Source organism: Felis catus, chromosome B4, assembly GCF_018350175.1.
Source record: "Felis catus isolate Fca126 chromosome B4, F.catus_Fca126_mat1.0, whole genome shotgun sequence".
Classification (NCBI taxonomy): Eukaryota; Metazoa; Chordata; class Mammalia; order Carnivora; family Felidae; genus Felis; species Felis catus.
The window spans coordinates 120,582,557-121,110,501 of record NC_058374.1 but is presented as its reverse complement, the minus strand read 5'-3'; the positions used below and the strand labels follow the sequence as shown (position 1 = coordinate 121,110,501).

The window sequence follows — 527,945 nt, the reverse complement described above, 5'->3', positions numbered from 1 at the left end:
GCACACAAGCTGGTGAAAGTAGAGCAAACCAGGTTAGGAGTACAATGTAAATGTCCTTTGTACTGTGCCATACTGAATTTCCCAAGAACCAAATCAGAAAACAATCAGAAGACTCAGTTCTGCGGCTTCAGCAATCATGTTGTACATTTATGCTTCTGCGTACAAACTAGTCTCACCAGAGAATAAAAGGCAATCCAATATAGTCACTGTTTTTGCAAGTGGTGTTTCCAAAGAGCCTGTATTGGAGCCATATGAGTGTTATTCCCTGCCCTTTAATTCACTTTATTGTCATTATGGAATTGTTCCACTATTGAGACTGGAAGGTAGATGATGCCCCAAAATCTGATTTAGATGTGATCATTACTCCTATTAATACTTAAGCTTGAACCTTCTCCTGAGAAGCTTTGCTTACAAATCCCTGGGCATTCCTAAATCTACCTCTAAATTCTGGGTCCTCAGGGGTAATTAGGAGAAAGCCACAAGTTGATCTTCACAAGACCCTTTTATGCTGTCCAGAGCACAATGGCACCAAAGCAGGTTTCCTCCAAATTCTGCTTCCCAGCCAATTAAGTAAAACAACACTGTATCGTTTCTCATTTCTCCCTTTCTGTGGACCAGCTCTTTATCATTGGAATAATCAAACTTGAAATTACAGGGAGAACTCATGTCTGCCTCCCCATTTGTTACAGCAACAAATCATATTTCTGTCCCATACATCTGTCCCCCTGTCCCAATTATGCCCCATCACTGATGTCTTTGTCCAGGTCTCATCCATCAAGCAAGGCCAGTGTGATACTCCCTCTGGTGCCCACTGGGGGCACTGTCTCCATCATGCCACTGTCTGCCTTGGCTTGCCAAGGCATGGGGACCCACAAAGACTCCACCCAGATTCCTCCCGATGGCCACCATGGCTCCCACCATCTTTCATGCTCCCTGCATTGAACCCTGAAGTCTCATTGTGATGCTCACAGCTATGCTACTAGAAGGAGGAAACGCCCTCCCCGAAGCATGGCCCAAAGTAGTGCTGACTTGTGTTCCAGACACTCACAGAGATGTGTGAGAACAGCTCTTGGGTTTTTAATTGTAGCTTTTCCTCTAGGGCTCTCTTGGGAGCACCTGGGAGGTGGACTGCATTGTACTGAAACCACTCCTGCCTCAGACCATTAGGACATTGTTCTTGGGCAGAATATGTGTGCTGGATCTCTGTCCTAAGTACCAACTCTTTCCCAGGAAGGTCTAATAGCCCCTCAAGCAAAGAGGTTCTGCCAGGCTCACCTGCCCTTTTCCTATGCAAGTAAATCCAAATAGCAGAAAGAGATTGCTCTTTAATCAGTACCCTTAGAACCAAGGTCTGATCAAATCATCTGCTTCTAACCCTGGGTTTACCATCACTCAACCCAAAAATATACAGGAAGTTGCCAGGAAACTGGATTGGTTGATTTCTGCAAAGCATGCCCTGCAGATTCTCCCCACATGAGGTAGATTGTTCAGGCATGAGAGGTCCCTGCAGCACCCTTGCTCCCTGCTCCAGACACAACACAGAATGGGCAGAAATACATGCTGTGGGACAGCTTGCCCCAGCCAGCAATTCTGTGTCACCTCCACTGGTCTCCCAGGCCTGAAGTAAGCAAGGATATCTGTTCTTTCCTGCCTGGGGTGACCCCTTCTTAGTGGTTGCTAAGGTGCTTTAGAGCAAGAGCCAAGAAAAAAAAATGCAGCAATTGTGAGGGTCTTTGCAATTCTGGAATCCCTGTGATATGCCTGAGTTGTGAAGGTGCTTCAGAAACTTCATGATTTCTTCTCTGAGAAATTTACTTTTCTGAAAGACTATTTGACACTGGTCCCTTTGACAGCAACAAATACAAGGATATTATGGGTTTTGACAGAGCAAACTTGTTTCTGGAAACCATTGCAGAAAGACAACAAATGAGACCAAAACAAATACAAATGGTAACCAAAGCAAACCAAAACACAACAAAAACAAAAACAAAAACAACCCCAAGGTTTCTCCCTGCCCCTCCCCTTTCGCACCCCCCCCCACCCCCAGCCTCAGGTTTAGCTTATCCTGGAAATGCCTGCTGCCAAAAATGTCAGTGCAATTAAGTTCTGCTTAGCCTCACCCATGGCTTCTCTCTCACCTGGAAAAATAATAACCTAACAAACGCTGGATACCCTCAAGACATATTCAATGCTCTGTTCATGTTGCTGCATTTATAGGACAAATGGAGAGAATATAACCAAGATGATGACAGTGAGCAATGAATACTACCTGACCAAGCACTGTTCTCAGCAAAGTCTGACTTAGTCTGCACAGAGTGAAAGAAAATTCAAGGGCACAGAGCAAATGACAGAAGCCTGACAGATACCCTAGACTTTTGTACATGTCTCTAGCATTCATCAGTTCCCTAATATAAGGCAGGCACTGTGTAGTACTTAGCTCTGTCCTTAATCTGCACAATGGGTACCCCTGAAGTGGGTATTAACATCCTTATGCATAGCCCAGGAACCGGGGCTCCTTGGTGATTTGATACGGCTTCCACAATCGCAAGAAAAGTATCCATGAGATTCTGACCAAGTCCTTAAATCATGAGTGCATTAGTCAAAACTCAGTTGCAAAAGACAGAACCCCAACTCAAACTAGCTTGGGGGTAAGGGGGGCAGGGAATAACTTTTAGATGATCTAACTAATTTCAGACACAGCTAGATCCATGATTTTAAAAAAATGTCACACAGACTAACTCCATCTCTCCATTGATCTGTTTATCCCAGCATCTTGCTACTGCTTCATATAGTGTGTGTGAATTTTATTATCTTCTTCTGTAGAATCTGCCCTTTAAGATCAGAAAGATGGCCACAAGTGGGTCCAGCCAGTGTTATAGTTTATTTCATGATCCCAGGGGAAGAAAGAGACTTTGTTTTCCAGAATCCATAATTTCTCAGGGAAGATACTAGTTCTGTTCAGGTCATGTCCCACCTATCCTCAAACCAGTCACCACAATAGGGAGGTTGAGACCCACAATTGACAGCTGACCAGGGCCACGCGGAGAGGGAAGTGGTGGCTCTTTGAAAGGAAGGTTGCTGGTCAAACAATTCAGGTATCCATCAGAAACAGAAGTGAAGAGAACTAGTTGGGACTTAATTTAGAAGCCATCCCCTATGAACTTGGGCCTGCCAATTTTCATGGTGTTAATTTCCTTTCATTTTACGTGCTCTCCATAATTGGTGATGTACTTATGAAAGTGGCAGGCAATGACAAACTTGGAAGCACCAATAAAGTCTGTGTGTGTTTAAAAATTAATGTAGAAGCCAATAATTAGTGGTTTTCTTTCTAGAACAAAAAGTTTGTTATTAAAATAGAGTTGCTGAAATCTTTTAAAAACTGTTTTTAAGAGAATGCAGCATCACCTTGCAGTGTTCTTGCCAAAAATATTTAACCCAAATTTAATCGTGAAAAAAAAATCAGACAAATGCACAAAAACTGGCTTGGACTCTCCAAAGATGTCAATTTCATAAAAGACTGGGGAAAAAAAAGGCTGAGGAACCATGCCAGATCAGACTTAGGAGACTCAAGAGTCATGACAACTAAATATAGAGTGTGATCTTTGATTAGATCCTGAATATATATATATATATATATATATATATATATATATATATATGGCATTACCAGGACAATTTAGGAAATTCAGTACTGAGATCTACCTATTAGATAATATTGTAACAACGTTACATTTTCTGAGTGTGACTGTTGTGTAGAAGAATGTCTTCGTTCTTAGGTGACAGTTTGCTAAAGTATTTAGGGATGAAAAGTCAGGATGATGAAACTAATTTTCAAATGGTTCAGGGGGAAAAATGTACCCATAGATATGAAGAGAGAGAGAAAAAAAATGTGCCAGTGAATCTAGGTGGAAGGTATATGGGTGTTCATTACATATTGTACTGTAATTTTTCTCCAGGTTTCAAATTTTTCCAAATAAAATATTGATGGGAAGGGGAAAAATTAAGGTAAAGTCTCATAATAATGTACTCCCCACCCATAATACAGAATGAGAAACAAAACAAAACAAAAACAAAAACAAAATCCTAAATCAAACAAATAAGGGGTCATTATTGCCAGATTAATTAAATGAGGCAAGTTTTAACAGAGCTGCAAGAGCCAAACCTGTTCTAGTCCAGGACGCTGTGCTTGGCGCCACCTGGCGGTAGTTGTCTGCTTCTGTTTATTTAAAAAAAAAAAAAAAAAAAAAAAAGAACGGTGGTACTCTGGGTCCTATCAGTATTGATTCCAAGAATCTCTAGGTAGTAGCCCTCATTTCCCTGACTCGATTTGGGAGTTTGGCCAGGAGTATTCTGGGAACAAGGATTGCAGGTTGAAGTGAAGATGATTTGGGTCTTCCTTTTCCTACTTCCCAAGCAGGATTGCAGGTTGAGGTGAAGATAATCTGGGTCTAGTCCACATGGGAGGTGCGGGCATTCAGAGGCTGCCTTCTGTGATAGTGGGCGTCAGGCTTAGCTGCTCTGTAACAAAGTCTCTCTAGATTCAGAAACCTAATGTTCATCAGTTCAATGGGGGAAGTATTTGGAAGAGTTTGATGCAGTGATTAGAAGTTTCCATTCTAGAACAAAAATTATCTTGTTAAAGTTGCTGGAGCCTTTTAAAAACTGTTTTTAAGGGAATTCAACAGAATGATGCAGTTCCAGGTGTTAATGACTATATTGTTTTAAAATATTTTTCATATCACCTGTGCATACGTGTATATTTGAATACCGACCTGTACACATACATATATGGGTATATATAGGAATACAAAAGAAATACACACACACACACACACACACACACACACACATATACCCAGAAGGTGTTCTAGCTTGTTTCCTGAATGGAAAATTAGTCATGTAGTAACATTTTTACATGCTGTATCCCTAAATACTTCATCCTCTTTTTTATGAGGGGGGATGGGCAGATGGAGAGAGAGAATCTCAAGCAGGCTCCATGCCCAGTGTTGGGTCCAACATGGGGCTCAATCCCACAACCATGAGATTATGACCTGAGCCAAAATCAAGAGCTGGATCCTTAACCAACTGGACTACCCAGGAGCCCCTCATCCTTTTTTAATGTTGTTAATCTAAATAGTGTATATGGTATAATTTATTTACTAGTTCTATTAGCTAATGATTTATATCTTGCCTATCTTTTTTAAAGATTTGATGTGGTTGATGATGCTGAGTCCCATATAAAACAGAACAATAACAAATTATAAGACTGAAAATCCATCAAAAAGAGGGACGAGCATGAACCAAGTTAAAGAGTCACAAGTTTCACTTTGGATTTCTTAGGCAACAAAGGAAACATGATGGGCTATTGCTTCTGGATCCTCACCAGGGTGTAGTCTGGCTAGAAGGATTCCCAGGTGAGCAGGACACACGGAGACAAAGAGTCACTCAGTGGGGAGCAGCTGGAGACATTGCAACAAGGAGAATGGCATCGTGAGGACATGGGTGAGAGATCACACTCTACAAGCCACAAGAGCATTCTGATCAGGATGACCATGCCAAGGACCCAAAGCAGAAACTGGAACACCAAGAAGACAAAAAGCGCATCCCTGTGTAACAGCTGTTGGGCACAGCTGGAATTTCAGGGGTGGCCAAGGGGCGAGAAGGAAAGCAGCATTTCTAGGACCAGGGATACGAAGGACATAGATATATCTCTTCACCCAAAAAGAATCCTATGTTCATCTTTCATATGAGGGGCACTGAGACACATGGTGACTCTGGATTTTGCAAATGACACAGAAATGTTCTCCTCACAAATGCTTCCCCTAATACTTGCCTACAAAAGATAGAACCCATGGTTTTAAAAAGGCAGGATGAGAGCTAAATGCATTTTGTGAAAATCAATAGCATTTCTACATACCACTGAGAAGCTATTAGGAAATATAATGAGAATGAAATCCTAGTTGCAGTAGCAAGAAAAAGATAAAGTACTTGAGAGTAATTTTTATGAGAAATGTGTATGACCTCTATAAAAAATTCCAAAATTTTGCTGAGAGTTGAAGTACCTGATTAATGGAAGGTATACCATATTGAAAAAGTAAATAGCATAAGATGTCAATTCATCACAAATTAATTCATAGATTAATGACATCCAAAAAAATCCAACAGGACTATTTTTATGGGGGAGGAGGAGAAATCTTTTAAAGTTTGTGTGAAGCAATAAACAAAGGTGGATATAAAATAATTTCAAAGAGCAGTAGTAATGTGGGTGGGGTAGACATAGGGTGGTGAAGAGTCCTACACAGAAGATTCTAAAGCAATATTTGAAATAGTGTAGTAATCTTTCAAGATCAGACAGATCACTGTACTAGAGCAAACTTAAAAGATGTAGATCCTGTTACATATAATAATTTAATATGTGATTTTTCACAAAGGCATCACCAAATAATATAGAAGAGAACAATAATTCAGTTAATAGCATTAAGATCCTTGTCAAAAATTGGCAGAAAAAATATTATTTAGATCTTTATCTCACACATACATCCCAATAAATTTCAAATGGATTCAGTCTTTATATACAAAACTCAGACCATTTTTTTCAAAGCAGAAGAAAATAAAATATTTATCAAACTTCGGCAGTCTAAACTTGCAAACTTGCAAAAGTGAGAAATTGCAAAAGTGAGAGATTTCACCTCACACAATTTAAAACTTCCTCACATAAAAATATTTGTCTTTTGAGCAAAAGACAAATAGACTGGAAAAACTGTATCTGCAATAAGCACAAAGGCAGGGGATACTAGGTTTTACTTTTATGAGTAAAATTTATGCAAATTAGCAAGAAGGCCACTAAGACTGCTAAGGGTAAAAATGAGGAGGGGACATTAATAGGAGAAACTGCTCAGCCTCAGTAGTAGTCAAAAAATGAGAATCCATCCATATCCAAAGCATAAGAAACTTTGTATTTTTAATTTATTAAGAGAGTAAAACTTAAAGAAAAAAAAAAGATTACTATCCAGAGTTGGGCAAGTGCTGTGAAAGGTTATGTTCTTATCCCTCTATAATAGTGCTAGAAAACAAGAAAACTTGTTTCAAAAGCATTTGTGATATTTATCAAGAAGTATAAAAACATTTTTTTAAACATTGACCAGTAATCCTAATAAAATTAAGGCATTTTTGACAAGTAAAAATATTTTTGATTAGTTATACTAAAGGATTCCTCATTGGTTTGCAGCCACTAGCACGTACTTATTTATAAGTTGATGTGAAACTTTTTAGACATCTAGGAAAAAAATTCCTGCCGCCACCACTTGTGTTCCCCACAGCAAGACATCTTTATTCTCCATATGAATGCATTCTCAGAAGTATTGTAAACCTGAACGGAAGTTAGAGTAACAAGTAAATCTCAGGGTGGCTTAGAGTTCTTTCTTCTAATGTGGCCAGTCTTCCATCTAGCAAATATCTATTGAGCCCAATCTGTATGCACACCACAGGAGGGCTACATAGATTAATATGACGCAGTTCCTGCCCCCAAGAAGTTTAGAGCCTAGTAGAAGAGTGTAGAAGTCATGTTTGGGAGCATCCAAGCAAAAATCCAAAGTAGAAACGAGGACATCACTATTAGAAGGTACCAAATGCTTTTTAACACATCTATTTTGAAATATCTACTGTATATGCTCAACATACCATATTTTCAAAGCAGGTTTCTATAAGGATATAGTGCTGGTCTCATATTACTACATTAGTAAATGAAAAAGCAAACAAAACAAAACAAAACAAAACACCTCAAGGGAAGTTCTTTGTAGTAAGCATCCTGAGGTGAATATCCTTCTCAGAGGCTCAGATGTAGTGAGCAAAAGATGAGCGATTGACCAAAAACTCTTGACAGTTCCAACAGAGAAGCAGGAGAGGTGGAAAGATCCAGAGTGATACCAAGCTCCTCCCTTCCTTCTGGGGTTTGCTATGTGGTGTCTATTCTGGCCTGAGCAGGAATACGCTTGGTGTTCTAACGTTTGAATCTATAAGAAACAAGGTCTGCAAATACACATTCATGGTCTCAACAGCCCTGGTCCAAAGCACAGAGTCTTCTTTCTCTTACCAATTCTTCTCCATTCCCAATTGAGAAGTTTGCTAAACTTCTTTCTTCAGTAAAGAACCACATTCTGCCTTTATCTGTATATTTGTGTACATTTATAGGTGTCCAGAGGTATCTAGTATATAGTAAGCACTAAACAACAACAACAACAACAACAACAACAACAAAAACAGTTGGGTAAGGTTAATTTGGGCAGGCTGCATGAAGGAAGCAAACCTTAAGATGATTTTTAAGTGAAGAAGTTCATGCACAAACTGGTTTTTCCCTAAAGCCTAATGCTTCACCTTAGTTTTCATTTCTGATGCTATTTCTTAGAACCACTGTATGTTGGTACATATTGATTTTATTTTTGCTCCTAGAGACTTAATGCAGTGAAGAGAGGTTAATTTGTTATCTGGTCCATTGATTTTTGTCCTAAGAGAATGGGTTTCATTTTCAGTATTTCCATCTATTAATTGCTACTCATATCATCAGTGGATTCTCCAAGCTGACTTCTGTTGACATCGAACGTATCTTCTGAGTCACACAATATTCCTGTGGTTATTGTAATGACTGGTCACAATTGTTTTATTCTAATTTCCAAACTCTTTAGAGTGTTGTAGATACGTAGGAGGTCCCCAATAAACAGTAACCCTATTCTTGCTCTGAGCAAATTGGGAAGTAAAACTATGAGCAAAGATAGAAACCAAAATATTGGTGTTATTCATAATAGAAACTCAACATGAGGGTAATGTTTATGGTATTAACTGAGGGGGCCTGAGGACTGAATTAGATCAATTCAAGCACCAAACTCCAGACAGAAATGAACCACAAAAAAACCCCTGCGCTCCCACCCACCCCCTTGCTACCCCACAGCTCCTGGAGTGGCAACGAACAGAACTTTGCTGCGGGAGGCAGGCTTCCTCCCAAAAGGAATGAGGGGAGAATTCTTCCTAAATTTAGCAATCAGGTAAGGTGCTACCTCCCCAGGGTAGAGTGGGGAAAGGGAGACAGGCCCGGTGTTAGAATGACTGAGCGCCTTTTATGGGAAAGAAACATCAGGAGATGAGGAGTCCCCGCTAATAAGACACATATTGAAAAGCAATAACAGGAAATGAAAATCAAGATATTTGGCACTAGTGCTGATTCTGTCTGTTTTCCATCCATGAGGACCTGAGCAAACAGCATCTCCCTGAGCCTCAGCGTTTTCACCTGAGAAATGGAGACGACATCTACCCTTCTCATCCCTCAAAGTTTTTACAAGATAGCATAATGTAATGCAGCATAAAAGACTTTTAGCAGGAGGGTATCATATCAGCAGAGAAAAACACAAACTTCCAACTGAAACTCATAGGATCAAGAGTTTGATCTCTTACTGGATGGCTTCTTTCGCTCAGCTTTTAAGCAGCATGGAACTATTTTTAGACTTGTTTCTTAAAATGCTCCCAAGTTCCTTCACCTTCCTCCTGTGCATTTCTCATTGTAACTCTAAGATGACAAGGGAGTCCCCAGGGACCTCCTGGACATTTCTGACTCAGGCCCCCCCACTTCTCTGCCTGCAGTGTGTTAGGCCTCTGCTTTCCCACAGGCAGGGCACAGGTGAAAAGTTCTGTGCTGGTTCCCTAATGAAGCAAATGACAAACTTCTCGGAAGCCTGTTATACCTGCTCCTTCACAATAGCTTGACTCTTCTTCATTGATGGGCTGGAAATCAGAGGCAAATCTGTTTCTCTGCCAGCATCGCTGGCTCCAGAAGTGGCAACAGCAACTTCTCAGATGCTAAAACAGAAAAATCTGGGCTTCATTGCTGGCTCCTCCAGCATCTTCCATTCCCCACATAAAAATAATAGTTATCATGTATTGATACTTTCTATGAATTAGGTGCTCTTTTTAATGTTTTATGTGTGTTGTCTCTTTTAATGTCCCATTTCTTTTTTTTTTAATTTTTTTTAACGTTTATTTATTTTTGAGACAGAGAGAGACAGAGCATGAACAGGGTAGGGGCAGAGAGAGAGGGAGACACAGATTCTGAAATGGGCTCCAGGCTCAGAGCTGTCAACACAGAGCCTGACGCAGGGCTCAAACTCACGGACCGTGAGATCATGACCTGAGCCTAAGTCGGACGCTTAACCGACTGAGCCACCCAGGCGCCCCTTAATGTCCCATTTCACAGGTGAGGAAGTTAAGACCCGGAGGGGTAAAATAACTTATGCCAGTCCCACAGCTGGTAAGTGGTCTTACTGGCATTTGAACTTCCACATTCTATCAATTTCCAAGTCCTGTATATGTGATCTGTTTTTCAGATCTGTTCCCATTACTTTCCTCCTACCATCTTTGCCAAGTCGAGGTCTTTGTCATCTCTCCTCCAGATTGTTGCAGCTTGTAACTGAAATGCCCTTCCCTCTCTCCTTGGCCCCTGCCTACCTCTTCAAATGTATCTCCCCTAGTGCTGCTCACTCCACAGCCTCCACTCATCCTGAGTGTTTTCAGTTCCCAAAATATAATTTGTCATCTCAAGTTTGCATGGCTTGCCACTTTTTCCAGTATTTCTACTCGGCAAACACCTGCTCGATCTTCAGGACCCAGTTCAGTGTCTTCTCTTCAAAGGCTTTCCAGCCATCCCAAGCATGGTTGACCAGTCCCTTCTTTATGTTTTATAAGCATTTGTGTATTTAAGTGTTTCTTTGCCTGTTTATCTTCCCAAATCAACATGATTTCCATGATGATAGTGTCAATTGATAGTAATACAGGAAGCTCCAGTTTATTAGATGCTTATGATGTAGCAGATACTCCCCTAGCACTTTATAATCTTCATCTCTACTCTTTACAACTGCCTCGCATAGCGTATACTATGATCCCCATTTGACAGATGCAAAACTAAGCCTTACTGGTCTTTATAGAACTACAATTAGTACATTTCTGGGCAGAGGCATTCAATAACTGTTGAATTCAAAATATAAGTTAATGACTTCATAATCCTCAATTATTTATCTCTGGAAAAATATTACACTTAAATATGCATAACCCCAACACAGACAGAACCTCAGGTTTATACAGAAATGTCCTATAGCTATAATCTGTGAATTTATTTTCATTGTGTTCTAATTAGTTCTATCTAAACATATTTCATATATTTTTCAGCTTTATCTTTTTTACAGTCTTTGATTTTTTTAATGTTTATTTATATTTGAGAGAGAGAAAGAGAGAGAGACAGTGTACGAGTGGGGGAGGGACAAAGAGAGCTGGAGACAGAATCGGAAGCAGGCTCCAGGCTCTGAGCTGGCAGCACAGAGCCCAACACGGGGCTTGAACTCACAAGCCAAGGGATCATGACCTGAGCTGAAGTCCAACGCTCAACTGACCTCAGTGGATGCTTAGCCACCCAGGCACTCCTGATTTTTAAAAAAAATCAAAGAAATTAGGAGCACCTGAGTGGCTCAGTCAGTTAAGCATCTGACTTTGGCTCAGGTCATGATCTCAGGTTCGTGAGTTCCAGCCTAGCATCAAACTCTCTGCTGTCAACACAGAGCCAGCAGCGGATCCTCTGTCTCCCGCTTTCTCTGACCCTCCCGCAGGCATACGTGCACGCGTGCGCCTGTGCACTTGCTCTCTCTCTCCTCTCAAAAATAAACATTAAAAAAACTTTTTGAAAATCAAAGAAATTGATTTCCAGTCACAGTAGTGAAGAGCACATGGAATCTTCCCTTTCCAGCCCAGATACATGAAAATGATAGCTTATATATTTTTACATTTAAACATAGAGTTACAATGAAAAATAAAGTCTCTATGGAACAAGAAAAGGGTCATCTATAGTGGGCAAGACCTGAGGCTACAAGCTTAGCAACTGTTTAGGTGATCCAAACCCATGAAATATAGCCAACAAACCAAACAAGTAAGAAAATGTATACTCAAAAACAAAACAAAAAAAAATAGAAATACAGCAATCCTCGAGGGACTTTTAATTATGTCTAAAATCTTGAAAGAGATAAAGGATGGGGGTTATAATCAAGAGCAAAGAATTATGAAAAACTACCAATAAAAAATTCTAAAAAATAAAAAAAGTAGTCATCGACATAAGAAAGTAAAACAGTTGACTGGATTTAGTTTAAAAAAATCAGTGATTAAAAATGAATACATCATCCAAAATGCAGCACAGAGAGATGAAGTGACAGAAAATGTAAAAGTGAAATAAAGAGGTCTGAAAGAGAAACTGTAAAACTTTGACATAAGTCTGCAGAATAAAAAGATATTTCAAAGGTATGTAAAAATGTGTATCATGGCATATCAAGTAGGACAACCCATAAAACATTTTTCCACTCTTAAATATCTTGTAAGAGCATAATTGCAGAATATCAAAAAAGAGAAAATTCTTAAAAGCCACTGGAGAAAAACTACAAAGAATGACAATCAGACCAATGCAAAATTTCTAATCAGCAGACATGTGCAAGAATAAATGCACCTATGTCTTGAAAGTGCCAAGAAAAACAGTACTGAATCCAGAATTCTATACCCAACTAAAACAACACTTAGCTTACTTGCATTTTGTATCATGGGAAAGCATTCTTTATTTTCAAAGGTAAGTGTAATGAAATTTTTTAAAAGAGAAATGAAATATTTTCAGGCAAAGACTGAACTAGTTTATTTTCCAAAGATCTTCCCTGACAAAATTACTAAAAACAAAAACAAAAACAAACAAACAAATAAAAACAGGAGAAAAATAAATCCACAAGGAAGATGAGGGATACAATTATTGACTATAAAATAGAAATAGTTATTGGCAGCAAAAATTAAAATAATAATTATCTTTTCTTATTTAGACACGAGATGAACCTAAACTTCTATATAATAACATGAAAAATAATGATGGGTGGGGCTAAGAGAGAAAATAAACATAGCAAATCCCTTGATTTCTTTGAGAGTTATATATTTGTATGTGCGTTCAAATGTTTAATGTAACCATTAAAAGAATGGAACCCAAATGTTCACAGACTGGTAGAAAGCAGAAGGGGGAAAGAGAACAGAAGACAGGAAAGGAGAAAAAAGAAATAGAAGAGAAAGTATGAAATAGAAACTCAGAGTAAAATAGCAGAGATAGTCCAAATACATCAGCAATCCACAATAAATGTAGCTGGATTAAATTCACATAATAAAGAAACTCCTAGATTGACTGGAACAAGCAAAATAAAATATTTGCGTATGACACATTTGAGTGAAATCTTTTCATTTCCTCTGAGCTGAGTGTGTTTGGTGTGTGTGTGTGTGTGTGCACGCACGCGTGTGCTGTGCACGTGTTCTGTGGGGGGGAGGGGGATGCTAATTCAGTCTATATTCCCTTTGTAAAAGATTTTGGTGGCACTTAAGTTTTGTGGGCCCAGTAGCACAATTTTAACTTTTGCGTATATTCTTTTACAAGGTGTAATTCAGTTAATTACACCTTTTCATTGAAAGTTCATCTGAAAAGTGCAGATTACTGAATGTGAAGCAGATCATAGTGAGTATTCAAAAAGGTATTATCTATGAGAATGATTAAGAGACACCTCCATGCATCAGCTAGTTTATTCACTGTATGAGAAATAGTTCAACATTACATGTTATTCTAAATACAGCCATTAAAATCCCAAAGAGGGAAAAAAATCACATATTACTGTTATTCATTGGATAATTTTAGCTAGAAGATCATTCTTTCCTGGAGCCTGTATAAATCAATTGTAACAAACTGCAATTATCACTCTTGCAACTGACTGCTTTGTGGCAGATTTAAATTCCATTTTGCAAGAGAGCCAAAAACTCTCCTTTGCCTCCTAAGCTCAAAAGCCAGAAAGCAGCTGAAAGATGGTCACTGCTTTGTTCTTGAATGGAGCTAATTACAGAGACGTCTGCAGCAAGATGGGCGCTCTGCAGTCAGTGTGTAAATAGGGACAATTAAAGCTCATTTCAAGCAGACATCGCTTCTAAAAAAAGAAACAGAATTTCAGATTTTAATTACTCTCATAGGAATTGTTACATTAAACAGAACCTGACCGTTTTTCTTCCTCACAATTTAGTTCAACTAACATGACAATTCTCTGTCATAAGAATGCTCTAATTTTAACATTTCTACAGATGGGTTGGTAAGAATGTGAAGTTTATTCCTCCCTCTTTTCCTCACTAGATTTATTTTAATCCTACATCACAGTCAGTTTAAAATAATTTGCATAGTATTGAAATATGTATTTTGTTCCTATACCATTTTAGAATCATTATTTTTTAATTTTTAAAATTCAGCTATTCAGGGGCACCTGGTTGGCTCAGTTAGTTAAGCATCTGACCCTTGCTTTTGACCCAGATCATGATCTTACAGTTCCTGGAATTGCTCCCTGCATCGGGCTCCCTACTGACAGCACAGAGCCTGCTCTCTCTCCTTTTCTCTCTGACCCCCCCCCCCCACCAAAATAAATAAATAAACTTAAAAAAATTCAGCTACTCTACCATTTATTAAATCCTATGTATATTTTCCAAGCATTGCACTCAAAGCTTTGGAAACATTTTCTGGTTTAATCCTCCTTTCTACCTTATGAGTGCTATTCTCATTTTATAGTTGAGGAATTGAGGTGTGGTTACTTGAACAAGGTCACGTAACTTGTAAGTGGTTGAGCTGTGATTTAAATCCAGCTTCCAGGGCCCTTTCCTGACAGCAGAATTTAGAAAGCAGTACCAGTGTCTGCCCCCAGGGAACATGGCTAGGGAGGCATGAGACAGTCCCAGGTAGTTTAGGAACCACCATAGAAATTTTGGTGTTGTGTACAGAGTGTGTGTGTGTGTTTGTGTGTGTGTGTGTGTGTGTGTCTATCTGTTTGCGTGTCTGTCCTTCTGGAGTATGCAAGGTTATGGGTCCAGGGCTGGAAGGGGGTGGAAGTGACAGATGAGGCAGCCTGTGCTCTTGGCAGTTCTTAGGTTATGGTTCCAAGACCTGTTAGGCTTATTGAGAGAGGACTGCTTTGAGATGCTCATTCTTTTTTCTCATTTACTTTTATTCTATGCCCGTGTTCTAAATATGACCTGGCAGTATTATCTCACTGATTTTGTCCTCTCTATTCTAAGAGTATTTGTTATTCACATTACACAGGTTAGTGATTTTTTTTTAGTGATCCATATATATTGTTTTAGACTCTTTTATTTTTTTTCCCAGAGTGACACAACTCTGCTCAGATGGAATCACCTGTCTTCCTTGAATGATTCATTTGGTGGAAACAACAAAACCATGTGCCAGAATCTTTTCTAACCCACAAAATCTCTCTATGAAAAGGTAAAATTTTATCATCTTAGTATTGTTCATTGAAAATGAATCAGTGTTTCTTTTTCCTTTTTTATAGCCAGATCCTGTTTAGTCATACCTCAAATTCTGTATAGCATATAGGTTTGAGATTTTAAAATAAAATGGGATATAAGGAGGGGTGGGCAGGTGCTAAAGAAAAAATAGAGGCAGGGGAGTTATATTTGCAATTTAATTGTCCCAGTCTCTCTCTGTCTCTATCTCTGTCTCTCTTTTTCTGGAAGGACAGTATTGCAGGTCAAGTTACCCAGGGAAATGCACTCTGAGGTGGAGATTTGCATGCATCATGCTTACTGGGGAGTACTTTCAGGTCAATACCTGTAAGGGAAGGGAAGGAAGCATGATTGGGCAGAAGTAGTAGCTGGGCTGTGATGATATCACAACTGACATCTCAGCTGATCCCACAGGGAGCTCTGGAGCTTGATGGCCCTTCAGAAAGGTCCCAAATCAGGGAAAGAAGGATGAGCCTCTACACCCATGTGTCAATCAGTCATCGACTGCAGGCTGTCCCCATAGATGAAGTGGGTCTATTCAAAGGAAGGCAATTAAGAATTGGTGAACTTCAAAACCCAACTAGGAGTAAGATGGTGAACCTGTCAGCACTCTAGGCAGCTGGAGGAGTGAGTGCCTCAGTCCCGAAACACAGGGGTGAATCTGGGTGGCACACCACAGCATCCACAATAGGAGATTTTTTGGTTTTCATAATTATGAAATACTTCAGATATACAAATAGAGAATAATATAATAAACACCCACAAATCCATAGGCCAGTTTAAAGAAATCGAACCTTACAAATTGAGCTGAATTATATCCAGTGTAACTTTACCCAATCCCATTTCCTCGCCTCCATCAAGAGGTAATCACCATTCTAAGCTTGACATTTCTCTTTTTCAAGTAAGTGACCAATTGTCTTGGTTTGCCTGGAACTGGGGGGCGGGGGGTTCCCAAAATATAAAGCTTTCAGTAATAAAACAGTGAAAGTTCCAGGCAAACCAGGACAGTGGGTCACCCTATCAGACTTTATGCTTTTTTACATATATATCAATTCACAAATAACATATTGCATTAGATTCCATGTTTAAAGTTGATGTAAATGAGATCATGCAACATTATCATTCTACAACTTGCTTTCTTAAAAGCGAGATGTAATATTTGTAAGATTGAGTCATGTGGATAATTAGAACTCAAGTTCATTCATTTTCACAGTTCCAGAAGATTTCACTGTTTGGATGCACCACCATTTATTTACTCATTCTGCTGTTGATAAGACATTTTGGTTGTTTCTAGCTGTTCATTTCAAACAATAATGCTGCAATTGGCATGCATTACTGTATGTATGTTCCATGCAGATATCTGAGAGTTTTTCTACGTACATGTAGAACTGCTAGAATGTCTTGCATACACATCCTCACCTTTACTAGATAACCAGAAAATTGCTCTCCGAAGTGATTGCACTGATCTTCCTCCCCACTACCATATTTGAGGGTGGCTGTTGCCACACATCTTCACTAAAGTTTGCTATTATCAGATTTTGAAAACGTTGAAATCTAAGGGATATAAAATTTTTATTTTCTTTTTAACAAAAAAATCTCGATTGCTCCCTACGTTTTTATGTATGTTAAAATGTAAGTATTCATCAGATTTTGATTCTCTAGGATAATGATTTCATTCTCAGTGTGAACTCCTTGAAGGTGTACTCCAGTTCTAATCATTTTTTGAATACCCCAAAACTATCACAATACTTGTCACATGGCAATCATTCGGTGCATGCTTGTTGACTTAACGAATGACCAAATTCACCAAGTGTTCTATTTCTTGATAATGTTATATTTCTTAAATATCTATAGGGAACCTAATAGTCATTAATTCAACAAACGTTTATCTACCAGTTTCCAACTATGGGAATATAGCAGTGAACAATAAAGGACAAAACTCCCCGTCCCTGTGAAACCCGTATTCTGGTGAGTGTTATGTATTTAACTCCAAGCTGTAGTAGATGAAGGAAGATCCAGCAGATCTGGTAGGCACAATGTGCTCAGAGTGCATGAAGGTGATGAAGCTTAAGCTAGCCTCAGAGGATGGTGCACTTAAGATAAATCAAGGGAAACTGCAAGGGCACTGAGGTGGAAGGGAGTGGGATTTTGTCTAATATGGAAAGAAGACTGGCAGGTGAGTGGAGGGATTCAAAGTTGGGACCCTAGAGTAGATCCAACAAAGGGCCATGGAAGGAAATTTTAAAATTCATATTTGAGGAGTAAAAAACTGACTCAAAGTTTTGGAACAAGGAAGCAACATGGCAAAAGATCTGTTCGAGGAAGATAGGTCTTGTTGTCGCCTGCAACAACAGAATATGTTTAGTGTGAAAAGTCTGGAGACTGAGGATTGAATGGGGTCTGCTACAAAAAGCCAGAAACCTGGGAGCCTTCTAGACTCTCCCTACCATCCTCCTCCCCCAAAACACACACACCTGTAATCCAGGGAGCAGCCAAGTTTCTTTAATCCTGTCTCTTTAGCAGCTTCTGGAGTCACAATGCTGGAGGATGGTTTCCCTGAAAGGCAAACCCAATCATGTCAATGCTCTGTTTCACATCCATCAACTGCCTCCATACACCTCACTATAAAATCCGGGCTCTAAAACATCGTCCACAAAGCCCAACATGACCTAGTTTTGTGCACCTGTTCCCATGCCCTCAGAGCTCTTGTGTTACAAACTCTTAATGATGATTCACATTTCCATAACACAGCATCCTGCCACTCCTTCTACTCAAAACATGTTTCTCCAAATATTTGGAAACTCTTGCTCTTCCTTTGAGTTCCAGCTACTGTATTAGTTACTTAGAGGAGCCTTCTCAGGACACTCATTCTCAATGAACACCTTCATACACTCATCACATTGTGTTTGCAGTTACAAATTTGTCTTCTTTGCTAAAGAGTGAAATTGTGACAGCACAATCTGTGCCAAAACATGGACACAGATTACTTTCATTATATGCAACCTCCATGAGGAGTCAACCCATATCTATTTTGTTCACCATTATCCAAAGATGAATACATATAGACAATTAATCACTTTGTTAAATTCATGGCAGATAGAAAGTACTTAATAAACATTGAATGAATGAGTTGTGTTATGTCATGGGAGGGGAGTTGGACTAAATGTTCCAAACACCTATGGACTCATACTTTTTTACTTACTGCCTGTTGATTAAACATTGTAAAGCTAAGGGCATCTGGGTGGCTCAGTCAGTTGAGCAACCGACTTCAGCTCAGGTCATGATCTCACAATTCGCGAGTTTAGGGCCCACATTGGGCTTGCTGCTGTCAGCACAGAACCCACTTTGGATCCTCTGTCCTCCTCTCTCTGCCCCTCCCCCACTTGCACTCTCTTTCTTTCAAAAAATAAACATTAAAAGAAGGAAAAAATTATAAAGCTAGCCATGTTTATAGGCTAGAAACCTAGTTTATACAATAGGATGTCCCTTCTGTGACATGTCTCATGTTGTATGACTCACAACCAGGCATTTATTTGGTGCATATGTGTTGTTGATGTTGGTGATGATAAACTTATCTTCAGTTTGTGCCTAAAGAAATGGAAGTGTCAAGGGACTTTTTAACGTTTTTATTTATTTTTGAGGCATAGAGAGACAGAGCATGAGCCGGGGAGGGGCAGAGAGAGGGAGACACAGAATCCAAAGCAGGTTCCAGGCTCTGAGCTGTCAGCACAGAGCCCAACACGGGGCTCAAACTCCCAGACTGTGAGATCATGACCTGAGCTGAAGTCGGTTGCTTAACTGACTGAGCCACCCAGGCGCCCCTGTAAAGAGGCTTAATAACTAACTCAATCTCATCCCAACAAAATGCAAAATCTCCCTCTTGCCTTTTTAGTCCGCATTTTTTTTATTCATAGTCCATCCATATCAGTAGCAAATAAGCTCAAGCCAGTTAACTTCAAATAAAGGCAGCCAGAGCCTATGACCATGAGATTTAAATCCACAAGTGAGTACAAAGTGTACCACCATGTTTATGTACTTTGTGGACACCACAGATCTCTTTTCAGACCAAACATCATTACATGGAGTGCGTTCCTACATCTTCAGAAATATTCGAATAGCCTAAAAAACGACTTTGGTTGGCTTCCTTGAAAACCCCAGCACAAGGCCCAGCTCATAGCAGATCCTCACTTGAATGAATGAATGAATGAATGAAGCAATGCTCATTCCTAATTCCTGTTATAAGTAACAAAGATGGCAGTCATACAAAATTAGGAAAAAAGCAACTCTACTGTATTTTTAATCTTTATTCTTGGGGATTGTTTCACTTTGTATCTTGATTTTGTTTGAAAAGAGTCCAAGCACGTCCTTCTTGTTTCTGACATTTTTATTGCTATAAAAAAATTACATTAACTCTTTCTTTTCCTTTAGTAACTTCCCTTTTTCTTCCCAAATGAAGGCCAAATTCTTGAGCCAGGTCTTAAGGATTTATAGTGGGGACCCTATTCTCCACCGCTCCTCTGAAAGCACCTTACATTGCAGCCCAAGAGAACTCTCTGCTATTTCCATACATGCTCCAGAATTTCCACCTGTGCCTTTGCTCACACAGATGCTCCAGCTGGAATGCCCCTTCATGCTGGCTGTGTCATAGGTAGCAGGATTCACAACTTCAGCTACAGTTCAAGACAGGCTCGTATGGCTTTGAGTTACTTGTGCTGATGGTCTGCCTGTGTGTTCTCAGACACACCCCTCCCTCTTCCCCTGCTCCCCTCTGATCCCTACAGGCTGTGTTTCCCAGACCCCAGGGTCAGCCAAAGGAAGGCACCAGTGGGCCACCAGAGGACAGGAAAAGGGAAAAGCTGGAGTGTTTCTTCTCTCTAGCTTCCTTGGGCAGCTTCTCCGGCAGTAGCTGCATTGCCTCCTTGGCTCCAGCTACTGCCAGACAGGCCTGCTGTGATTTTAGCTTCCTGGATGGAAAGAGAGGGAAGGAATCCCAAGGATCTCACTTGAGCCCTGCATTCAGCTGTGACTGAGCAGTAGGATGTACCCTCTGCAATTCTCATTTATGTGAGCCAATACATTCCCTTTTAACACTTAAGCCATTTTGGCTTGGGTTTTTCCACTGTAAGCAGCAAATAGTCTTTTTTAATTTAATCCCTCAAGTAAGAAGTAACTTCTCACTTATCAAGTACTTAAGAGGAAAAACTATTCTTAAATCACTGTGACACAGGATAGAAAATACTACTTGGTGTAGGAAAGACGTGGGAGTTCAGAAGAGGGAGAGCGACCTCCATCCTGACTGTGGAGGGTAGAGCCAAGGCATCAGGTTGAAATGGAAAGCCAAGGCAGGTTTTTTAAGAGTGGTATGTCATGATTTAAGCTGAGCTGTAGGCAGATTACTATTGGTGCAGTGTGGCCCTGCAGAGCCACTGCGCTGCACAACTCCAGTGGGTACCATTCTCCTAGAATGGGACGCGCTAGAGTTGTATCACATGTGGCCTTGAGCCACGGAGAGAAGCTGAAGGTATGGTCAAAGAGCTTCTGTCCTCCGTGAGAGAGGTGCCAGGAACTTGGGCAGCAGTAGAAGGCAGGGGATGGATTTAAGACACGTTCTAAAATAATTTGAAAATTTCGATGTGGGGAAAGGAAGGGGTATCAACAGAAATAGGGTAGCTGAGAGGAAGAGTAGATTTGGTAGAGATAGAAAGTTCCTTTTTAGACAAGAGATTTTTAAGGTTGTAATGGGAGGAGTCTGATGGCTGCTGACAATAGACCTGGGGCTCAGGGAAATAGGGTCAAGCATACAGATCTGGAAATCATTTGCATGGAGATGGTACTGGAAAGCACAGTTTGGAAGCAATTGCCAAGAGAGAAAGTATGTGTTAGAAGAGGGCCAAGGAATGTTTCTTAGGGACTGGCTACATGGAAAGAGCAGCAAAGGAGCATGAGTCAGAAAACTGGACTAGGGAGTGAGGGATCAGGGAATCATGAGAAAACTCAGAACTATGTCAGGAGGACCAAGGAGGAGTTTCAGAAAGGAGGGGCTGGCCATTCCCACACTCCCTCCGTAGTAATTGCTGAAGTTTTTGTCAAGATGAAGCTTCCAGCAGCCTGGGTCCCTGAGCAACCATGAGCAGCAGAGCTCCAGATGACCCAGATGGACATGTAGCATGAATGAGAAGTAACTTTTGTTGCTAAAAGCCAAGAAGAGTGTTTTTTTGTTTGTTTGTTTGTTTGTTTGTTTGTTTCTGCAGCAAAGCCCAGCCCATTCTGACCAAAACATGGTGGCCACTGGGGATGAGAGAATGGGGAGAAAAGCATAATCAGAGACCTTAGCATATTTGTAGGATTAGGAGAAAAACTGGTAAAAGAAACTGAAGATGTAAGAGAGGGTATAGTTGGATGGTCTTGGCTCTAGGGGAGGGTCAAGGGCTGTGTTACTTCTGTGCATACCAGCATACCACAGACCAGCCATGCTGGATATGTGGCCAACACACCAGGTCTTCCCAGGATGCCTATGGGTCCCTTGGAGCTATAGGCCAGCCAGGAAGATGCTGCAAAGGCCCTGAATGTGTCATTCTGTGATTCACAGCAATGCATTTTACAGAACAAGTTTCCTTTGTTGTCTGCTAGGGCAAGGCACTGAGATGTCCAATCACAGGAAGAATCTCCTCAAAACTGTGCTCCTTGAACATGACTGAAGTGGCTGGTGGGAGGCCAGCCTTCTCACGTGCAGCTACTTTGAGAGCTTGTCTCTGTTCTGTGGCACACTTAAGACTGAGGTGGAGCTTAGTGGAGGCAATAGGAAGGAATCAATTCCTAGTACCACAGAAAATACTCTACAGAGTAATAGAAACTTCCTTGTGTGAGAGATGTGTGTTTCTTGATTTTAAGTAATGGCTTACCCAGAAAAAGCTCAGGTTCCTTTCTGTTTCCAACCCTGTGTTTAGGACTTGACTCTTACTGCTCTATTATCTGAGTAACAGTTGACGGTAAATGTCCCTTGTTTTTGAGGCTCAGATACAAATACCAGTGCTCTGGGGCACCTGGGTGGCTCAGTCAAACATCTGACTTCGGGTCAGGTCATGATCTCACAGCTTGTGGGTTCGAGCCCCACGTTGGGCTCTGTGCTAACAGCTCGGAGCCTGGAGCCTGCTTCGGATTCTGTGTCTCCCTCTCTCTCTGTTCCTCCCCCACTTGCACTCTGTCTCTCTCTCTCTCTCTCTCTCTCTCTCTCTCTCTCTCTCTCAAAAATAAAGATTAAAAAAATACAAATACCAATTTTCCATTTTCTTTTATAGGCTCCTGATCTGAAGCAATATGAGAAGACAAGCTGTTCTTATCAAGGTATTTTATCCCATGGGTAAAATAAATCACAAGGAAAAAATTGAGCGGGCTATGGTCAGAAAGAACATCATATTTAAAAAAAAAAAAACATTTGAACAAAGATTGTCATCTCCTGGAGAGCAGTGAGTGGTCTTGTCACTGTGTCCCTAGCATACAGGTTAGTACCTGGCACAGAGTAGACACTCAGAAAAATTGTCTGCCAGAGGAGTAAATGAATGAACTGGTGTTTTACTGAATTGTGGTTGTATAGATTGCTTTAGAACCAATACGATTACAAGTAATACAAGGAATCTGCTGGGTTGGATCCAATGCATTTAGGACCCATTGAAGGGGCCATTGAACTGGGATAATTCATAGACCCAAGGGACACCCAGCTAACATTTTGACTTCACTCTGCTGCTCGGTGGTTGGCTTTAATTCTGCAGCTAATAGGCTCTACCAATAAACTCTCTGACCTGAGTTTTCTCATCTGTTCAATGTGAGAAGTGAATTAGTTCGCAGCAAGATCTTTATTAATCTATGTGACACTCTGGAGTATTCTCTCATATCCCTGAAAATACATATTTTTAAAGAAAAACCTAGATAGTAAGTTGGGAAGTCTCTAACACTTTTCTTCTGTGAAACTGCAGCTCTGTTATTAATGTAAGAAATCCATAACTTCAAGGCCTCTCTTACTACTGCCCTCTTCCCCTCTCCTCTCCACAAATAAGCAGGTCATGTCTGCAGACTTCTTCACACCCTACTCTGATGTATTCTCTGGAAAAAATCTACTTCACAGTAGGTAGGTCAACAACATTAAGCTAGAGGTTCCCTTACATATACTGATGCTTATTGCCTTCAGTTAAGGGGGATTTCCTTCCCTCCCTCTTTCCTTCCATAAACATTTAGGCATTAAATACAGGCACCGAATGCAGGAGATGCAACTATGAACAAGTGAGACATGGAGTTCTCATCCTAGGTTTGGTCAGGGATTTAGATAAATGGGAAATTCATGTTTGGTGCAATGTATTGACAGGAAAGATAGAAGCTGGGAAGAAAGTACACTGGAGGAATCCACCCCAGGCTTGAAGGGTCTGAGTTTCTGGGTGAGTGATGTTTACACTGTGACATGAAGGTTAACTGTGAGCCATGTGAAGGATGGGGGTGAGGGAAGGAATGGGTAGTCAAAAGAATAGTGGCTCCAATCTCCTGCTGAACTATCCTCTGGAGACACGGAACTATGCTCCCTTCTTAACTTGCCCTCTGAGCTTCTCTGATTTCAAAGGCTATAATTTTCAACAGTGTGGACTTTTTTTTTTTTTAACTTAGAAGGAGACCTGAGACTTCATGAACTTCAAAAATGTTCTTGCTCATGCTTGAGGCAAACGGAAACTACTGCAAATTGCTATTTAAGGGCACTTACCTTCCAAGGATGTGGAGAAATAGGAACACTCGTGCCCTGTTGGTGGGAATGCAAACTGGTGAAGCCACTGTGGAAAACAGTATGGAGGTTCCTCAAAAAGTTAAAAATAGAACTACCCTATGATCCAGTAATCACACTAGTGGGTATTTGCCCAAAGAATATGAAAGAAAACATGCATTCAAAGGGACACGAGCACTCCTATGTTTACTGCAGCATTATTTACAATATCCAAATTATGAAGTAGCCCAAGTGTCTATCGATAGATGAATGGATAAATAAGATGTGGTGTATATATACAATGGAGTATTGTCCAGCCATAAAAAAGAATGAAATCTTGCCATTTGCAGTGACATGGATGGACCTAGAGGGTATTATGCTAAGTGAAATAAGCCAGTCAGAGAAAGACAAATACCATATTATTTCCCTCATATGTGGAATTTAAGGAACAAGAGAAACAAGCAAAGGAGAAAGAGAGAGACAGACCAAGAAGCAGACTCTTAACTATGGAGAACGAACTGATGGTTACTAGAGGGGAGGTGAGTAGGGGGATGGGTGTAATATGTGAAGGGGATTAAGAGCACATTCATCATGCTGAACACTAAGTAATGTGTAGAATTAGTGAATCACTATATTGTACATTTGAAATGAAGATAAAATTGTATGTTAATTACACTGAAATAAAAATAAAAATAAATAAATAAGGCACTTGCCTTCATCTTACCTCAGTGCTTGGGATTAAAATTTAAAATGTCACATTCCACTCCTCTTTTCAATAAATACCACAGGTTGGCCTGTTCTTTCACAGCTATTTATTGCATTCCAGAGCACCCAGTACAGTGCAATGAATCACTGAAGAGATCTACATACACAACTTTGTATCACATTTTCAGGGCTGTGTAAGAGAGATCTATTTATTCCTTTTGGAAGAAGCATATGAACCCTGCTCATTCAGAGGACAATCACTTATTCTTAAATGTTGTTGGGTTTTCTTTTGTTTTCTTAATGAAGTTGCAAATGCCATCTACAATGTAGTATCTTCTACCAATATCTACTTGCATTGCACTGTCAGGAAACTGATTTTAATTGCTAATTTTAGTATTTTGTGCTAGATTTAACTTATTTTTCTTTTATTCATTCATTCAGCAACATTACAGAGCACCTCAACTTCATCACATTGTCCTACATCCAGTGCTTTGAACATAGTTAAGAACTTTATAAATATTAAACTAAAAACATACTAATCTTTAAACCTATTCAAGCTTAGAATACTTGAAGAGTAATTCAAAAAGCATTAAACCCAGACTTTTCTCAGAAGAAATAAAAAAGCAGGATGTGGATCTTTAAAAAGATGCCATTTAAGTCCTACTTTCTTTATCACATTAACATAAAGAACAAATCAAATTTGGGGAAAAGTGTAAATAGGCAAAAATAAATTTATCCTTCAAATAATATTCAGTTAATCAATCCTAGTAGGTATTTTTATATTTACTGTCAATTTTCTTGAGGCTTAGCATCCTCCACTACAAAAAGAGGATTCATTAATTAATTTATTAACAAATATGTACTGAATGCCTATTATATGCCAGGTGCTGGTTTAGGCTTTGGGAATATAGTGGTAAACAAAACGTGCAATTCCTGTGTTTATGGTGCTAATATTCTCATGCAGATAATAATACTCTCATAGGATTATTCAAAAGATTGGCTATTAATGTAATTAACTGTTTTGTGACTTGCAAAGTGCTTTGTAAATCCAAGACTCTTGAATGTGATAACTGCCTTATTCCTTCATTCTAGCTCCACAACTCAATAGGTGTTTGAGTGGATACAAGTGTAGCAACACTATCACATTTGACCACTAGAGGTCCTCCACAGACATATCCAACATTAATCCATTCTATTTATTATATTCACTCATTCCAGTATGATAATTTACCAAAAGTCATTTAAGAAAGTTAGTCATATTAAACAAAATTTATTATATGAAACACGAAGAGACTATCCACAAGAGGTTAATGATATTAACCCAGGTATCACACCGTGCAGTAAGAACTGTGCTGTCCCTGGCTGAATGCTGCAAATTAAGAAAAACTATATATTGTTTTATCACAGCAGTCTTGCAAAAAACAAGCCACTTCATCACCATATATACTTCTTCTAAGACAAAGCAATGTCAACCTCATTTTTAATGACTATATGGTATTCTATTTTATGGCTATACCAATATTAGCATGTGCTATAGTTAACCTTATTGCTAAATCCATGCATGTATTATTTCTTCAAGATCAAGTATTGTGTTTTTTTGCCAGAATAAAACAGTGTATTTATAGGAAAACAACTATAAAATATCAGTTTACAATCTCAGATTTACTGGTAATTGTTTTTTAATGTTTTCCTAATATTCCCCCAAATTTCATAATCTCATGACTTTAAAATTGTACACACAGGTTTTCCTTACAAATAGTTAGGGAGATATAAGAATTTTGCCTAAGTGGATTTTTTTTGTTTTCTTTTTAGGAACATCACAAGAAATACGTATTGAACACATATTGAACTACTTTTTATAATTGTTCTGATCATGAATATACAAAAACATGAGTATTTCAAGGCTATTCTCACTGTGTCTGAGTGTGTAATTAAAACAGAATTCCAGGAACTGGAAATTCCTCCTATCAGTAGCCTTCCATTAACACAATACTTGTGTAATCTACAGAACTGTGCTTTAATAAACAATAAATTATTTCTATTATCTCAGTTATCATTAAATATGAGTTTAGACTTTACTGAGTCAAACTTCTAGGAGATACAGCAACTTAGGGAACAAAAATACTGCTATTTAACAGCAGAATCTTATAATCTCATGGGAGTACTGAAATGAATTTCATATGTGTAAAAAAGACAGTTTAAGTAGCAATAAAATCAAAACTATTCTCAAATTATGAGTACTTAATATATGTGATTATGAGTGCTTAATATATGTGATTTCTCACATGAACCAAGTGATCAGAATGTATTCACAACACACAAAAAAGCAAATGGAGAACTCGTTTACGTTTAAATTTTAATACTTGAGAAAATATAAGTTAAAATCTGATACAAACACTGCTGCACAAGAAAATGTGCACAAATTTGGATTCAAATGGAGTCATATGTGAATCTGGTTGTACAAATGTATAATAACCACTTATCATTGAGGGCTTTAAGACTAATAGATTTTAAAATCAGGTAGAGATAAATAGATTACAGAAGGAAGAGCAATTTTTTCTCAAAAATTTCCCTTATCCATTAAGAATTGTAAACTCAATATGGAAAGGAAAGTTAGAGGTCACTTAATTTATCAAGGTATTTTGAAGACATAAATCTTAAACAACTGCTGTAAGCCCAAACAATCTAAAAATGATCAGCATTTCATTTTCCTCTGAAGATCAGTTTGATGTATCAGTCATGTTAACAAATTATAGCAAAGAAAAACAAAAACTCATTCCATCCTTTTTTGAAAACACATGCTATTTTTTCTGCCAGGTGCTTTAACAATTTAAGCTTAATACTCATTTTATTAAATATGAAATATGAAAAATCTTTTAAAACCTTGTATTATGAGTAAGAAGAAATGAAAACTTTCCACCTTCGGTATTGTATTTTAAAAACTGTGAAAATGATTAGAAACACCAGTTCTTTAAAAGCATTTCAAAATATATTTGAAGAAAGTATCTTTCAGCTGTTGCTTATTTTAAAAAATCTTTATGTTGGAAGGGTAAGCTATATATAAATAAAAATTCATTCAACATGAACATAACTGGAAAAATTCCCTACTGATGACGAACAGGGCCATTTATAAATTAACTTCCAATTTAACAACAACAACAAAATTCTTGGAATTTGTGCCAGATGCCTGTGGGATGCTTTTATTCCTGATTACTCTCAACACAAAAGTTACTGTTTACATACTGTAAAATTTACTTGGATTCATAGTGTGGTTGTAATATATTTTTTTTAAGTTCTAGAAGTTACTGATAGAGAAGAATTCTTTGATCTTATGAGGAAATAAACTCCTTCTTGAAGGTAAAATTCTTCCTTGTTGACAGATACATTAAATATTTCTGATCACTAAAAATGTAAAGCTTCCAGCACTTCTTGAACGTGATTTCACTTTCCAAAGACGTAAATATTCCCTCTCAAGGCCCAGAGCAACAGAACGAAACCAAATATTTGGTGACTGTCTCTTGTAAGAAGAGAAACATCAATTATTCCAAAAACGAGCCGGCATATATCTCTGATTGTAACTATATTCCTCAGACAAAAGGTCACTTCATTTTATACAAAGTTTTCTTGCTTTATAATCTGTAGAATGTTAGTAGTCAACTTAAGATGCTTATCTTATAATTGCACCTTTGTATAAACCATTATTTTTCTTTAGACAACACATTCTAGCTTAAAATAGGGAAATACAAACCACAATTTTGAAAACAATAACCTATGATAACTGATAACACTATAAAGTTCATAAGCACACCCCCCAAACTTCTGAAAGTACATTAATACTTTTTTAAATAGTCACAATCCCTTGAAAAATTATTTACATTTATCTTAGATCAACGGAACCTATGCGGTCATTACATGATGTGGATATGTTCCTTGGAGAATCTGCTTACAGAGCCCAAAATGCCGCATATGTACTGTCCACTTGCCATTGAAAAACTGAAAGCAGCATGACATTATTAAAAATAATAATAATAATGTAATTGAAAGGATCTACTTAAAATTGGCATTGTGCTATCTAAAGAAAAATAACAATCACATGAGAGAATTTTTATATAGCACCACCATAAGATTCTTTAATAACACCTTAATTTTAAGGCTGTTAAAACTTAATTCTGATGTTAAAACATGTTAAAGTAAAAATTCGTATCTGCACTCATAGGAAACTATAATAAAAATATTTTTAATATGCTAAAAGTTACTAAATCAGTTTCCCCTTTCACATTGCACAACACCCATCTAAAAGAGGTGTACATTTTATAATGTCTTGTGTTTTTTTTACCAAATTTCAGTTTATATTTCAATATTTTGTGTTTTTTTACCAAAAATATTACAATTTTTTTACCAAAAATATAATAAAATGTTACCAATATTAAAATAAGCCAGTCAAAAATCAGTTCCTTCTGATTTGGAAAGCTTGAAAAATTTTAAGTAATAGGATTCTACCAACCCTAGAGTAACGTCCAGCTAATCAACAGCAGCAGCCACTGGTACTTAGTATTGTTCAATCAGGCAATCCTGATCAAACAATTAAATTAGGTGCCTTTTGTAAGAAAAATGCCAAACCGTTGCTAATTTTAAGATGCAATAATTAATATTTAGAGCACCACTGTTGCCATTAGCCAGTATGTAACCTCCATATTTAATACACATTAAAAAATATAGCAACTATAATTATAACTCTAGTAGTGTTATTTAACTCTACATTTCCCTTAAAGGGCAGACATTAACAAAGATGCTATGAATTGAAAATCATATAAATGTCTATTATTAATAAGAACCTTATAGCAATTTTACAACTGTCCGCCTCAAAAGGGTATCTTCTGGTGAATTCAGAAATGTGAATTCTGATGCACCTTCCACCTCCATCCCCAACCTCCAACCCCCATCTTACTGTGCCTAATGTCTGAACCTATTTGGACAAACAGGAGAAATTTTTAAGATGTGATGCCAATACATTCACTCTTTGACTTTCCTGTTTTCTTAAAATGATACATTTGTGTTTACTTTCTAGGTTTCTTACTTCCAGTCATAACAAAATAATGGTCATCATCTTCCTTTTTCTTTGCAGTATGTTTTTTATCGCCGCCAACTGCTTCCTTGCCAGATGAGGGTGGTTTCCTGGTTGAGGCTGGGGCTTTGGCACTTTTTGGAAGCCCTTTAGCTAAATACTGGCTCTTAGTGGCAGTCTGTGCTGACTTTGGCACAGTCTGTGTCTTGACTGAGGACTGGGGAAGACTCACGATGGACAGCGGGGTACGGCCAGGGGACTTCGAGGAGCTGGGTCCTATCTTCTGGGATGTACTTTTATTTTGAGGCTGCTTTTTGGCAACTGAAACCATGTTCTTATCTTTCGATTCCTGTGCAGCTTTTGCAGGCACAACTGAGGATACCGAGAGTGGCTGCTTTAAATTCAAGGCTGACTTCAGTTTCTGTGTTGGCATTGCTCTTGCTTGTGGGGCTCCATCAGATGGCTGACACCCTGTTCCTAGACCTGCGGTGGTAGTTTTGGAACTAGATTTTGTAACTTTTGTAGGGGAATGGAATGAAGGGGAAGGTTTAGGCCTTACATGGATATTTGCTTTAGGGAGCTTTGGACCCTTTGATGATGAATCTGAGTGTGCAGCTGAGTGAGATACTGCATTATCCCTGGAAGATACGTGAGTGTGTTTCAAATGCTTTGGTTCAGTTTTTCCAGAAGATTTATTTGGCAAAAGTGCAGACTCAGGCACATCTCTGGGCTTCTGGGCCATAGCAAGCTTGACCTTAGGAGTACTGGGTGATGAGATGCATTTAGGTGCAGTTCTGGATAAAGCTGGCGAAGAAGTACTTTTACCTACTGGATTTAAAGAAGGAAGTGAAGACGATGCATTGTTTGAAGGAACTGGTGGTTTCTTTACTATGCCTTTTGAAGATTTGAGCTTAAGATGAGAAGACACTGCTGGAGTATTTGGCAATTTAGGACGGACTGACACGGAGCCCAGATTCCCTCCTTTTGGGGAAGATGCTGGCAGCAGCTCAGCCGGTGGACATGTCTGCTTTTCTTTGCTCCTTGGAATACCAACTGGTGTGCCAGGTTTTGATTTTTGTTTCTGAAACATGTTAACTGCTGACAAAGGATTCATTTCAGGAAGCTGAGGTGTTCTGGCAGATGAATCAGGTATACTTTCATTAGCAACTCCTTTTTGAAATGCTAGAATTTTTTGTTCTAGTGTAGCAAACTGCAATATGCGACAGGGATCATATTTAAGCAAAAATCCTTGAAGAGTATCCCAGCCTCCACCAACACGGACCATGACGTGTTTTCCATGAAGCATCTTTCCCCCAAAAGAAAGTAAAAAGTAAAGCTGTAAAACTGAAACGTTCAGTTACAATTCATTAGCAGTCACAATTTGTGACATCTGTGATCTATGAAATTCAGAGTACTTGCCAACAGCTTCACTATAAATTGACAGTCTATTCCTTACAATATTAAAATAATCAATTTAATTCATACTGAATCATGCAAAAATATATGTCTTCTAATTTGTAAGAAAAATATTTGCACATAACTTGCATCCAAAAATCCAAATTACAAATATACACAAGTGCAAGGGCAATATTATTCAATAAAGAATGAAATATTGAAGGAAGAAAAGAGAGAAGAAAGATGGAGGGATTGGAAGAGAAGTGAGGACTTACAGAAAGTAAGCATCATAAGAAAGAAAAAATAATTATGGGAGAAAGATAAAAATGACTAAAACTTGTACTTCAATTTTTTAATGTTTATTTATTTTTGAGAGAGAGAGAGAGAGAGAGAGAAGGGGAGAGGGGGAGGGAGAGGGGGAGGGAGAGAGAGGGAGAGGGAGAGGGAGAGGGAGAGAGGGAGAGAGGGAGAGAGGGAGAGAGGGAGAGAGGGAGAGAGAGAGAGAGAGAGAGAGAGAATGAGCAGGGGAGGGACAGAGAGAGGGAGACACAGAATCCAAAGCAGGCTCCAGGCTCTGAGCTGTCAGCACAGAGCCCAACACAGGGATCGAACTCACAAACCGTGAGATCATGACCTGAGCCAAAGTTGGATGCCTAACCAAATGAGCCACCCAGGTGCCCCATGTAGTTTACAATTTAAATAAATTACTTTCATGTACATTTTAGCAATTTAATATTTCAAAAACTTTGATATAATTTATCATTTATAAATATATTTATTTTGTATTATATTATATTACATAATATAATTATATATTATATAAGTTATAAATATATTTATCATTTCTTCTTTGTATACAAGAAAATTTTGGCTCTGAGAGATTGAGAAAATAGTCTCAAATCACACAGCCTGGCCTGGTCTCAAACATACCAGGCTGCCCAACCCAAATGGTGTTTTTGTGCGGACAAGATGCATCCTGGGTCTGCCAGCACAGCCCCAGCTGATTTTCAGGCCCCTATCCATTCAGCAGGCAAATATTCTCAATTATTTGAGATTGCCCTGCAAATTTTAACTTAAATACCATGCTCTGTGCACCATCACTGTATCAGACTGCCTTAAAAAAAATAAAGCTTATTAAAAAGTAGAAAATGCTTGGATGTGTTTCTATGTGAGTTAGGTGGGTTGTGGGTAATGATAACATATGAAATAACAGAAAATATGGATGGTGAAATTATCTCTTAAAAACTTTTATATTATACTCCTAAATTGGGAATAAAAGAGGTCTAGTATCAGAAGTAGACAGAATGCTCAACAGGTGAAACTTCTCTTTACCAATAAAGGGGATGGCCAATCACCTGTGGGTTGCAGATGGGGCGAAGGAAGGAATGAAGATGCATATCAGGATGGTGGTATATGCACTGATGCAGTGTCAATGCAAAAAGGTTTTACACTTAAGACTCAATCTATACAGTATTATAAGCTTCAGTGTTTCTACTTCCTTTTCTTATGACTGATATTGAAACTTACTAGATGTATTATTTTGCTTTTTTCTTCTCATGATGGAAAATTATGCCTTTTTAGAAAATATCAAAAATGGAATAAATTACCTAAAGTATACAAATATTTTCCCCCCAAAATTATATTCAATGTCTGAGTAGTCTTAGCTATCTTGTAGTTAGGAGTTTGTTGTGTTCAAGGTATCTACCCAAACTCATTATACGCTCATGAAAGCAAGGATTCCGTATTTTTCCTGTAGAGTAAAATTCTTCCATTAATAACACCCTCTATTCCAATTTTTTAAAAATTAAAAGAGAAGCAAAAGGAATTTGGCAAAGCAATAAATCCAATTTCAAAACAAGATCTGTATGTAAATAGAGTGTAAATGGTGGACTTACTCTTATAAAGAGTATCTTATCCCCAAGTCGGTACCGTCCTTCAGATAGGTACTCAATAGAAAATCGGTGGGAACAACTACAAGGAGGGTCTTCAGCAATATGTTTAACCTAAGATTAAAAATAAACAAAATTTAGTGCTTGTGACAAAAAATATTTTATTTAAGATTAAAATGCAAGGTTATTTGATAAGAAAATCAAACTCAAAGATAAGAATTTAAAGACAGTTGAGCCATTTATCTCTCCTTTACCTGTTGACATATATTGGGATATGTTTGTTTGTTTGTTTTTTTTTTAAGTAGCCTCTATACCCAACCTGAGGCTTGAACTCATGATACCAAGATCAAGAGTCACATGGTCTACCAACTGAGCCAGCCAGGCGCCCTGACAACTGTTGAGATTAGACATTAACTAATCTAATAAAAGCTGGCAGTGACAGTCTTTTTTTTTTTTAAAGTAGACTCCACACCCAACGTGGGGCTCGAACTTAGGACCCTGAAATCAAGAGTCACATATTCTACTGACTGAGCCACCCCCAGTTGCCCCAGTGATGAAGTCCTGAGTCTCTCTCTCTCCCCCTCCCACCCTACTTCTTTCCCTCCCCCTCACTCTCTCTCTGCCCAAGTGCAATCAGGATCCTAGTGCTTTCACTGACCACTGGAGAAGTTCTAAAAATGTGTACAACAGTGAAGTCAATTCAAAACACATTACAACACATTAGGAAATACATGAATTCATTTTTAAGCTTGAATTGTTTTATGCCCTTGATTAATATATCTTTGTCAAATCAAAGACAGGCCACTCAGATAAAGCTTGAGTAGGAATTCTCCCTTGTTCCTTAACACCATGCTAACAGTGGAGGGAAATATCTAGATTCTTCCAAAGTTACTGTTTGAAATAAGTAGAGGCATATTTATATCTATTCACCCAAACAGGGTGAAATTCTAAAGAATTCAATTCAAGAGGCATTTTTTCTAAAAGTGCTCACTTTGTTTCAATAGTCTGCTAAGGAGATGAGAGTTGGAAAGAAATCCCTACCTCTATCCCTCAAGGAGCTTACAGATTTTTACCTGCAGTAAACATCTAAAAAATTATAAAAACTGGAATATAAAAAGAAATTCAGGAATTTTATATTTAAAACGTGGACATTGTAATAAATTGATTAAAAATTAAAATATTTGTTAAGATATGTTTGATTGAAAAAAAGTTGCATATCAGCCACCATGGAAAATACTTTGTTTTCCTAAAATTACATTTTTGAAAAAGCAAGGCCATGAATATTTTTCTCAATTACTTGTCACACACAGCATACCTAAACAAACTCATTTAATTGAACTTAGGCATGACGTTAAACCAAAATCTCTTCAGATATGCCCAATTTAGCTGAGCACTAATAGAAATGTATGATTGTCTTCATTATCTACCCAACGTGAATAGCCACAGGTGGATTCACCAGGGCCTGATCAGAAGGGTCCAGAATTTATCTCCCTACATAATTCATTTAACAAAATAATATGATCATAAATAGAACTTATTTTCATAAGCCATTCAATTAAGTTTATCTTGTTCATAGCCTGGTATATGTGCACATGTGCACACACATAGTACATGCATAAGATGGCTAAAAATAAAGTAAGTATGGGTAAAGAATTTACCATTATTAGAACCTTTTACACATTAGTTAACCAAAGTAATCTAAAAGGAGGTATTTTTTTAGTCACTACTTTCTATCCATAAATGTTTCATAGGCATACAGAATTATAGTTGAATACAGCACTCTAAATAATGAATCAGATGATAATTGTTCCTTATTTTAAACCTGACCCCAAGATTTCTATAGACCCCATATGTATAGGTGGACACTGAATGTATTCACGTAGCACATATATATTTGGAGAAATGTGTTCCTTTTTAGTTTTCACAAGAATGTGAACATGAAAAGTCACTACTTTCTTGAAAATATCCAAATACCACTTACATTCAGCAGTAAAGATTAGCGTTGATCCGCAATCTAAATAAAGGGGTAAGCTTAAAAGAAATGAGCTATGGGTAAGAAGTGTTCTCTTCTGATTTCATCTATTGCATAATTAACATTAAAACGCTAAAGGACGGGGCACCTGGGTGGCTCCATCGGTTAATGTCCAACTTCGGCTCAGGTCATGCTCTCACGGTTTATGAGTTCGAGCCCCGCGTTGGGCTCTGTGCTAAGAGCTCAGAGCCTGGAGCCTGTTTCAGATTCTGTGTCTCCCCCTTCTCTGCCTCTCCCTCGCTCGTGCTCTGTCTCTGTCTCTCAATAATAAACAAACATTAAAAAAAATTTTTTTAAGTAAAATAAAAAAATAAACCACTAAAGGAAACAGCTAATGAAATTAAAATAATTTAAAAAGGTACTACTCTACTATTGATTATGTACTTTTCACAAATATTTTTCTTATTGCTATATAGTCTTCCAAAGGATCACATAAAATGATTATTCTGTTAAGATAATGATTCTAATTCACCTACCCATTGACCTATTTGAGAATATTTACATTGCTTCCAATTTCTCACCATTATAAATAAACACAATAAATACTTTCATGCATTCTACTTTTTTATTCCCCTTCAATTACAACAAAAAGGAAAGAGAAGCACTTTTGTGGTTCTTGATATCCATTTGTCAACTTGTTTTTCAAAAGTTTACATCATTTTCCATCATAAGTAGCAATCCCTAAGTATAGTTTTACCAGAATTTACCAGCACCAGATTTCATAATTTTAAAAAATTTTACTAATGAGGCAAATTGTGTGTCTTAATTCCTTGATTATCAGCAAGTTTCAACACTGTATTTTTCTCTTGTGTGAACAACAATCTTTGCCCATTTACCTTCTGGAAATGTTTTTCTTATCAAACTGTGCATGATCTTTATATAATAGGGAAATTAACACAATGTACTTCCTATTTAGTAAAAAAATATTTTGGGGCACCTGGGTGGCTCAGTTGGTTAAGCATCCAATTCTTGGTTTCGGCTCAGGTCATAATCTCACAATTTGTGAGATCAAGCCCTGCATTTGGCTCAGTGCTAACAGCACCAGAGCCTGCTTAGGATTCTGTCTGTCTGTCTCTCTTTCTCATTCTCTCTCTCAAAATAAATAAACATTTTTTAAAACTTTACCAATGTTTTCTTCTTTATCATTATTTTAAATTATATGAAATGGAAAATGTTTTACTTTTTACCTACTACATTATCACTGTGTAACATACTGACATTGGCAGTCATTAGATAAATCAATAATATCATGTAGGTAAATATATTTTGGCCTGGTAAAGAGTATTCAGGTTGACATTTTCTTAATCTGTCTTGCAAGGATATCCAAATGTCTTACTATAGACTTTTATTACATTAAACAAAACAATCAAAGCAACACTTTCTAAATGTTTATTAGTAATGACGTATTCATTATTTCTTTTTAAAAAAAATTTTTTAATGTTTATGTATTTTTGAGAGAGACAGAGTGTGAACGGGGGTGGGGCAGAGAGAGGCGGAGACACAGAATCCAGAGCAGGCTCCAGGCTCTGAGCTTGCCAGCACAGACCCAGATATGGGGCTCAAACTCACAAACTGTGAGATCATGACTTGAGCTGAAGTCAGATGCTTAACCGACTGAGCCACCCAGGCACCCCTTATTCGTTATTTCTTAAATAATTGTGTACATTAAGCACTTTCATAAATACTACAGTCTGAAAAAGACCATAATTCTAAGCAACAGTGGAAGCAGAAAGAAATGTTTGCTACTCAGTTCACCTCCATCATTTACTAGACTACAGTCATTGCAGAAGACCCAGCCTGAGCAACTGCAACTCTAACTTCTACATGATGACGAACAGGTCAAGTTAAAAGGCTTTCCAGTTGAGACCCCTTATCTAAAAGTCTGCATATATTCTGTCAGGGCAATGTTCACAAAAACCCCATCAATTTGCTCCCACAGCTTTTCCTCCTATATTCTTCAAGTATCAGTGTACCATTTACATAGAAACCTTGGAAATCACCCTAGATTTTCTCCCTCATCAGAATTAGGATTCCTTCAATTCTACCTCTAAATATGTCCTATAATTGTTCATTCTGCTTCACCTTCACTACTGCTGCTTGAGTTTAGGTTCTCATCATCTTACATCTGGATTATTACAATAAAACCAATATAATCTCTACATGACCATGAGAGTAATCCTCATAATTTGCAAACCATATTATAATAGTAACATGTTTTAAACAAGAATTAATACATTCTTTGGCCTACAGTACCCTTCATGGTGGATTCCAGCCTATTTGCCTCTCCACTTCTCAACTACACATCCATCCCTTATCTTAAACAAGAAACAACAAATTACCTTTAACAGATAGTGGAAATTAGTACTGGTGTATGTTCTGAATAAGAAACATTTTCTTTTAAATGGAACATCACCTGTGGCAAACTATGAGACTTTGACATATCATAGTTGAGAGAGAAAATAGAGTGATTACTTACAGCTTCATGCAGTTCTTCATGCTGACAGCATGATTTCGGAATGCTAATGGAATCTTCAGGCCCAGAAGTATTAAGTAAGGTCTCTTCCAGTTCAATTTCTTTCTCAAGTTTTACTAATACTGGCGGCTCAATCCCGTATCTGGAAACCAATTAGGAGATCTCATTATTCAAGAAAAGTCTGACCCAAACACTTCCCTGCATATCATGATAGGTTATGTTTTATTTTTAAAGTGAAGTCCTTATGATTCTCTTCTGCCAGTTGTTTCACTGGAACATCTGGAAATGCTTTTTAATGTCACATGGACTGCCAAAAATTTAAGATATAATCACATCATACTATATATTTGTACTACTGGATGCTCCCAAATTTCAACTGGGATCCCAAAAGTCAGTCACCTTTAAAGTCAGCTCGAGAGTTAGGGTGACTGGGTGGCTCAGTTGGTTAAAGTCAGCTTGAGAGTAAAGACGGGGCTGAGCCAGGTATGGAGGACACCAAGCCTCCACCTTCTTATCAGACCCTCTTTGTGTCCAGAGGATTTGCCTTGCCTTGAAGTGCTAAGAGTTTTACATGCTCTTACCCTATTCTTAGTCTAAAAACTTTAAGTAACTACTTTTACAGTTTAATATTAAATGAAGGTAAAGTATATGGGTGAGCAGATGTTGACACATGACACAGCTCACACAAATAGAACAAAGTTAATATTTAAAAAAAGGAAGAAGAAGAATAAATAAGAGATTAAGTTATTTCAATCAAAAATTCTTTTCTTTTAGGGATGCCTGGTGGTTCAGTCAGTTAAGCATCCAACTCTTGATTTGGGCTCGGGTCATGATCTCACAGCTCAGGAGTTCGAGCCCCACATTGGGCTATGTGCTGACAGCATGGAGCCTTCTTGGGATTCTCTCTTTCCTTCGCTCTCTGCTCTTTCCCCACTCTTTCTCTCCCTTTCAAGATAAATAAATAAACATTTTTTTAAGAAGTATTTTCTTTTATTTATAGAAAATAGTGTTCTATCTAAAATAAAGTAGTTTTTAAAAAGTTTGTAACATTGAAGTTCTGAAATAATGTGAATGCATACCTTGACACAATTCGACCAATTTCTAGAAGACAAAGATACACCTGTCTTGGGTCTTTGTGCAAAACTGTGAGAAAATAAGACCACATATTTTAAAGGGCAAAATTAAATAGGGAAATGTATTTCTGGCATGGAAGAAATAAAAGAAAAGAATAATGAAGACACTAGGTTTACTTGTATGGAGACTTAGAAAAGACATTTTTATTTTCTCTACATATTATCATCTTCCATAAATTTTTAAAAAACTGGCTAACAAGAAGAAGATGAAAACTTACCATGTACCCAAATTTGTAGCATTTTAGGTCTAAACACCTAAGATCTTAGTAACATTAAATTATTATATTTCAGATCTCTCAATAAGAGATATTAAGAGATATATCACTTCAATTTTATTCTAAACTCTCTTTAGCTTAGGACTATGTGTTAATGACCTTCTCAAACTTTTTCAAAAACAGAAAAGAAGGAGCACTTCCTAACTCATTCTATGAGGTCAATATTACCCTGATACCAAAGTCAAATATATCACAAGAAAACTAAAGACCAGTATCTTTTACGAATATAGATACAAAAATCTTCAATGCAATCCTGACAAACTAAATCCTGGAGCAAGTGGGATTTATCCCAAGAATGCAAAGTTGGTTGAACATATGAAAATCAACCAATATAATGCACCATATTAATAAAATAAAAGAAACACACAATTATCTCAGTAGTCACAGAAAAAGAATTTGACAAAACCCAATACCCTTTACTTGAGAAGAATTAGAAGAAGGAGGAGGAGGAGGAGAAGAAAAGACTCAACAAACTAGGAATAGAAGGAAACTTTATAAATCTGAAAATGTACATCTTTGAAAAATCCATAGTTAACATCATTCTTAATGGTAAAAGACTTAGAATCTTCCTCCTAAGAATAGGGAGAAGATGAGGATGTCCACACTCTCCTCTTCTATTTGGAATTGTACTGGAGGTTCTAGGCAGGGCATGTAGGCAAGAAAAACAAATAAAAGGCATCCATATGGGAAAGAAAGAAGAAAAACTATCTCTATTCACAGATGACATTGTCCTTTGCATCTAAAATCCCTAAGGAATTTATTAAAAAAAAAAAGGCCAACAAGCAGGTTCAGCAAAGTTGCAGGATACAAGATGAGTATACAAAAATCATTTCACTTTATATACTAGAAATAAACCATCTGAAAATGTAATTTAAAAATAATTCAGTTTGCAATGCTTCAAGAAGAATAAAGTACTTAGGAATAAACTTAATCAAAGAATTGTATGACTTGTTTACTGAAAAGTACAAAATATTGTTGAAAGAAGATACAAATAAATGGAAAGACATCCTGTGTTCATGGATTGGAAGACATAATACTGTTAAGATGACAATACTCTCCAAAACTGACCTACAGATTCAATGCAATCCCTATCAAAATTCCAATAGCCTTTTTTAAAGAAATGGATAAACTGATAAAATTCACATAGAATTGTAAGACAGAATAGCCAAAATAAAAACAAAGTTGGAAGACTCACATTTCCCAATTTCAAAACTTACTACAAAGCTACAGTTAAGCAAGACAATGTGTTACTGGCATAAGGATAGACATATAGACCAGTGGAATGGAACTGAGTGTCCAGAAATAAATCCAGACATTTATGCTCAATTGATTTTCAAAAACAGTGGCAAGACAACACAATAAGGAAAAGAACAGTTTTTTCAACAAATGGTGCTAGCACAACTGGATGTCTACATGCAAAAGAATGAATTTAGACCCTTACTTCACAACATATACAAAAGATAACTCAAAATGGATCAAAGACCTAAAGATAAAGGCTAAAACTATAAAACTCTTAGAAGGAATAAGAGGTGAAAATCTGTGTGGCCCTGGATTAGGCCATAGTATTTTAAATATGACACCAAAAGCACAAGTAATCAAAGAAAAGATAAACTGAACTTAATCAAAATAAAAACTTTCATGAATCAAGGGACACTATCAAGACAGTGAAAGGCAACCCAAAGACTGGGTGAAAATACTTGCAAATCATGTATTTGATAAGGGCCTATTATTCAGAATAAATAAAGAACTCTTACAAGGCAACCAAAAAAGATAAAAGACCCCCCCAAAAATGAGCAAAAGATTTGAATAAAGATTTCTCCAAAGAAGACAAATAAAAGGTCAATAAGCCATGAAAAGATGGCCAATATCATTGGTCATTAAGGAAATGCAAATCAGAACCATAATAAGCCGCCGCTTCACATCTCCACTAGGATAGTCATAAAAAACAAATAAATAACAAGATATGAAGGTGTGTTTCACCAGTGGGAATGTAAAATGGTGCAGTCACTGTGAAAAGTTTGGTAGTTCCTCAAAAAGATAAACATAGAATTACTACGTGATTCAACAATTCCACTTTTGGTATATCCCTGAGAGAATTAAAAACATACATTCACTCAAAAACTTGCATACAAATGTACATAGCAGCATTATTCATAATGACCAAAAAGAAAAAACAATCAAAATGTCTATCAGATGATAATGTATTTTAAACAATGCAGTATATCCACACATAGAATATCATTCAGCCACAAAAAGGAATGAAGTACTGTTGAATGCTACAACATAAATGAAACATGTTAAATAAAAAAAAGCCAGACACAAAAAGCCACATATGTATGGTTCTATTTATACAAAATGTCCACAATATGCAAATCGATAGAGAAAGAAAGTAGATTAGTGGCTGCCAGAAGATGAAGGTAGGCAGTAATTGGGACTACTTGTTAATAGCTATGAGTTTTCTTTTGTGAATGATGGAAATGTTCTGGAATTAATTAGTGGTGAGTGTTGCATCACACAGTGAATGTACTAAAAACCAGTTAAGTGTACATTTTGAAATGAAGAACTTTATGTTACATGAAGTACATATCAATTTTTTTAAATGCTATCAACAAAACCTATTATGCTTAAAATGGTTAAGATGCTAGGTTTTGTTCTGTATACTTTAGCACATTAGAAAATTTTGTTTGATTTTTTTTTAAAGTAACCCAAATGTTAACCTAACGGTTCAAAGATCCTTAATGAAAAACAAAGTCAGAGAAACAAAAACCCTGACCATTAGAACTCAGCTAAATGCACCAATACGGTAGTTGTGGATCATCTACCTTTCTTTTCTTGTCCTTAGAGTTAAAAACATTAGGAAACTTCTGAACCCTAACAGAATAATGGTATATGTGATGAATAATATGCATACTGACTTCCCCAATGGAAATGGCAATTGTTCTTGGATTTATGAATATTATCTATTATATAACCCAAGCACAAAGTATACTCTTCCAAAGCAATAGCAAGGCCTTATTTTAATTTAAAATTCATACCAAAAGGAATTTGTCCTGCAATTTTTATTAAACTTGTTTCTCTAAACACTTAAAAGTACCTTAAAATAGCATGTTTGCTTTTTTAATTGTTTTCCCTAGCAAAATGTAAAAAATTAAGAGTCTTATCTCTGAAACTTTTAGAAAGTAAAAATATTAGGTCATCAGTTCAATGCCTAGAAATGAATTAATGTTACTGGCAGTGCTTTATTTAGTCTTATACTGACCTTCAGGACAGTCAGAAGATGCCATCTACTTAGAATGAGAAACATACAATTTTATATCCTTTCAGAAACAAAAATTAGAAAGTAGAGACTTCAAAGCATGTCCTCTTCCCCTTGATCTCTACAAGCTGTGTAGGGCATTAAATCAACCTCATTGTCAATAACAATCAGCACACCTGGATTAAAGCAGGGTGAAAATGGGGGTAAAATAGTAACTCATTACATTTTTTTTTAATTGTACAGTGGATAGGAATATCCAGAGACATATCAAATGGGTAGCAGTGGGAGCAGCCTACCCTATGTGCAGGCAACAAGGGTGTGCACAGTGAGAGAATTTATTTTGTTCTTTTTTTAGTTTATTTTCTCAGTTTATGTTTGAGATGAAACTATGAACAGATGGTTACCTAATAGCCTGAGTCTTTGCTTAAGGTAGTGGAACTAGTTACTCCTTTTTTTTTAAGTTCAGAGAATTTTAAAACAATAATAAAACCGTCTAAAAATTGGTTTGTTTTTTATTATCACCATGAACCAGCAATTCTAAACAATGTCAGCGATAAAATACTTGTCTCTACCAGGGCACATTACTACTCCCATGACCCCCGCCAACCCGTGGTACACTACTGTTCCTATCAAAACATTATCAATTCTATATGTGTATGTATATACATATACAAATGCTTTGAGGAAATATATACATATAGTAATCTAAAACTTAGGTATCTAAGATACCTAACACTTTAGTCCACACAAATGCTTCTACTAACTTAAAGTACATGAGACAATATGTCAGTAATTCTTCAGTAGAACATGACTTTTTAAAATGAATTGTCAAAAATATGAATCCACTTAGATAATCAATTTGTCAGCTACTGTGTATAAGGTAAATCTAAATACCACCATGAGCATAAACTATTTGGCCTTCTGTTATTTCTATAATTATTCAGTTAAAAAGAAATTACTAATAATTTAGACTTTGTAGAATAATTCTGAATGAAAAGATTCATTAGTAAAGGATTAGTCCGAAACCTTCCCTTGACCAACTCATTTAGGAAGTAAAATATTTCTACAGCATTCTAAATATATGAGATCTTTAACTATAAATGAAAAGCCTAATATATATGGTTTAGAATCTGATTCTCCAATTGTTTTACATATATTTAAAGTATAAATTTTTCTAAGAAAACGAGATATGGAATTTGAGTCCTTATTTGGGGAAAAAAAAATTAGATGTGAGGCATATAAAATTACCCTAATAAACATTAAACACAATGATAACAACAACACTTACCTAAACCTTCAGATTCAAAGAGGTAAGTCTCATCAACCCCAATGTGCCTACACCAGTGAAGGAAGTTTGCAGTATTGTCTCTAGCAAAGAATGAACCTGAGACAGCATCTTTCTTACAGGGCACTTTTCTCATTGGAAAATTCTGGAAAAGGTGAAAGAATAATTTCAAAAATGCAGATCAAAAGTATTTTTATTAGATATCCATTATGATATTACTAAGTAAATGTTTGATGTATTGAATGTCACTTAAAAGTACACATCAGGAAGAAAAGATATTTTCAAAAATTATTTTATTTTACTTTAAATATATTTCAGAAGATGATTCCTAGAAAATCAATCTAGTCAAAACTAGCAGCAGGATTAAGCATCTCTAACCTCTTTCTTCTTAAAATGACACAACAGTCTTAATTAAAATAAAAAAATGACAGTCTAATAATTCCAAAGCACATCTAAATGTCTCTCCATATGCAGGTAAATACAAACACAAAATTATTGCTATGTTAAAGGTTAATGTTATGTTAACTCAGTTTTGCTCATTTCCTTATTTGCGGAGTCATAAATACGGTTCTGAGTTTCTTGGAGAAACTGTCAAATAAGGAAGTAGTAACCCATTCTTAATTCAAGTTCTTTGAAAACTGATGGTCTAAGTTTTATAGAAACCTAATTCTTTGACTATCTGGACCAAGAATAGTTAGATAATCTTGCTAAGGCAGAGTGGTTTTAGTTCTGTTTTAAATTTTTACTTGAAAAAGCAATTTATGCATAAGATTTTTTAAAATGCAATAGGCACAATAGGGTATAAGCCTTTCTCCCACTTCTATCACTCAGTTCCTCTCTTTATCTAGAGATAACCACTATTACCAGTTCCTTATATACCCTTCCTGTTGCTGTATTTTCCAGAATTAAAACAGTCTTGTGAGTTTTTGTAATTGTCAACTGAAATCTTCTCACTCACATGTTAACAAGCATCGCTACGCACAGAGTATACATATCTACACCGACAGAATGCTACATAAACATGCTAGGCTGCAATATGATTTGTGTATGTGCACATACACACTTAACAGTAGGCTGTAGGCATCTTTTGGGGTGAAAAATAACAGATTAAAATAGTCATTTCTAATGAATGGATAATACATTCCACTCTGTTTAGGTACCATAATTAATTTTTAACAATTTATTGATAAGCATTTAAGCTGCTCTTAACTTTTTTGCACACTCATTTGTGTGAATTTGTGGTTATTTTCCCAGAATAAATTCCTGGGAGAATTACGTTATGTATCAAAAGATGTGCTTTATTTTCAGTGTGCTGTCTATCACCCACTGTCTCCCATCAAGATGATACCAATTTATATTTCTGCCAACACTGTGTGAGGGTCCAGACCCCACATTTACAGACCTCAGATCTCATCAGTGACCAATGTCTGATGAAAAGAAGAAACCTCATCTACTTCAAATCATGAATTTAGAGTCAATGGAAGAAAAATGTCTAAAAAATTATTATTCATTCAACCAAATTATAGAATTTACCATCAAGACGATATATATGGAGAATATGATGATGATGATGATGATAATGATGATGATGGTAATAGTAATGGTAATAATAATAATAATAATAATAATAATAGCCCCAAACTGTGTGCCAGGGACCAACACAAGCTTTTTTCTCACTTAACTCTCACAAGTGAGAATATTGTTCTCAGGAACAGCTAACTAGTTACTGGATATTAACTTACACTAAATGCTAGTGTAATACTAGATATTACTGGATATTAACTTACACTAAATGCTAAGCTAAATACCATCCATACGTTACCTTATTTAATTTCACCAAACCTTCACAAATAAATCTAACAAGGTAAATGTCAATACCTCCATTTTGCAAGTGAGAATATTTTTTTCAGATGCTCAAAAAGATTAGGTAAATTATCTAACGTCTTGTAGATACTTGGGTGGAAGTTCACAACCTTTCAGACATGATAAGAAATGTACATAAACAAACTAATATGTACACAGGTATAAAGTCACTACTGTCAAACATGTTCTTACCCCAGGATCTTCAGAGTTGCATGTTTTCACCATGTTTTGAAGAACATCAATCAGTTGGCATAGTAGTACTCCATTATCAAGTTCTTCCAATAATCGTTCTGCCTTAACTTCAATACCTAAAAACATATTTTAAAGTTAAGATCTACTAGAAACAGTAAATTCAAACAATATGGTTAAAATTTAATTAAACGTAATTATATTATAGCTGAAACACAAAACAAATTTAGATCAGACCAAATATTCACTCTTAGAAATTACAGTTAAAATAGGTAATGCCAAACTACATGAAAGACAACTGAAACAAAAATATCTGTGATATAGAAGGAAAAATAAAATGACCATTTATTTCATTTTTTAAAAACTAGAGTGTTTTATTTTTCAATATTAATTGTTAATGTTAAGTTTTGATTCACTGCACGTTACTGCTTACACAAGAAAAATATTCTCTTTATATAAGATAGACATTGTTACGATTTTAAAATTATAGGTAATAACATAACAAACACCCAGGGAATACCATCTTTTCACCTCTCAAACCTTTCTTTAGAACCATTATTATTACATAATAAACTTTAAAAAAAATTACCAAATCATCAGGCTGATAAAAACTGTGCAGTTTTTTTTTAATTATCTTGAGAAGGCCGTAGATAAGCTTTATATATTCCTTTTCACAAAAACTTTGGAGTGCTACATGAAATTTTGCATTTAAAAAGAGAGCTTTTGGGGGCATGTGGGTGGCTCAGTCGGTTAAACATCAGACTCTTGATTTCAGCTCAGGTCATGATCTCATGGTTCATGGGATGGAGTCCTATGTCAGGCTCTAAGCTGACTACACAGAGCCTGCTTAGGATTCTCTTTCTCTGTTTCTCTCTCTCTGCCCCTCCCCACTCATGCTTGTTCTCTTTATCTCTCTCTCTCAAAACAAATAAACATTTAAAAAGAGAGAGAGAGAGCTTTTTTTCTGGAGAGAAAGTTCAGAGTACTCCTCAATTCTAATTGAGTAAAGAAATATGATGCCAGATATTCTCTAACCTGACACTTCCTCCTAGGGTTTACATGCCTCTACTCCTCAATGCCTCAGAAATAGCAATCATTTTAACTACAGTATATATTCTACACAGAATTTCATTCCTTATATAAGATTAAGGTGGGGGAGGTCAGTAATATAGACCCCAATATCAGACCTATATACTTTAAAAAAAGATTTTAACATTAACAACTGAAATGTTAATTATTCAAAGATCACTACTGACCCCTTCTGTTAAGCCTCAAACTTCCTTACTATCCAAGTCCTAAGGTTCAGGGTGAATTGGAATATTTCCCCAACTAGAATGTAAGCTTGTTGAGAACAAAAATATCATATATTTCCTTCACTAAATTATCCCCAGGCTCTGGAACAATCACTCCTCAACAAAGAGTAAGATTCTCAATAAATATTTACTAAATAAAAAATACAATTTTGAGTATCTTTTCAGACCTTACCTAACAAACCAGATAGCCATATTGACAGATCTTCTTGCATGGGCAACAGGGTGGCTTCATGCCTCACAGCTATCCACTCATCATACTGACAAACATCAGCCAAACCTGGCCCATGTCTGGGGGTCAGAGGACTACGCGGACTTAGAGGCAGGTCTTCTCCAAACCACACCTAGAGAAAAACACCAACCTTTTTAAAAGTCAGCATAACTCATATCTATATTTAAATGATGAATTATAGGCCATATATTATATACACATATACTAAACTGCAGCAATTCACAGAAATTTATAAACTAGAAGCAAACTATTAATCTAGACACTCGAGATATTTTCAGTATTCAATACTGTGGTAAATATAAGTAAATCCCTAATCAATGAATCGATATCAACCAACAGGATAAAGGCCAACAAATACTATTTTTCCTTCACCTGCTAGCTAAGTTTAATAAGTTACTTGATCAGGGGCATCTGGGTGGCTCAGTTAAGTGTCCGACTGGTTCAGGTCATGATCTCGCGGTGTTTCCTTCTCTTTCTGTTCCTCCCCTGCTCATGCTCTGTCTCTCTCAAAAATAAATAAACATTTAAAAAAATAATAAGTTACCTGATAAGACCTCAGCTTCTCAGCTCTAAAATGGGTTAAGATACATCTTTGTAGTGTCTAGCATTGGGCCTAGCAGTATTTGTTATACAATGGATAAATGAATGAATAAATGCATAAATGACATTTTATAAACTTCTGGTCATTATATAAGCATTATCTAAAAAAAAAATCTAAATAATCTGATTTTTGCATGGCCCACAATCTACTTTTTTTTTCTAAGTTTATTTTTGAGAGAGAAAGAGCAAGCTGGGGAAGGGCAAAGAGAGAGGGAGAGAAAGAGAATCCCAAGCAGGCTCCACACTTGAATTCCAAGTCAGCATAGAGTCCGATGCAGGGCTTGAACTCACGAACCATGAGATCATGACCTGAACTGAAATCAAGAGTTGGACGCTTAACTGACTGAGCCACCGAGGCACCCTGATTTTTACATTTTAAAATGGCTGTTATATAAGTACCTACATAATAGCCTCCATTTTGCCTATTGGCTCATAAAGCCAAAGATATTTACTAGCTGGCCAATTCCTGGTTAAGAATAAAAACTGACAGAAACATACTGTCAATCCGACACAAAAATTTGAAATACAATTAGATATACTTTAATATAATATTATTTAGAGAAAAGACTATCATCTCTCAACTCAGGAAGGGGTATTTGAGCCCAAGTGAAGTGATGAGGGGTTCTCACAGGAGGGAATCTTGAAATGGAGGATTAGGCCTTGAGTGAGATAAGAGAGTGTCCACACCTGGGAAAAGCCCTGTGCACGGTATCAGAACCTGAGTAGGATGAGGGTGTCCACAGGGGAAGATGAGGGAACAGCCCAGTGCAGGGTGTCAGATCCCAAGTGAGCTGAGAAAGCCATCAATACAGGGAGCAACAATGGGAGACTGGTTACATTCACAGGGATTTATCAAATGGGAGCCAGTTTTCTCACTGCCAAAGAAGAGAGGTACAACTCTTCTATAGAATGAGAGAAAACTAGAATGAATCCTATGATGACAGGAGTATCTTTTACCAGAAAGCAAAGAAAGGCTCAAAGAATGATCGGGACATACCAAAATGACATAGATGTTAGCGTAAAGGGACTTCTACTGGCTAAATCAAGAGCAATTTGAGCATCAAACAATGATATAAATGGATTATAACACATTGAGTAAAATAAAAAAACTATTCTTTCATATAGATAAAAATATATGAATAAACTTGGATTTTGATGAGGAATTAGATTTTTATATAGTTTCAAAGTACTTCCCCACAAAATGCTTATTACAAAGAGAAGAAAGAATAATTTTACAGTAGAGAAACCTGACAGATAGCAACTTAACCAAGTAACAAAGGTAAACACCATCAATAATGGGACAAATCAAAATCACATTCTACCTGAAAGGATGCAATGAGAAAACACAATATCCCCCTGTGATATTCCTGCCAAAGATGCATAACCTGAATCTAATCATGAGAACAGGCAAATCCAAACTGAGGGACATTCTACAAAATAATTGGTCTATAATATTCAAAAGTGTCAAGGTCATTAAAGAAAGCAAAGCGTGAGATACTGTTCTAGACTGAGACTAAGGGACATGGCAGCTAAATGTAGCTTGTGATTCTAAACTAGACATTATGGGGACTACTGGCAATACTTGAATATGGTCTGAATATTGATTGGATGGTAGTACTGTACCAATGTTAATATCCTGGCTCCAATTATTTTATTGCAGTTCTGATAGGAAGATGTCTTTATTTGTGAGAAATACACACTAAAGAATTCAGAGGTAGTGGGTCATTAGATTGGCAACTTATTCTCAAATGGTTCAGCAAACAAATACCTCTGTTCTACATTTAAAGCTACTTTTCAGGCTTGTGATTACTTTAAAATAAAGTGGTTTTTTTTATGTTTAAAAAAAGAGGTATGAGTATAGGTAATACCAAGTGAATCTAGTCCTTTCTTGATTTTTAAATGTAGATCATTTTCCTGCTAAAATATATTAAACTTATTGAGGTTTATTTAAGGCAAGTCTTACTACACCAAATCAAAATCCACACCACCATTGTTAATCCAGACAAACTTTGGAGGAAATAAAAGAAAGAAAGAAAGAGCTGCTTTCAATCTCCTATGATGAGAAACAAACACATTAAAAAAAAAACAAAAAAAAAAAACCCAAAGGCAAAGAAAGAAAATGAACACAAGAGGAAAACAGGAGTAGTGAAACTCAATTAAAATATCCAAAGACAAACAAACAAACAAACAAAAAACCCATAACTTATTTCAGGGCTGTTATTTCAGGAACTAAGGGTAGAGACTGGAGAATGAACTCCTAAATATATGAAGACCCTATAAAGTTTTAGGAAAAAGACAAGATGTCCTTTTTATTTGTTTCTCTGAATTCTCTTACAATTATTTCAAAGGGAGTATAGCAAAGATTTACTACCTAAATCTTCCTTTCATAAGCATGTCTTATTTCTGTTTATAATCCCAGAACTCAGTAGAAGACATAGCACATGGTACTAAGTCACATATTTGTTGACTAATTGAGGATATTAGCAAATGACTCTGTGTACCATCAAAATCAAGATGCATCTCACATTAGAGGGTATTTCATAGTCAACAGAATGTTATTTGTCTTTTAACCATTTGGCTGAGCTGGAAAAAAGGCACAGCATTTGCAAATGTTTGTCAAGGAAAGATGTGCATTAGTTAGAAAGGTGGTTTTGAAAAAAATCATCTGTGAAAATGGAGAAGTAAATATTAACAAAAGTCATTCTAATTTCTTGCCACATTAGAGAGAAGAATACTTGGATTCTCCTACTATTGCCATAGAAGATTCTATAATAACCTAGGCTGGTCAGTACCATATTAATGTTGTTAAAAGTTAGATGTAAATAGCAGAAACTGTCTGTGTAAAGGTTGTTCTCAAACATGCGAAAGCTGTCATATTGCAAAGATTCTTAATCCATAGGTAGTCTGTAGATGAACTTGAGTACATATATAAACAACTTACATTTAGGCAAAATTTTATGCCTACATATAAACGGGCCTTTTCTCAGTTCATAGCTTTTTGTCAAATTCTCAAAGGGGACTATGACATAAAAGAGATTAGGAACTATTGTTCATTTGTAGACTGTATGACTATTCACTAATCAGAATGAAGGATATAAATTAAAAAAGAGGGACAAGGAAGATCTTTTTTTTTTTAAGTTTATTTATTTATTTTGAAAGGGAGGGGGTGAAAAACATAGAGAAGGAGAGAGAGAGTCCCAAGCGGGCTCGACACTCAATCCCACAAACTGTGCGGTCATAACCTCAAGAGTTGAAATCAAGAGCTGGATGCTTAACTGACTGAGCTACCCAGGTGCCCCAAGGGAAGATCTTAATGTATTAAATTAATAAGAAATCAATTGACGGGTGCCTGTGTGGCTCAGTTGGTTAAGCGTCTGACTCCTGATTTGGGCTCAGGTCATGATCTCACATTTTGTGGGTTTGAGCCCCGCATGGGGTCTCCGTGCTGACAAATGTAGAGTCTGGTTGGGACTCTTTCCATCTCCCTCTCTCTCTGCCCCGCCCTCTCAAAAATAAATAAATTTTTAAAAAAATAAGAAATCAATTAATCAGCTATCTGATGGATGTCTCCTCTCTACAAGGCACTTATGAATATGCAACTGGCTTATATAATTAGCTGAGAAAGAGGTGAAAATCCTACAAAGTTCTCACATTCATCAGAGAGAGAATCAAAAAACATCCATGAGAGATGTCAAGGGTACTCTTATAAAGAATTAATAAAGATGAATCTGTAAAATCTGGATCAGAGATTTCATAGAACTTTAAAACAAAACTCTGAAGAAAATTACCAAGTTAAGAAAATATTAATGGCATTAGAATAGAATGAGAAAAACATGATCAATGTGGCAATGATATAAAGCACACCATAAGGAATCAAGAAAAAACTCATGACATTTCTGAGACTTGGGTAAAGAGGTGAAAAGAGGACAAATAGAAATAATCAGATTAAAAAATGGTATTAAAAATGGTTTTGAGTAATGAAGGAGTTTTGAGCATCCTCAGTGTGGGTTTGAGAGGACTCAGAGGGCAAGAACAAGACCTTTTGGAACACTGCCATGGACTTCCAAGTCCCAAAAGGAAAAAAGTATAATAGAACTCTTTATTAACAGAGTGGAGGATACAGCTGCATAGTACACACAGGAGGGAGTATAAGCAGGATCATGTTCAGAGTTGCTAACATTTGATAAATAAATCATCTTCTCTAGGCTTCACTCACTGCCATCTTTCTAAGAATGAAAGAAAGAAAGAAAGAGAGAGAGAGAGAGAGAGAGAGAGAGAGAGAGAAAAGAAAGAAAGAAAGAAAGAAAGAAAGAAAGAAAGAAAGAAAGAAAGAAAGAAAGAAAGAAGAGAGAAAGAGACAGAAAGAAAGAGAGAGAAAGAGAGGGAGAGAAAGAGAGGAAGGGAGAAAGAAAGAAAGAAAGAAAGAAAGAAAGAAAGAAAGAAAGAAAGAAAGAAAGAAAGAAAGAAAGAAGAAAAGAGAAAAGAAAAAAAATACTTTCAAGACACAAGTTTAATCTCCAGTTTTATATCTGGAGAATTTTGTTGTACCAATGATGCAACCAAATTTTGGAAGTGTCTACTATGCAACGTATATTCTGGTAGGAACTTTGCTCATGTTCTCTCATTGATTCCATTGATTTCCTCACAACGACCCTGAAACATAAGTGCTATTATCTTTATCTTGGAGGTAAGGAAGCAGAGACTCTTAGAGGCACAATAAGTTGCCAGAATCTCACAACCAAGAGTGGCAGACCCAGAATGAGAAATGATTGATTTTAAAGTTCTCACTCTGCAGGGCAAATTTTATTAATAGCTGCTTGCATCTTTATAGGTAGAATTTCAAAGTGATTTTTATCTTTACGATTCAAGCATGTTCTATTTATATCAAAAGAAAACATTTAAAAGAATATAGAAACAATATAGCAAATACCAACTCTGGACATCATTCAAATTTAAGATTATTCTGGTTTGTCTGTTTATCTTGCCTCCCCTGACCAAAAAGCAAACAAAAAAACACTAAATTTTAAGTTTTAATGCCTGGTCATTTACAGTCATAACAGGGCACAGAGACAACTGTATAAAATAAATAATTTATAACTGTTTTCATTGATAGCTCTTTTAATTACAAGCACATAATAAATTGTAAGGAGAGGGAAACTACAAAATATTCCAATTCTCTTCCCTCGGTAGTATAAGTAAGATGGACCCACAAATTCGAAGGAACTTTTGAGTCTTACAAATATTTAGTAAAAAAGTTAAAATTAAAATCTTTTCAGAACTAGAAAGTTAAAATATATTAATTCCTGTAACTAAAATTTGATACTTAAGAAACTAGTTCCTTAAACACATTTTGTGATAATTTTAATATTTTACTAATTCTCATAAATTTATTATAATCTCATAATTTAAATACATATTTTTCCAAGAAAAACACTTACTTGAATTGCAGGTTGCATGGCCATCTATGTTGAAATGAAAATGCTTTTCTGAAAATAGAACAAAACATTAATATGCAAATAGTGGTAGCTTTCCTACTCCCCCACCTCCAAATTACAAGGAATCTGCTTTAATCTTCCATTTGACTGAAAACCTAAAACTTTTTCTTCTATTTGAAATAGTTTGACTGTAGGAGAATTCAATTATCACCCCTAGCTTCTCACTTATGAAAGTATTCCTCATTTAAAAGAGGAAAACCTGAAACACATTTAATATGTAGTTTCTGGCATTGATATCAAAGTAATTCTTGAAGCATCTGGCGAGTAAAATAAAACTGACAATAAAACTTAGCACATATAAAAGTCTCCCAAAAATTTCCCCTGTAAACTTAATGTAAACTGTAATGCAAACATAAATATCACAACTGATACCGAAGTCAAGATAAAGAGATCGTATAAGTTGATCTGGACTTTGTATAAAGTCACAGTCTTAACCATTAGCTTCTTCTGCCAGACAACAAGGTAATAAAGAAAGACAGCAATTTTAACTATGAAACAATACTCAGGGACTTTCTATAATAATTCTTCATAAGCTATTTTACACATAAGGTGCTAAAGACAAAAAAAAAAAAAAAAAAAAAAAAAAAAAAAAACCAGAAACAAAAAACAGCAATTTTAACTCCAAAGTACTATTTTTGAAATGTATAAGAAAAAACTACAATTTAATTAATTAAGTTAGGTTAATAAAATTCTTTAATGTATTTTTAGAAAGGAAAAAAGGTGAAGAGTTTAAAAACACTCACAATAACATAGACAATAACATATAAAATTTAGGAATATTGATTGCTTATACGAGAATAATATACTAGTCTATTTTTTATTAAAAGTAAACCACCATTAAAACATTCTAATAAAAAACATAAAATGGTTTATAAAGCTATAATGCTATCAATTTCCAAGGAAAGTTATTTTCTCCTCTAAGTTATGCCAAACATACCACTTTTCTTTCAGGAGTATTTCTGCTGGTACCAAAGTTGAACTTGAGCTAAATCTAACAAAAGTCTAATATTACATCACGTTTTCTTTGCGGGAAGGCAAAGGACAGCAGAATGTCCTTTTTGATGTCATTTTTTCCTTCTCTCTACCATAGCAAAAGGCCAAAGTACAATTGAGCATTACTAATAAGCTTGTTATGCTTCCCACGAGCTAATTCAGTGGGGAATACATTTTCCTTTAGCATAAATAATCCTTTGTCCTCAACAAAGATCCACAGTAAGAAGCTTCCGAGACCATTTTTTAAAAATGCAGCAAAGAAGCTGCTCCCATTAAAATAAGGAGTCCCACATAATCAGACAAGAGCTTTAACAGTTGGAACTGCCAACCCAAAACAAAAGAAGGCCTAAATTATAAGGCGTGTGCAAATCAAGAACAGTGACACATTCACAAAGAAGCTATCACAAGAATGTTTAGTAGTTGCACTTTTTATGCAAAAATCCAACAGAATTCGTTTTATGAAAGAAATCAAGAATTTGTGAACAACCTTCAGTCACTTGAACTTTAGCAGAAGAGTCTTTTGTATATATATTTTCAAAACATTCTTCTTGTATAATGCAAAGAACTACTTTTAAGATGACAAAATATGACCATCTAAATTACCTTTAAAAAGAGATTCTTTACTAAAATCGTACTCAGATAAGCTATAATGTATCTTCACATAGGAAAAATTATCACATATGCAAATATATACTTTTATTGAGAAATTTTTATAAACTGAGATTGTATCAGTAAACCATCAGTTAATTAATGAGTAGTCACCATGTCCCAGGTACTAAGAGCCAGTTGTAGATATTTTCTAGTCACTTACTATTATCTTTCTAAACCATTTTTGTGTCTCAGGCTTTTAATCCCAAGAGTAGCATCTATTCTATAGTTGGCCCCGACCCCAGTCTGCATCATAATTATGATTCTTGCTTCTCACTCATTTGATTACCTATTCTCCTCTTTTCTTTCCCTAAAAGTCTCAGTCTCTATTTTTCTCATATAAACCAATTATGCTGAGTCAGCAGCATTTCTTTTTTTTTTTTTTTTTTTTTTTTTCTTTTTTTTTTTTTCTTTTTTTTGGGTGGGGAGCTGCATCTTAATTAGCAAATTATTGCCTTTGTTTTGCTTTGTTTTTGTCTTTCTTCCTTTTGGGGGGAGTCTATTTCTATTCTTTGCCAACTTGAGGAAGTCCATTCCCTTAGATTTGGGCAAAAAGACCTCTCATGTGACCAAGTCCAAACTATACTGTAACACTGCTGGGAATCATTCACAAGACCAGGAGCTTATCCAGAGATCATAAGGGAAGAGTACTATACTTAACCCTTAAAATCTGGGGAAAACAAAACACAGAAGGCACTCACCTACCTGAAACTTGAATAGGATTTGTACCTAACCCACTTACTCATCTTAGAAACAAGATCAGTCATGATGTCCTTAAGATCATTTATGGTAAGCCTCTTCATACCAATTTGGCTTCAGATCATGATTGGCAAAAATGCCAACCTGTTGAACTGATCCTTTGTCCCATAGCTGTAGGCTCTGAAACTGAGTACATTTTTATTCCTCACTCATGTTACAAGATATGGCGGGAGAGCATAAAGTGGCAAAACTCATTCCTGGTACAAATCAGGGGGCCAATTTAAAAAAGAATGGCAAAAAAGCAAAGAAATAAGGTAAGTTTTTTTCAGAAAAATAATGATATTAACTGCATCGTACCACATATCATACTCAGACACCAGATTATTGCCAAGATACATAAGCTGCACGGATATGATAAATTCCAAAGTTGGGATAGTGGGATAATGTTTACTGCTGAGGAGAGGGAGGAAGATGAGATTGAGGAGAAATGGCTTTCAACTGTACTGGTAAGATTTTATTTCAAGATAAGTGGTGAGAACACAGGTGTTATACTAGTCTGTACACCTTTCTGTATGTCAAAAACCATGTCATCATTTTTCAAGGCTTCATTTAGAAAAATAGTTGTAAAAGATATCCTCTCTGATTTGTTCAGGGGGAAAAAATTTCTTAGCTTTAAAATTTTGAGTTAAATATTTTCTAATTGCCTACTAGGGAAAATAGAAATGTTATAGTCATACAAAACATATTTCACTTTTTTAATGTGTTCTAAAACAAGTCACCATAGAGACACCAGCTATAGTAGTAAAAAATAGCAGACACATCTGGTTTGAATTCCAGGTCTAGCATATTAACTATATGACCTTGGGATTCTTAATTTCTCTGATTCTCAGTGTTCTCATCTGTAAAATGAGATACCACCACCTCCTTCATATGGTTATTATAAAGATTAAGTGAGATGATACATATAAAGGACCTGACAGATAACTAGCACTTAACAAATTAGTTGGTATAATTAATACTGTGATGAGACATAATTATAGTTTATTTAACATAACATCAAATTAAAAAGAGATAAGGCTAATAACACTCAGAAATCATTAAACATAATATGGATAACTTATTTTACTAACATAAATAAATATAGTTATAAGTGAAAGTAAAAGCTATAAAATGCCCATGTCATAATTGGGAGGATACTCACATATTAATTTATGACTCACAATTCTGTTGGCTAGAATAAAAGTCTTTAGGAATTTATCTAACATAGGCCCTTTGCTCCATTCAGCCTATCTCCTCATTGTTCTCCCTCAGTTTCGTTCGTTTCTGTGGCTATACTGAGGTTCAGGCTGTATGCTTTTCCATGTGGTGTATATTCATTCATTTATTCAACAAGCATTTACTCTTCCTCTGCAGTGAACTAGCACCATAGGCAAGAGACACAGTAATGAATGTAACAGACGTGTGACTGCCCTTACGGAATGAATACACCAGTGGGAAGGTTAAAAAAAAAAAAAAAAAGCAACCACACAAATGAATACACAGTGTTAAATCATGATAACTGCTTTGAAGAAAAGAACAGGGAAGGAAACAGCTACTTTAGACTTAGATTGAATGATTAGAAATGGTTTTGCTGGACGGAAAACATGAATTTGAAGAATGATAGGATTTAGCCAGAGAAAGAGAGGAAGAGTTCTAAGTATAGAGAATAATTTTTGTAAAGACTTTGAAGAGAGAATGTGGCACATACCTAGAACTGAAAGAAGCAGTTATGGCTGAAGCATGGAGAATGTGTGGCTTAGGATGGGGTTGAAACATTAAGCAGCAGCCCCATTACAAAGACCATGTTGAGGAAATTAGATTTCATTTTAGGAGCAGTGAGAAACCATGGAAGAGCTTTAACCAAGGGAGAGACGATCTAACTCATAGTTTCAAAAGAACTCTCTGAGGGGGAGAGAGGAGTATGGGAATGAAATAGTAATGGGTTTAAGAGAGAAACCCATTAATAGTAATGGGTTTAAGAGTAATGGGTTTAAGTGGGAAGGAAACTGAAAGGCGAATGGGTAGAGATGGGAAAAAGAACCAGGGGAATCAATGAAAGAAGGAGACAAAGACAGGGGTAGAAACAGTGAGACCATATAGGAAATGGGAGCATACAGGAAATGAGGTGGAGAGGTGCTTAGCAGAGGAAGGGTTAGGAATCTACTGCAGTACTGCAGTAGTTTGGTGACAAATGATGGTGACTGAACTAGAATGTGGATAGTGTCTCTACTCAAGAGAAGTGGATGGATTTGATATCCACTTCAGTTAGAACCAAGACTTGATAATGGTTAGAAATGGAGAGGTGGATAGGAGGGATGTTAAGGACAGAGTGAACTATTAAGAATGACTCCCAGGTTTCTGACTTAAGCAACTGAGCAAATAGTTAGTGGGAGATGAGGATAATGGGAGTCTGAATAGATCAAAGCAGGGAACAGAGTACTAACAGGTCAAAAGTGCTGTGCTTTGGTCATGTTTAATTTGAGAAGCCTTTAAAGACAGCCAAGTGGGCGTGTCGATCTAGCAGTTGGAAATACTATTCTAGAGCTAAGAAAAAAGTTCAAGGAGGTAGAAATTGTCAGCAAATACTTGGGAGGTAAAGCCACTGAAAAGAATGAGATCATCTAAGAAAGAAATGGAGAAAACAGTGATAAAGGCCTAAGAACAAGTCCTGACAAAATCCAACATTTAGACATGAGAGGAGTTAGCAAAGGACATAGAGAAAGAAGAGTTGAAAAGATCCCTCATCTAAGATCATCTCAGCTAACTGGGCTTATAATTTATTACCTCTTCCCAGTAGCCTTCCTGACTGGTCTGAATTACTTCTGATTTTATCTTTAACTCTTGAATTCACATAGCATTTCTCAATCACGTCCTTTACACTGCTTCATATCATTTTGTATTATTTCTGTACATTGCTTCACCAACTATAAGTTCCTGGACTGCTGTTGGAAACAGTATTGAAAAAAGTATTCAAGCCTAAAGTTTAGGAAACATTTTTGGTAGGAAAAATTTCAAAATCTCTGGGGAAAACTGGGTTGTCTCCCTTCTCCACACTGCTTTTGTTGTAGAACAAAATGTGACAGTAGGTTAGAAGCAGCTACATAGTAGACAAGTATCTACTGGGAGACCATTTTTGGTATTCTTTATTATTTTCATTTATTATGTAACCTAAATTGATAAATGATTTTGCCTTTCACCCAGCATGTCCAAAGTGAAATATGTACAGTGGTTACTGGTTAAGGTACCAGCAGGTCAAGTGAGAAGCCTTAGAATCACTAAGAAAAAGAAAACGACTAAAAATGGCATATAGGCAGAGTATCCAAGTGAAAAGGACAGAATAGCTGTGCCAAGAGGCAAGGATTCTGGAAGCAATGTGCTACTCAGGAATTTGTATGCCTCAGTGGACAGTACATTTTTATTACATCTTAAATAAACTCCACTTGTGGTAGACAGAATAATGACTCCCCAAAATGTCTACATCCTAATCCCCAGAATCTGTGTGTGAGCAAGATGTGCTTTACAGATTAAGTAAATTAAAGACTTTGGGATAACAGATGATCTTGGTGAGTTCAATGTAATCACAAGACTCTTTATAAGAAGGATGCAGAGGCCAAAATCACCGATAAACATAGATGCAAAAATCCTCAACAAAATATTAGCAAACTGAATTCAACAATACATTAAAAGGATCATACACCATGATCAAGTGGGATTTATTCAAGGAATGCAAGGATGGTTCAATATGCACAAATCAATCAACATGGTATATACCATGTTAACAAACTAAAAAATAAAAATCATATAATCATTCAATAGATATAGAAATAGCATTCTAACAAAACTCAACATCAATTTATAAGACAAACTCTCAACAGACTGGGTATAAAGGGAACACTACATATCAAAGGTCATATATATCAAGCCCATAGCCAACATCATATGGTCAAAAACTGAATGCCTTTCCTCTAAACGTTTTTTTTTTTTTCAACGTTTATTTATTTTTGGGACAGAGAGAGACAGAGCATGAATGGGGGAGGGGCAGAGAGAGAGGGAGACACAGAATCGGAAACAGGCTCCAGGCTCTGAGCCATCAGCCCAGAGCCCGACGCGGGGCTCGAACTCACGGACCGCGAGATCGTGACCTGGCTGAAGTCGGACGCTTAACCGACTGCGCCACCCAGGCGCCCCATGCCTTTCCTCTAAAATCAAAAACAAGACATGGATCCCTACTCTCTCTACTTTTATGCAACATAGTATTTGGCAGTCATAGCCAAACCAATTAGGCAAGAAAAAATAAAAATATCTAAACTAGAAAGAAATAAAACTGTCACTATTTGTACATTACATGATATTACATATAAAACACTGTAAAGATCACCAAAAAATTCTTAGAACTAATAAATGAATTCAACATTTAGACAAGAATCAATACATAAAAATCTGTTGTTTTGCTCCATGTCAGGCTCTGAATTGATGGCGCAGAGCCTGCCTGGGATTCTCTCTCTCCTTCTCTCTGTCCCTCCCCTGCTCATGTTCTCTCTCTCTCTCTCTCTCTCTCTCTCTCTCTCTCTCTCTCTCTCTCAAAACAAATAAACTTTTAAGAAAAATCTATTGTTTCTATACACTAATAATAAATTATCAGCAAGAGAAATTAAGTAAATAATCCCATTTACAGTGGCATCATAAAGAATAAAATACCTGGGAATAAATTTAACCAAGGAGGTAAAAGATGTGTACAAACTGAAAATTGTAAAACATTGATGAAAGAAATTAAAGACACGAATATATGAAAAGATATTTCATGCTCTTAAACTAGAAGAATTAATGTTTTTAAAAGGTCCATATTACCCAAAGCAATCTACAGATTCATTGCAATCCCTTCCAAGATTCGAATGGCATTTTTCACAGAAACAGAACAAACAATCCTAAAATTTGTATGTAACCACAAAAGGCTCCAAATAACTAAAGCAATCTTAAGAAAGAAAAACAAAGCTAGAGACATCACTCTCCCTGTTTTCAAAACTATATTACAAAGCTGCAATAATCAAAACAGTATGGGTAGCTACACTTGCGATAAGTACAGAATAATGGATAGATTTGTGGAATCACTATGTTGTACACTTGAAGCTAAAGTAACAATGTGTGTTACATTACACTTCAATAACAACAACAACAAAAACAGTATGGTACTGGCATGAAAACAGACATACAGATCGATAGAACAGATTAGAGAACCCAAAAATAAACCCATGTTTGTGGTCAATTTTTAACAAAGGAGCCTAAAATATGTTATAGGGAATGAACAGTCTCTTTAATAAATGATGTTGGGCAGGGGCACCTGCGTGGCTCAGTCAGTTAAGCATTCAACTTCGGCTCAGGTCTGATCTCATGGTTTGTGAGTTCAAGCCCAGTCAGGCTCTGTGCTGACAGCTTGGAGCCTGGAGCCTGGAGCCTGCTTCAGATTCTGTGTCTCCATCTCTCTCTGCCCCTCCCCCCACTCGCACTTTCTCTGTCTGTCCCTCAAAAATAAATAAACATTAAAAAAAATTTTTTTTAATGATGTTGGGAAAACTGGACAACCACATGCAAAAAAATGAAACTGGACCACTATCTTACACCATTCACAAAAATTAACTCAAATGGATTAAAGGCTTGAATTTGAATGTAAGACCTAAAACCATAAAACTCCTAGAAGAAAACATTGGCAGTAAGATCCTTGACATCAGTCTTGGAGATGATTTTTTGTATCTTACTCCCAAGGCAAAGGCAACAAAAGCAAAAATAAGCAAGTGGGACTACATCAAACTAAAAAGCTGACACACAACAAGAAAACCAACAACAAAATGAAAAGGCAACCTATGGAATGGGAGAAAGTATTTGCAAATCACATATCTGATAAGGGCTTAATATCCAATTCAACTCAATAGCAAAAAAAAAAAAAAAAAAAAAAAGGAAAAGAAAAAGAAAAAGAAAAATCTGATTAAATAATGGTCAGAGGACCTTACCTTTACAGACATTTTCCAAAGAAGACATACAGATGGGCAGGCAGCAAGACATCATGAAAAGACAACATCACTAATCATTAGGGAAATGCAAATCAAAACTACAATGAGATATCATCTCACACCTGTCAGAATGGCTATCATCAAAAAGATGAGAAATAACAAGTGTTGGTGAGAATGTGGAGAAAAGGAAAACTCATGCACTGTTGGTGGGAATGTAAATTGATATAGCCACTATGAAAAACAGTATGGAATTTCCTAAAAAAAAAAAAAAAAAAAAAAAAAAAATGAAAATGAAAATGAAACTACCACATGATCCAACAATTCCATTTCTGGGTATTTAATCAAAGAAAATGAAAGCAGTGATTCAAAAAAGATATATGCACCTCCATGTTCACTACAGCATTGTTTACAATAGCCAAGATACATAAACAATGTAAGTGTCAACTGATGGATGAATGGATAAAGATGTAGTACACAAATACAATGGAATATTATTCAGCCATAAAAAAAAGAATGAAATCTTGCCATTTGTGACAACATAAATGGACCTGAAGAGCATTATGCTAAGTGAAATAAGTCAGAGAAAAACAAATGCTGTATGATCTCATTTATAGGTGGAATCTAAACAAACAAACCAAGCTTACAGATAAAGAGAACAGATGGGTGATTGCCAGAGGGAGGAGTAGGGGGTGGGCAAAATGAGTAAAGGGGGTCAAAGGATACAACCTACAGTTATAAAATAAGTAAGTCATGGGGATATAATTATAGCATGGTGACTGACTATAGTTAATATTTTATTGCATATTTGGAAGCTGGTAAGAAAGTAAACTTAAAGGTCCTCATCACAAGAAAAACAATTATAACCATGTATGGGGATGGATGCTAGCTAGATTTACTGTGGTGACCATTTTACAAGATATACAGATATCAAATCACGTATACTGTACATCTGAAACTAATATAACATGATGTGTCAACTGTGCCTCAATAAAAAGAAATACATTTTATTTTTAAAAAGGATGCAGAAAAGTCAGAGAAGGCAAAGTGAGAAGCAGAGAGAAAAAAGGAGATATCATGATAGAAAAGAGGCAGAGAGGGAGACAGATTTGGGTTGTGCCGCTGAGGGCTGTGACGATGGAGGAAGGAGTCAGGGAATACAGGCATCCTCTCAAAGCTGGAAAAGGGAAAGAAATGGACTTTCCCCTGGAGCCTCCAGAAAGAAGGAAGCCCTGACAATATCTTTTTTTCTTTTTTTAGCTCATTTCTGATTTGTGACCTCTCAAATCATAAGATCATACATTTGTGTTGTTTTAAACCACTAAGTTTGTGGTAATGTGTTCTAGTAGTAATAGGAAAGTAATACACATCTTAAGTGGAGAATGGAAACTGCACCCAGAGGGTCAAGACATTTGGCCTGAAGAAAGTGATACACATCCAGAACATGCTTAGAAGATATAGCGAGCCCATCATGTTTGAAGCAATGAGGAAAATGGCACCAGTTGTAAATAGTATGCTAAAATATAAACAAAACCAACCAAACAAAAAAACATGCAAAATTTATAGGTGAAACCAACCCATTGTGCTATGCATTGTCTACCATCATCATCATCACCATCATCATCACCACCAAAGGGCCCTGCCTCTGTGTAACTGAGATCATTTATTCATTTACTCACTCATTTAAACATTTACAAAAGCTTCCTGTGTTTACTACAAGGAACAGCACCAACATTCGCCAAGTTAAACAGGTCATCCATGATTCCTTCCTCTCCCACGCCTCCACCGCCTCCTTGAATCCCTCAGTCAAAACAATCTGTGACCATATCTTATTGCTTGTACCTCTAAGTTTTCTCTTCAAGATCTATGGCCACCCCTCTAGTTCAAGCCACCATCACCTCTCTCTAGTTTTACTGAAACAGCTTCCAATCAGTCACCTTTTCTCCAGCCTTGCAAGTCTCCAACCTGCTCTTCACGTACTACAGCCAGACCGATCCTTCACAAACACTCATCTGAGGACATCTTACTACTCCCCTGCTTAAAACCCTTAATGACCCTCCAATGCCTTCAGGATAAAGCCCCAACTCCCCAACAAAGCTAACAAAGCTTTATAGGTTCCTGCTAGCCTCTTCTCTTGATCCTCACACTCCAGCTATACTGAACTTCTTTCAGGCCCTTTGAGCATGCTCTCTCATCTCTGGGACTTTGACATGATGATCTATCTACATGCAACAATCTTTCTCCTCCTTTCCTCAAGACTCCCTCCTACCAATTTTGAGATTCAATTCCTCTAAGAAAAAAGAAAAAAAAAACACAAAAAAAACCTCATGAACTCCCTCCCCACTTTAGGGTACACAGCAATCAATACATGCTTCTATTTTACTCTATACTTTATAAAATAAGAATCTTGGGGGGTGGGTGGGTAACATTCTCCATTTCTTCTACTACAATATAGAAATTAGTGCTAAAATTAGTACCAGACTTACTCCTAAATACAATAAATGTTGCATTTATCACTAAAGGGAACATGAAACAATAATGAAGTAAATCTGTGGTACGTGCATTTAAGGAAAAAGCAGCTCCCAAAACAGATGAAGACTCAAAAGAAAGAAATAAGATTCTTAGAGCTTCATAAAAAATCACGTTATTTGCAAAATTATAAAGACTGTTCATTTGTTGCAAAATTATAAAGACTGTTCAAGGTCTTTGCTTTTCTATTTGAAATTTTTCTCTTGCAATGTTTCATAGAGATTCCACCTGAATAACTTAATTTTATGTTTGATAGAACTATTCATTTATCATAAAAATTTTTAAACAACTTACAATCAGTTAGCCTTTATATATGATAAACTAAAAGACTCTATGGAAAACATACACATACACAAACACTAATATAAAGAAATGTAAAAACATCATAAAGCATCTATTAACAGGAAGGTGCTCGAATAAGTTGCAGTACATTATTCAGCCACTTGAAAAAGGAAGAGCTATATCTACTGCTATGAAAAGATGTCTATTATACATTATGTGACCAAAAGCAATCTGCAGAGCAGTATGTATGTTATTAGGATCACAATGTTTTCTAAATTGGGGGAGGGAAGGTGTGAAAAAGAAAAACTCCTGCACAAACAAGTTTTTCAACAGCCAATTTTATTTTTAGAATAAAAAATAGTAACAAGTCATCCATCAAGAAAAAATGTCATTATGTTTAAAACTCTATGTAAAAGGAGTTCTTCACCATAGCTAATATTATACTGTTACAGAAAAATATATGGCGTGTGATAGTAGGCAGAAGTCTCTATTAGTCAGCACTTCGGCAATATCTATCACATGACTGATGGTCTTTGTACTATAAATTCCTGAAAGCTTTCAACATCAAAGATGAAATTAACATTTAGTGCATTCGCTACATTTTATTACATTCTAGTTCTTTGGAAATTAGTGATTTATAAAATACGTGGTAACTCTGTTAAAACAAACTACTCTGTAGCAAAGTAATAGCATGAGAAAACTTTTTAGAATGAGAAACACTGAAGAAATACAATTGTAATTACTGCCTTATCTTGTAAGCATGGCTTCTGAGGCATTTCTCTGTGGCAGTTAAATTTCAATTAAAAATGGGGAAACTGGCAGTGGGACAAACTTACTGACAGACTCAAGCTTCCTACTCTCTCAAATTCCATGTATATCACATGGTTTATTAGGTATGTACAGGTGTATCTGATATCAAAGTACAGAAAGCAATAGGTAACAAGAAAGCAAAACACATGCACACAATCACGCAGACATACACAGACATGTTACTGTAAGAAAGTAAAATCTAACAATACATATTAACCTTAATCCCTTACTTTCCTCATCAACAGTAGGCTTGGAAATATTATTGAAATAACTGAACTTTCTTCTCTTATCTCCAAACTTGAGATTTACGGGGGGGGGGGGGGGGGGGGGGGGGAACAATAGAGGAGTGCTGCATAGTAAAAATATAGTGAATACACAAAAGCTAAATGGAAAAATACAAACTGGGAAACATTATTTCTAAATTGGCAAATTCTCCAAACACCACTGGACTCATTTAGTGTTTTAGTAATACCACATTTGTTACTGACTTTATTCTCTTATCACACACTTTGATCTACCATCACAAATTATTTCATTATTTTTTTTTAATTAAAGAAGTGTTCAAAATAAACCTATGCCCATGGCAGAAATGAACCTGGGCCACACAAACAACTCTGTGCAGAGAAGTTATATAGTGCTGGAATATAAATGAAGGGTGGTGTGACACAAAGAAAAGCGTGGACTGAATTCCAGGAGGACTTAGTAGGCTATTTGCTTTCTCTGAGCTTCAGTTTCCTCATCTATTACAGGGAGGATTACTTACAGGTTTAACAATAATGTAAGTTAAGCACCTAAAACACATACCTGCACATCCTAGGTAATAATGAGTCTGATAAATAGTAACAGTATTTAGTATGTGCCAGATACTATTTTTAATGCTTTACAGGCATTAAATTAATCAATGAATGAGAACTCATCGCTGCCTCTGGCACTGCTTTTACCTTCTGCTCTCTCAGCCCTTTGGGTGTAGCTTGAAACTTTCAATACAAATTAAACAGCACAGAAATAATAATAGCTGTGTGCCGGGCACTGTACTAAACCATGTACATGGATTATTTCATTTAATCCTCATAGCAACCTTTCCATCAATAAGGTAGGGAACTAATATTAACCTTCTTTCACAGATTAGGAAATTTATTTAGCCTTAGAAAGATTAAACAACTTGCCTAAGGTCACACACATGGTAAAACCTGATTTCGAGCCTGAATGTTTAGCAACTCTGCTATGCTGAAAAGAAATATTGCTTTTTTTTTAAATTTTTTTTTCAACGTTTATTTATTTTTGGGACAGAGAGAGACAGAGCATGAACGGGGGAGGGGCAGAGAGAGAGGGAGACACAGAATCGGAAACAGGCTCCAGGCTCTGAGCCATCAGCCCAGAGCCCGACGCGGGGCTCGAACTCACGGACCGCGAGATCTTGACCTGGCTGAACTCGGACGCTTAACCGACTGCGCCACCCAGGCGCCCCGAGAAATATTACTTTTAATTCAGTAATGTCAAAATAGCAGAGGCATCTACTATCCAAAGTCGGTTGGCTTTTAACGAGCTTTTGAAACAGATGAGTCAGACAACTTGTATCAGAATCTACGCGAGAAAATTCTCATCGGTTTCCACTTTTTCATTCAAATCCATTCCAATCTCCTCCCAAAGAAAATCTGAGGTGGTGAGAATTCCAATTCTTAACAATTTAAGCGCCAAGAGAGGTGATCAAACAGCAGTTCACTAACTGCTTATCTTCTGAGAAAGTAGTTGTTCGCGCGCTTCATCCGAGCAAAACAAAACCCAAAGCGTGACTTGGACTGGGCCTGCAAAAAAAAACACCCCCATCTCTTCACTTAAAGACTGGATCAGCAACTCCACCGTGCGTCCCGTAAAGCACTCTTAAATCCATAAAATTCAATCCCTGGGTTTGAAAAGATTACTTAGGAACCAGCAGTGACTCCATGAGGAAGCAAGCTTTCCAAGTTCTCCCTGGATTTCCAGAGCAATCTACAAGCCTTCCCTTTCTTCTGCAATCCTCCCGCAAGGCAGCCCTCCAAGCTGAGGGCTGCAGGTGGGAAAGCAGAGCCCTGCCCGGACCAGAGAGAACAAGCAGGGAAGAAGCTGTCAACTCTGCCAGCAGGCAAAAAGGAAGGTCTGTGTCATTCTCTCCCCAAGGTCAGTAACTTCATTCATTCTTCCAAAGGGTGGTGTTGAGGAATCAAGTGACCCTTATCTGTGCTACGCGCTTGGGGATAAGGGTGCCCCCGGAGACCCTCAACTAAACTGCAGGCTCTGATCCCTCTCTAGATTCCAAAGCAGAGCGGTAAAGGCGGATACCTCTTTCCCCACCTACTGTGTCTGCACCTGCCGTCCCCCCGCCCCTGCACACCTGTTGCCCCTCACGCCACACACAAGGGTGGGCAGGAGAGGGCAGGCAAAACTTCACCTTGACAGCCCCAAGGACCAATCAGACGACGCGAACTCTGCGGCGGGCCAATCGCAGAACTTCTTGGATCCCGCAGCCCCAAACAAACCACCGCTTGGACTCCGCTGAGCGCGAGAAGGGGGGTGGGGGTGGGGGTCCCCCGACCGGCACCTGAGGGGCAGCAGCCCCTAGAAGGCGAGGGAAGGCTCGCGAGTTAAAAAGAAGGCAAACGGGGAAGTACTCACTCGCCCTGGCGCGGGATGGTCACTTCTTCCTGCGGGGTGACATCTCAATTCAATCTGTGCGGAGCCGGCACGCCCCTGACCAACCGCCGCCGCCTCCGCCTAAGCCTCCGGGCTCGCAGCGGTTCGCCGCCTGTTTCGAAAGGACCAATCAGAAGGCGGAGGGAGGGCGTGGCTGGAGGCCCCGCCCCGACCGCCGGGAGCACGCGACCCGCGCGCGCGTCTCAGTCAGCCCCGGGTGCCCCGCCTTCCTCCTCTTGGCGTCTCCCAACTCTGGTGGCCAAACCCCGCTTTTCAACCGAAAGGCAAAGTGGCTCGGTCACGGAGCGAGTCCGCGCATCTGGCCCCTACGCGACCTCAGCAGCCCCGATATTTGTCCCGATAGGCATAAGAGGTGAGGCAGCATCGCCTCCAAACATCCTGAAGAGTTGCAAGGTAGAGTTCAAGGGCGTTGCCCGGAGTTTTATTCACATCTGTTGAAGAGCCCTTACCAACCCTAAGCCACTGGAGATCTGGCTGTACTGAGGGCGCCACGGTTTCCGGAGACAAACTGTCACCCAGCAGGAATGGGAGTCGCTTCCTGACAGAGGTCCCTCTTCCTGTGAGGGGTTGGTGGTGAAAGATGGAGAGGATCCTGTAACTCCCAGTCACAACTGGAAGCAAAAAGAGGATGTTGGCTCCTCAGGAAACATACCAGGCAACGGAGTAAAAAAAAAAAAAAAAAAAAAAAAAAAAATTTAACCTTATCACAATGAGGGACGCTTATTAGCTGCTGTGAGGGTTTAAATAAAGCAGAGACTGGAGTTCGATGTAGCAATAAATAGGTCTCTAACTGTAACTGGCTTGCTAATAGTGAAGAAGAAAAAAAAAATCAATGGCCAAAAGCCTGGAGGCCCAGATCCTTCCCCTCTTGTGGGATTTTGTCAGGTCACGGCACTTCCCCGGGCCTCAGTTTCCCATCTGTAACGTGAGGGCGTTCCCCTGGAGTGAGGTTCTCTCTCTAGCGTTTATGCCTCCATTCACTCATCAGGAACAATGAGGAGGTTCTGCTGCTGCTTTGCTGAGACTAAAATGAAGACAGTCCCCGCCTCCAAAGTGCTCAGCGGCCTGGTACAGGCTCAGTGAAGGTGTGCCAGAGAGGAAACCCCCAACAGTCACGGAGGGTGACCATCAGAGGTTCAAAAGGAGCTGAGTTTTGAAGGATGAATAGGAATCTGCCAAGAGCGAGGATAATTGCGAATAAGGAGTGCTCATCACGTTTCCAGAGATGTGAGAGCACCTGGAATGTTCTGGGAATTGTAGTTTTGAATGACTAAAGCTTGGGGACTGGGAGATGGGTCAAGCTGGAGGCGTAGGCACGATGAAAGGCCTGGTAGGTGCTCAGGAATTTAGAATTTTTCTTGCAAGCCGTTTGGGATTAGCTATTAAAGGGGTATGAGGTTTCAGAAAAAAACAAAAAACAGTTTCCAAGGATTTTTGAAGAATAGAATAAGACTGGCGACAATTCCCCCCCCCAAAAAAAAAGTTAGCCATCGCCTAAACTAATTCAAAAGTGATACAGCTGGAGAGGAAGAGGTCTCTGGAGATACCTAAGAGGCTGACTTATCTGGACTTGGTTACCATGTGACAGCAGTGCACATCTAAGGAATGTGGGGAAAGAAAACTGCATTTTGGTTTCAGTTTGAAGTGTGAGAGGAACATGCAGGGTGGTTAGGTCTGAAGTGGTTTAAACTGGCTGATGCAGGAGACACAGATTTGAGAAGTCAATTCGATAAATACTATCAACTACTTGCTCTGCACCAGACTCTCTCCTAGCACAAAGGGTCCTGTTCTCACAGAGCTTACGTTCTGGGGTGGGTGGGTCAGATGGCCATTCAAACCTTGACCGTCTAAGTGGTAATTGAACCTGATGCCCTGGAGTGGTTGCTCCTTTTTGACTAAAGTTAATCCCAGAACCCTTTGCTCCCCCTGACTGCAGCAGATCAATTTGCACAGGCCCTGCTGTTCAAATAAACACATGTTTTATAATGTTTCTGTTTAAAACTAAAGGACAGTTTGTCACGTGACATCATTTAGCCAAATTTTGAAGTGGAGTTGTAGCTTTAAGTTGGATTTGTTGGGGCCTAATATAAAAATCTGGCCACTTCTCTACAGAGTTGTTTGACAAGTCGTTCGTTTTTTTTTTCTTACACGCATACTATGTGCCTAAACATTTGAATACCACTTAATAAAAGTTGAAAGTATGTTGTACTCCTATATGTACTCTCTCTCCCTCATACACACACACACACACACACACACACACCACTTAGTATTTCTGAAGCACATACTGAAACTGGCAGCAGGATATTTCATGCTTGCTTTCTTTTTATTTTCATTATCTTTGTAGTTTGTCTTGGTAACTTCTGTGCCTTATAAAGATATAAGACAGTGTGGAAGAAAGTGACTCTGCAATCAAAAAGTCTATGCAAGGGCACCTGGGTGGCTCAGTCAGTTAAGTGTCCAACTGTCCAACTCTTGATTTCAGCTCAGGTCTTGATGTCACAGTTTGTGAGATTGGGCTCTGTGCTGACAGAGCAGAGCCTGCCTGGGCTTTTTCTCTCTCCCTGTCTCTCTGCCCCTCCCCTATGTGCTCTCTCTCTCAAAATAAATAAACATTTTTTTAAAAGTCCATTAAATCACTTCTCTTTAAGCCCATATCCTTCACTGAATAAATGTATAGATTGGGTGAGGAGTTCTCTTCTAAATTCTTTGATTCTTGGTGCTTTTCCCTTCTGTTCCCTTCCCTTCCTGTGCTTTTCCCTGCTTTTTACTTTCTGTACAAAAAGTAAGAAAGTTCTCCTGTTGCTTTCTAAACCTCACTTTTACATTAACTCCCAGTTAGTAACCCACACCCTAAGTTCACTCACCATCTTACCTATCTTGATTTTAACACTGCAATTACTAATTGAGGGTTCCACTTAATGAGGTACAATCTACTTTCATGTGTAGATTTTCTAATTAGTGGTTAGGTTAATAGCCATATTTTAGAGGTCCTTATTTTACTTGAAATTGCCATGGTTAGAACATGTACAGCAAGTCTCACCAGTCTGTGTCCATCAGATGACAAAGTCTATTATAAGTGATGACTTTGCCAGAATTATGAAGATGTACCTACTTTAAGAAAGTACCGTGCTTGGAAATCTAAGTTTTAAAAAAAGTTGTTACATTAGGAATAATCATTTATCTGACTAACCAAACATCTCTACAGAATACAGAAGAACCTTCAAAATCATATGCACCTTGGATGTTGAGATATGATTTGGCTTTTTCACAGCCCTGAAAGAATGCTCTAGTGCTTAAAATATACCATAGTTGCAAAAATAAGTTTAAAATGGATTAAGAACTTAGTGTGAGACCTGAAACCACAAGAGTCCTAGAAGAAAACACAGGCAGTAATTTTTCTGACATCAGCTATAGCAACACTTTTTTAGATATGTCTCCTGAGGCAAGGGAAATCACAAAATAAATTGGGACTACATCAGCACAGCAAAGGAAACAATAAAACTGAAAGGCAACCTATGAAATGGGAGAAGATATTTGCAAATGACATATCTGATAAAGGGTTAGTATCTAAAATGTATAAAGAACTCAGGCCGCCTGGTGGCTCAGTCAGTTAAGTGTCCTACTCTTGGTTTCAGCTCAGGTCATGATCCTAGAGTCGTGGAATTGAGCCCAGAGTTAGACTCTGCACTAAGCGTGGTGCCTGCTTAAGATTCTCTCTCTCTCTCTTTCTCTCTCTCTCTCCCTCTCCCCCACTTTCACGCTCTCTCTCTCTCTCTCTGAAATAAAATATATATATTCAAAGAACGTATACAACTCAACACCACAAAAACAAATAATCCAATTTATTTTTTTCAAATAATCCAATTTAAAAGATAGAAGACATGAACAGACATTTCTCCAAAGACGACATACAGATAGCCACAGACACATGAAAAGATGCTCAACATCACTAATCATCAGAGAAATTCAAAATCACGATGAGATATCACCTCACACCTGTCAGAATGGCTACAGTCAAAAATACAAAGAACAACAAGAAAATACAAGAAATACAAGAAACAAGAAGTGTTGGCAAGGATGTGGAAGAAAAGGAACTCATGCACCATTAGTGGTAATGCAAACTAGTGCAGCCACTGTGGAAAACATTATGGAGGTTCCTCAAAAAATTAAACATAGAACTACCATATGATCCAGTAATTCCACTACTGGGTATTTACTCAAAGAATACAAAAACACTAATTTGAGAAGATATACACACCCTTATGTTTCTTGCAACATTGTTTACAATAGCCAAATTATGGAAGCAGCCCAGGTGTCCACCGATAGACGAATGGATAAAGATGTGATACACACAGAAGCACACACATGCACACTTACATATGTATGTATATATATGTAAGTATATACAGTGGACCATTATTTATCCATAAAAAAGAATGAAATCTTGCCAGTTGCAACAACATGGGTGGATCTAGAGAGTATAATGTTAAGTGAAATAAGTCAGAGAAGAGACAAATACCATATGATTTCACTCATTTGTGGAATTTAAGAAAAAAATGAACAGAGAAAAATGGAGACAAACCAAAAAACAGACTCTTAACTACGGAGAACAAACTGGCAGTTACCACAGGGAGGTTGGTAGGGGAATGGGTGAAATAGGTGAAGGGGATTAAGTGTTCACTTATCTTGATGAGCCCTGAGTAATATATAGAATTGTTGAATTACTATATTGCATACCTGAAACTAATATAACACTGTATGTTAGGTATACTAGAATTTTTATTTATTTTTCATTTTTTTAATATTTATTTTTGAAGAGAGAGAGAGAGACCGAGCGTGAGTGGGGGAGGGGCAGAGAGGGAGACAGAATCTGAAGCAGGCTCCTGGCTCTGAGCTGTCAGCACAGAGCCCAACGTGGGGCTTGAACTCACAAACTGCGAGATCATGACCTGAGCCAAAGTCAGGTGCGTAACTGACTGAGCCACCCAGGAGCCCCTGGAATTTTTTAAAAATACCGTAGTTGTTGCTTTTTTTGTTTTGTTTTGTTTTGTTTAATTTTTTTTTCAACGTTTATTTATTTTTGGGACAGAGAGAGACAGAGCATGAACGGGGGAGGGGCAGAGAGAGAGGGAGACACAGAATCGGAAACAGGCTCTAGGCTCTGAGCCATCAGCCCAGAACCTGACGCGGGGCTCGAACTCACGGACCGCGAGATTGTGACCTGGCTGAAGTCGGACGCTTAACCGACTGTGCCACCCAGGCGCCCCTGTTTTGTTTTGTTTTGATTGATTAGTTGTTTTGTTCTGCATTTTGTGGCAGCTGCTGTTGCATTTAATGTCTTGATATTTTTGGGTGTCAATCTATGGATTTTGTCTCATGTGAAGTACTGGATAATATTTGGGGGCAATGGAAGTCTTGATTTATTCACAATCAATTAAACTACTCATTCAGCAGATAGTCTATTGAGAACCAACTACATTAAAAACAACATTTAGCTTATCTTAAAGAAATGTATAATAAATATATATAAGTAATTCAATGATATAAAATGTTACAATAACAACAGTTGTGATTAATACTAAAATGTTCTATCTATGTAGTGGGTGGAATAGTGTGCCCCCATGCCCAAATTCATGTCCATCTGGAACCTCAGAATGTGAACTTATTTGTAAATAAGATCTTTACTGGTGAACTCCCTCTTCAATTTTGAGAATTTGCTAGTATGGCTCACAGAACTCTGGAAACAGTTTATTTACTATTACTGGTTTCTTATAAAGGGTACAACTCAATAATAGCCAAATGGAAGAGGCACAGGGTTGGGTATGGGGGTGGGGGAGAGAACATGGTGTTTCCATGCTCTCTCCAGCACCCTGTACCCCAGCACCTTGATGTGTGCACCAACCCAAAAAACTCTCCAAACCCATCATTTAGGGATATTTATGGAACATCCATTACACAGGCATGACTGATTAAATCCCTGGCCACTGGTAATTGACTTCTCCCCACTTCAGAGTCTGGGGATGGGGTGGAAAGATCCAGCTCTCTAATCACAAGGTTGGTTCCTCTAGCAAACATCTCCCATTCTGAAGCATCTAGATTCTGCCCCCCCCCCCCATCACCTTATTAGCATAAACTCAGGTGTGGTTGAAAGGGGCTTGTTATGAATAACAAAAGATGCTCCTTTCACCCCTATTAGGAAATTTCAATGGTGTTAGAAGCTCTGTGTCAGGAACCAGGGACAAAGCACCAATATGTATTTCTTATTGTATCACAGTTTTCTACATGACAAGCATTATTATTTGCCATTACAAGGTCTTAACTACATGAATAAATCCACACTTACAGGCGAAACTCCTACCTCTCTCCCTTCCAGCTCATTTCTCACCACCTTCTGTACAGATGCCTTGTGATCTAGAAACACCAAACCATACTCCTTTCCTAAACTGGATCTCATCTTTCACGCATTCAGAAATTTACTTCTCTATCTTAAGTGTCCTTTCTTTACCAGCCCTCTTCCTTGGTGAGCCTGCAACTTCCCACTTGCTTTTCATTCAGGAACTAAATCCCTTGAGATGGTAGGGGCTGGTATCTTCATTTAACAATGGGGAAACCGAGGCTCAAGAAGGGTTGTGCACTCTAGATCTCTCCCCAGATTACTTGTGCTTTTTAACATCTGCACAACTCCCCACCCTTTGCTTTTGTTCCTGCCACCCCTTCCACTCTTAATCCTCCTCCCTCTCACCCTGATCCATGGAAGTCCTGGCTATCTTTCCAAGCCCAAGGGAAATCCCACCTCCATAAGACTTGCCCAGTGAGCCCATAAAACTTGCCTCTGCACTTCTTTATAAACCCCTCCTGGAAGTTACTTTGTCCCTGTAGGGATCTTTACTTAATGGGGATTCAAGTCTTGTTGCAGCAAGTGGAATCCAATTAGTACTAGCCCCAACTCATTCCTCTTTCCACTATGCTTAGGACTTCAGGGTTGCTCTAATATTTGAACACAAAAAACCTGTCGCATGCTAAGCAAAGCTTCATTTTGACTGACTTCAGGAGAAAGGGAGATATAAACCCATTATTTACAGAAGGTGTTTTATTGTGTTCACCAAAGGATAATGGGGAGAAGAATGCAACAGTATAACAATGAATGAAGGAAATGAAGGAATTCCTGCTTTGGGGGAAGCATACAACAGCTGTGCACCCAGCTGTAGGAGTGTTTTCCAAAAGCAAAACAAAACAAACCAAAAAAAAAAAAAAAAAAAAAAAGATTGATTATATGCACTGAAGCCAATAGTGAGTACTTTTAAGAGAGAAAAGGGAATATTCCAACACTGGAGTTATCTACATACTCTGGATTTGTAAATACTGCTTCAAGACCCTAATTGTGGAAAGGGTTTGCTTGAGGGAATACTTCACAGGAGAATCATTAACTTTTCTGTGTGCTATCTCTTTGAACTTCAAATGAAATAATCTGAGGGCTATTACAAATAAATGAATATTCACCAGAGCTTCTTCAGGGATTAGAAGAACACCATTTGTGCTGTGAGAGTTTATCCATCACCCCACCCCCGGGCCCAATATGATGTCATTGACCATTTAAAGAAATGAGTTTGTATATTTTTCAAATTTTGTTCTGGAAGAAAAGCCTGTTGCCATTATGCTGAGTTTATTGCCAAAATTGAACACAACTCTTTTATAAAATATATGCAACAAGGTAAGATAAAGAGCAAAATGAAATTTTCCCTATTTCAAAAGATAGAAGTGAAGAATGATCAGTTTGATTAGGCAAACAGGGCATGCCACTTAGAGTGAAAGAATCCCTGAAGCCATGTAAAATACAATGTAAAGAAAGTAATCCTATCTAGCTTCATATTTACAATGGTAGAAGTTACATAATTACTGCATAAATATTCATCAAAATTCTTGTGTGAAACCAGGTACAAATGAAATAAAAGAAAGTTATACATCAGATTTATATTATAAGGAAAATAAATCACTAGATGCTGTTGCTCCTGCAATGCTCATCACTGCACATCCCAGATTTCACAGAGAAGTGGGGTAAATTTGTGGTCATTTACTCTCCAAGACATCAGCATCTCGGCATGGTGATGATTGAATGTCCGCAACTCAGTCAGTCGACCCAGGAGACAGGCAAAGTGTTGAGGATTTTCAGGCTGATAAATCTTGCACAGCTTTTGTAGCACATCAAGCAGTGGTTCCTGAAGCTTCTCTACTGCCTCTCTGTCCTTTATGTATTGTCTGTCTGTTTTGAAGTTTAAAATAAGATGACAAAATAAAAAAGTAGAAAAGTATTCATTTGGCATAATAATAGCAATGGTAACTTTCTTGCAACGTAACTTACAAATGTGCACTTCTAAATGTACAAATAACGTGTTCAACTTGATGAATTTTCACACACACACATATATATTCATGTAATCACAACTAGATCAAGATATAGAACATCTACTGGCCCACCACAGAAGCCTCTCTAAATTCTCCTTTTAATCCATGCCCCCAAAGGTAACCCATATGGTAGACATAAGCATCATTTCTAGTGGGTGTATTCTAAGTAGCAGAATTGCTAGGTCATAGGGTGCGTGTGTGTGTGTGTGTGTGTGTGTGTGTGTGTGTGTAGCTTTAGGATATATGGTCAAGAAGTTTTTTTAATTATAAGTTTTATGGTAAAAAAATTAAGTAACAACTAGTTTCTGCCTCAATATTATATATAAAAATGGTTTAAGGCTAATATTGAAATATTGGAAACATCCTGAATATCCAAACATGGTAACAATTAAGCAAGTGATTGTACATTAATATGATAAATACGAGGGATACATATATTTCAACAAAGTTTGAAATATACTGCAAATATAATTTTTTAATGACATGGGAAACAAAACTTTAAAGAAAAGATAGTATGCTCTATATTATGTTAAAAAAGATGTAGGGGCACCTGAGTGGCTCAGTCAGCTAAGCGTCCAACTCTTGATCTTGGCTCAGGTCATGATCCCACAGTTCATGAGATTGAGCCCCATGTCATTCCATCTCCACTCTGATAGTGCAGAGCCTGCTTGGGATTTTTCTCTCTCCATCGCTCCCCTCCTTGTACTCTCTCTCTCTTTCTCTCAATAAATACATACATACATACCTACATACATACATAAACTTAAAAAAAAGTAAGTTTAAAAAGGATGTAATTTCCTTTACTTCCCTGTTCAAATTTCAATCCCTTAGAAAAGCCTTTCCTGCCCACCAATTATAACATTCTGCTGCCACTTTCCTTCCTTATAGCCTCATCTTTATAGTTGTTTTACCATTACCACCTCCTGAAAGTTATTTTTGTTTCTTCATTTATTGTCTTTCTCATCCTACTAGGATGCAAGCTCTATGTAGCTATATTTGGCCTGTTTCTTTACTGCTGTATCCTCCATTGTCTGGAACCATGTTTAGTACATAGTAGGTGTTCCAAACTCAATTATTCAATGAAAGACTTTAATGTTTACAGGAAAGGCTGGGAAGAACTACACTAAAATATTAACAATGATTCCATTTGAGTAGTGGAATTACAGGCCATTTTATTTTTTCTTTATGCTTCTGTGTCTTCTACACTTTTCTTTAAGAAACTTTATTGCTATTATACTGGAGAGGGAGGAGAATAAACAAATGGCATAAAGATAAAAACATAACAATAAAATTACCTGGAGAGAGGATAACAATTGCTGTAAGCAGAGCATACTCTTCTTGAGTCATTTTCAATTCTGCAACACTTTTATAAAAACTAAACATAGGTGTTATATACTCATCAGAGATACCTATGGGGGAAAGATGAAAAATTACAGAGGCATAGTTAAATTTTTGAATGACTAAAAAGTGAGAAACTACAGACATATATACATGCACATGTTAATATTTATGCACAAATAATGTCTATATTTTATTTGTCCAATCAAAGGCAGTTCACTGCAAAGAAGGTCATTTAACAAAATCCTCAATATATAACTTAATCAGCAATGCCTTTATTTTAGTCACTCCTGTCCAACAATAAATCATAATGTTCTTGAATTGCCCAAAGAATCTCCCAACTTCACCATTTTCTGGATGGGGTTTGGTTAATCTTTTTAATATTAATATCTATTGTGGGGAATAAGCTTAAGAATTCCCTGAGCTTGCACCAATGGGTTAACAAGGCTTAGAGCAGAAAGTGGCCACAGGGCAAAAGCGGCCCAGTGTAGAACAAAGAGCAGAGCAGAAATCTGCTTCCACAGGACTAAAGCTTCCTAGAATAGGTAAACAGGAAAAGAGGGCAAAAAAGACCTCCGCCACACCCACCCAACATGGCGGAGAAGTAGGGGGATCCATACCTCCCGCATCTCTCAAACAAAGAATTTCTGAAGCCAAAGGACTTTGAACCCCAACAGTCTGGGAGGAAAAGATACTGAATCTACCAGGAAGAAAATGGGACAACTTGAGACGATAGGTGGGTGATTGTGAATTGGGGAAGATAAAACAGGCTTCGTAGACATGGAGGGGAGGGATCCCCTTCTGCGGAGAGACAAAAGGCAGAGAAGGAGCGGCTGGGGAAGTGTAGGACTGTATGTGGACAAGAGAAAAACCTCCGACTGGGACTGAGAGGGATCCTATCTCTAACTGCAGGGTTTTCTTCAGACTGCGGCCGGGTCCCTGTTTGTGCACCTGGGGAAGAGGGGAGCCAGCCCTGGGTTTGGGGGTAGATCAGGGGAGCAGTCTGCACTAGGAGAAAGTGGCCCCCTCTCAGGAGCACTGTGGGAAAAGACAAAACCTGCCTGCACCCACCACCCCCAGGGCCCAGCGAGGTTGGCGGGGCAGTCGGCAGTAGGAGAAGGCAACCCTCCCTGAAGTGCTGCGGCACAGACAAAGCCAACTGAGACCACATATTGTGCCACACAGAGAGGCGCTTCCCCAGTGTCAGAGCGCATGGAGCGGGTCTTTGATTCCCAGCCAAGTCCAGGGTCAGGGGAGTTGGTGGAGCGAGAAGGACAGCCCCGTCTGGGCCCACGGCACAATGAGGATGACTCAAACGGAGTCCACCAGGTCCACGGAGAAGAGACTGGGGGATCGCCATCCCCCCTCCCTCCACCACCACCAAGGCAGGGCTTCATGGATCATCCGAGGGTCCCACAGTGAAGGCAGGACCAGCCTACACCAAACCATGCCCCTCCACACTGGGTAACTGTGTATCTACTGGAGCAAGACAGACCCTGTTTAACCAGATGGACAGCTCCTCTAGACCAGTGCTGCAGCATTGCCTGGATTAATTCCAGGTCAATTCTGGATATACAGATATATTCTCCCCACCATTTTTCCTCCTTATCTCTTCCCTCCTCTAGGCTGGTTACCCTGGTTATTGGTTTGTCTAAACAGACAAATGAAATCAAAGGCATCAAAATTGGCAAAGATGAAGTCAAACTTTCACTTTTCACAGACAACATGATACTCTACATGGAAAACCTGACAGACTCCACCAAAAGTCTGCTAGAACTGATACATGAATTCAGCAAAGTAGCAGGGTACAAAATTAATGTATAGAAATCGGTTGCATTTTTATACACCAATAATGAAGCAACAGAAAGAGAAATAAAGAAACTGATCCCATTCACAATTGCACCAAGAAGCATAAAATACCTAGGAATAAAACCTAACCAAACATGTAAAAGATCTGTATGCTGAAAACTATAGAAAGCTTATGAAGGAAATTGAAGAAGATACAAAGAAATGGAAAAACATTCCATGCTCATGGATTGGAAGAATAAATATTGTTAAAATGTCAATACTACCCAAAGCAATCTACACATTCAATGCAATCCCAATCAAAATTGCACCAGCATTCTTCTCGAGGCTAGAACAAGCAATCCTAAAATTTATATGGAACCACAAAAGACCTCCAAATAGCCAAAGTAATCTTGAAGAACAAAACCAAAATGGGAGGCATCACAATCCCAGACTTTAGCCTCTACTACAAAAGCTGTAATCATCAAGAGAGCATGGTATTGGCACAAAAACAGACACATAGACCAATGGAATAGAATAGAGACCCCAGAATTGGACTCACAAATGTATGGTCAACTAATCTTTGACAAAGCAGGAAAGAATATCCAATGGAAAAAAGACAGTCTCTTTAATAAATGGTGCTGGGAGAACTGGACAGCAACATGCAGAAGAATGAAACTAGACCACTTTCTTACGCCATTCACAAAAATAAACTCAAAATGGATGAAGGACCTGAGTGTGGAACAGGAAACCATCAAAACCCTAGAGGAAAAAGCAGGAAAAAACCTCTTTGACCTCAGTCGCAGCAATTTCTTACTCGACACATCTCCAAAGGCAAGGGAATTAAAAGCAAAAATGAACTATTGGGACCTCATGAAGATAAAAAGCTCTGCACTGCAGAGGAAACAATCAACAAAACTAAAAGGCAACTGACAGAATGGGAAAAGATATTTGCAAATGGCACATCAGATAAAGGGCTAGTATCCAAAATCTATAAAGAACTCACCAAACTCTACACCCGAAAAACAAATAATCCAGTGAAGAAATGGGCAGAAGACATGAATAGACACTTTTCTAAAGGAGACATCCAGATGGCCAACAGACACATGAAAAGATGCTCAACGTCACTCATCATCAGGGAAATACAAATCAAAACCACACTGAGACACCACCTCATGCCAGTCAGAGTGGCTAAAATGAACAAATCAGGAGACTATAGATGCTGGAGAGGATGTGGAGAAATGGGAACCCTCTTGCACTGTTGGTGGGAATGCAAACTGTTGCAGCCACTCTGGAAAATAGGGTGGAGGTTCCTCAAAAAATTAAAAATAGATCTACCCTATGACCCAGCAATAGCACTGCTAGGAATTTACCCAAGGGATACAGGAGTACTGATGCATAGGGGCACTTGTACCCCCAATGTCTATAGCAGCACTTTCAACAATAGCCAAATTATGGAAGGAGCCTAAATGTCCATCAACTGATGAATGGATAAAGAAGTTGTGGTTTATATATACAATGGAATACTACTTGGCAATGAGAAAGAATGAAATCTGGCCATTTGTAGCAACCTGGATGGAACTGGAGGGTATTAGGCTAAGTGAAATAAGTCATACAGAGAAAGACAGATACCATATGTTTTCACTCTTACGTGGATCCTGAGAAACTTAACAGAAGACCATGGGGGAGGGGAAGGGGAAAAAAAGTTACAGAGAGGGAGGGAGGCAAACCATAAGAGACTCTTAAATACTGAGACCAAACTGAGGGTTGATGGGGGGGGTGGGGGAGAAGGAAAGTGGATTATGGGCATTTAGGAGGGCACCTGTAGGGATGAGCACTGGGTGTTGTGTGGAAACCAATTTGACAATAAATTATATTTAATAATAAAACAAAAAGACCTCCACAGCAAGGCAAAATTACCTGGAGCTAATCAGTAAAAACAAAAATACATACATACATACATACATACATACATACATATATACATATATACATACATACACACACACACACACACACATACATAAATGCCTTGTTAACCCTGAGATAGCGTCCTCCATCTGTCTTATCCCCTAGACAAGTTAAGGTAAACAGACATGGCATCTGGCACCTGCAGTAAACAGCCATCTGCTCGGTGCTGCAATTTTGTTTTGTATTGACTGAAATCCATAATACCACATATCTTTGAAAACCCCTTTCTCTCACACACTTGAGTTAATGATCACTGTTTTATTATCTCTTTTTGCACATCCATCACGTTTGTAAGCCTTCTGATCCTAATAAATATGGAGCAAGGACCCTTACTCGGGGCTCTTGTCTCCTCCCGAACATTAGCCTCTCTTGTATTCAATTCTGTGTCTGCTGTCTTGCTGGACAAGAGAGAACTCCAGAGTCAAAGTCTGTGACAATCTGTAATTAAGGTATAGGTAGCATCTTAAATAATCAACAAAAAAAAATTTACTGTTCTTAAGCCCAGATGTATAAACATCTTGACTTAATACATTGGCTAGGATTCTTCTCAGTTCCAGTGCTTACTAGGGCATTGGTACTTGGCTGTTCTCTTCAAACTTACATGTCTAAAACCAAAGATACCATGTACAGAACTAAACTCCTCATCTTCCTCCAAATCCACCTCTTTCCTGATATTCCCATTCTCAGTGACATATCTTTACCCATACACTTTCCCCTGCCTGACAACTGAGATTTGGCCCTCTCTCTAACCCAGTTAGATGCCAAGTCCTATGATTCAGCATGATAACTCTCCCTAGGTGTTCTTTCTCCTCTCCACAACTCCTAGAATTGACTTAGTTTCAGTCCTTATTTCTTTTCATCTGGACTGCCTCCTCAGTCTTCAGTTTGGTCCCAGAATCACAAAATTCAAATCATACCCTGTCTCCTCAATTTTTACAAATCTTCAAAAACTCTCAGTGGCTTTTGGCATAAATGTTCTTCTTTTTTACATAGGAAGCTCCAAGACCTGTACCCACCCACTACTCACCTACCTGATAATAGTAGTAATAGTAGGATCCATATTTATTGAGTACTCATTATGTATTATACACTGTTCCAAGCACTTCTTATGCTATAATTCATTTAATCTTCCTAATACCTCATGAGGTAGGTGCTGTGAGGTTATCTCATTTGCCCAGAGAACCACAGCTCATGATTGGTGGAAATAATATTCAAACCATGGATAGCTAGCAGGCTCCAGAGTCCTGGCTTTTAGCTGTCACTAAGCTGTACAATCTTTCTATCACACAGCCTTTACTCCAGCCATATTTAGCCACTTGGATCTCCCTAAATAATTCATACTGCTCAGTTTTGTTTTTAAATTTTTTTAGTTCATCTATTTTGAGAGGAAGAAAGAGAGCACACATGAAGGGGAAGGGCAAAGAGAGAGGGAATGAGAGAATCCCAAGCAGATTCTGCACTGATAGTCCAACGCAGGGCTCACAAACTGTAAGACCTTGACTTGAGCCAAGATTGAGAGCCAGTTGCTTAACTGACTGAGCCCCCTAGGCACCCCCACACTGCTCAAGATATTCTACCTGGAATATCCCCCGTCTCCTTTATCTAGATGTAACTCTTCATAATTGAAGGCTCTTTTGTGTCACTTCCTCCACTCATTCAACAAGTATTAACTAGGTGCCTGTTCCTGTGCATGGCTCCATTCCAGAAAAGTTTTGACAGGGGAATTACAGAGACAGAAAAAAAGAAGGAGAAAAGAAGAGGAGGGTGGGAGGAGGAAAAGGAGGAAGAAGAGAAAGGGAAGGGAAGAAGGGGAAGGAGGAGAAGGAGGGAAGGATTGGGGGAAGAGGAGAAGAAGGAGAAGGAAGAGGAAGAAGAGGAAAAGGAGGAGGAAGAGGAAAAGGAGGAGGAAGAGGAAAAATAAAAAAGACCATGGGTGGGCAGGGGGTGGGGGAGACTGATACGACTTATGGATGAATTAAAATGAGGATGAGATTCCCTGAATTGTTCCACACTAAAATAGAATGCTGTATCCCATCCTGAAGCAGACCTAGAGACATACAGCTTTGGTAAAACCAAACTAGAATACATTTGGATTCCAGATGCTAAAGAACATAATTATCATCTAATATTCTGCTTCATAGAATCAGAAAGTCTAAATCCTTACCTTGAGAATAATTTAAAGAGTCTTCCCAAACTGAATCCCTGGTCTTCCTCTCTTTAGTCAAAATGCCACACTTTTCTCCCTCCTTGACTTTTGATTCTTTAATCTACCCAGTGGGCTCTCTTAACAACAGTGTCTTTGTTAAGCAATTTGGGTATTACATCATGTGGAAGATTCCAGCTTTTACAGATTGATCCAAATACCCATCACTGAATTAGATACAACTTAAAAATGTAGAAGGTGAAGTATGTGATCCTGGGAATACCAGTCCTGGTTTCCAACAAACATAGAGGTTAAGAGTTAGTGAGCCAGCTCTGAGTTTGAAATTTGACCTATGATTTGATCTTAGTCACAGAACTTAAACTCCATAAACCCCAATTTCTTCATTTGTGAAATGTGAATTATAACAATAGGAAGTTGTTATATTGTATGAGATAATATGCATGGAGTGCTTAGCATAATGCCTGGTTAATAATAAACCCTCAATAAATGTTAGAGCAAATACTAATAATAACTATTATTGTTATTCAGGAAATTGGATTAATTTTACTTCAGTAGTTCATTTTAATCTCAGTTCATCTTAATTTTAGTTAGATTAAGCTCATGTACTTTTGTGTTTACAAAGCTACATTTTTGTTTTGTTTTTATATTCTGCACTTTCCTAGAGATGAATCCAAATTGGCCGATCAGAGATTTGCTTCAGTATTTTTCTAGGTGTTAAAGCTTAACTACATCTACATTTTCTTGGCAAGGTTGTTCTATTTCACTTTAAAAAAGAAAAATGGCAGTCTTTAGGCTTTCTTCAGCATTCAGGGACTATGCCCATCATATCTGGCTACCCAAAATAGTAATTCATGATTCTGCTATTTTTAAAAATAGTTTACAAGGATATGGGGATAATATTAAAGGCAGCTGATTTGAAAATATTTGAATTTTAGAAATTATCTTTGACTACCTAATTTTCTATTTTGTCTTTCTTTTTTTAACTTTTTTAAATGTTTATTTATTTTTGAAAGACAGAGAGTAAGCAGGGGAGGGGCAGAGAGAGAGGGAGACACAGAATCTGAAGCAGGCTCCAGGCTCTGAGCAGTCAGCACAGAGCTCAACGCGAGGCTCAAACCCACGAACTGTGAGGTCATGATCTGAGCTGAAGTTGGATGCTTAACTGACTGAGCCACCCAGGTGCCCCATCTATTTTGTCTTTCTAAATCCCCATTTACCTACCAAAAATGCTACCTTCATTAGCGACCTCATTATTGTTAATAGTTTTCAGGAAAAAAAAAAGTAAGGATGTTGGTTATGATTGTTCATCTTGTACATGTTCTACAAGCCAACAGTGAATATACATTATAAAAGTAAGAAATAGAATTTTATAAAAATAAATTTCCTACAGGATAGATCAAATATAAATCTACTTTTGGAATTAGAGTTAATAATCAGAATTAACCACAGCACCATCAACAAAGGGGTATTTTAAGTGTTTACGAACCAGCAATTTCTAACCTAAGAAATGTAACACTAACATCATTCTGAAGGGGCAGTCTTTTCTTGATTTCCTGCCTCCTCCTCTCTGGAGACTTGCTTAAAGTTTGTTTCGTTTTTTGCTCTTTTGCCCAATTAGCTGATTTTTGGTCACAAGGGGGGGCTATTTTCTAACTTAAGGACAAAGACTACTGTGGAAAAGTGCAAAGTTGTAAAAAAAAAAAAAAAGTTTGCACTCCTGTTTCTTGTTTTGCCTTAAAAAAAAAAAAGACATATGTGATTTATAAATTATTTTAAAATCAGAAATATTCCTTGAGAGAAAAACTATTTGATAGAATTAACTCTGCTATTTTCAGTTATTTTGAATGTAAATGTCTTTCACTTCCTAATTATCTTCCAAGTTTTGACTGGGAAAAAAAATAAAGCAGAGGGGTGTGTATGTGTGATACAAGAATACGTATTATGTAAGAAAATTCCCACCCCTTCATTGAGGGAAAGAAGAGGAGAAGAGTGTGTGCTGACAAACAATTTCTGAGATTGATAGTTTGGACCTAACTTTAAATACCAATAAAATTATATTTGTCATGTCAAAGATCTATTTGAATGAAAACTCATAAACTAAAATCTGTTTTTTAATATTTATTAAGTTAAAAAAAAATAAAATTCCTGGTATTTTAAATACCTCTATCTGATATATTATAATTGGTTTGATCAAGATAGACCAAGAATCTTATTAAAAATGATACTATTTGCTCAAAACCATATAATTTGACATTTTTCTAGAAATGACGCCGCCCCATAGCATAGAAGTTAAGTCTCTGACATGGCACACAAAGCAATGTTTGCTTTCTGCTTTCCTTCCAAACTAAGCTCTCTCCATCTAACTACTCCGTCCAGTAGTTTCCCTATGAACTAATGACTTCCACTCTTGGTTCCTGAAGCTGATTCAGGTCATTGTCTACACAGCTTATCTACCTCCCCCTGACCCTAACCTTATGGCCATGTACTATGGCAAAGACAGATTGAAACTCCAGCCCAAGGTCCAGCCCCCGTTGGTCTCATTTCTCTTGTCAGAGGTTGGTTAGTCAGCGACAGTACAATTCTGACCAATGAGACAAAGGGGAGTCTACTCAGGAGCTCTCAAGAAAGATTTCTACACTCAGGAAGAGACCATTAAGTTTCTACATTGAGTTTCTTTTTCCTTTGGCCATTGTTGCACCACATGTGATGCCTGAAAATGCTCTGGCCAGGAAGAGAATCAGCCTGAGGGTAAAGCCAATACACCAAGAATAGCAGAGCAGAAAGATGAAAAAAAGACCTATGTTTCTGATAATGTGTTGATCCCTTTAATTAACCAATTTTGCTGTCACCCTTCCTCTGGGTTTTTCATTTGAGTTAATGTCCTTACTCTTTCAGGCCATATGGAATTGGATTTCCTGTGATTGTCAGCCAAGAGCATCCTAACAGATAGTTCCTCTAACACATAAGATACATTTTTAATGTTTTCATGCTTTTGGGTCTGAAGTATAAGGTAGGATCCCTGTGAGGCTAGGACACACCATTCATTTTTCAAGGCAACATTCAAATTTTGCTTCCTCTGTGGAGGTTTCCCTGTCACCGGGAAGCATAATTATTTTCTCCCTTATGTAGGTTCAATTCTATTGCATGTATCAGAATTCATATCTCTTTCCCATTAGAGTGTGAAATGCCATAAAAAATTTTTATGCGAACAGGAACTAATGCTGTATTCCCAGTGCCTGACACACTGCCTGACCACTAAATGGTGCTCCATAGATGTTTCTTATCCACCTCTGTATTCTCAGTAACTATCATCCTACTGGAGACATGGTTAAGAATAACAATTGTTTGTTAAATTGGGCAATATTATGTTTTGCTAGTTCTTTGCAATGAAGGTCACATAGTTCTGAGATGTAATGGTGGCAAGGGAGGCCATTAGACAATGGAAACATTTTCATGGTGTTAAGAGATTGGACCCTAACCTCTACTTCAACTGCTAAATTCTACCTAGTGAGTCATTTGTGCCATACTGTTGGCCTTAAGTAAAAAGCTGCCATCAGATTAGCAATTCAAAAAATAACTACTTTCAGTATAAAAGATTTAATTTGAAATACTTAATAAACACTTTCCATTAGCCCAAGTGGTTAAAAGTTATCTGGCTAAATTAGATCTTACTGGTACTTAGGAATTGCCAGTGTCTGGATTGTCAAGTTCCAGATTCATCTCAACAAAATTCACCAATTTTTGTATGACAAATGTGTGCCATGCACTATGATAACACTGGGAATAATCTTCTAGCAGTTAATGGATTAATGGAAGGGGCAGATACACAAATAAATACATAATGTCCAATACTGGACAAGTATAAAAGGCTTAGGGAATACAGCTGAGAGCCATTGAAAAGGCTGACTCTTGTATCAATTTAACACTTTCTCTTATTTTGAAAAAGATTTTTCCTACAGTTTGAATCCCAAATTTTTCCATGCCACAACTACCACATGACCACTGTGAAAAACAAAATGAGAGGTGTTGAGAACTCCAAATTTTGACTTACACATTTACCTTTTTTACAAATATTCTGCCATTTGTTCTTTACATTTCCAACCCTTTTTTCAAAGTCAGTATCTGAACTGATAATCAGCTTACATCTTCTTCTTTAGAAAATTTAGTTCTTCCAATTGTTTTCATTTGTTACCAAAGCTAAAGCAACGAAATCATGTGTATTTAAAGAGCAGAGACATAAGCACAGTATACTACATAGAGCACACCTTACTATGCTACTGTAAACTAGTTACAACTCTACCATGCTAATAAAGATGTCTCATTTCTCTAACCTCCTTGATCCTATTTATCATTTACTTAAAACCAATTTCAAATTTCTACTCATTGCTTATACTTTCTCTCTCAACCAAAGGGCAGGAATCTGTGTTTTACTAGGTCTTTGTATTCCCTACTAGCTGATAGTAGAGCAAATATTAGGCCATGGTGAGTGAAACATATAGAAAGAGTACTGAGCTTTGAGTTGAATCACCTGTGTTCATCTCTTGGCAATCTGCTGATTAGTTGTGTGTCTTTGGGCAGGTCAACCGGCCTCTCTAAGCCTGTTTCCTCATCTATAAAATAAAAGCAATAGCACCCACCTTCTGGGGCCACTGTGAATATAATAAGATGATGTGTATAAAAGGAAAGCATTGAAAAAATCACAAGAGATATTGTCATCCTGATAAATACAAATAAATTGAATATTTCATTTATGTCTGTTATGGGGATCAAAAAAGACCAAAATATACCATAAATTTCAGTGGTTATTTATATTTGAAGTTAATAGAACAAGTTACATTGGTCTGTGAAAAGTTATTGCTCATTCCCTTAATGTTAAAATAGAAAATCATTCAATGTTAGCAATTATAGTGTTGTCATATTTTATCACATGATTATTCCTATTTTTAATAAATATTTTAGCTTTAAAGCCTAGTTTGCATAATACTACATTAGGAATAATATAATTGAGGCACTAAAATTATATGGAAACAACCCAACCACAGGTTATGTCAGATATAATGTTCTGAGGCTTCAATTAACATATATAAACACTGTAACCCTCATTAATTAAATGTATCTCAGGAGACAGTATTTTTGTGTATGTAATTGAGAAAATAATAGCACACAAAAGAGTATGAATATGAAGAAAAAAAAGAATTTCACATTGTATTCTTTAAAGACTTCTGTAGGCATAAACAGGGCAACTTTGAGATGTTATGTTTCTCTAGAATTAAAGGTACAATAGAAAGAATATGTTATATTTGCACAAGAATAAAAAGTTATTCTGAAAGGTCATCTTGCAAGATCATGGTTCTATGTGGTGTGTGGAAGAGGCAATGTTCTGAAAATCCACTGGGAGAAGCAAATTCATAAATATTAATAAATGGAAGCATCATTACAGATAATAAAATATGAAGCAGCATGCAAGTTTGAATGGTTTTTATTGTTACAATATGTGGTTGATGTTTGGATAAAGTAATCTATTTGTGAACTGGAGGCATGCATATTTATTTATACAGTTCTTCTTATGGAAAACTTCATTCTTGAACTTTTCTGAAATTTGCAAAATCACAAGTTCTGAAACCTATGCTAATCAAGCAAGTTTTTTTCTTTTTTATTACCTATTTTTTAACCTGCAAGACCCTCACCATTTCTCACCTAGTTTTTGCACTGATTTCTTTATAGGGACCTGCTTCTTATCTCAATCCCTCCAAACTTTCCTTCATATTACTGCTCGAAAGATCTTTCTACAGTACTGGTATGGTCATGTCACACAGGCTCCGAACATTACAGAAGACTCCCCACTATATAAGAACTACATTAAACTACTTTTGTGGTGTTCAACATCCTTAAAAATCTAGCAGTTACTACATTTCACCTTCACAAATATTATTTTTAGCAATATCAAGGTATTTGTGAGTCCTCTACATGGATGATCTCACATACCTCCTCATCTTTGCACTTGCAATTTCTATATTATTATAATTTAATGGGTATATCTCTTGGAATGCCATTCTCAGGCTTTTGTGGCTTGACAAGTTCCTAACCATGATTCACTTGTCAACTTTGCAAGCCTTTTCTGACTCACCAAATAAGCTCACACAGAAAGGCAAGCACATCTTTATGCTTCTATTTCATTTTTCAATTTTATGCTTCTATTTCATATTTCAACATACATTCCTCATAGTCCTTATTACACTGCACCTTGATTTGGAATCCTTTGCTTATAGCTCTTTCCCACTAGTCAGTAAGCTCCCTGAGGACAAAGACATTTCCTCATCTCCATACCCTCAATAATCACACAGTGCTTGGCACAAAGTAAGTATTCAATGGATATTTGTTGATTGGAAAGATCTCCTTTAATGTGCCTATTGATCACTAACTTATTTTCCTATCCTAATCAATGGCCATAAAGTTTCAGTTAAGATAAATAAGTTCTAGAGATCTACTATACAACATTGTACCTATAGGCAACAATTCTGTGTTGTACACTTAAAATTTTGTTAAGAGGATAGATCTCATGCTAAGTGTTCTTACCACAATAAAAAAAAAAATCAAGATACTCAAGGAGCTGCCTGCCTGACTGGCTAAACCAGCAATCAGAAATATTGATTAGGGGGCGCCTGGGTGGCGCAGTCGGTTAAGCGTCCGACTTCAGCCAGGTCAAGATCTCGCGGTCCGTGAGTTCGAGCCCCACGTCGGGCTCTGGGCTGATGGCTCAGAGCCTGGAGCCTGTTTCCGATTCTGTGTCTCCCTCTCTCTCTGCCCCTCCCCCGTTCATGCTCTGTCTCTCTCTGTCCCAAAAATAAATAAACGTTGAAAAAAAAAATTAAAAAAAAAAAAAAAAGAAATATTGATTAGTTAAGAGAAGGCAACCAGTAAGACTTATACAACTATATGGTGCCTTGGAGGTTACCTGATTCAACTCTTCTCCCTTACTCCCAGCATCCTGGACAGATGGATGGAGGGATGGATACACACACACACACACACACACACACACACACACTGTACATTCCAGAACATGTAAAATAAAATCTGTCCAGGACAGGAATCTATATTTCTTTATAATACACTGTCTTTCAAAAGGTGAAAATCTCCAACAATCTATTTCTCAGATCCTTTCCCTTCTTTCCATTTCTTCCGGCAGCACATTCGTGAAACCTTTGCCTTCTGACTGGTGTCTCTGGAAGATTTGTAAAGCATGATGTTGATGTTTTTCCTCCCCTGCTCAAAAATCTTCAGTGTCTCCCTGTTTCTTTCTTTTTTTTTTTTAGTGTTTTATTTTTGAGAGAGAGAGAGAGAGAGAGAGAGAGAGAGAGAGAGAGAGAGAGAGAGAGAGAAAGTGAGCAGAGGAGGGGCAGAGAAAGAGGGAGACACAGAATCCGAAGCAGGTTCCAGGCTCTGAGCTGTCAGCACAGAGCCTGATGCGGGGCTCGAACCCATGAACCATAAGATCATGACCAGAGCCAAAGTCAGATGCTTAACTAACTTAGCCACCCAGGTGTCCCAGTGTCCCCTATTTCTTATAAAATAAAGAATAAAGCCTTTAGCCCAGCATTCAAGGCCCTCAACCATTTGATTCTTTTTAAGAATTCTATTTCCCTTTAATGTAACCCTTAATCTAAATAAACTCAACTATTCATTCTTCTTTGAATGCATAACCTGGGCTTTCTTGCCTCAATCCTTTGCTTGGGTTGGTCCTTCTTTCTTGTACCTCTATCCTGAATATCCACATCTAATATCATACAAGGCCCAGTTTGCCAGTGAAATCTTCCAGAGCCCTACCAACTAGGAGTCACCTTTCTCTCAGTTCTCTTCCACATTTTGTTATAACTATCTATGTAAAGTTCATGTCTTCCTACTAGACTGTAAGCTTCATAGGAGAAGGAACACATCTGATTCCTCTCTTTACTGCCTCCATAGTTGCTTGCCCTTAAGTACATGTTAAACTAGTAAATCAATGATATATACAAATAATGCATATTTTAAATGTATATTCTTTAAATCTATCAATAATGATAATTATACTTTCAGTGTTTAAAAAAACACAATGACTATGGGATGGCTGCTTTTAAAAAATAATTTCCAATTTTTCAATTATTTTTCTTATATAACAAATGCAGAACTTCCTAAAAACTTTCCTTCCAACCTCTGTTCTAAAACACTGATTTTATAAGTACCTAAACTTTGTTCTAGTCTTTCATAGAAGGATACTTTGGGAAGAAAGGATCTTGAGACATCATTTCTTCTCATTCATCTCTCCCCTCCCAACCCATATAGAAAGTATCTCAGGAAAACAAGCACTTATCCTATTTTAAGACTCTTCTAAGATAAACTGCACAGAATTCCAGGAAATTTATTGCAATGTCTCTTAACCCTTTCTGTCGCAGTATTCCTCCATAATAAGTTCAACTCATACTATTATTTCATTTTGTCTCTTGAGAGACATGTAGCATAGTGGCTTAGACACACAGCTTCTGAAGTCAGACTTCCTGTCTGTCTCTGGGAAAGTTATTAACCACTCTCTGTGTCAGTTTCCTTATCAATAAATTTTGAATAATAATGGTACTTATTTCATAAGACTTTGCAAGATTCTGATGAAATCATGTATGTAAATTATTTAGAACAGTGTCTAAACCTAATGATAATGATATATGATATATAAATTAAATGATATATAAATGTTGCTATTAATAATTCTTTTTATTTTGCTTTGAATAGAGATGGATAATAGTTTGAGCCACAGTCTTTCATACATGAAGATTTTGAACAAGTGAATCTTTTTTTCGACTGAATAATCCCAACTCCTTTAGGCTATGTTTTTCTATCTAATTTTCCAAACTTCTAAAAATTCCTCCTTTGGCCCTTAATCTTAGTATAGGGCAAAGAGTATTTTTAGTATTTTGCTACTACAAGGACATGTGAAGCAACCCTCTAAAAGCCTCATCTAAGGGTACCTGAGTGGCTCAATCGGTTAAGCGTAAGACTTGAGCTCAGACTTCATCTCAGGTCATGATCTCACTGTTCATGAGTGTGAGCCCCACATCAGGCTCTGTGCTGACAGCCCAGAGCCTGGAGCTTTCTTCAGATTCTGTGACTCCCTCTCTCTCCACCCTTGCCCCACTCACACTCTATCTTGTCTCTCTCTCAAAAATAAATATTTGGGGCGCCTGGGTGGCGCAGTCGGTTGAGCGTCCGACTTCAGCCAGGTCACGATCTCGCGGTCCGGGAGTTCGAGCCCCGCGTCAGTCTCTGGGCTGATGGCTCAGAGCCTGGAGCCTGTTTCCGATTCTGTGTCTCCCTCTCTCTCTACCCCTCCCCCGTTCATGCTCTGTCTCTCTCTGTCCCAAAAATAAATAAACGTTGAAAAAAAAAATTTTTTAAATAAATAAATATTTAAAAAATTAAAAACAAAAAGCCTCATCTATTTAACACATATCTTTTTAGAGTCATTCACCATACTAGTCACAATGCGAATGTAACTTTGCATAAGATAGGTAAGAAGCCTGCCTTCATGGAATGCTTACTTGCAGGAGCAAACTCTTTACCATTAACCAAATCACATACCACTCCTCCGAATTCTTTCTTCCAATAGGTCAGCATGTCCAGCTGGAAGCTTCTTATTGAAAATCTCAGCTGAACGGAGGAACATAGCTTCTACTGCAGACCCTTTCAGCAAAGCAATTTGATCTTCATGGTCCAAAGTCTGAAATCCTGGATGAAGATGATAATCAAATCAAGTATCAAGGAACTGTGAGTGCTATATAACAATATTTCATCATTACTATCATCCCCATTGATAAAACATTTCCATAAAGTTATTTTGTAATTGTTTTAAGATTGGGTAGTCAGGTTGAGTCACTAAAAATTGATTTTTCTGTCCCAAATAGAAGCTGACTTTTATCTTATTGAGTAGGATTTGTTGTACAAGTTGGGTAAAAAAGAATGTCCTATCCACCCCAAAAATACATATAATGGCAGTAAAGGCTGATTCAGATAAAGTAACTCAGAAGTTAGAAGCAAACAGATTCTCTTTTAGCCATTATATTAGTCACATCTGGTGATACAGGGTCAACTCTGAAGAATGGAAGCATCCACAGACCAGAAAAAAATCTTTACATGTATCCAGCCGTGGGAAGGAATTGACAACCTGAAGGAATATAACACCACTTGGAAAATCCAAAGTCCTTATCCAGGCTTGTATGCCACAGTCTCCAGCAGCCTCTCTGACATCATTTCCTCCTCTTCCTTTCTCTCACTCCCTGTGTTCCAGCCACACTGACTCATGGCCCTGCTGTGAACATACAAGTTTGCTTTGCCTCAGGAGTAAATGCCCTTCCCCAGCTATCCAAATGCTTTACTCCCCCCACTATATGCAGAGACCCTATATTCAAGGTGACCCTATTAAAATAATACTACTCCCCATAACTCACTAGCCCCTATCTGCTTTATTTTTTTACTGTTTATTTATTTATTTTTGATAGAAAGTGTGTGATCAGGGGAGGGGTAGAGAGGGAGACAGAGAATCTGAAGCAGAGTCCACACTGTTAGTACAGAGCCTGACGCAAGGTTCGAACTCATGGACACAAGCTGAAGTCAGACACTTAACCAACTGAGCCACCCATTAACCCCACTAGTTGCTTTATTTTTACTCATAGAATTTGCCACTACCTGACATAAATTTATCTGCATATTTGTTCATCGTTTGCCACCTCAAATAGAGTATAAACTTCATGAGGGCAGAGACTTTGCCTGTTTTGTTCACTTTTGTATCCCCAGTACCTGGCACATAATTGATATCCAAGACTTATTTGTTGAATAATTGGATAACTGAATAAATGGGAAACAAACATAAGCTCCTATGCACATGTATACATACACATAACACACTTATGAAGATAAACTAATACCATCAGGGTCCAGATGGCTTAGAAAAGTATTAAATAGAAATGGGAGAAGAATTAGAGAATTAGAAGAATTAGAGAAGAGAGTAATGTTAAGGTTTAAGAATCACTATCTTAGGGGTGCCTGGGTGGCCCAATCATTTTAGGCATCTCATTCTTGATTTTTGCCCAGGTCATTATCTCAGGGTTCATGAGATCGAGCCCCGCATCATTTGTTAGGCCCTACTGACAGCATGCAACCTGCTTGGGAAATTCTCCCCCTCCCTCCCTCTAACTAACTAACTAACTAACTAACTAACTAGATAAATAAATAAATAAATAAATAATTCAACTTAAAAAAAAAAAGAATCACTATCTCAGCTCCTTTGAAGGCAGAAGCCATTCCTGCAGGGTCTCCAGCACCCTGGACAGTGCCTGGCACAGGTCATGCACCATGAACTACAAAATGAAATGATTCATCTCTTTAACCCACACCATTTCATTATTGGTATTATATCACTATTACTGTTATTTTTATTAATGTTGTCATTTCCATAATTATTGTTAAAATATTAATTTTAACTATATTACTAGTACTGTTAAAATTTCTTTCTCAGGAGTTTTGGTCTTTTATTTCCTATTGTATTTTTTTTCCTTCTGTTTTCTCATTTTTAAAAGTTTATTTTTAAGTAATCACTACAGCCAACATGGGGCTTGAAACTCACAACCCCAAGATCGAGTCACATGTTCTCCCAACTGAGCCAGCCAGGTCCCCCTGCTTGACTCATTAAACACACATTAATTATACTCTTTCTTCCCCCTCAGGAACTAGTCTAAGCACTGGAAATAAAGAGATGTGTTAGATATTGCTGTTGCTTTCAGATAAGCTACCTTTTATGAACAAGATTTTTTTCTTCAATTATTTTGTGGTTCAAGACCAATAGACCATTTGAACTGAAAACCTCTCTTTTCACAAACAACCAAAAATATATTTCTCCCTTTCCCAATTCCTCCTCCCACACCTTTCACTCTTGTATAATCTTGTTTTTGATCAAGATTCCCCTCACCTTAATTAGCATATAACAAATTAAGTTCCTCTTTCATTGTAATAAAGAAATGAGAGAATATTAATGTTAAAATGAAAATGAGAACTTCCTCCTCACATTTTATGAGTTTATGTAGGCTTATGTCTATTCATGACACTTTAATAAAATAATAGCACGATGCTGGCCAAAGAAGACAAATTAACCTAATTAAAATCTTACATCAGAAGTTACCTTCTATAATTTAATATTACAGTGCTGTGCTGTTATACAAGGTATTTATTATACTCTTCCAGTGCCCGGCTAGCTCAGTCGCTAGAGCATGAGACTCTTATTATACTCTTCCAGATCATAGAATTCTATTGTACTAATATATTTTTAAAACACCGAAACAACTTAAATCTATTGGCTGAGATAGCATTGATAATGTAGCCAAAGGAATTGGGAAGCTGAGAGATACGAATCTTGAATTCCAGTTTCTGTACTGGCCCCATCCAAATGACTATAGATAAATTCCTCTCCCTTGTCCCACAATATATTGTTCAGTAAGCTCTACTGATTTTTGAATCTCTCTTCATTTTGTTTCCTCTTCCATCTCCCAGTGCTGTTGCTTTATTTCAAGCCTTCTGCCTTGACTGGTGCAGTAGCATCCTAAATGATCCTCCTGCCTCTGGTCCCTCCTCGTTCAAATTCATCTTATACAAAACGGAACAAGTCATATCTGTATTAGCATAAATCCCATCACTTCCCTCTCAATATAAACAACAACAAAAAACCACCAAAAACTCTTTACCATTCAGGGGATGAAAATTAAATTCCTTACTTAAGCCCTTGTTATCTGACACCAACTTAACCTTATGCCTAACCAAGGAGTCTACCACATTATGCTGTGGCCACATTGAATTTTTCCATCTCTAATAATCCTATTTTTGTCCATGCCTCATTATATTTTCACAAGTAGATCTCTCGACTTGGAAGGTTCCTTCTATTCCACACCACCAGGACAACTCCGTTTTCTTTTAGACCCAATTAAAATATGATTTTCTTTGAGGTCTCCCTGTCTTTCTCAGGTACAAATAGCAACAACTTCCTCTCTGTTCAAACAGCACATTGTATATAATATTTTTATTATAGCCTTTCTTAAATCACTTCCCTTAAAGACACTAGCTACATACTTAGTATAGAATACGTATCAACAAGTGCTTGTTAAATGAATAAATGCATGAATGACAACTTCACAAAGTCTCAATTTCTTAGTCTATCAATCTGGAAAAATTATTATAAGTGATTTGAAAGATCCTATCTGGCTCTAACCATTCATGTCTATAGTAGTTAGATATATTCATTTAAATCACATGTGAGACAATTTCTACTTTACGACCAACAGACCTGACTTTCTCAGTGTCACAAGAATATTGCACAGTATAGCATATACATGTAAAAAATACCTGGAAGTTTTTTTGTGAATTCTACGAGAATCTGTACATGACTGGTAGCCATTTCAGTTAAAATGAGAAAATTTTCTTCTGCACTGAATTCTTCTTTTAACTAAATTTTAAGAAGAAAAGCAAATGATTAATAAGTAGATAAAAGGATAAATCAAACACAAAATCATTAGACTAAAGAATAAGATTTGGATAATAAAATTTAAGATCAAGCTTATATTTTTCAGTTCCTTGAAGCAATTACTATTACCAAGATAGATATGAAATGTCTGTTCTTTGTCTAATGCTGCTAAAAGTTTAAATGCATAACTTAAATTCTCAGCTCTAATTATTTCAAAGTAACAAATTCATATATAATTTATATAGAAAATATTAACTTTCAACCTATGCATTTTTAGATATTTGTACGTACAATTTTATTTGTTATTTCCTGAGGCATCCTCTGTTTGCTATATGAATCCATAATATAATGAAGAAGATTCTGTTGATCTGGGGTGAGTTCAGTTTTCTCCTACACTGGCAAAAAAATAAAAGGTATTAGGGAGGGTGGTTGTAATGTACTTTTCCTATATGCACATTCATCTGGAGTAAACTAATCTCAGAAATTATTGATAAAAGCCCTAAATATGGCAGGAACTATGCACTCTGATACAGTGTGCACTGTAATGGCTTACTCTGGGTACTTGGTCAAGCATATCACAATTCACTAAATGGGTCCCAAATTGTTCATTTTTCTATCTGTAAAATAGGGATAACAAAATATTCATTTCATGTATATCTTGGGGATAAAGAATAGTCTAGATTTGAACCCTATCATCCCCATTCATAGAGAAGTTCAGTGAAAGTTCAAGGTTTAGTCACTAAGGAAATGTTCCCACATATAAAATAGAGAATCCAACTAAGAGCATTCATATAGGGCAGGAGTTGACAAACTATGGCCCATCTACCAAATCTACCTGACTCTACTGGAACACAACCACGTTCATTTGTTTATGTGTTATATACGCTACTTCTACACTAAAATAGCAGAGTTCAATAGTTGTCATGGAAACCTTGTAGCCAAAGCCTAAAATATCTGACCGTTTACAGAAAAAAAAAATGTTTACCTAGCTCTGAAATAGAAAGTCATCAATCTGGACAATTCAGACACCAACTATCACTTTCTCCTTTACTAGCACATTTTGAAGAGTGTGGATAATTGTGTCAGCTCTTTGCTTCCTTATACCAAAAAGTGTTATTGATGAAGTACTATGGCAAAATAACACTTTGATATACAATTATTTTTTTCTCAAATGAATGCAAAATACTATACTTGGAAAACTAAATGTGGATGAAGTTTTCCTTGTTAGTAGTACAATCAATATTAAGAAGAGTGACTTAAATAATCATGGATTTTTGTTTTCTCAACTAATGGCAAATTAAAGTTTCTCCATATACCCTGTGGATTATCACAATGTGTTTAGTTAATCATCCAAGATGCTGTTCCTCTATTTTGTCTCAAGTTGTTCAAAGAACTTCTTGCATAAGAAATTTGAGCATAAGAAAATTGTGAATTCATTGGGAAAGTCTTCTCTCTGTTGTTCCACAGATGTGTATCCACCCAATTTTACCCATTGATAGGGACTAATCAGCAAACCTCTACTGAGTACATCTCCTTCCCACTGTAGGCCTCCCTTCTCAATGACAGGAAAAAGAAAAAGGTCATCAAAACTCAACCTGAAAAATCCATTCTATACACTGAACTAATTCTACTGGCAACCTCTTGGTAGTAGGAGTGGAATGGAGCCAGAGAAATGGAGAGCTTTCACTTTTTTACCTGATTTACTATTATTTGAGTTTCTAGACCAAAGCAGGTATTACTTTCTTGATTAAAAAGAAAACTATTTAATACACAATTGAAATGAAATTCTGCTTGTGGCTGTGGGTCTAATTTTAAAGCCTCCCAACCAGATCACTGATGTGGATAACAAAGGCAAAAGAAAAAAAATTAAATTTCCTTTGCAGCCCATTGACAAGTACTTGGGACAGGCAAGGTGACCTTCCTCCAGGAACTCAACTGCCTCAATGTTAATACTTCACTAGAGGCAAAAGGCAACCTTTGCTTGACATTAGCCCAACCTCCAGGATCCTGTAAGTCTTCTTTAACATATAAAAATCCCTTTGGAAACTTCCTTTATCTCTACCCACCCCCAAAGATATATGTTAGCAATCAACCTCCAAGCATTTGCCCACTGATACACATCTGAAGGGTCTCCATGACAAGGGTTTACTAGACAATATAAATGACCCCTGGAGATCCTGGACACTTGCTTACAAATTCCTTAGAGACTAACCTTATCTCTAACCCTCTCCCAACTTGAAAGTGTATAATCAGTCATTTCTCATAATCCCAGTGCTGCTCTTTGTGCCCACAGGTCCTGTCCCCATGCTTTAATAAAACCACCTTTTTTTGCACCAAAGACGTCTCAAGAGTTATTTGACTGTTCACTCCCAAGCTGCAACATTTCACATTAATCACTACATGCCAGAAGCTCAGCTCCTTCTGGCTTTAGCCGACACCATTGCATGGTATTACCCTGCATGACTTAGTCGTCGAGGTCACTTGTCGCAAATCTCGACCTTCACTGTCTTCATTAATGGTCTGATCTGCATGCTGCTTCACATTTTTTCTTAGCCGTTTAGATTTACACTGAATTTCAGTTAACAAGCCTGACAAAATAAAAAACAGAGACTTCACCATGAAGTTCTAGTGGGTGCGTGGTCATGAGGCAGCTGATGTGTAGTCTGCTCACATCTGTGCAATTTGGCACAGAGCTAATTCTAGCCCTTTTGAATTTTAAGACTTGGACTTGAACAAGAAATTTATCCCTCTGTGAGTCTCACTTTCTTCACTTGTAAAACAGAAGTAATATCTACCTAAGAGTTTTGTGTAGATTAAGTATAATTGGGTCTTCTTTAAAAAAAAATGTACTTTATATAAAGAATTTGTAATACCAAAGCATTGTAGAAAGGCAAGATATTCAGTAAATAAAAAGGGAACGACACCCTCCCTATTCCTAGTCTAGTGGACCCTGAAAGCTAGTGTTTCACAACTAATACTATTCTCATCCATGTTTATATAACTGTACCATAAAAAGCATATTCAGTTTCACATTAAACACACATAAGTAAACACGTGCTGTGTAAAACAAATGTCAACATCCTTCAGAGAAAATTTTTAAATCTTGTTAATTTTCACAACTGTATAAATTATTGAGAACATAGAGATGAAAATAAGTCAAGGGGACTTTGAAATTTTCTTCTGAATAATTATGCAATATCATCATTAATTTACACTTAACAGAGCTATAAAAAATAATGCAAAACAATCTTCCATAGTCCCATTTAACCTCCATATTCTCCAATGTTAATGAGAAATTCCAGGAATTTCTTTGTCCAGGGCATTTATTTTACAAGATCAGATGAAAGCTCTGCATCTGTTACTGGACAAGTTTGTGTTCATAAATAATATGATAGACTTCTATAAGTGGAGTGTTGAAAAATGTCCTCAGTGCTTCCGTTGGAACAAGTTCATATTTAAGTGATGAGCAACATGAACCATCCAGTATCAAAGTAAGCGTTTCCATTGCAGGATTGGATTCCAGCAGTCATCCCTCTTGCAGTCTCTTGTTTCATATGCTAAGAGGAGATAGTGATCATCTACTATAAAACTTTCATCCACCAGAGCTGGATTATTTACACTGACCTATTTTTCCCCCTCATGCACACATTATTTCTCTGGGTCCATCCCAGTTGCTTGTACAGTTTGGGAACAATAGAATTGGAGTCACCTTCCAAAGGCTTTTATTCCATGTGGCATTCCCTCCCTGAATGTTATCATCCCCTTGGTGACATTTGTTTGTCATTTGTTTTTTGAGGAGGAATGGGCCATATCTCAAAATCTGAGTGGTCTGTAGAATTTGCAGAATGAAAAATTAATACATTATATACTAGCATGCATTCCAAATTGATGAAGATTATGGTTCCTCACAAAGCCAGCAGTTAATACAGTGTCTCTTTATCAGATCAAAGGGCCAAATTATATTAAAACTCACAGTAGTTAATTTCCTGTGTAAACCTATACAAATTGGTTCAAAGCTGCACTAAGAGAAGAAGGACTACTAATAAAATGACTTGGTTTAAAACTCTATTTAGACAATTCAGAGGCAGTTATACTTTATAAAGCATTCTTAATCTTTCCCACAACTGTGAATGCTTATGCTAATTAAACAATAAGAAAGATATTAAATCACATTTGGAGAAAACTTTTAGACTGCTATCATTCTTGGAAGCTACTGTAGATTAATGCCACCTCACTCCACATATGATTCCTTGCAACAATGAATAACAAAAAACTGTTTCTTTCAGGTGAACAAAATGCTCTTTAGCTGACACTTTGGACAATTTCACTGGTTCATTACCCTTTTCAAGAACTTTGATGGCTTAGTAAATCCCTTCTTTAATATGTGAAGTACCATTCTAATCATGTGAGTTACCTGCCATCTGCCTCCTTAGATTTTTAGTGGAATTTAATTGCTTGATGTGAATACCTGTATACATACATTCAGCCAACATTCCCATCTCTTTGCATTTCCTTAGGCGACACTCTTGGCACTTTCTTCGCATGTACATGTCCATCACACAGTTGCCCCCATTTTTACACTTGTACACGGCATTTTTGGTAATGCTTCTCCTGAAGAAACCTGTGAAAGAAACACAGAAAGGAATAAAAACTATCCTAACAACTTCCACTCAGAAAAACATATTAGGATTAAGGGATGCCAGAGCATTTTCTCAGGAACCCCCGGCAAACACCCAGGCAATCTTCAGGTGGACTGGTGACAGATAACTTCAACTGCACTGTGACTTCCAGAAGCCGGCTGTTTTCAATCTCTATCTCAAAGATAAAGACATGTTTGAACTGTAGCCTCTCTTAGAGAAAATCTTGCTTTTTTTTTTTAAGAATGGTTACTTTCATTACATCTTTACTGGAAGACCATTGTGTTCCAGTGAGCTCTAGATGCTGGTGACGCGAAGGTGAGTAAGTCATCCCTGCCCTCTTTGAGTTTACAGCCTAGTGGAGGGCAAAGCCATGCAAGCAATCAAACAAGTGAAATTAGGTGTTCCTGGTCTGTGCTGGGGCAGAAGAGGGAGGGAGAATGGTCCGTTCTGGGTGAAGAGATCAGATTTGGAAGCAAGTGTTGTGCTAATCCTTGCAAAACAAGTTGCTGTTTACCAGGCAGACTGGGAGAGGTCACATTCAAGGTTTCAGTTCAGTTCTTAACATGCCCAGCCTGGTGCAATAATACAAATGCCAACCTTGATTTAAAAGCAAACATCTCCCCTGAGACGGTGGAGCCACCATTGCCAGCCTGCAACAGTTAAGCTGCAGGTGGGGAGGGAACACAAACGCCTTTCTTTCAGTTTCTTTTTTCTCCCACTTTCTACTTTTACTCTTCATCCTCCGCCTGGCTAACCATAATTTCTGACACTTCCAGACTCAAGGTGGAGTGTGAATAAGGAGAGGATTTGGGGAGGCATGGGAAGAAGTGACAGGAAAGTGCTTACTTGGCTGGCTTGTGCCCCGCAAGTTTCTGAAATTGACTCCTTCTCTCTTGGAGTTGGGTTCTTTAGAGAATGCCCACCACTGGGATCCATTCCTTTGCAAGTCCTCAATGAGGACAAGTACATCTCTATTCTAGCCCGGGGCTTCTATCTCCTTCTTCCGCATGTAGGAATTTGGCAATTCACCATCATCCTCTGTACTCTGGGTCCCTCCATGTTGCCTTCTTGTCATGAGCTGATGATAATGACCCCATGCCAGCTTTTTTTGGTCCAGCAAACTGCTGGGAGGAGAAATCTCTCCCACTGACCCATAAAGCAGTCAGCCACCATACCTCCTGCCCTTTCAACTTCTCAGGTGAAAGTCAGATGCCAGTCTCCTGTGTCCCTCAGCCGTAAGGGATACATATCAATCTCCTCAAGGGATCCTGTTGAAGACCCTTTCATTGCGCCTGGGGCAGGAGGGCCTCCTTACTGTATAGATTACACCTGAGAAGGGTGGGACACGTTCTCCTAATTCTCACAAAAGTACCATACTTTCAGTGGTGGTCCCCAAGGCAGACATCTGTATCCCATCTGCCCACTCCTTTGCAATGGGGAATGGTATCTATAGCACACTAGTCACATGCTCCAAAATCTTTAAAGACTATAATCTAGAATTTCCAACTCCTGCACACTTCATACCTCAAACTAGGTGAGATTTTAACCATTTCTTGACTACTGACTGCAAGATGGGCTCACTTTGGATGTAGCAACTAGTGCCAAAACTGAGATAGCAAGAGTCTTTCCTATTTTAACAGCCTGTCAGAGTAATAGCTAACATTTATTAAGCACTCACTAGCTTTTGTTCTATTTCACCTGTATTTAGTTATTTAAACTCCATATCAATTTTATGATGAAGATAATATTATATGTCCCCATATTACAGAATGTGGGGAAAACGCACAGAGAAATTAAGCATTTTGGCCATGATCACATGGTTAATAAGTGGATTAGGAGGATTCAAACCCAGGCAGTCATGGACCAAAGGCCACACTCCCAACCACTATATCATAATTGTCTCTCTTAGGTTACAAGAGAATAGAATAACAATATTAAGTACCTACCACCTGAAAGCTACATTCTCTAACCTGGGAGACGTCCAGATAAATAAGACAACCCTTGTCCTCAGAGTTTCCAACTTAGAAGACAGAGAAGAAGTACATTTACAGCATAATATAAGATAGAATGATAGGATAGCTAATTAAGTAATAAATAATTGGAATGTAGATGAAAAAGTGATCATTTCAAGGCCACATTATATGCTTATGAACATACTGTCACATTCAGAGGAGGCAGCAATTCCATCACAGACATGGAGATTTGTACATTTGTTATGACAATTTTTTCTGCAGAAGGCAATAAAAATTTGTTCTAGTAAAATAAATATGACAATGTCTCAACACCTAGAAATCAAGTGTCTTGAGAGGAAAAGGCATTATAGGGTCTAGGAATGGCCCTGATTAATTCCAGGTAGGGGAAATCAGAGAATTCAGGAAGGAGTAGAATTTGAGCTGGATGTTGAAGAATAAGTAGAGTTTTGAAGCATGGACTGTGAGGGAGGAAGCACAGTCTGGGAAATGAGAAAAGGCAACAAGTTATGGAAATTCCAGGGAAGAGTGGATAGTCTATTTTGGTGGAAGGGTAGAATGTAGGGAGAATTAGTGAGAGGTGGGTGAGGGCATGTAGTGGGACAGAATATAAATGCCCTTCAATGCCACAATTGAGTCTTTACCGTGCAGAAAGAGAGAAACCATTAGAGGATTTTGGAAGAAGAGGGTGTGACCTAACCTCCATGTTGGGAAGAATCCTTGGTGCAAGGTGAAGAAAAGTGGACCAGCCCAGAGGTTATTAGTGCCTGAACTGGCTGGAGGGTGAGAAAAGAGAAGAGGAAAGGGAGGAACTCATGACTTGGTAACTAACTCAACATAAAAACAGAAGCAGAAGGAAAAGTTAGAGATAGCAAGGTTAAAAAAAGTCATAGACTTGCTTGTGAAATTGTCAGCTGGTGTAACTTTCAGGAGGAAAGATCTTACCATTTTCCTAAATGTCAAATCCAACCACACAAAGTCTAAAAAAAGATTTTGTGCTTCAGATCAACATTGATATTGGGAGTGCAAATACCAAAGCATGTATTTTAAAAGAGACTCTAGGCAAGGGAAGGAAGGAAGGAAGGAAGGAAGGAAGGAAGGAAGGAAGGAAGGAAGGAAGGAAGGAAGGAAGGAAGGAAGGAAAGAAGGAAAAATGTATTTCCTGGTACCAAATCATTGAGCTCAATGACCGTATTAGTCGACCTGAGTCAGTCTTCCACAAATATTCAGCCCTTCCCAGGAATGATTCAATTTAAAACCACCATAGATACTGATAGCTCAATAGTTAACAGAAATAAACCTCCTTATTCCAAGATGAATCAAAGGAACAGTGCTAGGACAATTCTTCAGGTTTTTTTTTAACTCTGGTATTAACTGAGAAAGAAATCATTATCATCTCAATAGCTGAATTAATTAGCTTTCACTCTTAGGTGGCAACACAATACTATCATTATATCACTTAAATATGGGTACATATACTGTATTTATACTTATGCAAATCATCCATACACATACCTCTGCCTCTATCTTGTGCATATTTAACAATGCCCAGAAAAGTCATTTGAAAATGAATGGAAAGGAAATTCACTGAGGAACAGAGGCTTCCTGGTAATGAAAGATGAGTAGACAGACCTGGCATTGTCATCTGAGGAATGTGTAGTGCTGGGGGATTCCTGGAGAATGTCTATAGGATAGTAAAATGGATCCCTCAAATATGCATAATATTGCGCATTCTGCTTCTCTGCTTCTTTATACAGATATAACTCACATACCATAGCCTATTCACAACTCCTATATACATATGTGTAAGTGTGCACACATATGTGCACACAGTGCACATGTACACATCAGACTCTAGTGACTGACAGTAACTACCCATTACTTTGAAATCAATAAAATATTGGATGTTTAAAACTTTGAGGGTTCCCACACTTTTTACACAGCAACAAATGCACAGAGCTGAATAACTAGTGATCTCTACATCCAATATGGCTTAAATAGAGTCAGGCTTTAGGTCTATCTCAGCACACTGTAGAATAACAAGGACTCCTCCACCCTCTTATATAGAACTTACTTTGTATCAGGCACTGTTCTAAACACTTTGCTTATGGTGATTCATTTACTATTCATAACAATCCTATGAAATAGATTCTATTATCTCTCTCTCATAACTAAGGAGACTGTGTTACAGAGAGATGAAGCACTTGCTCAAGGTTCTACAGATAATAAATGGTGGAACTTAGATCTGAACCCTGATAGGTTCAGTTCCAAACTCTGTGTTCTTAACCCCTCTACATTAGGCTGTCTTTCTAGTAAGGAGTTCATATTGCTAAAAATGGTCTTTAGACATTAATCTCCCCCAATCCCACACCAAGTGTTAAGTGCTCCATGGTTTCTTCTCTATATCCAAAACTGTTCAAAACACCCTATTCTCCCTCCTCCAACCCAGGTGTCTTTTCCACCACAGATTCATTATTAGGAAACTATGCAATGGCCACAAACTAGAGAGGAGGGAGCCGATATAAAAAGGTAAGCTTTGGTCTCCATCACACAATTTCTTAAAGATCTCAGCGCTTCTCCTTGAGCTGCTTGCTGAAATTTTTAGAACTTGATAATAGACTCCTGATCACCTAGTAGGAGCTGTTTCAGACTATTAATTTTGAAAAAGCAACCCTCACACTTCTGAAATGAAATTGATGAAAATTACTATTTTTTAAGCTTTCTTTTAATTCATTAGTTAACATACAGTGTTATATTAGTTTCAGGTGTATAATACAATGAGTCAACACTTCTATACATCACCCAGTGCTCAGCATGACAGGTGCACTCCTTAATCTCCATCACCTATTTCACCCATCCCCCACTCCCTCCCTTCTGATAACCTTCAGTTTGTTCTCAATAATTAAGAGTGTTTCTTGGTTTCTTTTTCCCTTTGATCATTTGTTTTTGTTTCTTAAATTCCACATATGAATGAAATCATATGGCATTTGTCTTTCTCTGACTGACTTATTTCACTTAGCATTATACTCTCTAGCTTCATCCACATTGTTGTAAATGACAAGGTTTCATTCTTTTTTATGGCCAAATAATATTCCATTATATATATATATATATATATATATATATATATACACACACACACACACACACACACACACACACACCACATCTTCTTTATCCATTCACCCATTGATGGACGATACATGGGCTGCTTCCCTATCTTGGCTTTTGTAAATAATGCTACTATAAACACAGGGGTGCATGTATCCCTTTGAATTAATGTTTTTTTTTTATTTTTTTTGAGTAAATACCTAGTAGTGTGATTACTGGAACATAGAGTAGTTCTATTTCTAACTTAAAAAAAATTTTTTTTAATGTTCACTTATTTTTGAGAGAGAGACAGAAAGTGAGCAGGGGAGGAGCAGAGAGAGAGGGAGACTCAGTATCCGAAGCAGGTTCCAGGCTCTGAGCTGTCAGTACAGAGCCTGACATGGGGCTTGAACCCACAAACTGTGAGATCATGACCTGAGCCAAAGACAGATGCTTAACTGAGCCACCCAGGTGCCCCTATTTTTAGCTTTCTGAGGAATCTCCACACTGTTTTCTATAGTGGCTTCACAAGGTTGCATTCCCACCAACAGTCCAAGAGGTTCCATTTTCTCCACATCCTTTCCAACACCAGTTGTTTCTTGTGATGAAAATTATTATTGACTAGTTAATGCTAATAGTAATTTTAAGTTTTTCCCCCTTTAATCTGTTGGGGAGCCACACACAGGCAAAAAAAATTCATCTGACTTTTCCAACACTTACTTTTACCAACTACAATCCCTACTGACTTTTTTTCTTAAATAAATTTTTTAAAGGACTGACTTTGAATTACTTGGGGAAGTTGCCTAACATCCTTTCAAAGTAGTCAAATCTACAAACAACTTAGTAGCCAAAGGACATGCGTCAAACGTCTATACTCCCTTCAGTCAAAAATACCACAAAGTAAGAAAAGTTGATGAAACAGCAGTCTCTAAGAGTTAGAGTACAACTCCCTCAGTGTATCAAAAATGTTGATGAATCTCTGAAAGCTAGGAAACAGAGTAAATTTATGAATAAACATTGCCCAAGACAGGTGAAGAATGTAGGATTAGGAGTAATGGAGGAAACTCCAAGTTCAGATACAAGATGCTCATGGCCTACAAGCATTCAGAAGGAGTCCTGTACTAAGCCAGGAGTTAGCTAACCACAACATGAAGGGAAAATTCCACCCCTTGCTTATTTCTGCATGTGCTGCAACCTAAGAATGGTTTTTACATGATTAGTGGTTGGAGAAAAGAAAAGTATTTTGTGGTATGTAAAATTTTTGACAAATGTTAGTGTTCATAAATAAAGTTTTATTGGAACACAGCCAAGCTCATTCATTTATATGCATGTCTGCTTTCACATTACAATGACAGTCAAATAATTGTGACAGAGACCTTAGTACCCATGAAGCCTAAAATATTGACTATCCGGCCCTTTACAAAAAGTTTGCCATCCATCTAAGCCATGGATGGTAGTAGTATTTGCATGCAGTCTCAAGCAATGATATAAATCAGAGTGGGAGGGCAATGGTCAGGAGGAATGGCCTAGAAGACAAGGACTGAAACATTCTATCCAACACACATCTTATCCTCCCTCCAGATTGCTAAAAGCAGGCTACACAAACACAAACAGCTTCCTCAGAGGGGTGAACAGGGAATCTCAGAGACTCCTTAATGACATGACTGTCCTTTCTAAAGTCATTTGAGAAGTGCCTTTGTGGGAGTTTGCCTGGGAGGCAACTCTTGAGTCTATTCCTCCTTTCACCTTAACCTATTAATAGAAGGTACAGGGTCAAAGTGTAAGACACTGCAAGGCAAGCTTCCACAAAGGCCCTTCTTAAATTATATATTTTAATGCTCTTGTATATCACAATTAGAAATGAAGACACTTAGATGCTTCATTCTTTATTTTTTAAAAGTGATATGACTAGTGATTGTCATTTCTATGTGTGCAAGAGGCTAACAACCCTACTTAGTTACTCAGAGGATGGTCTATTTTGGGGTGCCTGGGTGGCTCAGTCAGTTCGGCATCTGACTTCGGCTCAGGTCATGGATTTCACAGCTTGTGGGTTTGAGCCCACGTTGGGCTCTGTGCTGACAGCTCGGAGCCTGGAGCCTACTTTGGATTCTGTAGGATTCTGCTCCTCCCCCACTCACTCTCTGTCTCTCTCTCTCTCAAAAAGAAATAAACATTTTTCAAAAAGAGGGTGGTCTATTTTGTACACAAGTGAGTGTTGTTCAATGATTCATAGTTGTGAGTGCTTTGGGAAAGTATATTGGTGGAGAACACCAGGAGACCATTCTGTCAAATGACCAATGGGTTTAGATTCACCATCATCTAGATTTCATTTGGTTTTCTCTTTGTTGGTGTGTTTTTTCCTTAAACACAGAACCAACTTTTGAAACACTCATTTTCCTTGCATATGCTTTAGTGTTGAATGTCTTCAGAAAGTCACTGACAAAGGATACAAGGAAGGACAGCACAGAGGGCAAAGTATAGCTCAAGAGTCCTGGAGATTTGACTACCCATTCTACCCCAATCTTTTATAGCTGTGAGGCCTGGACAAGTCTCTGAGTGTTGGTATCTTTATTTGCAAAAAGGAAATGATAATACCATCTACTGGAGCCATTATAAAGATAAATGAAATAAACAGTCTATAACAGAATGCCATAACAGAAACAATGTCATTATATTCCCCAATTTGTTTGAGCCCATTAATGTATATTTTTTCAATAATTTTAGCAATGTTAATATGAAAGGATAATTTATTGAGTGATTCCCAAGTATGCTTTGTTCTTGCTCCTGTTGTTTTTTCGGGTCTGTTTTTTTGTTTTTTGGGTTTGTTTTCTGTTTTGTTTTTGCTGCTTTGATTCCTCCCTCTCTCTCTCTCCCTCTCTCTCTCTCTCTCTCTCTCTCTCTCTCTTTTTGCTTTTCTTTCCCATCCCAGGAGGAGAAAAGATAGGTAGCTATCTTTCTACATTTACTTAATAAAACAAAAGGTAAAGTCCCTCTCTAAAAAAAGAGATAACTGTCACATAGAGTTTTTTTCAACCCCTCATTGAAAGGGTTATACTTGATCATCTCAAAGATGATAGAGGTGAAGGTCAGTGCTTTTATTGGGAGAATGAAGGGAGGGGTAACAATGCTCTGCGTTAACTTGCTTTTACCGTCTTTAAGAGCCATATAGACTCCAAGGTAGGCAAACTCCAGGAGTTGAAGGCTTATGCCAACTAGAGGGTTTTTTTAGTCCTACTTTCATATTTACATATTGCTTATGTATTTAGTTTAAACATTTTTCCTTGTTTAAAATTTTTTTTTCAACGTTTTTTATTTATTTTTGGGACAGAGAGAGACAGAGCATGAACGGGGGAGGGGCAGAGAGAGAGAGGGAGACACAGAATCGGAAACAGGCTCCAGGCTCTGAGCCATCAGCCCAGAGCCTAAAGCGGGGCTCGAACTCACGGACCGCGAGATCGTGACCTGGCTGAAGTCGGACGCTTAACCGACTGCGCCACCCAGGCGCCCCCATTTTTCCTTGTTTAAATGTAATTTTTGTCTTAGGTTTGTCTTGCATCATTGCTATATATTTATTTGAAATTTCCACTTTTGCCCACTGGAAATCATCATATTACTATTTAAGGATGTTCTTTTTGATACTATTTTGTTGCTTTTATATTTTTTAATCTTTTTTTTTCTTTCTTACTGTTTTCTCTTTTTGTCTATTTTACATAAACTGTTTCCTTGCTTTGCTTTAAAATGGTGATGAAGAGGGGCGCCTGGGTGGCGCAGTCGGTTAAGAGTCTGACTTCAGCCAGGTCACGATCTCGCGGTCCGTGAGTTCGAGCCCCGCGTCGGGCTCTGGGCTGATGGCTCAGAGCCTGGAGCCTGTTTCTGATTCTGTGTCTCCCTCTCTCTCTGCCCCTCCCCCGTTCATGCTCTGTCTCTCTGTGTCCCAAAAATAAATAAACGTTGAAAAAAAAATTTTTTTTTTTAATTTTTTTAAATAAAAAATAAATAAAATAAAATGGTGACGAAGAGAACTGGAATTTTGTCTGTTTTGTTCACCATTGCATCTCCTATGTTTAGAATAGTGCCTGGCAGGGGCGCCTGGATGCTCAGTCAGTTAAGCGTCCGACTTCTGCTCAGATCATGATCTCACGGTTCGTGGATTCGAGCCCCACATCATGTTCTGTGTTGACACCTCAGAGCCTGGACCCTGCTTTGGGTTCTGTGTCTCCCTCTCTCTGCTCCTCCCCCACTCACTCTCTGTCTCTCTCTCTCTCTCTCCCAAAAATAAATAAACATTTAAAAAAATTAAAAAAGAATAGTGCCTGGCATATGGTTGCTGAATAAAGAATTGAATTAATGAATTCAAACTCTCAGGAGCTGGAGACTTAACTAATTAATTAATAGGAGGAGAGATAGTTTTGAAGATAGTGTATGATCAAAATTTGGGAGGCCAGATGAATAGAATAACAATAATAAAATAGTAGGAATTCACCAATAAAGCAGCAATAACTAAGGCTTACTGAGCACTCAAGTGTGCCAGGTACTGAGCTAGATATTTCAAAAAAAGTCTCATTTTTTTTTTCTTCACAACAACTCAATGATAATAGTAATAAGAGTTACAGAGGGTTCACCATAGGCAAGTACTATGTTAATTGCTTTACACACATTATCTTCTTCAATCTTCCCACCAGCCTCTAGGTGCCTACCTCAAAGGGATGTCCCAAAGATTAAATGAGTTAGTACATGCAAAGCCTCCAGATAAAGCCTGCACATAATAATCATTTAATATATCTTATCTATGAGCAGCATCACCATCATCCTCCTCTCAAGGTCTTCCTCCTCCTCCTCCTCTTTATTATTATCCTCATTTTATAAGTGAGAAGTCTGAAGCCCAGACATATTCAGTAACTTGGAACAGCTGGGAAGAGAATCAGCCATGGGGGAAGGGTCGGATGATATCCAGGTCATCTGCTGTCAGAATCCCACTCTTGTGATTTTTTAAAAAGTTTTATTTATTTATTTTGAGAGAGAGCGAGAGTGGGGGAGAGGCAGAGAGAGAATCCCAGGCAGGCTCCATGCTGTCAGCACAGAGCCTGACCCAGGACTCAAACTCATGAACCATGAGATCATGGCCTGAGCTGAAATCAAGAGTCAGATGCTTAACCGACTGAGCCGCCCAGGTGAGTTTTAGAACACTTATTACAAAAGGCTTCCAACGCAGTAAAATAGCATAAGCCCCACCCCCTTGCATCACATTCTAGTTTGACCTATAGAGTTCATTAGGGTTATTATCAGATCTCATAAAATCAGACCCCAAAGTCAAACAGGATTTCAGGAGGTTTGTGTGTGAATCAGGGCACCTCAGCCCTGACCCATAAACAAAGTGCCCACTGGAAACACTATGCATCTATTCTACATACCAGAATAGTTTCTGTAACTATCGAGTCTTTTCTACAACTTCAGAACTAAGTCAGAACGTGTTCGAAAGGACAACAGGGTACCCATTTACTCATAAAATGCCTTTTAAGAATTCTTTCAATCTCTCATTGATAGGTGCAAACTCCTGGCCTGGAGATGAATGTGACTGACAGTGACCTATTTAAAAATGCGGTCATTTGAAATTTCCAGTCAGATGCAGATCAGTTTTGTTAGTTGAGGCTTGAAGTTTGAATCAAAATTCATCCCCAGACATTAGCACATTTTCGTATGTTCCACTGATAACTGGGGGAAAAGAAAGCTCTTGATTTAATCTAGTGCTGAGCAAATGGCAGTCATTGTCAATGCATTATACTTGTGTTCTTGCAATTATACTTTTAAAAATGTATTGCGATGACTCTCATTGATGCCATAAATATCTACAATAAAACATACATTAAAATTAAAATATTTCTAACAGAAACAGATATAGAGACCAATGAAATCAGGATGTTAACCATGATCTTTGCTTTGTTTTTAAGTTTTTAAAAATTTTCTCGTGTGTGTGTGTGTGTGTGTGTGTGTGTGTGAGTATCACAAGTCTGACAGGTCTGCAGTGAAGTTTTAAAGGAAGAGAGCTCAGGGGCGCCTGGGTGGCGCAGTCGGTTAAGCGTCCGACTTCAGCCAGGTCACGATCTCGCGATCCGTGAGTTCGAGCCCCGCGTCAGGCTCTGGGCTGATGGCTCGGAGCCTGGAGCCTGTTTCCGATTCTGTGTGTCTCTCTCTCTCTGCCCCTCCCCTGTTCATGCTCTGTCTCTCTCTGTCCCCCAAAAAATAAATAAACGTTGAAAAAAAATTAAAAAAAAAAAAAAAAAAAAAAAGGAAGAGAGCTCCCAGGATCTTTAAAATATAAAAATCTGGGGTGTCTGGGTACCTCACTCGCTTAAATATCTGACTTTTGATTTCAGCTCAGGTCACGATCTCACAATTCCATGAGTTCGAGTACCACATCAGCCTCTGTGTGGGACTCGAGCACAGTGCCTGCTTGGGATTCTGTCCCCCTCTCTCTCTGTCCCTCCCCTGCTCTCCCTCTCTCTCTCTCAAAAATAAATAAACTTTAAAAATCTTATAAAATATAAAAATTTAACTGAATTCTACAAAGACCCTGTTAAATTGATATTATCATTCTTTGCAGATTGGAGGCTCAGAGAAGCAAAATAGTCCATAAACTAAGGATTGGCTAGCTGTATCCACTGTACCTACTTCTAATCTATCATACATTCTCTATGATAAAGGCAAGAAATTGGACACAATCTTTCCCAGACTCCCTTGCAGCTAACATTGTGCATATGATTTAAGCTCTTCCAGACAGATGCCCTTATAAGACTGTTGTTTCTGCTGGCAAGTAGAATTGTGGAATTGTGCAGCAATATTGGGTTCCAGCTGCTAGCTTAGAGGATGTTGAAAAGCAAGACACAGGGCCTTCATCATGCACATGTACAGATTTAGCTGGCACGCCATGTCTCTCAGAGCCAGTGATTATGGTGGAGGCAGCTTCCTGGTCCCAAGATGGCAGCTAAGGTGGTGTCTTTCTGGAACCAACAGTTCTGTGTTAGCTTCCTGTTTCCCCATCTTGTTGACTATAGCAATGGCCCGGGCAGGCCAGTTCTGCAGTGTGTGCACTAAGCATCCTCTTGGAGACTCAGCATAGAACCTGCTCCTCTGCCCTTCCAACTTCTTCTGCATTCATTCCTTACTGCTTGAAGTTTTGGTTTCTGTTTTATTTCACTGAACTCTGACCGATATATTAAGTAACTTGCATACTCAGCCAAGAATTACAGAGTCTAGATTCAATGCATGCCTGTGAACCCCCAAAGTTCACACACTCTCTTTGATGGAAAGTTAAAGAGTAAAATTCACTTTGTATCTTGTAAGCTCAGACATGCAAGGGGTGCCAGGTGAGGGGACTGGGTTGGCCAAGCTGTTAGGCCTTCCTGGCATAGGCTCCTGCTTCTTCCCCTTGTACTCTACCCTATGCTGTGAACCTCCTACCTATCCACTAAGCCAGGATCATTTTCATTTGTTTCCTCAGGAGAATATATACAGAGCACAAAGGAGCTCATTATTGGTTTTTAGTCACCACAATCTGAGCCTTCAGATCCCAGACACTAAATTTCCCCAAGTTGGGAAGGGTAAATAAAGAAAGAGGAAGTTAAAAAAAAAGAGTCAAGACATATATCAGATACGTGAAAAGCCCTAAGTTCTGTCCTTCCCCTCTTCACGCCCAGACTGCATCCTGGGATGCTTGTATTGAAAGATTATAGAAACTCCATGTCATTCAGGAGTTCTAGAACAGAAAAATTCTTGCACCCTTCCCAGGAGACAGCCCGGAGAGGCACTGGGTGTTGCCTGCAAGCAGGGTGGCAGGGGAGAAGATGAAATGGCTTCATGTTTTCTCTGAGCAGCCAGGTCTTCCAGCACGACACTGCAGGAGCATCGGGAACCCACCCCACCTGAGTTGCAGGACAGCAGGCAGGCCAGACAGGAAGGAGGAATGTACTCAAGACCCCGGGATGGAGCCTCAGAGACCTTTCCCACTGGTCACCGCAGACCAGCTAGAACAACACCCAGCAGATGCTGGACTGTGTTAACAACACTGGAGACCAGAGTCCCACCTGCAGTGCCCAATCCCTCCCTGACCCTGGATAATCACAGAATTTAGACAAAACCCCAGAGAAATGTGAGAGTTTTTTTGGTGGGGGTGAGGGTGAGCAGAATAATCCTAAATTAAATGAAATAAAGGCTCCACAAGGGCTTGAAACTGAATTCAACCCAGCTACACAAAATGAGTTTATGTTTCCTGTATACATGCCCTGACTCTTGTGCTCTCTCACTATATAGCTTCTAGTTAATAGGCTGATACTCACCCTCAAGAGTCATTGGTCCAGAACAAGGTCAGCAAACTACAGCTAGGCCTATGAGCCAAATTCGGCATGCTGCCTGTTTTTTTTTTTTTTTAATTTCCTTACCTATTTTTGTAAGTTAAATAAAGCCATGGCTATGCCCCTTCTTTATGTGGCCGTGTTTGCAGAGTTGAGTAATCGCAAGAGAGACTGCTAAAATATTTACTCTCTCTTTACAGAAAAAAAAAATTGCGTTCCCTAATGTAGCACACGGGCTCATCCTGGCCTCATCTCATCTCCTCCCTTGCACTCTGGTCCTTTTGCTCATACCACTGGGGCAAAGTCTCAAGTCAAAATCAATGAAAAAGCTCTGCTTTTTTTTTTTTTTTGCTCTTAAAAATTATATCTACATCCAGCTCCAGCTTTTCCTTCCTAAACTTGCCCAAGGACAAGTTCTCTTTTGACCACTTTTCTGTCCCCTTCTGTCCTATGACCCTGCACTTTCCTGGTAGCCCCCCCCCCCCATCTCTGGCTTTCTTCTATACCCTTTAGGGGATTCTCTTCCCCTGCCTGCTTTTAAAGTCGGTGTTTTCTAGGGTTGTCCTAGGCACACTGGTTTCACTCCAGTTACCCTGGATGCCCCAGATTCTTCTCAGGAGGACCAGGTTTCTCTAAGTGCTCATCTGCAAGGAGTTGAGCCAACCCAGGTTACTGTCTTCAGGAGTCTATTTCCTTGGCCTAGACAATACCAATACTTTGGCCACTGAATTAGTCAATACTAGCCTTGACCAAATAGCTCAAAGAGTAGAATGATCATTTAGTAGGCAAGGATTAAAAGACATGGTAGCCAAGTGGTTAATAGCAAATGCTCTGGAGTTAGATTCATAAGCTATACTTTTGAAGCTCCACCTCTAATTAGCTGTGAAGCCTTGAGTAAGTTGATTAACTTCTTGTGCTGCACTTTCTTCATCTATAAAATGGGAATGAGCATGAGAACTAATAAGTTTACTACTGAGGTATAACAAATACATTATATAATAAAGTATTATTCTCCTTGATCTTAATTTTAAGAAAAGGAAAAGAAAACAATCTAAGGCACCGGGTGGCTCAGTCAGTTAAGTGTCCAACTTCAGCTCAGGTCATGATCTCATGATTCGTGGGTTCGAGCCCCGCATGGGGCTCTGTGCTGACAGCTCAGAGACTGGAGCCTGCTTTGGATTCTGTGTCTCCCTCTCTCTCTGCCCCTCCCCCACTCACACTCTGTCTCTCTCTCTTTTTCTCTCAAAAATAAACATTAAAAAAATTAAAATAAAAAATAACAACCTCCCACCCCTATAAAACCCACAATCCATAAATTCTTTTTAACCATGTGTAAGGTTATAAATAGGAAATTGTTTGTATATAAGCTAAATGCTCTAAAAAGGCTTTTCCTAGAAATCTGTAACAGGTAGGAGCAGAGGAGGAGAAAATGGGAACTTATCTGGAAAAAGGGAAGAATCCAGTCTGAGATATCTCAACAACCAATACAGTAAAACTTGAACAAGGAGAAAATGACCAACCAAAGAAGCTTACCTTTGCACCCCTCACAGGTCAGCGCATTATAATGGTATCCAGATGCTCTGTCTCCACAAACAACACATAATTCATCCCCTTTTATTCTCCCCGTTGTTGTACCCATTCGAGCCTTTTTTGTTACAGGAATCTCTGCTACCTCAATCTCTCCCTGGTAAAGAGTCTCAGCTGGCATTCGCCTGAGTTCATATATTCCAGGAGAATACCACTCTTCAGGCTGCTGGGGGTAGAAACCCAGGTTGGAATAATAGGACGATGAGGAAATCTGTGGTTGAACTTGGGGAAATGGAACATTGTTGTATTGTGAGTATGGTTCCACTTCTAGATTCTGTCCCAAAGGACCTGCTGCTTGTTCTGTTAGTACACCTGAACAAGAGTAACAAAACTGGAATTAAGAAGAGACAAAAATTTAACTATATAAATATTAACAACTTTTTTTACAGCCCAAAAACACTGTAAAAAGGATTTAATGACAAATTACAAGCTCAGAACAATATCCACAACATAAAAGACAGACAGAAGACTCATATCATTAATATGTAAAGAGCACTTGAAACCAATAAGAAAAATTCAACAGCCTCATGGAAAGAAAGGATAGAGGATATGAATGGACTGCCTGTTTTTAGAAATACAAAGTGTTTTTATAAGCATACAAAAATGCATTCACCCTTACCAATAATTAAATTTAAATTTAAATTTAAATAATTCTCGGATAATTTCAGATGTGTGATGCTTTAAAGCATGATAGTAAATACTTTTCTCTTCCTCCCTTTGGACTTCCCTTGGTTAGTCCAATATACAAACTGCAATATAAAATATGATCATGTTCATCCTCAAATGAGTAAAGGTTAAAAATGCTCGACAGAACACACTCTTAGAAAAGCAAATATTCTTGGAGGGTAATTTTTTAATATCTTTCAGCATCTAAAACTCTAATACTCTTTTAACCCAGCAATTAGACTGCAAGGAATTTTTTATTTTATTATTTCATTTCATTCATTTCATTTCATTTCATTGAGGGAGACAGCATGCAAGTGAGGGAGAGGACCAGAGCGAGAGAGAGAATCTTAAGCAGGGGCTTAAGATGCGGGCCTTGATCCCACAACCCTGGGATTATGACCTAAGCTGAAATCAAGAGTCAGATGCTCAGCTGACTGAACCACCCAGGCACCCCAAGGAAATTTATTTTAGAGACAGGTTTGCATCTGTGTGAAATGTTTCTGTAAAGATGTCCATTTGCAGGAACATCTGTAAGAACTATAATCAGAAACAATTTAAATAGCCACCAATAGGAGTCTGGTTTAATGAATTACACGATATGATGCACTGAAATACTATGTAAATATGAAACAATGATTTAGATCTATATGTATTGATAAAGAAAGGTTTCTGTGATGTGCTACTATTTGAAAAAATTAAGCTACAGAATAATGCATAGATTTATGTGGGTATTGAAAAAATAATGTGTGTGGTGTATGTGTGTGTGTACAAGGCAGATTTCTGTATGATACAAAAGAAACTGGATGATGGGGACTGGAAAGTGAGATTGTTGACTTGTTCTTTGGGATAGGAGGTTGCATAGTATTTATACTGTTTGTACTTTTGCCAAGTATATTTGTATTTTAATCATTATTTTTTAAAAAAGGAGGGGCTTTAAAAAAAAAAGAAAACAAAACAAAACAATGCAGTGCCTGGAATTGAGTATGGTTCAAATACCAGTCCTGTTACTTATTTTCTGTGTGCATGTTGACAATTTATTTAATGTCTTTAAGGATCAAATTTCTCTTCATAAAATAGGGAATAATACCTATCTCATTAGTTTGATGTAAGAATTAAACAAGATAATGCAGGCCAAGCACTTTGCTAAATGTTGGGCACACAAGGAGTGCCTGATAAGTTATAGTTGCCATTAAATTATTATTAATAATAATCATTATTCCTACCACCATTATTACAAAATGAGACTTTTATCTATAAAACCTCTAGGTATTAGAAAACTATCAGGTTGTGAAAATGCTTCTATTTCCTAGAAGCATAAACTATGACTCTTTAGAAAATAAAAACATTTAAACTATACAAAGCACTAGAAAATTTAATAAACATAAATAAGATATGAGAGTGTACAAATGTGTCTGATTCTTCAAAGCATAGTCAGGCAATCCTAGACTGAAATTCCAACTCCATCTCCTATGAAGAGTGGGACTCTCAGGCACTGATGAACCCCAGTTTTGATAGCAGCAAGCCTGAGATGAAAATATCTATAGCAAGGGTTTTGCTGAGGAATGAATGACATAATACAGATTCACAGTTCTTCACCTGAAACTCTTGCTGTCATATGTGTTTTGGAATTCAGAATTGTTTGTGTTTTGGAACAGAATATAGTGCTATTTTTCCCAGCGTGGTCTGGGACAGAACTCAGAATTAAACACAACACTCTTTTCCACAGTGAAATGTACACATATTCATACTAAGGAATAAAAAAATGCCATAAATATCCTCACATCCGTTCAGGTCAGGTTTTGCCACCAAAGAAGTTTGTGTCAAACTTTGGATAAAACGTTTGGTTTTTAGAGCATTTGGAATTTAAAATTGTCGGTTAGGGACTGTGGATCTATGTATCTATACATGTGGAATATTTTGTGCGGTGCTCAAAAAATGGTTGTAGATGTGTTGTTATTACTGCTACAACCACTACTGTCAGAAAACTCTTAGAGCCTCCCTCCTAATGCCAGGCACTTGTATATTTTCATCTCTCTCTCACAAAAATCTTAGGAGGTGAGTAACATCATTATCCTTATTTACAAATGAGTAGCCTGGGGCACAAAGAAGTTAGGCAACTTTACTCCTACCTACCCGAATAGCTAAGATTTGAACTTTGGTAGTCTGACTTCAAAGCATCACTTGTCTCGGATAATTTCAGATGTGTGATGCTTTAAAGCATGATAGTAAACAGTTTTCTCTTCTTCCCTTTGGACTTCCCTTGGTTAGTCCCTTCAATGCCTCTGCTTGCAAGTAAGCTGCAACCAGGTGTGCAAGGCTCTGCATGATCCTACATTTTATTTTCCAGCCATTTCTCATGTTTTGACTTCTCTGTTCCTTGTATTGCTGCTTCCAGACTCAGGACCTCCCTTCTCCTCACCCCTACCCTTTCCCCCTGCCCCCCGCCCCCACACAACTCTTTCCTGAGCCTGGAAACTTCTGCAACACAGCCATCTGCTCACAGAGCTTCATCTCACTATTCTCCGCTTATCTCTAAATTTCTTTTTCAGTATAAGCTTCTCTTGGGAAGTCTTCCCTGACTTTCTGCTCCTGGGCATCCTGAATCTAGTTACATGGTACTTACCTATCCTCTCTGGGCGGCTTTGCTCATCTGTAAAGAAAAGACTTCATGTTGGATGACCTTATAGTTCTTTCTATCTAAAATCTCCATAAATATATGACTAATAGCCTATAGGCATAAGAATTCAGGGATCTTCTACAATGGCAGTGGGGAATATATGCATAACAAAAGTTTGTTAAAAAGAATGCTTTCTGCATTGACTCAGAAAAAGATTGCTGAAGCACAAAGTATACACTATCTGGGCAAAAATTAACTTCCTGTCTTTTATGCCTGACTTCTCCCTATAAAACTAGCATTGAATCAGTATATCTGACAGACAAAAAGTTTCGGCAGTGGTGCTTTGTCTTATTACCACAAAATGGAAGAATATGAAAATATGATATTATCACAGCAAAAAGAAAAGATAAAATATAAGCAAAATCCTGATCTATTTCATAACCAAATATGACTAAAATTTGTAGAATGAATAGGTTTGAAAAGAACAGAGAAGCATTAAAAGCATTAGTTTCACTTACACTTATTCCTAGATTTTGTCCTCCAACTGATCTTACCCCAAGTCAATTACCTGTCCCCAGCCCCAGCCCCTCTCTTTCTGTAGGTCCAGCAAGGTTGAGCAATTTGCCTGAGGTCAAATAACCAATTAATGATAGAATCTGGATTTTACAAAATCCAAGGAAATGTGTAGTTTTTTTTTCTCCTCAAGTGACAATTGCAAGATCTCTGAGCACTGTTTCAATAAAACTAATATTCTTGTAATCAATAGACACAATATACTCCCAAGTAAAGTCAGAACATGGAATCAGTGTCAAATGTCTTTGGAATCATTTCAAGTAAAATGGAAAGTTTTCACAAAGACATTGATAATATTACATGAAAACCATGAAATGTAAGAATATGAGAACAGCACATAATATTATTAAATAATGTTTCTATTCTCAAAGCACATCCACTTCTAGTATTTCAGTGTCCCCACCAAATCTTGACAGAGGAGAAACAATCAGTATGCAGGCAACTTATAATAAAAAACCCAGCGTGGTCAACATAACCCAAAATAGTGAGATTAGAACAGCTTCCATCATGAACTCACTGACAGGCTTCAAACAACTGCCTAACATTTTTCTTTTTCATTTTTTTCTGGGACTATTAACACCCAACCTTGCTATCTCATAGGTAAGCCTGAATATAAAATAAGGTAGTTGAGAAAATGTTTTGATATGTTGAATGCCATAAAAAGACATGTTTGCTTCTAAAAGAACCTAGCAAAATCCTGATTTTAATGATAGTTGACTGATAGTTAATTAGTAATTATTAACACTTAGTCTGTTTTAATAACATAAGTGATAGGATACTTCTTTCATTTATAAATATATACTGAACACTTGTTATTTGACAGGAACTGTGCTAGATCCTGAGGATACAACAGTGAACAAGATAGAGATAATACAGACACAAAAGGCCCATCCCTCCTCTGTGCATGTGTTTGTGTGTGGAGAGATGTCAAGGGACAAAAGCAAGTAAATGAATACCCGAACTTTGTGATAGGACTTTTCACATCAGATGTGGAAGGGGCAGAGAGGTAAGTCAACTTTAAAATATGCTTTCTAAAAAGGTGCATTTATTTCTACTTTAATACAATTTAAAGGGAATATATATGTATGTGTGTGTATTATACATAGATACATACATATATATGTATTTGTATGTACATATATATGCATATATATGTACATATATTCTAGTCTAGTCTAGTCTAATTTTTAATACTGGTTATAAGCCCCAAATAGACTTCATGATCCACTGGGGTCTAAGACATGCCATTTTTAAAACACTGCATTAAATAATGCACTTCAAAGTGTTTTTTCAAGTGTCTACAGGCATTATTGTTAGAACTGTCTAGTGTTTAACTTGAAAAAGTCTTGCTCATTTTACATAATATTCAATGAAGAATCTTAGGAAAAAATACTTAGATTTTATCTCAATGAGATATTCACCTGCCTCGAATCCTAAAAAATCACCCCACCCCAACTTCTCACCCCAGTCTTCTGGCTCTGACTGAGACATCTTTGACATAGATCTGTTGCTAAAATCTCAAACAAAAGCCCCCACACTTGCTCAGCCCAGTTGTGTAAATTTGACCAAGAGCAATTGTGAACAGTATCCTACCTTTATCAGGCTTCATGCTCATCATTTCCATGACAAATCCTGATGATGTGTGGCTATGGCGAGGACTACTTTGAATTGGATATTCTAACCCCTGAAACTGCATTACCATTCTTAGCTTATTCACAGCAACTGAAAATGAGACCAGGTAAGGAGTGACAGAGGCCAGAGGTTGTATGGTTTACTGATTAACTTCATTACAGAGCAGAATATTTGTAAATGTTTATGAGAAAAGTCCTCGATGCCAAGTTGCCTAGTAAACTGGAAACCAGTCTCTTAGCTTAATTTTGGGGAGTACTTTCCAGTTTCAGAACTTAATATGTAGAATAGATTTCTGGTCAGTGGCCCTAAAAGTGGATTTGGGATCAATTGCCATGCTCTAGGTCTTGACATTTGTTCCTATCAAAAGACTACAGAATAATTTAATTTTATGATGTCAGGAAACAATAAAGCATAATGCTTAACAGTATAAGGCCAATTGATCTGGGTTTATATCCAGTGTTATTGGTGGAATTGTGTCCCACCCCCACCCCCTACAAAATTGGTATGTTGAAGTCCTAAACTCATCATGTGACATTATTTGGAGAGAGGGTTTTTATAGAGGTAATCAAGTTAAAATGCAATCATGAAGGTGATCCCTTATCCCATATAACTGATGTCCTTATATAAATGGGAAATTTAGACACAGAGACAGTATGAAGAGACACAGGGATCTACAAGCCAAGGAGAGAAACCAGGAACACACCCTTCCCTCACAGCCTCCAGAAAGAATCAACCCTGCCAACACCTTGATTTTGGACTTTTAGCCTTAGGAATAGTGAAACAATCCATTTCTGTTGTTTAATCCACCCAGTTTGGGACTTCATTAAAGCATCCTTAGGAAACTAATATATCCAGACTCCCTTGGTACTCACTAGCTCCATGGACCATGAACCAATTCCTGAACCATTTTCTGCCTCCATTTCCTCATCTATAAAGTGGGACTTATAACCATAAAATCTCATAGAGTTAGTATGAGGATTAAAGAAGATAATATTGATGAAATGCTTAGCACAGTGGGTGGATACCCACCATCATTACATTGATGTTATGATTCTTCATCTTTGGACTCAGGTTGTAGGGTGGCTTGCTTACTGAGTAGAAATAGTTTCTACAGCACAACTGGTGGATATCAAGCTTGTGACTGTTGCTTATTTTTTGGAAGAGAGGGCTCTAGAATAGGAATTGGTAGGACTAGGGTTAAGCTCACATTTAATGCAATCAGACACCCTGTATAACCTTAGGCCAGTCTCTCAGCTTCTCTGGGCCTCATTTGTCTACATCAACAGATGGTAAAACATAGATAATAATTCCTGCCCTACTTCCCTCATAGACTTGTTGTGAAGATAAAAACGCAATAAATATGAAAGCTGTTTCAAAGGCAATAGTGATCTGTACAAATGCAGTAATCATTGCCAAGACATTTCAACAGCTTTCACGTGTTTACAAAGTGGTTCCACATGCATTACCTCATTTGATCCTTCTCACATCCTCTGAGGAAGGTATTACATCTGAGGCCCACTATCTTCTACCCTATTTTACAGACTCTACAAGGCAGTGACATTCAGTGATTTATCTAAAGTCATGCAGTTAGTGAGGGATGAAGTTAGGACTTTACCCCAGGTCTTCTGAGTCAAAACCCCGTGGTTGAAAAACTGAGGCACACTTGCCCTAGTTGCCAAGAAAGGGGAAAAGAGTGATAGTGCATGGGTATGTTTCAGTTCAGCTTGCCAAATCACTTACCATTTGCAAAGCTATTCTCACTCCTCAGTCTACTTCTGATTTCATTCTCCTCTCCTCACAACCCCAGAACTATCCTTGCCTTGAGAGGATCCTGGGTGGAAGAGCTACCCAAAGGATTTAACCAGGACAAATTATCTCTGAGTTTTCAATTTTAATAATTCTCTACTGACTTTTTAACTGCTCAAACAAATGGGCTTCTTGTCCTCAGAAACTGCTATACTAACAAGGAAATGAGTAGGACAGTTTAGCTGATCGGGGAAACAGCTGTTGCTGAGTGACATTCACACACGATATTCTCATAATAAGACTGGTTGGATCCCTTTGCTTCTTTCTCAGTGATGACCAACTGCCTCATGTTATTTTTTTTCTAAAAACACATTATCCCCCTGCTGTTCTGTGCACTGAAATAGTAGCCACTAGTCATATATGGCTACTTAAATTAAAATTAATTAAATTAAATTGGAATCAATTCCTCAGTTACGCTCGTCTTATCTTAAGTGTTAATATGTGGACAGTAGCAACCGCATTGGACAACGTAGATCTAGAATATTTCACCATCACAGAAAGTTCTATTGGTCCTATTGCATAAGATACTTGGGAACAATGTGAATGATATATCCTTCCTGGTAAGTCGGAGAATGAGCTATGAAGCCTTGAAATTAGGTAGTCCCAGGTTTTCTGAGAACTATCCTTTAGAGGAGACTTGACCAATAGACTCTGGGTGATGTAATCTCATTGGAAAGACCTCCCCTGAGAAGCCGAATGTGAGTGTTCTCTTAGCCTGGATCCTTAACCATCCAATTCTAATTCCTTGTCTTGATTATATTTTGGTTTCCACTTAACTACCTATGGAACTTTAAGCAGATTATTGAACTTTTTAAATCTCCACTTTCTCACCAGTAAAAGGGGAATAGTAATGGTATACACCTCATAGGAGTGTTGTAAGAATTAATATTAATGGTGGGGCACCTGGGTGGCTCAGTTGGATAAACATCCAACTTGGGCTCAGTTCATGATCTCATGGTTCATGGGTTGGAGCCCCACATCGGGCTCTGTGCTGACAGCTCAGAGCCTGGAGCCTGCTTCGGATTCTGTGTCTCCCTCTCTCTCTGCCTCTGCCATACTCGTGCTGTCTCTCTCTCTCTTTCTCTCAAAAATAAATAAAACATTTTTAAAATTTTTAATAAAAAAATAAAAGAATTAATACTAACGGCAAATAGTTATAGAGTACTTGTGATGTGCCAGGCATTCTTCTGAGAACTTGAGTAAATAAAGCAAGTCACTTGCATAAAGTTAAAGGACCACATACCAGTAAATGACAGAGATGGACTTGAATTCAGGAAGCTTGCTAACTAATATAGAATAAATATGATATCTGACATATAGAAAGCACTCAAGAAATAGTAGCTGTTACCATTAGCACAATTCTTTTTATCCCTGTAAGTGTATAAATTTTCAATCTGATTTTATATTCAACCTTTCTCAGCTTGGTTATTCTGAGTGCCCTTGAGATTTGTTTCTTAGCCTACAAGGTTGAGCGCAGGCCCTGGATGGCAATGGAGTCACCCACCAGTTAGCCACTTTGTAATTCTTCATCCCACTGCATGCCTTCTCCAAACTATTCAGCCCTATCAGAAGAAGCACTGTTTTGTCTACTCTATTTTGTAATAAGGAAAGTCCCTGTCAATACTTCTTTACCATCTTCCATTTCTAAACTCCACCAACAAGGGTTACCAGATCTGAGATTCCTGGGAGTGCAAAATCCAAAACCATAGTGAATTAATAAAAACTTAGATATTGCATAAATCTGCAGAAAAGATATGGGTAAGAAACAGTAGTGACACAATATTTACATTACACTAAACAAAGCTCCCGATTTGTCTGAGCCAATGGTATCTTTTCATCTTCTGGAAACTTTCAGCTTCAATTTACCCATCACATCAGAACTACATTCACTTTAGTTGAACTCAGTGAGATTAAAAAAAAAACCTGAAGTGAAATGTCAGAAATATTCCACAAAACTGCATCTTAAGACCTTTAATTGTATTTTAAAACATCTGACTGACTCTGTAACATCTGAAAGATTCTTTTAATTTAAGCAAAAGACATAAGCAAGAATAAGATTCTAAAATGAATATCTTTTAATAAAAATAGAACTACCCAGGGGCACCTGGGTGGCTCAGTCAGTTAAGCATCTGACTTCAGCTCAGGACATGATCTCTCAGTTCATGAGTTCAAGCCCTGTGTCTAGCTCTGTGCTGCCAGCTCAGAGCCTGGAGCCTGCTTTGGATTCTGTGCCTCCCTCTCTCTCTGTACCTCCCCTGCACACACTCTGTATCTCTCTTTCTCTCAAAAATAAGTCATCATTTAAAAAAAAATTTTTAATAAAAAAATAAAACTACCCAGAGAAAATGGACATAAACAGCTAAGGGAAGCACAAAGTAATGAAAAATAGCTAAAGGAAAGGAATTATTTGGGATATGCCTCCTGCCACTTGCTGATCCTCATTCAAAATAGGGCTTTGGAAAGACTATTAGATACAAATATAAAAATTAGTATAAAAACACAGATTCCATAGCTATTGTTAGCAAAGCCATAATACCAAGATGAGACAGAACAAGTGTTTCCTTCCTTAGGGCACTTGGAAATTTATTTCCATGCTGTTGGGTTTTGTTGGCTCCTTGAAGATTCTTTGCATTCAACAATGTTAAGATAAATAGCACTTCCTTCCCTTAATGAGTAGGGCTGTGTTTATCATTTCAACAATTTAAATAGTAACAACTACCTTGAAAACTCTGGATTAATTATGTTGTGTGATGCCTTCAGGTTTACAAAAACACTTTCAACGCAGCCATTCAATTTTCCCAACAAGCTGTAATGTGTCATTATTATCCCCATTTACAAGGGAGAAAACTAAACTTCAGAGTGTCTCAATTGCCTCTTAGACTTTATTTCTTTAAATTTCATTGCTTATTTCCACTCACAATCAGTGAACTTTTCCCAATATCACCGAGCCAAAAGAACCAGAATTCACTGCACTAAGAACATTGGATATTGAAGCATAAGACAGTACCTTCTCTTGCTTATGCTATCCTATTGTTACAATGCTTTTTTATTCATCTGAAATTTTGTGATTTTTTGAGTTCTTAAGGCACAGTTTGGTAAAAGAATACATAGGTTTTATTTAACATACCTATTCACCATGTCAAACTGTGGGAAGCTGTGGACTTTGTCATGATTACCTTTTATTGTGCACTAATTGCATAAAGATCCTGCCTTCTTCATTCATCAGAGAAGCCTTTCTCAACCCACTAAATTAATCTTTGACCAAGTTTCCTGGCTTGTAGGATGTCCCAAAGGAAAGGAGACTTATCTCTTTTGGGTCACCATGTCCTTCCATTCCGAGTCCTATATGTGGATTGAGTTACCAATGAGCTAGATTCCCATCTGGATTTGTCAGGGATGTGTGGTAGCAGAATAAATTAAACGACCTCAGAAAGTGATTCCAGTCTCATCTCTACAATTCCATTCTGTCCCAGCTTCTTTCCTTCTTTTCTGCAAGAACCAGTTTAAGAAAACAGAATCTATAGAGCAAATCTGCCCCATCCCCCCTCCAAATCTTAGCCTTCCTTTGAATATCTAAACTGATTTAGTGGAAAAATCACATTAATACTGTGTGGCAGACCCCTCTGGTGGCAGTGTCACATCCTGAAGCCCACCCCTCATTTCAGCTGTAGCCACAGCAAGTGATCACACATGAGCTCAGACTCACCTCATACTTAGTCTGTCATTTCAGGATCATGCTGCATATCTTTTTGCTTTCTGCTCAGAACTTCTCCAACACCATAGGAGGGAGACCACTTGGCCTGATTCCACTGGGTGTAATAAAGGCACAACCCACAAGTGCCAGGGAGTTCATGCCCCCAGGGGTGACCCTGTTAGTAACCGCCCCAGTCCCTGGTTCCTCAGAGGACAATCCTCTGTGCTACTCTCAGGGGAATCAAGATCCCCTTGTCCACAACAGGGACCCTCGTAACTCATCTCATGTTGGTTTTCCTCTGTCCCCGTTTCATGACTCCAGTCTTTGATTTCTACAACCCAGGATCACCACTCACATAAACTGCCTGTGTGCAAGTCCTTGCTTCAGGCTTCTCTCTTCAGGGTAACCATTTATACATGAGGAGATGCGCTCCCGTCACCTTACCCAAAGCCTTCAGAGAGTAAGGGGTCCATAGCCATCTCTAGAAGAGGCTGAAAGTTCTCACTGCAGAGGTAATTAGTGTCACCAGTGCCCATTAGTGAGTACTTATCAGTATTTTCTATATAATCTTACCAGCACCTTCCCACTGTCTTAACATTGGGATTTCATTATGGCCTTTATAGTAACCTGCAGGGAGGAGGACCATGCCCAAGGCCACCTTAGAAGTCACGTCATGTGCCAGATAAGTACCACTGAGTCCAGGTCACCGCTTTCTAGCACAACTAGAGCAATTTGTGGATTCAGATGTTAAAACTAGACAGTGGTTCTAGAATTCTCCATCTAATCATCTCCTTTTACTCATGTTGGTTAATGGGGATGCAGGGTCCAAAACCAGTTGTCTAGACTCTTTCAATGACCCTAAATAAAAATGAAAAGACAAGGCCTTATAGTCCATTGCAGACTTTGGGCTTTTGCATTTACTATTTCCTCTGCCTAAAATGTTCTCCTTGGCTTCTTGTCTTTCAGTCTCAGCTCAATTGTCAACTCCTCAGAGGCTTTCCTTGGCCACACCAGTTAGAGCAGTCCCATCCTTCCAGTTACTATGATATCACCCTGTTTTATTGTTTTCATAGCACTTACCACTACCTCATGTTATTTTGTTTATTTATTTATTTGTATGCTTATTGTGAGTCTACCCTCCACTAGGATCTTGCCTGTCTTTTTCCCTGCTTTATTCCAATGCCTGGTATATAGTTGGTACTCAATATTTGGGTGGAAGAAATGATAGCTATCCATATGCTATACAATTAGCCTCACCTTCCTTTGTTGTAACAACATGATAGTTGGTTTTCATTACACAGACCATTGGAAAAGAGTTTCACTCTCCAGCTAGTTGAGTCCATGGGTTAATACTTTCGAGTCTCTAGCATATCTCAAAATCCAGGAGTGGTGAGTTAGGCACTGTGGGTTACTCATCCATGGGCCATAGTCTTTTCCCTGGTGCTCTGAATCCTAAGCTCAGGATGGGAAGCCCAAAGAATCCATCAGGCTCATCAGGAGACAAAAGAAGATGGGAGGAGGAATAAGGAAATTAAAATGAAAGTCTCCATCCACCGCTTTGGTGTACCTTTAGCTCAGGTATGTTGTGTGGAGTGAGACTGAGCCCCCAGGAGGAAAGAGATGTGATAAAAATGCTTAGGGCCAGCTCTAGAACTTAATGGAGAAAAGGAAAGCATGTCCCAATGGCCACACTGGATATTAATTTACCAGGAGAGAAGACCAGATGAAGATTTGAGGAAACTGCTCCAGTCAGGAATAACAGCTGTGCTGGTGGCTCATGCATCTTATACTACGTATTCTCAGAAATCTTAAATGACTGTGTTAGGAAACAAATTAAGAATGTGGTCTAGCAAAGGAGAGCTGGAGGAAAAGCAACACTAAAAGCATGAGTTACAGTGCTTCCTCAAGCAATCATTTCCAGATGCTTCTAACGTGACAGCACCTTCACAAATTTTTCTCTATCTGCTCACATCTTTTTCACCTCATGGCTGATGAGGTGAGCCTTCAATCTAATAATGTGCTCTCTCAGAGATCCTACCATGCAATCATAAAATTTCAGTGAAGTGAAAAAATCATCTTAAGTAGAATTTTCCTTAGTCTATGATATACATGTACAGTTTTAACTATCCTGTGAGTTCTGATTAGTAGGACAAAAATTATAAAGATGTCTATGCAGGCTGTTTTCAGGACTCATATAAGGGTAGAACAGAAGTAAATGGTCATGTAAATGGACATGGAAGTAGGCACCGTTGTCTTTGAATGCATCCATAGGATGAAGAAACGCCAAATGGAAGAAATAAGATACAGCACTTATGTCCCAGAACTGGCATTTCATAAATAATTACTGCTGCCTTTGGTCTCTCTGAGAGTTACGGATAAATATCTCTTTTTCTCCCTGAACCTCTTTTCTCCTTCCCTTTTATTATTTATTAGTTGGTTCTTATTTATCAAGTGCATACTAGGATTAGTAAAATATGGTCACTGCCCTTAAATGTTCTTATACTGTATGGTACAGGTAGATATGTAAACAGGTAATACAAATAATGACCTCTCCTTGGAAATGACCTGCTAAACCATTACACACTAAGATGCTAATGGCTACTGGGTAATAGCATAAGCTATTAATTAATATTGTTCAAGGTTGTCTGCAACCAAATAGGCAAGGATGTCATGCCTCCAAATATTGCATTTTGTGGAATTATAAATGTTTGCATTTTCACTATCAGAGTCCATGGTCCATACTTTAATGTAGAGTAAAAAATTGGGAGCATCCAAGCCTCCCAGAAGGGCTATTATACAGAAGGGAATTATTTTAAGAGTGGCAGAAAGCTTCCCTGCCCCATCTAAAATATTGCTGCTGTTGAGTCTTTGCTGATGTTCTCAACTGAAACTATAATGAGAAGTTTTTTCATAAATGCATAAAGTGAAGCAATATATCATTTTATGGTATCATCTAGTTACAGATCTACTGAAAACAACTTAGTACAGATTGTCCTCAATCCAATTTAAATGACTAATCATGACACTGTGCCATATATCCCCCAGCATGGGAAGAAGAGTAGAAAGGAAACTTATTGCAGAACTATAACCTAAGCAACCCCAACCTTTTATAGGTATAATATTAAACCATAAGAGGCATGATTTCATACTCTAGTAGTGCTATAATAATATCAGAATTAGCCCGGAACAGGAATCTGTTTCTACTCCCAGCTCTGTTAATTATCTAGCCTCATGGCCTTGAACAAGTCACAAAGCTCTCTTGCCTTGCAGCCCTCGACTATAAAAAAGAAGACCATCAGGCTCAATAAATCCAAGGTGTGATCTGCCTCTAACATGGCACGGTATCTAATGTTTATTGAGTACTTAGATGGAACAAAAACTTTTCTGGGTTCTGTTGGATTCATCATCTAGGCTTTTTTCTCATGTATTTCCAAGTTGCACTTTATTTTCACTTATATTCAAATGAACTTGACAACTTACCAAATAAATTTTCAGAAAGAGAAAATTCATCCGTGACAGGTAAGTGGGAGTGTTCGATGAGATTCATTTTTGATCCCATCCAAAGTTCTATTTAAAATATCCCTTTGTTACAGTAGTCTTCAAAAGAAAACTCTGAAAGACAAATAAGTAGTAGAGTTTGAGGAAGGGTGGGGGCATAGATATTTAGTTAAAAGAGAGAGGGAGAAAGGGAGCAAGCTTATACACAAAATAGCAAATGGATCTGTTTGTAGACATTTTGCCAGAGCCTTTCTGTACATATCTGTTCTCAGTATTTATCATTTTTACCCCTCATTTGAACTTACAAATGCCCAGGATATGTGCTTTCAAAAGAGACACTCTGTAATGGATCTGGGAAAACACCATATGTTTTCATTTAAATTTCAGCACTTGAGAAATTTGTACAAGATTTGATGACATTTTGGTTGTGTCTTTATTTCTTTTACAAGTAGAAAAAAAAAACAGAAACAAATAGAAAGGCTTTGATTAAAAATGGGATAAATTGGGCGCCTGGGTGGCGCAGTCGGTTAAGCGTCCGACTTCAGCCAGGTCACGATCTCGCGGTCGGTGAGTTCGAGCCCCGCGTCAGGCTCTGGGCTGATGGCTCAGAGCCTGGAGCCTGTTTCCGATTCTGTGTCTCCCTCTCTCTCTGCCCCTCCCCTGTTCATGCTCTGTCTCTCTCTGTCCCAAAAATAAATAAACGTTGAAAAAAAAATTAAAAAAAAAATGGGATAAATTAATGACTTAATCTCTTAAACCTTATTCCTAAGTTGAACAGGTATTTCCAGACACAAAAGTGATTTAAGACCATTTCCTTCTGGAATTTTCCTTAGTAGGCACTATAGCAGCAAATCAAAAATTCACAAAATGTTCTCACAGGATCTTAATTTTTGCTTTTTAGAGAAAATTTCAGGGGCTTTCATTTTCACTCTCAGGGTCTATCATGGTCTTATATTTACATGGGATAGAAAAAAAGTTATGGTAAAAGGAAAAATAATGGTAAATCTCACCAAAGTGTCTGAAGTTTCGTACTGAGTAATGTCCAGAATGAATTCAAGAACCCAAGGGAAGCAATGTCCACTTTTAGTTATATCCTTAGGCCTTCCTTCCTTCCTACCTTCCTTCCTTCCTTCCTTCCTCCCTTCCACTATGTTTCCTACTTTCCTGAAGAGATAACTTGAAAGGTCAAGTAATGAAGTTATACAATCAGAATTTCTTTTCCTAGGCTGTTTTCTAAGGATGATTTTTTAGACCTTTTTATGATGTCTCTACTAAGAAATCATTTTGTTTACAAATAAATATTTACATTTGTTATTCAGGAAGAGCATATAGAGTTTCTGTTGGACAAATTTATTTCATTATAATGTCCCTACTATTTATGTCTCTATTTCTTTCTCTTTCACTCAGCAGAATGTTCCAGTTCAAGCAGAAGTGAGTTTCAGATACACTAGGCTTCTGTTAAGGTAGTCTACCAGACTATGCTGATGCATTCATTTATTTATTCATGCTTGCAAAAAACATTTATTGAGGATTTATTCTGCATTAAGCTCTGGGCTGGATCTTTGGCGCTAAAATGGTAAAAGGAAAAAAAAGTATCCACGATCTATGACATCAAGCTTAATAAAAAGATTAAAAATAATCACACATCGGGGCACCTACGTGGCTCAGTTGGTTAGGTATCCAACTTTGGCTCAGGTCATGATCTTACAGTTACTGAGTTTGGGCCCTGCATCTGGCTCTGCACTGACAATGCAAAGCCTGCTTGGTATTTTCTGTCTCTCTCTGTCTGCCTCTCCTCCACTCTCTCATATACGCTTGCTCTCTCTCTCTCAAGATAAATAAATAAACTTAAAAAAATCACACATATACACAGACAATTACAGATTGTCATGAAAGATGGTGATAAAGCCTAAGATCAGTATGCTCTAATAGAGAGGTTGGAGCATGAAAAGGTGGCAAGATAGGGAAGTAGCTGATGAAGAAGTGGTTTCAAGGGCAATTTTTATAGAGGGGGTGGCTGTAGAGGCAAGAAAGAGAGAGAACCTCCTGCTACAGGATACAAAGCCCATTGTGGGAATGCAGACAAATCTGGGTCCATCTGGGACCCAGGCATTGGTTCCCTAGGAACCAATGGCATGGCCCTACCAGAATCTACTCTCCAGAAAACTAAGGGACCTGTTGGGGGAAAAAACCCCATTCTAAAGTCAGAGGGAGCCAGGAACCTTCATCCTAAAGCAAACCTTAGTCATTTCAGAAATGTGTAATTCTCAATGTAGCACGGTTTGGCCAAACCATACTGGATTCAAAAGGCCTTCCTGCCACCCTAAGGTGAGAGGGAAGGCTATAAATAAAAATGAAATCTAGAAGCATTGAAGTATAAAGTAGAGGTAGATCCTTCCAACAGAATGCAACAAGTAGGAGAGACTACTCACCCTCACGCAACTCTGGCACATATCACAGTGGAACTTTGACCCCAAGAGGACCAGGGCCTTTCTGGGGCAATTGTGAAATAGCAGCAGCACCCTAGGTATCTCCATAACCCATGGAGAAGGAGAGGAACTGTGACTGCTGGTTGGGCACTACTCTTACTCATGGACACAAGAGGTAATGGCAGAGACAGCCAGAACAAACCTGATCATGAACAAACATGAGGAGACCCTAAGGCACTTCTGAAATACTTGGACTCTGATAGAAAGCTGAAGGTCCTGAGTAATAAACCAGTAAAAGATGAGTTGTCACTATTTATAAGACCTCATTCATACTAAGAAGCCAGTTGTGGACTAGGAAAATTCAACTTTTAATATGTGTGTATGAATTGTTTAGGTATATATTCACTGTGTATATATTAATATATAAATTATGTATGATCATTATGTATATGTGCCTGCATATTGTATAATAAATGGATTGAAAAGCCTCCCCAAAATTCAAGCAACTATTCTTCTAGATAGAGTTCCTCCTCTGGAATAGGAAATTCCACAGTTTCCTTCCCATAATAATAGTCTTCAGGAACCCACAATATAGAGTTAGGAATTTCTCCTAATTTCCAATCCAAATGTATACTCTGTAATAACATAAGACCCTTTTCCTCTGGTCTTTAAAAAAAAGGGGGGGAGATTTTAGTTCTTTGACTCTTCCCTTACATTTCCCTCTGTGCTATGTTTTTCTCATATTTGTCTTTTTCAGCCTTCAGTCATGTTCATCAAGCTCCCTCATACCACATGATAGCTCTGTAATATTTTCCAGGTATACTCATCTTTATTTTGGATTCTTGTATTTTCCTTCTTATATTTTACTCTGTATGTTCATACAAACTTGGTATCTTTAGTTCAAGTGCCTGGCACATAATAGGCCCTCAAGAAATGTTGGCTCAATTAAATGATCTGTATTAATTGCTTCTCCCGCTTCATTCCGCCAAATTCCCTGCCATTTGGCACGCTCTTCCTGGAGAAATTGTACAAGATAAGGAAGAGGTTCTCCTATTAGCACAAAGGACATAATTTGTCAATCTCTCACCCAAATGAAAGTCCAATTCCCCAAATTCTGTAGCACTTGAGTTATTACCCCTGGCTGGAGATCCACAATATGGGTGCCCCTGAGTAGCTAACAAGAGAGCCCTCTAGAATCTGGAAACAGTTGGCAGAGTCTGCTCAAACCAGATTTGTTGGGTTTATGATTCCTCAAGGGACTTAAAGAAAAGGACACTCTTTAATTTTTGAAATGGTAATGCAAGCATGTGGTAAGCAATTCAAACAGTACACTGAAAAATTAGTCTTCCTTCTAGCTCTGTTACCCATTTCCGTTACCAAAATTCAACTACAATGGCCAGTTTCTTGTGTATCCTTCCAATATTACACCCACTCTTAGCATAAAGGGCCCTTAAACAGTGCCTTAAATCAGGGTTTGGCAAACTATTGCTCACAAGCTAACACTGGTCTGCCATCTGTTTTTATACAGCCTGCCAGCTAACAATGGTACTATACTTTTGGATGGTTGAAAAAAATCAAAAGAAGGATATTTCATAAGACATAAAACTTATATGAAACTCAAACATAACTGTTCATAAAGTGTAAGTGGCACATAGTCACATCCATTTGTTTATGGAATATCTATGGCTTCTTTCCCCCAGAAAAGAAGTTGGGTAGTTGCAACAGATACTGTATGGCCCACAAAGCTAAAAACATGTATTACCTAGCCCTGTGCAGAAGTTTGTTAATCCCTGCCTTAAATAACAAAAGAAGAAATCTTTTTAATTAAGTAAATATAGGCAAACTATGAATAAACATAATGATTGCCTTGGGGGTATAAACTCACTTATATACATCTCATAATAGTACGGTCTTCTTAGCAGCTCCTTACTGGGATTGGCGACTTTAGCCTTACCTGGTTTGTCACGTAATGAGCATCTACCATGTCCCAAGCATTTGACAATTGTTTCCACATATATTATTTCTTTCATTAGGGTTACTTCTATGTCCTCCTTTCTGTAATATTTTCCACCCTCTTGTTAGGGGAAGAATTGCAATGGAAAGCCTAAGTCCCAGGAGACCCCACACCTTAGCTCTGCAGTCTTTTTTTCCCCTCAAATCCTCCCTTCCATATAAGGAGTCATATTTGTAGGTTGAGAATAAGCAATGAGTATTCTTTACACTAGTGGCCTCGGAATAGTTTTTGTTCATTTATCCCATATAAAATGGTTGAAAAACAATATACTCCATCAACACATTTTTTGGTTTATATCCATAGTTTTTCATTTAAAAGTTGCAAAAAAGTTAACTTCTGACATATTATAAAAATTGACATTTTATGTGTTATTACAGTATTCTCAACCCTATTCAATTACTCTTAAATCTACTCTTAAATACCACAGCAACTTAATATCCTCCCTTATCCTTCAAAGAAACACTCCCTTATCCTAAAAAGTGTTAACATCTGGAAAAAATTTTTTATCATTCCTGTTCCTCTCTGAGTTCACATTTCATTCCACTACACTGCAGAATCTTACTCTAGTGTAGCACATTTTAATGACTGGATGTCTATAATTGATTATCATATCATACTTTTCTGTAACTAAAACATGCACATAAATATGAATTTAAAAAGTCTAGTGTGGGGCGCCTGGGTGGCGCAGTCGGTTAAGCGTCCGACTTCGGCCAGGTCACGATCTCGCGGTCCGTGAGTTCGAGCCCCGCGTCAGGCTCTGGGCTGATGGCTCAGAGCCTGGAGCCTGTTTCCGATTCTGTGTCTTCCTCTCTCTCTGCCCCTCCCCCGTTCATGCTCTGTCTCTCTCTGTCCCAAAAATAAATAAACGTTGAAAAAAAAATAAAAAATAAATAAAAAGTCTAGTGAGCTTAAGATTTTTAATGTTTAAATAATAAATATTCTGGATTGAGTTTATTACTAATTATTATCAGTGTCCATTTCATCAAAACTATACCTTGCCCATTAGGCTTTCTCTACAAATAGCATGGATCTTTCTCCTTGGAGCCAAAGAGCACAGGTAGAGAAAGTCTGTTGTGGATGAATGAGCATGCAGATGAGAAAAGAAGTCACCACTGTCAGGCACCAGCCACACAGCCAGCAATGACTAAGCACATGCATTAAAAGAACACCTGCTTAGAAATACGGTTAAAGGTTCTGTTTAAATACTGAACTTTAAGAAACTATAGACAGAGAACCTAAAAATTCTCTGGAGTTAGTAATAAAAATTCAGATCACAGAAAGCCATTATTTCTATTCAGATAAATTCATGTGTGTGTTAATACACAAAGGACTGAACTTAGAATCAGAGCAAAGAAAGAAAGATGTCTGAATTTGCACACAGGCTTCCCTTTCTGTTTTCCTGAAAAGTTAACATTTATTTTTAAATGAAAGTATTTTTAAAATAAAAGAGCCATTGCAGAAAATTCAGACAATACAAAAAAGCATTTGAAAATGCCAAATTGCATTCTATAATCTTTTTTAATCTACACTCCCAGCAGCATTCAGTAAGAGTGCCTGCCTTTCTCAGCACACCTTCCTTCAACAATCTTCTCTAACCTGATAGGTGACAAATCCTATCTCACTGCACTAAATTGCATTTCTTTGATTATTAGTAAAGTTGAAAAAAAAAACTTTACATCTTTTTTTCTTTTTACTTCTTTGTTTTGAGAGAGAGAGAGAGAGAGAGAGAGAGAGAGAGAGAGAGAGAGAGAGCATGTGCCCATGAGCTTGGGAGAGGCAGAGAGAGAGGGAGACAGAATCCCAAGGAGTCTCCATGCTTTCAGTACAGAACCCAACACAGGACTTGATCCCACAAACTGTGAGATCATGACATGAGATGAAATCAAGAGTTGGATGCTTAACAGACTGAGCCACCCAGGCGCCCTTTTACATCTTTATTGTCTATATGTGATAGTTTCTTTCCATTTTCTGTTTATGTTCTTTGTCATTTTTCTATGGAAGTGTTCATCTTTTTTGTTGACTTATAAGAGTTCTTTGCATGTTGAATGTATTCCTATTCTGGAATATCTGGAATATTTACTACAAACATTTTTATTTGCTTTTAATTATCTTCACCTGAAAAGTTTTTCCATTGTATGTGGTTAAATATATCAGATTTTTTAAGCTTACTTTTATTGCTTTTTATTTTTAAGTTTATGGTACAAGGTGAGTTTTCTCAGAATTGTTTCTTAAATACTTTTTCCCACTGATCTATGCTCCTTTTATTGACTCTAAATTTAGTTTCCCATTGATCTCACAGTTCTATCTTGTACCAATATCATCCTTCCCTATTAAGGTTCATTCTTTTTCAGTATTTCCTAAGATACTCTCATCTTTTTATTCTCTGTAGTAATCATATCTTGTGTCACATTCTTTTTCTAAAAAGTTTCTTTAGGAGTTTGAGATGGTACCAAACCTATATATTTAGGTAGGAGGATTTACCTCTTTATAATATGCAATTTGCTTTTCATGGGCAAGCATGTCTCTATTTACTCAAATGTGCTCTTATAGCTCTCAGTTTTGTAGATTTTTTTTCCATGTATGCCCCAATTTCTCCATGGACACTCCTCTGTCATTTATCTTTCTCCTCCTCATGTGGTAATTAATGAGTTAGATACATCTGTCATCTTCCCCTTTGTAGCACAGGATTGTAAATTCGAAGAAGGCTGGAGTCACAACTTATATTTCTTTTGTGTCCTCCTATCACACCTGGTAGTGCTACACATACACAGAAGCAACAGCTGTGGTCTAACAGAGAATAGGGATGAGACATGAGATTAGGATGGAGAACTATGCTGACCTTCCCTAGCTTCATGTATGACCTGGGACTATACACTTAACACTCCCCTCCCCATACTACACTCTGAGCTTCAGGTGAATGGAAACTTAAAAGTCTAAATTATAGTGCTGCTGTAGAGACTAAAAGGTAACCCTTCATAAGTGTTTACATATATGTATAGGTGACATGTACACAAATGTTCACTGCATTGTTTCCAATAGTAAAAAACTGGAAACAGCATATATGTCCATCAACAAGACAATGGACAATAAATAGTACATGTATAATGCAGTAAGTATATTCCTAAATGCTATACAACACTTAAAGCGAATGAACTAGGACTATCCATATGTATTCATATGGATCAAACTTAAAACATCTTGAGCAAAAGAATCAGGTTACAGAAAAATACAGTTTGATAAATGCATGTAAGTTTAAAGATACGCAAACAATGCTCTATATTACCATTGATACTCTAATGCAGGGGTCAGTAAACTAGGATTCATGAGCCAAATGCAGCCTGCCAAAGATCAAATTTGCCCTTTTGTTTACATATGTCTGTGGCTGTCTTCATGCAACAATAGCAGAGTTAAGTAGTTTTGACACAGTCCATATGGTCTGCAAAGCCTAAAATATTCACTATCTGGCCTTTATAGAAAAGACTTGTGATCCCTGCTGTAACCTCTAGAGACACGTATGGAAGTGTTGAATCCACATTCAGAACAGTGGCACAGAAAGACTGGGTGGGTACATAAGGGAATTTCCACAGCATCTATAATACTCTCCTTAAGCTGGAGGGTAAATACAAGGAGGCTGATGATATTACTCAATTTTTTGCATATGGGAAATATTTCATAATGAAAAAAGACTGAATGAAACTATGTATGTGAAAAGCTTCCTCATCTATGAAGTTACACAAGTTCATACAGGATTCTATCATTCTTAAGGCTCTGAGGAGAAAGTATTCCTTTCTGTAAAATGTTTGGGGACTCTGTGTCAGTGTGGAGCTAGTGGAAATGCTGAGCAACACAATGAGATCTATGTTCAAGAGTACTCTAATGAGAAGGTGGCATGGGCAGGGTAAGCAGTAAAAGGAGGAAATTTGCTGCTGAAGTGAGATGACTTTATGCTTAGCACAGTGGTGGCTTGATGGATGGAAAGAAAGAGACTTGAATAGAGCAGATATAAAGGAGGGGCGAGGACAGAATGAAGCCTAATGATTCAAAGTTTAAGCCTTGAGTATTTGTGGGAGCAGGGATAAAATGTTTATTTTACTTTATGTTTATTTGTATGGTGTTGCAACCTAAGTCTCAACTTAAGGACCCAGGAATAGTTTCAGAAATGGTATGCACTGTTTGTTTTTAATGTGATAAGACACATAGTGACTGGTAACTTGGACTCCCACTTTCTAGTTATCAATTTTTCCTTGTTTAGATACTGCGTGTGACAGGAAGTTCATGGTATGTAGAGCTTTTCTGATGCAGCATAAACCATGTGCAAATAGAGATCTTGGAAAGACCCTGTTCCAATTAAATAGCTTTGACTGTGATTTAGAAGAATCTCAGTTTTCAGAAGATGAAGATAAAAACCATTTATATATGTTGGTTCCCTATGAATTCTACACACCCAAGGGGACAGTCCTTGGTGATATTTTTCTCAGATGAACCCAGTTGTTGATGACAAAGTATACCTTTTGTTAAAAATGTAAATCATTCTTAAATAGCAGGGAAAAAGTAAACTGTTTCTAGCTATCATTATTTCATGCCCAGGGGAAGCCCTGGATTTAGCCCAAAGTCTGGAAGAATGTTCTTAAGAGAAAGGAGCTCTAACGGAGCTCCTTAAAAAATAGAGAGAGATTTATCTTTCCAGGAACTTGGTTTTCCCAGAAGCACTCAAACTTAAGTCATTCTTTTCAGGGCAAAAATACAAATTTAATTTAAGGTAAATAGATCTTTCTCAAAGTCCACAGAGATTTATAGGACAATCTGTGGCCAGTACCAACCACAGGTCAGGCAGGATGACTGCAAGTCAGTACGGCCATTGTGACTACATTATTCTGAGAACGATGCCCTATAGGAACCAGACCATATTTATTACTATCAGAGTAACTAGTACATATTTGGGGAGATATGGATTAAAATAATATCTACCATACTATGAGTACTTAGTATGTGGTAGCATCATCCATGCTATGTTATCTCATTTAATCTATAATGAGCCAAACAAATATTAACATACACACTTTATAGATGAGAAAACTGAGGTTCAAAGAGATTAAGCAAACTTTTCAAGCTCACACTGCTAGTAAAAAGCAGAATGGGGACATAAACCCACATCTAACTCTAAATTCATGCTCTCTCGTGTACTCTCCCACCAAGACTGTCACTAACCACTTACCAGCCCCTAGTAAGGGTGAATTGGCAGTTCTGCAAGGTCACTTCTGCCTAAGGCAGTCAATGTGTTCATATGCACATATTAATGAAGTAAGCCTATACAGGCCTTGCCCATTATATGGTTTCTTCTTTTGTATTTCTAAAGTACCCACTTAAAGGTATATTTCCTTGAGGCATTGTGAAACAAAAGTACTTAAGCCAACCAGACCTCGACAGCCCTTTGAGTTTCTGTGCTCTGGAGGTTACACAATGGTGCCTACAGAGTGGCTGAGTTTGGGGCGCTCCCGGGTGGCTCAGTCATTTAAGGGTCTGACTTCAGATCAGGTCATGATCTCATGGTGTGTGGGTTCGATTCCCACTTTGGGTTCTGTGCTGAGAGCTCAGAGTCTGGAGCCTGCTTAGGAATCTGTCTCCCTCTCTCTCTTTGCCCCTCCCCCACTAGCGCTCAGTCTTTCAAAAAATGAAAAAATGTTTAAAGAAATAAACAAGTGGCTGAGCTTTATTTCCAGCTGACTATAAAAGTTGAGGCCCTGAGAGCCAGGAACTTGACAGTGAGTACTCCTTCCATTCTGTACCTGCTCCCTGCTGGTCTTGCTCAAGCTCCAGCCTGGCTTCTCAACTACCTTCGCTAGCACTAACCTTCAGGAGTCTTTGATACCACTCGGTACCTCTTCTTGTCACAGTTGTAACTCTGTCTTTGTGTCTGTGGTGAGTAGTTGTCTATCTCCCCCACTGGACCATCAGCTCCAGGAGAACTCACATTGGATCTCCAGTGCCTAGCAGACTGCCAGGTATGTATTAGATACAAAATAAATACTTACTGATTGAATGAATTAGAGGGTGGACAAATTAACTGCACACACATATGAAAAAATGAATAATACACCTTAGTAGATAACCACCATTAGAGTCCATCTTGTTTGGGCCACAGGACCATTAGTGAATAGAAATGTACAACAACAACACACATAGAAACTGAAGAAGGATTTTTTTTTTAATCACATACAAAACCTGACAACTAAGGCTGCTTTCTCCCAATGAAGCCCTCATTAGTGAACTGTATCCATTCTTGTTGGAAATCTCTGAACTATTTTAAATGTGAATTGACCATCCCATAAAATAGTTTTAATAATCCTCCCAAATCTCCTTTTGTTAATTTCTCTTCCCTCAGAATTATCAGAAATAGTTTTGTGTCTTCTTAATGTTTACTCTTCATAGTCAAGAAAGCTGTCTCTTTTCCTCCATAATCTTCTATAGTCAGAATGGTCAAGAAATTATTTATGCTTTCTCTATTACTGACCTATCATCTTTTTTCCCAAATAGTTCATTAGATCTCCTAAAATTTTATGTTTATTACTTATGTAAATTATTTGTTATTTGTGAAAGTAGACACTATACATTCTTCCATTCTACACTCCATTTTGCAATGCTAGTTTGCCACTACCCCTCAACAGATGAAGTCTATTCTCCAGCCCTCGAACATGAGCTGATCTGGTACCTTTCTTGACAAGTAGAATGGTGAACACAATGCTATGAGACATCTGAGTGAGACCTTAAGAGAACTTTGAGCTTCTTTTCCTCATCTAGGAATGTTGCCCTGAGAGTGGCACACTATGTATAGATGCCCTCACATACAAAACCTTTAGGACAGAGAAGTCCAGATATCCTAATTGTCCCAGCTGACAGCCACATCAAAACTATAGGCATATTTACAAGGCCGTCTTGGACCTTCCCTTCCAGTTGATCTTGTATCTGAATAAGCCACATGAGTAAGTCCCTGCAAAAATGGCAGAGAACCTACTCATAGAAATATGAGAATTAATGAATCATTATTCTTTTAAGTCAGTATGCTTTTGGGTAGCTGTTAACAAAGAAAAAAATAACAGATATAGAAGCAGTACCTGTAAGAGGGAGGATGTAAAAACAACAACACAAAAAGGGCTAAAACGTGTGGCCTTGGCTTTGGGATTAAGGGTTGGGCAGAGCCTAGAAGGGCAGTAAGGAGACTGCTTTGGAAATTTGAAGAACAGTGAGAAAATTACTATAAGAAACTGCAAAGGGGATGGATCACTTTTTATAGTCATGAAAAAATTGGCAACACTGTCACCTGTGGTAACTTGGGAGATGGAGAGTTTTCTAATAAACTTGTGGACCTGATTGAGGAGATTTCTAAGGAGTATAATGAATGTGTCAGTTGGTGTTTTTAGCTATGCATGATAAGGTCCATAAAGAAAGAGATGAATTAATGAAGGCACTGTTCATTTTCAAGTAGAATTTAAAGTAAAATGATGCGTTCAAGACATGCTAAGTTGAAAAGTAAGACTGTTTTGCATTTTTGGTCTCTCCATATGGCAGAAGATTCTCAAGTAATAAATAGACAAAGGGTAAATATCAAATCATGGGTGTGGCTGTAAGATCCTTGCTAAGAGTTCAAAAAATTTAAGGAGGTGCCTAATAGATATTCACATCTAGGTGAAAAGGCATTCTAGGTAAACGGGCATAATCCCGTTATCTCATAGCATTGTTCCACAATCGCTTGACATGTCCAAAGTAGAAAGAAGTCTGTCTCAAAAAATTATGGATGTAGGTTTTCAGGCACAGAGTGAGTCCTAAAAAGGCTCATAATAAATCCATAAAGTGTTATGCAAATTGCTCTAGTGAGACCAATGCTATCTTGAACCAAAAGCTGATTTTGCATTTTTTCCCATTATTGAATGAAGTCTATTCCATCAAGTCTATTTCATCACCCCTTTAATGAGCTGTTATTATTACAAATTTCTTTGACCAATAGAATTGTTTGACTTCTGAGGCTAAGCCTCAAGAGACCTGTGACTTCTGTTTTCACCCTCTTGGAATGATGGGCTGAGGCCACCATGCTATAAAGAGGCCAGGAATAAAATACTCCAGGAGAAAGAGACTTGGTCATTCCAAGCATCCCAATCAACAGCCAATATCAGAGACTTCAGTCATGGGAGTAAGACCTAGTTTATCTTCCAGTTGAAATCAGTTGCATGATTGAGCCCAGGAAAAACCAGCAGAAGAATCACCTATCCAACCCATAGAATTACAATAAATAATAAATCATTATCTTTTTCAGCCATTAAGTTTTGGGGCAGCTTGTTACACAGTATTAGATAACTGATTATAATCCCCCAAATGAACAATATGGCATGCTGGCTTTTGTCTCACTGGTATCTAAAGAAAGTGAGTATTTCCTTTAAAGTAATATATTTACTCTTGGGGCACCTGGGTGGCTCAGTCGGCTGAGTATCCAATTTTGGCTCAGGTCATGATCTCACAGCTCGTGGGTTTGAGCCCCACATCAGACTCAGTGCTGACAGCTCAGAGTCTGGAGCCTGTTTCGGATTCTGTGTCTTCCTCTCTCTCTGCCCCTCCCCTGCTTGTGCTCTCTTTCTGTCTCTCAAAACTAAATGTTAAAAAAATTTTTTAAATAAATAAAGTAATATATTTACTCTTTAAAAATGGTATCTCAATGTCAAGTTCCAATGTCAATGCCAAGTGAATTCATTTACTCACTTATTTATTCAGCCAATATACATTTATCAACCCTGTGTCAAGCATCAGATATAAAGACAAAAAAAAAAAGAAAGAAAGAAAGAAAAATCATGATCCTTCAGGAAGCTTAGTATAAACATCAGTCAAGGAAACCCAATTAAAATAGTGTGGGGGCTGCTATGACAGAGGTAAGCATAAGTCCCTTCAGGAACATAAACAAGGACATTCATTTATTCAACATTCATTAATTCTCCACTATGTATCAGACTTTGATTTAGATCTTGGAACTAGAGTGAAAGATGAGAAAGAAAAAAAAATCAGTACATTCTAGTGCAAGAGATGGATAGTTTGAAAATAAACAAAAAGTGAGATTTCTACTAATGATAATAAGAAAATAAAGGGGACAAGTGATAGCACAATGCCATCGGACCCTGTTTTGGACAGTGGGAACCAGGAAGAGCTCTCTGAAGAGTGGAAATTTAAGCTGAGAAGTGGAGGATAAGCAGCAAAGCTCCAAGGCAGAGTGGTCAGCAAGTTCTGAGAGCCAGGCTCAGGATACTGGAGGACAGCAAAAGCCCAATGAAATGAGTGAGCAAAGGGAGAGAACAGGAGGTGAGGTCTGAGAGAAGACAGCTTTCATACGGCCTTGTTGACTGTGGTAAGCAGTTTGGATTCATTCTAAATGGGAATCACTGGTGGGTGTGAAGCATGTGACTAGGAAATATTTCTGAGGGTGGAGGGCTGCCTCTTGAATTTAATCCTGAGTGGGCACTTGACTAGGAAGAAGGCATGCAGTGGGGATGGCTATAGGAAGGGAAATAGCATGCTGTGTGCAGCATTGCAACAATGCTAGTGGATTCAGCTGGCATCAGTGGGGGAAGAATGACCTACCTCTTCAAGACATAGTGTCCAGAAAATTGACAATTCCTTTGAGGGAAAAAAAATTAAAGCTTTGTACCTTGTATCATGCTTACAAATAAGCCTCGGGTGGATTAAAAACATTAAAATTATAAAATTATTGAGAGAAAATATAGGAAAACACATTCATGACCTTTATGAATGTAGGGATTAAGAAGAATCTATTAAATAATAAATAAGTAGGAAAAGAATAAATTTGACTATGTTAAAAGAAAAAAGAAAGAAATCAAGACACCATAAACAGAGTTAAATTTAGGAAACAAACTGGGAGAAAATGTTTACAGCATAAATAGCAGCCAAAAATTAGTCCAAACCATACATAAATAACTCCTATAAATAAAAACAGAAAGGATAAACAATCCAAGAAAGAAATTGGCAAAGGATATAAAGAGGAAAATTCACCAACAGGAAAACAAAAATCCAATAAACATATAAAACATCTGAAATTAATTAATTAGAAAAATGCAAATTAATGTAACTAGACAGTGTTTCCACCTATCAGATTATCAAAATATTTTGATAATATGTATTTTCACAGACTGCTAGTGAGGGCATAGGTTTTAGTCTTTTTGGAGGGCCCTTGAGCACTGCATATTAAAATAAAATGCAATTCTAATACTTAAATATGGCTCCTGGATAAACCTTTGCACACGTGCACAAGGATGTTCATTGCAACATTGATTCTGTTTAGAGTGGGAAGTAAAATCTCAAAGTTTATTAGAATTTTATCTTGAAAAATAAAAATTAATCAAAATCTATATTGCATTCATACATATTAATTTTTAGTCACCAGAACTCTGTTGTAATACTTGGACCTAACAAAGAAAAAATATGTTACTCTTTCTATGCATTATTTCACTTTGCAATCAAGTTGCATTATATTATTAGCACTGTATTGACACAAATTTACAAAAAGAGAGAGGATAAGAATAGAAGACACTCCTTTATTACAAAAATTGGAAAGGGGCAAAGTGAGGGAGAAACTAACTGCCTGTGGAGGGCACAGGGATTAGAGAATGATAGCGTAGGGAGAGAGAAGACAAAGATGGGTTGGTATTTTTATGTAGAGACAACGTTTGCCTTCCCATGCAACTAGGTAACTAAAAATACTCGTATAGTATGTGGCCACATCTCCACTGGCAGGAAATAACACCACAATAGGAAATAACTGGGAAAAAGAAAATTGGTCCTATTTCTTTTGGCCCCTTCATAATCTATGTTGCTAGGATGTAAGAGGAAAATGAGACTATTAGTGAAATGAAGGGGAAACTCTTCCTATCAAGAAAAGAACACATGCCTTCATGTTTTCCTTTATTCATTCACCTGAGGACAATGTGAGCCTTTTAAAATCTATCACATGGTGATGTGTATTCTCCAGGCTTTCATAACCTGCAGACTCTATGAACCAATAGCAGTGCTGAGCTCCTCTTGGACATCCCTAATCACAGCACCATGGTGGGTTCACGGAGTCTTTAATTAAGATACTCTTAACTGAAATCTCCAACCAGCATTCCCAGACTGACCTCTGGGTTAAAGCAAATAGTGCTGAAACTTTCCACTTCCCCTACTCATGGTGTGGTCACTAGAAAACACCCTACGAGGCTTTGGGAATCTTCACAATTGTGCTATGGCTAACGCATCACCTCTGTCAGCTGAATTGCTTTCAAGCAGATCCTCCTCCTCTCCCATAATTCCAGATTTCAAGTTTTCCCAGCCTCCAACAATGTCAGGGTGGCAAGGAAAGGACTTTGGAGTCAGAAAGACTCCATGTTCGGGACCTGCTACTTCCTAACCATGTCATCGTGGGTAAGTTATTTGTCTTCTTTCATGAGGCGCCTGGCTAGTTTCAGTTGGTAGAAACGTGATTCTTGAACTCAAGGTTGTGAGTTCTAGCCCCACACTGGGGGTAGAGTTTACTTTAAAAAAATGAGTTGTCCTCTTTGAGCCTCTGTTTGCTCATCTGAAAAATGAATATAAGACAAAATTCAAGTAGGCTTATTGTGAGATGGGAACAGGCAGTTTTAGTAAAGCCTGTGACCTGTTAGTAGACGCTCAAAGCCAGTTCCATTACAGACTCATGAACACACACACACGTTTCTTTTCCTTTCCTTACAAAGTACTCAGGGCCTCACAACTATAGGGTGTTCCGTTACAATCTGACCAGATTTGGGAGGTGTAGAGGTGTGGGAAGACCAGATTACATTACTTCACCTCTCCAACTATGGTGAGAGGGCAGAGGAGCCTAGAGAAAAACACTGCTCCAAATAGTGAGGAAGGGTCTCAGGACAAGAGTGTGTTGTCCCTGGCTGGTACTTATCAGCTACCTTCAAGTTGCGTCAGCCACATTGCAACATTCTCAGCAAAACAGAAAAGTCCACGGTGCAAATGGCATAGGTCCATAATTTGGAGTGGGGCAAGGGGAGCAGTGACTCAAAGATGAAAGTGTCTACCATTTCATAAAATCACAGTGATAGTTCCCTCAACATCTTTCTCTACTTCTCTTGTTAATACTGCCGAAGTCCTTCTGAGGCAGTGCCAGTGACACATCAAATTTCTTTAAAACTCAGGTGAGTTTCCCAGAGAAAGAATCCAAAGTGAGTCATGTGTATCCCCTCCCCCCTTCTAAATAAAAACTCAGTTGAAAGAAATGATCCAGGCTCACCTTTCAGTTGCTTAACTCACTGTGGCAGTAAGCAGACAAGGAGATGCCTTGTCTGTAGATTCAAACCTTGGACACTTTTAATATCGAAGCTCTTCCTAACATTTTCCATCTTTTTTTAGTATTTCCATCTGATATTAGTATGATAAATGGAAAGCAGGTTTACAACCGAAATCAAAAGAGAAAGCTTTTAAACCTACTCTTCTCCTAGGAAAAACTTTTATTTTAATTAAGAATGGCTTAAATATTGTCCTGTCCCTAGGTCCCAAGTCATTTGATATTAGCAATATTCCCAGACTCACAGCAAGATCTGATAAATCACCAAAATAGAGCAGAATATACAGGTCAAATTGTCTATGGAATCAGAACAGAAAACATTTCTGAAATTCACGGTCTCTGGTGATTCTCCTGGGTGACCACAATGTTTAAAAGATATCCCTAAATAATTTGTCAATAAGGTAAGCAACTGTTAGACCCAATAACTCCTTCTGCTTTTTGTTTGTTTTTAGTTTCTGTTTCTCTCCCTTCTTGTTTTCAGGATTTTACATCAAACTCTACTAACTTAGAATTCGTTCATCGACCACACTTCTTAACGTTAAAGAAAAATTTTAAATGATAACTTCCCCTCTGTTGCCTTGAGATAGACACCCCCTCCCAGAGGAATTAGGTACTCACTTGGATTGCCTCAGGTCAGAGATGAACTTTCAAGGCCCTGGGAGGATTCTGAGTCCAGTCTTCCTCCAAATCGCAGCAATTCTGCTACAAATGTTCAGAACCTGGGTTTGCATTGGGGTGAGTCCAGGAGACAGTGGGGTGAGGAGGAGGAGGAAGAGGGGAGAGTTCTAGCAAAAGCTGTAGATGATCACAGGCGGCCTTCCGGCTCAGCAGCAACATCTCTTCCTTGGCTCTGTGCCTCATGAACACAGATTAGTCATTAACAATCCTTTCCCTGATAAATGATATAAACATAGAAAGGAACCTTGGGAGAGCCTCGAGATTCCCAGGACAAACTCCCAGGGCCCCAGAGTAGGGAATGGGACCCAGTCAAGGAGCCCTGAAACTTGCCTTTTAAAACATTTCTCCTCAGACTGCCTGCAGGACTCTGAGAACCCAGGTTTCTGCACCAAGGCCTTAAACTGGAACTGTCCTCTCCCCTCCCCCCATCCCCAATTTCTTTTAATAGCTCCACCACCTCCCAGGGACTGAAGTTAGCAACTGAGCCTTCTTGACCCTTCCCTCTCCAGGGCCTCCTATATCAAGTAATAACAGATTCATGTGGATTCTATCTTTGGAATGTCTCTTATTTCCAGCCCACCATGTTCCTCTGCTAATTTGGGCCTACCACAGTCTCCTTCTTAAAGAATGGCACTGGCCTCATATCTCTTTTCCTCTTTTCTTTCTCTGCTTTCCAAGTTGCATAGCGGCATAAAGCGTGGGCTCTGGTCAGATGCCTACTTGTTTGTCACAGCCCTCGGCAAGACACACAGCCTCTCTGAGTCTTAGCTTCCTCATCTGGAAGATGGAAATGGAGTGTCTCATGGGCTGTGGTGAGAATTACTTGCATAGTTAAAAATGTGTAAAATGTTTGAAAAAAAGTGCCAGCAGGCGCACAATAAATTTTAGCCATTATTATTTCTTTGCTTTATCAATTGAACTAATATTGATTGGTTGTCTGCATACCCTGTACCCAGCAAGCACCCTGCTAGATGCTCTTCTAATCAAAAACCCCCAATGGGTTTCCATTGACTACAGAATAATTTTAAAATGCTATGGTTTGACATTTAGAACCCCTTCCACCTTCTGACAATCTAGCCCTAATCTATCTTTCTAGCATTTTCTCACATCCTGTCTCTCCATAGACCTTAACTTCTTGCCTACATATGCCAAGCTCTCAGACCTCCATGCCTTTGCACAAGTTCTTCCTTTTGCTTAAATCACCTTCCTTTCATATCTTCATGTCTGCCAGGCCCACCATAATTGCTGTGTTCTCCCTAAAGACAACCCCGTTCTTCATCTGTCTCTAGGCTGGCCACCAAACCCTCCTCACCCTTTATTTGTAGTTCCCTCAATGTCCCTTAATTCTTCCGACCTTGTCTATTAATGTTACCTACTTATCTCTTCTACAAGAACAAAATTTCTGAAGGACAAGGACAGTAGCCAACTTGTGTTTGTATCCATCTCTGGTCTTAGCATAGTATCTCTCATGGAAAAATGGTTGCATAACTATTTGTTAGCTAAATCAATGAGTGAGCTGAGAAAAGAACAATTTTCCAAAGTAGCATACCTGTGCACACACATGGGTGTGTGTGTGTGTGTGTGTGTGTGTGTGTGTGCAAGCACCAGTGTTCCCGGTAAAATTAGTGGAATGTCTACATTAAAATCTGTTAGGAATGGTAGATTTTACTCCTCTTGTTAAATAGCATGTGTTGGTCCTACAGGTTCACACTCCTTATGCCTGTGGACTCCCTGTATACTGAACCATGCCCCCAGACACACCCTTCATCACAAGGAAGAAGAGAAACTTAGCCCTATAAATTACCCCCTCCCATTTGGAGAGTCTGTGGTGACACTCACCCTGCTCTGCAGCTCTGGGCACCCCGAAGGACTCCTGCATGACTCCCAGACCAGTTCTTTGTGGATGGCAAGAGCCTATGCTATGATTTCATTCTCCCCAGTAGCAGTGGAAGGTGATGGTGGAGGACACACACTCTGGAACCTATCACTTGTGTCCAAATCTCAGCTCTGGCACGTATGAGCTGTGTGACCTTAGACCTTAGGATTTTATTTAACATCTCTAGATCTCCTCATCTGTAAAATGGACATATAATCACTACCCACTTCACAGGGGTTATTATAAAGATGAAATCAATTCATATGTGCTACATGCTAGTACATATAGAGAATCTGATACCTAGAAATGCTATCTAAGCATTAGCGATTATTGTTTTCCCTAGCATTTCATACTATCATATCTGCCCAGCTGGACTAGAACTGAAGGAGCTCAGGTGTCTTGAGAGTGAAAGGTATTGAGAAGAAAATTTCAGGCAAGGGTAAGGCAGCAGCAAAGCTCGGAGCCAGGAGGTAGCTTGGAGAATCCCATGAAGTAAAAGAAGGCCAGTGTTTTTCAACAGAGTATGGAGGATGCATGAAGAGATAGGGGTAGGGGCAGTAGTATGCCCGGGAATGTTTAACAGTCAGCTCTCAGGGAGGTGAGTACATATAAAGACACATCCTCATGTTTTGCCTTTTTAGATATAACAGATGTGTAACATGTTTCACAAATAATAATCAAACATAAAAGTTTTGTGTATTGTAAATTCCATGTAGCCAATTGACTCTCACAGAATGCTTTTAGTTAGCTTGCTGAATTCTCTTGTATTGGTAACTGGTTTCCAACCATGATTTAACAAATGGAACTGCATTCTAGTCCACTGATGCTTTCCCTAGTATATTTGCTGTCATGAAATCACGTGTGCAATGTACTGAACTGTTACCGTCACACAAATTATATTCATTAAACTGCACCCTCTTTCAGCTCCAACATATATGTTGCATCACTTAATCAGTGATGCAAGCAGCTTCTTTGATGAATCAAATAATAGTTTTCAGACATCAGAAGACATTTCTTCATTTTTGGGTGTGTGCTCCTCACAATGTAAAGCTACAAGCATGAGGTGCTTTTAAGTTTAATCTTTACTATTAACATTTTATACTCAGCAAACTTTTCTCTAAAGGGCCAAAAAGTAAATATTTTAGGTTTTGCAGCCACATATGATCTCTGTCAGATTTTTAAAAAATATGAAACTTCTTAGTTTGCAAGCTGTACAAAAATATCCGTGGGCCAAACAATCGACAAAGCAACAAATCAAGTCCTGATTTATAGATTTTGCTCATTTCTGTGGTGTAAATATTCTCATTGTAGCCACACTATCAACAAGATGTTACTCAACCCAAGGTTGGAAAGGAATGTACAGTGGCACATCATTATTTAGTATTTCCACATTACAGATACAACAGATGGAATTAACCACAAGGGCAGAGATAATTGTAAAATATAGTAAAATAACTAGCATGTGATGAGTTTTGAGTATTTATTACCTCTGTTTTTAAAATGTATTTAATTGTAAGTTTATTTAATTTTTAATAATGGCTATATTTAACAACCAACTCAGAAAGCTCCTGAAAATTTACCAGTTGTCTCTTATGAGCTGGGACAAGTCAACTCAGCACATCACTGGGGGCATCAGGGCTTCTTACATTCAGTCCTTATTAGTTAGAAGCTAGGAAGTATTACCTCCATTTTACAAATGAGGAAACCAAGGCTTAGAGATTCAGTGACTTGTCAAAAGCAGCAAAGGTGGGCTTTAAACATCTTTGTTTTCTTCAAAGCTGATCTAGTTTCTCCTATACTTTATTCTACTACTAAGCCAGGCAAAGTGAGATCAAAATATTTATGAAATGCTTATCAGAACTGGGATATTTTAATTAATTGCTGAATAGAATACAGATGAGGGAAGTCATTAACATATTGCTAGTGATCAATTCTGGTATAGTATTAGGTGTGCAGCAGAAAAACCATTCTGTCACAAAAAGATCTCTATTCATAGAAATTAATATTTTTTGATTAATGCTTTGGCTTCTTTATCTGCTAGAGGATTCCTCCTCTTTTTAATTGAAAATTCCCCCCATCTACCCTAATGAATAAGTTTCTCACAGATCAAGGATGATAAAAGATCCTGAAGCAAATGGGAAGCAGAACAGGTACACTGTGAATATTGTAGCAAGGGTGCAACCTAACCTAGGGACAGGAGGTGTGTGTGACCACCACAGTCAGAGAACAGAAACAGGGCACTTAGCTTCACAGGGCAGTGACCACAGTGGGGACACTGAAAAGCACAAAAGGAGAGAAGGAAAGAGAGCATGGATAGTCGAGTTGACCTCTTTCCCCACTGGCTCACTCCTGGATGTGAGTGTGAATCTCTGTCCCAACACTGACCTGGTCTTAGCAGAAGTGTGTGTGCAACAGTCCTTATACTACAGCCTTAAATAACTTCTTTTCTCTGGTTAGGCACCACAACCCTCAAGAAGCTATGCTCTCAAACCAGAGAAAATTTCTAAGACCTAGGACAACATGGTAGGGGCAGTGGCAAAAGCATGGGCTAATATAGGAGTCAGGGACATAGGTTTGAGTCCTGACTCTGGTTTTGTCATATGACCTTGTGCAAGTCAATCTCTCGATCTTAGTTTTCTCCCTCCAAAATAATATAATAATTGAAAACAATGTCCACAACATAGGATTATTGTGAAAATCAACATGAAATATCGTATGAAAATGTATGGTATAAAAACAGCAAAGGGAAGCAACTGCCAGGCACCATCAGATGTGAAATCTTCTAGAAACTGGAAACCATACAAGAGTCTGACCCATCTCTCTGCCATCACCTTTTTTAAGTGACTCCCTAAAGTCATGGGGTCTACATTGTGGAGATAGCCCTCCTATAGATGGTGAAGAACATAGCTGAACATTTATCTGAACCCAGACAACCAATCTTAATAATCAGAACCTTTTAAAAATAAAATATTCATAACCTGTTTTAAGATGTAATCCATGAGATAGAACATTACTATATTGTACTTAGGAAGTCTCAAGTTAGTTTCTCCATTCATCCTAGATCAAATGCACTTTGCTTTTTGTATCTTCCTTGCCCCCCCCTTTTTTGGAGGAGTCCTTTATTGCTGTTGTTATTGTTTTTAATTCATAAGTAGCAATGGTAATTGTAGAAAAATAGAAAATACATATAATCATAAAGAAGAAAATAAAATTCACTTATATTCTTACAACCTATAGAATCATAGAATATACTATCCATACTGATCTATTTCCTTCTTAACTTTTAATGCAAATAGATATATCACAACTTCTCATCTCATAAAATGATATCATATGGTATATACTGTTCTGAATCTGCTTTCCTCCTTTACTGTATCATAAATATTTTAATATCACTAAATCTTTTCTTTTACATATAACATAATTTAATGACAACATAATATTCAGTTCATATATATATATATATATATATATATATATATAGCCCTCAATTGACCAATTGCCTACTGTTGAAACTTTCACTTGTTTCCAATTTTCCTCCATTATAAATAATATTGCAATGATCACCCTTTGTACCTAAATCCTTAGATTCTAAATCCTTAAAATCCTTAAGATTCTACAGTAAACTTAGCAAACTGATTCCAGAAAGATTGGGCCAATTTATATTCTCCCAATAGGGTCTAAATGTGTCTATTTCTTGCCCTTTGCCAGCAAATGGGGGCCTTGTTGGTTCTTCTCCTATCCAGAGGAAATGTCCTATGTGATGCCTCCCATCCTCACTTACCCCTCCCAGTACAGAAGCAACATGGACATTGCAGCAGCGTCTTTTGAACTGTGTGACATGACCCATTAGTGGTTCATAAAATCAAGTTAATGGGTCATGACCAGCATTTATTTGTTTTCAATGAAATAGAGCATTTGTTTAAAATAGTATAGCAAATATCACCATTGCAAGTAGAAAAGTATGTACCAATTACTGGAGCTTTTGTTTCAGTTACACATGTACATGTTGATGAGGCCTAGATTTCAATATAAAACAGTTGTAAGATCACAGCGTAGATCTAACTAAGCACTGGTTAGTCAAAAGATCATAGAATCCAGGCTGATGGGGTATAGATTCAGGGCATAATTTGGTGGGGAAGGAAGCAAAGGGAATAGAGAAAGGACACACATTCCATTTATATTCCCTGGTAGGAAAGCTATCTTTCTTCAATGGGGAGAAAGCTACATTATTAATGGAAATGTGATAGAACTCTCAGAGGTACACAAAATTAGCTACTTAAAAAAGTGTAACATAAGTCATGGTTTTATAGTAGGTGAAATTATAAATTTCAGGGTGGGACAAGTAATCTCCACATATTTCTGTCACACACATTCTCTTCTCCACATATTTCTGTCACATTATGTCTATAGTTTTAGATCCAGGGGCGCCTGGGTGGCTCAGTTGGTTAAGCATCCAACTTTGGCTCAGGTCATGATCTCACAGCTCGTGAGTTGGAGCCCCACATCAGGCTCTGTGCTGACAGCTCAGTTTCAGATTCTGTGTCTCCACCTCTCTCTGCCCCTCCTTTGCTCATGATTTCTCTCTCTCTCTCTCTCTCTCTCTCTCTCTCTCTCAAACATGAATAAACATTAAAAAAAAATTATAGTTATAGATCTGCCTCTGCTTATCCCACCAGTGTTGGGGGGGCAACTCACCTTATCTCTCTAAGCCCCAGCTTTCTCACCTACAAAATGAGGATGTTCAACCAGATGACAGCCAAGGGCCCTTCCACATCTGTGGTCCCAGGGATCTGTGCTGTGCTGATCCATTGCAGCTTTCAGTGGCCCATTAACAGGAGCTGTTAATTGCATGGTTGTTCATGAGCATGCAATCTATGCAGTCATACAGGGTCCCTCACTTAGAAGGCCTTGTGCTTAGTTGAATGCTTTATTGTCGTTTTGAAAATTCTTAATAATTTTTTGACAAAGGGTCTCATATTTTCATTTTCCACAGAGCCCCACAGATTGCATAGCTGGTCCAGTCTATTAAGTCAGACAACATGAAGTCTTCCTGATAGGAACATGGAGTTCTTTCCTCTGGCACTGCTGGGAGCTGACGCAGTGGCTCTCAACCCCAGTAGATAAAGTACAAGCTGCTTAGAGGGTTTATGACTTGCAAAAGTCTGCGGTGCACTACAAACAACACATAAGGGATGCTGTTTAGAACTTTTGTTCTGCCCAAGGCTTGTGTTCAATTGTTCCAGCCCCAGCTGGAGTGGATTGTCCAAACCGCATTCAACTCTTATAAAAAATAGTCTTAAAATAGGATGACCCATTTAATGCCATGTGCCGCTCTATGGGTTAATTGGATGTGAAACATTCACAGCAGGTTCTCAATAAAAGATATAATAGAAAGATGAAGGTCAGTGTTGGGCCTGAGTACTATATTATGTCCAACCTGCATTTTACACCCAGAGGCTGCTAAAAAGATGATTAATAGGTAGAATAAAGAAAACATTTGAGGGCATGGTCCATTTTATATTTGAAAAGGCCCCCATCTGTTTGGAAAATTCAACTGATAGCTCAATGGTAAGCTATCTTTCTTCAATAGGGAGAAAGCTACTTATCATCAAGAAGGCATATTTTCAGACCTTTATAATGATGGTGACATTGTATTTACACTATTCATTTTGTTTTTCCAGGGACCAAATATAGACCATGACAATAGAGCAGCATCAGATATGGTGAAAATCATAATGCTGGTCTCCTTACAAAATCATGATACTGAAACAGAAGAGGCAAACAAGGTACTTAAAATGTCTGTCTTTACACATAGAACAATCATTTATTAAACATCTGGTTTAATAAAGACTTTGTTCAACCTTTGCAGAATTCCCTAATCAGCATGGTCCATGTGAAAATGTTATCTATTTTCTGTACCCTCAAAGCACTCCATGTTCACCCCCCCTCCATGCACTTTTTATTCATTATTGCAATTGTTTATTTCCTCATCTGTCTCCTTTACTAGTTTGTAAGCTCCTTGAAGGCAAGTCCTGTGGTGGTGTTTTTTTAGTTTTTCGATCTCTAGTCCTCACACAGCACCAAGCCTATTACAGGTGCTCATAAAATCTCTACAGTTAACTAAAAGAATGAGTGGCACATTATATATGAAGAGCTTTTACAAATCAATAAGAAAAAGATCAACAACACAAAAGAAAAATGGGTAAAGTACATGCAAAGATGATACATATAAGAGGTTGCACAAATGACTGTTAAACATATGAAAAGACTTTTTTTCTTCAAATTTTTAAAGTTCTAGTTAGTTAACCTATAGTGTAGTATTGGTTTCAGGAGTAGAATTGAATGATTCGTCACTTACGTATAACATCCAGTGCTCATCACAAGTCCCTCCTTAATCCCCATTGCCCATTTAGCTCATCCCCCCCACCCCCACCTCCCTCTAGCAACTCTCAGTTTGTTCTCTATCGTTAAGAGTCTCTCATGGTTTGCTTCCCTCTCTTTTTTTCCAACATATAAAAAAGACATTTAAACTCAATCATAAGAACCATAATAAAAGACAACAAAGGATATATAAATGGCTGATAACACATAAAAGACATTCATATTCAATCATAATAAGAGAAATTCAAGCTATACTGAGATATCATTTTTCACCCATCAGATGGGCAAAGATAAAAAAGAAGTTTGCTAACATATCGTGCCAGTGAGGATGAAGAAACAAGTACTTTTGGGGGCGCCTGGGTGGCGCAGTCGGTTAAGCGTCCGACTTCGGCCAGGTCACGATCTCGCGGTCCGTGAGTTCGAGCCCCGCGTCAGGCTCTGGGCTGATGGCTCAGAGCCTGGAGCCTGTTTCCGATTCTGTGTCTCCCTCTCTCTCTGCCCCTCCCCCGTTCATGCTCTGTCTCTCTCTGTCCCAAAAATAAATAAACGTTGAAAAAAAAAATTAAAAAAAAAAAAAGAAAGAAACAAGTACTTTCACATATTGCTGGTGGGGATGTATATTGGTACAATCTCCAAGGAGAACAAATTGCAAGTGTATACAACCTTTTACCCAGTAATTCCCCTTCCCGGAGTCTATCCTAAAAGATACTCACTTAGATGTGTGAAGTGATACTTGAACACAGTGCTAAATTCACCTAGTATGCTCTAGATGTACTGTACTGATGATTAAAATATTAAAATTCTTATTTGTTGAGAAACATAGCTGTCCTGAGCCCACCCAGCTGCCTACTCCTGCCCTGCCCATCCAGCCCCTTCCCCAAACCCCAGACCTTGCTGCAACCAGGCATTTCAAAAGAACAAACTGAGGGTGGATGGAGGAGGTGGGTACAGGATGGGCTAGATGGGTGATGGCTATTAAGGAGGGCACTTGGTGATGAGCCCTGGCTGTTGTATGTAAATGATGAATCACTGAATTGAATTCCACTCCTCAAATCAACATTGCACAGTATGTTGGCTAACTAAAATTTACATTAAAAAAAAAAGAAGAAGTAACACCTGATACTGCAGGGGCCTCCAGGACCATGCTTCAACACTGTGGCCAGCCTCATTCTGATTGATTGGTGCTTGTGCTGTAAGGGTTGTTATATATTTGGATAGCACTCCTATGTCCAAGGCTGTTCCCTGAAGGATAGGATGCAATAGCAAAATTTGGGAAACAACCTAATCAAAAGCTAACATTTATTGAGAGCTTACTATGTGCCACTCACTGTTCAAAGCACTTTACATTGATTCTCATATTTAGTCCTCACAACAGGCCTAGGAAGGAGGTACTGTTATAATTCCCATTTTATAGATGAGAAAAGGAGGCACAGAGAAGTTAAGTAAGTTAACATATAGCCAACATCATATACTAATCAGTGATGAACCAGAACTCTGTCAGGGTAGTCTGATTCCAAGGCCTATGCTCTTAAAACAAAATGTGTTTCAGTAGAGACTGGTGACATTAATTAGGGTATAACCATGGAATAGAAACTTATACAGCCACAGAGAAGATGGGGAAGCTCTTTTTTTTGTAATGTTTATTTACTTTTGAGAGAGAGAGTGTGTGAGCTGGGGAGGGGCAGAGAGAGAGAGGAGGACAGAGTTTCCCAAAAGGGCTCTGCACTAAAGGCAGAGACACTGATGCAGGGCTTGAACTCACAAACTGTGAGTTTATGATCCAAGCCGAAGTTGGTCATTTAACCAACTGAGCCACCCAGGTGCCCCAGGGAAGCGCTTTATGAACTCATAATTGATATAGCATTCAAGCTAAACTACTCATTGTAAAGAAAGTACAGAAAAATGTGTGTAGTACTTATCCAATTTGTGGATACACACATGTGTGTATATGTATTTAGATACATAGACATATATATGTATGTATACATATATGTGTGTATACACACACACACACACATATATACACACACACACACACACACACACACATATATGCACAAACATAAAATCACAAATTGGATACGTAGGATGTGTCTGAAATGATATATAAGAAACTGGTAACACTGGTTGCCTGCTTCTGGGGGACAAGGTATTAGGAAAATGTTTGCTGTGTGTACTTTTTGTACCTTTTGGATTGTATACTATATGCACATACTGCCTGTTTTAAAAATTAAACTGCAAATTAGTGTTTTAAATGAATGATATGTACACAAAGATTCTGAGTCAGAAAGTCAAAAGGGCTTAGAGAGAAATAGGAAGGGTGTCCAGGTGGTCAGAGGTGAGTGAGATTACACCCTTCTGGTCATCAGGCAGAGCTGAGCCTTTAAAGAAGGGAAAGTTGTGAGGATATTCGGGGAGTGGGGGAGGGCAGCCTGCTGTGGGGCAGGTAAGTGGCCTCTGATGAACTTTAGCACACAGTGAAGACTGTGTGTCCTCTCTGGATGTGAGTACATGCATAGAAAGCCAAGATCTGGGTGTGAAGGGTCTGGGAGGAGCCCCTGAGGTTGAATGCAGATTAGAAATCAGCCTTTTGTTGCCCATTCTAGGGAAGTTCAGGGGAACATAAACTAGAAGTGCCCAAACTTTGTCTTGTCTCACATCCAGGGCTGGTAAGGAGTTAAGCTGTGGAGCCATTCTCAAAGGACTGGACAAGAAACAAAGAAGTAATTGAAGGGTTGGTGGAAAATAGGGCTGAGGAAAAATGGTCCAAGGAGCTGATATTGTTGGTTCTGAAGGAGGACAATTACTGTCCCCTTCTTGACGACACATCATTGTCATTGGGAGGGTGACCAGCTGTTCTCTGTCACCACAAAGGAGACAAAGAGGAAAAGGGTTTCAACTGTAGCATGAGCAATCTAAATTAGATTCAGAGAAAATCTTTCATCAGAAAAAAATTAAGTTGTTAAACACTGAGGGAACAGACTCTGAGAGAAGATATGGTATCACTATCCCTCCCTCTAAATTAGACCTAATAGTGTAGAAGCCAAGCTGCACCTGACTCAGTCATCATTTGTGTATCCAGTGTCTTCATCTTAAGCTGTGGGCAGCAACACCAACCTCATAAAGTTGTTAAAAAGGTTAAAAGAGAGCCTGTGTGACCCTGAAGGACCCTGAAGGACAATAGCTGCTATCGTTCAGTGTCTACTAACCATGAAACTCTTCAGTGATTTAGATGGTCACTTGGGATGGTCCCTGGTGGTCTTTTGAATTCAAGCAAATATCCCAGTGCTTCAATGGTTTTATGTCCACAGCTTTATAAGGAAATTCTAACTTTTCTTGAATAAATAGTAGACCATTCATCTCATCTGCTTTGGTTGTAAAGAGTTCTGATGTCAACCATATTCCCAGAAGTCACATTTAAACAACCTCACTCTCTGGGGAAGTGCAGACCACAGTTGTTCAAATATTTTGAATTGGGACCCAAATAGTAAATAAATTTCATACCACAACGCAAACCACAAATACACACACACACACACACACACACACACACACACATTCATATATGTGTGACTGAAATAAAAGTTCATAAACAAAAATGCTTAGGCTTCTATGTGTCATCTATTCTGATATTTTCTATTTTATTTTATTCTAATTTTTAAAACACTGATCTTGACCCACTAGATTGATTTCATGACCTGCCAATGGATTGTGACCCATAGTTTGAAAAACTTGTGTCAAGTCTAAGAGCATTGGGCAGGTTTCTGAACTGTTCTGGGATCTACTAGAACAACTATAAAAAGAAGATTAAAGTATCTATATCTTGGTGTCTTATGAAGTTTAATTTAGAACATCAAATACACTGGACTTCACTTTTATTTAATAGACCCTCCTCAATTAAAGTTGATAATGTCATTAAAATGGCTGCCACGAAGGCTCTGCATCAAAGCCAGGCTTGGGTCCTGGCCCAGAGCCCATTTGCTGTTATTTGGTAGGTATCCTCCCAAGTCAAGGTGCTTGGTTTCCTCTCTGATAACAAATGCTCATCAGCAAACCAGAAAAGAATCTAGAACAAGGTGAGAGGTGGCCACAAGCAGGAGACCAAAGTTTTCCCCAAAATGTGAGAGGACTCTGTTTAATATGAAAACCCAGAAGAGAGTGAGTGTTGGGGAGCTGCAGAGAGAGGTGAATTGTGTCCTCTTCTTTCATGTAAAAGGCAGGGTAGAACAGAATGTATTTTAGAGGGCAAAAATCTGTTCCAAGAGGCAAAAATACAAAAAATAACTAAATATTTTGTTTCTTGAAGAATCCATGCTGGGGCACCTGGTGGCTCGGTCAGTTAAGTGTCTGACTCTTGATCTCAGCTCAGATAATGATCTCCCAGTTTATGGGTTCAAGCCCCATGTCGGGCTCTGTACTGACAGAGTAGATCCTGCTTGGGATTCTGTCTCTCCCTCTCTCTGCCTTCCCCCTCCCCAAAATAAATAAATAAACTTTAAAAAATCCATCTTGGGTGTTGAAAAAATTACTGGAAAGAGCTCTTCCTTCAACTACGACAAATGCAAGAACTATCAGTGCCATTTGAAATAAATTGTCAGAAAGAAAGAATGGGCATTTCACCCATAAACACAGTCCCCTTTTACCCGGTAGTTATGATTCCTTGCTGTGAACCCCAAAAAACTAAATACAAACAGTTTTCAAATTTTGTTTCTATCATGTTTATAACTTCTTATCATGAGCTGTGAAGCAGGATATTAATGGGATATATGTGTGTTGTCCCTCTATTCTCCAGTCCCTCCAGAAAAGCCACCACTCTACACAAGTAGATAGATCTTGTGCATTTCCTTTTCTTTGCCTACCCACCCCCATGGTCCCATATATCCAACTGGGGAAAAAGTAGAAAACCCCTGAAAGACCTCTTCAAAAATATTTTAATGGTAACCTGAGAGGAGAGAGAGAAGAGAAGTGACTTGTGGGCAAGATTTAGAATTTTAGAGATCCTGACTGAGAGGAATATGGTGCCAACATTACCATCCTCCAAACATAAATAAAAATAGAAAAAATATTAACCCATAACATCAGTGAAAAGAAATCCAATTAAGGGTGCCTGGGTGGCTCAGTCGGTAAAGCATATGACTTTGGCTCAGGTCATGATCTCACAGTTCGGGAGTTCAAGTCCTGTGCGGGGCTCTGTGCTGACAGCTCAGAGCCTGGAGCCCGGTTCAGATTCTGTGTCTCCCTCTCTCTGCCCCTCCCCAGCTCGTGCTCTGTCTCTCTCTGTCTCTCAAAAATAAATAAACATTAAAAAAAAGAAATCCAATTACATTTAGATTTCTTTTGATCAATAAAATGATTTTTTTGTAATATCAATTCTTCTAAAAGTGTGTGTGTGTGTGTGTGTGTGTGTGTGTGTGTGTGCACCCAAGCCCCTGCATTGCTAATACTCTAATTGACTATTCAACTCTTGGGTTTATTTAACACTTAGTGCTTTAGAGGAAAGATATTCTCAAGATTGGAAAGTAGAAGATTAGTAAGAACTCTCACTCTGCCATGTGTAGTGAGGGGACTTCCAAGAAATGACTCCAAGGGGTTTCTAGAAAGTCTGGGCTTGAGGCCCAGGGGTTCCAAGCCTTGCCAAAGATTCAGGCAACCTGCGTGTGGTGCAGAAACCAGTGAGCTTCAGAGAAGGCCCCTGCAGTCTGGGACAATGGGTAGCCCCGTGGTGAACACTGTGGATGGTGTCCCATAATTGATGAAGTTGTACTATGTGTAAGAGCTTGACACAACACTAGAGTAGAATCCCAATAATGACCAAGACTGATTATCGTGACAGCTTGGAAGAATGGAAAATAGGACTATTTTTCACACACTTGAGTTTCTCGCCAGCAATTTAAACTTGCTCACTGCTGGACCTGACATCTTAGTGATACCTCTGCAGATGTGGCTGAAATCTTTCTTCCTGGACCATGGAGCCTATGGCCTTTGAGAACACTTCTACCAATGTCAGGCAATTTTCTCCCCTGGTCCAGCTCAGCCAATTAGACTTTATACCCTGGGCATAAGTTGTCAGGTTGGTGTCTTACAAGCAAGACTTGAGCAATAGGCAAAAGATGAGCTGAATACCTATACCTATCTCTTGGGTTTTACATTTCAGAAACGAACTCATACTCCTACTACAATAATACATCATCATCTGTTGTATCGAAAGGATATAAGGCAAGGTGACACTTTAGGGAGACACATCTCACTAGAAAATGAAAAACTGTTTCAGACATAAGATGCTCTCAGCCCATCCCCCCCTTTGCTATTGGTAGGCAGAGAAAGGGAATGTGTCTGTATCAGATTTGGGGATCAGATATCACAGATGAGGTTGAAAAGAGTGAAAGCTTTGTTCTTTTAACAAAGCCCATTTTCAAAATATTGTCCCTCCCTGCTACTATACTTATCAAAGAGAATCAGATTGTCATCAGAATGAGGCCCAGTATCATTTTATAAAGAAAGTAGATCATTACTCACTGGATTTTAATTACTAGGTTTCATTTTGTCGATGCCACCTCCTTTCATTTTTTTTCTCCTAAAAGATCTCCTTGGAAGTTTCTTCCATCCTTTCTGATTTATGATTCCATATCTTATGAATATTAAATACTTGGTTTATTAACATTTTTTCTTAATTGATTTTTAAAATTCAGTGCTAAGCATAAGTCTCTATAAATCACTTTGGTAATATCTTCTCTGTGAATCTATAGCCAATGGTTAATACAACCAATCATGGGCTTTTTCATTAGTGGATAGTTTATTAAAGTGTTATTCTTATAGCGTAATATTAAAGCATCTATCCACAAACGTGGGCTTCCCTGGGCTCAATTGCTAAACGTACTATATTGAAAAAGCAAAGCTACTATCTACAAGATAAAATGAGCAGAATGTGTCTATAACAATCACATATGAAATCTAAAGTTATAATCAGAGCTGGAGTTCCTCTTCTCCCTCCGAAAAGGTAAAAGGAAATAAGATGGAGAAGGTAATTATGAAAATCAAATCAAACAGATCTTCAGCAATAGTAGCAAGGGGAACGTGTGAATTATCATTCAGACCAATGAGGGTATTGGAAGACTGGACCCCTCATCCTCAGGGGCAGTGTGATATTAGAAAGATTTCCAAATCAGAAAACTTGATGCCTGGTGTAATGAGGATGAGTACAGTTATGGGCACAAGCACTCCCCACTTCACCCTAATTCATTCATTCATTTATTCATTCAATCATTCATTCAATACATATTTATTGAGCCCTTGGTCTGAGCCAGTCATTGGGCATACAACAGAGCACAAAACTGATACATTTCCTATCTTAATGAAGCATATTATCTAGTAAACTCCAAATCTACTTTATATAAACAAACACCATGAAAAAAAATGTGTAAAAACAAAAGCAACTGAAACAAACTTAGACCTCCCTGGCTGCAAATAGGAATCAAAGAAAACTAGACAATCGTCATCATACTCATTATGTCCTGACCTGCCATTTTACATATAATTACCCTAGTACTTAAAAAACTTTTTAAAGTAGATCCTGTTACCTTCTTTACAGCTGAGGATGCTGAAGCAGGCTAAGGGACTTGCTTAAAGCCAAGGGCTAGAAGGTAGCCACAAGACCCACAACATTCTAGTGCCACACTCTTTCCCTGTACAGGGATGTCTTCTCTGGGCAGAGGGCTTTTCCTGCAACTGAAAAACCAGACTCATCATATTAGAATAACAGAAAGAAGCCTACCTAGAGCATATTAGCTTAATTTCATAGAAATGCTTCATAAGGATTTATCATCTCTTTTAGAGATGATATTAGATCATTAGAAAAATAACTGCTATATATAGATCACTTCTGTTTCTTCTAAAATACTGCAGTTGAAGATACCATCATTTACCTTACCTCTATTATTAAAGACCACACAATAACTTGTTTTGCCCAGCTTCCATGTTTTCTTACATTAGATATATAACTCATCATGGTTCCCTTTTTGCTCTAGCTTCTAGGAACTTCTAAGCTTAAAATGTCTGATTTTACTTTAATTCACTCATTTGTTCACTCAAGAAACATTTATGGAAAATGATTACTTTAGTGTGATTATCTTGTCCCTGCCTCAAAGGCTTTTGATTTCCTTTTTATCTTTATTGTAATTGCTTTTCTATTATATGTTTATTATAATGTATTTTATTACTTGTGTTTTTGGGAGTAGGAGAGAGCGTATAAAATGTAAATGACTGACAGCTAAAATGGTTTTACTGTAAAAATGATAGAATCTGGGATACACTGTAGTAGCTGTGACTGAGAGCACAAGGCTTAGGATCTTATAGCCTCCGGGTTCAAATCTTAGTTCTGCCCCACTCACAGTGTAAACTGAGACAAAATACATTTTCTGAGCCTCTGTTTCATAAAATGGGACTAAGCATTCCCACACAAGATGTTTCTAAAAACTAAATAGGATAATGTATATAAAGCATTTAGCACTGCATGGCACATAGTGTTTATTAGTCACTACTTGTGATTAAAGCACATAAATACACAACAAATAATTCTACCCATAAATACCCAGTCTCTGAGGTAGGTTGAGCTTGGTTTCCATGGAAAATAAGTGGACATTTTTAAAACCTCAAAATTTAAATTAATTTTAAACTGCTTCCCTTTGGTCCTCTCCAAGATTCTCGGCAATGTTCCATCACCCCTGGTTGTTGAGCCCTCTTGTCTAATTATAAACCAAATTCTGGCTTGTTAGCAGAAAAGATTTTCTCAGGCTCTGTTCTATAAACAATACCAGAAAAATCACAGATGCTTTGAAAACTGGGAGGGCCCTCCCAGTCTGAAGTTTTTGGGTTTTTTTTTATCTTAAAGATCCCACAAATGAGTCTGGCTTTAAATTTTGTGTATTTGCTATCAATAAGCACAGTACCTTATACTTTCCTCTTTGATAACATGAATCACACTTTCTTGTTTATGTCCATGTCTGCCTCACCCATAGGAAATGTCTTGAGGGTGGGCAGTATTTCCCATTCCCCATTCATCCCCAGTTCCCAGCCCAGTGGCAGGCATATAGTAGGTGCTCAATAAATATTTTCTGAATCAATGAATGACTTAACCAGTTAATAAAAAGCTACGTTAAGCCAAGGACCATATCTAATACATTGTGTTATCTTCCCATAGCACCTATCATTGTGAATGAATAAATGATCATTTAGCTGAGTCCACTTGAGATACAAAGAAATTTTTAAATAATAATCATATAAATATATATTTTTTAGCTTAAGCCACGAAATAATAACTTTTTAAAATCCCAGAATCAATTTTTGGAGAATTTTCGAAGCCATGACCAGCATTTAAGTTTGGATTTCTTTGTGACTATATTCATCAAAATTCTCAAACAAACCTTGTGAAGAAGCTCTCACAGTGTTCTGGTGTGGAGTCTTGGTGTTGTACTTTTTCTCTTAGTGATAGGGGAAGCTGGGACAGAGAGGGGTGAATGGACTCTCCCAAGATCAGACTGAGTTTAGTAAGGTCTGCAGCTGGAGCCTGGGTTGTGTTCTTCCTAGAACTCAGGTCTACTTTTCATATCTAGAAGATGTGAAAGAGGACTGTCAGGGGTTCATTCACTATGAACACCCAGGAAACTATAGAGAAATTACTCTCCAAAATTGAGTTCAAGGACACCAAGCCCATGGAGGGTGATTCTGAGTGCCTACATTCGTGAACTGTTTCACTGTTCTTTATCATGCACATTATTGACTTGCACATGAAACTTAACCCCTTCCTAGATTCTAACCCATACATAAAACCCAACCTCACAGAGGCTGTCTTTAAATGGCAGACCTGATAAAAATTTGGAGAGTCTAGATTCTTTGTCAAGTAACCTGGTACCCCTCCCTTTCTCCTCTTCCTGATACCTTCATTTACCCATGCAGAGAAATATCCAAACTCCTTTTATCCTACCTTCTCTTCCTAGACTTTGCTCTGATGCTTTTATTTTTATACCCAACTAACTCATAAATATATTTCCCTAAACAATACACTTCCCTTTATAAGAAGAATCTTGTACCAGCTGTTAAAGAATGATTTTCACCACTTGGGCAGAGATTCCTAATTATTTCCCAATATCCATTCTCCTTTCATAAGCTTAAAACTAGAACTCTTGAATTTTAACTGGGCACATGGACACCCAGAACAAAGACTTTCTCAGCCTCCCTATGTTCCAGGTATAATCATGGAACATAAGCAGAACTAACACGAGAAACTTACTAGTATTCCTTACAAGGAAGGAGCATGTCCTCCACTTTCTTTATATCTGTTTCCTATTGGATGAAATGTGGACATGATGGTGAATGCTGGAGCGGCCATCTTGGACCATATGAGGAGGTTCATCTTGGACCATATGAGGAGGTTGTATGTTGAGAATGACAAAGCAACAAGATCAAAGGAGTCTGGGTCCCTGCCAATGCAGAGCTGCTATTTTAGTCCTGAACTACTTAAACTCAGACTATTGTGTGAGGGACAAATAGATTTTTCCCTTGTTTAAGCTACTTTTATTTTGGTTCTTCATGGCAGCCATTAAAACTGTATCCCGCCTAATACACCTCTTTACACAGATATTGGCAAACATAAGCAACATCAGTAAATACTGTGACAGGCATTCTAATCAGATTATCCATTGGAGTAAGCCCTGCTCATTTCCTATTGCTTTTTTTTTTTTGTTTTCCTTTTTATGTAGACTCATTCTGCCAACTCTTATCAAGTTGACAGATCTCTATTGTTTTGGTTATAAGTAAAAAGCTTAGCATTTTATATGAAATGGAATTTTTTCAAACATTTCCACTTAACACTGCATGCTTCTGAATTTAGCATTAGTTTACATTTAACTTAAATTTAAATTTTCTATTTAAATTTTCTATTTAAATTTCAATAAGCTTAAAACTTTTCTTTCAGATTGTGTCCTTCTATAAATGTTTTAGAATGAAATCTTCAGCTATGCAGAGAAAATATTTTTTAAACTCCAAGAAATCACTAATCAATCATATTCAAGAAATTTTAAGGCTTTGTCGTACTTGTTTCATTTAAACTTTATGTATATTACTCTGTGACTTGCTTTTCCATTCAACAGCAGGCTCTATTTCATTCATTTACATTCTCTTTTATAATTATTCTGCAATGTAGCCATCCTCCCATTGATGAACATTAAGGTTGCTTTCAATTTTTCACTTCTGATCAATGCCAAAATGAACATTCTTACATTCTTACATCTCAATCCCGGGGTCACAGGTTCAGATGTTTTCTAAGATATGTCCCTGGAACTGAGATGGTAGCACTATAGTGTATGCACACTTTCAACATTAATAGACTTTACTGAATTGCTCTCCAAACTTGCTCTACCAATTATAATCTCATTTCTCTACATCTTCACTGACATATGATATTGTCAGCTGTTTTACTGCCAATATGATGAGTACCAAATGGTATCTCATTTTAATTTTCATTTCTTTGATTACTAGTTAAGCTTCTTTGACATTCAGTTTTGCTATTCTGTGACTTGCCTCTTAATATTCTTTGCCCATTTTATTATTGGGTTGTTTGGATTTTTCATTGATTTGTAGCTAAAACTTTACATATTTGGAATCTTCAATTTTTCTGGTTACATGCATTACAAATATGTTCTCCTTATGGGCTGTCTTTTAACTTTGATGCACAGAATTTGAACACTGTAATGTTGATTCTGTTTTGCTATGTATTGTGCTTTTGTCCTGATTAACCATACAAATATCCTTCAATATTTTATTCTAAAAATTTTTAAGTTATTTTTTTCAAATACAGGTCTTTAATCCATGGAGAAATAATATAAATTTGAATTAAAAATGTTTAATACTGGGAATACAAAATTATACCTTTTTTGACAATTTAAAAATTGGCAAAAGAAAAAAATTGTGAAAAAGTTGAAATGACACCCAAAGTATCCACAAAAAAGATCAGAAGTAGCTGAAAGAATTCTGTCATATGTATTGTTTCTTTTTATGTAATTTTAAAGTACTCCCTGGATCCTTTCATCCATTTCTCATGCAACATATAACCCTCAGCTTATGTATCGAGCTCATTTTATGCCCCACTCCAGATCTGCTCATCCTCACATATCCTGCAGCCTTGGCCACTTGCCCTTCTTCCCAGGCTGGAGCAATCCCAGAGATGGCTCACATCCCAGCTGCTGCCACCATCACCTCATATTAGGTTATGATCCCACATCTCCAATTTTCTCATCCTCCCTAGAGATGAAGGCTGGGCTTAAGCACAGATTCCTCTGCGCCAGCTGTAAGGGAACTGCAGCAGGTCCAGGGTGCAGCCCCAACCTGCTTTTCCCAGCAAGTGTTTGCCCAAAGTGAGAAACTCAGTGCCCTGTCGGGCAGGCTTTTCCCAAGGAGCAGAAGATGGAAATAGGTTTGCAGATAAATGCCATGCCCTTATTCTTCTTCCACAGTGGACTGTTCTAAGAAGCAATGAATCCATGTGACCACTCAGGAGATGTCCCACATTAGCTAGCAATGTTTTCTTGAGAAGGTGTGCCTAAGCTTGGCAACATACCAACTTGTATTGCTTTCCCTCGTTCTCTGCCTTATTCCCATTTTTCCCTCCCTCTTGCATTCTTAGGATTGCATCCTATTCTCCAATAAGCACTGGCATGAAAGTTTTGCTTCATACTTTCTTTTCCACACTAAGAGAGCTTGCCTAAAATTTTCAAACGTGTATTATCCATCAGTAACTAAAATTTATAATTTTTATTAAAACTAGTAAGCAGTTTTGGATTTGCATATATGACCCATTTCTAAGGCCAGGAAGTCTACTGGAGAACCTCTAGGAGAGATTTTTTTCCCTCAATAAAACAGAGAGCCACATAAGAATAAAGCTCTCATCTGCCTTCAAAACCCTCTTCCTTCCCACTTTAAATGTGTTATGTGGAAACCTGAGGTTTGGAGCTTTAGCGGCCATCTTGAAACTGTGAGACAGCCTTGGGAAGGGCAGAGCTGAAAGGTAGAAAGAGTATTGGTACCTGATAACATCTCTGAATCCCTGAACTAACCCTGGAACAGATTATCTTCCGACTTCTTGTTCTATAAAATGGTTCTATAAATATCATCACTCTTAAGCCATTATTGGGTATTGTGATGTTTGCAGCCAAAGTCTCCCTAAACAACGCAGATATCATCTGCACACAATAATTGGAGCAATAGGAGTGGATGAGACCAGCAGAGAAGGACTTGGGTAGGACTCCAAAAAATGCCAATGTTAAAAGGACAGACAAGAGAGAACAGAATCCACCAAGGAGTGTTAGAAGGACTAGCTCAGATGTTAATAATCCCAAATAACAAAGGCAAGAGTACTCATAATCTAGCAGCACCACAGGGAAGAAATGTAACTGAAAACTCACAATTTAGCTCTTTAATTGCAAATCTGTTTAAATATTTGGCCAAGATAAGGTGGAAAACAGGAACCACAGGTTTTTATCTAAATAAATGTTGTTGTTGTGTTGTTTTAATTATGGTAATTTTATCCTTTTTTTCCCCATCCCATTATCCCCACCAAGAATTAGAATGGAGTCATTCACTGGTAGATAAAGTGAATATCTTCAAATTCCTTGCTTAAGAGTTTCCTATGGGTTTGGGTCATGAAATTCACTCAGCCCTGGAGAAATAATTGCCTGTCAGCATGAAGCTAGGCTGATGAGTAATTCTGACAATATCACACACCAAATTAGTGAACTGGCCAACTTCAAATTTCTCAACTAGCTACTGTTTCTGCCAAGTTTTTAATTGTGAATGGACATGATAAGGTTATCCCTGTCCCTTCACTTAGAATAAATATTTGTAGACTCACTGACATTACCCTGCCCATATAATGCATTTATTCTGTTATTGTGTTAATGGTGGCTTAAGGATAAATACTCTGCTAGACCAAAGCATAAAAGATGAGATCGGGAAATACTTCGTGGGAGATAATAGTGTAATTTTAGAAATTTTTAAGGTAAACTAATTTAGCTCTAGGAAGAAGAAAGGGCCTGGGAAAGAACTCTGGAGTCAGAGCTGCTGTTGAATTTCAACCCTGTCACTTGGAAACTGTGAGAAATTAAGCAAGTTGCTTGGACTCTCTGAATCTCAGTTTTTGCTCTGCCAGATGGAGATAATATCAACTCCATAGGGTTGTTCTGAAGACTAAATCGTGTCTGAAAAGAGCTAGCACAGTGCCTGGCTTATAGTACATTTTAATGAATAACTAAAACTCCTAAATCAAAACATTTACAGATTGTTTTTAAGAGATTATTGAGGCTAAATATCTATTAACTACATTGCAAAAACATTCTCCCAAGCAGCCTTAAATTTCTTAACTTGTATATAGTGTTTTTCTTTGGGCAAAAAATTTCCACGTTTATGTCGTTGTGTCTGTCCACTTTTTTCTCTTTATGGCTTCTGTCTTTATGTCTTGCTTAGAAAACCATTATCATTCTCCAGATTTTAATATGTTGCCCCTTATTTTGTCCTAATACTTGAGTAGTTACATATTGCAATAATCAGAGATTTTGTGTTAGATTATGACATTTTTTTTTTCAAAATCAATATCCAGTAATCTCTCTCTTCTATTGAAATGACAACTTTACCATAGATTCAATTCTGTAAATGTATACCTCCGTTTCTAAACTTTGTCATCTGTTTCATTCATCAATTTATCTATTTCCACATAAGTACTACATTGTTTCCATTAATACTGCCTTATAGTATGCTCTAGTAGCTGGTAAGGCAAGATCCTCATTATTCTTTTTTCTCAAAATATTTTTTATTCTAGCACAATTTTTTTAATCAGATGAATTTAAGAATCAATTTATTAGTTTTCTTTCCCACCCAAAAAAAATCCAGCTGTAAACATTATTGGGATTGGATTGAATTGATATGTTTATGAAATTCAGTCTTCCCACCCAGATCTATTCAAAATGTCTTTTGTAGCCTTTAAAAGAGGTTCCTGCACATTTCTTGTTAGGTGTATTCATAGACATATTTTATAGTTTTTAAATTATAAGAACAATTCTTGTTAGGTTTTTGATCCCCATTTTATAGTTTTGTTGCTAAGATAACAGGAGGGTTTTGTTTTTTTTTTTTTTACACTTTCTAATTGGTCATCACTGCTATACATGGGAAAGCTATGGTTTCTAGCTTCTTGTGTGATCAGGTGTGTGCTCTTCTGAATCTTTATATTAGTCTTACTAGTTTTTCCACTGGTTTTCTTGAATCTTTAAAACAGAACATCAGATTTTTACAAACAGTGACAATTTTATCTCTTCCAATCAAATATTTATACTTTCTTCTTTTTCTCATTATATTGTATGTTTTAAGCTCTCCAGTATAATGTTGAATATAGTGGTGATAATTGGCCTCTTTGTCTTGTTTCTGACAGCAGTAGGAATTTTTCTGATGTTTCACCATTAGGCATAATTTTTTCAGATTCTACATTTGCTGAGAGATTTGATGAGGTAGAGGCACTGAGGGTCATCAAATACCAGTGTCTATCTACTTGGATCTGTTAGTAAATAGCTTTTCGAATGTTGAAGCATCCTTGTATTCCTGGGATAAACCCTACCTTTTTGTGAATTTTGTTTCTACATTGCTTGATTTACTATACTGATGTTTTGTTTTTTCCCATTCATGTGTCAGTGGGTGAACATAAATTTTCCTTTGTGTGTGTGCTCTCTGTGATAGTTGTTGAGTTACTGTCTCTCAGCTCCAAGCCCACCCTTCTATACTTTGATTTGTGAGGCTAGAACTCTGAAAACCATATTTCTGCTCTGTCAGCTGGCTTTTTATTAGGTTCCGACTAACAAAGGAGACTGCAGGGCTAGAAGAGGAAGAGGGGATTTACTCCTTCCTGACAGCTTGCTGTGATATTCCTGTTTGCTCCATTTCCTGTGTGTGGTTTCCTGGCAACCGCACCACTTCTTCACCCAGGCAGCAGCGGTGCCTTCCCATGGCAACAGCTGAATCCAGACTGTAGTTTTATTCAATACTTGCAGAACCAGCCTCAGCATGTTCCACACCCCTACTCCACCACATCCTAGACACCAGCACCAGTGGGACAGCAGCCTCTCTTGAGAGATCTGAGTTTCAGTTCAGGGGGACCTCTTCCAAACTTCTATATTTTAATAAATTTAAGTTATTCCCTTTATTTCTTCATGCCCTGGGGTGGAACCTGTTTTTTTCAGTTGCTACAATTCTGATACCTTAGAGTTCACTTTCTATTCTTTCAGTTACCTGGGTAACAATTTTACATCTAGTTATCAATTCTTTCCATTATTTTATCATTTTTTCAATAATTGGCAAGGTTTCAGTCTCCTGACTAGACCGTCACTCATCCGCTACCCTATCTGGCTTTTGGTAGGGTCTGCTAGCCTCTTTGAATGAGTTGGAAAGTTTTCCTTATTTTTTCATCTGTTCCATGAAGTCTAATGAAACTCTCCTATAGATACTTCTGGGCCTGGTGCCTTTTAAGAGCTATATATTGAAACTAATTTTTAATTTCTTCTATATAGTTCTATTCAATTTTTCTATTTCTTCTTGAGTCAATTTTGGGAATCTAGATTTTCCAAGAAAAGCTTCCATTTCAACTTAATTTTCAAATGTGTTCCTATTAAGGTATTCAGAGTATTTTCTTAAAATTCAGTTACCACTCATTTTAATTTGCCTGGTTATAGAATATTAGATTCAAAATCAAATTCTTTCAGGCTTTTGAACATTTGGTCCACTGTCTTTTAGCATTCTGCCAATGAGAAGTCTGTTACCACTTAGCTCTTCTCCCTTTTGTAGAGAAAGCTTCCCTTTTTCTTTCCTTCTTTCTCCCTCTATAAAAGTTTCCTAATTTTTTTCTTTATTCTTTCAGAGTGAAGAATTTTCACCAGATTGATTTTGTTGCAAAAAATTTTCTGCTTGTAATTCTCTGTAAAAATGTGTCTATTTCCATGTAACATGTCTATTCACTTCTAGAATTTTTTTCTGTTGTTTTGATATTTTTTGATTATTTGCCTTCTCTGGAAATCTTATCAGATGAATGTTGGACCAGCTTCCATTCCTGCCCATGATAGGGTAATAGGGATAGAATTTATGCTCTTGCTTTAAATGATTAGAAAACTGGACAAAATATATGAAACAATGGATGTTAGACATTGGATAATAGAATTTAGGACTATCATCTCTAAGAAAAGTGAAACAAATTAGGTGATTGTTATGATTGGCCCAGCTTACTTTGGGGAGGCAGTTTCTAGGCCATAATGCAGGGAGGATGCTGTGAAACAGAAATAACTTGGCAATCTTGTTAAGTTGGGTAGTTCAGGGGACTACCATTGCTTAGCTCTCAGATAGCCAAAAATTAAAAAGTATGATCTCACTTTCTGTTGGCAAGACTGTGGGAAAACAGGCACAGAGGCCCTCATACATGCTGGTGGGAATGTAAACCAGTTAAAACTCTTCAGGAAATATATCAGGCAATATATTACAAAAGTACATATGTACTTACCTTTTGAACCAGCAATCTCACTTCTAGAAATCTACCTTGAAGATACACCTTCAATTATATATATTCATCACATCATTGTTTACAACTGCAAAAATATTAAACGATCTAAATGCACATATATAGGGGACTAGTTAGTTAAACTATGATACATCCACATAAGAGAATATAATGCCACTATAGAAAAGAATGAGGAAGACTATGAGATAATAGAGAGTAATTTCCAGGATATTGCCAAATGAAAAAACGAAGTATGAAGGATGTAAATAGTATGCTCTCCTTCCTATAAGAAAGAAAAGTATATAAGAAAATATATTTCTGCTCATTTGATAAGAAGAATTAACCAGAAACTAATGCAATTGTCACCTGTGAGGCATGGGTGAGAGATGGAAAGAATAGGGGAAGAGGAAAGGGGTGATGGGGTGTGAAGGGTAATGACACTTCTCTGAATATACAATTTGAGTAGACTTGACTCTTAGAATCATGGTATGTTTCATATGCCAAAAGACAAACAATCCATCACCACCAACTAAGATGAGTGTATGCAGAGAGGAAGGGAAGGGGAGGACCCAAAATGGGATGCAAACAGTAACAAGTGAACCGAACCATCATACAAGTGAATAATAGAGTCACACTTGCTGCATCTCTGCAAAGTCAAATCAGAGTCCAAACCAGACAGCCAGGACGCACTGTACCAGCCTTAGACTGCCTCATAGTAGGCTCATACCTAATTTTGTTATGTTTTTCCAATGCCTGTACGTCTGGAGTCCTCCGACTGTTTTACTGATGTTCAGCTATTTGTCATCACCCTAAGTGATATCCTTAGTTAATGTCTGAAGGAAGCCATAGGCTTAGGAAAATGTTCATTAATGTTTAGATTTGGCTCTTTTTTTCCATTTTAGAAAATTTGGGGTAGGAGGATGTCAGGGGGAAGGGAGGAAGAGAGGGAGAGCGGGAGAGCAGGAGAGCGAGAGCGAGAGAGAGAATGAATCTTAACCAGGCTCCACACTCAGTGTGGAGCCAAACACAGGGCTCAATCCCATGACCCTGAAACCATGACCTGAGCTGAAATGAAGAGTCAGATGCTCAACTGACTGAACCACCCAGGTGCCCCTAGATTTGGCTCTTAGTTTTGGAAATATCTGCTATTGGGATCAAGACCATTCCCTGCCAAATAAGGGGTAGAGAAAGAAAGAGATTGGTTGGCATAGGGTTGGTGGAAAAGAAAATTCTTCTTTTGTGAAATAAAGAGCACTATGGTGGATGAAAAGATTTCATAATCATCAGTTTCTACATGATTTTAGAATGTTCTTCATGCTGATTAACAAAGATTAATTATAGTTAGCCTTTTCAGTTTAATCAAAATTGGAAGAGAAGCAGGCACAGGTTTTAAAAGCCTGGTGAGACATTGAATATGTGAGTGCTTAAATGATTCACTGCTGAGGACCTGAACTCTCAGCTTATCAAGATGTGTTAGGTATAATACTGAGAGATAATCAATAATCAAGAAGTCATTTTTTTACCTTTAAAAATATTGACCTGCTGATTTCATGCTCAACAATTTACCATGAGGAAATCATCAGAGACACATGCAAGTGTTTATGTACAAAGACTGCAGCATTATTTTTCATAGCACAATAATGGATGGTACCTAGATGTCCAACAGTAGAGTAGAGAAACAGCTAAGGGCATTATATTACAGCTATACTGTGTTATATTATGCATCTATTTAAAATGTTTTCCAAAAAATAATAAAAAAATGTTTTCCAAAAACATCTAATGAAATGGAAATTCTCAGAATATTAGAAAACAATGCTACAGGGAAGCTTGCCTTCATAATGCTGCCTGCAAACAAAAAAATTCTGGGTATCAATAGCTCAGAGGTATTTTCATTATGTTAAGTTTTTTTAAGTAAGATAAATATGTGTGTGTGTGTATACTGCTTTACATATGTATTTATATATTTTTATTTTATGCATACACACACAGAGAAAAAGAGCCTAGAACAATTAATAAGGAAGGGGAAAAAATAACTAGATGGAAACATCAAAATTTTAACAATGTTTATCTTTAAGTAATAGGAACTTTGGGTAACTATTGTTTTCTTCTATTTTAGATGCTTTCCAGATATCCTGCAGTAAACATGAGTTACTTTTGGTAACTGTTTTTCCTATTGCTCAAGCCAATAATCTTGGAGCTATCTCAATCCTTTTTCTCTAAGATCCCATATCGAATCCATCAGCAAACCTGTCAACTCTACCTTGAAAGCAATACTGAATCTGTTCACTCACTTATCATCTCCCCTTTTGATGGTCCAAATTACTCTCATCTGGCACCGGAATTTCTTCCACAGCCTTCTTTCTGGTGTTTTGATTCCACACTTACTCTCCACTCCTATCCTCCATCTTTAGAAGGGCTAGAAGAGGGGTTTTAAGAGAAAATTATGGGGAGTAAAACAGGGTCCCGTTTACAGAACAAGCCAAAGTCTAAAGAGGAGCATTTTTAATGGGGGAATTCCAGGAAAGCCTGATACATTTCAAGAAATACTGGAGTTTGACATTGCATATGAAGTTATGTTCCTGTTCTGTTCTTAAATTGCACACCCATCTCCCATTATCAACTCAAAACACACAATGAAAATCTCGTCTCCATATTGAGAAAGTAGGAAACAAGAAAGATGACAAATGAAGAGCAGGAAAGAACTGGAGAAAGAAGTGACTGGCAGGAATCTTCCAAAAGCACTAAAGAAGAGCATGGAATTTCCCACAGTAGGTGTGAGGAAGAATTGAGCCATTTAACTCCCACAAGAAGAGAAAAGGGACCTCAAAAGTCTGGAGAACTTAAGTACATCCACTCAGGCAATTATGTTACATTAACACAATATCAGGGAAACAATGGTTTGGACAGATGTCATTTCCACATTGCTTTCTTTTTTTTAAGTTTGTTTGTTTATTGAGAGAGAGAGAGCATGCAAGTGTATGAGAGGCAGAGAGGGGGAGAGAATCCCAGGCAGGCTCAGCACTGTCAGCACAGAGCCCAATGCAGGGCTCAATCTCACAAAATCATGAAATCTTGACCTGAGACAAAGTCAAACACTTACTGACTGAGCCACCCAGCCACCCCTCTGCATTGCTTTCTAATTGGCTTATGTGAATATCTCATGAGCAGAGGCAGTGCCTCATTAATCTTTATATGCCTGACACCTACCACAGGACCTGCCACAAAACTGGTGTCAGAAAGTCATAAAATTAGTGGATCAGCAAATTAGGAAGGAAGAAGGAAGGGAGGGAAGAAAGAGGGAAGGAAGTAAGGGAGAAAGGAACAAAATAAGGAAGAGAAGGAAGAAGGAAGAAAGGGAGGTAAGAAAGAGGGAAGGGAGGGACAGACGGAGGAAGGAAGAAGGAATGGATCAATTTACAGATAACAATAAAAACGACTAGTGCTTCTGGAGAATTTACTATATCAGGTGCTATTCTAAGTGCTTTCATGTACTAACTCATTGACTAAAAATTAGAATTCAGTTCCCCCTGGCTTTCTGTACCTTGTATATTTTCATTATTAGTGTCACCAATGATCAGATTCATGGTGCAAAGAAACTCTCTAATGAGACTGATTTTAAAAAGCAGATGTCCTTAATTAAAAAAGATGATGCTCATCAGAGCTGTTCTTATATAAGTTGTCCAGGTGCTGTTGGCTTATGAAAATGCGTACAAGCACCAGAGGTTAGAAATGCTGAGGGGATGTCCTCATTATTCCATTATATGAACAACTAGAATTGACAGGCTAAGTCAAAGCAAAGTAATTATGCTGTTAATTCAGGCCTCCCCAAAAGCTGCTGGTCTCGGCAGTTGTCTTAGTTCACTAATAACAAACCTAACAGATTTGTAAATTTTTCCCAAGGGTCTTCGAGTTAATTCTCTTTCGTTTAGTCATTCAGTAAGTATTTACTGGGCCTCTACCTTGCACAAGGCACCATTCTAAGTGCCGGAGTACAGAAGTAATGAGAACTCTGTCACTGCTCCGTGGAGTTCACATGACCTCACAACTGAGACAGCAGAGCAGTAATCCCCTCTTCACAGAAAAAGAAGTTATGGCTCAAAGAGTTTAAGAGACTCTGATTATGATCAGAGATAATGACGCTAGATTCTAATTCTTGCTACTTAGAATTTAAAACATGGGAGCTTATATCTCCTTATATAGAGATAAAATAGTTTACAGTATTTTTGTTTCTCCTCGGACTGAGGAATATTTTACCATGTGTCACACACATAGTGTGAAGGTAGAACCCTCTATTCCCTTGTGGCAGTGTTGCTTAGAGGATTCAATGGGGAGGTCCTTGGTGGGAAAGCTGTAGGCATCCTTGACTCCTTTCTTTCTCTCAAATCTCTCAAAAAATCTTATCCAGAACCCAGTCGCTTCCCTCTACCTCCATTGCTGCATTCTGGCCTAAGCCACCTTGATCTCTTGTCAAGGTGTCTACTGTCCTTGTTCCTCTTTACTTTCCTCACCACAATAGCCAGACGGATGCTTTTAACATGGAAGTTGGATCTTGTCACTTCTCTGACCAAAACCCTAAAAAGACTCCTCCATTTCACTGAGAATTAAAGTCAGCCAGCATCCTTACAGTGGCCCACAAGGCCCTACACAGTCTGGCCCCTATTTTCACCTGACCTCATCTCCTTCATTCTCCTCTTTGACTCTTGCTGTCTAGTCACACTGACTTTCCCACTGTTTCTCAAACCCACAGGGCCTGTTTCCACCTCAGGCCCTTTGCACTAGCTCTTCTCTCTGCCTCAGAGTTTCACCCCAGATATCTTCATCTTCAAATCTTTGCTCAAGTATTATCTTCTTAGGGATTGCCTGCCCTGGGCACTCTATTCGGACTTGTTACACTCTCAGATACTTCTGAAATCTCCCAAACTCCCTTATCTTGCTCTATTTATTTCCCTTGTCACATTTACCACCTTCCAAAAAACCATATGGATTGTTTCTATATTATGTTCATTGTCTTTCTGCTTCCACAACGTTGGGAATCTCTCTTCCTTTTATTTATTTATGTAATCCCAGAAACTAGATTAATGCCTCCATATTTACACACCAAGCATGCATAATCATTATTATTACTCTTATTTGTGAATGTCAAGGGGCAGGAATTAAGACACCAGACTTCAGGGAAGAAGATGAGAATTTTTCATAGTCAAAGATAATTAGATTTGAATCCTAGTTCTGCCATTTACTTGGGGCCTTGAGCCAGGTACTCAGTGTCTGTGACTTTCAAGTCTCTCAAATGCAAAAATAGGAAAACTATTACTTACCTCACAAAGTTGCAGGATTATGAAATGATGTAATATAGAGAAAGTATCTACATGGAGTCTGCTTGGGATTCTCCCTTTCTACCACTCTCTGCTCCTCCCCCAATCATGTTTTTCTCTCTCTCAAAATGAATAAATTAACTTAAAGAAAAAGTTTTTGGTGCAATCAGAACACAATTAATATTGGCCCTCCCACACTGCTACTCAAGTAGCAATTTTGTTTTACTTTGGCCAGATTCTTACTTAACAGCATGGCTTTGAACACAGTCCTTCCCCTTTCAGTCCATACAGCTATATAATGAAAGGGTTCGTTGAGATGTTCTCATAGCCCATGACCACTACCAGCTTGGAGACTTCCACGGGGACCAGTGGGAAACTTGGGCCTCACAAGACATTGCTTCACCTCTTCCAATGAGTTAGCTAATCTACCTCTGTTCATTACCCAGCCCTTTAAAAGTCAACAGATAATAACAAGAGATAAATAAAACCTTTGTCACTTACTGCTGCCTCAGTTCTATGCAAGTGAGATGCCAAAAGGAATTGCAACAGGAACCTTTGAACAGGAGACCAGTCAAATGGCACATGCTGATAAACTTGTTTAGAATGCAGTTTTCCACTGGAATTTCTCAGAATTAGCCAACTGCACTAACCAAGACCCTTCTAGACAGCTGTTTAGACTAGTTGTTCCCAGACTTCTCACCATTGGACATCCCCTGTTTTCCCACAACCTCCCCTATATAAGCCCAGGTCTCCAAAGTTCTTTCTACCAAATAAACTGATGTAGATGTATCAAGTGATAATTCCTGTATTTTTTCCATTAGTGAACTAATAGTATGGTCAAAGACTTATGTTCATGGGAACTTCCAATCAGCATGAGGTAGACGTATTTTCAAGCTGCATGGTTATCCTTCAAGCCACAAAGAAATGGTGATATTTTACACAGCCTGAGCAGCCTAATTTGAAGTCTATTCATCTGTTCAACATATATTTAATGAATACCTGTTATCTGCCAGACACTATTCTAGGTTCTGCAATAAATATAGCAGTGAACAAAATGCACAAAAATTCCTACCCCCATGGATTTTGTGTTCTAATGAAGATAGACAATAAGAAGAAAAATAAATAAAATCTACAGATAGCATAAATTCTAAGGGAAAGCAGGAAGGAAGGTGGGATGCTCAAAACATGATAGGGGTACAGGGTTTTTCTCTTTAATGGTGAGGTTGTTCTTTTTAATGGTGAGAAGGTGACATTTGAGCAAAGATCTGGAGGATGTGACAGAGTGATCCCTTGAGGCATCTGGGAGAAAAGGAACAGGCCTGAGGAGGAAGCATGCCCAGTGTCTTTGGGGAGTAACTGAAAGGACAGCTGAGAAGCAGGAGGCAGAGGAGAATAGATCTAAAGAAACTCAGAGTTTTTGCTCAGGATCAGTTTTTACTATTTGTGAGAAGGGAGCCATTTGGAGGGTTTTGAGAAAAGCAATGGCTTGGACTTCTATTTAATGACACCATTCTAACAGTTGTGTGAGGCAATGGGATGTTTCCAGTAGTACCCTTGAAATATTTAAAAGGGCTCCTAAGGGGCGCCTGACTGGCTCAGTAAGTGGAATGTGTGACTCTTGATCTTGGGATTGTGAGTTTGAGCCCCATGTTGAGAGTAGAGATTACTTAAAAACAATATCTTTTTCCAAAATTCCAAAATTGCTTTGTTAAAAAAAAATAAGTAGGGCACCTAGGTGGCTCAGTCAGTTAAGTGCCCGACTCTTGATTTGGGCTCATGATCTCACGGTTCGTGGGTTCGAGCCCCACATCAGACTCCACACTGATGGTGCAAAACCTGCTTGGGATTCTGTCCCCCTCTCTCTCTGCCCTGCCCCTGCTTGATTTCTATCTCTCTCTCTCTCAAAATAAATAAACATCTCCCTATCTCTCTCTCTCTCTGTCCCTCCCCCACTCACACTCTGTGTCTCTCTCTCAAAAATAAACATTAAAAAAACTTGTTTAATAAACATTAAATAAAAATTTTAATAAAAATAAAAATAAAAAGGGCTCATGAAAGTAGTAAATGCAGAGCTTAAGCATTAATAATAGCCAAAAAGTGGTAACAGCACAAATGTCCATCAATTGATGAACAGATAAACAAAATGTGGTATATTCATATAATGGGATATTATTTGGCCATAAAAAGGAATGAAGTGCTAACACATGCCACAACACGGATGAACCTTGAAAGCATTATGCTAAATGAAAGAAGCCAGTCACTTAAGGCTAATATACAATCCTATCTATACGAAATGTTCACAATGGGCAAATTCACAGAGACAGATAAAGTAGATTAGTGGTTGCCAAGAGATGAGGAAAGCTGGAGTGAGGAGTAACTGCTAATGGGCACTGGGTTCCTTGGGGGTGATAAAAACACTCTGGATTACATAGGGACATTGGTCGCACAACTTTGTTAATATGCTAAAAGCTCTAGCTTCACATTTTAAAGGAGGGAATTTTATGGTATGTAAATCAATCTCAATCTTTTCAAACAAAGGGTTTCGCTTTTTGGAAACCAGTGTCAAGAAAATGACTCTCTCTCTGCTCTCTGCCCCACTGTCCTCCCCTCAGGTAACACGCAGCACTAAGTGAAGTCAATTTTGTGAAAGCCGTGAATTGAAGTCACATGCGAGACCCCAGGAGCGACCAGCAGAAGAACCACCTGCCTGATCCCAACCCAAATTGCTGACCTGTAGAACTGTGGGCCATTTCATAGTTTTGTGTTTCAAAACCATAAAAAACCAAAAGTGATGGTTTTCTCTGCAGTGATAGATAAGTACTACAGAAATCTTTGGAGTTTCAAATAAGGTGTGAAATAAAATTTTTATCGTTTAAAGACCGGTTTAATCCCAAATATACTGATGAATCCATCCATAAAAACCATGGTCTTCAGGGGTGCCTGGGTGGCTCAGTCAGTTAAGCGTCTGACTTTGGCTTAGGTCATAGTCTCATGGTCCGTGGGTTCAAGCCCCATGTTGGGCTCTGTGCTGACAGCTCGAAGCTTGCAGCCTGCTTCAGATTCTGTCTCCCTCCCTCTCTCTGCCCCTCCCTAGCTCACACTCTCTCTCTCTCAAAATTATAAAAATTTTTTTAAAAACATGGTCTTCAAGCTTTCTAAAAAGGATAAAAATATTATAGCCTTCATTAGAGACAGTGCAGCTTACAAGTCTATGCTGGGTCACAGGGGTCTTAGTCCCTTCTCTTCAAAATGAAATCTTAGCCTCAAGCATATTAAAACCATGTGAAACCACAAACACTAGACAAAAAAAAGAGCCAAAAGTCATTTGACTCTTTACCCTATTTCAGCTAAGAATAGTATGAGAAAAATTCTGATGAAAACCAAGATAGCATTTTAGACCAGAATTCATTATGAAATGTGTTTCTAAAGAAGATTAAAAAGGAAATATCTGTGAGTCCTAAACTGTGGCGTTTAGATTCTGTGTTATGCTGAAATAATCAAGGAACCATTACATCATTCTTAAAAATGTGAAAGACTGAAAGATGATCTTTGAACATACAATCTTGGAAACAACTTGAAAACAACCAGCACTGTTAAAATATAAAAAGCTATTTTGTGAAAAAATTCTGTAATTAGTGAAAGCCAAGATGTTTGCTCTTGCTGTGCATAATTATTTGATCTGCAGAGAAATGAGATTCACTTTTGTTATATAAATAGCATTATTTTTTAAATGGTTCTTTAAGTGATAATATTTAACCAGGCTTTATGGCTATTTATTCATAGTACCTCATAGTACTTTCCATTAATTTCTCAAGGATGTTAACATTATCTTCCTGGGGTGTTCATCATCATGTTTGATCACATATTTTGGTCAGATGGTATATGGCTTGACAGAAAACTATGCATAATACTTTCAAAATGAGTTTATTTAATTCCAATATCTTATAATCATCTTATATTTCAATATCTTATAGCAAGGGTGGGAAAACATGGAAGAGAAATAATTTAGAGAAGTTCTTGCCCCACCATTCCAAGCCAAGTTTGCCCACTCAGTGTAGGACAGCAGAGAAAGAAAAGAAGGGTAGAAACAGACAAGAAAGGAGAAAGGAGAATCCAAGTGAAGTAAGGGGAAATATGATAAAAAATAAAGAAAGGAAATTAGATGAGGAAAAAAGGGGAGATGAGAAGGCCAGATCCTTGAGCAAGAGATTTAGGCTTTCACAAACAGCATGTCAAGCAGTGACTACCCAGCTGTTGTGTAGCTATTAGAGTTCCTTCAATTTCACACCTGTAGCTCATTCTGGCAAATCTTAGCCTCTTTTGGATCATGGACAACTTTGAGAATATGATGACAGCTATAAAATGTAGATAGAGCCTCTCTCCAGGCAGAAGTGAACATATACACTTATCTTTTACTTCACATTTTCTGGGGGGTGTTCTATAAAATTTGGTGTTCTATCCCTAATTGAAAAGTTTCCAAGTCTCATATCAAGGCACTTGGGTAACTAACCCCACACCAACATTACCTGCAACCGCAGTGGTTTTACCTGGCTTCAGGATCCAACCATAATTGCTCCTCTTTCCCTGTGATACTCTCTCCACATGAAATTTGTGGCAAGGTGAGCGCTTTGCTAGAAAAACTTGGTCTCCTCCCCCAGGAGTAAAGGAGGCTACTTCTACTCTGCCACAAGCCATGACTGAAAGGCGGTGCTATCCACCCTCATTTGAGAAATTTAAGGAAGAAAGGAAATAGATTCACCTGGCAACAACTGCTAAGCCAATCTGCAAATACTACAAATATGGCTGAAAGAGCTGAAAGTCTCTTAAGTTGGTGGTATGTCTTAATTATTTGACTGAATTCAAACTTTATTTCACAATCCAGACATTAGGAGTGGAGATGTGTATGTGGAGTGATAAAGTTAATTCATATATCAGGACTCACAGAATGAAGGCAGCCAGAGCGGCCCAACCCACACCCCAAATCTAAACCTAAGTCAGCCTAAACATAGAGAAAAAACACCTGTCAAGGAAACCTAAAATACACTAATCACAGTCCTGCACCTCAGCTTTAGCTAGCTTACCTTACCCTGGAAAGTACAACCTGCTCAACTTCTAGGAAAATCCCCGACCTCCTAGCCAATCATGCCTTGTTTCCGTATTGCCGCCTCTAATGCTCTATAAAACTCCCACTTGCCCCAAATCCTTTGGGAACAGTGTTCCACGGCTTGTGAGGCACTGTACTGCCTCCATGGGCTGTTTTCCCTGGGATAAAGGACATGAAACTCATTACTAAATTGTTTTAATTTTTAAAAAATTAAAAGTAAAAGTAAATTGTTTCATTTTGTCATTTGACAGGATAGAAAGACAAAAGGGGAAGGGAAGGGAGAGATGAAGAGAAAAATGCTATTACTTTGTGCTATTCCTGTTTGAAGTATTTTCAGGCCTTGGAATTTTAGTTAGCTATTCTCTTCAAGTGTAACTAATAAAGAAATGCATTTCAAAGCCACCTTGAAACTGTTTTTCAGGCAGCCACATTTTGCATCGTCTGTTCTGTTGTCACTGCTAATAAGTTTAACTGGTCACTTATTGAATGATAAATAATATAGAAATGGAAAGTCAGGTTAATTTTCCCTTGAAAATATCTCTCACAGGTGAGGTCAAGGGTTTATAATCAAGAACTATTATTTAAATAGTGGGAGTTTAGAAATTGCCTAAAACATCTAACAACTGGCCTAGGCACATAAGCTGAAATAATAATACCAATTGGCCACTTTAAAAATCATGGTTTCATCTGCAAGGATGTGGAGCAATGGGAACTCCTATTCATAAATAATGGGAAAGTAAACTGACATAACCAGTGTGGCAAAATGTTGAGCAGCTTCTTACAAGCTTACACACCTATGCTATGACCCAGCAGCCCCAGTTCTAGAGAAATAAAAACATGTCCACAAAAAGACAAGAATATTTATAGCAGCCTTATTCACAATCACCTCCTCCCCCACAACTGGAAACAATCCAAATGGTCTTCAATAGGAGAATGAATAAACAAATCTTGTTATATCCACAAAATACAGTATTATACACCTATAAAAAAAGGAACTGCTGATAAACACAGTAACATATATCAATTTTTAAAATAGTATACTAAGAGAAAAATGGTAGGATTTGGAAGAGTTGATTCCATCTGAAGCTCAAAAATAGGCAAATTTAGTCCACAATAATAGAAATCAGAGTAGTGATTACCAGTAGGGGTGGTATGCAGGTGTTATGTATGCATAAGTAAAAATCAGTTCATGTATAAACCTAAGATTTGTGCTTTTTACTCTATGTACATTATATCTGTAAATCATTTTAAAATCATGTTCTCAGGGCGCCTGGGTGGCTCAGTCGGTTGAGTATCCGACTTTGGCTCAGGTCATGATCTCGTAGTTCACAAGTTCGAGCCCCACATCGGGCTCTGTGCTGACAGCTCACATCCTGGGCCCTGCTTCGGATTCTGTGTCTCCTTCTCTCTCTGCCCCTCCCCCATTTGTGCTCTGTCTCTCTTTCTATCAAAAATAAATTTAAAAAATATTTAAATCATGTTCTCAAGGAATATTTAAAGACATGGGAATTTATTATACCAGGTTAAGTGTAAAGAGCAGGACATAAAACCATTTACTCTAGTATGATACCAAATTATTCAAAAATACATTATGTGTAGAGGAAAGACTGGAGGCATGTGTGCTAAATGGCGAGAATAATTAAATCTGCTATAATACTAGGGTAATTTTTATTCCCCTCAATACACTTTTCTATATTTTGAAATGTTTCTACAAGGAGCATATATTACATATTTTAGGGGAAAAAAAGGTTTTCTAAGCGTTCTGTAACTACCCTCTCCTCCCCATTTCCATTGCTCCGATCCTGGCTCTGCCCTCATTTCTAAATTATTATAACAGACTCCTAACTGATGTCCCAGACTCAAGAGTCTATCTAGCTCAATCTGCTTCTCTGGATATTTCTTCCTTTTTAAAAAATAGAATTCTATTTTTGTGCCATGCGTGCAATATTTTTTCTTCCCTTTTACATTAAGATTTATTCTAATGTCTACATAGAAAATAAAAAGCCCACCCTTTATTAAACCTATACATCTAAGATTCTGTCATTACCATGACATTGAAACTGCTCTAGTCAAGGTCACGAATGATCTTCATGTTGCTGAATTCAATCATCCATTTCAGTCCTCATCTTCCTTGATCTTCCTTTGACACAACTGATTACATCATAACCCTAAAACCATCTCTGAGCCATACTTTCTTCACTTAGCCACTAAGTTCCTCTGCCCACCCCCCAAAACCCTCCTATCCCCCATATACCCATCTCTCCTGCTGATTCCTTTTCATCTTCCTGATGGGTCTGTGTTGGAGCATCCCCAGGGCTCAGTCATGTTCAAATCTTGATTATCTCATCGGGGCTTGTGGCTTAAACTACTACTGTATGATGTGATGATGACTCACAAATATACAACCTCAGATCTGACCTCTGCCCTGAATTTCAGAATGTGTTTCCACTGCCCATCTGATATTGCCACATACATATCAATAGGTAAGTAAAATTCCAAAATCAAACATGTCCAGCTTCCTGATCCCTTCCTCACCAATCCTGATCCTTTTCAGTCTTCTCTCTCTCAGTAAATGTTCCATCTTCCTTCAAAATATCTCTAGAACCTGACTGCTTTAAGAACCTGGTGTTCTTTGAATATGCCAACCAAGTGTGTTCCCACGTGAGGGCTTTTGTACTTGCTTTTTCCTATTCCTGAAACTCTTCGCCCAAATATGCTTCTGACTTGTTCCCTCACTGCTTTCATTTCTCTGCTCAAAGTTCATTTTATCCCTGAACACTCAATATAACACAGCAACCCCTATACTCCCTATCTCATTTACCCTGTTTTATGTTTGTTCTTAGCATTTACCACCCTCTGCTATACTGGATTTCTCATAAACCTGCTTATTTTTTGTGTCTGGCCCCTAGAATATAAGCCCCATAAGAACAGAGACTTACTTTGTTAACTTGCTTTCTATTCCTAGTGCCTGGACCATTGTAGGTACTCAATAATTGACATGCTGATTATGAGTGCTAAATAATTGAAGGATAAATGAATGAATGAATGAATGATGCACTTTCTATTACCACATCAAGGCTTGGTGGGTGGCCTCCACAGAGAGTGAGTGAGTGGTTATTTTGATGGGGAAACAAACCCTAAATGCCAATGGCTATATGCCTTTCTCTTAGTGAATTCTCACTCCTCACCCCAAGATTCCTTCAATTTCCTGTATAGGGGATATAAACCTGACCACCAGTGTTTTGGAAACTCCACTCACAAATGCAGCTGAAAACTTTCAGTATTCAGTCTGAAAACTGTTAATTAATTTCTCTGTGTTTAGTAAGTTTCATTCATTCATTCATTGGACAAATATTTACCAAGTACTGTTCTATGTACTTGAGATATATTATCGGTGACCACAACAGACTAAAATCTCTACCTTTGGAGCTTATATTGAGCTACCATAGGTGTTCTCGAGTCCAGAGATTCTCTGTCCAGAAGATAGAACTACTACTGTTTTTCCACTAGGTACGGGGAGAAGCAGTTTCTTGGTTGAGCTGGTCAGAAACAGACTCTGGGGTTATAACTGCTCCTTATATACACTTCCAGCAGGGTTGCGAAATATGGCAACTCTCACTTTCAACCAATCCTTGTGTTTTCAACCCCCCTCCTCTGACCTCATTATACCCACTCTGTCTGTGCTCCAGAGGTACTCGGGGCTGGGGCCTTCAATTCTTCAGTTTCCATGGGTGCAGTAACTCAAAATAGCTTCCTTCTTATTTCACTCGGTTCTGCTGAGGTCAGTTAAGACTGACATATCCCCATTCAACTTTCTAAATGCAGTTTTCACCTCCTTTCTTTTGTGTTTGTGTTGCCATACTTGGGGTGCCTGGGAGAAATTCAGTCCTGTGAAACCTGTCTCCACCCTACTCCCCAAGACACACACCCAGTAAGCATTGGGTTCAGCCTTTCCATGTTACTGTTTGTGTACCTAGGGAAATAGGGAAAAGATAAGGACCTCTAGTTCTTAATCTCACTTCAGTCCAGCAGTTGGTGAGATGAGAGATCTCACCTGTTCATCTGCTGTTTCACCTGTCCCTGTGCTTGGGTCTAAACTGTCATAGCTCATTCCATCAGCTGGTTCATGTCTCGCCAAAATAAGTAGGACACTCTCCTGACTTTCAGAATCACCATTGTCTGGAATTACCACAGCCAGGAGAAGCAGTGGAGAACAGAATAAAAATTAAGAAGATTAAAATATGGCCATTAGAGCCTTGCTTTGAGGTTCTGCCCAGAAACACCATTTACTTCTTAATAAATGCTTGGGAATAGATAGTTGAACCTTCCTCATGGGGTTGCCACGAAAATTAAATGAGATCATGTATGGAAAGGCCTTAGCATAAGGTCTGGGGCATAGTAACACATGATATCTAAAGAAAAGTTCAGTTTCTCTGGTCCTTCAAATTGGTCCATATGGTTATTAACTCAAGTTTGAATCAGGCCAGAATCTATTCTACTCTAATGAATTGATATCTTTATGGGGTCTCCTGGAGGGGGCTCAAAACTCCCTCCCATTCAAGATTTCCTTCCTATAACCTAGTTAGGAACTTCCAGAATGCCACATAGCAGACTCATATCATTTATGGAACTTGGGGTTAGGAGACTAATTCAACATGCCAAGTAAGAGTTCAAAAGACCCTGAACCTGGGTCACCTGGGTGGCTCAGTTGGTTAAGTGACCAACTCTTGACTTATGCTCAAGTTATGATCTCATGGTTCATGAGTTCGAGCCCTGAGTTGGGCTCTGTGCTGACAGCATGGAGCCTGCTTGGGATACTTTCTCTCCCTCTCTCTGCCCCTCCCTCTCTCTCTGCCTCTCCCCAGCTTGTGCCTGTGCATGTGCGCTCTCTCTCTCTCTCTCTCTCTCTCTCTCTCAAAAGAAATAAACATTAAAAAAAAGATGGGGCACCTAGGTGGCTCAGTCGGTTGAGCGTCCGACTTCAGCTCAGGTCATGATCTCACAGTTAGTGAGTTTAAGCCCCACATTGGGCTCTGCTGACAGCCTGTCAGCACACAGCCTGCTTCATATTTTCTGTCCCTCTCTCTCTGCCCTGTCCCCGGCTTGTACTCTCTCAAAAATAAATAAACATTTTATAAAAAAAAAAAAAGAAAGAAAGAAAAAAGACCCTGAACCTAGGCTAGAACTAAGTGGCAGATGTAATTAGTGTTCACTCAGTAATCCACATGCTCCCCTTCATTCCACAGCCACCTCTGAAGTTAGGTTGGGACTATATGGCTAGTGTAGGTCAATGGACTAGAAGCAGAGATGACAGTGTCATTTCCAAGTGGGGCCCCTTTTGCATGGTGATATCAGAGGTTATATGTTCCAAATGGTGAACTACAAGATGGTGAGTGGAGAAAAAATAAATCCTAGACACCTGAGTGACTGTCTGAAACAAGTTTCCAGTCTAGTCAATCAGTATACATAAGAGAGAAACAACATTTGCTGTTAAGCCACTGAGATTTGAGACTTATTACCACACTATCCCTAGGGAAATAAATCAGTTCAAGAGAACTTGTGAAGATAAAATTAAAAGAGACTTCAGCGTCCATTAATGGTAGGCTATGTAATTCAGATGAAACACTAGAAAAGCTGAATAAAATTTATTTTTTAAAATATCTGCTCAACAGCATTGGAGACTCATCATAGAAGTGAAAAATTACCCGGTTACCATCTGGCCATCTGGACAAAGATAAAAATCCAGAGAAATAATCCTGACATTTGAGGCCGCTTTTCTCCTGGGAGCATTTGTTAATTATAACAAAGCCAATGTTTGATAGCTGAGCAGTTTGATGGCTGGGTATAGAAACAAAAGTTGGATGCTAGTAGAGCACGGTAGTATGGGTTGGGACCACGAAGTTTTGTACTCTAGGAGTAAAGTTGAATTGAAACTACTGAGCATTCATGCTGCCTGTAGCCCAGCTTCAAATCATCTGGGTGGCCCAGAAGATCTCAGACTTTGCAACTGGAAAGTCTTTGGGCTCTTGGAAGAAGCAAACAAAAATCCTTTCTGGAGAGGGAGAGAGAAAACCAAAAGGCATTATTTTAAACCTAAAATCATTTCTACAAACAACTTTTCAAATACAATTTTGGATACAGACCGACATAAGATAATGTGAACAAGAATTAGCAAAACCAACAGAAAATGGAATCACATGGTCTCCAGATATTGGCACTAATCAGACTTTAAAATAATTATCTTACTGCTTTCTAGAAAATAAAATACAAGATTGAAAATTTCAGCAGAGAACTGGGAATATTTTTTAAAAGACAGCAGAATTTTAAAAGAATCATTAGAAGTTCTAAAAGTAAGAATACAATAACTAAAATTAACAACACAATGGATTGGGTTTTTTTTACCAGATTAGACCTTGCTGAAGAGAGAAATAAAGAACTTAAAAATAAATCAGAAGAAGATATCCATGATGACACAGAAAAAGGAAAAAGCCTGGAAAATATAGAAAATGTAGAAGAGATTTAGAAGAGACTGTCCCATACACCGTCCAGCATCTATTTAACTGGACTCTTAGAAATTGCACAGAGATGAAGCAAAAGCAATACCGGAAGAGAAAGCAGCTAAAATCCTCCCATAATGGATGTAAAACATTGAGCCACAGACTGAAAGCAAAATTAAGTGGATTTGGCAGGGAAGAGAGAGAGAGATTTACTTTTTTAAAAGTCCAAGGTGACTCCAAGATTTCTAGCTCCAGCAAAAGCTTGATGTGATGAGCTAAGAAACACAGAAGGAACAAGTTTGTTGGGGTCAGCAGGAGGCAGTGTGAAAGAGAAACGGTAGGTTCCAATTTTCATCTGCTGAATTTAGCATCTATACAGGGATAGGAAATGTGTCATAATTTCTTGAATAATTTTTTTTTGGGGGGGGGTCATATTTAGGAGTCTCCAAGGCTTGCATTCTCTAAAAAGGGCCAGTCAAACCTTTCTTGTGTCAACAATCTGACACTCTCAGGTTTTCCCTTTCCTTCTGCTAGAAGCTATGGTTTGCTTTCAAGGGCTGATCTACAGATGGATATTGCAGCAAATTGTACAATGACTTGAGAACTGTATCTGCCTGGTGTTCAAGTGTAATTACCTGTACAATGCAACCCTTGGAAAACCCATCACAACAAAATAATGTGTTTTCATTTTTAACACCATGATCCGGGGCGCCTGGGTGGCGCAGTCGGTTAAGCGTCGGACTTCGGCCAGGTCACGATCTCGTGGTCCGTGAGTTCGAGCCCTGCGTCAGGCTCTGGGCTGATGGCTCAGAGCCTGGAGCCTGTTTCCGATTCTGTGTCTCCCTCTCTCTCTGCCCCACCCCCGTTCATGCTCTGTCTCTCTCTGTCCCCCAAAAAATAAATAAACGTTGAAAAAAAAAATTTAACACCATGATCCAGAGCTTCATAGGGTTTTTTCTGAATATTAGAAGAGCAAGTTACAGGAACCCTACATGCTTTGACTTATCAAAATGTGGACTTTCTGCATATGACATTGACTTTAAATGATGGAGCAAACACAACTTTGTATTGCAATCTGTAATACTACCTTAGGGATTGTCATGAGTTTTTTAAATAGTTGTTTGACTTTATTAACAGAAGAAAAAATAAAACACTGGCTACCATAAATTTCTCATTTTTTTTTTTACTTAGAAAACAGCACGAGTTTCACAATAAATTCTGGCTTATGGGTGAAAATTATATAGCATGCTTTTTCTTCAACAGAAGAGTCCCAAAAAAGGTTGCAAGATGATAGCTAATGTTTATTGAGCACTTTCTACATGCCAGGAACTGTTCTATGGGACTTACATGCATTCACCCATGAAATACATTTAAAAGTATATTATAACATAAATTATATACAATGATATATTGGATATTATTTACTAGAGAGTCAGGCAATTCCTTTTTACTCTCAAAATTATTCTTTTTTAAAAATACACTACAACTCTGCTGGTACAATAAGGGACCAGAAATGTATATAGAAGAAATTACAAAAAACACTTTATAATAATAAGCTACAAGTAAAGCTAATTTTTTCTTTAATATTATATTTTTCTTCCAAAAGTAGAAATGAAAATTTCAAACCAATAAACAGGAAAATAATTTTATTTTCAAACAATCCTTTATGCGCCAATTTAAATTTTTTTTAATGTCATTAAATTTTAAGATTTATCCAGAGAGTATCCACGCTATTGCCTTATGTGATCAAAGATGAATTTTTCAGCACTGTTGGTCTAGTTGTCACAGGTGTTTTCTATCATGCTCTCATTTCATTTCCCTATATAATTACTGCCATATTATTATGGTTTTCCTCAGTAACATTCCAAATACACTCATTAGGAATACTTCAATCATAGTTGTGCGTAGTTTCATCAAACTTCCAAATATGACCAGCAGAAATGTCTAAAGACATACATTTTTTAAAACAGAAGACTCTTTCAAGAGAATTTTACCTAATAAAACATGTGAACCAATTTCTTAAATTACTAAATGTCTTAAAGATGTATAAGTAATTTGAGACATTATTTACTTAACTAAATTCTTGATATTTTGAAGGGTTGAAATTCAGCCAAACCCTTCTTTACTTCTTCTCAGCCATTCTGGACACCAGATTCTTAGAAATTTAGCCATCTTATTCAGCTTTTTCCCTTTTCATTGTTCCTTTTCTTTCTTTCCTTTTTATTTTCTTTTTGTGTTCTTTTCTTTTCTTTTTTATGTTCTAACCTCTCTCTGAACCCAGGATCTTTGAATCCAGCCCCTGCTACAATGACAATGCTTTCTGCCATATCAAACCAGATGTTGATATGGCAGATGTTTCCCATTCTCCATGCCTGCCAAAATAGGGAATTATCCACAAGACCACCCTCTCCATTTTCAGTTTTCAATATTAAAAAAATGTGCCTTCTCTATACTGAGGTGAAAACTTCTTCCCCAAGACTGCCACCTATTTTGGACCCTGTGAATCTCAGCCCTGGCCTTCGGACAAATCAATATTGTGTTGCTTTAGCTTCCTTAGTTGTAAAATGAAGATAATAAATGTATGTCATAGAGGTGTGGAAATGAAATGAGAATGTTTATAAAGCTCCTGGCACGATGCAGGGTCCCCATGAGCAGTAGCCTTTATTAGGAATAGGAAACCCTCTTCTGCGTGGCTGCCCTCAGAAATGTGATGACAGCTCTTGTTTTCTCTGCTCCAGGCCAAATATGCTCAATTCCTTCCATTTTTCTTTGCATCGCATGGTATTGTCTCCCTTATTCTTCTAGTCATTCCTTTCTGAATAAGTTCAGAGCTTTGAGAACTGAACTTTGAGAACTCTTCTTTGAGAAGAGTCTACTGACAATCCAAAAATATTATATTTTTATACCCATTTTGTCAACTGAGAGCAAGCTCCATACCCATAAGTGTCATTGCAAGATATTTTTCTTTTCTCTTCTCTATTGCTGGTCAGGTTTCCTTTCCTCCCCCTCCTACCTCCAGTGTCCCCATATTGACTCTCCGGCAAGCCAGGCTATGGGGAAGGTAATAGGTATGGATACTTTCTGGTTCTAAGGTGAGGAGAAGATGGAAGTGCCCTTCAGACACTAGGCTGTGTCTGAGAAGTTTCCCTCTTCATTCTGGTAGGACGTCAGCTCTTCCTCATCGAGGGTCACTCCTCTCTGTCCTCTCCATTTCTCCTTCTGGACTTCACAATTCTGGGTGGTGGCACCATAAGACATCTTCTTTTTGGGACTTGCAAAACTCTCATGGTTGAGTTCTGTCTCCTCAGCTAACTCATCTTGGTCAATGATTCCACACTTCTCCTCAGAGAGATTCTCAGGGTCAGCCCATTCCTGTTTCTCCCCAGAAGCAAAGACCCCATAGAAGATCACGCCACTGTAGTGCACCAGGGCAGCTATGAGGAACACATTCTGCCATTCCTCACGAGTCTAAACAAGGAAACACAGTACCAATTAATGTGTTTTAACCAAAAATAGAATTGTTTTTAAATTTAGTTTGAGAGAGAATGATATCAGGGGAGGGGCAGAGACAGAGGGAGAGAGAATCCCAAGCAGGCTGGTGCACTGTCAACACACTACCCAATGTGGGACTTGATCTCACAAACTACAAGATCATGACCTGAGCCGAAATCAAGAGTCAGGCACTTAACCAACTGAGACACCTAGGCACCCCTTAACCAAAAATAGAGATTAACAGTAGGTTCTAGAGGCTTTCACTGGGACAAAAACTCCTGCCCACCCCAAAGGCAATACTGTGCATCTAGGAAAGACGTAAGTCAGAAGCATGCCCAGGAGTCAAACAGAATTTGAGTGTTTAGAAAATGAATGTTAAGGGAACGTCTGGCTGGCTCAGTTGGCCAAGCAAGTGACTTTTGATCTTGGGGCCATGAATTTGAGCCCCATGTGTGGTGTAGAGTTTACTTAAAAAAATTTTTTTTAATGAGAGTTAACACTACAATGAATATAAAAATTACAGACTACAGTACATGTGCTTTTTTTAATTTATAAAAATACTTTTTAATATAAACAATATGTAAAAATCCATGCAGCGCCATTTCACAGGTCTTTTAAATATACAATGTGGTTTCCCTTCACATGGTAGTTTAAATTAAGCTTGCTTTAGAAACCACCATTTTAAATATCAGACATCTCCTTCTTGCTTGCTGTTGGATACATAACAATATTTGAACCATGAAAATGCTGACTCTTAGCTGTCAATAACTTACTTATAATCATATTTTCTGTGTAAATACAGTAAATCAAAAAATAATGGGAATTTGTGTGTAAAGTTAGAAGAAGTTGGGGCACCTCTGTGGCTCAGTCTGTTAAGCATCTGACTCTTGCTTTTGGCTCAGGTCATGATCTCACAGTTTGTGAGTTCAAGCCCCACAATAGGCTTTGCACTAGGCAGTGTAGAACCTGCCTAGGAATCTCCTTCTTTCCCCCTCTCTCTGCCCCTCCCCCGTGCTCCCTCGCCTGCACGTGCTCTCTCTCTCTCTCTCTCTCTCTCTCTCTCTCTCTCTAAAAATAAGCAAAATAAACTTTAAAAAATACATAAAGTTCGGTGAAGTTAATATCTGAGATTTATTAGTCATGTTACCCATCCCATGATCTCATGAACAATGAGGAAGAACCTAGATCTTCTGCCTCTAAAATCCCCAATCCACCTTCATTTTCTATCAAAAAAATAAGAAAAGTTAACCTACACTTTCTCCTCCAAGAAGCTGGAAGATTTTCTGAAATCATATTAGTAATAGAAAATCCAACTAAGAAAATAGTTGAGTAAAAACTCCATAGAATCAAAACATTCTTATTTGTGGAAGGCAGCATCTTAAAACCTTTTCAACGACAGAGTTTAAGAAACCATGTGGCCTGTGATTGAACTCTGGATAGATCTGGGTTCCTCCTCTATACCCACCCTCGTCTGAACACACAAAGGCTCAGTAATGACTGAGTGCCACACCCTTGTAGTTCTTACGTATGGCCATTAATGTATTGTTCATTTTCTTCATAATAAGGAAGTCTAACAGCACTAATATCTTTATGCTGGAACATGCTAAGTAATAGATGGAAACAGGCTATAAAGTTTAATTGCTTAGAATTATAAAGCAATCTTGGGTAAATTATTTATCCTGAGTTATTGCCTCAGTTTCTTCTTTGTGTCTCTAAATAGTCATTATGATGATCGCTTCCCTCACCCACACCCCCCAACACATGCCCCTTTTACTTCTCTGTTGAGAAAATGTGGAAACAAACATCAATCAGCCCTATTGCCATCAATAAATAATAATTTTTTAAAAAAATAAGAAGGAAGAAAAAAAGAACTTCAAATGACTCAGCCAAGGTCAAGGACATACACATTTACAGTCTGGGGCAGGGCCTTGAGATCTCAAATCTGTATAGTACTTCAGTCCTCTGATACTGCAACCCACAGCCCCAAAAGAGAACATTACCTTGTGCTTGGTCATTGCACCGACAATGAGGGGACAGACCATTCCAGAGAGAGTTCCCACTCCATTTGAGATCCCCATGAGAATGCTGGCATAGCGCGGGGCAATGTCCAGGTGGTTGACGTTAAAACCTACAGTGAAGCCAAAACCTCAAAATCAGAGTCAAGAACATTTTGGGAACTACACAGCTTTTCCCAACTCTCATCAATCTATTTGGTTTCCTCTGTGATATGACCAATGGATACCTCTACCGAGAGGGCTGGGTTGAGGATTGTCAGGCTGTGTCTGCACAGCGCAGAAAGATGTGCTGTGACTGATTAGCAATGGCTCCCATGGGTTCTCCGTGGGGAGAATTAGGACACCTGTGCTTGTAAGTTTGGAACTCCAAAGTAACCGTGTTTGGGGCAATACTGAAAAATTGAACAGATCACTTACTCAGAGGAAACAATCACACTGTTTACAGTTTGATTAGAACCAGACGGGACCTCATAATACCCTCCTTCCCAGTCCTCAACTCACTCCCAAAAGGCCACCCAAGGTAAGCCTGTCTTATATGCTGCATGGCACAGTGGAAAAGGTACTTTTTTGATAAACATTTGCACAAACATTGGCGGAATCCTCTGTAACTTACAAGAGACTTTCACATAATACTTGACCTGGAGTCTGTAAATCTGGATCCGAGTATTACTTCTACCACTTAAGTAATTTTTAGGCCTTTGTTTTCTCCTCTCTAATATGGGGATAAAATGACTAATGCATAAAGATGCAATGAGATGAGCCTCAGGAAATGTGTATGCAAAAGCCCTTGGCAAGCAGCTAAGCTCTGCTAACCAGTGACCACTACACCTGGGACTCCACCCACTGCTGCCACTGGGCTAAGTGTCTCCCTCTTTTGAGGTCTTCTATCAAAAGATAATGCTGCTAGGAGGGGTAAAATAATAAGTTTCCAACACCTCACTATTTACCTGTTTATCAATAGAGAAGAATGAGTGGAATGAAGGGGGAGGAGTGAAGACAGGGGAAGGGGCTCGGTTCTGAGGAGGCCACCAGCCCTGGGAACCAACTCTATCAGTAGTGCCCAGGCATGCATTCTAGAGTTGAGCAGACCTGCCTCCGGCAGCTCAACTGAGATGCAAACCTGGACAAAGGATTTAAACTTTCTGAACCTCTGCTTCTTCATCGATAAGCAGGAATAATCATTCTTATAAAATTGTTGTAAGAATTCAGTTAAATAACATATGTTAAATACATGGTACATACAGGTAAAAACCAACATGTATGTTCCTTATGGGTGGTTACCCATCTGTATCATTTACCACCATCTTCCCTGAACTGGAAAAGTGCTTGGTACATAGTACACACTTGATAAATAATTATTTAATTACCCATTTGAGCCATTGAAATTACAGCAGGGGATTGTAGGTTTTGTTTATTCATGTTTTTGTTTTCCTTTGCCTTGCTTTTTAATTCTCTATTCTGTGCAAAGAACCTGAAAATAGGATTTAAAAAAAAATTTTTTTTTTTTCCTGATCTGGCACATTAGTTGTTTTTCCCTACCTCCATTCAGGGAGAATTTTGAGAAAAACTTTTTTGCAATAAATATACCTTCCTTTCAGATCCAAGTGGCAGACCATCAGAATATAAAACAGCTGCAAGATTAATTAATCTTACTGTTGATTTGCAAGCGATAAACACTTTATTAGAAAAGAACCCAGAGATAAGAAGCAATTAATATGATCGTTGAGTATTATATTCTGATACAAAGCCTAGGCATCTGTGCTCAGCTAAAGATAATGTGAGAAAAGCCACTTAGATTTCTAGTTGCACAATCCTGGTGTTTAGAAGAAAAAATTCATTGAGAAACTGAGCTATTGATAGATTATTTTGTAGTGGATTAAAAAAAATACACACAAGCTGAGAGAGTCTGTCTTCTCTACATAGGACATTTTTTAAAGTAAGTATCACCCTTCCTAATCTCACCTGTCTCAGCTCTCTTGTTGATAATCAATTCCCTAATGGTACCTCTCTTCCCGGCATCCCAAACCCCTTATAAAGTTGGCAGATAGTAGGTCCTGAGGAATCATCATCCACCCAGGGCCATAGTCCTTCCCACAGTGTCACTGTTGGGTCAGATAAAACTTCCCCCCACCCCACCCCCATCCTAGCTACTCAATTTATGTGGGCAAGTTAAGTCACCTTTCTAAGTCCCAGTGTCTTCGCTCTGGTAAAATGGATATAGCAATATCCTTCTCATAGGCTTGTCAGGAGGATTAAAGGAGATATGTCAAAAAGTTGCTAGCATTGAGTAAGCGCTAAAAAAAATGGCAGAACTGTTTTTTAGTATTTGGGGTTTCTCTCCTTCTGATCATGGCATAATTGGCAATCCAGGAACAATGTGAAATATTTCATTACTGCTGAGGACAGGATATGAATCCCTTTCGCATCACAGAGCTATCAGGGGAAGTTGTTCCTCAACATCTACTGGAAATAAGTCATGATTGCCCTATCTTTGCTGCTCAGAGGATAGACCAAAGATCAGCAGCAGCAGCATCCCTGAGGAGCTTGTTAGCAATGCCAAATCTCAGGCCCCAACCTGGACCTGCTGAATCAGAATCTGCATTCGTAAGATGCTAGGGTGATTTGCGTGGGCATGAAAGTTTGAGGAGCCCTTGGCTAAAGTGTATGATAACTGAACAACACGATTCACAATACTGAATACTTACTAATTTTGTTGTGCATCTGGCACTGCTAGGGGTTTCAAATGCTTTATTTCCACTAGAATGTAAACTTTATGAGGACACCATCTGATTTTTTTCCGCGGCAATATCCCTTGTGCCGAAAACAGCACCTGGCTCATAGGAAGTATGAGCAAATGCATGAATTATCTGAAGTTCATTGCAATCTCCCAACAACCCTGTGAGGTTGTCATTATACCTCTCCAATTTCTGAGTGAGGAAACCAGGGCTTGAGAATTTAAATGAATTAGCCAACTTTTCCTTTTATAAGTAGCAAGTAGTAAAGAGAAACCTCAAAATCAGATCTATGCAAGGGCACCTGGGTGGCTCAGTCAGTTAAGTGTCTGACTTCTGCTCAGGTCATGATCCTGTGGTTGTAGGTTTGAGCCGCACATTGGGATCTGTGCTGACAGCTCAGAGCCTGGAGCCTGCTTCAGATTCTGTGTTTCTCCTTCTTTCTACCCCTCCCCCACTCACAGTCTGCCTCTCTGTCTCAAAAATAAATAAACGTTAAAAAAAATTTTTTTTTAAATCAGGTCTATGTACCACCAAACCCAAGCTCTTGGTTGCAAGCTACTTTTAAAATAGAGGGTTTTTTGGGGCGCCTGGGTGGCGCAGTCGGTTAAGCGTCCGACTTCAGCCAGGTCATGATCTCGCGGTCCGTGAGTTCGAGCCCTGCGTCAGGCTCTGGGCTGATGGCTCAGAGCCTGGAGCCTGTTTCCGATTCTGTGTCTCCCTCTCTCTCTGCCCCTCCCCTGTTCATGCTCTGTCTCTCTCTGTCCCAAAAATAAATAAACGTTGAAAAAAAAAATTTAAAATAGAGGGTTTTCACCCCTAATTTCACTGTTTAACAGCTCTATTAATTTGAAAAGATCACATCTTTATTTTAGGGTAGTTTAGAAAACTACCAGAGGTTCCATATTTCCCTGTCTTGGGACATTCGTCCTCTGATCTTTCAGGCAGCCTGGAATGGTAAAAAGATCACGAACATGGAGACAGCCAGAAATGCACCTTACTTGTTCCTTTGCCACCAATTGTATGCCAGTAGAAAAATACTTTTTCTGAGTTTTAGGTACCTCATCAGTAAAATAGTGGTATTATCCACTTCCTTCACAGTGCTGTGAGATACACATGATATTTGTAAACTGTCCTGTAAGTGATCACTGTCAGTGTTACAGTATGTTTTAAGGGTAAAAAAGCAACTAAATTTTACTTTTTCACCCAGTTTTGCATAGGGAGCTTCTGAAGCCCGTAAGACAGGATATGATAGCACCCTGGCCTGTCACACAGTTGGTCTCTGCTCCTGTAAAACAAAGAGACTGATGCCACCTAGGGTAGTGTGAGAATCACACAGAGGGCTTTGAACAGTCCCAGGCACAGAGTTGTGCTTGGTCAAAGTTAGCCCTTACTGTCGTCATTATTATTCTTACTATGTACTCTCGCCTATTGGGAAAGTCACTTCCCCTCTGCATTTCTTTCTTTAGAAAATGAAAGCCATGGAGAAGACAAAAGCTTCTAAAGACGCTTCCCACTCTAAAAAAACTTCTGACTTTATGGGACTATGTCAAGTGACTACATCATGTGACTTTTGAGCTAATATTAGCCATCTCTAGTTAGAGGGAGGATAGAAAATCAAGAGCCTCTGTGAGGAAGAGTGACCTGGTCCTGAAGTATCAAGTGGCACTTAACCCAGGACACATGCTTGTGCCTCTGCCCACAGCTCAGGGGCGTTGCCTGCACTTTGTGTCTTCTTCAAAGCAGGGAGGTAGGGACAATTCCAGCTTGCCTAGGCTCCTAAGCCTAGTCCTCAATGATCTTACAAAGTCATTCCCACATGATGAAATTCTCCAGCCAGTAGCCTGCTCCTTGGGAATGGCCTGGCTACTAAAGGAAAGTAATACAATATTTTTTTCCTTCCTTCCTCCCAAGACTTGCTGAATCTGTAGAAAAGATTTGGAAAACCAAAGGACACCTCACCTGAAATAGCAAAGCCACTAAATCCTACAGCAAGCACCAGAAAGGAGATGGCCACCCCTTTGGTATGGGAAAAGCCAACCACCAGGAGTAAGGTTGCCTCCATGCCAAAACCTGCAAATGCAAACAGCAGGAAAAAAAAATATCGTTTTCATGTCAGTCAGCTCAGTTTACAAATTTATCAAATAAGAATCTATTCATATTTCCATGGGCCTAATTTTTTAGTATGTACATTCTGGCACATTGCTTACAATATTACCTGCGTGCTTCATCACTACATGACTATGCTAACATTACCCCAGTGTTCCGTGAGCCTTCCAACATGTGTCCTGGTGCACGTTGAATACTGAGAAGTTCCAGCACATTCCAATGATGCCCCTGGGGTGGGGGATGTTTACTATCAGTTGCTTCATGGGTAGTTGCCCCTGCCATTTCTAAATACTAAAACTCTCTTATATACTGTCAGTGATCCCCTCTTTGGTTATGTAAGTTATGGCCTCTCACAGAAAAATACAATGACAACACTCGAATATATATCACCAGAAATGACCAGAACGCTGTAGAGAATATCAGAAACAAAAAGCATATCTTCATCTCTTGTAAAGCATAAGGCAAAATTTTTCCCTTTCAGAAGTTCACCAAGCTCTCAAGCCTCTTTATAAAAGCCATGAGACATTTGCACAGAAATAAAGCAGAACAAAAGTACTTTCTGTTCCTTTCATTCTAAATAACTGAATCCAGTACAATAAAAAAGGATGAAGTTATGAAGATGTTCCTTCTCACAAAACACACACCACACACATACTCACACACACATGTACACACACTCGAGTTCAGCCAACAGCAGACAGAAAGAAGATGTAAGTGCCATTTCCAGGTATATGAAGTGCCCTGGGGTATATGAAGACAATGATGCTTCATTCTGGAGACTGTCTGCTGATTCCAGACATCTCCACCTGACTGTCCTGTAGTCACCTCAAAGACCATAACAGATAGAATTAATCTATCAACCTATGTTTATAACCCAGACTTTAGATTCAGACAAGCCTGGGTTCCGGTTCTACCACAAAACCACTAATTATGTGACCCTGGACAAGTCCCTTCACCCCTTAGATGCCTCATCCTCAAAAATGGGGCTAATGATACAACCTTGTAGGATGCTGGAAGAGTAAATAAAATAGGTATATAAGGCATCAAGTGCAGTCCCTGTCACATGAGCACAGCTCAAGTCAACCAAAAGTGGGATGCCTGGCTGGCTTAGTCAGTGGAGCATGTGACTCTTGATCTTGGGTTTTGAGTCATACCCCACATTGGGTGTAGAGATTACTTTAAAAAAAAAAAGTCAACCAAAAGTCAAATGTTCAAATCACAGAATCATCTTGGACACTTCTCACTCTTCCTCAGCTTTCACATACAAATCTGTAGGTGTCGAATATGACCTCTTTTTATCCTCCTCCACTGTCTCGGTCCTGGGTCCCACTACTTCTCACCGGGACAAATTCAATAGCTCCTTTATTGGTCTCCCCACCTCTTCCTCTGACCCGTTCTCCACATCACTAGCTCTCTAAACTACACATTGACTCCATTGCCCTTTTGCTTAAAACTTTTGTCAAGGGTCACACGTTATCAGTATAGCACTTATAATAAACCCTCCTGCTGGTCCAGGTTCATCTGCCAGCCCTCACCACCTTGCCCCTGCCCCATATAAAGCCCTCTGTTGTAGTCGCATAAATCTATGAGCATTTCCTACTCACAACACTGTTTCATCCCCCTGACGTATTTTTATAGGCTCTTCTTTTGCCTGCGATACTCTCCTCCAGCCACTCATTTCTCTTTTTCTGGAGCAACCTTACTATCCTTTAAAGGCCGTTTCAAATATTACTTCTAGGAAGCGTCTCTGACAACACTGCCCTTCCCCACACTGGTGAAGCTGACATCTCCTTTTTATTCCTCATATTACAGAACCTTTCAACATTGCTTTGTAATTTTTCGTTTATGTTTCTGCCTCTGCCACAAGCTGTGACGTTATCCAGAAAGATACCAAGTATATAGCACAGAGCCTGGCTAGCATGTAGCGGGCACTCAATAAATAATGGTTAATGACTTAATGTAAAGGGAAGAAAATGAGACCCGGAATCAAGACAGTTAGATTGAAATACAAGCTAAAATACCTTTTGTAGAACTTGGTGAATTGCTTACCTTCTGAGTTCGTTTTCTCAAAACTAGTATAGAAATAGAGCAAGCATCAGTAATTGTTTTAGATGGCCATTCAAAGAGAATCAGATGAAATGGGGAACAGTGGTGCTTTTCAACTGGGGGCTTTATACCACTACTACTTGTTAATTTTGTTTCAAGATTTTAAATTATACATAGGGAAAAATTGCTAGTATTTTATATACTAACTAAAAGTGCTTTTGAAGTGGCCCATTTTAAATAGCAAGGCATCTTGCTGAAACTTTTTTTTAAATTTTATTTATCTGTTTTGAGAGAGAGAGAGAGGAAGAGAGAGAATGTGCATAAGCCCACAGGGGAGGGGAAGAGAGAGAGGGGGAGAGAGAGAATTCCAAGCAGGCTCCACGCTGGCAGCGCTGAGCCTGACACAGGGTTCGAGCTCACAAACCATGAGATCATGACCTGAGCAGAAATCAAGAGTCTGACGCATAACCGACTGAGCCACCCAGGTGCCTTTGGCTGAAACTTCTTTTATCTTAGTACTCTAGACAAAGGTTGTAAGGAAAAATTAATTCCCCCAAAGAATTAGAATGGAGACATTTTGTGAAAAATAAAACTTACAAATGACACACTGGTTCATCTATAAGGGGGAAAAAATGATCTTTGCCAAATAGTAGATTTCCAAAGGACAGGGTGGGGGGCAGGGTGGGAAAACATTTAAGAGCTTAAATAGTTTCTGTCTATAGTGAAAAATGCTAGAGATAGGACGACTATGTTCCAGGAGCTTAAGGATAAAATTTGAACGTCAGAGGTGATCAAAAGACCTTGAAAGTGAACCTATTCAGAGCTGACCAGAAAAATAGAACTAGGATTTAAAGGTCTGAGAAAAATGTTCACTTCATATTAAAACAATCTAAAGTTCACACAGGCAACTGATGGAGCCAGACTAGAATTTTTTACCTCAGTCACACTTAACAAGTACCATAGAGGGAAGTACAAGGATTTGACATCTGTTTTCGAGGATCTTGGAAATGTGCCCTGACTGAGAATGAACTAGAACAGACCTTCATGTCTTAGGTGATCTGTTTGTTTTAAATGATTCTAGCAGCAAACATCCCTTGCCTATGGAAAGAAAAGAAAGTGACAGACTCTAGCAAATGTGCGATCCTTCTCAGATGAGAAATGTCCTCTATATTTCTTCTTAGAGAATATGAAACCAACTAAAATTACCTATAAGATCATGCAAGTGCTTCATTATGTCCAAATCAATCTGGCTTGTTCAATGATGGCACAAAACTCTCTCTTCATGTATTTATTTCTAGTCTAGCATCTTTGTATATAAGCAAAATAAGACAACTATTTTTTAAAACATTCTGTGTAGAACTCACTGGTCCTGCTATTTCAAAAGATAAAATGACATGACAAGATATGCAAAGAGGTTTCGGGGGTTTTGTTTTGTTCTTTAAGATGGGAGAGAGGCTAGGAAGGTTCTATGTTTGTGTTCTAGTTTTGGTGGGGTGGGGGGAAGAGATCTGCTTTCAACAGTCACTTTGTTAACACTTTAAAATCTTTGAGAATTCTCACCACCCCTCCTCCCAATGCCAACACTATCGATTGTGGAGGATCAATGGGTGAAGTGATTGGGGCAAAATTAAACACAAACAAGACATTCCTATAAAGTATGTTCAGAGTCTCCAAGACATCTGGCTTTAGAAAAGTTTGTACAAGTGGAATTGAAATAGAGAATTTTCTTTCAAATTCCAGGTTAAGAGGTTGCATATTTTTGGCCGTGGGAAATAGACTTGAATAGCAAATACTTATAGAATGCCTCCTTAGAAAAACTTCTATTTTGTTAGTGTCTTAAACACAGGAGAGGAAAAATGCATTATCTACCAAAAACCTTCTATAGGTTGGACCCATGATAGGTGTATTTTTACATTGTCTCATTTAACATTTGTAATAATCATTGAAAGAAAATATGATTATTCAGATTTTAAAGAAGAAAGTTGGGCTCAGAGAATTTAAAAATCCACCCAATTTTCTCCACCTCCATTGACACCGCTTTAGTTCAAGTTACCATCTTCTCTTGAAAGAGTAACCAAAATAGCCTCCTAACTGCTCTCCCTTCTTTTACTCTTGTGTTCTACATTCTATTCAGATTTGAAAATATAAGTCAAATCATGTCACTTTCCCTGTTTTAAACCCTCTACTTGCTTCCCAGGGCATTTCAAATAAAACGCAAGCTCTGCACGTGTCTACAAAGCCTCCCAAGATCTGGCCCTCATCAAGCATTCTGGTCCCATCTCCTGTCACTCTCCACCTCACTCCTTAGGCTCCAGCCATTTTGAATTTCCCTCTGCTCTCTAACATGCCACATTAATGCCTGCCTCAGGGCCATTGCACATGCTATTACTGCTGCCTAAAATGCTTTCTTGCAAGAGGTATAATAAGGTACCAATCAAGTGCATGCATGGGCAGGAGCAGTCACTGGAGGCTGATGTAGACTTCACAAGAAGGAGGATGAACTCATGTGGAAAGATGTGTGGATAGGACTAGGGTGAGAAGTGAAGGTGAGCATAACTCACAGTCAAGAGCAAGGGAGTAGGCAAAGTCAGGGGTGGAAAGGGATATCCAGGGCCTACTGTGGAGGGCTATTCAGCTGGAGCACAATGTGGTAATCAGAGGAGTGGCTCCTGTATGAGTTTCTGATTGCTGCTGTAACAAATCATCACAAATTTACTGGCTTAAAACCATACAAACTTATTACTGTATAGTGCTGGAGGTCAGAAGACTGAAATGGGTCCTGGAGACCTAAAATTAGGATGTTTACAGAACTGTGTTCCTTCTGGAGGCTTTAAGGGAAACTCCATTCTTGCTTTTCCCAGCCTCTCGAGCCCACCTGCACTCCTTGGCTTGTGGCTGCATCACTCTGATATTTGCCTCTACCATCATATCTCCTTCTCTGACTGTCCCTCCTGCCTCCTCTTATAAGGAACTCTGTGATTGCACTGGGTCCACCCGGATAATCCAAGATCATCTCCCCATCTCAAGGTCCTTAACTTGATCATATCTGCAAAGTTCATTTTATTATATAGGGAAACATAAGCACAAATTTTGGGAATTAGAACATGGACATCTTTGGGGGACCATTATACTGTTTACCTCAGCTACCTTGAATGCAGTGCCTCAGAGCTTCACCTCTCACCTTCCAGAGAGCAGATCCACACCTGCCAACCTTCAGTCTCCTATAGAGAAGTTCACATCAATGGCAGGGCCAAACATCTCTGCCTGGGACCAGCAGCCAAACTGCTGGGAGAACTGATGCCAATAGGCTATTCCCAAGCTCCCTGGTCAGACTTTATACCTGAAATGCTGTTGGATCAGATTATGTCTGCTCTTGTGTAGCCTTCATATAATCTTCACTTTTAAGTGGTCCTGGCCCATCTAATCTAGAGTGACCGTCCACCCCTTCCCTCCTTTCCAACTTAATATTGCAGCTCTGACCTTTCACCCATAGATGGCACTGTTCTCCACCTCCTGCTTGCCCATCCTGACCCCAATGCCCTGGAGGAGTAGCTTCAGTGACCGGGACAATGAGCTCAGACAGAGATCTTGCACAGGATCTGCCATGTGAGCAAGTCACTTTATTTTACCCCAGTTTCTTCACTGTAAACCACAGTGAGGACATAGCTTAGTGTCTGACACAGAAAGCATCCAATAAATGCTAATTTAAACACAAAAACAAAAAAAAAAGATTTAAAAAAAAGTGGAAGGTTTAAAAAAGGTGAGCAGTCATAAACATTGTAGGGGTTCATGATTACCTTTACCTCCCTCTTTAGGAAAATCACCCAGCTTCTAATTTGTCTTTGCAAAATCAAAACATAAAGCAGAAACTAAATAAAACAGAAAAGAGTCTGTATGTGTGTGTGTGTGTGTGTGCGCACGCGCGTGCACATGCATATGTTAAGAAAGAAGACTATTCAGAGGAAATATTTTTCTTGTATTTCTTACCAAAACCTGTATATACAGAAAGGGATAAGGGAATAAACTACAAAAGCAAAGGATTATGTGTATGGAGAATATATGGGAAGGATAAACAATAAAGATATGTCACAGGAAATCAGTTTGCTTTGGCTTAAGAGTAAATGAAAGAAGCATTTCTGCAGTTGGAGGTGAGTACTGATCTATCAACTAAGTTGTCCTATTTCAGGCTGCACAAGCTGGATGACCAGTTAGCAGGGGTATGATGGACACTCAAGTATCTGCTGGGGGATGGATTCAGGGGCCTTTAAGATCCTTTCTAATGCTTATACAGAACCCCCAAAATATGCTCTGCAGTTCATCTCATTCTGTAAAGGCTGCTTAAGCCACCTATGAAATCCACAGTACCTCCACAGTTCATGATTTTTCTGACAGCAGTTGTGGTCAAAATTTTTCTGCTTCTTAAATAATCAGCCAATTGTCCTCCAATCGGCACAATGATGGTCATAACCATGTGTGGGACTGCTGACAAGAGACCCACCTGGAGAGAAATAAAAAACAATGAGCTATTTTTAGCTGCTTCAGACAGATGCACTTCCCCAATTCCTTGCCCACTCCCCACCAAGTTTAATCATCTAATTATATAAGACCCAGATAGGCCTGAATTTTATAATAAATAATGAATGAGTGAATGATTTTAAGTATAGACCTGTCTCTCCCACCAGACTGGAAGCTCCTTGAGGACAGACCTGACGTGTATTCATCACAGAGGCCCCAGCACCTGCCAAAGGGCCCAGCATATAGGAAACACTTGGCACAAAGTGAGCATTCATGGATGCCTTCATGGATATATATATATATATATATATATATATATATATATATATAGCTCCTCCATGGTCACCCCGGACAGTACCTGGGGCTATGAAAACATCTACCTCTACTAGGCCGCTGTTCTTTTCCTGTAGGAAGGTGGTTAATTCTTTCATGATGATGGCTATATTTCACCATCTACACCTTTCCTCCCTGAAACGCAGACAATCTAATCACAGTGGCTGGAGACATTGAAGGAGGTTTTTTCTAAACCATACAAGCCAATGGTTGTTATTACTATAACTACCATTATGGAGAGTAGGGTGGTCTGCAAAACAAGCTTTAAGTCTCTTACTGCTACTCACCAAGTACATTATAAGGGGAAAAAAAACCTTCTTGCCTTCAAATCTTTTTATTCTTACCTAATATGCAGTTCATGAGTTTAGCTTCAAAAAAACCTTTGAGATAGAATACAACATAAATCTTTAAAAGCAGCTTAGGGGCGCCTGGGTGGCGCAGTCGGTTGAGCGTCCGACTTCAGCCAGGTCACGATCTCGCGGTCCGTGAGTTCGAGCCCCGCGTCGGGCTCTGGGCTGATGGCTCAGAGCCTGGAGCCTGTTTCCGATTCTGTGTCTCCCTCTCTCTCTGCCCCTCCCCCGTTCATGCTCTGTCTCTCTCTGTCCCAAAAATAAATAAACGTTGAAAAAAAAATTTTTTTTTTTAAAAATTAAAAGCAGCTTAAAACAGCTTTGATACTTACAAAGAAGAAATTAAATAGCTATGTATACTGTGCCCAGAATGTACAACTTGTCTGACCTCTAGGGTATTAGGTGTCACAGAACTGTTATGAATTTTGATCAGCAATTTAATTATTTTATCATGCAAAGATTTTCTCAGTAGAAGCAAGAAATTTAAGGTTAAAGAACATTAGAAGCATCTATGTGTTTACCTTACTTATTGCAAATCCAAAGACCTCTTCAAAATAAGCAGGCTGACTTATTAACAGCAAATAAAAGGTCCAGCTTCTGCAAAAATTTGCCACAATGATTGCATAAACTGGCAACGATGTGAAAAATTTTTTCCATGGTGTGTTAAATTTCTAGAGAGTAAAAATACCAGGAGATTTTTAGTGACTATATTGACATATTTTTTTTTTCTTGAGAGAACAACACAATCACTAAGAGAAGTAGAAAAGAGGCAAGTCTTCATCTGTCCATCTCTACTTACACTGAGACTAACCACGTTGGCTCCTTCTCCTATACTTGTCTCTATGTAGGTCCTCTCCTCACTGGATATTGTTGGGTGAGCAGCGGGACATTCATAGGCCTGCAGCAGCCAAAATGTGTACCAAATAATCCCAAACATACCTGCAGTAAAAAACAAAAGGCTTAATGATATGGTTTCCTGGTCTTTTGTCTCTAAATTTCCCAAATCTCAAAATATTGCCATATAGCATGAAGTTCATCTAGAAAGAAGTATTTCTTTGCTTTTCCTGTTGTTGTTGTTGTTGTTGTTAGCTTGTATTTAAAGAAAGGTAATATTGTTCCCATTAAGAAAGTAACTTTAATACATGCATTAAATGAATCATAAACAGACAAGTATTCCACTTACATGATAAACTTATTTTAATAATCTCTATTTTCATATAGTAAATTCTTTTTTTAATGTTTATTTATTTTGAGAGAGAGACAGACAGACAGAGCAAGCATGGGAGAGGCAGAGAGAGAGAAAGAGATTGCCAGGTAGGCTCCATGCTGTCAGCACAGAGCCTGACTCAGGGCTCAGTCTCACTAATGGAAAGATCATGCATGACCTGAGCTGAGATCAAAAGTCAGGCACTTAACCAACTGAGCTACACAGACACTCCATTCATACAGTAAATTCTTAGCCAATCCCAATATACAATAAAATTCCATCTCTGTGAGTCAACCATGGGAACTCATAAAGTCAAATTACTCACCATAAATATAAAAGACAGAGGCCCATCCAATGTACTGTACCAACACCCCAGCCAGAGGCATGGCAATCACTGCCCCTGCATAGGAACCTAGGACAAGGAAACATGGATGGAAACTTAGCAACAGTCACTCATGCCACCTCAGGTCATCTCAAGTTCCTGCTGAGATGATGAATCGAACGGAGCGAGAGTCACAATGCACCTGTGCAGAAGGACAAACTCCCAGGGTGCCTTACCATAGGGCTTCCAGCAGAGAAAGGTCACCAGGTGCCCTTTAACTACATCCAGGTACCATGGAGGAATGAGACAAAGATTGCTTGGGCACAGCAATTTGGAATTACATGAAAAAATAGAACAAAGTGGTGAGAAAACTCTCAGAGAAATTTGAAAAATTCAACCAGGTACAACATTTTTTTTTAATGTTTATTTTATTTTTGAGAGAGAGAAAGAGAGTGTGACCAGGGGAGGGGCAGAGAGAGAGGGGGGGACAGAGGATCCGAAGCCAGCTCCACACTGACAGCTGGGAGCCCAAGTCCGATGTGGGGCTCGAACCCATGAATCATTAGATAATGACCTGAGCCTGAAGTCAGACCCTCAACCAACAGAGCCACCCAGGCCCCTGGGAGAGCCACCCAGCCACCCAGCCACCCAGCCACCGGGTACAATATTATGTACTGAAGACAGCAAGCAAAGGCACAAATAGATCTTCCTTTCAGAGTTCACAGTTCAGAAGAATTATCACCTAGGTCTTTAAATGAAGGACTTCAAACTATTAAGAAATCAGGGTTTTTAGAGTTTTGATTTTTTTTTTTTTAATCAGGAAACAGTTCTGCTCCAGGATGGCAGTAGAAACAGGATGGCTGCTCTCTCCACCTACCTCCAGAATGGGCATATGTTTAAGTTTATTTCTTTGTAAATACTTAACCTTGTAAATACCTATATGTGGATGTTTATCTTGTCTAGACAAGATAACGAAGGCTAGAGGTCTGGTGTCCACTATGCCCTACAGCTCCATGATATCTGCTGTAGAAACATGAGCCCTGAAAACTCCTAACCAATATTAACTGAATCAAAAAAACAAAAAAATTACTACCTGAAATTCCCTCTGGGCTGTGAATGAAAAAAATCTTGCTCTGAAAAAGTGAGTAGCAACAAGATATTCTATATCTCAGACTTCAGTGCTAAGGAAGACCTTCAGGAAATGGGAGTTTGGGGATCCTCCCAGAGAAAGAGATTAAATTCCATCTTTCCAAGCTGGGACTGACTGGCCAGGAAAGGCCCAACCTGGAATCTCAAATCTGAGCATCATGACACCTGAAGGAATCTCTCAATCTGTGCGAATCATTTTCCTCAGATAGAAGATGGGAATGAAATCTCCATCTCACATAGTCATTTTGAGAATCAAATAAACTATGTCTGTGAAGATGTTTTGTAAGCTGTAATTAGAGCTGCACAAACGCCAACTATTATGCTACTGTAATGTACAGAATGACAATGCATTTTTTTTCAACCTCAGACTTCCTCAAACCAGGAAGACAAGCATTCCAAGGCAATTGTTTAGAAAGAGCTGCAGGCCTAACTCTGCTGTGGGTGTGGAGAAGGTGGTCTTTCCTGGGCCAAATTTCCTGGAAGTGAGGGGTAGGGAAATGCTAGGGATAGGGAAGGTCAGCGAATGACCACCACCAGCTAAGATGCATTGGATGCTTTGTGTGTGCCCTCTACTAGGTTGAAGATTCTAGACCCAAGATTGTATTTAACCCTTTTTTCAACCTGTTGGCATTGGTACCAATATCATCTCCATTTATGGGAGAAACCAAGGCTGGGTGAGGGGAGGTAAATTGTCTGAGGTCACACAGGTGTGAGTGATAGGAATCTAGAGACTTTATCCTTAACTATTTAATAATTCAGTCCTGCCTCCTCCACTTAAATATGCCCATTATTTCCTCATACTAGGAAGCATTCTTTCATGGAGGACATTTTACACTTGAAATTGTCCTTCCCTGTCTAGTAGACAAACTCTCCCTCATCCTTCTGGACATGGCTGAGTGTCATCTCCTGTCACGTCCACAGCCTCTGAGCATACCCCCACGGGGTGCACCACCCAAACTGCCCTAGGGGAGCTGACTGTACCTTGATCCCTCTGTGGGCTGGCAGTGGAGGACAGAGGAGCCCTCCAATGCTTGTGGAATGGTGGGAGAAGGTGTAATAGCCATTAGGGGTAGGAGAGTCCCCAGTTCTGTCCTCACTAGCTGGGAGAACTTACTTGACTCGATATTTCCTAAAGTCCCTGTCAACTCCAATATTTTTTGTGTAAGAACCAATTAACCCCAAATCTGGGTTTTCTTCTAATGACATTTCTCTTTGGCTGTTCTTTCAAACCAAGGCTACACCTTAGCCAGGAAAAGCAATAAAGCCTATAACTTTGATCAGGTAACTTTCCTTGAGAGTCAAACCATTTCTCAAATCAGCCCTTTGAGGGTTATAAAGACACTAAGAATGGAGAGTGGCAGCTAGTCATTCTTGCTTTGCAGGCAAATCAAAATGAAAAGCCTTATAAATAAGCCATCCAAAGAAAATAAAGTCAAGGATCTGACAGTTCACAAGGTCAAAATCTTATATTCTTCTAGAGCTGGCACAAGGTCAGTAGTGGAAGGAGAGATGATCCTGAACTACAAGTGAGAGGAGAAAAATGGTTTCTAAGGACAAGAGAGGCTAAAAATACAAAGACATCTCAACTTTGCATGTAGTTCCAAACTAGGCATAAAATAGGTACACTGGTGAATATTCACACCAAAGTCCCAAAGATTCTATATTATTATTGTTATTATTATTATTATTATTTAAGGAGGTAAAGAGAAACAGCAAGGGAGAAATAAATTAAAAGATTCACAGAAATTAAGAGGAAACTTTATTTCTCCCTTTAGCTAAGGAATACAAGTTAGTTTCTTAGGAAAGGCACACTAGCTTGAAAAACTAGACAGAACTAAATTCTGATCCTAATTTTGTCAAGTCCCCATTGTAACTTTCATGGCCTAAAGCACTTTTGTCTTCCTGGGCCTCTTCCCACATAAAATATATATATATGAAAATATATATTTTACAACTGTGTTGATGGTGTCAGCATGCACTGTCCTTGTTCAATTATTGAAGGTAGACCCTTCAAACACCGATTATTTCAGAAATTCATAAAGGGCCAGTCCCCAAAACATGACCTGGAGTGAGACAACCTTAGCAAGGTGAAGTTTGGTGACCCAGGAATTAAAGTCACATCACTACTTAAGGACCACTAACATACTTTCAGGTAAGATGGATGGCCTCCATTTTCTTCTGTAATGTAATGGCAAAAATTAATTAAAAGACCTCTGTGACAATGTGTACATAGTAATGCAGTGAGGAATGTTCTGAATTAAGAACCAGGTGGTACAGGGGTGCCTGGGTAGCTCAGTCAGTTAACCGTCCAACTCCTGATTTCAGCTCCAGTCCCACATTGGGCTCTCTGCTGTCAGTGCAGAGTCTGTTTCAGAGCCTCTGCCTCAATCTCTCTCTGACCCTCCTCCCATCAAAACTAAATAAATAAACGTTAAAAAAAAAAAAAAAAGAAGAAGAAGAATCAGGTAGTCTAGCTCCCCTTCCATACCCCGTGTAAACTTGGATCTTAATTTCTGTTCAATGAAACTAAACTATAAACTTTCATTTCAGTTTCTCCATCTGTAAAAAGAAGAGGAGCAAAAGGTTTGATGATTCTCTCTCTTCTGCTTTTGATCTTGGCAAATATCATTTGTTGGCTAATTCAACAACCACATCCTTCTTTTTTACCTTTCTCTACTAAAGGTGCTGGAAAAGCTAGCTTTTCCTAGCTGCCTCTGTAGATGATAAAGCATTTGATGCAATTAGGGCCAATTGCGTCACTCTGGGGCTTCTATTATGTGAAAAAAATAGACTGTACCTAGTAGGATCTTTACTTGAAGCCAAAGCATTCCTAAGTAAAACTTGCTATTCTAATACACTTACCACAAAAAGAGGTTGTGGCCAGTCGGCTTCTCTCCAAAGGTGGTGCCCACTTACTCCACATCCCATGGCAGGCTGGGTAAGTCACACCCTGGCAAAACAGTTGAAAACAGACTATTTTATTTGACTCCAGTTTCTGTTTGTTTAAAATATAGATCCTGCTTCTTTAAGACAGGCTACAACGTAAAAGCCCAATTCATAAATACCAAGTAGCCTGTGTCAGCTATTTTAACTCACAGCACAGATGCTGAAATTTGAATATCAGTTCAAATGTAAGAATGGTGGGGAATGGGGAAGAGGTCTTTATATTTCATATTATTATAGAATATCAGTATAGAAAGGGACTTCTGCAATCAGTTGATCCATCCCCTTATTTCAAGATACAGAACCTGAGGTTAAGAAGCATTCAGTGACTACACTCTAGTCTTCATGGCTGTTAATAGCATATTCTTTCCACCCATCACTATTTTCTAAAATGCAGTATATGTCCCTCTAGTGGGACTAGAGTTATATTTGAATTACTACAACAACCTACATTTTTTTTAAGTTTATTTATTTTGAGAGAGAGAGAGAGAGAGAGAGAGAGAGAGCACAAGCAAGGGAAGGGCAGAGAGAGAGGGTGAGAGAATCCCAATCCACATTGTCAGTGCGGAGCCCCAATGCAGGGCTCAAACCCACTAACTGTGGGATCATGACCTGAGCTGAAATCAAGAGCCAGATGCTTAACCAATGGAGCCACCCAGACGCCCCACGACCTACGTTTTTTATCATAATTGGTGCATGTATATTCTAACAGGTTTTAGAAAAAAATGTAACTGGCACATCAAATCCATGATTTCAAAGATATTGTTGCTTATGATGAGGTTCTTTTGGGGTGTGGGTTTTTTTTTAATGAATTGATCTAGGGAAACACTGTAGGTAAATAATAGTACAAATTGTATATGGATATGACAAAAGTGACAAAGGCTAGAGGTGAATGACTGAGCTTGGGAAACACTGCTCTACATCAGGGCTTGAGAAACTATGACCTGATTTAGCACACCATCCGTTTTTGTACTATTCATGAGGAAGGACTGGTTTTCACATTTTTTTTCTCAACTCACATTTTTATTTTCTTATTTTTTATTTTTTCATTAATTTTTTTTAGAGGTGCCTGGGTGGCTCACTTGATTAAGCATCTGACTCATGACTTCAGCTCAGGTGATGATCTCATAGTTCATGGGTTTGAGCCTCCCCCCCCCCCCCCACCCTCCGTTGGGCTCTGCGCTGAGAGTGCACAGCCTGCTTGGGATTCTCTCCCTCCCTCTCTCTCTGCCCCTCGCCCCCCACGCTCTCTCTCTTCCTCTCTCTTACAAATAAATAAACATTTAAAAATTTTCTTTTAAAAACTTTCTTTTTATTTCCAGGATCGGTAACACACAGTATTATGTTAGTTTCAGTTGTGCAATATAGTGATTCAACAGTTCTATTCATTACTCAGCATTCATGGTTTTCAAGCGAGTAAAAACAAATTGAAAGGAGAATAATATTTCATGGCATGTAAAAATCATATGAAATTCATTTTTTTTTCAACATTTATTTATTTTTTTGGGAGAGAGAGAGACAGAGCATGAACGGGGGAGGGGCAGAGAGAGAGGGAGACACAGAATCGGAAACAGGCTCCAGGCTCCGAGCCATCAGCCCAGAGCCTGACGCGGGGCTCGAACTCACGGACCGCGAGATCGTGGCCTGGCTGAAGTCCGACGCTTAACCGACTGCGCCACCCAGGCGCCCCTAAAATCATATGAAATTCAAATTTCAGTGTCCAGAAAGTTTTATTAAAGCTTGGCCATGCCCAGGGGCGCCTGGGTGGCGCAGTCGGTTGAGCATCCGACTTCAGCCAGGTCACGATCTCGCGGTCCGTGAGTTCGAGCCCCGCGTCAGGCTCTGGGCTGATGGCTCAGAGCCTGGAGCCTGTTTCTGATTCTGTGTCTCCCTCTCTCTCTGCCCCTCCCCCGTTCATGCTCTGTCTCTCTCTGTCCCAAAAATAAATAAACGTTGAAAAAAAAAAATTTTTTTTTAAATTAAAAAAAAAAAAAAAAAAAAAAAGCTTGGCCATGCCCATTTGCTTACATATTGTCTCTGGCTGCTTTTGTTCTACAATGGCAGAGTTGAGTAGTTGCCCCACGGAACATATGGCAAAGTCCAAAATATTTACCTTCTGGCTCTCTACCATGCTACCTCTTTCTCTGAGTTAAATCTCTGTGTAACACTACACCCTGGAAATTTACATATTTACATATTTACCAATTTACATATTTATTAATAAATCCATTTAAATTGCTTTAGGGGAAAGGGACCCTGCGATGTGAACTAAAGGATTTGGGCTGCGGTCCTATCATTTATTAAAGGAAAGAGATTGGATTAGATTATCTCTAAGATCATTCCTGGCTCATCTGAAATTCTGCACTCTATGAAATGGTTCTTTATTGTGTACAAATTTGTAATCACGCAAGGCATTTTCATTAAAGTACTCATAACTGTAGTCAAAACCAGAGAGTGAAAATAGCAGGACAATGTGGAAGATTGGAAAATTAAGCAAAGCAGGTTTTCTTCAGAAGCTGAATTTGCTAAAGGACCATACTTTATCTAGCAATATCAAAAACCATTAAGGAAAGAAACTCCTACCTCCACTAGACCTTGCAAAATTCTGACACCCATGACACAGCCGTAATGCACTCTGGCTGCAGAAGGGATGAACATGTTCAAGGTTGATGTTAAGAAGATGGCAGCTCCAAAGACCCTGAGGGACCAAAACACTGTATTAGTGGGCAGGCCCACTCATCGATGTGGTACTTTAGTCAGACATCAGGAATGAACCTCACCATTCATGGAAAATCACCATGGAAATTAATAGAAACAGAAATAGATGTTATGTTAGGATCTGGTATATCCCAAGCTGTACTGTTAGGCTGCTTTCCTTTCCTTTCCTTTCTTTACTTTGATACCTGAGCTCATCCCTGGACCAATTACAGACAGGTTTTTGGCAGTATAGGGATGCCCTTCTTGAATGAGGTCCTGAAGCTGGAGACTGACCAACAGGAGGTGAGCTTGCTGGAGATGCACCATTCTACTTGGTTCTACCCAACTGACTCACTCTATTACCACATGACATCTGCACATTTGGATTGTGTCTCCTGCTTCGCAATTCTGCTCTGACTTTACTACAAGGCCACCCTACCTAAAAGCATGCTGTGTCATAAGATTAGCCAAGCACAAAAGAGGCTGTGTAACTCCCTCTTAGCCCCCAACTTGCTGCCCAGTGTCATTTGCCTTCTTTGCCCTGCCTGGACCAGACTGTTCTGGGAAAAGAAAGCAGGCAGCATTTTCTTCCTTTCTCACACATTAATGATGCCTCAGCACTTTTAACATGCTGGGAAATATTATGTGTGATTTCTTTTTATGGCAGAAGTGTAAGCAGTAAACTTGAGGACTGTATGAGCCAATATTCTATCACTTTTTGAAAAGAATACAATAGATAAGTGACAATGAATGAGAGACACAAATTGACAAGAACATAGGTAAATACAGTCATGCTTGTACATATTTAGATCTTATGGTAGTGACTTTCAAACTTTTTTGACCTTGACCTATAAAATAAAATATATTTTATATTGCAACCCAATACATAATCATATACACAAATGTAACTAAAACAAGTTTCTCAACCACTACTTTGTGTGCAATGAACTAAGATATTTTCTATTCTGTTTTATTTTATTTGATTACCTTCTCTTCTATTTTTCTCTCTTTTCTTAGAAAATGCTCATTGGTGAATCACTATATTGCTTTCATTATCATCTAATGAGTTGTGTTTTAGAGTTTGAGAAACACAACTTTAGAAAATGTACAATTCATGAATTCCATATATGTACAAATCACACAGGACATACAATTGGAAAGAAGCTGGAAATATTTAGTACACTCCTTTTCTGCTACATATACACCCTACGTCTCCTCCAAGTGGCCATCTTCTTCTGCTTGAATACCTCTACTGACAGAGGACTCAACTGCTCCTTGAGGCAGCTCATTACATCTTGGACACATTTAATTGCTCAAACAGCTATCACAGAATCTCAAGGGCACTGAAGACATCTTGCAATCTAGAGGCAAGCCCCTACTACCCACATGACAAAACCTTTATGGTACAGGACTATATTAACATAGTATATAGGATCACAGAATGTCACTTGTCAGAGAGAACTCAAACACAATCTAAACCATGCTTTATATCACAGATGAGGAAACAAAGACCCAGAGAAGGAAGAAAAGTGACTCAGTAGAGGTTACCAAGTGAGTTATTTAGGGCCCAGGAACTAAATAACTGAGTCTCCTGACTCAGATTCAATTGCTAATTTTACTACATAATCACTAAAGGAATTGAAAGATAAATTAAAATTAGACAAGAAAGTAAATAAAAGGAGACTCTTAAGAACAGAATCATATGGGATCAGTATCTGTGAACCACATCTATTGGAATGCCTCCTGTCTCTCATTCTGCAACTCTAAATTGAGAGCCAACTGTGCAGATTTTGTAAAAACACAAAATCATGTTATGATCTGTACTGCATTCATGTTATGTCAGTTTGTCTTACCTGTTAGCAGCAAACTTATTTGAAATGAAACCACCTGGAATTTGTGTCACAATATAACCCCAGAAAAAAGATCCATGGATAAGGCCCACTGTCTCTGGATCCCAATTGAACTGTGCTGTCTGAAATGAGAAATCAGATATAGTTATGTTTGGGAAAAAACATTTGGCCATCATTTTTCAATGATGATCTTACATAGTAACCCCACAAGGCCCTTCTTTCCTTCCCTTATCCAACAAATATTTCTGGAGGGCTTCTTAGATGCTTGGGATATAGCAATGGATGCAAAAAATTCCCTGTTCTCAATGAGCTTCCCTTTTAGTGAGGGCAAGGAAAGATTATGTACAAACTTAAATACACCCATATGTATTTAGTAATGATACAACTTTTAGGCCAATGAAAATGTGAGTCTCCAGGGCTGGACTCCCTTTCCTTACTTTCTTCCCAAAGTAACTCATTCTTTTCAGACTCCTTGAAAATGTCCCTTCCTCTGAAAAACTCCCCAACTCCCTTTTGAAGTGGTCACTTTTTCCTGCACTTGTTCCACAGACCTCTGTTCTTACAGACATGGCCACTGCAACATGCTGTTCTCAAACTAGCCATTCACACATACATTTCCCACACTGGTGGCAAGCAACTCTAAGGTGGCAGCCATGTCCTTTTGACTTTATAGCCTTAGCACCTAAAATAAATTCCTGAAAGGTACAAGTAAATATTTGCCAAATGAGTGAATACATGAATGGTTTCATAAAGCATTGGGACACCTGACTGAGTCTGTACAGCATGCAACTCTTGATCTTCGGGTTATAAGTTCAAGCTCCAGCCTGGGTGCAGAGATTACTTAAAAATAAACTCTTAAAAAAAAAGCATTGATATCAAAATGTAAGGTGTTCCTATTATGGAGGAAGGGTTCTTAATTATCAAGATAGTATGCCTTGTAAATTTTCATCGGTTTATTTTCCTGTCACAAGTTGTTATGTATTTATTTGCTCCTTTATTCAACATTCACCTAGTGCCTCCTGTGTGCCAGGTCAGGTGCTAGATAGTGTAAATACTAACTCAAACAAGAATTGCCTTCGTGTCGTAGGAGATCACAGTCCATGTAACACTGGCCTGTCCTCTATGCTGTATTTCCCATTTTGCCAATTCAGAAGTTGAAGTTTAAGAGCAAAATGAAACTGGGGTGTCTGGCTGACTCATTTGGCGGAGCATGCAACTTGGGGTCATAAGTTCAAGCCCACTTTAGGTATAGATTACTTTTAAAAAAGAATAAAAAAGGGGTGCCTGGGTGGCTCAGTCGGTTAAGCATCCAACTTCAGCTCAGGTCATGATCTCACGGCCTGTAAGTTCGAGCCCCACGTCGGGCTCTGTGCTGACAGCTCAGAGCCTGGAACCTGCTTCAGATTCTGTGTCTCCCTCTCTCTCTGCCCCTCCCTTTCTCATGTTCTGTCTCTCTGTCTCAAAAAAAAAAATTAAAGAAAATAAAAAAAGAATAAAATGAAAGTAACAATCATTAATTCAAATTAGCTCAGTAAATTTTTATTTTATGCTACTATGTGCCACACATTGTTCTAGGCACTGGAGAAGACAGTGATTGCTGTTCACAAAGATGCCAGTGAGGACAGAAGATAGTAAACAAGTACAGACTGTGTTAGATGGTGATCAGGGATGAGGAGAAAAATAAAGCAGGGAAGGGAACAGGGAGGGCTGGATAGGAGTGCAGTAGAGTGCAATTTTAGACAGAGGAGCCAGGGAACGCTTCTTTTGAGTAAAGCCATAAAAGAAAGAAGGGAGCAAATCATGCTCTTCATTATCTGAGAGAACTTTCTAGGCAGAGAAATAGCAAGTGTAAAGGCCCTAAGGTCAGAGGAATAGCAGGATGTCAGGATAACTGGAAGGTAATGAATGAAGGATAGGAGAGTAGAAGTTAAAGTAAGAGAGGTTCAAATGATGAAAGGCCCTTTAAATCACCATAAGGACCTTGGTTTTTATGCAAAAGGAATGGAAACCATTGGAAGCTAGGAGCAGAAGAGGGACATGATTTCGTTAAGGCACTGTCTATATATTTCCTCCCTTCATTCTTACACCTGGAGGTAATTATTGGCTCTTCTTTTGTAGATGAGGAAATTGAGGCTTAGAGAGATTAAGCTACTTGCCCAAGGTCATACAACTAGTTATAAGGAGAGTCAAGATCAGGACCTCTTATCTTCTTGACCCAAAAAACAATGTGTCTTTGCACTACTTGTAGAGACTTGACTTTCTTACTAAGAAGTAGAGATTAGACTTCTTTGCCATTCATTCATGGAATAACCCAAGGAACCAAGGATCTAAGACAGAGGGATCTGCTTCATCCAGAAGCTAATTATCACTCACAGTGACATCTGCTCATACTTTTTTCTGAGGGAATGGTGCTTAGGTCCACTCTCCAAAGGAGATGATACATGACAAAGAGCATTTAGGCTTGCTGAGAACTGATTTTCATCATCTCTTGAACCCCATTAGAATCATAATGGCCCCATGTATGCACCGTTACTATAAGCCAACCACCTTGTCAGGTACTGTGTTAGGTGAAGAATGGCCCCCAGATTTACACACAAAATCTCTGGAACCTATGAATGCTGCCTTATTTGGGAAAGGGTTTTGTGGATGTGATAAAATCAAAGATCTTGAGATGAGTTATCCTGGATTATCCAGCTGGGCCCTAAATCCAATGACAAATGTTCTTATAAGAGAAAGGCAGAGAGAGATTTGAGACAGAAGAGAAGACACACAGCAAGAAGCTCACATGAAAACAGAGGTAGGATTAGAGTTATGTGTATGTATGTTAAATACGTAACAACTTGTGACAGGAAACCAAGGAAGCCAAGGAACACTTGGAGCCCCCAAAGATGGCAGAAGCAAGGAAGGATTCTTCTGCAGAGCCTTCAGAATGAGTGTGACCCTGCTGACACCTTCATTTTTTTTTTTTTTGAGAGCGAGAGATGGCACGCGTGAGAAGGGGGAGGACAGAGGGAGAGAGAGACTGAATCTCAAGCAGGCTCCATGCTGTCAGCACAGAGCCCGACACAGGGCTCCATCCCACAACCCTGGGATCATGACCTGAGCTGAATTCAAGAGTCACTAGGCCAAAGGAGCCACCCAGGTAACCCGACACCTTCATTTCAAATTTCTGGTCTCCACAACTGTGAGAGAATAAATTTCAGTTGTTTTAAGCCACCATGTCTGAGGTAATTTGTTACAGCAGCCTTAAGAAACTAATATAGGCACTTGATATATCAGCACCAAAGTAACTCATTTGATCTGCAAAGTAGGCCTTTTATTCCCATTTTACAATGAGGGTCAGCAAAGAGTTGCTAGAAATGCCAGGTTCCTGCCTCCTTGCTCACATTTCCTTCAGACAACATTCCCCACCCCTGCCCCCCATCTCGGCACCCTGGGCCTCCCCACTCCTGAGTGGCCAATCAGGCTCTCTCTGTCTGTCTCTCTCTGTCTCTCTGCATCTCTCTCCAATCTGAACCCAGAAATTGTACTTAGAAAACATTGAACACTTGAACTGAAAACAAGTCTCATTGGAGTCAAGGCCAACCAAGTACATCAGGTCCCAGGCAAGGCACTTCAGCTATGGAGTGCAGTGAGAAGCCATGGAAAAGGAGAGAAGACAGTCCATGGAGAGGCCTGGGACAGTAGAGCATACTCAGAGAGAAGCAGATTAGGAACCATGTGGAACAAGGAAGCTGGAGACCTGAGCTAAGGATTTCCTAGTTCCCAGTAGGGTCAGCTCCACTCTGTCTTCCTGGCAGGGCCTCTATTTATGCCTTGGAAAGAATTAGGTAAAGACTCCTTTTCTGCCCCTCAGGAGGACAGACTAGATTTCAGTCCCACTGCAGGGCACAGACCCCTCTGTCCAGGACACAGACCCCAGTGTCCAGGGCACAGACTGCACAAATATATACATCAGACCTGCTTTCTGCTCTGCACTTTCATGAGATCCTACAGCCCTACCATAATTCCCTTTTTAACCTGACCTGGTTTCACTGCATTTCTACTCCTTGTAACCAGCAATTCCTGACCAGGACATAAGGGCAATTTATTCAAGGTCCCAGAAGTCAAGTTTGAAACAAGGTCTGGCCAATTCCAAAGCCTATCCTAACTCTTCAGGACTCATGTTTCATGGGAAGGAGTTTGGACTTATCCTGAGGGTAAAAAGAGATGATTGCAAAGTTTCTCAAACATCAGTCATTTATTGCTTGCCATATGCCAGACGCTATTTTAAGTGATTTGCATGTTTTAAAATTCATAATTATTAAACTAAAAATGAATATTCACACATCAGCTAAAACTACGCTGTGTACCTTTGGTAGAATATACGACACTTATTTGCGAGCCCTACATATCTATACTGCTTACTTCTCTCTCTCTTTTGAAGATGAGTATTTAAAAATATTTTAGTAAAAAATATCTAGTTTTATCCCCCCATAAAATGAAAAACCAAATAAACAAAAATGCCAGCCATTTAGAGCCTTTCTTAAAACAGTGAAATCTTTGTCATCAGGTTGAACATGTTCACCTGATATGTAAGCTTTGTTCTGTTTGAGTGAAAGGGAAACAGCCTGCTATAAATTGGATTTGCCATAGAGTTTCCAAAATGCTACAAACTCCTGTTTTTGAGACCAGAAAAAAATGATGCAAAGCATATTTTAGATCTCAGTCAGTTTCTCTAAGACTCCAAAGGGAAAACCACAGACACAAGAGAGCACACACTAGCATTGTTCCTTAGATTTATCAAAATGTCTTTTCCATATGCCTCAAAGCAGATTCTGTTGACCTAGGCCTATCTTTCCAGGCAACAAACAAATGCAAACCAGCATCTCATTTGATCTGGGCCTCGGCAGACAAGTTTTAATTAGCTGGCCTTGCTCACAAAAGGCTGGGAGAATGCGTGTGATACACATCTGAAACTTCACTAATATACGTCATCCTTTATTTTAAAAAATGCATGGCTTGCCCCATCACACTTCTACTGCACTCCCTCCCCACCAAAAAATAAACAACTAGCATATCCTTTTAGAACAAATTCAGCCGTGGTATCAAAAAGAGGCTAGAAGACTCTCCATTGTCCTCTTTTCATCTGGCAGAATAATCTCTTAGCTAAAAACAAAACAAAACGAAACCAAAAAAACACACAAACTTGCAGAGCCATCTAAAGACTTCTTTTTAATGGATCAAAATCAAATTTTCCCAAATCAGTGCTTGGCAGGAACTGTTCCAGGTAATGCTAATAGATGTGGAATGAAAGAAAGGGCTCTACAGTAAAGTCTGGGTAATAATGCATACCATGCACACACATGCCACACACACACACACACACACACACACACACACACACCCCACAATTGGAGTTCTCACAGGACACAGCACAGTAAAGGCCCCCATTTCATATAACACCTTCTTCACAGCAGAGCCAGCAGAACAGTGATTTGCCAAACACAAGTTTGGGAAACTCTGATCTAAACGTTTCTCCACATATGGGCAAGGACCAGACAACTATTAATGCCTCTCTACAATCTGTATGTTTTTCCACATGAGTTATTCCAGTGTGTGTGTTCAATACAATGAAGTATGTGTTTATTGGGTATCTACTGCACATACATTTTCCTTTCTTTCCCCATAGACTCCATACTTCTCTAGGCCTACTACTTAAGCAAGCCAGATTGTATCTTTCCAGTGATTCATAAAAACAATGCTTTTAAGTCACATCAGAGTATGCTTGCTTATGACTACAACAGCTTTGGTTTGAACTGTGCCTCCTACTTCCGCTCACTTCTATCCCAGTCCACTGGGAGATCACTGGCTGGACAGCAATTATTCCAGAGTGGATTTGATCATACCACCTTTCTGCCTAAAGCCCACCTACGACTCCCTACATGGTTTTACAGGCTTTACCTGGCCTAACCCTTATTTACCCGGGTGTCTCCCTGTCTTGATGTTCACTCTAATGCTCTACTATATTAACAGAAGTCCTCAGCCTGGAGTCCAAGGATGGAATCCTGTTGATCTGTGAACTTGGATGGGAAAAATCATCATTTTTATTTTGACTAGCTGCTAGCTGAAATTTAACATTTTCTGTGATCATGAATGTAGGTAACAAACCACAGTAGTTATCACTACCTGTGACTCTATCACTAGTGGAAATTATAAATCCGTTTGCATCACAACTGTCACCACTATCTTAAACTATGGTTTATACTTCAAACTTCAAATCTACAGCAATCGTTAGACCCATTACTAGATTTTATCATCTGATGTGTTCATAAAGAAGTCCATATGTCTCTATATTATGAATTTTATTTTTAAACACTTTGAGGGGTGCCTGGGTGGCTCAGTCGATTAAACATCCAACTTTGGCTCAGGCCATGATCTCATAGTCCATGAGTTTAAGCCCCACGTCAGGCTCTGTGCTGACAGCTCAGAGCCTGGAGCCTGCTTCAGATTCTGTGTCTCCCTCTCTCTCTGCCCCTCCCCTGCTCATGCTCTGTCTCTCTCTCTGTCTCAAAAATAAATTAAAAAAAACATTAAAAAAAATTTTTTAATACTTTGACATGTGTCCTATTATAACTGGTTTCCTTTATAATCACGTGCATTTTATTGCAAGAATTTAAGACATTGTTTTGACAAAGTGTTTAAAAATCTTCCACAGGTTGCCAAAGGGGCCCTGGCTTTGCACAGAAAAGATGAAGATGAAGATTCCTATCTCAGTTCCCAAACACCATCCCCTCTCTCTGTTTCTTTCCTTCTCTCTCCCTCCCTCCCTCTTCTCTCAGACAGTCTTTAACACATGATGTTCCTTTTTCTTCACTCTTCTTCCCACCCCACCAAACACTCTTTGTCAATTCCTCCTTATCTTTCGAAGCCAGCCATCACTTCCTCTGGGAATTCTTTCAAAATATCAAAGTCTGGTGTAGAGTTCTCCTATATGACACCCAGCATTCTGAACACCTTTAGCTTAGCACCAACAGCTATGAATTTTTTTTTGAGAGAGAGACAGAGACAGTGCCCAGATGGTAGGGGCAGAGAGAGGGTGAGAGAAAGAATCCCAAGCAGGCTCCACACTGTCAGCACAGAGCCTGATGCAGGGATCAAGCTCATGAACTGTGAGATCAAGACCTGAGCAGAAACCAAGAGCTGGAAGCTTAATCAACTGAGCCACCCTGGCGTCCCAGACTATGAATTATAATTACTTACTTGTACATCTCTATGAGGGCAAGGGCCCATTCTGTGATGTTCACCATTCTATTCCCCTCACCTTACACAGTGACTGGCAGGTGGTAGCCATTCTAGCCATTCTACATTTTTGTCACATCAATGGAAGAGGTGCATGCTTTCTTTCCTATAACAAATCATTTGCACAGCTATGGCCAAAAGAGCCCCCACCACATTCTGACCTGAATTTCTGGTTTTCCATCAACATATACAGTGCTGTTGTTGACCATTTCCACAATGGCAACTCCAAGATTGCAGCGAATCCCAAAGGAAATGCAGAATCCCAGCCCACTCATAATGGCAATGATGTAACGCTTGGGGATGCCACAGCAGTGGCAGTTGCAGAGTGGGGGCCTCTGCCTGGAAGTCTGCACTGGCCTTCCTTCTTCATTCAGCTCAGTGTTATCTTCTTCATCATTGGTCCCATCGATTTTTCTACAGTGGAAGAAAAATGGTCAGAGAAGAAAGGCCAGGATTAGAGAAAAAAGTAAGTGTACTAGTCACAAAGAGTATACCAAAGAAGAAAAAGGGAAACCCAAAGTAGGATGTGGCCTGAATTTCTAAAAGTTTTTATTGTCATTAAAATAAATGATAATGGCTAAAATTACTGATATTCTGGATATTGTATTGCACTTTTATGGGCAGTAAATCATTTAAATCTCATAACAACTCCATGATGTAGATAGTGTTATCTTGCCATTATACAGATCAGGAAACTAAGTCATACTAGGTGGGATACAAGTCAAGTCCAAGTCTGTGTCCTCAACAATATGCTTTACTGAATTTCTTGCTGGAAGAGTATTGACAGACTTCAACTATATTGAGTGACCCAGCTAACTATCACACTTGACTTTCAATTTAGTGTCACCTAAAGTTTGCTTAAAAGATACACAGTGGAAAATCAACCCATCTGCAGATTCTTTTCTTAGCTAGAGGTAGGGAGGTACATTTTCTCTCACAACATGTACCCAGTTGGTTGTATATCCTTTCTTCCTAGGTGGTTCTTCTAAGGAGGTGATCCTTTGGCACCTTTTAACCAGATGGTAGGATTTTTCATTGACTTCTATAGGTTCAGATTATGGTATGTCAGTTATAGTGAATTTACCCTTTTCTCGAAAAAAAATAAAAAGTAATTTGGCAAACTGAACACTATGTCAATTATAAAAGGAGCTATTTGTATCTTCTTATATATTGTAACCCTTTTGAGGATGTTGCCAGGCCTAATTAATGTTCAAGTTTTTGTAAAAATGAGCAAACCTTGTAAGTTTCCATGAATATGAAATTCAGTAATAAGTAGCTAATACAATGATTAACAGAATAGATTGAAACACGGAATAATTTTCCCACCAATCCGTAGAGAATATGATCTTGGAAGCTTCTTAATTCTCAAGCAAAATCAGGTCTAAAGTATATGTATAGAGAAACAAGTAAGCTAGATTCAATTCAATTCATCAAGTATTTATTCAGTGAGTACTGTGTGTCAGGCACTGTGCCAACTGTTAGGGAACAATGAAGAATGTGACATGTTCTCTGCCCTCCTTCATCTCTTAAGCTGATGAGGAAGAAATACACATATACAGGGAGCTATAATTACTGGAAGATGCAGGTTTTATTGAAATCAAAGTGAAGAACAATGATAAAACAAGGGAAGGAACTTTCAATTTTAACTGAGCTCAGAGTGGTAGCTTAATAAATGTGTGCACACTGAAGAAACCAGAAGAGAACTTCAACAACCTCTCAGTGTACCTATCTACCTAACTGCACTTATACTGATGTATTCTACCTTTTCTTCAGTAATTATCCATGCTTCTACCCAAGGCCAACCAGATCTCACACCCTCTCATCTACTCAAGGATATTGTTCCAGAAATTCCCGCTCCAATATCTCATCAATTATTTTCTCCTCTCTACTAGATCATTCTTATTGTCTACAAACATGCTCTTATTTTTCCCGCCTTAAAATTTAAAATAAAAACACTTTCTCCTCCAGCTACCTCTCCCTCCCATTTTTCATCTTCCTTTTTTAGAAAAATTGGAATTTACTGTCCTCAATTCCTCTCCTCCCATTCTGTCTTGGACACACTCCAACCAGGTATCCCCCAACCTGTCCAAGAAAATTGCTCTTCTTAAGGTCATCAGCTCATTCCAATGGTCCCCAATCTTTGGTCATCATGTAGCCAGCCTATCAGCAGCACTTAATACAACTGATTACTCTCTCTTATTTATTTTCTCTCAGGAAACCACACTCATGTGCTCTTCTTCTTAATGCTCTGACTACTCCCTCTGTTTTGTCCCCTTAGACTGATTCCCTACTTCCTTGACCTATAAGCACTGGGATGCCCAGGACTCAGCCCACAGATCTCTTTTGTTTTCTATTGATACTCTATAGATGACCTTATTCCATCTGTGGGCTTTAGATACAATGCATATGTTGACAGATCCCAATTTTCATATAGAGACTTAATTGACATCTCCTTGGACACATAATCAACATCTCAAACCTAACATACCCAAACTGAGTTTCTCCCAAAAATATTAATTCCTAAGATCTTTCCCATCCCAAGAAATGATAATTTTGTTCCACTGGTTGCTCAGGCAAAAATCTTGAAGCCATCCTGCATGCTTCATTTCTTCTCCCCATATCCAATCCAGGAGCCAGTGTGACTTAGCTTGAATATTTACACTTCCACTTACTTAACTGTGTGACTTTGGCCTAGTTAACATGTCTGGGCTTCAGTTTCTTCATCTGTAACCTAGGAATTATAAAAATAGTTTCTTCTTTGTGGGGTTCTGCTCAGGATTGTCATAAGTGGATTATTATATTTAGATCATGTAGAACAGAACTTAACACATGTAAAAACTCAATATATACCAGCTACTTTTATTATATTAATCCTCACAAACATTTAATAGTCCATTCTGCTAGACTGAGCATTGATGCCATGTATTGCCATTTACACTGATGTCTAAGAGTCCTAGGACTCTGCATAATGTGCAGCCCCAGTGTTCTCCATGAATTTCTGGCATCAGAACATATATAATTTGAATAGCATGGAAAACTAATGCTCTAATGTTGACAGAGCATTACTATAGTACTCTTAGTATTTGCTAAAACAGGGATAATATACAACCACACTAATATTTGTATAAAGCAAATTCAGTTCTCTCTCCCCACACTTTCATATCATGATTTCATTATGGTTAAAACAGTTCAGTGAGACATAGGAAGGCTAATACTTCCATTTGGCACAAATGTAACTCTAGTCCAGAAAGCAGGAGTGGATTGGCCAAGACCACACAGCCAGAAGAGGGTAGAGGCAAGGTGGAAAGGTTTTCTCCTGACTATCAGGTCTCCTGGTTCCCTCTCATGGGTGTTCCCAGCTTGCCAGGCTATGTTCTGCCTCAGTGATCTTCCTGAGTCACCTTGCCATCTACATTCCATGACTTTGTGGCCCTTGCCCAAGCCACCCTGAACAACCCAAGTAGAGGAAAGTAAGAGAATGGACTCTGGAATGAGAGCAACTGAGTGCTATTTCTCCCATGTGCTAGCCTGTGACTTTGGCCAAGCCACTTGAGCATTCTTTTTTTTTTTTAATTTTTTTTTTCAACGTTTATTTATTTTTGGGACAGAGAGAGACAGAGCATGAACGGGGGAGGGACAGAGAGAGGGAGACACAGAATCGGAAATAGGCTCCAGGCTCTGAGCCATCAGCCCAGAGCCCGACGCGGGGCTCGAACTCACGGACCGCGAGATCGTGACCTGGCTGAAGTCGGACGCTTAACCGACTGCGCCACCCAGGCGCCCCAAGCCACTTGAGCATTCTAAGCCACAATATGCTGGTATTAGTTTGCCGGAGCTGCCATAACAAAGTACCACACACTGAGTGGCTCAAACAACAAAACTTTATTTTTTCACAGTTCTGGAGGCCAGAAGTCCAAGGTCAAGGTGTCAGCAGGATTCGTTTTTCCTAAGGCCTCTCTCCTTGGCCTGCAGATGGCTGTCTCCACATTACCTTCCCTCTGCATATCTCTGTGCCCAAATGTCCTTTTCATATAACACCAGTCATTTGGATTAGGACCCACCCTAAAGACTACATTTTAACTTAATTACCTATTTTGTTTGTTTGTTTGTTTAATCTTTGTATTCTTTTGTTTGTTTTATCTCTGCATTCTTTTATTTATTCTTTTGCTAAGCTTTTCATTTTGACTCCAGTATAGTTAACATACAGTGTCATATTACTTTCAGGTGTACAATATAGTGATTCAACAATTCTATATATTACTCAGGGCTCATCAAGATAAGTGTATGCTTAATCCCTTTTACCTATTTCAACCATTCCCCCTCCCGCTCTCCCCTCTGGTAACCATCAGTTTGTTCTCTATAGTTAAGAGTCTCCCTCTCACACTCTCTCTTTTTAATTACCTTTTTTTATTTACTTTTTAATTTACATCCAAGTTAGTTACCATATAGTGAAATAATGATTTTTTAATTACCTTTTTAAAGAGCTTATCTCCAAAAACAGTCATATTCTGAGGCACTGGGGGTTAGGACTTCAACATATGAATTTGGGGGGAACACAATTCAGTCCATAACAACACCCATTTCTAAAATGGGCTAATGATCATAGCTATCTCATAGGGTTGTTTTAGTGATTAAATGACAACAATATGCACGTAAATTATTTAGTGCAGTGCCTGGTACATAAAAGAGCTTTTTGTAAATGGTAAGTACTACTATTACTGCTAGTAATAAAATTGTTACAAGCTATAAGCTTAGCATTTCTCTATAATCAGTCACGTGCTTTGGATGAAGAGTAACACAGACTAACATTTTCAGGCACCATGGAGTCTTGAGGAGCTTAATTAAAGACAATCCCAGCTGATATGCTCTGAATGCACCAGGATTTTGGCTGGAGTACTACCTTCCCACAGGCTGCTTCCCACCAAACACTGAACACAGCAGGGATAGAAGGCAGGCCCTTTCCTGCAAGAGGTGGTGGGATGCCTCTGATGGGCAACTGGCTCCAGGACTCCCCATTGTTCTTGCAAAATTTTCTAGTACTGGGGTGTAGTCTGAGACTCTTTCTACAAAATCTCCCCACCCTTTCCCCTACACAGATAGCATTGCAGTCCAAATGCTCTCCCAGCCCCCCTCAGCTCTTTCCCTATTTTCCCTTAGAGAATCTGTTCCTGTCCTAGCATCTCCTTCTTGGAGGACCTGAACCAACACAAGCACTTTCTGTGTGCATGATGCCATCTTGGGTGTCCTGAGAGTTTACAGAGAGAGGACACAACAGTATGGGGGACAGAGAGAAAGGAAAGAGGAGTGTGGTAAACAGGAAGATATACCACAAGGAAAGAAGTGTGGGCTCCCCAAGTAGCAGGACCTATAGCTGCCTCACCTCAATTGAACCACCTCTTACAGCACTCCCCTGAGTTGGAGATAGGATACAGGGAGCTGTGGAGAAGAGGCCTGGGCCCTGGGTCCCAGTTTCCCTTGCTTAAAGTACTAGCAGAGTCACCAGACTTCAAGCCACCATGGAACCAGACCCAAACATGGATCACCCCCACTAGAGGGACCTCCTGAGTTGTATGTGGGTCCTTTGCACAATCTGTTTGTAGCAGGAGGGGCCCACCCATATCAACTGAAAGTTCATTTACACCAGGCTAGGGCCTCAGAGTCAGGTTTGAGTTGTTTTAAAAACAGTTAAATAGTGGAACAAAGATCTATTCACCCTTGCCCAGAAACGAGTTTGTTTGTTTTTCTAAAGAGGAGTGGGGTCATAAGAGTAAGAAAAAGGGACTCCTTTCTTCGGAAGTGGAGAGCTTTAATTATCCTAAAGAGCTCTTTATCATATTAGGTTTTTAGGTGTTTGTCTGCGCTTGGTCTATAAGATCAAAGAATCTTCATTCTTGCCAGGGCAACGTCTGTCTTGTTGTCTCTCCAAATACAGAGAGCTGCTATCTGTGGGCTGCTGGCTCCTTACACACTAGAGAAGTACAAGCTCACTGTTCACAAACAGTTGTCCAGTAAACAGCTCAGCCCCAGGAGTCTAACTGCTTACTTAAGAATTCAAATGTATCCAGTAATTATGGAGCAGGTTTGGTTTGATTTGGTCTGGTAGGCAGTAAGGTCAACATTTGGAGCACAAAGCAAACAGACTTACAGATCATTTTATGACTTTTAAAATCCATTCACTTGTGGGGCGCCTGGGTCGCCCAATTGGTTAAGTGTCCGACTTTAGCTCAGTCATGATCTCACAGTTTGTGAGTTTGAGCCCTGCGTTGGGCTCTGTGCTGACAGTTCAGAGCCTGGAGCCTACTTCGGATTCTGTCTCTCTCTCGCTCTCGCTCTCGCTCTCGCTCTCGCTCTTGCTCTCGCTCTCGCTATCTCTCTCTCTCTCTCAGATTCTCTCTCTCTCTCTCTGTTCCTCCCCCACTTGCTCTCTGTCTCTCTCTGTCTTTCTCTCTCTCTCAAAAATAAACAAACATTAAAATAAAATAAAATCCATTCACTTGCTCACTTATGGTAAGTGTTTATTTTTTTTAATGTTTATTTTTTGAGAGAGAGAGAGAGAGAGAGAGAGACACACACACACACACACACACACACAGAGCATAAGCGGGGGAGGGGCAGAGAGAGAGACGGAGACACAGAATCTGAAGCAGGCTCCAGGCTCTGAGTTGTCAGCACAGACCCCAATGTAACTCAAGAACCACGAGATCATGACCTGAGCCAGTCAGACCCTTAGCCGAATGACCCACCCAGGTGCCCCTGGTAAGTATGTATTATGGGCTGAACTGTGTCCCCACGGTTCCCACCTTCAATTCTTATGTTGAAGCCTTAACCGTCAGGACCTCAGAATGTATTTGGACAAAGGGCCCTAAAGAGGTAATATGTTGGACTTGGAGCCTCCAAAACTGTGAGAAAATAAATTTCTGCTAAGTTAGTTACCCAGTCTCTGGTACTTTGTGTCAGCAGCCCAAGCAGACTAATGTGGTACTCTAATTTACCTTCCAGAAGGGTCACATTTACTTCAGACTGGTTTTTACACAATCATTAAGTTGCTATTCTACTGGAAAAAGCAAGGGAATTGAAAAATATCAACTACATCCTACACTAGTACAGGGTGAGGTATTATATATATGTGTATATATAATATCTCCCTTAATCCTCAGAACAATCTTGAGAAGTAGAATTTATTCCTCTCTTACAGCTTGGGAGACTGAGACTCAGAACATTTCAGAAACTTGCCCAAGGGGTGCCTGAGTAGCTCAGTTGATTGAGCGTCTGACTCTTGATATCGGCTTAGGTCATGATTTTGCAGTCGTAGGATTGAGCCCACCTCAAGCTCCAAGCTGACAGTGTGGAGTCTGCTTGGGATTCTCTCACCCTCTCTCTCTCTCTCTCTCTCTCTCTCTCTGCCCCTCCCCCACTTGAGTTCACTCTCTCTCAAAATAAATAAATATTTTAAAAAAAAACTTTTAAAACATTTAAAACACTTAAAAAAGGAAAAGAGACTTGCCCAAGAGTCACCCAGCTGCACTGGGTGAAGTGAAAACACAACCCAGATTTGATATCAGGCCTACTTCTAGAATGCTGCAGGACCTAACCAGAAAGCACCTTACAAATATCAAGTGCTTCACCTAAGTAAACATTTTTAAAGGTTCTGAGAAGCAATACTGAAGAGGGATTGAAGTAACATGCTCTAGAGTCAGACAGTCCTGTGTCAAATGCTGAGTTTGGTATTTATTAGCTGTCTGAAATTGAGCAAGTTACTTAGACCTCTCTGAACAAAACTATTGTGAGCACTAAATGAGATAAAACTTATGAAGCACTCAGTATCATTCCTAGCACTTGATAAATAATCATGAAATGATAACTTCTTTTTTAATGCCTTATTTATTTTTGAGAGAGAGAGAGAGAGAGACAGAGTATGAGCAGGGGAGGGGCAGAGAGAGAGGGAGACACAGAATCTGAAGCAGGCTCCAGGCTCTGAGCTGTCAGCACAGAGCCCGATGCAGGGCTCGAACTCATGAACCATGAGATTGTGACCTGAGCCAAAGTCAGATGCTTAACCAACTGAGCCACCCAGGCACCCCATGAAATGATAAGTTTTAAAAAAGGGGGGAGGGATTTAAAATCTGACTCCCAGAGCTAGTTTGGGATTTGAAATAGGATCTCATGAGTGTGGCTCTCAGGACATCAGATTCAAAAAGATCTCAAAATAATGCACCTGGTCAACTCCTACCCAATCAATAATGTCATAGTACCTGTATTTTTGTAATTTTTCAAATTAATATCTCCCTCTTCCAGTAGACTATAAGCTCAAAGTCAGGAGCCAAGTATCCCTAGCACCTAGCACATTTCCACAAATTTTGAAGTGTTAACTTGTTTTTATTTTTCTCCAGGTAATTTCAACCTTTCCTGTACCCTCATTCAAGGAAAGAATCAGTTCTTATTACCTAATCAGGACATGATAAGATAGATCATAAGGAAAAAAAAAAAAAAAAGACTTGGTCTCTATGGCTTTTTTATTCCAAAAGCCTAAGCTACAGGTGACTAACTGACAGCTCAAAGGACAGTCTGGCCCACAGATAGGTTTCGGTTTATGCTTTGGTGTGTGTATGGTTTTTTAGAATTTGGATTAATTTCCAGAGTTTAACGTTTATTTTTATTTTTGAGACAGAGGGAGACAGAGCATGAACAGGGGAGGGTCAGAGAGAGGAAGACACAGAATCTGAAACAGGCTCCAGGCTGAGCTGTCAGCACAGAGCCCAACGCGAGACTCGAGCTCACAGACCACGAGATCGTGACCTGAGCCGAAGTCGGCCGTCCAACCGACTGAGCCACCCAGGCTCCCCTAATTTCCAGAGTTTAAAAATCAGGACAGTGCTTCCAAATAAAAACAAAAATATATGTTCAAATCTTAACCTTCCAGTGCCTGTGAATATGACTTTATTTAGAAATAGGGTCTTTGCAGATGTAGTCAAGTTAAGACAAGGTCATACTGGATCAGAGTGGGCCCTTAGCCAACAACTGGTGTCCCTATAAAAATAGGGGAATTAGCAGATAGACACGGAAACTCTGGGAAGAAAGCCATGTGACAACAGACGCAGAGACTGGAGTGATGTGTGTCTACAAGCCAAGGAATGCCAAGGACTACCAGCAGCCTCCAGAAGCGAGGAAGAGGCAGAGATAAATTCTCCTCAGAGTCTTCAGAGAGAGTGTGGTCCTGCTGACACCTTGCTTTTGGACTTCTGGCCTCCAGAATGGTAAGAGAATAAATAAATGTAAGCCATTCAGTTTGTGGTGCTTTGTTATAGCAGCCTTAGGAAAAATTAATGCAAGGGGTATTCTCCCTTGAGACAGGATTTAACATCCTAGCAAAGGCCAGAAGAAATAGTTCTAATGAGCTACTAGTATGGCTCTCAGAGGTTTAGACAAAGTAGAGATGCCAAGAAGAGCCTGACAATTTCTCTCTCGTTTAAAAAGAATATCATTATTGCACTGTGGGCAGAGATTGGCCACTCTCACGTTTAAAAAAAAAATGACTCAAGAGTTTCTTGTGGGTCAATAATTGAGCAGAGCAGATTGTTGAAGTGGATTTGACTATCAGTGACTTCTGACCATGAATGACTTCACCCTTTGAATAAGAACATAAAGATAGGGACCAGGAGAAGTCAGGTCATGGTTTAATAAGCATGTCCAACATCATTCCTCTTGCCGTTCAGATTCATTTCAAAGAGAGAATAATCAAGGCCAGAGGAATATTCTTCTTTGGGTTCAGGGGCCTACTTTCTCTCCTTTCCTTCTTTGTCTGATAAACCTAAATTATAGGCCTATTTCATTTTTTAATGCCTATTACAGTGACTACTAAATTTGAGTGGCCCATATAGATGAATTAGTGAGGATTAAATTAGCTAAAATTTTGAGGTCTGTTATTTAGAATAAAAATTCATGACATATTTTCAATGTCAATCAGAATCGTCAATAAATAGGTGTCCCTTTAACCGTTTTTGTTTTTTATTTTTTCAAAAAATTTTTTTGATGTTTATTTATTTTTGACAGAGAGACAGAGCACAAGCAGGGTAGGGACAGAGAAAGAGGCAGACAGAATCCGAAGCAGGCTTCAGGCTCTGAGCTGTCAGCACAAAGCCCAAGGTAGGGCACGAACCCACAAGCTGCGAGACCATGACCTGAGCCAAAGTCGGACACTCAACCGACTGAGCCACCCAGGAACCCCAACTGTTTTTGTTTTTTAGGAGAAATGCCAGAACTATTATGGCAGGTTGTAGAGAAAGGGACTGAAAGTCTCAAAAAAGGAGATATGCTATATGTATTTACTAGATAAGGCAGAAAACCCACAAACTAACTATATTCCTTAGGAAGCCAGAGGAACCACATTCCATTTACCAAGGCAATAAGGAATGCAGGGTCATGGGGCCATCAGCACCAGTGAGCCTCTCTGCAGTGGCTGTCCTAGGCAGATCCCGTCTGACAGCAGGGGATACTGTTCCAGAACTGGGCTCCCCAGGGCAATCAGAACACTAGAATCTGGCAGTAGCAGAGGCCAATGGCAGCACTTCAAGATCAGAGAGAAGGATAGCAAGGTCAGAATGGCATTTGAGGGGTCTGACTCACAGCAACTGACAGACAAGAGGATGAACACAGAGTACGGACAGAGTGTGAGATGTTTGGGCTGCTCATGAACACACATCACAGACCTTCTCTTTGGAAAGGGAACTGAACGGTCAATGGACGGCTGGCTTGGCTGGTGGATATTAGCCAGCTTCTGCTCTCAGCCGCCCAGTTCTAGAGCAGTGGCACGTGGAGTGGCCATGGTAGCAGAGCTGGAGACTGTGCTTGGGATCCCACTCACCAAGACTGACGTGGCTACCACTGCTGTCAGCACCAAAACCAGTGCTGAGTCCCTGCTATGGCACGATCCCTCAGGAGAAACCAGCTTCTTGGTGGCAAACTATTTATATCTGACTCCTTCCATCTTGGAAAGAGTAGCAATTCATCTTGAGTGGGTGGGGCTGACATATATTCCATATATGAGCCTGCAAATCTTGGCCAGTATCACTATCTGAGGATTCACAGAATCCTGATCAGCCAACATGAAATCCCACAAAACATCACCTAAGACCAAGACACCCAATTTATGGCAAAGGAAATATAGCAGGGGGCGCATAACAATGGCATCCACTGGACCTACCACAGGCTTCAGTGTGCAGTGTGCAGGCTTCAGCCTGCCAGAGCTGAGGAAGCCTCTTAAAGATGCCACTGAGGCATCAGTTCAGAGAGGAATGCCCGCTAGGATAGAGCACCATCCTTCAGGATGCAGTATGTTCCATAAACCGATAGTTATTGTAATAGTGCTATGTCCCCAACAGGTGGAATACACTGGTCTGAGAAAGAAGGGATAAAAGTAGTAGTCCATTTATCATCATTCCCAGTAACCCACTTCTGGAATATCTCACCTCTTCAATTTTAGACCCACTGGGTTTAGGAGTTCTGATGCCCAAGGAAGAATTCTTCCACTTGGGAATGCAATGAAAATTCCATTACATATAGTTATAACTGCTGCCCAGTCATGTTGGTGTCCTCAGGCCAAGACCAAAAAGCAACGCCAAAGGTCACCATAGTGGCATGGCTGACTGGTCCTGAACTGGTCCTAATCCTCAGCAGGGACAGCCCACAGTCAATGACTGGCTGATGCAGAGACATAAAAGGCTGGCTCTTTTGCTTAAAGGGACAACTCAGTGCCAGTTATGCCCCAGATCCTCCCGCTCCGACCCCTGTGCATTACCTAAGATCACATCTTTGCTTGGTGTTCTCCTTTACTATCCTGATTTACTCCCTCCCAACTTCACCCCCAATAAATCATATCCTAGACTGTCCAAATCCCTGTTTCAGGCTCTGCTTTTAGAGGTAGAAATGGAGCAAAATAAAGCAGGGAAGAGAAACAGGGAATGGGGGAGGGGGGCTTTATCTTTAAATAGGATGGTCAGGAAAGTCTTCCCTGGGAAGGTAACCTTTGATGAGAGACGTGAACATGGGAGAACAAACCATCAGCCTATTAGAGAGAAAAGCTTTCAGGGTGAAAAAGATAGGGTGCATCATCTGGCACAAGAGTAGGTCTGGGAAGACAGTGGGTCTGGGGAGTTCCAATAAAAGTGCAGAGTATGGCTGGAGCAGAATGAGGCAGGGAAAGAAGGCCAGAAATGCCAGACTTCTCAAGTTCCCACAGCCCATGTAGGGCCTTGAAGGCCATTGAAAAGATGCTTGCTTTAACTCTGAGAGAGGTGGGGAACCATGGGGAGGTTTTGAGCAGAGGAGAGATGTGATCTGACTTTGTTTTTCTAGAATTACCCTGGCTGCAAAAGTGGAAGCCAAGCTGCCTGAGGTTGTACAGGCAGAAAGTAAATGATGTCACAGCAATTAGAACTGCGGGCCGGGCCCACCTGACCTCAGAGCCTGCTCTCACGCACTTGTGTTTATCAATGGAGCACACGGGGCATGTCTGGTGCATATGTTGAAATCACAGGCACTGAATGCTGAGGATGGACACAACACCCAGGAATTGGTCCATCTCTTTAAAGGGAAGATAAAAATATTTATAAGGAGAGTAGGCACCCCTTCAGTTTCCCTTGGGGGAAGTCTTCAATACTACATACTACAACTGATTAGGAGAAAAGCCCATACTTGCCATAAGATACAGAGGTTGCTGGCTACGTTGCGGCCCAAGTGACTCCCTAAGCCTACATGAGTCATTAAGTCTCAAGTCAGTAAGTGGGAAGAGCAAAGACACTTAGAGAGGTCACATAGTGTAATGAGTAAGAATAGTGGTCATAGAAGGTCTGGTCGGAAACCCAGCTCTGCCACTTATAGTCTGTGTGACCTTGGACAACTTACTTAACCTCGCTGTGCCTCGGCTTTCTCATCTGTAAAATGGTAACTGTAATAGCCCCCACCCCATAGGGTTTAATACAAGTAAATGAGTTTACAGTGCCTGGAATATATAATGTTTGCCATTATCATTTTATTACACATAGACAATTAGAGGACACTCATATTGTCATGTAAGTTGAACAAATCTACATGTCAATTTCTAGATGTTAACTTCCAAATTTAATGCCTTCTATGTCATCTGTTCTAATACTGGACTATAAATAAATGTATTCTTTCTTCCTACGCTTCTGAAATATTATTGTACTTTTAGCTGATTAAATTGTCCAGCTCCTTTTTATCAATAACTCTTCCAGGAGTAACAGGAAGGCTAATAATGCCTGACTGTAATCAGCCCCAGGTGCAAACTTCAAATGCTTCCCTATGCATTTGCCACTCCCCTGACTGTGCAGAATGCTCAGTAATTAAAAAGCACCCCAAGAATTCCATTTAGATGATGATTTCAGTATCAAATATTACAAGACAGTGAGTTATATACTGCTTGGTAAGTTAGGAAGTCAGAGTTTCTAACTTCCAAATGTTCTTGTTCCTTACAAAACAGAAAACAGTTTCTTCTGATTTTTTTTCCCCATTGGATTCTGCCAACTGGTTTTAGGTGAAAAATTAGCAAGTGGAGGGAATGGTCATTATATACCAGACCCTGGGCAAGGCCCTTTATATATAAATACCTCTAAGACAAGGTCAACATCAAGTGTGTGGCAGAGTTGGTCTCGCTGGAGGAGCCCTAATTCTGGAGCTTTGTTCAACGACTGCTAGAGCTTAGGGTGAACTTGGCTTGCTGGTCAATTAATGCCTGTTTTTTTTTTTAACCATCCTCTGTCAATAACTTCTTTCTAGAATCACTGAAAGAAGGGGTTCTAGTTTGGCTCTATTTTTTCTCAAGTCATTCTCCAATTAAGACAACAGTGGTAACATCTAGCATGCATTTTAGTGCATTCTGCATCTCTAGCCCTGTGTTAGCCATTTTTCTATTGTGTCATGATTCAGTTCCAAGGAAACCATTCAGAGTCCTAAACACATAGCTTTGTTTAGGGCTGAGGTCGCACAACTGGGAAATTATGAATTTTGTTCTATTCCTAAGCAAACCAATCTGGCAAACAAAAAGATCTTCAAGAGGATCATCCAATCAAACATAGCAAACCCAGTTCTTACAATAATCTCTTACCAAAGAAAGTGATTAAATTTCAAAAAAGCAATTCAACTTAACGTTGGAAAGAAAATTCCTAAGTACTTCTTTGTCAAATATTTTATAAACTAAGGTACAGAGTCTGGTGATTATAATGGTGATTGTAGTCAACTCTGTTTCTTATGCCTGACTTTGTCAGATTCCTTTGTCATTATACTTGAATATGCCAATCAAGACACTGTACCTTCTTTTTCCATTTTTAATCAAATGAACACCACCACAGTAAGATGGACATTACCCGGGGAGTGTGCAGCACAAGGATAAAACATTCTTCAAAGAAAAGGTCATTACAATCATTTGCTATGTCTGGTTGGTTTATCCTGCTGTCAGCTAGGTTTTTACCTATACACGATAATTCAGTGTAGGTCTAATCGAAACCTCTTCGTTTTTAACTTTTAAATTAATGAGGGGCTGACCCCAGCTCTCTTACTAGGAAAGCTCATCAAGAGTGATATAGTGGAAAATTTCACACTGACAGGAGCCCCTGTGTTATAAAATCCAAGGAATGGAATGCATCTCTGTGTGACTAGAAATAGTCCTTTGAATACTAAATTTTTTTTTTCATTGAAGAGATAACATATACAAGTTAAAAGCAGATGCCAGATGGCATTTCACTCATTAGGGTTAGAAATAATCATTCAAACATATAAAAATCTTATCAGGAGTATTTTTCACATTTATTTATATCAGAGGGATTAAAGAAGTTGTCTTACCTTGTACATAAGGACTGCTTATTAATTCATCTATAAAACCTAGAAAGGCATTTACTATGTCTATAAAAAAATCACAAATTAAAATGTCACATCAATTCATTCATTTGTGGCACACTCTTCTTCTAATAATAATATATTTAACTTTAAAAAAGATTTATCTTTTTGGTTTGGACAAAAACATTCACTTTAATGATAGTACATAATATTTTCCCATTGTAACCATGTAAGGCTTTTTGTCTTAAATACTAATTTTTAAAGATACTTTCTTTAAACTACTGTGTAACTATTCTTTTCTTTCAAAACCACACAATCAGCAACCCCTCTAGTTTATATAACAATCTAAACACATACTTAATTTTGATTTATAGGGAAAAATTCCTAAAAATTATTTCAACCAAAAGTATACAATATAAAGTGGTTCCTGATTTTGTCATTATTATTGAGTTAACATGAAATATTATCTCCCTATACCTCTTCCAACTGAATGCCAAACACACAATATGCAATATCACCATCTCTGGTAAGTACCAATACTACCATATAAGCAGAACGCCTATCTCGGTATTTTCTGAATTCAACCCTATACTTTTGATGCATCTTTTTTTTTTTTCCCCTCCAGACGTAGCGTGTTGGAGCTGGAAGGGGATCCAGAAGCCATCTAATCTGACCTACCCACTCCTCTTTAGAAATGTGGCTTTTAAAACATGAAGCAAAGCCTCTCAAACATTGGCAATGTGAAACTACTCAGAAATAAACCTAAAGTTTGCATTCAAACTTTACCTTTGTAAAATCCCCAACGAATCTCCCACGGCGTTCTTCACTCCTTCCTTTCCAGGTTTCAAAATTTTTTCTTTGAAGGTATCAAATGCTTTAAAAGGCATTTTGAATGGGTATGGGGGACCTCCGAGCACTAAGAGTCAAGTCTCAGAAACTGTCATGCTTTCTCATTTCCAGCATGGGGACCACTCTGCTTCCCTCGATGAACACCCTGAAGTCAGTTCTCATGGAGGTAACTACTTAAAATCAAAAAGGAGATGAAACCCAGCCCAGATCTTTCAAGAGGAGACAAACCGCTCCCCCTCCCCGCAAAAAGAGGCCAAGTAGTGTCTGGCTGGGAATTCAGTCCCTTGAAAGCTACAAGCTCAGCAGCAGCCTGTGGCGCTGTCTCTGGCAGCCACTCTCAGGCTGAGCGCAGCCTCACTCCCTCCCTGGGGCTGCAGCTGGAGAAGCTGAAGTGGGCTCCAGCCCACAAGGTGTCCTGAGACCAGCGACAGCAACTGCAGCCTTTCTCCAGCCCCTCCTGCTGCTTCTGACCACATCCCCCTCCTGCCTCACTCAGCCCGTGGCTCTCACGGAGTGATCCTTTCCAAGGTGATGCTATAGTAACCGGCACAATACCTGCCCCTCAGCCGCTGGGGCTTATTAATGGGCTCTCAGCCAGAGCAGACACCCAGGGTGGAGTGTATGAAGCATTTACAAGTCCTCTGCTTCTCTGAGGTCTGGCCTTACAGACAGGCTCTCCGCCACCACATGATGCCTTTTATGCCCCTCGTGGGAAACATGAAACAGTTTTTCTGCCAGACACTAGTAGGGATGTGGTCCTTGGAGGGGCGCCTGCGCTCAAGCAGGCTAAAGGCAAACATCTAGGAAGGCATTTATTTTCTCCTAATCAACAGAGCAGGATCCCTCAAGGTGTGGTGTGGGGGTGCCATTGGGACCACCTCACTGAAGGTATCTGAGCTGGTCCTAGCACCTGCTTAGGCTTCTTCACTGATCCTCACTGTCCTCAGGAGAAATCCACATTCTTTATTCTCTATCATGGCTCACAAGGCCCTCCATGGGACCCCAGCCTTATTTCTTATTACTCTGCTCTTCATATCAGCCCTTTACTGAATTCATCAAGCTCCATGTCGCCTCTGAGTTTTGCTCAAGCTATATCCTCTGCCTGGGTAACTCTCCTCACCCTTTATCTGGGAAATGTCAGGGGATTCTTAAGTCTCACTGAGATGTCTCTTCCTCTAGAAACCCTCCTAGGCAAGGCGTCCCTCCTCCATGCCTCCAGATCACCTGTCCTCTGCCCCAGGAGGACCTGCTCCATTGTGGGATATAACCTTAAAAAGTTGTTGGACTGGGGTTAAAATATCACGTTGCTCCCATGTTTATGGGCAGCAGCTAATGCCTCTATATACGACGCTGTCATGAAGAAGCAGCTTTCGTCTGCAAGGTTCCAGTGCTCCAATCCCCCAGCCTGCATATGCCTGACAAATCCTGTGTTTTAGCCTTTCAGATACCCCAAAAGTCATGTCCACAGGACTAGTAATTGCCAACCGCAAACTGCATTCCAATCCTTCTCCAAGGTTTGAATTAAGTTATCTAAATCAGAGCTGGATCCTTGGTAGGTTAACTACTACTATCAATAATAACTATTATTATTATTATTATGGCTAATATTTTATTGAGTCCTCTCTATGGTCCAAATTCTGTTTAGTATTCTTCATGTACTATCACAATCTTTCCAACACTGTTTTGTGATTAGTAACTTATTTTTCCCAATTTTACTAACAGGAAGCTGAGGCAAAGAGGTTAGACTTGCCAGGTTTCAGATCCAAACAGCCTGGCTCCAGCCATTCTCATCTGTCTCTCTGTGTGTCTCTCTCTCTTCCTCCATCACACCCTTCACATTGCCTCCTCTGACTTTATGAGGTATGTTTTGTATATCTGATAGTTAATCCATTTCAAGTGGACAGTGATGTTTAGCAAATTTACCAAGTTGTGCAACCATCACACTAAAGCACAAAGCAGATAGAACATGTCTATCACCCCAAAAAGATCCTTTATACCCACTGTTAATCCCCATCTTCCACCCCCACCCCCTGTCCCAAGGCAACCAGTAATCTACTTTCTTTCTCTATAGATTTGTCTTTTTTGGACACTTCATATAAATGGAATCATATAATATACGGTCTCCTGTTCCTGGCTTCTTTCACTTAGTATAATAATTTTGAGGTTTGTCCAAGTCACAGCTCATATCAGTAGTTTGTCCCTTCTTTTTTCCTTTTCTGTGGAATATTTCAATATGTGGACTTACCACATGATGTCTATCCATTGACCTGTTGATGAACATTTAGGTTGTTTCCATTTTCTGAGTACTATGCAGAAAACTGTCAAGAATATACCCATGCAGATCTTTGCGTGGACATCTTTTCCTTTCTCTTGGGCAAATACCTAGGAGTGAAATTGTTGGGTCATATGGTAAGTATATGTCGAACTTTTTAAGAAACTGCCAAATTATTTTCCAAAGTGGCTGCATTATTTTATATTCCCACAGTATGTATGAGGACTCCCATTTCTGCACAACCTCACCAATATTTGCTGTCTTTTTTAGTATAACCATTCTAGTGGGTATGAAATGGTATCTAATTGTGGTTTTAATTTGCATTTCCCTGATGACTAATGATATTGACCACCTTTTCATGTGGATATTGCCCACTTGTATATCTTCTTTGGTGAAATTTCTATTCACATATTTTAACCATTTTTTAAATGAGATTTTTGTCTTATTACTGAGGTGCATATATTTTCAATCCTTTTTAAGATCGTTTTACAAATATTTTCTCTCAGTCTGCCATTTGTCTTTTCATTTTCTTAATGCTGTATTTTGAAGTGTAAAAATGTTTAATTTTGATGAGGTCCAATTTATCTATTTTTTCTTTTATAGACTGTGCTTTTGTTCATATATCTAAGTAATCTTTGACTAACCTGAGGTCTTGAAGATTTTCTCCCGTTTTTTCCTTTACAAGTTTTACTGTTTCAGCTCTTACATTTAAGTCTATGATCCATTTTGAGTTCATTTATATATAATGGTGTGAGGCGAACATCTAAGTTCAACATTTTCCATGTGAATATCCAGTTGTCCCAAAACCATTTGTTAGAAAGGCTATCCTGGATTAATTGCTATCCTTGGCACCTTTGCAAAAAAAATCAGGTGAACATAAAGATTTATTTCTAGACTGTCAATTCTTTTCTATTGACCTTCATGTCTACCTTTGTGCCAGTATCACACTGTCCTAACTATAGCTTAATAGAGAGTATAACAAAAATTCCCATCAGCCCCATGCTTTTAAAAGGCATAGTTTCTGGCCACCAATCTTGCCACCTATAAACCCTCAAGGCTGAGAATCCTAAGACCCCAGCACATCACACATCTAATCAATCCACCACCAAGTCTTTACCCATTTCCAAAAAAGCTCACTTATTCATCAAAAGCAAATACAATCAAAATATGACAAACATACCTTCTTGCTATGGAAAGCATCCACTGGTAGAGCTTCTAACCTTCTTCAGTCCCCAGATACTCTTAGGTACTTATCTCTTAGAGCACACATTGGAAGCACTACTAGGCAAAGACCACATGACTCTTCTTTCTTAAGGGTCAAGTATTTATCTAAATTCAAGTCACTTAACATATAGTATTGGTTCCAGGAGTACAATTTAATGATTCATCACTGCTGTATAACACCCAGTGACATATAAAACCCAGTGACGTAAAACACCACATATAATATCACAGCAAATGCCCTGCTTAATGCCCATCACCCATTTAGCCCATCCCCCCACCCACCTCCCCTCCAGCAACCCTCAGTTTGTTCTCTACAGTTAGGAGTTTCTTATGGTTTGCCTCCCTCTCTGTTTTTATCTTTTTTATTTTTCCTTCCCTTCCACTATGTTCACTTATGTGTGTGTGTGTGTGTGTGGGTGTGTGTGTATAATCTTCTTTACCCATTCATCAGTTGATGGACATTGGTTTTTTTCCATAATTTGGCTATTGTTGATAGTGCTGCTATATAAACATTGGGGTACATGTGCCCCTTCAAATCTGTATTTTTGTATCCTTTGGATAAATACGTAGTAGTACAATTGCTGGCTTGTCAGGTAGGTCTACTTTTAACTTTTTGAGGAACCCCCATACTGTTTTCCAGAGTGGCTGCCCCAGTTTGCATTCCCACCAACGGTGCGAGAGTGTTCCCTTTGCTCATGAAACATACTTAAATCTACAAAAGTTTCTTAGTGGTGATTGAGATAGTTGATAAAGGTGATAACATTTGTGAAGTAGTTTCTAGGTATCAGACTTTAAACACTCAACTCATTTAACCACCACAATGACACTCCAAGGTAGGCACCATCATTATATCATCTACAGATGAGGAAACTGAAGCACAGAGAGGTTAGGTAAACTTGCTTAAGTGCACACAGCTAAGAAACTAAACAGAATGGAATATGGACCCAGGAAGCCTGGCATTAGAGCCTGTACTCTTAAACTCCACACTAGAACTGTTGATAAGACAAGAAAATAAAAAGCCAGACTTTAAAGAATTGAGGCTCATTTTATTTATTCATTTGTTATTATTCTTGAAGGCCTCCTATGTGGCAGCCCCTTTGAGGCACTGTGATAGGCTGAGATGTGATATTCCTCTTGAGGAAACAAAGAAATCAGAAAAATGAATGAGTCCTTTCAGTGTAGTGAGCCCCATGTATGGAGTTATGGGAGCACCAGCAAGGGCTCCTCCTGTGCCTTGCTGATGGGGAATAGAGAGGGCTTCCTAGATGAGGGGATGACAGTGTAAGCGTTCAGGAATGAGCAAGAGTGAGGCAAACAAGAGGAAAAAAATGTAGGAGCAAAGACTTACATGAGAGAGCATGACATCTGAGGGAACCGCGTATACTTTCAGAGATGGGTGAGTGTGCCATGTGGTACAAAACAGGGCCAGAGTGAAGGTCTTGAGCTTTATAGACTTTAGTTATTAAACATGTGATCCCCATCTCAAAACATCAAATGGTGCAAAGATATAGGAGATTGTGTGCAGAGCAGAACTTCCGGAGGGCCATGAAACTAAAACTTTGGTCCATTTTGGGATATGTAGACTGAACGTTTACTAGAAAAAAATCTAGCCATTGACATATAGTAGATGACTTCCTGTCATCCTATACCAAAAAAAAGCCTCTTCCATTAGAGAAAATATGAACTACAACATCTTTAGAAATAATAGCCCAGTAACCCCAATTCCTCATTCTCAGGGACGAGCACAAAAATTTCTATTTTATCCAGCACTTACTTCTCTCAATCTTTAAACATTTTAAATTATATTGTTGATAATTATCATTTGTACTTATAAAATGATTTTTTCATTGCATTTCCATATTTAACATTCATTCTTCTATTAGTCAAATTTGTATACAAAGCAGTTTCAAGTATTTAATCTGATTCTCACAACGACCCTGTGGAACACATAAGCAGATATCAAGACTCAATTTTGCCCAAGGTAACCTGGCTATTAGAATGTGGAGACCTGGGGGTAGGTCCTTACACCCATTTCCTGAGCTTGCAATACCACAGTACACAGTACATTGTGATCTTATAATCCCATGGGTACTAAAGAATGCCTTTAACATAACTCAGGAAAGATGTACTCTGAATCCTTATGCCTTCAAAAATGTCACTGAGGGGTGCCCGAGTGGCTCAGTCGGTTAAGCATCCGACTTCGGCTCAGGTCATGATCTCCCAGTTTGGGAGTTTGAGCCCCGTGTCAGGCTCTGTGCTGACAGCTCAGAGCCTGGAGCCTGCTTTAGATTCTGTGTCTCCCTCTCTCTCTGCCCCTCCCCCGCTTGTGCTCTGTCTCTCTCTGTCTCTCAATAATAAATAAACGTTAAGAAAAAAAAAATTTTTTTTTAATGTCATTGAGCACCTAACTATAGGTAAGCTTGTGGAGCTATTGTGGAAATTGTAGAAATAAATAAGACTGGGTGCTGGTTTTTAAGATTACAAACTAAGCTGTTGGCTTTCACTAAAAAGTTCCACTAAAAAGAAGGGCCAACCAATAATAAAATCAAGAGAAACTGACATAAAATACTGATGTAGTAGCCCCTGGATTTTTTTTTTTTTCCCCTGGATTAAGATTGCCACTATCCACCCAAGCCTGACAAGATATCCTTTTTAAGGCTAACAGGGAACTTTTAGCCCATTCTGTAGTAATTGCTTCCTTATTTGTCTTTTCTGACTTGAGTTTCCTGATATCATTTCATTCTTACAAAGTAGAATGACCAAACAGATATTATCTCTCCATCTTAAAAATCAGCAAACAGGCTGAAACTCAAGAACTTGTTCAAAGTTACATAGTTTGTGGTGGAGCCAGGATTTAAACCTCACTACAAATGTTCATTATACCATGCTGCTTCCAGAACACCAATAAAGCATTATTACTCCTATTATATTTCAGCTCACTGTGAGTTGGGTACTAGAATTCAAATAATTTAGCTCTATGTTCCTAAATAATAGGAATATAATTTTATACCATTATTAAATAAAATACATCTCCATATACTTTGCAAACATAAGGTGGCATGTATAGACACCCTGGAAACATAACAAGTTCTATTTTTGGTTCATCATCGTAACTGCCTAAATATTAGGTGTCATTAACTTTTTTCCCAGTTAATGAAAATGTAAAAGAAAGTCCAATAATCAAAATATAGAATTATAGGATGTCCACATAGCATAGAATAATTTTTTTCTTTCTTTCTTTCTTTCTTTTTTTTTTTTTTTTTTTTTTTTTTTTTTTTTGGTAGGCTTCATGCCCATTGCAGGGCCCAACAGGGAGCTTGAACTCACAACTATGAGATCAAGACCTGGGCTGAGATCAAGAGTCAGATGCTTAACCGAGTGAGCCACCAGGTACCCCTGCATAAATTCTAAGTGTTTCACATTTTTCATAGAAGAATTCATTCATAACATGAACTCCTTATTTTTATGAAGCACTTTTCATTCTTAACTGCTGTTTTGAGCCTTATAACTACCTAGAGGACCAAATAGCAGACTACCCCCACTTTACCGTTGAAGCCAACGGCATGGAGAAAGCCAATGAAGCACTTAATTCTTTTGAGGTACTGGGCAGAATTTCACTAGAAATCATACCCATATAGTCATCTGATGGCTGTCACTAGATGCCTTTAACAAATTATTTATCATTTCATCTTGGAGAAATCCATTCCCCACAGCACCCAGCATAAGACACTTAATTATCAACTCTCAAGTCTATTTTCTGGCTGTAAAGACCAGAGAATTTATTTCTCTTTAATATGTGTTATTGCCTGGACACTCGAGTATATATTGGTTCAGACTTAGTCTGGTGTCCCTATTTGTAAGTAATTGGGAAAATACTGGTTCATTTCACCCATGGAAAACACTTTCCAGTTCTGCTTTATACACCATGAATGGTAGCTTGAAAAAAAGATTCAGTGCTATCTTAGGTCATGTCCAAGGCCAAAATATCCTAGGAAATCTGATAATTTAGTAAGTACAGTTGCATCACAATGCAACCTAAAGATGTGAGAGAAAGTAAAATCAGGGAGGATATTTTGAAGAATTTTTCTCCACCTTCACCTTCAAGTGCAGATGGAACCAAGTGTCCAGATAATTTCAGTATATGGAGCAGCTAACAGGGTTCATACTTAGGGCATAAAGAATCAAAACGGAACAAACCTACACACATTGGAGACATATTTCTTGTGAGGTCCTATCCTTCTCATAAATTAAATACAAAAAGCCAAATTTTCTTATCAGTCTATCACAGCCTGCTGGTGTTCAAAAAACGTACCTGCAAAAGTGCCAGTGTCATGGACCATTAATTGGGAGACAGTGACATCTTCTGGTAGTTTATAGACTAAATACATTTATGCCAGACAACTTTTTCCCTGGAAGCCAGCCACTGTTTTAAAGGAATAGATTTACTTATCTTTTGGTATACCTTTATTGTACCCATAAGTGTGAATCATTAAATTTCTGAAATGAATGAAACATAAATTAGCTAAAAATGACATTATATAGCTCACCTGCTCCTTGCCTTGTCATCCCTAGGTTCATCTAATATGGAAGGTTTTAAGCAGCCAATGTTAATTCCACTTTTCCTGGTAATCAAAAGTCATTTAACCAGACTTTCCTTAATTCAAGCATCTTTCATATAATCTTAAATTTTAAAAACCAGTGCTCTATTCCCCTTCCCAGTGTAACCAGCTTAATTTGGGGAAATACAATCCCTAAATAATCATGTGATAGCATCCAAAACAATTTTAAAAAGGCACTATGCAAGGCTGACCTCATGTCCCATCTCTGGGAAGCCTTCCCCACTCCTAGTCTAGGTTGTGCTTGCCTCCTGCGTATATCTGCCACATTACTATCCTATAATTGCTTACTCCGCTACCTTTATAACTATAGTGCAAATCCCTTGAAGGCAAGGCCTATTATCTCATAACTATTTGTGTCCCAAGAATCTCACTTTGCCAAACCTATAACCTATTTTTTGAAGAATGAATTCAAACCACGCTAGGTGATGTGTCTGTTCTTCACACAGACACTATTTTAGAGGCCTATGTCCATCATAAGGAAGATGAGGATATCTATTGAGCAGCTACCATGTACCTGGAGCCCTGCCAGATATTTCACACACTTTATTTCATTTAATCCTAATAAGCCTGCAAAACATGATCCTCAATTTATGGCTGGGAAAACATATTACAGTCAGCTATCGAAAGAGACAAGATTTAAACCCATTCATTCTGTGTGTTTATTTATACACTATTCCAAAATGAGAATTTCTAAAGAAATGATATAAAACTTTGAAGGGAAAAAAAAGGAAACCAGAACAAAGGAGAAATAAGAATTTAAAAAATCAGATAAAGCCAGAAGGTAAACACTGAACAGTGCATACTATCAATATCCTATACATTTGCTACAAGTGGACTGCAATATCCTATACATTTGCTACAATATCCTATACATCAATATCCTATACATTTGCTATCAATATCCTATACATTTGCTATCAATATCCTATCAATATGCTATACATTTGCTACAAGTGGACTGCAAATTTGGCTGAACTTCCAAGCTGTTAATATGTGATTTTTTACATTATTCAGAGACATTATCTTTTAAAGGTTAGGGCAAACCAGTTGCTTAGAAGCACATTTACTCCTGAACTGAAACCTGAAATTTCTCCTATGGGTTCTCAAAGAAACTGTTGTATATTAGAGTGAACCAGCGTCATCCCTGGCATGGATGTTCAGTTTCCCTATACAGTCCAAAACTAAGTGTGGTAAAGGAACTTGATGTGTAACCAAAGGTACCCCAGACACAAAGGCCTCCATTTAGAGGCCTTAGTTTCTAGAGAATTGGATTGATTACTCAATATATGCTTCTTCCATAAACATTTCTTAAAAGTGAGATTTTAAATGCTGGACAATAGACTTAAAGGCTTTCTCTGACAGGTACCTGGGGCATGAATATTATTGCTGATCAAGGGCAGGTGCATAGAATCACTGGTGCTGGGGAGAGAAAGAACATCCCTTCTGAAAGTGGACCAGTCTAATGAGGATATTGTTTCAGGGAGAGGCCTTTCCATCACTTCACAAGAGTGATCTTAAGAGTACCTACTGTTAGAGACAAGATTTTCTTAAAAACAAGTTTGGATCTGTTTCAACACATGAACAAACATATAAATCATGCCACCTCCTTACAGCATGAATGCTAGAATTTTAGCTTGAAAAATTCTAAAAACATAACAAAAAAGCCTGCCAACTTTATCTGGCTCCAAAGTCCTATGCACTCTGTATGCTTCTAGTGTGTGCCCATGCAAATGCCCCATATCAGACTTTCGTTTAATCACTGCATTTAGAAAAACTGGCAATCTTAAGGACAGAGACTTGGAAGAGACCTGAATGAATGTTGATTACTATATTCAGACTCCAGACATTAAAGTCTCAGTTTCATTTACTTATTTATATGAAAGTCAAACACTGGCTTTCCTAACAACCTAGGCCAACAAAGGAACATATGCAAAAAGTAGAAGGAAAAAAAAAAGATTATAATTGGAACTGCATCAACTAGGTATAATTAAAGTAGCTAAACCGTATTTCCCCCACAAGCACATTTAAAAAGAACTTTTAGAAGGTTTTAATATAGGCTAGGTATATAAAAATCAACCCCATTAACACTTTTGCTAGCAGCAAATATGTATCATATGGCCCCATTTTTAAACGGCTTAGTAACATATAGTTGTCAGATCACTACCTTGTACACCTGAAACTAATGTAACATTGTGTCAACTTTATACTTCAATACAAAGATTTTAATAATATTTTTAAATGTTTAAATAAAATGGCATAGTACTTTCAGGATCTATCAGTGAGTGAGGTCAGTAGGCAGAACCCACACCAGGTATTTGAATGAGGAAATTTTAATAAAATAATTGTTAACTAGTAGAAGGTGGTTAATTAATTAAAGGCACAAAAGAGGCCTGAGTACAGAAGTAGCAGTTGCAGGAAAAAAAGGAGCTACTACCTCTAGGCTGAGAGGAAGTGAAAAAAATTAAAGACCAAGAGAGGCTCTCTTCCCCACCCCGACCCCCACCCCCCAAGCTGAGCGCCAAGCTTCTCTGGAGTGGGTGTGGTTTCCACAGGAACTTTCAGACTGCCAGTATTGTAGAAATTTGTCAGAGTTCATGGACCACAGAGTGGGAGACAGCTGCTGAGTTGTCCCGGAAGTAGATCCCTGGGGCTGTTCCAAAGGGACAGCAAGGTTGGGAGAGTCTAACCCCGCGCACAGCTGGAACTCTCCTGCTGGGATCCTGAGCTCCAACAGTAAATTAAAACAGAGAACCAGGACCCAGAAGTGAAGTGTCTTCTTGATGCTTTTGCTTTTTTGCAGGGCCACTTCAGGGCCCTCTATCAATGAAGACTAACATTCTGCTAAGCTCACGGAAGAGAGAAATTTATAAGGTCCAGGCTCCAGCATCACAAAGTAGGACAGAAAAGGTTGGATTTGGAGCTGGGAGATGGTTAAGCTAACTGCCATTGTTCACCCCTATGGCTGCTTAGCTTCCATATACACCTACACTATGTAATACAGTAGCTACTAGCAACATGGGGCTACTGAGTATCTGAAACGTGAGTAGCCTGAATTGAGGTGTGCTAAGTGTAAAATATATACTGGAGCTCAAAGACTAGGTATAAAATGTAAAATATCTCATTAAATTTTATATAAATTCTATGTTGAAATACTTTGGCTCTGAATTATTTATTCAGTTAAACGTTAATTTCACCAATTTTTACTTTTTAATGAAGTTACTAGAAAATTTTAAATTACTTATGTGGCTTACATCTTGGAGATAATCCTCCCTTGAGTGGCAGGAGAAACTTGGCTGCTTTGGAAAGAAAAAGTTTTTAATATCCAACAAGCTCCATTTTGGTGAAATGGTTTTTCCCACTGCACCCCCTCCTCCTCAGGGTTACATACTTTAATTCTGCTTCATGTCTGGATACCACAAGCACTGCTAACCCGGCTCCCCAGCCCTCCTCACCCACAATTCAGAGAAGCAGCCCAGAGGCTGATTTTAACTATAAACATTTGTTTCGTCACCTCCCTCTCCTTCAACATCAATTTTTCCAACATAAATAACTTACCGGTATCAAATGAGTACTGAACACATATTGCTACATAGAACATTCTCAACAAAAGCAACTGCAGAAGAATTCATACAATAAAGGATGCAACATGGTAGAGCATCAGACTGCAGATTAGGGGGAAAAAAATCTAGCTTCTATTCCGGGCTCTGACCTCCTTGGGTTAGGCCATGTAAGTATCTGGCCCGCTATTTCTATAACTTGGAGAAAGGGCTGAAGTATTCCAGTTTTATCCACACTACACCATGAAATTGTTTTGAGACTGCAAAGGTGTTGTTTTTTTTTAATGAATAGGGTAGAATAAAAAAATCAGAATATTTCACATGTATTAAAGACATTTTCTAAAACATTTGTTTCAGGTATATATTTCATATGCTGGTTTCCAGTGTAACATGTATTTCTGAGTGTCATAGTTACAGTTTGAAAGCCACCAATGTAGATTATCTCTTAAAATCCTATATAGCTTAAATTCTTAGATTCATTTTGCTCAAAAATTATTTCAAGACCAGTAAATCACAAAGCATAAAATCACAACTTAATATAGAGATTTTTATCAAAGCTAAAATTTATTTGGTGCATACTCTGTGCTTGCTATCAGGTACTGTCACATATACGTTTTCTTTTAGTCTTGTAAAAGCAACCATGTGAGGTATTTTACAGGTTAAAAATAACAAAAACCTACTTCCTGAACTTCTTCAGGTGAAAAGAGGGTTATAAGCATTCAAAAACAAAAACAAAAACAAACAAAAACCAGCCAAGTACACAGTCTATTTCCATTTCCTTTTATACATCCTCTCTCTATATATATCACACATTTTAGCATTAGGAGAATAAGGAACCAACTCAAATAAAGGGAATCTTTCTTGTAATTTTTGTCTATAGGTACTTTTTAACCCATCAACTTTCTACTCTAAGCACAAGGACTTAAATGTTGTCAATATCTGAAATAATTTTAAGATGATCTAGTATTATGAAAATTTTGTTCACACAGAAATACAAGCCTAAAAATGGCACTATATTTCAGATGTAATTTCTTTCTTTCTTTCTTTCTTTCTTTCTTTCTTTCTTTCTTTCTTTCTTTCTTTCTTTCTTTCTTTCTTTCTTTCTTTCAAGTAAGCTGTATGCCCAGTGGGGCTTGAGCTCACAACCCTGAGATCAAGAGTTGCGTGCCCTACCGACTGAGCCAGCCAGGCACCCATCAGATGCAATTTCTCAATAGAAAAAGGGAATGGTAACAGTTCAATTGATGGACATGATTTAGGTAAAATATTTCTTCAAGAAAACAGAAAAACTATACGAAAAGATTTCTAAAACTGTAGCACCATTACCTCAATGAATGAGCACATTTCAAGATGTAAAAATTACCTAAGAATTATATATTATATTCTTTCAAATAATCTATTTTTATATTTAGAAGTTCAAATTATATGTTGTTATATTCAACTTTCCTTCTAATTAGGAGTTCAACACTGACATCAAGTTATTTTACAAAATAAAAAGCAATTTCCTAATAAACAGTTACTACAAAATTGTTACTAACGAAAATTCTTCAACATTAATTTTATTCCATATGTAAACTTTTCTCAAGAGAAATATTAATATTGTGTTACAAATAAGACCAGTAATCTGGTCAGAGTTTGAACGTATTTGACAAAAACATTTGATCTTCCTAGTGCCTTTCATTTCTTGGATAAATTTCTTCAACATTCCTATGAATCTTTTTTATAAAACCATGCAGTAACAAAGTACACCTCATACAGAAACCAGATGTAAAGCTGACCTTTTATTTTTTAAAGTACCCCCTTACTGAATACTGCCAGCACTATTATCAACAAATAACATTTTATAATCAAGAACTGTACATTCAATGTATATATTGTGTGTGTGTGTGTGTGTGTGTGTGTGTGTGTGTGTGTGTATTTCAATGAATAAGCTTGGTATCAGCACACTAAACTTCATGTGATTTATTTTAAATGATTGCTGGTTTCAGAGAATTAAAAACCACAAACCCTATGGCAGCAACTATAATGCATATATAGTTCTCTGAAAGATCATTTTGAAGTTATCACATAATGGTGGAATATAATTTAAACAAAATACAAATAACATTTACAGCATAAGGCTCTGTGGTTGAATAATCAGCACATCAAAGAAAAATATCAGAGAAAGACTTTAAAAATAAAGCAGATTTCCTATTAGAAGAATTTTTTTTTGTTTGCTAACAATAGCTAATTGTGGACATAAAAATGTTCAAACAAAAGTTTCCTACAATTTCTAGAACACAATTAAACTTTAGTTGCAGTAATTGATGAGGTCAGACTTTATCATGGTAAACTGAAAGTTAATCTGTTGGTAGCGAGAAGATACAACCGCTCATTTTTAGAGAAGTAAAGTTTATTACATTTGAAACGATACAGCAGAAATCTCAAAAGTTTACTCATTAAATATAGTTTCTTACAAATATCCTTTTGAAAATGCAATTCATATGTGCTACAACCTCAGAAGTTTGAATTCAAAATGAAATATGAAGGCAAGAGTCAGGGAAATCACATCAGAGGGCTTTGTCAAATATCTGTACAAATCAGTACATATTCTTCTATCTGTCAGACAGCAGGAAAGAAAGTGATTCTAAATATATCCAAGTAAATGCAGAAAAATACATTAGTATTTGAGGCAGACCATGCTAAAATATAATTTACAATGATTAGTTTGCATTTAAGATGGTTAATAATGCCTTTAGTTTGAACCAATGAAATCAACATTAAGTTAAATTTTGTACTATTTGTTCAGTCTTTTGTATTGAACATTAGTTCATCTGTGAAGTAAATAAGATTGGAAAAAGCAAGTGACCTGATCCTTTTCATTATGTTTATCATTATCTCCTTCAGTCATACTAAATGCAAACAAATCAATAGAGCATCAGGATTTTTCACACATTAAAATAAAGACTAATGACTTGTGAAGGCAGACTGTGTACCATGTAGTATTTAACATATGAAACTTGCATTAAGCATCAACTCAAAATTTCTTAAATAAACCAAGATTTACAAGCTAAAATAAACAAACATTTGATTAAAAAATTCTGCTATTCAAGATACTCAGGTGTCTTTTTTCTCTTAGAGATTGGTAAGGGTTGGGTCTTTTAAAAACTTGGAAGAGGAGGTGGTAAGAGGAAAAAATTCCTCAATGCTTTAAAAAACTCAACTGTTACAAGTCCATACAATTACTATGCTGGCATGGAAACAAGGTGTTTTCTGTCATGGAACCATTCACTTTCCCATAGAAGTAGTTCCTCCAAGCCAACTATACAAAGATGTAAATTCGCTTACCCATGATTAAAATTGAAGTAATCCTTCAAAAACAGAGCAAGACACCTCACCCAAAAAGATCTTTTAAATCATTGCTAGCTGAACTGCTATTGGTCATTGTAGTTGGTGGCTGTGCAAAGTTCTGCGGGCTAAAGAAAGGATTAGCCTGCATACCAAAGGCAGACTGTCCCATCATGTTCATTGGTGTTCCCATTACTGAACTGCCCATACCTGGAGACCCTTGCGGAGGTACAAATTGATTAAGCCACTGATTTGGTTTCTGTTGTGATAACTGGTTCATGCTAACTTTGGGTTTCTGAGGGCCAAAGAGATTATTAAGAGCAGACATATCTGTGGGTCTTTGTTGAGTCTGCTTCGCACCAGCAGGAGGAACACTCACAGCACTGAAGTTTGGCAAAGTGGAAGGTGTTCCCAGTGTCATCTTGGTCACTCCGGGTGTGCTTGGACTACTGAATAAGTTCTGGTTTGTATTAACCGGCATGTTGAATCCTGAAGTCTGAAAGCCCATGTTAGCATTTAGGCCGTTGGTCAAATTTCTCTTGGTGTTATCAATTGGTGTAGAAAACATCATGCCAACGCCCATAGAAGGAACAGAAGTGAAGGTACTTGAAGCAGAAATTTTAGGGGTACTAACAGAAAGGCTGGTCAAAGATGACATGTTATCCATCAATGTGTCTGTCAAGTCCTTAGTCTGAAAAATATGAGGGAATTACTTTACCTCCAAGAAGGCCAAATTCTTTACAATCAGTAACATTTGACAGGTTGTACTATAAATGACAACTCCAAATTAAGCTCAACAGTCTATACCAAGTTGGCAAACCACAGCTCATAGGCGAAATCCAGCCTGCCACATACTTTTACAGATAAACATTTGCAATCAATTTGATGACAGGGAACACTAACTTTGAATTCCAATTAAATAAAATGCTGGCTCCACCCACCACTCCCCAAAATAGAAATTCCTTCTTCTCATTAGATCTGCATTGCAAAAATGATACTCTATTTAATTTTTATATTTTGAATTGCATCACAATTTTGTAGAAATTTGTTTTCTCTCTTACGTAAATACCTACAAAATATTTTTGATTTTGCCTCTTGGCCCATAAAGATTTTTCTCTGAAGAAGAATTTTAGTGATTAGGAGGTAACAAAAAAGGGGTGCCTGGGTGGCTCAGTCAGCTGGGCGTCCAACTTTGGCTCTGGTCATGATCCCACCATTCATGAGTTCAAGCCCCACATGAGGCTCTGTGCTGACAGGTCAGGGCCTGGAGCCTGCTTCGAATTCTCTATCTCCCTCTCTCTGTGCCCCTCCCTCATTCGTACTCTGTCTCTCTCAAAAGTAAACATAAATTTTTTTTTTTTCACAAAAAAAGAGATAACAAAAAATAATTTAAAGAAAGCTTTTAAGATAAAGTTATTTCTGCAGTCTGTATGAGTTTGAACTCTCTACCAGCAAGACCCTTAAGCCCTGCCATAGCACTACCACCTAGGACGGTGTCTGGTACATAATAAGAAATAAATACTGGTCAGGACATATTGGTAAGTATTCCTAAATCAAATTACAGGCCTGGCTATAACTGAAACACCAAAAATTAAAAATTACTTTTTGGTCAAAAATATATAAATGCCTGAACATAATATTACTGATCATTTCAAGGTGAACAGAGTTAATCAGTACTATGAAACCTAATATTTTTTAAGAATATTATTGCCTTCTCTTTATTGGTATTTATCTAGCTTTCTGTTTGTTTGGTAACAAACACTATCTCAAAATATTATACATTAGGGCAGGCTATTGAGGAGTGGCCGGAAAATCCTTTATGCCCATAGTTCTTAGAAACTGCATTATTGAAATTTCTTAGAAATATATTTTTAGACAAACACTAATAGGTAGACTAAGTTATATACTCCTTAAGTATCGTGTGCTTGAAATTATACACAAGTATAACCTGAAAGTAAGTATGCTTGAAATTCTGCAAGAGAAATCAATTCTGACCTGTTTGACTGGAGCAACAGGTGTGTGTACTTGGGGTTTAAGAGGCTGCTGGCTTTTCAACTTCTGTGCTTGCTCCTGTTCTTTTGCTAATTTTTGTTTTTCTTCAAGTGTAAGTGATGCCTCAGGAAAAAAAAAAAAGTGTATATATATATATATATATATCAATGAGCAATTTCATAATTCCACTTATAAAACAGAAGACTTCTTTTTTTGTAAGGTATGTCTTAGTATGTTTGACGATAGCAAATAATTTGCAAATTACTCCTGTAGTGATTGCCACAGGTACATTATATTTTGAATTATTATAAGCTTTTACTTTAAGTAGAAACTCACAAAATCTCTGCTAAAATAGTTCCAGTATGAAAACAGTTATTGTTTTAAAACCATTCATCAAAATGACTTTTTTCCAGACAAGGAGAATATGACTTGATGACTTCATTTTATAAAATTGGGAGATTCCTGTTCAACCCTATCTCACTCCAAAAATATTTTAGGAACTCACCAAAAAGCTAAGGAAAACATAAACAGTGTCTTTCACTGCTAAAGGTCTGCATCAAATTTGACATTTGTCTTTTTCCTTTATCAACTCTGCTAAACTATAAACTCACAGTATGTTCTCTTAAAGTTTTGTAAACCATGCCTGGTAGCTCCTTGGCTTTACACATATAGGTACTCGTTTTTGTCAAATGAATAGAAGAAAAGTTGCCCCCAGGAGAAATTCAAAATTAACATATTATATTGAATATTAACAAATATTTCAATTGGAAAGTATCATTTTATAATTTATTATTCAAAATCAGAAGCAGAGTCAAGACACAGTGACATTTATCAAGAGGTATGACTGGCAAAGTCCAGCAGAAAGGACAAAGGAGGCAGGCAATCTAGAAGTTACCATGTGGGAGGCTGAGTAATAAAAGAAGTTAAAATTCTCAAGTCTGTATATTCTCAATGTGAATCAGGTCATGTTCCCATGATAATTTTTAAATTTCATAAAAATATTAAAAAATGTTTCTTGTTAAGATGCTGAACAGTATTTCCCAACAAAATCTATAATTTATAGGAAGTCCTATAATATAAATAAGTACACTACAGGAGTAAGTGAAGAAACTTACTCTTTTATGTTTATTCTGTAACCCATCCTCTTTATTTTCTGATTCACCACCAGTAAGAAAGTCTGCTCCAATGTTGTTAAAGACTTTGTCAATATGCTGAAAAGAAAAATGTCAAACCACGTGAATGACATCAAAAAATTGTGATTTTACTGCTTAAAGGGCAAAAGCCTCTCAAATGAAGCACACTGTCAAACTCTTTTTACAAAAATTAAAATAATCTAAATGTCTTACCTGAGATCCAACATTTGTAACTTTCGTCTCCTCAGAAGCATTCATTTGATTTCCTATATCCAAAGATCTGCAGGAAAATTGAATTATGACAAACCAGTGAAAAGAAATGCTTATTTTTAAAATACTCATACAAAAAATGGTTCTTCCACATGGGGATTATTGTAACCTAAACAAACTTCTTTCAGGACAGTCATAATCTTTTTCATTATTTGCTACAATTAACGTCTGCTTGCTCAAAAACAGTAACATTTGCATAACAAGTCTTTTTTTTTTAATTCAATATTCAAAATTTACTGGAGAGTTTACTCAGTCTCATAAAATCAGGCAAGCATGATTCTTACTGTCAGAGAACTTATAGATCACTGAGAAACAAGGTATGATATGTAGGACTTGATGTGATTAAATTCAGAACCTGATTCTAATAATAAACACTACAATCACTGTGATGGGCCAGATCCATGCCTTGAAAACCAGGCAAGATTTAGATAAGAAAAAGAAAAAAGAAGAGTTCGTTTACACCTCAAGTACAAATACTAGATATTAAAATTTTCTCTTATAAATTTTTAAAAATTATTTTTCAGTGTTCCTGTGTTAATACAGTCAACCCACGAAATGACATAAATATCTACGTCACTGAATATTTAGAGAATAGAATATTTAGAGCGTACCAAGGGCTATTTCAAGTCATCCTACACCTGGTGTATTTGCTTCCATAAGCCTTCATCTCACTCTGGGGCAGAACCTAAAAAATTTTATACGTGGGGACCTTGCTCATAATTGGTATAAATTTTAGTGAGTATCTGATGTCTTTTGGCTCAGGATTTAACAGCCATCTTAAAATCACGTGTTTTTTTCTGGGAAACAAATATAGTGATTTTATTTTAATAAACCGGCATTCTCCAGTAAGTAATTTTATCTTTCCCTTCTTTCTTTGAAAACTAGTATTTTGCAAATAATTTGGAAAATCCTCCCTTAAAGAAACGGAAGTGAATGTTGTGGTATTAAATATGAAATGAATGCTCTATAAATGTTTCTGGAATCAGAGAAAAGAAAAAGGGTGAGATCAAAATACTAGGGTTTCATAGATTTGAAAAATATTTGTAAGCGGTGCTCTTCGTCATTAGCACTCTGAATTTACAACACTAGTAGCTAATGCTGACAAGAGACTTTCTCAGCAATAGAATTTTCTTTACATATAGAAAATCTTACGATTATCATATTACACTTTTGCACTCAGAAATGACACTGGATTTTCCACAATATTCTATTTTAACTCAGTTCAACTTAACATGTTGGAAAATTTTTAAATGTTTTACATGTGATCAAATTGAAATCCATCAATTTTTTACTATGCAGAACAAACTGATGATTACCTGAGGGGAGATGAATGGGGGGATATGTAGAATAGGTGAAGGGGATTAATAATGAGCACTGAGTAATAATGTATAGAATTTTTGAATGACAATACTGTACACCTGAAACTAATATAACACTGTATGTTAACTATACTGGAATCAAAATAATAAACTTCATTTAAAAAAACAGGAATCCATCAATTTTTTGGGTCCTTATTCCAGAAAATCAATCATGAGGTCACTTTAGTGTCACTGTTGGGCCATGTACAATTCATATGCAACCTACTTACTTCTGCTGTTCTTGCATTATTTGAAGTTGTTCCAGTTTAGTCTTATGTTCAGACTCCAATCTGTTAAGCATCTCTTTTATGACGGAAATGAAAGAATTGAACTGGTGTAATAAGAAAGTGATACAGTTACAATGTTTCAAGTTAGCAGCAAATGTAATGTAATAAGAGAATTTAACAAGTTAATCATAATACTCTCATTTTTACCAGTATACGACCCACTCAGAGTACGGATGTCACAAAAATAGTATATTTAAACTCAGCAATCACAGCAAGCTTTTACAATATCTCTGTATGATGGTGGTAAGGTTGAGGAGGCTTTCTAACTTCCAGAAAACATATCTCAATGGGTTTTCTAGCCTGAGTTGTCTAACAGCTATTATTCAAGGGTCTTATAAATTTACCCCCACCAGTTATTACATATTGACTTTCCTAGAATAATCCAAAAGTGACCATCTGAATTTGTGCATATCTGGAAACAACCCACTTAATAGTGCATTAAAAAATTAGTTTATTAGAGGATCCTGAGAAGATGGCGGCATAGGAGGATGCTGGGCTCACCACGCGTCCTGCTGATCACTTATTCCACCTACACCTGCCTAAATAACCCAGAAAACCGCCAGAAGACTAGCAGAAAGGAGTCTCCAAAGCCAAGCGCAGATGAGAGGCCCATGGAAGAGGGTAGGAAGGGTGGCGCGACGGTGCGCCCTACACGGACTGGCGGGAGGGAGCCAGGACGGAGGGGCGGCCCGCCAGCCAAGAGAGCCCCAAGTCTGGCTTGCAAAAGCGGAGGGGCCGGACAGAGTGTGTTCCGACAGCAAGCGGGACTTGACATCTGGAAGGTTATAAGCTAACAGCTCTGCTCAGAGAATGGGAGGGCTGGAGGACAACGAGCGGGAGAATTGTTGAGCCCCGGAAGACAGAGCTCAGCTTGGCGGGGAACAAAGGCGCTCGCCAGCACCATCTCCCTCACCCATCCCCCAGCCAAAATCCCAAAGGGAACCAGTTGCTGCCAGGGAACTTGCTGGCACCGTGCAAACACCCAAAGATGTGCTTCTGAGGATCCATCCCTCCGGCGGGTCTGACTCCCTCCCGGTGCCGCAGGGCCCCTCCCGAAGTGGATCTCCGAAGGAAAAGCGAGCTGAGCCTGCCCCTGCCCCTTGCACCTTGCTGATCCACCCCAGCTAAAACGCCAGATCCCCAGCACCACAAGCCTGGCAGTGTGCAAGTAGCCCAGACAGGCCACACCACCCCACAGTGAATCCCGCCCCTAGGAGAGGGGAAGAGAAGGCACACACCAGTCTGACTGTGGCCCCAGAGGTGGGCTGGGGGCAGACATCAGGTCTGACTGCGGCCCCGCCCACCAACGCAAGTTATTCAAGACAGCACAAGGGAAGTGCCCCGCAGTCCCACACCACTCCAGGGACTATCCAAAATGACGAAATGGAAGAATTCCCCTCAGAAAAACGCCCAGGAAATAACAACAGCTAATGAACTGATCAAAAATGATTTAAACAATACAACAGAAAGTGAATTTAGAATAATAGTCATAAAATTAATCGCTGGGCTTGAAAACAGTATAAAGGACAGCAGAGAATCTCTTCCTACAGAGATGAAGGGACTAAGGAACAGCCAGGAGGAGCTAAAAAATGCTGCAATGAACTGCATAATAAAATGGAGACAACTACGGCTCGGATTGAAGAGGCAGAGGAGAGAATAGGTGAACTAGAAGATAAAATTATGGAAAAAGAGGAAGCTGAGAAAAAGAGAGGTAAAAAAATGCAGGAGTATGAGGGGAAAATTAGAGAACTAAGTGATGCACTAAAGAGAAATAATATATGCATAATTGGTATTCCAGAGGAGGAAGAGAGAGGGAAAGGTGCTGAAGGGGTACTTGAAGAAATAATAGCTGAGAACTTCCCGGATCTGGGGAAGGAAAAAGGCATTGAAATCCAAGAGGCACAGAGAACTCCCTTCAGACATAACTTGAATCGATCTTCTGCACGACATATCACAGTGAAACTGGCAAAATACAAGGATAAAGAGAAAATTCTGAAAACAGCTAGAGATACACATGCTCTAACATATAAAGGGAGACCTATAAGACTCGTGATGGACCTCTCTACTGAAACTTGGCAGGCCAGAAAGGAATGGCAGGAGATCTTCAATGTGATGAACAGAAAAAATATGCAGCCGAGAATCCTTTCTCCAGCAAGTCTGTCATTTAGAATAGAAGGAGAGATAAAGGTCTTCCCAAACAAACAAACACTGAAGGAATTCGTCACCACTAAACCAGCCCTACAAGAGACCCTAAGGGGGACCCTGTGAGACAAAGAACCAGAGACATCGCTACAAGCATGAAATCTACGGACATCACAATGACTCTAAACCCATATCTTTCTACAATAACACTGAATGTAAATGGACTAAATGCGCTAACCAAAAGACACAGGGTATCAGAATGGATAAGAAAACAAGACCCATCTATTTGCTGTCTTCAAGAGACTCATTTTAGACCTGAGGACACCTTCAGATTGAGAGTGAGGGGATGGAGAACTATTTATCATGCCACTTAAGTCAAAAGAGAGCTGGAATAGCCATACTTATATCAGACAAACTAGACTTTAAATTAAAGGCTGTAACAAGAGATGAAGAAGGGCATTCTATAATAATCACAGGGTCTATCCATCAGGAAGAGCTAACAATTATAAATGTCTATGTGCCGAATACAGGAGCCCCCAAATATATAAAACAATTACTCACAAACATAAGCAACCTTATTGATAAGAATGTGGTAACTGCAGGGGACTTTAACACTCCACTTACAGAAATGGATAGATCATCTAGACACACGGTCAATAAAGAAACAAGGGCCCTGAATGCTACATTGGATCAGATGGACTTGACAGATATATTTAGAACTCTGCATCCCAAAGCAATAGAATATACTTTCTTCTTGAGTGCACATGGAACATTCTCCAAGATAGATCACATACTGGGTCACAAAACAGCCCTTCATAAGTATACAAGAATTGAAATCATACCATGCATACTTTCAGACCACAATGCTATGAAGCTTGAAATCAACCACAGGAAAAAGTCTGGAAAACCTCCAAAAGCATGGAGGTTAAAGAACACCCTACTAAAGAATGAATGGGTCAACCAGGCAATTAGAGAAGAAATTTAAAAATGTATGGAAACAAACGAAAATGAAAATACAACAATCCAAATGCTTTGGGATGCAGTGAAGGCAGTCCTGAGAGGAAAATACATTGCAATCCAGGCCTATCTCAAGAAACAAGAAAAATCCCACATACAAAATCTAACATTACACCTAAAGGAAATGAAGCAGAACAGCAAAGACAGCCTAAACCCAGCAGAAGAAGAGAAATAATAAAGATCAGAGCAGAAATAAACAATATAGAATCTAAAAAAACTGTAGAGCAGATCAACGAAAACAAGAGTTGGTTTTTTGAAAAAATAAACAAAATTGATAAACCTCTAGCCAGGCTTCTCAAAAAGAAAAGGGAAATGACCCAAATAGATAAAAACATGAATGAAAATGGAATTATTACAACCACCAATCCCTCAGAGATACAAGCAATCATCAGGGAATACTATGAAAAATTATATGCCAACAAATTAGACAACCTGGAAGAAATGGACAAATTCCTAAACACCCACACACTTCTAAAACGTGGAAGGAGGAAATAGAAAGCTTGAACAGACCCATAACCAGCAAAGAAATTGAATCAGTCATCAAAAATCTCCCAACAAATAAGAGTCCAGGACCAGATGGCTTCCCAGGGGAGTTCTACCAGATGTTTAAAGCAGAGATAATACCTATCCTTCTCAAGCTATTCCAAGAAATAGAAAGGGAAGGAAAACTTCCAGACTCATTCTATGAAGCCAGTATTACTTTGATTCCTAAACCAGACAGAGACCCAGTAAAAAAAGAGAACTACAGGCCAATATCCCTGATGAATATTGATGCAAAAATTCTCAATAAGATACTAGCAAATCGAATTCAACAGCATATAAAGAATTATTCACCATGATCAAGTGGGATTCATTCCTGGGATGCAGGGCTGGTTCAACATTCGCAACGTGATACCTCACGTTAATAAAAGAAAAGATAAGAACCATATGATCCTGTCAATCGATGCAGAAAAGGCCTTTGACAAAATCCAGCACCCTTTCTTAATAAAAACCCTCGAGAAAGTCGGGACAGAAGGAACATACTTAAAGATCATAAAAGCCATTTATGAAAAGCCCACAGCTAACATCATCCTCAACAGGGAAAAACTGAGAGCTTTTTCCCTGAGACCAGGAACACAACAGGGATGCCCACTCTCACCGCTGTTGTTTAACATAGTGTTGGAAGTTCTAGCATCAGCAATCAAACAACAAAAGGAAATCAAAGGCATCAACATTGGCAAAGATGAAGTCAAGCTTTCACTTTTTGCAGATGACATGATATTATGCATGGAAAATCCGACAGACTCCACCAGAAATCTGCTAGAACCGATACATGAATTTAGCAAAGTTGCAGGATACAAAATCAATGTACAGAAATCAATTGCATTCTTATACACTAATAATGAAGCAACAGAAAGACAAATAAAGAAACTGATCCCATTCACAATTGCACCAAGAAGCATAAAATACCTAGGAATAAATCTAACCAAAGATGTACAAGATCTGTATGCTGAAAACTACAGAAAGCTTATGAAGGAAATTGAAGAAGATACAAAGAAATGGAAAAACATTCCATGCTCATGGATTGGAAGAATAAATATTGTCAAAATGTCAATACTACCCAAAGCTATCTACACATTCAATGCAAACCCAATCAAAATTGCACCAGCATTCTCGAAACTAGAACAAGCAATCCTAAAATTCATATGGAACCACAAAAGGCCCCAAATAGGCAAAGTAATTCTGAAGAAGACCAAAAGTAGGAGGCATCACAATCCCAGACTTTAGCCTCTACTACAAAGCTGTAATCATCAAGACAGCATGGTATTGGCACAAAAACAGACACATAGACCAATGGAATAGAATAGAAACCCCAGAACTAGACCCACAAACGTATGGCCAACTCATCTTTGACAAAGCAGGAAAGAACATCCAATGGAAAAAAGTCTCTTTAACAAATGGTGCTGGGAGAACTGGACAGCAACATGCAGATTTGAAACTAGACCACTTTCTCACACCATTCACAAAAATAAACTCAAAATGGATAAAGGACCTGAATGTGAGACAGGAAACCATCAAAACCCTAGAGGAGAAAGCAGGAAAAGACCTCTCTGACCTCAGCCGTAGCAATCTCTTACTTGACACATCCCCAAAGGCAAGGGAATTAAAAGCAAAAATGAACTACTGGGACCTTATGAAGATAAAAAGCTTCTGCACAACAAAGGAAACAACCAACAAAACTAAAAGGCAACCAACAGAATGGGAAAAGATATTTGCAATGACATATCGGACAAAGAACTGGTATCCAAAATCTATAAAGAACTCACCAAACTCCACACCCGAAAAACAAATAATCCAGTGAAGAAATGGGCAGAAAACATGAATAGACACTTCTCTAAAGAAGACATCCGGATGGCCAACAGGCACATGAAAAGATGCTTAACGTCGCCCCTCATCAGGGAAATACAAATCAAAACCACATCAGACATCACCTCACGCCAGTCAGAGTGGCCAAAATGAACAAATCAGGAGACTATAGATGCTGGAGAGGATGTGGAGAAACGGGAACCCTCTTGCACTGTTGGTGGGAATGCAAATTGGTGCAGCCACTCTGGAAAACAGTGTGGAGGTTCCTCAAAAAATTAAAAATAGACCTACCCTATGACCCAGCAATAGCACTGCTAGGAATTTACCCAAGGGATACAGGAGTGCTGATGCATAGGGGCACTTGTACCCCAATGTCTATAGCAGCACTCTCAACAATAGCCAAATTATGGAAAGAGCCTAAATGTCCATCAACTGATGAATGGATAAAGAAATTGTGGTTTATATACACAATGGAGTACTATGTGGCAATGAGAAAAAATGAAATATGGCCTTTTGTAGCAACGTGGATGGAACTGGAGAGTGTGATGCTAAGTGAAATAAGCCATACAGAGAAAGACAGATACCATATGGTTTCACTCTTATGTGGATCCTGAGAAACTTAACAGAAACCCATGGGGGAGGGGAAGGAAAAAAAAAAAAAGAGGTTAGAGTGGAAGAGAGCCAAAGCATAAGAGACTCTTAAAAACTGAGAACAAACTGAGGGTTGATGGGGGTTGGGAGGGAGGAGAGAGTGGGTGATGGGTATTGAGGAGGGCACCTTTTGGGATGAGCACTGGGTGTTGTATGGAAACCAATTTGACAATAAACTTCATATACTGAAAAAAAAATACATAATAAAAAAATTAGTTTATTCAGATTGTTACAAAAATGACATGTTTGGCTAAAATAAATCTGCTTTCTACAAAGAAATATTAAATGTATTTAGTTTAACTTTCAAATAATTAAAGTTCCTAAAGTATATCTAATACCATGCCATAATGTGGTTCAGGCTTTGCTTAAATGATGATTCTTAGAGTGCCTCCAATCATCATGAACAATTTATTTGAATAATACCATACATTACAGGAAGAATCCAGAAACTGTGTTCTTCCCCTCCCAAATCTTCTATTTTTGTGCTGGGTGCTCCTCAAAATAGGTTTATTAATATCTCTATCTTATAAATGAGGAACTTCTGGCTTAGTGAGAGACAAAGCAACTTAGTATGAGATACTAAATAACATATGGCAGGATTGGAATTCATAAAAGTCTGTCTCCAGAGCTTGTACTAGTTTCTACATGACCCTGCTTCTCACCATGCTCAACCATCTGTTCATCCTTTGTCTTACCAAAGAGAGTTAACAAAAGGCATTATTTTCTTGGCGGTTTACTTTGACTGACTCTCTGCTGATTAGTTTTCTTTTTACTTTGCAATGAAGTAAAACATAGTAGCAGAAAAGTATACATATAGGTGCTCATATCAAAAAATTCACAAACTGAATGCAGAAAAAGAACATTAGCAGCACCCCACAGGCTTCCTTGTGCCCCCTTCTCGGTACTTCCCACCACCTTACCCTCTGAGTAAACACTAGTCTGACCTCTGGCAGTGTAGTTTTGACTGTTTTTTGTACTCTATATAGAATCATTAGGTAGATCTTCTTCTGTGTCTGGCTTCACTGGCTCAACATATGTTTGTAGATTCATCCATATTGTTGTATGTAGTTGGTGCAGAAGAATTAACATAGTAGGCCTGAACTTCCATCTTTGAAAAGGCCTGCTTGCAAGGTTGGCCACTGGCCAGTGTCCAGAAACTCAGATTTTACAAGGGTTCCCACCATTAATTGATGACAGTGGCTCACTAAACTAAACAAAGACTATGTTTTATGCTAAGCATCTGCTTTTCTTCAGGGAATCTGGAATTTGAGTACATGACAGGCAGATGGAGCTACAACACTTCACATGTACTGTCACAACTCATTACCAGGGAAAATAAGTACATTGAGGAGATGACTCTGGAAGCTTGAATCTCGTTTCCTCCAGACATTGCCCTATAAGCCTTCTCCCTTTGCTGATTTTGCTTTATACCCTTTTGCCATAAAAACCATAGCCACGAGTACAACTATATGCTGAGGCCTGTGAGGACTCCTAGTGAATCAATGAATCCGAAGGTGGTCTTTGGAACCCCCACTCAACATAAGTTGTGATGTGTTTTGACTGTTGCTTGGTATTTGCTATTTTACAATCAAATGCAAAAAATGTACTTTCCTAAATCACATTATCTTTCTCACATAATGCAAAATACACTTAGATTATTTTAAGTCAGAATTTACAGAAGAGGGCACTCTTTCTTTTTTTTTCTTTTTTCTTTTTTTTCTTTTTTATGTTTTTATTTTTGATACAGAGAGAAAGCACAAGCTGGGGAGGGACAGAAAGAGAGGAAGACAGGAACCAAAGCAGGCACTGCACTGATAGCAGATATCTTGATGTGGAGCTTGAACTCAAGAGCTGTGAGATCATGACCTGAGCAGAAGTTGGATGCTTAGCTGACTGAGCCACCCAGGTGCCCTGAGGGCACTCTTAAATCAGGAACCCTGTCCATGAAATGAATAGGAAAGCAGACCACACCCATGTTAACTATCTCGAAATACCAGAAGATATGAATCAAAGTATTCTGTTGATGAAAATAGGTCCCTAAAAATATCAACCATAAAGCTGAAGAAAATAAACACCACATTTCATATGAAATTATATATCCTGATATAAGCATTTGGGAATATTTAAAAACATGCTAGATCATATATATGAGAACTAAGAACAGAAATGACCAAAAGCTGGATTATCTTAGGCATTATCATCATCCTATTTTTCCTCAATATTATTCATTGTTTCCCTTTTTGCCAGTTGTAACCTCAACCCTGCCACCCAAGATATGAAGAAACTATCAAGCCAAAAATTGAAATTTAGGGACACAAACTTTCAGAGGCTTACCCAACCACTTCATAGGGAATTTTAGATCTGATTAATTTTATAAATTTCTCTAACTCCAAAACTCCTTTCCCTAGGCACTCTCCCCTATAAGCCAAAAGCTTTCCTGCTTAACTCCAGCTTCTGTTTCCTTCATTGCTCTAATTCACTTTCAGTACTTAATTCTCAATCTTGCCTGCCTATCCATTTCTGACACTCCCTATTAAACAGTAACCAACTAATCCCAGTATTTTTCCATCATACTCCATTAAACACCAGTTCTATGGTAAACAAAATGACTTGTCATTACTCGGTAACTCAAATTTTCTCTCAATTTAATAAATATTTTTGTTTCTGGCACTGCATTAAGTGCTGGGGCTATAATAAAGAATAAGATATAATAACCAGCCTTCTGGGAAAGGCAGACAATACCTATGACAACTACAGTGATAGAGGTATACAGAGAGATAATTGCATAATAATGTTTGAACACATTACCTTTTTGCTCAAATGTTTACCACATCTTGGAAGTTCAAATACCTAAGTACACCTGAAACTAATATATCACACTGTATGTTAACTATACTAGAATTAAAATAAAAAACAAACACAACAACAAAAAGCAAACACCTAAATCAGACAGCCATTTAAAGTCTACCTGTTCTAGTCTCAATTTATCTCTCTTCCATTACTGCCCTACTGATTTACAGGTATCTCTCAGTCAAACTGGATTATTCATTCTCTGTGGCTGATAGACTCTAAATCGGTTCCCAATTATCTCCTCATTCTGCTGCTCAGGCCTTTGTGTAATTCCCTATCTTTGAGTGTGGGCAGGACCTTGCTGGTCCTGACTTGCAAAGGTAATAGGACGTCATTTTCTTGATTACAATATAAGATGCTGTAACTTCCATCTTTCTAGCAGACTCTCTCTCCCACTTTGATGAAACAAGTTGCCATGTTGGAAGACCCATGAAGCAAGGAGAGCTGACACAGCTAGAAACTGAGGCCCCTGGTCAAACAACCTAAAAGGAACTGAATCCTGACAACCATGTAAGTAAGCTTAGAAGCAGATCTGTCCTTCCCCCATTTGAGCCTTCAGATGAGGCCCCAGCCTTTGACTGCAGCACCGTGAGAAACTCTGAACAGAGAATCCATGCCCTGGCTTGGCTGACCCACAGAAACTATGAAAACCATCTAGTTTGTGGTGATTTGTTATGTAGCAATAAATAAAAAATACACACCCCAGACACATCACATTCATTTTTAATTTGTTCATGTCAACTTTCCAGCCCCAAATTTGAATTAGCCCAAAATCCTACATATCTTTCAATGTTCTAGTCATTTACTATCTCCCAATGAGGCCTTCAATAATCCATCCTTCCAACTCACATACTCCTTACTTTGAACCCACAATTTTCTTTATTGAACTCTGTGACATATTTTTCCTTGTTTTAGCAACATTTAAATGTAATATATTTCTTTATTTAATTCCAAGAAAACAATAAACTGGACAAATTGAATAAAACACAAAATACTCCTACCTGATTGAGATTAAGATTGTTTTCAATACTCAGGGGAATCAAATGAGGCAATACTTTTCCAGCAAGCTGTTCTTTGGTGATTCCCAACTTCTTATGTGTAAAGGTACATTTATAAATACCTGATAGAAAACAATGAGACAAATTTTATAATCCAATACCACAAATTCATAGATACTAGGAAAATATTGTATCTATATGAAATCTCTTGATAATCAGTTTAATTACAAATTTTTTCTTATCAGTGCCTAGAATGAGGATGCTCTTAAATATGGATAAGAATGATTTCAGCTTTATCATCAGTTTAAACCATGACATATTTAACCTGTACTTGCTTGGCTTAAGAGCACATTTAATATTAGTATAATATTAAAAGCCTTACTACAGTGCAACAGTAAGGTTACAGAATGATCCTCTCTCCTGAAAACACCTAAATATGTATTTGAGACTTCTCACCCAAACTCGAGACATCTATTTCACAAGTATGTGAGTATAGGTTATACCTTTATTCACTTCTTTAACCAGATTTAACATGTTTAAAACTTTAATAATTTAATTCAACTCCACACAATCCTTTCCTAGTTGTCTCACCTATTTACTCAAACTTCCAGAGCCTGCGTATTACAACTATTCCACAAAGCCTTCAGTTGGTAAACTGAGCACATTTGTTTCTCATTCTCTGAATGCTTGTGTTATAAATGTTTTGTATATAATCCATAGCTTTAGAACACACCATATGTTATTATTTTCATGTTAATGTAAATTTCACTTATATAGTCAAAGAGTAACTTTACTGAGCACCTATTAAATGCTTATTTGCTGGGTACTATGCTCATTACTTCTCCCTGCCCATTTTCTCACTGAATTCTCATAAAACTCCTACAATGATGTATTTTTACCCTCATCTGACAGATGAAATTTTTCTAAGTCATTCCAGGAACTGACACAGCCAGGACAGAAGCTAGGGCTCTTTCCACTATGATAAACTCTTTTTCAGGAAGACTAATTTATTTGAGCTCAAAGTCTCATACCATATACCATGTCTACAAAGGTCTACAATAAATTACTTGCTGACCATTCCTACAAATATTTACTGAGGGCTTTCTATAGACCAGGCACCTTAGTACTTTAGTAAGTGTTAAAAATACACGGCTGAGTAATTTCATTTTTCTTTAAAATTAATAAACTTTAACTTCAGTAAAAACTAAACTTGCTAATGTTTTTGTGATACTAAAAGTATGTCTGTTTCCATTAGTATAGCAGACCCCAGCATTTCCAGATTGGACTATCAAAACTGTAACTATTTACAAACAATTTCAGTTTCTTGACAGAGTAATTTGTAATTATGCTAATAGAACAGAATGTGCTGTAAAGCTAATATGCTTCATCAACACATCACTTAGCAGTGAAACATACTGGTTAAGATTTAAACATATATAAATTAAAAACCAGCTCTACCACTTTTCAGTTGTGTTATCTTGAATAACTTACTTCAACCCTGAGCCTCAATTTCCGTACTGTAAAACAGAAATAACAGTAGCTATCTCATTGGAATTTGGAGAGGACAAGAGATAACACAAAGAAAATACTCAACACAGTGCCTCTTACAAATTGGGTACCAAATAACTATCAAATTTTACTATTAAGACTGGTATCAGCATGTCATGTAGCTTTGTTTGCCTCTCCTATTTGGCATCATTTTATAGGGAAAACTACATGCTATCATGGTATTTGTGAAGCTAGGATTCCCAAATGTCTAATTTGCTAAAATTAACACAAAGAAAAGTTATATCATGGTATTTATCCCATCATTCTTCAATTACTGAATGCTATATACTTGAAAAAAGGATACAAAGGTTTTATAATTTGGAAAATTCATTTGCGTGACTATAAAACAATAAAGTAGCATCAAATAACATTAAATTTTCAGCTACCTAAAATTCCCATGAGGACTGCGGGTTCCTTGGATGGAATCTGTTGTAAGAAGGGCAGGATATCATCAAGAACAAACCACTTATCCAAGTATTCCAAAATCTTTCCTAAGCACACTAATGAATTTACACGAACCTATTAAGAGAGGTAAATTGCATTAGTCACTTAAAGTCTTGCAATCTAGAACAAAATGTTTAAGTATAAATTTAATCTTCATGTAGATATGTTAAAATCTCAAGAATAAAAGTAGGATGAAGTTTAAAAGCTCTCATCCTTTATTAACATAGGAAATCCATGTATTTACTAACTCCCCTAGACTTGTTTCAGGAAGAATTTATGATTGCTTTACCAGGACACTAGTTAGCTAAAGGTAAGGAATGACTTCAATTTTGTATCCTTTTAAATGAAGTGATTAGGATTTGAGAAGCTTTACTATATATGCGTTTATTAACAATATTTTGGGGGGGACATCTGAATTATAAAAAGGACTACATTCTCCTACCAAGTGATCAAGTTTACTAGGCTTCCAGTACTTTTCTCTAACTCAGGTTTAATTCATTCTTAAATATTTCAACAACATGTGAAAATTATCTGTACTTTACCCTACCTGAAGTTTTCTATTTCTAAATATATCTTTAATACCGACATTAAAACCTAATACTTAGGAACTCTTTCACCAAAATTCTATCTATATTTGCTTGACTATTTTGATAAATATTTCACACCCTATTTTTTTGGCTTGAATTTATTAAGATAATTACTTCAAGGAGAAAAAAAGAGACAAACCAAAAAAAAAAACAAAAACAAAAACAAAAACTGGTGGTTGCCAGAAGAGAGATGGGTAGGGAATTGAGTGAAATAAAGGGGATTAAGAATATACTTATTTGATGTAACGTACAGAATTGTTGAATCATTATATTGTACACCTGAAACTAATATAACACTGGATATTAATTACATTTCAATTTTTTAAAAAAGAATAAAATCAATAAAATTCCAGTTAAAAAAACTAAGAAAAACAAAATAATTTAGTTGGTTAAAAAAACACCATATTTCTACAAGAAAGATAGAAAAAAATCTGAAAAATAACATACAATTGTTTTCTGAAATTCAAAAATAAGGAGTATTACAAATTCAAAAAAAGATAGCTAAAGTCTTAATTTGCTCTTAGAATCAGTATTTTTTTTTTAATTTTTTTTTCAACGTTTATTTATTTTTGGGACAGAGAGAGACAGAGCATGAACGGGGGAGGGGCAGAGAGAAGGGGAGACACAGAATCGGAAACAGGCTCCAGGCTCTGAGCCATCAGCCCAGAGCCTGACGCGGGGCTCGAACTCACGGACCGCGAGATCGTGACCTGGCTGAAGTCGGACGCTTAACCGACTGCGCCACCCAGGCGCCCCTAGAATCAGTATTTTAAAAGGAATTGCCGTGTGTATGTGTGTGTGTGTGTGTGTGTGTGTGTGTGTGTGTGTGTGTGTGTGTATGAAGAGAACCTAGAAGTCCTAGTTTACTTTTATTTTTATTTTTAATATAAACTATTAGTCATGTAAGTCATGAAGAAATAGAGCTCTTATTTTACCTACCTCTGTGTCGAATTTATTTTTTCTTTATTTAAACAGTATTAAACCACAATTCTAACTCATGACTCACATTTTAGGAACTTCCCAGTTAGAATCTTTTAACCTTATGTCCATGAATGCAATTCAGGAATTCACATTTGCCCCTCTGAAGGCAGGAGCATCATACATGGTATATAAAATGCAAATCCATTCCAGAGTTACTGCTCTAAATGCATTCATTATAATTCTTTGTAAACATGCCTTTGAGGGCTCAGTTGCCATCTTAAAATGAGATATAAACATCCCCAGGCATTAATACAGATCATTTAAGTACCTATGCTTCCCACCTCATACATACTTGGAACTGAACTAGACATGCACTTTGACAAAATGTATGCTAAAATAAATGTATGCTACCATAAAATAAAAGTGTGACTTAAATGATTTTTCTTTTTCCTTTTTTAAGCTTTTTTTACTTTACTTTAATCTGTATACTCAATATGGGGCTCGAATTTACAACTCCAAGATCAAGAGTCCCATCCATACTCTACCAACTGAGCCAGCGAGGTACTCCCAGATTTTTAAAAGGCATTTTGAAAATGAAATTTTAGGGGCACCTGGGTGGCTCAGTCGGTTAAGTGTCCGACTTCGGCTCAGGTCATGATCTAGCAGTCAATGAGTTCGGGTCCTGCATTGGGCTCTGTGCTGACAGCTCAGAGCCTGGAGCCTGCTTCAGATTCTGTGTCTCCTTCTCTCTGCTCCTCTCCTACTCATGCTCTGTCTCTATCTCTCAAAGATGAATAAATGTTAAAATAAATAAATAAATAAATCAAAAGGAAGAAAGATAAAAAAAGAAAATGGAATTTTAAGCTGTATATTACTTCATCTATTTTGAAAATTCAATCAAAAAAATTAGAAAATTTCAGAGAAAAGAACTGGATTTCAAGTCTTTTTAATACTGATGAAGAAAAACACTCAGGGGGGTATAGTAACTTGCCCAGTGGCACAGGAAGGTTAGTAGCAGAGTCAGACTAAGAAAGAACTCAGGTTTCTTGACCTCATTTCATACTTGTTCATTTTGGTAAACAATGATACTTTTTCCTATTTTTGTATTGTTTTCTATCTCAGAGCCGTTAGAACCAAAAAAACATAAACTAAAATGCATTAGGTAAATCATGTCATTTTAATAAGGTAAAATCATGTCATTTAAATTGCTTTTGCCTATCATTCCATTAAGCTACAAATGCTTATATTTATTTAAATTCACATTTCACCTAATAAAGATGAATGAGATCTCCAAAGAACTATATTTAAAAAATGCAAATTTAATGACCATTATCAAACAACAATATAAAGAACGGATCAGATGAATGAAGAACATTTCTCCCTCTTTTCTAAAGCTGCCATTTGAAGAGAATATTCAATGTTACTTCTTAAAAATTATTTCTGGGATAAATTCTTATGATCTACTGTTAGAGAAAAGGTTGAGAATACATATGCCTCTCAATATGAGATAATGAGAACTGTTATTTATTCTACTTCCTTGACCAACAACTATAAGTGTTAAAAATTCTGTATTCAAAGGAATCAACTGCCTTTGGCATAGATTTTTGAGTACAACTATTTCCCGCCACTTGTATTCTTGTTAATGTATTGTTTTATTGTACCCTTATTTTTTTTTAAAGTAGGTAAGTGGTGGATATAAAAATATAGAAATAGATTACTAAAAATAAAGGCAGTTTACAAAAGGAAGCTATTCAGAATGATTATAGGCTTATACACCCAATTAAACTCTCATGATTATTTCAAAACTACCAACAAAATAAATTGTGAATTAAAGCAGAAAAGTATTAAGAAAGAAAAATTACTCAGATTTTCTAGTGAAGCACTCAAAGTTAGGGGACAGGAGCAAGGTCAGGGGTGTAATAATGCAAAATTATGTATCAGGGAAAACTAAAGCTATTGCTCACTTTTTTTTTTATTGCTCACTTCTATAGTACTATATTATATAGGTTACCTATAGCCAAGATGAAATATATGAACAAATTACAAAAGGGTTATTTAGGGGCACCTGGGTGGCTCAGGCAGTTGAGCATCCGACTCTTGGTTTCAGCTCCGGTCATGATCTCATGGTTCTTGAGTTTGAGCCCCACATCAGGCTTCATGCTGACGGTGCAGAGCCTGCTTGAAATTCTTCTTCTCTCCCTCTCTCTCTGCCCTTACCCCCATGCGAATGTGCATGCTCTCTCTCTCAAAATAAATAAGATAAACTTAAAAAAAGATAAATGAAGTTTGTTGAAGTTAATACACTGACAGCGTGGAGGCTGCTTGGGATTCTCCCTCTCTTTGCCCCTCCCCTGCTCACTATATCTCCCTTTCTCAAAATAAATAAATAAACATTTTTTTAAAGGGTTATTTAATAATAAGAAAATGATTTAAAACAATGAGAAGTGAAAGAAAAGCAAAAATTAATATGCAATTACTTACAGCAAGGGAAGATGTCTGTAGACATGCATTTTTAATTCTTGGTATCAAAGCATTTTTCATGGATGGGTAGTCTATAAGATTTGCAAAGGTTGGAATGATGTTTAAACAGAGTTCCTATTAAGAAAATACACTGATTCAATCTTAGAGAAAGACTTTCTTCATCCTTTCTCCCACATATTAAAAACATTTTGCATTTACATAGCTAATTTGTCACATAGTTTGAAATAAACTTTTATTTATGTTTTATCATTTGCTCCTTTCAACAACTAGTTGAAAGAAGAGTTGTCACTAATTTTCAATTTTACAGATGAGAAAACAGACTCAAAAGATCTTATTCAAGGGGCGCGTGGGTGGTTCAGTCGGTTCAGAGTCCAACTCTTGGTTTCAGCTCAGGTCATGATCTCATGGTTTGTGAGTTTGAGCCCTGCATCGGGCTCTGCTGCTGACAGTGCAGAGCCTGCTTTGGATTCTCTCTCTCCCTCTGTCTGCCCCTCCCCTGCTTATGCTCTCTCTCTCCCTCTCTCAAAATAAATAGAACTTTTTTAAAAAATTTAAAAAGGACCTTACTCAAAATCATGCAAAGTCATATAACTAGCTTATGGTAACAACAGTCCTTGGTCTTCATTCCTAATTTCTTTCCATGATAACACAATTCATCAATTCATCATTTATTATTTAAAAATGGGAACACCTAAGTTTTGCTATCTTTCACAATAAGGATTAAATACAAAGTAACATAGAACTATTCCTCTTAAATAAGGGATTTCTTAGCTTATCATAAAATAGAATACAAACATTTTCTTTAACATATTTTAAAAGATTGTTTTATAATATTGGGGAGAAATACAATAAGACACTATTATGTAACCCCAGTTTTTAAAACATGTATGCATATGTGTCTGTCTACAGGCTTAGGGAAAAAGACTCAAGAATAGATACGGAAATGTTAACTATGGGCATCTCTGAGAGAGGATTTTAATTTTCTTTATATGTTTAAGCACTTCCAAATTCTAAAACTTAAGCAAGTATAACTCATAGAAACAGGAAAAAGTTATTTAAAACACTGTTAACTAATATTGGCCACAATGTAAATGACTATAACTGGGAACTCTGAATGGGGCTAACAGAGGAAAAGGGGGACTAAATGAGATAAGGAAAAGAACAAGAAATGGCTTGAGAACTAACTGGCTCAAGAACATATATCTCAGATACCTTATAAGAGCAGAATGTTCCTTGTAGCAAAGCAAAGAAAAAGGGATTACTAAAGAAAATGGAGGCATAATTGTGTATCAGGGAAGGAGTTAGACAATATTCGGTATACTTAAAGACATTCATTTGTAGTTAGCAGACAGAAATAAATTAACTACTAACAATCTGTTATCAAAATAATGGCCAAGTATTTTATTTGCTTTACTCCCAATTTCCAAAAAGCAGCTATTAAGAGTTGCATGTTTATATCCACTCAGAACTGTAATTAATAAGTGTGACATAACTTGAGGATAAGAAGTACAAGCTACGTTCAAGGATGCCCATTTTCCAAAGATGGGCAAGAATAGGCAAGAGTGAGCAGTTTATGAGATACTGTACTCCTGTTACCAGAGGGGACCTCTGTAGGGAAGGTCAGCCTTTAATTCATGAGAGCAAGCCTTTAATTCATGAGAGCAAGCATACATGTGCTGTATAACCTAGCAATAGGTTATAAAGAGGCAAATCTTAAATTATGTCTAAATCATTTAGCTAAAAGTGGGGAAGAAGAGCTCTTTTCCAAGAAGGAAATACGATGAAGAACCTAGAAACAGGAGACTGAAACAAACCAAAACTCAAGGAAGTCATTAGCTCATTCTCAGGAATTTCTGCCTCTTAGTTTATACTTTATAACTGGTGGTGGGGAGAGGAGAAAAAGCATACCTTCTAAGTTTAATTTTAAAGGTAAAAATTTATTTGGTTCACATATACATTTCTATTCAAGCCTCTAAGCACCCTAATTTTTGTACATCATTTTCTACTTTCCTAAATGTATTTCTGAACCCCCTTTAGCCTCCTAAATATTTCTAATCAAACTTCACTTTAAAAATATCACTCCAGAGGCACCTGGGAGGCTCAGTTGGTTGAGCATCTGACTCTTGATCTCAGCTCAGGTCATGGTCCCACGGTTGTGGAATGGAACCCCAAGTCGGGCTCCACACTGAGTCGAGATTCTCTCCCTGTGTTTATGATTCTCTCTCTCTCTCTCTCTCCCTCTGCCCTTCTCCCCACTTTGTGCTCTCTCTAAAAAAAAAAAAAAAAAAAAAAAAAAAAAAATTAAAATTAAATAAAAAATATCACTCCAAAAATGAATTTCCAAAGTTACTTTCCAGCCTTCTACTTGCTTGAAACTTGAAGACTTTTGTTTCTTGGGGTGCCTGGATGGCTCAGACAGTTAAGTGTCCAATTCTTTCTTGGTCTCGGCTCAGGTCATGATCTCATGGTTTGAGAGTTTGAGCCCCACACTGGACTCTGCTGATAGTGTGGAGGCTTCTTGGGATCCTTTCTCCCTCGCTTTCTGCCCCTCCCCCATTCGTTTTCTATCTCTCTCTCAAAATAAATAAACATTTAAATAAAGACTTTTGTTTCTTGCTCTTATTCTAGTATTCTCCCAAAGATCAGATAGTCTTTTAACTTTAACACTCTTACCAAGCAATGATGATACTAATTAATTGGACTGGTGACTAAAGACATACTGAATGATACAAGAAATGTGGGTTTCTAAAATTCAGCAAAGCTACACAGGTCAATCTGATTTAAATATTAACTATTTCAATAAATACTTATTGGCTGATGTGTATTGGCCAAATGAACCCCCTTATGAAGAAAAATTAGCTTTCACATCACTCAACATTTCTCTCCTTTCTAATCTCAGTGAACATAAAACCAGGTTGGCTACACAGGGCCTGTGGGAATGTTTTAAGAAGCTATAATTCATAACTCCTTTGGAAAGGCCTAAAAAGTAAAAGTAAGTACTTCTTTGTCCCATGTCATTTGGACAAAACCAGCATATCCTCACCTTTAAGAAGGCATGACGTTATATGGAAAAAATGTAACATGAACCTCACAACTTTGAATAAGCAAAAACCTAGACAAAGACTAAGATGAGTCAAAAAAGTGACCTTATACACGTAGTATTAGGTTCACATTATTTTTAAGTAATCTCCATACCCAACATGGAGTTTGAACTCACACCCCAAAATCAAGAGTCGCATTCGCTACTGACTGAGCCAGCCAGGTGTCCCTGGTATTAGGTTCACATTAGAAAAAAAAGGCTTTGGTCAATAACCTTTAAAAATTAAAATTCTGTTTTTCTTTACTAGAATTTCTATACTGGCAAAGAAACTTTAAATATAAAACCATTTATGCAATGAGATGTTCTTAACATAGGTACTTATTTTCCAAAGTAAAAAAAAAAAGGAAAAAATTATACTTTTAACAGCAATCCAAAATTTTTTTGCCAGACAGCCCTATAGAACCAAAATTTTAATAGCAAAGCTAAAGAACTAAGTTTGGCAAAGTACATGATGTTTTAACATAACCTCTATGACACACAGAAATAGCTATATGCATTAGGAATGGTCACACTAAATTACTGTCTGGTTTGCTATCTACTTGCTACACAAATTAACTTCAGTATAGAAGGAACACTTAGAAAAGTAAGTTATCAAGCATGAAAAAAAATTAGGAATATGGGAATACCTACTTAATGTTTTCATTAAAAAAGTCACATGTATCTTTGACATTTCATTCCTATGTTAGTTATTCATTTAGGAAGAAGATATACAATGATTCAACTATAAGAAATCAAATCTTTCAGAATAGAACATTTTTGATAGATAAAAGCAATGAATCTTTTACTTTGTTAATACAGATATTTGTCAATACATTCTTTAAATTAATTGGGAGCAGATACATTTTAGTAACAGTATATAATGCAATTCAATGGATTAATAATATAGATCACTATTGAGCTTTATATAAAAGATTTTATAATTCAAACCCAAAATGTACTTCTTTCTTTTTTTTTTTTTTAAATCAAAATCATTATTTAAAAAAATCAAATATTATACCTGGATCTGAATGGAAGGAGCCTCTAGTGCTCTATAAACCATTGGTAAGACACTGTTCTTTATCTCATCAGGAGGAGTTTTGGTTAGTAGCAAATCCATTTTTTGTAGGAAAATTAACAAAATCTGTGTAGAAAAAAGGAACAATGTATTAAAGCCTAGAATCTTTATAAGATTTCACATATGACAAAATTTAAAGTCTCTTCAAAAAAGTAAGTTCTGTATTTTGACACTCACCATGTTGCTAGCCTGAGGGCATGGAAGACAAAAACATACAAATCAAGTTTCTTAGATTTCTGGAAGCACAATATTTAACATTTGCTCTCAGTTTAAACATTTAAGTGAAGACTAATTTCCTAACTCTCACATATCTTCGGCAATACATTACTCACCTGTAAGTACCACTATCTGGGTATCCAATGGGTTTAAAAAAAAAAAAAAAAAAAAAAAAAGCCTGAGAACAGCAAAGTCAGATATCCCAAAGAAGTAGTTTACTTGGCTTCTAAGTTTAAGAACAGAAGAAAAGGTACAGAAATGAAAAGGTCTGTCAGGAAAAATTCTAAAAAGAGACATTTTCAGTAGTCTCCAATCATGTTTTCTCACCTAGTTGCCACACATACCTAGATTATAAGGAAAAAATGGCCCCTTCTATTCATGCAGACTACATGAGTGTTTCATGAGTGAACATGTGGCTCCGCCACTTTCACTCCTAACATCTTGACCATATTTGGGGAACTCTGCTTCAAAACCTACAGTTCCCTCATCTGCCCTTTCTTAGCCATAGGAACTCTTGCTTTACCACCACAGACTTCCTTCTGTTCCCCTCCTTTTAAAGGAAGGACCGCAAATAGCCTCTTATAAAACCATTAAATCACACAGCTGATGGTTTATTAATATGCTACTGCCATGGAATGGCAGAAATATGTAGTAATATTTACTATGTGTCTAGAAATTTCATTTAATCTCAACAACCCCTTTTGTTTCAGAAATGAGCAAAACTAAGGTTTTAAGAGTCTAATGACTTGCCCATGTCATCCTTCTAATAAGGATGAAGAAGACCAGATTCAAACCCAGGTGTGTGACCCTACTGCTCTTAAATCCAAGACTACCTTGGGGCGCCTGGGTGACTCAGTTGATGAAGCATCTGACTTCGGCTCAGGTCATGATTTCACAGTTCGTGAGTTCGAGCCCTGCATCGGGATCTGTGCTGACAGCTCAGAGCCTAGAGCTGCTTCGGATTCTGTGTCTCCCTCACTCTCTGCCCCTCCCCAGCTCATGATGTCTCTCTCTCACAAACAATTTTTAATTTTTTTTAACATCTATTCATTTTTGAGAGACAAAGAGAGACATAGCATGAGTGGGGGAGGGGTAGAGAGAGAGGGAGATGCAGAATCTGAAACAGGCTCCAAGCTCTGAACTGTCAGTACAAAGCCCAACACGGGGCTTGAACTCACAGACTGTGAGATCATGACCTGAGCTGAAGTTGGACGCTTACCCACTGAGCCACCCAGGCGCCCCTAAAAAAATTTTTTTAAAAACCCAAGACTACCTTGAATCTGACAAATATTATAATAGAGTCTAACATCAGAAATTAATTACATTTTAACTTATAATACACACACATACATTATTTCCATGGTGCTGTAAGCATTTTCCTCCTCCTGGTAAAACTATTTATCAGCAATAAAATAAAGAGAAACAACTGGCATAAACTATCTACAAGCTAAAGACCCTAAATAACAAAAAGAAAAACAAAAACAAATATTTAAAAGTACAGAAGAAAAAGAACTACTTCTTTTCACAAACCAATAACTTTCAATAAGTCCAATAAGAACAGTATGCCAGATCTCAATATAATTTATTTTCTGAGGTGGTAACTTACGGAGAGCTATCAACATTTACTTTCAAAGTTTAATTATAATTTTAGGAATGGTTCACTTCAAACATATGCAAAATAGGTTCTAATGGAAAAAAAAGTCTCTTATACTTACCTCAATTTTTAAAAAGTCACACATCCATTTCTTTTGTTTTCAGTGATAGTCATCATTGACTAATATCATTAAGTAACAGAAAACAAATAGGAAAGAGTATTTACATACATACCTGGATTGGCTCCTGCTGTTTAAAAACAGGGCCAAGTTCAGGTAGAATTAATTTGACATATTCTTCTTTGGTGCATTCTTCAGCAATCAGTAGAACATTGGGCAAAACAAAAGGTACCATATCAGGGTTTACAAATTCTGAAGTCAAACAAGGCAAAATTCTCTGCACAATGACACGCTGAAAGGCAAAAATGTTTTCATAAAACTAAATTTGACTTCGGGTCTTTAGTGTTAATATTGAAGTTACAGTCTAAAATGCCAATCCCTTTGGGGAAGATGACCATGTAATTTCCCTCAGGAAACCTTCCTTCATTAAGTCTTTACTAATTTGTTTCTCCTCTTCATTACTTACGATTCATACCACACAATTTAAAAACTGTCCTGTATTATTAATTGTTGTTTCATGCATATTGACTCTATCTACACTTACTGAAAGAGCCTTGAGAGCAAGAACAATATTTATGTTTCCTCTTTATTCTCCATAGCATCTAAGTAAAGGGCTAACTAAACAAACAGTGAATAATCAAAGAGTATCGGCAGATTAAACACTGGAGATATTTTTGCAGGAATCACCAGTTTTCCAACCATTGACTTCTATGGCATTCACCAACATATTTTAGACTATATTACACTCATGACTTAATAAGCCAGAGAAGGAGAGTTACAGGAACTGGAGAGGCTAGTATCAATACAGAAGTATCGCTTAATTGCTAGTGAAGCAAAAATCTCCACAATGACAGCTTATGGACCTGTCTTCTGACATTTAATGTGCAAGCACTACCTTTGCATAGGTAGTATTCTTCTAATTTTTTTACCTAATTTTTTAGATGATTTTTGGACCCCACGAAAAAGGTCCACTAAACTTTTAGCTTCAGTCTGCAGCCTTCTATAGTCATTTATGTACCTAAGGCAAAAGTTCTATTTATTTCTCTGGAAGAGTTATTATAGTAAATGAAAATCCTGTCTATAAGAAAAAACTGATCAACAACAAACCTTGGGCAGTTTTGGTAGAACTTTTGGCAGTCCTTTGAAAAACTGTGATTTCTGAAGATTATCTCTTTGGAATAAGGTATCAAAATACTGCAGTGTTACTGCACCAACATCATCAAAGAAGGGAATCTAAAAATAGGGAAATAAAATTATTTTGGTAAATATTAAAGTACTTCTCATACCTGAAACTGCCATAATATAGTAAAAAAAATTTAGAAACATTTAGCAAAATACTAAAAAGCACTTAATAGTTCTAATTATAAAAATCAAAATAAGGAATAACCAAATTTCTTTTCAGGTTCAAATTTTTCAGTCGGTACCTGTGAGTTCCCTAGGCAGTAACATTTTCTTTACCTAACTAATAAATGCTGAAAGATTTAATATCTTGAAGGCATAAAGAGCACTATTAAAATCCATGCTTACATGAGTAAATTAGAAGGCCGTGAATTCTCGGGGTGTCCAGAATTTCTACACCTGTATAACTATTAGGATTCTAATTATCTGAAATCTTATTTTACATCACAGCAATTATACACATAAATTATTTAACTGTTTAAAGATTAAAAGAAGTTGCATATTTAACACATTTGAGAATACAGATGTTATCTGGGGCCTCTGGCTAAATCTTGCTTTAGAAGCACTTAATCTACTTTTAACTCCTTGTCTCTCTTCCACCTAAGGCAGGAATTCATGTGTACTCACCTTGGTCATTTGATCTGCATCTGGTCTTACAGTCGGAGTTACATTTAACAGTAGTTTTACATGTTCACGGACTTCCTCGGGTATATTTGAAAGTGAACTAGATCCTAAACGACTCAACTATTCAAAAAAGTAATACTATTAAATATGAACATAAAATATTCAAAAAGATAATGCATTTACAGTCAACAGTCTATTTAAAAAAACTTTTTTTCCTCAAAAAAACTACAAACAGAACTACCCTACAATCCAGCAATTGCACTACTAGGCATTTATCCAAGGGATACAGGGGTGTTGTTTCAAAGGGACACATGCACCCCCATGTTTATAGCAGCACTATCAACAATAGCCAAGGTATGGAAAGAGCCCAAATGTCCATCAATGGATGAATGGATAAAGAAGATGTGGTACATATATATAATGGAGTATTACTCGGCAATCAAAAAGAATGAAATCTTGCCATTTGCAACTACGTGGATGGAACTGGAGGGTATTATGCTAAGTGAAATTAGTCAGAGAAAGACAAAAATCATATGACTTCACTCGTATGAGGACTTTAAGAAACAAAACAGATGAACATAAGGGGAGGGAAACAAAAAGAATATAAAAACAGGGAGGGGGACAAAACAGAAGAGACTCATAAACTGAGGGTTTATAGAGGGGTTGTGGGAGGGGGGATGGGCTAAATGGGTAAGGGGCACTAAGGAATCCACTCCTGAAATCATTTTTGCACTATATGCTAACTAATTTGGATATAAGTTTTTAAAAAAAAATTAAAATTAAAGCAAAAACAAAAAACAAAAAAAACCTTTTTTAAGTTTATTCAAAAATATATTTTACACTGAACAAACTGCTAATTCTACTGTGGCAAGATAATTAAAACACTTATCTTCAATACCTGAAATTGTTTCTATGACAAAAACAAAATGCCCATCATTTTAGATCATATTTCAGTATTCACTCTAGTAAATAAATGCCACAATTAAAGTTGTGGTAACAAACTTTGACCCTCATTATTTATAGAATTACTTTTGTTAAGTTGATTTTATGCAAACTTAAAATATGAGACACTCGTCTCACTTTACAGAATTTTCTGGGGACATTTTATTTATTTATTTATTTATTTATTTATTTATTTATTTATTTATTAACGTTTATTTATTTTTGAGACAGAGAGAGACAGAGCATGAACAGGGGAGGGTCAGAGAGAGGGAGACACAGAATCTGAATCAGGCTCCAGGCTCTGAGCTGTCAGCACAGAGCCCGACGTGGGGCTCGAACCCACGAACCATGAGATCATGACCCGAGCCGAAGTCGGACGCTTAACCAACTGAGCCACCCAGGCGCCCCTTTCTGGGGACATTTAAAAAAAAAATCAAAGAAAAATTTAATACATTTTTAATGCAAGCAAATATTTATATATAAGGCAAATTACCTGATCCAACTGCCTACTAAAACTCTTGTAAATATCTTGCTTGTTAACTTCAAATATGGGTTTCCCTTTGTTAAATACAGCATACATGACAGTTCCTAGAGAGTACATATCACTGGCTGTTTCACAGCTCACAGAAAGTATGTATTCAGGAGCCAAATATTCAGGATTTGGAAGACACAATGATGGTAGATTTGGGTCCCATTCTTTACAAGGAAACTTAGGCTATAAGAACACAGAAAAGGGATTACAAAGATTAAATATTTCAAATTAAGGCAAACCACTATCAAACAGTAGCAACCTAATTTTAAATTCATATTCAGTCATGCAAGTAAAAACACTACCACCTTCAATCCTAAAATTCCCAAATTCTCAAATCTGGAAAGGACACTAGACAAACTGAGAGATATGAATAAGAACTCTTGCAACTTTCAGATGATTGGACCTCTCTTCCAGAAGACAAATTATCACTATAAGATGCAATATGAATATGAAAAGGTAGAACCTATGTTCTATGATACATAAGCTTCAAGTTTTCTGGACTCAGATTATCATTTGAAGCCTTGTTCTTTCACTAACTAGCTGCATGATTTAGTTAACAAGTTCAAAAGGTTGTTGTAAGATTAAACAAATGCATGGGAAAAAATGAACCTAACAAAGTGTCTGACCCGAAGTGTATATTCAACCAATACTAATTCTTTCTGCTTCCTTTAAAAGAGTTTATTTCAATTACAAATCTATCTTAGGTCAAATCAGGATCCCTTTAACAACTACATATATTAAAAACTTGAAATATTACAGTATTTCCTAAGTATAAATAGGCAGATACGATAATCACTACTTTGGAACCAGAGAGACTGGGTTCAAATCCTAGCTCTACCACTTACCCACCTGCCTAAACTTAGGCAGATTATTTTATTCTATGAGCCTAACTTAGTCATCTATATTATTCCTGTATTTCACCGACTGTGGTTAAGAAAATACATAAAAAGTGTTTAGTAAAGTGCTTCAATAAACGTTAGCTATTATTATCACTGCTACTGTTGTTATCATGCTCCCTGTAGAAGATTCTGTAGTCCAATAAATTAGGAAAACACTACTAGAGATTCACAATGTTTGTTAGTGTATTTGACATGCTAAGGAAAAAAAAGCCTACTTAACCCAACAGTTCTGAGATTTGTTTAACTCTAGCATCCTTTACTCAAGTAACATTACTATGGAATTACCAAGCTGAAGAATACTCTTAGGTAAAATGAACACTAGAAATTTCTATAAAGTTAAACATTTAAACATACATTGTACCACATAGCCTATTTCTACACATTTATCAGGCATGCAAATTCTCTAGTCCATTCCAGATGCATCACAAATTTCCATAGCTTTAAAAAAAATTAGAAGACTGGGGCACCTGGCTGGCTCAGTCTGTGGAGCACGTGACTCGTGATCTCAGGGTTGTGAGTTCGAGCCCCATGTTGGGTGTAGAGGTTGCTTACAATAAAATCTTTTTTAAAAATTAGAAGATTTAAAACCTTCATTACCTCTTGTTCAGAAGGATTGGATGATGATACACAAAAATCAAACCCCATTATTTTCCAGGCTCCACTTTTATTCAAAATTATATTTTCAGGTGTGATATTTCCATGAACCATTTTCACACTGCTGTGCAAAAATGACAATCCTTCAGAAACCTGTAAACAGGGGGAAAAAGACTTTTACATTAAATAAAATTCCTTTCAAGTACAATAATAAAATGTCTCTTAAAAATCATAATTGCTGCTTCTCCCAATAGAAGATTTTTTTTACATGCAGGTAACCATTAATTTAATCATAAATGCAAAAGAGAAGATATTCTCAGTTGCCACAACGATCAAAGCATTAGTGGGAAAACCCATTTATAAAACCAGAATACACTCTTCATTAAAGTTCCTTTCTATATCCATATAAGCAAAAGAAAAGAATTTAAAAGCACTTTGCTATCCAAATTTATCAAGTTCCTATGTTTGAAAAATGAAGGAATCTTTGGTTCCCAAGATACAGATAGTAAGTATCAAGGGACACCTTTGTCAATTTTATTCTAATTCTTAGTATTTTTACATACTCACACTTCATATTGAAGTTCGGTTTTTCTGAAAAGTATTGTGCTTAGTTTTCAAATATTAATTGATGCTCACTCATTCTCAGGCTGGATTAGTATCAGGCAGTTTTTATATCTGTACCTGAGACTACTATGGACTCTGTTAACCAAAACTGAAGACTGGATTTCTGTTTCCAGGAGTAGATTTTGGCAAACTAAGGCTCCCTGACTTCCAAGACACCATTCCCCCAGGTTTTTCCCCAACTCCACTGACACTGCTTTTCAGTCTGTTTACACTGCTGGTTCCTCCTCACTACCCCAACCTCCTGGACTCAATGTTTGGACATCTGAAGTTTCCATGTACTCTTTCTCAGTTTTCTCATACCTTTCAATACCATCTATATGTTGACTGTTCCCAAATTCTCTCCAGCCTGGTCCTCTTTTCTAAAGTCCAGACTTGATTATCTGACTGCCTTCTCGATTTCTTTCCCTGGAATGTTTTACAAGCATTTCAATCTTAGAAGAATCTGAAACTGAGCTTCCCCTACAATTCGGTTCTCTCCTCTTGTAGTCTTTTCCCTGTATCAGTTAATGGCCACTTCATTTTTCCATTTTCAAAACTTTTGAGTTATCCTGCACTACTCTATTTTTCTTATACAATAAAGCCATCTGCAAAGCCCAATACCTTTACTACTAAAATACATTTAGAATCTGATCCTGTCTTACCACCTTCCCTACTCTAGACCATCATCATCTCTGGCCTGTATTACTATAACAGTCACCTACTTCACCTCTTTGTTTTTGTTCTTACTCTTCTACATAGTTTAATTCTCAATAAGTAGCTACCATGCCAAGTCACTTTCCTACTCAAAGACTTCCAAAGACCTTTCCTTTCTCTCAGAGTAAAATTCAAAGTATTTCTCTGGCTCTCAGGGATAACAGGACTTAACCGCTCATTAACTCCATGACCTTGTCTCCTACTACTCATCTTCTTATTTACTCCTCTCCACCACTCCAGGTATTTTGCTACCTCTTGAACATGTCATGCATGATTCTGTCTCAGGGACTTTGCACTTGCTGTTCTTTCTGCCCAGACCATTCTTTCCCTACATATCTATATGGTTCGCTTCTTTGCTTTTTTCAGGTCTTTACTCAAATGTCACCTTTTCAGTTATAGATTTCCTGACTACCTCCATCCAAAAGTGCAACCTTTCCCTCCACATCCAAACCATCCTCTTCACTCTTCACCTTTTTTCTCCATGTGCACTTATCATAATCTAATATATTTACTTATTTTATTGTCTCTCTTCCCCATGAGAATGTAAGTTCTGAAAAGCAAGAATTTGTGTCTGTTTTTTTCACTGCCATACTTTCAGCATCCAGAACTGTGCCACACATACAGCTATCCAATAAATATTGCTTAATGATTTAATACAAAAACAAATTCTCTAAAAAAAATCCCTTACAGTTTCAACATGAAGACAAGTCAACAGTAAAGAATGGAAAGAGTACTATTTTAGAAGATATCTGAATTCCTGTCTCCACTTCATTACTTACTAGTCTTGCAACTTTGAGCAAGTCACTGAACCTACGTAGGTCCCAGATGGTAAATTACTTCAAATAATGGCATATTAACCTCTTAATAAGTGTGGGAAATCATAAGATTCCATACCATTCTCAATTCCCATCCCCGTAGTCAGTCAACTGGGCCTATTCTAATTCTGCATAACATCACTCTATACCTCTAGTACTTCCTATGATTTTTGACCAAGACTTTTTAACTATCATTAACTATTTTTACCGGCAAGCACTATGCTAAGTACTTACAAATTTACACATTTGACTCTGAAAATAACCCCATAGGGTAAGAATTATTTTCCATACATTTTCCCTACCCCCCAAGTTCTACTCTTCTAGCATGATAGTTCTAAAATGCTTATCAGACCAGGTCATTTACTCTGCTTAAAATCCTTCAGTGTTCCCCATCATCAAAAAGGTCTTTTTCTATCTTTTCAGTTTCATTTTTCATCACTCCCTGAGACGTGATGTGCTACCTCTAACTGCCTGATATTTACCCTGAGTAACTAGTATAATAAGCAATTAGGGGCTTAATATTTCTCAGATGAATGTTCTCTAGTTCTAACACATTCGAACCCACGAAACTCATATAAGATTTGCATTTTTAAAAATGCTTATTCCTCAAATTTAATTTATAAAATATACAAAGTTTATCAGTCTAGAAAAGTTTTCCTAACTTTACAAGGAAAAAGAAACCCCTATGCATGCTTATTGTATATTTCAGGCATTAATTTGATAGATACTTTTATATAATTATCTCAGTTAATCTTTGGAACCATTTTATGGTTGGGGAAAAAAAGTTCAGATGCTTAGTACAAAGCTACAGTAATCAAAACAGTGTGCATTGGCGTAAAGACAGAAATATAGACCAATGGAACAGAATGGCATATATAGTCAAATGATTTTTGAGAAAGGTACAAAGACAATTCAATGAGGAAAGGATGGAAGTTTCAACAAAGGGTGCTGGGAAAATTGGATATCCATAGTCAAAACAATGAGGTTGCACCCTTACCTTAAACCATATGTAAACATCAACTCAAAATAAATCAAAGGCCTAAACATAAGACTAAAACTATAAAACTCTTAGAAAAAAACAGGGGAAAAGCTTCATGACACTGGATTTGGCAATGACTTCTTAAATATGACACCAAATGCAACAAAAGAAAAAATAAATTGGATATATCAAAATAAAAAACTTCTGTGCATCAAAGGACAAAATCAAAAGAGTGAAAAGGCAATCCACAGAATGGGAGAAAATATTTGCAAATCATATATCTGATAAGAGGTTAATATCTGGAATATACAATGAACACCTACAACTCAACAACAAAACAAACAACCTAATTCAAAAATGGGCAAGAGACTTGGATAGACATTTCTCCAAAGACAATATGCAAATGGATAATAAGCACATGAAAAGATGCTTAAATTCACTAACCACTAAGAAAATACAAATCAAAACCACAACAATCTACCATCTCATTACTATGAGGATGGCCACTATCAAAAACTAGAAAACAAATGTTAGTGAGGACATGGAGAAATTAGAACCCTGTGCACTACTGGTAGAAATATAAAATGGTATAGCTATGGAAAACACTATGGAAAACATTATGCCAGTTCCTCAAAAAATTAAAATAGAATTACCATATGATCCAGCAATTCCACTTCTGGGTATATCCCCAAAAGAACTTTGAAAGCAAGATCTTTTTTTTTTTTTTTTTTTTTAATTTTTTTTTTTTCAACTTTTATTTATTTTTGGGACAGAGAGAGACAGAGCATGAACAGGGGAGGGGCAGAGAGAGAGGGAGACACAGAGTCGGAAACAGGCTCCAGGCTCTGAGCCATCAGCCCAGAGCCTGACGCGGGGCTCGAACCCACGGACCGCGAGATCGTGACCTGGCTGAGGTCGGACGCTTAACCGATTGCGCCACCCAGGCGCCCCTGAAAGCAAGATCTTGAAGAGAAACTTCTACACCCATGTTCACAGCAGTATTACTCACAATAGCCAAGATATGGAAGCAACCCAAGTGTCCACAGACAAACGAATGAATAAATATAATTCCGTAAATATATACAATGGATTATTTAACCTAACAAAGGAAGGAAATTCTGATACACACTATGACACAGATAAACCTTGAGAACATTATAGTAAGAGAAATAAACCGGTCAAAAAAGAAATAATAATGCATGATTCCACTTATATGAGGCACCTAAAGTAGTCAAATTCATAGAAAATGAAAGTAGACTGGTTGCCAGGGGCTGAGGAGTGGTGGGGTTGGGGGATGGGGAGTTACAGTTGCATGGATCCAGTTTCAGTTTTCCAAGGTGAAAGGGTTCTGGGGATGGATGATGGTATGTTTGCACAACAATGTGAATGTACTAAATCCAACTGAACTATACACTCGAAAATGGTAGGACAGTAAATTTTACATTATGTGTATTTTATCACAATTAAAAAATATATACTGTTAAGCAAACAAGATAAGCCAGACACTAGATACTAGAAGAAAATATATGTAACTCATGTATCTGACAAAAGACTTGTGTCCACAATATATAAAGAAACCTCAAAACTCAATAATAAAAACCCATTCAAAAAATGGGCAAAAGAGCTGAATAGACATTTCACCAAAAAATATTCAGAGGGCAAAGTATATGAAAAGGTGTTCAACATCATTATTCATCAGGGAAATGCAAATTAAAGCCCCAACAAAATACCACTGCATACTGATTAGAATGGCTAAAATTATAAAGACAAACCATACTTCTGGCAAATATGTGGTAAAAATGGAACTCTCATACACTGCAATAGGAATGTAAAATTAAAAGAAATTTAAAAAATTAAAAAAGGAATGTAAAATGGTATTACCACTTTAGAAGAGTTTGAAGTTTCCAAAGAACCAAAATGTATACATACCATTTGACCTAGCCATCCCATTTCTAGGTACTTAACAAAGAGAAATTAAAGCATAAGTACAAAAACTTGTATATATTAAAGCACATATACAAAAACTTGTATATGAGTATTCACAGCAGCTATATTTGTAATAACCAAAACCAGAAACAAACCAAATGACCATCAACTGATGAATGGATAAACAAACTATGGTATATCCATACAATGGACTACCACTCAGCAATAAAAAATTATTGATATGCACAACTATATGGATGAATCTCAAAAGAATTAAGTGAAAGAAGCCAGGCAGAAAAAAAAAGAGTAAATGATTCCAGTTAGAAAATTGTAGAAAATACAAACCAATTCATAGTGACAGAAAGCAGGTCAGCGGTTTCCTGGGACAAGAGATAGAAAGATAGCAAGAAGTAGGAGGGAAGGATTACAGTGGGTATAAGAATACTTTGGGGGGTCATGAATATGTGCATTATTTTTATTGCAGCGATGGTTTCACAGGTATATATGTCAAATTTATAAAACCATATAGTATTTTAATATGTAAAGTTTATTGTATACCAATTAATAACTTAATAAATCTGTTAAAAAATCATAAAATGATCTCTGTCCCCAAGGAACTAAAATTCTACTGCACAAATTTACTCTATAGAGTTGAAGATATTTCATTTTGGTAAACAGGGAAAGGAAAATTAGAAAAAGTGGACATATAAGAAAAGGCTAACAATATCTCTTGATGCCTATTAAATAATTTCCTTAAAGATGTAATTTTTAATTTTTATTAAATACTTAAGTACTTCAACTTAATAGTTTGTTTATGAAATGCATTAACGAGGTTTAGAACTCAAAACAATAAAAATGGAACCACCCCAACCACCAGTCAGTAAGTGCCCTTCTACAAAGGTTACCAATGTTATGTTTCATAAATTTAAAATATAATTTGGGACACCTGGGTGGCTCAGTCAGTTAAGCATTTGACTTCAGCTCAGGTCAAGATCTCATGGGTGTGTGAGTTCAAGCCCCGCATCAGGCTCTGTGCTAATACCTCAGAGTCTGGAGCCTGCTTCGGATTCTGTGCCTCCCTCTCTCTCTGCCCTCCCCCTACTCTCTCTCTCTCTCTCTCTCTCAAAAATAAATAAAAATTTTTAAAAAAATAAAGTAAAAAAATAAAATATAATTTAAACCTAACAACAAACTGTAGAAAAACTACAAAATACAGAAATAGTTTTAAATTACTGAAAGGATCCAAAGGTTTACCTGAAGCAGTTTATATTGCTAATAAGTTTGAAACAGCCAAAAAACAATTTTGAAAGAAAAAACTCTTTTCACATGATGAACAAAAATACATACCTGGAGCAAACCATATTTGGTTTCTACATCATAAAGGTTATAATCCTTAATGTCTGGAGATACAGGGGAAGGTAGATTTTCCCAGTTACCTAAAACATTGGCTAAACTGGCAAAAACTGGTTCTGTACAAAATGCCAAGCAATCCCTGTTTTAAAAAAGAAAAAGATTTATTTATCACCATTTTTTCCCACATTATCAAAATCAAATGTACATAAAATATTAGTGGTCAACAAGAAAGTAGACTTAGATTTATTTTCAACATTAATATAATACACAATTTTCAGAATATGCTCAAAGGAACCTGCAAGTTTCCCACAGACCGCCCTGGAGCAAGAGGAGTCAGAAAAGGGCACAGAGAACAGCTCCAGGGGCCTCTATAACTACTTCAATCAGAGCAGCTTTGCTTTTACCTACTTTATATATAATTTTAAAAGGTGTCACAATTTTTAAAATTTTAAATTACTGCTCCTTGATATATAAGAATATTTAGAAATTCAGAAAACATTAGATATTAACATTCAATAGGCTTTATGGAGTAATTATAAAGAACTCAGGCTTTGAAGATGGACAAATACCCAACTTCAAGTCCTAGCATCCCTATCCCCTGACTACGTGACTTGGACACCTCAGCTCTGAGACTCACTTTGCCCATTCGTAAAATGCTGATAAAAAACCACCTTGAAGGGTTACGCGAAGATCAAAGGAGATATTGAATGTAAAGCACACAGCACAGTGACTAGCATGTAAACTCAGTAAGTCTTTACTACTGCTATTATCGTTACCAAGTGTTTGAGACTCAAGTGCTAACATTTTATGACTTGGGCTTAGGCTCTGGCAATGGAGAACTACAAGGTAGTGTGGTAACAAAGCTAAACCAAACTTCTGCACCTGGATTGTAAATGCTTAATGGCAAGTATGCCCTTTGCTGTTTCACCTTCCTCCTATTCCTGTGTACCTTTTCTTTCACGTTAAACTCATTTTTCAAGTAAAAGCGAATGCAGAAGCTCAATATACGTGAGAGATTAACACAAAGCTCCTTAGGGTGAGGGAGAGAGTTACACCTGCTCACTCATCAACAAAGGTGCTACCTTGTTCTTTACTCCCTCATCAAGCTCATTAACACAGTGGACACCAGGCTTTCATCTGCTGAACTGTACTGGAGGAAAACTGATCAAATACGCTAAAGTCTTTCCTACAGTTTTCTGTAATTCCCAGGATTCATGTATTTGAGTTACTCTTATTTTTTTTTCCTCTCTGTCTTGACCCCAACATCATCCTTGGTCACATCAACACCCATATGATTATTCCTCCAGCTGAAGCCCCCTTATTTTTTTCAAGCATATTCACTTCCATCATCATTTTTACAGTTACATGTGAGAAGGGCTATATCCTCTTCTCAAGAACCACCTCCCAGCCACAGCTACTTACTAGACATTATTTCCTACCCCTTTACTACTTCCACCAAATCTAGCTCACTGGCATCTTTATTCACCAAATTCAAAGTATTGAGTCCTGACCATACATGATTGATTCCTTTCTTTCTCCCAACTATCTCAACAATAAACCATCACCCTTTATTACCCTTTACTGAAAAAACCCTTATGAATCCTTTAATAATCATTACAAGTTTCTTCTACTCTCTTCCTTATGTCATAGGCAGAGGAAAGAAATAGAAAACCCCAGTCTTTTTAAATTCAGTACTAAGTCACATAATGTACTTCAACCTTGCTCTTTTTATTTTTCAGCATTCAAGGACATTCCTTTATAGTTCTCTCATTTAGCTCCTTATTCCATGGCCCCCTTTCCCCATTACTCACCTATTATCCACGTTCTACTTTAAAAAGCATAAAGTTCATCTAACATGAATGACCTCACTTCCCTAAACTTTACCTCAGTATATTAGTGATTAAACCATCATTCTAAAATTTCCTTTGAATTCCTCTTATGGGACTTTATTCACATGATGTCTTGTCTACTGGGCTCCTTTGTACCTATTTTCTAGCTTCCAAACTGCTTTCCTGCTACTGAAATTACTGATTATCAATAATAACCTCTCACTAGTCAAATGTAATGAATTTTTCTCAGTCCTTATTTTCTCTTTACTCAGTGGTCCTCAGTGACTAGGTCCCCTCTCCCTCCCTCAGCTCCCATGATGTGCTGTTTTTCTCCTGCTATGTAACAATGATGGCTCATTTCTTTCCCTCACTCTTTTTTTCTCCTCTACATTTTAAGTTCTGTCCTCCGTATTCTGCTCTTTCTACTCATGCTCTTGAAAAATTCTTTTATTCATAGTTTTAATTACTGCCTCTGTTACCCTTAATATACATCACCAACTCTGGGCTTTCACCTGGATTACTTTACTATATAGCACATTTCTTTTGGATAACTCCAGTGTTATTTCTACATTAATTCATTAAAAACTGGAAGTTATTTTTTTCCTACCCTAAAGTTGTCCTCTTTCTATCAATTTTACAGTTTTACAACCTAACAATGAAGATGCCTTAAAGTAACCTTTGAATTGTCTCTCTTAATGACTGCCCATAAATCCCTTCTGTAATATTTAAGTCACTACAAAAGAAGCTACAGAGAGAGCTTCTCCCCTCAAGAGACTTAAAATGTAACGATGAACTATAAGACACATTGATACAAGTTAAAATAACAAATATGGGCAGGATTCTAATAGGTGACATGGTAGAGGCTGATAGAATACACTCTAGAGGAAAACACACAGTTAGGAAAGCTTAGGACAAGCGTGGCAAACAAAACTTAGTCCACTTTGGGATACAGAGTTCACAATAGTAAATGTTACATAAAAGTCAACAACTACACTTTTCTTCTGGGTTTATTCATGAAAAGAAGAGCAATGAAAATATTATCGTGATAAGAGAAATATGGACATATATCTGGATAGGTACACCATGGTACAGTGGGGAAAAAATATGGGCTCAAGAATCAAGGTGTCATAAGTATGTGGCTTAAGTAATGTCTCTGATCCTCAGTTCTTCCACATAATTTTGAGAGTCGGATAAGTTAAACAAATGTAAAGTATCTAGTACAGTTTCCACAGTAAATATTAGGTTTTTTTCTTTTGGGTTGAAAGAAAGTATCTTCTGCTCTTGAGGGAGAGGGATCAGTGACAGTGGATTACTGAAGATTCCAAAGTAAGAATTACACAGAAATCCAATATATATGAAGAGATAAAAGCAAAAGTGTCCTGGCTGAAGGTGGACTGGAAGCCTGGAACTCTGCCAGCTCTGTTCCTCTACCTGCCTGTTCTTCCCCATCCTTAAAATTCCAGGGTCCACAGAACACAACTGGCAAACCATTTGGTTAAGATCTTCTGAATTTAGAGAGAGGAATACAGTCTGCTAGGTAGGAAGGAAGGAAGAAAGAAATTAGGGGTTATGACTAATGTGGAAAAAGTTTATATAGCTAGGGTATCATTAAAAGCACCATAAGCTTGGGGCGCCTGGGTGGCGCAGTCGGTTAAGCGTCCGACTTCAGCCAGGTCACGATCTCGCGGTCCGGGAGTTCAAGCCCCGCGTCAGGCTCTGGGCTGATGGCTCAGAGCCTGGAGCCTGTTTCCGATTCTGTGTCTCCCTCTCTCTCTGCCCCTTCCCCGTTCATGCTCTGTCTCTCTCTGTCCCAAAAATAGATAAAAACGTTGAAAAAAAAATTAAAAAAAAAAAAAGCACCATAAGCTTGAAGATCCAGTTAAGACTACACAACATTAATTTCATATTCTTGTCATTCTCAGCAACAATTCCCAAGATATCCTTGAAAAAAATAAATGGTAGAGTACCTGAGGGCTACGGACTGATATGCTGAGCATATCAGAAAGTTAAATGTCTAGAAGAGTACCTGAAACATACACAAAAATAGCCTGCAAATATGGAATAAATGCAAAGAATACAAAAAATTCTAGCAAATTAGCAAGGAGAGCTACTTTCAGGCAGGGACTGCATGCTATCCTTCTGCATCTTCCACTTTGACTACTGCAGTGCTGAGCACAAAGTAAGCAAATGCAGATTGATGGCAAATGTGAAGAAAATTCCAAAGAGGTAAATACACATAATATACAAGTAAATTTTAGGGAAATAGTAAATCCATAAGAGCTCAACACTCAGTTTATAAGAATTTGTCACTGATAGCATGCCATACAGACAGAATTTAAATATAAAATTATTTTTAAGTGTTTGTTCAAAACAAGTCTTTTATGGAAGTTTTTATAAAAATTTACCTGGACTCTTCTAAAGGATGCTGGACAGTAAGAAGTCGAGGGTGTCGTAATCGAGTTAACTGTTGGACTCCTCGTTTTAGAGAATCGATGATTTGATCCTTTTCAAATTTTTGATATTTGTCAATCAGCTTTTTATCAAAGACAAAAACAGCCACTTCCTAATAAAAGAATAGTGTATCTAATTTTAATCAAGAGTATATAGAAGTAATAAAACTTTACCCGAGTGTCACAATAGTCTACAAATGGAAATAACTAAAATCTAATGTCATAGAAATTATAGCACCACTGTAATACTTTCCTGATATCAAAAAGTTGGTTTCTTCATGATTAGTAAATCTAAATGTTTGTAAAAGTATTAGACCCAGAACCCTCATCTAAGGAGAACATAGGAAAATCTCCATCTTTGAACTCTGGTACACAAAAGGTGCATGTAATGGGTTATATCCCATGTAGTAATTTCTTATTTAACGAGAATTCAAATAAAAGCTAAAATGTTTAAAAATTCAAAATGCTATTCATAATGATAACCCTGGAGTATACTATAAAATCTTGAATCACTTTTTGAAAGAAAGCTTATATATGTCAGGAAATGCTTGTTTACACAAAAACCCATTTTGTAAGCACCTTTTACATATGAATAACCTATATTCACTCTCTCCTTCCACCCTATCCCCATCTTATGGGTAGTAACTGGGAATGAATGGGACGAGTACAGGAAGCTGCTAACCCACTGTGACTCTTTGAGATCATTTATAGCTTATTATCTACAATATTAAAAGCACATATTGTACTTAACTATCTTCTTCCTTTCATTTTCTCTCTTATCCAAGGAAAAATAGTTCCCATCCAGTTACCCAGTCTTAACAAATCACTCAAAAAATAGCTGTACTAATAGTTGATATATTACCATTGTGTAATGCATCAGTGATGCTACATCTCCATCCTAAATGGAAAGAAAAATGATAAAGCTGGAAGCAAAATTAGCAAAGAATCAATGCTAGCTTTCCAAAATTCTTTGCAAGATTTTGAATGACTTTCAGAATGTCTATAGAAATCTCTTTCAAAAACCTCTAATTAAACCTACTACTGCTCAACTACCAATATCTAAGACAGTATCTTTCCATTTTATTGTTCTCTCCTCATTATTTCTGCTACATTAGGATTACTGTTTTTCACAAGTTAGCCTGGCAACCTAATTACCTAACAGAGATTCACTGGAGAATCCCAAACCAATCAATTTCTCAAACACAACTTGTTTTAGGTCGGAGGCTCCTTAAATGTATACAAATAAGTTAAAGGTTTTAGAGGATTAAGTCTCTGAAAAGTGATAACATAAAGGGACTATTTAGTAACTCAACTTGAACATCCCATTCCCAAAGCATTTATGTACTTTTAAGGAATTGTTTCATTCTTCACAATAATCCTACAAGTTATTAGGATTCACAGATGAGGACACTGTGGAGAAGATAAATGTACTATCTAAAGATCTCACAATTGGTTAACATCAAGATTTGAATCCAGTCATTTTAACTCTAAGGGCCACATTCTGTCTCCCCAGAAATAATAGAGCCAATAAACACAGAGTACCCCAGTAAAACATAACACATGCCTTCAGGAAAACAATCATTTAAGAGGTTTAAATAGCACTCATATATAAATACATAATCTTAGCGCTTTTGATCATTGTAAGACACAGAACTATCAAGAAAGAGCTAAGAGCATTATGTAATATTAATTTGAACTAAAAACAAATGACCTAGAAGTTCAAGTTCCTATCTCACTATTCATGAGCACAATCTTATTTTAGTAAGTATTCTGCTATAACACATTTTATAAATGCATCTAATTTAATGCGTTTATTTTTTCAAGATGTTTTGAGTCCTTAAAAAAAAGATCACATGAAATGGCTCTTTGAGCACTTGCAATTTCACCGCTCTTAAGGAAAAACACTACAGTTCAAGAGAAAAAGACACATCACAAAATTCTCTCCCTCAGACATTCATTTATTATTTTAGGTCACAGATAAAAGATTTCTACATAGATCAGAATAGATTATCAACTATATTAAAACGATTTTCTCTTTGTTCCAATCAATTGAAATTAACCAGTTTCAACAAAGTTGTGACTAACACTTAGACCTCATACTGATCTCCTAAAACTCTTAGCCTGCACATCAAAAGTTTTCTTCAGGACAGACAATCACCTAACTTCTATGTTCTCCTTCTGCTACTTCACTACCCACCCTGTTAAGACATCATTTGTGTTAAAGTCCTCTCACCTTAGAAGTATTACAAGCTTCTCAAAGAAGCTTATTACAGAAACCATGCCAACAAAAAAAAAAAAAGAAAAGAAAAAGAAAAAGAAAGAAAAAAAGAAAGAAACCATGCTTTAAGCATCTCTGTATCCACCACAGGATTTACACCTAGAAGACACTCAGATGTTTATTACCCCGTGGCGGTCAATAAAGATAAGCAGTTACTGGAAGCTTTCCATTATTGTCCTAAATTAAAACCTTTTTGACTCTTCATTATGAAAAGTTTCAAATATATAGAAAAGCTGAGAAAAGATGAAGGTATCTTAAGTGGATATTTTCCACTTAAGAGTCAACTATTAACTCTAATTAAATTTTGAGGCTCTTTTTTATACAAAAATTACTAAAACAAAATGTAAGACAATTTTTTGCACTCTATTGTTTACTTATTCACTCCATATTCTTTAAAATAGATTGGCAAAGAAAGTTACCTACTCAAAAGTATTTTTTCTCAACAACCTATCCTTAAGCAAAAAATGGCTGTAAAATAACCTACTCTAAAAACTACTGGTCAAAATGTAGACTACATATTGATACAAACCTAATTTATAATTTTTTAAAGCTATTTTGCTAACTACAAAGTTGAACTCTTGCTGAAAACCAGACAGCAAAATCTAAGTAGATATACACCAATGTGTCTAGGATTTCCTAATAGTAATCATGACCTCCAGTAACCTATCCCTCAAAGCCACCAGGGATGGTTTCTGAGACATAGATATTCCCTGTGAATCTCTATTTTACAGATCTTTTGTGACTGGTCAGTGGTGACAACCATCATGCACTGTATTTTTCATATGATTTGGGGACAATGTTCCTTTCTCAGAATGATAAAACAAAACCTAAATTTTTATTTAGATTAAATTAAAAACAACTTGTTATTTAAGAAGACTCAGAGATAACAAGATATACACCTTAAAATTATTAAAGATAGTCTATGGTCATTATTGACCTAAGCAACTTGACTAACACTTTCAGCTTTCTACAATCATTTCTTTTATTTAAAACTTTTATTTATTATCATTTAACTTTTTATAATAATTTAATTATGCCTTTGCCTACACAATATCAGCAAGCCTCACCCATGAATACTGGCATTTGTATAACATAATGTAGATTTTGCAGTAAGGAAGGGACTATGTCCAAGCCTACATTTGGTAGAGTGGCTAGAATAATGAATATCAGTTAAATATTTATTACATATTTTTAAAATCAGTCTATCTTCATTATCTTCATAGGAAGAGTCATTTAACTGAGGGTGTTTTAAAGCTTACACAGCTGTCAAAGCAAAAGAAACAGGGCAGCAAATGTAACTTTTAAGACAAAAATAAGATTAAAGCTGACTTATTTAAAAAAAAAAAGTCTATTCTAAAACTGGATAAAAAATAATCATAAATATGAGACTAGAAGACTATTAATAAATGTTGTTAAATTCATTTTAAGAGTAGTCTCCTGGCAAGAGAATCTTGTGTCAAAATAAACAGAAATACCTAATAGTAATAAATGAATGTTTAAACAGTAAACACACCCACATATACACTCTTTTTTAAAAACATCTTCCCCCAGGGGTACCTGGGTGGCTCACTTGGTTCAGCATCCAACATCGGCTTAGGCCATGATCTGATGGTTCGTGAGTTCAAGTGCCACATCAGGATCTGCCCTGAGCATGGAGTCTGCTTGGGATTCTCTTTCTCTCCCTCTTTGCCTATCCCCAGCTTGTGCTTTCTCTCTCTCTCGAAATAAATAAATAAACTTAAAAAATACTTTTAAAATATTTCTTTTAAAAAAAAAAAATCTTCCCCCAAAATAAATGCCCGAAGTTGATACAGTAGAATTGAAAGATTTTTCAAAATGTAGAGTTATTTTTCTACTCAAAGGAAGTAAAAGGTATACTGGTGAGACAGAAACTATATTTATATAGTGCTTTTATTATAAATTAAATATAATAGCAGCCTTGATAGTTATAATATTCTTACCTAACAGAGATGGTGATGATACTTCAATTTTTAAGGGATAGGTATGTATGTATATGTGTGTGTGTGTGTGTGTGTGTGTGTGTGTGTGTGTGTGTATACACACACACACACACACACACACAAAGCAACCATTTCTCACTTATGATTGATACATATAATTTGGCCAAAGATTTCCCTTTAATGGCTTGTGTAATAAAGTAGAATTTAAAAACTAGAAAAGTTAACGAAATCCAATTAAAGGCATTTATCTCAGAAATCTCTCTAAAATAAATATTTTTATAAAGGAAATAAGAATATGTTTGAAAAGAACGCCTATATTTAGATACCATTTTAATCCTAAACATGCTACTCTGCAGAACTACAAAGTCAGTTATAAAGTTATAACAGAAACACAGCAGAACAAACTCAATGCCCAGTAATTAACTACCTATCAGACATCATAAAAGTTTCAGAAGTAGAGGAGTAAGGAATATTTCACTGAATTTTCAAAAATTAAATGACCCTGAGATCTTGCCATTTGCGACAACATGGATGGACCTAGAGGGTATTATGCGGAGTGAAATAAGTCAGACCAGAAAATCATACCATATGATTTCACTTATATGTGGAATCTAAAAAACAAAACAAATGAATAAACAAACAAAAAGCAGAAACAGACCCATAAATACAGAGAACAAACTAATGGTTGCCAGATGAGAAGATGGGCAAAATGAGTGAAGAGTGGGAGGTACAGGCTTCCAGTTATGGAATAAATAAATCACGGGGATAAAAGGTACAGCATAGGGAATATAGTCAATGGTAAATAGCATTGTGCGGTGACAAATGGTAGCAACACTTATGGTGAGCACATCAAAACGTATAGATTTGTCGAACCACTAAGTAGTACACCTGAAAATAATCTAACATTGTGTATCAACTATACTTCGCTAAAAAATAAATTAAATAAATAAGATAAAAGTAGATCCTCTGCTCAGAATGCCTAAAATAAAAAAGACTACAAAAAAGTTTGGCAGGAATGTGAAGAAACTATAAATGCTGATGGATACAACCGCTCTGGAAAAACTGACGCTGAACAAACACGAACACTATTACCCAGCAATTCCATGTCTAGATAATGTGTCATATATACCAATGGCACATTAAGAATGTTCATAGCAGTTCCCCATATATTAATGAAAAACTGCTATGTTCAGCAACATAGATATATCCCATGAACATACATTTAAGGAATGGAAGCCAAACTACAGGAGCACATATACCATGATTCCATTTAAATAAAGTTCAAAAACAGGAAAAGTTACTCTCAAGTGTCAAAGGACCATATAGCAGTTACCCCTAGAGAGAAGGTGGGGAGAGGTAATGACTACGAGAAGATATGAATATTAGCAATGTTTCCTTGATCTGGATACTGGTTATACAGGTGTGCTCACTATGAACATTCATCAAGCTATACGCTCATGATTTGTACACTGTTCTGCATAAGTTCTTAAAAATGCATTTATATTTAAAACTCTAAATAGGCACAATTTTCATTCCATAAATGTCACCCTGAAATGTCTTACGTCTCTATTGAGATTCTAGAAAGAGTAAGGGTTAGGAACTAAATAGTATTTAGTCTAAATACTAGTAAATTTAGTATTTAGTATTTACTAGTATTTTACTAGTATTTAGTATTTACTAGTATTTAGTATTACTAGTATTTAGCCTAAATACTAGTAAAAAATAAATAGTATTTAAGTCTAAATAGTAGCTTCAAATGCTAAGAAGCTATAACTAATTATCCATTTTAACATGTTTACAAGTTGTGTTTGGTTAAGCTTACCCAAATAATAGCTTTTAAAAATCTTAATTTTGCATACAAAATTATTTTGTATACAAACCTAGCCTAAATACCTTATTTAGTTGCAAAAAAAAAAAAATCAACTTTACACTTTTCTTGAAACTCTTAGGAATTGTTCATTGCACTTCATGAATTACTCACTATGAGATGTTTCTTCAATGAATGTCTTTGAAAAACAATAAAAACTAGCAAAAACTGGTTTTGGAAGCATAAAGCCAGAATAATAATAATAACAGACATCCAATCAGGTACAATGACGTTACCATGCACACAAGTAAATTTTTATTTACCAATTCTTTTTATCTTGCTACATTCCAGGTTTCATAAATATGTACTTTTTTTCATCTGTTCTGTAGGTGCTTTTATTACTACTCCACTCCTCTCAGAAACCTTCATTTAGGTTAAAAAGTCAAAAGTTGTACATGATCTGAAATTATAATTCATCGTGTACTGTTGTGAACTTCAAATAACTTTGGCAAAAAGTACACAAAGAGAATCTCCTAGCCCTAGTACCTAACCTGATGTTTACTTCAAAGTCAAATTTAAGATCGTATAATCTGCTATAAAACACAAATTCAATCAAGTACACTGTATGCTAGATCAAGAAAGACTGCGAGAGTTTAAAAAAAAAAAAAAAAAAAAAGCTCTCAGTCTCAGTGTCCCTTTATGTGGGGGGAAAAAGACCAAGAAGAATATCCTTTTCATTATTTTTCTCCTGGCTTCTCTAAGATCAACACTGTCATACATAATTTTCTGTGATGATAGAAAGTTCTATGCCTGCGATGTCTAATATGGTAGTACTAGCCATATATTGCTAAGGAACATTCCAAATGTGACTACTGCAACCAAATTTAATTTTTACGAACTGTAATAGGCATATGTAGCTTGTGGTTACCATACTGGATAGCACAGCTCCAGATTATCTATCTTCTATGATTCCCTTTTAATAAAAAATGAGATAACTAAAAAAGAATTAAAACTTCGAGTAAGGGAAAAATTAAAATGAGGCTTCAACTCCAAGGTGGTTACAGATGTAGCTATTCCTTAAGGAACTAGCCAGTAGTCCAGATAGGATACTCAGTTTAAAACACCGTAGGTTTGAAAGAGGCAAAGAAAGAAGATTCAAAACTACATCCGAGAATATAGATCCATCCACAAAACCACGAATACATTCCAAAACTATCTTCTTCCACAAAGCAATAAATTTGGGTGTGGGGCATGGGGGATATAGTGGTTTCCTAAGAAAACCCAATTCTGGCAGTGAGCAGTGAGAATGGCTGTATTATTGTGCAATATCTAATTAATTACCTATTATTTGTGCCTGGTTTTCATGTTCTATGAACAACAACAGAAGCTTCAACATTATCAGAGAATTTCAGCATATGAACTGCTGATATAAACACAAACACCTAGAAATTCTTTCGGTTAAGCACAAAGACACTATTAGGTTACATCCTTAATAAATAATGCAAAATTTAGTACATTTGGTGTTCTTTGATTTGCCAATAATATAACTGATTATAAAAGCTAGTGTTGGAGGTTGATCATTTACATAACTTCGTGGCCTCATTAATAGCTTAAGCATTCAATACTCCAGAAACCACTTATTTTTTAGTGAGCTTGGTGAACTGAGAAAACAATGTTGAAAAATGACAAATCAATCAGCATTTAAGATAAGATCAGCTCTGAACTTAAAGACTTCCAACCAAATGGCAATAAAAACAAGATTTACAGTCAGATACATACCACATACCAGCAATCTATCACAAGACCAAGGTTCCTACTTCATAAAAGGATAACCAAAGCCAATTGAGTCTTTAATATACTTGTTTGGCAAATAAGCTGATTTTGGAAAAGTCACAAATAATGTATATCCACAACTGTATGACTGTGACAGTTACTGGAAAATATGTGTAATAAATCCCAAACGCCTTACAATCCATATGTTTCACTTGTAGAGAAATAAAAGTACTTTTAGAAACAGTAATTTTTATTTTTAAAGAATATATTTCTACAGAGGTTTTAAACCTGGAGGTTTTTCAATCCTTTAAAAACTCCAACAGAAAACTGTTAGTAAAATTTAACACTAACAATCCTCCACATTTCTGAGAACCATCTGTTGCTCTCTTAAGTCAAATTAAAAAATAAAAAATAAAAATACAACTCATTCAAATGACTCTGCTAAAAGAACAGTTACTTTTAAAATAACTTTGAAATCAGTATGTCTCAAAACACATTTACCGACTATTTCACAAATGTACCCCCTTCTGATAATAAAATCAAGTTAAACACAAAAGAATGTTACAGAAGTCTATTTTCCAGAAAATAGACTTTTATTTTATATAAAATAAAAGGGGAATAAGAATGCACTAAATAAGAATGCATTTAATGTTGGAAATTTAACTGAGTATTTTGCCAATAGCTTACTGACAAATTTGAAAAGGAACACAATTTTTATTCCAAAACAAATACTTTGCTAAAAATCTAATATGCTCCTTTACTCAACAGAAACATTTATTTTATTAAGTAATCAAAATTAAATTACAAGATGGGGTGATATATCAAACAATATATTTGTAACCAGGAGATTCAGGGCATGTTTAAAAGCGTTTATTTTTGTATGACTTGATTAGATGGAAATGAGAAGTAAAGAACCCATTACTTTTGGCATTTCTTAACATAAAAACATATATGCACATTATACTACTTATTAACATGTGCATTTTTTGCCAATGGACTCTGAATTAAAACTTACCTGTTTTGTGGACTTTTTTGTGCCATTGAAAATCTTCCAAGCTAGCCCATTGCCACCACTAGCAATGTGTCGACCAACATCAAATTCTCTAGTGACAGGATTTCCCATTACAGCACTAGTGACATCAGCTGTTACTTTCGTAACAGTACTCTTTAACTTATTAAGCATGGACTCCATGGCTGCAATATTGAGTAGTTACCTAGAAACACAGGGGAATGGGGGAACATTGATCATTTGTTTTTACTTGTTTCAGCACTTAACATTCATTATTTAGTCTGAAAATTTAATATACCCCAAAAAGGGAATGAAACAATTCTAGAGTATAAAAGCTACATGTTGGTTTTGTCTTCAAAGAACCCAATACATTCTAATGCAATTTAAATCTAGGAACCAAACTGTTCCTTTCAACCTCAATTATTACAGACCAGGAAGAGAAAAGACACTTGACGCTGACATGAATGTTGTTCAACTATATAACATGAACCCTCAATACTTTAAGGGTATTAGAGGGCCCAAATCTTTCTTCAGACTAAAAACAGCCATATAAAACCTGAAAGGAGCTAATGCTATCTATACTAAACAAGAAGTTTGTATTTGATACAAGTTTCATTCACTAATAAAATAATCATTGAGGGGCACCTGGCAGCCTCAGTCACAAGAACTTGTGATTCTTGATCTTGGGGTTGTAAGTTTGAGCCCCAAGTTGGGTATAAGATTACAAAAATAAATAAATAAACTTCAGAAAAATAAAAAATAATAATGATATAAGGCGCCTTGGTGGCTTGGTTGGTTATGCATCCAACTGTTGGTTTCAGCTCAGGTGAGGATCTCATGGTTCATAGGATCAAGCCCCACATTGGGCTCTGTGCTGGGCATGGAGCCTGCTTGGGATTCTCTCTCTCCCTCTCTCTGCCCCTCTCCCCAGCTTATGCCTGCGTGCACTTGCTCTCTCTCAAAATAAATAAATAAGCATTAAAAAAAAAGAGAGACAAAGAGAAGTATTTGGAGAAATTTTAAAAATAATAAGTAAAATAACTACTGTTGACCTATGAAATCACTCAAGAATATCTTCTAAAAGAAAAGCATTGATGGCAAAAGGACAGTAAAACATGCACAAGCAGTACGTCATAAAATATTTTTTCTTTTAATATTTATTTATTTTTGAAAGAGAGAGGTTAGGAGGGGCAGAGAGAGAATCCCAAGCAGGCTCTACCCTGTTAGTGCGGAGCCCAATGCAGGGCTCCAACTCATAAACTGTGAGATCATGACCCGAGTCAAAATCAAGAGTCAGATGCTTAACGGACTGAGTCACCCAGGCACCCCTCATAAAATATTTTTAAAATTTTACACACTTCTGGCCATGATGTAGGAACAAAGACTGAATTTATCCCCTTACCTTAAACAGCTAGAAGCTGGACAAAATGTATGAAATAAATGTTTTCAGGCAGCACAGGTAAGTAATCCCAATGAGAAAGCAAACTAACACGGTGAACCCCAGGATTGCTCCAGCTTTCTGCCTAGAGGTACACTGCAAACCACAGAGTAGAGAGCAGAATTCCAAGCAGCGGTCTAGCTGAGTTAAAGAGTTGAGGAGAGGGGCTCCTTGGCGGCTCAGTTGGTTAAGCGTCCGACTGCGGCTCAGGTCATGATCTCACAGCTCGTGAGTTGAAGCCCCGCGTCAGGCTCTGTGCTGACAGCTCAGAGCCTGGACCCTGCTAAGGATTCTGTATCTTCCTCTCTCTCTGACCCTCCCCCGTTCATGCTCTCTCTCTGTCTCAAAAATAAATAAATGTTAAAAAAAAAATTTTTTTTTTTTTTTAAAAGAGTTGAGACAAATTGGAGTTCAAGGATGCAGAAGTGCCTAGGAGTTCTGGGATACAATTTCAAAGAGAAAGGGGAAAATTAGGGAACAAGAGAGAAAGAAAGAGAAAGAGAGAAGGAAACTATGCTAAGAAAGAGCTCAGAAATTTTCAGAGAAATCTGATGCACTGTTGAACACTAAGATGCCCACACATGGTATGAAACTCCACCAGGTCAGGCAAGGACCAACTGGAGAGCTGTAAGCTGAATAGTTCCAGAGTCCACACAGGGCTGCAATTTATTTAATTTCTCACCAGCTAGAGTAGAGTACTCAATGCTCAACCAAAAGCATTCAGTAGAAACCCCAAAAGAACCATGCCTTAGTAGTGAGAAAAACTGTTCTCAGAGTAAAATCTACTCTAAACCTGCCCTAAAAAACTAAAAGTAAGCCTCAAATAATCAAACTAATCATGAATTACTTAACTGACCAGAATGAAACCCAATACTCATGAAAGAAAGACAAAAAAAAATTTCAGAAACCTAACAATGTAACATTCACAATGTTCACCATGCAATCAATAAATAAGAAGCAAGAAAATGTGCTCATAATCAAGAACAAATCAGTCAATAAATCCTCCAAAATGATAGGTTATAGACATTAAAAACATTAAAAAGCTATCATAAAGGAACCTGGGTGGCTCAGTTGGTTAAGTATCCAACTCCTGGTTTAGGCTCAGGTCATGATCTCACAGTTCGTGAGTTTGAGCCCCCTATTGGGCTCTGTGTTGGCAGCACAGAATCGGCTTGGGATCTTCTCTCTCCTTCTCTATCTGCCCCTCCCCTGTTCACTCACTCTCTCTCAAAATAAATAAACTTAAAAAAAAAAAATCTATCACATATCTAAGTATTTCAAGGAAAACACGAACATAATGAAGAAAATAGAGTCTTTTTTTAAAAACCCAAATGAAAATTCTAGAGATAAAAAGTAAAATATTTCAAATAAAAAATTTAGAGGATATAATTAACAAATTAGAGAAAGTAGGAAAAAAATTAGTAAAACCTGAAGGTAGAGTAAAAGCCTAGGGAAAAAAAAAATGAACAAAGTCTCGATGACCTGTGAGACAGTATCACAGTAATAACATATATAACTGAATCCCAAAAGTAAGAAGGAAAAGGGAAAAATAATATTGGAAAGCATAATGGCCAAAATGTTTCTGAATTTGATGAAAACTATACAAGGTGCCAAGAAATTCAATAAACCACAAGCAGGATAAACAGAAAACCATGTTTGGACATGTCATATTAAATAGCTAAAAGTCAGTAAGAGAAAAATCTTAAAAGCAGCCAGAGGGAACAGGAAAATTACATAGAAAGGAAAAAAGATAAGAATTTTCCCCAGACTTCTAATCAGAAAATATACAAGCCAGGGAACAACTGAATGGAGGTCTGTAAACTGCTAAAAAAAAACAAACAAAAAAACAAAAACACCTGTCAACCTAGAATTCTATAAGGCAGGGGAAAAAAAAAACTTTCAAAAATAAATGTGAAATATTTCTTCAGGAAAACAAAATCTGAGAGAATTTGTTGCCAACAAATATTCACTAGAAGAGATATTAAAAGAAGTCCTTCAAACAGAAGGAAAAAGATACCAGATGGAAATGTGAATCCATAAAAAGAATGGAGGACACTAGAAATAAAAATTACGTGGGTTTATAAAAAAAACTTCTCAAGTTATTTTTAAAAGATAACTGATCATTTAAAGCAAAAAAACAAAATACATATACCTATATATATATATATATATATATATATATATATATATATAGGTATATGTAGAAGTAAAAAATATGACAAAAAAAGCACAGGAGAGGAGAAATGGAAGTATATATTTGAGAGATTCTTCTATGATATTTCAGGTAATATAACATCACTTGAAAATAGATTATAGCAAATTAAAAACACATTAAATCCTAGACTAATAAGTAAAATAATAGATACAGCTAAAAAGTCAATAATGGAAATAAAATGGAATCCTAAAGTAAGATGAATACAAAAAGATGTAGGAAAAGACGAAGAAAGGAACAAAGAACAACTGTAACAAGTAGAAAACAAATAGCAAGAGAGTAGATTTAAATCTGACCCTATAAATAATTACATTAAGTGTAAATGATTTAAAATTCCAATTAAAAGATGAGACTGTCAAACTAGATTAAAAAGCAAGACCCAACTATGTACTGCTAACAACAAATCCACTCCAGGGGTGTCGAGGTGGCTCAGTCGGGTAAGTGTCTGACTCTTGATTTCAGCTCAGGTCATAATCTCATGGTCGTGGGATCAAGTCCCACACTGGAGCCTGCTTGGGATTCTCTCTCTCTCCCTCTCTCTCTGCCCCTCCCCAGCTCATGCACGTTCTTGCTGTCTCTCTTAAAATAAATAATAAACATTAAAAAAAAAAAAAAGTCCACATTACAGGATGACTTAAAACTGAAAAAATGTTAAAATATACCAAGCAAGAGTGGCTATATTAATTACAAACAGAATAGGCAACATTTCATAATAACAAAGATGTCAATTCATCAAGAAAACATAAAATCTTAAATGTGTACATACTGAATAAGAGCTTTAAAATAAAGACAGCAAAAAATGACTGAAAGAAACAGACAAATCCATAATTATACTTAGAGACTTCAAGGATCCTCTTTCAGAAATAAATGGACATAGACTGAGCAGACAAAAAGAAAAATCAGTAAGGATATATAAGACATAAACAACACTATCAAACAACATGACCGACTCATAATATCCTACTTGACAAGAGCAGAATGCATTTTGTTTTCATGTGTACATGGAACATTAATTAAGACTAACTATACTCTTGGGGCTCCTGGGTGGCTTTGTCAGTTGGGCGGCCAACTACAGCTCAGGTCACGATCTCGCGGTCTGTGAATTCGAGCCCCGCGTCGAGCTCTGTGCTGAGCACTCAGTCTGGAGCCTGCTTCCGATTCTGTGTCTCCCTCTCTCTGCCCCTTTCCTGCTTGCTCTCTCTCTCTCTCTCTCTCTCTCTCTCTCTCTCTCTCAAAAATAATTTAAAAATTTTTAAAAAATAAAAAAAGACTAACTATATTCTTGGCCATAAAACAAATCTCAACATATGTAAAACTACTGAAATATAAAATACATTATTTGACCACAATGAAATTAAACTAGAAATCAGTAGTAGGTAAATTTCTTTTAAAAAAAAAATGCAAAACATATTTGAACTTCTCAAATATGTATTAAATACTTCTCAATAACCCAAGGGCTAAAATAAATAAGTCACAGAAATTTTTAAATACTTTCAGGTGACTGAAAAGTAAAAATCTGTGGGATGTAGGCAAGCTGGTGACTAGTGGAAAATACACAACTTTAAATGTTTATATGAGGGGGGGAAAAACACCAAAATTAGTGCTGTCACCTTCCATCTTAGAAAGCTAGGGGAAAAAATAAAAAAAAAACGACTAAACTCAAATTAAGTATGAAAAAGAAAATAATGAGTAGAAATCAATGAAACACATTGAATTTAATGTAACACTCTATTTTACAGAAACAAAAAAAAAAATCAATGAAGCCAAAAACTATGGCTTTAAAAAGCCACTAGCTACATTAAGAAAATGTTTAAAGACACAAATGACCAATATCAGAAATAGAGGAAATCCTACAGATTCTAATCCTATATAAATCCCAGATTTTAAACAATAAGGTATTATAGGTGACTTTATGCCAATTAATTCAACAACTTGGATGAAATGGAAAAAATCCTTGAAAGCCAAAACAATTGACTTAAGAAGGAACAGGAACTCAGAATAGTCCTACATAAAAGAAATCCAATTCATAACTACAACCTTTACCACAAAATATACTCCAGGCTCAAATGGCTTCCCTGTTGAATTCTATCAAATATTTAAGGAAAAAATAAAAACCAGATCTTACAAGCTCTTCTAAAACATAGAACAATTTTCATGTCATGTTATATAGTCAGTATTGTCCTGATACCAACAACTAATGACCCAAGAAAACTGCATACCAATATTTCTCATCAACATGCAAAAATCCTTAACAAAATATTAGCACATCAAATCCAATAAACCCAACCCTATAACCAAGTGAGATTTATCTAAGGAATGCAAGGTTGATTTAACACTCAAAACAAATTCACGTAGGGGCGCCTGGGTGGCTCAGTAGGCTGAGTGTCCGGCTTCAGTTCAGGTCATAATCTCGCAGTTTGTGAGAGCCCCTATCGGGCTCTGTGCTGATAGCTCAGAGCCTAGAGCCTGTTTCAGATTCTGTGTCTCCCTCTCTCTCTCTGCTCCTCCCCGGCTCATGCTCTGTCTCTCTCTCTCTCTCTCAAAAAATAAAAATAAAGATTAAAAAAAAATTTTTTTTTAAACAAATTCATGTAATTCACCATACTAACTACATAATGGGGGAGGGGCGTATGATCATCTCAATAAAGGCAAAAAAGATTTTTAACAAAATTCAATACATATTCACAATAAAAATTCTCAGCTTAGAACAGGAAAACAAAAAACAAAAAAAAAACTTCCTCAGGGCTCCTGGCTGACTCAGTTGATAGAGCATGATGCTCCTAATCTCAGGGTTGTGAGTTCAAGCCCCACATTGGGCATGGAACCTACTTTAAAAAAGGAAGGTAGTGGGGCGCCTGGGTGGTGAAGTCGGTTAAGCGTCCGACTTCAGCCAGGTCACGATCTCGCGGTCTGTGGGTTCGAGCCCCGCATCAGGCTCTTGGCTGATGGCTCAGAGCCTGGAGCCTGTTTCTGATTCTGTGTCTCCCTCTCTTTCTGCCCCTTGCCTGTTCATGCTCTGTCTCTCTCTGTCCCAAAAATAAATAAACGTTGAAAAAAAAATTTTTTTTTTAAATAAAAAATAAAAAAAAAAGGAAGGAAGTAAAGAAGGAAAGAAAGGAACTTCATCAATCTGATAAATAGAATCTTTGAATACCTACAGCTACTATTATATTTAAAAATAAAAGATTGATTGCTTTCTTCCTAAAGTAAAAATATTTACTTTTGCCACTTCAGTTCAAAATTCTAATGGAGGTCTTAGCCAAAGCAATTAAGAGAACAAAATAAAAAGGTATTCGGATCATGTACAATGAAAGTCAGAAGGAAAATACAAAAATGCTACTAGAATATGAGTTTAGCATTACAGTAGAATGTAAGAATGGAATATTTTTTTTAAAAAGACTATTTCTGGGGCACCTGGGTGGCTTGGTTCATTAAACTCCCACTTCGGCTCAGGTCATGATCTCATGGTTCACGGGTTCAAGCCCTGAGTCAAGCTCTGTGCTGACAGCTCAGAGCCTGAAGTCTGCTTCAGATTCTGTGTCTCCCTCTTTCTCTGCCCCTCCCCCACTCACACTCTGTCTCTCTCAAAAATAATCATTAAAAACAATTTTTTTAAAGACTATTTATACTAGAAACAAACACTGAAATTTCAAAAATACCATCTCAAGAACATGAAACACCTATCTAAATTTAAAAGATATATAAATATCTTTATATATGAAATATAACAAAAACTGCTGAGAAAAACTGAAGAAGACTTAAAGTAAAGATTGTGGGGGCACCTGGGTGCCTCAGTTGGTTAAGCGACCAACTACTGATTTCGGCTCAGGTCATGATTTCATGATCCTGAGATTGAGCCCCATGTCAGCTCCTCACTCGGTGTGGAGCCTGCTTAAGATTCTGTCTTTCCCTCTGTCCCTCCTCCATGCATATGCATGTACATGTTCTCTAAATAAATAAATAAATAAATAAATAAATAAATAAATAAATATAAAAAACTTAAAAAAAAAAAAAAGGAAAGATTGTGTTTATGAATTGAAAAACTCAATAATGTTAAAATACCAATTTTCCCTACTGATCTATATACTCAATGTAATCCCAGTGGAATCCCTGAGGCTTTTGTAGAAATTGATGAGCTGAACCAAAAATAATACTCTTGAGTAGGGGTAAAGCTCAGTGGTAGAGCATTTGACTGCAAAAATAATACTCTTGAGGATACAGGCTTCACTAAATTGTCAAAGAGTCCATGGCACAAAAAGAGGTCTAAACCCTGTAACTTTCTTCAACTTCTGTGTTTACTCCTTCCTAAAACTGATTTGCCTGACAAAGTCTGTGTCCTACAAATCTTCCTTAACCCACACTTTCCTTACAATTTTCTCCCACTTGACCAAAGAAAAGTATTTTCTCAGCTATCCCAGTCTTATTATAGGGCATTTCCCTGGATATAAAAAACTTTGAAGAGTAGGGTAAGTGCAATTCAAGAATGCATTAATACTGAAAGTCCCTTAAGAATAAAGCAAAAAATATCGGGGCGCCTGGGTGGCTCGGTCAGTTAAGCATCTGACTTCAGCTCAGATCATGATCTCACAGTTCGTGAGGTAGAGCCCGGCATCGGGCTCTGTGCTAACAGCTCAGAGTCTGGAGCCTGCTTCAGATTCTGTTCTCCCTCTCTCTCTGCCCCACCCCTGCTTCTTGCACTCTCTCTCTCTGTCTCTCAAAAATAAATAAACATTAAAAAAAAAAGTTTTTTTAATAAATAAAAAAATAAAGCAAAAATAAGTTCGGGAAAAAATACTAAAGAGGATGTATGTGCTTTATTCCTTCCAGACCAGATATTAACAGCAAGACCCCATGCCTTATCTATCACAGATTTACAATTAAGAAATAAGATGGCTGTCATAGGGATATATAAGAACAAGTTAATTTCAATCAACAGGCAAAAACTCCAAGGTTTTGATAAAAGTAAAACATAATCACAATATGCAAGTCTAGAAATTAGATCCTTTTTAACAACTGAAACTCTTTTTTTTATGTTTATTTGAGAGAGCACATGAGAGGGGGAGAGGAGCAGAGAGGGAGAGGGATAGAATCCAAAGCAAGTTCCGTGTGGACAGCACAGAGCCTGATGCAGGGCTCAATCCCATAAACCATGAGATCACGACCTGAGCTGAAATCAGAGTCCAACACCCAACCAACTGAGCCATCCAGGTGCCCTGTAACTATCTAAACTCTTGACAAAAATTTCAGATACCATCAACTTAAAAACATGCAAAGGAGTATATTGCTTTTCAAAATTATTTAGAGAACACACAAGCAAAAATATTTGGAAGGCCACTGGACTAAGGCAGCACTAGTTTATATCTAATTTTCTCTGTTAATTTAAATTGTGTTGATGTAAATATGACCTACTTTCTTCCATGACAGATTTGAAGTATCTATAAACAGAAATAGAGACTCACTTTCCCTTTTTAATTTAATGCATTTCTATAAGCAGTTAGAAAATGTTGCTGTTGGCATTATGAAAATATTTATTGCATGCCAAGTTGTTCTCTATGAACATCTGCTGCTGATTTTGATGGAGGAGGTGAAGGGACATAAAAACCCTATTTAAAACCTACATACCCATTCCTCTAACTCTGCCTAAGTCGCTACGTATTATATGCCATGTGCTGGTTATACACTGGAAATGCAGATGTAAATAGAAATACTTCTCTCTTTAGGGACTCAGTCCTGTAGCTAACTCAAACCTGCAAAGGTTTACAGCAATTAACAAGACATACGTGCCATGCTCCAGGAGAGGAGCAAGACCATGATGTGATTTGAGAACTACAAATAGCTCAGTATGAAAACAAAGGATATTTTCAGAGGTAATATTCAAACTTGAGATGCCCATCCATCATCCAAACAGAGCCAACACTAGTGTGTGTGCACATGATGAGAACAGACATGGAAATTCACCTGCTAAATTATTTAATATTTATTGAGTACCCACTGTGTACGTGATACCATATAAGAAAGTGGGGGAGAAAGAAGGAAAAATAAGCCATGAAAGATCTTACCATCAAAGGGCCAAGAGACAGAGAAGTAAACCATCCATAGCATTAGGCTACAGTGATAAAATGCTACAGAATACACATACAAAGTCTTACATAGCAAAAAAAAAAAAAAAAAAAAAAAAAAAAAAAAAAAAAATCAAAAAAACAAAACAAAACACAAACAGGAACAGAGGGAAGGAAGTTTTCCCAAAACAGTAAAGCAAAGCTAGAGATGTCTCTAACGGTGAATAGGAATGAACTAGGTAGAGAATGGGAGAAGTGTAGGAGTAAAGACAAAGAGTAAAAACAAAGCAGTTCAGATAAAGCTGGAGGAAACAGGAAGTATGGCAGAAGAGAGTTATAAAAGCCAGTTCACCAAGAGCAATTAGTAGTAAGCAATCAAGCTATAAGCCACAGAAGGGTTTCAAGCATGAGAAAGATCAATCACTCTATCAAGCAAAGTGAAAGATATACTAGGAGTGGAAGGAGGGAATATGGCAAGACTAAAGGGAACATCAGTGTGATGAACTACATACATAGTGAGGGATGATATAATTTACAATGTATACAAAGCAAGAAAACAAAGAAAAGGACAAGGACACTTGGAAATAAGGACAAGGAAGATAGGGAAGAGATGGCAGGAAGAGGGGATGTTTCAAAGGTGTTAGTTATATGGATGCTTATTTTATAACTACATATTAAATTTTGCTATGCACTTTTACATACATCAAATTTTAAACAAATTTTAAAAGAGGGAGAGGTTGGGGTGCTGGGTGGCTCAGCTGGTTGAGCGTCCAACTTTTGATTTCAGCTCAGGTCATGATCCCAGGGTCGTGGGATCAAGCCCCATATCGCTCTGCACTGAACATGGAGCCTGCTTGGGATTCTCTCTCCCTCTGCCCCTCTCCCCTACTTGCTCTCTCTCTCTCTCTCTCTCTCTCTCTCTCTCTCTCTCTCTCAAAAAAAAAAAAAAAAACAGAGGGAGAGGTTGCTGAAGTAAGATAATAGCAGTAAGGAAGGAAAAGAAAGGAAAAAAAAAAAAAAACAAGTGCGAGTTAGAACTAAGCGAACTTTGTGACCAATTAGATAATGGAAAGGGACAAAACTAGGAATCCCAATCAGGTCTCCCATTTCAGAGTCTAGGTGGAGAGTGAAGCCATTCACCAAGGCTTATAAGACTTATAAGAGATAACTCTGTTTTTGAGAGGAAGAATTCAATTTTTGACATTTTGAAGTTGAGTTGCCTGAATGACATTCACATGGAGATAGATCTAGTAGGTTTTTAGATATATAGGCCAAAACTTAGAAAAAAAGTCTTGACTGAAGACTAAACTTTGGGCACCATGAGCTTATAAAGCAGTACAGTAGTTAAGGCTGTGAGCTTGAAAAAGGTTGCCAAGGAGAGCTTTTAAAAGAAACCTTGGGAATGCAAGCTTGGTGCAGCCACTCTGGAAAACAGTATGGAGGTTCCTCAAAAAACTAAAAATAGAACTACCCTACAATCCAGCAATTGTACTACTAGGCATTTATCCAAGGGAATCAGGGGTACTGTTTCAAAGGGACACATGCACCCTCATGTTTATGGCAGCACTGTCAACAATAGCCAAAGTATGGAAAGAGCCCAAATGTCCATCGATGGATGAATGGATAAAAAAGATGTGGTATATATATATACAATGGAGTATTACTTGGCAATCAAAAAGAATGAAATCTTGCCATTTGCAACTATGTGGATGGAACTGGAGGGTATTATGCTAAGTGAAATTAGTCAGTCAGAGAAAGACAAAAATCTTATGACTTCACTCATATGAGGACTTGAAGAGACAAAACAGATGAACATAAGGGGAGGGAAACAAAAAGAATATAAAAACAGGGAGGGGGACAAAACAGAAGAGACTCATAAACTGAGGGTTTATGGAGGGGTTGTGGGAGGGGGGATGGGCTAAATGGGTAAGGGGCAGTAAGGAATCTACTCCTGAAATCATTGTTGCACTCACTATATGCTAACTAATTTGGATGTAAATTTTTAAAAAAAGAAAGAAACCTGAACCCGGGGCAGCTGGGTAGCTCAGTAGGTTAAGCGTCCAACTTTTGATTTCGGTCAGGTCATAATCTCATGGTCCATGGGTTCAAGCCCCACATCTGGTTCTGCACTGACAGTGTGGAGTCTGCTTAGGATTCTCTCTCTGCCCCACCCCTGTTCACACACTCTTTCTTTCTCTCAAAATAAATAAATAAACTTTAAAAGAAGACCTGAACTTAAATGAGATTTTGAATTATTAGCAATATTCCTCTGACATATAAGTAACCTAGAGTCCAAATATCCTTTTTCTTAAAATGTTAGCTTTTCAAATTTTCACTTGATTGTTGAATAAAGAAAAATAGCCAGTATTTTTTTCAAAAGATAACTACAAATGATAGAAATATCCATTCATATAAGCCATTTCCCCTTGTATACCATTTAGTAGAATACATGTGAAATTCACTCATCTTTCCCTCCTGAATCCAGGCAAAATAAGATTTGGGACAACTTAATTATGATTCCAAGATTATATCTCTCTGTATCTGGCTCAGTCATCACTTGGTTTTTGGTAGAACCAGAAGGTAAATCTGCTGTAATACCAGATTTTACAAGCAGCTGGCAGAAAGTGGGTTGACTGTTACAGCACCTGATGGCAGGTAGCTGAAAGGAATTGGCAATTCTTTCAGTTCTGCCTACTTACAAACTCTAGATACAGCAGGAATAGAGTAGGTAAAATTAGATTTAAACTTAAAAAAATTCCTACATTTTCAAGTAACACAACTGCCAAGAATCCCTTACTTCCCCAAGAATAAAATATCAAAAAGTAGAATTAGCTCACACTTATGTTGTAAATACTGTAATGCAAATTTAAAAGTTACTATAATTACATCTGATAATGAAATAAAGTTTAGTACTTGTTAGTCTCACGGCACCTAGCAGAAACGAGACTTTCAATAAGCACAAAATAATACACACTGACCACTAGTGAACAGTACAAATAAATACCAATGAACTCAAAATAGTTTGCTTTATTCGTTAAAGAAGCACAAGGGTCTGAGATTTCTCTCCATATAAATGCCTGAATATAAAAGAATACCACTTATACAGTGATTTATACAGTTAGGTATTCGTAAAATGAAATTTTGTAATTCAAAATAAGAATTACATTAACATGACACAAATGCTTTTGGTAAAATGATTCATAAAATTTGAGAAAAAATGTCGTACCTACACTCCCATATGCAATGTGTATCTGTTTACATCTAAAGTAAGATGGTTCTGAGATATATTCTTGAAATACATTTTTTTCTTGTGAGAACACTCAGAGATCACTACAAGCTTTAAAAAGATATAGTTTTCAAAAAAAATGATTGACACTATTCTTTAGCCTTTCCATCATGGTTAATCCTACTCAGAAAACAAAGATTACACAAGCAGAGTACAATCATTCTCTTTACAACTACAGAAAGTATCTAATTATTATCAGTTGAGCTAGAACAGAGACAAGCTGATTTAGGAAAAACATAAAACACTAAAGAGACTTAGGAATGAACAATGATGCACACATCTGTTCAACAAATTAGTGGTTACCTACCAGGTAGAAAGCACCATACTAGGTACAGTAAGAGAAACAAGAAGTAAAACATTCCATCACTATTTACAAACTTAAGACCACTGTACAATAAGCCTTTGAAAACAACATAAGAAATTACAAGGCAATATATGTTTAAACACCAAATCAGCAATTTAAACAGTAAGATCTGAGGAGAGATTGCATCCAATTCTTGTGAAGGCACTTCAACCCCATGTACTTAGTGTAGTTTTTACTACAGGAAGTCAAGCAGATTCTTGAAATTACCATAATTTCAAAAAAGTAGCAGCACTGGGGTGGCAGCATCTCACTATTCAGCCCCTTCAGCTAGAGAACGGGGAAAAGGAATAATCAGGTAGGAAATTAGACTAAATGACCACTAAGGTCACTTTCTTACGTCTACAGTTCTTTCCTGATTTAAGAATATACAAAATCTGAAATACAATGGAGTAAAATGTGTGAAAACTGAAACTCATAAAGCACTGAACTGTTGTCTAAGGCAACAGTTTTCAAACTCTGATGAACATCTAAATTCATCTAGTAACATCCAAAGGACTGAATAATTTGTTAATTACATAGATGCCTATCTACCGTCTCAAACCTTTGGAATCAGAACCTATAAATGTGCAGTCAGGGCAGCATTTGTATTTTGAGCAGCTCCTCAGGTGTTCTGATGCACAGTGTGAGAATTAAATGTGATATGACTAAGTACACAATCTTCAGTGGCAAGGAAACCTGGGTTCAAATGCCTGTTCTAATACTTACTAGCACTGTAACCACCAACTACCTCCCTAACACTATTTCTAATCCATAAAAAGGGGGAAATGCCACCCACATATCATGCGGTTGTTCAGAGGATTAAAGATGATGACACATAAAATGTTTAACACAATTCCTGGCACATTTAGTAAGCACTGAATTCATTCATTCATTCATTCATTCATTCACTCATTCAACAAACATTTATTAAACACTTACACAGTATCAGGTGAGAAACATCTCATTAATTTATTAAGTATTAATAAATATGGCAACTCTGCAATGGGGTCATGTGAACATATAATTATGAGACTCTACCTTAACCAGGAAAGTCTTCCCTGAACTGGATGAAAAGGAAAAGAAGCGCACTTCCAAGCAGAGGAAGCATCATAACCAAAAGCCATGTACCTGAAGCAGAACAGAAAGAACAAGGTGACTAGGGGAGAAAGGAATGCCAGAAAGCACTGTGGAGATGAGGTTCAAAAGGCAACTGGGAGGCCAAACAGGTTGTTAAGGATGTTAGTTTCTCTTAAAAAACAATGGAAACCACTGAAGGGTTTTAAACATGAAGACAATGTGATTAGATCTGCATTCTGAAACAGTCACTCAGTCTGGTGTGGAAAACTACAGAGCAGGCCACAGAAAATACAAGTAGACCATAATGAGGAAGCTGGTTATACCTCAGATGAGAGATGATGATGGCTGGAATGAGAGTACTAGTAGTGACGATGAAGAGTGGACATATTCAAGAAGCCAAACTAACAGGACATCAAGAGAGAGTGATATGAGTCATGAGAGACAGGAAGATGTCATACTCTACTCCTACAAAAAAGGGATGGATGATGAACGCAGTCACTGAATTAAACACAGTAAGAGGACCTATTTTGGGGGGGCGGGGGGTAAATAATGAATTTCAAACATGTGAGTTGGGTAGGTATTCCTAATGATAATTGATTTGTTCAGAAGTATTCTATGATACATGTCTGTTTCTGTTGCATGTTTACGGATCTTAGAAGACTAGGTTTCAGCATGTGTGTAAAGTGGATCTGAAAAGAATGAAGGTCCTTACCTTCCATTAGGTTCCTTTCCTTGACAACAATCCTCCAAAAGTTTCTTTTACGACTAGTTTAAAAATGACAAACCATATTTAAACTTTAAAATTAATATTTTTATATTAAAGAATAAGACAAATGCCAAACCAAAAAAAAAAAAAAAAAAGCCTGTAAAGAAGGAAGCTTCAAGTACCTGACTTTCAAGCCATTACCAGAATACAACTGGCTTTTAAAGTGACAGGCAGGTCTGGAGCATTTTCGTTAGACTATGTTAATTTTCCGGAATGGAGAGGGATGCAAACGCTACTTTAAAAAATTGCTATTCGCAGAATCCAAATTGTAAAAAAAAAAAAAAAAAAAAAAAAGTCATCATACAAATAATTCCTGAATTTGATCTACAAAAAACTAGTTTGCACTTACAATTTTAAGTCACTATTGACACGGCACTTTTAAGTGGCTCGAGTGCAGTGTCTCATGAAGACTGTCATAAGGGCTGACCTGACAGTACTGGTATGTATTCAGTCGGATCCCAAGAAGTTTTTGAAAGCTTTACGGATCTAAACCTTCCTCCACCCTTTCTCTCCCGCTTAGAAAAAGAAGAGTGAGGGAGCCACCGAGGGGAGTGTTAGTCTTCGCAAAACACCTGCCCCACCCACCTCACCCACAATAACCTTCCGTTCCAGAACTAGAGCTACTGTCTGAAAAGGACGCCGGGCCGTAGGGCGCTGTTTGGTAACCCAGGTAATGAGGTGCAGACCTCAGAACTGACTGGAGCGGTCTCACCCAGTCGCGGAGTAGTATCCAATTTCCCAAAAGGGAACCAAGATATCCACCACGGAAACCCGAGCTCCAAGGCCTGAAAGAGGGTTCTCCCTCCCACAGATGGCTCCGGCCCCGGTCTCCCGTCGCCTCAAGGCCTCTTCGGGGAACTCGGGCCTCTCGGATCCCCTCCCCGGAGCTCGTCAGTCCCCCAGCTCGGCTACACACGGGCGTCCACCGTCCCGGCCCGCAGCCGTCAGGCCCGTCACCACGCAACAGTCACCAGCTCCAAGGGCCTTGGGAGGCCTACGCCGGGTGCGGGTCCTTCCCCGTTCCCTCCTTGCTGGCCTAGAGAGCCCAGATGGGAGTGTGGCAGGTGAAGGAGATCGCCTTGTGCCCGTGGGCGGTCACTCACCTCTTCCCTCTTTCCCGGGAGGGGCGGTGCTGGGGCTCGTTTCCCCCGCCCCCCCAAACGCTTCCTGGCTGCCCCTGCTCAGCCTCAGAGCCTTGCCGCGGCCGCCGGCTTACTCCATAGCCTTCTCCACCCGCGCGGCCTCAAAGGCTGGAGCCGGAGGAGGGAAGGGGGAGGGGAGGGGAGGGACTGGGGAGGAAGAGTACGGGAGGGGGAAGAAGACCGAAAGACCGGCCGGCCAGGGCATGACGTCACTTCCGTCAGGCTTGGAGGGGCGGGGCCTACGCTCCCTGGGCCCCGCCCACCGAGTGCCAGGTGGGGGCGGTGTTACGAGCTAGGGTAGGAACCCGAGCGCTAGCTGACCGCGGTCCTTTTGACTCCGCGATTCCGTAGCCTTGGCAGCCGGAGTAGGCTTCCGAGGCCAGGACCGAGCGAGCAGAGTTTCGTTAGCCCTAAAGGTGGCTTCTGCCGGAAAAGGAGGACAGGTAGCCCTATAGATCCTAACCAAATATGTTCTGAAGGGAACGGCAGCTGAGAGGAGCGGGTGGTTTGTACTTGCCTCCTGAGGGCCAGCCCTTTCCTGACCCCGCCCCTTTCTCAGCCCACCTGCTGTCTGGTCCGCGGTAAAGAATCGCTCGCTATTCGGCTTTTTCCGGAGCTACTCTGCCCAAGGTGTCCACGAAAGCAGTGCTTCACAAACATGAATACGCACACGAATCATCTGGGGACTTTGTTAAAATGTAGTTTGATTCAGGGATTGGGTCTGATACTCCGCATATCTAGTAAGTTCCCAGATGACGCCAATGCTGCTGCTGGTCAGCAGGCTGCACTCAGAACAACAAAGGATTAAAGTACGAGGTGGCATCAGGAGAATTATTTTCTTAACCTAGACTACTTATTTAATGAAAGTTAGAGAAGCAGATGGCCACACCCTTGTCTGCACCGATCATAGACTCCTAGCCTTTTCCGCCCCACTCCACCCTACCCCCGTCCCTACTCGCCCATCACTCCCTGGTCCCCTCTTCCTCTAATTCCTCCCTTTCCACTATTCACCCTCTATCCCCTACTCCTGTCTCCGCATTGTCCACAGGGTCTTGGGCTAATATTTCAAGGATAGACAGCTTCTGTTACTAAAGGCATTTGAAGGTGATGGACTTTTATTTCTGTCATTTTGTCATAAACATCACACTATTATGCAAAATTGGGCATCCTGTTTCCAAAGGAGGAGAGAGCTTAAATTCTTGGATTCTAACAACAAAAGACCTAGAAACAACAATCTAGATGTTTCAACTTATTCCATTATCATTCTTAAAATTGTTTAATTAAAAATTTACTGGAGTAGGGGCGCTGGGGTGGCTCAGTCGGTTAAGCGTCTGACTTCTGCTCAGGTCATGATCTGGTGGTTCAAGCCCTGCTTCCGGTTTTGTGCTGACAGCTCAGAGCGGAGCCTTCTTCCATTTCTGTGTCTCCCACTCTCTCTGCCCCTCCCCCGCTCGTACTCTGTCTCTCTCAAAAATAAATAAAACATTAAAAATTTTAAAACAAAAGAAAGTTATTTTAAAAATTTTACTGGGGTAGAGAGGAATGAGGAGTGACTACTAAGGTCTGAGGGTTTTTTCTGAAGTGATGAAATGATCTGGATTTAGATAATAGTGATGTTGCACAACTGTGTGAGTGTACTGAAAAACCATTGAATTGTGCATTTTAAAAGGGTGGATTTTGGGGTGCCTGGCTGGCTCAGTTGGTAAAGTTCATGACTCTTGATCAGGGGGTCGTGAGTACACACCGATGTTGGGCATTAGCGCCTACTAAAAGATAATAATAATTTAAAAATAAAAGAAATAAAGGTGAATTTTGCGGTATGTGAGTTTATCTCAATGAAAAATTTTACTGTCTCCAATTAATTGAAAAAAGTATGTATATTATTTAAAAGCCCACAAATAAATAGAATAAAAAGTGAACATCCTTTTTCATTATAAACCTACTTCCCAAAGGTTAATAGTTTGAAGGTTAGCCTTCTATACCTTTCCATTTATTTACATATACTTGTATGTAATTCAAGAATTCATTTATATATAACTAAGATGGTGGTATACACATTCTCCAAAAAAAATAGCAAGTTTTTTTGGTTTTGTTTTGTTTTTTCTATTTAATGAAATCCTTCCATACTATAAATCTCATTCTTCCAAACTGGCTGTTAAATATTCCACAGTGAGGCTATGACATAATTTATTTAAATGTTCCCCAAGTGATGGACATTTTTATTGTTTTCAGGTTTCCGGTATTTCTCACAAACTTTTTTCTTACAGATCAACTGGCAGATAAATCAATTAGTTTTATTCAGCTGCTTGCCCTAGATCTCTTTCATGAAGGGCTTGCCATTGGTCAAAAAAGGCAAAAAGAAAAAGAAAAGAGCCTCATGAAGCCACAGGTCTGTCATAATTAAGACTCCAATGTGTGTGTGCATTCCTTTTAAATATTTTCTTAAAAAAGTATTATTCAGGGGCGCCTGGGTGGCTCAGTCAGTTAGGCGTCTGTCTTCGGCTCGGGTCATGATCTCACAGCTCATGAGTTGGAGCCCCGCATCAGGCTCTGTGCTGACAGCTCAGAGCCTGGATCCTGCTTTGGATTCTGTGTCTCCCTCTCTTTCTGCCCCTCCCCCACTTGTGCTCTGTTTCTCTCTGTCTCTCAAAAATGAATAAATGTAAAATAAATTTAAAAAGTATTCTTCAAGACTAAGTATAGCTAGTCATCATGTAATATTAAGGCTATATAAATTCACATAATAATGCATTTGATATCAGTAAATCAAGTTCCTAGATTTACTCTGTTTTTATTGGCAGACAAACATGGTGCAGGGTTAGTAAATAAATTATGGTTTACATAGGATGGGAGGAGAAGAAACAAGAGAGACACTGGCAACAGATATGCCACACAAAAGCATAAGGTTGTCAAAACTGGGAAACTTACATATTTTTGTGTAATCTAAATTGTAAGAAACCTGTTTATTCATTTTTTTCTTTTCTTTTCAGGATGCTCTAGTCCTTTCAAGCTACTCAGCTATGGGATGATATTATTCACTCCCTTCAGACTCAGGTGGAAATAAAAAAAGAAGCATCATTGACGAACATACAAGAACTGTTTTACTGGCTCTGATGCTGTTGATGTAGCATCAAGTCATCTTATGCAAAACATGTGCTTAAGTAGTAATGACACCTCTCCTCTTAAAGGAGTTTGTCTTTGCCAAGTTCTAACGAATCATCAAGTACTTGAACCAGTAGGAATGAAGCTACTGAAAAATGAAAAGGAACTCTAATTTGAAGATTAAAACAGTAGTCCCAACAAGTTTCTAGGCAATAAATCATCATATATATATATATATATATATATATATATATATATATATATATTGCAAAAGAAAAAAGCATGCTGGGAATGGGTTAACTGATGAAATAAGAGCAAAGAAATATTTAAGGTTAGTGTTAACCAAAATACTATAATATATTGTATTTAGACTCTGACAGAACAGTCTTCATTGAGTTAAACTTAAATGTTATACTTTCCATTTTATTCAGAAGCCAGTAAAAGAAAAGCTGTGTAGAAATTAATCTATGTCCGTGTCTGCTCTAAAACTGCTGTGGAGGGGTGCCTGGGTGGCGCAGTCGGTTAAGCGTCCGACTTCAGCCAGGTCACGATCTCGCGGTCCTGGAGTTCGAGCCCCGCGTCGGGCTCTGGGCTGATGGCTCAGAGCCTGGAGCCTGTTTCCGATTCTGTGTCTCCCTCTCTCTTTGCCCCTCCCCCGTTCATGCTCTGTCTCTCTCTGTCCCAAAAATAAATAAACGTTGAAAAAAAAAAATTTTTTTAATAAAATAAAATAAATAAAATAAAATAAAACTGCTGTGGAAGACATTACCACATAATTTTTTTCAGAATTTATAGAAGGAAAAACTTTAACCTTCTTTGATGAATTGTATGCTTTATAATTTTGAAACATGACTTAGCCAAAGTAAAAAGAGCCAACAGTATGTGGGAACTCAGAACAAAAGTTTTCTATTCAATCATTGCAAAAATGTTAACTTTACATTTAGCATATATTCTTTCTCTTTATTTACAACCCTACTTGGTCCTCTTTTGGTGATATCCTATTATCTAATAAATGTATTACTTGTGTTTTTTATTTTTATCCCCATGAAATCCTTTGTGAAAATAGGGAATGTCTAAATAAGTTTCAAAAAGTTAAAACATATATTTGAAATTTTGATCCCTTATACAATATAATAGAAAAGTCCACATATTATTTCTTAACAGAACAGGAGATGAAATGATTTGGAATCCTATAGCACAAGAATTGAGGAACTTGGGGCATCTGGGTGGCTCCATTAGTTGAGCATCCAACTCTTGATTTTGGTTCAGGTCATGATCCCAGGGTTGTGGGATTGAGCCCAGCACCAGGCTCTGAGCTAAGTGTGGAGCCTGCTTATGATTCTCTCACTCTCTCTCTCTCTCTTTTTCTCTGCACCACCTCCATCCTCTCTCAAATTAAAAAAAAATAAAAATAAATAATTGAGAAATTATCCATACAGTAAGTGGAAATGTGGTTATACCTCCAAATATCACAAACCTGTGACAAACCTGTTCTCTCACTTTCAAAAGAAGGTAATTTCATTTTTCATAATTTTTTTTCAGGAAGAACTGATATTTTAATTATTTTTTTAAGAACAGTTTCAGGGGCACCTGGGTGGCTCAGTCGGTTGGGCATCCGACTTCGGCTCAGGTCATGATCTCACGGTTCATGGGTTCGAGCCCCGCATCGGGCTCTGTGCTGACAGCTCAGAGCCTGGAGCCTGCTTCAGATTCTGTGTCTCCCTCTCTCTCTGACCCTCCCCCATTCATGCTCTGTCTCTCTCTGTCTCAAAAATAAATAAACATTAAAAAAAATTTTTTTTAAAAGAACAGTTTTAGGTTCACAGAAAAAGTGCACAGAAATTGCACAGAAAGTAGAGTCCCCATATATCCTCTGCCCCCTTAAGTATATTTTCCCCACTATCAATGTCCTGTACCAAAGCGATACATTTGTTACAATCTGTGAACATACATTGATACATCATTATCAAGTTTACATTAGTCCATAGTTTACATTAGTACTCACTCTTTGTGTTTTATATTATGTGGGTTTTGACAAATGTATGACATGTATCTACCATCAGAGAATCATACAGAAATAGTTTCACTGACCTAAAAGTCTATGCTTCACCTATTCATCCTTCCCTTCCCCCCAATCCCTGGTAACCACTGATCTCCAAGAATTGACTTTTCAGATATGATAAAAGTACTGTGTTTGGTGTATTGATTTTCTGCTCTTCTGTAAGAGTTTCCTTCTACATAGCGATTATATCAGACAAGACAGGTGAGGCAACATAGATCCAATAACATTTATTTTTTACAATGACCATGAGCAGATTAACTGGAGGTGCTACAGTCTATACTACCAGAAAAAAAAGACATATAGACCCTTACTATTTATAATCCTAGACCATCTTCTTGTGAGCATTTATTTTTTCCATTCCATCCTCCCTCCCAAACATCTCCCTAACCTTCACCTTTCAGGAAAAAAATAGGCAACCTGTTACTCTACTCCTCTTCTCTATTTACTTCACCTACTTGTGGTTTTTTTTTCTCCTTCTGATGACACAAAAGGTGCAAAGAAGAGCCCCATCCCCAGGACCGTCAGAAGGGATACATACCCAATTCATTAATGGTTACATCTTTTACTGCATTTAGTCAAACCAGGACAGAAGCAAGACAAGCCTAATTTGCACCTTGGAGGTGCAGAAGATATCAACAGCAGTTAGGAAAAGTGTGATAAGGGAAAGACAAGGGGCCCAAAGGAAAGGTAATAAGAAGAGAAAAGGGACTAGAAGATAACTCTGAGGAAGACCAGTGGACAGGCAGAAGAAGAGCCAAACAAAAGTGATTTTTATCTACTACAAATGAAAAACCCAACTGTCCTATTACTTTCCCCTGAGGATATAGGGTACCTCTAGAAATTCCCAACTACAGATGGATGTAATTTATCAGTAAATATGCTAATAAAATAATTTCCAGTCATTGGCCCTTTCCCTTTCTTTTGTTAATGTTTATTTATTTCTGAGACAGAGAGAGACAGAGCATGAGTGGGGGAGAGACACAGAATCAGAAGCAGCCTCCAGGCTCTGACGTGGGGCTCAAACTCAAACCATGAGATCATGACCTGAGCCAACCGACTGAGCTACCCAGGCGTCCCTGCCCTTTCCCTTTCTTAAGCAGTTTGTTAAACATTTTATATGTATTGTTTATAATCTAACAATAGGCCTGTAAAGTAAGAGGTAAAACTCCCATTTTATAGTAGGGGAAACTGAGACTTAGAAGGATGGATAAATAAATAAATAGATAGATAGATAGATAGATAGATAGATAGATAGATAGATAAGACACAGTAGGGAAGGAAAGCTGTTATTTTGATATTCTTATAGGGATTGCATTGAATGTGTAGATTGCTTTGGGTAGTGTAGACATTTTAACAATATTTGTTCTTCCAATCCATGAGCATGGGATGTTTTTCCATTTCTTTGTGTCTTCAATATCTTTCATAAGCTTTCTAAGGTTTTCAGCATACAGATCTTTTATCTCTTTGGTTAGGTTTATTCCCACGTATTTTCTGGGGTTTGGTGCAATTGTAAATGGGATCATTTCCTTGATTTCTCTTTCTGCTACTTCATTATTGGTGTATAGAAATGCAACCAATTTCTGTACATTGATTTTATATCCCGTGACTTTGCTAAATTCATATATCACTTCTAGCAGTTTTTTTTTGGTGGAGTCTTTAGGTTTTTCTACATAGAATATCATGTCATCTGGGAAGAGTGAAAGTTGGACTTCTTCCTTGCCAGTTTGGGTGACTTTTATTTCTTTTGTTGTCTGATTGCTGAAACTAATAAGATTCCCAGTACTATGTTCAATAGCAATGTTGAGAATGGATATCCCTATCCTGTTGGTGACTTTAGAGGAAAAGCTCTCAGTTTTTCCCCATTGAGGATGGTGATCACTGTGGGTCTTTTATATGTGGCCTGTATGATGGCAAGGTATGTTTCTTCTATCCCTACTTTCTTGATAAAAAATCAAGAAGGGATGCTATAAAGGGGCGCCCGGGTGGATCAGTTGGTTAAGCATCCAACTCTTGGTTTCGGTTCAGGTCATGATCTCACAGTTTATGAGTTAGAGCTCAGCATCGGGTTCCACACTGACATCGTGGAGACTGCTTGGAATTCTCTGCCCCTCCCTTGCTCTTTCTCCCAATACACACACACACACACACACACACACACACACACACACACACACACACACACATATATATACATAATATATACATACATACATACATACATACTGTAGGGGCTCCTGGTGGCTCAGTTGGTTAAGCATCAGACTCAGGTTATGATCTCACTGCTCATGAGTTTGAGCCCCACGTGGTCTCTGTGCTGACAGCTCAGAGCCTGGAGCCTGCTTTGAATTCTGTGTCTCCCTCTCTCTCTGCCCCTCCCCCCGCTCATGCTCTGTCTCTCTGTGTCTCTCAAAAATAAATAAACATTAAAAAAAAAGGATGCTGTATTTTGTCATGTTTTTTCTACATCTATTGAGAGGATCATATGGTTCTTACTCTTTCTTTTATTAATGTGGTATATCATGTTGTTTGATTTGCATATATTGAAGCACCCCTGTAGCCAAGGAATAAATCCCATTTGATCGTGGTGAATGATTCTTTTAATGTACTGTTGGATTCGATTTGTTAATATATTGTTGAGAATTTTTGCATCCATGTTCATCAGAGATAATGGTTTGCAATTCTCCTTTTAAAGGGGGTCTTTGGTTTTGGAATCAAGGTAACGCTATCTCACTGAATGAGTTTGGAACTTTTCCTTCCTATTTTTATTTTTTAGAAAAGCTTCAAAACAACAGGTATTAGCTATTCTTTAAATGTTTAGTATAATTCCCCTGGGAAGCCGTCCAGTTCTGAACTCTTGTTTGTTGGGAGATTTTTTTATTACTGATTCAATTTCTTTACTAGTTATGGGTCCATTCAAATTTTCTATTTCTGTTTCAGTTTTGGTAGTTTTTATGTTTCTAGGAATGTATTCATTTCTTCCAGATGGCCCAATTTGTTGGTATATAATTGCTCATAATATTCTCTCATAATTGTTTGCATTTCTGCATTGTTTATTGTGATCTCTCCTCTTTCATTCATTTTATTTATTTGGGTCCTTTCTCTTTTCTTTTTGATACGTCTGGCTAAGGGTTTATCTATTTTTTTAATTCTTTCATAGAACCAGCTCCTAGTTTCGTTGATCTGTTCTACTGTTTTTTTTTTCAATAACATTTATTTCAGCTCTAATCTTTATTATTTCCCTTCTTCTGCTGGCTTTATGCTTTATTTGCTGTTCTTTTTCCAGCTCCTTTAGGTGTAAGTTTAGGTTGTGTATTTGAGACTTTTCTTGCTTCTTGAGTAAGGCCTATATTATTATATACTTCCCATAACTGCCTGTGCTGCATCCCAAAGGTTTTGCACTATCATGTTCTCATTTTTATTTGTGTCCATGTATTTTTTATTTCTTCTTTAATTTCCTGGTTAACCCATTCATTCTTTAATAGGATGCTTTTTAAACTCCATGTATCTGTGGTCTTTCCAAATTTTTTCTTGTGGTTGACTTCAAGTTTCATAGTGTTGTGGTCTGAAAATATGCATAATATGATCTCAATCCTTTTGTACTGGTTGAGGCCTGATTTGTGACCCAGTATGTTATCTATCCTGGAGAATGTTCCATGTGCACTCAAAAAGAATATGTATTCTTCTCCTTAACGATGAAATGCTCTGAATATATCGGTTAAGTCCATCTGGTCCAGTATGTCATTCAAAGCCATTGTTTCCTTGTTGATCTTCTGCTTTGATGATATATCTATTGCCATAAGTGGGGTGTTAAAGTCCCCACTATTGTTGTTTTTTTTTTAATTTTTTTTAACGTTTATTTTTTGAGACAGAGAGAGACAGAGCATGAATTGGGGGGAGGGTCAGAGAGAGAGGGAGACACAGAATCAGAAGCAGGCTCCAGGCTCTGAGCTGTCAGCACAGAACCGGATGCAGGGCTCGAACTCATGAACCACGAGATCATGACCTGAGCCGAAGTCGGACACTTAACTGACTGAGCCACCCAGGCGCCCCAAAGTCCCCACTATTGTATTATTACACTATTATCAATGAGTTTCTTTATGTTTGCTATTAATTGATTTATATTTTTGGGTGTTCACGTTGGGGGCATAAATATTTATAATTGTTAGATCTTGTTGGATAGACCCCCCTTTATTATTATATAGTGCCCTTCTTCATCTCTTGTTACAATCTTTGGTTTAAAATATAGGTTTTCTGATTCAAGTATGGGTATTCCAGCTTTCTTTTGATGTCCATTAGCATGATAAATGCTTTGCCATTCCATTTCAATCTAGAGGTGCCTTGTATGCATCATATTGATGGGTCTTCTTTTTTTAATCCATTCTGATACTGTATGTCTTTTGATTGGAGCATTTGGCCCATTTACATTCAGAGTAATCACTGATAAATATGAATTTAGTGCCACTGTATTACCTGTAAAGTCACTATTCCTGTAGATTGTCTCTGTACCTTTCTAGTCTTATTTGCTTTGGTCTCTTTCCAGCCCAAAGGTTCCCCTTTAATATTTCTCACAGAGCTTGTTTAGTGTTCATGAACTCCTTCAGTTTTTACTTGTCTTAGAAACTCTTTATGTCTCTTATTCTAATGGTAGCCTCGTTGGATAAGTATTCTTGGCTGTATATTTTTCCCATTTAGCATGTTGAATATATCATGCCACTCCCTCTGGCCTACCAAGTTTCTGTGGACAAGTCTGCTACTAACCTCATGTGTCTACCCTTGTAGGTTAAGGACCTTTTGTCCCTGGCTGCTTTCAGAATTCTCTCTTTAACTTTATATTTTGCAAGGTTCACTATGATATGTCTTGATGTTGACCTGTTTTTGTTTATTTTGAAGGGAGTTCTGTGTGCCTCTTGGATTGAATGCCTGTTTCCATCCCCAGATCAGGGAAGTTCTCTGCTATAATTTGTTCGAATAAACCTTCTGTCCCTTTTCCCCACTCTTCTTCTTCCAGAACTCCTATGATATGGATAATATTGTGCTTTCTGGAATTGCTGAGTTCCCTAAGTGTGTATTTGTGATCTAATAGTTTTCTTTCCCTCTTCTTTTCAGCTTTATTATTTTCCATAATTTTATCTTCTCTATCACATAGTCATTCCTCTGATTCTTCCTTCCTAGTTGTGATTACATTCAGTCTGTTTTGTATGTCAGTTACAGCATTTTTTATTTCGGCCTGACTAGTTTTTAGGTCTTTTATCTTTGCAGCAAGGGTTTCTCTGGTGTCTTCTATGCTTCTTTCAAGCCCAGTTAGTATTCTTATGATTACTGTTCTAAGTTCTTGTTCCGATATATTACATATATATATGTTTTGAGTAAATCCCTGGTTGTGATTTCTTCTTGATCTTTCTTTTGGGGAGAATTCCTCCATCTTGTCATTTCGTCTAGGTTTCTGTCTTTTGTGTGCTTTGAAAGCTTGTTATGTTTCCTGCTCCTGAGAGTAATGCTATATTAAGAAGGGGCATACACTGTCCATGGCCTGTTGCTTCAGGAAGTGTTACTGGTATATGCTGTGTGCATTTTGCTGTTGTGTTTTGGTTGCTCTTTCCCACAGGTCGGTCCTCTGCAGAGTTCCTCTTTGCTTGCAATGGGGACTGTTTAGACCTTTAACTAGGTGTGTTTTGATTTTTCCTTAAAATAAGCCTGATTTTTGCAATCCCTATCAAAATAACACCAGCATTCTTCACAGAGCTAGAACAAACAATCCTAAAATTTGTATGGAACCAGAAAAGACCCCAAATAGCCGAAGCAATCTTGAAAAAGAAAACCAAAGCAGGAGGCATCACAATCCCAGACTTCAAGCTGTATTACAAAGCTGTAATCATCAAGATAGTATGGTACTGGCATAAAAACAGACACTCAGATTAATGGAACAGAATGGAGAACCCAGAAATGGATCCACAAGCATATGGCCAACTAATCTCTGACAAAGCAGGAAAGAATATCCAATGGAATAAAGACAGTCTCTTCAGCAAATGGTGCCGGGAAAACTGGACAGCAGCATGCAGAAAAATGAACCTGGATCACTTTCTTACACCATACACAAAATAAGCTCAAAATGAATGAAAGACCTAAATGTAAGACAGGAAGCCATCAAAATCCTTGAGGAGAGGGGCGCCTGGGTGGCTCAGTCGGTTGAGCATCTGACTTCAGCTCAGGTCATGATCAGGTCCGTGAGTTCGAGCCCCGTGTTGGGCTCTGTGCTGACAGCTCAGAGCCTGGAGCCTGCTTCAGATTCTGTGTCTCCCTCTCTCTCTGCCCCTCCCCTGCTCATGCTCTGTCTCTCTCTCTCTCAAAAATAAATAAAAACATTAAAAAATAAATTTAAAAAATCCTTGAGGAGAAAGCAGGCAAAAACCTCTTTGATCTTGGCCACAGCAACTTCTTACTCAATACATCTCCAGGGGCAAGGAAACAAAAGCAAAAATGAACTATTGCGACTTCTGCACAGTGAAGGAAACAATCAGCAAAACTAAAAGGCAACCAATGGAATGGGAGAAGATATTTGCAAACGACATATCAGATAAAGGGTTAGTACTCAAAACCTATAAAGAACTTACCAAACTCAACACCCAAAAAAACAAATAATCCAGTGAAGAAATGGGCAAAAGACATGAATAGACACTTCTCCAAGGAAGACACCCAGATGGCCAACCAACACATGAAAAATTGCTCAACATCACTCATCATCAGGGAAATACAAATCAAAACCACAATGAGATACCACCTCACACCTGTCAGAATGACTAACAATAACAACTCAGGCAATGACAGATGTTGGCGAGGATGCAGAGAAAGAGGATTTTTTGCACTGCCGGTGGGAATGCAAACAGATGCAGCCACTCTAGAAAACAGTATGGAGGTTCCTCAAAAAACTAAAAATAGAACTACTCTACGACTCAGCAATTGCACTACTAGGCATTTATCCAAGAGATACAGGGGTGCTGTTTCAAAAGGATACATGCACCCCCATGTTTATAGCAGCACTATCAACAATAGCCAAAGTGTGGAAAGAGCCCAAATGTCCATTGATGGATGAATGGATAAAGAAGATGTGGCATACACACACACACACACACACACACACACACACACACACACAATGGAGTATTAACTTGGCAATCAAAAAGAATGAAATCTTGCCATTTGCAACTATGCGGATGGAACTGGAGGGTATTATGCTAAGTGAAATTAGTCGGTCAGAGAAAGACAAAAATCATATGACTTCACTCATATGAGGACTTTAAAGACAAAACAGATGAACATAAGGGAAGGGAAACAAAAATAATATAAAAACAGGGAGGGGGACAAAACAGAAGAGACTCATAAATATGGAGAACAAACTGAGGGTTACTGGAGGGATTATGGAAGGGGGGATTGGCTAAATGGGTAAGGGGAACTAAGGAATCTACTCCTGAAATTGTTGCACTATATGCTAACTAATTTGGATGTAAATTTAAAAAAATAAAATTAAAAAAATAAAAATAAATGACTATGATAAAGCAAGGAAATAAAAGAGTTACTATGAATAAGGGTACTAAAATAGACCTACTTCTTTGAGTCCTCAAATTGTTGTTTAATTTATAAACATTAACTGATGCCCTAAAAAAAAAAATAAAATAAAATAATTTTATGCCACTGGAAGATGCAACTACCCTAATCTGTGTATGATTCTTTTTGAGTTGAGGAGGAAATTAATATACTTCTGGTAGAAGCCCTGGGAGGGTGGTTATAGAGAGATCAGAAAACCCTGGAAACATGCAGCCACATGCTCTTTATTGGAGGGGATGCAGGGCAGAGTCTCCTTATTAGTAAAGTCTCCATTTTAATATTCTATGTGAACATTGCTTACCATTACTATGAAAGGCTGGGACTTTGAGAAATGCATTAAGAATATTACCATGTCCTTCAATCTGCTGCTCAGAAGATTGTATATAATTTTAAAGAAACGTCTTCCCTCTGAGCCTATTTTATTTTGTTTTAAATTTTTAGAATAAAAATATACATGTTTAGATTTGTATTTCTAAGATTGGACCAGAAATATCAAAGATACAAAGGTATGCATGTGGTATGGTAGGTAACATGAGGATACGGGCTCTGGTGTCAGAGACCTTGATTTACTACTTCACCTATTTGAGTTCAGGAGGGAAAATGTTAGCAAGTGAGCACCCTGGATTTAGGCAAAATCCAAATTAGAATTAGTAGAATTACTAAGAACTGTTCAGCAATGCTTAAAATGTTTTACTATTGTATGAAGTGAAGGACAATTTCTTATAACATTCCCTAATAAAGCTTATTTTGATCAACACATATACATACCATTATTCAACTGAACTTGTTTACAAATTGACTTCTACTGAATGGTTTTTGAAAGTTCCCAGGCATGAATTCCTAACCCAACAGTGCCACTCCACCTAGTGACAGTTCCACAAATTACAGTTATTCCACTTAAAAAGAATTCCCAAGGGTATTATCATTCGATTTTAGGTTAGACCTTTTAGAGGGAGGACTTACAAGCAAAATCTTTTTTTCTCTGCGTAAATAAAGTCCAACTCCAATCATTGAGAAGATTACCTACTATTGGAACATTCAGTAAATTTCTGTGAGAATTAACAGTCTGATTCATAATGCTTAAGACTCTGTTTAACTTCTTATGCACATTCTCAGATACTACCCAGGTAAATAAAAGATTTTCTAACTCAGAGAAATAAATGTTGAGATGAAACTTTTCTCCTCTTATAATTTATATAGAGAATGTTTAAGACTGAAAGGCCTTCTTGAGACCTTTTTTTCTAGAAATTTTTCTTCCCTTTACTCTGTACAAGTGGATTTGGAAGTGCCTTTATAATGCAATTGCTAATGTGCTAGAAAGCTTTTTGACCATAAAAACCAACAAGTTAGCATTGCAGCCCCAGCTCTTGTTACTTAACTCTGTGGCCAGTGATACTATTGGGTAACCCTTGTTGTCTGATTCATACATAAGTATAATAATTCAACAACTGATCTGTGCCAGCACTGTGTTTCTGGCTGGTACTACCCATATCACGTAGAACCACCTGTAAATCAGGTTTGAATTTTTTCTCTGGTATTAGGTAACCTCCATAAGGTCACAGATACGGGCCAGGTGAAATGTAAACAGTGCAGTAAGAGTAGGTGCTCTAAGTGTGAGCTCATGGAATTTACTTGTCCAGCCTGAGTCCAATCTTGCAGATACCACCGTCCACTTGACATTGACATGCTGCTCTGTGCATGCCTAATCTGCAGTGGGGAAGAGAAATGATCCCAGAGGGCAGAACCAAGAGCAGCATCTCTTGTCCAATGTGCATGAACATATTGGATGGGGATAATGGCTAATGGTTTGACCAGAGGATGAGAGACTTGAAAACTACAAGAAACCTGGGAACTAGAAGCTTTAGGAAAGAAGTATGTGGATGAACGGTCCCCAAGTGTGAGATTATTTTTGTGTGCAAGCTCATCAAAAGGCCTCTTGATAGGAGAGGATCATAGTATCAGGGGGACAACATAGCCTATATTGTCAATGTTGGCTAGCTTCTTTCCCCAGCCATCCTAGAGCTTGCTCACTTGTGCTACACTCTGGGAAAATTCCCTCAGCTTCTTTTTTTTTAATTTTAAGTAGTGTCCATTTTGCTATTCAACCCATCAATTAAGCATAAGTAATCCTATTTTTAATTTCTATGATCTTTATTATAGTAACCTGCTGTGATAGATACAATTGCCTCATTAGTCTCTCAGAGAATAGTATAAAGTTTACTTTATTCCCTTAGGGGTTCATTCTTTTTTTTGGATTTGGTGTACCTCTTGTGGTGTTTAAGTATCATTCAAATGTTTAATGCTTGGTTGTCTTTCTTTTTTTTTTTTTTAATGAATTCCTGTTTACCTGTTGATGAATCTAAGTTCTAACTGTGGTGCCTTTCCTCAGCAAGAGAGAGGTGTGCTAAGTGCCCGAGGGCCCTGCCCTGTCAGACTTCTTTCTAATGAGGTCTGAGCTCCTATCTTAAAATTTTTTTTTTAACGTTTATTTATTTTTGAGACAGAGAGAGACAGAGCATGAACGGGGGAGGGTCAGAGAGGGGGAGACACAGAATCTGAAACAGGCTCCAGGCTCTGAGCTGTCAGCACAGAGCCCGACGCAGGGCTTGAACTCACGGACCGTGAGATCATGACCTGAGCCGAAGTCGGCCGCTTAACCAACTGAGCCACCCAGGCGCCCCTGAGCTCCTATCTTTAGCCAGAGATGAGTGCCACAATCCACCACTCCCTTTAATATTTTTTTCCTTTTACTCTGATGACTTTAGTGAATATAAAACTATTTTAGATTGTTTCCCTGTCCAACCATTACACTTTCTCTTTTTGCTGAGCCTCCATTCCAAGAAAGTGAGTAGGGCTCAGTTGTTTCCAGTTCATTCTTTTAATGGCTCACCCATTATCTCCTATTCTCCTGACATTTGTCCTGACATTAAAGTATCTCTGGAATTATTTTATCTTTGGTAGTTTTCTCCTGCCCTGATTTGGGGCATGAATATTCTTCTTGATTCGCTAACAATCTAACGCCATTGTTTTCCATCTTTTAGGAATTCTTCCACTTTGTTCATCAATAACACCCTTTGTGTTTCCTAGAGTCACTTACAGATTTACTCTTCTATCAAAATACAGTGTGAACTATTTCACATACACACTGTAGATTCTAATACAATGAGCACCCGTGTGCTCACCATCCAGCTTGAGAAATAATATATCACAAATAGCACTGAAGTGTTCCCTGTGTATTCCTCCCTGATCTCATTTACTTCCCTCCCTTCTCCGCCTGAAATGTTTAAAGGGATTTGGGACATGAAGGAGGTGAACAGTATCAGTTTGCTGTGCAAAGACAAACACCACCAAATTAAAAATTTCAAAACCAAGATAAAAAACTGTTTGAGAGGACTGTTCTATCTTACTCATTGATATAAATCCTAATTCTCTATTGTCTTAAGGGGAGTATAATGCATGGCCAACGCTGGAACATGTTATTTCCATGCATGCAGTTTGCATTAAAAAAATAATAAACTCTAGAGGTGCCTGGGTGGCTCAGTGGGTTAAAGCATATGACTTCAGCTCAGGTCATGATCTCACAGTTTGTGGGATCAAGCCCCATCAGGCTCTATGCTGACAGCAGGGAGCCTGCTTGGGGTTCTCTCACCTTTGCTCTCTCTCTGCCCCTCTCCCCTCTTGAGTTCTCTCTCTCAAAATAAATAAATAAACTTGAAAAAAAATCATAAACTCTAATGTGGCTAAGTTCTCATTCTACTTTTTATGAATTGTAAATTAGGATTTTATGACTATCTTTCCAAAATAATAGATATCTTTAATGCATCACCTCAATGTTATTATTTATAAATAATGTTAAAGGTTCTCTTTGAACTCAACTTATTGTATAATATTAAAACAAAATCTCTAGCAATAAGCTTTCTAAATTAGATAGGTATTGAAATGGAAGGGAGTTTCAATGCTCTAGAAATAGAGGAGTAAGGACTATGTTCATTAATTTCAGAAACGAATGTTTAGTGTCTCAAAGATGACCACTATGATACCTACACTGCCTACAGAAATTTTACTGTAGTAAGCATATGCACACACACACACACACACACACACACACACACACACACACACAATCATTCTCAGCAGAACATAACAGAAGACTTCAAGGCCAGGGCATGTTTTGGCAATGCAGCTTTGAGGAATGTTTGTTCCTCACAGGAAAAACACCTGGTCAATGATGATAAGTATTCTGCCTGTCCAACATGAAGTCCTGACAAGTCAAGGAAAGCCCTATAAATGGGGATTTGCCTTTTTTTTTTTTTTTTTTTTTTTTTTTACCTCCAACCACATCATCTTGAAATTCTAACAGTTACACTGTATGGCTGCAAAAATTTATTTTGTGCTATCAGTATCTTCTTGCTACACTATTCAGATTATATGCTCATAACTGGGTATCACACAAACACTCTACTTGCAACTCTGTAATGATAACCAGCCTAAGTCTAGGAAGGACTGACCAGGCCCTAACCCAACATGACCCAAATAAAATTGTAATTAACAGCTCTTTCACTCTGATCAGCATCTGTCTCTTCATCTTAATTTTCCTTTGGGAAACTACCTTCTTTTACTCTATGCTATCTTAGTAGTACTGTCAAAGTCCCTGAAGCCATGGGATAGGTGCATGATACTAACTAGGATAAAGAAACTGGTAGGAATTTGATTCATGAGCATAACTATATAAGATAGAAAATAGAGAAGCTGAGATATTTTGATGGCAGGGCTCTAAAAGGATTGTCTCTCACTCAGTTTCTGTAACCTACATTCCTAAGGTTATCCTGGTTTTCATCCTTCCTAAGGCTGCTGGTCATTTTTCTTTAGATTTGATAAGCTCTCCTTTGTCCCACTGATAAATTTTGTTTTGCTTAGGATAGCCCAAATGAGTTTCTCCTGTTTGCAAGCAAAGCCTACCTGACCCATTCATTAATGTCATTGCCACCTCTTTCCTTAAATTGGAAATCTGTAGCTTTTAACACCTTAATATGCTTACTGTGGATTATACAAGAGGTTTTTTGTGTGTAAGTGTGCCTCTATATAAAGTTTTTAAAACAAAACACTCACTAACATTTGTCTCAAGAGTTTTTGACCAACCCTAAGTTAACTTCAAATGTCTTTTCATCCTAAAAATGATACAGTATTTTTGTGAGTGAAATAATACATTTCTGCCAACATAATACTGATCAAAAAACACTTTAATACATTGGCTTTAGTTTCCACCCTTTCCAATTTATTCTAAATAAAAACCAAATGTTAAACACAAATAAGATTAGTCTTCCCAACTTTAGTATGTATGAATGAAAATGGCAATTTTTATATAAACTACTTAGTTCTAAAAGAGAAATTATATCAGCCAGAAAACATTTTAGCCAATCCCTCCCTATTCATAGTAACACAAAACAGCTTTCCAAGGAAAACTGACCAGTGAGACAGTTATGTTTGCGCTCTCAGCTATAAAGAATTAAATTCAAAATGCATTTACTCTTCTAATGAAAGATAACCTAGTCTCAGGAATAGTGTAAGCACTGTTATGGTAGTCTAACTCTTAAGTGAAAATATGAGCTGAGATACAGTTTACTGTAATAACTTAGCTAAGCAACCTTTGAAAATTAGCTGAGAATCAAAGTATTCACATAAGTTTAAGATCTAATCTTAGGATGAAAGGTAACACAGATCTTTAACCTACTTTAAAAAGAACACTGAAATTAAACCTTTCGATCACAGCCATTCAAAACTTTAATTCAGAATGTTTCTTAAATATCAAATTTCTCTTCACAGACGCTATGTCCATTTTCTTCATAATCTTCTCTTGTTACTACCATATCTTCAAAATCATCATTCTCTGATATCAATTTTCCACCTTCCCAGGCATAAGTAATAGGGCTAAAAATAAAGTTAAAATAAATGAACCCAGATGATTTTACAGAACTGAAATGCAGAAAACATTCATTAGTAGCTAAAACGTGGCAATCTCTACCCAACCTGATTTAACAGAAAACAAAGTGTAAAAATAAAGCATACGCTTCATAGGAATAAGGCAAACTATTAAAGAAAAGAACCTTGGTCACTAGTACAACTAAGTGGTTTCTTTCTTTTTTTTTTTTTAACTTGTACCCTGAATTTATGGACCCTCTCTACTTCTAAAAAAACAAGATTATAAGCAAAAGATCAAAAATGCATAAAAGTTTGAAAAACACTGTCATAACTGAATCTAAATTCTGTATGTGGCAAAGATATGTCACCTCACTAATTTGCACAGCAACCCATGAAACAACATATTATAACATTTTACAGATTTGGAAAATGAGGCTCAGAGAGGTTTTCAGTGCTTTCAGTGCTTTTGCTGCTATGCTTTCTTCTAATAAATGAAACATTTAGGAAACACAGCACATGATACACAGTTACATGGTAGGACAAAGACATTAAGTAAAATTGGGACATATAAAACATCCAGTTTGGTTTGTGAGCTCAAGCCCAGTGTCAGGCTCTGTGCTGACAGCTCAGAGCCTAGAGCCTGCTTCAGATTCTGTGTCTCCCTCTCTCTGCCCAATCTCCTCCACCCCCCCCCCACTTGTTCTCTCTCTCTGTCTGTCAAAAATGAATAAACATTTAAAAAAATTTAAATAAATAAATAAATAAATCATCCAGTTTGGTTTTATTTCTAACCAAGGTTATATACCTTATGTTATGACTCAATTCTGTTTCTAATGTTCCTCTCCCCCAATTCAGTTTAAAATCTGAAAAATGGTGAAAAGCTAATAAATGTTTTCCTTATTGTATTCCATACATGTAACATTTATATATGTATATGTAAAACAGATATGCAATAAAGACTTGATGAATAAAAGAATGAAAACTCTTTCTGTGGATCCCTTGGCATGTAATGTGTGATGACTTCCATTTAAAATGCAGGATAAAAAACGTGTGGGGCAAACAAAACAAAACAAAATAAAAGTGTGGGAAATAAAGAGACATGGTGGAAAAAATAATAATAAAATAAATAAACAGGATGAAAATCCAGTATGCAAAGTATATGGACATTATGCTGATAATCATTACAATATCCAGCAATTGTTTACTCTTTAATCTGATAGCGATAAATTAAGTGAGCAGACAAGGGCCTTCTAGTAACTGCTATTGATTTAGAAAAATTCTATTTTCCTTTAAAACAAGACTCTAAAATTAAGCCTGGGTGGCTCAGTTGGCTAAGTATCCAACTTCGGCTCAGGTCATGATCTCACAGTTCATGAGTTTGAGCCCTGTGTCAGGCTCTGTGCTGACAGCTTAGAGCCTGGAGCCCGCTTCTGATTCTGTGTCTCCCTCTCTCTCTGCCCCTCCCCTGCTCACACTCTGTCTCTATCTGTCTCTCAAAAAATAAACATTAAAAAAAAATTTTTTTTAATTAAGAGTCAGGTATATGGGGTCTTATTTCTAACTCTGCCACTTAAGACTGGGACAGTGGGGATGGGGCGTTATTTAGACATATATTTGGTAAGAGACATGTATTTGCTCCTGACTCAAGATAAAGAGAACTAGGTTTTAGCCTGGCCACTGCTATTAACTTCCTGTAAAGCCTCTGCCAAATCACGAGCCCTTATTTCTTTATTTACAAAGTAAAAACATTGAACAGGAGGACTTATAAGCCTTTTTTTAAATGTTTTTTATCTTTGAGATAAAGAGATGGAGTGGGGAAAGGGCAGAGAAAAAGGGGGACAGAGGATCCAAAGTGGCCTCTGCAGAGAGCCACAGCAGAGAGCCTGATGTGGGGCTCAAACTCACGAGCCACAATATCATGAACTGAGCTGAAGTCGGATGCTCAACTGGTGCCACCCAGGCACCCCTATATAAGCTTTCTTAAGGTTCTAAAAGTATACCTTATTTTTTTCCTCCACAAAAGTGTAATGATACCTGCTTTTCTCATAAAACGGGATAGTGGGTAGATATAAAAGATTTCTGAATCAAAAAAAAAAAAAAAAAAAATGACCACTGTGGCATGTCGGTGACTCCAGTCGGTTAAGTCTCCAACTTCTGATTTCAGCTCAGGTCATGACTTCCCAGTATGTGAGTTCCAACCCTTCATTGGGCTCCACACTGACCATGTGCTGACAGTACAGAGCCTTCCTGGGGTTCTTTCTCTCTTCCTCTCTCTCTGCCCCTCCTGCATGCTCTATCTCAAAATAAACTTAAAAAAAAAAAAAGGCTACTTAAACATAAAAGTTTACTAAAATACAGGTATTCCATTTTTCAAAAGTTTGCATTACGCCACTTCACTTTTACAAGAGACTACATTAGTACCTCTTTTTGCTAACTGAAAAGGATTTTTGCTTTTCCAAATAAAGGCAAAAAGCCAAACAGCATTCAGCATTCATTTTGCAGCGAGCCATTACAGAGGCGGCACACACCTAAGCAGGGAGAGTGGCACCGCTAAGCTTCTCCCCAGGAGCTACACGCGGCATCTCAGCATTGAGCTGCCATGGCTGTGAACTGCGTCCGTGAGCATCTATGTGTTACCTCCATTTATTTTGCATATCCGTTAGCAAGATGTGTCCCAAGGTATCAGAAAAGCCTAAGAGAAATTATTCTTTGGGTCTGCAAATGCTCAAAATTTTTCTATATAAGTTAATAGTAATTGCTTCTTCATTTTAGGCCATTTGACTTAGAAAAGGTTTCAAAGGAATGTTCTACTTTTGGATAGCAGGGGAAACCATTTTTAACAATGGTTTCCAAAACAACTTACAAATTGACATAATTTATCTTCATGGTTAGTTCTTACATTTCTATTATTCTTGATAGAAACTGTCAAGAAATGACACATCTTAGATAAAAAAAAATCAGATTATAACCTGATTGCTTTGCTGGTAAAAATCTCTTAGGAATGAGGATTGATTTACTATGTGGATACTATCTTATATTAATTGAGCACCCATTATGTACCAACCATTATGGCTGGCACTTTACATACTTCATCCCATTTAGTCCACTGAAATGTCAGGTTTATTAATTCAATTTTTGAGAAAGGGAAAATGAGGATTCCAAAAGTGAAATAAACCTGCCAGAACCAGGCTTAAACTCAAGTCTGCCTATTGACCATTTTACCTACAAAATGACTTCCATGTTTTATCTATCAGCCAACACTTACTTTTCAGGCAGCACAACTGAAACATCATAATCTGTTGGAGTGAGACATCGAACTTCTGAGTAAACCCGATCTCTAAATCCCGGGAAAAGGGAATTTCCTCCTGTCAAAACAATGTTCTTAAAAAAATGCGGCTGCATTTCTTTAAGGGGGGGGGGGGGGAAGAAGAAGAAAAAAAGGCATCAGAAAATCTGTTTACTTATCTTTCTGGAAAGACGAATATAAGGGTTTAAGTAAAAGCCATCAGTTATAGTAACTGGTTTGGAAACTATATACTTTTTTAATAACCATAAGAATTATTTATAATATTTCATAATGAGGTTAAAATTTACAGAAATTGACACATCAAACAGAATGAAATATGACCTCACAGATCTTTAAAAGAAAGGCTCAGGTGAAGGAGTTGAATTACTAACTACTTGTTACATACACATATAAGCTACACATAAATGGGTAACATTCTAGAAGCAGACAGTTGATAATTATACTTCTTCCCTAAAATGGAGGAGGTCTTTCCGTAAGTTGAGATTGTAAGCTAGTGTAAGGCTAACATGGAGGGCCTTCAAGACATTTTAACTTGGAAGCCCAAATTTCCATGTTATCTCATTGAGACAGACATAATTATTTACATTTGATAGTGAAAAATACCCATAATCCATAATAATAAAGCATCTTTTGTTCTACACTCATTAAAGTTACATACTGGCAAACATTAAGTGCCACATTGTTAGCTGGTATTAAAAGTCTACTAAGCATCATGGGGAAATCTATGAGGAGTCAATTAATAAATACCAGCCACCATACCCAAAGCTTGTGTTCACAAAACAGGGGCAGAGTTCCCTTATATTGACACTGAGCCTCATGACATTAAAGCAGTATGGTATAAACTGCTGTATACCAATAACTGCAACCTTGTATAAAATGTGAAATTAATGAGACAACACAGAAACAGTTGTGAAATAATTATACTAAGGTGATAGCATTATGTGATTTTCTTCTCTCTCTCTCTCTCTCTTTTTTTTTAAATGGGAGGAAAGGACATTGCAAGTGCTAGATTTGTTCCAATCTAGGAAGACACTTGGAAGATATAAAAGTACTCTCCAAAACTCTAGAAAATTATGTAGGTGAAGCTTGCTTCAGGAGAACTCACACATCACTGAAAAGCACCATACTTCAGCTTCATTAAAGTTAACTTCCTGTAGGGATGCCTGGGTGGCTCAGTAGGTTAAGCATCTGACTCTTGATTTCAGCTCAGGTTATTATCTCACAGCTCGTGAGTTCGAGTCCCATGTTGTGCTCTGCACTGACAGCGTGGAGCTTTCTTGGGATTCTCTCACTACCTCTCTCTCTGCCTCTGCCCCCGCTCTCTCTCTAATAAATATATAAACACTAAAAAAAGTTAACTTCCTATATATTATTCCAAAAAAAACTAGAAGAATCCAATCCCATCAATAGCTAGAAACTATAGCTTTGTTAAATTATAAATTTTGATTCTCTGTAAATAAATATGAGTTAAATTAAAACTTTTCTAAAATGGACATGGCAACTTAATAGTCATGGAAAGATTAATTTCTTCAAGGTTTTTTTTTTTAATGTTTATTTACTTTTGAGAGAGAGAGACAGAGTGCAAGTGGGGGAGGGACAGAGAGCAAAGGAGATGCAGAATCTAAAGCAGGCTCTAGGCTCTGAGCTGTCAGCATGGAACCTGATGCAGGGCTCAGACCCATGGACCGGACCGTGAGATCATGACCTGAGCCAAAGTCGGTCGCTTAACCAACTGAGCCACTGAGGCACCCCTAATTTCTTCAAGTTTAAATAGACCATAATAACATTCCCTGTATCAAATTTCTAATCTAGGACCAATAAAGTAAGAATTATTCAAGTGCACTATGGAATTTGTAAATCTATGCAAATAAAAGACTTTGCATTTGCCCAAAATTACTTAGAAAGTTCAGATGATTTCTCTATGGCTCACAGAGCTTACAATTTTTTTAGAAATATCATTACGTCTCAATACTTTAATTATTCATGTACCTTCAGGTAAGTTCTGAATTGAATAGACAATAGCTTCTGGAATACCCATTTCTTGAATGCCTATATCAGAAGGATTAAAGAGTATTTCTGGAACAGCAAATCTCTCATTGGCCAGACGAAGAATTTGTTCCCCAGATTTATATTTTCCACTTAACACCATCTCTTCCCTTGGCTTAAAGAAAAATAAGATAAAAAAGTTTAAGCTACATTTTCTAGTTCATATGACTAATAACATTTAGTAACATGCTATTTTAACATATTAATCATATTCTGGGAAGTTTCAGGATTCTCAAAAGTTAGAAAAATGTGGCCTTCTCTGTTGCCTAATCTACACAAAGAAATAATTGCTGACTCTACTGTAGCTGTTCCCCAAAAGACGATCTGGCTAAATTATTCCACACATTTTAAAACAGAAAGAAAGAAAAGGAGAAAAGAGGAGAGGGGACCTTATATCCTACCTATAATAATAGACCAATTTCAGTTTCTAGAGAACAAAGAAGATACTCTAAAAAACATTTACTAAGTCTAGAGGTGCCTGGGTGGCTCAGTCAGTTGAGTGTTGGACTCTTGATTTTGGCTCAGGTCATGATCTCACAGTTCATGAGTTTGAGCCCTGTTGACAGCTCGGAGCCCGGAGCCTGCTTCAGATTCTGTGTCTCCTCTCTCTCTGCCCCTCTCCTTCTCTTTCTCTCCCTCTCTCTCAAAAAATAAACATTAAAAAAAAATTTTTTTTTTTAGTATCGTCAGTTCTTCTAGATTCAGTTATAGACATTCATTTGCAATTATAGATGCAATTTTCCTCCTGGAACAGAGTATAACCCAATCCTTTATATAAGTATAAAATACCTCGAATATATAAAAATAGTAATAATTACTAAAGACTAGGGGACCTGGGTGGCTCAGCTGGTTAAGCATCTGACTTTGGCTCGGGTCATGACCTCCTGGTTCATGAATTTGAGCCCCGCAACAGGTGCTGTGCTGACAGCTCAGAGCCTGGAGCCTGCTTCGGATTCTGTATCTCCCTCACTCTCTGTCCTTCCCCTACTCGTGCTCTGTCTCTTTCTTTCTCAAAACTAAATAAACATTAAAAAAATTACTAAAGACTAATGTATTTAAAGAACATTATACATCCTTTAATATAATCAGTACATACAATATATTCCTTCCACTACATTGCCTCTCTTAACCTGGATATAATTCTAAATTCTATCATTGGAAATTCCAAGCTCAAAACATTATTCTTAAATAAGAATATCCAAAATTATGTAATTTTCATAATACTCTAGGTAGAACAAGGAAAACTGCAAACCACTTTTAACCCAATAAACTACTATTACAGTAGCAAAAGAAAAAAGTGTTATTCCTTCATAGTATTCTTCCTTCTCAGGCAGAAATAAAAAATATTTCCTATAAATTTATTAACTTATAAATTCACTTAAAAGTGATACTGGCTTGGGTTTAAAGGATATAACTCATTTTTTCAACACTCAAAATAATCTGGAACGGATGTAAACTTGGGAGAAATTCAAGTGACAAAACATTAGAGATTATGTAGTCCATTACCAAGATTTTACAAAAGAGGATCATGTGACTATCCTCGGATCAAATATCTAAACTAGGGGAAAGAGCAAGAACTAGATAGCCTTGTTGACTGTTGGCTCTAAAGCCATTAATCATTAATACGTAATCTGGAACTACAAGTAGTTTCTGTTTTAAGAGTACAACTCCAAAAAGATTTTTTAGGACATAGACAAATGAAGGAATTTAGAAGAGTTGCTATTTTAGGGGCGCCTGGGTGGCGCAGTCGGTTAAGCGTCCGACTTCAGCCAGGTCACGATCTCGCGGTCCGTGAGTTCGAGCCCCGCGTCGGGCTCTGGGCTGATGGCTCGGAGCCTGGAGCCTGTTTCCGATTCTGTGTCTCCCTCTCTCTCTGACCCTCCCCCGTTCATGCTCTGTTTCTCTCTGTCCCAAAAATAAAATAAACGTTGAAAAAAAAGTTTTTTTTTTTAAAAAAAGAAGAGTTGCTATTTTAGTCAATGTAGGCCATGATTACCACACAGTCTCATAAATTTTGTTCCGATATTGTAAAAGAAATGATCAGTTTAAATTACAATGGCTCTGCACAAGGTGTTACCATAATCATTATGAACCTGATTTTCTCAACTTAAGTCCATTTTACTTTATTAGGCATCCTCTTTCTGATAAGAAAATTGTAATTTGTATCAGTTGTAATCAGTAAAAATATCACAGAGCCCATTACTGTTATTGTTACTATCATTAAGTACTAGAAAATGGAGGTTGTACCTTTTTCCAAGCACTCAAAAATACTTTTTCTTTATTTTTTCTTTATTTTATTTTTTATTTAAAAAAATTTTTTTTATGTTGATTCATTTTTGAAAGACAGAGACACAGCACAAACAGGGGTGGGGCAGAGAGAGAGGGGGACACAAAATCTGAAACAGGCTCCAGGCTCTGAGCTGTCAGCACAGAGCCGGACGCAGGGCTCAAACTCACAAACTGTGAGATCATGACCTGGGCCGAAGTCAGATGCTCAACCGACTGAGCCACCCAGCACCCCTCTTTTTTTTTTTTTCTTGTAGAGAGAGAAAGCATGAGAGCACGAGCAGGCAGAGGGGCAGAGAAACAGGGAATCCCAAGCAGGCTCAATGCCCAGTGTGGAGCCAGGTGTGGGGCTCGATCACACAACGCTGGGATCATGACCTGAGCCTAAGTCAGGAGTCAGACATTAAACAGACTGAGCCACCCCAGCACCCCTAAATATATTCTTGAATAGTTTTAACAATATTCTGAGTATAAGAGCTCTCAAATAATTATAATTTTTTCATTTCATGTAGTTATTATTTTTCTAATTTCATAAACATATATAAAAGCAAATAAATAAAAAATTAAAAAATATAAACATATATCAGCTCTCATCAAAGTTGTTACATATCAGGCAACAATGAAGTTAACCAAGTACTAAACTCAATACACTTTAGAATTAATTCTAACACATACGAAATAAAACTGTTTCTAAATCTTAAAATTATTGGAGTGCCTAGTGGTTAAATAAAAAAAATAAAAAATAAATCTTAAAATTATTAAGAGATACATATACATAATTTTTTTGTTTGTATTTTGTTATTTTTAGGTCTTTTTTTCCAAATATGCACATGATTTAACACGTACAGGTTGCCTCTGAACATCAGTTTGAACTGCATGGGTTCACTTATATGCAGATTTTTTTTTTACAGTACATTACTGTAAATGTATTTTCTCTTCTTTATGATTTTCTTAATAACTTTTTCTTTTTTCTAGCTTACTTTATTATAAGAATGTAGTATATAATGCATACAGCATACAAAATATGTGGTAATCAACTTTATGTTATCAGTAAGGCTTCTAGTCATCAGTAGGCAAGTAGTAGTTAAGTTTTTGGGGGGAAAGGGGACGGGTCAAGGTATATGCAGATTTCAACTGCATGGGGGCAGGGGGGTGTCAGCTGTTCAAGGGTCAACTATATTGTGAATAAATTACAAATTTTAACATTGACAAAGTAAAGATTAAACCATTATTTTTGAAGTAAAAATTCAATGTAACATTCTATCATCTAGCAAAAGTTGAGGCCAACTGACTCTGTCTACTCAATTGATATTAAAGTCCACAAGTTAAAAAGGAGTCTATAGCCTATGACCAGATATTGTTCACAAAACCAAAGGCCAATAAAAGAGCTGCAGGGATGCCTGGGTGCCTCAGTCAGTTAAGCATCTGACTCTTGATTTTCACTCAGGTCATGATCTCATGGTTCCTGAGTTTGAGCCCCACATCGGACTCCTTGCTGACAGTGCAGAGCCTGCTTGGGATTCTCTCTCTCTCTCTCTCTCTCTCTCTCTCTCTCTCTCTCTCTCTCTCTCCTTCTCCCTCTGCCCCTCCCCTGTGCTCACTCTCTCTCTCTCAAAATAAATAAACTTAAAAAAAAAAAGAGCTGCAAACAATATTATGTACCTTCTGCCTTTTTTCTCCAAAGACAATGAGTAAAACAATGGTCAATTCAAGGAATAACATCTCTATTGGCTAACTATATAAGATGCAGGTTTGAGTAAACAGGGCTTAAAATCTGGCAAGGAGAAAATCGGTGGCATTTAGCAGATAATGTCTAGTAAACTGATAGGGTGTCATTTGCAGGGCAGGAGAGAATACATTTAAAAAAAGAAAAAAATTTATAGACTTAGTTGATGGTACAATTATCTGGAAGAGATTTTTGTAAGATTAAGTTATCAAACTTAAGCACTAAGCATTTCCAGGGACAGGAACTAAGAACATGGATATAGATTATTTTTCAAGTGCCCTGGGTGATTCCAACAATCAGTCAGGTTTGGAGAAATTGGGAATCACTGAGTCTTTACTCAGGGTCCATCCCTGCAGAAATATAGATGACTTTACTACCATTAACTCTACAAAGTGCTTTAAATTATCCGTAAGGTGCTTTATATAACTGGAGTATTTTAATGAGTAATAATATATGAAGATGGTATTGTCTATATATTTGCAGTTTTCATTGTCTCGTAAATAAAGTACAACTTGGGCTTCCAGTTCACGAACAAGCAACTTGATCTCATAATTTGTTCCAACACCCACTTCTAAAAGCCAACCTACAACCTTCCACAAGGATCTGTTTCTAAGAACATTACAGGATGACTTCAATTTTATGAGGCTTTGGGTAGCCTTCTCAGAATTCTGACTTGTATTTCACTTCAATAGTATGGTAAAAAAAAAAAAAAAAAATATATATATATATATATATATATGTATATATATATATTTAATTTTAGGCATATAAAAAAGTATAAATAATTTAAAGAAGTGTAAAACCCATGTATTCATGAATTAGTTTGATACTTTATACATTATCACTCCCCCTTTTTTTTAATTTTTTTTTAAGTTTATTTATTTATAGAGAGACAGAACGAGCAGGGGAGGGGAAGAGAGGAGACCCTAAGCAGGTTATGCACTGTCAGCGCAGAGCCCAATGTGGGGCTCAAACTCACGAACTGCAGGTCATGACCTGAGCCAAAACCAAAAGTCAGAGGCTTAACAGACTGAGCCACCCAGAAGCCGCCCTCCCCACCCCCTGTCTTTTAAATTTTTTTTTTATCACACCCCTTTTTAATTTGGTGTTATCATTCCAGTTTTATACTTTTAATTCACACTTATGTATTCTTTTTTTTTTTAATGTTTATTCATTTTTGAGAGAGACAGAAAGACAGAGCATGAGTAGGGGAGGGGCAGAGAGAGAGGGAGACACAGAATCCAAAGCAAACTCCAGGCTCTGAGTTGTCAGCACAGAGCCAGATGCGGGGCTAGAAACCCACCAGTTGTGAGATCATGACCTGAGCCAAAGTTGAACACTCAACTGACTGAACCATCCAGGCACCCCAATACTTACATATTCTTAAACAACATAAATTATTATTCCACACAGCCTGAAACTATATATATCCTCCTAAAACTTGCTTAAAGACATCATGTTTTAGACAGAAACATGTTTGTGAGATTTATCCATGATTATCATGTAGCGCTATTTCATTTTCACTATTGCTTATTTTATGAACATGTCAAAATTTATTCTCCTCCATTAGCGGATATTTGGGCTTTTTCCTATCTTTCACTCTTTTAAAGTATACTGCAGTGAATGATACCATAAATGTTTCCTTGTAGAAATATGCTTACATTTCTGACCAAAGATTTTTAACTTCCCAACAGTCCTCCATCAAGCCAGCTAAAAGGGCAAACTTCACATTTACCCAAACATAGAACTGATAGTTTACCTGAACAGATCAAAGATAAGGAGAAATTATTTTGACATCCAAGATAAACTGCTGCTCAACATGTTGAAAGTGCACTGGATTTTGCCCTTTTCCACTACAATCTGATCATATCAGACCAAACAAGTAAAATTCAGTCATGTCTGCTATGTCAATAATTTTCACAACTGGAAAACAACCAAGCTCTAACTGGATTTAAACTAATTCTTAAGAAAATAGAAAAGGGTTAACCATAATATAGGTAATGATCCTATCTATCTCCAGATTTGTCCCTTGTGCTATCATTCAGCTGATAGTCCTTTTTCTAAATAACTTTAACGAGATATTTATTAATCACTTATACACTTGTGCCTGGAGAACAGGCCACCAGGAAAGCAGTTATCAACAACTCTGTAAGACTCTACCAAATCCAACTAGATTTTTTCAAATCTGCCTGAGGTGGTCACTTCAAGAAATGTCATTGAGGATTTTTTAAATTACCTTACAAAAGCCCTTTTTAATTGTACTGAAGTCAGGCAAAACATAGTCTATCATTACTGTATTTTCTTCTCCTTTCAACCTGGAAAACGAAATAGAGATACGTGAAATAATTAACTATGTATAAAATTACCCAAGAACCAACTTTCTGATTCTTAGATTACTATTATACATACTTTGCAATATCCATATCTCTATAAAAATCCTGAGACACATAGCATACATCTTCTTTCACTTGATTAATCACATGTGTTTCATCCATAACATGTAGCTGCCTAAGTGGAAATAAAAACAGTAAAATTTGAAATGGAAAAATGTAAGTCTAATTTATAATTACCACTTAAAATATTTTTTCTGGGACGCCTGGGTGGCTCAGTTGGTTAAGCGTCCAACTTCAGCTCAGGTCTCAAACTCTCGGTTTGTGACTTTGAGCCATGCATCAGACTTTGTGCAACAGCTTGGAGCCTGGAGACGGTTTTGGATTCTGTGTCTCCCTCTCTCTCTGAGCCTCCCCTGCTTATGCTCTGTCTCTCTCTCTCAAAAATAAAGATTAAAAAAAATTTTTTTAATAAAAAAAATAAAATATTTTTTCTGGAATTAAATCTTTGGGTAATTGATTTTTTTAATATTAAATTTCTGAATGTGTAAGATATTTTCAACTTTATGGAATAATTATACTTCAATTGTATATAATCTCCACATTACCCCTCTGAGGGCACATATCATTTCAGTTTGCACAAAGAAGTTGAAAATGAAGGCTTTAAGTATGGTAAGGCTTATCCAATTAGAGAGCAAACCTTTTCCTCTAATCATTCTGAATAGAATCTTGCTAAAATGACTTAATTCTTTACACTTTCTTTTCTGATTATAGCAGTATTGTGGGTTAGCACACAGTACCTGGCACATAGTAGATGCCTAATAAATATCTGATGAGTGAATCCAAGAAAACACAGGCTTAATGAAGAAAACAAAGATGCTTTAAAACCAAAACTGAAGACAACACAAACAAATGGAAAGATATTCCATGCTCATGGCTTAGAACAATAAATGTTATTAAAATGCCCACACTACCCAAAGCAATCTACAAATTCAATGTAATCTCTATCAAAATACCAAAGTATCTTTCAGAGAACTAGGACAAATAATCCTAAAATTTGCATGGAACAACAAAAGACACCAAAAAGCCAAAGCAATCTTGAAAAAGAACAAAGCTGGGGCGGTATCATAATCCCAGACTTCAAGATATGCAACAAGATAAACTACAAAGTTATAGTAATAAGAACAGCATGGTACTGGCAGAAAAACAGCCACATAGATCAATGGAAGAACATCGAGCCCAGAAATATACCCATGTTTATATGGTCAATTAATCTACAACAAAGGAAGCAAGGATATATAATGGGGAAAAGATAGTCTCTTCATTGTGTTGGGAACACTGGAGAGATACATGCAAAAGAATGAACCTGGGCGACTTTCTTACTCTATACACAAAAACAAACTCAAAATAGATTATTAAAGACCTAAATGTGAGATCTGAAACCATAAAACTCCTTAAAGAAAACAAGCAGTAATATTTTGGACACTGGCTTCAGCAACATTTTCCTAGATATGTCTCCTCAGGCCAAGGAAACAAGCAAAACAAAAACTATTGGGAGTATACCAATATAAAAATCTTTCACACAGTGAAAGGAACCATTAACAAAATGAAAAGACAACCTACTGAATGGGAGAAGATATTTATAAATGATATATCTGAAATGATATATCTGATAAGGGGTTAATATCCAAAATATATAAAGATATTTTATAACTCAACACCAAAACAAACAAAGAAAAAAACAAACAAATAATCTGATTAAAAATGGGAAGAGGACCTGGATAGACATTTTACCAAAGACAACATGCAGAGGCCAAGAGACACATGAAGACACTCAACATCACTCTCATCAGGGAGATGCAAATCAAAACCACAATGAGATATCACCTCACACCTGTCAAAATGGCTAGTATCAAAAAGACAAAAAATAACAGGTGTTGGCAACAATATAGAAAAAGGAAAACTCTCAAGCGCTATTGGTGGGAATGGATTTGTACAGCCACTGTGGAAAATAGCACGGAGTCCTCAAAAAATTAAGAATTGAGGGGTACCTGGCTGGCTCAGTTGGTTAAGCGTCTGGCTTGGGTTCAGGTCATGATCTCAGTTTGTGAGTTCGAGCCCCACATCAGGCTCTCTGCTGTCAGCCCAGAGCCCACTTTGGATCCTCTGTCTCCCTCTCTCTCTGTCCCTCCCTCACTCTCTCTCGCTCTCAAAAATAAACCTTTTTGGGGCGCCTGGGTGGCGCAGTCGGACTTCAGCCAGGTCACGATCTCGCGGTCCGTGAGTTCGAGGCCCGCGTCGGGCTCTGGGCTGATGGCTCGGAGCCTGGAGCCTGTTTCCGATTCTGTGTCTCCCTCTCTCTCTGCCCCTCCCCCGTTCATGCTCTGTCTCTCTCTGTCCCAAAAATAAATAAACGTTGAAAAAAAAAATTTTTTTTTTAAAATAAACCTTTTTTTTTTACAGTTAAAAACAGAAATATCATATGGTCCACTAATTTACCCAAAGAAAACAAAAAGCCTAATTTGAAAAAATATATGTACCCCTTTTTTTGAAGCATTATTTACAATAGACAAAATATGGTAGCAACTTTATTGCCAATTGATAAATGGATAAAGAAAATGTGATGTACACCCACACCCACACCCACACACTGAAATACTAAGCTGTCATAAAAAAGAATGAGATCTTGCCATTTGTGACAACATGGATAAACTTAGATGATTTTATGCTAAATGAAATAAGTCAGATAAAGACAAATCATACATGATTTCACTTCTTTGTGGAATCTAAAGAACAAAACAAAGCAAAAACTGACCTGTTAATACAGAGAACTGGTAGTTGCCAAAGGGGAGAAGGTGGGGGGATGGGCAAAATAGGTGAAGAGGTGTAGGAGGTACAGGCTTCCAGTTATGGAATAAGTCACGGACATGAAAGGTACAGCATAGAGAATATAGTCAACAGTAGTGGTGACAGATGGTAGTTACACTTATAGTAAGACAACATAGAGTTGTCAAATTACTATGTTGTACACCTGAAATCAATGTAACGTGTGAACTATGCTTCAATTAAAAAAATGCAAAAGAAAGAACAAAAATGTGAAGTCATTTCCTTTGAATATTTTTCTCTACACATATATACTACATTTACTTTTTTAGACTAAACATCATCTCACATTTTCTTATGCTATCATTCTTTAAAAATATGGTTATTTATGGTCCCATGATATTTATTAGAGCGATATATGAATATGTACTTATTAGCATTCCTAGTGTTGGAAGTTTAGGTCAGAGAAGAAAGATACTTGTGTGTGTATAAACATGGACTTTGGTTTTGTTGTTGTTTTTTTTAAATAGGCTCTATGGCCAACTTGGGGCTTGAACTCATGACCCCAAGATCAAAAGTTGCATGCTCTACTGACTGAGCCAGCCAGGCACCCCAGACACTTTGGCTGAATCACAACTTAGCAACCAAGCTACTTGACCTATCTGGGACTCAATCTCTTCAACTCTAAAGGGGTCATGATAATAAGATCACCGACAACACATCTGTGAGAAGTAAATGATTCTAATTATACATAAGTATTTAGCATAATCCTTATACTTAATAAGTAAAAAACATTATTATTGCTTCCTTTTGCTTTTTGTTACCTTCATATACGTCATGTTTTACCTTAAGACTCACTATTGCACCAATGAAAAGAAAAGATGGTAATTAAACTATGACAATTCTAAGGTATCAACAGCTGGAAGATCTGTCCCAACTAGAGATGTGGAAAAAGTTACCTCAAAATCGAAGCACTACAGGTATTTTTATCTATATCTTGGATTATCTCATTATTTATTCACACTCTAGAACACAGAATTTGAAATACTGTTAGTATCTTGGTATATTGCCAAACTGTTTACCAGAAAAGATATTTCAATTTATGCTCTGATCAGCAGCTCTACTAGGAAGTACCATGAAAAAGAGGAACACTAGGGGTGCCTGGGTGGCTCAGTCGGTTAAGCATCTGACTTCAGCTCAGGTTGTGATCTTACAGTTCACGAGTTCGAGCCCTGCATTGGGCTTGTACTGACAGCTCAGAGCCTGGAGTCTGCTTCAGATTCTGTGTCTCACTCTCTCTCTGACTCTCCCCTGCTCGCACTCTGTCCCTCTCTCTAAAAAATAAACATTAAAAATTTTTTTTTCGAAAAGAAACAGAGGAACTCTTATTGTTAACCCATATATTGTTAACCCATATATTGTTAACCCTCCTAAATAAATGCTCAATAAATATTTTAACTGAATCTGTAGTTACTACAGATGTTTAACATTTTTTTATGTCTGAGAATTATCTATTTATATATTGTGACTGTATGTAACTCTAATGATTAACTGTGCTACTGAACATTTGTTTTCTGAGAATCATCTAGTAACCATTTCATACCAAGGTAATGCTTTTTTTATGGATCATTAAGAGCCTTAATATATTAAAGATAACAATTTGGTGTCACATTTATTCCAAATTTCTCAGGTTTATGTTTGTATTTGTTTTCTTTACAAATGCTTGAAATTAGTGGTTTTCCAGACTAGAAGGGGACAAAGAGGGATGAGAATGCTGGTAATATTCTCCTTGAACTGTGTTCTGGTTACCTGGGTATATTGTTTTTAAAAATTCATTGGATTATACATTCCAGGCTTTTAAATTTTACTCTTTTAATTAAATATTTTCTTATTGTGGTTTTATTTTTATATTTAAGTCTTGAATCCATTTGAACTTTAGAATACGACGCAAAGGAAAATTTTTCTACAAACAGCCAACTTTCCCTGTATCTTTTCTTAATCAATCTCCTCTTCAATGGTTTCTGATGCTTTCTTTTTTTTTCTTTCTTTTTTTTTTTTTAATTTTTTTTTTAACGTTTGTTTATTTCTGAGACAGTGAGAGACAGAGCATGAACAGGGGAGGGTCAGAGAGAGGGAGACACAGAATCTGAAACAGGTTCCAGGCTCTGAGCTGTCAGCACAGAGCCCGACGCGGGGCTCGAACTCACAGACCGTGAGATCACGACCTGAGCCGAAGTCGGCCGCTCAACCGACTGAGCCACCCAGGCGCCCCCCTGATGCTTTCTTTAGTATACCTTACTTTTTTTTTTTTTTAACACGTTTGGTTCAGAATTAACTGTTTGGTCTCACTGGTCTATCATTTAATTCTCATTCAAGTATCACTTTAATTATTACAATTTTAAAATGCTTTATCATCTACTAGAGAAAGTCTCCTTTAACCATTATTGTTTCTCATAACTGTCTATTTTTTACTTTTTTTTTACATGTATTTATTTTTGAGAGACAGAGTGCAAGCAGGGAAGGGGCAGAGAGAAGGAGACACAGAATCCGAAGCAGGCTTCAGGCTCTGAGCTGTCAGCACAGAGCCCTACGTGGGGCTTGAACCCACAAACCGTGAGATCATGACCTGAGCTGAAGTCCGATGCTCAACCAACTGAGCCACTGAGGCTCATAACTGTTTCTAAGTATTTTTGCCACCTTGTTCTTTTCAAGCTGAACTTCAACAGCCTTCCTTTTTAAAATATATTAATTTTTCCACTCAGCATGGAGAAATGATTGAGTGCACAGGCTCTGGACTCAGACTGTCTGGGTTTTGATTAACATCTTCATCTGCCTGAACTTTCTCTGCCTTTCCAATTTGCTGCTTCTAATCTGATGGGGATAGAGGAACTAAATATCCAAACCTTTTGAAACTGAGCCCAATTCTGTTTGGTTCTACAGTGAATAATATTCACATAATCTTAACACTGTAAATGCTACTTATGAGCCTTCCACTTTTAGAATTAATATATAAGCAAGGCAAGAAGAGTTAACTATAGTAAAAAGTAACATGTAAATGTTATCTCAATAGTTAAGAAGAAGTGGTATAGTATTATGTTTAACGAAAAAGTGACTCTATGAAGGTTACATACTATAGGATTCTGTTTCTTGAAACAACAAAACCACAGAAGTGGAAAACAAATTAGAGATTGCTAGGGGAGAGGGACACGGTGGGAAAGCAAATATAAAGGATTAGCAGCACAAAGGAGTTCCTTCGGAGCGATGGAACAGTTCTGTATCTTGACTGTGGTGGTGTTTACATGAATCTATACATGGGATAAAGTTGCATGGAAATACACACACATGAATGCATGTAAAAAATGTTGAACACCTAACATTACCTGTAGTCTGGGTAACAATATTATACCAGTGTCAATGTCATCATTTTTATATTGTAATAGTTATATAAGATGTTACTAAGGGTACACAGAGCTCAATGTACTATTCTACAACTTCCTGGGTCTGTAATTATTTAAAAATAAAAAATTTTTTACAAATGTACTAGAGGGGCGCCTGGGTGGCTCAGTCGGTTGAGCCTCCAACTTCAGCTCAGGTCATGGTCTCGCAGGTTGAGTGGGTTTGGGCCACGCGATGGGCTCTGTGCTGGCAGCTTGGAGACTGGAGCCTGCTTCAGATTCTGTGTCTCCCTCTCTCTCTGCCCCTCCCTGCTTGTGCTCTGTCTCTCAAAGATAGATAAACATTTTAAAAATTTTAAAAAACAAAAACAAATGTACTAGAGCCATGAGGGATGGCTAAGGGGAGTGGGTTTCTTTTGTGGGTAATGAAAACATTCTGAAAATGTTCTAATACACTACAACCCATTGAAAATGTACCCTTTAAATGGGTGAACTGTATGGGATGTGAATTATCTCTCAATAAAATTGTTTAAAAAACTGGGGCACCTGGGTGGCTCAGTCGGTTAAGCATCTGACTTTGGCCCAAGTCATGATCTCACAGTTCATGTGTGAGTTCGAGCCCCACGTCAGGCTCTGTGCTGACAGCTTGGAGCCTGGAGCCTGCTTCGGATTCTGTATCTCCCTCTCTCTCTCTCTCTCTGCTCCTCCCCAGCTAATGCTCGCACTCTGTCTCTGTCAAAAATAAATAAACTTAAAAAAAATTTTTTTTAAATAAAAAAAATTGTTTAAAAAACTAATGGTACATCTGACAGAATAAAGAAGGAAAATGTGGGAGGAAAGGTAGAAGGAAATGCAGATTAACTTATTTTCTCATATGACATAGAGGGGGACTGAAAGAAAATGACAGTGTCATACAAGCCAAAGTTAATGTAGCAAGAAATTAAGATTTAAGAATCCTACTTACAAAACAAAACAAAAAAATCCCACTTACATTTTTAAACAAAATAAAATTTAAAATAATAGCATAAATAAAATTTAGGAGCAGGAGAAGAGTTGGATGTGGCTAAGTACACTAATTCCTCATCTTTTAGCGATGGGCAGTCAACTAATACTGGTTAATCCACAAACAGAAATATCAATATATTATTAAGGCTCATAGAGACTAAAAATATAAACAATACAGTTTAAAGATGATACTTTGTGTGGAATGGAACGGACATGAGAACAGGGGAGGTAGAGATTTATTTCCCTTTGAAACTCTTATTCCCTTAAATGCATTTTTAATTTGTTTTATAATGTATAACATTTGTAGTTTTTATAACATTTATAATTTTATAATATTATAAACATACTAAACTCCCTAGAGTTTGGGGATACCCAAACTTTGGTGGACATTAGCATTTTATATGCTAGAAAGCTTTTCTTTTCTTTTCTTTTCTTTTCTTTTCTTTTTTCTTTTCTTTCTTTCTTTCTTTCTTTCTTTCTTTCTTTCTCTCTCTCTCTCTCTCTCTCTCTCTCTCTCTCTCTCTCTCTCTTTCTTTCTTTCTTTCTTTCTTTTTAGTGAGCTCTACATCCAATGTGGAGCTTGAACTCCCAACCTAGAGATCAAGAGTTGTATGCTTCATTGACTGAGCCAGGCAGGCACCCTACTAGAAAACTTTTCAAGTTGAACATCATTTGTATTTATATTATATGATACAGTTTTTAAAGCAATAGTATACAACTGTTACCTGAAGTTACAACTAATGGTTAAAGAATTACTTTATTATGTTTTTAAAAATAATTTTAAATTACTTTAAAAAGTTCATCACCAGCAGCCAACCCACCCAAGGACTCAAGCTAAGTATTACCTGTAAGATATAATCTCCTTTAGATGATTGGTTAGGAGTTTTCCTCCCACATTTATCCTAAAAAGGGAGAATGCAAATTTGGTTCAGTTTATCACACCTTTCATTCAGTTTTATCCTATGAAACACATGAAAATTAAGTACAACTCACCGAATAATTGCTTCTTTTTTCTTTTTACTTCTACAGTAAGGAACTATATGTGTAAAGGAATATCCACTATCTACAATGATACAGCATAATTCGGAAGGATTATCTCGAAAATACCTATGTGCACTGAGAGCACCAGCTATTAAAAAAAGATAAAAAAAAAACTGCATTAAATAAAAGTATAATTAATTTAAAGCAATAAAGAAAGGTAACAAATTAAGGCAAGCACAAAAACAAAAAACTTTCTTTTATTTCTATATGCTAGTTTAAAACAATATCCACATGGGGCACCTGGGTGGCTCAGTCGGTTAAGCATCTGCCTTCGGCTCAGGTCATGATATCACGGTTCATAAGCTCAAGCCCTGCATCAGGCACTGTGATGCCAGCTCAGAGCCTGCAGTCTGCTTTGGATTCTGTGTCTCCATCTCTCTCTGCCCCCCCCCTTGTGTGTGTGTGTGTGTGTGTGTGTGTGTGTGTGCGCTCTCTCTCTCAAAAGTAAATAAACATTAAAAAAAAATTTTAAAGATTGTGCTCTTAACCATTGTAGTATAGTATCGCTCATATAGACTCAAAACCTGCAAGTTAAATATTTCAATACTTTCATTGTGTAGTCCTGTAATGTAATTCTAGCTTTTAACAAACTTACTTCTAGATGGTATTTTCAGATTGCTTTTCCTCATATTGTCAGGCTAAGTAAGCTATTAACATTATTTCAGTGAATGATAATAATAACAAACACATCAGTGACAGAAAAGATAACTACCACAGAAACAATAATCTTTTAGAAATTAAAAATATGTGGCTAGTGGAATCCCTAGCTGGCTTACTCAGTAGAGCATGGAACGCCTAACCTAGGGGTTGTGAGTCTGAACCCCACATTGGGCATAGAGATTACTTAAAAAATATATACATGTTGGGGAACCTGCCTGGCTCAGTCAGTTAAGCCTCTGACTCTTGATTTTGGCTCAGGTCATAATCTCAAGGTTTGTGGGATCGAGCCCCACATCGGGGCTGTCAGCGCTGAGCCTGTTTGGGATTCTCTCTCCCTCTCTCTCTGCCCCTCCCCTGCTCACATGCGTGACACTCTTTCTCTCTCAAAATAAATAAATAAACTTAAAAAAAAAATGTTGCGGGGCTCCTGGGTGGCTCAGTCGGGTGAGCATCCAACTTCGGCTCAGGTCATGATCTCACAGTCTGTGAGTTCAAGCCCCATGTTGGGTTCTGTGCTGACAGCTCAGAACCTGGAGCCTGCTTCGAATTCTGTCTCCCTCTCTCTCTGCCCCTCCCCCGCTCATGCTCTGTCTCTCTCTCTCTGTCAAAAATAAATAAACATTAAAAAAAATTTTTTTAGGGGCGCCTGGGTGGCGCAGTCGGTTAAGCGTCCGACTTCAGCCAGGTCACGATCTCGCGGTCCGTGAGTTTGAGCCCCGCGTCAGACTCTGAGCTGATGGCTCAGAGCCTGGAGCCTGTTTCTGATTCTGTGTCTCCCTCTCTCTCTGCCCCTCCCCCATTCATGCTCTGTGTCTCTCTGTCCCAAAAATAAATAAACGTTAAAAAAAAAAAAAAATTTAAAAAAAAAAATTTTTTTAAATATGTTGCTAGTAACTTCACTGGGGAGAAAATATTGTACTAGTAAAAAGATGAAGTAAAATAAGTCTGACTAGATAATCTCTAAGAGTCCATCTAATTTTTAAATCCCATATTTTATTTCCTCCAAATCTAAAAGAATGTCACCCAGTATTCTTGGATTTTGAATGTTCCTCTTTATTCATTCCATATTTCTGTAACTTAATTGCAATCAAAATTTTAACTCACCATTTACTCTTAAGACTGCTTGGAACTGATATTCTTCAAATAGGATTTCATTCATTGATTCTTGAATTGATGTGAAGTTAAAATATGGTTCTGTGATAATAATATTGGTATCTAAAAAATCAACCTATGAGAGAAAAAAAATCCCAGAAGTTTTATAACTTTGTAGTTATAAATACTTGTTTTACATATATAAACAAATGTATTAAATCCTCAAAATAATCCTAGAAAACAAGTCTTATTACTATCTCCATTTAATCAGAGGGCAATCTGAGGTACAGAAGAGTTGAATAAGTTACCAAGCTTCATGGAACTCGTTAGGGACATAGCTAGGGTTTGAACCCAGAAAATTTGGTCACAAAATTCATGCACTTTATTATTTAATTTTAACTCTCTTAATGGTAGCATTAATAAAATGGAACTGTCAAATTGCTTGAAGATCATTATGTAAAAGTAATGAACAGTATAATTAAAAGCATTAGGGATGTTATTTTGTTTTCAAAGTTAAAAGACCAGAAGCTTTAGGATATTTAATGTTTAGATAATTCTCTACCACACTCTTCAGAAGCATTAAAAACTGAATATTCACTCACTATTCCTAAAGTTACACTATAGATATTAAAAGCACAAAATTCTCACATAATATTCACAATTCAGATATGTGGACAAAAATATTTTACTGTGAAAACAAAAATGAGATAGTGAATTGATCTAATAGTAGACATGTGAAGTGAAATTTTAATCTTGAGTTTCACAGACCATCTCTTAACCTCCAATTCCACTTCAAAATGGAAATTCTATTCACTTGCACTTATTTTATTTTTAAAAAATCAAAGCTAATAACAGTATATGAAGTGACTTAAATATATACTAGAAATATGTTTAAAAGTTAAAGCTAGGCACCTCAATTCTCTTCAACTCCAATCCTTGACTTACTGTCTAGAATTAGTCCTTGACCTTTCCTCTCTATTCATACTGCCTTATCTTTCACCTGAAATCATGCCACTGCCTTCCCAATGCCCTTTCTGCCTCCATTCTTTTCTCCTTCTGATCTGTCTTCCGTACTGCTAGCATAATTATCACCAGATATTTTCCTAATTCAGAAATCTGATCATCCTCCCCAAATGTATTACTCACCACAGAAGTCTTCTCTTCCATGGCTTGACAATGCGTATGAAATAATGTCCATATATTTGCAATCTTACCCCCTTCACCCCATCTTACAGTGTGTGCTGGTAAATGTTCAATAACCAGATTTCCGGAAAAAAAGAAAGTGCCCTGATTTGTAGAGCTTACCACAGTTATAAATATGGCCACAAAGACCGATTTCAAGCTATCCTGAAGTCACCAAACACTGAACACAGTTAGGAAGAGATGCACATAATCGGTTCTCATGAGCCAGTATGAGGAACTTCAGCACAGGACTATTCAGTAAAAACTCTGACTCTATTCACCTTCATACCATGCACTCTCCCCCTGTAGATTTTAGCATAAATAATCTTAAGCATGTATTACTTTTCAGATACATGTATATTGTCACAGTATGCATAATCTTAAAAGTTAAAAATATGATTGTTATATACAATGAACATGTACAATAAGATTTATTTATGTCATATTAATGAGTGAACTAGCTTCATATCCTATCTTATTGGTTCTTTTATTAACATTAGTTAATACATCTTTGATGCTGTAACTTTTCATTTGAATAAGACATGGAAATAGAAATTTGAATACATACTCCAATTTGTTACCTGATACATTTCTTTTCCAAAAAGGTAATCCCAAACTTGTCTTTGAACATCCCAATTCACCAAGTAGCCCTAAAAAAATTCTTGTATAAATTATCACAAATATTTGAACATTTAAAAGTGACATTAATATATTATAAACCATTAATTTCTCTTTATGGTTACCTCCAAACCAATTATAATGGCATGTTTTTCTCCTTTTAAATATTCTAAAATTTACAAATTGACAATAAGCAAACATCAAAGATTCAAAAGACATATTAGTATATGGAGATGCCACTCCATTCTTACTTTCATTTTAATGTGTTCATCTCATTTAACTTTAACATAAACAAGTAAAATTCAGTACCCACAATCAGCAACTAAGCCATGGTCATTTATTGCTAACAAGACAAGTTAATTTCAATTTTGGGATAATAAGAACTTACATAAATTTTGAATAACTTTTCTCTGAGATCTAAAAATATTTCCGTACATACTAAATCTTAATTATACATTTAAAAATTGTTTTTAAATTTAGGTTTAGATTACTAGAAATGACATATAATTGAATTACCTTCTGAAAAGGAAGAATATAAAAGAGTCCAGAAGGGTCCTTTATTTCATCTATCTGGTTGGCGGTAAAAGTTTTAAGACGTGCCGTTTTTGACCTGAACTGACAGTTAGGAATTACCCTATTAACAAAGAAACAAATAATATAATTATTCCCTAAATACTTCCTAAAAATGCAATTACTTAACCACCCCACTGCAGGCAAAAAATATCCACAGTGTTTCTCATTCTGTCTTCAAATAATTAAAAAAAAATTTTTTTTTAAGTTCTAATACATACCACATTCTACACTGGACCCTTTATCTTTCTTGAGTACTCTTTAAGAAACTCTTCTAGAAAGAAAAGAAAAAGAAAAGAAAAGAAAAGAAAAGAAAAGAGAAAAAAATTCTTCTAAGTGGGTGCTGATCCTGCCACCACATAGATGACAGTCAGGGCTCAAGTAAAGTCATTCTGGCTTTAATGTGGAAATCTTAATACCACTCTGGTAAAAGATTTACAGGTTCAAATTTCTAGCTATTAAAATTAAGTCACTAAGAAGTCAAAGATTTTCAATTAGCAAGATGTTATAAGGTACAGAAGTAGGAAGTAGTTTTAAATATGGTTGCTGCCCACCATAAGCTTACAATCTTGTTAGGAAGACAAACTAGAGTCCTATCAACCATACACAGGTGTACACATGTATGTGTGTGTGGAGAAAGAGGGGAACAGAGAGAGAGAGAGTGAATTGGGACAATTCTATGTCCCAATAGTATTGGGACAATACTATGCTGTCACTTTTCTATATGTTTAAATATTCTTTGAGGACATGATTTTTTAAAACTGCATTGTAGTCAATCTTATGGTTGTATTATAATTGTAGTCAATTTTCTATTCTTAGTTATTTAGCTTGCTTTCTTTTTTTTAACTACATACACAATGTCTAAAATATAGAGCATGCTGTATTTACTCTTATCAAACGCTTCCTATTTATTCCTTAGGTAACTGATAACAGAATTGCTGTGTCAAAGGATAAAAACAATCATACACATTGCAAAACATTTTCCAGACGACTGTTATCAATTTAACATTCCTATGCGGTCTGATTGTCCTCTTTAAAAAAGAAAGGAAAGGAGAAAGAGGGGGAAATCCTCTGTAAACATGATATATTCTACATATATAACATAAATATTTTGATTGCCATTGTAGTAATTCTGTTAAATCGACTCTATCAATCAGGTCAGCCATTGAGCACTACGAAGGACTTAGGCACAAAGCCTTCAATGTTTCCAATTATTAAGGCCATTGTTTTTAAACTTTTTGGGGCTCACAGAACCCATCGAGAATCCGATAAAAGCCATAATTGCGACCTCAAGAATATGCATACACACAAATGTCCACGATTCTTGAGGGTTCATGAATTTTCTGTATGCACCCCTCCTTTAGGAACCGCTTCTCTAGAAGCCTGTTTTCCTGAGCTATTTCCTGTTATGAAAGGAAACACATGTCCCACTTCCGGGGCCGCGTAGCCTAAATTAACGCCAAAATCCCAGTTCAAAGCATCCCAGTCTCCCAACTCCAAACAGAGCATCCCTCTGGCTCAGGTTAGGGCCACGTAGGGGCATTTGCAATTTACTGTGATCCCAAAATGAAGCGTAGCATGTGAAACAATTAAGGGCCTGTCTTGTCCTAAGGAGCGAGAGAACACTTACGACACATTTTCATGGCTGTAACCGATTTTGGCATTATAGGCTCCGTTATCCAGCACTAAGGTTGTCATCTTAACGTGAACCAAACTGCACTCGCTTTCCTCTTCTGACACTTCCGTTCACTCTTTTTTCCGGTACTCTATGGTTTGCATGAGCAGAGCGTAAACGCGCTTCCGGTCTCCCTTAGCAACTGAGGACGCCGGAAGTCAGAGGCTGCACAGTCTCTCGGCGGGTCCTTGAGTCCTGCAGGGCTTCTAAGACTAGCCCTTTTACGTCGGGAGAGATCCAACAAGAATGGAAACGGCTAAGTGCTTTTTCGCCCATTGCATGTTTGTCCTCTACTTCGCAGATTGACTCGTCCCTACAAGTTTCTTCTAATCCCTGTAGCAAACCTGTAGCTTTGTGCCTCTCTCTCTCCCTGTGTGTGTGTTAACAATAGTATTGTTCAGTGACCTTTCCTAAAGTGCAAAACCATAAGCAATATTGAATTGGATATGAAGTCTCTTCAGCTTCATTTCCCGCCACTGCCTATTCGACTGTGGGGTCCAACCACCCTTAAATTACAAATATTTGTTCCCTCGACCGTCTTGCTTTTCTATTCAATCAGACTCTTTCCCTGCGTACCTGTTCTTCATAACACTACTCTCATTCTTATCTAAAAAGGTTTCTTAACATCTAACAACTACTCCGTTCTCCGTCTTAAAATTGGGTGCTCCTCCTCTGTGTTCCCCTAATGCCTGGGGCTAACTCCTACGTATAATAATGGTTAAGAGGATGAAATTTTAATCCGGATTCCACCACAAAATGTGTAACCTTGGGCAATGAAGATGATAATGGTTAACACTTACAAAAAGCTTAATATCTGTGGGTAAACTTTCTTAGAGGTTTATAGACATGTATATACATATACATGTGTGTGTTATGTATATATATACTAACTTAATTTTTAAATTTATGAAGTATTACTGAAATCAAAGAGATAGTGATTAATAGTGCAATCTCTGCATTCAAACTCCTGGGCCAAATCCTGGCTCTTAGTAGATACTGTGGACAGGCTAGTTACTCTATGCCTTAGTTTCCTCATCTATAAAATAGAGTAAGCTAAATAACACTCCCTTGAAGAATTGTTTTATGAATAGTAAAAGATAAAATTCAAGTACCTGGTAGTAGTAATGCTCATCATCATTTCATCATATAATCGTCTTTTTTTCTTAAGATTTTATTTTTAAGTAATCTTTACACCTAACCTGAGGCTCGAACTCACAATCCTGACATCAAGAGTCACATGTTCCATAACTGAGCCAGCCACTCACCCCGTATAATCATTCTCATAACATGCGTAGATGGAAAACTTCTTGAGGTCAGGCACTTTATTCCATTGGTGTCTATATCCTTTGTATCAAAGTCATTGAATGCCCAAATTTAATTATGTCCAATTTTAGTCATTCTATTTGCTCTATTTTATTATTAAATTGATAAAATCCCTTACTATAAACATGTAAACAATATTTTATAAATCTTACATCATAGAGCTGCCCATCATTTCTTTTTTTTTTTAATTTTTAAAAAATTGTTTCAGGAGTAGAATTTAGTGATTCATCACGTATATATAACACCCAGTGTTCATCCCAACAAGTGCCCTCCTTAGTACCCATAACTCATTTAGCAACCCCCCCCCCATCTCCACCTCCTCTCCAGCAACTCTTAGTTTGTTCTCTGTGGTTAAGAGTCTATTTCTTGGTTTGCATCTCTCCCCCAGACGTGTTGTGTTCATTTGTTCTGTTTCTTAAATTCCACATATGAGTGAAATCATATGGTATTCGTCTTTCTCTGACTTATTTTGCTTAGCATAACACATTCTAGTTCCATCCACGTTGTTGCAAATGGCAAGATTTAATTCTTTTTAATTGCAGAGTAATATTCCACTGTATATATGCATCACATCTTCTTTATCCATTCATCAGTCAATGGAAATTTGGGCTCTTTCCATAATTTGGCTATTGATAATGCTGCTATAAACATTGGGATGCATGTGCCCCTTTGAGTCAGCATTTTTGTATCCCTTGGATAAATACCTAGTAGTGCAATTTCTGGATTGTAGGGTAGTTCTACTTTTAATTTTTTGAGGACCCTCCATATTGTTCTCTAGAGCGGTTGCACCAGTTTGCATTTCCACCAACAGTGCTAAAGTGTCCCCTTTCTCCCCATCCTCGCCAACATCTGTTGTTTCCTGAGTTGTTAATTCAGCCATTCTGACAGATGTGAGGTGGTATCTCATTGTGGTTTTGATTTGTATTTCTTTGATTATGAGTGATGTTGAGCATCTTTTCATGTGTCTGTTAGCCTTCTGGATGTCTTCCTTGGAAAAGTGTCTCTTCATGTGTTTTGCCCATTTCTTCCCCGGATTATTTGGGGTTTTTTGGGTGTTGAATTTGATAAGTTATTTATAAATTTTGGATACTAACCCTTTATCAGATATGTCATTTGCAAATATCTTCTCCCATTCCATTGGCTGCCTTTTAGTTTTGTTGGTTGTTTATGAGCTGCCATCATTTATATTCATCTCTCATCTTTTAAAATATGCCCTTTCCTTCTGAAAAAAATAAAATAAAATATGCTCTTTCCTTCTGGTTATCAGACCTTTCTCATTTAAGGTTCTCTTTTTGCTTTCCTCAACATTTACATACTCCTTGATCAAGATCATTTTTGTTCTTGGTTTCAGATATCATTAAATACTGATAAATCCTAAAGCAAAATTTCCACCTCCAACTGTAACCTGAATGTTTCTACCCAGATATCCTAAAATAACTTCAAAGGCAACAAATCCAAAACTTAATCTTATCTCCAAAACTGTTTGTTCCACCTAAATACTTACCTATCTATATTAGTGGTGTGTCCCAAGACCCACTTGATGCCCCAAGTTAGATACCTCAATTACCTTCAACTCTAACTTTTGACCTACTCTCTGCAATCTGACCTTGACCTTTCCTCTCTATTGATACTGCCTTATCTTTCAACTGAAATAATGCCACTGCCTTCCCAATGCCCTTTCTGCCTCCATTTTCTTTTCCTTCTGATCTGTCTTCTGTACTGCTGTCATAATTTTCACCAAATATTTTTCTAAATCAGAAATCTGACCATTCTCCTCAAATGTATTACTCACCACAGAAGTCTTCTCTTCCATGGCTTGACATTGTCTATGAAATAATGTCCATACATTTGCAATCTCATTCCCTTCACCCCATCTTACAGTGTGTGCTGGTAAATGTTTAACAACCAGATCTCCAGTAAAAAAAAAAGTTCTGATTTGTAGTGCTTACCACAGTTATAAATATAGTCACAAAGGGCAATTTCAAGCTATCCTGAAGTCACCAAACACTGAACACAGAGTTGGGAAGAAATGCATGCATTTGGTTCTCATGAACTAGTAGGAGCCAACTTCAGAATAAAACTGTTCAGTAAAAACTCTGATTCTATTTATCTTCACCCCATGCACCCTCCCCTACAAGATTTTAGCACGAATAATCTCAAGCATGTACTACTTCTGTTAAATATAATGTAACTGAGAAAATTTGAAGTAACTGGCTTTACTGAAGAAACAATAATTGGCTTTACTGAAAGATTCATGAACTAGGCAGTATCCAATCTAGCAACTAGAGGGGAACTCCAAGGAGAGGTGTTGTACAAAATGGAAGGTTTTTATAGGAAGGAGGGTGGGGCTGGGAATGCAAGCTGGTCCAGCCACTCTGGAAAACAGTATGGAGGTTCCTCAAGAAGCTAAAAATAGAACTACCCTATAGGACCCAACAATTGCACTACTAGGCATTTATCCACAGGATACAGCGGTGCTGTTTCGAAGGGACACATGCACCCCCATGTTTATAGCAGCACTATCAACAATAGTCAAAGTATGGAAAGAGCCTAAATATGTCCATCAATGGATGAATGGATAAAGAAGATGTGATATATATATATATATATATGTATATATATATACACACACACACACACACACACACACACACACGCACAATGGAGTATTACCCGGCAGTCAAAAAGAACGAAATCTTGCCATTTGCAACTACGTGGATGGAACTGGAGGGTATTATGCTAAGTGAAATTAGTCAGAGAAAGACAAAAATCATGACTTCACTCATGAGGACTTTAAGAGACAAAACAGATGAACATAAAGGAAGGCAAATAAAAATAATATAAAAACAGGGAAGGGGACAAAACAGAAGAGACTCATAAATATGGAGAACAAACTGAGGGTTACTGGAGGGTTTGTTGGAGGGGGGATGGGCTAAATGGGTAAGGGGCACTAAGGAGTCTACTCCTGAAATCATTGTTGCACTGTATGCTAACTAATTTGGATGTAAATTTAAAAAAAATAAAAAATAAAACAAGTTAATAAAAAAAAAAAAAGGAAGGAGGGTGGGGCAAGAAGATATTGTCAAAGGACAAGAAAGGATTGTTTCAGGCAAGGTCATGTTCCCTGAAGGTGAAGGGCATGGGGTCTTATTAAGTGGATTACGTCATCTTCCTTTGTGGGGGGTGGGGGATGGAGGGTCCATGTGACAGATTACCTCTTTGGTGCTAATCAGAAAATTCCTGACTGATCAGTTAAGACTATATTTCCCGAGGGAGTTTTAAACTTTAATTAGGTTAGTTATTAAGCATTGGTTTTATGACATGGCCTAGCACAAATGATTTCATTTTGGGCATATGTCTTTTTTCTTTTCTTTTTTTAAATGTTTATTTGTTTATTTTGAGAGAGAGAGAGAGAGAAGACATGCAGGGGAGGGGCAGAGAGAGAGAGAGAGAGAGAGAGAGAGAGAGAATCCCAAGTAGGCTCCATCACAGAGCCCAAAGTGGAGCTCAGTCTCACGATGGTGAGATCGTGACTGAGCTGAAATCAAAAGCCAGATGGATGCTCAACCAACTGAGCCACCCAGGTGCCCCTCTATGGTTTCCTTTTTAACACTTTTCATGTACATGTATATTTTGGCAATGTATAATTGTTACCTGAAACTGTGTCCACCTCTTGGTGGGCAGTGAGCCAAAAGACACAACCAATACAAAAAATAAGAAAAGGAAAGGTTTTACTTGCAAGAAGTGAAGGAGACCACCAAGGATCTTTCCCAAAGCAGTGTCTCCTGAACAACAAAACTGGGGGAGTTATAACTTAAGAGTGCATAGGTATTCATGAAGGGGCTTGTGCAATGGGGAATACAGCATAGAACTGGAGCAAAAGTTATTTTAAGGTGACCAGGTCAAAGTTGGAAAGGCAGCAAGGGTTAGCATCATCAATTCTCTGGCTCTAGTTGGCTTGGTATCTGGGTGCTCAAAGGAGCTTAGATCTTGTAGATAACTCAAGTGTGTGAGTCAGGTCAGGCTTCACTTGTGAATATGATTAGGCTATCTCCTGGCTTTATGGTGTCTGTTATATTCTTTCAGAAGATGGCTGGGAGGCTAAAATGACTTATGTGAAGGAAGTTATGTCTGTCTTTTTCGAGACGCTCCTAACTCTTTCTGCTTACATAATCTTAAAAGACTTAAGGGGCATCTGGGTGGCTCAGTCAGTTAAGCGTCCGACTTTGGCTCAGGTCATGATCTCACGGTTCATGATTTTGAGTCCCGTATGGGGCTCTGTGCTGACAGCTCTTAGCCTGGAGTTTGCTTCGGATTCTGTGTCTCCCTCTCTCTCTGCCCCTCCCCGGCTCGTGCTCTGTCTCTCTCTTTCTCAAAAATAAATAAACATTAAAAAAATAAAATGAAATAAATAAAAGAGTTAAAAATATGACTTTGCTATAAGTACATAATAAACAGGTGCAGCAGATTTATTTAAGTCATGTTAGTGAGTGAACTAGCTCTATATCCTATTTTGTTGGCTTTTGAGTTAATATGAGTTAATAAATCTTTGGTGCACCTTGATTATATAGTTGTCTGACGGTCATGTTTTTAACTTTCTAGAAATTATACTTTAATAATTAAAAAGCAATTAAGAGAAATGTAAACTAATATAAAACACTGAATTTGTAGTGGTTTTGTGACATTATATGTTCTCTCAATCCAGGGAGAGAAAAATTGAAGATGCAGTTTCTCAGTAAAAAGATATTATTGAAAAGAAAACCACAGGCTCAAGGTAGAGTCAGTTGCCCACAGCAAACCAAGACCTAATTGCAGTTTCAACCTCTCTAGGTGTGGAATTTTAAGCCAATTAGCCTGGAATTTTCTGGTCTGCACCAATGAGGTAATCTGTTACTCAGGAGGTCCTTCCACCTGCCACTCCCCTCCCCCAAGATAAAGTAATCCACCTAATAGGACTCTCTGCCTTCCCCTCTAAGGAAAGGTGACCTTGACTGAAACAATCTTTTATTTCTCCCTTTTTTTCTCTCTTTTCTTGCTAATAGCTTTCTGACTCACCTTCCTTCCTATAAATACTTCCCATTTTGTATAACTCCTCTCCTGGGATCTTCCTTCTACTTGCTATGTGGGATGATCCTCCATTCATGAATTGCTTAATAAAGCCAATTAAATTCTCAGATTTGCTCAGTTGAACTTCTTAAAAAATACTATAACTACAGTTATTAAGCTGTGAGATTCTTTGACACTTATTACTTTCAGGTTTTTTGTTTATTTATTTACTTATTTATAAGTAGGATTCATACCCAGTGCAGAGACCATCATGGGGCCTGAACTCATGACCCTGAGATCAAGAACTGAGCTGAGATCAAAAGTTGGACACTTAGCCAACTGAGCCACCCAGGTGCCCCTCGTATTACTTTGAAAAGGAATCCAGGTTTTGTTCTAGCCACAACAGTAAGCCACTTGCCATTTGTAAGCCATGAATTTTGACACTCCCACCTGCTTGAAACATCCTCTTCTAGGTAGTGAATTAACAATAATAGCTTCCATTCTATTGTGTCGGGCACTCATCTTAAGTACTCAACCTTCATTAGCTTGGTTTAATCTTCACAGCAACTATCATGGGGCCTGAGAGTTTCCATACTTCTACAATCACATAGCTAAAAATCTGCAAGGCTAGGTTTTATATATAAATCTTGGACTTCAAGGTCTGTTCTGGTAACACATTGGGCTGATTTAGTCTCATTTTTGAAATAACATCTCCACTGTAAATCCGTCAATGACTCAAGGTTGAAGGAATCATTTCTTCCTTTGTGTTCTCACACACTTTGCTTCTGTTTTCAACAACGCTAATGATAACAATGACATTATTAAGAGCTTGTCATGTGCGGAGCACTTTGCTGAAAACTTTATATGCATAATCTCATTTAGACCTCATAAAGTTCTGAGTTAGAAAGTTTTAATATTATTTCCAATAGATGAGATAACTGAGGCTGACACATTAAATGATTTCCACAAGTTTACATAGCTACAAAACGGCTGAGATACCACTTGGCCCATAGACTAATGACATAGCTCAAGGTCTTAGCACTAAGACCTTGCTAGGCTGTTAACTCTTTCATGACAGAACAGGTTTTTTTGTGTCCCCCCCCAATAGTTTTTTTGGGGGGGGTTGTTTAGGTAATCCTAGATACTTGAATAGTGCTTAGGTTATAGCGCATGATAGTCAACCCACTATCTCCTTTCCTCTTTAAAAAAGGCCAGGTTGTTAGACTAGGTGAGAACTGTCCCCACTCCTCCATACATAACCACATTCTTCCTGATACATTCCTGAGAGGTAGTCTAATTTCTTTCCCTCCTTTAGACATCACTGGGTGATCATTTCCACCTCAGAAAATGTTGGTTTAAGGCTGAGGGGGAGGAAGGATGGAGTTCAGAGCTGTAATAGTTCTCCCTATTTCAGGAATTTCCTTTCTTTTTATAGAAATTTTCAAGTGAAATTTTACATTCTGATTTCCTTAGGTACAACAACCTAAAGAGATGAGTAAGGAATACATTATTAACCTATTTTATAGATGATTAAACCAAAGCGAAAAGTAAGGAAATTATTTTCTCCACCCTAATGCGGCTAGAATAAAATATAGCTAGGACTTGAATTTAGGACTTCTAATTCCGAGGTCCTGGAATCTTTTAAGATAAGTTGTCAACTTTTACTTCCCTTAGGATTGGAATCACCAGAGGAAACATTAAATTATAGCATTGAGGGGTGGGGGGAAGGAGGGAGCAGTATATCTTAGCAAAGGGGAAGAAACTGAGGCAAGAATATGAAGAAAGCTGAGTAGAGCAGGTAGAGAGCAATGCATGCAGGGCAGTTTGTGGAGTAAATTATGAAAAATGAAAGACGAGTAGGATGTGGAAGGAACACTTGGTGATGGAGACCGGAACAGGACCAGAGAGTGGAGAGGGAGGGCTGTAAAGCGCAAGAAGGTTCCGGGACTGGGAGTCGAAACACCCAGTGGCGTCAAGGGAGCGGAGGACGCACGCCCAGCCCCGGGCAAGGGTGGCGGGGCAGCACCCCTCCTGCGCCTGCCAGAGCCCGCCTAGCTCCGCCCCGCGCGGAGTCCGCGCCGCCCCGCCCTCCCCCAGGTCGCTTAGGTGATGCTGCAGCCAAGATGGCGCCGGCGGCAGCCACGGAGGCTTGAGCGCGATGCTCCCGGTCTTCCGCAGCAGCGGCGGCGGCTGTGGCCTCGGCCGGGGCGTCCGGTCTCTCCCGGGCGTGAGCGCTCAGGCGACTCTCCTCCGGCCGGGTTAGCCCGGGTAACGAAGAGGCAGCCACGAAGAGAGGAGGCAGTGAGAACCGCAGAAAGAGAGCGGCGCCTCCTGCCCCGGCACCATGGCTGGGCTCATCAAGAAACAGATCCTGAAGCACCTCTCCAGGTCAGCAAGAGCTTCGGGTGTCGGGTGGGAGCCAGTCCGCCTCCGCCCTAGCCGGCACCGGAGGTTGCTTGCAGCCTCGGGGGCGGCGGGGACTGGCAGCCGTGTGGGAGGCGACTCTTGAGCTCCCGGATCCAGCCGAGGCTGGGTTCGCCGCCCCGATCTCCCGTCGCCTGCGGCGTCCGCGCCGGCCTCACGAGTCGGCCCCTTGGACGGCTTCTCCCCCACCCCGCTCGCAGAGGAGCGTGGAGGGCGGCCGAGGGAGGCATCGGGCTGAGATCGCTCCCCCACGCGGCGTCTGGGGGCGTCCCGGGGACCCCGCTTGGGTGGTCCTGTGCGGAGGCTGGGGTTGATTTTTTGTGGCAGCGAGAACCCGAGCTCGGTGCTCGGCTCCCTTCGGGGCAGAGCGGTTCCGTTAACCGAGGGCGTCTGGAGCAGTGTGGACTCTTTGGGCTGAGGCTTGTCTTATCCGTGAAATGTTAACCTTGTTATTTTCTGAATTCACCCCCACCTCGCCGGCCCGCTCTGATGCATTAGAGGGTGTGCCTGTTTGCACAGTTAGGATTTGTTTTAGGTAAATAGCCAGAGTTTTCAGCTTTGGCAAGTTCTTTCCGGAATCGTTTTAGCTCCACATCATTCTTGCAAAAACAGTTTTTTGCTTTTTAAAATTTGAGGTCTGTGAATTCAGGGATTCAACATCTGCGGTGATAAACACAATACTTGTCATTCTTTCCATTTCATAACGCGGTTTTAGTCAGAAACATGACTCAGTAAAGCTGGCAGTTTGTTACTTCTGGCTTCTCCATATTTGTCTCAAGACACAGGCTAAATGTGGGATCTTGTTTCCAACTTGTTAACAGCGAATTCAGAGCACTTGGTTATGGCCCTTTTCTCTGTTATTAGTAAGTTAATGACATTAGGAGAGAACTTGGGTATACTGGTATGTTTATATGGTAAAGACAATTCTTGATTCTCCAGATCATTGAGTACCACAGGTTGTATTTTGGGGAATAAAATCAATATTTCTGTGAATCAGCAAATGTTTCCTTTACTTAAAACATTGAATAGAATGTAACATCGTTTTTTAAAATATAGCAAATTATAGCAGCATTTATGAATATACATTTCTGAATATTAGCATTAATTGGAAAGTTTTTATATTGTACCTTATGGTCCAGTACTGAATTACCTTGTTTTGGAAAAGTTTTATCTTTACCTTTTAATTATTATTTAGGTAACGTCTGACTTATCAGATGTCCTTCAGCCTTTGTCATACTCTGTTTCACGAGAAAATTCAGAACTACAGAAAATGATTTGACTGTCCTCTTCCTCTTCCAAGGATGATGGTACAGAGCTAGTTTCATTCCAGGTGCATGGGAGAAAAGTTAATTCAGTCAGTGAGTGGCTTAGGGCGTTAGTTTAATTCTCTTGTAGAGCTCTAGTTGAGAAAGACTCTTAAAAATTAATAGCAACGGTGATGGCTTACTTCACAAAAGAGACCACGAATACACATTCAGGATTAGGTTCTTAGTCCTTTTTAATCTGTATGATTTCTAATAGCTGTGCGGTAAATAGTAATGATATTTTCAGAGTTGAGGGTTTTTGTTTTTGCACCTTTGGCTTTTCCTTCTTTTTTCTTTCTTTCTCTTTCGACTTCGAGTTGACACACAATGTGAAAATTAGTTTCAGGTGTATAGCATAGTAATTTGACAACTCTATCGGTTATGCTATGCTTACCACAAGCGTAGCCACCATCTGTCACCATCCAGAGTTATCACAGTACCATTGACCGAATTCCCTATGTTGTGCCTTTCATCTCTGTGATTTATTCATTACATGCTGGAAGCTTGTACCTCCCACTTCCCTTCACCTATTTTGCCCATCCCCCAGCCTTTACTTTGGCAACCATCAGTTTGTTCTTTGTATTTATGGATCTGGTTCTGCTTTTTGTTTGTTTTCTTCTTTAGATTACACATATAAGTGAAATCATATGTTACTTGTTTTTCTCTGGGTGACTTATTCCACTTAGCATAAAACCTTCTAGGTCCATGTTGTTGCAAATGGCAGGATCTCATTCTTTTTTATGGCTGAGTACAGAGATGAGTTTTTGAAACACTTGATTTTTTAGTTATTTCATATTTCAAAACTTAACTGAGATAAATGAAGAGTGTCAAATTCATATTCTTGGTTAATGTATTAATCTTACTGCTATTAATGTTAACTCTTAAGAAAAATAAAGTTTCTTATGAATTTAAAGGACAATAGGTGAAACGAGATGGATATTATAATAAATTACAGTTATTCAAGTAGTGATGAACTTTTGAAATTACCTGGGTCAAGCTTAATTTTGCAACTTATTCAGTAATAAAGATGTCTCTATATTGATATAATCATCGGTGGACAGTTTAATAATGTTTAACAGGAAATAGAACAACACATTACCTTCCAATAATAGACATTGCTTATGGCCAGTGGATGCCCCTCATGACATCTTCTCAAAGGAGGCCTTATGTGACCACCCTTCCCATTCTTCTCTGCCCGTATATATGCTTGGTCTTTGTCTTCTCCACTTGAATGTGAAACTACATGGTGGCAGGGAGTTTAAGTCTAGCATAACATAGGCACTCAACAACTTTTTTTTTTTTAATTTTTTTTTCAACGTTTATTTATTTTTGGGACAGAGAGAGACAGAGCATGAATGAGGGAGGGGCAGAGAGAGAGGGAGACACAGAATCGGAAACAGGCTCCAGGCTCTGAGCCATCAGCCCAGAGCCTGACGCGGGGCTCGAACTCCCGGACCGCGAGATCGTGACCTGGCTGAAGTCGGACGCTTAACCGACTGCGCCACCCAGGCGCCCCAACAACTTTTTTTTTTTAAATAAATGGCACCAAAGCATTGACTTCCCTCACATTTTCTTAACTAAGACTATATGCCACCAATATTATCACAGGTATTGAGTATGACCACTTTCCTTGTGGTTTGAGGACGCATTGGGTAATTGAATCATTGAATAAATATGCCTTTGTTGTCCTGGAAAGGAAGGACTAGGAAAATGACCCTTTCTATATGGGGTCTTCTAATAAGGAAAAAGACTATATAGAAACCAACAGGAAAAAGAGAATACTTACTCTGAGCCTTGAGATTGAAGTATGGTGAAATTTTAACAGTAAAACCAGTGTTGGTGTGCTCAGGTCATGATCTCACAGTTTGTGAGTTCAAGCCCTGCATTGGGCTCTCTGGTGTCATCTGGGAGCCTGCTCTGGATCCTCTGTCTTCCTCTCTCTCTGCCCCTCCCCCACTTGTGCACACAGGTTCTCTCTCTCAAAAAATAAACTTAAAAAGTAAAATAATGTTTAAAAAAAAAAGTGTTACCCAGATATAGGAACTTGAGACTCTGGTATATGAGAAAAGTATAGAAGAGAAATTACTAAAAAAAAAATTTTTTTTAACATTTATTTATTTTTGAGAGAGAGACACGAAGCGTGAGTGGGTGAGGGGCCAAGAGAGAGGGAGACACAGAATCTGGAAGCAGGTTCCAGGCTCTGAGCTGTCAGCACAGAGCCCATTGTGGGGCTCGAACTCACTGCCAGATCATGACCTGAGCCGAAGTTGGATGCTCAACTGACTGAGCCACCCAGGCGCCCCTAGAGGAGAAATTCTTAAGAGATTAATAAGTGCTTTAAGAAAATGCTAAACTATTTGAGAAGTGTAAGTCTGTATACTTGTCCCTGCCTAATTGTTTAGTTTGTAAACCAACCATGTGTTGCATTGTTAATGAAATTGGTTATGTACTTGGAACTGATCTGAAACTGAACAGAGAGAGAAAGAGAGAGAGAGCTCGCACAAGGGCAAGGCTGAGAGGGCAAGGAGTATGTGGGGAGGGGGGGGTTGAACTAGTTACATTTTAAGAGAAGTGAAACAGGAAAAGTCTTTGAAGAGAAATTACAGTGATCTTTCATACTATAACAAGCACAGAATATATTTTGGAGTCTTTTCCAGGAGAGAATTTTTCCCCCAAGGGAACGGAGAGTTCTAAAGAAAAGTTATAACAAATATAAGAAAGGAAATAAGAACAAAAGCTACCTTTCAAGGCCTCATTATCTGTTAATGTGGCATTTGTACTTGTATGCTAGAGCAAAGGAGAAGAGGAGGAACATAGAAGCTGGAAGATGGAGAATAGTATATTTAAGCCAGGACCTGAAAAGGAGTAGGGAAGATTCAGATACAAATGCTCCTTCTCCTGGGGTGCCTGGGTGGCTCAGTCAGTTAAGCTTCTTTTTTTTAAAAAGAAAAATTTTTTTTCATTACTTATTTTTGAGAGAGAGAGAGAGAGAGAGAGAGCATGAGTAGGGCAGGGGCAGAGAGACGAAGACACAGAATATGAAATAGTCTCCAGGCTCTGAGCTACCAGCACAGAACCTGATGTGGGGCTTGAACTCACGAACCTAGATCATGACCTGAGCTGAAGTCAGATACTCAACCGACTGAGCCACCCAGGCGCCCCCCCCCCCCCCCCACCTTTTTCTTGGTTTAGACTCAGGTCATGATCTTGGAATTTGTGGGTTTGAGCCCTGGCTGGGCTCTGCACTGAGAGAGCTTGGGATTCTCTCCCTCTCTCTGCCCCTCCCCTGCTTGAGCTCTCTTTTTCTCTCAAAATAAACAAACTTAAAATGCTCCCTTTTCCCTTCTCCCCCCCCCCCCCCCCCCCATGCTTTCCCTTTGGCTTATACCAACTTGTGCTGGACACAAGGTTTACCGGACGTGAGAGCTCGGAAGACGGACTTTGACCACACATGGGTGGAGTCTTTGTATAAAGTTTAAAGCTGTGGTTTTCAATTAGAGGTGATTTTGCCCCTTAAGGGACATTTGGCAATGTCTGGAGACATTTCCTATTGTCACAACTTTTTTTGGGGGGGTGTAGAGGCCAGGGATGCTGTTAAACATCCTGTAGTGCATAGCACAGTCCCCACAACAAATAACTATTTGGCCCAAATGTCAATAGTTTTGAGGTTGAGAAACTGGTTTGAAGTATACAAATGTGTCAGATGATTGAACTGAGGTACTGTGCTGCTTAAGGTTATTTTGTCTGCAAACAGCAAAAACCTCCAACTTAGGTAATAAGGGAAATGTAACAGAAAGCTTCTGGCATGGGTCACAAAGGCAGGACCTTAACCAGCTCCTAAAACCTCATTGGACAAGATAATTCTTTGTTGTGAATTGCTGCCCTATTTTTGTAGGATGTTTAACAGCATCTCTGGTCTCTACCAGATGCCAGTAGCACTCACAGCCTTGACAATGAAAAATTCTCCAGGCATTGCCAATTGTCTCCTGAGAGTAAAATCTCTCTCAGTTGAAAACTACTGCTTCCACCTCTCACAGCTCCTAATCTGTGATCTTTCGTGTCAAGTTTTAGATTCTTGGGGGAGAGAATTTGTTTGGCCCACTTCTACTTGCCCGTGGATCAGTAACAAAGATAAAGGGTCATAAAGCAAAGATACAGTCATAGGGAGACCTATTTTGAGTCAGGTTTGCAGTTCCATTTGGTGTCTTTAATAGGCACTGAACTAAATTAGATTTCAGAGGGTCTTATTTGCTATATAAAAGAAATTGAACTTCATCCCAGGAGGTGACTGCTAATAAAGAATTCCGGACAAAAGAGGGACATGATCATTAAAAATGCTTGGTTATCAGTTTGGTTTTTGCAATCCAGGGTTCAGGAGCAGTCAACTGGGGTGGAAATATAGAGTCTGTAGAGGGTCTCTGTTTAAGTGGAAAAGTAATGTATTAGAAGGATATCAGTACCCGCAGAATTTATGGGCCATACTTGGAAAGGGATTAGATCCAGGCCAGTTCCAAGGATCTAGGTAGGAGAACCCACTGGATAGTCTCAACAAGATATGTTCCCTAAACTAAGGGGAAGGAGCAAATAGAGTGGTTTGAGAAGATTGTTGAATATTTGGAATATTTGTTAGGGAGATTAGGAATAGTCGAACACTTGCCAGATCTTGTGACTGAATGGCAAGGTGATAGAGAGTTTAGGGTGCCTCACAGTGTATTCGTGGACTAGCTTAAACTATGTGGGGGAGAAAAGGGGGAAGCAGTAGCTGATAGTCTGGAAAGAACCATCAAAGGATTGGAAATTTTATCTGGTGGGAGGGCAGTTGAGGAAAACAAATGTGAGAACTGGAAGGATTGGGGATTTTGTCTGAAAGTGTCATATTAAAGTTCAAAATTTTAGAGGAGGATTAGACCTAGTTTAGGGCAAGGTATTCATTAAGGCCATGGAACTGAATTGCTGAAGAGAAGTTAAGGTGCATATAACTGGAGATGATTACTGCTAGGTCTGGAATCATTCCTGAATTAAACATTCTTAAGAGGAAACACAACATTATTTAGACTATCATATTATTTTTCGAATGATAATTTTGTATACTTATTGATGGGGTAATTACATCGTTCACTTTTATGGCAAAACTCAATAAATAATTTTGAGAGTTTATGTTTATCAGATCCTTGAATGCTAGGCATTGGAGATACAAAGATGCGTATGACACGGTCTCACCTCTTAGGAATCTTCAGCAATTCCTATCTGGGTATAGGATCACTAAATATAGCTGATTTCTAGAATTTTACTGCCATATGAAATTTGCGAGGTTTGATTTACTTGGATTGGTCAACTGAGAAAAAAACAGAGTTAATTATTACCTTTTAGGATTAGAAATAAATTTACTTTGTAAGTTTGGTGATTTTTTTTTTTATTTCTGATTTAAAAAAAATTTTTTTAATCTTTATTTATTTTTGGAGAGAGACAGAGACAGAGTGTGAGTGGGGGGAGGAACAGAGGGAGGGAGACACAGAATCTGAAGCAGGCTCTAGGCTCTGAGCTGTCAGCACAGAGCCCAATGCGGGGCTCAAACTCACAAACTGTGAGATCATGACCTGAGCTGAAGTCAGACGCTTGACCGACTGAGCCACCCAGGCGCCCCAGTTTGGTGACTTTTTTAAAAGTAATTTTTAGTTACTTAAGTTGACAGTATTTAAAAAAAAAAATAACCTCCAATACTGTTGATTTTGACAATAGATATGTAACAGTTGTTTATTTAACAAATATTTACTAAGTGCTACTTTGTACCAGGTACTAGTCCATACTGCTGTGGCAAGAATCCCTGCCCTCAGTAGAGTTTACATTTTAATCAGAGGAGGCTGATAATAAAAAAGTGAAGGACATTGTATCAGTTTGTGGCAAGTGCTATTTCAAAAAATAACACAGTGGGGGGTGGGGGGGGTGCCTGGGTGGTTCAGTCTAAAAAAAAAAATAACAGAGGGTGCCTTAGGTGGTTTAGTCAGTTAAGCTTCCAACGTCAGATCAGGTCATAATCTCACAGTTCCATGTGTTCGAGTGCTGCATCAGCTGCTCTGCTGTCAGTGTGGAGCCCACTTCAGATCCTCTGTGCCCCCTCTTTCTGTCCCTCCCCCACTCATATTCTGTCTCTTTGTCAAAATAAATAAATAAATAACTTAAATTTTTTTTTTTAGATAACACAGGGAAAGTGGATAGGAAGTGCGGGGAGGTAGGGATGGAGTTTGCAATTTTATTTATTTTTAATATTTATTTTTGAGAGAGAGTGTGTGTGCACGTGAGAGGGGAAGAGAGAGAGAGAGTCAGACACAGAATCTGAAGCAGGCTGCTGCCAACACAGAGCCCGATGCAGGGCTCGAACTCACGAACCGTGTGTGAGATCATGACCTGAGCCAAAGTCGGACGCTTACCGACTGAGCCACCTAGGTGCCTGGAGTTTGCAGTTTTAAATCTGGTGATCAAGAAGTCCTAGTTGAGAAGGTGGTATTTGAGAAAAGATATGAAAGAGGTGGTGGAAGCAACTGCAAAGATCCAAATGTGGAAGCTTGCGTGTCACTTTTGAAATATAGGCCACCAACATGAGTGAAGTAGAGTGAGGAGCGAAGGAAGATGAGGTCAAAGAGGAAATAGGGCCAGACCTTGTGGGGCCTTGTAATGACTTTGGCTTTTACCCTGAGTGAGGTTGGAAGCCGCTGGAAGGCTTTGAGCCAAGGATCACTCTGCAGCTATGTGGGAAATAAATAATAGGAGGACAAGGGCAGAAGCAGGAGTCCAATTAATAGTGTTAACAAGGGGTGCCTGGGTGGCTCAGTCGGTTAAGTATCCGACTTCAGCTCAGGTCATAATCTCAAGGTTCGTGGGTTTGAGCCCCTCATCGGGCTCTGTGCTTACAGCTCAAAGCCTGGAACCTGCCTCAGATTCTGTTTCCCTCTCTCTCTGACCCTGCCCCACTCTTGCTTTGTCTCTCTTTCTCAAAAATAAACATTAAAAATAAGTAAATGTGTTAACTATCCAGGTGAGAAAGGGTTTGACTTGGACCCAGGTCAATGCAGTAGACTTATTGAGATATAGTAAGGTTCTAGATGTATTTCAAAGGTAGAGCCACAGGATTTTCTTTCTTTTTTTTTTTTAATTTTTTTTTTCAACGTTTATTTATTTTTGGGACAGAGAGAGACAGAGCATGAACGGGGGAGGGGCAGAGAGAGAGGGAGACACAGAATTGGAAACAGGCTCCAGGCTCTGAGCCATCAGCCCAGAGCCTGACGCGGGGCTTGAACTCACGGACCGTGAGATCGTGACCTGGCTGAAGTCGGACACTTAACCGACTGCGCCACCCAGGCGCCCCAGCCACAGGATTTTCTGACAGATAAGATGTGGCTTGAGAGAGAAAGAGCAGTCATGACATAAACAACTGACAAGATGGAGTTGCTGTTAACTAAGTAGAAGACTGCAGGAGGGGCAGACTTATGGTAGAGGGCTGAAGAGTTTGGTTTTGGATGTATCAATTTGAATGCCTGTTAGATAACTGAATGGAGATCCCTTTTATTTGTGAACTGATTTAAGCCTACACATTTTATTTTAGTCTGCTCTTCTGTAAAATGGAAGTTTATGCAGAATGACCTTCAAAGACCCAAGGAGCCATAAGACCAAGAAAAACACCGCAAGTTCAGCTTGATGGGAAATAGTTTTATTAAGGGGACTTATGGACAGAAGCATGTCTTGGGTGGCTGCAAGGCGGGTAGATCTCCACCCCCCACTTCCTGTAAAACCTGCTTTTATAGCTCTAGAGGCTGGGGAGTACATACTAGGAGACCACCAGGGAGGAAACTGTTTGAGAGAATGGGTATGTGATATAGTCAAACTTCCAGAGCAGATAAAAAAAATGTTGTGTATCTGAAGGATGTACTTAAGAGTGCTGTCAAACAAAAGGAAAGAATGAGGGTGGGGCCTATTATCAAGAAGGCTTCAGATCACAGAGCAGTCATCATGGTATCAGTATGGTTTACATGGCTAGCGGCACCAATGCCAAGTGTTTTGTGTGTGGTTGTGCTTTGATTCATACCGTGCATAATTACAGCGAAGTGAATTGTGAAATGAATTTTAAGGGGTAGACTTTATTATGTTGTATTTTTTGTTGTTAAGCACACTATGTAGAGGTACTGAGCAGGTGCCCATTTCTTTCACACTAAAACCAGATATTCTTCGAAAGTTAGTTTCAGGAGATTGATTTGCAAACATTAGTTGAAAGGGGACGTGGATGCCTGGTCCATTGGATGTTGTAATATTACCATTCTAGAATCAGAATGGATTTGTTCCATTCCCTGAGACAAATTATTAAAATGCTGAGATTTGTGATTTGCCCAAGGTTTGACAGGGTAGTGTTGACTGGTTAAGTCACTGATCCAGTAGCCTTTGAATTTGATTGTTCTATGCTGCCTGCTCAGGCTGATGTTCCTACCTAACAGTTTGCTTTTCTTTTACTCAATTTTCAGCATTTATTTATTTACTTATTTTTAAATAAATAATTTTTTTAATGTTTATTCCTTTTTGAGAGAGAGACAGACAAAGCTTGAGCGGGGGAGGGGGACACAGAGAGGGAGACACAGAATTTGAAGCAGGCTCCAGGCTCAGAGCTATCGGCTCAGAGCTATCAGCGCAGAGCCCAAAGCAGGGCTCAAACTCATGAACCGTGAGATCATGACCTGAGCTGAAGTCACCCAGGCGCCTCTCAGCATTTATTTATTGTAAAATTTCAATCTTAGTATTTTGTGGTGTTTCACCATCCTGTTGCAGTATCCTTTAGGAGATTCTTTTATTATTTGGGAATTTTTTGACTCTGTAGTCCTTTGAAGCTTGGGAAACATAGTCTTTTGACTTGGCAATTCTGTGACATTGGGAAAGCACAATTTCTCCATTTCTTTATACTTGCATAATTTTTTTGCAATATTTCTTTTTGCAATATTACACTTTGCCTTAATACTGCAGTTTCCAATCTAAACATTTCCTTAGTAAGTTGATCTCTTATGAGTTCTATATGTACTATAGTCTGCATATTATATTGCATATATTAGGATGAATAATTTGATATTTCTGTTAAATATTGGTATTTAAACAGTTGGTATTAGTGACTGAGCTCAGATGAACGTAAGTAACAGGTGGAAGACTTCATGAGTATTTCCATGAGTGAAATATGAGCAGTTATCACATCAAGACCAAGTTATTAAAACAAAATTGAGAGCTGCAGCAAATATGATTCAGGATATAATAATTATTGTTTATTTTTTCCAGACATTAGATTTACTGTTAGTCTGTCTGTTGATTTATTTTGAGATTTCTCCAAGCCAAAATGAATGTTATATATAAATTTTGAATCTCTAGATTAGTCTATTCTTTAAGACTTAATTTTAGCTATATGTTTATGTACTCTTTTCTACCCAAAAATACCATTAAGAGAGAGCTCTCTGGCTTCTTTTTGCCACTGCTAGCATAGCATCAAGTGTTGTTTTCCTCTACTGTCATGTCTTTGTAAACCTTTTGTTTTTGTAATTTTATTGTTAGGAATTAATATTTAGAGAAATACCAGAAAATTACCAGAAAATTCAGAAATACCAGAAAAATTCAGTCATTTTTAAATTTGGTAAAACTGTACTGTTAGATGTTAAATTCAGTTTCTGTTCCTAAGTTTTCTTCTGCTATGATGCAACTTCATATATAAGCTACATTATAAAAAAGGGGCATCATAAAATATGATTTATATTATTTTTAAGATTATAGGTATAATTATTCCCACTGATAAGTCATTTATTTATTCTTTCTACCAATACTTAAAGAGGATCTATTAGATATATAATTAAAATTAAGAATCTAGATTATTCTTTCTACCAATACTTAAAGAGGATCTATTAGATATATAATTAAAATTAAGAATCTAGATTATTCTTTCTACCAATACTTAAAGAGGATCTATTAGATATATAATTAAAATTAAGAATCTAGAAATGCCTTCTGAAAACAGTATGGTAGATGAGCAAATAGAAATCAAGGTAAAAAGTGAGTCTTAAGAGAGAGGCACAAAGTACTATATGCAACTTTAACAGAAATATAGACATACAGACAGACAGGGGTGGTCTAAGTCCAGAGAAACTTATAAAGAAATAAAGAAATAAAAGCACACAAACAACAGCATATCTGATATAAAATGGATAGTTATTAAATCTGTTTGCTTGGACAGTGGCATGTATACCAAGGGAATATTTAAAGCAATCATTTAGAGAAGTTAAGGATACTTTAGACCTTAGAAACTTGACTGCATTTTTTTCCCACTATTTTTCAATACTATACTTTTTCTCCCTTTTTTGTTTGACACCCATCTTTTGTTGTCTTATTTACTGCAGCCAGATTGTCTACATTCCTTCCTGACAGGTCACCCCTTGTGCTTCATTTTACATGTACATCTTACACAGGCAGCTTTAACTAGGCTAGTCTTCCCTCGTCTTTTTCATTTTTTAACTCCTTTAGGTCTTAAAATATATTGTTTTATTACAATAAAAGTTTTATGCCTTTAGTTCTACAGATTGTCATCTCTGTTTATTTTTAATTAATTATTATTACTTTTTTCAAAGTAGACTCCATGCCTAACAAAGGGCTGACCTCAGGAGTAGCATGCAGGTGCCCCCTAGATTGTCCTCTCTTTAAGCGCAGAATCACCCTGATAGACTGAATTCTGAAGGCAGTGATTATACTTCTCTTATTCGCTGTTGTACCTTTAGCATCTGCCACAGTACTGTTGTATGTAGTAGTTGTTCAGAAACATTTTCAGCTGACTGGAGAAGAGATTTATATTACTTTGGCCTTCATAGAATACACAGGATACATAGGTTGCCCCAAATACACTTTTGGCAGATGACTCACACCCCAAAAATTTAAAGTAAAAACTTTTTTTCTGATAAATATGGTAGTTTTCTGATTTGCTTTTTAGTATATATAGATATAATTTATTGCCAGATATCTCTTTGGTTTGTGGGTTACTTTTCATAGCTAACTTTACTCTTTGGTATTCTCCATTAAATGGATTGAGGATTACAATTTTAAGTGGGTTTTTTGGCAGTTAAACTAATTTGGATAAATTTGTAAATCGCTTGTCTTTTAGAGTGCTTGTCCTAATTGGTTTCATTTGATGTTTAATTATACAGTTCAGTCTTGTATAACTTTTGTACAATAGAGCTATCTCATTTTTGTTAATATTTTTAATATAAAAAAATTTAAAAATATTTATTAGAATAGTAGTAATACCCGTGGTAGAGAGAATGAAGGAAATCATAAATGGTTAATTTATCTTAGAATTTAAGCAGTAGCATTATTCCAGTGTGAAATACAACTGTATTTTCTAAAAGTGCATCACAGCTAAATATTTTTATCATATCATTCCTTTCCTCTTCCTTCCCTTAAACTTGCTCCCTCCTATGTCCCCTGTGTACCCATTCCCTACAGCGATCCCTGCTGGCTGTGGTGGAGATTGGTGTGCTGTGAATTTCCTAATCAAGGAATCTAAGAAACCCTGGCAACTGACTACTTGCTTTCACCAGGAATAGGGACCTTTTGTCTGAATTTCCTGCCCTCAGGTAATACCTCTATTCCCCATCATTTTGGGTTTCTTTTTCTTTTTATAAATGCAAGCGCTTATTATGCCCCACATAAAGATACTTTGAGAGTATTTTCTAATTCTTACTGTATTAGTCATACTGATTCCCCCCCCCCCCCCCGTGTAGCTGCAGGCTCATGCAATTCCTCTCTTAGAATGTCTTTTCTAATACATGAGGTTTAGCAATGCACTTAGAGTTATAACCAAATCTTTCTGTTGTTAAAAGAAAGTTTTATAACTTATAGTTAGCTATTTGGAAATAGTGATTAGCATTTGATGTAGTCTTTCATGGGTGAGATTTCATAGTCTAATGTAATTAATGAGGTATGAAGGCTCTTTTGATAAAGAGAATGTTTTCATCACTTTTCTTATTGAAGAACTTAAGAGTTTATTTTGTGTACTTAATGTTAATTGTAATCTTTATCAAACAGGTTTAAGTAAGTCTCAGGAATAGCAGTGAAAATAGAATTCATTTCTGAGGAATGTAAGGGCTTGTCACCCCATTTATTCCTTCCCTTCTTACCTACCCATTTTAAAAATTTATTATCAGGGGAAGTATGTTGTAAAACCAGATACATGGAAATGGCACTGAATTTCTTTCAAGTTGGACTCAATGAAAAACCTAGAAACATATCATTGAACACTTTTAGTGCCTGGGAAATTTATCCACAGAAATAATTTGAACCTATTCTAAAAGTCTAGTAAGAAATTAGTAATTAGAGATTAACCATGATTGAGGCTCCTGGCTGGCTCAGTCAGTGGAACACGTGATTCTTGATCTCAGGGTTGTGAGTTTGAGCCCCATGGTAGGTGTAGAGATTACTTAAAAATAAACAAAAAATCCTTGGGGCTCCTGGGTGGCTCAGTCGGTTGTGTCCAACTTCGGCTCAAGCCATGATCTCCTGGTCGCAAGTTTGAGCCCTACATCAGGCTTTGTACTGACAGCTCAGAGCCTGGAGCCTACTTCAGATTCTGTGTCTCTCTCTCTGCTCCTCCCCCACTCGTTCTCTCTTCTCTCTCTCTTAAAAGTAAATAAACATTAAAAAAATCCTTAAAAAAAAGATTAACCATAAGCAGAATTACCTAGTTACCTAGGAGTAATGTGACATTTGATAAATTTACTGGCCATATGTTGGCAGTTGTATGGATATGATCAATTAAATATTGTTTTCTAATATTCTTGTTTACCTTGATTCTATGCTATCATATAGGTATCTGGATCTAAACCAAAATTGCCAAGGGAAAGATGTCAAGCTTTAACCTTAGATAGACTGTTATGGAAACCTTTGTGATTATCTCTAGGATATTGATAGTTAAGGATATTGTTTATAAAGGCATTCAAAGATGGTTCTGATTTTGTATATAGTTCTAGTAAATCCCCTAGGACCTTTGTTACTGAAGTATAGTCATAGCTGTAGTCCTTTGCTTTTTTTGATAATGATTTTTTTTAAGTTTATTTATTTTGAGAGAGAGAGCCTGCGAGAGCAGAGGAAGGGCAGAGGTAGAGAGAGAATCCCAAGAAGGCTCTATGCTGTCAGTGCAGAGATTTTTTTTTAATGTTTATTTATTTTTGAGAGAGAGAGCACAAGCCAGGGAGGGGCAGAGAAAGAGGGAGACACAGAATCTGAAGCAGTCTCCAGGCTCTGAGCTGTCAGCATAGAGCCCAATGCAGGGCTTAAGCTCACAAACCGTGAGATGATAACCAGAGCCAAAGTCGGATGCTTAACTGACTGAGCGACTCAGGCGTCCTCCAACTCATAAATCTTGAGATCGTGACTTGAGCTGAAGTCAAGAGTCAGACGCTTAACTAACTGAGCCACTCACACACCCCCTTTGCTTTTCTTAGATTACACTTTAACATACCTTTTTTGGCCTGATTTGTGCTTAGTTTATTGAAGATGAGGTGTTATGATTTACACCACATTGTTTATTCAAGTCACCTACCAAACTTAATTCCTTTTTTCTCTTTATATTCTTATTTTAATCATTTATGATACCTTTTTATTTAAATAACTTATAGATTTATCTTCCTTATCCTGAATCTAGTACATAGTAGACTAATTGGCACAAAGTAGATACCAGTAAGACTCGAATGTCTCTTTTGTTATGACCCAGATTTAACTCAGCATTTCTTGCATTACTCTTGTAAATAAGAGTAATACTTCTGGTCTAATACTTCTTTATTCCATACTTGGCAATGTTACTAGACATACCTTTCCAAAACACTAATTTTATTATTTAATTTCTTGTTAAATTTTTAAAAAATATTTATTTGCATTCTAGTTGGTTAATATATAGTGCAATATTGGTTTCAGGAGTCGAATTCACTGATTCATCACTTATATATAACACCCAGTGCTCATCACAACATGTGCCCTCCTTAATACCCATCACCCATCTAGCCCATCCCCCCCTGCTTGTCTCCATCAACCCTCAGTTTATTCTCAATTCTTAAGAGTCTCTTATGGTTTGTTACCCTCTCTTTTTTTCTTTTATTCCCCCTTCCCATATGTTCATCTGCTTTGTTTCTTAAATTCCACATATGAGTGAAATCGTATGGTATTTGTCTTTCTCTGATTGACTTATTTTGCTTTGCATAGTAGTACACTCTAGCTCCATTCCTATCCTTGGAAATGGCAAGATTTCATTTTTTTTTTTTTTTAAATTTTTTTTTTCAACGTTTTTATTTATTTTTGGGACAGAGAGAGACAGAGCATGAACTGGGGAGGGGCAGAGAGAGAGGGAGACACAGAATCGGAAACAGGCTCCAGGCTCTGAGCCATCAGCCCAGAGCCTGATGCGGGACTGGAACTCACAGACCACGAGATCGTGACCTGGCTGAAGTCGGACGCTTGACCGACTGCGCCACCCAGGCGCCCCTCTTTTTTTTTTTTTTTTAATGTTTATTTATTTATTTGAAGGGGGGGAGGGGCAGAGAGATGGCTGGAAGAGAGACAATCCCAAGCAATCTCTGTATTATCAGTGCAGAGCCTGACTTGGATCATGATCGTACAAACTGGGAGGTCATGACCTGAGCCAAAATCAAGAGTCAGACCCTCCACCGACTGAACCACCAATGTGCCCCAAGATTTCATTCTTTTTGATGACTAATGTTCTATTATACACACGCACACACACACACCATGTCTTCTTTATCCATTCAGCAGTTGATGGACATTTGGGCTCTTGCCATTATCTGGCTGTTGTTATTAATGCTGCTGTAAACATTAAAAGGCACGTACCCCTTCAAATCTGTATTTTTGTACCTTTTTGGTAAATACCTAGTAGTGTAATTGCTGTGTCATAGTGTAGTTCTATTTTAGCTTTTTGAGGAATGTTCATACTGTTTTCCAGAGTGGCTACACCAGTTTGCATTCCTACCAACAGTGCAAGAGGGTTCCCCTTTTTCCACATCCTTACCAATATCTGTTGTTTCTTGTACTGTGAATGTTAACAATTCTGGCAGGTGTGAGGTGGTATCTCATTGTGATTTTGATTTGTATTTCCCTGATAATGAGTGATGTTGAGCATCTTTCCAATGTTTTCTTTAGAAAGTGTCTATTCATGTCTTCTGCCCATTTGTCCCTGGATTATTTGGGTTTTTTTGGGTTTTGAGTTTGAAGTTTTTATAGATTTTGGATACTAACCTTTATCAGCTATGTCATTTGCAAATATGTTCTTCCATTCTGCAGGCTGCCTTTTAGTTTTGTTGATTGTTTCCTTCACTGTGCAGAAACTTTTTATCTTGATGAAGTCCCAATAGTTTATTTTTGCTTTTGTTTCCTTTGCCTCTGGCCACTTGTCTAGTAAGAAGTTTCTGTGGCCAATGTCAAAGAGGTTGCTGCCTGTGTTCTATAGGATTTATTGGTTTCCTGGCTCACATTTAGGTCTTCAATCCATTTTGAATTTATTTTATTTTATTAAAAAAATTTTTTTAATGTTTATTTTCGAGAGAGAGAGAGAACATGAGTGGGGAGGGGCAGAGAGAGAGGGAGACACAGAATCTGAATCAGGCTCCAGGCTCTGAGCTGTCTGCACAGAGCCTGACATGGGATTCGAACTCAGGAACTGTGAGATCATGACCTGAGCGGAAGTTGGATGCTTAACTGACTGAGCCACCCAGGTGCCCCTTGAATTTATTTTTGTGTATGGTGTAAGAAAGTGGTCCAGTTTCATTTGTCTGCGTGTCACTGTCCAGTTTTCCCAACAATATTTGTTGAAGAGACTGTCTGTTTTTCATTGGATATTCTTTCCTGCTTTGTTGAAGAATAGTTGACCATATAGTTAATCGTGGGTCCATTTCTGGGTTTTCTGTTCTGTTCCATAGATCTGTGTGTCTGTTTCTGTGGCAGTACCATACTGTCTTGATTGCTACAGCTTTGTAATATAGCTTGAAATCTGGAATCATGAAGCCTCCAGTTTTGTTTTTCTTTTTCAGGATCATTTTGGCTATTCAGGGTCTTTTTTGGTTCTACACAAATTTTAGGATTGTTTGTTCTGGCTCTGTGAAAACTGCTGGTGGTATTTTGATAAGGACTGTATTAAATGTGTAGATTGTTTGGGGTAGTATAGACATTTTAATAATGTTTGTTCTTCCAATTCATAAGCATGGAATGTTTTTCCATTTCTTAGTGTCCTCTTTAATTTCTTTCCTGAGTGTTCTGTAGTTTTTAGGTAACAGGTCTTTCACCTTTTTGGTTAGGTTTATTGCAGGGTATCTTATTGTTTTTGGTGCATTTGCAAATGTGATCAATTCCTTGATTTCTTTTCCTGCTGCTTTGTTATTGGTGTATAGAAATGTAACTGATTTCTGTACATTGATTTTATATACTGTGACTTTGCTGAATTCATGTATTCTAGCAATTTTTTTGAGTTTTCCATATAGAGTATCATTTCATCTGCAAATGGTGAAAGTTTGACTTCTTCCTTGCCATTGTGGATGCCTTTTATTTCTTTTAGTTGTCTGATTGCTGAGGCTAAGACTTCCAGTACTATAATAAATAGTAATGGTGAGAGTGGACATCTTCGTCTTGTTTTTGACCATAGAGGAAAGGCTCTCAGTTTTTCCCCATTGAGGATATTAGCTGTGGCTCTTTCATATGTGGCCTTTATGATGTTGAGGTATGTTCCATCTATCCCTACTTTGTTGATGGTTTTTGTCAAGAATGGATGCTGTATTTTGTCAGAATCTTTTTATCCATCTATTGACAGGATCAATGGTTCTTATCCTTTCTTTTATTAATGTGGTGTATCCGTTGATTGATTTGCAGATATTGAACCAGCTCTGCAGCCCAGGAATAAATTCCACTTGATTTTGGTGAATACTTTTAATGTACTTTTGAATTTGATTTGCTAGTATCTTGTTGAGAATTTTTGCATCCATGTTCATCAGGGATATTGGCCTGTAATTCTCTGTTTTAGTTGGTTCTTTGTCTGATTTTGGAATCAAGGTAATGCTGATCTCGTAGAATGAGTTTGGACGTTTTCCTTCCATTTCTATTTTTTGAGACAGTTTGAGAAGAATAGGTATTAACTCTTCTTTAAATGTCTGGCACAATTCCCCTGGGAAGCCATCGGTCCCAGGGTTTTTGTTTGTTGGGAGATTTTTGAATATTGACTCAGTTTCTTTGCTGGTTATCTGTTCAAAGTTTTTATTTCTTTCTGTTTCAGTTTGGTAGTGTTTAAGTGTCTAGGAATTTGTCCATTTCTTCCAGATTGTCCAGTTTGTTGGCATATAACTTTTCATAGTGTTCTCTTATAATAACTATATTTCTGTGGTGTTGGTTGTTATCTCCCCTTTCATTCATGGTTTTAATTATTTGGGTCCTTTCTCTTTTTTGATAAGTCTGGCTAGGGGTTTACCAATTTTATTAACTCTTTTGAAGAACCAGCTCTTAGTTTTGTTGATCTCTTATACTGTTTTTGTTTGTTTGTTTTTATATCATTTATTTCTGCTCTAATCTTTATTATTCCCCTTCTTCTGCTAGCTTTATGCTTTATTTGCTTTCCTTTTCTAGCTCCTTTAGGTGTAAGGTCAGTTTGTGTATTTGAGACTTTTCTTGCCTATATTGCAATATACTTTCCCCTTAGGGGGAAGCAGCCTTTGCTGCATCCCAAAGGTTTTGGACCATCTTGTTTTCATTTTCATATGCTTCCATCTATTTTATATTTCTTTTTTAATTTCCTGGTTAATCCGCTCATTCTTTAGTAGTATGTTCTTTAATCTCCATGTATTTATGGTCTTTCCAAATTTTTTCTTGTGCTTGAGTTCAAGTTTCATAGTGTTGTGGTCTGAAAATATGCACGGTATGAGCTCAATCTTTTTGTACGTGTTGAGACCTGATTTGTGACACAGTATGTGATATATTCTGGATAATGGTCCATGTGCATTTGAGAAGAATGTATATTCTGCTTTAGGATGAAATGCTCTGAATATATCTGTTAAGTCCATCTAGTCCAATGTGTCATTCAGAGCCATTGCTTCCTTGTTGATTTTCTGCTTAGATGATCTATAAGTGGGGTATTAAAGTCCCTTACTATTATTGTATTATTAACAATGAGTTAGTTTATGTTTGTTATTAATTGATTTATATATTTGGGTACTTCCAAGTTGGGGGCATAAATATTTACAATCATTAGATCTTCTTGATGGATAGACCCCTTATTTATGATGTAATGCCCTTCTTCATCTCTTGTTATAATCATTGGTTTAAAATCTCATTTTTCTGACATAAGATGGCTATTCCAGATTTCTTTTGATGTCCATTATCATGATAGATGGTTCTTCATCCCTCACTTTCCATCTGCAGGTGTCTTTGGATCCAAAATGAGTTTTGTAGGGGCACCTGGGTGGCTCAGTCAGTTAAGCATCTGACTTCACCTCAGGCCATGATCTCTCAGTCCATGAGTTTGAGCCCCGCGTTGGGCTCTATGCTGACAGCTCGGAGCCTGGAGCCTGCTTCAGATTCTGTCTCCTTCTCTCTTTGCCCCTCCCCCACTTGCACTCTGTCTTTCTCTCTCTCAAAAATAAATAAACGTTAAAAAAATAAATGAGTTTTGTAGGCAGTGTATAGATGGATCTTGGTTTTTTTTGTTTTTGTTTTTTATTTTTTTTTCAACGTTTATTTATTTTTGGGACAGAGAGAGACAGAGCATGAACGGGGGAGGGGCAGAGAGAGAGGGAGACACAGAATTGGAAACAGGCTCCAGGCTCTGAGCCATCAGCCCAGAGCCTGACGCGGGGCTCGAACTCCCGGACCGCGAGATCGTGACCTGGCTGAAGTCGGACGCTTAACCGACTGCACCACCCAGGCGCCCCTGTTTTTTTTGTTTTTTAATCCATTCTGACACCCTGTGTTTTTTGATTGGAGCATTTAGCCCATTTACATTCAGAGTGATAATTTAAAGATATGAATTTAGTGCTATTGTGCTACCTGTAAAGTTGGTTCTGGTGATGTTCTCTGTTCCTTTCTAATCTTTGTTCCTTTTGGTCTTTTTCCCCCCCCAACTCAAAGTGTCCCCCTTAAAGTCTCCTTTAATATTTCTTGCAGGGCTGGTTTAGTGGTCATGAACTCTTTTAGGTTTTTTTTTGTTGTTTGTCTGGTAAACTCTTTATCTCTCTTTCTATTCTGATTTCTATGCCTTGTTGGATAAGGTATTCTTGGCTGCATATTATTCCCATTCAGCAGTTGAATATATCCTGCCTTTCTCTTCTGGCCTGCCGAGTTTCTGTGGACAGATCTGCTGACCTGATCTGTCTTCGTTTGTAGGTGAAGGACTTATTTTTCCCTTGCTGCTGTCAGGGTTTCTTCCTTCTCTGTATTTTATGAATTTGACTATGATATGCCTTGGCCTTGGCTGGCTTTTATTGAATTTAATGGTAGTTCTCTGTGCTTCTTGGATTTTGATGTCTTTGTCTTTCTCCAGATTATGGATGTTTTCAGCTATAATTTGTTCAAATAAACCTTCTGCCCCTTTTTCTCTCTCTCTCTCTTCATTTTCTGGGACTCTTATGATGCAAATATTAATTATGTTTTACAAGTTGCTGAGTTCTCTAAATTCACCTTTGTAATCTATTACCTTTGTTTCTCTCATATTTCCAGATTCATTATTTTCCATAGTTTTATCTTTATCACTGATTTATTCCTCTGCTTCATCCGTCTTTGTTCTTGTGGCATCTATTCGAGTTTGCATCTCAGTTATAACATTTTTAATTGACTAGATTTTAGTTTTTTTATGTTTGCAGTAAGGGATTCTCTAGTGTCTCCTATGCTTTTTTCCAAGCCCAGCTAGAATCCTTATAATTGTTGTTTTATTCTAGTTCAGACATCTTACTTACATTTCTACTGATTAAATCTCTGGCTGCCATTTCTTCCTGTTCTTTCTTTTGTGGTGAATTCCTCCATCTTGTTATTTTGGAGGTCAAAAAAATAAAATAAAAAATAAAATAAATTTAAAAATTAAAAAAGAATAAAGGAAGTAGATCCTGGATGTGTTTTGGTCTTCTTGTTAAGAGAAGCTTGATAGGAAAAAAAAAACCCAAAAAGGATAATAAAATTTAAAGTAATTAAAATTAAAATTACTCTTTCTGTATACAAAACAAAAAACAAAAATAAAACAAACTCAAAGGAAGTTAGATCCAGTTTCCCCAAGAGCTGACAATTTGCAGCACTCTATGATCAGTAGGCTTGGTGCCTCTGAGAGGCTTGTGCTGGTCATTTGAGGGAAGGGGCCTGCTGCTCTGATTCTCTGGTGCACTTGCCCAAGTGGAGATGGTGTCTGCAGGGTGCAGGTGGGCAGAGCTTGGTGTAAGTGGTTCTGGTCTTCATTCGGTGGTGCTGTTTTTGTCTCACTGAGGCCCCCCACTGCTGGTTGACGAAGGGTAAATATTGCTTCGCCCCACTCTACCATCTTTAGATACGGAAGCCCATGCCTGGCACTCCCTAGGAAGCCTTCACAGATGAACAAATTATTGCCCCCCTGTGTCCCCGGCTTCCATCAGATTTCTGCCCTCACCTTTTGTTTGAGCTGTCCACCTGTCAGCACTCCTGTATTTTATCTCCTGCGAGGCTGGGTTTCAAAACTACACTTCATTGAATCCAGTGGAACAGACCCACGCTGATCCTTTGGGGGAGGGTTTGCGGCCATGTATCCTGTGCTGGCTATCCCAGAAAACAGTTGTGCCACAGCACAGTGTTTGGATTTTATGGTAACTTGTAAAACACAGCCAGTGCCAGGGTTTGCTGCTCTCAACCTGTGTCTTTGTTCTCATGCCAGTAAATGGGGTAGCTTGATGGTGCCAGCAGGGTCCTTTGAGTGCGGAGAGGCTGTATCACCTCTACCAAATGCACTCTAAGCAGGGGAACCGCTGCTTCTCCTGCCCTCAGGAGATCCTGAGACTGCCTAGCCGGCTTCTAGGGCTCCACCCTCTTTCCCCTAAGCAGTGTTAGGCGTGACCCTGGCAACAGCACTAACTTCTCAAACTTCATACTCTGCGCTCGACTGTTTATAAAAATTGGTAGTATTTTAACCCTCCCCTTTTTCCCAGTCAATGGTTTTGGGGAACAGTTTTCGTGTGCAGGTCCCTGTGCATGTTTTCACTTTTTTATTTTTATTTTTTTTGCTTTTTCTCTCTTATTCTCTCTCACTCCTCTCTCTGCGATCTGGGCTGTCTCCTCTGCTGTGGCTGTGGCACTTTTCTCCCCCAAATCAACTCTCTGCAACGCCTACCTTCCATGGGTCATTTTTTCTGCTTGTAGACTTGCAACTTTGTTCTCTAAGACCTCTGATTGATTTCTTGGGTATTCAGAATGATTTGATATTTATCTAGCTGTGTTCAAGGTAGGAGGCAAGCTTAGGGTCACCCTACTCCTCCACAATCTTAACTTTCTCCTCAAAGTCTTTCATTTTTTTAATTGAAATATAATTGATACACAATATTCCATTAATTTTAGGTGTACATCATAGTGAAATTTTATACGGTTCATTTTAAAACGATCCCACAATAAGTCATCATCTGTCACCATACAAAATTGTTACAATATTGTTGGCTATAGTACTTATGGTGTGCGTTACATCCCCATGGCTTACTTATGTTGTAACTGGAAATATGTACCTCTTAAAATCCTTCACCTATTTTGCCCAGCCCCCAACCCCTCTCCAGTCTGGTAGCTTGCTTCCTACATCTGTGAGTCTCTTTCTTTTTTGTTTGTTCATTTGCTTTGCTTTTTAGATTCTACATATAAGTCAAGTCCTATGGTATTTGTCTTTGACTTCTTGTAACATAAAACCCTCTAGGTGTATCCATGTTTTAAATGGCAAGATTTCATTCTTTTTTATGGCTGAGTAATATTCCATTGTGTATATATACACCACATCTTGTTTATCCATTCATCTATTGATGGACAGTTAGATTGCTTCCTTCCCTTGGCTAATGCTACAGTGAACATAGATGTGCATATATCTCTTTGAATTGGTGGTTGTTGGTTTTCTTGGATAAATACCTAGAAATTTAATTGATGGATTGTGTGGTAGCTCTAATTTTAATTTTTTGAGGTGCCTCCATATTGTTTTACATAGTGGCTGCACCACTTTACATTCCTACCAACAGTGTATGAAGGTTCCCTTTTCTTCACATCCTTGCCAACACCTGTTATTTTTTGTCCTTTTGATACCAGCCATTCTGACTGGTATGAAGTGATATCTCCTTGTGCTTTTGCTCTGTATTTCCCTGATGATTAGTGATGTTGAGCATCTTTTCATGTGTCTGTTGGCCATTTGTGTGTCTTCCTTAGGAGAATATTCAGATCCTTTCCTCATTTTTAAGTAGGTTTTTTTTTTTTTTAATATATGTATTAAGTTGTGTAAGTTCATTGTATATTTTGGATATTAATCCCTTATCAGATGTATAATTTGTAAATGTCTTCTTCCATTCAGTTAGGTTGTTTTTGATTTTGTTTAGGGTTTCTTCTGCTGTGCAAAAGCTGGTAGCTTGATATGATGCCGTATATTCATTTTACCTTTTGTTGCCCTTGCCTGAGAAGACTGGTTCAAAAAAATATGAGTAAGACCAATGTTAAAAGGCTTATCATCTGTTTTCTTCCCCCCCCCCCCCCCCCCCCCCGGGATTTCATGGTTTCTGGCCTCACATTCAAATCCTTAATTCATTTTGAGTTTGTTTTTGTGGTCCAGTTTAATTTCTTTGCACATGGCTGTCCAATTTTCCCAATACCATTCATTGAAGAGACTATTTTTCCCCATGGTATATTCTTGCTTTCTTTGTTATAGATAGATTGAACATGTATGTGTGGGTTTATTTCTGAGCTCTCTTTTCTGTTTCACTGATATATGTGTCTGCGTTTTTATGCCAGTACCATACTGTTTTGATTACTGGAGCTTTGTAGTATTTGAAATCAGGAAGTGTGATAATCTCCAGCTTTGTTTTTTCTCAAGATTGTTTTGGCTGTTCAGGGTCTTTTCGTGGATCCATACAAGTTTTGGGATTCTTTGTTTTAGTTCTATGAAAAATTCCATTGGTGTTTTGATGGGGATTGTGTTGAATCTATAGATTGCTTTGGGTAATATGGACATTTAAACACTATTAATTCTTCCATTCCATGAGCACAGAATATCTTTCCATTTATTTTTGCTGTCTTCAATTTCTTTCATCAATGTTTTACAGAATGTAGGTCTTTCATTCCCTAATAAAATTTATTCCTAGATATTTTATTCTTTTTGGTGCAGTTGTAAATGGGATTGTTTTCTTAATTTCTTTCTGATAGTTCATTATTAGTGCAACCTATTTCTGTATGTTAATTTTCATTTATTAGTTTGTATTAGTAGGTTTTTTTTTGTGTGGAATCTGTAGGGTTTTCTATATATTGTATTATGTCGTCTACAAATTGACAATTTTATTTCTTCCTTTCCAATTCTTCTTGACTAACTACTATGGCTAGGACTTTGAATACTATGTTGAATAAAAGTGGTGAGAGTGGGCATCATTGTCTTAGAGGAAATTCCTTCAGCTTTTCACTTTTAAGTATGATGTTAGCTGTGGATTTGTCATAGGGCCTGTATTATGTTGAGGGGTAGATTTCTTCTATAACCACTTTGTTGAGGGTTTTTATCATAAATAGATGTTGAATTTTGTCAAATGCTTTTTCTGCATCTATTTAGATGATCATATGATTTTTATCCTTTGTTTTGTTAATGTAGTGTATGGGTAAAGATTGGTAAAATATTTTTAATGGCTCATGTTCAAGCTTTTTAAAAAATAAATTTGTTTATAACAGAATTTTTTTGTTCAAAGAAATTTTAAAATAGAACAACTACATAAGGCAGGCAAAGTAGGGCTCCACTTGTTCTGTTAACAGAACAAGGATCAGGCTAAGCTCATAAATTATCTTTTAGTAATTTAGTTGAATCAGTAACTAGGGCAATTAGCTATTATACCTTTTCCCTTTTTATTTGTTTTCACAGCTATGTTGAATCATGAGTAATCTCCTTAGCACTGTGAGAACAATACTGATGTATAGGATGAAACTCACATTCCTCAGCATCGGATACAAGAGTCCTTCTTGATCTGGCCTTCAGTCCATCTTTCAAAGGCATACTATTTCTTCACAAACTGCATGATGCCTTGTATTTCAACCATGCCTACTTATGTGATCCTATAACCATGAACATGGCAGTTGGCTGTTCCTAAAATGTCCTGTTCTCTCCTGTTCACCTGGAAGAAACATTACTCTTAAAAAACACAGCTCAAGTTCTTCTCCATGAAGCCTTCCCAAAACAGTATTTTTAACAAATGATTATCACTTCTTTGGTACCTCCATCTTATTCTATTTTCATTTTTTTAAACAATTTTTTTTAACATGTATTTATTTTTTGAGAGACAGAGACAGAGCATGAGCAGGGGAGGGGCAGAGAGAGAGAGAGGGAGTCACAAAATCCAAAGCAGGCTCCAGGCTCTGGGCTGTCAGCACAGAGCCCGACGCGGGGCTTGAACTCACCAGCCGTGAGATCATGACCTGAGCTGAAGTCGGACGCTTAACTGACTGAGCCACCCAGGTGCCCCTATTTTCATTTTTAGTGTAATATCTGTCACACAGTGTTTGGCACATAGTAAAACTGTAACGGACTGCCATGACTTGCTTATGTGCTTGTCTCTAATAACTGTGAGGTTTTTGAAAGTTGTAATTATGTCTTATTTGTCTAAGGTATCCAAGAGTCTAATCATTGCTCAGTTTTTGCCATGAAGGATGCATGTCTCGTTGTGTCAGATCTTCCAGTGTTTCAACAAAATTAGGAAACCCAGATTTTAATACAAGGTGTGCTAATTGTAAATGTTAGCCACACATTTAGGTTTTTTAAAACACTATGCAGACAGAATGTACTTGTGGGTAAAACATAGCTCACAGGCTGCCAACTTTGCAACCTTTCCATTCTTTAAAAGTGTTCAATTCTTTAAATGTGAAAAAATTGGCTGGACAAGATTGGTTGATTTCCTTTATATGTGTATTATAAAAATAACCAAGCCAAACAAACTCTGTAAATTGAGAATACTTAAAAAAAGAGAGAGAGAATTTATTATGAGCATAACTTGATCCTTCTATTAACGCCAGAGGTTTCTTTAAAGAAAATAGCACTTATGACTGAAATATTTAATAGGCCTCAAATTGACATTGAAAACTTGAAGGTAAGAATTGCCATATACTCCTACAATGCCTAGGAAATGTTCATTAAATATTGTTGAATTGAAAATTGATCAGTATGATAATGAAATGATGATTGATCTTGAAATACCTTTTAAATTAAAATTATACAAATTTGATTATAGTCTTGGCTCTGCCTTGATGTGACCTTAGCAGTTGATTTAAACCCTTCTGGGCTTCACATTTTATACTGTAAAATGAAGATGTTGGATTAGAGGAACTTTTCAGGTGCTAAAATTCTAAAATTATTTGATATTCTTTGATAGTATGAAGGCTGCTTATGGATCTACTTAGTTTTGTCTTTTTTTAACTTGGCTTAAAACTGCCCATATCTTCAGATGATGAGTAGTATGCTTTTCAAAAAGCTGCGACTCAAATATCTTAAAAATTCTTTTTTTTTTAATTTTTATTTTTTTAACGTTTATTTATTATTGAGAGAGAGAGAGAGCATGAGCATGGGAGGGGCAGAGAGGGAGACAGAATCTGAAGCAGGCTCCAGGCTTCCGAGCTGTCAGCACAGAGCCTCCCAAACCATGAGATCATAACCTGAGCTGAAGTCAGACGCTTAACCGACTGAGCCACCCAGGAGCCCCTTAAAAATTCTTTAAAAAAAAAAAATGTTTATTTTGAGAGAGAGCATGCACATGTATAAGCCAGGAAGGGACAGAGAGAGAATCCCAAGCAGGCTCCGCGATTAGTGTAGAACCTGCCATGGGGCTCAGTCTTACCACTGTGAGGTCATGACCTAAGTTGAAACCAAGAGTTGGATGCTTAACCAACTGAGCCAACCAGGTGCCCCTTAAAAATTCTTATTTCCTTGTATTTCATTAAGTTAACTAGTCCATTTTCTTTTTTATTAGGAAGTATGTATACACCTGTACACATAGGTGTGTGTGTGTGTGTGTGTGTGTGTGTGTGTGTGTGTATGTGTGTGTGTCAAGGTGTGTTCATTGTAAATTACCTTCATTTTTGAGCATTCTCAATTTATAGTTTATCTTGATTATTTTTGTAATATGCAATAAAGGGGACCCTGTCTCCCTGCTTCTACCCCACTTGCACACACGAACACTCCCTACCGCCCCCGAATAAATAAACATTTAAAAAAAAAAGCTTGGGAAGCTTGGTGGCTCAGTTGGTTGAGCATCCAACTTGGTTTCAGCTCAGGTCATGATCTCACAGTTCATGGGTTTGAGCCCTGTGTTGGGCTCTGCTTGCAGTGTGGATCCTACTTGGGAATCTTTGTCTTCCTCTTTGCCCCTCCCCTGCCACTGATTGTGTACATGCATGCAATCTCTGTCTCTCTCAAAAATAAACAAACATTTAAAAAAGTATATATGACTTAAACAGATTTATTGAAATATAATTGATTTACATGCAATTAAACTGCACGTATTTAAGGTATACAGCTTGATAAATTTTGACATATGCCCTTAAGTTTCCTCATGCCCCTTGGTAATTTTCTCCTTCCTCTTCTCCTGCCTCGTCTTTTATTATTGTATAATCTATTTCATGTAGATTAATTTGCATTTTCTAGAATTTTGTATAAGTGAATCAATTAGTATACCTTTTTTTGACCTCTTGCCCTCGGCATAATTATTTTACAATTAATCTGTTTTATGCATTCTCTCTTACTGCTGAATATATTCCATTTTGAATGTGTCACAAGGTGTTTATCTATTTACCTACTGATGATCATTTGGTTTGTTTCCAGTTTTCTACTATTACAAATGAAGCTACTGTAAACATTCATGTAGAAGTCTTTGTGAGGGTACATGCTTTTTATTTCCCTTGGGTAAATGCCTAGGAGTAGAATGGTTGGGTTATAGATAGGTATATACATAAATTTTTAAGGAACTGGTAAACAGCTTTCCAAAGTGTACATGTTATGTTCTCACCAGCAAATATGTAAGATTAGAGTTCCAGTTGCTCCGCATCTTCAACAATACTCATTATTGTCAGTCTTTTTAATTTTCTCATTTTAGTGGTAAGTAATGGTGTGTTACTGTGGTTTTTAATTTGCAATTCCCAATTGACTGGCTATATTGTACATCTTTTCATCTGCTTATCTGCCATCTGTATGTCTTCTTTGGTTTGCGGGTCTGTTTAAATCTTTTGTCTACTTAATTAATGAGTTGTCTTACTTTTGAATTGCAAGAGTTCTTTATGTACTGTAGACACAAGTCCTTTTTCAAACACGTTTCATAAATACTTTCTCTCCCTCTGTGGTTTCTCCTTTAGTAACAGTGTTTTTGATAGGCGGGTTTTTAATTTTGATAAAACTTAAAGTATTGGTTTTCGCCTTTATGATTTGTGCATGTTTTTGTTATGTTAAAGAAATCTTTGCCAGGCCCAGTATCACCAAGATTTTCTACTTTATTTTCTTACAGCAATTTTATAGATTCAGTTTTTGGATTTTGGTCTGTGATCTAGTTATATTTAAATGTTTGTTTATGATGTGAGGTAAGTATCAAGGTTTTTGTTTTTTTTCTTTTTCTTTTGGCAGTGGCTATACAGTTGTTCCCACAGTTTATTAAAAATGCTTTTTCTTATTGATCTGCTTTTGCACGTTTGTTGAAAATCCCCTTACTATAAATTTGGTTCTATTTCAGGACGCTCTATTTTGCTCTGTTGTTCATTTGTCTATCTTTACACCAGTCTCAGACTATTTTGAATGCTGTAGCGTTTTGTTTTGTTTTGTTGTGGGTTTTTTTTGTTTGTTTAATAAGTAAGCTCTTTGCCCAATGTAGGACTTGAACTCATGACCCCTGAGAGTTGCATGCTGTACTGACTGAGCCAGTGATGTGCCCCAGTGTAGCTTTTTAAGAAGTCTTGAAATTGGTAGTACAAGGCCTCCAACTCTGTTCATCTTTTTTAAAGTTAGACATTCTACATCTTATATATTTACATAAATTTCAGAATCAGCCTGTTTCTACCAAAAAGTCTGCTGGGCATTTGCTTAGGGTCTATAATTCTATTTGAAGAAACTTGACATCTTTAAAATACTGAGTCCTCTGATCTACCTATGTGTTATTTCTCCCTTTATTTATGTCTTTTAAAATTACAATATATAGGTCTTATATACCTTTATCAGATTTATCCCTAAAAATTTCATGCTTGTCATATTAATGTAAGTGGTTCTTAAAAATTTTCAGTTTCCAATTGCTGCTAGCACATGGAAATGATGTATGTTTTTTTTTTTTAGTGGAATTTACATACAACAAAATAGATAAACCTTCTATATGCAACTTAAATGACCTTTTAAAATAAGGTTTTTATTTTGGAATACTTTCAGGTTTATAGGAAAGTGGTAAAGATAATACAAAGAGTTTTCATATACCTCACATCCCATCTCCCCAATTGTTTATGTGTGTGATTTCCTCTATGGTAGTTATTATTTATTCTTGAGAGAGAGAAAGAAAGAGACAGAGCATGAGCAGGGGAGGGGCAGAGTGAGAGGGAGACACAGAATCCGAAGCAGGCTCCAGGCTCTGAGCTGTTAGCACGGAGCTCGAAGCGGAGCTTGAAGCCACGTACTGTGAGATCATGACCTGAGCTGAAGTCAGAAGCTTAACTGACTGAGCCACCCAGACTCCCTTCTGTTGCAGTTATTTTTATTTTTGTGGAGGGATTACCATATAGTGCAGTGAAACACTGTGCATTTATCTCATTTTACTAGGATATATTGGTCAACTTCTCTGCTGAAAGTCTGTATTAAAAATATTTTTCTGTGAAAAAAAAATAAGCTTTGGATTTCTTGCTTGCATTCATTCTATAAAAAATCAGTGCCAGGTTGGCAGGTTTGTAAATATTGATTCTGAGTAGCAGTTCTGAGGCAGCCATTTATTCCCCTGCACAATGTTCTCTGCTAAGTTACTAATAACAAAAATCTGCATATAAGAATTGCTGGAAAATTTTATTATTTGAGTAATATCGGTTGAGAGACCTATAGCAAAGATTTTTATTAGGCTTCTCATAGTTTTAATAAGAATTTTTCTGTGTTATGCTTTGGGTTTATGCTCTCAAACAATTTTCGTGAGTCATTAGAACTTTTCATTTACCCCTTTGATATAAGGTATGTATACATGACAGATTTTTCTATGGTTGAGAAAAACAAGATTTTAAGAATTAGCTATTCATGGCCTATTTAAAAAAATGAAAAGGACAGGATTCAATAGCATTGGAGTCCATCTCTTTTATTATTAATATTTTATATTAGTATGGTACATTTGTCTCAATTAATGAGCCAATATTTATAAATTATTATTTTTATTAAAAATTTTTTTTGACATTTATTTATTTTTGAGAGACAGAGAGACACAGAGTATGAGCAGGGTCGGGGCAGAGAGAGAGGGAGACATAGAATTCAAAGCAGGCTGCAGGCCCCGAGCCGTCAGCACAGAGCCCGATGCGGGGCCGAACTCACAAACTGCAAGATCATGACCTGAGCCGAAGTCGGACGCTTAACCGACTGAGCCACCCAGGCGCCCCTATAAATTCTTATTAAGTATAGCCTATACTTCATTTGAATTTCCTTAAGTTTTACCTAACGTCCTTTTTTTGTTCCTTTTTTACCTAACGTCTCATTGTGAATATCACATTATATTTAGTGATCATGTTTTTTAGACTCCTCCTGGGTGTTTCTCACACTTTCCTTCATTTTGATGGTCATGAGAGTTTTCAGTAAGATTGGTTAGATATTTTGTTGAGTGTCTCTCAATCAATTATTGTGTAATGTTTTTTCTCATGATTAGAATGGGTTATGAGGTTTTGGCAAAAGATTACAGAGGAAAAATGCCATTTTTATTATGTCATATCAAAAGTACCTACTATCAACAATGTCATATTGTCCATGTTGGCCTTTGTCAGATTCTCCACCATAAAGTTACTCTTTTGCTCACTTCCATACTGTATACTTTGGAAAGAAAAGCAGCCATACACAAAAGGAGTGAAGGGTTATGTTCCACTTCCCTGAGATTGAAATAGAGAAAACATAAGTTATTTGGAAATTTTCTGTATGGGAGATTTACTCTTATCTCCCAGTTATTTACTCAATCATGTATTTATATCTATGTGGACTCTATATTTATTTTATATTTTGAGTTATAATCTAATAATTTATTGACCAAATTGTTCCAGCTTTAGCCATTGGGAGTTCTTTCACTTGTTTCCTGTGTCCCTTCAATTAATTTTATTTTTTTCTACTGCTCTTATATCCTGTAACCTTGCTCAACTCATTTATTAGTTTTTGTAGCCTTTTAAAAAGATTCTGTATGGTTTTCTATGCAGATGATCATGTCGTCTGAAGAAAAAATGCAGTTTTATTTTTCAAACAGAATGTCTTTTATTTTTTTCTTGCCTCATTTTGTTGGCTAGAACCTGAATAGAAGTGGTAGGAGCAAATATCTTTGCCTTGTCTGTGTTTTAGGGACAAAACATTTTAATCTTTCATCTTTAAGTATGATTTTGGCTGTAGGATTTTCATAGATGTCCTCTGTAGTTTGGAGGAAGTTCTCTTCTGTTCCTAGTTTGTTGAGAGTTATTTTTCCATGCATGCTATTGACTTTCGTCCAGTGCTTTTTTATGTCTCATTGAGATCATCATGTGATTTTACTTTTTAATATGGTAAATTATGCTGGTTGATTTTTGAGTGTTAAACCCATCTTCATACTTAGTCATGATGTACTTCTTATATTACTTCTGTTAAACTGTGAGTTATACTTGCCTTGTGAAATCTCTGTGGCAGGTTGTAATGACTTTTGAAAGAATGAAATAGAATAGAAAATATCAGACTGTATTAAACTATTGCTCTGTGAAATTTTCATTTTAATTGTGTGGGTGTTTCTGTAAGTACTAAAGGAAATAAAGTGTATTCCTTGCCCTACCTTATATCAACATTTTTGAAAATAACTAGTTCACTTTTTGAGCCTGAAGATAATAAGGCATAGAGTAGGGCAAGAAAGCAAGTAACTCTAAGAGGAGAGTGCCAGATTAAAAGGTGTAACTGGGGTGAAAAAATGGGGTTAGATAATGGAGAAAATGAGGAAATACGGGTTTCCTTAGAAAAGCTTCATCTGTTTTTCTTAGTTTTGAGTAGTTATCTTTATGTCTACATGATGAAGTCCATGGACTATGGAAGGATGTAATTAGTTGCAGATTAATAACTTACTGTTCCTAGCCAAAGGACTTGATAGTCTATCAGATTTTGGGAAGTCTCTCCAGGAATATCTTCTCTTGTATGATCTTAACATGTAGTCTTAAGGTACTTTGTTCTCTTCTAGAAATACTGTTTTGAATAAAATCAAGCAAAAGCTACTAAATTTGCTTAAACATAGATACTGGTTTTTATAATAGATCTTCATATACAATGAAAATTTAATCCTTGTAGGGAAGCACAGTTTTGAGATACCAGCTAGTGATTTCACTTACTAGTTTATTTCATAGGTCTGATTTGGGCCCCATGTAGGAGAATGGAACAATGATGGGAGAAGAATCTTTAATGGTACCTTTACGTACTTTTTTTTGAATATATTTTTTTAACTATTTATTTTTGAGAGAGAGTGTGTGCACGAGAGTGGGGGGTGGGATGGGGTGGGCAGAGTGAGAGGGAGACATGATCCAAAGTGGGCTGTGTGCTGACAGCAGAGAGCCTGATGCGAGTTCAGACTCACAAACCATGACATCATGACCAGAGCCAAAGCTGGATGCTTTACCAACTGAGCCACCCAGGCGCCCTTATGGTGCCTTTACGTTCTAAAATATTGGATCTATGTTTTCTGTCAGTCATACTCCTTTGTTATTTATCACCTTGATCCTAAAATAGTATTTTAGTTTCAAATTTCTGAAGGAAAGAATCTGATTAAACAGCCTAGATGCCTTTTCAACTTCTAGATCAATTAGCTGTACCCAGGGTATGTTAAAATGTCTTAGGTATGCGCCTTTCTCCTGTATTTATAGCCTTTCTCTGGGAAGATAGAATCACTGGTAGCTGGACAGCCATCCTAAGCAGTGTTTGTTTATTAATAACAAGTTAATTATATTAAATAACAGTATTGAAAATCAAATTATAATATTGAAGTTTATTTTCTGGATGGTTACAATTAATCCTTTTTCTTTAAGGCAGTGGTTTTGATTATCTTTTCTTTGGCCCTAAAAGTCTCCTTTGAAAATATGATAAAATATCTTGGACCCCTTGAAGTTCTCCCAAGAACTTCAGATTACAAGTTTCATAATCAAACAATTTAACATGCATTGTTAAATTCCTTGTAAAATCTAGTTGTTCATGCTATAACATGAAATATCACAGAATGGAAATGATTATTTCTGCTCTCTTTGCCACATCTACTGCGAGAATGAAGACCATTCTAGCAATCAGACCGCAGACATTCCAGAAAATGTCAACATCACTCTGAAGGGATGCAGTGTTATTGTAAAGGGCTCCAGAGGAACCCTGTGAAGGGACTTTTCAGTCACATCAATGTAGAACTCAGTCCTGGAAAGTAAAAGAAGAGTCTCTGAGTTGACAAATGGTGGGGAAATAGAGAAGAACTGGCTATTGTTTGCACCATCTATAGTCATGTATAGAACATGATCAAGGGGGTTACACTGGGCTTCCATTACAAGATGTCTGTGTTCACTTCCCCATTAGTGTTGTTATTCAGGAGAATGGTTCTCTTGTCGAAATCCAAAATTTCTTGGGTGAAAAAGACTTCTACAGGTGAGGCCAGGTGTTGCTTGTGCTGTATCACAAGCCCAGAACAATGAGTTAATTCTTGAAGGAAATGACATTGACTTGTATCAAACTCAGCTGCTCTGATTCAGCAAGCGATGGTTACACAATAAGGATATCAGAAAATTTTTGGATAGTATCTATGTTTCTGAAAAAGGGACAGTTCAGCAGCCTGATGAATAAGGTTGAAGTTGTCCAGCTACAGAAACAGCAAGATTCTGGATGATTTTTCAGACTTTTTTGTGATATTTTAAATTTTTTTTAGCGTTTATTCACTTTTGAGAGACAGAGAGTGAGTGGGGGAGGGGCAGTGAGAGAGGGAGACACAGAATCCAAAGCAGACTCCAGGCTCTGAGCTATCAGTGCAAAGCCCAATGCAGGGCTCAAACTCACGGACCATGAGATCATGACCTAAGCTGAAGTCGGATGCTTAACTGACTGAGCCACCCAGGTGCTCCTTATTTGTGATATTTTAAAGATGTAATAAATGTTGTTTTGATTTGGCTCACTGAGCAATGGCCGAATGAGTGATGGCCGAATGTTGGCTGCACGCAGGAATGCCCGCTGGGCCCTGCTGCTGCCGGTGCCCCGACTGCGGCCAGGTGCCAGCCCGCCCCAGAAAAAGTTCACGAGACAGTGTAGCACAGTGTTTCAGGGATTATGAAAAATCACAACACACATCTGGCATCAGGCTTCACCCTTAACGACCTTGCCACAGCACCAGCGAATGTGGCCGCCTTCTGGGGTCTGCTGGGACTGGGTGGCTTCAACAGTCTCTGCCAGGTGTCCTTCCAGTAATGGAACCGCTTTTCCCCATGTGGCCCGAGAACCTCCCGGACCCCACTCTGTTCCTGGGGCTTCACCCTTCCCACGAGAGCACCGCCAGGTGGAACCGCTGGCAAGATGCAGATTTCCATGAAAACTTTTATGGGGAAGATTATCACTCTCGAGATTGAACCCTTGGATATAATAGAAAATGTAAAGGCCAAGATCCAAGATAAGGAAGGAATTCCTCTTGATCATCAGAGACTGATCTTGGCTGGCAAGCAACTGGAAGATGGATGTACTTTGACTACAACATCCAAAAGTAGTCCATTCTTCATCTTGTGTTGAGACTTGGTGTTGCTGAGAAAAGGAAGAGAAGTCTTTCACCACTCCCAAGAAGAAAAAACATAAACAAAGTTAAGCTGGTTGTCCTGAAGTACTATAAGGTGGATGAAAATGGCAAAATCAGTAGCCTTCATCAGGAGTGCCCTTCAGATGAATGCACTGGAATTCTTAATATCAGACACTTTGACAGACATTATTGTGGCAAATGTTGTCTGACCTATTGCTTTAACAAACCAGAAGACAAGTAATTGTATGTGGATTAATTAAAGATATGAACTAAAAAATAAAAAGCTGTATTGATTTGGACCTTTCCTTAACCAATAATCATTTCCAACTATTTGGCAATTAAACCATTCAGAAGTTAAGGAAGGAAGGAAGGAAGGAAGGAAGGAAGGAAGGAAGGAAGGAAGGAAGGAAGGAAGAAAGAAAGAAAGAAAAGGAAAGAAAAGGGGGGGAAGCACCTACGGGGCTCATTTAGTTAAGCATCTGACTTCGGCTCAGGTCAATGATCTCATGGCTCGTGGGTGTGTGACCCACCTTGGGCTCTGTGCTGACAGCTCGGAGCCTAGAGCTTGCTTTAGATTCTGTGTCTCCCTCTTTCTCTGCTCTTCCTGCTTGTGCCGTCTCTTTCTCCCTCCCTCCCTCCCTCCCTCCCTCCCTCCCTCCCTCTCTCTCTCTCTCCCTCCCTCCCTCCCTCCCTCTCCCTCCCTCCCTCCCTCCCTCCCTTTCTCTCTCTCTGTCTCAAAAATAAACATTAAAAAAATTTTTTAAATGATTATTTCTAGTTAAAACTGTAATTTGAGAAAATAATTGTCAAGTAGCACAGCCAATTACTAAGTCTAGAAGAATGGTAGAAATTGATGTGAATCTTTAATAACATGTACAATAACAGGAACCATAAACAATTTCAGGACAAAGTAAATAACTCAAGAAATGCAGATTTACTGATGAGGTTTGAAAAGAATGTCCCAGGGTTTTATTACATGATTGCAAAGAGGTAGGTGTAGAAGAAGGTAGGTAAGTGGGTCAGAAAAGAGTTTATAAACTATGATGAGATTCTTGTGAGCTGTAAGTGTTTGATTCTACCCCCCAAGTACTGTATTTAACTTGGAGATGGTACATTTCAGAAATCTGTTTCAGGTTGCTTTAGCTAATAAAACTTTATGATCTTTGTTTTTATGATGCAGCTGTAGAATGGATCTGATGAAAGTTCAAATAAATCACAACTAAAATTTATAGTAACATTTATGCTTTTTTATAGTAAATTTATGCTTTTTGATTTATGATCTGTTGCATACCTCATGTTTTATCAAGCCAAAAAAAGTTTTTTGAAAAATTTTCACTACTCGTTATATAAGGTTTCTGTGTTCATAATTTTATTTAACCTGTGTCTTTGTATTAATAATAACTAACACTCCCTGAGTTTTCCTATGTATTAGGGACATTTCCTAGCATTTTACATGTTCTAACTCAGTTAATCCTCAGAACAGCCCCATGAAAGCGGGTATTATTATTATTATCTCCATTCTACAGATAGGGAAACTAAAACAGAGAGAGGTTGTGCAGTAAATGGCATTTTTATTACAAAGTTGGAAATCTTGACTTTTTGGGCGTTTATCGTCTGTTACCTTAAGCAAATTATAAATCTTTGATTATGGACTTAACTTTGTTTTGCCATAAATGTCTATTTAGCACATGCTTTGCATGTAATAAATGTATAATCTAAGTCAAACACATTCTTTCCATTTGGAAATTTTATTTTTCTAGTTAGCTATTTTTGTTGTTACTACTGAAAAAACTAGTAAATGTATTTTCATGTGTTATGTGTAATTAAAGAAAATTTTGGATGAAGTAGAAGCCTGTTTTCATCTTTTAAGTATGTTTTAAAATTGTTACATTGTTAAAAATAAACCATAAAATTAACCAATAAAATATATACATTCATATTAAAATTTATTTCATGGTAGGGTTGAGGGTCCAACTCTTGATTTTGGCTCACATCATGGTCTCACAGTTTGTGGGATCGAGCCTGGCATCAGGCTCTTCACTGACTGCGTGGAGCCTGTTTGGAATTCTCTTTCTCTGCCTGTGCTCCACTCACACACACACTCTGTCTCTCAAAATAAATAAACACTTATTTATTTTGACAATTTATTTCATAGGATACTGATGTAAGAGTTGAGGACACATGTTTATTTTAAAATAAACCACTTTGCCTGGCATAATAGTGTAGATAGTAATGAAGCTGTGTTTCTGAATTTTGAAAATAAAAAAATCAGTAAGAATTGTGCCCTAAAATTTTTATGACTTTGTTCTGTGCTGTTATACGGCTTTGATATATTCAGGTCAATCAGCTTTCTCCTTTATCCTTGTTTTGAGTCTTTGTTAACATCTATGTTGGTTTTATATATATGTTATGTTTCATTTCTCCTACCCCTCCATTTTCGTCAATAAATAATTATTCAGAAGTTTAATTCATTGACTTAAATTTCTACCATATTTTTAAAGTTCAGTTTTAAAATGTTTATATAACTGTTTAGAGCTTTAAATTGTTCTTTAGTGAGCAGTAGTGGTTTATTTCATATAACAGATTATTCTCTTTAGGATCAGGCCCTTCTCAATTATACTATTCAGTAGAGTAATACAATTATCTGGGGATCTCAGATGGCAATTTAGTTCAAAGAGCTGTAGCAACACTTGGAAAAAGCATAGGTAGAAAAATACCTCTTCCACGCCTTAATACTCTTTTGTGAGTTTTCATCCCTTTGTTTGCCTAGTATATACATGTAATGAAGGTTTTCTTTTCCTTTGTCAATTAAATTCTGACAAATGTTGCTGAAGAATCATTCTCCTGTTTCTGTTTTTGGAAGAAACGTATTAATAAATGATTGAGAAACAGTTGTACAACTGAAATATATGTAAATTAATGCCTAATATGAATAATTGAAGATAAATAATTTGATATATACACACTGCTTACCTAGTATAGGGAATCAGCTTTTTAATAGCTGTGAATGTAAGTTACCAATATGTCTTCTGATTTCTATTTAAAACAGTTTAATAGATGAGCAATATTAATATGTTTTCAAGATTAACTCTATACCTTGGCTATTTTGAAGTATTATTTGGATAAACATGAACTTTTGATATTGGTTCAGTTAAAACTATAATTAATGTGTTCATGATTTAATCTAAATAGAAAGAGGGAAGGAAAAAGAGAACTGTTATTTGGATATCTGTTTTGTACCTGATGCTTTCCATATTATCTTTAGTCCTCACTAAAATTGTGTGAGGTCGTGTTATTTTCCCCATTTTATAGATGAGCAAACTGAGGCAGAGAGGTATCACAGTAAGTAGCTAAACAAGAATTCAGACTTACTTGTCTGACTTTAAGGCTCATGCTCTTTGCAGATGTTGTCCTTTTAGTACGTACTAAATTGAAGGTATAATTTCTTGTTAATGACATGTATTTTAATCTTTTCATCTTTCACTTTTACTCTTGTCAGGACTATCTTTTGGGTTTCTGATGAACTTTTGTTTTTATAAAAATGGCATATACTTATTAGAACATTTAAACATATGGAAAAGTATAAAGATGAAGAAATCTAAAATCTTACCAACCAAAGGTACTCTTGATATTTGACATTTTCTAATGCATTTTTTACATAATTGAAATCATATTGTAATTTTGAACCTTGAATTTTCACCATAATAATATAGGCATTTTCTTTATATGGTTGGCAACACATATTACCTGATACGTATGTAGCATGATATCATAAGTCAAGGGATTATTTCCCCTTGGGCATTTAAGTGCTTTCACTTTTTTCCTTTTGCAAATACCATTGAGATCAAGAACGTTCTTGTACATAACCAGTCAGGATGTTCCTTGATTTCTCCACTAACCCTTCCCACATGCACACACACACCCACGCATCCCATCCTGCCCACCATTAAGGACATAGAGTCAAATTTGTGTTCATGAGTTACTCAGATAGTCTTTGTCTGTCCCTTTGTCCTTCTTTTCTTCCTATCTTCCACTTGAATATGCTTACAGTATTTTTAAAGTACAATTAGTTTCATTTGTTTAAGTTTCCTTTCAATTTTAGATGCTTCCCCTTTTCTCATTCTTTCTCATTTTGTTTTTTATGTATGTAGAGTATTAACATGCTTTCCAAAGTCAAAACTATTCAAAGCCAACCCCTCCTCTTGTGTACCACATCTGCTTTCATCTACTCAGGATTCTGCTCTAGCAATTGTCTGTCCTTACTGCACCATCAGTAGTTTTCTTTTTTTCTGCGTTATTGTCACCAGTGTATAAGCTTGCTGAATTTTCTCTTACCTTAATAAAAAAACAAAACCTGGTTACAACCTGGTTTCTTTCCTACCTCACTGGTTCTTCTTTTTTAATCTCCTTTATTGGTTTCTTTTACATTTCCTTGTCTTCTTAGTGGTCTCTGACCATAGTCTTTGAGCCATTTGATTTTCTGTCTTCATCTTGCAACCACAAATATCTATAACTTTGGTGATTACCAAATTTGTATCTGCAGCTATAGAATGAGATTTCAATATCTGACTACCTAATTGGCATCTCTTCTTGGATTATCTAATAGTTGTCTCTTAATTAAACTATTCAAAGCCTAAATTCTGATCCTTAATCTCAAACTTATTTTTCCCTCTTTTTCTTTACCCTGAAAAATGGCAACTCTATCCTTCCATTTACTCAGAGTAAAAACCTTGGAGTCATCCTTGACTTCATTCTGTTTAATCAGCTCCTGTTGGCTTTACCTTTAGGATATATCTAGATTGTTCCCTTTCTGCCACTTCCTACTTTTCCTTCTTGATTCAAGACACATATTCTTGAAGAAGGCAACATCTTCTCTTACCTGGAGTATCGCAATAACCTCCTGTCTGGGCTGCCTGCTTCTGTCCATGTCCACCCTTTCATATATTCTCAGTGGAGTGACCCTTAAAAGTTGAAGTTTCCTATTCTAGTTAAAACCATCTCCAATCACCAATCACTTTCATTTTTACTCATAGTAAAAACCAGAGTCCTTAGAGTGGCTTTAAAGGTCCCACATGATTTGTCCCCTCTTATTTCTCTAACTTACTCCATCTGCTTTTAGTCTTGCCTTTTTGTTCATTTCCTGTAGCCACATTAACCTTCTTGCTATTTCTCAGACATGCCAAGCATGTTCCCACCTCAACTTTTTTACCTTTGCTTCTCCTTGGCCTAGAGCTTTCTTTTCATTAGATATTTATATAGCTACCTCCTTCACTTCCTTCAGATCTTTTTGCCCACATGTCATCTTTTCACTGAGGATTTTCCTGTCCATCCCTTTAAAAATTAAAAGGTCCTCTGCTTGCACCTGCTATCATTACTATATTGCTTTGTTTTTTTTCCTCCGTAGTCAGAATCTGATTTACTATATATTTAACTTATTTTTTTCATTCTTTTCAGAACCCAGCCCCCTTAAGTTCCATGAAGGCAGAGATTTTTATCTGTTTTGTTCATTGTCATATATCCATTGTCTGTTAATTTATAGGTATCAATTAGAATTTATTGAATGAATGAATGAATGAATGTAATGGTTAAGGCCTTGTAGAATCAAGTCCCTTCATTGTCCTTTCAGATTTATCTTCTACTCTTCTGGCCCTCTTGTTACATTGTAGATGCTGATCTTTTTTCCGTTCTATTTTATACCATGCTCCCTCCTTCCTGAGAACCTTCCTTTGTATGTTTTATTCCCACTACTTGGAACACTCTTTCTTCCCTGACTCCCTTCTTTTCCTTGCCCAGTTAATTTCTACTCATTCTTAGATATCAGCTCAAAAGTCCCTGTTTTCAGAGAAGCTCTAGATTAAAGCCCTGTACTGTATTCTCTCTTAATCATGCTTTTTGGTGTTCTGTTTACCAGCTGAATTGAGAACTGCACAAAGGCAAGGACTTCTTGAGTGTACTGCTTGTCAGTATATGTGTATGAATAGTGAATTCTCAGTAAGTAGGCATTGAATGCTCCCTTCTAGCTCTAATAGTGTGCCTTGAGGTAGTGGCAGGCCATTCCTATATGATTAGGGGTGGGAACCTATCAGGAAACATCATAGTATTAAACCAAACATGATTGGTGGTAAGTATAATATAACCTAGCATCACTGGTCAAATATGGGTTAAATATGAATTCTGCATTTCTCAGTTGACCTTCTGTGAAAAAATATGAATCCAGATAAAATATGGCTCAAAAAATTCTGGTTTAGAGTCAATGGGAAGCATGTGTATATTGATAGGTATTCTTGTTGATGTATAGGGCATAACCTGTATATCTTATTCCTTTAATATTTAGTTTCAAAAAATGGTAGAAGACTGGCTGATAACTCTTGTTACCTGGTAGTTAATTTTGTCAGTAGTTTTATTTTTGAAAAAAGCACTTCCTGGGCAGTTAGCAGTTTTTCATTTTTTAGGGCTGTTTGATTTATTTACTTTTTCATTTGAACAGTTTTTATTTAAAGTTGAATATAAGATTACTTTATTCCTTCATCTTCTCAATTGTTTATTCCTTATATTTGCCCTTTTCCTACTTGGCGAGATTTGGCTTTATGTTCAAGGATCCTTTTGTGGTGTTTTTCTAGTTTTAGTCTAGTGATGGCCATCTTGCCAGGATGAATGCCCACATGGACAATTGTGCCATTTGCCTTCCGTCACAGTACTTGTTCAGTGTAGATGACCTGGAGTACTTTGCCAATTTGCTGACATTTGTAGTGTCTGTGCACAACCTGTAGTTCATCATCCTTTCAGATGGGCGTGAATTGAACATTGTACTTCCATCTCAGCTCTTTTATTATTACTCTTATCATTATAATTAGTCGAGATATTGGGCAAATGTGTTAGTTTCTCATTATGTTTACTCATCTAAATAGTGGAAATAAAAATAGTATTGACCCTAATGGGTTATCGTGGGAATTAGATGAAGTAATAATGCTTGCAAACAAAGAACTGGTACGCAGTAAACCCTTGGAAAATGTCCAGTATTATTTAAAATTTTATTGTTACTTGCAATCTTTTTTCTTAGGTTTAAGAACTGTGTTCTTTAATTAGAATTTAGGGTCCACTCTCCCATGTGACTTTTGGCACTTTCATTAAGCACTCTATACTTCATTTAGTTGAACTACAGAAAGGGTAAATGGTATTTGCACAGCCAATTTAGGATTATAAATAATTGGTATCTTTAAATGTCACATAGGAAACACTGAAATGGCTGCCAAGTAGAGTTGCATGATCCTCTTTGTCAGAGACCTTTTAGAGAAAGATTTATGTACTCGATATATTCCTGAATGATCTGGGTTAGTTTTTAAAGCTGGGAATCTCTAGATGATTCTAAAAGGAGTACTGACTACTTTTGATATTGTTCTTGAAATGATAAATGGTGGCAACACTGATGCTGCTTCTAAAGGGTCCCCTTAACCTTCTTTGTAGGTTGGTTCATAGAAGAGGAATATCTCTTTCTGCCAAGTGGTCTGTAGCAAAGTGAATATAATGTGATGTGGGATGGCTTTGAGCTATCCCCACTGCCTCACAGAGTACCTGGAAATAGTAGACACTACTTAAATATTCATAAGTTTGAAAGGCAGTAAGAACCAGAGTTTGATTGTATATGGGAATATGATATTCAAATGTATGCTGAAAACACTGCAGGCTTTATGTAAGAGAGCTATGGATAAGTGATCAAAACAATAATAACAAAAATGCATCAAAAAACATGGATTAAAGTAGAGCTTGTCACTGCAGTTTTGTGTTTCTTTGTGCTGCTATTACATTTTTAATGCTATGTATATTTGCAAGAATGACTGTGGTACAATAACTGACACTAAAATAAATGCAATATATATTCTCTTTCAGATTTACTAAAAATTTATCTCCTGACAAGATAAATCTGAGTACCCTCAAAGGAGAAGGTGAATTGAAGAATTTGGAGCTGGATGAAGAGGTGCTCCAGAATATGTTGGATTTGCCAACATGGCTTGCTATCAACAAAGTTTTTTGTAATAAAGCATCTATTAGGGTGAGATTTTGATATCTGTGGAAAGCATTTTCTATTTTCAGTTTTTATTTCATTCCTATTTCTTATTTTGTTATAGATCTATAAAAAGGCATTTTTATTAATATAATTTAAAAAGACAAATAACTGTTTAAATAATTGCATGAATGTGTGTCTGGTGAACTTAATGAAGTCATATGCTAATATAATAGTAATTTATAGTTTAGTTTTAAAGTTTAATCCTAACATTTAAATAACATTACTGATAGTTTTTTTTTAATTTATTTTTTAATATTTTTTTATTTTTGAGAGAGAGACAGAGAGTGAGTGGGTAGGGGTAGAGAGAGAGGGAGACACAGAATCCGAAGCAGGCTCCAGGCTCTGAGCTGTCAGCACAGGGCCGGACATGAGGCTCGAACCCACAAACCGTGAGATCATGACCTGAGCCAAAGTTGGACGCTTAGCCAACTGAGCCACCCAGGTGCCCCCATTACTGGTAGTTTATTAATAAAATAATTGACTAAATTTGGCACATATTCAAAGATATTTTTTCATAATATTTGTTAATTGGGAAATATTTAAATTTGTGGTAAGTAAACACAATTTCAAATAAAGACGTGAAGACACACATCTTATTCTGTACATTATACTTTTATTTGAAAATTTCTTTTCCTCATTTGTTTCTTCCTTGAGGATTTTTAAGTTTATTTTTAAGTTTATTATTATTTTAAGTTTATTTTTAAGTTTATTATTTCTCCTCATTATTATTGTTATTTTTCCTTATTAAAATTTATTCCTACTTACCTCTGAATTTAATCGTATGTCATATCACTTCTTGCTCTTAAAGACCAGGTGTTTTGAGAGTCTACTCAGTAGAAATAGTGCATGAGTAATCTGTTTCATAAAACTAAAATTAGACTCAAAAGAGTGTGGAAAGGTTCCTATATCCTTTGATGGTCACCTTTAATTTTTGTTATATCCTCCATAAACCCAAATATCTATAAAGATGCGATTTTTCAGTGTAAGGCATGCTTGGACATTAGTTATTTGATATTACCTACATTTTACATAAATAGCCTCGTTTGTGTATTTTTCTTGAATATCTACAAAAATATTGGTCAGAATTTTATTTTCTTTTATTTTTAATTTTTAAAAAAGATTTTATTTTTAAGTAATCTCCACACACAACATGGAGCTTGAACTCATGACTCTGAGATCAAAAGTCACATGCTCTTCTGACTGAGCCAGCCAGGTGCCCCATGGTCAGAATTTTAGAATTGAAAAAACTGTTAAGTGAACAGTTAAATGAACAAAACACCCATCATGCTTTGCTGGGAAATCTTAAATTATGACGTTAAGGGGTGCCTGGCTGGCTCAGTCTGTAGAGCATGTGATTTTTTAATCTCAGGGTCATGACTGCAAGTCCCACGTTGGGTATGGAGCCTGAAAGAAAGAAGAAAAAAAAAGAAAGAAAGAGAGACAGAAAGAAAGGAAGGAAGGATGGAGGGAGGGAGGGAGGAAGGAAGGAAGGAAGGAAGGAAGGAAGGAAGGAAGGAAGGAAGGAAGAAAGAAAGAAGGGAGGGAGGGAGGAAGGAAGAAAGGGAGGGAGGGAGGAAGGGAAAGGAAGGAAGGAAGGAAGGAAGGAAGGAAGGAAGGAAGGAAGGAAGGAAGGAAGGAAGGAAAAGAAAGAAAAGACGGAGGGAGGGAGGAAGGAAGGAAGAAAGTTAACATATTTTTAAGGTCTGGAAAAAAAGAAACTTAAGAGGACCTGAAATTCTTATTTTAAAAGATAACCAAGAAAATAATGATTAGTAGTCTTTTCGTATACAAAACAGGTACATCTGATTTTAAGAGTCTGAATGAATTGCTCAGTTTATTATTTTGCAATTTGAGAAAAAAGTCATCTGATAAAATTTGGTATATCTATCACTAAATTAAGAGAGCATCTTGGGAGCCTGCGTGGCATAGTCAGTTAAGTGTCTGATTCTTGATTTTGGCTCAGGTCATGATCTCACGGTCCTGATATTGAGCCCCACGTTCAGCTCTGTGCTGACAGGACAGAGCCTGCTTCTCTCTGCCCCACCCCGCTCACGCGTCGGCGCGTGGGCGTGCTCTCTAAGTAAATAAACTTTTTTTTTTTTAAAGAGAGAACATCTGTGTTGATTGCTATTTTTTAATGATTGATTTTAAAGAAAACAATTTTTGTTTTTTTAATTTTTCTTTGGTAGATCCCATGGACAAAATTGAAAACACATCCCATCTGTTTGGTGAGTTCTGACTTACCTCAGAAATAAACATTTATATATGATATGATTTAAGTACTTTGCTAATATTAATGCTTTATTTCATAGATATATGATCTTCTGGCTTTTCCACTAATTAGCTTTCATTTTATTTGAATAGTACTTAGTTTTCTCAGCCCTTAAATGAGAAGTTTTAACTTAAAACGGGAGGGTCTTTAAATTTTCACATGTGTTATATTGTAAGTTGGTATATTTTTATTGTATCATTTAGCTCTTTATTGATATACTATGGCAGTATATATGGCAGTAAATAACATTCAATTCATGCTTTCTGTGTTTCTGATTTTAATCATCTAGCAAATTAAATAATATGCACATTAATATACTTTTCTTTTTTAAAGAAAATTTAAGAAAGATTGGTCATTTGGTTACTTATTGATTCATTTATTCCACAAATATTTATTGAGCACCTTCCCCATTTCCTGAGGGAGCTTAATATTTTTATAGAGTAGACTGACAATGAATAAGTAAACAAATAAGATAATTTCAGATAATAAATGCTGTATTAAAATAGAGAATGAAGAATGACTAAGTTTTGCTAGTGATGACTACCAAAGACATTTGATCTTCAACAAAAACTGTTATCTTGAAAGAAATTTTTTCATTATGGGAATGTCTTTCCACATTTCTTTCATATTTCATATTTTTAATTGTTATATGTCTTAAATCTCAAGTCTTAGATTGGTAAGTCCCATTCATTAATACATAATCTCATTTAGAAATTAATAATGTTATACATTCTGGGACTAGAGATTGCACTCCTGTAAAATCTATTGATTTCACCAGCATATGGCTACTTGTAGTTTTTTTCTTTCATAATCGTATATGCCCACAGCTTTTTTTTTTTTTTTTTTTAAATCAGATAATAAGTTCCTTGAGAAACGACTGAGCACATTGTTTTCTGTTTTGGTATTTGTTTGAAAGACATTTAAAGTGACTCTGCTTACTTACTGTTTACTTTGTTCCTAAAGAAATGAAAGAGAAAATAGCATTACATAATATTTCAAAACATACATAAAATAAAATACTGTATCTAATTTTTTACATTTTTGATGTTATTTTTATTAGTCCCTGGATAAAGTAATAATGGAAATGAGTACATGTGAAGAACCACGAAATCCTAATGGCCCATCACCAATTGCAACTGCTTCAGGACAAAGGTAAGCTATTTCCATTAATCTGCATGACTGGCAAAGGGAGTCCTTTTCTTTGGTCAGCTCTGTTATCTGTAGTGATGGGACATAAAATTTCCTAATGTCAGACAATCTCTATTTCAGTCACCTTTCCCATCAAACAATTTGCAGTTTTGGTATTGTGCTGCCAAAATAGTAGAATTTATTTTTAGCCTCTTTTGTTTATTTTGCTTTCCTTGATATTAAATAGTAATGATCAACCAAAAGCTTCTATAAATCAGATAGTCTCTTAGTCTCTAAGTAGTTTTTTTGCCTATCATTTATTTATTCTGTGCATCAGTGGAACTTTTATGACTCTTAAGAGTTAAGTTGGTGCCTTAAAAAAATTATAGGCCATTTGGGTTATTCTAAAACTCATTAAATATAGAATGTTCATACTTTATACAAATTGGATTTTGATAAATAAAAATCAGATGCTAATAAAGTAGAAGCATGAGAGCCATTTCACAAAGTTTTGCTGAAAAGTTAGATCTTAATAGATCTTTAAAAAATTTCCTTTTTATTGTATTCATTAAATTTGGATCTCATACTGTATTTCATTTCTTTAAGGCAGGATGTCTCCACTAATTTTGGGATTGTGCACCTATTCATATAAAATGTTCACATAGATTTTAATTTGATTAGTGCCTCTTCAAGTTATACAACATGGCAGCTTTAAACATTTTATAGTGTTCCAGGTTCTGTGTAAAACCAGTGTTAAACTCTTCTTTGGAATGGATGCATACGGGGTACCTGGCTGGCTCAGTTAGTAGAAGATCCGACTCTTGATCTCAGGGTTATAAGTTTGAGCCCTACATTGGGTGTAGAGATTAATTAAAAATAAAATCTTAAAAAAATAAAATAAAAAATAGAATGAACGTACACATCAGATACACAGACACACATGCATACACATTTCCACCTTCCTCTTTCAGCATGTTTTTATAATACTTTATAATTTTGGCTTATGGTTAATCTACTTCGACATTTTCCAGACTTGCCTGATGGTAGCAATCACTTTGGGTGCTTATTAATCTATAGTCTCTTAGGGTCCTTTTTTTTTGTGTGTGTGTGAAATTATGATTCTTGAGGTCTTAGAATGGTTATCAAGACTGTGATTATATATTTTCAACAATTCTTTATACTTATACAATTTGGGGAAACACTGATTTATTTGATTTTGTCTCTAAGAGATTAAAATACAGGGAAATTAATATTTAACAGGAGGGCCTTCTGTGTAGGACCAGTGAGTTGATAATAGTCCTATAGATTTAAAAAAAATTTTTTTTTAATGTTTTTATTTATTTTTATTTTTGAAAGAGAGAGAGAGAGAGAGACAGAGCATGAGTAGGGGAGGAACAGAGAGAGAGGGAGACACAGAATTCAAAGCAGGCTCCAGGCTCTAAGCTGTCAGCACAGAGCCCGATGCGCGGGGCTCAAACCCATGAATTGTGGGATCATGACCTGAGCCGAAGTTGGATGCCCAACAGACTGAGCCACCCAGGTGCCCTGATAATAGTCCTATAGATTAATGATCTAGCAAATTTGTAAGTTCAGAAATTTGATTTTACTGTGTCATATAGAGGAGATGTACTTCTATATGAAGATAAATCAAACTTAGAAGAGACTTACTTGAAAACTGGAGTTTCACCTTTTAAATTTACAATGGATGACATAACCAGAAACTTGTCTACCTTAGTCATAGATTCAGGCTTCACGCCTCTGATGGTAAATCCTCCAGTAAAGTCGTAACACTTTTTATTTTATTTATTTATTTTTTAATTTTATTTTTAAAATTTGTATCCATATTAGCATATAGTGCAACAATGATTTCAGGAGTAGATTCCTTAGTGCCCCTTACCCATTTAGCCCATCCCCCCCTCCCACAACCCCTCCAGTAAACCCTCAGTTTGTTCTCCATATTTATGAGTCTCTTATGCTTTGTCCCCTCCCTGTTTTTATATTATTTTTCTTTCCCTTCCCTTATGTTCTCTGTTTTGTCTCTTAAAGTCCTCATATGAGTGAAGTCATATGATTTTTGTCTTTCTCTAATTTCACTTAGCATAATACCCTCCAGTTCCATCCATGTGATTGCAAATGGCAAGATTTCATTCTTTTTGATTTCGAGTAATTCTCCACTGTATGTATATGTGTGTGTGTGTGTGTATATATATATATGTACATATGTACATATATATATGTGTGTGTGTGTGTATATATATATATATATATATATATATATATATATATATATACACACACACCACATCATTTTTATCCATTCATCCATCGATGGACATTTGGGCTCTTTCCATACTTTGGCTATTGTTGATAATGCTGCTGTGGACATTGGGGTGCATGTGTCCCTTCAAAACAGCACACCTGTATCCCTTGGATAAATGCCTAGTAGTGCATTTGCTGGGTTGTAGGGTAGTTCTATTTTTAGTTTTTTGAGGAACCTCCATACGGTTTTCCAGAGTGGCTGCACCAGCTTGCCAAACAACTTTGGCCTCCCAAAGTTGTAACACTTTTTAATGTGCATAGGTTAGAACAGATGACATTGGATATTCCAGAGGGTGTTCCCAAATAATTATTATAGATATATTCATTCCAACTCCAGGAATATTTCTGTCTGACCAATATTTGTCCATGGGATTAAAGCAACTTCTCCCTAGGATGCTGATGAGTTCTTCCTCTTTAGTTCTCAATTTTCTAAGCCCAAGGTAAACAACCAAAATTACCTAAGGCAAGCTAAGGACTATATAAACTATTGTACAAACACCATTTTACTTAAGGACCACAGCAACCTTTTGAAAATGTGTATAATAATAATTATTTTTAATGTTTATTTATTTATATTTGAGAGAAAAAGAGAGCACAAGCAGGGGAGGGGCAGAGAGACGGAGACAGAATCTGAAGCAGGCTCCAGGCTTTGAGTTGTGAGCTGTCAACACAGAGCCCCACGCGGGGCTCAAACTCAACTAGCAGTGAGATCATGACCTGAGGCGAAGTTGGACGCTTAACCAACTGAGCCACCTGGTGCCCCAAAATATGTATTATTTTTATTTTACAAATGAAGATACTGAGGCTGAGTTTTTCATATGTTTTTTCACCCAGACTTTTCATAGTATTAATAAGAATATAATACTATTAGTACTATAAATAATAGTTGTGTTTCATAAAGTATCATGAATCAAGACATGGGCTCTTTGGTTCATATGCATTATTTCATGCAGCCCACATGTAACCTCAAAGTATTACCTGATTTAAAAGATAAGTCATTGGAGGATTAGGAAGTTTAGTTACTTACTCAATGAGATAGAAAATAAGGAAGCCTAGCAGCAGGTAGAGGGCAGGGAAGTGCACGATCAACAAAGATGATAGGTTCACTTTCACGCATGTTGGCTTTAAAATGTGTGAGAGGCATCCAGATGGAAATATTTGGTGGACATCTGAATTTTTCTGAAGTTCATTTTTTTCTTTTTTCTTTTTTTCAATTTTCTTTTTTCTTTTTTAAAATTTACATCCAAATTAGTTAGCATATAGTGAAACAACGATTTCAGGAGTAGATTCCTTAATGCCCCTTACCCATTTAGCCCACCCCCCCGCCACAACCCCTCTAGTAACCCTCAATTTGTTCTCCATATTTATGAGTCTCTTATGCTTTGTCCCCCTCCCTGTTTTTATATTATTTTTGTTTCCCTTCCCTTATGTTCATCTGTTTTGTCTCTTAAAGTCCTCATGTGAGTGAAGTCATATGATTTTTGTCTTTCTCTGACTAATTTCACTTAGCATAATACCCTCCAGTTCCATCCACATAGTTGCAAATGGCAAGATTTCATTCTTTTTGATTGCCGAGTAATACTCCAGTGTGTGTGTGTGTGTGTGTGTGTGTGTGTGTGTGTGTGTGTGTACGTATATGTGTACATTTATACACCACATCTTCTTCATCCATCAATGGACATTTGGGCTCTTTCCATACTTTGGCTATTGTTGATAGTGCTGCTATAAACATGCATGTGTCCCTTCAAAACAGCATCCCTGTATCCCATGGATAAATGCCTAGTAGTGCAATTGCTGGGTCGTAGGGTAGTTCTATTTTTAGTTTTTTGAGAAACCTCCATACTGTTTTCCAGAGTGGCTACACCAGCTTGCATTCCCATAACAGTCTGAAGTTCTAGTGAGAGATCTGGATAGAGATGGATTTAGGAATAATGGTCATAGTGATGATAATTGAAGTAATGTGCCATTTGGGCAAATTTTCACCACCCCTCCTGCCAAAATATATGGATAATCTACATTCCAAGCATACTGTCCTACTCATTATTCCCTTTTTCTTTTCTTTTTTTTTTTTAATGTTTATTTATTTTGAGAGAGAGCGTGAGCAGGGGAGGGGCAGAGAGAGAGGGAGAGAGAATTCCAAGCAGGCCCTGCATTGTCAGCACGGAGCTGGACATGGAGCTTGATCCCATGAACTGTGAGATCACTACCTGAGCTGAGATCAAGCATTAGATACTTAACCCGGGCACCCCATCTACTCATTATTCTCATTGTGACCTCTACTTTCCTACTTTTTTGCACTCGCTCATTCTTTTCCCTAATGTAAGATTTCCCTTTCTCCCATCTCTCCCTGAGGGAAATACATTTTTCTTTCCTGGATAGATTTCTCCCTAGTTATGAGCAATTTCTTCTACCAAGTGTAGTGATGATTCTATTTTTAAAGCACTTAATTATAGACTACCTTAATGTTTCAGTTCTTAGGGTATATGTGTTTTTCGTCTCCAAGGAACTTGCAAGCCCTAGAATACCACAACTATATTTTGGTTTCCTTATTTCCCAGCATAGTGCACATGGTAGATGTTCAACAAATATTTGCTGAATTAAATTAGAAAATGTGAACTTTTTCTGACTTTATTCCTGAATTATGAGATTATATTGTAGTTATAGTCTGTAACCTTCTTTGTGTCAAGAATTTAGCTCTCTTATTTATAGATTCCCAGTTGTCTGGATATCTGGCAACTTGAGAATAAGCAGCTTTGGATAATAATTACAATAACCTCATTTAAAGAGTAACCTTTACTCACACTTGTCAAAATGGCTAAAATCAGAAGCACAAGAAACAGGTATTTGTGAGGATGTGGAGAAAAAGGAACACTCATGCAGTGTTGGTGGGAATGCAAACTGGTGCAGCCACTCAGGAAAATAGCATGAAGGTTCCTCAAAAAATTAGAACTAGAACTACCAGATGATCCAGTAATTCTATTGGGTATTTACCCAAAGAATAAAAAAACACTAATTTGAAAAGATAAATGCACCCCTATCTTATTGTCATATTATTTACAATAGCCAAGATACCGGAGCAGCCCAAATGTCCATCAATTGATGAATAAAGAAAAAGTGATATATGTATATGTACATTGGAATATTATTCAGCCATAAAAAAGAATGAAATCTTGCCATTTGCAACAGCATGGATGGATCTGGAGAGTATAATACTAAGCAAGATAAGTCAGAGAAAGATAAATACCACATGCGGTATTTAAGAGACCGCATATGTCGTATTCACTCATATGTGAAATTTAAGAAAGAAAACAAATGAGCAAAGGCTAAAAAAGACAAACCAAGAAACACTTTTTTAATACTTTCTTTTAAGGTTTGTTTTGAGAGAGAGGGGGGGAGAGAGAAAATCCTAAGAAGGCTCCACAGCGTCAGTGTGGAGCCTGATGTGGGGCTCAAACCCATGCACCATGAGCTCATGACCTGAGCCAAAACCAAGAGTCGGACACTTAACCAAATGAGCCATGCAGGTGCTCCCAGACTCTTAAGTATAGAGAACAAACTGATGGCTACCAGAGGGGTGGGGAGGAGGATGAGTAAAATAGGTGATGGAGATTAAAGAGTACATTTATCATGAGTACTGAGTAGTGTATAGAATTGTTGAGTCACTCTATTGTACACCTGAAACGAATATATTACTGTGTATTAACTATAATGGAATTAAAATAAAAAATTTGTATAGAGTAACGTGAAATCTTAAAGATTTTTATCATTTTGACAACATTTTTATAATTTACATGCAATCAGGTGTGGGAAACCCTAGGTCCACGGCCCTTTGAGATTGACAATCAGGCTAGATTATTGCTTTTACTGAAAATTTTTAAAAATAAAAATGAATAATATTATGGTCCTTTTATACACTTGTGTGAAAATATTAACAGATAACTTATCAATGATTTATATGGGCTTTAGTGCATTATATTTTCCTTTATTTTTCCAGTGAATATGGCTTTGCTGAAAAAGTCGTTGAGGGAATTACTGTTTCTGTAAACTCCATTGTTATCCGCATTGGAGCAAAAGCTTTCAATGCATCCTTTGAACTTTCCCAGCTACGAATCTATAGTGTAAATGCAAACTGGGAACATGGAGATTTAAGATTTACTCGCATTCAAGATCCACAGAGAGGAGAGGTAAGCATTTTTTTTTTCATTCTTTGTTTAAAAAATCTTTTAGTCACTGATAAATAAAAGAGGGCATTTTAAAATAATGACTTCTTATAGTTACCCTAGATTCACATACTGCATTTACTCTTGCCTTTTAACTCTACTTTTCTATGTATTTCTCTTAGTTATTTAATTTAAAATGTGCATATTTTAGTGTTTTTATGTAATAAATCTTTCAGCTTATGGAGTTAATGAACCTCATTTTAACTTCTCAGCTACTCAGAATTGAATTTTAAATATACAAAACTAAAATCCTATTTAAGTTTTTCTTGGTCACATGATTCACATGTTTTTTGTGCTTTATATCAAATTCAGAGTAAAATATTAACAGCTTTATGAATAATGAATATAATTAGGAAGATATGTTACTGAATTTGTTGCAGCTATACAATTTTTAAAAATAAAAGCATAGTGAATATATCTAGAGTGTCATAAGAATATTAGTAAAGATAAATTTTATCTAGCTTTTTTGTTTTTACAGATCTACACGTTTCTCATTCTGTTTTGCCTAAGTGAAGCTAATCTCTGTTCTCCTTAGGTTCTGACGTTTAAAGAAATAAATTGGCAGATGATTCGAATAGAGGCAGATGCTACTCAAAGTTCACATCTTGAAATTATGTGTGCTCCTGTTCGATTAATAACCAACCAATCAAAAATCAGAGTCACACTTAAAAGAAGAGTAAGTCAATAGGGTTACCTTTTTGGTTCATGTGATAACTAGTGGAATTGAGAGGAAATTTTAAATAAGTTTTTAAGTGAAATATAGGAATACTTAAAAGCAAAATAAAAGGAAATATAGTGCCTCAAGCAGTATTTGAAAAAATCTAGTGTAATAACATTTTTAGTCATCTACGTTTGATACTTAGATTTTTACTTTAAAAAAAATTTTTTTTTAACGTTTATTTTTGAGACAGAGAGAGACAGAGCATGAACGGTGGAGGATCAGAGAGAGAGGGAGACACAGAATCTGAAACAGGCTCCAGGCTCTGAGCTGTCAGCACAGAGCCCGATGCAAGGCTCCAACTCACGGACCGAGAGATCATGACCGGAGCCGAAGTCGGACGCTTAACCGACTAAGCCACCCAGGAGCCCCTAGATTTTTACTTTTGATAAATTGAATAGATTCTCCGTTGCCAAATATTGTTGAACATTAACTGTCTTGTATTTTCATTTCTTCTGTTGAATCTTGCTGTGGGTAAACTGCAAAGCCTCCAAAGTCACCAAAACTACTAGCCTTAGAAGGTTATTAACATATGAATGGTAATTTAGGTAAGTAGGGAAGATAGTGACTTCAAGATATCAGAAGTTGAGAGTTCTCTATACATTGTGATGAAATTTAATGAAGGAGTCACGACTTTTTAAAACATGGCTCAGTTAAATTCTCAACAAAATGTTTTGTATCATTAGACACAAATAAATACACTAAATTAAGTTCAAAAAAAATTTCAGAGTACAGTGCTTACTACAGTATTCTGAAATGTGAAATGTGAAATGTGGGGGCACCTGGGTGGCTCAGTTGGTTGAGCGTCCAACTTCAGCTTGGATCATGATCTCACGGCTCGTGAGTTCGAGCCCCACATCGGACTCTGTGCTGACAGCTCAGAGCCTGGAGTCTGCTTCAGATTCTGTGTCTCCCTCTCTCACTGTGCCCCTCCCTCATTCATGCTCTGTCTCTCTTTCTCTCAAGAATAAATAAAACATTAAAAAAAAAAATTGAAATGTGTAATGTGGTTAACATAGCATTTCATGTTTAATTTTAATCCTTTCTGTACTAGAATTAGCACAATTATTGGAGGTAATTATATGACATTAGCTATAAATGAAAAATTATATAAGTACTTGTACTTGCATAATATGCACCTGTTAAGGTATAGGAATTTGTCAGTCTTTTTTACCACTGTATCTCCAATACAAGGAGATATTTTTTCTATAGTACAGGAACCCAGTAAATATTTGGTCAATGAAGGAAGGATCCATATTTAACTTCATTCAAACATTTTAAGCATTTTTTAAAACATTGTGCATTTGTAAGTTTTATGTCTTGGCTTAATTTTATGAATCATTTTTTTCTTACAGTTAAAGGACTGCAATGTTATTGCAACAAAGTTAGTTCTAATATTGGATGACTTATTATGGGTTTTAACTGATTCCCAGTTGAAGGCTATGGTACAATATGCAAAATCTCTTAGTGAAGCAATAGAAAAATCAACCGAACAAAGGAAGAGTATGGCTCCTGAACCTACACAGGTAAGCTCTTAAGAGGAAAAACACTTGACCTGTAAATGGTTTAAAAATCAAAATGGTTAGTTGTTTATATGAAGTAGATTGTAAGACTTTGAGTCTGAGAATTTTTTTTTTAAGTTTATTTATTTATTTTGAAAGAGAGAGGGAGGGAGGAGGAAGGGAGGGACGGTGAGAGAGGGAGAGAGAGAATTTCAAGCAGGCTCTGTGCTGTCAGTGCAGAACCTGACAGGGGGCTTGAACTCATGAACCTTGAGATCACATCCTCAGCTGACATCAAGAGTCAGATGCATAACTGACTGAACCACCCATGTGCCCCATAGTCCAAGAATCTTTCATCTAGATATCTTATTGGGGCGCCTGGATGGCTCAGTCGGTTGAGCGTCCAACTTCAGCTCAGGTCATGATCTCATGGTCCGTGAGTTCGACCCCCGCGTCGGGCTCTGTGCTGATGGCTCAGAGCCTGGAGCCTGCCTCGGATTCTGTGTCTCCCTCTCTCTCTGCCCCTCCCCTGCTCATGCTCTGTCTCTCTGTCAAAAATAAATAAACATTTAAAAAAAAAATAAAGGGCAGACAGGAAAAACCTGGGTATAGTCAAGGGAGAAATGTGAGAACAGGGCAGGAAGTGTAAAACCCTGTGGAAATGCTGAAATTGAACACAAAACTGTAGTGTTGTATCTATTCTTAACAAAAACAAGGGATATTGTGAAACTCTATTTCTTTGAAGCTATTTCTAAAGAAATAGCTTGTTGGTGATCTCACTTGGTACATGGAAATGGCATACACCTATGACTATCAAATTGGCATTATTTACTGTCTACCTGCTATGTCATAAGGAACAGGGCTAGACACTGTGAATGCAAAAATGAATATTCTCTGACCCTGTCCTCAAGGAACTCAGGATATAAGGTATAACAGGAAATCAAGTATAAAATAAGTCATTGCAGTGCAGCTTAAATGCTGGAGTGGAGGAACCATAGAGGCATAGAGAAGTTTTAGTCAACTGTTTGCATAGTTTGGAAAGGCTTCACAAAGAGGATAACAATGAAATTAAGTCTTAAAAATTAGAAGTTCACAGGTGAGGGAAAGGATCTTTCAGATGAAGGAATAGAATCTGCCAAAGTGTCTTGAATGGTGTTTCCTGATAAAAATAAGGAGTTTGGTGTTACTAGAGCAGAGTTTTTGAGAGTTATGTACACATGCCTCTCTGATACACACCTGTCCAGGTTTTGAGGAAATTGGCTTCTACATATTCCACTTTGATGTATTGTGTTCTCTCTTAAACTTTATCTGCTGGAGAAACTTAACTGCTTTCTTAAACTTTATCTGCTGCTTATGTTAAAACGTTGGATTCCTTCTCCCTTTCCCAAACTACTCTTACCTTGTTTGACAAATGAAAGGCCACCTTCTTACTTCTTATTCATTCTTACTATGATGCATTTGTCCAGTTTAAGGAAAAACTTAAAAAGTTTGGGGTGACAGGACAGAGGTAATTTGAATTATTGTTACTCATGTTGGAAGCGAATGACTAATGAATAACAAAGTAACAAGTCAGGTGATTTCCACTCCCACTTCTTTGCTTTCAACACATTTGAAGTAGGATCTGTAAATGTTAGCTATTAGATTATTAAAAATAATTTTTTAAAGATCATTTCATGAATCCTGGCATGTAACTTGAAGGAGTTCAAAGAATCATGCCATATTGCTAAAGTAAAACTCATTTTCATTGCAATCTACCTATTTATATGAATAGTTTTCTTAGTCATAAAAAGAAATAAATAAAGAATTGATGGTGACCCTTTTATCATTCTACCAATAAGTAATATTTATCCAGTGAGATATCTTCATTTCTCTGGGAGAACCTAATTTTAAGTTTAGTGAACAGAACACTGAACTGTAACACAGAGTAATTTTTTGGGCAGGTAGCCTGAGTTCAGGCAGAAGTATGTGGTGACTAGATGTAAAGGGCATTCATTATATGTTGAAGAATTTGGACTTTTTCCTGTAGGCATATGGAAGTCACTGGAAGTTTTTAAGTACAAAAGGACAATCAAATAATGCTTGGTGGTATTACATTGGATAGACTGAAGAAGAGAAAGATTACCAGTCTAAAGAAGGGGTGAACTTGAACCTCTGGTAATGGTTTGAAAGAAGAAATCTACAAACCAAGTTGGGGAGAGATATCTAAGTGTTTCATCAGTTGAGGATGAAGAGCAAAATTGAGGATTTTCAAATGATAATTTGTAGTTCCATTAGCCAGTGAAGGGAATGCAGAAGAAGGAAGCGGGTTTGATTAAGGGAGATAAGGCTAAAAAAAGGTAATAATGAGTTCCATTTTGAAATTGAAAGAACATAAAGAAGTACAGGAAGTAATAGTTTAAGTGTTACCATCATGAACACTAGTCTATCAAAGTTTGCAATGAAGATTTATGTAGTTTAGGGTGTCAATAACAGATGGTAATTGAAATTAAAGACTAATAGACAAAGTTTTGATGTTACTGTGGGTCTTACTTATACAACATGTGGATATATTTGTATAGATTATCACAGATTAGGAAACTAGAAAAAGGACGAAGTTCTGTAATCCAATCACCATAATAAAACCAGTGTTAGCATTTTGAAGTATTTCCTTAAAGGTTTTTTTTGCCTCAGCACCTGCATTTTTCTTAGTTTTAGCAAGTGTGTAGTAAGTGGATATATACAATTTTCTTCCATGTTGTTAGTCTTTAATTTTTATTTTTGGTTGCTCCTTAATATTTCATGGTAAAGTTACTTAACCATTCTCATTACCTTCAAGTTTCTTTCTTGGGTGGTCATTGTCACATTAACTACTTTAGGTATCATACAGAATGCCCTGATTATTTGAGGACTAAGAGAGTGGATTAGAGAGTAAAGTAGTTGACAGTGTTTCTTTGCTCAGCCTGACAACTTGACAGGCATCTTCTATCATAAATACTTGATTAGCTTCATCCTTTTCTTCCCTAAAAGGGAAGAATGCAGGAAATGTTAAGATTATTCATTAGGCAAAAGAGTTTATAATGCCCACTCACCCCCCGACCCCAAACAGCATGTAAAAACTGAATCTGCCACAACATTAAGAGAAAGGTTTCTATGGAGATTAATGTTTATGTTTTGTGTATATCAGTATTTATGTTGATGAAGAACATAAAAAAACCATGGCTAAATACAGGGTAATGTTTTCCTTCAAAATAGTACAATTGTAGACCTAAATAGTAGTCTGTTAAGGCTGTGAAAGTAGAACATAAGTGATTTTTCTTATGGAAATTAGTTTGACAGTTAATTAGTGAAAGAATTTTTCTTGAGCCCCCTAGAATTTAAGGCTTCACAATTATATTTCATCTTTCCTTGTCTTTAATTACTGTGGGTCCCAATCATTTTCTTTGAGAGATTCTCATTTAACTGAGTATACTTTGAAATTCATTTACAGGTAGTTCTTAATAGATAATGTATAAATATGTATACATACAAAATGTACTTTAATTTTTCATACATAACTAACTACACTTTTATTAGTGAATTGTTCTTAATTAGAAACTTTTTAATATTTCTTGATGAAAAATTTGGTCTTCATTTTGTTATTACCAAATTTTCATGTACAGTTTTGTAGCTTATAGATAAGATGATCTTACAGTATACTTATATAGAATCATTTTAGGCTATTAGGTTCACATAAGTCTTTACACTTCAGCATTATTCTATACTTTTTCACTTTGGGGAGAAAAGAACTTGAACTCACAGTCTCTTATAAATCTTTTCCACTTTCTGGCTTCTTCCAAGTTCAAAGGACATGCCATATCACTTTGGAGAGGTATCAGGGCACTTACAGTACTACACGATATCACAAGCACTTTTGCAAAGAAGTGATTTATTTCTACAGGATATATAATAGTGTATACAACTGATATATACAATGCTCACGTTTGTTTCTTTTTTAATATGTGGAGCTAATACTATTTGAATAAGCTGGCTTTAATATTTAATAAATATATTTTCTAAAATAAGGGTTATAAATATATAGATATAATTATTCAAGTATTTTAAACATTGGTTTCATATTCAAATGTGTATAGTTTTCCAATTTTTAGATATAATTTTATTCCCATATAATTCAGAAAATATTTGGGGGGGAATTGAGTCATTGATAGAATAGAGATATATTAGCTTATTTTTCATGACTTTACTACTAAAGATATTTATTTAAGTTTTCTTGTTTGTGGAAATTCAAATATTTAACTTGTAGTGATAAGGCAGTTTTGAATCTTTTAGAGCTCGGCAGTAGCCCCATCTACCCAACAAGTGAAGACACCACAGACTTCAAATGCTCCTGATCTAAACGATGCAATTGTGAAACTATTCAATGACTTTGATGTTAAAGAAACGTCTCATCATTTAGTGATTTCTCATCTAGATCTACACATATGTGATGACATTCATGCTAAAGAAAAAGGTAATAAAAGCTGCTTATTTCAAACTACTTTGATTTTTTTTAGGATTTCCTACAAAACTGGATTGTTTATCATTTGTAATATATAATATGTCTTGTACAATGACTGGTCATAATTTTATCATTCATATGAGATGCATAGATGAAAGTTGTACTTTTAAGCAATATATATTGGTATGAAATTTTTTGGCTTCAGTAGTTAGTATTTCAGCACAATTAATTATTAGCTACAGATGCTAACAGTAAAATTAAGTTTAAAAAAATCAAGGACTGAATAGATGACATCCTTAGAGGATGATGAAATCTTAGACTTGCCTTTGAATTAACTTTTTAATAATTTTGAAATTATGTATACATTAAATTTTAGTCCATACTCAATTCATAATTATTTGCACATATGTTTCCACATGGTGGTCTATCTGCATTTTTCTGACCCCATTTGCATGTAAACACAACTATGTGGCTGTTTAACATTTCTTGCGTCTCTTCTCCAGTATTGCTCCCAAAATTTGGTTAGGAAGCCAAATTCCAGTTAGTTAAGTTTGTTTTCTTTACTTTTCGCTTTTGTTTCTCTTACTTTTCTTAATTTAGTAGACACAGGTAATGGAGAAATAGGAAGCTCTTCTTGGTCACTTTGAAAATCTGTGGTTCTGTAATCTAGGTACTTGCATTTCTTTCTCTCTATTGGAGAGTGTCTCCGGCCCATTAAGTATTGGAAGGGTTTAGCGAGTGGTCCTACTTCTAGGACAGTGGTTCTCAAACTTTGGTGAGCTTGAGGATCTCTTTAAAACAGAGATATCTATATCTGACCTCTGTACCTCAGACCTGAATCACAGTCTACATCTGTGAAAATTGTTACTCTGTATTTTTAAAGCTGAGACTGACCTTGGATATTTAGCAGAAGTTACTCTGCCTTCATCAGATAAGGCAGCCAAGTACCAGTGACCAGATAAAAGGGTGGAATGGAAAAGATGAGGAAGATTTGGAGTTTAGAAAGGGATTTGTTGTCTTTTCTTTTGTCTACCTTTGTGTCATTTGTCTTAAAGTTGGTATCTTCTTTACTGATTTGACAGGAAAATGAAAAAGTTAAAATAAACCAACATAACAAAATGAGGGGGTCAAGGTAAAGTTATCAGCAAAAGAATAGAGACAAGTGTCTTCCAAGTTTTTTGTTTTCTGTTTTTTTTTTTGTTTTTTTGTTGTGTGTGGTTTTGTTTTGTTTTTTACATTTCTCACTCTTTATACTCCCTCATAGAATAAGCTGAATTATGTTTTTTAAGGGGAAAACTCCACCAAAGTATTTCCTTCATGGTACAGATTTGTTCTAAAATCCAGAAAGGTCTGAAATGAATCATATTCATTCATACCTGGTTGTATCTTAATTTGTATTTTCTGTACATGTAGTTGATTTATCCATGCTGTGTTAAAATTTTTATGTTGGAGTTACACTGAGTTGTGATCTGCTTCTAGTCTTAATATAGCTATGTGACTTTGAACAACTACCTAATCTAGTAGACTCAAGTTCTTCTTCAATAAAAGACAAGATGATATAGTATAGTGGTTAACATTTCTTGGGTTCAAAATAAGCTCTGTGTTTATTGCCTGGTAAGACCTTGGTCTATTTAATTAACCTGTTTGTGTCTCAATTTACTTGTCTAGAAAATAATAATAATAGTATTTATCTCTATTGTTGTTGTGAGGAAGAGCAAATCAATAAGTATAACTAAAGTATTTAAAACAAAACAATATTTGGCATATGGTTAGAGCTATAAATATAAAAGTTCTACTCTTTTTGTACCCTCATCTTCTAGCTTTGTACAATGCAAATGATAGGGGCTCAGTAATACTAATTAGATTGCATTGCATTTCCTGAATTCCTTAATGTATATTGTTCATGACAATAGAGAGACAATCATTGCTTCGACTGCAAGTACAATACATGAAGTGTTTCTGATATTTGCTAATGTTTCTTTCTCTTTCTCTCAATGCCAAATTTTTAATTTTCCCAGAGTCAAACAGACGTATTACTGGAGGGGCTATGCAACTGTCTTTTACACAGCTAACTATAGATTATTATCCTTATCACAAAGCAGGTATGTATAACAATTTCTTTAACAGACATAAATCTTGCCTTAAAGTTATATAGTCAATTTATCTCATTTCTTTTTGTATTTATTATTTTTTAATTCATTTTATTTTATATTTATTTTAATTTACGTTTATTTTTTATTATTTTAATAGGTAACATACAGTGTCATATTAGTTTCAGGTGTGCAATATAGTGATTTAACAGCTGCATATATTACTAGGTACTTAGGACAGGTACACTCCTTAATCCCCATCACTTATTTCATGCAACCACCATCCACCCCCTCTCTCATCAGTTTGTTCTCTATAATTAAGAGTCTGTTTCTTAATTTAGCTCTTTTTCCCCCCTTTGCTCCTTTGTTTCCTTTCTTAAATTTCACATGAGTGAAACCATATGGTATTTATCTTTCTCTGACTTATTTTGCTTAGCATTATACTTTCTAGCTCCATCCATATCCTTGCAAATGACAATATTTCTTTCTCTTTTATGACTGATAATATTCCATTATAGATTGATACTACATGTTCCTTTATTTATTCATCAATCGATGGATACTTGGGCTGCTACCGTATCTTGGCTTTATCCTTGTATTTTGCAAATTTCATTGTGGTATGTCATGGTGTTGACCTGTTTTTGTTGATTTTGAAGGGACTTCTGTATACCTCTTGGACTTGGATACCTTTCTTTCCCCAGATTAGGGAAGTTCTCAGCTATAATTTGTTCATATAAAGCTTCTGTCCCTTTCTCTCACTCTTCTTCTGGCACTCATATGGTATAGATTTTGTTTTGCTTCGTGGAAACACTTAGTTTTCTAAGTCTCCCCTTGTGTCTAGTAATTTCCCTCTTTTTTTCAGCTTCATTGTTTTCCTAATTTTATCTTCTACTTTGCCTATTCTCTCCTTTGCTTCTTCAGTCCTTGCTGTCACTGTCTAGATTATTTTGCATCTCAGTTACAGTATTTCTTTTTTTTTTTATATGAAATTTATTGACAAATTGGTTTCCATACAACACCCAGTGCTCATCCCAAAAGGTGCCCTCCTCAATACCCATCACCCACCCTCTCCTCCCTCCCACCCCCCATCAACCCTCAGTTTGTTCTCAGTTTTTAACAGTCTCTTATGCTTTGGCTCTCTCCCACTCTAACCTCTTTTTTTTTTTTTTTTTCCTTCCCCCCCCCCCCCCCCCCCCCCATGGGTTCCTGTTAAGTTTCTCAGGATCCACATAAGAGTGAGACCATATGGTATCTGTCTTTCTCTGTATGGCTTATTTCACTTAGCATCACACTCTCCAGTTCCATCCACGTTGCTACAAAAGGCCATATTTCATTTTTTCTCATTGCCACGTAGTATTCCATTGTGTATATAAACCACAATTTCTTTATCCATTCATCAGTTGATGGACATTTAGGCTCTTTCCATAATTTGGCTATTGTTGAGAGTGCTGCTGTGAACATTGGGGTACAAGTGGCCCTATGCATCAGTACTCCTGTATCCCTTGGATAAATTCCTAGCAGTGCTATTGCTGGGTCATAGGGTAGGTCTATTTTTAATTTTCTGAGGAACCTCCACACTGCTTTCCAGAGCGGCTGCACCAATTTGCATTCCCACCAACAGTGCAAGAGGGTTCCCGTTTCTCCACATCCTCTCCAGCATCTATAGTCTCCTGATTTGTTCATTTTGGCCACTCTGACTGGCGTGAGGTGATGTCTAATGTGGTTTTGATTTGTATTTCCCTGATGAGGGGCGACGTTAAGCATCTTTTCATGTGCCTGTTGGCCATCCAGATGTCTTCTTTAGAGAAGTGTCTATTCATGTTTTCTGCCCATTTCTTCACTGGGTTATTTGTTTTTTGGGTGTGGAGTTTGGTGAGCTCTTTCTAGATTTTGGATACTAGCCCTTTGTCCGATATGTCATTTGCGAATATCTTTTCCCATTCCGTTGGTTGCCTTTTAGTTTTGTTGGTTGTTTCCTTTGCTGTGCAGAAGCTTTTTATCTTCATAAGGTCCCAGTAGTTCATTTTTGCTTTTAATTCCCTTGCCTTTGGGGATGTGTCGAGTAAGAGATTGCTATGGCTGAGGTCAGAGAGGTCTTTTCCTGCTTTCTCCTCTAAGGTTTTGATGGTTTCCTGTCTCACATTTAGGTCCTTTATCCATTTTGAGTTTATTTTTGTGAATGGTGTGAGAAAGTGGTCTAGTTTCAACCTTCTGCATGTTGCTGTCCAGTTCTCTCAGCACCATTTGTTAAAGAGGCTGTCTTTTTTCCATTGGATGTTCTTTCCTGCTTTGTCAAAGATGAGTTGGCCATACGTTTGTGGGTTTAGTTCTGGGGTTTCTATTCTATTCCATTGGTCTATGTGTCTGTTTTTGTGCCAATACCATGCTGTCTTGATGATGACAGCTTTGTAGTAGAGGCTAAAGTCTGGGATTGTGATGCCTCCTGCTTTGGTCTTCTTCTTCAAAATTCCTTTGGCTATTCGGGGCCTTTTGTGGTTCCATATGAATTTTAGGATTGCTTGTTCTAGCTTCGAGAAGAATGCTGGTACAATTTTGATTGGGATTGCATTGAATGTGTAGATAGCTTTGGGTAGTATTGACATTTTGACAATATTTATTTTTCCAATCCATGAGCAGGGAATGTCTTTCCATTTCTTTAAATCTTCTTCAATTTCCTTCATAAGCTTTCTGTAGTTTTCAGCATACAGATCCTTTACATCTTTGGTTAGATTTATTCCTAGGTATTTTATGCTTCTTGGTGCAATTGTGAATGGGATCAGTTTCTTTATTTGTCTTTCTGTTGCTTCATTGTTAGTGTATGAGAATGCAACTGATTTCTGTACATTGATTTTGTATCCTGAAACTTTGCTGAATTCCTGTATCAGTTCTAGCAGACTTTTGGTGGAGTCTATCAGATTTTCCATGTATAATATCATGTCATCTGCAAAAAGCGAAAGCTTGACTTCATCTTTGCCAATTTTGGTGCCTTTGATTTCCTTTTGTTGTCTGATTGCTGATGCTAGAACTTCCAGCACTATGTTAAACAGCAGCGGTGAGAGTGGGCATCCTTGTCGTATTCCTGATCTCAGGGAAAAAGCTCTCAGTTTTTCCCCATTGAGGATGGTGTTAGCTGTGGGCTTTTCATAAATGGCTTTTATGATCTTTAAGTATGTTCCTTCTATCCCAAGTTTCTCAAGGGTTTTTATTAAGAAAGGGTGCTGGATTTTGTCAAAGGCCTTTTCTGCATCGATTGACAGGATCATATGGTTCTTCTCTTTTTTTTGTTAACGTGATGTATCACGTTGATTGATTTGCGAATGTTGAACCAGCCCTGCATCCCAGGAATGAATCCCACTTCATCATGGTGAATAATTCTTTTTATATGCCGTTGAATTCGATTTGCTAGTATCTTATTGAGAATTTTTGCATCCATATTCATCAGGGATATTGGCTTGTAGTTCTCTTTTTTTACTGGGTCTCTGTCTGGTTTAGGAATCAAATACTGGCTTCATAGAATGAGTCTGGAAGTTTTCCTTCCCTTTCTATTTCTTGGAATAGCTTGAGAAGGATAGGTATTATCTCTGCTTTAAACGTCTGGTAGAACTCCCCTGGGAAGCCATCTGGTCCTGGACTCTTATTTGTTGGGAGATTTTTGATAACCGATTCAATTTCTTCGCTGGTTATGGGTCTGTTCAAGCTTTCTATTTCCTCCTGATTGAGTTTTGGAAGAGTGTGGGTGTTCAGGAATTTGTCCATTTCTTCCAGGTTGTCCAATTTGTTGGCATATAATTTTTCATAGTATTCCCTGATAATTGTTTGTATCTCTGAGGGATTGGTTGTAATAATTCCATTTTCATTCATGATTTTATCTATTTGGGTCATCTCCCTTTTCTTTTTGAGAAGCCTGGCTAGAGGTGTGTCAATTTTGTTTATTTTTTCAAAAAACCAACTCTTGGTTTCGTTGATCTGCTCTACAGTTTTTTTAGATTCTATATTGTTTATTTCTGCTCTGATCTTTATTATTTCTCTTCTTCTGCTGGGTTTAGGCTGCCTTTGCTGTTCTGCTTCTAGTTCCTTTAGGTGTGCTGTTAGATTTTGTATTTGGGATTTTTCTTGTTTCCTGAGATAGGCCTGGATTGCAATGTATTTTCCTCTCAGGACTGCCTTCGCTGCGTCCCAAAGCGTTTGGATTGTTGTATTTTCATTTTCGTTTGTTTCCATATATTTTTTAATTTCTTCTCTAATTGCCTGGTTGACCCACTCATTCGTTAGTAGGGTGTTCTTTAACCTCCATGCTTTTGGAGGTTTTCCAGACTTTTTCCTGTGGTTGATTTCAAGCTTCATAGCATTGTGGTCTGAAAGTAAGCATGGTATAATTTCTATTCTTGTAAACTTATGAAGGGCTGTTTTGTGACCCAGTATATGATCTATCTTGGAGAATGTTCCATGTGCACTCGAGAAGAAAGTATATTCTGTTGCTTTGGGATGCAGCGTTCTAAATATATCTGTCAAGTCCATCTGATCCAATGTCTCATTCAGGGCCCTTGTTTCTATATTGACCATGTGTCTAGATGATCTATCCATTTCTGTAAGTGGGGTGTTAAAGTCCCCTGCAATTACCACATTCTTATCAATAAGGTTGCTTATGTTTAAGAGTAATTGTTTTATATATTTGGGGGCTCCGGTATTCAGCGCATAGACATTTATAATTGTTAGCTCTTCCTGATGGATAGACCCTGTAACTATTATATAATGTCCTTCTTCATCTCTTGTTACAGCCTTTAATTTAAAGTCTAGTTTGTCTGATATAAGTATGGCTACTCCAGCTTTCCTTTGGCTTCCAGTCGCATGATAAATAGTTCTCCATCCCCTCGCTGTCAATATGAAGGTGTCCTCAGGTCTAAAATGAGTCTCTTGTAGACAGCAAATAGATGGGTCTTGTTTTTTTATCCATTCTGATACCCTATGTCTTTTTGTTGGTGCATTTAGTCCATTTACATTCAGTGTTATTATAGAAAGATACGGGTTTAGAGTCATTGTGATGTCTGTATGTTTTATGCTTGTAGTGATGTCTCTGGGACTTTGTCTCACAGGGTCCCCCTTAGGATCTCTTGTAGGGCTGGTTTAGTGGTGACAAATTCCTTCAGTTTTTGTTTGTTTGGGAAGACCTTTATCTCTCCTTCTATTCTAAATGACAGACTTGCTGGATAAAGGATTCTCGGCTGCATATTTTTTCTGTCTAGCACCCTGAAAATCTCGTGCCAATTCTTTCTGGCCTGCCAAGTTTCGAAAGAGAAATCAGTCACGAGTCTTATAGGTCTCCCTTTATATGTGAGGGCACGTTTACCCCTTGCTGCTTTCAGAATTTTCTCTTTATCCTTGTATTTTGCCAGTTTCACTATGATATGTCGTGCAGAAGATCGATTCAAGTTACGTCTGAAGGGAGTTCTCTGTGCCTCTTGGATTTCAATGCCTTTTTCCTTCCCCAGTTCAGGGAAGTTCTCAGCTATTATTTCTTCAAGTACCCTTTCAGCACCTTTCCCTCTCTCTTCCTCCTCTGGGATACCAATTATGCGTAGATTATTTCTCTTTAGTGCATCACTTAGTTCTCTAATTTTCCCCTCATACTCCTGGATTTTTTTATCTCTCTTTTTCTCAGCTTCCTCTTTTTCCATAATTTTATCTTCTAGTTCGCCTATTCTCTCCTCTGCCTCTTCAATTTGAGCCGTGGTCGTTTCCATTTTATTTTGCAGCTCGTTTATAGAATTTTTTAGCTCCTCCTGACTATTCCTTAGTCCCTTGATCTCTGTAGCAAGAGATTCTCTGCTGTCCTCTATACTGTTTTCAAGGCCAGCGATTAATTTTATGACTATTATTCTAAATTCACTTTCTGTTATATTATTTAAATCCTTTTTGATCAGCTCATTAGCTGTTGTTATTTCCTGGAGATTCTTCTGAGGGGAATTCTTCCGCTTGGTCATTTTGGATAGTCCCTGGCGTGGTGAGGACCTGCAGGGCACTTCCCCTGTGCTGTGGTGTATAACTGGAGTTGGTGGGCGGGGCTGCAGTCAGACGTGATGTCTGCCCCCAGCCCACCACTGGGGCCACAGTCAGACTGGTGTGTGCCTTCTCTTCCCCTCTCCTAGTGGCGGGATTCACTGTGGAGTGGTGTGGCCCGTCTGGGTTACTTGCACACTGCCAGGCTTGTGATGCTGGGGATCTGGCATATTAGCTGGGGTGGGTAGGCAAGGTGCACAGGGGCAGGAGGGGCAGGCTTAGATCGCTTCTCTTTAGGTGATCCACTTCAGGAGGGGCCCTGTGGCAGCGGGAGGGAGTCAGATCTGCTGCCGGAGTTTGGCTCCGCAGAAGCACAGAGTTGGGTGTTTGCGCGGAGGGAGCAAGTTCCCTGGCAGGAACTGGTTCTCTTTGGGATTTTGGCTGGGGGATGGGCGGGGGAGATGGCGCTGGCGAGCGCCTTTGTTCCCCACCAAACAGAGCTCTGTAGTCAGGGGGCTCAGCAGCTCTCCCTCCCTTTGTCCTCCAGCCTTCCCGCTTTCCGAGCAGAGCTGCTAACTTATGTCTTCCCAGACGCTAAGTCGCGCTTGCTGTCGGAACACAGTCCGCCGGGCCCCTCCGCTTTTGCAAGCCAGACTCGGGGGCTCTGCTTGGCCGGCGAGCCGCCCCTCCGCCCCGGCTGCCTCCCTCCAGTCCATGGAGCGCGCACCGCCTCGCCGCCCTTCCTACCCTCTTCCATGGGCCTCTCGTCTGCGTTTGGCTCCGGCGACTCCGTTCTGCTAATCCTCTGGCGGTTTTCTGGGTTATTTAGGCAGGTGTAGGTGGAATCTAAGTGATCAGCAGGACGTGCGGTGAGCCCAGCGTCCTCCTAAGCTGCCATCTTGCAAAACCTCCAGTTCATCATGACTAGTTCTTAGGTCTTTGATCTCTGCAGCAGGGGTTTCTCTGGTGTCTTCTATGCTTTTTTAAAGCCCAGCTAGTTGTCTTATGACTTGTTCTAAATTCTTGTTCACGTATGTTGTTTATATCTGTTTTAGGCAAATCCCCGGGCTGTGATTTCTTCTTGACCTTTCTTTTGGGGAGAACTCCTCCATTGTGTCATTTGGGCTAAGTTTCTGTCTTTGCATGTTGTAAAAGCTTGTTATGATTCCTGCAGCTGAGCACTACTATATTAAAAAGGGGTCATACACTGTCCAGGGCCTGGTACTCCAGATTGTGTTTCAGGTATATGCTGTGTACTTTGCTGTTGTGTTTTGGCAGCTCTTTCCCACTGGTCATTTCTTTGGAGAGCTCTTTGCTTGCAGTGTTGGAGCGTTTAGACCTTTAACTAGGTGTGCTTTGATTTGTTTGTTGAAGTAACCTGAGAAAAAAGAGGTTGGGCGAAGCCTGATTCCATAAAAAGAGAAAAGGAAAGGTAACAAACCCCACAAACAATAAAAAAACTATAAAGCTGATTCCCACAAAAAAGAAAGAAGAAAGTAGAAGCGAAAAGAAAGAAAAGAATAAAAAAGCCTAATTAAAAAAAACATAAAAGGAAATGACAAAAAAAAAAAAAAAAGAAATCAGAAACTATGATCCTGATTCCAAAAGAAAAAAAAAGAGTTGTCTGTTGGTGCCTGGAGATGGTGGCTGTGATGGTCTGGAGGAGAGGCCAGCTGTGGCTGCCTTGGCTCAGAGTCAGTCCTGCCCCAGAAGATAAGCAGTTGCCGGGCACAGGGTGGGAGGGTGTTCGTGTAGGTGGGTCCCTGCCTCCCCCGGGGACTGCTGTGTTGCTCTCTGAATTCCCACCGTGTTGGTGTTTTGGGGGAAAATGAAGCCAACCAATCTCTCATTCCCGGACTGGGGATCTCAACCCCTGCTATTTAGCCAGCCCTCACAAAGTAGAGAGGGAAGTCACTTAGCCCTGTGTCAAAACTCTCTTGTGTTTTTCCTTTGGTGTGCAGCTGGGATTCAAAACTGACGGTTTTCTATTCTGTTGCATATATCTGTGCATCCATTTGTGCTGGTATCATTCTGTTTTGATTACCACAGCTTTGTAATATAACTTGGAAGTCCAGAGTTGTGATCTCTCCAGCTTTGCTTTGCTTTTTCAAGATTGCTTTGGCTATTCGAGGTCTCTTGTATTCCCCTACAAATTTTATGATTGTTCTAGTTCTGGGAAAAATACTGTTGGTATTTTTGATAGGGACTGTATTAAATGTGTAGATTGCTTTGGGTAGTATAGACATTTTAACAGTATTTGTTCTTCTAATCCACGAACATGAAATGTATTTCCATTTCTTTGTGTCATCTTCCATTTCATTCATCATTGTTTTATAGTTTTCAGAGTATAGGTCCTTCACCTCTTTGGTTAAGTTTATTCCTAGGGATCTTACAGTTTTTAGTGCAGTTGTAAATGGGATTGATTCTTTGACTTTTTTTTCTGCTATTCATTATTGGTGTATAGATATACAAGAAATTTCTGTACATTGATTTTTTTTATCCTGAAACTTTATTGAATTCGTTTATCAGTTACAGCAGATTTTGCTGGAGTCTTTTGGGTTTTCTGTATATATTATCATGTCCTCTGCAAATAATGGAAGTTTTACATCTTCCTTACATATTTGGATGCTCTTTATTTCTTTTTGTTGTCTGATGCATGGCTAATACTTCCAGTACTATATTGAATAAACATGGTAAGAGTTGACATCCTTGTTTTGTTCCTGACCTTTCCCCATTAAAAATGTTTGCTGTGGGTGTTTCATATATGTTCATTATGTTGAGGTATGTTCCCTCCAAACCTACTTTGATGAGGGCTTTTTTATAATGAATGGATGTTGTACTGTGTCTAATGCTTTTTCTGCATCTATTGAAATGATCATATAGTTTTTATCCTTTTTCTTATTGATGTGCAAATATTGAACCACCCTTGCAATCCAGGAATAAGTCCCTACTTTATTGTGCTGAATGGTTTTTCTAATGTATTGTTGAATTCAGTTTGCTAGTATATGGTTGAAGATTTTTACATCTGTGTTCATCAGGGATATTGGTTTGTAGTTCTCTTTTTCACTGGTATCTTTATCTGGTTTTGTTATCAAGGTAATGCTGGCCTTGTAGAATGAATTTGGAACTTTCCTTCCTTTTCTATTTTTGGGAATAGTTTGGGAAGAATAGGTATTAACTCTTCTTTAATGTTGGTTAGAATTCACCTGTGAAGCCATCTTGTCGTGGACTTTTGTTTGTTGGGAGTTTTTTGATTACTGATTCAATTTCTTTGCTGCTTCCAAATTTTCTATTTCTTCCTACTTGAGTTTTATTAGTTTATGTGTTTCTAGGAATTTATCCATTTCTTTTAGGTTGTCCACAGTTTGTTGGCATGTAGTGTTTCATAATATTCTCTTATATTTGTATTTCTGTGGTCTTGGTTATTTCTACTCTTTCATTTGTGATTTTATTTATTTGAGTCTTGTTTGTTTTTTTCTTGATAAGTCTGGCTAGAAATTTGTCAATTCTATTGATTTTTTTCTAAAGAAGTAACTCCTGGTTTTATTGATCTGTTCTTTTGTGGTTTTGTTGTTTGTTCATTCCTTTGTTTTTCTGTATCACTTATTTCTGCTCTAATCTTTATTATGTCCTTCCTTCTACTGGTTGGGGTTTTGTTTTTTCTTCTTTTTCCTAGCTCCTTTAGGTGTAAGGTTAGGTTGCCTATTTGAGATTTTTGTTGCTTCTTGAGAATGATCTATTTGGCAATAAACTTCCCTTTTTAGAACTGCTTTTGCTGCATCCCAAAGGTTTTGGGCTGTTGTATTTTCATTTTCATTTGCTTCCATGTACTTTTTAATTTCTTCTTTTATTTTCTGGTTGACCCATTCATTGTTCAGTAGCATGTTATTTAAGCTCCATATTTTTATGCTCTTTCCAGATTTTTTCTTGTGGTTGACGTCTAGTTTCATAACCTTGTGGTCAGAAAAGATTCATGGTATGACTTCAGTCTTCTTGAATTCATTGAGATCTATTTTGGACAGTATTTCATGTGTACTTGAAAAGAATGTGTATTCTGCTGTTTTAGGATGGAATTTTCTGAATATATCTATTAAATCCATCTGTTCCAGTTTGTCATTCAAAGCCATTATTTCTCATTGATTTTCTGTTTACTTGATCTGTCCATGATGTGTAAGTGGGGTGTTAAAGTCCCCTAGTATTATTGTATTACTATCAATTAGTTCCTTTATTTTTGTAATTAACTGTTTTATGTATTTGGGTGCTACTGTGTTGGCAGCATAAATATTTATAATTGTTATATCTTCTTGTTGGATCGTCCCCTTTTTGACTGTATAGTGTCCTTCTTTGTCTCTTGTTAAACTCTGATTTGTGTCATATAAGTATTGCTCCTCTGGCTTTTTTTGACATCCATTTGCATGATAGGTGTTTTTCCATCTCTTCACTTTGAATCTGCTGGTGTCCTTACGTGTAAGATGAGTCTCTTGATGGCAGCATATAGATGTATCTTGTTCTTTTTTGTGCATTCTGTCACCCTGTGGCTTTTGATGGAAGTGTTTAGTGCATTTACATTCAAAGTAATTATTTACAGATGTGTATTCATTGTCATTTTATTTTTTTGTGGTCATTTGTGATGATTTTCTCCTATCTTTTTTTTGTTTCTCTTTCATGGTTTCCTGATTTTCTTTAGTGATATGTTTGCATTTCTTTATTTTTTCTTTGCGTATTTATTATTGGTTTATGATATGGTTACCATTAGCTTTGTATATAACCTCTTTTGCAGATAGCAATCTATATTAATTTGGTCATTTAGATTTGATCCCATTCTTACTCCTCTCCTCCCCATGCTTTACATATATGTTTTTATATTTTACAGTCTTTTATTTTGTGAGTTCCTTGACTAATTTTTTAGAAAAACATTCATTTTTGCTTTTTTTGTGTTTTCTACCTTCAGACTGTCACTTTTGGTTTTTCCTCTCCATTCAGTGTGTCTCCTTTAATATTTCTTGCCGGGCTGGTTTAGTGGTCATGAGCTCCTTTAGTTAAGAGTATTCTCAGCAGATTTTTTCCAATTCAGCACTTTGAATGTATCATACCACTGACATCTTGCTTGGAAAGCCTCTGCTGAAAAATCTCCTGGTAGCCTTCTGGTGTTCCCTTGTAAGTTACTGTTTCCTTGTGTCTTGCTGCTTTAAAATTTTTTTCTTTATCACTATATTTTGTCAGTTTAATTAAAATATGTCTTGATGTGGATCTCTTTTGTTGATTTGGAGAGTTCTCTTTGCCTGCTGGATCTGGATATCTGTTTCCTTTCCTAGATTAGAGAAATTTTTAGCTTTTATTTCTTCAAATAAATTTTCTGCTCCATTCTTTCTCTCTTCTATAATATTATGTTTGATTGAGTCACTGAGTTTCCTAAGTCTGTTCTCATTTTGCATAATTCTTTTTTCTCTCTTTTGTTATGCTTGATTACTTTCCATTAATCTGTCTTCTAGGTCACTAATTATTTTCCCCTGCTTCTTCCATCCTGCTGCTTATTCCATCAAGTGTATTTCTCATTTTGTTTATTGAGCCCTTCATCTCTGCTATGTCATTCCATATCTCTTTGTTAAGGGTCTCACGAATGTCCTCTTTTCTCAAGTCCAGTGAATATCCTTGTAATCATTACTTTAAATTCTCAATCTGGCTTGTTACTTGTATCTGTTTCTCTTAGATCTCTGGTCGTGTCCCGTCCTGTTCTCTCATTTTGTCTAAGTCTCTGTGCCTGTTTCTCTGTGTTAGAAAAGTCAGCTACATCTCCTGTTATTGAGGGTAATGGCCTTATGAAGCAGAGGTCATGGAGTGCCCTGTTTTGTCGTGTCCCCTGTTCCCCAGGTTCTGGTGCTTCTGGGAGTGTCTCCAATATGTGCTGCATGTGCTTTGCTGTTGTTTCCTAGCCACTTTACCCATCAGGCCAGTTGTATGCAGGGGCTCTGTTTGCCTCTCACTGGCGGTGTTTGGTCCCTGGCCTGAATATGGCACATTTTAACTAAGTGTGTTCTGGTCTGCTTGTGAAATGAAGCCTGTCACCATTGCAGCTGGCACTGAGGCTCTGCAAAACTCCCACGTAGGGAGACACAGTGTGAGCAGGGGTTTGGGTTGGTCTTTTGGGGGAGGGGCTCTGCTGTGCTGGGGCTGAGGCAAATTCCACTGGAGTGCATGGAGTGTGGCTTGGTGTAAGTGAGTTAGGTAGCGAATGTCTGCACTAAACTAATTCCCACCAGTTACCCCGTGCTTATTCTGAGGGATGGGGAAGGGAAATGGTGCTGGCTTATTCCTTTCTTCCCAGAGGGGTTTCTCTGTGAACGCTATCTCTCTGGTACACAATACAAGATGAGCAAATACCTTCCCCGGCGTGTGCTCCAGGTGCTCTTCAGATTACTGTTTCCATGCTATATGTTTGCGGGTTGTTTGCCCGACTTCTTCACAAGAGGTGCTCCAGTACCTTCTGAGCTCTCCAAGAGCTAAGCACGCTGACCTTTAAAATTCCAGGCTTTAAGCCCTGCTGGTTGGCAAAAGCCATGAAATTGGGTCCCTTTTGCTTTCCAAGTCAACTACTGTGGGGATTCATTTTCCCCATGCACTCCTCTGTGTGTGAGTTTGTCTCTAGCCCTTCTTAGCAACTGTGGCTCCCTCCCCAACATAGCAGCCACCATCCAATCCATTTCTCTCCCAAACCCTGTCACTGCACTTCGTAGCTTTCTTGTTGTGGCCTCTTCTCTACCTTTAGTTGTGGCATTTGTTCTGCCAGTCTTCAGGTCAATTTCTGGGATATTTAGGATGATTTGATGGTAATCTAGTTATATTCATGGGATGAGGTGAGCATAGTTGTACTCCACTGGCATTTTTCTTTTCTCTTTAACTTTTTAAGGAAAAAAAGAGACCAAAATATTTGTTATTTTTCCCCAGTAGTATTTCACCAAGAAGATATAATTGCCATAGAAAATATTTATGCATTTTTACATAGAGTTTTATGTAGATTATTAGGAAGTACAATTGTTAGCATTTGGCAGTACTCTATTGATTTAAATGTTAAAATCAGAATTTGGAGGACATATTTTATGCTATTTTATTTTGTTAATTGTGACAAAAGTTAGTAATATGTTTTGAATTTTAAAAATCAGTATATTATTAGTGTATTTTAATATTAAAAACTCAAGAAAGGAAATAAAGTAAAAGGATAACAATGATTTCAGCCATGTTGTAGGATTCCAGGAACTTTTTAAAAAACTTTTCTGTGTTTTCTAATAGACTTTTTACATGTGATCTTAGCCAAAAGGCAGAGCAGTGATACATTAATAGACTTTTTAATAATTAAATATTGATAGGTTTTTTCCTCCCAAATAATAAAAAACAATATATAAGTTTATGGCCAAATTAAGTAATTTGACCTTATACCCATCTCTGCATTTTGGTGATGTATGGATTTTTTTTTTTTTAATTAACAAAAATAAGAAAAACAAGTTTAAGGAATTTTCCAGGACTTTAAGGAAGTGATAAAATTTTTCTGTTCACAAATTTACCCTTCTTCTATTTGTTATTTCTGTATGTGTGCTTGACGAATTTAAAGGTTATACTATTTGATTTTTGTTTGAAGTCTTTGTTGTATATTCTATATTCCTGATTTAAGTTACTTACACATATGTAAAGTTTTTTTAACTACAGAAATAATTCATATTTTGGAAGGTGAAACTTAGTCATAGATTTTATTTTATTTTTTTATTTATTTTGAGAGAGTGTGTGTGCACATGAGCAGGGGAGAAGCAGAGAGAGGGGCAGAGAGAGAGGGATGAGTGGAGAGAGAGAATCTCAAGATGCAGATCATGACCTGAGCCGAAATCAAGAATCAGACCCTTAATTGACTGAGCTACCCAGGTGCCACCCAAAGATAGCATTTCTGGGTGGGTACAATATTTTCTGAACCCTTTTATGTACATACTACTTTTCTCAGTTTTTGTTACAGAGAAACCTAATAATCCTAATTTTTTATTTTCCTTCCAAAAATTTTTATATAGGTATAGATATATCTATATCTTTATGACTTGATGTCCATCTTGAGAATTTCATTGGTTTCTTAAGTGTTTTAATAATCCTCATCACTTTAAGGATAGGTTTTATTTGTCACTTTACAACAAATCTTTGATGAAAGGACTTTTTTCTGGTAGTATTTTCTGTAGTATTTTCTTTCTAATGGAGGTATGTTTGATTCTTGAGCATTCAGTGAAGGTTGACCAGCAGTACTGTTTGTAATTGAAATTTTAAGTCATGTTCTACCAATGGTTGATTTCTGATAGAAACCTCTAGATAACTTCCTTTTGACACTCTTTGCGTGTATTCTAAATGTTTTGCTCAAATTTTCTAGGAAGATTAAAATCTCTTGTAGGTGAAGACTGCTCCCTTGAGAAAAAACCCCTTGGGAAATAAATAAATCTCATTAGAAGCATTGCTACAATAAAATAAATGAAAATTGTGCATTTTTCAGTGAAATACCTGTCATTCATTTTACAGGAGATAGTTGTAATCATTGGATGTATTTTAGTGATGCAACCAAAACAAAAAATGGATGGGCCAACGAATTGTTACATGAATTTGAGTGCAACGTTGAAATGCTTAAGCAGGCTGTAAAGGATCATAATGTAGGTTCACCTCCTAAATCCCCAACACATGCCTCTCCCCAGCACACACAAACAGGTATTTTACCTATAACAACATTATGGCATTCCCCTGATTGTGTGTGTGTGTGTGTGTGTGTGTGTGTGTGTGTGTGAGAGAGAGATCATGATAGGATATTTTCTGTAAATTTTCTGTAAAATTTAATTAATGTCTAAAAATTCTGCACCTTCTTCAGACCATAGGCTTATGGACCAAAAGCACTTTTTAAATTGACATGACCAATAAGAGTAATACCCCGTTAGAATGTTTGAGATTGTTAAATGGCTGATAGGTCTCTCTTTTTAACAAGAATTTCTGGTAAAAGTTATTGTATAAGAATATCTTAAATGTGGTGTATGACTCATGTTTAAAGAATAATCACACAAAAGAATAATCATTATAATAACAAATTCCTGCATCAGTTTATATATAAAGTATTTTTACATATATTATTTTGTTTGACAAATTAGAGTTCATGTGTATTTCTAGTAGCTGTCTTAACAAAAAAGTGATTGTTAAAAATCATTTGCCATAAATTGAAAGTTTTTTTCTTATTTCCCACAGAGAAAGACTCGGCTCTGAAAGGGACTTCCAGATCACCTTCAGTATTATCTCAGCAGTCCAAAGCTAAGTTAATGTCTAGTTCTGTTGTGGTTAGACTTGCAGATTTCAATATATACCAGGTATGATTCATTTTTAATTAAATCTTATGATAAAACATCTTCTGCAAGCAACTCATATTTTGTTTTAAATGTTTATTTATTTTGAGAGAGAGTGGGGCAGGGGCAGAGAGAGAGGTAGAGAGAGAATCCCATGTAGGCTCCGTGCTGTCAGCACAGAGACTGAGGTGAGGCTTAATCCCACAACTGTGAGATCATGACCTGAGCCAAACTCTTAAATGACTAAGCCACCCAGATGCCCCTGCAAGCAACTCTTATAAACTACTGCCACTCTTTTATTTAAAAACATCTTGGCCAGTTTTGTGAAATGGCTAAATTAGACAGGATAGAAGATATCCATTCATTAATTTTTGTTTATATGGTTATACAGAATTAACCAAACTGTGAGGTCAAGAGCATAGTCCTCCAGTCTGCCAAATCTGCACAAGACTTCTCACAGCAACTGTTGGGGAGTCTCCCCTAAGCCACCTTCAGATTCAAGAATTCATTGGAATAAATAATAGAATTCACTGAAATAAGTTATGCTAAGCAGCACATTTATACTAAGAATTACATATATTACAGGGAAGGATATAAATTGGATTCAGCCATAGGAAGAGAAGCTGGATTGGGCTAAGAGGGTTCCAAATGTGGAACTTCCTTGTCCTCAGGGCACAAGGAACAATATACATGAAGTATACATAACAATATACATGAAGTATTACCCTCATAGGTGAACTCAGTTGTTGTTAGATACCAGGTGACCCAAAGCCTCCAGTCTCTGAAGACTACTAAGACTGTCAAGTATGGCCAACCTCACTCTTAGTCATCACTGTAAGCATAAACTGTCAGTTGTCCCAGGGATCTACCATGAATAGGGAATTCTAAGAATTTAGAATTACTTCTCAGAAGCAGGAACAAAGGCCAGACCTCTCTTAGGAGATCAAATTCCTTATTACACAATGCTCTTAGTGGAAGAAACTAAAATATTTTTTTGCCTTATTGAACTGAGTATTGGCTATCTTGTGAACATGATTTCATGGCTAAGATTTCTGTCCATTTATATTGTTCAGGCTGTAATCATACAATATGGTATAATATTACAGTCCTTGAGACCAACATAATAGACTATAACATTCTTTAAAAATAAACAATTTCAGATAACATGTTAACATTTATGAATTGTTCTGGTTTATTTTGATGAGTCTATGGCTTTGAGACTTAGTTTTATCGAAAATTTTTTATTTTACTCAGTGGTTTTCAACTGGGGTTGATTTTATACCCTAGGGGACATTTGGCAATGTCTGATGACATCTTTGGTTGTCACAACTGGAGGAGGTTGTTGCTGACAAGTAGTGGGTAGAGACCAGTGATGCTGCTAAACATTGTGACAATGCACTGCACATTGTTAGCAGTGCCAAAACCAAGAATCATCTGGCCCCAAATGTCATTAATGCCAATTTTGAGAAACCTTGATTACGCATTATTTTCTTATTGTACAATGGCTTCTTGTTTTACATTCCATATATAATGCATCTTATTTGAAGCTAGAAGATGTAAATAAATTCATATAGAAATAGCAGAGGTGAATCACCCATAATCCCAAGTAGTTGAGGGTGAAATAAAGTAAAGAAATCCCACATACACAGGGCACCTTGGTGGCTCAGTCGGTTGAGTGTCCGACTTCAGCTCAGGTCATGATCTCACAGTTTGTGAGTTCGAGCCCTGTGTTGGGCTCTGTGCTGTCTGTTCAGATCCTGGAGCCTGCTTCAGATTTTGTGTCTGCCCGCCCTCCCTCCCCCCGCCCACTCACATTCTGTCTCTTTTCTCTCTCAAAAGTAAATAAATATTAAAAAAAAAAAAAAAAAAAAAAGAAATCCCACATATACAAATACACCAGAACAAAACAAATAAAAATAACTGAAAGAAAATAGTATGTTTATATCAATTTGAATAAGCTTTTAACTATTGAAGGAAAAAGGAAGTAAGCTATTGTCTATTAAAATAAGTTGATACTTTGAGGTGAAAAGGATTTGTTTCCATATATGCAAAGAAAAACTTCTTAATTAGATAATGCAAGGAACTAACTTAAATTTATAAAGTCTATACAAGGTTTCAAAGGTTTTATTAGCAATTTATACAAGAGAAATATTCTGCTTCATATGAGAAATATACATGTTTGTTGAATGAATGAAAAAAGTTAACCTTGAGATACATACCTGAATATGTACTAAACAAGTACAAATAAATGAAATTGATAAAACTATTGGTTGAACTTTGGGGGAAATTAGTATATACATTTTTTATGTAAATTCACCATTTTCAGGGGAGAGTGAAAAAGTGTAACAAGAACCTTAAAACTCGTAGTCTTTTTAGAAGACAGTAAGTGAGGGGTGCCTGGGTGGCTCAGTTGTTTGGGTGTCTGACTTCAGGTCAGGTTATGATCTTCCATCCATGAGTTTGAGCCCCGCATCAGGCTCTGTGCTGACAGCTCAGAACCTGAAGTCCCCTTTCTCTCTACCTCTCCCCCACTCACGCTCTGTCTCTCTCATAAATAAACAAACAAACATTAAAAAAAAAAACAAGTGATCAAACTATTTGACAGAAGAATTTGTAGTTATTTTTAGGTTAATCTTTAATGTAAAATATGCATAACATGAAATTTACCATTTCAGCCATTTTTTAAAATTGAGGTATAATTTACATGTAACATTATTAGTTTCAAGCATACAATGTAATGACTTGATAACATTTTAGCTATTTTTAATTTTTTTTTTCAACGTTTATTTATTTTTGGGACAGAGAGAGACAGAGCTTGAATGGGGGAGGGTCAGAGAGAGAGGGAGACACAGAATCGGAAACAGGCTCCAGGCTCTGAGCCATCAGCCAAGAGCCCGACACGGGGCTCGAACTCCCGGACCGCGAGATCGTGACCTGGCTGAAGTCGGACGCCTAACTGACTGCGCCACCTAGGCGCCCCATTTTAGCTATTTTTAATTGTGCATTCATTCTCATTGTTTATTCACATAGTTGTACAACCATCACTGTTATCTATTTCTGTAATTTTTTTATTATCCCAGACTAAAACTCTGTATATAGCTAACTTTTTCATGATAATAAATTATGGTAACAAATTACTGTAAAATACCTACCAGGGAAGCAGTCTATTCTTGAGGACTTGGATCTGTGTCCTGACTCTCCCATTTACTTACTTCTATAATAGAAATACTCTGATATTTTAAGGCTTACAATAATAAGTTTGCAAGGACCTTACTAAAGAGTTGATTTTGTAACTGATAATACTTCAAAGGGGCTATAGGTTTTCTGAATAGTTGATTTGTGTTATTAAAAATAATTTAATTTGAAGTTAAATATATAATAAAGTTTGCATTGGAAATTAACCATTAATTAATTATTTGAAGTACTTTTAGGAGTTTGAAGTGATGCCCATGTGGCATAAATTGTTTGGAAAGAGCTTTATTCAGTGTTACTTCAATATACTTAATTATTTTTTCAGGTCTCTACAGCAGAACAGTGTCGTTCTTCCCCCAAAAGTATGATTTCTTGCAATAAGAAATCCCTGTATCTTCCACAAGAAATGTCAGCTGTTTATATAGAATTCACAGAATATTACTATCCAGACGGAAAGGATTTTCCAAGTAAGAGAGTTTCCTGTTTTGTTATTATTTGTCCATTACTTGGGAAGTTGTTTTTTGCTTTTTGTTTTTTTTGTTTTTTTTTGCTAAGTTTTCAACTTTTATAAATGTGAAAAAAAGAAACAAAAGCCCATTGTTCTTTACATTTGTTCTCATTGTTTTTAGTATATAACTCTATATAGCATTTCTTACATGTTCTTACTGTTTGTTCATATTTTTTTTTCTCTCACTAGCTTGTAGCATCCTTCATGTTGGGAATCATGTACTAGTCATGCTTCATCTTATCCCTGAGGCTTGACTCATTTCTTTACTAGTAGCTGTTTGTTAAATGAAAGAAATTGTGAAAGTTAGTTTATTTGTAGAATAAGGTCATTTTTTTCCATTAGTCATAACCTACTTATATTTCAGCTATGTAAAACTCTATATTTCTTTGAAAAATTAATAATGCATTTATTCTTTTAGCTATAGAGAATTTTTTTGGCTGTTTTATGCACAAATGTATATTTTGGACAACTTTTGGCACTTGTCTTTACTTTGAACATTGAATTACATGAATTTTGATTTGTAAGCTATTTTGGGGTCCTAAAGTGAAAATGATTATGCATTTGTGTTCTTTGAATGCTAAATTTCTATGCGATTATCTGAGTTCATCTCATAGTTTTTCAAAATAAAATTGGCCTTTGTTTATATGGTATCTTTTCTTTAACTGTTTAATTATTTAATCCTTGTTTGTGCCAAAGTTTTGGGATCTAATTCTCACCATCTTCATGCTTTTCAGCAGTCTTTTGTGTATTTCTTGTTTATCCTTTCTACCTTCCTGACCAAAACAGTGAGAAAATTAAAAAAGGTTAAGACATTTGCTTAGCACCTTAGTAAAATGGCACAGCTGAGATGTGGGTCTTCTAAATCAGAATTCATGTGTCTTCCCCCCAGGCTGCAGCTATATTACACTGCCTTCCCATAATATTCACAACCATTTGTCTGTAACTGGAGAATCCCATTGTTTCCAGTCCTCCTTGCTCCTTACAAATAAGTGTTTTCCTTAAGTAATGCATCACTGAGTTAGTAATTCGTCAGAGCGAAGACTAGTTTCCAAGATTTCTGATTTCTAATCTAGGTTTATTTATTTCTATCATTTTTATTAACATGTGCCATAGGAATTGTAATCTTATTCTATAATATATATTTTTTCTGATAAAAACATTAAATTCCTTACAGCAATTTAAAGCCTAGCCCCCTAGATACTTAGGAATGGAATTGCTAGGTTATGTTTAACTGTGTTTAATTTAACTTTTCACTATGAAAATTTTCAAACATATACAAAGGTACAGGGATCCATTTTTAGTCCTTATATTTCATCTCTTTGTTAAGCAACCCAACTTTATGAAAATATAACTTTTAAAATAATTGTAAATGTAATATATGTTATGTTATTTTAAAAAAGAATATACCAAAAATAAAAAACTGGCCACGAGTCTACAGTTTAGAGACAACTTCTGCTAAAACGTAAATGTATGAATTTGTTAGGGCTGCCATAACAAAGCACCACCGACTGGGTGATTTAAACAAAAGACATTCATTTCTTCATAATTTTGGAGGTTGGAAGTTCTAGATCAAGTATCAGCAGGGTTGTTTCTTCAGAGAATTCTTTTTTTTGTTTTTACTTATTTTTGAGACAGAGTGAGACAGAGCATGAGCAGGGGAGGGGCAGAGAGAGAGGGAGACACAGAATCTGAAGCGGGCTCCAGGCTCTGAGCCGTCAGCACAGAGCCCGACGTGGGGCTCAAACTCACGGAGTGTGAGATCATGACCTGAGCTGAAGTCGGACGCTCAACCGACTGAGCCACCCAGGCGCCCCTCTTCAGAGAATTCTTATTGGCTTGTGGATGGCTGTCTGTTCACATGGTCTTTGCTCTGTGTGTGTTTCCTAATGATGCTGATCGTACTATATATACTAGGGCCCATCCATATGAACTCATTTTTACTATAATTGCCTCTTTAAAAGCTCTGTCTTGAAATACAGTCATATTCTGAGGTACCCTGGGTTAGCATACCAGTTTTGAGGGGACAGTTGAGACCATACAGTAAGTATAGTATTGCTCGTCCTGTTTTTAATGTATGTGTTTCTTTTGCATATTTGATTTACATCCTGTACCCTTCTTTTAAGTTCTTTTTTTTTTTTTTTTTTAAAGTTTGAGAGAGAGCAAGTGTGAGTGAGAGAGAGTAAGTGGGGGAGGGGCAGAGAGAGAGGCAGAGAATCTAAAGCAGCCTCTGTGCGGTCAGCGGGAGCTGACACAGAGCTCTGTCCCATAAATCAGTAGATTATGACCTGAGCCAAGATCAAGAGTTTGGACACTTAACCAACTGAGCCACCTACACGCCCCTACATCCTTTCCCTTTGATGATATGAGCATATTCCAGGTTTCTACAGGTTTATTTAAGTATCTTTAATAACCATATAATAATCTATTTCATAAGTAGACCCCTGTTGGAAACTACTTGTAGTACTTGTACTACTATGTGTAGATTTTTCTACCGCTTAGTGTACCAGTTTCTTCCTCTGTCCCAGATCTCCACAGCCCGGATTCTTCTTTCCTTCTGTGTTATAGCTTTGGGGACTACATTTGCTCTCTAGTCCTCTCTATAGCTGTCATCATCACTCATTTTATACTTGAGAGGCCTTCTTTTTCCTGCCTTCCAGAGTATGATGTGATCTCTTCAACACCCCACTTCCTTTCAATTTCCAAATATAAGCACTGCCACATCCCAAGTGGATGTCTCTGTTAGACTTGAATTACATTTTTCTACCTTTGTGTCTGTGTTGAGTAAAAACCTACAGACATTTTATTATTTTTGTGCTTAACACCATACACAAAATATTGTTGGCATTCAGTCAATCTTTCCTGGAAGAAAATGAATGAATGAGTGCAAAAAAAATCCTATATAGTTATAATGCTGTCTTTTTAGTGATATCCTATACCTTGGATTTATTTTCCTTAAATTATTATTGTCTAAAAAATCTAGATATACATGCTATTTGCTTTACTAGAAGTGAGTAGGTTTGAATGTTTGGGATACAAGATTTTTTATCAAGATGCTCTGAAAATAATAATGGCTTTTATAGTATAAGCAAAAGGATTTAAGAAAGAGGTGTATACTCTAATTGTGAGTATTAGTTTAATATAAATTAGCACTAAAACACTTATCCAACCCCCAGGCATTCTAATATTTGAGGAGAGCTATGAAAAAGGAGTATATTCCTTTTATTATCTAGTAGATACTTGAATTTTTACTTTGCACCAAGCGCTATTCTAGGGTTAGGATTAAGTGGAGAATAAAACTGCATGGCCCCTCCTCCCAAAGGAGACCTGCCTGTTCACCACTTTCATAAGAAATTAGTCATTAGACTCACTTCTCTTATTTTTTTTTTCAACGTTTTTTATTTATTTTTGGGACAGAGCGAGACAGAGCATGAACGGGGGAGGGGCAGAGAGAGAGGGAGACACAGAATCGGAAACAGGCTCCAGGCTCCGAGCCATCAGCCCAGAGCCTGACGTGGGGCTTGAACTCACGGACCGCAAGATCGTGACCTGGCTGAAGTCGGACGCTTAACCGACTGCGCCACCCAGGCGCCCCTCAGTTCTCTTATTTTAGAGGATTCAGATTATCATTCAGGTAGGAAAAGTCCTTACAGATAGTAGGAAGAGAGATCTAAACGTTTCCTATTTATAGATAGTTTTAGAAAAAACAATATATTTTTCAGTTAGTGAAGCATAGAAAAATGTTTTTTGTCTGTCTAAATGTATTCATTATCATCCACATGTGTCATTTTAATTTTGTAAATAAAATTTCAAAACTTATTATCTTAATTTAAAAAGAATAAAAGTTAAAAATGTTTTTTCTCAGGGAAGATTTAGACTATCTGTTCATTAAAAATCTTTAAAATTTTTTTTCTCCACAGTTCCATCTCCCAACCTTTATAGCCAACTGAATGCACTACAGTTTACCGTGGATGAAAGAAGTATTCTATGGTTAAATCAATTTCTCTTGGATTTAAAACAGAGTCTTAATCAATTTATGGCTGTATACAAGTTGAATGACAATTCAAAATCTGATGAGCATGTTGATATTCGAATTGATGGCTTAATGCTAAAGGTACCATATACACAAGTGACTGTGATAACAAAACCATTTTTAGAGAAGTTAACATCGTAATTTCCAGGATTTAAGATGGGTGTTCAAATATAAATCAGCTTTATTGTAATCTTAATTTTGATTTTGAAATTTTAATTTTAATTTTGATTTTCAGTTTAAAAAGCCTTAAGAAACTGTTTTTCCCCCTTCTTTCTCTATCTTCCATTTAACCTGTTTCATTTTGTCACTGTTCATCCATTTGGAGGTAAGCAGAAATAACATTTAAATCAGTATTTTTTCCCCTACTTCCTACCGGAGCTGATAAAATTTTTCTTTTAAAGTGGAAATTAATACAGTGAAACTTATAAATTAGATCTGGGTTTTATTTGTTCACAGTTATTCTGTTATTGATATCCAAAGATAATAGAAATTTGCTTTGTATTACAACCAAGTAGTTGATAATCTGTATCCCAGGGATATTTAAACTTTAAAGGAGCGAGGTTTTTTGTTTTGTTTTTTATGCACACTTTATCTATCTATCTATCTATCTATCTATCTATCTATTTATTTATTTTTATGAAATTTATTGTCAAATTGGTTTCCATACAACACCCAGTGCTCATCCCAAAAAATGCCCTCTTCAATACCCGTCACCCACGCTACCCTCCCTCCCACTCCCCATCAACCCTCAGTTTGTTCTCAGTTTTTAAGAGTCTCTTATGCTTTGGCTCTCTCCCACTCTAACCTCTCGTTTTGTTTTTTTAAAAAAACAACAGCTACTATAGTGTAGTAAATAGAGTAAGACTTGGATGAAAAATTTCAGTTTCTGGATCTGTTGGTGATACTCTAAATTTCTATACCTTTAATTTCTTCTCTGTAAAATGGGGCTATTCATAAATGTTAAAATTTCATTGCAGAAATGTTTTAAAGATTTTCTTAAAAATCTTACTATGTTCAATTATAAAAGGATGAATTTTATAAAAATCACAATTATACTTTAAGACAGTTGTGTAATCTCTGTATTTTCTCAATATGCACAGTTTTTTAAAACCAGTATTTTAAGGACTAAAAAAACCATATTTTAAGGACTGAGAGTAACTATTTCTGAAAAATTAGTAAATAGTTTGACCTGTATGCTTATTTTCTTAATAGTTTTATCTGAGAAAAGTGATTCTAATGGCATCTATCCAGTCATTCCATCCAGTCATCCCCCACATCTCTTGGATTTAAAATATCTTTGTTTCAGATTCTGTGTCTCCCTCTCTCTGACCCTCCCCCATTCATGCTCTGTCTCTCTCTGTCTCAAAAATAAATAAACGTTAAAAAAAAATTTTTAAATATCTTAACAAAAAGTTCTTTTTTCCAAACTTAACACTTAATTCTCAAGGCATAGTAAGCTTTTAGTAATATTGATTTAGTTTTAATTTTGTTTAAAGTTGTTCTTTTCTTAGTGGTTAGTTAAGTCCTTTTTACTTGGTTTAATAAAAAGATTTGTGGGGAGAGAGTTCGTATATTATGTTTGGATAAGAAAGTAGTGTTTTGGTGGGATATACCAAAAAGAATTCCTGAGCTAAGTTATATTCTTGATTATTTTATTTTCAAGATGTATGGATTTGTAAGTTAGACTAGATTAATGTTTTTTCTCTTATAGTTTGTCATTCCTTCTGAAACGAAATCTGAATGTCATCAAGATCAACCACGTGCAGTTTCTATTCAGAGTTCTGAAATGATTGCCACAAATACAAGGCACTGTCCAAACTGTCGACATTCTGATCTAGAAGCTTTGTTTCAAGACTTTAAAGATTGTGATTTTTTCAGTAAAGCATATACCAGCTTTCCCAAATCTGGTGACAATTTTAATCTGTTGCATCCAATCTTCCAGAGACATGCTCATGAACAAGATACTAAAATGCATGAAGTTTATAAAGGAAATATTATTCCCAAGTTGAATAAACACACTCTCAAAACTTCTGCTGCCACAGATGTTTGGGCTGTGTACTTTTCTCAATTTTGGATAGATTATGAAGGGATGAAAAGTGGAAAAGGGCGGCCAATAAATTTTATAGACTCTTTCCCTCTTTCCATCTGGATTTGCCAACCAACAAGGTATGCCCAGTCACAAAAAGAGCTGCAGACTTGTAATCAGGTATCTCTAAATACATCACAAAGTGAATCTAGTGATCTGACTGGACGATTGAAGCGGAAGAAGCTCTTGAAAGAGTATTATAGTACAGAATCTGAGCCCTTAACAAATGGTAGTCCAAAATCTTCAGATACATTTTTAAGATTTTCCTCTTCATCATCAGATGCAGATGTTCATGTCCTGGTTCACATTCATAAACATGTCAGTATGCAGATCAATCACTACCAGTATCTGCTCTTGCTTTTCCTCCACGAGTCACTCATTTTGCTTTTGGAGAACTTAAGAAAAGATGTAGAAGCTGTGACTGGCGCTCCTCCTAGTCAGACATCCATTTGCATTGGAATTTTACTTAAAAGTGCAGAAGTGGCTCTTTTGCTACATCCAGTGGATCAAGGAAATACTCTTAAGTCTCCTGTCACTGAAAGTGTGAGCCCAATGGTTCCTGATTATTTGCCTACAGAAAATGGAGAATGTTTGTCTTCAAAAAGGAGGCAAGTTAGTAGTGGTATAAATCAAATCAGAAGTGTAACTGTTAATCACATGTCAGACAACAGATCTATGAGTGTTGACCTTAGCCATGTCCCTTCGAAGGATCCTTTGCTTTTTAAATCAGCTAGTGATACAAATCTGCAAAAAGGTATTTCTTTTCTTGATTATTTATCAGATAAAAATTTAGGGAAAATAAGTGAAGATGAAAGTAGTGGAATTGTGTGCAAAAGTGGATCAGGAGAAATTGGATCAGAAACAAGTGACAAAAAGGATTCTTTGTATACAGATTCAAATAGTGTCTTAAACTACAGAGAAGATTCAAGTTTGCTGTCCTTGGATAATGATGGTAATCAAAACATACTTTCAAATAATTTAACTACTAGAGGACATGAAACCATAGAGTCAGTCTTTAAAGCTGAAGATTTGCTTCCAGAAACAGTTTCACTCTCTGAGAACCTAGAAATCAATCAAGAAGAAGCACCCACGGTTAGAACACTTAAATCACAGTCATCTTTCAGGTAACAACATACTATTGGAATTTGGGGGGTTTTGGTTTTCTGGGCGTATGTATGTATGTGGTGGGGGGCATATTTTGTTTTTGGACAGAAAAACCTCCTGACAAAATATGACATTAGAGTTAACACATAGAAGAATAGGTTTTATGTGATGTTTTTCTAATAATTTTGTCAACAGTGGAAAGCCTAAGGAACGGATTCCACCCAACCTGGCTCCACTCTGTGTTTCTTATAAGAACATGAAAAGAAGCCCCTCACAGACCTCATTGGACACCATTTCACTTGACAGTATGATATTGGAAGAACAGTTGTTAGAAAGTGATGGAAGTGATACTCATATATTTTTGGAAAAAGGTAAAGCAATACAAGTTTAATAATTCATAGTAAATAATCAAATCTTAGAAGCGTTCAAGGGTTAACTGTATAATAACTTAAAACAAACTGTGTTTTGTATGACTTGGGCTTTTCTAATCCTCTGTTTCTAATAATTCACTTTTATGGTATTTTTAAAAGATACTGATCTATGATGGGCACAAAATTTTTTTAAGATTGTCTTTTTCCACAGAGTTTGAGAAATAATGAAATACAGCACACTGAAAAATTAAGGCAGGTAGGTAAGAACAGAGGGTGATCACATTGATTGTAGTGACATTAACTTCAGGTAGGAGATAATTAGAAGTGGTACTGAAAGGGGAAATGAAGTGGTTGGACTGGGGTTATTCAAAGTAGGACGGCAGAGAGGGAGGCATAGCTGGCTGACCAGGAACCCGCTACGCCAGCACCACACCAGCAATGTGAAGGCTGTGCTCAGTGTTTTTGAGTTCTTTTCATACTACATTTAGGGCTTTAGTATCTCTAACATTTTATTGTGGACGTTATTTCTTATTATTTGCTAAACTAACTACAATTTAATTTTTCTTTGCTTATTGTCTTTTAAACAAGACTTTGCTTGAGAAAGATTTGAAGGATAGCCCTTTTTGGTTAGATAAATTTAACATTGTCGGATCGTTTGTATAAGACTGATTTTAATTTGTTAGTTGACTTTTTTATTATTTCAGGTATTAAAAAGAACTCAACTACGAATTACCAGAGCCTAACGGAGAGTGCAAATGCCAGTGCAAATCTACAGAATTTTGGTGAAACCTCTCCAGATGCCATCAGTACAAATTCAGAGGGTGCTCAAGAAAATCAAGACCTGGTAATCATTTCACAGAGATTCTATGAAGAGAAATGCCACCACTTTTATTTCAGATAAATATGTACAGATTTTATGACATAATTATGTAAAGTGAATTGCCATAGTAGTGAGTGACTCACTTTGCTCTTTCTACTCTTGACACTTCTCCCTTCCCTCTTACTGAATTGTTTTTCTCTGAATTTCATTTTTCTAAATCTGTTTTTTTTCGTACTGTGGAGGGGAGGTTTTACCTTTTGACCTTTATGTAGTTGCATTTAAATACACTTTGAAAACAAGTTTGATGGTTGATGGTAGTCAGTCCTTCTGAGGAACTTTCTACAAAAGAAATATGTTACTGGTTTGTTATAAGTCCTTTCCACCCAGTGAAATATTCTTACAGATGACTTAGAAAATATGTTCAGCTTTCAGTGAAACTAATTTCACACAGAAATGTTATCTATGTGACCTAAAAAAATTCATCTCTTGACCGAATAGGAAGAAAGGAAGCTGAAGTTTGTCACTGTAATGTAATAACTAGGTTTTGTTGATCACAAGTATATTATTGGTTTTATTAGGTCACTATTGTATTTTTAGAGATTTTAGTAGTTTCCTGTGTCATTTCTTAAATTTTGTTTTGAATTACTTGGTATGCTAATATTATTTATGCAATCATTATTAGATGTCAGTTGTGGTGTTTAAAATTACTGGTGTTAATGGGGAAATTGACATCCGAGGGGAAGATATGGAAATCTGTCTGCAAGTGGACCAAGTTACACCAGATCAGTTAGGCAATATCAGTCTTCGACATTACCTCTGTAATCGTCCAATAGGTAAGACTTTAATATGATTTAAATTTGTTGTGTTTTTTACATATAACTCCTCAGCAGTTCTGTCTTTGGTATAAATGAATTCAAGGAAAATTACATTTATTTATAATAATGTGAGAGATTTGTTTTCTTAGCTTACCTTATTTTCATAAAGTATTTTGATTGTTATTAGAGATGTAATGTGTTGAGGATGTATTCTCTAATTTCTTTTTGTTTCTTTTGTTAAGTGCCATCGTTTTTAGTCTTCTCATTCTTTGAGATAATAGGTTTAAGAAAACAGAGGTCTTTTCTGTATGAAAAGAATAATAAAGTAATCCTAGAATGTCAAACTTAGCTCTATGCTAGAATAAATGTCAATTTTTACATTCCATTATCTTGTAAGCAAACATTTCCTGAGTCTGACATGATACCTGGTGTTTGGCAAAATTGTATGTCATGTTCTTACGGTCCTTCATTCTAACATCAACACATTCATCTGAACGTAGGGGGATAGGAACAACAAAACATGCAGTGTATAAAGAGGAAACCACATAAAACTATCCCTTTTTCAAAGTTTATATGGAGTTACCACTCATGGTTTTCAGTCATTTGAAGAAATTAACTTATTAGAATAGTTCTATTAAGCATTTAAAATGACATTGCTCAGGGGCGTCTGGGTGGCTCAGTCTGTTAAGCGTCCAACTTCGGCTCAGGTCATGATCTCGTGGTCCGTGAGTTCGAGCCCCGCGTCGGGCTCTGTGCTGACAGCTCAGAGCCTGGAGCCTGTTTCAGATTCTGTGTCTCCCTCTCTCTCTGGCCCTCTCCCCATGCTCTGTCTCTCTCTGTCTCAAAAATAAATAAAAAAAAAGTTAAAAAATTTTAAATAAAATAAAATGGCATTGTTCAAATTTTTAATTCTTTTAAAAAGCCACTGAGCTGTAAATATTTTTCTTTGCTATATATATATAGAATGCTGTATCTGATACATAACATGTTGAAATACCTAGTCCTGCATGGTATCAAATAAGTATACTATCACCTCACATCCTGGGAATTGCAGGTAAATGTGCCATTTGTCTTTAAATTAGCATCATAGAAAAAAATTGTCTCCATGCGTTTTTCTATGTATAGGCCTTGCAGTTTACAATGTATCTGTTAAGAAATTTCAAGAATTTCCTGTTGGCAAGTATCAATCCCCAAAGCATGCAAAATAGTGGAAGCTAAATATACAATTGGAAAGGTTTCATAGTGGGCAAAAAACCAAAATTTCAAAACTTAGACCCTGTTCTATTCCCAAATCAAAAACAGTTTTCAAATTGTACACTCTTAAAATTATTTCCAGTTGCTCAATTGTTTTTACTTATTTTTATGGGTCAGTTAGTACCATGTCCTATTAATTTGTTTCATGTTGTTCCTTACTGAAATCATTTTGAAATGTCCTATATGTATGGATCATATAGTCAGTGCTAATACCTTATTTTTCTCAACTGCCTCAGTTGTTTAAAGATAAAAAACAAGAAGGAAGCAGGGCGCCTGGGTGGCTTAGTTGGTTGAGCTTCCGACTTCAGCTCAGGTCATGATCTCACGGTTTGTGAGTTCTAGCCCCATGTCGGGCTCTGTGCTGACAGCTTGGAGCCTGCAGCCTGCTTTGGATTCTGTGTCTCCCTCTCTCTCTGACCCTCCCCTGTTCATGCTCTGTCTCTCTCTGTCTCAAAAATATATAAACATTAAAAAAATTTTTTTTCTAAAAAACAAGAAGGAAGAAAGGAAAAGAAAGGAGCAAGGGGAAATGAAATAAAAGGAAAAGGAGAAAAAACTATTTTAGCTTGAACATTTAAAACATTAATAAACCATGCGAATAAAGATTGACCTACAGTTTGTATCTGCTGTCACTCTGACATGACCAGTTAAAATTGCAAAGTTGTTTTTGATTTTGTTTTTGTTTTTCTATAACGTGTGGATTTTGGAGTCCTTTAGTAGGAAGACCTTAATATAATAATTTCATGGCATAAGAGGTAGAAGAGAGGAGTGAGTTTTGACTAGTGAAGATTTTGTTTTGTTTTATCTCTGCTCCAAATAAATATTCTTTTTGTTTGAAATTATTTCTGGCTCTCAGCTCCTTAGACTGAGTAGGTAATCTCTCTCACATTCTGTGTGTGTGTGTGTGTGTGTGTGTGTGTGTGTGTGTGTAGATACGTGGATAAACAGATGAAAGGCAAAACAAAGTCACATTTACAAAGTTGTTTCTAATTGTCCTTATTATTAAATAGACGTTAATAAACTCTTATTTTTCTTGATATAGGAAAGAACACTAACCATTATCAATTTGTGGCTTTTGCCTTTTATTTAAAAAGAAAATCTTCTTAATTATTTAAAGAATGCTTTAGAATTTTATTTGAACTCTTCCTGTATATTATTTATTTATTTTGATTGTTGATTTGTAGTACTAACATTGATTAAACGTTATCCTGTACCTGAAATAAAGTTACACAAACAACTCTCCACTTTGAATTGTGTATGGAGATCTATCCTTGATGTATAAATATGGGTATGTTTATTTTCTTACATCCCCTCCCTCTCACAAATATGTAGAAATTTGTCCTTTATAAGACTAAAGGATTCACATCCATGCTGAGGGAAAATAAACACTCCCATCATGAATTTAATTAGTAGGTCTTCCTACAAGGACCCATGAGACTGGTGACTTTGATATTTCAATAGTCTGACTTTTCCAGAACAGTTAGTTGTTGTTTTTTTTTTTTTAATTCATCGGTTCTGTAAATTGTGAAACTGATCACATTTTTCTCTTTGCTGCTAGGAAGTTCATTTTTGGTTCACCTGTGGCACAGAAAAAGTAAATAATGTGTTTGGAGTCATTAATCTTACTGCCCATCCTTACCTTTTTCCTTCTGTCTTTTTCCATTGCTTACTTATTTTTCATATGATTATACCATGAACGTTTTGCCTCTTACTCTTTTTGGAGCTAGGTAATGTAATATAAACAAAATAGTTGCTGTGAGGGTAGGTTCACTTAAGTGGTCATACTGAAAACTTTTGTTTTTTAAAATCAGATTTTCTGTGAGTCTTTATTGAAATGATAAAATTTGTTTTTGAATTTAGTATTTATCTCAGCCAACTCAAAGTCTTTTTTGGAACAAGGCCAAGGCATAAATACATGTATAGTATATTTATATATATGTATAAATCAGTATAAACATAAATGTAATATATATCTCCCTTGCTTTAATTTCAGTTTTAAAATTGTTTTCTAATAGAGACATTTTATTGAGGTCTTGTCTACTTACTTTTCTAATTATATAAGGACCCAATTTTAATGAGGAAGGTACAGAACTTCACATTTTTGTTACTTCTTAAGAAATGGCTTAAGTGTTGCTTTAAGTGTCATGACTGTTTATCACATTTGTCTGTTACATTATAAATGAATAGATAGGTACACACTCAGACATTCTAAGTGTCTTAGGTGTGCATCATATCAGATTTATATCATGGTATATGTTTTCTTGGCACCAAAACATTAGAAAATATAGATAGGTCAACAGAAGTGCCATGGAAGGTCTATAAAAATTGAAGGGCTGTGTATGGTATATTTTATATGTACTGTAAATATCATGTAAATGAAAGATAAATATTAAAACTTTAAGATATTATTGCTTTAACATTATACAAAGTGACAATAATGTCTGATGACAAATAATTGAGAGTTTTTGAATAGTGCTACAAGTTATGATTTTTATGTGTTCTTTTTCCATAGGTTCGGATCATAAATCTGTAATTCATTCCAAATCCTCTCCTGAGATTACTCTGAGATTTGAGAGTGGGCCTGGTGCTGTAATACACTCTTTGCTTGCAGAAAAAAATGGATTTTTGCAATGCCATATAGAAAACTTTAGCACAGAGTTTTTTACATCTTCGCTTACTAATATTCAACATTTTTTGGAAGATGAAACTGTTGCAACCGTGATGCCAATGAAGATACAAGTTTCTAACACAAAAATAAATTTAAAAGTATGTTAATAAGTATTTATATATTTTCGTGTTGTGAATGTTCACTTTGCCGACTGGGACTTTAATTCATGCTTAAGAATGTGTCTTCTCTATAATATGTGCTTATTAGCATTTATTGATACGAGTTTTTGGTCTTTGTGGGGGAATAATGAAAAGAATCATAGAAATTAGAAATCATTTACTTTAATAACAACATGCTGATACCGCTTCTCTTTTTTACAGGACGACAGTCCTCGTAGTAGTACCATATCCCTTGAGCCAGCTCCTGTAACTGTTCATATTGACCATCTTGTGGTAGAGAGAAATGATGATGGTTCTTTTCATATCAGAGGTATATATGAAAAACATTGTTACTGAGCACCTACTGAGATTTAAAGTTATTGATATGCTGATTTGTTTACTTGTACTTCCTGTTTATAGATATGTAATATGTGGTAGTAGATGATTGGGGGACAATTTCACTACCTTAGAATAGAATATCATCTATGTATGGACCTTTTACCTCAAAAATAACTCATCTACAGTGGCTTTAATACCTGTTCTACAAGTGTATTTTGAATGAAAGTGACACAGGCTTTTATGGTCTTACATGGCTCTTAAGCTTACTTGGGCTTCTTGATCTCTTTCTTAGCTTTATCTCCCACTATTCTTTTATATATAACTCAACCAACTTGGTGTACTTCCTATAACAGAATTTTTTGTGCACTTTTCCATCTCCATGTTCTTATTTACCTTCTTATTAATCATTAGAATTGTATGTTTCCTTTCAAGTTTGTCTCAAGCTCCTCCTTTTCAATCAACTGTTCTTTATAACCTGGTGTAACTTCTTATAATTCTTGGGTACTTACTTATTCTCTATACATTAATTACTTATAATATATTGCTATGTATTTAGTTTTACTTTTATCTCAATGTAAGAATTAGTGTCTCCATTGTAACAAGATTGTTAAGGTCTGTAGTGTAAGGGCTATATCTTACAAGGTGATGTAGAGTAGAGGAAAGAGCTTGGCTTGGTTGACTTAGGTATTCCGGTCTCACTTTATTAGTAGTTTCTTGAGAGTGAAATATGAGGAGCTGTTATATGCATCTATTTCATCTATCAGACCTCATGAAATGACATATGTTAAAAGAAGAATAAAGTCATACAGTAAGAAAAGTAAGTGCCGTCAGAGGATCAGAAATCCTTGGGACACGTGGGTGGCTCAGTTGGGTAAGCATCTGACTTTGGCTCAGGTCATGATCTTATGGTTCGTGAGTTCAAGCCCCATGTCAGGTTCTGTGCTGACAGCTCAGGGCCTGGAACCTGCTTTAGATTCTGTTTCTCCCTCTCTATCTGCTCCTCCCTCACTCACACTCTGTCTCTGTCTCTCAAAAATAAATAACTGTTAAAAATTTAAAAAAAAATCCTTGTAAGTGCGCAAAATCAGAGTACTTTGCCAAAGAGGCAAAACCAGAAAAATCTGGAGCCATAATCCCATCTAAAAGAGGACTGTTGCTGAGGTAGGATCAGTTCATGGGCAACTCTTAACTAACAAGTCTACCCTTCTGGAATTTGGGAACCAGAGCAAAGACATCAGGTCAATAGAGAAAAAAAAGTCGGTTTCTTTTCTGAAATAGCTCACATGGAGCAAATAGCTTAGGTGTAAGGAGATAAGTTTGCTTTATGTCTCTTTCCCCCCAAATACTTTAGATTCCAAAACAGGCAGGTCTGTCTTGTAGATAAAGCAGAATAGAATGCATCCTTTTTGTGGGCAATGCTTAGACCAAAGAAAGGAGAGACTGAATCTCACACAGAGTTCCTTTTTCTAAACTCATCACTCAAATGGTGCCAAGAGAGTATAGGAGACTTTTCTCCTCAAAAAGCATCCCAACAGAATGCTGAAATTAGAATAGATCCCTGAGGCACTAGGTGAACAATGTAGACACTTCTTTTTGAGACCATTTCCTGCGCTTCTACCAAATAGCACACTTCAGTGGGGTTTGCATATAGACTAAAACATGGAGGGTAAATTCTACAGCTGCCAGGCCCCAGGAAGGGAATGATTTTATACCCAGTTGATGAACTTGGTATCTCTCCCTTCCCTCCACCCCATCACTGGATGTCAGCTATGGCACATAGAAACAACATCCATAGTCAAGAAAATGGGATAAGCAAACACCCAAGAATTCTCAAACATTTGATTGATTGTAAATAGGCAGTAGTCATGATTGTAAGCAAGAAATATTCTCTAGCTAATTGAGTAGAGAAGGAGTTTAACAAAGATTATTGGAATGGAATAGAATTAAGGGACCAGAAATAAACTCTTATATTTATGATGAACTAAGTTTTGACAATGGTGCCAAGACCATTCAATGTGGGAAAGACTAGCCTTTTCTACAAATTGTGCTGAAACATACCACAAGAAGGAGCCTAGACCTCTTCCCTGTATCATCCACAAAAATGTACTCTTCATGGGTCAGAGTTTAAAGTAAGAGGTAAAACTATGTTAAAACTCTTTAAAAGAAAATATAGGAATGAATCTTAATGACCCTGGGTTAAGAAGCCTTGTCAGATACCACACCAAAAGTGTAAATGACAAAAGAAAAATGTAGATGAATTGGCCTTCATGAAAATTTAAAACTTTTATGCCTCAAATGATACTGTCAGCAAAGTAAAAAGACAGCCCCACAGGATGGAAGAAATATTCATAAGTCATTTATTTGGTAAGGGGCTGGTATCCAGGCTATATAAAGAACTCAAAACTAAACAAGATACATAACCCAATTTAAAAATAGGCAAAGATTTGAACAGATACTTCTCTGATGAAGATATAAAAATGGCCAATGAGCACATGAAAATATGCTTGACGTCATTAGCCATTATGGAAATGTAAATCAAAACCACAATGAGATAACACTTCAGACTTACTAAGGTGACTAATCAAAAAGACAGATGATAACAAGTGGTGGGAGGATGTGCAGAAATTGGAACCTTCCTACATAGCTGGGCTTGTAAAATGGTGTGGGTGCTTGAGAAACAATTTGGCAGTAACTCTGAAAGTTAAACAGAATTACTTATGACCCAGAAGTTCCACTCAAGAGAAGTAAAAATAGAGGTCCACTCAAAAACTTCTACACAAATGTTGATGTTGACAAGAACAATATTCATAATAGCCCAGAAGTGGAAACAACCCAAATGTCATCATGGTATGAGTGGACAAGGAAACTGTGATATATTCATACAATGGATTATTATTCAGCAATAAAAAGAATGAAGCACTAATACATGTTACAGCAGGGAAGCTTTGAAAACGTTATGCTAAATGAAAGAGGCCAGTTATGAAAGACCACATACTGTATGATTTCATTTACATGAAATTTCCAGGAAAGGCAGATCTGTAAAGACGAAGTAAATTAGTGGGTACCTAGGGCTGGAGGCAGGATTGGAAGGAAATGGGGAAAGACTGCTAATAGGTACAGTGGAATTTCAGGGTGATGAAAATGTTCTAAAAGTGATTGTGGTGATGGTTGTACCATTGGAGAGCATACTAAAAACCTATGGACCACGCACTTTATTAATTTTTTTTTTTAATTTTGTAATGTTTACCTCTGAGAGAGAGAGAGAGAGAGAGAGAGAGAGAGAGAGCAAGAGGGGAGGGGCAGAGAGAGAGGGAGACACAGAATCCAAAGCAGGCTCCAGGCTCTGAGCTATCAGCACAGAGCCCAACATGGGGCTCGAACCCATGAACCACGAGATCATGACCTGAGCTGAAGTCAGATGCTTAACCAACTCAGCCACCCAGGCTCCCCTGGACCACACACTTTAAATGGGTAAATGGGACATGTGAATCATTTAACAAAGCTCTTAAATATATATGTTTTAGAATCATGGGAGATCTGGGGAACCAGGCTCAAGATTTACCTGTCAGATCCATACCCCCAAACCACACTACATTGTAATCTAGTGTGATGGGACACACTGCTGCCTGACATTGGACACTTGATTTTTCATTTTGCACTACTGTCATTATTGGTCTGTGTATTCAGCCTTATGGCAACTGCTGCAGTCAGCCCTGTTTGAACTTTTATTCTTAGGTACTTGACCTTGCCCCTACTGTCACCGCTGTTGCCCCCAGAAAGAGAAAGTTCTCTCCCTTCCCTTCTTTAGTATCTGAGGGAAATCTAAGGTGAGTACAATTTGAGGCAACATCTGTGTCACACTCATGGAAAGGAATCAGGAAGTTTCAGTAGTCTTTTCCAACATTTATTGAAGGAAGCAAATTTTACTCCCCCAATGAAATTCTTCACATTAAGAAAGGAATTCTGATGTTGGATGGGTGAAATAAATGACAAAATGCCTATTTCAAAAACCAATTAAGAGGCAAGAAATAAATGAATAATACAGTTAATGCCAAAGAAAAGTAGAGACTTTTATAAACACGTGATAGTATTTTGAACTCTTAGAATAAGAACAAGCTCTTATGGAAAATAATCGGTTAAAAATCTTTGAAAATTAAAAGTCTTATCTTTGAAATAAAAACAATAGCCTCCCTAAAACCACCAGCTTTAAGAGACAACCAGAATTGGACCTTTTCCTACCATCTATAACACTAGCACTTCCAAATCTGCTTGAATTATTCTGGTTAATTCCTAAGTTGTATTTCTTCTTCTGCCTTTGTTTGCCTGAACTATTACCAACCCACCAACCAGAGTACCATTGTTAAAATTTAATTTGTATCAAATAACTTCTCAACTAAAGACCCTCCACTGGCTTCCTTTTGCAATCCAATTGAAATTACTGAGGTCCTTCCAGTGGCTTTCGAAATCCAACATGATCTTGTTCTTTGCTTTTCTCCATTGTTATCCCCTGCTGTTCTCCCCCTCTGCACCATTCATTCCTGTTAGTCTGACTCCTGTCTCAGGGCGTTTGTACTTGGCAGTACTTTTGCCTGGAATTCTCTTACCTCAGATATCCCCATGCCTCAGTTCATTACTTTTTGCAGGTCTCTGGTCAGATCCCCCCTGTTAGAGATTTCTGTCCATCCATCCTTCTCCCATTCCTGTCACTCCTTTTCTCCCTAGCCCTACTTACTGGTCTCAGTGAACATTTAGAACCTTTTGATATACTATATTCTTTCTTATTTGTTGAGTAGCATGTAAGTTACATGAGTGCAGGAATTCATTTGATACATTGCTATCCCTATCTCCTAAAATACTGTCTTGCCTAGTAGATATTCAAAAAACATACTTTTGTGATGTCTGGGTGAATAAAGACAGCTTAAAAACACTGGACACAGCTAAAGTTGAACATGTCTATGACAACAATGTGCAGTATAACTTCCTGCTTATGGAAATGTTCTATAATCTATAATGAACTGGCTATTGAGCACTTGAAATGTGGCTAGTGCAATTAAGGAAGTGAATTTTAATTTTATTTAATACTTAATCAATTTAAATTTGAATAGCCATGTGTTGCTAAATGGCTGCTATTTTGTATAGCACAGATAGCAAAGACTGAACAAAGGGTATTCTAAAAAGGAGAGGGGAGGAAAAACAGGTTTAAAAAGTATGGTAAAATCGCTGAGATAACTATTAAGAAAGACACACAATAGGGGAAGAGTGAAAGAAAAATAGAGCGGCAAAGGAGCTGCAAGGAGCTGTAGCTCTAGCAAAGCACAGTTCATTGTGCAGGGGGTATCTGGGCCATGGGAATAGGGAAAGAAGTCTAGGGGAAAGAAATATTTAAAGATGTTGAGGTATATTCGTAGGGTGGGAGGGCATCGGGTAGGAGAAACACATTTCTTTTGACCTGTGGTGTTCAGGTGGCCACACATACATGAAGGAGAGCATGTATCTAAAGAGAGTTCCAGAAAGACAGAACAGGAAAAAAGGAATTAGGAAACATAATTTAAAAAATAATGAAATGTCTCAAATTTGAAGAAAGAAACAAGCCTTCAAGTTGATAGAGCCAACTAAATGCCGAGCAAAGTGAGTGAAAGACAAATCTTACCTAGACATATTGGTGACATTTCGTAATACGGAAGACAAAGAGAAGAGTCTTAAACTCTTTTAGAGAGAAAAGCAAAAGGATGAAAATCAGGTTTATTTGCATCATACTCTCCATTGGCAACATTGGATGCTAAAAGATAGTTAAGTAATATCTTCAAAATTCTGTGGGACAATAATTTGAACCTTAACTTTTATTTTAATTTTTTTTTACTGTTTATTTTTGAGAGTGGAGGGAGGGAGGGAGGGAGGGAGAGAGAGAGAGAGAGAGAGAGAGAGAGAGAGAGAGAGAATGAGAATGGGCAGGCGAGGGGCAGAAAGAGAGGGAGACACAGAATTGGAAGCAGGCTCTAGGCCCTGACCTGTCAGGACAGCCCAGCGCGGGGCTTGAACTCACGAATTGCGAAATCATGACCTGAGCCGAGGTCAGACACTCAACCTACTGAGCCACGTAGGTGCCCCAAACCTTAACTTTTATTTTAAAGGCAAAAATAAGGGGGTGCCTGGCTGACTCAGTTGGAGGAGCATGTAACCCTCGATCTCGGGTTGTAAGTTCAAACCCCATGTTGGATGTAGAGATTACTTAAATAAATATTTAAATATAAAAATTTTAAAAAGTAAAGGCAAAAATAAGAACAGTTTTTTTTAATAGAAAGAATTAATTAAAATGAAAAATTAGTAAGGAACAGTAATAAGAAACTAGTAAAACTTGGTGTTAAACCTAAATTTTCATTTCTATAAGGAAAATTGTTTTTAATGTGTAACTAAAATTCTATATGACGTTTGTATGAGAGGTTGCACTGGGGGGAAAAGGAAGGGAAATAGGTTAATAAAATTGTGCTCAAGTTTTTGTCTTGTTTTTGTTTTTTTTTTGTCCTTTTAAGAGGGCAGTTACACTAGACTTTGATGGAACAATGTGTGTTTAAATAATATGTGCTAATATTGTATATATAACCTTAGATTACTAAAGATAATAATCTTTAAACCATTAGGACTGAGGAGAAACTTGGATGACAATATCCAATTAATCTAACAAAAGGTAAAAAATTAAAAATGGAATAAAAAGGAAGCATAATAAATAGAAAACGTTAAATTAGAATATAACAGTTAAGTCATTGTGGTAAATATGAATGGTTTAAATTCCCTTGTTAAAAGGCACAGGCACTAAGATAGTGTTAGGGGAAAAATCAAGGTATGTGCGGCAGGACATATTCCTTCAAATTTCAAAAATATTCCTTCAAAATAAAATGACACAGAGACACTGAAAATATGTGATGGAACAAAAATATATACCAGACAAAAGCTAACAAAAAGGAAATGAGAGATAACATTAAATTTAAAACTAACAGTGGGAAATGGGACAGTTTTTTAAAAGAGTTTTAGAGCATTTTTAGGTTTACAGCAAAATTGAGCAGAGGCACAGAAATTTCCCATATACCCACTGCTACCACAGGTGCATAACCTCATAGCCTCTCCTGTCATAAACATCTTCCACCTGAGTGATACTTTTGTTACAGTTGATGAACCTACACTGACACATCATTATCACTCAAAGCCCATAGTTTACATTAGAATTATTCTTGGTGTCATACATTCTGTAAGTTTGGGCAAACATAAAATGACATATATCCATCAGTTTAGTAATAACTTACAGAGCAGTCTTGCTGCCCTAAAAATCCTCTGTACTCTGTTTATCCTCCCTCCCCACTGCAGCCCCAATCTTATTACTGTCTCCATGGTTTTACCTTTTCCAGAATGTCATGTAGTTGGAATCATATAGTATGTAGTCTTACTAGATTGGTGTTTTTCATTTAGTAATATACATTAAAGATTCCTCTCTGTTTGCCCCCCCCCCAAGGTTTAATAGCTGATTTCTTTTTAGAGCTGAATAATATTACATTGTATGTACCACAGTTTATTTATCCATTCACCTACTGAGGGACATTGTGGTTTCTTCCACTTTTTGGTAGTTATAAATAAAAAACTATCACAAAACATCCATGTGCAGGCTTTTGTGTGGACATAATTTTTCAGCTCCTTTGAGTAAATACCAAGGAACATGATTGCTGGGTCTTACGGTAAATATATGGTTTATTTTGTAAGAAAGTGGTTGTACCATTTCTCACCAGCAGTGAATGAGAGTTCCTGCTGCTCCACATCCTTCCTTGCATTTATTGTCTGTTCTGGATTTTGACCATTCTAAATCACTGTTTAGTCATAAGTTGTTTTAATTTGCATTTCCCTGATGACATATGATGCAGAGTATGTTTTCATATGCCATTTGCCATCTGTTTATCTTCTTTGGTGAAGTGCCTGTTAAATTTTTTGACCCCAAAGAAAGATTTCATTGATAAAAGACCTCCCAAAACACAAGTCAGTCATAAACTTTTATCTATCTAACAACATATATATCCATATGTATATATATGGATTCAAAAAACAGGAATATTTAAATACCCATGAAACTTCTATTTATTGAATCTCAAAGAAATAGCACCTGATTCCAAACCTTACAGTTCATGCAGACTGTTTCTCTCATTTCAGTGAAATAAGGTTTGTCATTAACACAAAAGTATAGCAGAAAATAAAATATTTATGCTTGATAAATTTTAAAACATCCTTAAAGTAATTCTTAGGGAATTATTGGCAATGAAGTGAGATTAGATTATTTTTAATGCTTCCCCACTCTAAAATGCTATCATTCAAGATTGATTCCTGGCATTTCTCACATTCCCTAAATGCAGAACCTAACTTACCAAATAAGTACTCTTTGCTAAAGAAGACAAAAGCAATATTGTTTTTAAATGAGAGGTTTGTAATATCTGAAAAAATTCACTTGCATACACATATTAGAGAAATAGAATTAAACATTAAAATGAGTAAAAAACTAATTTAAAAATCCAGGGGCTTTATGGCTCCTGATCTCAGGGTTGTGAGTTCAAGCACCATGTTGGGTGTAGAGTTGGCTTAAAAAAATAAAAAAATTTAAACATTAAAAAAAAAACCAAGGTGCTTGGAAATTTCTCCTCCTTGAGTGTTCTCCCCAACATTTCTTATCTGTATTTTACAGTTAGGTATGTATATATTTTACCAATTGTGAACTGTATTTTATTAATTTTTTAGATTTTTATTTATTTTGAGAGAGAGAGGGAGCATGAGTGGGGGAGGGGCAGAGAGAGGCGTGAGAGAATCCCATTCAGGGAGGCCTTTGCAACATTTGGAATCGTGAGATCCTGTCCTGAGCCAAAATCAAGGGTCTGATGCTCATGGGACTAAGTAACCCAGGCACCCTGTGAGCTGTATTTTAATGCAGTAGCTAAAGGCCAAAGTAAATCACCGGTCAGGCAAAGGTATATGCATGAAGATTGGTTCAATATGGAAATTCTGTTTGCATTTGTCTTTAAAGTTGTGTGAATTTCAAAAAAAAAAAAAATCATGTCTTAGTTACTAGTCTACCCTAATGAAAGCAAGGAAATAACTATTTTTATTTTCTCATTAAGGCATGTCTCACATGTTGTGCACTTAATTTCTTACATCTGGGAAAACTAGAAGCTGATCCTTATTAAATGTACTACATTTTAAGAATATATTTTTTCTTGTCTTTAAAATGATATTTAATTGGGTCTTTTCAGCAGAGCACTTTAGGTAGTGAGGGCATATTAGAGGAAAAGACATATGCTAGATTTTTAAAAATATCTAAACTCAGAAGCATCAAATTTAAGGCATCAAAGTATCAAAACAGTCTCCCATCTGGAGCAATGGCTATTGTGGCATTGATTCTCAACCCAAACGATTGTGATGGAGGGACTACCTCCCAATAGATTATATCAGAACGTAATGGGGAAGGGGCAATGTATATTTAAAGGTCTGTAATAAGCAGCTCTTCCATACACACTCCTAGAATCATTGCTGTAATGGTTCCTAACGGGGAATGTGGGAAGATTTTTTTAGTAATGAAACCTAGTGGTTGGTGTAAAGCCTAAACTCTGAAGAGTCTGTATGACCAGAGAAGAAAAATGAATAGAAATTTCTTATTGGAATAAACAAATAACTAGTAAAGTCTATATTTAAAGTCAGAAATTTATCAATACCTTCTGTAGTACTGATAACAATTAATATTTGGATAATGCTTGCCAATTTATAAAGTTATTTTACATTAAATATCAACTAATTCTTACCAGAACCCTTTGAGATAATTAAGGCAAGTATTCTTATCACCTCCATTTTGCAAATGAAGAAATGTAAGTTTAGACACATCGAGTGGCTTCTTCAAGTTGAAAGAGCCTGTGCTAAGGGAAAAAGTATGTTACTGTAAGAAGCTGCCCATTTCATCCATGAGAGGCATGGATTTTTTCATCATAATTTGTCCAAAAAACTTGAAAGAAGCTCTTTATATAAAAGGAAATAGATCTTTCTACTCTAACAGATTCCAATCACCTCTATCATTCACAGGTTCTCTCTCTTCCCATTCCCTCTCATCTTTTTACCTTCTTCCTCCTGCCCATTCTCTTCCTTTTTATTTCTTCCTTTTCACTTCCTACCTCCTCCTCCTTACTTTCCTCTCCCTCTTTATCTCCCCTTACCCTGTACATGGCTCTTCCTCTCCTCCCATCCTCCCCACTCTTCCATTCTCCATCTTTCTTCTCCCTCCTTCTCTGCCTCGTTCCTTCTTTCCCTCTCCCCATATGTCTTTCTCTTCCCTTCTGTCTCCTCCTTCCCTTTTTTCTCCTCATCCATCTCCCAATGATTGAAATAAATGGATTTCAGAATTGTTTAGTCAGTGTTTTTTCATTATTCTTAGGATCCCATGAGAAGTGAGATATAAGCTAAATAGAGGAAGTCCTGGGTCCTCTATTATCCTAACTATAGTCAGTGTAACTCAGCTCTTATTTTTAGTCTATATTAGCATTCTGTGACAAGTTTCGTTTAAAAGAAGTTTTGCTCCTTTTAAAGTCTGAAAATGAAAGTATAAGTTGCTAATCAAGTAGAGGTGTTATTAGAGAGTATAGAACTTGGCTTTCCTGTGGCATAGTATTTTCTTACAGTTTCTGTAAGTTTCTCTTACAGTCAGTACCAAGCTGAGTGGTATGCAAGTCTGAACCAACACAACAGTTTTTGTAGTTTTTTTCTAGTTATATTACTAAAAACATAACTGATGCAAGCCATTATTATAAAAAGTAGTTTCTGATTTGGGACCACTATAATAAAATGAAGCATAGAATGGACCAAAACTCAACTTGATGTCATTTAACCATGTAAATAGAACTATTCCATTTAGAGAGTAGGGGTAAAATTGATGGAATCATCATGGAGAATAATTTGGCAATTATTTCTTCTTGGAATCTTTTTAAGGGGAAAAATTATATTGAGCAGATATTACTCCTTAGTCCACTCAATACAATTTGATTTGGCAAACTGCCATTCTCTCATTTCATGTTATTTTGGTGGACCTGACAATCATGTGACCCTATCACAAAAGTGGGAATAGGTCCCAGCTTGACCAATCAAAAGACTACCACCTTTGGATGGGGGTACTGGGTGGCTCAGTCAGTTAAGAGTCTTTGACTCAGGTCCCGATCCCATGATCTTGAAATCCAGCTCTGCGTTGGGCATGGAGCCTGCTTGAGGCTCTCTCCCTCTCCCTCTGCCCCTCCCCCACTTACGCTTGTGCATGTGTGCACACACTCTCAAAAAAAAAAAAAAAAAACCAGCCTTTGGGACACAGTGAGTGGTACATGAGTTGACTATGATCCAAGTATTGAGGTTTTGTGAATTGATAGGGACACTAAGAGAGAAAGGGTCACAGGCTGTAAAACTTGTTTGGGGTCATTAGAGACCATCTTTGCCATCATATGACTGGTTCAACACAAAGGAAAAGAAAAATGGACTTTAGAAATATAAAATCAGGTTCCTAAAATGACACTCCTGAAGACATCATATGAACCCAATATCCACTATCAGTGATGGACTGAAGCACCATCATTTGGACTCCCTGTTAGAGTCAAATACATTTCCTTTTTTATTACAAAAATTTTTATTATTTTTTTATTGAAGTATGGTTGACTCACAATGTTATATAAGTTTTAGGTACATTTTCTTTTTTAAAAGCAAGTTTTGATTTGGGCTTCAGTTCACATGCAACCTAAAGTGCTCTGACTATATATGATCCAAAAAGGAAGAAAAAATGTTGACGTAGATACTTTCTGCCTAATTTTTTTATTAAAAATTAATTTTTAATAAAAACATTTTTGAGATATAATTTACATACCATACCATTCACCCAATTTAAGTATACAATTCAGTCATATTTAATATGTTCACAAATGGTGCAGTCTCTCCCCATTCCTCCTCCACCCCTAGACAACCACTGATTTACTTTTTGTCTCTGTAGATTTACCTATCTATTCTGGACATTTCATATAAGTGAAATCATGTAGTATTATGGCCTTTTATTACTAACTTCTTTGGCTAGATATTTTCAAAGTTCATTAATGTCGTTCCATATATTAGTACTTCATCCCTTTGTAAGGCCAAATAATATAATATTTATTATATGGATTTACTAAATATTGTTTATCCATCCATTGCATGATGGACATTTGGATTGTTTCTACTTTTGGGCTATTATGAATTATACTGCTATAAACATGTATGTATAAGTTTTTCTTCTGGGTATACATTTTAAGTATAGAATTATTGGGACATGTAACTTTTTAACCATTTGAGGAACTGCCAGACTGTTCTCCATAGTGGTTGCACCATTCTACATATTTACCAGTAGCAGCGTATAAGAGTTCCAACTTCACTTGTTTGCCAACACTCATTAATACCTGACTTTTTTATTATAGGCATCTTAGTGAGTATGAAGTGGTTTACCGTTGTAGTTTTGGGTTTGTTTGTTTATTCATCATGATAAGTGTACTCTTTAATCCCCATCACCTATTTCACCTATTACATCTCCTTCCCGCTCCCCTCCCCCCAACCATCCTCTGGTAACCATCAGTTTGTTCCCTATAGTTAGGAGTCTTTTTCTTGGTTTGTCTCTCTCTCTTTTTTCTTTGCTCATTTGTTTTTGTAAATTCCACATGTGGGTGAGATCATATGGTATTTGTCTTTCTCTGACTTATTTTGCTTAGCAATTACATTCTCTTCCTCGTCCGTGTTGTGGCAAATGGCAAGATTTCATTCTTTTTGATGGCTCATAATATTCCATGTATGTATACATCTTACTTTATTCACTCATCTATCCATGACACATGAGCTGCTTCCATAGTTTGGCTATTGTAAATGATGCCGCAATAAATGTAGGGGTGTATGTATCCCTTCAGATTAGTGTTTTTGTATTTTGGGGGGGGGGGGTAAATACCCAGTAGTGCAATTACTAGGTCATAGGGTAGTCCTATTTTTAACTTTCTGAGGAATTTCCATACTGTTTTTTACAGTGGTTGCACTGGTTTGCATCTCCACCAATAGTGTGTAAGGGTTACTTTTTCTCCACATCCTTGCCAACACTGGTTGTTTCTTCTTTGTTTGATTTTAGCCATTCTGACAGGTGTGAGATGATGTCTCATTGTAGTTTTGATTTGCATTTCCCAGATATTAATGAATGAATGATGTTGGACATCTTTTCATGTGTCTTTTGAACAGGCCATCTGGATGTTTTCTTTGGAGAAATGTCTGGATTTTTATGGATTTTTTAATTGGATTTTTTTTTAATTTTTAATTGGGTTATTTGTGTTTTGGAGGGTGGGTAATCAGTTGTATCAGTTCTTTATAGATTTTGGATACTAACCCTTTATCAGATATGTCATTTGCAAATAACTTCTCCCATTCAATAGGTTGCCTTTAGTTTTGTTGATTATTTCCTTTGCTGTACAGAAACTTTATATTTTGATATAGTCCCAATAGTTTATTTTTACTTTTATTTACCTTGCCTAAGGAGACCTATCTAGAAAATTGTTGCTACAGCTGATGTCAAAGAGATTACTGAAAGCTTAGAATTTTCTGAGCATAAGTTTTGCATATTTTTTGTTAAATTTATTTTTAAGTATTTTATTTTTTTGGTGACATTTTAAATAGAATTGTTTTCTTCATTTTGGTTGTGATTGTTCATTACAAGTGTTTAGAATAACAACTGATTTTTGTATACTGACCTTATATCCTGCAACCTTGCTGAGATCATTCATTAGTTCTAAGTGTTTTAGTGGATTCTTTAGGGTTTTTTTTCTATATACAAGATCATGTCATCTGTGAACAGAGATAGTTTGTTCCCTTTCCTTCCTTCCTTCCTTCCTTCCTTCCTTCCTTCCTTCCTTCCTTCCTTCCTTCTTCCTTCCTCTTTCTTTCTTTCTTTCTTTCTTTCTTTCTTTCTTTCTTTCTTTCTTTCTTTCTTTCTTTCTTTCTTTCTTTCTTTCTTTCTTTCTTTCTTTCTTTCTTTCTTCAACCTTGCTGAGATTATTCATTAGTTCTAAGAGTGTTTTAGTGGATTCTTTAGGCTTTTTTTCTATATATAAGATCATGTCATCTGTGAATAGAGATAGTTTGTTCCCTTTCCTTCCTTCCTTCCTTCCTTCCTTCCTTCCTTCCTTCCTTCCTTCCTTCCTTTTCTTTTTTCTTTTCTTTTCTTTTTCTCCTTCCCCCCCCCCCCAAAGGAGAGTGCATGTGTGCACACAAACAGGGGAGGGGGCAAGGGAGATTGGGAATCTTTTTTTTTTTTCAACGTTTATTTATTTTTGGGACAGAGAGAGACAGAGCATGAACGGGGGAGGGGCAGAGAGAGAGGGACACACAGAATCGGAAACAGGTTCCAGGCTCTGAGCCATCAGCCCAGAGCCTGACGCGGGGCTCGAACTCACGGACCGCGAGATCATGACCTGGCTGAAGTCGGACGCTTAACCGACTGCGCCACCCAGGCGCCCCGGGATTGGGAATTTTAGAATGGCTCCATGCCCAGCTCAATCTCACAACTGTGAGATTATGACGTGAGCTGAAATCAAGACTCAGACACTTAACTGACTGAGCCACACAGGTGCCCTATTTTTTTCCTTTCTAATCTGGATTCCTTTTACTTTTTTGTTTGTTTGTTTGTTTGCCTAATTGCATTGGCTAGAACCTCTAGGATAATGTTGAACGAAAGTGGTGAGAACAAATATCCTGTCTTATTCCTGATCTTAGGGGGAAAATGTCTGGTCTCTTACCATTAAGTATGATATTAACTCAATAGATGCCCTGTATCAAATTGAGGAAGTTTCCTTTTGTTCCTAGTCTGCAGAGTATTTTTATCATGGAAGTGTTGATTTTTTCAGACGTTTTCTCCATCTATTGAGATGATCATGTGGCTTTTGTTGTATTGATGTGATGTATTACATTAATTGATTTTCGGATATTAAATTAACCTTGCATTCCTGGGATAAATCACACTTGGTCATGGTGTATAATTATTTATACATACTATGAGGTTCAGTTTACTAATGTTTTGTTGAAGATTTTTATTTTCATATTTATATAAGCATATTCATTTTAGTTTTCATGTGGTTTCTTTGTCTGGCTTTATATAATGAATTGAGAAATGCTCCTCAATTTTTGAAAGAGTTTGTAAAGATTTGTAGTTAAATCTTTCCATGTTTGATATAATTCACCATTGAAGCCATATGGGCCTGGGCTTTTTATTTGTGGGTAGGTTTTTTGATTCTTGATCAGACTCTTTACCTGCTATATGTGTATTTGCATTGTCTATTTCTTCTTTAAGTCTATTTTAGTATTTTGGGTTTTGGGGAATTATTCTGTTTCATGTAGGTTAATCTAATTTATTGGTGTATAGTTGTTCATAGTATTCCTTTTAATTTTTATTTATGTAAGGTTGATAGTAATGTCACCTTCTTAATTTCGGATTCTAGTAATTTCTTTCTTTCTTTCTTTCTTTCTTTCTTTCTTTCTTTCTTTCTTTCTTTCTTCCTTTCTTTCTTTTTTTTTTTTTTTGTCAGTGTAACTAGACTTTTGTTGATTTTGTTCACCTTTTCAGTGAACGAGCTTTTGGCTTTATTGACTTAACTTGTGTTTCTATTTAATTATAATGTTTTCATACTAATAGAGATGTATTTCCTAAAATTAGTTTTTCACAATAGAACTTAATATATATCACATATTTTGCAATGTTACCTGAGCATTTTACTTGTCCAATCAGATTCTCAGATGCTTAACACTGGAAATGATTTGAAAAACAAAGTCAAAAGTGACTCAGTCCTGCTTGCCAGTGAAGAGTATGATGTGAAGGAACAGCACAGCATCACTCAAGCCACTCAGACAAGTCCAGAGGTTCCTTGGCCTTCTCAGTTGGTTAACTTTCCTGGGTGCTCCTTTGATTTTACTAGGGAACAGGTAATAGGAAAACTAATTTATTCTCATTCAATTTGGGCAATTAAAACAAATACTAGATACTAAAAAGTTAAAACATTATTCATTTATTCATTTAAATAATGTTTATTGAGTGCTTATTATGTGCCCAGGCACTGTGTTAGATGCCATGGATATAGTGTTGAGCAAGATTGGAACATTCCCAGCCTTCACAAAGGTTGTAGTCTAATGAGAAGGTAGAGGAGTAAATGTGGGAGAGTACCAGTTCCTGGAATCTAGAAAAGAATCCTGGAGGATAGGTTCTTTTTGATGTCTTGATTTTAAGTTTGTGAAAGTATTATAATATTTCAGAACATTGGAAAAATATTTTTAAACAACTTTAATGCATTCTAACTGTCTGCAGTGCTATCAATATATATTTTAAAAATTTTCCTCTCAGACTCTTTTCCATAATTTTTCAAAATAATTATTATTCTAATGTATATACTATATATATTTTTTACTTAACATGGTTTAACAAATATTTTTCCATATTGCTACATATGCTTCATATTTATTTTAATGGCAGAGTAATATGGATGTGAATGTACTATCACTTTTTTTTAAGTTTATTTATTTATTTTGAGAGAGACAGAAAAAGTGCAAGCAGGGGAGGGGCAGAGAGAGAGGGAGAATCTCAAGCAGGCTCTGTGCACAGAGCCTGACATGGGCTGGCTCGAACTCATGAAACTGTGAGATCATGACCTGAGCCAAAGTCAGGAGTTGGATGCTCAACCAACTGAGCCACCCAGGTACCCCATGCTATCACTTCTAATTCTTCCTCTTAATATTTGTTAACATTTGAGTTGCTTCTTATTTTTGTTATTATAAATAAAATATCCAGCAGAATTTTAATTCTCTATGCTAGAACCAAAGAATGAGTTTACTTATCTGTTCACCAGAATTTTTTGGATGTCACCTTTGAGCTAGCAATAGAAAATTGAACAATATATCATCCCCATCAAGAAACTTGAAGTCTAGTGGGAAAGATAGGAGTGTGTAATTGATGGTCATAACATACTGCAATGCAAGTGCAATGCTGGAGATCGGAGAAATATAGGGAATACCCAACTTGGTTTAAGGCAGGAATTCTTAAGCTAGACCCAAAGAAGTCTTGAGAACTTTTTGAAATTAAACATGTATATATTAATGTATCTGTGTAAATGTGCTTTGGAGGAGAGAAAGGTCTTACTGAGTTTTATCATTAAATCTTCATAGTTAGGGGTTAGGGAATAGTTCGAAGAGGAAAAAGTACTTCAACTGAGTCTTAATGTGGGAGGGGAGACCTATTGGCCATCTGGATGAAATGTTTAATGAGATATTCAGAATATGGGCCTGTGGCTCAAGACAAAGTTTCGTGCTAGATCAAGTTATGTGATAGACCCATAGGAGTAGATGAGATCATCTAAGAGAGTGAGTGACTCAAGTTATAAGATGACCAATTACAGAATCTAACAGAGTAGTAACATTTAAGGTTCTTAAACAGCAGAGGAAAAGAAGAAAAGCCTGTGGGTGAACAGAGATAAACATGAAAGAACTGAGGCATAAAAGGTAAAAGAGAGAGGCTTAGGAAGGAAGAGCAAGGTCAGCAGTGTGTAAAACCACAGAGAGGTCGAGGGGATTTGAAATTAAACAAAATCACTATTAGATTTATAAAGTGCTTCATCTTAAGTCCACTCTCACCAGCACTGGGTGTTTTTACTATCCCAAGTGTCACACCTTTATATACTGTGTAAATAGTCTGTATATTCTGAAAATGATTAAATTCTCTTACTTCCCAAATTTATCATTTCAGCTCATGGAAGAGAATGAATTTCTTAAACAGGAATTGGCCAAAGCTAAAATGGCTCTTGCAGAGGCTCACTTGGAAAAAGATGCTCTTCTTCATCATATAAAGAAGATGACAGTTGAATAACAGGAATGGCAATCAAAAATTAAAATTAATAGCTGTGGAGTAGGGAGGTTGTATTTATAATGTTATGTTAGCAGAAGACTTTCCTTTTCATGAAATGACAATAAAATGAAGTAGAATGTGATGAAGTGGTGACTGTTCCAAAGCCAGTTTAGAAAGTATTAGGTACGGGCATTACAATCTTTTGGTTGTTTTGTGTTTTGGGGTTTAACCCTCCTTTAAACTGGTATGATATGGGGAAGTCAGCACATACTGTAAAATAATTACATGCCTAATGGAAAGAAGGTGTCATTTCTTAATTTTGATATCACATTATAGGCACTTTTTAAAAAGAAAATTGGAAAGCTATTGTGTTCCCACAGATTGCTGGTTTTATTTATCACTATTTGTTAATAATTTATTTACAAAGATTCAAATGCTTTTAGGGCTAATGTAATTAAAAGGAGGCTTACCTTTTAAATGTTATTAAAATTATGTACTTAAATCTATAATTATTTAATTACTGTGGAAAAGTCCAATCAAGTTAATAAATTATATTGACTGGGCTTGAAAATTCTGGAAAATCATCACCCTACTGAACTTTCAAAGTAACTTGAAAATGTGAAAAACAAATCATTTAAAATGATCAATAAACTGTATAAGTTAAAGCTATAATTTTCAACTAAAAGATCGTACAAATGTAAAAATAAAAAGCACAAACTGTAAAAAAGCAAAGCATTACAGTATATGGCCAACTGATTTAGAAAGCGTTACTTGTACATTCCTTAAACAGTTTATGTTAGAAGTAAAAGAGTAATTTAACTATCCCTACATTTGGTAGCATTTGTAACTACAAGAATTTTAATTAATACTATTTATATTATTTCTTTACCTTTATCTTTTCTCTATTTAAGGAGGGGAATGTTTGCAGAGAATTTTCTTTTCATATACATAAAATTTCATACCATTCTTGTAGTAACATATTAGGTAGATGTTTACACATATTGTATTTATAAAGCTAGTTTTGATTAAAGGTCTCTGTGATATAAATATTATCTTCTATAATAAGAATAATGGTACATTTTGAATTCTATTTTCTAGGGATTGTTAAGATTGAAACCAACGTGAGAGAGAAAATCATGCATTATAAAAGTTTATGAGTGTTTAAGAAACAGATGTTTTTAAAGATTTAAAATATATTTCTGATAGAATTAAACTAAGTAGGGTCTATTTTAAAATTCACATTCTTAAACATAAATATATCCAAGCTATAACATGAAACAGCTCAGAGTACTCTTTCTTTAAGATACTTGAAGATTTTAAATGACATTACAACACTTATGGTGCTTTGCTTGTTTGGCATGACTTCCATAGCCATCCCTATATCGGAATACTTGGAGGAAAATACATGTTTCATTTACATTAAGTGTTGGAGTGATTTAGATTTCACTGAAAACAATACTGGCCTTTTTTTTTCCTTCTGTAACATCCATTTTCATTGACATTATTTAAAAATACAGGCCTGCTGTGGGAGCTGAGGATATAGCAAAGAACAAATTAAATTGTTAATTTTTTACCTCAGAGTATTTTAAAAATCACCTTTAAACCATGTTAATCTAAAACTATATAGTAGTCTTAGACTAAAAGCAAAGGTCTAATTAAAGATTTAAAACATACAGCTTATATGCTTAGTTTAGAGTACTGTTGATTTGTAGGTATTCAACAAAAGCAGTCTCTTACACAAAAGCAGGACTGATGGGACATTAACTTCTTCAGAGCTGACAGTTTCTCAGGACTGCCTTATTTGCTCCATAGAAGTTTTAAATTTATGGTGTAATTGTTTAGTGTTACAGAAGCTGGATGTTTTCCTTTTTCCTTTTCAGTTTACTTGGCCTTCTCAAGAAGCATATGAACAGTAGAGATGATAATTAATATTGATTTGAGCATTCTTATATGCTTTGTTGGACTTTTTAAATTTATAGTGAGTACTATTTTTATAGAGATTTAAAATTCATAAAGCACTTTGAAAAACATTATCTCATGTAATTCTCACAACAAATCTGGGAGGTAGGTATTACTCACATTTTATAACTTTTACCAAACAAACCCTGTGGCTTAAAAAAGAACAAGTGACTTGACTGAAATCACAATCAATAACTTGCCCTTTTGACTTAAATCCCAATTATATGTTTTTATTTTACCTTTGTCATTAATTCACAGATTTTGCCAGAGGTAGGGAAAGGAGTCATTTACTTACTTTTATCTGTTTTTTTTTTTATAAGATAAATATAATACTTTTAATTGTGCAAGTGTGATGTGTGTATATTTTTCAAACTACTTAGAAGATAGTGGGAGAACCTTTGTTTAAGTTAACCCCAACCTTTTCACAGTGTGAGAAATACAGGAGTAAACCTATGATAAACTTACCAGAATTTTTTAATGACCATAAAGTAGAAAAAAAAGTTGCCATATTTTTTATTTATTTTTACTTTTATGTTATTTGCACTGAGTCTCTAGCCAGAGATGTTAGTGGTCACGGGCTGAAATGGTAATTGTGTTTTGCCTTTTAATTTTATGTACATCAAAAACATTTTCTTAGTATCTTGTATTTTTTTTCTTATCTCATTTTGTCCTAGAATTTCAAAAGACCACCCTGTGACATTAATTGTGATGAAATGTTATTTTTATTTAAGCCACATAAGAATGGCTAGGTGTGATTGCATGAAAATATATGTAGAAAAATTAACCAGAAACTCCTTTCTGGATTTGTTGTAGTTATTTGGTATTTGTCACAACAAGAGTTATAATAACTTCCACTTTAACAAGTTTTTATTAATCTCCACTCTCCTCAAGACATTTCCTATTTCAGTGAATGGTACCACCATCACCCTGGTTCCCAAACTGGAAACCCTGAACTACTCTTAGACACTTTCCTCTCCCTACCTGCCCCCCACCGTCAGCTCTTTACCAGGTCCTGTCATCTCTCGTATTTGTTGGCTTCTCTCCACCTCTCATCGCCTCCCTAGCTACCATCAGCACCTTTTGCCTGCTTCACTGCAGTTGCCTCCTGACTGGTCTTCCTACAGCTCCTCTGGGCCCCCCTCTGATTCACTCTACTGCAGGCAAAATTCTCTTTTGAAGTGCAGTTTTAATCAAGGCAGCCCCCCCATCCCTATTCTTACCCACTTTAATGGCTTTTTCTTGCTCTTAAGATGAAAACAAAAATATTTAAGTTAGAGCCACTATTTAGGGTGTAATTCTGAGCATTAAAAGAGTTAATGTCCAAACCATTAAAAGGGTGGCTGGCACATAATTGTACATCGTGTTTCAGTTACTTTGTTACTTCGTTGCACTTCAAGTATCTGGAATGAGTGGGAATTAAAGTGCTTCTTCCACCACAGGAGCCTTTGTTTGTGTTCCTTTGTCTTGAAATACCTCTTCCTGTTGCATTGCCTAGTTTAATTCTTATTTGTCTTTCAGATCTCACTTATTCATCACTTCCTCAGGGAAGCATTCCTTAATTCTGGTCACACAGTAAGAACCACTGTTGTCTGTTATCACATGAACATACCTCTACTTAGCGTTGAACATTTTTGTAATTTTATATGTATTTATTTGATTAATGTAGACCCTCTAGACTGTAAACCCCCATGAGGACAGGAACTGTGTTTTTGTTGTCAATGTTCAACTTTGTATTCCTTATGCCTCATACAGTGGCTGGCACATAGTAGGTGCTCAATAAATCTGTTGAAAGAATAAAATGAGTGGATGAGGTATCAAGGGTGTTTTTTAGGTATTAAGTTTTTCCTCTACGTTGGATTGAGGAGAGATGGAACACTGGTAGAAAGTAAATAGTGGTAGTTATTTAAAGGAACAGACACTTTGAGTCCTTAGGGAAAGAAAAAGGTGGGCAATGGAGAAATTTGCGATAGTGTTTTCTTCAGAATTTTTAGTCTCTGAACTTGTAGTTGATTTATCACAAACCATCACAAAACAGAAAATTAGCACATCACTTCATGAAACTGCTAGAGTGCCAGAATGTCATCTGGCTTTGATTGTAACATATGGTGTTGTGGCTGTGAAGATCTGACAGTCCTATCAGCCAAACAAAATGGAAACAAGGCCAAAAGAGTACTGGCTGAAATAGTTTTCGATTTTTGACAAATTGACTAGTACACAGGATCAGTAGTGCCTAATTCCTTAAAGTACAAAAATCTCATTTTGGTACTCACTTATTCCTAGAGATGCTGAAAAAAGTAAATTTTGAGCTAAGCTTCAGTTTATTTTTAAAAATGTGAAATACTAAAAGCTAGACTTAACACAGGATATAGAAACACAAATAATGTTTTTAAAACACTCATTTCTTCATTAAATTATACTACTCAATAAGTTTTTTTTTAATTTTTTGCCACCTTTATTTGAGAAATACAAAGGTAAAAGGAAGCAAAAATGTAAGCATGATTGTTTTTACCAAATATTAGATGTCTGATGAATTCTTGTAGAGTGGAGGAAACTCACGTTACTGTTACAGTATTGAAATGCAGCATATATGTCTGATGAATTCTTGTAGAGTGGAGGAAACTCACGTTACTGTTACAGTATTGAAATGCAGCATATATGTTGCTAACACTATTGTGTAGTCTTGCAGGTTTGAGAATTTGAAACTCAGAAAAATTTTAAGAGATATGAAATGAACTTAATGTCTTTTTTTCCTACTTGTGTAATAAAACATATGTGATAATGTTTTGTTCTTAGAAGAAAACATATCATTAAATCAAAAGAAGAGTAAACTGGGTTTTAAAAGATTTGAAACCATTTAGACAAAAAGGCAGTACTTTATTATAAATTAGATTTTATCTTCAATTTGCTTGTGTCATCTATCAAAAGTCAATTCCTTCTTTACAAGTTATACTAAACTGAATGTTAAGTACAATACTCATTCTTAACTCTTCACTGTTTATATGAAAAAATATTTGCTCAATTAGTGAAGAAATACTTGAGCGTGATGGAGATTAGGAGAGCACAGTGAGGTGATTTAGTCTTTTTCTTGCAGCCATTTGGCAGAATTGTTTTGGCTGACATGACAAAACACTCAAATACTGAATCACAAATGCCATTAAGAATAAATGAGAATAAAAAATAGGTATATGAATGAAAGCTTAAATAAATAGAGATCAGAAGTATCTCTGAAGGATATGAGTGAAATAAATACAGGGGTATGATCAAAGCCTATCATTCCCAATATTTAAAATCATTCCAATCAAGGGGCGCCTGGGTGGCGCAGTCAGTTAAGCGTCCGACTTCAGCCAGGTCACGATCTCGCGGTCTGGGAGTTCGAGCCCCGCGTCAGGCTCTGTGCTGACAGCTCAGAGCCTGGAGCCTGTTTCCGATTCTGTGTCTCCCTCTCTCTCTGCCCCTCCCCCGTTCATGCTCTGTCTCTCTCTGTCCCAAAAATAAATAAACGTTGAAAAAAATAAAAATAAAATCATTCCAATTAAAATAGATATATAGTATAATCAGAGCAGGAAATTTTTAAAGTAACCATAGTAAACAAATACGGTGTAAGGAATATGGTGGACAATATTCCAATAATAAAGCACTTGAAAAAGATTTGTGGGAAGGAATTCAGTTAAAACCCAAAGCAAAAAATTGGTATGGAAATTCTGTTTTTTTTTTTTTTTTAATGTTTATTTATTTATTTTGATTTGAGAGAGAGAACACGCAAGTTGGGGAGAGGGCAGAGGGAGAGAGACAGAATCCCACGCAGGCTCCACACTGAGTGATGTAGGGCTTGATCTACAACCCTGGGATCATGGCCTGAGCTGAAATCAAGAGTCAGATGCTCAACCGACTGAGCCACCCAGGCGCCCCTGATATGAAAATTCTTAAATGTAATGTGAAAAATTGGCACATGCAGAAATTCAGTTCTTCACTAAATGATATGCCCACAACTGTTAAGATTCTAATTTCAACATGGAAAGTGAGGAAATTCACTGCTAGTGGAGACATTTTATTGGTATAGCAATAATATGACATCTTAGCATTTTGTCCAAATTCAAGATATTTGCTTCATAATACTTATTAGCATAATTAGCACAGACAGGTATGATAATCATTTGCTGCTCTTTAAAAATTTTTTAATTTATATCCAAGTTAGTTAGCATATAGTACAATAATGATTTCAGGACTAGAATCCAGTGATTCATCCTCTACATATAATACCCAGTGCTCGTCTCAACAAGTGTCCTCCTCAGTGCCCCTCGCCCAATTAGCCCATTCCCCCACCCAAAGCCCCTCCAGCAATCCTCAGTTTGTTCTGTATATTTAAGAGTCTCTTATGTTTTGTCCCCCTCCCTGATTTTATATTATTTTTGCTTCCCTTCCCTTATTTATGTTCATCTGTTTTGTATTTTAAATTCCTCATATGAGTGAAGTCGTATATTTGTCTTTCTCTGGCCAATTTTGCTTAGCATAATACACTCTAGTTCCATCCATGTTGTTGCAAATGGCAAGATTTCATTCTTTTTGATTGCTGAGTAATACTCCACTGTATGTAGAAACCACATCTTTATCCATCCATCCGTCGATGGACATTTGGGCTCTTTCCATACTTTGGCTATTGTCGATAGCGCTGCTGTAAACATTGGGGTGCGTGTGCTCATTTGCTGCTTTCTTTACTCTGATTTATTTTTACTTTCTTCATCCCTTGCAATTGAATGAGATTTTTTTGTGCAAAATAAAAGTTATGAAGGTAAGAGAGTCTGAATAGGCATATGGAATGAGCAAGTTCAGCAACTTTTTCATATCCCATCTATAAATTTCCATAATTTAAAGAATTATATCAATAAAAATATGCCCAGGCCAAGAATATCTTTATGAAAAGTGGTAGGTTTTTGCTACATTAGTACAGATATTTGAGAAATACTGTAAATGTATATGAGCCTTTTCTATAATTTTAGTGGGGGTACAGTTAATACTTTGCAATTTTTACATGTATCTTTTAGTCTCCTCCCCCACTTTTTGCCTTCAGAATTCAATTTCTTGTAAATATGTTTTGTTAGGGAGGATTAGCTTGATATTGTTTCGATCCACTTTTTGTGTAGCTTCATTAGTATGCCCAGAGACCATTTTAGTATGTGACCAAATTTAGAAGTTGAAGCACAAATAATAAAAATAATATACACTAGTGGTTTTATATTCATTTTTTCCTTCCTGTTTGTACAGTCAATATTGCAATATATCATTAAGTCAAAGAATAAAATTGCAGAAGAGTTGGAAGGAAACTTAGAAGTCCTCTAGTTCAGCCTCCCACTCAAAACCAGTCCAGAGGGTTGCCTGGATGGCTCAGTCAGTTGAGTGTCCGACTTTGGCTTGGGTCATGATCTCCCGGTTCGTGAGTTTGAGCCCCACATGGGGGTCTCTGCTGTCAGTGCCAAGCCTGCTTCAGATCCTCTGTTCCCCTCTCTCTCCTCCTGTCCCCAGCTTGTGGGTTCTCTCTCTCTCTCTCTCTCTCTCTCTCTCTCTCTCTCTCTCAAAAATAAACATTAAAAAAAAAAAAAAATCCAGAGTTTCCAACATGGAGTCACCAAATTACAGCTGAAATTCCTAATGAGAAAACATTCTACCAGACAAACTTTCCTGTTTTAAGTAGTTCTAATTGGCCATTTTTTTTTCCTATTAGTGAATTAGAACATCTCCCTTGTACTACATGTTGGTCCTACATTTTTTATTCACATAAAAAAGTGATCATATCTCCTGCCAAGTCTCTTTTCTAGGCTTAGCATCCATAATCCCTTATTTTTCAAAAGACAGTTTGTTCAAAGACTTTACCATTATTTGTCTTTTGGATGTACCCCAGTTTGCTAAAGTCCCTCTTAAAACATTTAAATAAGTTTGGATGTCTCTGTCTACAATTTAAAGAAAACCGACTTTAAAGGTAGTGATTCCCTAAAAGTTTTAAGTAGAAGTGGTTTAATGTTTCATATTACAAAACAATACATCTAGAGATGAGTGGTTACTGATGCTCATTGATGTTATCACGGATTATATTCTTTCCATCTTTCTGTCTTCTTCATTGCAGGGCATTTTAGCTTCATACTTCTCTCATGGTTACGAGTTAACCACAGCAAGCTCCAAGCAAAATCTCTTTACACAGCTTCATCCACAGGGGGAAAGAAAAAACGTGTTTTCCCTCATCTTCTTTTTAAATAAAACCTCCCCAAATTCCTCAGCAGATGCGCCCTTATATCTTGTTTTGAAATACATCGCATTCCTGTCAAAACCACCATTGGTTAAAATTAATCACTTCCAGTGGATGCTTCCCTGAGTATGTGGTCACTCAAAGGTAAGAACCTGGTTAAAAGGGTCTCTGCCTACCAGAAGGGTAGGAAGCAGATAGATTTGAGTAGGAAATCAACAGTGCAAATCACCGACACTGAATACTTAACACCACGTGGTCCGACGAGGAATACAGTGGGATTTACTAACACAAAACATATTTAAAAGCTAGTAAATGGCAGGCAGCAGGTCTGATGTTAGGATACCAGCTACCTATTCCCAATCACTATTCCCATAGATTCAATCTGGTGGGGGAGATGGGCAAATTTCAGTTTCAATATGATGTGTTAAGTGCTATGATAAGTGCATGTAACCCAGCCTTGGGGAATCAGAGTAATTCCGAGAGGAGATGTCATCTAAGCCAAAGTCTGAAAGACGTGTCAATTGACTAGAGAGAAGTTTCTAGGCAGCGAACAGTTTGGAGACAAGAGTATATGTATTGGAGCATGGTTGCTTTCAGGAGAACCGCACTACTGGTTCAGATGTGTCTTTTTACGGGAGTCCAAGAGTATATTTACTTGGTTTTTAAAGCACTTTCCCCTTCCATATATAATTTTGCTGATTTGTAACCATCAGGACTTTTCCATTCAAGTACATTACTGCTGATTCAGGTCTCCTATCTTGTATATTTGCAATTTATTTCTTAAACTTGAGTGTAAGTCTTCCCATTTACTTCATTCATTTAAGCCCGATATATATTAGGCCAGGAGTCCACAAAATTTTTTTCTATCTAGCGATAGTTTTTTGTGGATCATGTGGTCTCTGTTACAGGTACTCAACTCTGCCACTGTAGAGGGAAGGCAGCCACAGGCAATATGTAAAGGAGTGGATGTGGCTATACTCCAGCACATCTTTACAGAAATAGGCACTTGGCCTTCGTGTGTTGACCCTGATCTAAACTAGACTGCCTGTATTAATCTAGTCCCAGGATAACTTAAACGAAGCACCAGGAAAGGGAGATTCCATATGTCTTCCTAGTAAGTCTTCCACAGGGATGCTGACCCGAGAAAGAATGGAGACAATGTGGATCTGTAGTTAAATGATGGTATTAACTATACTGACTTGATCAGAGCCATCAGAGAAAGCTACATGTCCAGATAGGCAAGCTCACAAGTTGGTTCAACATTTATAGGTTACAACCACTTTGTAATCTCTCTTCATTCCACCCACATTCCCAAGCGGTGCCTTCTTGGATGGCCATACAGTTTTATCCTTTCATTATCGTATCATTATATTAAGAGTGGTTTGGTGCCTTTGACAATCTTGTTTTGTCCCTTTCCAGCCCTTCCTTGGTGATAACTGTGATACTATTAAGTTTTCTTCCAGAGTATGTATGTTGTCTCCATGATCAAAAATATATGAAAACATAGGGCACTCATGGCATTTGTTTTTTAACTGATCTCCTACATTTCACCCTCTGTGTTAGTTTCCTATTGCTGTCATAACAAAATACCAGAGTTATTATTTCACAGTGCAGTGGGTCAGAATTCTAGGAATGGTGTGGTTCAGCTGGGCTCACTTCTTAGGGTCACACAAGGCTGAAGTCATGGTGTCGGCAAGGCTGCATTCCTTGCTGGGGTCTCGGGTGAATCTGCTTCCAAGCACAGTTTGTGAGCCAAGATTAGTTCTTTGTACTTTTAGGGCTGCCGTCCCATTTCCTTGCTGGCTATCTTTCTCATCTGACAATTGTTCTCTGCTTCTAGAAGTTACCCACATTCATGAGCTTGAGACACCCTTTCTCCATCTTCAAACTCTGTGACAGCAGCTTGGGCCTGTCTCATACTTCACATCTCCTGACCTCCCCATTCTGCTTCTACTACAGAAAGTTCACTGCTTGTAAGGGCTCCTACAATTAGTTTGGGCTCACTTGGATAATCCAGGATAGTCACTCAGTTTAAAGGTCTGTAACCTTAATTATGTCTGCAGAGCCCCTCCCTTTTGCCATGGAAAACAACATAAAGTTCTAGGGAGGGAGGTGAATCTTTGGGGGTCATTATCCCAACTATCACAACCTTGTACTTTGTTTGTTGTTACTGTTGTTGTTTAAGCATAATTGCTTGGATTTTTCACTTAGTTCTAAAATAACCTTCTTAGTATATTTTCTGAGCGTGCTATTTTTAAAATGTTCTCATCATTTTATTTTTCAATTGTACAAATTACTTGGCATTTACATTTATGTAATCACGAAATAGTTTTACTCCTTAATATATCATAAAATTTTCTCCCATGTCACTCAGTTCTTTATAATTTTAATTATTATATAATACTTCATTGAGTAGATATACTAAAATTTATTTAACAGTTGCTCCATTGTTAATTACTTGGATTTTTCCCAGTATTTCACTGTTATGAATAACTCTATAATGAACATTTTTTGTGCCCAAAAATTATCTATATGTTGGATTAATTTCTTAGGATAGATTCTCAAAAGTAGAATAACTGCATCGAAGGCCATGGATTTCTCATGATAGAAACTACTTTCCAAAAGGTTTAAACAAAGTTTGTATCCTCAGAAGCACTCTTATCTGTTTGAATGTCATCATTAAAAACAAAGCAAACAGAATTGAAATGAAAGGACATTACAGGGGCCCCTGGCTGACTCAGTTGGTTAAGTGTCTGTCTTCGACCCAGGTCATGATCTCCCTGTTGGTGAGTTAAAGCCCCGAGTCGGGCTCTGTGCTGATAGCTCAGAGCCTGAAGCCTGCTTCGGATTCTCTCTCTCTCTCTCTTTCTCTGCCCCTCTTCTGCTTGTGCTCTGTGGGTAAATACATAGACAGTGATAAAAGCTAGTATTACTGTAACAATGTTGTGTAGCTCTATTTTTTGTTTTCCATAAAATTTAAGAGACTAATACATTTTTAAAAACAGTCTAAAAGCTAGTATTATTGTAATTTTGGTTTGTAACTCCATATTTTTTATCTATATAATTTAAGAGACTAATGCATTAAGTTATTAGTTAATATTTTTGGAGACACAGTGTATAAAGATGAAATTTTGTGTGACATCAACTGAAAGGTGTAGGGACAGAACTGCTGAAAGAGCAGAAGTGGTGAGAAGTGGTTGGAAACTGAATATAATTTGAAGGTGCAGCCATTGGGGATTTGCTATTGGATTGGATGCAGTTAGTGAAATAGGAGTCTGTGCTTTATGACCTGAGCAATTTACTGAAATGCCTAGCAGAGTGTTTGACCTCTCTGGATCTGAACATTTCATCTGTGATCACGCACCCACATTCAGCAAAAACGAAATCCCTGCAGATTACCCTCTTCCTTAGACAAAGTTAGGAACCATCTACTGTTATTTGAGCACACCTCTGTGTGTGTGTGTGTGTGTGTGTGTGTGTGTGTGTGTGTGTGTGTGTGTGTTGTGGGGGAGGTATGATGGATTTTAGCTCCTTCCCTAAGTAGCTTGGTAGAATGACAAGGAAGGAATAAGTAAAAGGAGAAGGGAATAAAAAGCTGAAGAGGTTTAAAGACTGAGCTCTTTGCCACTCCAGTGTCCAGAGGCCAGAGAAGTGAGGAAGAACCAGGACAGGAGACCCTGAGGCAGTGACAGGAGGAAAATCGGGACAGTGTGGTGCCCTGAAAGCCAAGTGAAGAAATTGTTTAAGAAGGGGAGAATGATTGGCCATGTTAAATGCTGCTCAAAGGTCAAAAAGATGAGGAGTGAAAATTGACAATTAGGTTGAACAATATGGACAATAGAGTGGTGGAGGCAAGACCTATTTGCAGTGGTGCACAGGAGAGGATAAAAGGTGAGCAATTGGAGAGAATGAGCATAGATAACTCTTTGAAGGAGTTTTACATTAAAACATAAGCTGACCTGGGGCACCTGGGTGGCTCAGTCTGTTAAGCGTGTGACTTTGGCTCAGGTCCTGATCTCACAGCTCATGAGTTCGAGCCCCACATCGGGCTCTGTGCTGACAGCTTGGAGCCTGGAGCCGGCCTCAGATTCTGTGTCTCCCTCTCTCTTTCTGCCCCTCTCCCACTCACACTCTGTCTCTCTCTCTCAAAAAATAAATAAACCTTAAGAAAAATTTAAAAAAATACATAAGCTGACCATATGAATTGCACTCCAAACAAACACATTTGAAAAGAGCACCATTAATAATTAAGCCAAGATTTGATTAATAATCAAGTATAAACTAGAACTGTCATGACAAATGATTAAATGTCATTTCATGAAGGGAAGGAGAGAGGGTTATAACTGGAGGGGAGTTGGTTGGTTAGTTTTTTGTTTTTTTTTTTTTTTTTTTTAGAAAAGGAGAAATAGTAGCTATGAGGAATGATCTAGTAAAGAGGGAAATTTTTATGATGGAGAAGAAAAAGGACATTTTTGGAGCAATATCTTTGAGTAGGCAAGAGAGGATAGTATTTAGTGCTCAAGTAGAAGGACTGGTTTTAGCCAGTAGCACAGATAGAATGCAAAGAATATGGGAACAAATGCAAGTAGGTGAGGTGATGTGGGAGCTTGTGGAAATTTTCTTATGAAGGTTTGTATTTTCTCATTGAAATCGGTAGTGAGGTCATTAGCTAAGAGTGAGGATTAGGGAGGTGTAGTTGGAGGTGTTAAGAGAGAGAAGATAATGAGTTTTATAGGAGAAAGGAAGAATGAATGAAGTAGAGAAATACAATATGATTGCCAAACACCATTAGGGTTCAATTACAGTTAATAATCATGTATTTTAAGTGAGACCAAAGGTTGTGTATTTTACTCAAGCCAGGTTTAACCATGCAGGTATAGTCATGGAGAGAGGTAAAAATTAGATTTAATCACGGCTTATTGTTTAGCCAGGTGCAACAAAATAAGAAAAGCAAGAGAATTCAGAGTGTATACAAGGGGATGATTTTATCATTTGACCATTTAATAACTTTTTGAGAGAGAGCATGTGTGCACTCAAATGGGGAAGGGGCAAGGGGAGAGGGAGAGAGAATCTTACACAGGCTCCATACCCAGCGTGGAGCCCAACACGGGTCTCAATCTCATGACCATGAAATCATGACCTGAGCCAAAATCAAGAATTAGGCGCTTAACCGACTGAACCACTCAGCGCCCCCCCAACCATTTAATAATTTTTATCATATGACCATATATAATTTAACCTGGTGTATTAGTTTCATAGGGTTGCTATAACAGACTACCACAAATTGAGTAGTTTAAAACAACAAAAATTTATTGTCTCACAGTTATGGAATCTAGAAGTCTTTAATCAATGTGTTTTGCAGGGCTGTGCTCCCTTTAAAGCTTCTAGGGGCATATGTATCCTTTTTTAAATTTTAATTTTATTTATTTATTTTTTTAAATTTACATCCAAATTAGTTAGCATATAGTGCAAAAATGATTTCAGGAGTGGATTCCTTAGTGCCCCTTACCCATTTAGCCCATCCCCCCTCCCACACCCCCTCCAGTAACCCTCAGTTTGTTCTCCAAATTTATGAGTCTCTTCTGTTTTGTCCCCCTCCCTGTTTTTATATCATTTTTGTTTTCCTTCCTTTATGTTTATCTGTTTTGTCTCTTAAAGTCCTCATATGAGTGAAGTCATATGATTTTTGTCTTTCTCTGACTAATTTCACTTAGCATAATACCCTCCAGTTCCATCCATGTAGTTGCAAATGGCAAGATTTCATTCTTTTGGATTGATGAGTAATACTCCATTGTATATATATACCACATCTTCTTTATCCATTCATCCATCGATGGACATTTGGGATCTTTCCATACTTTGGCTATTGTTGATAGTGTTGCTGTAAACATGGGGGTGCATGTGTCCCTTTGAAACAGCACACCTGTATCCTGTGGATAAATGCCTTGTAGTGCAATTGCTGGGTCATAGGGTAGTTCTATTTTTAGTTTTTTAAGTTTTTAAGTTTTTTAAGTTTTTCCATACTGTTTTCCAGAGTGGCTGCACCAGCTTTCATTGCCACCAACAATGCAAAAGAGATCCTCTTTCTCCACATCCTTGCCAACATCTGTTGTTGCCTGAGTTGTTAATGTTAGCCATTCTGACAGGTGTAAGGTGTATCTCAATGTGGTTTTGATTTGTATCTCGCTGATGATGATGTTGAGCATTTTTTCATGTGTCACTTGGCCATCTGGATGTCTTCCTTGGAGAAGTGTCTATTCATGTCTTTTGCCCATTTCTTCACTGGATTATTTGTTTTTTGGGTGTTGAGTTTAAGTTCTTTATAGATTTTGGATACTAACCCTTTATCTGATATGTCATTTGCAAATATCTTCTCCCATTCCATCGGTTGCCTTTTAGTTTTTCTGATGTTTCCTTCGCTGTGCAGAAGTTTTTATTTTGATGAGGTCCCAATAGTTCATTTTTGTTTTTGTTTCCTTTGCCTCTGGAGACGTGTTGAGTAAGAAGTTGCTGTGGCCAAGGTCAAAGAGGTTTTTGCCTGATTTCTCCTCAAGGATTTAGATGGCTTCCTGTCGTACATTGAGGTCTTTCATCCATTTTGAGTTTATTTTTGTGTCTGGTGTAAGAAAGTGGTCCAGGTTCATTCTTCTGCATGTCGCTGTCCAGTTTTCCCAGCACCACTTGCTGAAGAGACTGTCTTTTTTTTTTTTTTTTTTTTTTAATTTTTTTTCAATGTTTATTTATTTTTGGGACAGAGAGAGACAGAGCATGAACGGGGGAGGGGCAGAGAGAGAGGGAGACACAGAATCGGAAACAGGCTCCAGGCTCTGAGCCATCAGCCCAGAGCCCGACGCGGGGCTCAAACTCACGGACCGCGAGATCGTGACCTGGCTGAAGTCGGACGCTTAACCGACTGCGCCACCCAGGCGCCCCGAAGAGACTGTCTTTATTCCGTTGTATATTCTTTCCTGCTTTGTCAAAGATTAGTTGGCCCTACGCTTGTGGGTCCATTTCTGGATTCTCTATTCTGTTCCATTATCGGGGTGTCTGTTCTTGTGCTAGTACCATACTGTCTTGATGATTACAGCTTTGTAGTATAGCTTGAAGTCTTTGAAGGTATTGTGATGCCTCCTGCTTTGGTTTTCTTTTTCAAGATTGCTTTGGCTATTTGGAGTCTTTTCTGGTTCCCTACAAATTTTAGGATTATTTGTTCTAGCTCTCTGAAGAATGCTGGTGTTACTTGGATAGGGATTGCATTGAATATGTAGATTGCTTTGGGTAGTATCAACATTTTCACAGTATTTTTTCTTCCTATCCAGGAGCATGGGATCTTTTTCCATTTTTTTGTGTCTTCTTCGATTTCTTTCATAAGCTTTCTATAGTTTTCAGTGTATAGATTTTTTACCTCTTTGGTTAGGTTTATTCGTAGGTATTTTATGGGTTTTGGTGCAACTGTAAATGGGATCGATTTCCTTGATTTCTCTTTCTGTTGCTTCATTGTTGGTGTACAGGAATGCAACCGATTTCTGTGCATTGATTTTACATCCTGCAACTTTGATGAATTCATGAATCAATCTAGCAGTTTTTTGGTGGAATCTCTTGGGTTTTCCATATAGAGTATCATGTCATCTGCAAAGAGTGAAAGTTTGACCTCCTCCTTGACGATTTGGATGCCTTTTATTTCTTTGTGTTGTCTGATTGCAGAGGCTAAGACTTCCAATACTATGTTGAATAACAATGGCGAGAATGGACATCCCTGTCTTGTCCCTGACCTTAGGGGGAAAGCTCTCAGTTTTTCCCCATTGAGGATGTTATTAGCGTAGGGTCTTTCATATATGGCTGTTATGATCTCAAGCTATGATCCTTCTATTCCTACTTTCTTGAAGGTTTTTATCAAGAAAGGATGCTGTATATTGTCAAATGCCTTCTCTGCATCTATTGAGAGGATCATATGGGTTTTGTCCTTTCTTTTATTGATGTGATAAATCATGTTAATTATTTTGCAGATATTGAACCAGCCCTGCATCCCAGTTATAAATCCCACTTGGTCGTGGTGAATAATTTTTTCAGTGTATTGCTGGAGCCAGTTGGCTAATATCTTGTTGAGGATTTTTGCATCCATGTTCATCAGGGAAATTGGTCTATAGTTCTCCTTTTTTAGTGGGGTCTCTGTCTGGTTTTGGAATCAAGGTAATGCTGGCTTCATAGAAAGAGTTTGGAAATTTTCCTTCCATTTCTTTTCTTTTCTTTTTTTTTTTTTTTTCTTTTCAAACAACAGCTTCAAGAGAATAGGTGTTAATGCTTCCTTAAATGTTTGGTAGAATTCCCCTGGAAAGCCATCTTGGATTCTTGTTTTTTGGGAGATTTTTGATTACTAATTTGATTTACTGGTTATGGATCTGTTCAAATTTTCTATTTCTTCCTGTTTCAGTTTTGGTAGTGTATATGCTTCTATGAATTTGTCCATTTCTTCCAAATTGCCCATTTTATTGGCATATAATTGCTCACAATATTCTCTTATTATTGTTTTTATTTCTGCTGTGTTGGTTGTGATCTCTCCTCTTTCATTCTTGATTTTGTTTATTTGGGTCCTTTCCTTTTTCTTCTTGATCAAATCAGCTAGTGGTTTATCAATTTTGTTAATTCTTTCAAAGAACCAGCCTCTGGTTTCATTGATTCTACTGGTTTTTTTTGTTTGTTTGTTTTGATAGCATAAATTTCTCCTCTAATCTTTGTTATTTCCTGTCCTCTGCTGGTTTTGGGTTTTATTTGCTGTTTTTTTTCCAGCTCATTAAGGCGTAAGGTTAGGTTGTGTATCTGAGACCTTTCTTCCTTCTTTAGAAAAGCCTGGATTGCTATATACGTTCCTCTTATGACCACCTTTGCTGCATCCCAGAGGTTTTGGGTTGTGGTGTTATCATTTTCATTGACTTCCATATACTTTTTAATTTCCTCTTTAACTTCTTGGTTAGCCCATTCATTTTTTAGTAGGATGTTCTTCAGTCTCCAAGTATTTGTTACCTCTCCAAATTTTTTCTTGTGGTTGATTTCGAGTTTCATAGCCTTGTGTTCTGAAAATATGCACGGTGTGATCTCGATCTTTTTGTACTTACATAGGGCTGCTTTGTGTCCCATTATGTGGTCTATTCTGGAGAACGTTTCATGTGCACTGGAGAAGAATGTATATTCTGCTGCTTTACGATGAAATGTTCTGAATATATCTGTTAAGTCCATCTGGTCCTGGGTGTCATTCACAGCCGTTGTTTCCTTGTTGGTTTTTTGATTAGATGATCTGTTCATTGCTGTGAGTGGGGTGTTGAAGTCGCCTATTATGGTATTACTATCGATGAGTTTCTTTATGTTTGTGATTAATTTATATATTTGGGTGCTCTCACATTTGACGCATAAATGTTTACAATTGTTAGGTCTTCTTGGTGGATAGACCCCCTTGATTATGATATAATGCCCTTCTGCATCTCTTGATACAGTCTTTATTTTAAAGTCTAGATTGTCTGATATAAGTATGGCTACTCCGGCTTTCTTTTGTTGACCATTAGCATGATAGATGGTTCTCCATCCCCTTATTTTCAATCTGAAGGTGTCTTTAGGTCTAAAGTGGGTCTCTTGTAAACAGCATGTAGGTGGATCTTGTTTTCTTATCCATTCTGTTACCCTATGTCTTTTGATTGGAGCATTGAGTGCATTGACGTTTAGAGTGAGTATGGAAAGATATGAATTTATTGCCATTATGATGCTTGTAGAGCATCTTGGAGTTTCTGGTGGTGTTCTCTGGTCCTTTCTAATCTTTATTGCTTTTGAGATATATATATATATATATATATATATATATATATATATATATATATATATATATATACACACACATATCCCCCTTAAAATTTCTTGCAGGGCTGGTTTTGTGGTCACAAACTCCTTTAATTTTTGTTTGGGAAACTTTTTATCTCTCCTTCTATTTTGAATAACAGCTTTGCTGGATAAAGAATTCTTGGCTGCATATTTTTCTGATTCAGCACATTGGATATATCTTGCCACTCCTTTCTGGCCTGCCAAGTTTCTGTGGATAGGTCTGCTGCAAACCTGATCTTTCTTCCCTTGTAGGTTAGGGACTGTTTTTCCCTTGCTGCTTTCATGATTCTCTCCTTGACTGAATATTGTGTGATTTTGACTATGATATGGCTTGTTGATGGTCAGTTTTGTTGAATCTAATGGGGGTCCTCTGTGCTTCCTGGATTTTGATGTCTGTGTCTTTCCCCAGGTTAGGAAAGTTTTCCGCTATGATTTGCTCACATAACCCTTTTACCCCTATTTCCCTCTCTTTCTCCACTGGGACCTCTATGATTCTGATGTTGTTCCTTTTTAATGAGTCACTGATTTCTCTAATTTCTTAAATAATGCTCTTTTGCCTTAATCTCCCTCTTTTTTCTGCTTTGTTATTCTCTATAAGTTTGTCCTCTATATCGCTGATTCTCTGTTCTGCCTCGTCCATCCTTGCCGCCACTGCATCCATCTGTGATTGCAGCTCAGTTATAGCATTTTTAATTTCATTCTGGCTATTTTTTACTTCTTTTATCTCTGTAGGAAGGGATTCTAATCTATTTTCGACTCCAGCTAGTATTCTTATTATCGTGATTCTAAATTCTGGTTCAGATATCTTGCTTGTGTCTGTGTTGGTTAAATCCCTGGCTGTTGTTTCTTCGTGCTCTTTCTTTTGGGGTGAATTCCGTTGTTTTGTCATTTTGAAGGGAGAAAAGGAATTAATGAGGTAGAAAATTGAAATTAAAAAAATTAAAATTAAAAAAATATTAAAATTAAAAATTAAACACACACACACACACACACACACACACACACAAATCGAATAGATGATGCTAGATCCTAGGTGTGTTTTGGTCTGGGTGTAGAAAGTGGTTTGACAGACTAGAGAAACAAAAAAAGGGGGGAGAGAGAAAAAAAGAAAACTGAGGATTTGAAAAAATGAATACACTAAAGTAGACTAAAATACACAAAAGTAGAGAATATAGTTGAAAAAAATTATAGAAAAATATTTTTAATAAAAATTAAAAAGATGAATTTTTTAGTTTTTTGTATTTAAGAAAAAAGAAAAATGAAAAAGAATAAAAAGATAAAAAAAAGAAAAAGACAAAAAAAGAAATCGTTTGAAAATTTGAAAAGTGAATACTCTGTAGTAGACTGAAATAAAATGATGGGAGTAAGACAGAATTTGAAAAAATTCACCTAAAAGCAAAAAATATAGTAATAAAAATTAAATAAAAATATTTTTTAAAGAAAATGAAAGTAAAAATGAAGTTTTTCCCTTTCTGCATTCAAGAAAAAGAAAATAAATTAAAAAGAGAAAAAAAGAAAAAGAAAGAAAAAAAGGAAATTGTTTGAAAATTTGAAAAGGTGAGTACACTGAAGTAGACTAAAATAAAATGACGGAAGTAGAATTTGAAAAGATTTACACAAGAGTAAAAATATAGTTATAAAAATTAAAGACAGATATTTTCAACAAAAATTGAAAATAAAAATGAGTTTTTTCTCTTTCTGTATTCAAGAAAAAGAATTGTAAAAGAGAAAAAGGAAAAAGAGAAAAAAAAATTGAATAGATGAACCTGCTAACAGATTGAAGTAGGACTGAAATTGCTTCGTTTTCCCCTAGAGGTCAGTCCATGTAGCTCTTTATAGTCCATAAATTAAGCCGGCAGTGAGACTTGTGTTCTTGAAGAGCGAAGTTGGCCCAGGCGGGGCTCAGTGTAACGGCTCCACTCTCCTCTAGATGGCGCTGTTAGCCTGCTGGGGTGGATTGTTGCGGTGCTCTCCGGTGTGCATGCGCATGTGCGGGGGCGGTGAAAAATGGCGCCACCCAGCCACCCCGTCTGTTCTCCCGGATCAGCAATCACGCACTGGTCCTCCGTCTTCAGCTCTCATCCTCTCCCTGCTTTTCCACTGTCTGTGACCAGGCCCCAGGCAGTACCTCTCACCCAAGTTTTGTCTCACTTCCGGCTGTTTTCCCCAGCCCCTTACTTCTGAAGGACTGCGTCTTTGACCCATTCTGCCCCTCTGCGGGAGGATCTCACCAAGCGATGGCCGAATGAGCAATGGCCGAATGTCGGCTGCACCCAGGAACGCTTGCTGGCCCCTGCTGCTGCCAGTGCCCTAAGACTGCAGCCACGTGCCAGCCCGTCCCAGAAAACGTTCGCGAGATAGTGTAGCAGCAGCACGTCAGGGATTATGGAAAATCACAACACACATCTGGCACCAGGCTTCACCCTCAACGACCTTGTTCCAGCACCAGTGAATGTGGCCGTTCTCTGGGGTCTGCTGGGACCAGGTGGCTTCAACAATCTCTACCAAATGTCCTTCCAGCAGTGGAACCGATTTTCCCCGTGTGGCCTGAGAACCTCCTGGACCCCACTCTGTTCCTGGGGATTCCCCCTTCCCACCAGAGCACTGCCAGGTATCGAGCTGCGGAGTTGCAGACTGTGCTTCCCTTGTTTACAGTCTTAATGGAATTTAAACCCTCTCCTTTCTCCTTTCTCCCTTTTTGGTTTAGTCCCTGTGGCTGTTTCCAATTTTCCACTTTCTCTCCAGCTGCTTTTGGGGAGGGGTGCTTTTCCCGTATTCCCCCCCCCCCCCACCCAGTCTCTGTCCTCTCTCCACTCACAAAAGCACCTCCCTTCCTGTGCCTTTTCGCTCCCCAAGTTCACCTCTCTGCGCCGTGTACCTGCTCAATTCTGTGGTTCAGGTTGTGCAGATTGTTGTGTTAATCCTCCAGTTTTCTAGGTGTGTAGGATGGTTTAGTGTTGGTCTGGCTGTATTTCATGGACGCGAGACACACAAAAAACTTCCATGCTGTTCTGTCTTGGCTCCTCCCCTCCATATGTATCCTTTCTTGCCTCTTCCACCCTGATATAGCCTCAGGTATCCCTTAGCTTGTGGTAGCATAATTTGAATCTTTACCTCTATCTTCAAATGGTTGTCTTCCCTTTGTGTTCCAATTTTTTCTTTTTGTATGGACACCGATCCTATTGGATTAAGACCCACCCTAATGAATTCATTTTGGGAGGACACAATTCAACACATAACACCTGAGTGGAGAGAAGTGAGACAAGAGGGGCATAAGAGACAATGAAATAGTGGTGGAATCAATGGATTATAGATACCAATGGTATTGAAGTGTGGTTGGCATTGCAATTCTAGAAATTAGGTGGAGATTGGAGGATGGGATGTTTGAAATTGAGATTGTGTAGGGGTTAGTGGTAATGAAAGATCTAGTATGATTTTAGGGGTGAGTAGCTAACAAAAAGTGAAGAGCAATGTCATTGAGGAGGAGAGACCAACAATAGAGGCCAGGTGTTAGATGGGTCATCAGTGAGGATCTCAAAACCCCTAAGAATAGTGACAGGAAAAGTATTAGAGAGGATGAAGTGATCCAGGAGCTAAAAGATTCAAGGACCAAAGACAAGTAAATTGTGGCATTGGAAGAGAATTTCAACAAGAATACGTAACAGGTGCTATAGTCTAGATGGTACCAGATTTAAAGATGACTGTTTTTGAGGAGAGAAGGAAGGGAAAACGTTCTGGAAGCATTATTAAAGGGCAAGAAAAACACCTACCCCCAACTTCAGGCCCTGTGATATTAAGGCTGTGGGAGGTAAAACTACCACTAGTTTAAAGAGCTGTAGAAGAAGCAGAGCCCTTAAGGGAGACACAGGTTTCAGATAAAGTAGGTAAAAGAAATATTTAAAGAAGATGTTAAAGAAATTGTGATTTTGCTGAAGACTGACTTTGAGTTCCAGAGGGACTAACAGTGGAAAGATTTTGGATCCTGGAGAGGGGTGGAAGATGGGATCAGGAAAAGTGATGTATAGAACAGTATAGGGATTAATGGCTAGAGAGTGAAGGATGTGTCTGGAGCATGCGGTTTCTGATGAATGGCATAAATTAGGATTGAATGTTTGATATTTCTTCTTTTGGTCCCAGAAATGAAGATAGTGGTGAAGACTGAGTTTTAAGAGAAGGAAAAGTGGGGTCTTGCCTGGGTTGCATGTGATTTGGAAGTTCCCATTTCGTTTCCACTGATGGATAATACATGGATACTTGCAGAGGATGGTTTCACTCTCAGCACACGGACTTACTGTTGACTACTTTATAGCAATTATGAGTATTCAAAATGATCTTGTGCATTTGTTTACTTGTTTCCATGTTTTATTTCTTCCACTTTAGAAAACACAGTTTTTGAGGGCAGTTGTATTGGCTGTCTTCTTAATTCTTATAACACTGGTGCCTAGAACTGAGCTTGACATATAGCACTCAATTCAGTAGTCTTCCCTTATCTGCAGTTTTGTTTTCTATGGTTTTCTATGGTTTCTATGGTTTCAGGTCAACCGCAGTCCTGAAGCAGATGATCCTCCTCATATCATCAGAAGGCCAATAGAGGCACTGGGGTGCCTCAGTTGGTTAAGTGTATGACTCTTGATTTTGCCTCATGTCATGATCTTCTGATTTATGAGTTCCAGTCCCACGATGGGTTCTCTGCTGTCAGCACATAGCCTGCTTTGGATCCTCTGTCGCCTCTCTCTCTGTGCCTTCTCTACCCCCCCTCAAAATAAATAAATAAACTTAAAAAAAAAAAGGCCAAAGCAGTCTAACACTGTCACAATGTCTGCATCATTCACCTCACTTCACTTCATGTAGACATTTTATCATCTCACATCATCGTAAGAAGGGTGAGTGCAGTACAGTAAGATATTTTGAGAGAGAGACCACATTCACATAACTTTTATTAGAGTATACTGTTACAACTATTCTATTATGGGTTATTGTTGTTAATCTTTTACTGTGCCTAACTTATAAATTAAACTTTATTATAGGTATATATGTATAGGAAAAACAGGATATATAGGGTTCAGTTCTATCTTAGGTTTCAGGCATCCACTAGAATCTTGGAACATATCCACATCAGCTAAGGCGGGACTACTGTAACTATATTGAGGGATGAATACATCAAGATTCCATTCTCTCAATCTGTTTAAGGGTTTAAAGCCTTCTGAAGACACTCCTTCAATTAAACCTCATCTCCCTCATATCTTCAACCTCTCACTATCAGATCATTTATCAGGATTTAAATATATACTAGTATCTTCCATCTTTATTTTTATTTTTTAAAGTAAACTCTATGCCCAACATGGGGCTCAAACTTACTACCTCGAGATAAAGAGTTGCATGCTCTACTCACTGAGCCAGCCATGCACCCCTAGTGTCTCCAAAAACACTTACCTTGAGCCCCATCTCTTTCCAGATATTGCTCCAATCTTCTGCATGGCCAAACTTCTCAGAAGAGCTGTTTAAAACAAGCTATCTCCACTCCCTCACATTCTTTTTATTCTCAGTTCCATTGAAACCTGAAGTTCCACCTCTGCCACCAACTCTCATTTGAAACTGCTTTTATGACCATCAACGTCTATGTTGCTATATGTAACGAAAATGTGCATAGCCTCACCTAATTAGACTTTCTGAGTTTTTGACACAATTGGATACTCTGTCCTTATTTTTGGTTTCTATGATGCCAAAGCTTTCTTGGTCTTCCTCTTTATTCATCGCCTGTTCCTTTTTCATCTCTTTTATTTTCTTCTTCTTGATACAACCTCATATATATGCTGGGATTTCTTTTCCTTTTTTTCCTTAGATACTTTTTCATTTCATGTAGTTTCTTTTTATGTTAATTAATCCTTTTTTTTTTTTGAGAGAGAGAGAAAGAAAGAGAGAGAGAGAGGAGAGAGAAATCCCAAGCAGGCTCTGCACTGAAAGTTTGATGTGGAGCTTGAACTCACAAACTGAGAGATTATAACCTGAGCAGAAACCAAGAGTCAGACACTTAACTGACTGAGCCACTCAGGCACCCTTCATTTCATGTAGTTTTAAGTATCTTCTATATATGTGCCAAGACTTCCAAAAATATATCTCAGCTCAGACCGCTATTCTGAACTTCAACTACATACTTAACATCTTCACTTGGATGTTTCACAGGTATCTCACACTTAAAATGTTCAAAATAGAGCTTTTGGTTCCCCTCTCCCCTTCTTTTCCCATGTTAACATGTAACATGTTAAACTTTTAGTAGTTCTCATTGTAGTTAATGGCATTACCACCCACACAGCCAAAACTTTGAATTGTTTCTACAATTTCCCTCTACGTATCTTCACATACATGCATTCCATCAGCTTGTCCTATTGACTCTGTACACATATTTTCAATTTATCAATTAGTCATCATTTTCACACTCCTTCCCAATCCAAGCAACATAATTTCTTGTCTATAATAGCCTCTCAACTTCCATTCTTGTCCCACACTAATCTGTAATTTTGGATCCTAAAATAAAGCAGATATGTCACTCTTCTATTTAAAATACATCATTGATTTTCAATATACTTAGAATAAAACTGCAAATCCTTAACATGGCTCCAAGCCTTAGCATGATTTGACTCCTGCCTAAACTATCTTGTGCTTATCTCCACTCTAGCCTTAGGAAATGCTCACATATTGTTCCTTCTGTCCACAGTGTTTTTTTCCCCCAATTCTTCACTGATCTAAACACTTCTGTTTTCAAGTCCTAGCTTAAATATAATTTAAGTGTTCATTTTTTCAATATAATTGGCAGAGATACTTATTAAAAACAAATAAGTAGACTTAAGCTTCATTTTACCAGATTATATAATTACCGCCAGCTCTTTCATAACATGATTGCCCTTTTTGAGTTTTTATTCTTCTTTTAATCATCTGTAATATTTTCAGAAAAAAATTTCAGCAAGGGCATGGGGTGGTGTGCTCTCATAAAAAAAATGATAGGGGCGCCTGGGTGGCTCAGTCGGTTAAGCGGCCGACTTCGGCTCGGGTCATGATCTCACGGTCCGTGAGTTCGAGCCCCGCGTCGGGCTATGTGCTGACAGCTCAGAGCCTGGAGCCTGTTTCAGATTCTGTGTCTCCCTCTCTCTGACCCTCCCCCGTTCATGCTCTGCCTCTCTCTGTCTCAAAAATAAATAAACGTTAAAAAATTAAAAAAAAAAAGATAGTTGACTGGGTTTTTAATTTCAAGTTACAATGTTTTGTTTCTCTCATGAAGGAGGCACTGTTGGTTGCCTACCCAACAGCTGTTTCCCCTTTTTCCTTATTAAGAGAACTCTGGTTTTGTTTGTAATCTACTCTTCACCCAGCTGTGCACTTTACTAAGCCAATCGCATTCTCCTTAAAATGAATGGTTTAAGAATAGGCATGTGACACAACTCTAGCCAGTGAGATCTTTCTTCCTCTGCTTGGTATTGTCATGTGTACTTGTAATGCCTGGATCTTCAGGACCATCTTATCAATAAGAAGATGAGTAACTCAGGACAAGACTGATTCCCTGAGACTGGCAAAGCAGAATCATGGAAGGAACCTAGGTCCTTGAGTCACTAAATTAGCCAACCTCAGAGCCAACTTAGAAATTCATATGTGAGATAACAAATCTGCTTTATTGTTTATACTGATCGTGCTGGGTTTTCTATTTTTCCTGGCACACAACTTTTAACTTTAGATGTTGTTTCATTGCTTCTTCAGGGAAATAAGAGGTCAGAATGATGCTTGTTTCTTTACATATAACTTGTTTTTCTTGATTGATTGTTAAAATTCTTCTTAAAAATATTTAAAATTAAAAAAAAAAGCCTCTACAGCATGTGTAATCATTGGTTTCTATTTTTCTTGGCATTTGGCTTTTTAACTTGGCAGATTCAAGTCTAATACTAAACGTTTTCTCCAATTATTTCAATAATTCTTGCTTCTTTTCCTGAAGCAAATTTATAGCCACCAAACACCACTAGATCGTCAGTGCTGCTTACTAATTCCTGCATATTCGTAGTTCCGCTCTTCAACTATTTCATGCTTCCTCTTCTTTCCACAAAACTGCAACACTCCTTCTCCTCTTCTCCCACTGAAGCCCATGTCTTTGCTTATTATTTCACTGTGAAGATCAAGGTAATCAAAAGAGAATTTCTATATTGTCTTATTCTGTGTCATGTACTCACTCAGATCCCCCTTCAAGAAAGAACATGTTACCCAATTCTAGGGATGTCTTTGGGTGATAGCTTCCAGCTACTAATGACTTCAGTGTCCACTTCAGCTTTCAGCTTGAGGCCATGGGCTTTTTGAGTGGCCCCTAGCTAGTGATAGAGAAAGACAGTATGCAAGGATCTATCCATTTCCATCCAAGGTGGGACTCCTCTAATGAGCAATCTTGACTCTAGAGTGAGGCTGACAGAGATTGTCAGGACAGCATCACAGAAGCCTACATCACATCTGAAGGCTCCCCCCTGACCCATGTCTTTTCCTTTCATAGGAGTCACTCCATGGGGTACCTGGGTGGCTCAGTTGGTTGAGTATCTGACTCTTGGTTTCTGCTCAGGTTATGATCTCACAGTTCATGGGTTTGAGCCCTGCATCAGGCTCTGTGCTGCCAGTGCAGAGCCTGCTTGGGATTCTCTTTCTCCATCTCTCTCTGCCCCTCCCCAACTCATGCTCTCTCTCTCTCAAAATAAATAAACTTAAAAAAAAAAAAAAAGGATTCCCTCTCCAATTGTCACCTTAGGTTCCTCATTCTGTCTCAATGTCTGCTTTCAGAAAAAACCAAATACCCTCTGAACCTGAAAGCCCCCTAAATCTATGACTCGAACAATATCTGTGCCTATATACACTACCTTGTCTGAGTGAATCATGCAGGTTGCCAACTTTGGCTAAATTATTAATTTGTGCACTGGATACTATTACCATTCAAAACGTTTTCTTTTGAAATGTTTCTCCTACATCATCACTTTTTCTTTCTATATTAATTAGCATGCAAACATGTAAATCTAAAAAACAAACAAAAGACTTTCTTTGGCCATACATTCCCTTAGCCTATGCTAATTTTTTCTGCTCCTTTCTATAGAAAGACTATTTAAAATATTGTCTCTTTTTCTTCCCTTCCCATTTTATCTTGAATTCCAATTAGGCTTTGTCCCACTGAACCTATTCTTGTCCTATTTCCGCTTTCCTTCAGGTCTCAGTCCTTGTCTGGTCTCTCAGAAGCATTTGACACAGTCCGTTATTTCTTCCTTTTGAAACACTTGCTTTATGTAGCTTTCAGGACCCACCCTCTTTATGTCTTTGCCTTCACCTCACTGGCTGCCAGTCCTCAATCTTATTTAATGAATTTTGCTTATATTTCTAAAAGTCCCAAGACTCAGTCATTGGTCTTCCCTGTCCATACTCAGTTTCTAGGTGATCTCTTCCAGTCTCATGGATTTAAATACCACAAATGCGTGGACTATTCCCAAATTCATATTTTTAGCCGTTTTTACCCCTGGACTTCAAACTCATATATTCAACTTCCACATGAGTATGTCTCCATTTATACTTAGTGTCATTAGTCCTATCATGCACAGAGCAGGGAGCATTAATTCCAATAATTTGAGAAAGTCCATGTCATCCAGATTTTCTGTTTTTTAAAAAAATTTTTTTAACGTTTATTAATTTTTTGATAGAGACAGAACGTGAGGCAGGGAGGGGCAGAGAGAGAGGGAAACACAGAATCCGAAGCAAGCTCCATGCTCCGAGCCGTCAGCACAGAGCCTGATGTGGGGCTCAAACTCACGGACCATGAGATCATGACCTGAGTTGAAGTCAGATGCTTAACCAATTGAGCCACCCAGGCACCTCCAGATTTTCTGTTTCTTAAGTGTAGAATTACACATATTTTGAAAATAATTTTTCTTAGGTTCTGTTTTTTTACTTCATTTCTTTCCATTATATGAGTTATCAGAAAAGGTTTAGTGTTGCTTTATTTTATTTTATTAAAATTTTTTTTAATGTTTTATTTATTTTTGAGACAAAAAGAGACAGAGGGTGAGCAGGGGAGGGGAAGAGAGAGAGCGAGACACAGAATCGGAAGCAGGCTCCAGGCTCCGAGCTGTCAGCACAGAGCCTGACACGGGCTCCAACCCACAAACTGCGAGATCATGACCTGAGCTGAAGTCAGGCGCTCAACCAACTGAGCCACCCAGGCACCCCAAGTGTTGCTTTATTTTAAAAAAGATACTTACTACCCGTTTACAATAATTCAGGATCCGTGTTAGCCATTTTCAGTGTGCAATTGAAATAACTTAGGCTGGTGTAAAACCTATTTTATTTTGTAGTGATTACTTGAAAAAATGTGGATAAACTATACGCTTCATCTGTTCTATAATTTTTCCAGCTTTCAATATCATGCTCATTAGCATTTTGTTTCTGGAATCTATTTTTTTATGTTTTGAAAATGGAAACATCTGTGCATCTTCAGTCTTCTGGCAATTCTTGTGTTCTCCATTTCTCAAAATTACTGACAATGATTCATTACATCATCTAGTATTGTTTTATATCCATGGATGTAATTCATCTGTGGTTAAAGACTTGAACCAGTTTGGGTGCCTGGCTGGCTTGGTCAGGAGATGTGTTTTTGTGTGTGTGTGTGTGTGTGTGTTTTGTTTGTTTTTTAAGTTTATTTATTTTGAGAGAGAGAGGGAGAGAGTGTGTGCACACGTTTGAGTGGGGGAGGGGCAGAGAGAGAAAATCCAAAGCAGGCTCTACACCCAGCATGGAGCCCAATGTGGGGCTTGATCCCACGAGCTGTGGGATCATGATCATGATCTGAGCTGAAATCAAGATCAGATGCTCAGTCCACTGAGCCCTCCAAGATCTCCGAGAGTGTGCAACTCTCTCAGAGTTGTGAGTTCAAGGCCCACTTTGGGTGCAGAGATTACTTAAGAAATAAAATCTTTTTTTTTAATGTTTATTTTTTTTGAGACAGAGAGAGACAGAGCATGAGCAGGGAAGGGGCAGAGAGAGAGGGAGACACAGAATGTGAAGCAGGCTCCAGGCTCTGAGCTGTCAGCACAGAGCCCGACGTGGGGCTTGAACTCACAAACTGTGAGATCATGACCTGAGCCGAAGTCGGACGCTTAACCGACTGAGCCACCCAGGTGCCCCAAGAAATAAAATCTTAAAAAAAAAAAAAAGTCTGACTTTTCTAAAGAAGACATCCAGACGGCTAACAGACACATGAAAAATGCTCAACGTCACTCATCATTAGGGAAATACAAATCAAAATCACAATGAGATACCACCTCCCACCTGTCAGAATGGCTAAAATTAATAATTCAGGCAATGACAGATGTTGGCAAGGATGTGGAGAAAGAGGAACACTTTTGCACTGCTGGTGGGAATGCAAACTGGTGCAGCCACTCTGGAAAACAGTATGGAGGTCCCTCAAAAAATTAAAAATAGAACTACCCCACGACCCAACAATTGCACTAGTATTTATCCAAGGGATACAGGTATGCTGTTTCGAAGGGACCCATGCACCCCAATGTTTATAGCAGCACTAGCAACAATAGTATGGAAAGAGCCCAAATGTCCACTGACAGATGAGTGGATAAAGATGTGGTGTATACACACACACACACACACACACACACACACACAATGGAATATTACTCAGCATTCAAAAGAATGAAATCTTGTCATTTGCAACAACATAGATGGAACTAGAGTGTATTATGCTAAGTAAAATAAGTCAGTCAGAGAAAGACAAATATCTGATTTCACTCATATGTGGAATTTAAGATACAAAACAGATGAACATAAGGGAAGGGAAGCAAAAACAATATAAAAACAGAGAGGCAGACAAACCATAAGACACTCTTACATACAGAGAACAAACTGAGGGTTGCCAGCAGGGTGTTGGGTGGGGAGAAGGGCTAAAGAGGTGAGAGGCATTAAGGAGGACACTTGTAGGGATGAGCACTGGGTGTTATAAGTGATGAATCACTAAATTCTATTCCTGAAATCATTGTTACACCATATGTTAACTAACTTGGATTTGAATTTTTAAAAAGTAGCTTCAAAAGTGTCAAAATGGCTTCAAATCTGTCAAAGTGAAATTTGACAATACTCCAGTATTTTATAGATATTAAAGAATACAAGTGCATTGTTGTGTATGACAACATAAGTGAATATGTATGAGGATTTAAGGAGGAGAGAAGAATGTAAATTATTAGCATATGGATTTATAATTATAAAATTCATATACCCAAAGAAAATACTGAATATGATTTTAGGATACTAAAAATAAATGAAATTTAATATTCATTGCAAAAAAAAGTCTTGAACAAGTTTAAGGGAACAATGTGTGTTCTTACTATGCTTCAATTATCTCATAGTCATGTTTATTTAACCCTTTTAAATTTGAAAATTATTATTCTTAATGAATATAATAAGCAACACAGTAGTTAATAATAGTTTAGTACCTCAAGCAATAGGCTTTTCCTTCAAATTTTTTCTAGTCCCAGTAAAAAAAAATCTAAAATGGTCTAATTACCACTTTTATTTTAAACTGTGTAATAAAGAATACATTTTTTAGAAAGATTAATCATCCTGGTCTGGCTATTATGGTATTTAAATTTTGATAAATTGTATGCTTCAGTGGAAGGTATTGAACATGATTATTTTTCTCTAAATATTATGCTGTTCTGCAGGATTAAAAATGAAGGGATTCATAAGGATGGACAGATAGATCAATGGAACAGAACTGAGAATCCGGAAATGGACCTACACTTACTGGTCAATTGATTTTCAGTAAAGGTGTCAAGGAAATTCGATAGGAAAAGAATTGTCTTTTCAAGAAAGGTTTTTATAATAACTGAATATCCATATGGAAAAGAAATGAACTTTGATCTTTCTTTATACTATATACCTAAATTAATTTAAAATGGGTCATAGACCTAAATTTAAGGGCAAAAACACATACATCTTATGGAACAAAGCGTAGGAAAATATCTTTGTGACCTTGGGATAAGGCACAAAAATGTGAACCATAAATGAAAAAACTGAAAAATGGACTTCAAAAAAATTAAAATCTTTTGCTTGTATACAGATATTATTAAAACCTTTTACAATTCAATAGTAAGATATTTTGATAAGACTCAACTTTAAGAGTTAGGAAAAATATCTGTATAGGTATGTAACAAAAAGATGCTCAACCTCATTAGTAATTAGGGAAATACAAATTAAAACCACAATGAGATATTACTACATACCTATTAGGATACCTTAAATTAAAAAGACTGAAATGTCGAGGCATCTGACCAGCTCAGTTGGTAGGACATCTGACTCTTGATCTCGGGGTTGTGAGTTTGAGCCCCATGTTGGTCAATGAGATTACCTAAAAATAAAATCTTTTAAAAAAAGACTGAAATGCCAAGTGTTGGTAAAGATGTGTACAAGTGGAACGCTTTTACATTGCTGGTAGAAATATAAAGTGGTGCAGCTGCTAGAAAAGTTTGTCAGTATCCTAAAAAAAAAAAACCCTGCTGTAAGACCCAGCAACTCCATTCCTAGGTATTTACCCAAGAGAAATGAAAATATATATCCACACAAAGATTTGCACACAAATATTCACAGCAGCATTGTCTATAATAAACAAACAATGGAAACAACTCAACTATCCATCAACTGGTTAATATATTAAAAAATATGGCTTATGTATTCAATAGACTACAACTTAGCTAACAAAAGAGAATAAACAATTGGTGTATAAAACAATGTGGAGGAATCTCAAAAATGTAAGGGCAAGTAAAATAAATTAGACTTAAATAAGTAAGAAATATGAATACGAAATTCTTGAAAATGCAGAAATATTACAGCAGAAAGCATGTCAGTATTTGCCTTGTGGCTGGGGATGAAGGACGATTTACTGCAAAGGGCCATAGGAGAATATTGGGGGTGATTAAAGTGTTCTAAAACTTGATTCCAGTGGTGGTTGCACATCTTGATATAGTTACCCAAACTCATACAACTTTACACTTACAGTGGGTGAATTTTATGTTCTATAAATATGCTTCATTAATGATTTGAAGGGTGTATACATTAAATCTCAAGGTGGTTTCTCTTTAAAAAAAAAAAAAAAGGATCACTTTTTAGCAAGTAAATTGTTACTGATAAGCATCAGTTTAAAATACCTAACAGGGATACCTTGATGGCTCAGTTGGTTAAGCATCTGACTCTTGATTTCAGCTCAGGTTGTGATCTCAATTGTTTGTGGGATTGAGCTCTATGTCAGGCTCTGTACTGAGCATGAAGCCTGCTTATGATTCTCTCTCTCTCTTCCTCTGCCCCTCTCTCCACTCTCCCCTGCTTGTGTGCTCTCTCTCTCTCTCCCTCTAAAATATTTTTTTTTATTTAAAAATATGCCTAACAATTCACTTTCTACAAAACATAATTGTCTCTGTTCAGTACAGTTATAATATTTAAAAATCTATAATTATATTGTAAATGTCATAGCTATTAGGATGTAATAGACTAGAAATTGTGGGATTATTATGTTTTTAAAAAAATTTTAAGTTATTTATTTATTTTAAGAGAGAGAGCACAAGTGGGGGAGAAACAGAGAGAGGGACAGAGAGAGAATCCCAAGTAGGCTCCACACTGTCAGTGCAGAGCCTGATGCAGGTCCCAAACTGACAAACTATAAGAACATGACCTGAGCCAAAATCAAGAGTCGGACGCTTAGCCAACTGAGCCACCCAGACACCCTGGAATTGTGGGATTATTGATTTAAACAGCATTTTTTTAAAATTTTAATTTAATTTTAATAGTAAAATTTCTAGTAAAACTCTGTTTATTTGAAGTTTAATTGTCTCTTATACATCTTAACAAATTCAGGAATGTGTAACTAATCAAAAATATGTTTGTACAGATAATTTTGAGATCACAATGTCTATACATTAAAATTATAGATATTTTTTAAAGTTTATTTATTTATTTTGAGAGAGATAGCACAGGCAGGGGAGGGGCAGAGAAAGGGAGAGAGAGAATCCCAAGCGGAGGAGAGGGGCAGTACAGAGCCTGACACAGGGCTTAATCTTCTAGACTGTGAGATCATGATCTGAGCTGAAACCAAGAGTCAGACACTAACTGACTGAGCCACTCAGGCACCCTTAAACATATTTTTAAGGTAAGTGTTGGTCAAGTCACTGAAAAATATAGTACATTACTTGCCAAAATGAATAAAATATACAGGGAATAAAAATATATAAATGAATAAATCTGTATTTAGCTATTTATTTTTCATTAAATTTGCTACCACTGTCATCATCTACCATTAGAAGAATAATATATTTTTTTATTGAATTCTGATACTGAACTGAAACTTCTAATCATATGATTTTAGGAGCAGTTCAAAAGGATGGCGTTTCTGTTAACAAAGAAATGAACACATTGCCAACCATCAATAATGCATTTCACAAGTGGTTTTCTGGAAAAATAGTTTATCATAGTAACAGTCATTTGAGAAAAAAATGTAACAATCATTTAAGATTTAATACAACAATATCCAAGGCTGTATATAAAAAAAGAAGTTTTTCCTTTTTGCTAAATATAACAGAGATTAATATCAAGTTAAATATTATCTTCAAAATGCCATTTATCTATGAGTATTGTCTTGAAAGAAGTCATTTGCCTCTTAGATCAAAATATAACCATGCTTAAAGAATTAGGGAAGATGAAATGCATCTCTTTAGTCGAACACAATGGCACCTCTGCTAGACATTTGTTGGACAATTTATTTGCAGGTATATGGACAAGAATTATTTTGCATTGCTATCAGTTATCTAGAATTTATAGAATTATGAAATTATTCACAGGCAATGAAAGACACAGAACCTCCCTGTAACCAGAATCATATAACCTAGAAGGATGTGCTCTAAACGATGCATAGTTCTCCATGAGAGCACACTTTTTCCCCCTACAGTTTTAGGAAGGGGCTATTTACTCAGATGAGCCAACTATTTTTTCAGATAAATTTATTGTAACAAAGTTCCTGAAGGAAACACTGGCATTATTTATTGGTTCATATAATTACCTTCCTGGGAAAGAATTTCTTGGAGTGAAAATTTAAAACACAGATGACCTCAGTTCTCAGTATTAATTGTTAAGCTAAATGGTGACAGGTGGGGTCTCTTTTTTCTTATACTTGTTTTCCTGCAATTTTTCTGTCCACCTAACCCAGGAATATTTTTCTATACCAAGTAGGAGTTGAGGTGAGGAAACCTATCATCTTTAATTTCCCACTTCTTCATATTTGAAATGCATCGTCCTTCTCCTGAGGGTTTAGGATTTTGGAAGATGAAAACTAGAAACAAACTTTCAGTTTATTTGCTAGGAACCTCCTCTGAACAATGGGATACCTGATTTTTCTTTGCGGGGGGGTGGGGGGAATGAAGTTACTGATGGTGAAGACAAAAGGGAAATGGAAATAGGAGATGAGGATTTTTTTTTTTAAGTTTTATCTGGCTACATTCTTACAATATTAAGTTGTATATATATCTAGAGAAGAATGTTATCCAATAGAATGAATTTTAAATGTTTTACCTGAAGATGTTTTTAATGTGCTAGTCTATTTCACAATGTTTCCAGAAAAGTTGCTCACCAAGTCCCTATCTACCCCAGCAATTTGAATGTCTTAGTATTTTCTTTCCTCATCCTTTCCTCATTCCCAAGATTCATTGGAATTTTCTTTCCACTGCCCCCATGATTATGGATACTAGAAAATAATTCCATCCCCCCCCCCCTTTTCCCCTAAACTCTAGATATTTACAATGTTTTTCTTATCACGTTGGGCTGTAACAACCTACTTTGCATGTAGGTTGCTTCATCTCAAACAACATATTCCAAACAGGAAACAAATAAGTGAAATGCTTGTTTCAGGTTGCAGGTTCTGTAAATGATTTGATTTTCTACCCTCTTTCATTCAAAATCTCAGATCAAATTTATTTATTCAACTAATATCTGTATTTTTCTATTAGCAAATGTGATGCTATTTATCAAATGGACACTTCATAGCTAAAAGTCATAAAAAAAACTGGGCTGATAGGTTTTTTAAAATTTTTAAAAATGTTTTTATTTATTTTTGAGACAAAGAGAGACAGAGCATGAGCAGGGAACGGGCAGAGAGAGAGGGAGACACAGAGTCTGAGGCAGGCTCCAGGCTCTGAGCTGTCAGCACAGAGCCCGACGCAGGGCTTGAACTCACAGACTGCAAGATCATGACCTGGGCCGAAGTCGGACGCTCAACCGACTGAGCCACCCAGGCGCCCCTGGGCTGATAGTTTTTAAGAAAAATAATTCAAAGACTAGGGTATTGGTGAGGTCCTTATCTTTTCTCTTCACTGCCTAAATGGTTCAGGTATTTTTATGTATTAATTACATTAATAATATATTTATTAATGTAGTATTTATTGATGTATTAATGTATTCACACTACCAGAGTACTTTTCTGATTTTAAAGTTTTACTGTATGTATACATACATACATACACATTTACATATGCATACACATTTATAGATATTTTGGATTTCTTTTTTTTTTTAAACATTTTTTTAATTTTATTTTTAAATGTTTATTTATTTTTGAGACAGAGAGAGACAGAGCATGAGCAGGGAAGGGGCAGAGAGAGAGGGAAACACAGAATGTGAAGCAGGCTCCAGGCTCTGAGCTGTCAGCACAGAGCCCGACGCGGGGCTCGAACTGATGAACTGTGAGATCATGACCTGAGCCGAAGTCAGACGCTTAACCGACTGAGCCACCCAGGCACCCCACATTTTGGATTTCTTTTTTTTTTTTTAATTTTTTTTAACGTTTATTTATTTTTGAGACAGAGAGAGGCAGAGCATGAACAGGGGAGGGGCAGAGAGAGAGGGAGACACAGAATCCAAAACAGGCTCCAGGCTGTCAGCACAGAGCCCCACACAGGGCTTGAACTCACGGACCGTGAGATCATGACCTGAGCCGAAGTCGGACGCTTAACCGACCGAGCCACCCAGGTGCCCCATTGGATTTCTGAGTCAAGCAATCAAACTTAAAAGTTTGGCTCTAGTTTAGATATAAAAACTTGAATGAATTTAATTCCAATTACTAAATGTTTAAAATACTCAGCATTCCCAAAAAGAAAATTTTTTGGATCTTAATGAACAATACAATCACATGGATATCGAAGGGAAGTAACTTCTCCTTGATTACTGCTGAATCTCAAAGACAGCAAGAGCTTGAATTACTTTATTACAAGATTGTGGTTGTGTATCCCTATAGAAAGTACATGTTTCTTATTTAAAGTTTACCTTCAACACCAAATTTTTCTGGCTAACATTACATTAGATAACATTAGAAACAATGGGTACTTCAAAAACGACTTGTTTAGATTTAACTAGCATTTATTGAACATCTAAGAATCAAATGCCTTCACTTCTTTGGTCTCATTTAATTTAATCCTCAAAGCATCAATCAACCCTGTTATGGACTGAATTGTGTCCTCCCCAAATTCATATACTGAAGTCCTAACCGCAAGGTACATCAAAATGTGATTGCATTTGGAGATAGGGTCATTAAAGAGATAGGTAGTTAAGTTAAAATTAAGTTATTAGAATGGGCTGTAACCCAATATGGCCGGTGTCTTTATAAGAAGAGATTAGGATATATGCACATAGAGGGAAGACCATGTGAAGACATAGGGAGAAGATGGCCATCTATAAGCAAGGAAAG

General features: G+C 37.5%; 7 protein-coding genes, 2 long non-coding RNA genes, 1 other non-coding gene and 1 pseudogene across 22 annotated transcripts; 4 read left to right on the top strand and 7 right to left on the bottom strand.

Annotated features, from left to right (window-relative positions):
* Positions 1 to 27,162: 27,162 nt before the first annotated feature.
* On the bottom strand, positions 27,163 to 68,104 carry GAS2L3 (growth arrest specific 2 like 3). 3 transcript variants are annotated; one of them, XM_003989163.4, is made up of 9 exons: positions 67,967 to 68,104; positions 53,256 to 53,303; positions 47,161 to 47,329; positions 45,679 to 45,794; positions 43,627 to 43,768; positions 38,754 to 38,817; positions 37,678 to 37,816; positions 33,176 to 33,283; positions 27,163 to 31,191 (listed from the first exon to the last, which is right to left on the bottom strand). In XM_003989163.4, the coding sequence occupies exons 2-9, from the start codon at positions 53,277 to 53,279 to the stop codon at positions 29,878 to 29,880; spliced, it is 2,076 nt and encodes a 691-aa protein (XP_003989212.2). In that variant the 5' UTR covers positions 53,280 to 53,303; positions 67,967 to 68,104; the 3' UTR covers positions 27,163 to 29,877. The 3 variants fall into 3 exon arrangements, with proteins under 3 accessions (XP_003989212.2, XP_044918158.1, XP_019690948.1); XM_045062223.1 differs by lacking the exon at positions 67,967 to 68,104 and adding an exon at positions 67,743 to 67,875; XM_019835389.3 differs by lacking the exon at positions 67,967 to 68,104 and adding an exon at positions 54,250 to 54,845.
* Positions 68,105 to 75,654: 7,550 nt separating this feature from the next.
* NR1H4 (nuclear receptor subfamily 1 group H member 4) lies at positions 75,655 to 149,136 on the bottom strand. Of its 5 annotated transcripts, none has more exons than XM_011284174.4 (10): positions 148,747 to 149,136; positions 131,307 to 131,438; positions 116,785 to 117,150; positions 101,672 to 101,824; positions 99,658 to 99,791; positions 97,495 to 97,593; positions 97,086 to 97,185; positions 93,279 to 93,425; positions 77,707 to 77,820; positions 75,655 to 76,268 (listed from the first exon to the last, which is right to left on the bottom strand). In XM_011284174.4, the coding sequence occupies exons 2-10, from the start codon at positions 131,383 to 131,385 to the stop codon at positions 76,030 to 76,032; spliced, it is 1,431 nt and encodes a 476-aa protein (XP_011282476.1). In that variant the 5' UTR covers positions 131,386 to 131,438; positions 148,747 to 149,136; the 3' UTR covers positions 75,655 to 76,029. The 5 variants fall into 5 exon arrangements, with proteins under 5 accessions (XP_011282476.1, XP_019690946.1, XP_019690944.1 ...); XM_019835387.3 differs by having other exon boundaries at positions 101,684 to 101,824; XM_019835385.3 differs by lacking the exons at positions 131,307 to 131,438; positions 148,747 to 149,136 and adding an exon at positions 122,288 to 124,999.
* Positions 147,004 to 182,830, top strand: LOC109501742. The gene is made up of 3 exons (XR_002160001.3): positions 147,004 to 147,218; positions 156,367 to 156,471; positions 182,566 to 182,830. It is a non-coding gene; the product is annotated as an uncharacterized LOC109501742 (long non-coding RNA).
* Positions 164,603 to 184,643, bottom strand: LOC123386704. Its single transcript, XR_006601007.1, has 3 exons — positions 184,501 to 184,643; positions 166,486 to 166,670; positions 164,603 to 164,791 (listed from the first exon to the last, which is right to left on the bottom strand). It is a non-coding gene; the product is annotated as an uncharacterized LOC123386704 (long non-coding RNA).
* An 8,194-nt stretch (positions 184,644 to 192,837) lies between these two features.
* On the bottom strand, positions 192,838 to 244,301 carry SLC17A8 (solute carrier family 17 member 8). Of its 2 annotated transcripts, none has more exons than XM_003989158.5 (12): positions 242,229 to 244,301; positions 226,757 to 227,009; positions 219,318 to 219,436; positions 217,351 to 217,465; positions 214,687 to 214,774; positions 210,679 to 210,765; positions 209,946 to 210,085; positions 209,668 to 209,817; positions 208,314 to 208,446; positions 201,756 to 201,866; positions 197,047 to 197,174; positions 192,838 to 195,022 (listed from the first exon to the last, which is right to left on the bottom strand). In XM_003989158.5, the coding sequence occupies exons 1-12, from the start codon at positions 242,327 to 242,329 to the stop codon at positions 194,678 to 194,680; spliced, it is 1,770 nt and encodes a 589-aa protein (XP_003989207.1). In that variant the 5' UTR covers positions 242,330 to 244,301; the 3' UTR covers positions 192,838 to 194,677. The 2 variants fall into 2 exon arrangements, with proteins under 2 accessions (XP_003989207.1, XP_044918157.1); XM_045062222.1 differs by lacking the exon at positions 242,229 to 244,301 and adding an exon at positions 229,268 to 230,172.
* An 11,600-nt stretch (positions 244,302 to 255,901) lies between these two features.
* Positions 255,902 to 325,086, bottom strand: SCYL2 (SCY1 like pseudokinase 2). 5 transcript variants are annotated; one of them, XM_019835382.3, is made up of 20 exons: positions 324,949 to 325,085; positions 323,041 to 323,130; positions 308,671 to 308,869; positions 299,792 to 299,949; positions 295,552 to 295,696; positions 289,171 to 289,320; positions 287,636 to 287,857; positions 286,204 to 286,320; positions 285,505 to 285,630; positions 284,513 to 284,689; positions 282,647 to 282,658; positions 282,413 to 282,535; positions 278,316 to 278,429; positions 274,269 to 274,401; positions 272,338 to 272,456; positions 262,274 to 262,374; positions 260,629 to 260,695; positions 260,398 to 260,493; positions 259,286 to 259,405; positions 255,902 to 257,981 (listed from the first exon to the last, which is right to left on the bottom strand). In XM_019835382.3, exons 3-20 carry the CDS (start codon positions 308,845 to 308,847, stop codon positions 257,337 to 257,339), a joined length of 2,802 nt encoding a protein of 933 aa, XP_019690941.1. In that variant the 5' UTR covers positions 308,848 to 308,869; positions 323,041 to 323,130; positions 324,949 to 325,085; the 3' UTR covers positions 255,902 to 257,336. The 5 variants fall into 5 exon arrangements, with proteins under 5 accessions (XP_019690941.1, XP_019690940.1, XP_019690942.1 ...); XM_019835381.3 differs by lacking the exon at positions 323,041 to 323,130 and having other exon boundaries at positions 324,949 to 325,086; XM_019835383.3 differs by lacking the exons at positions 259,286 to 259,405; positions 323,041 to 323,130 and having other exon boundaries at positions 324,949 to 325,086.
* TRNAR-UCG lies at positions 287,461 to 287,545 on the bottom strand. Its single transcript has one exon. It is a non-coding gene; the product is annotated as a tRNA-Arg (tRNA).
* On the top strand, positions 324,657 to 335,812 carry DEPDC4 (DEP domain containing 4). Its single transcript, XM_045033174.1, is given in 8 exon segments — positions 324,657 to 325,094; positions 325,289 to 325,430; positions 327,978 to 327,992; positions 327,995 to 328,052; positions 328,054 to 328,304; positions 329,514 to 329,563; positions 329,565 to 329,601; positions 335,757 to 335,812. Coding segments are annotated over 8 exon segments (1,047 nt in total).
* Positions 335,813 to 342,975: 7,163 nt separating this feature from the next.
* ACTR6 (actin related protein 6) lies at positions 342,976 to 369,538 on the bottom strand. The gene is made up of 11 exons (XM_003989157.5): positions 369,384 to 369,538; positions 367,700 to 367,817; positions 367,147 to 367,215; positions 365,396 to 365,519; positions 363,584 to 363,719; positions 363,436 to 363,492; positions 355,447 to 355,545; positions 355,274 to 355,352; positions 348,969 to 349,140; positions 346,938 to 347,076; positions 342,976 to 343,681 (listed from the first exon to the last, which is right to left on the bottom strand). The coding sequence occupies exons 1-11, from the start codon at positions 369,449 to 369,451 to the stop codon at positions 343,552 to 343,554; spliced, it is 1,191 nt and encodes a 396-aa protein (XP_003989206.1). The 5' UTR covers positions 369,452 to 369,538; the 3' UTR covers positions 342,976 to 343,551.
* An 8,348-nt stretch (positions 369,539 to 377,886) lies between these two features.
* On the top strand, positions 377,887 to 494,488 carry UHRF1BP1L (UHRF1 binding protein 1 like). Of its 2 annotated transcripts, XM_011284170.3 has the most exons (22): positions 377,887 to 378,185; positions 391,034 to 391,164; positions 421,627 to 421,789; positions 423,994 to 424,032; positions 425,137 to 425,228; positions 431,518 to 431,707; positions 432,279 to 432,419; positions 433,817 to 433,987; positions 438,269 to 438,449; positions 440,456 to 440,539; positions 455,069 to 455,251; positions 455,777 to 455,895; positions 459,389 to 459,530; positions 463,489 to 463,682; positions 465,313 to 466,811; positions 466,987 to 467,162; positions 467,867 to 468,006; positions 468,665 to 468,815; positions 472,564 to 472,817; positions 473,040 to 473,148; positions 488,986 to 489,179; positions 490,990 to 494,488. In XM_011284170.3, exons 3-22 carry the CDS (start codon positions 421,727 to 421,729, stop codon positions 491,107 to 491,109), a joined length of 4,242 nt encoding a protein of 1,413 aa, XP_011282472.2. In that variant the 5' UTR covers positions 377,887 to 378,185; positions 391,034 to 391,164; positions 421,627 to 421,726; the 3' UTR covers positions 491,110 to 494,488. The 2 variants fall into 2 exon arrangements, with proteins under 2 accessions (XP_011282472.2, XP_011282471.2); XM_011284169.4 differs by lacking the exon at positions 391,034 to 391,164.
* On the top strand, positions 413,050 to 414,166 carry LOC101096078 (annotated as a pseudogene).
* Positions 494,489 to 527,945: the final 33,457 nt, after the last annotated feature.

Bases quoted from the DNA above. Each gene is read 5' to 3' on its own strand.
- SCYL2 (XM_019835381.3), bottom strand. From the start codon at position 308,847: ATGGAGTCCATGCTTAATAAGTTAAAGAGTACTGTTACGAAAGTAACA. The intron at 274,402-278,315 runs GTAAGTAATTGC...CTCTCTTAATAG, and splicing joins TACAGACATCTTCCCTTGCT to GTTCGTGTAAATTCATTAGT. The intron at 262,375-272,337 runs GTAGGAGTATTT...TTATTACACCAG, and splicing joins ACAATCTTAATCTCAATCAG to TTCAATTCTTTCATTTCCGT.
- UHRF1BP1L (XM_011284169.4), top strand. From the start codon at position 378,142: ATGGCTGGGCTCATCAAGAAACAGATCCTGAAGCACCTCTCCAG. The intron at 459,531-463,488 runs GTAAGAGAGTTT...TTTTCTCCACAG, and splicing joins AGACGGAAAGGATTTTCCAA to TTCCATCTCCCAACCTTTAT. The intron at 468,816-472,563 runs GTAAGACTTTAA...CTTTTTCCATAG, and splicing joins CCTCTGTAATCGTCCAATAG to GTTCGGATCATAAATCTGTA.
- ACTR6 (XM_003989157.5), bottom strand. From the start codon at position 369,451: ATGACAACCTTAGTGCTGGATAACGGAGCCTATAATGCCAAAATCGGT. The intron at 363,493-363,583 runs GTGAGTTGTACT...CTCCCTTTTTAG, and splicing joins AAAAAAGAAGCAATTATTCG to GATAAATGTGGGAGGAAAAC. The intron at 347,077-348,968 runs GTACATGAATAA...CCCCCCTTAAAG, and splicing joins AATTCAGAACTTACCTGAAG to AAATGCAGCCGCATTTTTTT.
- GAS2L3 (XM_003989163.4), bottom strand. From the start codon at position 53,279: ATGGCCATGCAACCTGCAATTCAA. The intron at 43,769-45,678 runs GTAAGAACATGT...CACCTTTTCCAG, and splicing joins GCAACTCTGAAGATCCTGGG to AATTTTCCAATGAGAAAAGT. The intron at 37,817-38,753 runs GTATGCATTCAC...ATTGGTTTCCAG, and splicing joins ATTGGTCGAATTGTGTCAAG to ATACGGGATTGAGCCGCCAG.
- NR1H4 (XM_019835385.3), bottom strand. From the start codon at position 122,396: ATGGTAATGCAGTTTCAGGGGTTAGAATATCCAATTCAAAGTAGTCCT. The intron at 101,825-116,784 runs GTAAGCTTCTTT...TTTCTTTCACAG, and splicing joins GACCTGTGAGGGGTGCAAAG to GTTTCTTCAGGAGAAGCATT. The intron at 76,269-77,706 runs GTAATTTTATTG...ACTTCAAAACAG, and splicing joins AATTGTTATCCTCTCTCCAG to ACAGACAATACATAAAGGAC.
- SLC17A8 (XM_003989158.5), bottom strand. From the start codon at position 242,329: ATGCCTTTTAAAGCATTTGATACCTTCAAAGAAAAAATTTTGAAACCT. The intron at 210,086-210,678 runs GTGAGTAATTTG...TTTTTACTGCAG, and splicing joins CTCTGTCTTTTATATTTATG to GTATGTTTGGGATTATTTGG. The intron at 195,023-197,046 runs GTAATGTTCTCT...TTCCTTGTTTAG, and splicing joins GTGCAATGACCAAGCACAAG to ACTCGTGAGGAATGGCAGAA.